General features: G+C 46.2%; 1 protein-coding gene across 2 annotated transcripts; it reads right to left on the reverse strand.

The window, feature by feature from the left end:
* Window positions 1-46,238: 46,238 nt before the first annotated feature.
* Window positions 46,239-477,573, reverse strand: KIAA1671 (KIAA1671 ortholog). Of its 2 annotated transcripts, none has more exons than XM_063913220.1 (12): window positions 477,312-477,573; window positions 348,471-349,938; window positions 326,173-326,266; window positions 293,739-296,609; window positions 291,756-291,881; window positions 131,749-131,870; window positions 84,806-85,031; window positions 83,493-83,664; window positions 77,182-77,294; window positions 74,896-75,032; window positions 54,941-55,022; window positions 46,239-47,558 (listed from the first exon to the last, which is right to left on the reverse strand). In XM_063913220.1, the coding sequence occupies exons 2-11, from the start codon at window positions 349,898-349,900 to the stop codon at window positions 54,944-54,946; spliced, it is 5,370 nt and encodes a 1,789-aa protein (XP_063769290.1). In that variant the 5' UTR covers window positions 349,901-349,938; window positions 477,312-477,573; the 3' UTR covers window positions 46,239-47,558; window positions 54,941-54,943. The 2 variants fall into 2 exon arrangements, with proteins under 2 accessions (XP_063769290.1, XP_063769289.1); XM_063913219.1 differs by having other exon boundaries at window positions 77,182-77,297.
* Window positions 477,574-487,574: the final 10,001 nt, after the last annotated feature.

The raw sequence follows: 487,574 nt of genomic DNA on the forward strand, positions 1-487,574 counted from the left end.
ATAATCGCCCGATTTGCATTTTTGCAATTGAAGCTGAATTAGGCCCTTTAGTTAAGTGCAGGACTTGACAGACAAATACAAGGATTGCAAGGTTTGCAAATACATTTATTTATTTGTTTATTTATTGTTTTAATCCTGGATGTAGCCCACAAATACCGAACAGCTTTATTTTTACATTGCAATTTTAACAGTACAACAACGTATAGCTTTTCTATAACATGTGGTCTATACATAAGAATCCATCCATCCATCTGTGATCGATGGGTCAGATTATTCACAAGGCAGTACTGGGGGCTGCCTACTAGCGCTTAGGGTCTTGTGGGTCCTAGAAGTCCGTCTGACAAACGATTCTGGCTTGCGCTGAATCAAGGAGAAGGGGGATGCTATCAGGCAGCATGATGGGCAGAACAGTTATTGCATGATACAGAGCCTCCCGCGGCTACACAGTACACAGTGACTAAGCCGGCAGGGGAGTCTGAAGTACAGTGCTGATGAATCATTCTCGTGAGACTCAGCACAAGGGGTTGCTAGAGCTGCGGGGAGCTCTGATAGGATCAGCTCATCACATGTTTCTCTGACCCCTGAAGCAGCCTCATGAGGGTGACTCATCATTAGTGGCTGCTGCTACTGCAACCCTCGCTTACAAACCTTGCTTACAACCCTGTGCTGGCACAGGGGAACAGGCAGCGGTAGCAATGCTGCCCGCTACCCCAGTGTGCTCCCCCCAGCTTGTTGTATAATGCTGGTAGCGTGAGAAATACTATGCCGCGACTCATAGCGCGTAATTCACAACAAAGCAAAGGGACACATCTGTAGATACACTGCTAGTTTTTGGAAGAATCATGAGGTGAAAGCCAAGCTGTTCTGCAGTGCCCATCCAGTGTGTTTTGTAAATGACCCGCGGCAGAACATAAATGGTACTCTCATATTGGATACAGGGCCTAATTCATATTTGTACGCAAAAGCAAATGTGATTTTCTAGGCTACGGAACTGCTAATGTTAGTAAGTGAAGGTGCCACCCAGAAATGAAAAGAGACGCCCACTGGAGCTTATACAAACTAATTCACAGCCACATAAATATTCGCAGACTATACGCACAAATGAGGAATACTGGGGTAGAGAATTGGTGATGTTGCCCATAGCAACCAATCAGATGCTGTCTATCATTTCCTAAGAGGCAATAGAGAAATGATAGACAGCATCTGAATGGTTGCTATGGGCAACATCACCAATTCTCTGTTTTAGTAAGTTTACCCCGTTGAATGCAAGGGTTGCCCTATGACTATGGCTAAGCAGACTTTACACAGCAGTAGCGACGCATGAGCCATGTTTTTGTATGTACATGATCATAGCTGAAGGCAGATACACGCCCTGAAAATGACAGCGACACGCCTTCATTTTTGCAACCACTCTCTAATATCACTTCCAAACCGTCACTTCCTGTCAATCATTTTCCAATGAATCCTCATTGCAAGCGGGATCACAGGGGCACACAATGAGGGGAAGTCAATTGGGCTCAAGGTTTAGCCCGCAAAACAAGCCTTGTGGACCTGTTGGACTACCACGGGTATGTGCACTCCTGATACCTGCGATATCTAATTAAAAAAAGACACAAAGTGGAAAATCCTGCGGTGCGAGAAAAAAAACAATGATACTTACCTGTCCTGTGACTCCGCGGCTCCGGGTCATCTCCCCATCATCTTTACACTGGCAATGGAGCTGCTGGGAGGCAAGGGGCCTGCTGGGGTGGGGGATGGGGGGGGAGGGTTTGGGGTGGAAGCAAGTAAATGTAGTTCTCCCTGCTGCTGCTTCCGTGTGGGGGGATGGAGGTTACACACACACATACTTACACTCACCGCTGCTTCAGAAGAACGTCTCCCGATGCTGGAGGAAGAAGACACTGCTTCGGAAGGTGAGTAATTACTGAATAATTAAGCTAATTGGAAATATTCAATTGCTTAATTAGTATTTAGAGGGGGTTGCCGCAAGGGTTCCAAAGCAAGTCCCAATGATTTTTCGTAAAAATACTGATTTTAATAGAAATTGTACGTGGTCTGGAGTGCAGGAAAAAAGATTTGCACATCTAATTTTCTCTCCTTTAATTGAATAGGAAAAGCCAGCAGCTGCAGAATTTTTTAAATCTCCCGTTCTCAATTGCATTCCCCCTATGTGTTCTCTTGTAGCCTCAACTCTAACCTTGATATGGAGTTTCCAGCAATTCCCTCCTCAATGCTGCTTGTAGCCCCACCTCCATGCTTGGGACAAAGGAGTATATGCGCCTCCCATCAGGGCTCAGCACACGTTTCTCTGTTGGGCTTCAGTATTGAGAAGCAGTATGAAGAAGATGCTGTGAGAATGCCCCATCAATGCCTTTTCCCTGATGTGGTGCTTGGTTGGCGGCTGGTAAGTGCCAGGCATCTGTACAACCTTACAGAAAACCAAGCCCTTGAAGCGGCAGGCGGATGCCAGGACCCCTAGGTGTAATACACACCCTGTTCACCATATACTGTCATATAGCAAGTGCGCTAAACATAGCCATATAATCTAAAATGGAGTAGTAGGATATCTGTTGCCCTTTTCCTGCAGCTCTTAGATTGTTGCAAACAAATACATGCAACAACCCAGGACTCACCACGTGGAGATGGCTGCAGCTCGAGTCCCATCCTCTGCCCAGTAGATCAAGCAGGCAGCAGAGACAACAGAGGCAGCAGGTGCAAGATGTTTCTATGTTTTGTCGTGCAGGTCGCCGTCAACCGATGATATGGTATCTGGTTCCATAGACACGTTATGATACGTTTCACCTCATTTAGGGCAAACAAATTGAATGTCATCATAAAGGCTCTGGTACGTGGCAGGCATTGGCTCTTTGTAAGCTTCACTGTAGGACACGGGAATCTGTTGGTTTTCATCTGTATCCATGGAGACATTGTGTGGTTTGACTGGGGATGCTGTTTTTCCAGACGCTATGTTTTTCCAGATAATTGAGGAGAAGAAGAGGTGTTCTCTCACATTGCCATTTTCCCCAAACCGGAGTATTGGGTCCTTGCACAGTAGTTGGGATGAAAAGTCCTTTGTTATGGAATTAGTAAGCCCTGAGTACTTGGTTCCACCATAACGGTTCTTAAGCATTTCCTTTCACCATCCCTTCCAGGAAAAGGGTACTTTTGTAGGGTGAGTAAATAAAGCATAACTCCAAATGTATACCAGTCTACGCCTGCACTGTATGACTGGCGAGTTATAACTTCTGGAGTCATATAGCCAGCTGTCCTAATAATTACTGTGAAATTGATTTCTCCATATGCATTCAATAGGGCCAGACCAAAGTCTGTGATCTTTACATGTCCGCCAGCGGTCAGCAAAATGTTCTCCAATTTTAGGTCTCTGTGTATTATCCCTCTGGAATGCATGAAGTTCAAGCCACAGACCAGTTCTGCCGCAGTAAATTTTATTGTGGTTGGCTCCTGCAAAATGTTCTTTTTCATAAAACGATGCAGGTCCCCTCCGCCAGCCAGTTCCATGACACAGTATGCAACTGTTTGTGTGTAAGACTGCATATCCATAGGTCAGAAACTTACTCTTCTGTGCAGGGCCGGTGCTAGGGTGTTCGGCGCCCCCCTGCAAACTATAAATTTGTGACCTCCCATATTCCGTTGGCGTGCGCCATGAAAAGGGGTGTGGTCTCACAAGTAAGGGGCATGGCCACACAATAGTATCCCCATTTAATATTACGCCACAATGTAGCACAATCTTATTCATCTTATACGTAATGCCCCACCTGTAGTAGTAGCGTCCTTATATGTAATGCACCACAATAGTAATAGCATCCTTATACATAATGCCCCCCCAGTAGTAGTAGCCTCCTTATACATAATGCCCCCCAGTACTAGTAGCATCCTTATACATAATGCACCCACAGTAGTAGTAGCATCCTTATACGTAGTGCACCCCCAGTAGTAGACGCGTCCTTATACGTAATTCCGCCCCAGTAGTAGTAGCGTCCTTATACGTAATTTCCCCCTAGTAGTAGTAGCGTCCTTGTATGTAATGCCCCCCACAGTAGTAGTAGCATCCTTATACGTAATGGCCCCCCCAGTACTAGCGTTGTTACACGTAATGCCCCCCCTGTAGTAGTAGCGTCCTTATACATAATGCCCCCCCAGTAGTAGTAGCATCCTTATACGTAATGCCCCTCCAGTAGTAGTAGCATTGTTATACGTAATGCCCCCCAGCAATCATAGCGTCCTTATACATAATGCCCCAAAGTAGTAGTATCGTCCATATACGTAATGCCCCCCCAGCAGTAGCAGCGTCCTTATACGTAGTGCCCCCCCAGTAGTAAAAGCGTCCTTATACGTAATTCCCCCCTAGTAGTAGTATCGTCCATATACGTAATGGCCACCCCAGTAGTAGCGTCGTTTCACGTAATGCCCCCCCTGTAGTAGTAGCGTCCTTATACGTAATGCCCCCCTGTAGTAGTAGCGTCCTCATACGCAATGCTCCCCCAGTAGTAGCAGCGTCCTTACATGTAATGCCCCCCCAGTAGTAGCGTCGTTATACGTAATGCCCCCCCAGTACTAGCGTCCATAAAGTGCGCGTACACAGACATAACTCACACACACACAATTCACACATATACACACACACACACAAACCCACCATACACACACACCACTTACCTAAGCCAGTCTCCCTCTGTACTGCAGCCTGGTCCGTGTAGCTCTGCCCCCTTATGGCCCATTTAGCCCCGCCCACCTCCATCCCATTTAGCTCCGCCCCTTCTGTCCCGTACACAGCCGCTGTCACACAGGGGAGGGGAGGGGAGGCAGAAGGCTTTTCATGCTGCAGGCGCCGCTGCCAGTGACTGTCATACAGTGACAGACACAGCAGCAGCAGCAGCAGGGGGGACAGGACGGCGCAGCAGGGAAGGGATGCAGAGCAGGGGGAGCGCCTCTCCGTCCCAGCGCCTCCCTGCACTGCATCCCTTCGCTAAGCGGGTAGCGCCGGGCCTGCTTCTGTGCCAACTGAAGTACTCGACACTCAGCCAAAACGTCTTCATGTTTTAGTTGTCTTCTCACCTCTGAGGCTTCCATTAGTTCTTTCTTCTTCAAGATCTTAACAGCCACTCTTTCCTTGCAAATCGCATCTGTGGCGAGCATCACTGTGCCATAACCTCCCTTTCCAAGTAGTGAGTTGAAAGTAAATATTTCCACTGTTGAGGGGACAGTGTCTGTGCTGTGGTGGCTGGTGGGTATATTGATGGTCTCTCGTGGAGTTTGCTGAACTGTCCCATCAGTAATTATTATTGTGTCAGCCATCGCTGGTATACATTTATCTTCTTCGAATGGTAGGATGTCTGGTTGTGCTTGGCTAATTTGAGTTTGCTGAACCGGTGGGATGTCTGGATGTCCTCTCCTAAGTGCTGTTAAAAATGTATTATTTTTCTTTATAAGAAAAGCAGCAAAGGATTCCGGTGGGCGGACCTTGCTGGTGGCCGCATTTTATTAGAGCTCTCTGCTCCCCACTGGACTGCTGCACTAAACTGCCTATTAGCAATGCGTATGGAGCCCCAGTTCCACCTGGGTAAGTGTAAGAGATAGCAGTGGGTAAGTGGAAGGGGTCCTGGCTCCCCACCTTCCATACAACACCGGAACCGAGGCGTTTGTTAAATGCCAGCTCTCCCTCTGCCGCCATCTTAGGTCCTCACCCCGCTGGTACAGCGCTGCACCCGGTGGCCGCCGCGGTCTACAGTCTCCCCCACACCTCCCTGCAAGTTCCATGTGCTCCACTGCCAAGACAGCTACCCCAGCTGCTGCCCCCCTGCACTAGCGGCTAACAGTGTACCACGATCTCCTGTGGCCTCCGGCTGGAGCCCTCCTCGCAGCGCACACCGGACTGAAGCGCTAGTCTTGTAGCCACACAGCAGAACTTAGCCTGCAGAGGTCCCGGCCTCAGAGAGTCAATGATCCGCTGGTTGAATCATCTCCTGCCTGCTGTTCCCTGCCTCTAGTCCTTCTACACTGCAGCATCTCAACAATCCTGGGCCTGTCACTGAATGGGAATTTGTGATGAGTGCACTGCTGTGGCACATAAAGTACTGTGACTGTCAGGCTCACATTGTATCTTAATTCATTGCCTCTGTGCCACCTCTCTTTGCTCAGTTAATTCCTGCTCCTTCTTCAGTGCTTGGATAGAGTTGGTGTTACCTACTCTTACCCTTTCTCACGATACTGCACTGCCCACCCTCACTACTTGTTATTTGCTGCTTGGGACCTGTCTGAGTGTTTCTGTGGATGATATACTGTTTATAGCCGACATTGACTTTCCATTAAACTTCTACACCCTCTGCTGGTCGGGATCACATATTTCTGGCATTATGCAGTTGTCCACAGTCCCATAGTCCACTGTTGTTTGGCTCCTCTGCTGTTTACCTGTGCCCCTTTGCGTATTTGTGAATTGGAGAAGTTTATGGCTAAAACGCCGAAGGGGGGAAAGGTGCCCCTGTCCCCAAACAGAGGGAGACGAGAGCCACATCATCGATGGCAGCGAGTCCACCGGCTTCTCCGGCTGGGGATGATGTCCTCCTAGGTGTATCTGATCCTGCTGCCTACAGCGCGGCCTCGGTGGCCAAGGCTCAGGAGATATCCGATTTGCTGTCACCTTTATTGGATAAAAAGTTAGCAGGCATAAAAGATACTATTATGCAATTTAAGGAACATAATGCTTGTTTTTGATGAGCAACGTATCTCTAACGTGGAGGACGATTTAGTCACAGCTAAAGCCACTATTGCTTCTCAAGCGGCCTTGTTACAGGACAAATTGGATGACTTCGAAAACCAGAGTCGTCTTAATAATTTGAGGCTCCTTGGCTTACCTGAATTACTAAAACAATGCGATCTGCTGGACTTGGTGTCCATTTGGCTACCGGAGGAACTGGGCTGCTTACCAGAGTCAGGCTCCATGCTGGTGGAACACCGCATTGGTCCCGATCACCTAACGGACCACCGTAGACCCCATGCAGCTATCTTTAAATTACTCAACTACACTGACAAAATACGCTTATTGGATGCTGACAGGAAATCACAAGGACTACATTATCAAAGTGACAAACTTCTCCTTTTCCAAGATTTCTCATACCAAGTGGCAATAAGGCGTAGGGAATTCTCCCCAGTCTGTATAGTGTTATTCGACGCGGGAGTATGTTTTGCCTTACTTTATCCCGCTAAATTGAGAGTGCAACACAATGGCAAGCAGTACTACTTTGATTCTGTGTACCCGGCAAAATCATTTGCTGCTTCCTTATTGGATTCGCACTCTATCTCACAGGATGATGCTGATCTACTCTAGAGTTCACCTGCAAGTAGTTTGCTTTCCTTGTGCAATGATGTATCTGTTCTTGATAATGTTATTGTTTTGTTTCTTTGATACTGATGTGCATGCTTATTTTGTTCCGTGTAGATTCTTAGATGTATTCATGTTTCTAGTGAGCGTGATTGGTCCTGCGGGCCTTTTGCTTGGGTTCGCAAAACCAGAAAACTGGACTGGACTGCATACCACACTTATTGTTTAAAGTTGTTATTGTTGTTACTGATTCTTTTGAGAGAACACACACTATGGTTCCTGATGGTGACCTTGCTAGCTGGGACGAGGGGTCCCATTGTTTTTTTATTTGCTCATTTTATGTAACATGTTTCCAAAATCAGGTATAGGTTAACATGACTCTTCCACATTCCGTATCGTCCTCCACACAGGACAACATTAAGTTTTTGACATGGAATGTCAACAACATACTGTTGAAACGTATAAATCTTTTACAGCATTTAAAGAGATTTAAACCTGATGTGGCAGTGCTGCAGGAGACGCACTGGAGGGAAGGGGACCCGAATATTCTACGGGACAAGTGGTTTATTGATTATTTCTCTGCTTCTTATCACTCTAATCATAGAATTGTGCTTCTCCTTATTAATAAGTCTTTACATTATATGGTTCTTGGTAAATGATGTGACTCTGAGGGTAGATTTTTGTTTATGAAGCTATGTCTAGAAGGGGAAATATACACGATTGCCACCGTTTATGCTCCCTCTGGTCCCAATAATGAGTTTTATACCGATTTATGTTAGACTACAAGACTGGGCTGAGGGACATGTTATACTGGGAGGGGATTTTAATACCACCCTTAACCCCCTGCTTGATAAATCTGGGGTGTCTACTCACACTACTCCACCATCTGGCTTTTCCCTACTTCTCTCCTCACTGGATTTGTCTGATTCCTGGCAGTTTCACCACCCTGTAGACAATGAATCCACGTTTTATTTTCATCCTCATCACACCTCCACCTGAATAGATTATTGGTTTATTCCCACTGCTCTTCTACCTAGGGTTTGCTGGTCTAAAATAGTAAATATTGCTATATCTGTTCATGGACCAACTTGGTTCACGTTAACTCTCTCTCACTCTTGATCAATCTCCTTTAATTCCCGTATTACCTTGCCGATTCCCCCAATTTTAAATTGTCGTTAGAACACCATTTTTTGAATTACGTTACTGATAATGCACAGCATGTAGATATACTTGGCAAAAAGTGATTCTGAAAAGTGATTCTGAGAGAGGATAGAAATCTATTTTGGACCACATCGAAGCCCGTACTTCGTGGCCATGTTATAGCATATGTTGCGGCTAAACGCAAAAAATTGAACCAGAGGCTACAGGACATCAGTTTAGCTGTTTTTGCCTCTGTCAAAGTCGAAAAATATCGTGATTCACAATGCCTTGTACTAACCCCAATGCACATGCCCGCTGCTCGTGCACCCACTCCCCCGTGCGTACGCATCCCCTCAGGTTGCGTAAGGGACGCTCCGACGTCTCCTGCGCATGGAGATGTGTATTTACGGCGGAGTTTGTGAGCGTCTAGCGAGCGACTCGATCGCAACATATTTAACCTAAATAGTGTGTTTTATAGATAGTATTTCCCTTAACAATGTCAGAAAGTATGTTTAGTGTAAACGGTTCTTGGACGGAGAAATTCCTCTTTGCATGATATGAAGGGTCAGACAAAGGTAGAACGGTGATGTCTAGTATCCAGCTGTAGAGTATTTTAAATGTAACATTTCGCTGTTGGTTAGGAAGAGATTGTTCGCTCCTGCGTATAGTTATGTTTAAAAGTAGTTTCTAGACATTTACTGTATTTACTGTTCATTATCCATGCGGCGGGAATCCTGAGGATACCTCCCACCTGAGCAGTTGGAAATAGACACAGCCCACCTGTTCGAACCCACCTATGACCTTTTGTTATAATGCAGAGACACATTCCTGTGTCCAATGAACAATGAGATTGTAGGGACCATTGTATCGTACTGTATGCTGTGTATATAAAGGCCACCATTGCTGGACCAGCACTCACTCTCTCTACAAAGGTTTTCACACTGAAGGCTGAGGGCTGGTCCAGGACGCGCTTGCGAATCATTCCCACGTGTGTAAGTTTCTCTGTAGCCATTTTGTTTTTCTTTATGTACGCCATTCGTTCTCATTTTGTTATCCTTTAAGTGTTTGCCATTTTATTCTCTTTGTGTTTATTCTGTTTGTGATCGTTCACTATTGTTCACATTTATTTCTTGTTATTCTGTTTAGGTATTGATGTTAGGTGTCTGTAGTGTATAAGCTGTAACTGTTTTTCCCCTTTTTATACTAAAGTATCTTCTACGAAGGTGTTGGAACCTTAACAGGTCTTGTGTGTTTCACCAGTTATTGTAAAGGGTTTCTGAGCGTCTCAATCGCTCAAACAGCTTTCATATTATCAAGATCAATAAGCGTTACATTGTGGTAATATAACAGTACTAAGGTTTACAGTATAAGCATACCCTTACAGTGTGTTGTTAAACAAGGTTTACAGTGTGTCATTCAGTGAGCGTCAGCGCCGCTCGTGTCTCACTCTCACGGCACAGCGTCCGCTACGCCAACATCGTAGCAGTACGGTACTCGGACCGCCTATAGCGTGCTCGATACCAAGCGTAAGCCCGCGAGCGTACGTGCCGCTCGTGCGTCACACCCACGGTTAAGCGTCTGCTACGCTAAGTGCGTACCCTTACGGTACTCCGTGCGCCGATTGCGTACTAGTCCATAATAAGTATATAGCTTATGTTCAAAGGTAATATTTGACTTTATCAATTGGGGGCATCGTCCGGGCCTCCTCATATCCGCAGTCAAGCGGAACCAGGCAGACTTTTATCCATCAGCAAAGGGCGGGAAGGTAGTATCCCCTGTATCCGTGTTTATGGTTGGGGATACGGTAGTGCTGATTAGATAAGCGTCTGCTCCGCTTGGTTTGTAGGGATGCTGGTGGGATCCGGAACCGAAAGGTAAGAACGTTAAGCTATTGGTTTTTTTTTTTAAACTGTTTTAATTTCCGTTTGGTGCAAATTGCATACGCAACACACACACACACACACACACACACACCTGTATTTTCATTTGTGTACTTTTACATATCTAACTTTCCTGTTTGCCATTTGCATTGATAACGTGCTGAGAAAATTTGTTGCTATTTTAGTTAAAAGTAAAGAGTAATACTTAAGGGAGTAATTGTAAAAACACGCACGCAGCATAGAAGACACTGTGTGGTGTTTGGTAAGCATTTATAGTGAAAGATCGCTTACATTTATAGAAGCGTGTTATTTGTGTTACTGCGGACGTATCCGGCCTGTGTACACGTGTCTCTCACCGAGTGCGAGTCAAGCGTACGCGACGCAAAGGCCTACACACATGGCGTAAATTACGCAACGTGCGTACAGATACGCCCACTAGATACAAATCACACGATAGCATTGTTTTAGTAGTAGATACGGAAGCCACGAGATAATAGCACAAATTTGTTCAGTTTCCAAAATGTAGTTTAAAGGAAAAAGGTCCTTCTCTCGTTGCATTACCTCTGGGATTAGCCTGTGTTACCTGAATGAAATAAATTTTCTGTACAGAAAAATCAAAGTATATTTGAAGTGAAAGAAGCGTGTGTATGCAAGTGAATTTTTCTTTGGGTGAACCTTGAGAAAAATCGAGATCTCGTAGAAGGATACCCGTGAAGTGAACATGTGGTGGCGTGGGAGAAGGCCATCTCACGTTAAAAGTCCATAAGGTAAGAGGAGCAATTAGTGTTACAGCAGACCAGGAGGTCCGTGAAAGTCAGAAATCCGTTAAAAGTACATATATGGAGTTCTGAAGACCCTGACTTAAGAAAGGTCAGAGGTAGTGAGCGCAACCCAGAGGGGGGTTGGCACAAATCCCATATAGGCCCGTGTTGAGAATACGCTCCGGCTGAAGGATTTGCAGCCTAAACAACCGATTCCGCTGGTCGTTCTGCAGATAAGTAATAGTTACTTATACGCATTGCGACTGTACTGCACGTAATTGTGTGCATTAGTTTGTTACCTTGATACCCATTCTTGCGGGATCATAAATGCTATTTGTACAATCTAACGTGATTTGTGTAGGTTTTTTTTATTTTAAGGGAGGTTCGCTGATCACTCAGGAATTCTCCAGCAACTGATACTTACTGGGGAGGGTAGCATACTCCCACACGCCCCAGTAAATAGAGGTTCAGGTTGCAGGGGCCCTGGGTTGAGTACGCCAGCGCTAAGGCAGTGTGTGGGCGTATTGGTCGACGTGGGCGAGAGTGAGTGAAGGCACTCGTTGAACTTTCACCGTCGCCTTACCTCTGGGAACTTGGTTTTTTGTAGGAATTCGCTGAGAAAGCAATACCTGCAAATAATGGGGGACAGTTGCTCAAGTAAGGGGCGATCAACCAAGGTTCAGGTTGATTCAGTACCGCGACCAGTTGGGTCGGCCAGGTATATAATGTGTGAGAAATATGGATTACACGCCGAGGCTTTATGCAATGAGTGAGAACGTATGACTGTGAACGATGGGGAGAAGTTTCCCAGGGTAGGCAGTTTTAATCCTGAGGTTTTGCAAAATTTAAGGAGAAGGATATGTCTAATAAAGTCCGGCAAGCAACGGATTAGACATTATGATTATTTACAGTTATGGCAACAGGAAGGCGAGATACAAAGAGGATTAGCTCAAGCAGCTGGTTCCAATCCTATCAGAAAACTGATATCTACCGCACCACCACCACCATACATAACAGGAGAGAAAATGGCTGCAGAGAATGGCACACTGGTATATGATAAAAATGCACTTAATAAATGTATTAGTGATAAGAATAAAGTAGATAAGTGTATTGATGTTAATACTAACCCGTTCAAGTTGTATCCCGTCTTAAACTTCCCCCAGGATTGCGAGCAGGAAGATGAGCCTACCACAATATCGGCACTCTCTCTAGCAGCCACCATAGCAGAGACTACAGTGGGCACGGCCCAACCAGTAAGAGGAGTAGCAAAGGCCCCAAGTGGAGGGACAGGTGAGGTCGTGTCGGCAGGTAAGTACGGCACTGTACACTACGCCGAAACAATTACACCACATATTGTAGAATCAACCCAGAGTGATGTCATTGAACTTAATCCTGTCAGGGTAATTGCGGTCCCAAATGGGAAAACTGACACTTCGGGAGACACTCCCGTCAGGAACATTGCAATGCATTGTCCCTTTTCCCGGACAGAATTAAGAGCAATTATGTCTGAATTCCCTGATCCTAGGAAAGATCTAGTTGCAAGCCAAAGGTTCGTTAGAGAACTAGGTAACTCCGCAGAACCCAATAACAAAGATTGGCGGACAGTGCTGAGGGCATGTTTGCCCCCCAATATCGACTCTGCGAGATTTATCACTGATTGTAGGTTAGATGAAGAGATGCCTCTCACAGATGCATACAATCAGGAAAATGTTAAGCAGATCAACATGCAATTAGGAGTATATTTCCCAGCTGTTGTCAAGTGGAACAAAATCTTCTCCATAAGACAAAAAGTGGGTGAAATAGCTTCGGATTATTTCCATCGGGCACTGCAGGAAATGGCAAAGTATACTGGAATAGAAGACATTAAGACAAATGTGCATCATAGGGAAGTAGCAGTTTCTGTGTTAATGGATGGTTTAAAGGAAGTGTTAAGGACAAGGGTACAGACCACTCAACCAAGTTGGCGAGGTCTGTCGGTGGCTGCTTTGGGAGAGACCGCTATTGAACATGATCGGAACATCATGAGACACAGGGAGTCACAGGGCGATAAGCTGATGGCAGTAAGTATACAAGCCCTTACAACAAAGCCACCTCAGCCAAAGCCCCAGACCCCTGTGGGTAAGTCAACTGTGATAAAATGTTATAACTGTAGCAGAGAAGGACATATTGCACGGAATTGCATGTTTAACGACCCACATAAGGTATACCAACCCCCTAGACAACGACAAGACACACGTAATTGGGATCAGGGACCGCAGAGACGGAGTTATGAGCCACATGCAGGGGAAACAAAAAGGTACCCACCAAAAAGAGAGTGGCAAGTCTCTGATAATTCCCAGTTACCCCCCTTACATGTAGTAGCTGCCAGCGCGCTGCGGGGAGGTCACCACACACAATAGGGGTGGGGACACACCTGTAGTCTGCAGCCAGTTAAATTAATTGCGAGCCTTGGAAATGAACCCGAGGTCACAATTGATGTAGCTGGTAGATCTCTACCTTTCCTTGTAGATACGGGGGCGGCCAAGTCAGTGATAAATTCAACAGTGGGTATGAAGACCACTGGTAGAACAATTCCAGCCATGGGAGTAACAGGAGTAGTACAACACTACCCTTTAAGCAAACCAGCAGAGATTACGATAGGGCCTTTGCAGACCAAGCATTCCTTTTTGCTAGCTGCATCGGCTCCGACTAATCTACTTGGGAGAGATTTACTGTGCAAGATGGGGTGTGTCATATATTGTACTCCTGAAGGTGTGTTCTTAGATATACCCGAGAATCACGCTCAGGAAGTGCAGGATATGCTAGATTCCCCACAAAGGTTAATGACGCATACTGCTGTTACAGATAGGTGTCCGTCCAAGGTAGAGAAAATGATTTCCCAGATACCGGAGTCACTTTGGACCAAGGATGGACAAGACACTGGATTAATGGCAAATGTAGCTCCTGTATTAGTCCAAGTAAAAGATGGTAGGATAGCTCCAAAAATCCCACAATATCCTCTGAAGCCAGAGGTGGAGTTAGGAGTTTACCCAGTAATAGAGCGCTTGCTACAACAGGGCATTCTGGTTAGGACGTCCAGCACTGCCAATAGTCCCATCTTCCCTGTGAAGAAGAGCGGGGGGAGGGGTTACAGGCTAGTGCAGGATCTAAGGGGGATCAACAAAATAGTGGAGAGCCAATTCCCCGTAGTGCCAAATCCAGCTGTCATCCTTATGCAAATCCCTCCCACTGCGAAATTTTTCACTGTAATTGACCTCTGCTCCGCCTTCTTCTCGGTACCTCTGCACCCTGACAGCCAATATTTGTTTGCATTCACATACAGAGGAGTACAGTACACCTGGACTCGCTTACCACAAGGTTTCATTGACAGCCCAAGTATTTTCTCACAGGCTTTGCATGATTGTTTACAATCCTTTCAACCTGAGAGCGGATCAATATTAATACAGTGTGTAGACGACTTACTGTTGTGCTCTGATTCACTCGAATCGTCCTTGAGAGACACGAAACAGCTTCTGTTTCATCTTTCTGATACGGGACACAAGGTTTTAAAGGATAAGTTGCAATTATGCCAGACCAAGGTAAAATATTTGGGGCATTGTTTGACACAAGGACTGAGACACCTCACCACTGATAGAGTACAGGCAATTCGCAACATGACTCTGCCACAGACTCAGCAACAGATTCGCACGTTCCTAGGAATGTGTGGGTTTTGTCGTAACTGGATCCCAGGATTTTCCATACTGGCCTTACCTTTGCAAGAGATGGTCTCATCAAACAAACCAGATCGGATTTCGCACACAGATGAGTCCGAACTGGCATTTGAGAGACTAAAACAGTGCCTAACGCAGGCACCAGCATTAGGTATGCCAGATTATGGGAAACCCTTTGAACTGTACGGTACGGAAAGTGCTGGATGTGCGGCAGGTGTCTTAACCCAGAAGCATGGTGATGCCAGCAGGCCGGTAGCCTACTACAGCGCTCAGCTAGACACGGTAGCGCGATCCCTCCCCACATGCTTGCGAAGTGTTGCAGCGATAGCATTGCTAGTGAGTAAAAGCGAAGATGTAGTGCTAGGACACTACCTGACCATAAACACACCTCATGCAGTGTCAGCCTTACTGAATTCTGCCCAAACCAGACACGTCTCATCCGCACGGTTTACAAGGTGGGAATTAGCACTAATGGCCCCTGTAAACATCACCATAAGGAGATGCAGCGCACTAAATCCTGCAACGTATCTCCCAGGTGTGCCTGGACAGGCACAAAGGGTGGGGGATGAGAGTAATGGTGAAGGAGGATTTAGTACAGACACTGACACACATGATTGTATGGAATATTTGACCCAAAATTTCACTGCAAGGCCTGACATCAGTGACAACCCACTGGACGGTGTAGATTTTACTTTCTACACTGACGGTAGTTGCCACAGACAGACGGACTCGGGAGACTTGTGTACTGGATACGCAGTCGTAGATGACAAAGGCACCATAGAAGCGGAACCCCTGGGCCCACCTCACTCAGCACAAGTTGCTGAGCTGGTTGCCCTAACCAGAGCGTGTGAATTGGCTGAAGGTAAGTCAGCCAATATCTACACGGATTCTAGGTATGCCTTTGGAGTAGTGCATGATTTCGGGGCCCTATGGCGCCTCAGAAATTTCATGACGGCAGCTGGCACACCTGTGGCACATGCAACCCACATCAAAAGACTTTCAGCAGCGATACAGGAACCTGACAGAGTGGCTGTTATCAAGTGTAAAGCCCACACGTACAGTCAAGACCCAGTGTCACTTGGTAACAGCCGAGCAGACGAAGCTGCTAAATCAGCAGCCAATACCCCCAGACAGACAGACATCGCACAACTGATGGTATTCAATACCATCAACACACAGAAATTGAGTGAAATGCAAAATTTGTGTTTGCCACAGGAAAAGGCAGTCTGGAGGTCAAAAGGATATGGCCAGAAGTCCTCAGGACTCTGGACAGATGGACAGGGTAAGCCAGTGGCACCCAGAGCATACCTTCCGAGTTTAGCGGAGGCGGCACATGGGCTGACTCATCTAGGTAAAGAAGGTATGTGCAAGTTGATAAGAGCCTACTGGTGCGCACCAGGATTTTCTTCTCATGCGAGCAAGAGGGCAATGACATGCCTTACCTGTTTGAGGAAGAACATTGGAAAGGCAATACCAACAGAACCATCCCATATTCCGCCAACGGACGGCCCTTTTCAGGTAATACAGATTGATTTCATACAATTGCCACCTTGTAGAAATTTGAAGTATGTATTGGTTTGTATTGATGTGTTCTCAAATTGGGTTGAAGCGTTCCCCGCTGCCACAAATACCGCTACGTTTACCGCAAAGAAAATTGTGCAGGAATTTGTGTGCAGGTATGGTATCCCTAGGATAATTGAAAGTGATAGGGGTACCCATTTTACAGGTGAAGTCTTTCAGGTAATGTGCAAATTAATGGGAATTAATAGTAAGCTGCATACTCCGTACCGCCCACAGGCTAGTGCGAAAATGGAAAGAGTAAACAGCACTATTAAGAACAAGCTGAGCAAAGTAATGGCTGAAACTGGATTGTTGTGGCCAGAAGCTTTGCCACTTGTATTGTACAGCATCAGAACCACTCCCAGGTCCCCTTAATCTGTCCCCCTTTGAAATTCTTTTTGGTCGACAACCCCATGTTATGATTGACCCCCAGGATGATTTGAAATGTAACAATGAAGTAACCGTAAAGTGTTTGGTTAAGATGAGCAAGCAGTTGAGGAATCAGAATAGCAATCTAAAGCTGGTGATTCCTGATCTGCCAGACAGTAATTGTCATGACATTGAAACTGGGGATTATGTAATGATTCAGAATTTTCTACGCTCAGGTTGCCTGGTTGACCGTTGGGAAGGACCGTACCAAGTCTTATTGACCAGCACAACAGCATTGAAGGTTGCCGAAAGAGAGACTTGGGTCCACTCGTCCCACTGTAAGAAGGTCGCTGACCCAGAGAAAGCCCGTGACATAGAACAGAGTGTGGAGGAAACCATATCATTGGAGTGTCTGTTCCGGGAAGGCTGAGAGGCAGGACTGTTGTCACGGCACCTGAGCACAGAGAATTACAAGATCGGAGGCGGTTGTCGCGCCAAGTTTTCTTTCCCTCATAGTTGTTTTCTTTCCCCCATTACAACTTTCTCTTTCTCCTCCTGTAAGATGGACTCGCCCCAAGAGACTGCAGTTCGTGTTTTCCTGTTGACCCTGTTGTTGACCAGAGCAGTCTGTTTCGGTGAGAGTACCAGTAAGGTCGAGAAAGGATCTGGAATGGGTTCTGATGATCAGGATGGATTCGTAGAATTCCAAGAGCAACACAATCACCGGGCAAAGGCGAGTATCAGAAAACGATCTGGTAGCCATGACATTAATAGACATTGTGAAGGATTGTTAGCTGAAGAGAATTGTATATGTAGAAATTGTGACAACATAGTTGAGGACGGGTGCATTCAGAGATGTCAGTCCAGCATTAATATCAATATGGACCGTCATCCATTGAGTAACTATCACTCATTAGTGGGTAAGGTTTTAAACCAAACGGAATGCTGGGTGTGCTCACAAGTACCTCAAGGTCATAGAAAGTCAGGACTAGTGCCATACTCTTTAACGATAGATGAGGTACTTGAATTAAGGGGTGGGAGACCGGTGGACAAGAAATTTAATATTTCTTTCCCTCCTAGTTTGAAGCTCCACCAATACCATGTAGATAGGTCCCTAATATGTTTTAACATTTCCAATCCCCGAAATCCGGGAAATTGGGAAGTGACATGGAACAACCAAACCATGACATTTTCACACAGAGCCGATAGAATGCCCATCGACTCAGAGCTTATACGCCAAATAGCCAACAGTGGAAGATATTTCCAATATAGGTACACTCTAGGAAGTAGGCCCATGCGAGTTGGAGAAGTATCACCAGGATACTGTGCGCATATCATACAACCTGATACGTGTACTAGTCAGATGAGAGAGTTAGGGATAGGAGTTTTCACCTGGAAGGTTTGTAATATGGTGATGTCATATTCTGTCCCATATGTCCTCCCCGATGATGCATATTTCATATGTGGGAGGAAGGCGTATAAGTGGCTTGCCCCAAACTCAGAGGGATTGTGTTACATTGGAAGAGTGTTACCGGAAGTAATGACCATTACCCATGAAAAGATGAAAGATGTTCACCGCAATGCTCAAGCTCCTTACACTCACACCCATTACGAACACATTGTAAAGAGACACCTTATAGATAGAACAGAGCATGCAGCCTCTGATTTGATTCACGAATCCACCGGGATTCAATTCCTACTCGCGTTAGATATCACCCGTACCGCCAGAGGAGTTATAAATTATAGGTATATTACAGCGCTAGCGAACCTGATAGACAATATCACCGAGATGTATGATGACACCTTCAGATATACTGGGAGAGAATTGCAAGCTTACAAAACGGAACTGATCCAGCACAGGATGGTTCTAAATTACCTCACAGCAGTGACAGGAGGGTATTGTGTCACCCTAGCAACTCAGTATGGAGTGAAGTGTTGTACGTATATCACAAACAGCACTGAGGACCCAACAGAGGTCATAGATCAAAAGATGGACGATATCTTGCAATTAAAGTGGGAGTTTCGAAGGAGGCACAATCTTACACTCGCTGCTGTGGGTAATGAATTAACCGGCTGGGTATCATGGTTGAACCCACGTAATTGGTTCTCAGGTTTAGGAGAATGGGCTCAAGGCGTTATCATGGATGTAGGAAAATTCCTCTTGTGTCCTGGGAGTTATCATACTGATTGGTCTGGTATTCAGATGTTTTCGTATTTTAATAAATTGCAAGCGTAGAACCAAATTGATGAGTTTGAGGAGAGAGGGCATTGTAACAACAACTAGTTTAATTTATGACCCGTCAATCGAGACAATGTTGTGATAAAATGTGATTCCACGGTCCGTTTCTTTCACCCGTTTCTCCTTTGATTTTCTCCGAGGTACAAAGACATCCACCTGGAAGAAGAATTCGATGACCTTTTATACAGACCACTGATGAACTGTGTCACAGACACCTAATGAGCTTTTAGAGACTGTAATTCTTTTTATGGACACTTGAAGAAGCGTTGCTTGCCAATTACCACAATGCTACAGTAAAGATACGACAACCAGACAAGACATCAGACAAGACATCAACAAGACTCCAATCGGCGACCACATACATAATCATATGAATGCATTTATAACGCATGTTTCTTATCTTCATCTCTACTATCTTCAGGTAGTGACACACATAGTCGACAGGTAATATAGGCACATATATTAGCACTCACATATTTTCCCCTTTCATGTATCATCAACTAATGTGCACCCCATTTGTTGTAACCAAAAGCCGAAAAGAGCTCGGTAGAGTTTGACAGCCCATCCACAGACCCTTAATACGGGATAAGATGGATTCAATGTATACTTCGCAATACCGCGAAGCTTGATTTAGAACACGTACGGCACGATGATACATGACCCCCTCAGACATGGATGTCATACACACATGCTATTACTATCTCACTAGGTCATACATTTCCCACCTCCTCCTCTCCTCCCTACTCCCAATCATAATGAGGTATTTCATGATAACATATATTTTTCTGTTTGATTACTTAGATAGTGGCAGTTATTGTTGACTGCCAAAGGGTGGACTGTCAAAGTCGAAAAATATCGTGATTCACAATGCCTTGTACTAACGCCAATGCACATGCCTGCTGCTCGTGCACCCACTCCCCTGTGCGTACGCATCCCCTCAGGTTGCGTAAGGGACGCTCCGACGTCTCCTGCGCATGGAGATGTGTATTTACGGCGGAGTTTGTGAGCGTCTAGCGAGCGACTCGATCGCAACATATTTAACCTAAATAGTGTGTTTTACAGATAGTATTTCCCTTAACAATGTCAGAAAGTATGTTTAGTGTAAACGGTTCTTGAACGGAGAAATTCCTCTTTGCATGATATGAAGGGTCAGACAAAGGTAGAACGGTGATGTCTAGTATCCAGCTGTAGAGTATTTTAAATGTAACATTTCGGTGTTGGTTAGGAAGAGATTGTTCGCTTCTGCTTATAGTTATGTTTAAAAGTAGTTTCTAGACATTTACTGTATTTACTGTTCATTATCCATGCGGCGGGAATCCTGAGGATACCTCCCACCTGAGCAGTTGGAAATAGACACAGCCCACCTGTTCGAACCCACCTATGACCTTTTGTTATAATGCAGAGACACATTCCTGTGTCCAATGAACAATGAGATTGTAGGGACCATTGTATCGTACTGTATGCTGTGTATATAAAGGCCACCATTGCTGGACCAGCACTCACTCTCTCTACAAAGGTTTTCACACTGAAGGCTGAGGGCTGGTCCAGGACACGCTTGCAAATCATTCCCACGTGTGTAAGTTTCTCTGTAGCCATTTTGTTTTTCTTTATGTACGCCATTCGTTCTCATTTTGTTATCCTTTAAGTGTTTGCCATTTTATTCTCTTTGTGTTTATTCTGTTTGCGATCGTTCACTATTGTTCACATTTATTTCTTGTTATTCTGTTTAGGTATTGATGTTAGGTCTGTAGTGTATAAGCTGTAACTGTTTTTCCCCTTTTTATACTAAAGTATCTTCTACGAAGGTGTTGGAACCTTAACAGGTCTTGTGTGTTTCACCAGTTATTGTAAAGGGTTTCTGAGCGTCTCAATCGCTCAAACAGCTTTCATATTATCAAGGTCAATAAGCGTCACGCCCACGGTTAAGCGTCTGCTACGCTAAGTGCGTACCCTTACGGTACTCCGTGCGCCGATTGCGTACTAGTCCATAATAAGTATATAGCTTATGTTCAAAGGTAATATTTGACTTTATCACCTCCTACTCACCGATGCTAAATAACAACACTCCAGACACTTGAAAAATTTACACAGACACTAAGGCTATGTATAAAGCGATATGCGCTGAAAAGGCTCAATATTCCTTAGATTATCAAAAGAATCATTATTTCCGATGGGGTAATAAAGCCAGAAAACTGTTGACCTCGGTGGTTCGAAGTCAACGCTCCCCTATGACTATTTTTAAAATGTACTCTGACAGCGGCCAACTGACTTCTACATATCCCATGGCTACATCATTTCTAGAATATTATACAAATGTATACACTGCTTCCCCAGACAACCCGTCTTTAGGTATGGAATTTATACAGCAAGCTGATGCTCTGCTGTTTACTGACGAAGAAAGAGAGACCTTAGTTGACCCTGTCTCGGAACCATAATTGTGCTCTGCCATAGGCAGACTGGCTAAAGGTAAAGCCCCTGGCCCTGATGGCCTAGGAGCTGAATATTATAAATTGCTGTCCCCGCATTTATTACCTGATCTTTTATCTTTGTTTAACTCCATATTGTCTGATCATAACGCCCTACCTGACTTTAATCAAGCACAAATCATCGTGCTGCCCAAACCAGGCAAAGACCCCACACTAGTTCAGTCATATCGACCTACAGTATCTCCCTATTGAATCAAGACCTCAAACTTTTAACCACCATTGTAGTACAACGTCTGCAGGCTCTGCTTCCAAAATTGTTGCATCCCTCCCATACAGGTTTTGTAAAAGGCAAGTCCTCAGTACAAGTCCTTTGCTCTTCTTGTATATCCATGCTTTCTCTAACGTCCTAGTGGATACTGGGGATGTACTTTAGTACTATGGGGTATAGATTGGGTCCACTGGAGCCTGCCACTTTAAGAAAACATTAATGTGTGTGTTGGCTTCTCCCCTCTATACCCCTCCTACCAGACTCAGTTTAGAAAAATGTAGTCAAGGAGCCAGGTGCATTCCTCTAGAACTCCAGAGAGTTTTCTTCAAAACGTTATTTTAGTTTGTTATTTTCAGGTAGTACTGGTTGGCAACCAGTCTATCTGCGTCGTGGGACTTAGGGGGGAAACCGAACCAACCTCCCTAGGGTTAATGGTTCGTAATCCCAGCTGACAGGATACTGAGCTCCTGAGGTGCTGTTTCACATAGCACAGTGAGTGTGCACACGCCAGCAGCACGCCGCCACCCCCTAACAGATGCTGAAGATAGACGCAGGTATGGTGATAACACCGGGGTCCCGGTTAGCGGGTCCCCAGTGACATATGGCGGCATAAAGGCATGGCGGTCACCGTCTCCGAGCTGCGGTGCCTGCTGTGGACCTATAATTGGCACTAAAAAGGAAACTTCCTCACAGAAGGGGTTATTAAGCTCCTCTTAAAGCCAGTATAATACAGATAGGGACCGCGCAAAATTTAAGTGGCGGGGCTTCCCGGAGAGCGGGACCAGAGGCTGAAAAGGCGCCATTTCCTGCTGCTGACTGAAAGGCTGCATGTAGGAGCTGCTCCTCCACACACCCGGCTAACCATCAATAGTACTGGTACCAGGGGGTTTTATAGGAAGGGGGGAGCATAGCAGCGGTGATGACACTGCGGCCATACAAATTAGATTATATTAAGTATACTCAGCGGAGTGCTGCTTTGACGGATATTGTGTATGGGTACTATTGCTTCTAGGGCATCAGCCTCAACAATAGCTGCTCGCAGAGCAGTTTGGTTACGTACGTGGAAAGCTGGTTCAGAATCCAAGAAGGTTTTAGAATCTTTGACTTTTTCTGGATATATTATTTTTGGTAAAGAATTGACAGATATTCTGGAGTCAGATGCCAACTCCAAAAAGGTCACGTTTCCAGCCCTTTCAGTCTCAAGGAAAAGCAAAGGGAAAAAGTGATCGCAAGCAGCCCCAATACAATAAGTTTGGTAAGTCAAAAAAGCATTGGCTACCAGAAGTCCAGCTTCCAAACCAGAAGACAAGCCATCAGCCTGATGGTGCGGGCCTCCACCTAGGGAATCCCAGGGTAGGGGGCAAACTTCTTCAGTTTGCACAGATCTGGCAGCAGCCTGCAACAGATGCCTGGGTGCAGGAAGCGGTATCTCTAGGTTATGTTTTTCCCTTCAAGAAGCATCCTCCTCGAAGGTTCTTGTGCACCAGCCCATCTCGGGTATAGACGAAGGCCAGGGCTTTGCAAGAATCAGTTAAGAAATTGCTTCAGTCAGGAGTAGTCATTCCAGTACCCCCTGCACAATGAGGACAGGGTTTTTACTCCAACCTGTTTTTGGTTCAGAAGCCAAATGGGTCATTTCGGCCCATTCTCAATCTCAAAATGCTAAACAAATACATTTGGGTACCGCGGTATCACATGGAAACTTTATGTTCCATAGGTTTGGCCATGGAACCAAGGGGATTATATGGTATCCATGGATATTCAGGATTACCTACATGTTCCTATAGCACTGTCCCATCAATGTTATCTCAGGTTCGCTATCCTCCAACAGCATTTTCAGTTCCAGGCCCTACCCTTTGGGTTAGCCACAGCCCCCAGAGTATTTACCAAGATTATGGTGGTTATGGCAGCTTATCTCCGTAAGCAGGGGATAAGAATTTTTCCATACCTCAGTGACCTTTTAATCCTGGCACAGTCACAGGAATTGCTCCAGTGTCATCTCCAACAGACAATAACATGTCTGCAGAGGCACGGGTGGCTCATAAATTGGGCAAAATCATCTCTGGTTTCGTCACAACGGATGACTCACTTGGGGGCTGTACTGGATTCAGGTCTGCAGAGAGTATTTTTACCTCAGAACAAGATATCCAAGGTATAGTCAAGGATTCAGGACTTGTTACACAGTCAAACGGTATCCATTCATGCAGCAATGCGAGTGATGGGTTTGATTGTGTCAACATTTAACATGGTGGAGTATGCACAATTCTACTCAAGACTTCTGCAGCGTCTGATTCTTGCCAAATGGAATGGAGTACATCAGACAATAAAGAAACAGACTATGGTACTTTCGGTAAAAGTAAGCAAGGCATTAGACGACAAGGGGGCGTGGCCACGGCGGCAAGTGAGTAGGACGTGGGTAGTGTGAGCTCCCGGGTCCCACATCCTGTACTTCCATCCTGAGCACGGTTCCCGCTGCACTTGTGCCCACCCGTGTTGCCCAGACGCTGCTGCACCTGAAGCGGCTTCCTGCTGTCCGCCCGGACCGCTCGTGCGCACGCTCCAGCCGGCATCCTGTGAGGCCCTGCAAACCATACGGAGCTCCGGTCCTCCCGCACTTCCGGCCTCTCCCCCCCCCCCGGCTCCTGCTCGGCGCATTGAAGCTCTCTGCCTCTACACTCACACGGGGGCTGCAGTGACCATCTGACAGGCTGCTGTCTGGATGCTTCACCCTGTTGTGCTACCCTCCTTATCTGGCTGCTCCGTTAAGGTACTCTGGGGGACTGGGAGCTGTGTGGGTGGCGGCCATTTTGATTTCTACCTGGCATGGGGGCATCTTCAGGCTCACCCTGCTTGCTGATACAGTCCTGTACGCTACCAAAACCCTAACCTACCAAAAAACACCCCTCTCTCTATCACAAGACTTTTGAATTATATTTAATCCCCACCTTGTGCTAAACTGGGGAAGAATCATCCTCCTAATGCTGCTGCTGCTAAACTGAAGCAGTATGCTAGAAATGCAGGGACGACAGCATCTACTCCTCCCCTTGCTAATGCTGACCAGCTCGACTCTGATCTCTCACAGGATCCTACTGCTACAGCTCCATCTTGCTGCAACAGGTCCTGGAGGCCATAGCGAATAGTGAGAAGAGATTATCTGACAAAATTAAGAGGGTACAGTGCGATTTATCACTCCTGAGGCAGGATGTACAACGTATATGGGAACGAGTCGGAGAAGTGGATACTCGCGTCTCAAACCTGGAGGATTCCTACACTCCTCTTAATTCAACTGTTTCCAATATATCTCAGCAAGTCGCTACCATGCAGTATAAGCTCCTGGATATGGAGGGGCGCCTCCGCAGAAACAATATACACTTCGTGGGCCTGCTGGAAAGGGAAGAGATTTCCTCTCTGGAATCATTTCTGGAATGCTGGCTACTAGAATTATACGGCAAAGAATCCTTCACTCCGCACTTCGCAGTTGAGCGGGCTCATAGAATTCCTAATCGCCCTCCGCCACCTGGTGTACCCCCTCGCACATTTATTGCAAAATTTTTACATTACAAGGACAGGGACACTGTTCTGCGTTTGGGACGTAGAAAAGGCCCATTGACCAGAAACGGGGTGAGGATTACTGCTTTCCCGGACTTCGCTGCTGAAGTCCAGAAGGACAGAGCTCAATTTGGCCCAGTGAAGTGCAGACTTCGGGACTTGAATTTATCGTACTCCATGTTGTTCCCTTCCAAACTGCGAGTGATTGTAGACAGAGAATCCAAATTCTTCAATTCCCCACGTGAGGTCTCTGTTTGGCTGGATAGCCATGCCTCGAGTGGGCGTCAGATGGCTCCGGACTGATTTGTGGTTGCTGTCTCATTGAGTGTGCAGCAGTTCAGTGCAACCTGCCCGTATTCGCATTATTTTGCCGCTACTTCTAAAGTTTTATATTGCAATGTATAGATAATGGGTTGTATGCTTTGTATCACTTGTTCTGTTACGGTACGGCCAGGGAACCGGCCACATATTGTTGGTTACTGAATGTACCCATGGAGCTCCCTTGCTCTGGTGGTCTCTTCATACATTGCTCCCGCTTTCTACCTTTTCTTTTTTGTTTTCTTGCATCTAGTTTCTTTTAAAGTTTTTATATAGCTGCTCGGAGGGACAGTTGGTAGGTGACCTTGTTCACTCTCACTGTACTCTTGGCGGCTATTCACTAGTTGGTCTGTGGGTTCTTTTTGTAGTTAGCGCTCCAAGTATGCCAAGGTTGGGGGTGGTATACGGGGTGGGGGGTTGTTCTGGGGTATCTTGGGTTACCATTGAGTTGTTTTTATTTTTATTTTCTGGTATATGTATTTTGATGTCTCATCTATCAATATGGTTCCGTACTCCCAGCATGACAGTATGGCTAGCCTCGCTTGATAGCTGTAAGACAGTGCCTTGTGCTCTCTGTTTGTCCATGATCTTGACCTTTGGATATGCCTAGTTTGAACTTCCTTACGTAGAATGTCCGCGGGATAAATGACAGGATTAAGAGGTCGCTTGTTCTCAGGTTGATAAAACAGTATAACTCAGATGTGGTGTGCCTTACTGAATCTCACTTAGAAGGCAGCAAACTCTTGTCTCTGCACAGGCCATGGGTGGGCTGGGCTTAACACGCCTCCCACACTTCTCACTCCAGGGGTAAATCAGTGCCCTTTGTACTAAATGCAGTGAAAACTGATCCCTATGGTAAATACGTATTTCTAGATTGTAAACTTCACTCCCAGTCCTTTTTTATCCTTGCAGTATATATACCGCCTCCTTTTAATTATGATGTATTGAAACTAGCAGTTTCCTTTATAGCAAATTCCCCTGACACCCCTGTTATATGCATGGGGGATTTTAATAACCTTATGGACCCTCATTTGGACAAATGGAGGGCTGTGCCTGCGACTGGCCTGGGGAGCGGCCATTCTGGGTTTGCAAAATTTGTGGATACTATGGTCTAATCGATATTTGGAGATTTAAAAATCCTAATGTTAGCCAATTTTCTTGCTTCTCTCAGTCCCATCATTCTTTCTCCTGTATAGACCTTGCATTGGTGTCTCCTTCGTTGATGCCTCGTATCACCGACGTCCAATACAGAGCCAGAGGGGTGTCTGACCATTCTCCCTTGCTCCTGACGGCAGACATAGGGGGCCAGGCGTTTTGGAAGCTTCATCCGTCATGGCTTCTTCAGTTATAGGCTAATTCTGACCTTGAGGCTATGTTGGATAGCTATTTTAATGACAATGTGGGCTCTGCGCCTGTGGACATCATATGGGATTTGTTTAAAGCGTATATGAGGGGCACGCTGATTCAGAGAATAGCCTCCTTAAAGTTACATTTTAGGAAAAGGGAGGCTGAACTAGAAGCTGAATGTTCTTCATTGGAAAGTCCATATTTGGCGGATGGATTGGCTGACTCTAGATCCCACTGGGATAGAGCGCTCGCAGCATGGCTTTCCCATATAAATGATCGAAACTTGCGCAGTCTCGTTTAGATCCCATAATTGTTATATGAATGCGGATAGGCCGGATAGTTACCTTACTCACCTAGTTCACTATGACCGCCCCACTGCCACTGTTGCACAACTTATAGATGAGTCGGGCAGAGGGGTACATACCACGTCCGATATTGTGGAAGTATTTCTCGCATTCTATAGACGTTTATATCATTCTCGCCTAACATATTCCGTACCAGATATACAGACATTCCTCTCCGGGATTGACCTGCCTAAATTGTACTTAGAAGCTAGAGATTTCTTGGAAGCCCCCCTAACATTGGATGAGGTGGACGTGGCACTCCGATCCTTTCCGTGCGGTAAAACCCCGGGTACAGATGGTATACCGATTGAATTATACAAAAAACACGCATTTGTCCCCAGGCTGTTGAACCTATTTAACGATCTCCTTGAGGCTGGCACTTTCCCGGCTTCTATGGCCGAGGCTATTATAGTGGTGTTGCCGAAACCCGGAAAGGATCTTCGGTCCCCCGACTCCTATAGACCAATTTCCTTGATCCCTACGGATGCTAAGATACTAGCAAAAATCCTAGCCATACGCCTTAATAACGTGATCACTTCCATAATTCACCTGGATCAAACCGGTTTTATGCCAGGAACCTCTATCAATTTGAGGCGGCTCTTCACTCATCTCCAGGTCGACCATGAGGGGGGATTCTAACTCTGCTATAGTCTCCTTGGATGCCACTAAGGCGTTTTACTCCATTGAGTGGCTATACTTATGGGAAGTCATGCGCTACATGGGTATTGGCCTCAACTTCATTAAACGGGTTCGACTCTTATATTGCAGACCGATGGCCAGGATTTCTGTCAATGGCTATGTGTCTACACCCTTCCCTCTGTCTAGAGTTACTAGGCAGGATTGTCCCGTCACCCTCATTATTTGCTATAGCCATTGAACCGTTGGCCTGTTTTATACGATCCAATCCAAATATATTAGGGTTGTAAATACATGATAGAATTGACACGGTAGCCTTATATACAGATGACCTTCTATTATTTTTACGTAACTATAGGACTGCTATGCCAGCTGTTCTTGATGTTATTGAGGCTTTTGGTAGATATTCTGGTTTGACTATTAATTGGGCTAAGTCCTCTATAATGCCCTTGCGTGGTCCTTCCCCCTCTGAACCTGAGGTGCCCTTACCATTGCGTTGGGTTGATCAATTCAAATATTTAGGGATATTAGTCACTAATGACTGATTTTCACCCTAATAATTTACTACCATTACTCGATTGGTTAAGAGGATTTTCTCAGTCGACACACCATTCAAGCAAGCGAATGGGCTCTACACCCGGAGGTCTTTCAGACTCTAGTAGACAAATGGGGGTTGCCAGAGATAGATCTTATGGCATCCCGTTTGAACAACAAAGTGCCCGCATACGGGTCAAGAACAAAGGATCCCAGAGCGATCTTAGTGGACTTCTTGTCGGGGAGGTGGGACTTTCATCTGGCTTATCTGTTTCCTCCGATCACCCTATTACCCAGGGTAATGAGGAAAATAAAGCAAGCAAAGGGTGCCATGATTCTAAAAGCTCCGGCTTGGCCCAGAAGACATTGGTACACGGATCTGCAGAGAATGTCGATAGATGCTCCATTTCTGCTCCATCAATGTCCAGATCTACTGACGCAGGGTCCTTGTTATCAGAGACATCTGGATCGGCTGTCTTTGACGGCGTGGCTCTTGAAACCTCTATCCTGAAGTCAAGAGGATTTTCACAACAGGTAATTCAAACAATGCTCAGAGCAAGGAAACCCTCCTCAGCTCGTATTTATCACCGAATATGGCAAGCCTATATTCATTGGTAAAGTGAAAGAAATGTGGACCTGAAATCTTTCAGAGTTTCTAGGGTCTTAGCATTCCTTCAGGCAGGAATGGAAAAAGGTTTGAAGGTGGCTTCCTTGAAAGTGCAAGTATTGGCATTGACTGTATGGTTCCAAAAGAAAATTGCTTACAGGATGTGCGTACTTTTTTCCAGGGAATGCTGTGCATTCAACCTCCTTTTGTTCCGCCTACAGTACCGTGGGACTTATGTTTAGTCCTGAAAGTTCTTCAAGTTGCCCCATTTGAACCAATTAATAAAATGGATCTTAAGTGGGTGACAGCTAAAGTGTTCTTTCTACTGACTATGGCATCAGCTAGAAGAGTATCAGATTTAGGGGCGCTGCCATGTCGTTCCCCTTTTCTGATTTTTTTTTATCCAGATAAAGCAGCTCTCAGAACTAGGTCTGGGTATCTTCCTAAGGTGGTGTCTAAATTCCATCTTAATGAAGAAATTGTAGTCCCGGGTTTTCAGGTATCGGGACTTTCTGCGGGAGATGCGTAGCTGGACGTAGTCCGTGCATTAAGGATCTACTGGATCGTACCAGTGCCATCAGAAAGACAGATTCTCTCTTCATTCTCTCCGGATTTCACAAGAGAGGATGGCCGGCTACTAAACAGACGCTGGCAAGATGGCTTCGAATGACTATTTCAGAAGCATATTCGCAAGCTGTTCTCCCTGTTCCGGCTAATGTCTGTGCTCACTCTACTTGTAAGGTAGGGCCTACATGGGCAGCACAACATGGTGGTTCAGCGGAACAGATATGTAAGGCAGCCACATGGTCTTCCATTAACACATTCATTAGACATTATGCCTTGGATACTTTTGCCTCTCATAGAAACATAGAATTTGATGGCACATAAAAACCACTTGGCCCATCTAGTCTGCCCTTTTTTATTTTTTAACCATATTTTTAGCTCAATCCTTATTTGATCCTTATTTTTTTTGTAAGGATATCCTTATGTTTATCCCATGCATGTTTAAATTGTCTGTCTTAGCCTCTACCACCTCTGATGGGAGGCTATTCAACTTGTACACTACCCTTTCTGTGAAGTAATTTTTCCGCAAATGTCCCCTGAACCCCCCTACCCCCTCCAGTCTCCGAGCATGTCCTTGTGTCTTATTGCTTCTCTTCATTTGAAGAATGTTTCCCTCCTGGACTTTGTTAAAACCCTTGATATATTTGAACGTTTCTATCATGTCCCCCCTTTCCCTTCTCTGCTCCAAACTATACATACTGTATTGAGATTTTTTAGTCTTTCTGGGTATGTATTGTGATGTAGGCCATGCACCATTTTAGTTGCCCTTCTCTGTACAGTCTCTAATGTATTAATATCCTTTTGAAGATATGGCCTCCAGAATTGAACACAGTATTCTAGATGAGGCCGTACCAATGACCTATACAGTGGCATTATTACTTCTTTCTTTCTGCTGCTGATTCCTGTCCCAATGCAGCCAAGCATCTGACTAGCCTTCCTCATTGCTTTGTTACATTGCTTACCTGCCTTTAAGTCACCTGAAATAGTGACTCCTAGGTCCCTTTCCTCCTCAGTAGTTTCCAGTATAGTGCCATTAATACTATATTTAGCCTTTGGATTTTTGAGACCCAAGTGCATGATTTTGCATTTTTTGGCATTAAACCGTAATTGCCACACTCTTGACCATTCCTCCAGTCTACCTCGACCCTCAATCATTTGTTTTACCCCACCTGGTGTGTCTACCCTGTTGCATACCTTTGTGTCATCTGCAAAAAGGCATACTTTACCTTTAATACCATTTGCAATGTCACCAATAAAGATATTAAAAAGCACTGGTCCAAGTACAGATCCCTGGGGTACACCACTGGTAACATTTCCCTCCTGTGAATGCACTCCATTTACCACAACTCTCTGTTTTCTATCATGCAACCAAGATCTTATCCATTCAACAATCATAGTATCCAAACCCAAGCTTCCAAGTTTATTTAGCAGTCCGCGATGTGAAACAGTGTCAAAAGCCTTACTAAAGTCTAGATAAGCTCTATCCACGGCTCAACCTTTATCCATCACTTTAGTCACACAGTCAAAAAAAAGTCATTAAGTCATTAAGATTTGTTTGACATGATCTCCCCCCCCAGTGAATCCATGCTGTTTGGGATCCTGTAAATTGCCGGATTTGAAATAATCTACAACTCTTTTAAGAGTGTTTCCATCAATTTTCACTGGTCTGTAGTTTGCCTCTTCCTTGCTTCCACTTTTGTGCAGTGGGACTACGTTCGCTCTTTTTCAGTCCTCTGGAATTACTCCTGTAGCTAATGACTGGTTGAATAATTCTGTCAATGGTGCTACCAGCACCTCTTTATTTTAGTATCCTTGGATGTATCCCATCAGGACCCATAGATTTGTCCACTTTCAGCTTTGAGAGTTCTGTTCTCCTCTGTAAATGTACTTGTTTCATTTTTCTGAATATTCCTGCAACTTAACTGTGGCCCCTTCCCCTCTCTTTCAGTAGTGAATACTGAGCAAAAATAATTATTAAGATGATCTGCTATTACATTGTCTCCCTCAACAAGACTCCCAGTCTCTGTCTTTAGTTTTATAATTCCGCCTTTTGTTTTTCTCCTTTCGCTTATATACCTAAAAAAAAGTTTTGCCTCCTTCACCCACTGACTGGGCCATTTTCTCCTCAGCTTGTGCCTTTGCACATCGGATTACCTTCTTAGTCTTCTTCTGTCTAACAAGATACATATCTTTGTCTTCATTATTTTGTGTCTGCTTATATTTCCTAAAAGCCATCTTTTTTTCTTTCACAGTATTTCCTACTTCTTTCGCAAACCACACTGGCTTCCTTTTCCTTGTGTTTTTCCTAACACTTTCGATACAAAGGTCTGTTGCCTTTAATATTGCACTTTTTAATGTTTCCCACCTCTCCTGCACTGCTTCAAAGTTCCTCCACTCTGCCAAAGAATAGCTTACACATTTTCCCATCCCTACAAAATCAGCCTTCCTAAAATCCAACACCTTTGTTTTTGTATGGGACGAGTCAGTCTGTCTTTATGCTGAACCATACTGTTTGATGATCATTGGATCCCAGGTTTTCACCCACTTTTACGTCCAATATTCTGTCTCCATTTGTAAGTATTAAGTCTAATATTGCGCCTTTCTGAGTGGGCTTCCTCACCAATTGGTGGAGGGATGCTCCCTGAAGGGAATTTACAATGTCTCTACTTCTAGTGGAACTAGCAAGACACCTCCCAGTTTACATCAGGAAGATTAAAGTCTCCCATGATTATTACCTCTCCTTTTAATGCCATTTTAGTAATGTCCTGCAATAGGTTCTTGTCCAGTTCTTCTTCCTGTCCTGGTGGCCTGTATATGACGCCAATACGAATAATCAACTTCTCCCCTGTTTCTATGGTCACCCAAAGGGCCTGTTTTTTCTTCAATACTTTGTATTAAGGTAGTATTTATGCTTTTTTTTTTTTTTTTTACATACATTGCTACCCCTCCTCCGATTTTTTCCTATTCTGTCCTTCCTAAATAAAGTATATCCCGATATAGCTATGTCCCAGTCATGATTTTCATTGCACCATGACTCTTTAACTGCCACAATATCTACATCATCCCTTGTCATTATTGTAGTTCTGGGATTTTATTTCCTAAGCTCCTAGCATTTGCACACATAGCTTTTAGAGTTTTGTATGTGCTTTTCCTGTTCCTAGCTATGTTCTTCTCTCTACCTATGTTTATTTGGTTTTGATCTGCATTATCTTCTGTTGCTGTGGATATGCTTCCTATTTCCTTTGCCTGCAGAAACAATACCTCTCTGTTGGGGGAGCAGATTGCTTTAATCCTATTTGGTTCACTGTTCCCCTCTGTTAGTTTAAATAGTTCTTCATGAAGCATCCAAACTGTTCAGTTAGTATTCTCGTTCCCCTTGAAGATGGGTGCAGGCCATCACTTTTGTATTAGCTCCTATCTTGCCAGATGGTGTGACTATGGCCTATAAATCAAATCTCTCCTCATTGCACCAAGGTGGTCATTCCGAGTTGATCTCTAGCTGCCGTTGTTCGCAGCGCAGCGATCAGGCTAAAAATCAGCACTTCTGCACATGCGGTCAATGCGCACGCGTGACGTACTTTCACAAAAACGATGCAGTCTTACACAAGCTCTAGCGACGCTTTTCAGGCGCACTGCAGGCCGCAGAGTGATTGACAGGAAGTGGGTGTTTCTGGGAAGTAACTGACCATTTTCAGGGAGTGTGTGTAAAAACGCAGGCGTGTCAGATACAAACGCAGGCGTCCCTGGGGAAACGCGGCGTGGCTGGCCGAACGCAGGGCGTGTTTGTGACATCAAAACAGGAACTAAATAGTCTGAAGTGATCGCAAGGTAGGAGTAGGTCTACAGCTACTCTGAAACTACACAATCTTTTTTTGTAGCCGCTGTGCGATCCTTTCGTTCGCACTTCTGCTAAGCTAAGATACACTCCCAGAGGGCGGCAGCTTAGCATTTGCATGGCTGCTAAAAGCAGCTAGCGAGCGAACAACTAGGAATGAGGGCCAATGTCCTTAGCCAAACATTGAAGTTTCTGATGCAATGAGTTCTATCTTCTCCTCTGTGTACTGGCAATACTTCTGAAAAAGTCACAGTGGTTGCCACCTGCTTCAGAGCAGTCCCTAACTTCTGAAATTCATCTTTTATGGCCATGAGTTCAGCATTAGCCAGGTCATTTGTCCCCATGACGCTGAATTTGGGCGTAAGGTTATCCTGTCCAATCAGGAGCGTCTCCACCACTAAATTGCTTTGGGAAATCCCATCGTTATCCTGTAGATAACCTGTGGACCCTGCCAGAGAAATATACGTTATGGTAAGAACTTACCGTTGATAACGGTATTTCTCCTAAGTCCACAGGGATCCCACCCTGAAGCACCTGATTAAAGGATCCTTCTACTCACTAACCTCTTCCTTTTTGTATGGAAGGGTGTGCATGTGTGTTCTTATCGCCTGATTAGGGTTCTACATGATGCTCCTGCCTTGTGCTTTGGAATACAACTGATTTGCCTGAGCCAGTGGGCGGGGATATATGGACGGGCCCGTTGCATCCTGGGAGGCCAGAAAGCTTTGATCGTTTGGTGCCAATCCGCTGTTGCTCCATCGTATCCCATTGTTATCCTGTCGAACCTGTGGACTTAGGAGAAATACCGTTATCAACGGTAAGTTCTTATCATAACGTATATATATACTAAAACAAAGGAAGAAACGAAAGAGTGCCTATGGTGTAGTATTCTTCAATAAGTTCTGTCACACGCAAGAAAAATATTGCGTACCGGATTACGGCTTGACATAAGGCTCGTCAGTCCCCCATTCTTTAGTCCAGGTCTCTACTGGGATCTAAATATGTTTAGGATACATAGAAAATCGCTATATAGCGTAGTAGTTTTTCGTATGTAGGGTTAAATTATCACACAAATTTGCATGCGTACCAGATGAATAAATAATAAGAATTTACTTACCGATAATTCTATTTCTCGTAGTCCGTAGTGGATGCTGGGGACTCCGTAAGGACCATGGGGAATAGCGGCTCCGCAGGAGACAGGGCACAAAAGTAAAAGCTTTAGGATCAGGTGGTGTGCACTGGCTCCTCCCCCTATGACCCTCCTCCAAGCCTCAGTTAGGATACTGTGCCCGGACGAGCGTACACAATAAGGAAGGATTTTGAATCCCGGGTAAGACTCATACCAGCCACACCAATCACACTGTACAACCTGTGATCTGAACCCAGTTAACAGCATGATAACAGCGGAGCCTCTGAAAAGATGGCTCACAACAATAATAACCCGATTTTTGTAACAATAACTATGTACAAGTATTGCAGACAATCCGCACTTGGGATGGGCGCCCAGCATCCACTACGGACTACGAGAAATAGAATTATCGGTAAGTAAATTCTTATTTTCTCTGACGTCCTAAGTGGATGCTGGGGACTCCGTAAGGACCATGGGGATTATACCAAAGCTCCCAAACGGGCGGGAGAGTGCGGATGACTCTGCAGCACCGAATGAGAGAACTCCAGGTCCTCCTCAGCCAGGGTATCAAATTTGTAGAATTTTGCAAACGTGTCTGCCCCTGACCAAGTAGCAGCTCGGCAAAGTTGTAAAGCCGAGACCCCTCGGGCAGCCGCCCAAGATGAGCCCACCTTCCATGTGGAATGGGCATTTACATATTTTGGCTGTGGCAGGCCTGCCACAGAATGTGCAAGCTGAATTGTACTACACCTCCAACTAGCAATCGTCTGCTTAGAAGCAAGAGCACCCAGTTTGTTGGGTGCATACAGGATAACAGCAAGTCAGTTTTCCTGACTCCAGCCGTCCTGGAAACCTATATTTTCAGGGCCCTGACAACATCTAGCAACTTGGAGTCCTCCAAGTCCCTAGTAGCCGCAGGTACCACAATAAGCTGGTTCAGGTGAAACGCTGACACCACCTTAGGGAGAAACTGGGGACGAGTCCGCAGCTCTGCCCTGTCCGAATGGACAATCAGATATGGGCTTTTGTGAGACAAAGCCGCCAATTCTGACACTCGCCTGGCCGAGGCCAGGGCCAACAGCATGGTCACTTTCCATGTGAGATATTTCAAATCCACAGATTTGAGCGGTTTAAACCAATGTGATTTGAGGAATCCCAGAACTACGTTGAGATCCCACAGTGCCACTGGAGGCACAAAAGGGGGTTGTATATGCAGTACTCCCTTGACAAACTTCTGGACTTCAGGAACTGAAGCCAATTCTTTCTGGAAGAAAATCGACAGGGCCGAAATTTGAACCTTAATGGACCCCAATTTGAGGCCCATAGACACTCCTGTTTGCAGGAAATGCAGGAATCGACCGAGTTGAAATTCCTCCGTGGGGGCCTTCCTGGCCTCACACCATGCAACATATTTTCGCCAAATGCGGTGATAATGTTGTGCGGTCACCTCCTTCCTGGCTCTGACCAGGGTAGGGATGACCTCTTCCGGAATGCCTTTTTCCCTTAGGATCCGGCGTTCAACCGCCATGCCGTCAAACGCAGCCGCGGTAAGTCTTGGAACAGACATGATCCTTGCTGAAGCAAGTCCCTTCTTAGTATCTCTTGAAGTTCCGGGTACCAAGTCCTTCTTGGCCAATCCGGAGCCACGAGTATAGTTCTTACTCCTCTCAGTCTTATAATTCTCAGTACCTTGGGTATGAGAGGCAGAGGAGGGAACACATACACCGACTGGTACACCCACGGTGTTACCAGAGCGTCCCAGCTATTGCCTGAGGGTCTCTTGACCTGGCGCAATACCTGTCCAGTTTTTTGTTCAGACGGGACGCCATCATGTCCACCTTTGGTCTTTCCCAACGGTTCACAATCATGTGGAAGACTTCCAGATGAAGTCCCCCCTCTCCCGGGTGGAGGTCGTGCCTGCTGAGGAAGTCTGCTTCCCAGTTGTCCACTCCCGGAATGAACACCGCTGACAGTGTTATCACATGATTTTTCGCCCAGCGAAGAATCCTTGCTGCCATTGCCTTCCTGCTTCTTGTGCCGCCCTGTCTGTTTACGTGGGCGACTGCCATGATGTTGTCCGACTGGATCAGCACCGGTTGACTTTGAAGCAGAGGTCTTCCTAGGCTCAGAGCATTGTAAATTGCCCTTAGCTCCAGTATATTTATGTGGAGAGAAGTCTCCAGACTTGACCACACTCCTTGGAAATTTCTTCCCTGTGTGACTGCTCCCCAGCCTCTCAGGCTGGCATCCGTGGTCACCAGGACCCAGTCCTGAATGCCGAATCTGCTGCCCTCTAGTAGATGAGCACTCTGCAGCCACCACAGAAGAGACACCCTTGTCCTTGGAGACAGGATTATCCGCTGATGCATCTGAAGATGCGATCCGGACCATTCGTCCAGCAGATCCCACTGAAAAATTCTTGCGTGAAATCTGCCGAATGGAATCGCTTCGTAAGAAGCCACCATTTTTCCCAGGACTCTTGTGCATTGATGCACTGACACTTGGCCTGGTTTTAGGAGGTTTCTGACTAGCTCGGATAACTCCCTGGCTTTCTCCTCCGGGAGAAACACCTTTTTCTGGACTGTGTCCAGAATCATCCCTAGGAACAGCAGACGTGTCGTCGGAATCAGCTGCGATTTTGGAATATTTAGAATCCACCCGTGCTGTCGTAGAACTACTTGAGATAGTGCTACTCCGACCTCCAACTGTTCTCTGGACCTTGCCCTTATCAGGAGATCGTCCAAGTAAGGGATAATTAAGACGCCTTTTCTTTGAAGAAGAATCATCATTTCGGCCATTACCTTGGTAAAGACCCGGGGTGCCGTGGACAATCCAAACGGCAGCGTCTGAAACTGATAGTGACAGTTCTGTACCACGAACCTGAGGTACCCTTGGTGAGAAGGGCAAATTGGGACATGGAGGTAAGCATCCTTGATGTCCAGGGACACCATATAGTCCCCTTCTTCCTGGTTCGCTATCACTGCTCTGAGTGACTCCATCTTGATTTGAACCTTTGTATGTAAGTGTTCAAAGATTTCAGATTTAGAATAGGTCTCACCGAGCCGTCTGGCTTCAGTACCACAAATAGTGTGGAATAATACCCCTTTCCTTGTTGTAGGAGGGGTACTTTGATTATCACCTGCTGGGAATACAGCTTGTGAATTGTTTCCAATACTGCCTCCCTGTCGGAGGGAGACGTTGGTAAAGCAGACTTCAGGAACCTGCGAGGGGGAGACGTCTCGAATTTCCAATCTGTACCCCTGGGATACTACTTGTAGGATCCAGGGGTCCACTTGCGAGTGAGCCCACTGCGCGCTGAAACTCTTGAGACGACCCCCCACCGCACCTGAGTCCACTTGTACGGCCCCAGCATCATGCTGAGGACTTGGCAGAAGCGGTGGAGGGCTTCTGTTCCTGGGAAGGGGCTGCCTGCCGCAGTCTTCTTCCCTTTCCTCTACCCCTGGGCAGATATGACTGGCCTTTTGCCCGTTTGCCCTTATGGGGACGAAAGGACTGAGGCTGAAAAGACGGTGTCTTTTTCTGCTGAGATGTGACTTGGGGTAAAAAAAGGTGGATTTTCCAGCTGTTGCCGTGGCCACCAGGTCCGATGGACCGACCCCAAATAACTCCTCCCCTTTATACGGCAATACTTCCATGTGCCGTTTGGAATCTGCATCACCTGACCACTGTCGTGTCCATAAACATCTTCTGGCAGACATGGACATCGCACTTACTCTTGATGCCAGAGTGCAAATATCCCTCTGTGCATCTCGCATATATAGAAATGCATCCTTTAAATGCTCTATAGTCAATAAAATACTGTCCCTGTCAAGGGTATCAATATTTTCAGTCAGGGAATCCGACCAAGCCACCCCAGCGCTGCACATCCAGGCTGAGGCGATCGCTGGTCGCAGTATAACACCAGTATGTGTGTATATATTTTTTAGGATATTTTCCAGCCTCCTATCAGCTGGCTCCTTGAGGGTGGCCGTATCTGGAGACGGTAACGCCACTTGTTTTGATAAGCGTGTGAGCGCCTTATCCACCCTAGGGGGTGTTTCCCAACGCGCCCTAACTTCTGGCGGGAAAGGGTATAACGCCAATAATTTTCTATCGGGGGAAACCCACGCATCATCACACACTTCATTTAATTTATCTGATTCAGGAAAAACTACAGGTAGTTTTTTCACACCCCACATAATACCCTTTTTTGTGGTACTTGTAGTATCAGAAATATGTAACACCTCCTTCATTGCCCTTAACATGTAACGTGTGGCCCTAATGGAAAATACGTTTGTTTCTTCACCGTCGACACTGGAGTCAGTGTCCGTGTCTGTGTCGACCGACTGAGGTAATGGGCGTTTTAAAGCCCCTGACGGTGTTTGAGACGCCTGGACAGGTACTAATTGGTTTGCCGGCCGTCTCATGTCGTCAACCGACCTTGCAGTGTTGACATTATCACGTAATTCCCTAAATAAGCCATCCATTCCGGTGTCGACTCCCTAGAGAGTGACATCACCATTACAGGCAATTGCTCCGCCTCCTCACCAACATCGTCCTCATACATGTCGACACACACGTACCGACACACAGCACACACACAGGGAATGCTCTGATAGAGGACAGGACCCCACTAGCCCTTTGGGGAGACAGAGGGAGAGTTTGCCAGCACACACCAAAACGCTATAATTATACAGGGACAACCTTATATAAGTGTTTTCCCTTATAGCATCTTAATATATTAGAATATCGCCACATAAAATGCCCCCCCCTCTCTGTTTTAACCCTGTTTCTGTAGTGCAGTGCAGGGGAGAGCCTGGGAGCCTTCCTAGCAGCGGAGCTGTGTAGGAAAATGGCGCTGTGTGCTGAGGAGAATAGGCCCCGCCCCCTTTTCGGCGGGCTTCTTCTCCCGTTTTTCTGACAACCTGGCAGGCGTTAAATACATCCATATAGCCCCAGAGGCTATATGTGATGTATTTTTAGCCAGCATAGGTACTTTCATTGCTGCCCAGGGCGCCCCCCCCAGCGCCCTGCACCCTCAGTGACCGTTGGTGTGAAGTGTGCTGAGAGCAATGGCGCACAGCTGCCGTGCTTTGCGCTACCTTAAGAAGACTGGGAAGTCTTCAGCCGCCGATTTCTGGACCTCTTCTCTCTTCAGCATCTGCAAGGGGGTCGGCGGCGCGGCTCCGGTGACCCATCCAGGCTGTACCTGTGATCGTCCCTCTGGAGCTAGTGTCCAGTAGCCTAAGAAGCCAATCCATCCTGCACGCAGGTGAGTTCACTTCTTCTCCCCTAAGTCCCTCGTTGCAGTAAGCCTGTTGCCAGCAGGACTCACTGAAAATAAAAAACCTAACAAAACTTTTACTCTAAGCAGCTCTTTAGGAGAGCCACATAGATTGCACCCTTCTCGGCCGGGCACAAAAACCTAACTGAGGCTTGGAGGAGGGTCATAGGGGGAGGAGCCAGTGCACACCACCTGATCCTAAAGCTTTTACTTTTGTGCCGTGTCTCCTGCGGAGCCGCTATTCCCCATGGTCCTTACGGAGTCCCCAGCATCCACTTAGGACGTCAGAGAAAATTTATGCGTATCAATACAGGTACTGTGTCCAGGTCTTCGTCGAGGAACTGGTGACTGGACAGCCTTTAGAAAGTATATCAAAGCTCCATTCAATAGTTTATACCAGAAAACAAATTTATTTCTTAAATACACAATAATGAATAAAAAAGGTATATAGCTTAGCTTTGATAAGTAATGGTGAATCAGCAGGTCAGTTTCTCAACGCGTTTCGCCCAATTCAGGGCTTTATATATATATATATATATATATATATATATATACTAGCTGACACCCCATAGAAGTGCAAGCAAAAACAACAAGCAAGCTTTCCATAACATAGAGCCATGAAATCTGCACCGCTGCAGATAATGCATGGGAACCTCACATCTTTCAATCCTGCACTGCACTCCATTCTTCCATCTCTCACCCCTGCAACTCAGTCACTCCTTCTCTTTCTCAACCCTACACCTCTCATGCTCTCCTTCCCTCTCACCACTGTAACTCTCAGTCACTCCTTCAATATCTCACTCCTGCACCTTTAACTCCCTCTTTCCCTCTATTACCCTTGCACCTCACTCCCTCCTTCTATCCCTCTTCTCCCCCACCCCAAGCTTCTCTCTTTCTAAAGGCCCGTACACACTAGGCGAAAATTGCCTAGTGTTTCCCCTCCCGGGACGCTGACAGTGTGCATACACACTGGGGCAGATGTATTAACCTGGAGATGAGATAAAGCAGTGATAAGCGCAAGGTGATAAGGCACCAGCCAATCATTACAGGTTTGAAAAATGACAGGTAGGAGCTGACTGGCTGGTGCTTTATCACATCGCAATTATCACTGCTTTATCACTTCTTTATCCCTTCTCCAGGCTTAATACATCTTCCCCACTGTGCGATATCGCTAGTGATATCGCAAAGTGACGTCATGCCGCTGACGGCCCAAACATGCAGCAACAATTGTGCTGCATGTACAGATTACAGAGGGTAAAAATGAGCGATATCGCTTACAAAATCGCCTAGTGTGCACAGGCCTTAACCTATATTACCCCAGCCCAGGTACAGTCTTTACTACAGCTGTTGGTTTCTAGTTCCAGCAATACTCACCGGCAGGTGGCGGTGAAGCTTGGTGACGTGTTAAAACATTCCTGTTTGTGTCAAAAGAGCCCCCCCCTCCCTCTTCTCGCTGCCCTTACCGCGTTGCAGTCATTATGTGGCCCCAGGTCCTGGTGGCGGAAGGTCTGTGGGGTGGCAATTGCAACCCTGGAGCCGGTCATCCCTCTATCCCACAAGGAGAGAAGAAGGGGGATTGTCTGTACCTGTAGCAGACGCTCAGTGCAAAAAATGAATGCGCTGTTGGGAGCTGTGAGTCAGATTCACAGCTGTGAAGGAAGACTGCTATGCCCAGTGCTCAAAGTGGCAGTATGCCATTCCGTTGTATACCGCCCCCCCCGCCGAGCACTGCCAAAGGCTGAATAAAAAATAGATTTCAGTCCATCTTTTATATGAGCAATAGCATTTAGTGATCAGCGTAAATGATATGCTTTACTACTGAATCCAGACAAAAGGACAACAGAGGAGGTGACACAAATAACACAACACATGTCTTTTAAATATATATTCTGTGTATTCAAAACCAGTTTTATTGCAATATCATCTTTGTATAATGGATGCGTGTATATATTACATAATGAAATAAAATTTACTTTGTTATTGGAGCAGCAAACAATACAATCTGCAGCAGGTCACTCAGCATTAATTGGCGTCTTCACTAGCATCTCCTGCCAGTACAGTAGTGCGACAGTAAGTGCCATGGTGTGTGTCTAGGAGTATCTACAGGTGGCACTGAGGTTTCAGATATACACAATGATATTACCCCCCTTATTATTGTTACTCATGTCTCTATGATATACATTGCTGGTGTCTCAGGGAGATAAAGAACTAAACCAACATTCATACCAGCTACTAGAAGCTTGGGTTGTCATTAGTGTGGTTTTGGTTCACAAATACTTTTCATTTTTGTAAAGGTACTTATGGCAATTTCTCATGTGTAAAGCCATCAAAAGAAAATATACACCAATGTACAATCTATTTTAGGATGAAATTACCCATAGTCAATAACCTGCAATAAATGTTCTTCCTGCCAGAAAAAGGGTTAAACTGGAAGTGTTAAACGTTTACATCGATAAATTATTAAATGTGAGAATTAAAAAAAAAAAAAAGGTATTTTTTACAAATCAATGAGGGATATTTATGAAAGTAGCAGCAATATATTATTACAACCTTTAAACACTAAAATATTTAAATGTCATCTATGCCCATAGACTGTAAGCCTGTGAGCAGGACCCTCTTGCATCTTTGTGTGCCTGTTATTACCCAGTCTTTGTTTATTACTAAAAGAAGAAAACCAGGTGAATTAGATTAAAATGACCCGAGATTTCATTAACAAACAGCAGCTCCACTTGGTATATACTCTATTCAACCAGGAGTCAGAACACTCACTACTAGGAGCGGATTGGGTATGTGTGACCAGCAGTCACAATACCGACCGGCGGGATTTTCAGATGCCAGGATCCCGGCGTCGATACTGTGACCGCTGATCACATAACCGCATCCCCTAGGAGCGCATGTTGTATTGAAACAGTCAAAGACTTATATTAGAATAACATATCCAAATGTATTCTCAATATTAACACAATGTTAAAACCATTACTTAAAAATAGAAAAAATCCTCACCGGCAAAAGCAAGTCTCTAGTACAAGTACACCTGCTCCAAGGTGTTAATTAAACAATTATAACAGTCTTGTACTTGGATCAACACTGCTTTTGAATTTGTACAAGTACGAAGGGGTACCCAAAAGAAACCAGAATTGTGTTTTAGAGCAGTGGTTCCCAACCTCGGTCCTCAGGTACCCAAACAGTTCATGTTTTCCAGGTCACCTAGCAGTTGAACAGGTGTATTCATTACTCACTGACACATTATAAAAGACCCACAGGTGGAGCAAATTATTCACTTGCTGTCCTGTGAGGAGACCTGGAAAACATGAACTGTTGGGGGTGCTGGAGGACCGAGGTTGGGAACCACTGTTCTAGAGGGCTGGCCGCTTGTAGTACGGGCTTCTGTGAATGTTTGCAGAATCCTTCTGAGCCAGTATCCTCGCTGACGTTGCGGGGGAAGGTAGCGCTGGACTGCAGTAATTCACTCTTTCGCCTGTTTTTGTGATGGCTGATTCACGCAAACATGCTGCTGTGAAGTTTTGTTTACTTTTGGGGGGAAAATGCGGTGGAAACAGCAGAAATTATTTGCAGCAAAATTCGTGCCTTGCATTCTCACCACACTCACCAGAGAGACAATCGCCTGGCTGCGTGCTGTGCTTTAAAGGTGGACTTGGAAGCAGTCCCTGATTTTTTTTCCAAAATCACAGCAGGAGATGAATCTTGGTGCTACGGTTTAGATCCAGAATCAAAACAGCAATCCAAACAAAACTTCACAGCTGCACGTTGTTCGTCTGAATCAGCCATCACAAAAATAGGCGAAAAAGTGAATAACTCGTTGGAAATAAAAATTACTGCAGTCAAACGCTACCTTCTCCGTAAAGTCAGCGATGATACTGGCTCAGAAGGGTTCTGCAAACATTCACCTAACGGCGGATGCACATACTACAATTGCCCTGCTCTGTAGAACGTGATTCTGGTTTCTTTTGGATACCCCCTTGTATTACCAGTTGGCAACAATAGGTTCCTGATGTATTGGATATAAGCAGGGGTATTAAACACAATACTAAACCCCCTGATACACCGATTCATTATAATCGTGATGGAGTGCAGGAGGCTGAGATCAGCGCTAGCCTGCATGCAACCACTAGCGCTCTCCCTCTGTCTGCACTGCAACAAAGTGCTGCCTGGAAACTTGTGACACATGGTTCAGCATAGCGTAGACACCAGGATCCCCCTGCACTCTCCCCTGAAGGTATAGACAGAACAGACTGAACTCACATTGCGGCTAATTATTATTAACATTATAGCGCTGTTACAGAAATCCTTCTGCGCCTTTATCAGTGTACATATACAGCTTTAACTATAACCTATTGTTGCCAATTGGTAATACTTGTACCTGGATCAACAATGCTTTTGGATTTGTAAAAGATTCATGGGCAATTTCTCCACTGGCTCACTTCTCCGCACTTTTCACTACTTCATGAATAGACCCTTCTATGTTATAATTATTCAACTTACACATTGGACCAGGTGTACTTTTACCAGAGACTTGCTTTTGCTGGTGATATATTCTATTTTTAAGGAATGTTTTTAACATTGTGATAATATTGTGAATAAATTTGGATATAGTATTCTTCTATAAACATGCGCTCCTAGTAGTGAGTGTTCTCACTGCTCTCTGTCCTATTTAGTTTTATTACTATTTTGTTCCCAATAGTGAAGCACAATGGAATATTTTGGTGTTATATATAATTATATATAGTTTAATATGGTCTGTCCCAGGGCACTCCTTAATGCCTCCCACTGCGAGAAAGACGTGACAGACCTAAGAGAGGAGGACTGGCCACAGATAGCAATGGGAGCATGTGGTAGGTCTGAACGGAGGGGAAAAGGACGAGGAGGAACAGGTGGCGCTCACAGGAGTTGAAATAAAGAATAAATTCAAGCAAATACGCTCCCATGTGATGCCAATGTTTCCATTTTTTTACAACCTTTCGTTAGGGAATAAATATACTGGTTAAGAGCTGCCACTTATATGTGAGCAGTGTAAATAAGGAGAACAAATAATATATGTATAAACAGAATTTAAGGTGATTACCAACACTGGGGGACCCAATTTACATATACCGCCCCCGGGATACAGGCCGCAGAATGCCGGCGGGAGGGGGGGGTTCTATTCCCACTCTATGGGTGTCGGGAATAGTCCCTGCGGGTCAGCATTCTGCCTGCCGGCATTTTGATCCCTCGTTATTGTGACTGCATCATTCCATATATGTATGTCTGGAGATATATATATATATATATATATATATATATATATACACACACACACACAAATATACATACATAGACAGAGAGATAGATAGATACAGACGTGAGTTAGTTGGCACTCCATGCGCAAATAAGCGACAACACAGGTGTGCAGCCGCGGTCACACCTGTGTTGTTACGGTTTATTTGTGCCTGGAGTGCAACTAACTCACGTCTGTGTACTATACCCTGCACAGGGGGAGTGGGGCATCCGGCTGGTTGCGTTACCTGTTTCTTTGAGTACCGGACACATTATCTCTCTCTCTCTCTCTATGTATGTATAATATATATGCATTCACTGAGAAAATGGTCCAGGAGTGCCACCTTCACTGTGGATGCAATATTTTTATATATATATATATATATATATATATATATATATATATATATATATAGCACAACTTGACGGGCGGCACTCCAAGGATTTAAAAAGAAAACATACAGCTCACCAAGCTTGTTAGATCAACGTTTCAGGTGCCTTTATTAGCACCTTTCGTCGGCCTGAAACGTTGATCTAACAAGCTTGGTGAGCTGTATGTTTTCTTTTTAAATCCTTGGAGTGCCGCCCATCAAGTTGTGCTGTTTGCTGGGCTTTGTAGTGCCACGGGAGGGCACCCGGGTATTCATCTTTTGCTGTTGGAGTGCCGGTCGTGTGTGTGTGTGTGTGTATATATATATATATATATATATATATATACATATATACACATATATATATATACACACACATATATATATATACACATATATATATATATATATATATATATATATACACACACACACACAATCAGAAATAAACGGTGTCACTCCAGGTCTTGAAATCGTGAAATCATCAAATGGTGTATTAAATCATTAACACATAGCCAACGTTTCGGGGCCCGTAGCACCTTTGTCAAGGACACACACCTTGACAAAGGGGCTACGGGCCCCGAAATGTTGGCTATGTGTTAATGATATAATACACCATTTGATGATTTCACGATTCCAAGACCTGGAGTGACACCGTTTATTTCTGATTGTTTGTGTACACCAACACGGAGGGCACCCAGGCAAGCTGTCTATTTAGGACCAGGAGTGCCGGGCATTACTGCTAATATATATATATATATATATATATATATATATATATATATATATATATAAAATGCATATATATGTATCTGTCGTCCACTCCTCTATGTGAAGAAATAACAGTCTCTGTGCATGACAGTAAATGGTAAAGACTTATTTAATAAGTGAAAAAAGTGTAAAGGAAAAAAAAAGAAAAGTAAGGCAGAATTTACACTTTTTAATGATGGATCATTTAACGCTCTCTCTGGCAGAAAGTACAAATGATTGCACACCTATATAGCGTGTAATGCTTTTTTCCATATCCACTTACAAGAAATAGCAAGGCCATCTGTACATAATAATCTGGAACTCCTCTCCCCCACCAACCAATCTGATCTACAAAGGCATGGTCAGCGACTTCATTATTCATCTAATCCGCTTTGATGGACTGATTAGCTGGACCATAACACAAGGCATCACAATGCAGTTCGTTTTTCATATACACAATGTAAAAACCTGTAATACAAGACACATAATCGCAATGGTCCCATTTTACAGCAGGAATCACACAAGAGATTTACATTGATTCTGAATCGTTTACAAATTATTGTCGCTTCCTCCATATCAATGTCTGGCACTACATAGACCAGGAGAGAAAAGACCAAAGAAGGGAAAAAAACATTGTTCAGTAATAAAACAGTATTCTGCAAAGCCCAAAATAAAAGCAAAGAAAACATAAAATATAATATGTCATTCTCACATTGTTTCTCCTATTAACAATTTTTAAAAATTATTTTACAAAAAGTAGTCAAGCGGTTTTTGTTTTTATTGGCAGTAAACATTTTGTTCTTATATATATATATTTATTTATATACTCTGGGACGAATAAATCATCTGAATAGTGAACAATGATATTCTAAGTGACAAAAAGATAAATTCATTTGTGAAGTTAAAATTTTTCATAAAGAAATACAAAAGTCAGTGTTTTTCCCCCCACTCATTCCACATTGAGTCTCCCACATACAGAACATGTTCACACATTCGCTCCATTGACAGGTGCTAGTGGCCACTGTCCTGACTCCCTTCATGTTAAAAGGTCATCAGGAGGCATGACCTTTGGCTTTTTTGTACAGCTCTGTTTCAAGTAGAAATCCTTTTTAAGTTTTAAAGTGACTTTTCTCTCTTCTACAATAAAATACATTTTGTTTGTATCTGTGTAAGTACTAAGCAGCTTTTTTCCGCCAAAATGGGAAGGCACAGAACACGTTGCAGTTGAGATGAAGCAAGACAGCGGAAGGGTGCGCATCTGTAGGGCTGGGTGGATTAAGGCTTATGTTAGACTGCTGTGTCCTCTTCTAGTCGAGTGTTGGTTCTGCATTAAAGAAACAGGCTTTAGTTACACATTAAATCAGTGACGATGCATTTAATGTAAACAAAAACGGAAAAATAAAAAAGTACGTATTTCTAGTTCCTTGCAGAAAAATAATCAATACATAATAAATATCTTAATGTATGTAATATCATATCAAGTGGATTCTACGAACATGAAAATGAGTAATGTCCTCCACATTCACCAGATACTAAACCTAACAGCGCACCTTTGTCATTGTCTTATCTATAATGGGAACAAGGTGTGCGATTTACAGAACATGGTCTATGGATTAAGGTGGCCCTGTGCCACACACACTGCACCCAAGACAGACTTTTCCACTGTGCTACTGTATACATGCTGACGTCTGTGCGGCGAGGCCTTCATAAAGATGTTACTGGCCAAGGATATAGCAGAATGTGCAGCCAACAAATCTGCAGTAACCGAGTAACGCTAGCATGTCCCCTTGCACCAGATTCTCTAATGGCCTTGTTGAATCCGTGGAACCAAGAATTCAGGATGTTCTAGGTGAAAAGGTACAGATGCGCCCTTCCTCGCTTAGCCTCTGTACGTAATGAGTCGCGGAACACAGGGAGCATGAGAGCTGCCAGCTCCTGTGCGACTTGGCCAGCGCCAAGCGTTCCCCACCCACAAAGCATCTTGTTGGCAATGAAATGCAAATTTGATACATTTTTCGGGGGAAAAATGCACAAAGATGAACAGCATTAATAAATGCGCTCAGGATTAGGTGCAATTACAAGGACTGTTTAACGTGAATGCAGTAACAATGAGGACACATCTGTATACCTGACAAATATCCCAAAATACAAGATACAGTATACTAGAGAGATGTCTGCAAATAAAGCCCTAAATTTACTCTAACATGCAATGATATGACAAAATATCTGTTCTCTATCTGTATAGGGGCCATAATATACTTTGTTATATGATTTTAACCCCAGTCGCTATTTTTTGGGCAGGAGTCACTCCCGTCCGGTAGATGCAAGGGGAAGTCTACATGGTTAGTATTCTCTAAACGTTGAGGAATTTGAAGATGTAAGTTTTTGCAGTGATGTCATAAGAATTTTTTTTAATGGATTTTGGGCATTCTCATCACATGGCATAATTTCCTACTTTTTGATGCTGATTTATAATCAACATGAAATATACAGTACTCATGTACGCTAAAATAGCAATGCCTGATTGTGGAATTACCAAAACCAAGCCCACTTTCTACCTAATACCTGTATCCTATTGACAGAAAAAATGGATATCTAATATAGAATGTGGAATCCTGAAGACACAGTAATGTGAGCCATACATCTACAGACTAATTCCACATTCTGCTGAGTAGATCCACAAAACCCTACATGTTAAATTCCTGACTTGCCAACTCTGGTAATTTTTGGGACAACTATGCGAATCGAGAATTTCCAACATGTTGAATTTTGCTGGTGGCCAATTCCAGTCTTTGGCAAAACGGGGAATTGCCCCAATACTTATCTGAGGTATGGCCCCCTTAAGCAAAATTTGAATCCTGTGCACCATGGAGTTCTATACAGAGCCTATGGAGTGTAAGTGGCAGAAGCCAATACAAAAGGTTCCTGGCCAATGTCCTGGAAAGGAGAGTAACTGACTAACCAATCGCCAGTGCACGAAGAGAGAAGTCACATCTACAGTAGAGCCAGGAGCAGATCTAGGTATGGACAAGCTGGGGGGCACTCGGGTCAAATCTACAGGGGCATCTGTACTGGGGGCACAACTACAGGGAACAGAACGGTAGGGGCAATTCTACTGGGGGCACAACTACAGAGGCCATGCCCCTTCCCTATGAAGCCACGCCCCTATTTTTTGACGCCAAAGCAAACTTTCGCCCTGGGCGCCACAAGGTGTAGAACCGGCCCTGAGTAGAGCGGCACTCAGCTCCTACATCATACATAAGTGGATGGTGTAATATGATATCGAATGCATCGGGGTAAATTTACTAAGGTGGAAGGTTGTTGTTTTTTTGAACTGGTGATGTTGTCCACAGCAACCAATCAGATTCTATTATCTTCTAGAAGCAGCAAGATAAATGTTAAGTATAATCTGATTGGTTGCTATGAGAAACAATCACCAGTTCTACAAAACTCCCACCTTCGTAAATTCACCCCATCACTGTAAAAGTAATTAACATAGTTTAGAAATAATTTATTTGTCCAAGTGTTTAATACATCGTTCATTTCTTGAAAAACGGTCTCAACCAGAAATAAACATACAGGTACAGGGTGCAGTATATTACACATTAATGTTTTTTAAAACATTTAATTAGGTTTAACACTAGAGACCAGCACTTCGTTTTGTGATTCTTGTGGTTTTTGGAAAGCATTTAGGAGTGTGGTTTAGTAAGTAAAGGAACAAGCCCTGTAGCGTGTGTAATGTTCTCTATTTCAGTCTAATTTCCCGCCAAGCCAGAGCAGGTAGACCACTGCTTCCCCTCATAGTCATAAGACTGCACCTCATGTCAGTAATACTGGGGGTCATTCAAATGAGGTTGGTAGCGCGGTATGTAAACGCAGGAGGCGTCTATTACATTCACTAGTGATCCGAGCTGCGTTCTAGGATGCAGCATTGGATCAAACTATCCACCATTGGGGAGCTTACGGTAGTCATGCTGCCACGCAAGGCGCCCCGTCGCAGAAGCCAAGAAATTTCCGTCCGACAACAGAGTTCCCCGGCCTCTTCCCACGCCCTAAATGGCAGCGATACATCTCCATTTTTTCCAAACAGATCTCGTCTGTACCATTGATATGGAATCAGACTGTCAATCAATGACAGTCTGATGCCAGCCTGCGTCCTATGCCGCAGGACCCATTCGTGCACATGCAGAATGGGTCCTGCGCATGCGCCGATGGTCTCAGGTTCAACCACACCTGAATGACCCCCACTTTCCCAACATCAGTTGTAAGATGACAGGGCTGGCGGAAACATGGTCAAACATTGAGATTTCTATGTCTACAGGGCACATCAGCAGCTGAAAGTCATTGCCAACTTGTCGATGTGTATGGTGATAACATTATGTCATGGAAACGTTTTCTGCAGTAGGGTACATTGTGTTCCACAGGGAAACAACGGGGTGTAGAGTGGATCTTGATCCAGAGGCACCAACAGGCTAAAGCTTTAGGCTGTCCCAGGATGCATTGGGCCTCCTCTATAAACCCCGCTTCCAGGCACTGGAGCTCTGTTTCGAGTTGGTGCCTGCAGCAGCAGGTCACTTAACAGGGGGGCTGCACTATACAGCCCTGAAAAGCTTTCTAAGAAGATTTCAAGGGCCGCAGCGCTGATATGTCAGTGTGACATTTGCTTGGCTGCAGTTTCGTGGGCACGGTCCGGCCAACGCAGGCGTGGCCGACCGTGCGGGGGGCGGGCCACAGCGGCTGCGTGACGTCACACGCAGCCGCTGCGGGCCGGGGAGCGACGCGTAGCTCCCGGCCAGCACGCTAAAGCTGCGCTGGCCGGGAACTACTCCTTTAGTGCAAAAGCATCGCCGCTGACATGCGGGCAGGGATAGCCCTGTGCTGGCGTCCCCCTGCATGTCTATTGTCATGGTTTGTTCCTCCATCGCTGACCTGATGGCTACAGGACCAGCAATTGAGCAGGGGCCATCCCTTCTGGATCCCCGACTGGGTCCTGCTGACAAGGACGCCAGTCTGAGGAGATGGGGTGCGGTGTTGGAGCAACACTCTTTTGAGGCTCGATGGACCAAGGAGGAATCACTCCTCCCAATAAACATTCTGGAGTTGCGGGCGGTGTTCAATGCATTGACTCTCGCCCTGCCTCTGGTACAGAACAGGCCAGTTCAAGTACGATCAGACAATGCCACCACGGTGGCATACACAAACCATCAAGGTGGCACTCGAAGACGCATGGTTATGATGAAAAATCCTTTGTTGGGCGGAACGCCATCTGCCAGCAATATCGGCAGTGTTAATTCCGGGTGTCCTAAACTGGGAAGCGGACTTTCTCAGTCACCAGGATATGCATGGCAGAGAGTGGAGTCTTCATCCGAAAGTCTTTCAATTCCTAGTGGACAAGTGGGGCCTTGTGATGGCGTCTCGACACAATCACAAGGTTCCGGTCTTCGGATCAAGGACCAGGGATCCTCAAGCAGCGTTCGTGGATGCACTAGCAATTCCATGGAACTTTCGGCTGCAGTGTCACTCCTGCCCAGGGTCCTGCGGAACTCCAAACAAGAAGGAGGAATACTACTTCTAGTAGAACCAGCGTGGCCCAGACGGCATTGGTTCTGAGACCTGCAGGGTCTATCGACAGAGTGTCCCCTTCTACTACCTCAGCGCACAGACTTCCTCGTACAGGGCCCTTGTCTTTATCCGGACATGGCCAGACTGGCTCTAACGGCATGCCTCTTGAAGCATCACTCCTGAGGGCCAAAGGATTCTCTGAGGCGGTCATCCAAACTATGTTGAAAGCCTGCAAACCTGCATCTGCCCGGATTTATTACACCTGGTGTGCTGATAAGAATTATGATGCATACAGATTCAGAACTTCCAGAATTCTGGCTTTTCTGCAACGTGGCCTGGATTTAGGCCTTCGTCTGGCCTCTCTCAAGGTTCATACAGTATATCTGCCTTGTCGGTTTGGTTTCAGAGGAAAATTGCGTCTATACCAGACGTTCATACATTCACTGAGGGTGTCTAACGGATTCAGCCTCCCTATGTCCCTCCTGTGGCTCCATGGGATCTGTCTGTTGCCCTGAATGCCCTGCAAGAGTCTCCCTTTGAACCTTTTGAGTCGGTGGACCTTAAATGGCTTATAGCCAAGGCCTTGTTTTTACTGGCTATTGCCTCTGCTAGAAGGGTGTCGGACTTAGGCGCTTTGTCCTGTCGTCCACCCTTTCTGATATTTCATTGTGACCGAGCAGTTCTTAGAACTCGCCCAGGTTATTTACTTAAGGTGGTGTCATCTTTTCACCTTAACCAAGAGATTGTGGTTCCGGCCTTTATCTCTTCTGATTTGTCCTCCAAAGAGCGGTCTTTGGATGTGGTAAGGGCTCTCTGTATATATGTGGAGAGGACTGCCTCTATCAGGAGGTCAGATTCCCTTTTCGTCTTGTTTGGTTTTCACAAATGCAGCAGGGCTGCGAATAAGCAAACCATGGCCAGTTGGATTAGAATGGTGATTGCACAAGCTTATGCGCAGGCTGGACTCCCAGCTCTTGCTGCTATTAAAGCCCATTCTACTCGGTCTGTTGGACCTTCTTGGGCGGCCCGCCGTGGTGCGTCCACAGAACAATTGTGCAAGGCGGCTATGTGGTCCTCAGTGAACATGTTCATTAGGTTCTATGCCTTTGATACTTCCGCCTCCCAGGATGCTTCCTTTGGACGCTGGGTTATCACACCCGCTAAGGCGCGTCCTCTCCCTTGAGGAACTGCTTTAGGACATCCCCGATGTTTCCCTGTGGATCACAATGTACCCTGCTGCAGAAAAGGAGAGTTATGGTAGACTTACCATGGTTAACCCTCTTTCTGCGAGGTACATTGGGTTCCACAGGGCGCCCACCCTGATGCACCTAGCTCTATGGGTTTGTATGGCATTAGCCGCTGGTCCCTTCTCCTGTCGTGTGAATGTGGTTCTATGTGACTAACATCTGCCTTCTTTATTGCCTGTTCCTGCATATGACTGGTTAACGAAACTGAGCTCCAGTGCCTGGAGGCGGGGTTTATAGAGGAGGCCCCAACGCATCCTGGGACAGCCTAAAGCTTTAGCCTGTTGGGGCCTCTGTATCAAGATCCACTCTACACCACAATGTTTCCCTGTGGAACCCAATGTACCTTGCAGAAAGAGTTAACCATGGTACTGTAAGTCTACCATAATTCTCCTTTAGGTTTGATGCACTGTCTGTAGTGGATGTGCTTGGTCAGACAGATCGCTGCTTATCTTGTATGTCTGTCCTGCCATTATCAAAGGTAGTGCGCAAACCCAGACCTATTACCGTGACATCAAGTTTTCACTGTACACCTCAACAATTTGGGGGAAGACTTTCAGCTGCTGATGTGCCCTATAGACGCAGAAATCTGATTACACTACACACCTGCTTGATCGTGTTTCCGCCAGCCCCGCCATCTTACAACTGATGTTGGGACAGCATGACTGATATGAGGTGCAGTCTAATGGCTGTTAGGGGAAGCAGTGGTCTACTGTACCTGCTCTGGCCTGGTGGGATATAAGAATGAAATAGAGAACATTACACAAGTGAGAGGTCCTGTTACCTTACTTATTGAACCACCCTCGTATATTTTGCATTTACAGGTAAACCACTCAGGAATGCCTAAAGTACAGTAATATTTCTAGGGTAAGAAAGAACGCATTCTAAACATGAACATGTTTGGCATGTATTTTCATTAACGTAAAAAAAAAAAAAAGTATGTGACAAAACAATAGATTTTTTATTTTATTTAAGTTTTACTTTTCTTTCATGGTTACAAAGCTCCCGTTTTTAGAAAGGTACAGTACACAAGCAATTTGCAAGACTAACTGCAAGCAGAAGGCAGGAAGGTCTTGGCCACTATGGGGTGTATTCAATTCTTGTCGGAAACTGCCGTCTTGTCGGAAAACCGTCAGTTTCTGACTTTTTTAGGTTGGAAGGGGTTCTGACCTATTCAATGCTCCCTCAGATTTTCCGACAAGTCGGGAATTCAGACTTGCCGGAAAAACGTGGATCGGCGGAACAGCCGCGGATCCACGTGTTTTGTTGGAAGCGACAGCCAAATCCGACAGGTTTTAACCTCATTTCCGACAATGTCAATCCGACAAAGTCAGGTTGGCATTGTCGTGAATGGATTTGGCCGCTCACTGAATACTCAGATGTCGGATCCTTTCAGTTGGAAAGGATCTGACATCTATTGAATATACCCCTATGTAGGTAGTTAAATGTGTCCTTGATGCTCGGGAAAACATCAGCTAATAGAACACATGCTGCCTAGGCTGCAAATGAAAAAAAGTATGATAAATGTAAATCACTAGTTGCGGTGTGAAAAAAAAATGATTATGTTTAGACATTTATGTAATTTTGAGGTGGTATGCAGTAACATTTTCAGTGCTACAAATAGGATTGAAAAATATTACAAACACTAAGAAAACACTTGCTAAATATTATATTACAAGACAGGCGCATATGTAAAAGTAGTGTTAAATATAAGAGGCCAGCGCTATCATAGGGGGTCGTGATGTGAATGTCTGGGAATGCGATTTAGTTCTCCTGTACATATATGGAGCAAGGATTAAAATAAAAACCTTTTGCAATACACAGTAATGCCATAAAATCCTGTGGTCTATACAACATGTATATTCACTATGCAGACAACAGTGAGCAGAAACAAAGTCACCTGTTAACTGTTGTTTTCATATTGGCTCAGTCTCTTCTTTGACTTCAGCTCTTTCAACCACTGGGGGGAGCCACCTGCTCCTCTAAAAATCAACATAAAGCCAACACAGTAATTAATTGTGCAAATTCCACACTACAGTATTAACAGTGTGCTCGCTACATAATTATCATGCTTTAGCTTATCAGCCACATCATCAAGCGGCTGTGTTGCCAGGCGGTGAAATTACAGAGATCCATCTATTTCTAATAACAAAATGGACCATGGAAATATTTTATATTCACTACTTAAAGAGCAATGTAAGTAAAAATGGATCTGGTTTTCATTGCTTAATTCAGGTGGAGGGAGTTAATGTGAAAGGAGGAGTGCAATGCAGCAACACCACAGCATGAAGAATACATCTCTGGCCATTCGCGCTGTGTACGTAAGCTACGCAAGTGCAGAGCAGAGTAATTAGCAATGCATTGCATCATCATATCATCATGCTCTAACTTGCTCCATCTGTCCTCAGTTTACATAAGTAATTAAACATAAGTCACACATCTCCCATGACAAAAACTACTTGCTCTTACCCAGTGACACTGAGAGTATAATGGTTAGCATTGCATTTGGTTGTGACCCATACTACTACCTGCAGGGAATCTGCATGCTTCACTTCTCAGTGAATGACCCTGCATCTAACTAAATTGTTTATGCTGCGCCTATTCAATTCCCGTGAAAATGGATTTGTGGTAATATTACCGCAAATTTCAATTGACCACCTCTGAGCAGGTGATAAACTTGGGGAACATCCCTATTTTACGTTCAAAATGACGAGATTTGTTTCAGAACCCCTTTTTTAATTGCCCAATGTCATTGGGGTGAAACAGTGCAAAATGATGGAAATTGGGGTACAAGGTATAAGGTGGCGTAAATGAGTGGGAAAAATGTTTTTTAGACTTCCAGGTGTGAGTAATCGGTCTGTTTCCCCTAAAATGACCTAAATATATACTTATACCCATTTTTATGTACCCTGAATAACATTTTAGCACTTATTTTGCAGAAAATTTTTTTTTTTTTAAAATAATGACTGATAAATCCTTTTCTCGTAGTCCATAAGGGATATTGGGGACAGAATTAGTACAATGGGTATAGACGGGTCCAAAGGAGCCAGTACACTTTAAATTTCTTCAACTGGGTGTGCTTGCTCCTCCCCTCTATGCCCCCTCCTACAGGCAGTTATAGGTAAAACAGTGCCCGAAGGAGAAAGGACATACTTGAGAGAAGTAAACATGATAAGAAGTGTGGTAAGATTTTCACACCAGCACACCATAACATAACCTGGCCAGCAACGGCTGGCAACAGAAAAACAGCAACAGCTGAAAAGGAAACAGAACAGATAACCTGCAGAAGTCACCGCACAGAGGCGGGCGCCCAATATCCCTTATGGACTACGAGAAAAGGTATTTAAAATCCTATTTTCTCTTACGTCCTAGAGGATGCTGGGGACTCCGTAAGGACCATGGGGATAGACGGGCTCCGCAGGAGACATGGGCACTAAGAAAGAACTTTAGGTATGGGTGTGCACTGGCTCCTCCCTCTATGCCCCTCCTCCAGACCTCAGTTTATTACTGTGCCCAGAGGAGACTGGGTGCATTACAGGGAGCTCTCCTGAGTTTTCCTGAAAAGAAAGTATTTGTTAGGTTTTTTATTTTCAGGGAGCCTGCTGGCAACAGACTCCCTGCAGCGAGGGACTGAGGGGAGAGAAACAGACCTACTTTAATGTTAGGCTCTGTTTCTTAGGCTACTGGACACCATTAACTCCAGAGGGAACGGAACGCAGGTCTCACCCCGCAGTTCGTCCCAGAGCCGCGCCGCCGTCCTCCTTGCAGAGCCGGAAGACAGAAACCGGGTGAGTATGTGAAGAAAGAAGACTTCAAAGGCGGCAGAAGACTTCAGATCTTCACTGAGGTAACGCACAGCGGTAGTGCTGTGCGCCATTGCTCCCACACAGCACACACAAACGGCAGTCACTGTAAGGGTGCAGGGCGCAGGGGGGGGCGCCCTGGGCAGCAATATGGACCTCAAAAGGTGGCAATAAACTTATATACAGGCTGGGCACTGTATATAAGAAAGATCCCCGCCATATTTTGTATTTTTAAGCGGGACCAAAGCCCGCCGCTCAGGGGGCGGAGCTTGTTTCTCAGCACTCACCAGCGCCATTTTCTCCACAGCACACCGCTGAGAGGAAGCTCCCCGGACTCTCCCCTGCTTACACGGTGAAAGAGGGTTTTAAAGAAGGGGGGGCACATAATTTGGCGCAAATAGATAATTACAGCGCTACCTGGGTAAACATATATACTCTCTCTCTGTCTCTCCAAAGGGCCTTTGTGGGGGAACTGTCTTCAGATAAGAGGTTTCCCTGAGTGTGTGGTGTGTCGGTACGCGTGTGTCGGTATGTCTGAGGTAGAAGGCTTTCCTAGTGAGGAGGTGGAGCAAATAAATGTGGTGTCTCCGTCGGCAACACAGACACCTGACTGGGTGGATATGTGGAATGTTTAAGTGCTAATGTAAATTTATTGCACAAAAGGTTGGACAAAGCTGAGTCCAGGAATTATGCAGAGAGTCAGGCCCTGCCTGCCCCTATGTCGCAGGGACCCTCGGGGTCTCAAAAGCGCCCACTGGCCCAAATGATAGAATCCGTGTCGGTATTAGTGTCTGACTCTAGTGTCGACTACGATGGTGCAAAGTTACAGCCAAAGTTGGCTAAAAGTATTCAGTATATGATTATTGCAATAAAAGATGTTTTGCATATCACAGAGGAACCCCCTGTCCCTGACACGAGGGTACACATGTACAAGGGAAAGAAACCTGAGGTAACCTTTACCCCTTCTCATGAGCTGAACGAGTTATTTGAAAAAGCTTGGGAATCTCCAGACAAGAAACTGCAAATTCCCAAAAGGATTCTTATAGTGTATCCTTTCCCGACTAAGGACAGGATACGGTGGGAATCCTCCCCGAGGGTAGACAAAGCGTTGACACGCTTATCCAAAAAGGTAGCCCTGCCATCCCAGGATACGGCTACCCTCAGGGATCCTGCTGATCGCAAGCAGGAGGCTACATTAAAATCCATTTACACACACTCTGATACCTTACTCAGACCGGCGATAGCGTCGGCTTGGGTTTGTAGCGCTGTAGCAGCGTGGACAGATACCTTATCAGCGGAATTGGATACCCTGGATAAGGATACCATTTTAGTAACCCTGGGTCATATTAAAGATGCTGCCTTATATATGAGGGATGCTCAAAGAGACATTGGCCTACTGGGTTCTAGAGTCAACGCTATGTCGATTTCTGCTAGACGAGTCCTATGGACCCGGCAATGGACAGGTGATGCCGACTCAAAGAGGCATATGGAAGTTTTACCTTACAGGGGTGAGGAATTGTTTGGGGAAGGTATCTCGGACCTGGTCTCCACTGCTACGGCAGGTAAATCAAATTTTTTGCCTTATATTCCCTCACAGCCTAAGAAAGCGCCACATTATCAAATGCAGTCCTTTTGGTCAAATAAAAACAAGAGAGCACGAGGATCGTCCTTTCTTGCCAGAGGTAAGGGCAGAGGGAAAAAGCTGCCATCCACAGCTAGTTCCCAGGAGCAGAAGTCCTCCCCGGCCTCTACAAAATCCACCGCATGACGCTGGAGCGCCACTGAGGGAGTCCGCCCCAGTGGGGGCACGTCTTCGACTTTTCAGCCATATCTGGGTTCACTCACAGGTGGATCCCTGGGCAATAGAGATTGTTTCCCAGGGTTACAAGCTGGAATTCGAAGAGGTGCCTCCTCGCCGGTTTTTCAAATCGGCCCTACCAGCTTCTCCCCCAGAAAGGAAGATAGTCTTAAATGCAATTCAAAAATTATGTCTTCAACCGGTGGAGATCAAAGTTTCCCTGCTTCAACAAGGGAGGGGGTATTACTCAACCCTATTTGTTGTCCCGAAACCGGACGGTTCGGTCAGACCCATTTTAAATTTAAAATTCTTGAACCTATACTTGAAAAGGTTCAAGTTCAAGATGGAATCGCTCAGAGCGGTCATCGCCAGCCTAGAAGGGTGGGATTTTATGGTGTCCCTGGACATAAAGGATGCATACCTTCATGTTCCCATATATCCACCTCATCAGGCGTACCTACGATTTGCGGTACAGGATTGTCATTACCAATTTCAGACGTTGGCGTTTGGGCTTTCCACGGCCCGAGGATTTTCACCAAGGTAATGGCGGAAATGATGGTGCTCCTGCGCAAGCAGGGTGTCACAATTATCCCATACTTGGACGATCTCCTAATAAAAGCGAGATCACGAGAGCAGTTGTTGAACAGCGTGTCTCTTTCACTGGAGGTGTTACAGCAACATGGCTGGATTCTCAATATCCCGAAGTCACAGTTAGTTCCTACGACCCGTTTGACCTTTTTAGGCATGATTCTGGATACGGACCAGAAAAGGGTTTATCTTCCGATAGAAAAGGCCCAGGAACTCATGATTCTGGTCAGGGACCTATTGAAGCCAAAACAGGTGTCGGTGCATCGCTGCACGCGAGTCTTGGGAAAGATGGTGGCATCTTACGAGGTCATTCCTTTTGTCAGGTTCCATGCGAGGACCTTCCAATGGGACCTACTGGACAAGTGGTCCGGGTCACATCTACACATTCATCAGTTGATCACCCTGTCCCCCAGGGCCAGGGTATCTCTCCTGTGGTGGCTACAGTGTGCTTACCTTCTGGAGGGTCGCAGATTCGGCATTCAGGACTGGGTTCTAGTGACCACGGACGCGAGCCTCCGAGGTTGGGGAGCAGTCACACAGGGAAGAAACTTCCAAGGTCTTTGGTCAAGTCACGAGACTTGTCTCCACATCAACGTCCTGGAACTGAGGGCCATATACAACGCCCTTCGTCAAGCGGAGACTTTGCTTCGCGACCTACCGGTTCTGATCCAGTCAGACAACATCACCGCAGTAGCTCATGTAAACCGCCAAGGCGGCACAAGGAGCAGAGTGGCTATGGCGGAAGCCACCAGGATTCTTCGCTGGGCGGAAAATCATGTAGGCGCACTGTCAGCAGTGTTCATTCCGGGCGTGGACAACTGGGAAGCAGACTTCCTCAGCAGACACGATCTACATCCAGGAGAGTGGGGACTTCATCAGGAAGTCTTCGCACAGATTGCAAGTCAGTGGGGCCTGCCCCAGATAGACATGATGGCGTCCCACCTAAAAAAAAAAAAAAAAAACTACAGAGGTATTGCGCCAGGTCAAGAGACCCTCAGGCGGTGGCAGTGGACGCCCTAGTGACACCTTGGGTGTTCCAGTTGGTCTATGTGTTTCCTCCTCTTCCTCTCATTCCCAAGGTGTTGAGAATAATAAGAAAAAGAGGAGTACAGACAATTCTCATTGTTCCAGATTGGCCGCGAAGGGCCTGGTATCCGGATCTGCAGGAAATGCTCACAGAAGATCCGTGGCCTCTTCCTCTAAGACAGGTCCTGCTATAACAGGGGCCCTGTCTGTTTCAAGACTTACCGCGGCTGCGTTTGACGGCATGGCGGTTGAACCCCCGGATCCTAGCGGAAAAGGGCATTCCGGATGAGGTCATTCCTACTTTGATAAAGGCTAGGAAGGACGTGACAGCTAAACATTATCACCGTATATGGCGATAGTATATTTCTTGGTGTGAGGCCAGGAATGCTCCTACGGAAGAATTCCTTCTGGGCCGTTTCCTTCACTTCCTGCAAACTGGAGTGAATTTGGGCCTAAAATTAGGCTCCAGATTTCGGCCCTATCCATCTTCTTTCAGAAGGAATTAGCTTCTCTCCCAGAAGTACAGACTTTTGTGAAGGGAGTACTGCATATTCAGCCTCCTTTTGTACCTCCGGTGGCGCCTTGGGACCTTAACGTGGTGTTGAGTTTCCTTAAGTCGCACTGGTTAGAACCACTTAAAACAGTGGAATTAAAATATCTCACTTGGAAAGTGGTCATGTTGTTAGCCTTGGCTTCGGCTAGGCGAGTGTCGGAATTGGCGGCTTTGTCTCATAAAAGCCCCTATCTGGTTTTCCATATGAATAGAGCGGAATTGCGGACCCGTCCTCAATTCTTGCCTAAGGTGGTTTCATCTTTTCATATGAACCAACCTATTGTGGTGCCTGTGGCTACACGAGACTTGGAGGATTCTGAGTCCCTTGATGTGGTCAGGGCTTTGAAAATATACGTAGCCAGAACGGCTAGGGTCAGAAAAACAGAGGCACTGATTGTCCTGTATGCTGCCAACTAGGTTGGCACTCCTGCTTCAAAACAGACTATTGCTCGCTGGATCTGTAACACGATTCAGCAGGCTCATTCAACGGCTGGATTGCAGTTAACAAGATCGATTAAGGCCCATTCCACTAGGAAGGTGGGCTCTTCTTGGGCGGCTGCCCGAGGGGTCTCGGCATTACAGCTGTGCCGAGCTGCTACTTGGTCGGGTTCAAACACCTTTGCAAAGTTCTACAAGTTTAATACCCTGGCTGATGAGGACCTCATGTTTGCTCAATCGGTGCTGCAGAGTCATCCGCACTCTCCCACCTGTTTGGGAGCTTTTGTATAATCCCCATGGTCCTTACGGAGTCCCCAGCATCCTCTAGGACGTAAGAGAAAAATAAGAATTTACTTACCGATAATTCTATTTCTCGTAGTCCGTAGTGGATGCTGGGGACTCCGTCAGGACCATGGGGAATAGCGGGCTCCGCAGGAGACAGGGCACATCTAAAAAAGCTTTTTGGTCACATGGTGTGTACTGGCTCCTCCCCCTATGACCCTCCTCCAAGCCTCAGTTAGGTACCGTGCCCGGACGAGCGTACACAATAAGGAAGGATCTTGAATCCCGGGTAAGACTCATACCAGCCACACCAATCACACCGTACAACTTGTGATCTGAACCCAGTTAACAGTATGATAACAAAACGAAGTAGCCTCTGAAAAGATGGCTCACAACAATAGTAATAACCCGATTTTTGTAACAATAACTATGTACAAGCATTGCAGACAATCCGCACTTGGGATGGGCGCCCAGCATCCACTACGGACTACGAGAAATAGAATTATCGGTAAGTAAATTCTTATTTTCTCTAACGTCCTAGTGGATGCTGGGGACTCCGTCAGGACCATGGGGATTATACCAAAGCTCCCAAACGGGCGGGAGAGTGCGGATGACTCTGCAGCACCGAATGAGAGAACTCCAGGTCCTCCTTAGCCAGAGTATCAAATTTGTAAAATTTTACAAACGTGTTCTCCCCTGACCACGTAGCTGCTCGGCAAAGTTGTAATGCCGAGACTCCTCGGGCAGCCGCCCAGGATGAGCCCACCTTCCTTGTGGAATGGGCATCTACATATTTCGGCTGTGGCAGGCCTGCCACAGAATGTGCAAGCTGAATTGTACTACAAATCCAGCGTGCAATAGACTGCTTAGAAGCAGGAGCACCCAGCTTGTTGGGTGCATACAATCTAAACAGCAAGTCAGACTTTCTGACTCCAGCCGTCCTAACTATATATATATATATATATATATATATATATATATATATATATATATATATATATATACCAACTAGGACAAATGAGGCGGCACTCAGAGTCTTCAAACAAGTGAAAAATTGTAATGGTGCTTCAACGTTTCGGGGTCTCCCCCTTCGTCAGGAATAATGCAGTGCAAAATACAATGTGTTTAAATAGAACTTACCCTCCTTCAGGAACATCCCATCCAGCGTGCATCCGTGGCCGCGCCATCCCGGCGCCCAGCCCGCCGTCCTCAGCGTCTCAGCGGAAGTGACGCGTCGGCGCCTGGAGGCGCGTCCACGGGCCCGCTGCCTAGCAACAGAGAGGGATGTAAACACCCATTAGTGATACAGGGACGTGAACTTTGCTTTGAGTCACTGTTCCCGTGTCTATACAATTATCATACAACGAAGATAAAAATTAGTGTGCTCTCTTAAAATAGTGCTAGACAATAAAACATTAATAACATGTGCATATACACAACTTTTTTTAAAAAATTTCAGGCAATTAGTGAAAAACACAAAGTGACAGTTAATAATACACAACACAATATCTCATTGACATGCCCAGATGAAACCACCCTTTTGACTCCACCATACTCTATTCATATTTATACTAATGGTGCCGACACTGAGCATGGAGTTTTACAGATATCCTGCGCAAATTTTAAATTTTATGTTTTATGTCATCCTGCTAACTATAGACACAGGAACAGCTATCCTGTCTTAGATAAAGTTAATAAGCCCCAGATTGTCATTTAACCCATCAGGTCTAAGTGTGTTTAACCTATGGATCCATCTAGACTCTAGTTGTAGGAGTTTTTTTCCCCTATTACCTCCTCGCATAGACTCAGGCACATGGTCTATGATTCTGTGTTTAAAGGTAGCCATGGTATGTCTGTGTTCGACAAAGTGTTTTGCTACGGGTTGGTCCCCCTTGCCTGATGCCAAAGCATTCCGGATGGCCAACCTATGCTGTGCCATCCTGATTTTAAATTGGCATTCAGTCTTGCCAATGTAGTATCTGCCACACGGGCAGATGATGGCGTATACTACAAATTTGGTAGTGCAGGTTAATGGCCATTTAATGGGGAATTTTTTACCTGTACAGGGATGTGTTATACTATCTCCTACCGACATATGCGAGCAAGTTGTACACCCTGTACATTTGAAGCAACCGTTTTTACGTTGCAAGAAATGCTTTGATGTTTCTTTAAATTTTGCCATGTCTGTTTTAACTATCATGTCCTTAATGCTCCTTACTCTCAACTTTTGAGAGTGTGTAGAATTAACAGCAATATAGCTGAGAGGGACAAGCAACTAGACGAAATGGAATCTAGACTGCTTGCCAGAGGTTACCCCCGGCAATTATTGGCACAGGCTAGAAAAAAAAGCCTTAAGTAAGAATAGAATTGAAAGCCTGATACCAAAGAGAGCAAAAAAATTGGGCGATGTCATACCCTGGGTGTGTGACTTCAATGCACACAGTAACCATACACAAAAGCAGGTAAAGAAACTATGGCCACTAGTAGTTACAGATCCCGATCTACCAATGTTTCGCCATCTGAGAGTCATGCCTAGCTTCATGAGAGGAAGGAGCATTAAGGACATGATAGTTAAAACAGACATGGCAAAATTTAAAGAAACATCAAAGCATTTCTTGCAACGTAAAAACGGTTGCTTCAAATGTACAGGGTGTACAACTTGCTCGCATATGTCGGTAGGAGATAGTATAACACATCCCTGTACAGGTAAAAAATTCCCCATTAAATGGCCATTAACCTGCACTACCAAATTTGTAGTATACGCCATCATCTGCCCGTGTGGCAGATACTACATTGGCAAGACTGAATGCCAATTTAAAATCAGGATGGCACAGCATAGGTTGGCCATCCGGAATGCTTTGGCATCAGGCAAGGGGGACCAACCCGTAGCAAAACACTTTGTCGAACACAGACATACCATGGCTACCTCTAAACACAGAATCATAGACCATGTGCCTGAGTCTATGCGAGGAGGTAATAGGGGAAAAAAACTCCTACAACTAGAGTCTAGATGGATCCATAGGTTAAACACACTTAGACCTGATGGGTTAAATGACAATCTGGGGCTTATTAACTTTATCTAAGACAGGATAGCTGTTCCTGTGTCTATAGTTAGCAGGATGACATAAAACATAAAATTTAAAATTTGCGCAGGATATCTGTAAAACTCCATGCTCAGTGTCGGCACCATTAGTATAAATATGAATAGAGTATGGTGGAGTCAAAAGGGTGGTTTCATCTGGGCATGTCAATGAGATATTGTGTTGTGTATTATTAACTGTCACTTTGTGTTTTTCACTAATTGCCTGAAATTTTTTAAAAAAAGTTGTGTATATGCACATGTTATTAATGTTTTATTGTCTAGCACTATTTTAAGAGAGCACACTAATTTTTATCTTCGTTGTATGATAATTGTATAGACACGGGAACAGTGACTCAAAGCAAAGTTCACGTCCCTGTATCACTAATGGGTGTTTACATCCCTCTCTGTTGCTAGGCAGCGGGCCCGTGGACGCGCCTCCAGGCGCCGACGCGTCACTTCCGCTGAGACGCTGAGGACGGCGGGCTGGGCGCCGGGATGGCGCGGCCACGGATGCACGCTGGATGGGATGTTCCTGAAGGAGGGTAAGTTCTATTTAAACACATTGTATTTTGCACTGCATTATTCCTGACGAAGGGGGAGACCCCGAAACGTTGAAGCACCATTACAATTTTTCACTTGTTTGAAGACTCTGAGTGCCGCCTCATTTGTCCTAGTTGGTATCCATCTGGTATTTATACCTGGAGGAGGGCACCGGAGCAAGTTAGCCCCATTGCTGGGACATAGCCTAGTGCCGGAGCATAGAACTGGCTATATATATATATATATATATATATGTATATTTTTAGGGCCCTGACAACGTCTAGCAACTTGGAGTCCTCCAAGTCCCCAGTAGCCGCAGGCACCACAACAGGTTGTTTCAGGTGAAAACGCTGACACCCCTTTAGGAAGAAACTGGAGACGAGTCCCAGTTCTGCCCTGTTCAAATGGAAAATTTTAATATGGGCTTTTGTAAGACAAAGCCGCCCATTCTGACAATCGCCTGGCCGAGGCCAGGGCTAACACATGGTCACTTCCCATGTGAGATATTGGTCAACAGCATGGTCACTTTCCATGTGAGATATTTCAAATCCACAGATTTGAGCTGTTCAAACCAATATGATTTTAAGAAATCCCAACACTATGTTGAAACCTCACGGTGCCCCTAGAGGCACAAAAAAGCTGTATATGCAATACACCCTTTACAATCTGGACTTCAGGAACTGAAGTCAATTCTTTCTGGAAGAAAATCTACAGGGCCGAAATTTAAATGTTAATGAACCCCAATTTGAGGCCCAAAACACTCCTGTTTTCAGGAAGTGTAGAAATCGACCTAGTTGAATTTCCGTCGTGGAGCCTTCCTGGCCTCACCCACGCAACATATTTTCACCACATGTGGTGATGACGTTGTGCGGTCACCTCCTTCCTGGCTTTGACCAGGGTAGGTATGACCTCTTATGGAATGCCTTTTCCCTTCAGGATCCGGCATTCAACCGCCATGCCGTCAAACGCAGCCGCGGTAAGTCTTGGAATAGACATGGTACTTGCTGAAGCAAGTCCCTTCTTAGCTCCCCAGGCCCTTAGTCCTCTGTGAGCATTTCTTGAAGTTCCGGGTACCAAGTCCCTCTTGGCCAATCCGGAGCCACTAGTATAGTTCATACTCCTCTATGTCTTATAATTCTCAATACCTTGGTTATGAGAAACAGAGGAGGGAACACATACACTGACTGGTACACCCACGGTGTTACCAGAACATCCACAGCTATCGCCTGAAGGTCTCATGACCTGGCGGAATACCTGTCCCGTTTTTTGTTCGGGCGGGACGCCATCATGTCCACCTTTGGTCTTTGCCAACGGTCCACAATCATGTTGAAAAACTTCCCTATGAAGTTTCCACTCTCCCGGGTGGAGGTCATGCCTGCTGAGGAAGTCTGCTTCCCAGTCGTCCACTCCCGGAAAGAACACTGCTGACAGTGCTATCACATGATTTTCCGCCTAGCGAAAAATCCTTGCAGTTTTGTCACTGCCCTCCTGCTTCTTGTGCCGCCCTATCTGTTTACGTGGGCGACTGCCGTGATGTTATCCCACTGGATCAATACCGGCTGACCTTGAAGCAGAGGTCTAGCTAAGTTTAGAACATTATAAATTTGCTCTAAGCTTATTTATGCGGAGAGAATTCTCCAGACTTAATCACACTTCCCTGGAAATTTTTTCCCTGTGTGACTGTTCCCCAGCCTCTCAGGCTGGCCTCCGTGGTCACCGGCATCCAATCCTGAATGCCGAATTTTCGGCCCTCTAGAAGATGAGCACTCTGTAATCACCACAGGAGAGACACCCTTGTCCTTGGATATAGGGTTATCCGCTGATGCATCTGAGGATGCGATCCGGACCATTTGTCCAGCAGATCCCACTGAAGAGTTCTTGCGGGAAATCTGCCGAATGGAATTGCTTCGTAATAAGCCACCATTTTTACCAGGACTCTTGTGCAATGATGCACTGACACTTGTCCTGGTTTTAGGAGGATCCCGATTAGCTCGGATAACTCCCTGGCTTTCTCCACTGGGAGAAACACGTTTTTCTGGACTGTGTCCAGAATCATCCCTAGGAACAGTAGACGTGTCGTCGGAAAAAGCTGCGATTTTGGAATATTTAGAATCCCCTCGTGCTGTCGTAGAACTACTTAAGATAGTGCTACTCCGACCTCCAACTGTTCTCTGGACCTTGCCCTTATCAGGAAAGCGTCCATGTTTCTTTTAAGTAAAATCATCATTCCGGTCATTACCTTGGTAAAGACCCGGGGCGCCGTGGACAATCCAAACGGCCGCGTCTGAACTGATAGTGACAGTTCTGTACCAGGAACCTGAAGTACCCTTGGTGAGAAGGGCAAATTTGGACCTGTAGGTAAGCGTCCCTGATATCCAGTGACACCATATCGTCCCCTACTTCCTGGTTCGCTATCACTGCTCCGAGTGACTCCATCTTGATTTGAACGCTTGTATGTAAATGTTCAAATATTTCAGATCTCACCGAGCCGGTTGGCTTCAGTACCACAATATAGTGTGGAATACTACCCCCTTCCTTGTTGTAAGAAGGGTACTTTGATTATCACCTGCTGGGAATACAGCCTGTGAATTGTGTGAGGGGGAGACGTCTCGAATTTCCAATGTACACCTGGGATATTACATGTAGGATCCCGGAGTTCCTTTGCGAGTGTTGCTGAAACTCTTGAGATGACCCCCTACCGCACCTGAGTCCGCTTGTACGGCCCCAGCGTTATGCTGCGGACTTGGCAGAAGCCGTGAGGAGCTTCTGTTCCTGGGAATGAGCTGCTTGCTGCAGTCTTCTTCCCTTTCCTCTACCCCTGGGCAGATATGACTGGCCTTTGCCCGCCTGCCCGTATGAGGACGAAAGGACTGAGACTGAAAGACTGTGTCCTTTTCTGCCAATATGTGACTCGGGGTAACAAAAGGTGGATTTTTCAGCTGTTGCCATGGCCACCAGGTCCAATGGACCGCCCCTTTATACGGCAATACTTCCATATGCCGTCTGGAATCTGCCTCACCTGACCACTGTCGTGTCTTCGTCTGGCAGATATGTACATCACATTTACTCTTGATGCCAGAATGCAAATATGCCTCTGCGCATCACGCATATATAGAAATGCATCCTTAAAATGCTCTATAGACAATAAAATCCTGTCCCTGTCAAGGGTATCAAAATTTTCAGTCAGGAAATCCGACCAAGCCCCCTCAGCGCTGCACATCCAGGCTGAGGCGATTGCTGGTCGTAGTATAACACCAGTATGTGTGTATATACTGTTATGATATTTTCCAGCTTCCTATCAGCTGGCTCCTTGAGGGCGGCCGTATCTGGAAACGGTAACGCCATGTTTTTTATAAGCGTGTGAGCGCCTTATCCACCCTAAGGTGTGTTTTCCAACTCGCCCTTACTTCTGGCGGGAAAAAGGGTATACCGCCCATAACTTTCTATCGGAGGAACCCCACGTATCATCACACACTTCATTTAATTTATCTGATTCAGGCAAAACTACAAGTAGTTTATTCCCACCCTACAAAATACCCTTATTTGTGGTACTTGTGGTATCAGAAATATGTAACACCTCCTTCATTGCCCTTAACATGTAACTTGTGGCCCTAAAGGAAAAATACGTTTGTTTCTTCACCGTCGACACTGGGGTCAGTGTCCGTGTCAGTGTCTGTCGACCGACTGAGGTAAATGGGCGTTTTTACAAGCCCCTGACGGTGTCTGAGACGCCTGGACCGATACTAATTTGTCCGCCGGCTGTCTCATGTCGTCAACCGGCTTGCAGCGTGTTGACATTATCACGTAATTCCCTAAATAAGCCATCCATTCCGGTGTCGACTCCCTAGAGAGTGACATCACCATTACAGGCAATTTTCTCCGTCTCCTCACCAACATTTTCCTCATACATGTCGACACACACGTACCGACCTACTGCACACACACAGGGAATGCTCTGATAGAGGACAGGACCCACTAGCCCTTTGGGGAGACAGAGGGAGAGTTTGCCAGCACACACCAAAAGCGCCATAATGTATATAACAACCCTAGAAGGTGTTGTTTCTATATATATACGCTCTTAATATATAATTATATCGCCAATTTATGCCCCCCTTCTCTTTAACCCTGTTTCTGTAGTGCAGGGGAGAGTGGGAGCCTTCCTCACCAGCGGAGCTGGTCAGGAAAATGGCGCTGAGTGCTGAGGAGAATAAGCTCCGCCCCTTTCTCGGCGGGTTTTTCTCCCGGTTATTAGGAAAACTGGCCTGGGTTAAATACATACATATAGCCTTAATGGCTATATGTGATGTATTTATTTGCCTCTAAGGTAATCTATATTGCTGCCCAGGGCGCCCCCAGCAGCGCCCTGCACCCTCCGTGACCGAGATCAGTGAGCCGTGTAGCAACAATGGCGCACAGCTGCAGTGCTGTGCGCTACCTTCATGAAGACTGAGGAGTCTTCTGCCGCCTGTTTCCGGACCTCCGTTCTGCCGTTCTTCAGCGTCTGTAAGGGGGATCGGCGGCGCGGCTCCGGGACGAACCCCAGGCTGACCTGTGTTCCGACTCCCTCTGGAGCTCAGTGTCCAGTAGCCTAAGACTTCAATCCTCCTGCACGCAGGTGAGTTGCAAGTCTCTCCCCTAAGTCCCTCGTTGCAGTGATCCTGTCGCCAGCAGGAATCACTGATTAGAAACCTAAAAAAAAACTTTTCTAAACAGCTCTTTAAGAGAGCCACCTAGATTGCACCCTCTCGGACGGGCACAAAAACCTAACTGAGGCTTGGAGGAGGGTCATAGGGGGAGGAGCCAGTACACACCATGTGACCAAAAAGCTTTTTTAGATGTGCCCTGTCTCCTGCGGAGCCCGCTATTCCCCATGGTCCTGACGGAGTCCCCAGCATCCACTAGGACGTTAGAGAAATAAGATTTTAAACCTACCGGTAAATCTTTTTCTCCTAGTCCGTAGAGGATGCTGGGCGCCCGTCCCAAGTGCGGACTACTTCTGCAAGACTTGTATATAGTTTTTGCGTACATGAGGGTTATGTTACAGTTTTCATCAGTCTCGGTCTGATGCTGTATTGTTTTATACTGTTAACTGGTTCGTATATACCCTAGTTATACGGTGTGAATGGTGTGGGCTGGTATGAATCTTGCCCTTGGATTAACAAAATCCTTTCCTCTTACTGTCCGTCTCCTCTGGGCACAGTTTCTCTAACTGAAGTCTGGAGGAGGGGCATAGAGGGAGGAGCCAGTGCACACCCATACCTAAAGTTCTTTCTTAGTGCCCATGTCTCCTGCGGAGCCCGTCTATCCCCATGGTCCTTACGGAGTCCCCAGCATCCTCTACGGACTAGGAGAAAAAGATTTACCGGTAGGTTTCAAATCTTATTTTCTTTAGCATCCATAAGGGATATTGGGGACAGAATTAGTATGATGGGGATGTCCCAAAGCTTCCAGAACGGGCGGGAACGTGCCGAGACTGCTGTAGCACCACCTGCCCAAACTGGGTATCCTCATTGGCCAGGGTATCAAATTTGTAGAATTTCACAAAAGTGTTCTTCCCCGACCAGGTAGCCGCTCAGCATAGTTGCAAGGCCGAGACTCAACGGGCAGCCGCGCAGGAAGAGCCCACTGACCTTGTACAGTGGGCTGTCAGAGACTGAGGAACAGGTAAGGCTGCCGACACATAGGCCTGTTGGATAGTAAGCCTAATCCAACGAGCAATGGTCTGCTTTGAAGCACAACAACCCTTTTTCTGCGCATCATAAAGCACGAATAAAGAATCAGTCTTCTTGACCTGAGCTGTGCGCCTGACATAGATCTTCAAGGCACGCACAACATCCAAAGACCCTGGAGGAGCCGAAGCGTCAGAACAGGATGGAACCATAATAGGTTGATTCAGGTGGAACGCGGAGACAACCTTCGGCAGGAACTGCTGTCTAGTCCGGAGCTCCGCTCTGTCCTTGTAAAAGACCAAGTATGGACTTTTACATGATAAGCCCCCCAATTCTGAGACGCGTTTAGCAGAAGCCAGGGCCAATAACATCACTACCATGTGTACTTGTCTTCTACCGTCATCAGAGGCTCAAACCAGAAGGACTGTAGAAATTTAAACGCTACATCCAAAGCCCAGGGTGCCGTAGGTGGCACAAAAGGAGGTTATATGTGGAGTACCCCTTGTAAGAAGGTCTGAACTTCTGGCAACACAGCCAATTTCTTCTGAAAGAAAAGTGAGAGAGCTGAAATCTGGACCTTAACGTAACCCAAACGTAAGCCTTTATCCACACCAGGAAACGTAGGAAATACCCCAAGTGAAACTCTGCAGGCGGATACGTGCGTTCCTCGCACCAAGAGATATATCTCCTCCAGATATGATAATAATGTTTTGACTTCACAGGTTTTCTGGCTTGCACTACAGTGGCAATGACCTTGTTGGAAAGCCCTTTGTGAGCTAGGGTATTCCGCTCAACTTCCATGCCGTCAAACGAAGCCATTGTAAGCCCGGGTAGACGAACTGTCCTTGCTGGAGAAGATCCTTTCTTAGCAGCAGAGGCCAAGGGTCTTCTATGGACATGTCCAGAAAAGTTGCATACCACGCCCTTCGGGGCCAATCCGGCGCAAGCAGGATTGCTTGGACTCTGTGATGTCCGATCCGTTGGAGCACCCTTAGGATCAACGGAATCGGAGGAAATAGGTAGACCAGCCGGTAAGGCCAAGGCGATGTCAGCGCATCCACTGCACTCACCTGAGGGTCCCTGGTTCGCGAGTAGTAGCAGCGAAGCTTCTTATTGAGGCAAAACGCCATCATGTTGATCTGCGGGTATCCCCACCTGTCGACAATCTGTTAAAACACCTGAGGATGTAATCCCCACTCCCCCGGGTGGAGGTTGAGGCGACTCAGGAAGTCTGCTTCCCAGTTGTCCACTCCTGGAATGAAAATTGCGGACAGCGCTCTTGCATTTCTTTCCGCCCAGAGAAGTATTTTTGACACTTCTCGCATGCAGGCCCTGCTTTTTGTCCCTCCTTGTTGATTGATGTATGCCACTGCTGTGGCGTTGTCCGACTGAACCTGGATCGCCTGATCCCTGAGTAGAGGGGAGGCACCCCCGTTGCTACATGCCCACTGGGGAGCAAGGAACCCCCAGAACCTGAACCCTCAGCTGCTATGTTATCCTCAAATGTGTCTGCAGCGTCAACACCACGCAGTGTGGGATCAGACCCAGTTCCGTTGCCCTTTGTAGCTGACATAATCAAAAGCTCAATTCAAGGCAAAACATTACAATATCAGCAGCACAACACTTGACAAGAACCTCCTGTGCAGTGTATCAGCACAAACAGAGAATTCAAGAGGTATATGGTGACTAAAAATCACAGAGAAAAATACACACTGAGTATATCCTGTGAACTGCCTATATTATGATAAACCTGACGCACCTAGCCACCTCAGGTTATAGAATATAGGGATAGCAATCTGAGTGAGAGACACGAAATGGAGTTCACACAGCAGCTATATGCACACACACAGATCACAGTTTGTACAATGCAGAAATTATGACATGCAATAAAACTGCACTGGACTAGCAATACATAATAGTACTAAGAATAGCTATACACTGAATAGATATAACAATGCACAGTAAAGACTGGATGTATATCACAGGGTACTTGTACTAAATAACCCTGACTAAATGCACTTTTTCTTAACTAACACTGTCAGCAGACATGTAGAATACTTAAGTGTCCTGTAAAATGCACAGTGCTGACAGGCAGGCGGCTTTACAGAGGAGGATTTGCCCAAACAGTCCCAGAATCAGCTCTGCTTGCTATAATGGCGCCCAAACGCTGACAGGGAGTGAGGGAAAGAGAGAGATGCAGCTCCAGGGCGCGAACATTTACTCTATATGGCACCCTGGGGCTGGGGGAGGGGCTACAGGTCAAAGCCTTATCCCCATGCTGGACTTCACCACCAGGTACTGGGGGCTTAGTAAAACGGTTTTATAAGAGAAAACCGACCTGTGCCCATGCCCTGGTGGTCTAGTGGGGTCCCTGTACTACCACAGTGTCCATGCCAGCGCGCGCGGCCCGCCTCCCACCAGCCGCACGGCGATTAACAGCGGGTCCCGTTGAGGGGACCCCTTACCCCCTCCCTGCAGTGCGGCTACGCGATCCGGGAGAGCAGCGGTTGTGTGTGTGACTAACAATGAAGAAAACCGGATCCTCCGCTGTAGGTACCCGGCAACCAGTGCGCGGGAGTGTACAGCGCCGCTGGGGGAGGTGATGGAGCTGCAGCAGGAGATGTCTGACTGACATCTAACACAGTCAGTGTCTCTGCTGCAGCCCTTGAAGTCTTCAAAATACTTTAAAAGCTTCTTTCAAGGCTGCTGGAGCAGCCCCCCTGTTAAGTGCCTGCTTACTGCATGGCACCAACTACAAAACTGAGCTCCTGTGCACGGAGGCGGAGTTATAGAGGAGGCGGCGCTAGGCATTCTGAGAACAGTAAAAGCTTTGAGCCTGTTGGTGCCTCGGATCAAGATCCTACTCTACACCCCCAATGTCATTCCCTGTGGAGCCCAGTGTACCCTGCAGCAGAAATATTTTTTTGAGAAATATTTAATTCTGGCTGGCATAGCATAGTACAGGGGTGTCAAACTTGCGGCCCCTACTGCATAATTTTGCAGCCCACAGGCAGGGGTCCTTTTGTGGCACATTGGCAGGTCGGAACGGGACAGAACTGCGCCCCTGGCGTTCTGCCTCCGTCTGCTTACGTTGCCCCACTGCCTGCACCGCACCGCCCACAAGCACTCATGCGGCGATGTGAAGCAGCCAGCAGGGAGCCCTGACAGACAGCCGCAGCCCTGACTGCCAGAGCCCTTAAAGCCACAGCCCTGACCCCTGAAGCAACATACCCACAAAGGAGCATCCTGTTAATGTAAGTCTTTGGGGCATGCTGCACAGGAGGATGGGGGTGTAATGGGGGCATTATGTGTATCAGGCACTATACTGGGAGACATTATGTGTAAATGGCACTATACTGGGGGCACTACTTGTATCTGCCACCATACTGGGGACATTATGTGTAACTGGCACTATAGTGGGGGCATAAAAATATTCCAAAATACGGAATAATCAGTTATCCAAAATGCTTCTGGTCCCAAGCTTTTTGGGTAAGGTTTTTTTGCGGCCCACAAAAGACTTAGACCTTGATAAGTCGGCCCAGTTGGGAGTTTTGAGTTTGACAGGCCTGGCATAGTATATTATTGTGCATTTATACACATTATCATCGGTTTTCACCGACTGATTTCTCAAATTACCTGCTTTTCCGTCACTGCACACAGACATATGGCTAAGGAAAGAATAACCAATACAAGACAAAGACGTTTGTGGATTCTTCAGTTATATGGTGCCGTAACATTGCTTAAGCCTCTAGCTTGTAATATAAAGCAACTAGCTTTGTCTGGGGTGGCACAGAATTTTTCTCCACAAAAGGGCTTGGGGATTAACTAAGCAAAACTCCGTAGTGGTAGCAGGTAGGACTTTGCAGTGCCATTTTTATGGTTTCCATTTCTATTAAATGCATTTCCCGTACAGCCCCGAAAATCACTAAAGAAGGGGCAGGAGTTGCTTCAAACACTGGGATGTGAGTATGCCCCTACTGTTAGCATGCAACTGGCTATTTTGTACATTCGTGGAATGACCTTTAGGGTATGTGCACCAGAACAGTAGATCCCTCTAATATACACAGTCAGCTGACCTGTCTTGTAGGTCTGAAGATGTTGGCAGGAGTTTGACACCCAGTGTTCCTTGTGGTAGAGGAGATTTTGGCGACTTTGAAGGTTGAGCTGAAGATTCACTACTGCTTTCTGCATCTTGCCTTTTCCGAAGTTGAGCCTATTGAAAGAGACCGCAATAAAAACTCAGTGCAACATTTAAACACTTTATAACAGGTTGAATGCATGTTCCTTTACCATGATCAAAAGAAAGTAGAAGAAAAAGCATAACAAATATACACCATGTACTACATCAGCCAAAACAGCCCTCTTCTCTACATTTATTCTACATATGTAATACATTTTTTTTTTAAAAAGACACGTAAACATTGATTCAAAAGTTCCTTAGCAACAACCAAACACAGATTATGTATTCACATTTTTGTCCATATAACATGCAGTGACATGAAGCTGTTCCATGATATCATCCCACCCAGGTTTCTTTGCAAAATCGCTCTCTGTATAGGACAGTTACATGGCTCCAATATAAGGTAGTCTTTCTCAGCTGGAAGCATATGATTTCAGTTCTCACTCACCTTCACAAGGAGTGTAACCAGATCTCCAATTCAGTGCAGCTCAGCGGTCATGTAATAACAGAGGAAGGAGGGAGTGGATAGGAGATTATGCTATGAAACTACATGCTGAGAAAAGAGTGGCCAAAGACTCTTCAATGACTGAAGCTGTCATGCACCTTCTATTAAAAGTCTTCATTTGGCCCACTAAACTGTAAATGAAAAACAGTTCATGTGACGAGAAGCCCTGCTGTTACCCTACAGTAAGAGATACCTATCTTAGGTCGAAAGGCTGTCCATACAGTGGAAGGGTACAGAACGGAGTACAATCATAATGCTGTAGAACTCATTTACAATCCGGGACAACTAGAAGAGCAGCACATTCACAAAAGTGTACTACGGTCATATCATAATTGTACAGTGTCAGGGTTCTCATTGAAGAACTGTAAAGTGCAGTCTGAAGTACTGAGGGTACAGCAATCATTACAGAGTATAAAATTTAGGGTCCTTCAACCATATCCTCACCAACCTATGATACATGTAGATATATTTTGCTGGCTGCCAGACATTGGGGTTGTAATAAAATTACATTAAGGCTACATTAACCCATTTCAGTTATACATCCTGCTATGCTGGGGCTTAGCACACTGAGTTCAAGTAGTGTTCCCTGCAGCCACATCAGCACAGTGGGGTTACTATAGAAACTCTGATGTCACTTGGGACAGTTCCTATAATGGGGTGACCCAATATACATTGCCCCTAGACCCCAGCAATAAGACCAGCACTTCAAGTAACCTGACGATGTGGAGGTACATGGGAGTGTAGCACCAATAGTGGTGGATGACAAAAAAGCCCCATAGACTCTTCTCCAGCATTGAGACTGTCACCTACACCAAGTGACAAATGCATTCGTAGGTGTAGCAGAGAATGAATGTTGCTCAGACCTGTAAAAAGTAGAATTCACAAATCCCCCAGATTTTGCTGTTTTCCCATAATCACACTATAAAGATAGTTGCAGCCATACATACTCAATATAATTGACATAAAAAAATAATACTATTCACTACACATGTCAGAGCTAGCACACAGTATACTCATACCTGCCAACTGTTCTAATTTTGGCTTTCTGGTCACTGTCCTGCTGTCCCACCTGCTGGCTGCAATGTCCCGCAGTGTGGGGGAAGGCTGGGAGACCCCTTTTCAGTTGAACAGATGCTGTGCCTATGGACACGCCATCTATTCAGCACAGATGGATTGGGGGTATGTCGGGGATCTCCCGGAGTGCTGGGCATACCCTACATTGACTGAAAACGTGGGTGTAGCTTGTGGCCCTGCACTTTCCAGCAAGGCCACTCCCCTAGCAGTAAGGCCATTCCCCTTAGCAGCGAGGACATGCCCCCTGAATTCCCCCCTCCTTGCTCTGAAGCTAAGTTGAGAGGTATGCTATACTAGGAAGAATAAGACAATGCAACATTAATAACTGCCTGAAAATAACGAATAGGAGGAGCATGGAAAAGTGTTTTTTTCTCTTCTAAAAGTGTGCTGCTAAAAGCAAAATTATAAATGACAAAAGGTAAACATCATTTGACAAATTAGACCATAACATTTATTCTGGCCACTAAAGTATAAAGTACCCTGGGTCATAAAGGGGTTAAAATAAATACCATGAAATTCAGCAACCTTTCCTGATGTACAGCATATCAATTTAGGTATGACTGGCAGTTGCAGTATGAGTGACAACTGATTGATTTCACTTACTATCAGAGTGGAGTGGTCCATTCCAGGGAACATTGGCATCCGCTGTGACTGAACTGAAGACCTCTGGGGCTTTTCATCTTCTTCATCCTTGTCCTCCTTTTTCGGAGGGTTTTCTTCTAAAATACCAGGGATATAAAATAATCACATCATTACTACACATGTGCATCTAGTCATGTTAAAAAAAAAAAAAAAAAAAAACATTTTTCTTTTACATTAATTAGCAGTAAATCCTTTTCTCGTAGTCCGTAGAGGATACTGGGGTTCATTTAGTGCCATGGGGTATAGACGGGTCCACTAGGAGCCATGGGCTTTTTAAGAATTTGATAGTGTGGGCTGGTTTCTCCCTCTATGCCCCTCCTACCAGACTCAGTCTAGGAAACTGTGCCCGAGGAGACGGACATACTTTGAGAGAGGGATAGATAAGGATAGTGGTGAGATTCCGAACCATCACACACAACAAGAGGAAAGCTAAGCTAACCAAACTTGGAACAGGAACAGCAACGGCTGAACCAACATTACTTAACCAGGTAACAGTGCAGGAAGAACGAAGCACTGGGCGGGCGCCCAGTATCCTCTACGGACTACGAGAAAAGAATTTACCGGTAGGTAATTAAAATCCTATTTTCTCTTACGTTCTAGAGGATACTGGGGTCCATTTAGTGCCATGGGAATGTACCAAAGCTCCCAAACCGGGTGGGAGAGTGCTGAGGTTCCTGCAGAACTGATTAACCAAACTGAAGGTCCTCAGAGGCCAAAGTATTGAACTTGTACAACATAGCAAACGTGTTTGAACCTGACCATGTAGCTGCTCGGCAGAGCTGTAAAGCCGAGAAACCACAGGCAGCCGCCCAGGAAGAACCCACCGACCTAGTAGAGTGGGCCTATACAGATTTTGGATATGGCAAACCTGCCATGGAATAAGCATGCTGGAAAGTAAGTCTGATCCAGCTAGCAATTGTCTGCTTTGAAGCAGGACACCCAATCGAATTGGGATCATAGAGAACAAACAGCGACTCAGTCTTTCTGTGACGAGCTGTTCTTTTCACATACACCTTCAAATCCCTCAAAACATCCAAAAGTAGCAGAGGTGCTGGTGACAACCGGAACCACAAAAGGTTGGTTGATGTAAAATGCGGACACCACTTCAGTTCAGCTCTGTCCTTACGAAAAATTAAATAGGGACTTTTGTGAGACAAAGCCCCCAGCTCCGACACACGTCTTGCTGAAGCCAAGGCCAACAGTGTAACAGTCTTCTATGTAAGATATTTTACGTCCACCTCCTGTAACGGTTCAAACCAGTCCGATTGGAGGAACTGCAGCACCACATTGAGATCCCAAGGTGCCGTCGGAGGCACATAGGGAGGTTGGATGTGCAGAACACCTTTCAAGAATGTCTGGACCTCAGGGAGATAAGCCAATTGATTCTGAAAGAAAATGGACAAGGCCGAAATCTGGACTTTTATGGAGCCCAGACGCAGGCCCACATCCACGCCTGCCTGCAGAAAAAGCAGCAAACGTCCCAGATGAAATTCCACTGCAAAATAATTTCTGCTCTCACACCAAGACACGTATTTCTTCCAAATACGATGGTAATGCGTTAGACGTTACCCCCTTCCTGGCTTGGATCATAGTCGGGATAACCTTTTTAGGGATCCCATTCCTAGCTAGAATCAGCCGTTCAACTTCCATGCCGTCAAACGTAGCCGTGGTAAGTCCTGATAGAAGAACGGGCCTTGTTGCAGTAGATCCTCGCAAAGTGGTAGAGGCCACGGATCTTCGAGGAGCATCTCCAGAAGGTCCGCGTACCAGGCCCTCTTTGGCCAGTCGGGAGCAATGAGTATTGCTTGAACCTTTTCCCGTTTTATTCGTTTTAGAATTTTGGGGATCAGAGGAAGTGGAGGAAACACGTACACCATCTGATAGACCCATGGATTTGTCAGGGCATCTATCGCCACCGCCTGTGGGTCTCTCGACCTGGAAAAATACCGCCTGAGCTTCTTGTTGAGGCAAGAGGCCATCATGTCGATCTGTGGATATCCCCATCGACTTGTCAGGCACCTGAACACTTCCGGGTGAAGGCCCCACTCCCCCGGGTGCAGGTCATGTCTGCTGAGGAAGTCTGCTTCCAGTTGTCTACTCCCGGAATGAAAACCGCTGACAATGCCACAGCGTTTCTTTCTGCCCAGAGGAGAATTCTTGACACCTCTGACATTGCTGCTCTGCTTTTCGTTCCGCCCCGTCGGTTTATGTACGTTTTTGCCGTCACATTGTCCGACTGGACCTGAATTGCCCGATCTGGAAGAAGAAGTGAGGAAGAAGAAGTGAGGCCTGCAGAAGGGCGTTGTATATGGCCCTGAGTTCTTGAATGTTGATTGGAAGGATGACTTCCTGACTTCACCATCTTCCCTGAAACTGCACCCCGAGTGACTGCTCCCCAACCTCTGAGGCTTGCGTCTGTGGTTAACAGAATCCAATTCTGAATTCCGAACCTCCATCCTGCGACGAGGTGAGAAGCCTGTAGCCACCACAGAAGGGAGATCCTGGCCTTCGGCGACAGACGGATCCTCTGGTGCATGTTTAGATGCGATCCGGACCATTTGTCCAACAGATTGATCTGGAAGGGTCTTGCGTGAAACCTTCCGTATTGAAGTGCCTCGTAAGAGGCCACCATTTTCCCCAGAAGGCGAATGCACAGATGCACGACACCCGGGTTGGCTTCAGGACATCCCAAACCATCGACTGGATTACCAATGCCTTTTCCAATGGAAGGAACACCTTTTGTGACTCTGTGTCCAGTATCGTTCCCAGAAATGGGAGCCTCCGTGTTGGCTCTAGGTGAGATTTCGGAAGGTTCAGAATCCACCCGTGATCCTGGAGAAGTTTGGTTGAGAGAGCAATGCTGTCCAGCAACCTCTCCCTGGACGGCACTTTTATCAGGAGATCGTCCAGGTACGGAATTATGTTCACTCTCTGTTTGCGGAGTAGAAACATCATCTCTGCCATCACCTTGGTGAACACCCTCGGTGCAGAGGAGAGACCAAATGGCAGGGCCTGGAACTGGTAGTGACAGTCCTGCAGTGCAAACCGTAGATATGCCTGATGAGGCGGCCAGATCGCAATATGAAGGTACGCATCCTTGATATCCAGAAACACTAGGAATTCCCCCTCCTCCAGACCTGAGATCACCGCTCTAAGAGACTCCATCTTGAATTTGAACACTCGTAAGTACGGGTTCAAAGACTTGAGGTTCAGTATCTGTCTTACCGAACCGTCCGGCCACTGTTTAGTAGATGAGGTGGAACTGGAACAATGACCCGAGTCTGTACCAGTTTTTGGATGGCATGCTGTAAAGTTATACTTGCCTCTTGTGAAACTGGCAAGCCTGATTTGAAGAATCTGTGAGGTGGGAGCTCTTGGAACTCCAGTCTGTAGCCCTGGGAAATAAGATCTATGACCTAGGGATCCTGGCACGAATCTGACCAGATCTGACTGAAGAATTGTAGTCGTGGCTCCCACCTGACAGCCTTCCAGGCATTGCGGTCCACCGTCATGCTGAAGTCTTTGAGGAAGCAGAGCCTGAGCCCTCTTCCTGAGCACCTGCAGTTGCTGGTTTGCGTGGTTTACCTCTTGCGCCGCTGGAGGACGTAGGAGCATCTCTGGATTTGCCCTTTAACTTGTACGTCCGAAAGGACTGTAACTTAGAAGCTGAATAAGTCTTCTTGGTCGGAGGGGCTGCGGAAGGAAGATACTTAGACTTACCCTCAGTAGCTGTGGAGATTCATTTGTCTAGTTCATCTCCAAACAAGGCCTCTCCTGTGAATGGCAGGCCTTCCACGCGGAGTCCGCGTCAGCAGTCCACTGGCGTAGCCACAAGCCCCTGCGTGCCGACACTGCCATAGCGGTGGTGTGTGCATTAAGCACGCCTATTTCCTTTATGGCATCCACCATAAAGTTCGCAGAGTCCTGTATATGCTGCAGGAGTATGACAACATCCCCCCTAGATAAGGAACCTAACCCCTCAATTAGGTTACCTGACCATTTTGCACTGGCCTTAGTGATCCACGCACATGCAATAGTGGGTCTTTGGGCCAGCCCAGCAGCTGTGTACAATAATTTGAGTGTAGTCTCAATTTTACGATCAGCCGTGTCTTTTAGGAAGGCTTCACCAGGAACAGGCAATACAGTTTTACGCGACAGCCTAGAAACTGATGCGTCCACTATCGGTGGATTTTCCCTATCCTCCAGAGGAAAAGGAAAAGCTGAGAGCAACCTTTTAGGGATCTGAAACTTCTTATCAGGATTAACCCATGGTTCTTCAAACAGGGTATTCAATTCCTTTGACACAGGAAAAGTAACGGAGGACTTCTTCTTTACATTAAAATAAGATTCCTCACTCTCCTCTGACACCTTATAAGGAATATGCAGAACATCTCTGATAGCCTCTATAAAAGCCTCTATTCCCTGTGACAGAGCCACATCCCCCCCTCCAAGTCTACCTCACCCTCCTCCAAGTCTGACCCATCAGCGTCAGAGCCAGATTGCAGGATATGGGCCAGAGATAGCTTTTGCGGACAAATGGGAGGGGAATGAGACACTTTTTTGGGGACTGAGTCTCTGTTCATAAACTCATCCACAATTTGTTTTAAGTATTGCATCTTTTTCTCATTGCGGGACAATTTTGTAGAAAGAGTGTGAATCATTCCTTTGAGAGAATTAACCCACTCGGGTTCAGCCCCGCTAGGTTGTGAACCCTGAGTACCCAGTAGTGAGCCCCCTGGTGAAGAGGAACACTCCGCTGTACAAGAAACACACTCTTTGCCTGACATAATGTAAATGTGACAGCACACACACACAGGAAAGGTTAAGCACAATTAACCCACAAAGAGCCCTTCAGGGAGAGAGAGTTGTTTGGAGCCAGCCCCCACCGCGTCCTTATCGCCAATGTCAAGCTTAGCCGGTTCGCAGACAAAGTACCCTGATAGGGGACTTAGTACACTAATAGTCGCTCTTCCCCTGCTATGACCCCCTGGTACCGCTGAGGTAATCTGGAGTGACACCGGAGGAGCTGCACGTCCCTATCCTGCCAGTGTCTGTGTCCACTGCAGAGGGAAAATGGCGCTAGTGAGCTGCTGTATCCTCTCATAGTGAAGCCCCGCCCCTTCAATGGCACGCGGTCTTCCCGCTTTTTTTGTACTGGATGAGGAATCTGGTGCTTAAAATGGAGAGAAACCGTTTTAAGGCTGTGTTGCCAGTCTGGGTACTGTGTACAGTGTACGGAGACGCAGTTGTGTACTGTGTCTGGAGACGCATTCCTCCCCGTTTAGAAGCCGTGCGTCTCCATACCCTCTTGCCGCCATAAGGGCCGGCGCCCCGCTAACCGGGACGCCAGCTCAGTACTCACCACTCTTCATTCTGGCTCTGTTAGGGGTGGCGGCGTGCTGCGGGAATGTACGCTCGCCGCGGTGGGGCTTGCTAATAGTTCCCTCAGGAGCTCAGTGTCCCCCCCCCCCCCCCCCTCCCTCCTTAAGTCCCACGAAGCAGGCAGGCTGCCTGATAACAACAAACATAGAAAATAAATGCAGAAAACTCTTCAGGAGCTTCCTTCAGCGTGACCGGCTCCTCCAGGCACATTTTCTAAACTGGTAGGAGGGGCATAGAGGGAGGAGACAGCTCACACTATCAAATTCTTAAAGTGCCCATGGCTCCTACTGGACCCGTCTATACCCCATGGCACTAAATGGACCCCAGTATCCTCTAGGACATAAGAGAAAATCAAGATGGCAAAGAGAAGCCTAGTACAGCCTGTGCTCAGGGAGGTTCAAATGGGAGCTTTATATAAGAAGGTATCAGGTGTCTGAATGATGCAAACAGTTTCATGATACACTGCAAACAATTGTTTCTCAAAATGTTCTCTGGCAAAGCAACACATGCACGTGCAGGTTTCAAACACATGCACAGCCCTTACACAAACACACACTCACTTACTTACTTCCAACCCATAAGCATGCATGCACAAGCATTGTACGTATGTATGTACACAAACAAACAAACAAACAAACAAACACATACAGGGATCATTCACACCCACAGACATTAAACATATACACAGGCATCACCAGCCTTACATGCAAAGCCCACACACATGCACAATCAGTCCTTACACACAAACCCTTCCAACCCTCAAGCATGCACACAAAGGTACTGCACACATATGTATTTGCACATACAAGCATGATGCACGCATAGACATTATGGGTATCTCATACACTCACACGGCGTGCAATTCTTAGGACCACTGGCAGGAACATTACCTGTGGAATCTGTGAACATCCAGGGGTTGTCAGTGTCCTCTATTACAGCTAACTGACTACTGGACTGCAACAGTCGGCTCTTGCGCTGTAACTGAGTGGGTGCTCGCCGTTGGCTCCTCCGACTTAGCTGTACTCTGTTCTTCAGTGCAGTGGAGTCTAAGACTGACGTGTGCTGTGTAACGAACATCAAAACTTAATCTTCCATCTCTCTGCTGCTTAGAGCTATTTTACATATAACTAAAAGTACATCTGCTGACTTATAAGCTCCATAACATCTTATATAGGTTATGTTTACATAGCATCTAACGTTACGCCCTTTATTTCTGGTTTGTAAATGCATCTACTACACGTGATACACTGTTTCATAGAATGTGCTATCCCTGACATTTTCACATCATAGAAATAGGATGACATGTTAAAGTAATCAGAGTATCAGGAAGATCCATGAATACCAGGTTATGGGCTTCATCTGAAACATATGCATTACTTAATATCGTGCTCAGCCTTACGTACAATAATCACGAGGAACAAGGCCAATTTAGCCAAATTAATTTAATTTACCTAAACAAATACCTATTTGAACTCTAAACCATAACTGCTTATTAGATAAATCAGTCTGTATATAATAATAAAATCAGAATAAAATGATAACAATCATGGTATAAGATAGATCACATCCTATTGGGAACCTATTTTGCTTTGGTTACTAGTCTATATACTGTATATTTCCCTTATATCCTGAAAACATGGCACTTTCCAGATAATCCGATCAGAAAATTTGTACCAAACATGATGTGCATCATGTGACTAATGTGTACGGTGTGTAGTCAGGTCTATATAGACTAACATATACATGGTACAGAGTTAATACATAATCATAAGAGACAAGGAAGAGGTCCACAGTAATACAACAGAATGACTTTCCATTCACTCTACTTTTCTTTGACAACCACTGGTCCCCTGCACTCAAGTTTCACATCCGTGTCTGTGTATACTAAATGTTGAGAGCACCATAATAGTGCGGAAACCTGCTGAAGCTTCACTAAATTATCATGGTGTAAAACCCAAATTGTATAATAGAATTTCACTCAGAATATTTAAGAGCTTCAGTGTTTTGGAGAAATCACAGCCCTTTGTCAATAGTAACTGAAAGCGAATAGTCAGCAAATTTATATATTGACATATTCCATTAGCAGTATAGTAGAGCAGATTGTAAAACAGTTTATTAACATGGGATATTGTTCATGTTACCTTTATATTACAGAAAAAAAAGTCCTTTCAAAGCCATCCCATTAATCTCCTTTTATACTTACATCCACAAAAGAGAAATCAACTGCTTTGGCTTCATTAAAAGAAGGTGTGCTCTCTGTGCCGTCCGTAGAGTCCAGGTCCATGCTGGACCGGTCCAGGCTACCATCTCGAGCTTCGGTGATGGAATCATGCTGGTCTGTTTCAGTGTGGGATAAAGATGACAGGCGGCTGTGTGACTGCTGCTTACGGCTGCTGATGTTATCGTATGATGGGGAGTCACGCACAAAGCTGCAACACAGGAAGAAAATACTTTTTACTGATCAGATTACTACTGAGCAGAATAGAGAAAATAGACAAAATATAAATAATTCCCTTATATTGTGGGAAAGTCCTATTTCTTACTATAAACTGCTGATAATATCCAGATATTATCTTAAAAATCTTAGTTTGACTGATTTCAGTAGTTCCTAAAAACGACCTATAGATGGTGCTATATGCGCTTATACCAATTACAACACTTTGCAGCAGTCATGACAAAATAACATCTACAGACATAAATCCATTCATGGCAAATGCATGCTGTATTGCAATAGCAACAATTATGGGCATAATTATGGATTATTGGGTTCTAAAGCTTATCGCGATGATATGGCATTAAGGATCGCAGTGCAACTGCACATGCATCACATGCCACTGCCGGGGAGGTATACTACAAATCCCTCTCCCAGTAAATGATGCAGGAAGTAGACTAAGCTATAGATGTAGCCACGCTCATCGTGGTTACATCATACCGCAATCGTGCCCTTTTACGCCCCATTCACATTCCCATTCAAATGCTGCAGCTTGGCATGGCCAGGGCGTGGCTACATCTGTACAATGGTTAACTCCATCTAAAGATGGCATTAGGGCCAAGCTCCGGAATTAATCACATTGCTTGGTAAATTCTGCAATAAAATGTGATTGAAAATGGGAGACTCAGAAATCCGCTGCGCTCCCCCGTATATTTGAGGAATACCTAATATTTACAGGAACAAGCAAATACTGATTAATAAATAGGCCCCTAAACAGAATATATATATATATATATATATATATATATATATATATATATATTTTAGTATAAAATTACTTACTATTCGATTGATTTGATCATTTACCATGTACTTAAAAGTATCCTTACTGTAGCAATTTTTTTTAGGTTTGCATAAAATAAGAATTTACTCACCGGTAATTCTATTTCTCGTAGTCCGTAGTGGATGCTGGGTACTCCGTAAGGACCATGGGGAATAGACGGGCTCCGCAGGAGACTGGGCACTCTTTAAAGAAAGATTAGGTACTATATCTGGTGTGCACTGGCTCCTCCCTCTATGCCCCTCCTCCAGACCTCAGTTAGGGAAACTGTGCCCGGAAGAGCTGACACTACAAGGAAAGGATTTGGAATCCAGGGTAAGACTCATACCAGCCACACCAATCACACCGTACAACTCGTGATAACTATACCCAGTTAACAGTATGAATAACAACTGAGCCTCACTGAACAGATGGCTCATAACAATAACCCTTTAGTTAAGCAATAACTATATACAAGTATTGCAGACAATCCGCACTTGGGACGGGCTCCCAGCATCCACTACGGCAGTGTTTTTCAACCGCTGTGCCGCGGCACACTAGTGTGCCGCCAGCGGTTCTCAGATGTGCCGCGAGAGTTGCCTGATGCCTAGCCGCCGACTATCTGGTTTTGACTGCTCTGGCCTGTAACCTATGAGACGCAGCGTGACTCGTCACACATACCATGTCCTGCCCGCCCGCCCGCTAACCTGCCCGCTGTCTCACCTCCGGCTGCATACACTGCAGATGCGAAGGCAGGGAGAGGGAAATATGAACTGCCCGCTCTCAGCCCGTGCTGCTCCGTCCTTGGTCCTCCGACTGCATACACTGCAGACACGGAGGCAGGGAGAGGGAAATATGAACTACCCACTCTCACCCCATGCTGCTCCTTGCTTCTCCGGCTGCATGAACTTCAGTGCCTGAGGCAGAGAGAGTGAAACATGAGCCTCATATCCACTAACTCCCAGGTAGGAGCCAGTGAATTTGTATTTATTTAATTGCTGTGGGAGTCAGTGTGTGGAAATACTGTTGGGGTGCAATGTGTGGTATTACTGTGTGTGTGTGTGTGGGGGGGGTGCATGTGTGGTATTACTGTGGGGGGCCACGTGTGGTATTACTGTGTGTGTGTGGGGGGGCATGTGTGGTATTACTGTGGGGGGCCATGTGTGGTATTACTGTGGGGGGGGGGGGGGCAATGTGTGGAATTACTGCAGAGGCCAATGCATTTGTTTAATTACTGTGGGGGCCAATGTGTGTGTGTGTGTGTGTTTTTTCCCCCCATGGGAGCCAATGTGTTTTTTTTTCTTCTTCTTTTGTTGGGGGGGAGGAGTGGGGGACTGATGGTGTGCCTTGGCAATTTAAAAATCTTGGTCGGTGTGCCGCGACTTGAAAAAGGTTGAAAATCACTGCACTACGGACTACGAGAAATAGAATTACCGGTGAGTAAATTCTTATTTTCTCTGACGTCCTAGTGGATGCTGGGTACTCCGTAAGGACCATGGGGATTATACCAAAGCTCCCAAACGGGCGGGAGAGTGCGGATGACTCTGTAGCACCGAATGAGCAAACTCAAGGTCCTCCTCAGCCAGGGTATCAAACTTGTAGAATTTTGCAAACGTGTTTGATCCCGACCAGGTAGCAGCTTGGCAAAGTTGTAAAGCCGAGACCCCTCGGGCAGCCGCCCAAGAAGAGCCCACCTTCCTCGTGGAATGGGCTTTGACTGATTTAGGATGCGGCAGTCCAGCCGCAGAATGTGCAAGTTGAATCGTGCAACAGATCCAGCGAGCAATAGTCTGCTTAGAAGCAGGAGCACCCAGTTTGTTGGGTGCATGCAGGATAAACAGCGAGTCAGTTTTTCTGACTCTAGCCGTCCTGGAAATATAGATTTTCAGGGCCCGGACTACGTCCAGCAACTTGAAAGCCTCCAAGTCCCGAGTAGCCGCAGGCACCACAATAGGTTGGTTCAAATGAAACGCTGATACCACCTTAGGGAGAAATTGGGGACGAGTCCTCAATTCTGCCCTGTCCATATGGAAGATCAGATAGGAGCTTTTACATGACAAAGCCGCCAATTCTGACACACGCCTAGCCGAAGCCAAGGCCAAAAGCATGACCACTTTCCACGTGAGCTATTTCAACTCCACGGTCTGAAGTGGCTCAAACCAATGTGATTTTAGGAAATCCAACACAACGTTGAGATCCCAAGGTGCCACTGGGGGCACAAAAGGGGGCTGAATATGCAGCACTCCCTTAACAAACGTCTGAACTTCAGGTAGCGAAGCCAGTTCTTTTTGAAAGAAAATAGACAGGGCCGAAATCTGGACTTTAATGGATCCCAATTTTAGGCCCATAGTCACTCCTGACTGTAGGAAGTGCAGAAATCGACCCAGCTGAAATTCTTCTGTTGGGGCCTTCATAGCCTCACACCAAGCAACATATTTTCGCCATATGCGATGATAATGTTTTGCTGTCACATCCTTCCTAGCTTTTATCAGCGTAGGAATGACTTCAACCGGAATGCCCTTTTCCATCAGGATCCGGCGTTCAACCGCCATGCCGTCAAACGCAGCCGCGGTAAGTCTTGGAACAGACAGGGCCCCTGCTGTAGCAGGTCCTGTCTGAGAGGCAAAGGCCAAGGGTCCTCTGAGATCATTTCTTGTAGTTCCGGGTACCAAGTCCTTCTTGGCCAATCCGGAACGATGAGTATAGTTCTTACTCCTCTCTTTCTTATTATCCTCAATACCTTTGGTATGAGAGGAAGAGGAGGGAACACATAAACCGACTGGTACACCCACGATGTCACTAGAGTGTCCACAGCTATCGCCTGAGGGTCCCTTGACCTGGCGCAATATCTTTTTAGCTTTTTGTTGAGGCGGGACGCCATCATGTCCACCTGTGGCCTTTCCCAACGATTTACAATCAGCTGGAAGACTTCTGGATGAAGTCCCCACTCTCCCGGGTGGAGTTCGTGCCTGCTGAGGAAGTCTGCTTCCCAGTTGTCCACTCCCGGAATGAACACTGCTGACAGTGCTATCACGTGATTTTCCGCCCATCGGAGAATCCTTGTGGCTTCTGCCATCGCCATCCTGCTTCTTGTGCCGCCCTGTCGGTTTACATGGGCGACCGCCGTGATGTTGTCTGACTGAATCAGCACCGGCTGGTTTTGAAGCAGGGGTTTTGCCTGACTTAGGGCATTGTAAATGGCCCTTAGTTCCAGAATATTTATGTGTAGGGAAGCCTCCTGACTCGACCATTGTCCTTGGAAGTTTCTTCCCTGAGTGACTGCCCCCCAATCTCGGAGGCTTGCATCCATGGTCACCAGGACCCAGTCCTGTATGCCGAATCTGCGGCCCTCGAGAAGATGAGCACTCTGCAGCCACCACAGCAGAAACACCCTGGCCCTCGGGGACAGGGTGATCAGCCGATGCATCTGAAGATGCGATCCGGACCACTTGTCTAACAGATCCCACTGAAAGAGCCTTGCATGGAACCTGCCGAATGGAATTGCCTCTTGTAATGGTGTGGGGATATACTGAGTGAAACCAAAGTGGTTTAAAATACAGTGCATTTATTACAATTAAAACATATTGACATGCATGAACAATATATGGGTTAAAAAATTAAAAACATATGGACAAATAAAGTACATCATGAGTGCAGCTTGGACTGGGAGACAGTGACTTTATCAAAGTGCTCGTGCAATGAGTTGGTAATCAGCTCCTTTGTCCAGTCCTCAATTCAGATACAACGCGTTTCGGTCATTTGCCTTTGACCTTTCTCAAGTTTTTGGATTGCTTTGAGAAAGGTCAAAGGCAAATGACCGAAACGCGTTGTATCTGGATTGAGGACTGGACAAAGGAGCGGTGACTTCGTGGTAAAGGATCCAGAAGCTGATTTCTGCCCCATGCGGTGGTGCCGGGCTATATCAGCGCCGGACCAGCATTGCTTTTCTTAAAGCTAGCCCACCGCGGGGCCAACAGATGGTGAGAGATTGATTACCAACTCATTGCACGAGCACTTTGATAAAGTCACTGTCTCCCAGTCCAAGCTGCACTCATGATGTACTTTATTTGTCCATATGTTTTTAATTTTTTAACCCATATATTGTTCATGCATGTCAATATGTTTTCATTGTAATAAATGCACTGTATTTTAAACCACTTTGGTTTCACTCAGTATATCCCCACACCATTACAAGGGACAAATCTTACGGTCTCAGCGCCATTGTATGCTGCACATTGCTGTTATTTTCCAAATTTACAGGGATTTATGTGTTTGTCCCTCCCGGTGCAGTAACAAGGCTGCTTAGTCTGTTTTTATTGCGCAATTCTTGTCAGTGTACACCCATTTTTCTGAATGGAATTGCCTCGTAAGAAGCTACCATTTTTCCCAGGACTCGCGTGCAGTGATGCACCGACACCTGTTTTGGTTTCAGGAGGTCTCTGACCAGAGATGACAACTCCTTGGCCTTCTCCTCCGGGAGAAAAACCTTCTTCTGTTCTGTGTCCAGAATCATACCCAGGAACAGCAGACGCGTCGTAGGAACCAGCTGCGACTTTGGAATATTCAGAATCCAGCCATGCTGTTGTAGCACTTCCTGAGATAGTGCTACTCCGACCAACAACTGCTCCCTGGACCTCGCCTTTATAAGGAGATCGTCCAAGTACAGGATAATTATAACTCCCTTTTCGAAGGAGTATCATCATTTCGGCCATTACTTTGGTAAATACCCTCGGTGCCGTGGATAGACCAAACAGCAACGTCTGGAATTGGTAATGGCAGTCCTGTACCACAAAACGGAGGTACACCTGGTGAGGTGGGTAAATGGGGACATGTAGGTAAGCATCCTTGATGTCCAGTGATACCATGTAATCCCCCTCTTCCAGGCTTGCAATAACCGCCCTGAGCGATTCCATTTTGAACTTGAACTTCCTTATATAAGTGTTCAAGGATTTCAAATTTAGAATGGGTCTCACCGAACCGTCTGGTTTCGGTACCACAAACATTGTGGAATAGTAACCCCGTCCCTGTTGAAGGAGGGGAACTTTTATTATCACCTGCTGGAGGTACAGCTTGTGAATTGCCGCCAGTACTACCTCCCTGTCCTGGGGAGTAGCTGGCAAGGCTGATTTGAGGTAACGGCGAGGGGGAGACGTCTCGAATTCCAGCTTGCATCCCTGAGATAGCACTTGTAGAACCCAGAGATCCACCTGTGAGCGAACCCACTGGTCGCTGAAGTTCCGGAAACGGGCCCCCACCGCACCTGGCTCCACCAGTGGAGCCCCAGCGTCATGCGGTGGACTTAGTGGAAGCAGGGGAGGATTTTTGTTCTTGGGAACTGGCTGTATGGTGCAGCTTTTTTCCTCTACCCCTGCCTCTGGGCAGAAAGGACGCGCCTTTAACCCGCTTGCCTTTCTGGGGCCGAAAGGACTGTACCTGATAATACGGTGCTTTCTTAGGCTGTGAGGGAACCTGAGGTAAAAATGTCGACTTCCCAGCTGTTGCTGTGGAAACGAGGTCCGAGAGACCGTCCCCAAACAATTCCTCACCCTTGTAAGGCAAAACCTCCATGTGCCTTTTAGAATCCGCATCACCTGTCCACTGCCGAGTCCACAATACTCTCCTGGCAGAAATGGACATTGCATTAATTCTAGATGCCAGCCGGCAAATATCCCTCTGTGCATCTCTCATATATAAGACGACGTCTTTAATATGCTCTATGGTTAGCAAAATCGTATCCCTGTCGAGGGTATCAATATTTTCTGACAGTGTATCGGACCAAGCTGCTGCAGCACTACACATCCAAGCAGAAGCAATTGCAGGTCTCATTATAGTACCTGAGTGTGTATATACAGACTTCAGGATAGCCTCCTGCTTTCTATCCGCAGGCTCCTTTAAGGTGGCCGTTTCTGAGACGGCAGTGCCACCTTTTTTGACAAGCGTGTGAGCGCCTTATCCACCCTCGGGGATGTCTCCCAACGTAACCTGTCCTCTGGCGGGAAAGGGTACGCCATCAGTAACTTTTTAGAAATCACTAGTTTCTTATCGGGGGAAGCCCACGCTTCTTCACACACTTCATTCAACTCATCTGATGGGGGAAAAACCACTGGTTGCTTTTTCTCCCCAAACATAATACCCTTTTTAGTGGTACCTGGGTTAATGTCAGAAATGTGCAACACATTTTTCATTGCCGTAATCATGCAACTGATGGCCCTAGTGGAATGTACATTAGTCTCGTCCTCGTCGACATTGGAGTCAGACTCTGTGTCGACATCTGTGTCTGCCATCTGAGGTAGCGGGCGTTTTTGAGCCCCTGATGGCCTTTGAGATGCCTGGGCAGGCACTGGCTGAGAAGCCGGCTGTCCCACAGCTGTTATGTCATCGAACCTTTTATGCAATGAGTTGACACTGTCGTGTAATACCTTCCACATATCCATCCACTCTGGTGTCGACCCCGCAGGGGGTGACATCACATTTATCGGCACCTGCTCCGCCTCCACATAAGCCTCCTCATCAAACATGTCGACACAGCCGTACCGACACACCGCACACACACAGGGAATGCTCTGACTGAGGACAGGACCCCACAAAGTCCTTTGGGGAGACAGAGAGAGAGTATGCCAGCACACACCACAGCGCTATAAAATCTGGGATTTACACTAACACAAAGTGATTTTCCCTATAGCTGCTTTACAAATACAGTTTTGCGCCTAAATTTAGTGCCCCCCCTCTCTTTTTTACCCTTTGAGCCTGGAAACTGCAGGGGAGAGCCTGGGGAGCTGTCTTCCAGCGGAGCTGTGAAGAGGAAATGGCGCCAGTGTGCTGAGGGAGATAGCCCCGCCCCCTTCTCGGTGGACTTCTCCTGCTCTTATATTTATATTATGGCGGGGGATTTTTGCACATATATAGTTCATTAGACTATATTATGTGCTGTTCGCCATGTAAGGTACTCTAATTGCAGCCCAGGGCGCCCCCCCCCAGCGCCCTGCACCCATCAGTGACCGGAGTATGTGGTGTGCATAGGGAGCAATGGCGCACAGCTGCAGTGCTGTGCGCTACCTTAATGAAGACCGGACTCTTCAGCCGCCGATTTCCAGGATGTTCTTCTTGCTTCTGGCCCTGCAAGGGGGACGGCGGCGCGGCTCCGGGACCGGACGACTGAGGCTGGGCCTGTGTTCGATCCCTCTGGAGCTAATGGTGTCCAGTAGCCTAGAAGCCCAAGCTAGCTGCAAGCAGGTAGGTTTGCTTCTCTCCCCTAAGTCCCTCGTAGCAGTGAGTCTGTTGCCAGCAGAAGCTCACTGAAAATAAAAAACCTAATAAATACTTTCTTTACTAGAAGCTCAGGAGAGCCCCTAGTGTGCAACCAGCTCGAGCCGGGCACAGATTCTAACTGAGGTCTGGAGGAGGGGCATAGAGGGAGGAGCCAGTGCACACCAGATATAGTACCTAATCTTTCATTAAAGAGTGCCCAGTCTCCTGCGGAGCCCGTCTATTCCCCATGGTCCTTACGGAGTACCCAGCATCCACTAGGACGTCAGAGAAAAATAATGCAAAGCATTTTAGAAATCAGTAGGCAGTAGAGGGCATCCAAGCCTTATAGACACTGTGATTGTCATGTATAGTGTTCAACTTAAATATGATTATGCATTTACATAACATATCTAGATCATTAGATCATATGGTGCAAGATGTAGTATAATGGCTACTGATCAACAGTGGTGCCGAGAGAGGCGGGGAGAGGGTACAAATTTACCTGGGCCCAGGTCTGATGGAGGGGCCCAGGTCCCCCCCACCCCCCCTTACCTAGAAGTAGCAGCTGCAGCTTTTCTTCTCAGCCCAGCGCTCGCTGTTGTGTGCTGGGCTGCAGTGTGGCCAGGGAAGTGCTTAAAATAAAAAACTGTATTTTTTTTTTAGGTTGCAAGGCCATGCCTCCTGTGATTAGGCCATGCCCCCTGAAAAGTACCTGGGCCCAGCCAGGCTCTGTACTGCCCTGGTTGGGAGGCATGCCATGCTCCTGAGAGTGGGTGCTTCTCATGTGCTAGGCACCCCCCCAAAGAGGTGTGGCTATGCCCCCAGCATGCTGTGGTCACACACCCTCCAGGGGGAGCATGGGGGCCCCAGGAAGTTGTTGTACCAGGGCCCAGGATATCTCTTGGCAGCCCTGTTGATCAATGAGGTCATGATAAGGTAAACTAAAACCTCCAAATAAGATCAAATATAAAGACCTGATTCAAAGTAAAAAAAAAAAGCAGGATAATCAGGTGATATTTGGCATATGTAGCTCTCAAGAACAATTATCATTCCAAACGCAGTCTGATCAAATGGTTGGATTTAACCTGCTGCATGACCTTTGCTGAAAATGATTAAACCATATTCTGCACATTATTCGTGTATATGCATTTGATCACATGTCCAACATCAACTTTGTGACATGCTTTATTACAGATAATCGTTTGGATTGGGACAGGAAACCACTGCAATGTAGCATTTCGTATACAGATACAGCCACAGTGGTACACAGAATATATGCCACACAACATTTTAATCAGCAGAGTCTGCACGTGTGTCCTATATGCATAGAGATGCAAATAAGACACATGTTCGGCAAAATAAGATGTTTGACGTTAGCAGACATCTTGTGCTGCTTGGCGTATTGAGGCTTGATGTATGAGGACACACCTGCTCTGGCTAAGATCTGCTACTCACCGAAGAAGGTGATGCATCATCTCTTGGTCCTCTGGCCAGGAGGTTCTAGTATGCAAACATGAGCCTGTGATAGCCTACGGTGACTAATTGATTTATGTCAAAAGGCGGCGATGAGTGGTCTTCTTGTTAACACCTCTGGGATGGGCTTGGAATCTCACTCTTTGGGAAGAGGTTATGAATTCTTGGTCTCTATAGAAGCTTTGACAGAACCCAGGCAAAAAGGTGTTTGATAGCCTTATACCAAAATAAGCTACATATGTGAGAACCCCTATGGTCCTGGGGTCTTAGGATAAAAGTGCCTTTCTTCTTTTGCAGACTGTATTTAGACTGGGACCCCATGCATACTCTGCACAGAGGGAAAAAACACAGGTGTTGTGTAATAGAGCATGAGCATTTCTAACAAAAACAAAAAAAAGTACACCATTGAAATATACCCCACACCAATAAACCTGCTTCCTTCCAACTAGAAGAACTAATGGGCCACTGCACATGGGCTCTACTGTTCAGGATGTACTCATCCCTCCACAATATTACACCTAATCTTCTTCAAGACTAATGGCGAGGGAGAAGGTTTAAGGTTACCTGCAGGAACTGAAGAGTTAGACAAACAGCAGAATGAGTTTCTCCATTAAGTACAAAAGTTCCACATTTTTAAGATGTCTAGGGAAGGGACAAGGGCAGAACTACCATTGGTGCAGCAGTTGCACTGGGGACCCTGAGGATTATGCCCAGACCAGCAATGAGTTATTCCCTGGCCTCCCTGCAGACCATTTTGAGCAATGTCAGATGAATGGCCCAGTGCAGAGAGCAGGGTGAGCCCCACTGCCTGAGGGACCTGCACCTAACCTTAGGTAGGCAGGGCTGACCTTGTGTGTGCTGGACTGATAGAGCAGTTCTGCCACCTATCAACGCTGATAATCACAGTCACTTATACCCCTTTTACACCGGCAGCATATAACACGGGTTATTGCACATGAACGTGCATAACCCGTGTTGCTGCTCGGTGTAAAAGGGGCGAGTTGGAATAATCCGGGTCGAGTTCAACCCGGCAAACTGTTCAGTGTAAACGGGAGCCGAATTGCGCGACCCGGCTTCCCGTTTACAGTGTATGAGCAGGTGGCGCTTGGAGATCATGTGACCTCAAAGCGCCGCCCCTGTTGCGTCCCCGGCAATGTCACCAACCCGGAAATATGCCGGTTTGGTGACTCCGGTCTAAATGGGGGCCGACGCGGGTCGCAGCCGGGTAGCACCCGTGTCAGGCTCCCGGCTGCGACACGCTATTTAGGTCTAAAAGCGGTATTTCTGACTCTAAGTAATAGACAGCTGTACATTATTTGTGTTTCACTGCTGTCTGTGAATTAAAGGCAGCTCACAGCTATATAACCGTCACTTAACAGTCTGCCTGACGGGGGCACCTATCACGGACAGAGCAGAGGCCGCTTAGTTCCTGCCCCCTCCAATGTACATGCCCCCTGTTCTCCACACCACAGAGGACATTGTGCTTGTACCCGTCACCCATTGCCTCTCCCTGTCACCCTCTCGATTGTAAACTTGGGTTGGGATGGAGGAGGGGGCCCCAAATCATATTTTTACACCTGAGCCTACCACTCACAAGTTCTGCCACAGGGAAGGGAGGATGGCACGATTATTCCCTCATTCATTTTAAATAAAGTCAGTACCCTCTTTCAAATTATGTGGCCCCTTCATAGTCAGCATTGGTGATAACACCTGACAACAACAGAGTACACATAAAAAGCACTAAGAAGCCCAGATGGTCTGCTGCATTCTGACAGCAATAAATTACAGAGCCCTCTCATTTTAGAAAAATCTCCTCTTTCAAATGATGAGACCCCTTAGTAGCTATTTTCTGGTGATCACCGGACAATAACAACCTGCAATTAGATCTATCACATCCTGGCTTAACTAAACCCAGGGAAACTTTAATTTTAGAGAGGGGGAGTCGCCTCTATTAAGTGACAGTAGTTATTGTCTAGTTCTGCTTATCAGAAAATATAATACAATGTGTATTTAAGTTAGAATAAAGAATGGTTGCTGCATAGTCCACAAAACCAAATGAGGACCTTTATGGGCCCTACACACTTGAAGATATAACTGAACGAAATGCACGTTCTCGTTCAGTGTGTAGGCACCAACGATGAACAGCCCCGCGCTCGTTCATCGTTGGTGCCGGGTCGCTTATGCATGCAAGCCAATATGGACAATCTCGTCCATATTAGCATGCACTACCATGGAGCCGGGTGACGGGGGGGAGTGAAGAAACTTCACCCCCCCCCGTCACCGGGTCGCCCGTCGGCCAGCTCGGCGGTGGATCGCCAAATGTGTAGGGAGCATAAATTTCATTTGTCAGGACTCCTGGAAGTTCAAGGGAAATTGCTCATCTTTCAAATTGGTCATCTTTCATATCTTCTAGTGTGTATGGGCCTATAGTTTTCAGAAGATCTGCAGCTATTTAAGAAAGTACACATCACTGTAATGGCAATCAATGTAAGGCAAACATTTTACAAATCTTAACAGGCAAATGTATGAAAAAGTGGTATTTTCAGCTCTCATCCAGAGATTACTGAGCATTCCAGTTTTGGGTACAGTTTGAGTACAGTAGATTGTGTAGTTTTCAAAACAATAAACCTTGTCGGGCTACTCTTACTATTCCTGTACATTTATGTACTTCATTCAAGACATTCGTTCATTATAAAATTTACTTTTAAGTATTAATTGGTGCGGCTTACAAAAAAATAAATAAATAAAAAATTACACACATCTGCAAGTTTACTTTCTTGCAATTTCAGTAAGAAAGCCTTTCGTTTTGTTGCCATTTTGGGTACATTTTCCATGCTCTTTGGTGTAAGCAAACTAATAGCATTTTATGAAAATGCAAAGACTTTTGAAATAAAAATGGTATAAATTGCGGAGCCATTGCAAGAACAAGTAAACACAGCACAGGTGTGAGAAAGCTTGAGTAATGAAGGGGTTAAAAGGCATTGTTGCCGATTAATATGGCATGGCAAATATGTTATTACTGATGTTGTTTGTTTATTCTTTTTGCCACTAGCAAAACCTCTTTATTATAGAGGTAGTGACTACTAGTAACATGCTTGTAAGAAGTAAGCATTTTGATCAAATCCATATTACACACAGACAGTGTCGGACTGGGGCATGTTTACGGGTGTGGCCAGTCTCCAGAGAGGGTGTGGCCAGCTGCCACAGAGGCTGGGCCCCTTCATAAATATATATATATATATATATATATATAGTCAATAAATAGTGCTAGTGTATCATGATAATGTACCAGATTAATAACAGCAATGCAGTGGCGTAACTACTGCCCCCGCAGTCCTCGCGGTGGCTTGGGGGCGAGGGGCTGCGGGGGCGCCACTGATTTACAGCAGACTGACATGCGGACGAGCGTCCGCATGTCAGTCTGCAGTCTCCTTCCCTCCGCCGCTTTTTGGAGGGACACGGAGGGCACACAGCGCGCCTCCCTGTGTCCCTCCTGCTGCATCATCTCCGGCGGCCGCGGGTCTAATAGGGGGAAGTGCCGTCCGTGAGCTCTAATTGGCTCACGAACCGGCACTTCCCCCTATTAGACCCGCGGCCGCCGGAGATGATGCAGCAGGAGGGACACAGGAGAGACGAGCTGTGCCCTCCGTGTCCCTCCGAAAAGCGACGGCGGGGGGGGGGGGGGGTGTAAATATCTGGCAGTGGGGGCATATATGGCACGGGGGGGGGGGGGAGGGAGGAATATCTGTCACTGGGGCATTTCTGGCACTGGGGGGAATATCTGGCACTGGGGGGGGGGGATATCTGGCACTGGGGCATATATGGCACTGGGGGGGAATATCTGGCACTGGGGGCATATATGGCACTGTGGGGGGGGGGGGGGATATCTGGCACTGGGGGCATATATGGCACGGGGGGCATATATGGCACTGGGGGGAATATCTGGCACTGGGGGCATATATGGCACTGGGGGGGGGATATCTGGCACTGGGGCATATATGGCACTGGGGGGGAATATCTGGCACTGGGGGCATATATGGCACTGGGGGCATATATGGCACGGGGGGAATATCTGGCACTGGGGGGGAATATCTGGCACTGGGGGGGAATATCTGGCACTGGGGGGGAATATCTGGCACGGGGGGAATATCTGGCACTGGGGGGGGAATATCTGGCACTGGGGGGGAATATTTGGCACTGGGGGCATATTTGGCACTGGGGGGGAATATATGGCACTGGGGGCATATCTGGCACTGGGGGCATATGTGGCACTGGGGGCATATGTGGCACTGGGGGCATATGTGGCACTGGGAGGGAATATCTGGCACTGGGGGCATATGTGGCACTGGGGGGGTATATGTGTACCTGGCACATGGGGACGACGACTATATTTGGCACTGGGGCATGTAAGTACCTGGCACCGTGGGGGAATATCTGGCACTGGGGACATATGTGGCACTGGGAGCACAGCCCTAGCAACAAGGACTACCTCCTAGCAACGAGCATGACACCCAGTGCATGAAACACCTGGCAACGAGCATGACACCCAGTGCATGAAACACCTGGCAACGAGCATGACACCCAGTGCATGAAACCCCTGGCAACGAGCATGACACCCTGAGCATGAAAACCCCTGGCACCGTGCATGGAACCAAGAGCATGAAACCCCTGGCAACGAGCATGACACCCAGTGCATGAAACCCCTGACAACGAGCAGGTAATTGAAAAGTAATTAGAAGCCTTACTGTAGGACTTAATGTGTAATGGGCATTACGGTGTGTGGCATAATGTATCACGGACATTGCGGTGTGTGTCATAATGTGTCACAGGCATTACGGTGTATGGTATACTATATCGCGGGCATTGTGATATGTGGTATAATGTCTCAGGGTCATTGCAGTGTGTGGCATAATGTATCACGGACATTGCGGTGTGTGTCATAATGTGTCAGGCATTACGGTGTGTGGTTTACTATATCACGGGCATTGTGGTATGTGGTATAATGTCTCAGGGTCATTGCAGTGTGGCATAATACATAACGGGCATTGCGATGTGTGGCATAGGGTATAACGGGCAGGGCATTGCGGTATGTGTCACAGGCATTACGGTGTATGGTATACTATATCACGGGCATTGTGGTATAATGTCTCAAGGTCATTGCAGTGTGTGGCATAATGTGTCACAGGCATTGTATGTGCTATAATGTATCGGGCATTGCAGTGTGTGGCATAATGTATCACGGACATTGCGGTGTGTGTCATAATGTGTCACAGACATTGTATGTGCTATAATGTATCAGGGGCATTGCAGTGTGTAGCATAATGTATAACGGGCATTGCGATTCCTGTCATAATGTGTCACAGGCATTACGGTGTGTGGCATAATGTGTCACAGGCATTACGGTGTGTGCATATTGTGTCGTGCATTATTGTGTGCGGCATAATGTCTAAGGGCCATTGCCGTATGTGGCATAATGTATACTGGGCATTACTATAAGGAGGAAAAATGACAAATAATGTAAGGGGCATGAATCAGGATTATTTTTCTTTCCTGTGGTGGCCAACGTATGGGCGTGCAGGTTGCAAAACTGGGGTATAAGGTAGTCTTTTCCTGAAATGCCACGCCCCTTTACGCGAAACCACGCCCACTCCAACAAAACCACGCCCCTTTTTTGACGCGAGCGACGAAGGCGCGCGCATATTTATCCCTTTCTTGCTCCCAATTATGGAGCATGAAGGGGGGGGGGGGGGGGGGGGGGCGCGCCGAAGAATTTTTTGGCTTGGGGGAGAAAAATTTCTAGTTACGCCACTGCAGCAATGCACTGTAGAGGGGTGGTCTTCTGTTTGCCGGCGGTCGGGTAGAGAATACACCATAGTCCCGTGCAGCATACTGTAACACATGTATTGTATAATGTAAAGTTAAAGTGCACAGTCTAGAGCCTGATCCCTAGAGGAGGCAGAGGGGCCCACCAGGGGTTTACCCTGTGGGCTAGTCCAACCCTGTACACAGAGTAAATGTAAATATTGTAACCGTTAAATATGTTGCACACATTTAAAAACCAGTTTGTACATAGTGTAAATATATTCTTGTTATAGTAAATTTCTTAGTTTCTTGGCGTGTGATTGTATGGCTGCTTGCAGAGCATCCCACTTAGTGCATTTCCACTGTTTCACTTTCTCCACCTAGAATCGCCATTTCCTCCCAGAGCCCTTCTGTGAAACTAATACCCCTTTCACATCGCACAAATAACCCGGTACCGACACGGCATATTGCCGTGTCGAACCGGGTCAGTGTGCGATGTGAAAGCACACTGGCCGATTTAGCGGGTCGCCTGACCCGGTAAATCAACCCGGTAAAAAAAGAAGGGTTTTACCCGGGTTGATTACCGGGTCAGGTGCGGTGTGAATGGGAGCCGTGTCGATGCGACACGGTTCCCATTCACAAGATAGGGAGAGGCGGCGCTGGAGATGAGCTCATCTCCCGACGCCGCCTCCACCCCCGCCCCTGCTGCGCGCTCCTTTGTTATGGCAACCGACCCGGTATATTGCCGGGTCGGAAAGCCAGCAGCGGAGTGCAAATGCCGGATCCCACCCGGTAAGTACACGTTTGTCTTACCGGGTAGGATCCGGCATTTGCAGTCTGAATGCAGCATAAATGAGGTATGATGATTCTCATATACAGTAATATAATAGCTTGGGGCAATGGGGTGTGGATGACATCATCCAGGGCAGAGTACAATACCACTGAGGCGCTGTCAGATCTAGAAATAGGAGAGCTTGCAGGCAAACAGCAGACACCACCCAAAGTTTGTTCATAGGCTCCAATATAAAAGCATTATATATGCTGGATACAATTAATTAAGCAGTACCATTTGAATAATTTGAGGTTAGTGTTCAACCAGAAATGTAGTTAAAAAAAGAGGGGGGGGAGGGGGTTTACTAACAGTTCATGGATAGTTCATTTGGGAAAAGCAGACTACGCTGGACCAGCTATTAGAAATTCCCTGCCCCTAAGTGATTAGACTGCACTAATACATTTTGAATATCTACAATAGCAATTAAAGAGTTTATCCACCTAAATACAAAAATTAACTGAGCACTCCCTATAAGCAGTATATCCCAAGCTCAGCACAAAAATGAACCCATGTATAGTCAATTTGCAGTTCATTTCTATGCTTGGAAAATCACTGATCTTCACTATTTTATAGAGGAGCCTATTCAAAGTCTGATCAGACAAGGGTAGGTTAAAAAAAAAAAAAAACATTTGAAAAATGGTGTCCAACCACGCAAGTGCAATCTGCCACGCAGTTTTCCATCAGCCACTAAGCTGTGTGACATGCATCTATTTTTCCACCATCTGACCAGATGCTAGTTGCTCAAGCAAAATGAGGGTGCAGCTCACCCAGTGACGTAGACAGGTAGGTACAGATGGAGCGACCACTCCCCCTACAGAATGTCTTTAAAATTGCACCTTTGCAGCCCGCCACAAAGTGACTTTGTATCTGATCATGCCAATGAGTAACATAACATAGAATTTTGTATGCAGATAAAGCCACAGTTGCACGTGGAATATAGGCATGCCGCATATCATTTTAATCGCCATTCTGAGTCTAATTGTGTCTTATTCACATAGCGATGAGAATAAGATACATCTTCTGAAACAAAAAAAAAAAAAGACAGCCGACTTTACCAGAGCTGCATGGAAACTGCAGCGTCACTCACGCCAGATATATCCCGCTGCATGGTGGATTGAGGCTAGATGCTAGAAATGCAATTTATTTGTTATGTGGTAGCACACCCCATTCTATAATATTTATGTGTTGACATACAGAAAAAAGAGAGAGTCTCTTTCCTGATACTGAGAGTATTCTGTGCGATTGCCATTTTCTATATATTTGAGGCTAGACGTATGAGGACACATCTGTATATTGATTAACTCATAGATAGTAACCTATGTTGCGCACCCATGGCTGCCTCTCCTGGTACGCTAGTAGACCGAACAATCCATGAATTTAAGGACTCTTAAGTATTTTGTACTGTATCCTGCTTTTCTAATCCATATTTCACCATTATGGCTTCATATATCTGAATGTTGCTCCTCTCTCCCACTTTATCCTATGTAGTGTGCCTAAGACTGCTTCCTTGTCTGGCTTTTCTTGGGAGTAGGATGAAGAAATGTGTGCATCTAAGGAGTCTGTAAAACCTTGCATTTCATATTTCGCTTTAGTAATCTGTAGCTTCCCATATTAAATACCAATGCCTATTCCGTCCTGTGCATCCTTTGTAGTGCGGCCAAGATGGCTGCCTCGCTTGGTAACTCCGTGGGAAGGATGAACAAATGCATGGTACTAATGACTCAAGGGGTCCTTTCTCATGGACTTTGTATATTACTTTCATACTGTGTGGGATTCTTAAGGTGTGTACACACGGTAAGATATTTTCTTCCGATTCTGACTATATAGTCAGAATCGGAAGAAAATATAGTGCAGATCGCAAGGTGACAGTCACCTTGCGATCCCGATCCGATGCCGATGCGCGGCCCCGCGCGGTCGGCATCGGAAGAAAAAATAGGCTGTGCAGGCAAGTCAATCCTGACTATCTCTATAGAAGAGATAGTCAGGATTGAAATCGCACATAGCCAGCATCGCAAGCACAGTTATTATGTGCTTGCGATACTGGCTAAGTGCCGACCCGGCCCCCTGTCGCACGGTGAGACAGAAGCTGGGGAGGGCTTTGCAGAAGCTGGGGAGGGCTTCTGCTCCTGGGAGGGAGCTGCTTGGTGCACTCTCTTACCCTTTCCTTTGCCTCGGGGCAGATATGACTGTCCTTTTGCCCGCTTGTTCTTATAGGAACGAAAGGACTGCGGCTGAAAAGACGGTGTCTTTTTCTGTTGGGAGGGGACCTGAGGTAAAAAGGTGGATTTCCCGGCTGTTGCCGTGGCCACCAAATCCGATATAACTTTTTCTAAGCAGCTCTTTAGGAGAGCCACCTAGATTGCACCCTGCTCGGACGGGCACAAAAACCTAACTGAGGCTTGGAGGAGGGTCCTAGGGGGAGGAGCCAGTGCACACCACCTAGTCCTAAAGCTTTTATTTTTGTGCCCTGTCTCCTGCGGAGCCGCTAATCCCCATGGTCCTGACGGAGTCCCAGCATCCACTAGGACGTCAGAGAAATGTGTATAACTGGCAGTAAAGTGTGACTGTATCATGAAACAAAGGCTTGGATGTAATGGCTTGTGAGACAGCCGGAGCTCTGAGACTCCTGCTGAAGTCGTAAGTAGTTTTAAAGCAGCAAACATTTACAAGGCAAAACCTGGTTGGTCTTGCCTTGTAAACGTTTGCTGCTTTAAAAAAACGTACTAGTTCGGATGGAGTCTCGGAGCTCCGGCCGTCTCGCAAGCCATTACATCCAGCCCAAAATGTTAGTTATCTAATAAAGTGATAAGCAATAAATCAGGTTGGATGTACAGTATCCCTCTGTGACACTAACTGCTCCAAACGATGTGCAGGTACTTAGCACAAGTGGTATTTCCAGCCTGCCGATCTGACAGGAATTCTGTCATGACTGTTCCTATAAACAAGGATGATGAGATAAGCAGCTCCTTTTTGGAAATAACTCCCTGCTCTTTATCTCTGTCCTACTAGGGAAGTAGATATCAGAGGCGTCCTCCAGTGTCTGTAAATATTTGGATTTAGCAGTGAGTTAAGTGCATAGAAGCGCATATCAGCCCATGAGTGCTTATTCCCTGCTGTATGGGTGTCACAGGTCTATTTATAGGCATGCGGTCTCTAGCATGACAATAACAGTGCCATTACTAAGAAGACTAAACAAGCCTTAATGCACTGTGCAGTAGGCAACACACCAGCCTTCAGGATCAACTGTACTCATTAATCTGTAGGTTTCTATGCAGTATCTCTAAATAACACAGACTAACGTGAGTAATACAGACATCTACAGCAAAAGGCACTCCCTAGCACAACGCAGCCACTTCATGTACTGAGAAGGGCTGTGCCTGAGGCAGCTACTCAAACGAACCATTCTAGAACCTCAGTTGCACTAAAACAACCATTTATATTTATGTTATGCACCTTTTAAAAAAGGCAAACACTCACTTTAAATGGGAACTATATTCTAAACTGAAATCAACTTTCCTTCTTTGTGACATTTCATGAGGCTATTTTTTACTTTTTCTGAATGTACTAATGTTACCATTACCTGGACTTATAATATTGAGAGAATGCAGAGCAATTACAGGTAGATACCTAGGAGGTTATGGGTGGAAGAAAAACACACTCAAATATGAAGCATCATAACTAGAAACAAGATTCGGGAAAAAATATTAAATTAAGATAATGGGACGTTTCATTAATTCTGAAATCTACAATATAAAGAAATGGGAGGCACTCGATATCCCAGCACTCAGCATACCTGCACCGGGATACCGACAACAATTCTCCCTCTTGGGGTGTCCACGACACCCCTGGAGGGAGAAAAAATAGCGTGTAGCGCACCACCAAACCAGCAGCATGGCGAGTGCAGCCAGCCCGCAGGGGCTCTTTTGCGCTCGCCTCGCTACCGGCATTCCGGCGGTCAGGATCCCGGGGCCGAGATCCCGAGCGCCGATATATCGTAGTACACCCTAAAGAAACAAATGAAGCACTAACTATGGCAACAGTGAATGTTTCTAGATTTTAGATTTTGTTTGTTGCACACAGGTTGTTGATAGACAATAGAGATCAATGATGCATTTCTCTGGCTGCCTCTAGATATTGTTACACATAAATAATACACATCAGGGCATATGGCCGTTTGAGTAGTGTATTGCTGACCATACACTAGGTCAATGGGGGTAATTCGGACCTGATCATAGCAGCAACTTTGCTAGCAGTTGGGCAAAACCATGTGCACTGAAGAGAAGGGGGGGGGGGGGGGGGGGGCAGATATAACATGTGCAGAGAGAGTTAGATTTTTAGATTTGGGTGGGGTGTGTTCAAACTGAAATCTAAATTGCAGTGTAAAAATAAAGCAGCCAGTATTTACCCTGCACAGAAATGAAATAACCCACCCAAATCTAACTCTCTCTGCACATGTTATATCTGCCACACCTGCAGTGCACATGGTTTTGGCCAACTGCTAACAAATACGCTGCTGCGATCAGGTCTGAATTACCCCCAATATCGTGTACGAATCCACAATATTGACACATCATTCGACCCATCGCATGCACATCGTGCAATTTTTGGGTGTGATTACGATGCGCGTCCCGCACGTCGCATCAAACGATCATATGTGCTGTACATATGATCAGTTGATCCAGGTAGGGGTCCATTGCGGATCGTATGATAGATCGTCAGGTGCAAAGTCACCTTTATATCTACGGTACGCCAGGGAGCTGGCGGGAACGTGAGACGACTCGCATCTAATGCGAGTCGTCCTAACGTATGGCCAGCATATAACTCTGTGCATGCTCAAAAACTAACATATGGCAATGCAGAATCATATACAATTGGGCGCATCAATCCTTCCGACTAAACTGAGTGGGGTGGAAAGATGCGCTCTCATGTAGGCAATGTTCAATCAGGACAACCTGCAAGTATATACAAATGCATCTGTTAAAGAGGTATATCTTCTGCACCTGCTATAGGGCGGTGCAGGTATGCTCTGATGATGATGACTTCCTGGCTAATAGTCACAAATTTTGCCTATGTAGAGGGCATATACATCTTGGGAGCATCTCATGTGCGCAAGCACGCTTTTCTTTTTCCCACAAGTATGTTCCTTGTGAATAAGTTGCTCCAATTTTTATTCTGCATCGCTCCCCACGTGTACCAAAACTGCAAGTGGGCACAGACATTTATACTTGCACTTTTCTGTTAAGTAAACATTGTCTAGTGTATACTATAAGAAAAATTTAATGGAGTGATTAAGAGAAAAGAAGGGTTAGGAGGAAGCTGTGTCTTGGAAACGAATCAAATCCCAAATCAATCTTCTTCCATTGGTTTCTGACTGAACACATGTATGAAAAGTGGAACAGACATGTCGTCACGCCATCAGAGCGGCCAATTCAGGTACGCATACACACTTACCAATCTTACCAATTCTTGATGATGTGTCGGTATTCTCATCCAGCTGGGCAGGCATTTGAATTTGCCCGCCCAGCTGTAACGTCAGATCCCGCAGCAAGTGAACAGGCGCTCAGCGGGTCTCCCAGACACACAGCAATATGCGTCAATATATGTTTAGCTGACGCAATATATCTGTGAACTCTGTTGTTCACAGACATCTGGTGTACGCACCCTGACAGGCTCACGATATATTGCCTAGTTTGTTCCCAGCAGGGGAGTGAAGTTCATGGTGACTGTCCTCTAACAGAACCAGAGAGAGGGAGAGTTACATGTGCTAGGTCGACAGGTCTAAAGGTCGACATGAGTTTTTTTCATTTTTAAATTTTTTTCATACTTAACGATCCACGTGGACTACGATTGGAACGGTAATCTGTGCCGAGCGAAGCGGAGCGAAGGCACCATGCCCGAAGCATGGCAAGCGAAGCGAGCCATGCAAGGGGACGCGGTGCACTAATTGGAGTTCCCGGTCACTCTACGAAGAAAACTACACAAAAAAAGAAAAAGAAACCTCATGTCGACCTTTAGACCTGTCGACCTAGCACATGTCGACCTTCCATCCATGTCGACCTAGTGACTGTCGACCTATAGTGGTCGACCTAAACATTGTCGACCTAGATACTGTCGATTTGATGAACCACACCCGTTGAAGCGATAATATATGTTCTGAGCAAGGGAGTGCCTGCAAAGCTTGCAGTCTCCCAGTCGGCAGTAATGCTGTGTTATTATTGTTGTTTACAGTTGAGGGGGAGGAAATACTCCATTACACTTTTTTGGGGAAAGTGAAAGGCTGAAACCTTGAGTTTGCTTTGTAAATGTTTGCTGCTTTAAAAAAAAAAACGTACGAGCTCAGCTGGAATCTCACAGCTCCGGCTGTCTCGCACTCCATTACATCCGGCCCAACATGTGAGACTCTGTACCAGCCACCCAATGAGCTGAAATTAAGAACTTGCCTCTTCAGTCTTATCTCCATTCAAAATTCTTCTGAGGTAAACGGAGCAAAATCATTCTGGATGTAGTATTTCTTGAAATAAAAGCTACTAGACCTACTTTGTATGCAGATGGGCTGTTACTATTACGCTTCAGAAATTGTTGCAGTCAGGTTATTAATAATACATTGCTGACTCTTTCTTTTTATTTTGTTTTTTTTTTTCACCAAGGCAGTTATCCAATATATAAAAGCGAAAACATGTCCTTCTGTCTTTCTATACAAATCCAGTTTACAAGCGAAGATCGTGAAATTTTACATACGAGCGTATTAAAACACGGCCGAGGCAACTAAAAAAAATGAGCAATCAAAATCAATTACTGGTAATTTTTGATATCTATCTATATATCTCTATCTATATATCTATATCTATCTATCTATCTATCTCTATCTATATATCTCTATATATAATATATCTATCTATCTATCTATATATATATATATATATCTATATACAGGTTGAGTATCCCATATCCAAATATTCCGAAATACGGAATATTCCGAAATACGGAATTTTTGGAGTGGGACTGAGATAGTGAAACCTTTGTTTTCTGATGGCTCAGTGTACACAAACTTTGTTTATACACAAAGATATTAAAATTTTTGTATTAAATGACCTTCAGGCTGTGTGTGTAAGGTGTATATGAAACATAAATAAATTGTGTGAATGTAAACATACTTTGTTTAATGCACAAAGTTATTAAAAATCTTGTCTAGATTGACCTTCTGGCTGTGTGTATAAGGTGTATATGAAACATAAATGTATTCTGTGCTTAGACTTGGGTCCCACCCCCATGATATATTATTATGGTTCGCAATTATTCCAAAATACGGAAAAATCCGATATCCAAAATACCTCTGGTCCCAAGCATTTTGGATAAGGGATACTCAACCTGCATATTATATATATATATATATATATATATATATATATATATATATATAAAAAAGGAGAAGAGAGCATATCAGGAGACAGCATAACACCCGAATTACTGGAGCAATGTACTCGAAAAATAGGGGGGGGGGGGGGGGAGACACCCCGAGCTCCCCTAGGGGTGAGGCAGCAGCACTGAGTATTTCAGCAGACAGCATGACTCTGGAATGCCTGCAGCAATTTACAACAAACTTGGTACACACCTGACTTACAATCTGAGAGCATAACAAAATGAAACAGGTAGTACTATCCCATGATGATCTACATATGACTTACACTCTGGGAACAAACACTGTGGGGTCAGACACCTCTAGCACCCCTAGGGTTGGGACAGCAGCACAGAGTATGTCAGCAGGCAGCATCACAGTGGAAGGCCTGGAGCAATCTACACCAAAATTGGTACACACCTGACTCACAATCTGAGAACATAACAAAATTAAACAGGTAGTACTATCCCATGATGATCTATATATGTTACACTGATGCATGGTGAGATACTATTTTACAGTAGGTTAAAAAAAAAAAAAAAAAAAAAGGAGGGGGAGGATTAGTTGGTCAAGCATGAAAAAAACATCTGTAGCACAACCTAATATGGATACAAAAAAAATGCGATTGCCTCTGCTTGTCAATCAGGCAGAGGCGGTCGCGTGGTGGGGGGTTTAGACGGAGCATTGCAAGGGCCAGCAAATGGGGGGCGGTGCGGTGTGTGATCGCGGCAGCCACCGCAATCGGAAACATGGCAGCAGGCCTCCTGCGGGCGTACCTAAGCTGCACCGGCAGGAGGCATCCTTAATTTCTGCTAACAAGCAGAAGTTGCAATGCGATCGCAATTTCTGATTGTTGGAGGCCTTGCCCTGCGATTGGCTGCCTCCAGCATGCGAACAGAAGGATTGTAAATTCTGCTAATGATCAGAATTTGCAATCCTTACTGAATTAGGCCCTAAATACTGTGCTAGTAGTACAAAATTAGATACATTTATTCAGATTTTACAGGAAACTATTTTTTTATTTCTGCAGCAGGGTACATTGGTTTCCACAGAGAAACATCGGGGTGTAGAGATGGATCTTGATCCAGGCACCAACAGGGTAAAGCTTTAGACTGTCCCAGTATACATTGGGGCCTCCTCTATAACCCCACCTCCAGGCACTGTGAGCTCAGTTTTCAGTTGGTGCCTGCAGAAGCAGGTCACTTAACAGGGGGGCTGCACTGGGCAGCCCTTAAAAAGCTTTTAGAAGACTTCAAGGGCCGCAGCACTTACATGTCAGGGTGACATTCTGGTCTGTGGCTCCGTCATCTCCCCAGCGGCGTCACATACTCCCGCTGGCTCTGTTCCCGGGTACTTGCGGCGGAGACGCTCCGGCTCTAGACACACGGTCGCAGACGCTGTCATGGTTCGTGTGGCTGCTACTGAAGGGCGGAGGTGAGAGGGTCCCCCAGGCGGGACCCGCCATTACATTGCGTTCCAGTCGCAGTCTAAGGAGACGGACTGCGACGCTGGCGTTGACACTGTAACAAAGCAGGGACCCCACTATATCCACCAGGGCATAGGAGTACAGGTCGGATATATAAATATCCTCTTTATTAACACTCCATAGTACCAGGTGGTGAGGACAAGCATAGGGGTGAAGGCCCTTGACCTGTAGCCCCTCCCCCAGCTCCGGGCGCCATCTACTGCTGGTGTTCCCGCCCTGGAGCTGCCTCACACTCTCCCTCACTCCCTGACTGAGACACTGGACGTCATCTTCTATGATTAGCTGCGACTGGTCTATGGGACTGCAGGGCAAGGTCTCCTCTGTAAATCCGCCTGTACATCAGCGCCGTGATTTTACAGACACTTAAGTATTCTAGATGTCACTATTAAGAGAGCGTTCGTTAAGAACAAGTGTACCTGTGCCAGAATATATTGTACGAGTATTCTGATATACACATCCGGTCTCAGACCATGCAATGTTATATATAATATATATCTACTAGTCCAGTGCAGTTTTATTGTATTACTAAAATAATTATCTGCATTGTCACTGTGTGTGCCTGTATCTGCTGTGTGGATTTCACTTTCAGTGTATCCCAGCTATATCTATCACTGTATTCTGTTCCCTAGGGGACTAAGTGCATCAGGGTCCACATATAGTGCTTCACAGTATTTACCGTTAAGTGTATTCTACTGTGTACTCAGTCACATAATACTGGATTTATTCGCTGGTGTTGTGTACTATGTACCCAGTCACATAGTACCGGATTTAGACGCTGGTGTTGTGTACTGTGTACGCTGTCACATACTAGGGGATCTATTCGCTGGTATTGTGCTCGGTCTGGCTGTATCATATTCATACGCTCTGTGGTTATATTCACTAAAATGTCTAACACAAAAGGCGGGAAATCCACGGACGCTCTTGTATCATGCAGAGCGTGCGCCAGGGATTTGCCTGAGGGGGAAGCTTTGTATGACGATCTGTGTACTGTGTGTCATACATCTCCAAGTCAGTCCACAGCTCCCATAACCAATCAGAAGCCACATTGGGCGGCGTTCTCAACTATGCTCAATACGCTTGTGACATGCCTTACGCCCCCTATGGCACCTCCTGTGTCATTGCAACCACATATTCTCCTTATGGTAAATTTGTCTGGGGCGGATAATTTGTCTAACCAGTTGCAGCAATTGAGTCAATCTTTGGTTACACATAAACCTACCCAAAGTCACTCTCTTGTCAAGCGGTCATCTAAGCCAGCCACTTCCTCCTCACAATCCACTAATCTCTCGGAAGATTCTTCTGACGAAGATGGGGAGTATACTGACCCGTCAGACACTGATACAGCTGCTTCTGACAAGGAATCTACTATTCAGGTTGATGTCCCTGATTTAGTGGTTGCTATTAAGTAGATCCTACAGATCACTGATGATGAGGAGGATTCCACTACAGTTTCTAAGAAACCTATTATTATTTATTTATTTATTTATTTATTAACAGTTTATTATATAGCGCAGCAAATTCCGTTGCACTTTACAATTGGAAATAACAATGATATAACAAACTGGGTAATAACAAACAGTCATAGAGGTAGGAAGGCCCTGCTCGCAAGCTAACAATCTATAGGGAAATAGGCATGTATACACAAGGAAAGGTGCTATCTATTGCATAGTTGTCTGCCAGATTGCAAAGGTTCTTGGTGGGCTGTATGATATGGTCATAGAGCAATGATGAACAGGGCTCAAGAAAAAGGGAAAGTGAAGAATGAGAAGACGTGAGGATGTGTGGACTGTGCAGAGTGGGTGCGGTTTGATAGGAAGGTTTATGAAAGTTATGTGGGCGGTTCTGGAATTTGATATGCTTGCCTAAAGAGATGAGCTTTCAGGGAACACTTGAAGGTTTGAAGACTAGAGGAGAGTCTTTTTGTGCGTGGTAGGGCATTCCACAGAGTGGGTGCAGCCAGATGAAAGTCCTGCAATCGTGAGTGGGAGCGAGTAATGAGTGTGGATGAGAGATGCAGGTTTTGTGAAGATCGAAGAGTAAAAGTATTTTATATTGAATGCGGTAGAATAGAGGTAACCCATGGAGGGACTGACAGAGTGGATCTGCAGATGATGAACATCTAGCGAGGAAGATTAGTCTCGTTTTGGGAAGACCAGTTAGGAGACTATTGCAATAATCAATGCGGGAGACTGTGTCAGATTGTGTGAGCCAGGTTTCTGTTATAGCCAGTAGATTGAAGTTGTTGGATATGAAGAGGTCATGGATGGATGTTAATTTGTAACAAACAGAGCGTGCATTCCATAAGGCACATTTTAGTGATGGAAGACGTGATGTTTATGAGGTAAGCTGGATTTCTATGTTGCTGGGAATCAGGTGAATGTGGGCGATGCAAGTGGCTGGGTCCAGGATTTGGTGAAATGTCCCCAGCTATCAGAAGCAGAAGAGAGAGATAAATGTGGGTGTCAGAGGTTTGTGAAAGTTTTTTATGGTGAGAGGTTGTAGATGTTATTGTCAATGAGTATAGGGAAGTAAAAAGCTCATGAGTGCTAATAAGAGGGGAGTGTATAATTGAGGGGGCAACATGTACAGAGGGATGAGTTTCTGGGAGACTGAATGATGCAATGGTCTTTATGAATACTCCATGAAGATCAATGCAGAAAATCAATTTGTGATACTGTTCATAGTTTGTTTGAGATTAAATCAGAGTTATCTAGGCTGAGAGTGTAAGGTTTCACTTGTTTGATTTAATAGTTCAGGTGCCTATTTACTGGTGTTGTTCTGCTGTGTGTTAACTGTGCTTGATAGAGCAAAGTGACAAACAGGTATGTACAATCACATGCAAATCACAATGTAACTGGTTTTATACAAAATTGGTTGCATTCTGTTCTTAGAGGTCATGAGAATTGTAGTTGGAAAGATATATACTGTACATACACTGAAATGCACAGATGATTTTGTTTGGAAATTAAAGGAAGGGTGGTTGTTTTTCTGCTATGTTGGTGGGATGTTTCAGTCTGTTTTCGTTTTGTTAAGTCCTGGGTAAGTCTATATTGTAATATTTTCTTAACCCTTTTAAAACAACCCTTCTAAGACAACCCAGATCAGCCTGGTAAGTTTAAACGTCAGAAGGTAACTAAAACATTATTACCGCATTCTGACCATCTAGTAGACATACGTCAAGAACCCTGGTCTTCGCCAGGAAAGAAATTTTCCCTATCTAAAAAGATGGTAGGTCATTATCCTCTCCCTTCTTAGTTGTGTAAAAAGTGGGATTCCCATTTCACCCGTCATGTGGTATCATCTATCTACTCTGCCTGTCACCTCACTGAAGGAACCGACATAAGCATGTGGAGGAATGCCTGAAATCTATTTACTCCCTTACATAGACCCACTATAGCAGCCCCCTGGGCTGCAAAAGGAATTGAAGCATGGGTTCAGGCATTAGAGGAAGAGCTGCCTCAAGATATATCTGACACTGCCAGACAATACCTGTCTCATATTACCACCGCCACCTATTACATTCAGGAGGCGTCCTCTGAGGCAGGTGTGTTGGCGGCCAAGGCATCGACTACATCCATCCTGGCTCGCTGTATTCTGTGGTTGAGGTCGTGGAAGGTGGACCTGGACTCCAAAAAGACCTTGGAGGTACTCCCTTTTAAGGGAGACATCCTATTTGGGGAAGATCTCAATAAGATTGTGACTGACTTAGCGGCTGCTAAGACTGCATTTCTCCCGAATACTAATCCTTCTGCACAGAAGGCAAAAGGTACCACTTTTCGGTCCTTTCGGCCTCAAGGGAACGCAAAAGGACAGGCATTCCCAAGACAATCTCGTGCTCCCAAAACCACCAAGCTCAAGGCAAAACAATCCTGGGCCGCCCGTCAGCCTGCTTCTAAACACGACAAACCTGCTGCATGAAGGGACTGACCTCCCCCTGGGGGGACCCCAGGGTGGGAGGCCGACATCTGCGATTCACCCAGGTCTGGTTAAAGAACACTTCAGACGGGTGCGGGAAGTTGTCTCTCACGGGTAAGCAGTCTCTTTCAAGAGACGCCCCCCTTCGCCAGTTCTGCACAACGGTTATCCCTTTGGATCCGTTGAAGGCACAAGCTCTACAACTGGTTGTGCGTTCCCTCCTGGATACAGGAGTGGTAGTGCCAGTACCTCGGTCCCAGAGAGGCAGAGGATACCACTCGACCCTGTTTCTGGTCCCGAAACCCAATGGGTCTTTCCGGCCTATACTCAACCTCAAATCACTGAACAAGTTTGTGTGAGTGTCCAAGTTCCGTATGGAAACACTGGGCTCAATTGTTCTGGCCATGGAACCTGGAGACTATATGGTATCCCTGGATATACAAGATGCTTACCTGCATATCCCTATTGCCATATCGCATCCGCAATATCTGCGGTTTGCTATTGGCAACCTTCACTATCAATTCCAGGCCCTGCCGTTTGGACTGGCAACGGCCCCTTGGATCTTCACCAAGGTTATGGCCGTGATGACGGCTCATCTTCGTCGCCAGGAAGTCAGAATCCTGCCGTATCTGGACAACTTGCTGATTCTGGCAAACTTCCAAGATGTCCCCCTCAGTCATCTGCAACTGATGGTAAACTTCCTACAAGCCTATGGGTGGCTACTCAACTGGAAGAAGTCCTCGCTGATCCCTGCTCGGAGCATGGTGCACCTGGGGACACTCCTGGACACACATAGTCAACGGAGAAGGTCCTGAAACTTCAGGACAGGATCAGATACTTCCTCTCTCGCAGAAGAGTGTCAATACACTTGGCGATGCAAGTACTAGGCCTCATTGTGTCGGTTTTCGACATGGTGGCGTACGCTCAATTTAATTCCCGCCCTCTGCAGAGGTTAATCCTTTCCAAGAGGGATGGCTTGCCTCATCGGATCAGGTCTCACATGATCTCCTTAACTCCGGAGGTTCATCTGTACCTGACCTGGTGGCTACAGGACCAGCAGTTAAGCACGGACTGTCCCTACTGGATCCCCAACTGGGTCCTACTGACGACGGATGCCAGTCTGAGGGGTTGGGGCTTGGTTTTGGAGCAATACTCCTTCCAGGGTCAGTGGACCAAAGAAGAATCACTCCTCCCGATAAACATTCTGGAATTGTGGGCGGTGTTCAATGCTTTGTCTCTCGCCCTGCCTCTGTTAGAGAACAGACCTGTTCAAGTAGGTCAGACAACGCCAGCACGGTGGCATACATAAACCATGAAGGAGTCACTCGAAGCCGCATGGCAATGATGGAAGTATCAAAAATCCTTTGTTGGGCGGAACGCCATCTGCCAGCAATATCGGCAGTGTTCATTCCGGGAGACCTCAACTGGGAAGCGGATTTCCTTAGTCGTCAGGACGTGCACGCCGGATAGTGGAGTCTTCATCAGGAAGTCTTTCAACTCCAAGTGGGGCCTACCAGATATAGACCTGATGGCGTCTCGACACAATTACAAAGTTCCGGTTTTCGGATCAAGAACCAGGGATCCTCAAGCAGCGTTCGTGGATGCACTAGCAATTCCTTGGAACTTTCGACTGCCCTACGTGTTCCCTCCAGTGTCAGTTCTGCCCAGGGTACTGCGGAAGTACAAACAAGAAGGAGGAATTCTACTTCTAGACGCTCCAGCGTGGCCCAGAAGTAATTGATTCTCAGATCTGCAGGGTCTATCGATAGAGCGTCCTCAATGCCCAGACCTTCTCGTTCAGGATCCTTGTATCTACGCGGACCTGGTCAGACTGGATTTGACGGCGTGGCTCTTGAAGCATCACTTCTGAGGGCAAAAGGATTCTCCGAGGTGATTATCTAAACCATGCTGAAGGCCCGCAAACTGGCATCTGCGCGGATTTATTATAGGGTCTGGCATTCTTACCTCACCTGGTGTGCTGCTAAGAATTACGATGCATACACATTCAGAACTTCCAGACTTCTGGCTTCTCTGCAACAAGGCCTGGACTTAGGCCTTCGTCTGGCCTCCCTCAAGGTTCATATTGCTACCTTGTCGGTGTGGTTTCAGAGAAAAACTGCATCTATTCCTGACGTTCATACTTTCACTCCAGGTGTGTTATGGTTTCAGCCTCCCTATGTCCCTCCTGTGGCTCCATGGGATCTGTCTGTTGTCCCGAATGCCCTGCAAGAGTTTCCATTTGAACCTCGAGTCAGTGGACCTTAAATGGCTTACGGTCAAGGTCCTGTTCCTACTGCCTATCGCTTCTGCTAGGAGGGTGTCAGACCAAGGCTCTTTGTCCGGTCGTCCACCCTTCCTGATATTTCACCGTGACCTGGCAGTTCTTAGAACTTGCCCGGGTTATTTACCTAAGGAGGTGTCATCTTTTCACCTTAACCAAGAGATTGTGGTTCCGGCCTTAATCTCTTCTGGTTTGTCCTCCAAAGAGCGGTCTTTGGAGGACATACGGGCTCTCCGTATATATGTGGAGAGGACTGCCTCTATCAGGAGGTCAGATACCCTTTGTGTACTTTTTGGTTTTCTCAAACATGGCTGGCCTGCAAATAAGCAAACCTTGACCAGATGGATTAGAATGGTGATTGCACAAGCCTATGCACAGGCTGGACTCCCAGCTCCTGCTGCTATTAAAACCCATCCTACTCGGTCTGTTGAACCTTCTTGGGCGGCCCGCCGAGGCGCTCCGCTGAACAATTGTGCAAGGCGGCTACGTGGTCCTCAGTGAACACGTTCATTAGGTTCTATGCCTTCGATACTTCCGCCTCCCAGGATGCTTCCTTTGGATGCTGGGTTCTCATACCCTCTACGGCGCGTCCCCTCTCATGAGGAACTGCTTTAGGACAGCCCTGTTTCCCTGTGGAAACCAATGTACCCCGCTGCAGAAAAGGAAATTTATGGTAGACTTACCATTGTTAAATCTCTTTCTGCGAGGTACATTGGTTCCACAGGGCGCCCACCCTGATGCGCCTAGCTTTTATGGGTTTGTATGGCATTAGCCACTAGTTCCTTCTCCTGTCGTGAGAACGTGGTTCTATGTGACTAACATCAACCTTCTCTTTTACCTGCTCCTGCATTGGACTGGTTAACGAAACTGAGCTCACAGTGCCTGGAGGCGGGGTTATAGAGGAGGCCCCAATGCATCATGGGACAGCCTAAAGCTTTAGCCTGTTGGTGCTTGGCTCAAGAGCCATCTCTACACCCCAATGCTTCCCTGTGGAACCAATGTACCTCGCAGAAAGAGATTTAACAATGGTAAGTCTAACATAAATCTCCTTTTTTTTGTTATGTTTTCTTCAAAATGTGTGTGGAAATTATTTATTACTAATAGCGGTTTTACCTATGGGCTGCCCCCTCCCCCTTTCTTCCCCAGTAAAATCCACTACCCCGCTCAGTGTCAGTGAGCAAGATTCAGTCCGTGACTGGCAGTCAGTCACAGACACTACAGGCAGTGACTACAGGGAGGTATTTACTCCCTCTGGGACTGCCAGACCGGACAGCGATAAGCAGAGAGCTGGCTTCCTGTAGGAAGACACTCTCTGCCTATCACGCAGCCCAATCTGGCTTCTATCGGCATCAGCCAATGCAGTCCATAAGACGGGGGCTTGCACATGTGGCGTCTGCACATGCGCCGCTCCAGGCACCTGCCAGATGCATTGCGCATGTGCAAGTAGTAGCCACCGCTGTTTATTGTCATCACTGTGACATTGCAAAGATCACAACATTGCTAACTAATTTTACTGTAAGGTGCCATACATCAAATAAATAGAGTATTCAACATTTAAAAGGAGAGGGGCATTTAAGAAAAACAAACAAAAAACAAAAACACAAAACAGATCATGGTCTATTAGGAGCCAGCATTAGATAATTTGCATAAAGGATGCATGCTAAAAAAATAGTTTTGTTTAGGGACATCACAGGTTCCACCAGAATGAAACTAAACAGATTTGTCAACTTACATCTAGGTTCCCTGCACGTTAAACAGCCCTTCTAGTCACGCCATGCTGTGGTGTGACTAGAAGGGCTGTGGTGTGGTGTGACTTAAGCGTCTTTTCATGCAACTTTTGCAGGGAGTCCCGCCGAAATCACCGACCCACTTGTGGTGTCGCGGCTCCGGTGGGGGTGTAGGAGCATTAGCGCTGGTGACCCCTGAACTGCCAAGCGCTGAATGCTCAAGAGAAAGAAACTAAAAATAGTAAAAAATCAAAAGCTTGGGCTGCATTGCTGGCACCGAAAAAAATGAAGTGCTTGAGCAAGGGGGTGGGGTATGAGGGGAGAGAAGCTCAGTGCATCCTGGGAGGCTCACAAGCTTATGCTGTTCAGTGACAGTCCTGGTCTCCATCAGCCATACCCAAGGTTATCCCTGTGGAGACCATGGACCCTGAAGAAGAAATGCGTCTTATTCGCAAAACGATGAGAATAGGACGCACAACCATTTCATATGCAGATACAGGTGCAGTCGCACACAGAATATAAGCATGCCAAATTTCTTTTAATCAGCAGAGTCTGCTTGTGCATTGTATTGCATAGCAATGTGAATCAAGACACATTTTCAGCAAAAAGAGATGCCTGATGCTAACGGATTGCACGGGACCTGTCAACTCACTCACACCAGGCATCTCCCGCCGCGTGGAGTATTGAGGCAAGATGTACAGTATGAGGACACAACTGTAGTACGCATTCCTCCTATTACAAATATGAGCATTTCATTTACAACATACAGGCTTGTTGGCTAGTTTAGACGTCTTTGTCATAGGTTAATTCAACAGAGGCATCTCCAGGTAACAAACACTTTGTAGCTATTTCACTTAACAGCATCTACTGTAGTAAGGACATTATATAGAAAGTCTCCTCAAGGCAAAGTAAAAAATATCGTTTCCAATAATATAAATTCACGTTTCTTGCAAGCAGCTAAATAAGCTTATTTCCATCTAAAGCAATCCTCACAATATCAATTAATACTTAATAAGCCCATTATTTTTTAGTTTAGAAAATTAAACAATTATTCAAGAAAAATGAAACTTTGGCAACTTATTTTACTAATTTCAAGTTATAGTTCTTCTCTCTCTTAAAGTTGAATTCAATGCAAACTAAAATAATGAATGCTGTATTACTACCTTACTATTAACAGTAGTACCATGCCCCTTTCTTTCCTTTCCCAGAGCCCAGGGGGCAGTTGTATAAGTGGAAGGTCTAATCACAGGCTACTAGAACAAAGAATGTGACTTGTTAGTTCAGCTCATGCCACACCGCCCTATGCAAGTTTTATAAAGTAGCAACTTTACATATTTTAACATTTCTATCTTACAGATCTAAAGGAATCCTGAACAAAAAATGGCAGCAGGATGCTGGCCCTCGGGACAGGAATGAAGCCAGGCTGTTAGTAATATTTAACGATCAGGTAGTAATACAACTTCAAACATTAGCGATATACAGCGTTTCCTGAGGTGAGGTGCTTTTATTCATATGCAAATTATCTGATGATTTATAAATCTTGAAAAAAACAAAGAATTTACCATTAGCATTAATGAAGTAAAAGGATATGGGGGGTATAAATAAATTATTATTATTCAGTCGCTGTAGTAGATTATAAAAAAACCTAATGTGACCATTAATTAATATGCCACTTACCTACAGTGCTATCATCAGCTAGACACACTAGAGGAGGGAATACATAAGAAATCCTGGTGGTTGGGACGCCGATGGTCACATGACTGACAGCGGCATCCCAATACTGAAGATCCTGACATCGGAGGGGGTAAGTATTTCTCTCCCTCAACCTAACCCTCAGGGGTTGGCAGCTATGGCTAACTCTCCAGGGGTGTCCGCTACGGCTATCCCTCAATGAGTGGTGGATAGGGCTAACCACCCCCCTTAGTGCCTAACTCTGAACCCAAAATACTCACTTTCGGGATGTTAGCTGTCCGTGATCTGGCACCAGTCTCCTGTGTGGTGTTGGGATTCCGGCGTCGGTCACATGACCGCCGGCATCCCGACACCTGGGATGCTGAATGCATCCTTAGAAGATATATAGACCACAAATAAGTTAGTATACCAGTTTCAGTTAATATTTTCAAATTTCCACTTAGATGTGGTCACTCCCACTAAAACCATGGGGGTAATTCCAAGTTGATCGCAGCAGGAATTTTGGTAGCAGTTGGGCAAAACCATGTGCACTGCAGGGGAGGCAGATATAACATGTGCAGAGAGAGTTAGATTTGGGTGTGGTGAGTTCAATCTGCAATCTAAATTGCAGTGTAAAAATAAAGCAGCCAGTATTTACCCTGCACAGAAACAAAATAACCCACCCAAATCTAAGTCTTTCTGCACATGTTATATCTGCCCCCCCCTGCAGTGCACATGGTTTTGCCCAACTGCTAAAAAATTTCCTGCTGCGATCAACTTGGAATTACCCCCCATGTGTGATCAGCAATCCTGGTTATACTAAGCTGTGGAAGTCCAGTACATAAAAGCAAGGGTGCACACTTATACACAAAATGTCTGCCATCAGAACATAATCCTGTAGATATATAAAGCCAATAGTACGTCACTAACATGTCACATATTGGCTGACACTACTGAACATTGGTTTATTGATGAAAAGGCCAGATGAAACATCACACTTATAGCACAGCCCGTGTTTCTAATTACAGATCAGTGTCACAAAATCGCCATGCAGGTTTAACTGATGTACCCTTTCTATTTTTGGATGCTTAAACAATATTGCAGTCAGTAAATGTTACAGATGGCTGCAGATCCTTGTAAAAATCTACTTTGACAGCACACACTTTTTGAAGTCTTGAAAAATGGCTGATGCAGTCTTTCAATATATTTTGTAATGGACAGAAAATAGGATTTTAATTACCTACCGGTAAATCCTTTTCTCGTAGTCCGTAGAGGATACTAGGGTTCACATTAGTTCCATAGGGTATAGACAGGTCCACTAGGAGCCTTGAGCACTTCAAATGCACTGCATGCATGGTGTGCACTGGCTCCTCCCTCTATGCCCCTCCTACCAGACTCAGTCTAGAAACTGTGCCCGAGTAGATGGACATATACTGAGGAAGGATGTAACAAATCAGTGGTGAGATTCGAACCAGTACACACAAACAAGAGGAAAGCCATGCTAACCAAACCTGAACAGGAACAGCAACAGCTGAACCAACAACAATACTTAACAAAGTAACAGTGCAGGAAACACGAAGCACTGGGCGGGCACCCAGTATCCTCTACGAACTGCGAGAAAAGGATTTACCGGTAGGTAATTAAAATCCTATTTTCTCTTATGCCCTAGAGGATACTGGGGTCCACATTAGTACCATGTGGATGTACCAAAGCTCCCAAACCGGGTGAGAAAGTGCTGAGGTTCCTGCAGAACTGTCTGACCAAACTGAAGATCTTCAAAGGCCAAAGTATCGAACTTGTAGAACTTAGCAAACGTGTTCGAACCCGACCAAGTAGCTGCTCGGCAGAGCTGTAAAGCCGAGACATCCCGGGCAGCCGCCCAGGAAGAACCCACCGACCTAGTAGAGTGGGCCTGAACTTTAGGAACCAGCAATCCTGCCGATGAATAAGCCTGCTGGATAGTAAGCCTGATCCAGCGAGCAATAGACTGCTTTGAAGCAGGACACCCAATCCTCTTGGGATCATAGAGAACAAATAGCGAGTCAGATTTTCTGTGACAAGCTGTCCGCTTCACATAGATCTTCAAAGCCCTCACCACATCCAAGGACTTTGCGGTAGCAGAGGTGTCCGTAAGCACCGGAACCACAATAGGTTGGTTGATATGAAACGCAGACACCACCTTAGGAAGAAATTGCTGACAAGTTCTGAGTTCAGCTCTATCTTCATGAAAAATCAAATAGGGGCTTTTGTGAGACAACGCCCCCAGTTCAGACACACACTTTGCGGAAGCTAAGGCCAATAGTGTAACGGTCTTCCACGTAAGAAACTTTACGTCAACCCCCTGTAAAGGCTCAAACCATTCCGATTGTAGAAACTGCAACACCACGTATGGATGGATGTGCAGAACACTCTTCAAGAAGGTCTGAACCTCAGGAAGGGAACCTAATTGTTTCTGGAAGAAAATAGATAAGGCCGAAATCTGGACTTTCAAGGAGCCCAAACGTAGGCCCACATCCACACCTGACTGCAGAAAAAGGAGGAATGGCCCAGTTGAAATTCCACTATAGGAAATTTCCTGTTTTCACACCACGAGATTTTTTTTCAAATACGGTGGTAGTGTTTAGACATTACCCCTTTCCTGGCTTGGATCAAAGTTGGAATAACCCTGTCCGGTATCCCCCTTCAGGCCTAGAATTTGACGCTCAACCTCCATGCCGTCAAACATAGCCATGTTAAGTCTTGATAGACAAACGGCCCCTGTTGTAGAGGATCCTCGCGAAGAGGCAGAGGTCACGGGTCCTCTAGGAGCATCTCCAGTAGATCCGCGTACCAGGCCCTTCTTGGCCAGTCCAGAGCAATGAGAATTGCTTGAACCTTTTGCCTTTTTATTCTTTTGAGAATTCTTGGGATCAATGGAAGAGGTGGAAACAAACCATCTGGTAGACCCATGGAGTTACCAGAGCATCCACTGCCACTGCTTGTGGGTCCCTCGACCTGGAACAATACCGCTTGAGCTTCTTGTTGAGACGAGAGGCCATCATGTCTATTTGTGGAGTCCCCCACCGACGTGTCAAGGACTCGAACACCTGCGGGTGAAGTCCCCACTTTCCTGAGTGGAGGTCGTGTCTGCTGAGGAAGTCGGGTTCCCAGTTGTCTACTCCCTGAATGAATATTGCCGACAGCGCCACTGCGTGTCTTTCTGCCCAGAGGAGAATTCTTGTTACCTCTGACATTGCTGCTCTGCTCTTCGTTCCGCCCTGTCGGTTTATGAACGTTACTGCCGTCACTTTGTCCGACTGAACTTGAATGGCGTGATCTTGAAGAAGATGCTAAGCCTGTAGAATGGCGTTGTATATGGCCCTTAGCTCCAGAACGTTGATCGGAAGGATGGTTTCCTGACTTGACCATTTTTCTTGGAACTGTTCCCCCTGGGTGACTGCTCCCGAACCTCTGAGGCTTGCGTCTGTGGTTAGCAGAATCCAATCTTGAATCCAGAACCTTCGACCCTCGGTCAGGTGAGAAGTCTGAAGCCACCACAGAAGAGAAATCCTGGCTTTTAGCGACAAGCCTATCCTCTGGTGCATGTTAAGATGCGATCTGGACCATTGGTCCAACAGATTCAGCTGGAAGGGCCTTGCATGAAACCTTCCGTACTGCAGAGCCTCGTAAGAGGCTACCATCTTCCCCAGAAGGCGAATGCATAGATGCACTGATTTCCGGGCTGGTTTAAGAACATCCCGCACCATTGATTGGATTACCAATGCCTTTTCCAACGGAAGGAATACCTTCTGTACCTCCATGTCCAGTATCATCCCCAGGAACGGAAGCCTCCGTGTTGGTTCCAGGTGGGATTTTGGTAGGTTCATAATCCACCCGTGATCCTGGAGTAGTCGGGTTGAGAGGGCAATGCTGTCCAACAACCTCTCCCTGGACGGTGGTTTCATCAGCAGGTCGTCCAGGTACGGTATTATGTTCACTCCCTGCTTGTGGAGGAGAAACATCATCTCTGTCATTACCATGGTGAACACCCTTGGTGCCCCGGAGAGGCCAAATGGCAGGGCTTGGAACTGGTAGTGACAGTCCTGCAGTGCAAACCATAGATAAAACACAAATTCCCAAGTGCGCTAAGATGGAATGTATTTACACACTTCTTCAGGCGATAATTTCGTCAGAATGTAGACTGGAGGATATTTAAAACTGGGGACCTGTAACCGACACCCCTCACCAAAATAGTCACCCAAACAAGAGGCCAATCGGCCAATTAGTAAAAAGTTGTTTTAATAACATGTAATTGAACATATGAGTTTTTACACAGTTCACAATATAAAATTATATGAATAAAATAATTCTATTTATTATTATCTCCCAAACAAGTTACCCATGATGAAGTCGATAAGACGAAACGCGTTGGATTTGTCAGTCAAAGGATCACAATCTAGTTTGTGAAGATACTCCCTGTCGAGCTCGCACCTTGCAAAAGGTGAGGGGTATCTAGGATCCATCTCACAAACGTGTTGGCTGTGTATTCTTTTGGTTGTATTTTATTCATATAATTTTATATTGTGAACTGTGTACAAACTCATATGTTTGGCCTCTTGTTTGGGTGACTATTTTGGTGAGGGGTGTCGGTTACAGGTCCCCAGTTTTAAATATCCTCCAGTCTACATTCTGACGAAATTATCGCCTGAAGAAGTGTGTAAATACATTCCATCTTAGCGCACTTGGGAATTTGTGTTTTATTCTGTATGTTTTGAGGTCTTCCAACAAAGATCTCTCCCGAAGTGCTGCTCCCAGGTTGGCGCGAGATAAAGATACTATTGTGTTTTGCAAACCATAGATAAGCCTGATGAGGCGGTCAAATCGGAATATGAAGGCACACATCCTTGATATCCAGAGACACCAGAAATTCCCCCTCCTCCAGACCGGAGATCACCACTCTCAGAGACTTCACCTTGAACTTGAACACCTGTAAGTACGGGTTCAGTGACTTGAGGTTTAAAATAGGCCTTACCAAATCGTCCGGTTTCGGTACCACAAACAGGTTGGAGTAATAACCCTTGTTTTGTAGTTGAAGTGGAACTGGGACAATGACCTGAGTTTGTACCAGTTTCTGAATTGCAGTCTGCAAAGTCATACCTGCTTCCGGAGAAGCTGGTAAGCCTGATTTGAAGAATCTGTGAGGTGGGAGTTCCTGAAACTCCAGTCTGTATCCCTGGGCGATAAGGTCTTTGACCCAGAGATCCTGGCATGATGTTGCCCAAACGTGACTGAATAATGTAACCGGGGTCCCATCTGCCTGTCTTCCAGGCAGTGTGGTCCACCGTCATGCTGAAGGCTTTGAGGAAGCAGAACCGGAGATCTGTTCCTGAGAACCTGCAGCTGCTGGTTTTCTGGGTTTACCTCTATTGCAGCGGTGGCCAACCCGCAGCTATTTCATCCTCCGCATGCGGCTCGATCCGCTCCCGGCCACCGCTGCCCGACACACAGCAACTCCTAAGGCTTAGAAGTTGCTGTGTGTTAATCTAAGGTCTATCTGGCGTGTGGGGAGAGGGGAGGAGAGCGCAGCGGACCCTCTCCTGTTCCTCTGACTCCTGCGGCGGTGTCCATCTTCAATTCGGTGCCGGGCCATGAGCCAATCAGAGCTCGCGGTCCGGCAGCTAAGCTCCTGATTGGCTGCCGGCCCGCGAGCTGCGATTGGCTCACGGGCCGGCGCTGAATTGAAGATAGACACCGCCGCCGGAGTCAGAGGAACAGGAGAGGCACGCGCTGCTCTCCTCCCCTCCCCTCACAGGAGAGCAGCACTTGGGGGGGAGGAAGCCACTGTGGGGACATGTGGATCTGCACTGGGGGCATAGCTGGCACTGTGGTGGCATGTGTATCTGAACTGAAGGCATAGCTGGCACTGTGGGGGCATGTGGATCTGCACTGGGGGCATAGCTGGCACTGTGGGGGCATGTGGATCTGCACTGGGGGCATAGCGAGCACTGTGGGGGCATGTGGATCTGCACTGGGGGCATAGCGAGCACTGTGGGGGCATGTGGATCTGCACTGGGGGCATAGCTGGCACTGTGGGGGCATGTGGATCTGCACTGGGGGCATAGCTGGCACTGTGGGGGCATGTGGATCGGCACTGGGGGCATAGCTGGCACTGTGGGGGCATGTGGATCTGCACTGGGGGCATATCTGGCACTGTAAGGACATGTGTAGCTGGCACTGGGGGCATATCAGCTTTCATGAGCTGGGCCAGAGTACGCTTTTGTGGGCAAATGGCAGGGGCCTGAGACGTTGGTATGGGAACTGAATCTCTATTCATCAGGTCTCTATTCATCATAGACTGTCTTAAGTATTGTGTCTCTCTCTCAGTATGGGCTAATTTAGTAGAAATAGTAGATATCATCCCCTTTATGGAATCTCACCATGGGGGTTCTGACCTACTAGCCTGAGACTGTGTACTGTTCTGGGTACACGGTAGCGGGTCCCCAGGGGAGGACAGGCACTCTGCTGTGCAAGATACACAGTCCCTGGACATGGTAATGCGAAGGGACCCACACACACCCACACACACACAGAAGGTGAAACACAGTATAACTTACACAGAGCCCGCAGGGAGACAGAGAAATAGGAGCCAACCACACCGCACCCCTGTAGCTGAGTAAAAACACAGCTGGGTCGCCACACTAAATCCCGTAGAGGACTTAGTATACTACAACCTCCTCCCCCTTACTATGACCCCCTGGAACCGCTGAGGAGATGTGCAGTCTTCTTGGAGGAGCTGCGCATCCCTGTGATGCCTGCCAGTATGAGCTGCAGAGGGAAAATGGCGCTGGTGAGCTGCTGGATCCGCTCATAGTGAAGCCCCGCCCGCGTAATGGCGCGCGGCTTCACGGCTTTTTTTATACTGGCCTGCGGTTTAGTGCTTAATCCGAGGGTTAAAACCCTCTGTAAACTGTATGGCCAGTGTGGGTATCATCGGTGGCACAGCGCGCCCCTCACAGCCGCATGTCATCCTGAGCCGCTGGAGCGCAGCCTGCATGTCAGCGCTGCGCTCCAACCCTCATGCCTCCATTACCGCCGGCGACCCGCTAACCGGGACGCCGCCTCTGTACTCACCACTCTTCTAACTTTGGCTCTGTTAGGGGTGGCAGCGTGCTGCGGGAGGGTACGCTCGCCATGGTGGGGCTTGCGAATGACTCCCTCAGGAACTCAGTGTCCATTCAGCTGAGAAACGGGACCATTAACTCTTTAGGAAGTTGGGCCCACTAAGTCCCACGAAGCAGGCAGACTGGTGCCACCCAGCAATGCCTGTAAAACAATAAACAGAAAATAAATGTAGAAAACTCTTCAGGAGCTTCCCTAAGAATGACCAGCTCCTCCGGGCACATTTTCTAAACTAAGTCTGGTAGGATAAGCATAGAAGGAGGAGCCTGTGCACACCATTGATTTCTTAAAGTGCCCAAGGCTCCTAGTGGACCAGTCTATACCCCATGGAACTAATGTGGACCCCAGTATCCTCTAGGACGTAAGAGAAAATCACTGTTCTCCATTTAGATGAAGGAGTGACTTTTGAGAAGTGCCTCCTCAAAACATTTCTAAAAAATTACTTGCAAAAGAAGATCAGGCTAAATTTATTGAAATTATAGGTTCAAGTTCAGACTATGGGGTACACTACTAGCAGAGCCCCTAGCAGAGCCCCTGAAGTCCTGCCGGCTGTTTGCATTACCATTTGAGCATGTCTGCAGTCCAAGTCCTACCAGCACTGGGGACTGTGCAGGAAGCTCCATTTGGCTCAGCATGTATGAATGGAGACAAATGCGCTTTTCTTCATTAACATCGTACCGATGCCAGGACGAATGCCTGTCGCTTCAGTGTATACCCAGCTTAAGGTTTACATGCAATACCATAAGACTGGGATGCCAGAGACATGCCAGCCTTTGTCAGAACATGTGGACACAAGCTTTGATTCTAGCGATTCTATTGTTATTTAGGCACCTATCATTAATGGGAACAAGATGGAGCAATTTAATTGTTGCTCCAATCAAGAGCGAGAGCTGCAGGCGCCCACATTCTGCTTGCAGCCCTCTGAGGTACCGAACAGAGATGTGCGAAAAGTACGGATTTTGGGCGCCCAAATGTCACTTTTCGCATCATTCCCATTCGTTTAGACAGGTTTAGCTGCACTGTGCCCATTTACCCGGTGTTTTTGGATGCACCAATTTTGATTCGCAAAAGAATGCTGTGGCAGAGAAAATATGGGACATTTTAGGTTGAGATCATATAGGACATAATGGCAATGAAATCCCCAGTACTTCCTGTGAACACTGCGCTAAGCAGCGAAGCGCTTGCATGATAAAGGTAGCCTCCTGCCTACGCAGGTTAGCTGCGAAGGCAGACAGCTACCAGCCATGCTTCGGGTCACAGTGGCTGTGTGTGATGTCACATAGCCGCCACGGCCCATCCTGCAAACGGTCCGGACTTGGCAATGGGGCATCAACGCCCATAAAACGCGGCGTTGATGCCCTCACCCCCTGAGCGCCTCTGCCTGTCAGTCAGGTAGAAGCGTTCACATGTGAGATGCCATCGCATCTCACTGTATGCGCACGCGCAGTGCGGCTTCTGCAAGTGCACACACTGCTAAGGGCTTCAGCATGCAAATGCATCGTAGATGCGTTCAATGCTGAATTGGGCCCTCAATTGCTAAGCTGCTTTGGTAGCAACTTACAAAGCTTAAAGGGATATGTGACATGCTACCTCGGAATTATGTTAATGGTAACAAAGGTATAACTGATAGACTGTATTAATATTATTATTATTTTTGCTCCCCTTACCTTTCTACACATTGCACTTTAAAAATAAATTGACAAAGTCAAGCACAAGACACGTGCAAACGGCTATTTTTAGCTCCCCCCTCGGTTCCAGTTTTGGACACGAGAACGGAGGAGAGGCGGATAGTCGCCTAGAGATCAGTGATATGTATAGAGAGAGATAGAGTGACAGCGCACACATATAATCTGCAGAGGTTCTGATGAGGGAACAAGGACAGAGTAAGAAATACAGGAGCTGCCCGGCTCTGCACCAATACTTCCCTACTCCTGGGAGAATCAAGAGGAAGGCAGAATGGCCGTGTGCACACACGGCTATAACAGCATTTCTGTTATTACGTATTTTTAACTTTGCACTCAGCAAATTCAGCGCTGCACCAGTATGAGAGATCACAGTCAGTAAAGGCACAGGGATTGCCAAGCTGGCACACGTATAACACATCCATGGAGTCTGTGGTTGTTCAAATTGGTTTAAATATACTGTATGAATTAGATTTTAACCACTTCACATAGCTTTGTACCTATGACTCTTTAAATCACTTGTTATGAAAGTTTTATGTCTCATTATAAAAAGATTATTGCAGTTAAAAAGAAAAGTGACGATACTCAGCGCAATTGGACTTACATTTACAGGTCATGGCCTTGAGCATGGTTATGACACATCTCCCTCCTATGAAGTTGGGACTTCCAAGTATAACAAATGATTACATTCTTATATGTGGTAGCGCAAATTGATTGGTTACCACATGAACAATATAGTCACTTGCCAATATTGTAAAGTACATGTGTATTTACCCACAGCAGTGAGTCATGTGTGCATGGCTGAGAAACAGGCAGTACTGTCATATAGCTTTCTCTGCTGAGATAATAAACACTGCAGGGAAAAGGACAGCTGACTGTAGATGTTATTTCTTAAACTTATACGTCTTTCGGAAATATTTTTTTTAAAGTTTTTATATGAGTAAAATCAAAGCACTCCCATAGCGGAGATGTTTATTTTAGAAGATACCCTTTCAATACCACTGATTCCTGTGCCATCTCCTTGTTAATAGCAGCTGCCACCACAACTTCTGCTGACATGGGGAACAAGTGTCCTGGCTCTGTTTCCAGCAGCAAGCATGATGCCAAAGGAAAGTACAGGGCACACAGCTACTCTGAGCTGCTGGACAACTATGAGAAAACAAAACATTTCACCAGCACTAGAAGAGGAAGATTCAGTTGGAATAAATGGTGACGGAGAGTCATACTGTAGTTGCCGACTCCTGACTGTTTTAACCTTTCCGCTATGACTGGTTCATCACGCATGTTTTCACATTTCACTCATTCCAAACGATACCAGCGGCAGCAGAGCAGAAATGCCACTCTTCGAGGGTTGCTTAAGTATGCTACATTAGAATTACAACACACATTCTACACACTACAGATGTGTCTTCATATACTACTGCATCCCTTCTTGGTGAGACTCGGCTTACGCAGAGCATCTCTTTTACACAAATGTGCCCACTCTCTGCATATATCCACGATTGCCCCCTCCATAGGTTCTCTCATTACACCTCCATAGGTCTCTCATTGCCAGTTCCCTCCATATCTCACTGCCCTCCTCACAACTCACACTGCTTCCAATCACACCTCACATTGGGGCAGATTTATTAAGCTCGGGGAAGTGATAAATTGGAAGGTGATAAAGGACCAACCAGTCAGCCGCTAACTGTCATTTTTAAAACCCAGCCTGTGACATGGTAGTTAGGATCTGATTGGCTGGTACTTTATCACCTTCCACTTTATCACTTCACCAAGCTTAATAAATATGCCTCATTGTTCCCTTAACACCTCACTGCTCACCTCGCATTGCAGCTCACACATCACCGCTCCTCAGCAGCTAACAGCCCCTTCACACCTCACTTTGCAGCTCACCCATCCCTGCAGCTTGCACTGCCTCCTCATACCTCACTACCTTCCCTTTCCCACCCCTCAAAAGCTCTCACTTCACCTATTACATCACCGTCCACTAACACCTCACAGCTCACTCCCCCGCTCACACTGCTACCATCACGGCTTCCCCCACAGCTAATTGCCCCATCACAACTCAACCCTCTGCACAGCTCACACTGTCCCATCTCACCTCACAGCTACCACCCACCCTCACCCACACTACCCTAATAACATATCACTACCCCCTCACAGCTCACGTTGCAGCTCACTACCTTCCTCCAGGATTACACTGCTCCCATCACACATCAATGCTCACACCACCTTTCCACAACTCATACTGCATCACACCTCAGTGCTCACCTTGTAGCTCACTCCTCCACCATCACAGCTCACACTGCTCCCCATCACACTTCACTACTTCCCTGAAGCTCACTGCTCCCTTCACACTGCCCCATCACACCTCATGTTGCAGCTCACTAACCCCCTCCAGAGATCACACTTCAATGCTCACCTCGCAGCTCAGTACCCCCCTCCACAGCTCACACTGTTCCCGTTGCGCCTCACACTTCTCCCCTCATGCCTCATACTGCTCCCTCTCAACTCATGCTGCTCCCTAACGCCTCACACTGCTCCCCTCATGCCTCACAATGCTTGGTTGTGATTTGCCAAACACTTACTCATCCTAGCAATGCAAAATATGTGATTTTAATGAAGGTTCTATAATGCTAACACTGCAGTATCTAGAACCCATGTATTATACAGATGACCCACCCAGTCATGCTCCTGGTAAAAAGCCAAATAGCTTGAAATGCGTAGAGCGACGTCACTGTGAGATTTGATGGCTGCCTGCTGGGATCACCGTTGGACATTACATACAATGAATCATCAATTACCAGCTGCTATAATATTTATGTGATGTGCTTAAAGTACGGTAAACCTTATCTGCTTACACATTTCATTTGAACTGCAAGTGTGGCTATTATGATTGTTAACAAAGATTTTATGGTGAATGCTTTTTCTTAGCTAGATTACAGCTGTATTGTGCGCAAGCTGGAACGTTTAATTAGGTGTTAGCCTAACAAACTGTTTTATTGTAGATGCAGTGTTCATTAACAGGCTCATCAGTAAAATAAGTCAACACAGGTAAAAAACCTTAAATAATGTCAATGGAGGATCATTGACGTATGTCCCTTCAATTAGTGACACTAGCATTTTCAGAAACAGTTATCTGTAATATAAGTACACCAGAGCCTCTCCCAACGTAGTAAGGACGCAAGTTATTAAACCTACTTTAGAAGGAAGCAATAACTCACCTGCCCTCAGTATGCTGCTTGTCCTGGCTCCATGTACCATATTGTCTGTCAGGTTCTTGCACAATGGAGTCTGTGTCCTTGTTGGATGTAGAGGATCTTGAGAAACACTGCTTTATATGGTCCTAAGAAAATACAAACAAACATTAGTAAGAAAGAAAATTAAAAAATAAAACAAAAAATACAGCAAGCATTTAGAAAATAGTTTTTAGAACGAAAATGAATGGTACTCTTATTCATGTCAACAATTTTGCATTTTAAAGTCCTTTTGGCAAGATCAGTGATGATACATTTTATTGAGCATTTAAACCTTACGGTAGTATATTACTACATGCAGTATATAGGTTATAGGTGTAACATGCAGGCAGTGTTGCTTATTAACCTGCATAAAAATCAAACCACATGTCTCTAATTTTGATTGTCCCCAATCGAAACAGTGAGCGCAAATAAGAAGGGAACATTATCTAATATACTTTATTATGTCTTATTCCATTGACCGCACATTTTCCAGCTTCGCCCTCCAGCTGTGCACTACCCAATACTTCAGGTCATTCCCCTGCTGGGGGATCCCTTGTAACATCACAGGCCTGAATTCTGGTAACTGTGATTGTAGAGATGAGATTTCATCTGCCATCCAGGCAAAACCAAGAGGGTTATGAGTTTGTAAAAGTGTTTATTCCTTGTGGATTTTGCAGCTGAATTTCAAGAGACAAGATATTTATAGGCAAATCAAGGTTTTACAAACTGCTGCAATTATCACCACTTTACAAGGCCATACCCTTTTACATTCCCAGAAATTGTAGTAGGCATTTGAAAAAAATGGGAAAATCCAAACCACTTTTACTCCTTCAACAAGAATTTAAAGGAGTGTAATTATTTAGCAAATGAGCTTCGGAGGATTATTTTATTAGTATAAAGTCCCAGACGCGTATTTGACAAATCCGACAATACAGTACTTTCTCAATGTACCTGCTGTTACCACATGAATCTTTAGGTCTCTACTATAGACTAAGAGGCTAATTCTTACGCCAGAAACACGCAGATATCGGCAGGATATGTAGTTTTCAGACAAATCGGAATAACATATTAGGCAGTGTGTAAGCCCAACTGCAAGCTCCCGTGAGTCACATGCAATATATTCTGGTTGGTCATGTTGCACAGCCAACCAGAATATATCGTGTACAATGCCATGCTGCATCCGTACATCACGCCATCATCCTCTGCATTGTGCAAGTGTGTATGCACGCAGAGCCGGCCCTAGCGAAATTGGTGCCCTAGGCAAGATTTCGGGTGGTGCCCCCCATGTGGGACCCTGAAAGGGGGTGTGGTCTCGCATAGTGTGCACTATGTGTAGTTGGTCAGCTAGTGCTGGCCAGGGCTGGTTCTATATTAAACATCTGCGCAGCATTCAAACAGGCATGTGGAGGGTGCCCGACATTAGGGTGTGCCTGTGCACGTGCACACAAGGCACCCTCCGTGCACACACTTAGGACCCCTCCCCCATAGCAGTGCTATTAGTTTCCTGAGCCCCCACTCCCCATGTATCTCACCCCATATCAGTGTCATTAGTTCCCTGAGCCCCCTTTCCGTGTGTATCTGCCTCCACCCTAATAGCAGTGTTATCAGCTTCCACCATGTCCATGTCTCCCCACCCAACAGTGTCATATCCCCCTGTGCCCATAGCAGTGCTATTAGCCCTCTTCCCCCCCACTCCCCATAGGTCTCCCCCCATAGCAGTGTCTGTGCTCCCTTCTCCCCACTCCCCATAGGTCTCCCCCATAGCAGTTTCATTACCCCCCTCCCCCCATAGTGTCATTAGTCACCTTCCCCCCACTCCCCATAGGTCTCCCCCATAGCAGTATCATTAGCCCCCCCATAGAAGTGTCATTAGCCCCTCTTCCCCATCCATATCCTACCTTTATCCTGTGTGGCTGTAGTGCAGGGGATGGGTCTTGGAGCTCTGCGGGCTCTGAATGGCTTCCTCTGCAGCTGCTGTCTGTGTGCTCACTGCTCAGCTCCGTGTCAGGCAAAAAGTGAGCAAACTCACTTCCTGCCTGTGTGAGCTGTTCTCCAACTCTGTGTGCTGCAGCAGCCTCTGCCCTGACTCTCCTCCTGGCTGACTGGTATAACGGAGATGGCCCTAGGCATGTGATGCCCCTGGGCATCCCAGATGCCCTAGACATTTGCCTATAATGCCTATTGGCTAGGGTCAGCTCTGTATGCACGGCACAATGCAGGGTCCTGTCTCCTGATGGATTGGTCGTGAACACATTGCTCTGAAGTGTACCCGGCCTTAATCACATGCAGAGTGGCTGTAGTTGCAGGCTGACGCGGAAGCCTGATATAGGGTCGGATTTAACAACTACTGATATTCTTGTTATCACTTATTATGAATAATAAATGTTGCTCCAGCCAATCAGCTCCTGTCATTTTTTCAAACACATGACATGAGCTGATTAGCTGGAGCACTATTTAGCATTCATAACAAGTGATAACAAGAATATCACTCGTTGATAAATCTGTCCATTAGTACTTTATGCTAATGTGAAGATCCATTCCAAATAGTATGCGGGCTCGTGAGTCTGCAGTGGACACGCACTGATCGTCATCATCAGTATTGGTGCTTCCACCAGCCCCATGCTAGGAGCAAGAGATTCTTCAGAAACAGGCTTCCCAACGCTGTGCGTGCAACTCAGAATTGCACAGTGCTTCAGACACATGCCCATGACACTCCCACAAGTCAGGGTGGTAAGGTGCAATCGCTTTACCACCACCCAGTTCCCGCCCTGAAATGCCCTATTTCACAGAAAGAAAGATCCTGCCAAGTTCCGTGCAACTCAGAGTACAACAGACATATGCAATGTTGTGTAAATATGCACAAGCTCTCTATGCAAAACTCACTGCGTCTGGGAAGAGAGATCCGTGCAACTCAAAATCAGCCCTCGAGTGCTGAAATACTGGATCATCAGCGGAATTTCACACTAAGGCCCAGATTTATCAAGCCTTAGAGAGTGATAAATTGCACACTGGTAAAGTACCAACCAATCAGCTCCCAAGTGTAATTTTTCAGTAACCTGACAGGAGCTGGTGGTTGGTTCTTTATCACCGGTGCACTTGATCACTCTCCAAGGCTTGATAAATCTGGGCCGTAGTCTGAGCTCTGCTATGTTCAACATCTTGATGTGAATGTATACTGCATATGTATTAGGGATCACTGATGCTAGGGATGCAATGGTATATACTGCAGCCTGTGCTTTTATCTGCTCCCTTGTGTGGTCTCCTTTCAGTTAATGAATTAATAATCCATATTCCAAGCTCTGCAGTCTGCATGCAGGAGTACTAACGCAGATCAAACTTCCCTATTATTTCCTCTCAACTGCCTCAATTTAGTTTAGGTCAGAAACAGTGTTTAAATACACAGCCACCCAAAATGAAAATGTACTTGCACATTAAGAACAACGTCACTGATTAGCAGACTTAATTATCTCCTCACAACAGCCCAATTGTACTTGAAGAGAGTATGTGACCCACATTGCTCGTATGACCACACCACACACTGCCAGCAACAGCAAGCAATGAAACGTTCAGGTTCTGCGACGGCCTGGGGACGCAGACAAAACATGCTGGTCGGCTGTGCAGGTCATATATGAAAATGTTAACACTATAACAAGGTATTTGTCCACAGTCCATTGTCTAAAGGGGGGTACTCACGGAGAGATCCATGCTTAAAATCTAAGCAATCTGACTAGATTGCTTAGATTTTAAGCACAGATCACTCGTGTGTACCCCCCACAGCGATAGGTCCGCGCATCGCTATCACCGGTGCTAGATTGGCCTGCATGCAGTCTCTAAGTATCCTATGTACACTGCATCCCTGTATTATACAAGAATAATGCTTCTCCTTGAGTGAGAGGGACAGGAGAAAGAATGAGAGCGAGAGCGAGTAAGTACAGGGTGCAAACTGATCCGATAATTGCTCAAAGGATCTGAGTGTTTATCAGATCTCCAGCGTTATCTGCAAAGTGTACCCAGCTTTAGAAGAATGATTTCTTCCTGCTGCATATATAGTGCAGTGATTCCTAACCTTTTTGGTGTTGTGGCAGATAAATAATTGTATAGTGACACATTGATATTAGAATATTGTAATAAATACAAATCATAATTAAAAATCTGAAAATAATGTAGTTAAAAGCCAATTTGTTTTACAAAAAAAAAAAAGTATTATAGCATGTTTTCAATACAATGGCTGGGATTCACTGTTTTTGATGGAAATATATGTGCCTAAATGTGAATGTATGGCAAAGTATAGCACAGTGCTAAAAGTAATTGACAGACTACAGAGCATATTGCAGGCATCAAACACTTATATCAATGTCAAATATTAATTGCAAAGCTGAATAAGAATGCTTTTTCATCCCATTTGTAACAGCTCTATGAATATTGACAAAGTGTAAACATACACTACATGGGCAAATCTAGAAAATCACACAGATAGATGCGGCTTCAACATTTCATGCCAAACCGACAGGTATCACATTACCACTGTAACACTCTCTGGGAAGGCGAAAAAGAAAGAGGTTCTTCCTAAAACTGTCGCTGCAAGTTGGCAGCTCACACTTCTTTAGAAGTTATTGTCTGTTGTATCATTAATACTTCCTTTAATTGGATCTATGCCAGACAAAACCATGAAAACCTGCCCAGATTGTTATTCCTGCTCCACCAAAAACTTTACAGATGGCATTATGCAGTCAGGCAGAAAGCATTCTCCTGCAACTGGCAAACCTACATTCAGATCGCCAAATGGTGATGCGCAATTTGTTACTCTAGAGAGCTCTTTTCCACTGCTCTAGAGTCTAATAGCAGTGTGTTTTACATCACTCCGACCGATGTTTGGCATTGAGCGTGGCGATTTGAGGCTTATATTCTGCTGCTTGGCTATGGGATCCATTGCATGAAGCTCACAAAGAAAATGTGCCTGCAACCTTTCCAGTCTTGAACTCCTCAGCAAATGCTGCAACTCAGGAAAGACCAATTTTATGTGCTACACTATACACACTCGGTGGTCCCATTCTATGAGCCCCGCTTTGTGGATGGAGCTGTTGTTGTTTCTATATGTTTTTACTTCACAATAATAGCACCTACAGTAGACCAGGGCAGCAAATAGGTTTACGGACTAGTTTGAAAAGTGGCATCCAAAGACAATGAGACCTTTAAAGTCAATGAGCTCTTCAGTAGGCCTCTTTTCTCACCTAAACTTAGACTATAGAGCTTACATTGGTCTATGCCTGATTGTATGTACAATGGGTGTGGCCTAAATGGCCAAACAAACAAATTAGATGGGAGTGTCCCCATACTTTTGGACATGTAGTGTAGCTTTCCAGAATATTACATTTGAGTATATAGACACAACAGAAATAAGTTAAATACCTTGAAAGAAATAACAGGCCAATAAGGGCACAGTTTCACTGAGGTCTACATGCAGATATTTTTCTTTATTAGAAATGCATAGCAACTTAATTATAAAGGTAAAGATGAGTAGCAGGGTTGGCTGGTTTAAACCAAATAATAATTATTATTTTTTTACTATGCTGTGACTACATGGCGCCATGATTAAAAAAATAAAAAATAAATAAAAAGCCTATTATATGGGAATCCCCCTGCTATAATTCCACATTGTTTTTCGCTTGTGGTCGTCATTTAAGTGAGATAAACCACTGCAGTAAATTCAGACACACAACTGAGATATAGGGAGGGTAGGAGGGTGAACCAGATCAGAGAAGTACTAAATCTGCCTAGCATCAGCTGAGACTTCACAAACTCCTCCCTTAATCTTATAGGACAGGAGAAAACCACAACTAACATTCTCAATCATGGTTTAATCTCCTTCATGTTTATTTTAATTCAAAACCTTCAGTCCTATTGATATGTCTCTGACTGTACTTTGTGTGTTTTAATAGGTTTAGTCTATCTATATATAATCAGATATAATAGGAATAATAAGCAGTACAAAAAGTGGTTTTATTGAAAGATGTAAAATAAATCCTGTCAAAGCCTAATAACTTTGGATTGTTAATGTTTAGAAAGCCTTAAAACATGGTTGATCACGGTTTCTAGTACATAGCAATGGTTCACAGTATTAATACAATAACCAGGATTCAATTTTTTTCTCATTAAACCAATAATAAAAAAATAAAAAAACACCTGGTATAAAAACAACAACTGTTTAACTAAAACCTTTTTTTTTATTTTTATGAGTTTTTCCCAACCCCATCGAGTAGAAAGAACAAATCTTTGTTTTATCTTTATATCATAATTTATGTATGGGAAAAAAAAGGTGTTATGGCGGTGGTTAACAAACTTTTTAGAATCACGGCACCCTAGAATTTCATAATTGTTTTCACGGCACCCCTAGGCCAAAAGCTTCTTATTGAGAAATTTAGAAAGAAATATTAAATTAAGTAAATTGTGTTCATATGTCATCCTTAGGGTCAGTTGTGTGGTGAGGGACAAGATTTGCTTCTGTTTGTCCACATATTTTATGATTGACAGCTCACAGCACTAGTTTTGCCTACTACTTTGACCATAAATAATTTGAACTGGACCACTAATCCAAGGTACCCCTGCAAGTGTCCAGAGGAACCCCAGGGTGCCACGACACACAGCTGAAGAACCACTGTGTTATGGGTTTGATTTTTGTGGTCTTTACATTTAGTAAATAGGATTAAAAAAATAAAAGAAAAAGCTATTAGGGATAGTTAAAGTAATGTTAATGAAAACGTTATACTTTGAATCCACCCTCCCTGATTTGGAGAGGGGAGCCCCTCGCTTTTATAATAGAGCCGTTTAGACACCACTGATCAATGAAATATGATGCATATCTTTGAACACACGGAATGGTACCTAATAAGTTTATTGCATACTCCTCTGGTCACTTCATGACCTGCACTATGTTTTAAATTAACTTTGTGTGTTTTTAACTGGTCACCCCTTGTTACACCCAGTTTCTTTCCTTCCCCATTGTGTGTTGCTTTATTTACTTTTTTTTTTTTTATTGCATACTAGCCTATGGCTACTTGTTTTTGTTTTTCTGATCCAGTCATTTTCTATTGCCACAACCCTTCTGTTGAATGGTATGTCTGACCATCATTAACTGTATAGACTACAATCCCTACAATTGTATTTTGTATATACAGCCATCATTTTTTGTCTGTCTACCTGTATTGTTATGTGTATGAAACGTATTATATATCCTTTTGAAAATCTTATTAAACGATATAAAAAATAAAAAAAAAGTAAATGGGAGTAATTATGTTACTTTTTAATTTCCCTGCTCAGTAGCTTACAGAAAATGAAAAAGAATCTCAAGTATGAGTCACAGCTAACAATGAAAGTTCTTCTGCGGCGCACGGAGACAGACGTGGGTTGCACAATTTGCAAGATCCGGCTGTGTCACAGGCAGAAAGGTAGATGGAAATGTAAGTGAAGATTTGACTCCCAGGTGGGTGTACAGTCAGTGAAATTATATGGTGCAGGCTAGCACTATTTATACTGACTCCTTGCTGTCATATTAAGTAATTAAAAACTTTCCCTTGCGGATAATCCAATAATGCTGCAGAGCAGATTATATATATTTATATATAACATTTTAAAAGAACTGAAATGATTTCTCTGTCAAAATATACAAATCTTTTGTACACATCTGATATAGTTTATCATCTCAGAAATCTCTCTGCTTTAGTGTATTCCAGTTGCCACAAAATAATGATGTCATTGCGATTTGAAGTTATGCAAAGGTTTACATCACAAGATCTTTTCTAAATATGCTGTGACATCTGTATATACTGTAGCTATAAATGACCACCATTGCAGGGGTGGCAGCAGAGGCAGCTATGGAACCCATAGGTAAGGAGACGGCAGAGATATTGGTTTCTCGTTCTCCTGAGGAAGGAGGCTCTTGTTAGTAGTGATTCTGATTTATGGTTTCAATAAAAATATCACAAAAAAAAAAAAGAGTGCACTAAGGGACTTCCTGGCATTTTCCATTACTATTGAATAAGTCCAAATTCTTCACCAAGCTGCTTATCATGCAAGAACAGCCAACAATGCCCATATCAACCAACTGCAGCCTCTACTCTCCCCATGATGTAGGATGGCTTGTACCTTCTCCCAGTCGTTCTCAGCCAGGGTCAGAAAATCATTCAAGCTGGCCTCCAGCGTGCTCCAGCTGAAATACTGTACATCTTGCTTAGTTGCCAAAAAGTAGCAGGGTCGAAAAGACGTGCAAACTTCTGCTCTTTCCCTGGGACCATCTCTGATGCTTCAACACGCTATCTTCCCTAGTGTGCTGTCCCCTTACATCTTCCGCCCATGGAGCACTCTCCTAACTCCCCCAGAATTTAGTCCATCAACACCCTCAATTCATCCATTCCCATCGCAACATCCCCTCTCTTGTTGAACCCCTCACAATCCTTGGAACCTTTTTCCCCATGAACCCTCTCCCCCAAGAGATCTTCCTTATCCCAGACTCCAAACACATGGGATAGTTTCCCTGGTCTAAAATAAAAATGAGCAAGATTATATGGATTCTTTTCAAGGTATGTTAAATTAACAGTGAAAGGTATTTTTTGAACGTGTAAATAAACAAAGACCCAAACAGGAGACCCATAAACTCACCCAAATAAACATTGAAAGGTCCATTTACGTATAGTAACATGTAAGCGTACTGTGACGGATTATATTCTTCATGTCAGAGATGCTCACAGTTGCTGGGCAACCAAAAATAGCAATGAATAAACTCTGACACATCTGTTACTACATATGGGTGTAATGGAAGAAACAAGAGACTTATACAAAGTAGTGAATGGGAAACATGCAGGGATAATGGTGGTCTGCTTTAAATTGGCTGTACACGGACATATACTGCCACTTGACCTCAGATGAACAACAGGACGACTGTGCGACTGCCACATATGCGGTTGGCTGAATCGGACTAAGGGCCTGATTCAGGTTGGATTGCATATTCTGCTAAGTAGCAGAATTTCAATCCATGAGATCGCATGCTGGGGGCTGCCCATCGCAGGACAAGGCCGCCCAGCACGCTGACCATTGCTCCCCCCCTTTATCAAGCAGAAATTGTGATTATCAAGCAGAAATTAGGGTTGACACCTGCCAGCGCAGCTTAGCTGCACCCGCAGGAGGCCATCCACCATCTATCCGATCGCGACGGGTGCATGTGACGTTCCGCGATCACGCCCATGCCACCCGATCTGATGTTGCTACCCCTGTTTCACTGGCTCTGCCCTCGCAACACTCCATCTCCGCCTAGGAAACGGAGCGTTGCCACCCCACCTGCCCCGCGAATGCCTCTGCCTGATTGATAGGCAGAGGTGTTTGCATTTTCTGTGGGCGCATGCGCAGGACAGGCGCTGCGTATGCGCCGGATCCTTTTTGTAATTTTTTGCGGGTGGATTGCTTATTGCGATCCAACCTGAATCGGGCCCCAAATCCAGGTGTTCATTTCTTAGCTTGAGCTGTCAGATCAGTTTTACTGTGGTTGGTCAGTGTGGTTGGAAAATGATCAAATATTCAAGCCAATTGTTATCTTCTTCTGACCAATTTTTCCACCATGCTCCATAATGAATGATATCTATTTTGAATAATATCTGTTGCAAAATGAAAGCACCATCATTAATTGGATAGCTAAAGGATAAAGAGATGGGAAGTTCACAGTGAACCGACAGATATCTATTGAGGCGCCTCGCAAGCATATTCCACTGCATGTTACAATTGGGAACAAAACAGTAATTAAACAAGACTGGGTAATAACATACAAATAGGTTACAATCTACAGGGAATTAGGCATTGATGCACAAGGATAGGTGCTACCTATTGCATAATGGTCAAGCTAGATTGCAGAGGATCTTGGTGTGCTGTAAGATTCAGTCACAGAGCAATATTGGCCTAGGGCAGGGGTAGCCAACCCGGGTTCTCGAGAGCTACCAACAGTTAACGTTTTCCAGGTCTCCTCAGAGAATCACAAGTGAAGTAATTAATGTGTCAGTAAGTAATGAGCGCACCTGTGCACCTGCTAGGTGAGCTGGAAAACGTGAACTGTTGGTAGCTCTCGGGTACCAGGATTGGCTACCATTGGCCTAGGGTCAGCAGGATGTGAAAGTGGAGAAATACTATATGTAAAGCTGGGTTGGGTACGAAATCCTTGAATTCAGTATCCCTTAGTCAGAATGCAGTCAGTCAAAATGCTGGGTACATGCTTAATGATGTGTACCCAGCGCGACATTGCGGGCGACGGGACCCAGCATGCAGCAAGTGCATACACACTTGCCGGTGCAGTGTCTGACGAGGGAAGGGGGGATGACTGCATCCTGCAGCATGTCATCGCCAGCGATGCCTCCTGACGCCCCTGCTGCAGATCCGATGGAAGATGTCTCTAGCGACCAGTGGTAGTGCGCATATCATGGGTACACACTAGACGATGTACCCGCTATATTTTGCTCCAATCTGCGGGATCAGGCGATATGTCGTCATGTGTGTACCAAGCTAATATCCCGACAGAGCCCGTAAAGTATTTAAGCCCTACCCACCCCTCCTGCAGCCTAACCCTAAACGTCCTTTCCTGCAGTCTAACGCTAGCCCCCCAGCTTAATCCTAACCTCCCCCACCCCCACAGCCTAACCCCCTGTACTGACAGGAGGGATTCCGACAGTTGGGATCCTGACCACATCCCATAAGTTATATGTGGACTGTATAGATGGGATGTCATTGGATAAGATAGCGTGTGGAAATTGTGTGGGTGCATATCTTGGCAGGTTTTATCGCTGTTAATTTACTCTACACCTTCCATTTACAAAATATGAAAAAACCTGCCTGAAAAGTACATAGTAATCACTACATTTTCATGTAAGACTCTGCAATTAGAACAGCTGGTGATTGTGGCTGTGACTTGCAAAAAAATATATAATATACTGTGAGCCAGTATTTCTTTAAGGCACACTCACACCCTTTGTATCCACTGTTATTTTAAAATACTTTCTCAGAAAAATCCTTGCTTAGTGTTAATTCCCTTCTCATGTCTTCCATTCATTTCAGCCAGCATCTGTCCTATTACATGTCATAATCTGTTTTGCAGCTTTCTCAAAGAGACTATACTGTATTGCAATAACTCCAATGTACTGTATATGTCAAAGTAATTTATATGTCACAATATCAGTGTCTGGGGCAAAATCTAGTACACACACACACAAACACACACACACACAGTTTTCCAATGTTTTTGATACGTAACGCCATGCCTCCCTTATGTACAGGGAAAGGAGAGTGAGAGATTGTGAGAAAGGGGTCTGACAGAGCAATCACAAGAAAAAGGTCTGCCAGAGACAGGAGGGGTCCGGTCAGACCTCTTAAGGACCTGTTAGACGCCCAGAACAACGATATTTTCAAATGAGCAAATAAAATAAACGCAACCCGTCCACACATTAATCTTGCATTTCTTAAAAACAATTGTGTAACTAAACAATAAAATAAACAAATAAAACAATTACCAGGTCCATTTCCATCAATGCCTTTCCAACAAAAAAAAAAAACAAACAAACATCAACAACTGATTTTGTAAGATTTCAGAATAGTTGTGTGCCCTACAAAAATCCTTGGAATTTACGGCAAGGCTGTGCAACTGATTCGATTTATTTCCACCTTTCGCCAGGCAGATGTATTTATTCCCGTAGCTCTTGAATAGAACAGATAAGCTCTGTTGTAAAACTCTAAATACATAGTATAGTTTCAAATGGGTTATCTTTCTACAGAATGCAATGTTTCGATCTTCCTCATTGATACAAATGTTCTGCAGTTGTTTAAGGTCATGTATATTTGAAATCTACCCTTGTCTGAAATGATCTTAACAGATAAGGCTTGTGTTAAGGCCAGTACTCACTGGCCGATCGGGAGAGATGTGTGCTGAGCGAACCGCTCAGCACACATCTCTCCCGCCGCTCAGCACAGCGTGATGTGTGCCGAGCGTGCGGGGGGAGACGGGGCCTGATTGGCAGGCCAATCTAGCACCAGCGATGCGCGGGGCTGCACATCGCTATCGCTGTGGGGGGTACACACGGAGCGATCAGGCTTAAAATCTAAGCAATCTAGTCAGATTGCTTAGATTTTAAGCAGCGATCGCTCCGTGAATACCCCCCTTTACACATACAGTGCAGTCTGACAGTGCTGCCAAAGCAATAGGTAGTATCAAATCCCTATAATTTTGCAATAGCGATAACTGCAGAAAAATAAATAAAAATCCAAAGATTCTGCTACATCCAAATGTTGCCGAAGATAGGTCTGAAGATAAATAAATAATAGATTAATGGAAAATTCCTGCATTTTGATTAAGAAATATTCATGCTACAAAACACATGTTCACATAAACATATATGCAAATGTTGCTACTATTTATTGCATTTTGCTACTGGATACAACATAAAAAACACCAGTGATTTATTATTTAGCCCTGGGGGGGGGGGGGGGCTTTTTCTAAGGATGTGCATCTGGAAGGTGCTGACAGCTAAAAACATCTTTTAATATTCTATTTCATGTCGGCACAGCTGATATGGACAAGTTTATAGTTCCCTATAAAATGTACATGTCTTACTTTCTGCTGTAAATGTCACTTCCTGAATAGTGGCAGTAATTTACTGCAGAAGCACTGTAAGCCAAGTGGTGGGTAGTGCACACCTTGCACTGACCCCTGTAGAAGAATCCAGTGCACTTATGTACACATGAGAGAATTCCAGGATCCACACTCATGTGTGGATCCTAAACAGGCGGCAAACTACGTCACAATGTATCTAGCACTGTAAAATTTAAAACAAAACAGAAGCTGAAAGCATTATTTAAATCAGCAGTCGTGTTTTTTTTTTAGTCCAGTAAATAATAAAAATATAAACAATAGTGGGGGCCATACATCAGCTCCATGATTCCCCACCACCGATCTGATCTGAAGGCAATGGGAATCAGGGAAATTCGCATGTTAAAAATCCCTTGCTCGCTGACCCCAATAATTTTTAGCACGGAATTTATTGATTTTGGGCTTTCCAACATGTTGGATTTCCCCAATACCCTGGGAATTGGGGCAATCCATCGCAGGTGTATGGGTCCCATAAGGTACAGTAATTTACTGAATAAAAATGCATTTGATTGCCCACAACCCAGACTCCCATTGACTAGTTACACGGGAGTATGGGGACAGGTAGATACAGGAAGGAGACACTGACTGCTGTATTCCGGGTGCAACAGTCGTGAACCACGGTGTTGATCCACGGGAAGAGACAGACACCCGCAGATACTACAAACAAGATTACAGTTAGGGTTATGTTTTAACTGACCCCCTCTACCCCCTCTAAAGAGCAAGAGGGGGACCTGCTCGCATGAGCTTACATTCTAGAAGAATGCACATAAACTAGCTACACACCAGTTAAGTAACAAAGTTCCACTGTTTAATTGGGTCCGGTATGATTTACCGGCAGACGGGATGCCGACTGTCAGTATACCGACAGTGACATCCAGTCTGCCGGAATCCGGGCAGCGAGTCCCCTTCCTTCACTCGCCACAGGTTCTATTCCCGCTCGGTTGGTTACGTGGACCCACCATCCGAGAGGATATTCAGTGTGGCGGGCGGGATTTCGTCAGTCGTTATTTCACCAGCTGTCGGGATTCCGGTGTCTGGCTCCTGAACGTTGGGATCAGACAGCCGGCATTTTAACTGCATTCCGTTTAATCTGTTATTCTTCATGTGTGTAAGAACACAAAGGGTGTGGATCATTAGATCGACAGTGTCTAGGTCGACAATGTTTAGGTCGACCACTACAGGTCGACAGTCAGTAGGTCGACAGGGTTTCTAGGTCGACATGTTCTAGTTCGACAAGTCAAAAGGTCGACATGAGTTTTTTCATTTTTTTTTGTGTCATTTTCTCCGTACAGTGACTGGGAAGCCCAATTAGTGCACCGTGTCCCCTCGCATGGCTCACTTCAGGTTACCGTTCCAATTGTAGTTCACGTGGATCATTAAGAATTAAAAAGTTCAAAAAAAGAAGAAAAAATTTGAAAAACTCATGTCGACCTTTCGACATAGAACATGTCGACCTAGAAACCCTGTCGACCTGGAAAACATGTCGACCTAGACACTGTTGATCTTCAGACCGGATCCCGCACACAAAGCATGCTGCCCGTGCTGTGTTTTGTGAAAGATACGCCTATAATGGCGAGAGATCAAATGTGTGCTTATTAGCATAATAGGTGAATGCTCTTTAATTGAGATTTAAAAAAACCAAAACCAGAAATAACTGAATCATACATCTATGAACCCTTCTGTGCCAGGAAACTAGTACAGAAGTCTACAATATTTTGCGGTCATAAAGCATTACTGTTTGTCCTAAAATATTTAACAGTCTCCGTTTTGCCAATCAGGCATTCATCTTTGCAGTTGATCAATGCACATCCCCTTCAATGTACAAAGGTTAAGTGTAACCTGCTAACATAGATCTTATTGACATCTATGGTTGCTATATTCCTAAAATCTGTTTCATAATGGATAAAAACTCTGGAGATCTCAGACTCCATTACATCCCGCCGCTGCTGTACTAACGGGACACCAGCATACCGGTGGCCGGAATCCCGCTGTCGGTATACTTAGGGCCGGGATCCCGCCCTCCAGCTTTTCATACAGATCCCGTCCTAACAACCCGGGTTATCTGCTGCACTCCAATCCCAGTATAACATTGTACCGCTCCAAATAACTCCACAAACAGTGCTTTAAACCATAGGAATTGTGCAGTAAGATGAAACGTTTAATATACTGTAGTCTGAGCTGGTGATTCCTACTCCCCTCATGTTTAAAAGTGGCAACCTACAGCATAAAACCCCCATTGACAAATGTCAAAATGTACTCTTAATATTTTAGATACAGTATATAAAATCCTTATTAGGTTCAAATAAATGGTTGGACAGGTAATGTACCAGATGAGGGTTCTTCCCTACCCACATTAAAATTGTAGAGGCTTAATCAACATTGCTTTTGGTGTGCAACAGAGAAGTGCTATTTATACTGTAGCTGATCAATTCAACATTCCTGCTAACTACAAGAAAATGTCCCATTCAATCAATCAAATAATGGGTCCACCATTTGTAATTAAGAACACGGAACAGAAACTTGCTTGGTTTTATATGAAAGCCTTAGATTTGCTTTTTATGTAGTGTAAAATGTAAGAGAAAAAAAATATTTATAGGCAGTAGTGACATTTTCACATTTATTTGTGACGTTGCAGTGTTAAGAGGGATATAATCTGTTTCAGTTTAGAATGCACTTTGCTTTATACACACAGCTGAATTTGCCCAACCCTCTAACATGTCAATCTAGCCAATATCCAAGCACAATGGGAAGTCACATGTCCTGTGTTTTTTTGTAAGTGAACGTTGCTGTGTTTAACTAACATAAGACTTTGCAAGACATTATGCATTTTTTTTAATTGTAACCAATTCAATCAGGATACATTCTATACTGCCACATAACATTACTAAGTGAATACATTTTAATGGACTTCTGAAAAGTGTGAATAAACAATTGGCAAACGTTACATTACACTGGGGATATTTTTTTGCCCTTTGTAAAGAATAGTAAACAAGAATACAAGTCACTGCTTTTTGCTGGGCTTGGAAAAAAAAAGTTTAAAGTGAAATAATTGCTGCTGGTAACACCTACAACTTTGCTTTCACCCTTTAGAATGCATTTCATTATTTTGCAGTCTAAGCTTGCCCAATGCCAACGGCACAACAACATGTTACAGCAATCATACCCAATTTTATTTTCTAATGGGATGAGGCATGTGTTTATGGAAGCCACATTACTGTATGCTGGACGATGGCTGTCACAGCACGCCATTCCACATACCTGTACTTCCCTTAACCCGTTGATAAGCCTCACATTAGATTACCCATGGGCAACTACAAAGGACTGTCTCCATAGGCCAAGTACAGTAATGCAGCATTATACTGTTACTGTATAAGTACTCTGCTACACTGTACTGCAACCCATTCCTGCTTTGGAACTCCTGCCTACTAGGATCTCTACCTACTACTGCAGTTACCGTATCTGTATGAGAACTAATGAATGACACAGCAAATGCAAAGGGAGGAACCAGGAGCTAGTATAGTATAGTAATAATCCCCTCTTTTTTCTTCCTTTTTTACAGAAAAACACAATACCATAATGTCCTCATACATACATCCACATTTATAGGCAATCTGGAAACAGATCCAATGGTTTAGGGGCCAAGCCAAAGGACAAGTCAGCAGAATGTGCTGGGAGATTACGGAGAAAACAGATTTATAAGCAATTGGATGCTTTTAACGTTAATGTGCAGGAGTTATGAAAAAATCTGTTCTTGCCTTGTGTTTACCATAATGATTATAATCTGACATACTGAGGTCAGTACACTGTGAGCAGGCTTCCAGCACTATCACACAGCTAATATGCAATGTGTGCCAGGTTGAACACAGACCAGCCTTCTTAGCAAATATTTATAAGAGAGAGGAGTGCAAGGAACAGAAAACGAGAGGGAAAGGTGATGAGAGAGGTAGGTGTACAATATAAAGAAAACTATTAAAGACCCATAATAGAGCAGACAAATGCAATTAAGTAACAGTCGCACTGCAGAACATTTACTTCTCAAAAGACCTAAAACTCTTATTACAGATGATGTTGGTAAGTATAGAGCTTACCAGGGGCGGATTGGCTATAGGGCTCATCAGGAAGATTCCTGGTAGGCAGACGTGTCTGCGGGGCCTGTTTTGTGTGTATCATGTGCCCCACTACCCACATGACAGGCAGCCCACCACACTGCATTGCTCCCATTCATTCTGTTATTCCATCTCTGCAGTACAGCAACTCTGCCATCCAGTGATGCTCCCATGGCTACACGGTACGTTATACCTCCTGTGCTGCCCATGTCGGGCCACTTCTACATAATTTGACAGAGCTACTGTCAATTCCCAATCCACCCCTAGTCTCAGCCCCAAAGCAAAAAATGTTAAGGAATACCACAACTGCATACAATCAGGCCCTATGAAGAGGGATCCTGTCTCCTCAACAGACCCCACCCCCTCATCAGGCCGCACCCTCATAAGGACTTAACAAATGTAATTTTCAATTCCAGTCATCAACCAGAAACTAAGCTAGTAATATCAAGCCTATGACAACACTATGGGGCTAATTCAGACCTGATCGCTGCTGCGAGTGTTCGCACAGAAGCGATCAGGTCTAAACTGCGCATGCACCGGCGCATGCCAGGCAGCCGACGGCCATCTAAGCCCTGCAATCGCCTCTGCCTGATTGACAGACAGAGGTGGTCACTGGGCGTGAGGTGGCGGGCCGGTGGCGTTTGGCCACCACTTAGGGACGCGGTTCGGGCAACGCAGGCATGCCCGGACCGTTGGGGGAACAGGCCGCGGCGGATGCGTGATGTCACGCGCAGCAGCTGCAAACCGAGCAGCGACGAGTAGCTCCCTGCCAGCTCGCAGGAGCTGCGCTGGCTGGGAGCTACTCTACCACTACATAAGCATCGCCGCTGTGCGATGCTTTTGTACTTGTGTGTGGGGGGGGGGAGCCTGACATGCGGGGCGGACTAGCCCTGTGCTGGGCGTCCCCCTGCATGTCAGGGAAGCTGATCGTAGATGTGCTAAATTTAGCACATCTATGATCAGGTCTGAATCACCCCCTATGGGCGAGTGTCTATCGGTGGTATTAATTGTCCCATGCTGTGTTCTGTTAATCCATCATTACATGAAGAAGACATAAGGAGATGGCATCAGCAACGGGGACTGATTTCTTTGTATTAAACACAGTACTTAACAGTGTTTTCCTCATGACATTTGCCTGGCATGATTTACACTCACGCTTGTGCATGAACAGAGTGGTGGCTCCGGGCTCAGCCATTAGCCTCCCCCGTGCCCAAAAAGGGAGAGTGGCCTCACGGGAAGTCCCCCGTTGACATCACTATGGTGGAGTGGTCTTGGCGACGTCCTCCACTTACATCACTCCGGGGGGGTGTCCAGCATATCTGGAGATGCTAGGCTGCCCACGAAGATTCTCCCTGTACTGCTGGCTCCTCTTCAGCAATAGGAGCCAGGCTCTGCAGGATAGTGTCGCACTGCAGCACCCGCCTCCAGGTCACTGTGGAGAAGCTGGCATTTTGTTGTTCCCAATGGAAGGGTGACACCCGGGTGCGGTGTGCACCCACCTTGTGACTACACTGTCCGGCAGTATACTTAAGTTTAACATACACTGGCCAACTTTCATCTAATCATCCAACTACAGTAGTTGGTTGGTTGGAATGACAACCTGGTACAAGTTGAGTCTCCCATATTTGTAATGCTTGGGTATTTTGGATTTTTTCCATATTTTGGAATACTTGCATACCATAATGGGATATCTTAGGGATGAAAGCCACGTCTAAACACAGAATGCATTTATGTTTCATATACACCATATACACACATAGCTTATAAATAATTTTACAATATTTTTAATAATTGTGTGCATGAAACAATGTTTGATTACATTGAGCCATCAGAAAGCAAAAGGGACCACTATCTCAGTCACGGTAAAAAAATTATGTCTTTCTGAATATTTAGTATTTTTGAAAATTTGGATTTGAGAGACTCAAGCTGTAATTTATGGGAGCAAATGACAATCAGCAATTTACTGAACTCCCAAATCCTAGAAGACAGACATGTCTTTTATTAAGAAAAGATGGTTCAAATTTGTTTGATTTACACAACCTGGCTGAACAGTCATGATAATTCTTCAGTTATAAATGATTAATTATATTTTTGACGTTTTATAATAACCTACTAACTCCTCCCAGTGCTCCTGCAAAAATATACTGTAAGTCCTTGTCTAGAAGGTTCTAAAGGGGGTATACACGGAGAGATCCGTGCTTAAATTCTAAGCAATCTGACTCTCCGTGTGTATGCCCCATAGCGATAGCGATGCGCGGTGCTATCGCCGGTTCTAGATTGGCCAGGTGATGTTACCTTGTGAAGTGATAGGCCTAATAGATCGTGAAAAAAAAAACATATCCTACAGGAAGATATCTGCATCCACAGGCAGATGAGGTCATAAATTGCAGCACAGTATGTGTAGAAACTAGAATAAGAGGACTAATAACAGTAGGCCACCTTACAAAACACAGCATACAGTATAAGAGCAGTGTCTTGCCTTGCCAGAAATGGCTAGTAGTATTAAAGATAATTCTGCATTATTTATTTATATTATTCAACATGAGGCACATTTATAGTGCTGCAAAAAATGCATTTTTGACTCCTATTTATGTGCTTTTACCAGTTTATGTGTGATAGTATGGTACGGTGCAGCAGCTATTGAACTATAGAATGAGGCAGGGTCGGACTGGCCCACTGGGGTACAGGGGAAACCACCGGTGGACCCCACTGCCCGAGGGCCTACTCCTACCTCTAGAGATCAGGTTCCAGACTGTGCACTTGTATTTTACATGGTAAATATTTTGCATTACACTGCAAAAGACTATTGTGAATTTCAAGCCTCTGTGGAGCCTGGCCACACCCCTAAGTATGGGCCCCTTTAACTGCATTCCCCCGGTGGACCCTTTAGTTGGAACTGCTGAATATATTGGGGTAGGTATTGGCGCCTCACATTTCGGTCACATGCAAAAGTGGGTGAGAATGGTTAGTACACATCATGATATTTAAATGAGTTTCAGTGGGTGTAAACAAGGAGAGTATTTTCGCTTTATAAGGTGACACTATCACCTGCCTTTGCTATAATGAGATGCACTTTGCACCAGACAAGCACATTTCATAAACGTACCAAAGCAATAAAAAACCTCAGATATACAATAGTAATACCATAAACAGCCTGAAATCGCTGTAAAATCTCATAATTTAAGACATAAATAATACACCAATAAGAAGAGTTTGGTGGGGGGATACATTTATAATTAAGGTGGTGCCTTCAACTTGATGCAGGACTTTGAAGAGAGACTTTTTCTAAACAAAATTGTATTCTAAAGTCTGCAGTCACGCTGCAAAGATCACACTCTAGGGCAGTGGTTTTCAACCTTTTTTTTTTTTTTTTTTTTACTCACGGCACACTGGACAATATTTTAATATTGCCAAGGCACACCATCAGTTCCCCACAGAAAAAAAACAAAAAAACACACATTGGCCATCACAGTAAAAAAAAAAAATCCACACATACATTGGCCTACACAGAAAAAACAATCACGTTGCTCCCCACATAAATCATGTTTCTCCCCACATGAATTATTCACATTGTTCCCCCCATAAATCCTTATTCTCCCCACATAAATTCTATTGTTCCCCACAGGAGAAATAAAATAACAAATATTAGCCCCTACCGGTCAGCTATCCTCCTCCCTGTCCCTCAGTGGCGGGCGTTGTTCATAGTGGAGTGCTGCGAATACTGAGCAGCGGGCGGGCGGTCGGTCAGGTGTGGATGTGGGTGGGCAAGGAAAGCTGTGTATGCATGCGGGAATTGGAAGATGTGTATGCAGGCTGGCTAGGTGGTGAGACACGGCGGCCGTGACCTATGATATCACACCGCCGTGTCTTCAAGGCATAGGTCATGGACGAAGCACGACTGATCCTCTAAGAAGAGCCCGGGCCAACAAATCACTGTGAAGGTGCAGGAAGCTGTTTTGACTTCGCGGCACACCTTGCAACTGGTCGCGGCACACCAGTGTGCTACGGCACACTGGTTGAAAAAGCCCTTTTCTGCTGCGGGGTACACTGGGCTCCACAAGTCTGGACAATGGGGTGTAGAGTAGGATCTTGATCCGAGGCACCAACAGTCTCAAAGCTTTGACTGTTCCCAGAATGCACAGCGCCACCTTCTCTATAACCCCGCCTCCCAGCACAGGAGCTCAGTTTGTCAGTTGGTGCTGCAGTAAGCAGGCACTTAACAGAGGGGCTGCTCCAAGCAGCCCTAAGAAAAGCTTTTTATGAGGTAAAAAGTGAAGACTTCAAGGGCAGCAGCGGTGGTAAATGTCTTCTGACATTCTCTGCTGCAGCTCCAGCTCTCCCCAGCGGCGCTGTACACTCCCGAGCCCCGGTTGCCGGGTACCTACAGCGGAGGCTCCGGTTTACTACACGTTAGGCACACACGGCTGGGGCTCTCCAGGATCGCGTGGCCGCGCTTCGGGAGCCCGTCTTTATCGCGATCCGGTGCGGTCAGTGGGAGGCGGGCCGCGCGCGCTGGCGGTGGACACTGTGGATACAGGCGATCCCACTAGATCACCAGGGCATGGGCGCAGGTCAGGTTTTCTCTTAAAACCGATTTTAATATCGTCCACAGTACCTGGTGGTTTTGCCAGCAAGGGGGATAAGGCTTAGACCTGAAGCCCCTCCCCCAGCCCCAGGGCGCCATTTCCAGCAAGTGTTCCCGCCCTGGAGCTGCATCTCTGTCTTTTCCTCACTCCCTGTCAGTGTCTGCGGCACCATTACTGCTCAGCTACACTGTTCCTGGGACTGCTTGGGCAAATCCTCCTATGTAAAGCCGCCTGGTTGTCAGCGCTGTGCCTTTACATGACACTTAAGTATTCTACCTGCCTTTTTAGTCAGTGATAGTTAAGAAAGAGTGCATTTAGTCAGGGGTTTATAGTACAATTACCCTGTGATATACATCCAGTTTCTTACTGTGTAGTGTTATATCTATTGACTATATAGCTGTGTAAGCTAGTCCAGTGCAGTATTATTGTCTGTAATAACCTCTGCATTGTACAAACTGTGACTATTTGTGTGTGCATTGATAGCTGAATGGTGTCCATCTCGTGTCTTTCACTCAACCTGCTATCCCTATATTCCATAACCTGAGGGGGCTTGGTGCGTCAGGTGTTATTTAATACAGGTTGAGTATCCCATATCCAAATATTCCGAAATACGGAATATTCCGAAATACAGACTTTTTTGAGCGAGACTGAGATAGTGAAACCTTTGTTTTTGATAGCTCAATGTACACAAACTTTGTTTAATACTCAAAGTTATTAAAAATATTGTATTAAATGTCCTTCAGGCTGTGTGTATAAGGTGTATATGAAACATAAATGAATTGTGTGAATGTACACACACTTTGTTTAATGCACAAAGTTATAAAAAATATTGTCTAAAATTACCTTCAGGCTGTGTGTATAAGGAGTATATGTAACATAAATGCATTCTGTGCTTAGATTTAGGTCCCATCACCATGATATCTCATTATGGTATGCAATTATTCCAAAATACGGAAAAATCCGATATCCAAAATTCCTCTGGTCCCAAGCATTTTGGATAAGGGAGACTCAACCTGTATAGGATTTTCACAAAGATATACTGTCTTACGTATTTTTCTCTGTGATTTAGTCACCATATCTCTCCTTTATCTCTGCTGGTGCTGACTACACTGCGCAGGGGTTTGGGTTTAGGGATATAGTGCTGCTAATAATTGTACTGTGTTACCTCATACTGCAAGTTATATCATGTCTGCTTCTGAGGGTAACGGTTCTGGGGCGGAACACACTGCTGGTGTTGCTGAAGCCATAGGCACATATGGGGAGAATATAGCAGCTGTGGGCTCTGGTTCTGGGGGCTCTTTGCCCCACAGTGGGACTGTGGCAACGGAGGCACATACTGACCCTCCGTGGGCCGCTTTTTCCACGCTTCTGCATACGCTAGTTCATAAACTAACACCCCCTATGGGACTTCCAATGCCGGTACAACCGTATGTGGTCCCTGCAGCTAACCCGCCGTGGGCAGACAATTTATCTGCTCAATTAAAGAAGTTGAACCAGTCCCTGACTACTAAAAAGTCTGACCATCGCTCGCCTAAATCCAAGAGGGCCTCTAAGCGAGCAATCGTCTCCTCACAATCCACTGCTGTCACTGACACCTCGTCTGATGAGGACGGCACTTACACTGACCCCACAGGTTCTGACTCAGATATGGCTGATGGGGAGGGTAGTTCACATGTGGATGTTCCTGATCTTTTGGAGGCTATTAAGTTAATTCTGCAGATTACGGATGATCCCGAGCCATCCGTTCCTCCTAAGAAACCAGATAGGTTCAAGCGTCAGAAGGTGATTAAACAAGTTTTACCTCAAAAAACAAAAGGCTGGGACTGCGCAAATCAATCTTATGTGGATATTTATTTTCACATAGAATTACTTTCTGCATATATACACATACATACAAAAGTACTTGATACCGGCCAGCATCACATAAAATAATCTTACATAAAATCTAATTGATATAATACTAATAGGAAATATCTTTCCACTCCAATTCAAGTAACTAATATAATCTTAGTTCATATGCTTTTAAATGAACTTTTTTAGAACTCTCTCATGCAATATTAGCAATATCACTACGATCAATTTAAACAGGAATAAAGTGTCCAGTGCTCTTTGATTAATAGCATACAACCATGCAGGGTTTTTCCTTAAGATGTTAGTATTTCATCCAAGCATGCATTATTATAGCTCCTTAGTCCCAGACGAAACTTTTCTCCCTCCTCAGGTTAAGGACACCCACACTTGATTAGTCGCTTAGACTTGCTTAGTGTACAATAAGGGCTTCTGCCATTTAGCTGTGCAGATCATGCGTGATTAAAAGCCTCTTATAAAGCAATTCATAACGTTCACTCATTCAAGGTTTGATACATTGCCTGTGCAGTGTCCTGAGAGCAACCCCTCCCGGCTGATTATAGCCTTATCTGGAGCCTCCGGGTTCTTTCTGCAGCGTGTCCTCCCCAGATGCCAGTGGGGTTTCTTATGCCTGTGGCCGGCCGGCCACAGGCATAAGACACTGAGGAAGCCGCCGAGGTAATCAAAGGCGGAGAAACGCGTATGTCGTCATTATTCCCTACGCAGGATTCAGCAGTTGAGACATTAGCGGGCCGTCCGGCCACAGGCATAAGAAACCCCACTGGCATCTGGGGAGGACACGCTGCAGAAAGAACCCGGAGGCTCCAGATAAGGCTATAATCAGCCGGGAGGGGTTGCTCTCAGGACACTGCACAGGCACTGTATCAAACCTTGAATGAGTGAACGTTATGAATTGCTTTATAAGAGGCTTTTAATCACGCATGATTTGCACAGCTAAATGGCAGAAGCCCTTATTGTACACTAAGCAAGTCTAAGCGACTAATCAAGTGTGGGTGTCCTTAACCTGAGGAGGGAGAAAAGTTTCATCTGGGACTAAGGAGCTATAATAATGCATGCTTGGATGAAATACTAACATCTTAAAGGAAAAACCCTGCATGGTTGTATGCTATTAATCAAAGAGCACTGGACACTTTATTTCTGTTTAAATTGATCGTAGTGATATTGCTAATATTGCATGAGAGAGTTCTAAAAAAGTTCATTTAAAAGCATATGAACTAAGATTATATTAGTTACTTGAATTGGAGTGGAAAGATATTTCCTATTAGTATTATATCAATTAGATTTTATGTAAGATTATTTTATGTGATGCTGGCCGGTATCAAGTACTTTTGTATGTATGTGTATATTTGCAGAAAGTAATTCTATGTGAAAATAAATATCCACATCAGATTGATTTGCGCAGTCCCAGCCTTTTGTTTTTTGTAGTCTTTTGCATTAAGGGTTAAAACCAAAAACCCTTTTGGGATTGCTGCATCCATCTGTAATCAATCACAGCGCCAGGGTATTGTGGCTTTGTAAAGTTTTACCTCACTCTGACCACCTAGTGGATATAAGTCAGAAACCCTGGCAAAGCCCGGGTACGAAGTTTGTGCCTCAAAAGAAGATGCTGGCTCGCTATCCCCTCGCGCCAGAGCGGTCTAAGAATTGGGAAACACCTCCTCCAGTAGACTCACATGTGGCTAGGATGGTGGTTTCCTCAGCTCTACCTGTCACTACCGTCACGTTTCTAAAAGAGCCTACGGATAAACGTGTCGAGGGTTGTCTAAAAGCGATTTACACCCTCACGGGTGCTGCACAAACGCCCACTATTGCAGCTACATGGGCGGCAGAGGCTATTGAAGCATGGGCCTTGGAGATAGAGGCTGAAATCTCCTCTGACCATGCTAGACAATGCTTGTCATATATTGTCACAGCTTCTCGCTATATTAAAGAGGCGGCTTCTGATGCCGGTATCCTAGCAGCCAAGGCCTCTACTACGTCAGTCCTGGCTCGCAGGATATTGTGGCTGAGATCCTGGTCTGTGGATCTGGACTCTAGAAAAACCCTGGAGGTACTCCCTTTCAAGGGGGATATTCTGTTTGGGGAGGACTTAAATAAGATAGTGGCTGACTTGGCTACTGCCAAAACTGCCTGTCTCCCTAATAGAGCTCCTTCTGTGTCGAAGGCCAAAGGCATGTCCTTTCGCCCCTTTCGTCCTACAGGTAAAGCAAAAGGTCAGGCATACCATAAGCAGGCCTGCACTTCCAAACCTGGTAAGCCGAAGCCCAAAAGAGCCTGGGCTGCCCGTTAGCCAGCAGCAAAGACGATAAGCCTGCCGCATGACGGGGCGGGCCTCCCCCTGGGGGATCCCAGGGTGGGGGGCCGGCTTGTAGGGTATACCCAGGAATGGTTTAAGACCACTTCAGATGCCTGGGTACGGGAAGTCGTCACTCGAGGTTACGCCATAGCCTTCAAAAACCGACCCTCTCATCGATTTTGCCAGACAGACGTCCCGTCGGACCAGACAAAGGCAAACACTCTGCATTCGGTGGTACAGACCCTTTTGGATACAGGAGTCGTAGCACAGGTGCCTCTTGCTCAGAGGAGCCGGGGGTACTATTCTCCGCTGTTTCTAGTCCCGAAACCGAATGGGTCCTCCCGGCCCATTCTCAACCTCAAGGCACTGAACAAGTTTGTGAAGGTTTCCAAGTTCCGTATGGAAACCCTTCGCTCTATAGTTCTGGCCTTGGAACCTGGGGACTACATTGTCTCCCTGGACATACAGGATGCTTACCTGCATATTCCTATAGCAGTGTCACATCAACAATACCTGAGGTTCGCTATTGGCAACCTCCATTACCAGTTTCGGGCGTTACCTTTTGGTTTAACAATGGCTCCGCGAGTCTTTACCAAAGTTATGGCAGTGACGACGGTGGTACTCCGCCGTTAAGGGGTCAGGATACTGCCGTATCTGGACGACTTGTTAATCCTGGCAAATTCCCCAGATCTTATCCTGCGTCATCTGGATATGACGGTCCGGTTTCTACAAGCCCACGGGTGGCTCATCAACTGGAAGAAATCCTCCCTGGTCCCTGCTCAGAGCATGGTGCATCTGGGAGCGCCGTTGGACACTCACAACCAGAGGTTGTTCTTGTCCCAAGAGAAAGTCCTGAAACTTCAGGACAGGATTTGATGCTTCCTTTCTCGTCCGCAAGTGTCGATACATTCGGCAATGCAGGTGCTGGGCCTCATGGTGTCAGCATTCAACATGGTGGAGTATGCTCAATTCCATTCTCGCCCCCCCCCCCCCCCCCCCGAAGCTGATTCTAGCCAAGTGGGACGGCCTGCCTCACCGGATCAGGTCTCACATGATCTCTTTGACTCCGGATGGTCCGTCTGTCGCTGCTCTGGCGGCTCCTGGACCGACAATTGTGCAGAGGCCGTCCCTTCTGGATATACAACTGGGTCCTGTTGACGACAGATGCCAGTCTAAGAGGTTGGGGCGCAGTGCTAGAGCAACACTCCCTTCAGGGTCGGTGGACCAAGGAGGAATCTCTCCTCTCGATCAACATTCTGGAATTGCGGGCGGTCTTCAATGCGTTGAACCTAGCCCAGCATTTGATTCAGAACCGTCCTGTTCAAGTACAGTCAGACAACGCCACCACAGTGGCTTACATAAATCATCAAGGTGGCACTCGAAGCAGTTTGGCAATGAAGGAAGCCTCACGGATTCTACGTTGGGCAGAACGCCATCTATCGGCAATATTCATTCAGTGAGTCCTGAATTGGGAAGCGGACTTTCTCAGTCTTCAGGACGTGCATGCCGGAGAGTGGGGCCTCCATCCAGAAGTGTTTCAACTCCTCGTGGAAAGGTGGGGTCTTCCAGATGTGGATCTGATGGCGTCTCGACACAATCACAAAGTTCCGGTCTTCGGAGCAAGGACAAGGGATCCTCAAGCAGCATTCGAGGATGCGCTGGCAGTGCCGTGGAGGTTTCGGCTGCCGTACGTGTTCCCTCCGGTGTCACTCCTGCCCAGGGTAATTCGGAAGTTCAAGCAAGAAAAAGAAAATCTGCTTCTCATAGCTCCGGCGTGGCCCAGACGGCACTGGTTCTCAGACCTGCAAGGCCTATCGTCAGAGCGTCCACTTCTACTTCCACAACGCCCAGACCTCCTCGTTCAGGGCCCCTGTGTCTACCAGGACCTAGCCCAGCTGTCTTTGACGGCGTGGCTCTTGAAGCTTCCGTCTTAAGAGCTAAGGGTTTTTCTGAAGAGGTCATTAAAACTATGTTGGGGGCCCGGAAACCGGCCTCTGCTCGGATTTACCATCGGGTCTGGCATTCCTACTTTGTTTTGTGCGCATCTAACCATTATGACGCTTCCAAGTTTAGTACAGCCAAACTTTTGGCTTTTCTACAGCAGGGCCTAGATTTAGGCCTGCGTCTGGCCTCCCTCAAGGTTCATAATTCTGCCTTGTCGGTGTGGTTTCAGAGAAAAATTGCGACTTTACCTGATGTTCATACTTTCACTCAGGGTGTGTTGCGTATCCAACCTCCTTATGTCCCGCCTGTGGCTCCTTGGGACTTGTCGGTGGTTTTGGAGGCGTTGCAGGAGCCTCCATTTGAACCTCTTGGTTCAAGCTGACCTTAAGTGGCTTTCCCTTAAGATGGTGTTCTTGCTGGCTATTGCCTCTGCTAGAAGAGTGTCGGATTTGGGTGCCTTGTCTTGTAGTTCCCCATATCTGATTTTTCACCGTGACCGGGCGGTTCTTAGGACTCGTCCCGGATATTTACCTAAGGTGGTTTTTTCGTTCCACCTTAATCAGGTGATTGTCGTTTCAGCTTTTGTCTCTCCTGATTTGTCTCCCAAAGAGCGGTCTTTGGATGTGGTACGGGCTCTCCGTATCTATGTGAAGAGAACTGCTTCTATTCGAAAGTCTGATTCTCTCTTTGTTTTGTTTGGATTTCACAAACGTGGCTGGCCTGCTCACAAGCAGACCCTGGCCAGGTGGATTAGAATGGTGATTGCGCATGCTTATGTGAAGGCTGGTCTGTCAGCTCCTGTTCACATTACGGCCCATTCTACTCGGTCTGTTGGACCTTCTTGGGCGGCCCAACGTGGTGCGACCCTTGACCAATTGTGCAAGGCGGCTACGTGGTCCTCCGGGAACACGTTCATAAGGTTCTATGCCTTCGATACTGCCGCTTCCCAGGATGCTTCCTTTGGACGCCGGGTTCTTGTGCCCGCTACAGTGCGTCCCCTCCCATAAGGAACTGCTTTAGGACATCCCCAATGTCCAGACTTGTGGAGCCCAGTGGAGCCCGCAGCAGAAAACAAGTTTTATGGTAAGAACTTACCCTTGTTAAAACTCTTTCTGCGAGGTACACTGGGCTCCACAAGGCGCCCACCCTGCCGCACTTAGCTTCTTTGGGTTGATATGGCATTAGCCGCTGACACTTCTCTTGTCGTGAAAGTGTGGTGTATGTGGCTACTAACCGTTGTCGTCTCTTTTCCTGCTACTGCATTGGGCTGGTTAACTAAACTGAGCTCCTGTGCTGGGAGGTGCCTCGGATCAAGATCCTACTCTACACCCCATTGTCCAGACTTGTGGAGCCCAGTGTACCTCGCAGAAAGAGTTTTAACAAGGGTAAGTTCTTACCATAAAACTCGTTATCTAGGGGGTAAATTTACTAAGGTGCGGGGTTATTTTTTTTTTTTTTTTAGAACTGGTGATGTTGCCCATAGCAACCAATGAGATTCTATCTATTATCTTCTAGAAGCAGCAAGATAAATATTAAGTAGACTCTGATTGGTTGCTATGAGCAACATCACCAGCTCTAAAAAAACTTTCACCTTAGTAAATTTACCCCTAGGTGCACAAGAACATTAACACATGAGTGGTGGCACAGAACATTTCCATTATCACTATTCTTTCTTTACTTATTTAACAGTGTCAAAAAGAGATTATTACTTAATGCCACACAACTATTTGCAGAACTGATGCAAACCCCAAATTGTCATGTCCCCAGGCAGGAACAGATGCCATTTTTTTATTTAAGCCTTTTCGTGCTTTCAATCTACGTGTGCACAAAATGGCAAATTCCAAGCAGAAAATAAGACATTGCTTCTGTTCATAGCCTTATAAATAACCAGCCACCTGAATAACAAGCACATAGCTCCTTCCACACTCAGTAACACTATCTAGTGTTGAGATGCCTGTTCTTGTGCCTTATTAACCCATAGCACTCTGAATAAGCCTCTGCCTACCAAGCACAATATTTTCTATTGTTGGAAAAACACAGCAGAATAATAAGTCAGCAAATGAATCCTTCACAGACCATAAAAATTGACATATGCTGTACAAAACAGAGCAATAAATGACACAATATCCACACATATTGGCATGGAATAGCCTTGCCGGGGAAAAGCGGTTAAAATACCGCTAGACAGGATCCCGGTGGGCACAATGCCGATGCCGGAATCCTGACTACCGGTGAAATCTCGCCGCCAGAATACCGGCGGCACAGGCTATTCTCCCACTGTGGGTGTCCAGTGTGGCGAGCATAGCGAGCCCGCAGGGGGCTTCCTAGCGCTCACCCCGCTGCCGGCATACTGGTGGCCAGGATGCCGCCGACGGTATACTGATGGCCGGCATTCCGGCCACCGGTAATTCATACTGAATCCTTGCCGGGAACATGAAATAATCAGGGTATAATATAGCACTGAAATATGGGAACATTGTGCCCTTGTCCTCATCACCTGTCAATAACTCCCAGTAAGAAATGGTAAAATTAGTGGATTGGAGCAGTGGAGTTTGGGAACGTGCCGCTGCAGTTTTTGTAGTAGCTATTGCAATATTACAAAAACTCAGTTATTCAATCAGGATACAAAATCCAATTACAGTATCACACATCAATTAAAGAAGACATACAAATGTTAAAATGCCAAATGGACATTTTTACAGACTTTTATGTGTAACCATAGCACTTTTGCATACCACCATTAAGTATATGCATATTTACATGTAAATGCATCGATATGCATTCAAAATGTCGACATGTACACAATGTCATTTAACATGTCGACAGTGAGTGTCGACACTCGATGTTATTAGATTAGGGTCAACTTGGGTACACATTATGCATCATATAATTTCAACACGGATTGTTCCCTGGGTTGTCCCGTCAGGTGTACTGCGCGCCCAATGGAATGACCCACGGAACGATGGCATGCATATAATAAGCAGTAATCCACTGCATTGTGCAGTGTGTACGGCGGCGTGATATATCATACCATTGGTCATGCCTTCTGCTGGGACACACGTTGTCCTGGTGTGTACCCAGCCTTGGGTTTAGGCTGTGGCTAGTGTTGCGTTACATGAAACACTAAAAAGTTGACTTCATATACCACACCTAAGGTATCAAACAATACTGGTCTCCAAACAACCATTACCCATGATATTCCCATGCGGAATTATTTGATGATATAAACAAATGAGAAACAATAACGTTCGCTTAAGTTTGAAAATGTTGGGCCATTTGATTATTCTGGTCAATGTTTGTTTTACATATAAATAAGGAAACCTTTTCATTTAAAAAAATCGTCTTCTAGAAGCCAAAAAACAGAATATATTCCCCTTTCTATTACTATGTTAAGATTAAAATTGTCGCGATAGTAATTTCTGTTTCGCTTGCAGGGAATCTACCTCTAAATGTCCTTTGCAGAATTTCTACCACCCTACTCAGCAGCTCCGTATCATAGTGCTTTGAAGTCTCACTTGAGTTCCCAATGTCAAATTTCACGGGCTAGAGAACTGCTGACAAATACAATCAATTCTCAACCATTATCGACCTGGTCCCGCATCCCAGAGCCACTGGATTGCACAATTACAGTATGCTCACAAACAGAGAATCAGTTTTTTCACAGCTATCAAAAGGAAATGACCCAAAACCAATAGCGATGCTCAAATGCTACTGATGGCAAATGGCAAGTAGCGGTTACATTATTTAATCATTCTAGTCCACGGATTTCATTTTAATGTTATTTGCATTTTCTGTCATAACTAGATAGATATAGTGATCACAATGGGACAAAAATTCTGTAAGTCCCAGGGACCCAACATTTATACAATTTGGGGTCCCACATATTTATTTCTGGGTCTCAACATAATAATTAATTGTAATTAAATGTCCATCAGACCTCTACACGTACCCTTTAAATACACTTCAGCCTCTATATGTGTCCTTTACAGTCCCTCAGATCACCCCACATGGAATTAGATCATTCTACATACCCCTAAAATTCCCAGCAGATTTTCCCACATGCCCTCAGACAGCCCCATCTATAGCGACATTGCACAAATATACAGTGGTGGAACTAGTGAGTGGTGGGCCCAGGTGAAAAAAAATGTGTTTTGGGTCCCCCACTTACATGCCTTTTTCCACCCATGCTAAAGATAAGCTATATGGCTAGTACGTTCATGCACTGAGTGCCCATGGCTTTGCTCGCTCCCCAGTAGCACTTAGCCCACATGCACCCTTGTGTGCCCCAAATGCAACCAGTGTCTAAATGGCATGCTCCCTCCCCAGCAGCATGTTACCCACTACACACTGCTGCACTTCATCCCCCCTAAACACTACATAACTGTACCACAGTCCCCTTATACGCTACACTACCTTACATCACCCTACATATACCCAACACTACATCACTACACTACATCCCTCCTATACGCCGCATTACACCCCTCCTATACCCTGCACTACATCACTACACTACATTACTGTACTACAACTCACTGTAAGCCACGCTACATCACTACACTACATTCACCATATGCTGAATTAAATCACTACACTACATCTCCCTACACACTGATATACATTAACATTAGGAACATCCCTCCAGATACCTTCCCAGCTCCTCTGTCCTATGGAGCTTCCACAGGGTAGAATGAGGGCGCAGGCAGGCTAGCGTGGACGAGGGATGCAAATTAAATTTGTTGGTGACAAGGTGGAGGGTAAGAAGGGGGCGAGCCTAGTCCTCGGAACTGGAGGAGCAGATTATAATGGGTGTAGTATGGTATGCCGCCGGTCAGGCTCCCGGCGACCAGCATACCGGCGCCGGGAGCCCGACCACCGGCTTACCGACAGTGTGGCGAGCGCAAATGAGCCCCTTGCGGGCTTGCTGCGCACGCCACGCTACAGGCACGGTATTTTATTCTCCCTCCAGGGGGGTCGTGGACCCCCACGAGGGAGAATAAGTGTCGGTATGCCGGCTGTCGGGATTCCGGCGCCGGTATACTGTGCGCCGGGATCCCGTCAGTCGGCATACTGAAGACCACCCGAATATAATATAGAGGGTAATTCAGGTGCAGTTGCACCTCAGACTATCGGCGCAAAGTACCGATTATAAGTACTTTGCACATGCGCAGGATCCGTTCTGCATGTGAGCGAATGGGTTCTGCAGAATAGGATGCAGGCTGGCATCAGACTGTCATTGATTGACAGTCTGATAACGTTTGGGGGCAAGGAGGAGGCAGCGATGGGCTCTGTTTGGAAAGACTGAGGCATGTTACTGCCATTAAGGGGGTGGGAAGAGGCCAGGGATCTCCATTGTAGGGCAGAGATTTCTTGGCCTCTGTTGCCCGGCACCACGGGTGCCACAAGCCGCCTGATGGTGGGTGCTTTGATCCGATGCTGCGCCCTAGGACAAAGGTCGGATTACTAGTGCAGCAGGAGGCGTCTGCATGTAATAGATCCTGAAGGACCTGGCGGTTTTTATTTTCGGTTCACCACTGTTAATTCTGGGGTAGACATATAGATTGACACATTTACACATAGTGTTCTGACGGTTGGCAGAATTCCGGTATCAGTATTTCAGCTGCAGTGATCCCGACAGCCAGGATCTTGAACGTAACCTATTCCACTGCTTCCCACTTCTGACATGAGCCAGGAGGTCAACTACAGTATATTTAGAAAAAGTACTAGTCTAGAAATCATGTCAAAATAATGATTGTGCAACTTGCCCTATAAAACTGGGACATAAAAGTTACTGGGTTGCAATGCTCTTGCCCCACTCTCAGTGGCACTGGTTGCTGCAATGTTCCCAAGTAATAGCTAGCCCTCATATCTTCAGTGTGTATCAAGGCAGAGTTTCATATCTATATTGACACTCAACACCTGTTGAAATGTTAATAACTGCAGACCGGATGGTCTATTTGACTGCAATGCATTTCCCTTCATCCATCTCAGCAAAGTAATTGCATAATCAGATTTAAAAGAACACAATGTGGCATAAAGCCCTCTTTCATTTTTATCATCACTATAAATCTTTATAGATTATAACTTGTTTAGGATCATATAAAACATTCACTGTTGTTAAGTAGAAAAATAGTATTAGTCCTGTTCCAGTGATTTGTAAAGATGATGACATTGATCTCAGGAGGGGTATCAGCACTATTTTGAAAGCCCAACATTTTTTATACACAAAACAAGGCTATACTTTTTTGTTTTCTTTATGCTGCAGTCAGTCAGACTGCATGAGATATATTATATATGCAGACAATATGGCTAACCAGGAGCAGTAGACTTCTGCATCAGATGCAATGCTTTCCAGCTATAAAAGTAAGGATGTTTGAGAAGCATATAGGGCAAATCTGGGATCTGAGGACTTGTGGGGGTCTGACTGCATGTGGGAGAATGTTGTGGCAAATGGGGGATCTGAGGGCATGTGAGGCTATTATGAAAAAACTCGGAGGTCTAAGTAGTTTGTGATTGAATTTTTGGAGCAAGTGAGGGGCATTTTGGGAAGAGTGATGTAGGCGTTCATTTTCATTCTTGAAAGTAACGGTAATGTATGGCCCTTTTGAAGGATGGAGGGCGTATGAAGGATATCAGACTGCCCATTACAGAGCTACACTTGGATAAGTATATATCATGCAAATTAAAACAATTAAAAAAATCTCAAAATGACGTCTGACTGAGATGCGGACCCAGAGGAGGCGAGGGGGGGCGCGCAGGGAGACGGGGGGACAGCCGGCGGGCATACAGGGAGATCAGCGCTACAGTAGCGCTGCAGCTGGTTGTCACTCAGCCGCCCGACCTCACGGCAGCTTCCACCCGGCTCCAGCACGCTGCTAGAGCCGGGTGGAAGCTGCCGTGAGGTGGGGAGGCTGAGTGACATCCTGCTGCAGCGCTACGGATCTCCCTGTATGCCCGCCGGCTGTCCCTGCGCGGCTCGCCTCCCTTCTGGGATTGAATAGGGGTTGTCGGATCCATTCCGACAAATACATGTCGGAATGGATCCGACTTTAATTGAATATACCCCTTAGTCTGCAAAATCTAAATAAAATCTAAATAAAAAGGATAGAAAATAAGGTTATGAAATCAGAGTGCTCTGTCACATACTATTGATTGGTTTGTAGAAGGGAGGCTTGGAATTCAAATCCCACTTACAGAGATATGCAGTGTGTACAGGCCTTGATGATAACACAGACTGATGGGTGAGATTGAATGATGTGCAGCCACTCCGTTCACTTGATGTTATAAGTACTTTTTAAAAATAATATCCATTGTGTAATAATACACACATTTAGAGTAACTACATTTCTTTAAAAATAAATAAATGTACACTACAGTCTACGTGGATATAGTCTACTGATTAATGCAAATGTGTTAACGGTACATGCAGTAAATCAGGGTTTCTTTCCTCAGGGAGTCAGTTATCGCATATCTTATGCACAAAATCAAGCTAGAACAGATAAATCACTTTCCTCCAAGCCATCTTTACTCTAGTATGTCGTCTGGCTAATACCCCCAAAGGCAGAATTGACAAACAATGCAACTCATCAATGAATGCACCATTTGTGACACAATTACTGCTGCTTATAGAATAATGTAAATGATAAAAAGGATAATATGCATTCAACATTTGTGCAATACTACTGAAAAGACAATTATTCTGGCAGTAGCTAAAACATGAATGTAATAATGTAAAAGATACACTAAATGTAACACCGGAAGCTGTTTTTTTTTTTTTTTTTGGTTATGTAACTCACATGGATCTTTAGTGTACTGGCTTGCAAAGATTATTATTTAGTGAGTAGCTAATGTGAAATGATTATCAAGAGCGTAGAACAACAGATACAGTAAATGGTGGAATACAACAGTAAGGAATAGGCAGGGCAACTGCTAACATGGCCTACAGTAACAACAGGAATTACGTTAATGCCATACAAGACAGAAGATGAAAAGGCATGTTACTGTATAAAGACGATTAACAACCCTAAAAAGCCACATGATCGCAGAGGTTACAATTCACCCTTATTTACATACTGTAGCAGTAGGTAATACTGTTGTGCAATACAACACTGCTTTAAAGATGCATTGCATCTCCATCTCAGACCCTCCAAAATAACCCCTTCCACCAGGTACAAAATGATCTGTTCCTGAACGTCCCATTTAATTTATGATTGCAATCACCTGGGTTAGACTAATTAACTGATGAGAAGGGTATTTTTAACACATGTACCTGCATCATAAATTGGGTGGATGTCCAGCAGTACAGCATCTTGCACCTGGTGAAAGGGGTCATTTTGGAGGGCCTGAAAACAGTGACCCTTAAGCACTTGAAACAGCTAGGATTTTGTAAAGCTCTAAACAATAAAGTGCAAATAAGAGGCTAATTGGACACATTTGTATAAACTGAATAGTACCAACACGTTCTGACCATATTTAAAAACAGGTCTGCCTTTCATAGCGTATATGGAAATTATACAAGCACAAGGAAATCATGACAAAACAGAAACCGTTCAATGAGTGCCGTCACTCACAAGAAGGTGGTCTAGGACTACGGAATACAGTCAACTCAGGAAAAATGCACAGTAAATAGCTTACAGGATCGGTCTGGTCTGGCACCGCATGCCTTTTTCTCAGAGAAGAAAACCTTTGCTGGCTCCTGACTGAAAATCTGCGGAAGGACTCGCGGCTCCTGGAGGCAAAGTGTCGGAAGGACGTTGTGCGTTTAAAAGGGGTCCTGCTCCCGCCACCTTCCACACCAGTTCTCTCGTGTGTTACAGCAGTGGTTACCAAACTGAAGGCTTCTTGCAAGGACCTCCTCATGGTTCCCATCCACTGGTTCATGTGTGTATGGGCCACTGTCAACTTATCTCCAAGGTACTCCATGATCCAAGCAGTATTCCAGGAGTACAAATCTACAAACAAAAACAAACGCTGCCCCAAAAGAATGGGTCCATCATCTGTTCGGTCATTAATGGAGAATGAGGGAGGTAGAGAAGTGAAAAAAAATACATATATTGTATAAATTAAAAAAGAAAAAAGAAAAAAAGGCGCTCTGGCTAAATAGTCCAATGTGGCCTAAACGGACGCTCGTATCCTCATATTTGTTGGCAATTCCGTAGAAAAGCAGAGATAGTATTGACCTTTACAAACTTAAGTTCTCATCTCCCAGACATTCAGCATACACACTTGGTTCCACAGCACTTAATTTTCTCTTCGGTGTACAAGGATTTTCTCTTGTCGTCTGTTGCTGGAGATGTCAATATCTTGTAAGAAATCCTGCAGAATGGTACTATACAGAATGGAATTGCTTCATTTTAGGACGATAAATGGAGAATTAAGCAGAAACAATAATCTCTGCTTTCTGTGCATACACCATGACTGCTCTGCAAACTGTGAGCAGACGTTGAATAAATCAGCTTAAACCCACAGTTGTGTTAGCCAGTGCACAGCCTGAACGGGATTGCTCTGCTCGCTTCAAGACTCTGCTTGCAAGCACACTCTCTCCGTTTGCCAAGAGATTTTTCTGAATGACATCAGGTCTTTGCTTTGTAAAGGAGCTGCATAACTGAGGAATGCAGTAGGGACAGATAAACCCTAAAGGCTAAGAGCCAAAAGAAAAAAAAAAAAAAGACCAACTCACACACACTTCCTCCACGCCTATTTCAAAGTCCCCACATCCACGACCTCCTCTTCTCTGTACGCATTTCCAAGAATGCCTAAATGCTGCCTTGTAGCCCTTGTGTAAAATGTATGGCTGAACCCTCTGTCACTGCAAAATACTGCAGCAGCAGGCAGGAAGGAAGCGTGCCACTTCTGCCTTCCATAAGTATGGTTCTCTTATTCTACCATTCCCTGTTCTGTTTAATCCATGGAAGTCAAACAATGGACTAGGTGAGGCAGCCGCAGAGGTCTGCCAAAGAAAAACGGTTTGGGCTGGGCATTTTTTTTTTCTTTACAGCTACAGGCAGCCATTGTCATAGCAACCAGGGGACAGCATCTGCCTGGGAAGGCTGGGGTTGTAAGATCTATGGGAATGATTTGTGCATGGCTTATGGTCACATGACACTGACAGGTTAACCCTTTTTGTCAGAAAGAAGAAGAGCAAGGTTCTCTTTTATTTAATCTGTATGCTTTTTAGTAGAGTTGTCAGACAACATATGCAAGCAACACAATACATTATTAGAAGGCTATTTAAGTGCCTTATCTAGAGCAAAGAGAGCAAGCAATGAACACTACCATTACAAAAGCATGATAATAATTGGTACAGAAAGAAAATATGAACAAACTAAATATAAATATTATGAGATATGAACGCTAACATGAAAAACCATATGTGAAAAATAAGCATACCCTTATTGCGCCCATATGAATAAAGAAGGTAATTTGACCCATTGCAGTTGATGGTGTGCATGTCATTGCTTGATCATCACTCGCCATCGCTTCTGTATAAAAGCAGAACCTTCAATATGGAGCAGTGTTTCCACCTTTACTCACACACCTCCCCAACTACTCATAGTTTCAGGATTTCTGTAGATAGAGATGAAATCAACCAAGTATACTGAATCATCAGAGCATGAGTAAAGAAAATCCGCAAAACATGAGCTTGTGGAGGTGCATGAGAACACTGGTCGCAGCATCCAGGTTTGTGTTGACACAAAGCCAAAAACAACAACATCTGCAATGATCTCAGCGAAGCCACAGCTGCTGCTGATCAGTCTGGAAAGGATTATTTGATCATTTACAAACAATTTTAAGTCAACCACTCCACAATGATAAAGACCATCTATAAATGGAATACACTGGAAATAGTTGGTAATCATCCCAGAGGTGGGCTTCCTAGGACATTCACCCAAAGATCAAACTGATGCACTCAGAAATCCCCAAAAAGGTACAGCCAGACATTTAATGGTCCTCGACCAACACTAAATATGTTAAAGATTATACCAAGAGAAAAATAAGATTTTACTCACCGGTAAATCTATTTCTCGTAGTCCGTAGTGGATGCTGGGGACTCCGTAAGGACCATGGGGAATAGACGGGCTCCGCAGGAGACTGGGCACTCTAAAGAAAGATTTAGTACTACCTGGTGTGCACTGGCTCCTCCCTCTATGCCCCTCCTCCAGACCTCAGTTAAGGAAACTGTGCCCGGAAGAGCTGACATTACAAGGAAAGGATTTTGGAATCCAGGGTAAGACTCAAACCAGCCACACCAATCACACCAATCACACCGTATAACTCGTGATAAACTTACCCAGTTAACAGTATGAACAACAACAGAGCATCAAACAACAGATGCCAACATAACATAACCCTTTTATTAAGCAATAACTATATACACGTATTGCAGAAAGTCCGCACTTGGGACGGGCGCCCAGCATCCACTACGGACTACGAGAAAATAAGATTTTACTTACCGATAAATCTATTTCTCGTAGTCCGTAGTGGATGCTGGGGACTCCGTCAGGACCATGGGGAATAGCGGCTCCGCAGGAGACAGGGCACAAAAGTAAAAGCTTTAGGATCAGGTGGTGTGCACTGGCTCCTCCCCCTATGACCCTCCTCCAAGCCTCAGTTAGGATACTGTGCCCGGACGAGCGTACACAATAAGGAAGGATTTTGAATCCCGGGTAAGACTCATACCAGCCACACCAATCACACTGTACAACCTGTGATCTGAACCCAGTTAACAGCATGATAACAGCGGAGCCTCTGAAAAGATGGCTCACAACAATAATAACCCGATTTTTGTAACAATAACTATGTACAAGTATTGCAGACAATCCGCACTTGGGATGGGCGCCCAGCATCCACTACGGACTACGAGAAATAGATTTATCGGTAAGTAAAATCTTATTTTCTCTGACGTCCTAGTGGATGCTGGGGACTCCGTCAGGACCATGGGGATTATACCAAAGCTCCCAAACGGGCGGGAGAGTGCGGATGACTCTGCAGCACCGAATGAGAGAACTCCAGGTCCTCTTTAGCCAGGGTATCAAATTTGTAGAATTTTACAAACGTGTTCTCCCCCGACCACGTAGCTGCTCGGCAGAGTTGTAATGCCGAGACCCCTCGGGCAGCCGCCCAGGATGAGCCCACCTTCCTTGTGGAATGGGCCTTGACAGATTTAGGCTGTGGCAGGCCTGCCACAGAATGTGCAAGTTGAAATGTGCTACAAATCCAACGAGCAATCGTCTGCTTAGAAGCAAGAGCACCCAGTTTGTTGGGTGCATACATAATAACAGCGAGTCAGTTTTCCTGACTCCAGCCGTCCTGGAAACCTATATTTTCAGGGCCCTGACAACATCTAGCAACTTGGAGTCCTCCAAGTCCCTAGTAGCCGCAGGTACCACAATAAGCTGGTTCAGGTGAAACGCTGACACCACCTTAGGAAGAAACTGGGGACGAGTCCGCAGCTCTGCCCTGTCCGAATGGACAATCAGATATGGCTTTTGTGAGACAAAGCCGCCAATTCTGACACTCGCCTGGCCGAGGCCAGGGCCAACAGCATGGTCACTTTTCATGTGAGATATTTCAAATCCACAGATTTGAGCGGTTTAAAATGTGATTTGAGGAATCCCAGAACTACGTTGAGATCCCACAGTGCCACTGGAGGCACAAAAAGGGGGTTGTATATGCAATACTCCCTTGACAAACTTCTGGACTTCAGGAACTGAAGCCAATTCTTTCTGGAAGAAAATTGACAGGGCCGAAATTTGAACCTTAATGGACCCCAATTTGAGGCCCATAGACACTCCTGTTTGCAGGAAATGCAGGAATCGACCGAGTTGAAATTTCTTCGTGGGGCCTTCCTGGCCTCACACCACGCAACATATTTTCGCCACATGTGGTGATAATGTTTTGCGGTCACCTCCTTCCTGGCTTTGACCAGGGTAGGAATGACCTCTTCCGGAATGCCTTTTCCCTTAGGATCTGGCGTTCCACCGCCATGCCGTCAAACGCAGCCGCGGTAAGTCTTGGAACAGACCTGGTACTTGCTGAAGCAAGTCCCTTCTTAGCGGCAGAGGCCATGAGTCCTCTGTGAGCATTTCTTGAAGTTCCGGGTGCCACGTCCTTCTTGGCCAATCCGGAGCCACGAGTATAGTTCTTACTCCTCTACGTCTTATAATTCTCAGTACCTTGGTTATGAGAAGCAGAGGAGGGAACACATACACCGACTAGTACACCCACGGTGTTACCAGAACGTCCACAGATATTGCTTGAGGGTCTCTTGACCTGGCGCAATACCTGTCCAGTTTTTTGTTCAGGCGGGACGCCATCATGTCCATCTTTGGTCTTTCCCAACGGTTCACAATCATGTGGAATACTTCCCGATGAAGTCCCCACTCTCCCGGGTGGAGGTCGTGCCTGCTGAGGAAGTCTGCTTCCCAGTTGTCCACTCCCGGAATGAACACTGCTGACAGTGCTATCACATGATTTTTCGCCCAGCGAAGAATCCTTGCAGTTTCTGCCATTGCCCTCCTGCTTCTTGTGCCGCCCTGTCTGTTTACGTGGGCGACTGCCGTGATGTTGTCCCACTGGATCAATACCGGCTGACCTTGAAGCAGAGGTCTTGCTAAGCTTAGAACATTGTAAATTGCCCTTAGCTCCAGTTTATGTGGAGAGAAGTCTCCAGACTTGATCACACTCCCTGGAAATTTTTTCCCTGTGTGACTGCTCCCCAGCCTCTCAGGCTGGCATCCGTGGTCACCAGGACCCAGTCCTGAATGCCGAGTCTGCGGCCCTTTAGTAGATGAGCACTTTGCAGCCACCGCAGAAGAAACACCCTTGTCCTTGGAGACAGGGTTATCCGCTGATGCATCTGAAGATGCGATCCGGACCATTTTTCCAGCAGATCCCACTGAAAAGTTCTTGCGTGAAATCTACCGAATGGAATCGCTTCGTAAGAAGCCACCATTTTTCCCAGGACCCTTGTGCAATGATGCACTGACACTTTTCCTGGTTTTAGGAGGTTCCTGACTAGCTCGGATAACTCCCTGGCTTTCTTCTCCGGGAGAAACACCTTTTTCTGGACTGTGTCCAGAATCATCCCTAGGAACAGCAGACGTGTCGTCGGAAACAGCTGCGGTTTTGGAATATTTAGAATCCACCCGTGCTGTCGTAGAACTACTTGAGATCGTGCTACTCCGACCTCCAACTGTTCTCTGGACCTTGCCCCTATCAGGAGATCGTCCATTTTCTTTGAAGAAGAATCATCATTTCGGCCATTACCTTGGTAAGGACCCGGGGTGCCGTGGACAATCCAACCGGCAGCGTCTAAAACTGATAGTGACAGTTCTGTACCACGAACCTGAGGTACCCTTGGTGAGAAGGGCAAATTGGGACATGGAGGTAAGCATCCCTGATGTCCCGGGACACCATATAGTCCCCTTCTTCCTGGTTCGCTATCACTGCTCTGAGTGACTCCATCTTGATTTGAACCTTTGTATGTAAGTGTTCAACTATTTCAGATTTAGAATAGGTCTCACCGAGCCGTCTGGCTTCAGTACCACAATATAGTGTGGAATAATACCCCTTTCCTTGTTGTAGGAGGGGTACTTTGATTATCACCTGCTGGGAATACAGCTTGTGAATTGTTTCCACTACTGCCTCCCTGTCGGAGGGAGACGTTGGTAAAGCAGACTTCAGGAACCTGCGAGGGGGAGACGTCTCGAATTTCCAATCTGTACCCCTGGGATACTACTTGTAGGATCCAGGGGTCCACTTGCGAGTGAGCCCACTGCGTGCTGAAACTCTTGAGACGACCCCCCCCACCGCACCCGAGTCCGCTTGTACGGCCCCAGCGTCATGCTGAGGACTTGGCAGAAGCGGTGGAGGGCTTCTGTTTCTGGGAATGGGCTGCCTGCTGCAGTCTTCTTCCCTTTCCTCTATCCCATGGCAGATATGACTGGCCTTTTGCCCGCTTGCCCTTATGGGGACGAAAGGACTGAGGCTGAAAAGACGTTGTCTTTTTTTTTTTTTTTTTCCCTTTATACGGCAATACTTCCATGTGCCGTTTGGAATTTGCATCACCTGACCACTGTCGTGTCCATAAACAACTTCTGGCAGATATGGACATCGCACTTACTCTTGATGCCAGAGTGCAAATATCCCTCTGTGCATCTCGCATATATAGAAATGCATCGTTTAAATGCTCTATAGTCAATAAAATACTGTCCCTGTCAAGGGTATCAATATTTTCAGTCAGGGAATCCGACCAAGCCACCCCAGCGCTGCACATCCAGGCTGAGGCGATCGCTGGTCGCAGTATAACACCAGTATGTGTGTATATACTTTTTAGGATATTTTCCAGCCTCCTATCAGCTGGCTCCTTGAGGGCGGCCCTATCTGGTGACGGTACCGCCACTTGTTTTGATAAGCGTGTGAGCGCCTTATCCACCCTAAGGGGTGTTTCCCAACGCGCCCTAACTTCTGGCGGGAAAGGGTATACCGCCAATAATTTTCTATCGGGGGAAACCCACGCATCATCACACACTTCATTTAATTTTATCTGATTCAGGAAAAACTACAGGTAGTTTTGTCACACTCCACATAATACCCTTTTTTGTGGTACTTGTAGTATCAGAAATATGTAACACCTCCTTCATTGCCCTTAACAAGTAACGTGTGGCCCTAAAGGAAAATACGTTTGTTTCTTCACCGTCGACACTGGAGTCAGTGTCCGTGTCTGTGTCTGTGTCGACCGACTGAGGTAAAAGGACGTTTTAACGCCCCTGACGGTGTTTGAGACGCCTGGACAGGTACTAATTGGTTTGCCGGCCGTCTCATGTCGTCAACCGACCTTGCAGCGTGTTGACATTATCACGTAATTCCTTAAATAAGCCATCCATTCCGGTGTCGACTCCCTAGAGAGTGACATCACCATTACAGGCAATTGCTCCGCCTCCTCACCAACATCGTCCTCATACATGTCGACACACACGTACCGACACACAGCACACACACAGGGAATGCTCTGATAGAGGACAGGACCCCACTAGCCCTTTGGGGAGACAGAGGGAGAGTTTGCCAGCACACACCAAAAACGCTATAATTATACAGGGACAACCTTTATATAAGTGTTTTTCCCTTATAGCATTTTAATATATATATTCATATCGCCAAATAAGTGCCCCCCCTCTCTGTTTTAACCCTGTTTCTGTAGTGCAGTGCAGGGGAGAGCCTGGGAGCCTTCCCACCAGCATTTCTGTGAGGGAAAATGGCTTTGTGTGCTGAGGAGAATAGGCCCCGCCCCCTTTTCGGCGGGCTTCTTCTCCCGTTTTTCTGAGACCTGGCAGGGGTTAAATACATCCATATAGCCCCCAGGGGCTATATGTGATGTATTTTTAGCCAGAATAAGGTACTATGATTGCTGCCCAGGGCGCCCCCCCCAGCGCCCTGCACCCTCAGTGACCGCTGCTATGAAGTGTGCTGACAACAATGGCGCACAGCTGCAGTGCTGTGCGCTACCTTATGAAGACTGAAAAGTCTTCTGCCGCCGGTTTCTGGACCTCTTCACTTTTCGGCATCTGCAAGGGGGTCGGCGGCGCGGCTCCGGGACGAACCCCAGGGTGAGACCTGTGTTCCGACTCCCTCTGGAGCTAATGGTGTCCAGTAGCCTAAGAAGCCAATCCATCCTGCACGCAGGTGAGTTCACTTCTCTCCCCTAAGTCCCTCGATGCAGTGAGCCTGTTGCCAGCAGGACTCACTGAAAATAAAAAACCTAACAAAACTTTTACTCTAAGCAGCTCTTTAGGAGAGCCACCTAGATTGCACCCTTCTCGGCCGGGCACAAAAATCTAACTGAGGCTTGGAGGAGGGTCATAGGGGGAGGAGCCAGTGCACACCACCTGATCCTAAAGCTTTTACTTTTGTGCCCTGTCTCCTGCGGAGCCGCTATTCCCCATGGTCCTGACGGAGTCCCCAGCATCCACTAGGACGTCAGAGAAATAGATTTACCGGTGAGTAAAATCTTATTTTCTCTAACGTCCTAGTGGATGCTGGGGACTCCGTAAGGACCATGGGGATTATACCAAAGCTCCCAAACGGGCGGGAGAGTGCGGATGACACTGCAGCACCGAATGGGCAAACACAAGGTCCTCCTCAGCCAGGGTATCAAACTTATAGAACTTTGCAAAGGTGTTTGAACCCGACCAAGTAGCTGCTCGGCAAAGTTGTAATGCCGAGACCCCTCGGGCAGCCGCCCAAGAAGAGCCCACTTTCCTTGTGGAATGGGCTTTCACTGATTTTGGATGCGGCAAACCAGCCGCAGAATGAGCCTGCTGAATCGTGTTACAGATCCAGCGAGCAATAGTCTGCTTTGAAGCAGGAGCACCCAGCTTGTTGGATGCATACAGGATAAACAGCGAGTCAGTTTTCCTGACTCCAGCCGTCCTGGCTACATAAAATCTTCAAAGCCCTGACTACATCAAGCAACTTGGAGTCCTCCAAGTCACGAGTAGCCGCAGGCACCACAATAGGTTGGTTCAAATGAAAAGATGACACCACCTTCGGCAGAAATTGCGGACGAGTCCGTAATTCTGCCCTGTCCATATGGAAAACCAGATAGGGGCTTTTACATGACAAAGCCGCCAATTCTGACACACGCCTAGCCGAAGCTAAGGCCAATAGCATGACCACTTTCCACGTGAGATACTTTAGCTCCACGGTCTTAAGTGGCTCAAACCAGTGAGATTTCAGGAAACTCAACACCACGTTAAGATCCCAAGGTGCCACTGGTGGCACACAAGGGGGCTGAATATGCAGCACTCCCTTTACAAACGTCTGAACATATTTTCGCCATATACGGTGATAATGCTTTGCTGTCACGTCCTTCCTAGCCTTTATCAGCGTAGGAATAACTTCATCCGGAATGCCTTTTTCCGCTAGGATCCGGCGTTCAACCGCCATGCCGTCAAACGCAGCCGCGGTAAGTCTTGGAACAGACAGGGCCCTTGTTGCAACAGGTCCTGTCTGAGAGGCAGAGGCCATGGGTCCTCTGTGAGCATTTCTTGCAATTCCGGGTACCAAGTCCTTCTTGGCCAATCCGGAACAATGAGTATTGTTCTCACTCCTCTTTTTCTCACAATTCTCAGCACCTTTGGTATGAGAGGAAGAGGAGGAAACACATAGACCGACTGGAACACCCACGGTGTTACTAGTGCGTCCACAGCTATCGCCTGAGGGTCTCTTGACCTGGCGCAATACCTTTTTAGCTTTTTGTTGAGACGGGACGCCATCATGTCCACCTGTGGCAGTTCCCATCGATTTGCAATCTGCGTGAAGACTTCTTCATGAAGTCCCACTCTCCCGGGTGGAGGTCGTGCCTGCTGAGGAAGTCTGCTTCCCAGTTGTCCACTCCCGGAATGAACACTGCTGACAGTGCTAGTACATGATTCTCCGCCCAACGAAGAATCCTGGTGGCTTCTGCCATTGCCACCCTGCTTCTTGTGCCGCCCTGGCGGTTTACATGGGCCACTGCAGTGATGTTGTCTGACTGAATCAGCACTGGTTGGTTTCGAAGCAGAGGCTCCGCTTGACTCAGGGCGTTGTATACGGCCCTTAGTTCCATGATATTGATGTGCAGACAAGTCTCCTGACTTGACCACAGCCCCTGGAAGTTTCTTCCCCTGAAAGATCCTCGCATGGAACCTGCCGAAGGGAATGGCTCGGTATGACGCCACCATCTTTCCCAGGACTCACGTGCAGTGATGCACCGATACCTGTTTTGGTTTTAGGAGGTCTCTGACCAGAGTCACGAGCTCCTGAGCCTTTTCCTCCAGGAGAAACACCTTTTTCTGGCTTGTGTCCAGAATCATGCCCAGGAAGGGCGTCGTAGGAATCAGCTGCGACTTTGGAATATTCAGAATCCAGCCGTGCTGTCGCAACACTTCCTGAGAGTGTGCTACGCTGATCAGCAACCGCTCCCTGGACCTCGCCTTTATGAGGAGATCGTCCAAGTATGGGATAATTGTAACCCCTTGCTTCCGAAGGAGCACCATCATTTCCGCCATCACCTTGGTAAATATTCTCGGTGCCGTGGACAGGCCAAACGGCAACGTCTGGAATTGGTAATGACAGTCCTGTACCACAAACCTGAGGTACTCCTGATGAGGCGGATAAATGGGGACATGCAAGTACGCATCCTTGATGTCCAGAGACACCATAAAATCCCCTTCCTCCAGGCTTGCAATGACCGCTTTGAGCGATTCCATCTTGAACTTGAATTTCTTCAGATAAATGTTCAGGGATTTTAAATTCAAAATGGGTCTGACCGAACCGTCCGGTTTCGGTACCACAAACATAGTGGAATAGTAACCCCTTCCCTGTTGAAGGAGGGGAACCTTCACTACCACCTGCTGGAGATATAGCTTGTGAATTGCTGCCAACACTACCTTCCTTTCCATGGGGGAAGCTGGCAAGGCCGATTTTAGGTAACGGTGAGGGGGCGTCACCTCGAATTCCAGCTTGTATCCCTGAGACACAATTTGTTAAGCCCAAGGATCCACCCGTGAGCGAACCCACTGGTGGCTGAAATTTCGGAGACGCACCCCCACCGCTCCTGGCTCCGGCTGTGGAGCCCCAGCGTCATGCGGTGGATTTAGTGGAAGCCGGGGAGGACTTTTGTTCCTGGGAACTAGCTGCATGGTGCAGCTTTTTTCCTCTACCCCTGCCTCTGGCAAGAAAGGATGCACCTCTGACTTTCTTGCTTTTTTGTGAACGAAAGGACTGCATTTGGTAATACGGTGCTTTCTTTGGCTGTGAGGGAATATATGGCAAGAAATTTGACTTCCCAGCCGTAGCTGTGGAAACTAGGTCCGAGAGACCGTCCCCAAACAATTCCTCACCCTTATAAGGTAACACCTCCATGTGTTTTTTAGAGTCGGCATCACCTGTCCATTGCCGAGTCCATAGGACCCTTCTGGCAGAAATCGACATTGCGTTTATTCTAGAGCCCAGCAGGCAAATGTCCCTCTGGGCATCCCGCATATATAGGACAGCGTCTTTGATATGCCCTAGGGTCAGTAAAATAGTCTCCCTGTCCAGGGTATCTATCTCCTCAGACAGAGTATCTGTCCACGCTGCTACAGCACTACACATCAAGGCCGAAGCAATTGCTGGCCTCAGAAGAGTACCAGAATGTGTATAAACAGACTTCAGGATAGCTTCCTGCTTTCTATCCGCAGGCTCCTTTAGGGCGGCCGTATCCTGTGACGGCAGGGCCACCTTCTTAGATAAGCGTGTCAACGCTTTGTCTACCCTAGGGGAGGATTCCCAGCGTAACCTATCCGTTGGCGGGAAAGGATACGCCATAAGTAATCTTTTGGAAACCAGTACTTTCCTATCAGGGGAATCCCACGCTTTTTCACATAACTCATTTAATTCATGTGAAGGAGGAAAAGTCACTTCTTGCTTTTTCTCCCCAAACATATAAACCCTCTTGTCAGGGACAGGGTTTTCCTCCGATATGTGCAATACATCCTTCATTGCTATAATCATGTATCGGATGGCTTTAGTCATTTTAGGCTGCAACTTTGCATCATCGTCATCGACACTGGAGTCAGAATCCGTGTCGACATCTGTGTCAACCAACTGGGATAGTGGGCGCTTTTGAGACCCTGACGGCCCCTGAGCTGTAGAATCAGACATGGGTTGAGACCCTGACTGATTATCCAACCTTTTATGCAAGGAGCTTACGTTATCATTTAACACCTTCCACGTATCCATCCAATCAGGTGTCGGCGCCGTCACCACATTCACTTGCACTTGTTCTGCCTCCACGTAACCGTCCTCATCAAACATGTCGACACAAACGTACCGACACACCGCACACACACAGGGAATGCTCTAATTGAGGACAGGACCCCACAAGGCCTTTTGGGGAGACAGAGAGAGAGTATGCCAGCACACACCCCAGCGCTATATAACCCAGGGATTACACAGTAACTTAGTGTTTACCCAGTAGCTGCTGTTTCTGATAATTTGCGCCTAAATTTATGTGTCCCCCCCCCCCCCCTCTCTTTTTACCCTTTTTCTACCTTGATACTGCAGGGGAGAGCCTGGGGAGCTTCCTCTCAACGGAGCTGTGAAAAGAAAATGGCGCCGGTTAGTGCTGAGGAAGAAGGCCCCGCCCCCTCAGCGGCGGGCTTCTGTCCCAGGTCTGTGTAAATAAAATGGCGGGGGCTCGTACATATATACAGTGCCCAGCTGTATATATGTGTCTTTTTGCCAAGAGGTATCCTAATTGCTGCCCAGGGCGCCCCCCCCTGCGCCCTGCACCCTACAGTGACCGGAGTGTGTGGGTAGTGTGGGCGCAATGGCGCACAGCTGCAGTGCTGTGCGCTACCTCATGTGAAGACAGGAGTCTTCTGCCGCCGATTTCGATGTCTTCTTGCTTCCGCCGGCTTCTGTATTCTGGCTCTGCGAGGGGGACGGCGGCGCGGCTCCGGGAACGGACGACCATGGTTAAGATCCTGTGTTCGAACCCTCTGGAGCTAATGGTGTCCAGTAGCATAAGAAGCGCAACCTAGCCACAGTTAGTAGGTTTGCTTCTCTCCCCTCAATCCCTCGTAGCAGAGAGTCTGTTGCCAGCAGAAGCTCTCTGAAAATAAAAAACCTAACTAAAATACTTTCTTATTAGCAAGCTCAGGAGAGCTCACTAAAAGCACCCAGCTCTGGCCGGGCACAGATTCTAACTGAGGTCTGGAGGAGGGGCATAGAGGGAGGAGCCAGTGCACACCAGGTAGTACTAAATCTTTCTTTAGAGTGCCCAGTCTCCTGCGGAGCCCGTCTATTCCCCATGGTCCTTACGGAGTCCCCAGCATCCACTAGGACGTTAAAGAAAAAGTACAAACATGGCGTTCATGGAAGAGTAGCAGTAGTGTTAGGCTTGCAAAGACCTATCTAAACAAAACAAGGGATTTCTGAAAAAATACAGTACATCATGGACAAAGAGTGTATCACTACAAGAACCTCATACCATGCCATAACTTATACTAAACTCACAAGTGAACAGGTGCTAGTTTGGGGTTGTTTTGCAGCCACATGATCCAAAGAACATCAGCAAAACTACAACTTAATGTATGAAAAATACAACAACTTAGATTTTGGTATGGCCAAGTCAAAGTCCAACCTCAACTCCACTGAGATGTTGTGGTGGGACTTTAAAAAGAGCTATACATACATAAATACCCTCATCAATAGACTGGAGCGGCATTGGAAGGAGGAGAGGCCCAATGTTCCTCAAGTACGGTGCAAAAGAAACTCAAACAGAACAGGATAATTTTGAGCTGTAGCTGCTAAAAGTGGTTCTACAATCTCCTGAACCACAGATTGTACTTACTTTTCCACACACTGTTTCTTAACAGTGAATAATGACAAAAGATTTCCAAGATGATTTATCACATTTTAGGACTTAGCGAGGACTACATAACTTTGAAATATGATTGCAGCAAACCTCATTGTGGCAGTAACTGATCGCACCCATGACAAGTTTGCCACAGGACACGTTCATATATTCGCATCTGTGGCTCATAGTCCTATTGGAGAAAGAGCATTATATAAATAAAATTATTATTATTAAATTGGTGACGCGATGCCTGTGCGTGCAAGGCGGCAACAATAAGGCTGGCCACATCTTGTGTGTGTGTGTGTGTGTGTGTGTGTGTGTGTGTATATATGTGTGTATATATATATATATATATATATACCCACACATATACACACATATATACATAGACACACACACACACATATTCACATACCCGCTTTAAAAAATAAAAAAGTAACATAGAATCCGCACTCACGGTTATCAGTTTTATTGCAATGCAGAATCACATATAGTCCATAGGCAGGTCAGTGGTAGCAGCCCACTTGACAGTCGCTTCAACCAAATCCCAGCTGGTTTTCTTCAGGGCTCCTCCTTGAGGAAAACCAACTGGGATTTGGTTGAAACAGCCGGGTTGCTGCCACTGACCTTTTCTATGGACTAGGGGCCTGATTCACTCCTGATTGTTTCTGTGAGTTTTCGCACAGTGGGACGATCAGGTACTAGCTGCACATGCGTATGCACCGCAATGCGCGTAGGACAACAAAAAAGGGCATCGCCGGTCAGGGATGGGATAGTGCGAAAAATCTGATCGCACGGGCATTCGCAAGGTGATTGACATGAGGAGGCCATTTGTGGGTGGTAACTGACCATTTATTGGGAGTGTCCGGAAAAATGCAGGGGTCACGAAGAATTTTCAGGGGGGTGTCTGATGTCCGCTCCGGACCCGATCAGCCTGTTCTCATCCACTGAAACTGCCTTTACAAAAGTATGCAATGACCTCCATGCTGCTAAATCTAAGGGACACTACACTCTCTACTTAATCTCTCTGCTGCTTTTGACACTGTGGACCATCTTCTCCTACTGCAAATCCTTCACTCCATTGGTCTGCGTGACACTGCCCTCTCTTGGCTGTCTTCCTACCTCTCTGACCGTTCATTCTGTCTCCTCACATGACTCCCCCTTCACTTCCACTAACTGTAGGTGTACCCCAAGGTTCTGTCCTTGGTCCTCTTCTCTTCTCTCTCTATACGTCCTCACTAGGTAAGCTCATTAGTTCTTTTGGTTTCCAATATCATCTCTATGCTGATGACACCCAAATCTATCTTTCCTCTCCAGACCTCTCCCCTGCTCTCCTCACTCGTATCTCCAACTGTCTCTCTGCTACCTCTTCCTGGATGTCCCAGCACTTTCTTAAACTTAACATGTCTAAGACCGAGCTGATCATCTTCCCTCTCTCCCGCATAACTTCACCTCCTACAATCTCATTATCTATTGATGGCACTACTATCTCCTCTAGCCCCCAAGTGCGCTGTCTTGGAGTAATCCTTGACTCCTCCCTCTCCTTCAAACCACACATTCAGCACCTCTCACAAACCTGCCGTTTTCATCTAAAAAATATTTCCAGGATCAGACCCTTTCTGACCCAGGATGCTACTAAGACTCTTATCCACTCACTGGTCATCTCCAGACTGGACTACTGTAATCTCCTCCTGAATGGCATTCCTGACAAATACCTCTCTCCACTCCAATCTATCCTCAGTGCTGCTGCCCGGCTCATTTTCCTCACCAAACGAACTACGTCTACCTCTCCTCTCTAACTAGACCTTCACTGGCTCCCCTTCCCTTTCAGAATCCATTTCAAGCTTCTCATACTTGCTTACAAAGCCCTCACCCACTCCTCTCCCATCTACATCTCTGATCTTATCTCCCTTTACACTCCCACCCGTCCTCTTCGCTCTGCTAATGCACGACGACTCTCCTGCCTACGGATTACTTCCATTCCTACCTCCAAGATTTTTCACGTGCTGCTCCACTTCTCTGGAATTCCCTACCTCTCCCCCTCAAACTCTCCATCTCTCTACAAAACTTCAAACAGGCTCTTAAGACCCACTTCTTCACCAAACCCAGCCAAATCTCATCCTAACCCTCTGTTCCACGTTCTCTATGTACCCCATCTGTGTCACCCCTGTCTGTCAACCCCTCCCCTTTAGATTGTAAACTCTCACGAGCAGGGCCCTTTTCCCTCATGTGCTTATCCTTTGTCTTACTTTAATAATCTTCAACTGTACCACATCCAGCAGTCTTCTGACACCTGCTACTTATTCCAGTGTCATCTGCTGATGTAACTGTTTATTTACCCTGTACTTGTCCTATACTGTCATCAACTGTAAGTTGCTGTTTTCCTGTTTGATTATTTATGTACTCTGTAATTGGGTGCTGCGGAACCCTTGTGGCGCCATATAAATAAAGGATAATAATAATATTAATAATAATCACACTGTAGGAGTAAGTCCTGGGCTGCGCAGAGACTGCACACAGTGGATTTTTGCAGCTCAGCGTACACATGGGATCACACACTTGCACAGCAAATTTACATTCCCCCTGGAGACAGCAACTATCTGAATGCAGGACAGCAAAATTAGCAGCCCAGCGATGAGGTCTGAATTACCGCCTATACGTGATTCTGCATTGCAATAAAACTGCTAAACGTGAGTGCCGGTGCTACGTTGCTTCTTTGTAAAAGGGAGTGTTCTTGCATTTTTAAATGAACCTGGCACCACCATCATTATCCCTTTGGGTCGATGAGTGCTATCTTATCCATACCATAATGCATATTATATATGTGTATATATATATATATATATATATATATATATATATATATATATAACATTATTCTTATCTTGCGCCAGAAAAGGAGCAGCACTACAGGAGAGATCTCTGTTGACAAATCTCAACTAAACATAGAATAAAACACAATTCCCGAGTGCGCTATATTGGTCGAATATTTTTTTCATAGATTTTTCCAAGACAACCCCAATAGGTATAGACTGCAAACTGGAGAATTCTTATAAACACTGTTTCCCGGGGTCCTGAAACAGATATCCCCTCACCAGAGAATCAACCAAACAAAAGGCCCAAGGCCAATTAATACGAGTTGTTAGTTTATTAACACAGGTTTTAAATATACATATTAAAAAGTTGGGTGTAGTACGGGTGACCGGCGGTCTCCTGACCGCCGGTCACCTTACCGACGCCGGGATCCCGGCAGCATACCGACGCCGGGATCCCGGCGGGGAGGGGCGAGTGCAGCAAGCCCCTTGCGGGCTCGCTGCGCTCGCCACGCTGCGGGCTCGGTGGCGACCTGCGGTCGCCACGGGTTCTATTCCCACTCTATGGGTGTCGTGGACACCCACGAGTGGAAATAGTCCCTGTTGGTCGGCATGCCGACCATCGGGATAGTGAGCCGTCGGGCTCACGGAGGAGGTCATGTGACTGTCGGTCAGCCGACCGGCGGTCACATGACTACCACCCTAAAAAGTTGTACAGAGATAAAATTTGTATATCAGTGAGAAATGTCCAGAATATGATGATGGTAGATTGCATCCTCCCTCACCTTAACAATGTGTGAGCTCAAAAGGGAGAAAGGACTTCCGGTGGGCGGACCAAGTGATGGCCGCATTTTAAACTGAGCTCTCCGTCCCCTGCTATCACTAACCTGTTTAGTGGGGTGTACACTGCGCCCCGGACCCTCAAAAGTGCATCGGGGCCCAGCGGAAATAAAGGTGGGAATGAGGTGACCGTCTCCCCGGCTCCCCACCGCCTCCATCCACGGATCTCGTGCGCCAGCTGTGGCGTCTGCTGCCCGCGGCCACCATATTGCAATTCGTGGTGACCCCCTATATCATCTGCCGTGGCTACGTGCTCATAACTCAACTGAATCACTTCTCCCTGCTGGGCAGGATAACTGATATCACCTACTTCAATACTGTGACGCACCACAATTCATTATCATGGATAAGTACGTGGCGAAGTCCCAAAGAGGTGGTCGCGGCTCCGCATCGGCGAAATCTAAAGATACCAGGGCTGCGGCCTCAGCTCATGCTGGCTCCCCACCCTCTTCGCCTAACGCCAATGTCTTGGACGGCGTGTCGGATCCTTCTAGATACACAATGGACGCAGTGGCCAGAGCGCAGGAAATCTCTGATATACTCTCACCGCTGTTAGACAAGAAACTTGCTGGACTGAAGGATGCCATTGACTCCACCATGGCACAGCTAAAGGAACATAGCACACGGCTAGATGAGGCTGAACAACGAGTCTCGAACCTGGAAGACGATCTAACCGCTACCCGCTCCGTCGTCGACTCTCAAGTGTCCGCTATTTCTGCGATGCAGGAGAAGCTTGAGGACTTAGAAAATCGTAATCGTCGAAACAATCTCCATATGACTGGCTTACCGGAATCCGTCAAACCCAGGGAGTTGCTGTCCCTGGTCTCCACCTGGTTACCGACTGAGCTGGGCTGCTTAGTAGAAGGCGAATCCATCATGATTGAGAGAGCGCATCGCATTGGTCCTGACTTTCAAGCAGATCATCGCAGGCCCAGACCAGTTATATTTAAATTCCTTAATTATACGGATAAAGTAAAGGTGATGGAGGCGTACCGCAAAGTGCAGGGCCTCGCCTATCACGGCGATAAGCTGCTTCTGTTCCAGGACTTCTCGTACAATGTGGCCATGAGGAGAAGGGAATTCTCTCCAGCCTGCAAGATCCTGTTTGAGGAAGGCATACGTTTTGCCCTGCTCTATCCAGCAAAGCTCCGCACTCAACATAACGGAAAAACGTACCTGTTTGACACGTCTTCAGCGGCTAAGACTTTCGCAGAATCACTGCGGTGCCCGTCCTCGCCTGCCTCCAGAGACAGGGACTGATATTGAGACTTTTTGGGAACTCAGCGTAAATATCATCCCCCTCATTGATACCATGTTTGGTAATGTATGGTTGATTGCAAGTTACATTCATGCCATGATTATCGCTGCACTGTAGAATTTTGACATTGGTTGTTATTGGGTCTTTCAACCCTTCTTTTTTTCCCTTCCCTTGCTCTTCTTCTTCCTACCTCTCTCTCCCTTTTTCCCCCTCTTCCTCAATCTAGTTGGAGTTAAGTTACTAGTTTATAGTGTGTCTCTTAGGCGGTATCCGGACTCCAGGTCGACAACAAAAAGGTCGACACACCTTAGGTCGACGCCAATTGGTAGACACACCTTAGGTCGACATGGACAAAAGGTCGACAGGAACAAGGTCGACATGGAAAAAGGTCGACATGAGTTTTTCACAATTTTTTTCTTTTTTGGAACCTTTTCATACTTAACGATCCACGTGGACTACGATTGGAACGGTAATCTGTGCCGAGCGGAGCGAAGGCACCATACCCGAAGCTATATTGGTCGAATATTTTTTTCATAGATTTTTCCAAGACAACCCCAATAGGTATAGACTGCAAACTGGAGAATTCTTATAAACACTGTTTCCCGGGGTCCTGAAACAGATATCCCCTCACCAGAGAATCAACCAAACAAAAGGCCCAAGGCCAATTAATACGAGTTGTTAGTTTATTAACACAGGTTTTAAATATACATATTAAAAAGTTGGGTGTAGTACGGGTGACCGGCGGTCTCCTGACCGCCGGTCACCTTACCGACGCCGGGATCCCGGCAGCATACCGACGCCGGGATCCCGGCGGGGAGGGGCGAGTGCAGCAAGCCCCTTGCGGGCTCGCTGCGCTCGCCACGCTGCGGGCTCGGTGGCGACCTGCGGTCGCCACGGGTTCTATTCCCACTCTATGGGTGTCGTGGACACCCACGAGTGGAAATAGTCCCTGTTGGTCGGCATGCCGACCATCGGGATAGTGAGCCGTCGGGCTCACGGAGGAGGTCATGTGACTGTCGGTCAGCCGACCGGCGGTCACATGACTACCACCCTAAAAAGTTGTACAGAGATAAAATTTGTATATCAGTGAGAAATGTCCAGAATATGATGATGGTAGATTGCATCCTCCCTCACCTTAACAATGTGTGAGCTCAAAAGGGAGAAAGGACTTCCGGTGGGCGGACCAAGTGATGGCCGCATTTTAAACTGAGCTCTCCGTCCCCTGCTATCACTAACCTGTTTAGTGGGGTGTACACTGCGCCCCGGACCCTCAAAAGTGCATCGGGGCCCAGCGGAAATAAAGGTGGGAATGAGGTGACCGTCTCCCCGGCTCCCCACTGCCTCCATCCACGGATCTCGTGCGCCAGCTGTGGCGTCTGCTGCCCGCGGCCACCATATTGCAATTCGTGGTGACCCCCTATATCATCTGCCGTGGCTACGTGCTCATAACTCAACTGAATCACTTCTCCCTGCTGGGCAGGATAACTGATATCACCTACTTCAATACTGTGACGCACCACAATTCATTATCATGGATAAGTACGTGGCGAAGTCCCAAAGAGGTGGTCGCGGCTCCGCATCGGCGAAATCTAAAGATACCAGGGCTTCGGCCTCAGCTCATGCTGGCTCCCCACCCTCTTCGCCTAACGCCAATGTCTTGGACGGCGTGTCGGATCCTTCTAGATACACAATGGACGCAGTGGCCAGAGCGCAGGAAATCTCTGATATACTCTCACCGCTGTTAGACAAGAAACTTGCTGGACTGAAGGATGCCATTGACTCCACCATGGCACAGCTAAAGGAACATAGCACACGGCTAGATGAGGCTGAACAACGAGTCTCGAACCTGGAAGACGATCTAACCGCTACCCGCTCCGTCGTCGACTCTCAAGTGTCCGCTATTTCTGCGATGCAGGAGAAGCTTGAGGACTTAGAAAATCGTAATCGTCGAAACAATCTCCATATGACTGGCTTACCGGAATCCGTCAAACCCAGGGAGTTGCTGTCCCTGGTCTCCACCTGGTTACCGACTGAGCTGGGCTGCTTAGTAGAAGGCGAATCCATCATGATTGAGAGAGCGCATCGCATTGGTCCTGACTTTCAAGCAGATCATCGCAGGCCCAGACCAGTTATATTTAAATTCCTTAATTATACGGATAAAGTAAAGGTGATGGAGGCGTACCGCAAAGTGCAGGGCCTCGCCTATCACGGCGATAAGCTGCTTCTGTTCCAGGACTTCTCGTACAATGTGGCCATGAGGAGAAGGGAATTCTCTCCAGCCTGCAAGATCCTGTTTGAGGAAGGCATACGTTTTGCCCTGCTCTATCCAGCAAAGCTCCGCACTCAACATAACGGAAAAACGTACCTGTTTGACACGTCTTCAGCGGCTAAGACTTTCGCAGAATCACTGCGGTGCCCGTCCTCGCCTGCCTCCAGAGACAGGGACTGATATTGAGACTTTTTGGGAACTCAGCGTAAATATCATCCCCCTCATTGATACCATGTTTGGTAATGTATGGTTGATTGCAAGTTACATTCATGCCATGATTATCGCTGCACTGTAGAATTTTGACATTGGTTGTTATTGGGTCTTTCAACCCTTCTTTTTTTCCCTTCCCTTGCTCTTCTTCTTCCTACCTCTCTCTCCCTTTTTCCCCCTCTTCCTCAATCTAGTTGGAGTTAAGTTACTAGTTTATAGTGTGTCTCTTAGGCGGTATCCGGACTCCAGGTCGACAACAAAAAGGTCGACACACCTTAGGTCGACGCCAATTGGTAGACACACCTTAGGTCGACATGGACAAAAGGTCGACAGGAACAAGGTCGACATGGAAAAAGGTCGACATGAGTTTTTCACAATTTTTTTCTTTTTTGGAACCTTTTCATACTTAACGATCCACGTGGACTACGATTGGAACGGTAATCTGTGCCGAGCGGAGCGAAGGCACCATACCCGAAGCATCGCGAGCGAGCCATGTGAGGGGACGCGGTGCACTAATTGGGGTTCCCGGTCACTCTACGAAGAAAACGACACCAAAAAAACATAAAAAACTCATGTTGACCTTTTTCCATGTCGATCTTTTGTCCATGTCGACCTAAGGCGTGTCGACCAATTGGCGTTGACCTAAGGTGTGTCAACCATTTTGTTGTCGACCTGGAGTCCCAGACCCCTCTTAGGCCACTGTTTTGGGTTCAAAAAATTTTTTGGGAAAAGGGCCATGCTGCAACAAATTGTTTACAATGGTATCTAGTGCTGATCACATGGTATAGGTCTACTGTTTTTACCGATAGCTGGGTCTCCCTACTCGCTGGGATAGGGGGAGCCACACTGATCATCTTCTTACTGTTTCACGTGTCCAATAGGACGGGAATTGGTTGATTTCAGTTTGACATGGCGGTTTCTTCAGAGATTAAGACGAGTCTAAAGTTCCTCACTTGGAACGTAGACGGCTTGAATACTCCGATTAAACGTAGAAAGATATTGCAACATCTCAAACGCCTACGGCCAGATATAGCGATGTTACAGGAGACCCACTGGAAATCGGGGGACCCTAATGTCTTGCGGGACAGTTGGTTTCGCGATTACAGGTCGGCCTCATTTACTTCTAAGAAAAGGGGTGTGGTAATTATATTTCATAAGTCTCTTAGATATTCCATATTGGATACTCAAGCCGACGATGAGGGTTGGTTCCTGTTCATAAAGCTGCAACTAGAAGGGGAGCTCTACACTTTAGGGACCCTCTACGCTCCAAATTCGGAACACAATGCTTTCTTTTCAGACGTTTACGTCCGACTTCAGGAATGGGCGGAGGGCAGACTGATATTAGGGGGGGATTTTAATTCCACACTTCATCCGGCCCTGGATAGATCGGATGTATCTAGCGGACAGAGCTATTCCGTGCCAGCATCATTACAGTTTCTAACTTCCTCACTTAATCTGGTAAACCCTTGGCGACACCAACACCCTGTCGGTCGTGAATGCACGTTCTATTCACATCCACACGCCACATCCACTAGGATAGATTATTGACTGCTCCCTGTTGCACTGCTCTCTCGGGTGAGCGACTCTAAGGTAGAAAATATAGCCATCTCTGTTCACGCACCCACGTGGTTCGCCCTTGAGCTAAGTTCTCCTAAAACTACCTCCTATAATTGGAGGTTTCCTTCTTATTTGTACACATCCCCTGAGTTTAAGACCTACTTGGAGACTAACTTCATACACTACGCTAATGACAATGCGCAACACGCGGACGATATAAATCTTTTCTGGTCTGCCTCCAAGCCGGTAGTGCGGGGTTACATCATTGTATAGGTTGCAAATAAGCATAAAAACCTCAATCAAAGGTTTCGTGATCTAGGCCTAGCACTAACTAACTCATATGCAAAATTGCTGTCCTCTCCGACAGACGATAACCGCAGAATCTACACGGAAACGAAGCACCTCTACGACACTCTTTGCACAAAAAGGGCCCAATACGCCTTAGACTTTCAAAAACATAGATATTTTAAATGGGATAATAAGGCGGGTAAACTGCTAGCAAATGTGGTTCGCAGCCAACGTCCTACCCCACATATTTCGTCGCTTCTTACTGGCCCTCACCTGTACTCGGACCCGATGGTTATTGCCGATTCCTTCTTAACTTACTACAAAGAACTGTACGCAGCCCCACCAGATGACCCTGTTGAAGGCATGGCCTTCCTTCGCACGGCCGGGTCCCCTACATTGACAGGGGATGACCGGGCTTCCCTTATGGAACCAATTACTGAACTAGAACTATTGACGGTGATAAAGCAGCTAGCTAATGGCAAATCCCCAGGCCCGGATGGATTAAGTGCAGAGTACTATAAATTGTTGCTGCCCCATGTAACATCCCACCTCTTGACCCTATTTAACTCTATTTTATCTGGGAATGCTGCCCCTCCAACTTTTAATTAGGCCCGTGTAATAGTACTGCCGAAACCTGGGAAAGACCCCACCCTAGTGCAATCGTACTGCCCGATTTCCCTTTTAAATCAGGACTTTAAAATCCTGACTGCTCTTATGGCAAATAGGTTGCAGGTAGTGTTGCCCACGATATTACATCCATCCCAAACTGGCTTCGTAAAGGGGAGATCATCAGTACATAACATTAGAGAACTAATAGCTGCACTGACCATATCAGCCCAGTCACCGGAAGGGTCGTCTTTGCTGGTGAGCTGTGATGCTGACAAAGCATTCGACAGAGTGTCATGGTCTCACCTACTGAGAGTGCTTCACTGGCAAAGATTTGGAGCCGGTTTTGTCAGATTTTTCCACACCCTATATGCTTCCCTGGCTGCATTCCTCACAGTGAATGGCATGAACACCAACACTTTCACGCTCCACAGTGGCACGAGACAGGGGTGCCCACTTTCCCCACTCCTTTTCGACCCGCTTATCAGACATTGTCATTTAAATTCCACCTGGTGTGGGATTAAAGTTGGTAATCATGACCTTAAAGTCACGGCCTATGCTGACAATTTATTACTATATTTCTCAAACCCTCAAGCTGCGTTTCCCAGTTTAATGTCCTTACTGACAACCTCTGAATCGATCTCTGGGTTCAAGGTAAACAAATCGAAAACTGAAGCTCTGGCCCTGCACCCTCGCGCGACTCATAATTGGAGTAGTCAGTTCCCCTTTCGTTGGGCAAATCAAACAATCACATATTTAGGGCTCCAAATACCCATTGATCCAGCCGATATATATGGATGTAATTTCCCGCGAGTCATTGCACGTACCCTAGCTGACTTCCAGGCATGGAAACACCTACCCCTCTCCTACCTGGGCAGATGCCAATTGATCAAAATGATCACCTTCCCGAGAATATTATATCCTATTCAAATGCTACCCTTACTGCTATCTGACACAGACTTGAATTCACTAAAGGCCCTGTTTAGAGTTTTCATTTGGGCGCACAAAAAACCCAGAATCTCATTATTTAAGTTGTGCCAATCGCAAACATTAGGTGGTGTTAATTTACCCTGCCTTAGAAGCTATATGCTAGCCGCAAATTATCGCTACGCTTTTGATTGGTTACATGAGACGGAGACCTTTGCTAATACCGGCTTGGAGCAGGCTTTCTGTCCTGAGGCCCCACTTGCTAGCTTACTACATACACGTCCGTCTTCTTTTTCTCCCCAGATTAAAAGCAACATCTTACTGACTACTACTTGCACAGCATGGAGACAGGCACGTTCTAGGATGGGAATTTCTAGCTACAACACGACTTTCCTCCCCCTAGCCCATAATCCAGATTTCCGAGGGTCCACTGTGCAAAACATGTTGGCAGCCCTATCAATCCAGGGAATCAGATTGCTATACCAGTTACTAGTTCGAGAAACTTACCAGGTATGCACGTATACAAGTCTTTGTGAGGGATTTCCACAAACTACAATCCCACTATTTGTATATTTTCAAATCCGTAGCTGCCTCAATAAATCACTGACCACAATGACTGTAGAAGACAAATCTAATAGCATAGACACCATTCTACAATCCACGCCTAGAGTGCACCACTCCACAGCATTTCTTTACACATTTCTCAAAAAAACCATTGATTGGGAGACCACTCGGTCAGGACTGACTAAATGGTCGTCAAACTTCCCAACTATCACTACCTCTGCCATGCTTGCTGCATTTATTAGAATAAATAAAACCCTCAAATCAGCGTCATACGCTGAGATGAATTATCAAATCCTACATCGCTCCTATATTACACCGAAATTGCGATTCCAAGTGGGCACAGCTTCTGATTCCAAATGCTTCAAGTGCTGCATGTCTGATGCAGATATTTACCACTGTCTATAGAGCTGTCCAGAAGTCAGTAAAATTTGGGGCTTAATACAAACCTTTATCAAGGAAAAAATCTCACCGGTAAATCTATTTCTCATAGTCCGTAGTGGATGCTGGGAACTCCGAAAGGACCATGGGGAATAGCGGCTCCGCAGGAGTCTGGGCACAACAAAAAGAAAGCTTTTAGACTACCTGGTGTGCACTGGCTCCTCCCACTATGAACCTCCTCCAAGCCTCAGTTAGGATACTGTGCCCGGAAGAGCTGACACAATAAGGAAGGATTTTGAATCCCGGGTAAGACTCATACCAGCCACACCAATCACACCGTATAACACGTGATACCATATCCAGTTAACAGTATGAAACATAACTGAGCCTCTCAACAGTTGGCTCATAACAATAACCCGTTAGAGAACAATAACTATGTACAATTATTGCAGACAATCCGCACTTGGGACGGGCGCCCAGCATCCACTACGGACTACGAGAAATAGATTTACCGGTGAGTAAAATCTTATTTTCTCTAACGTCCTAGTGGATGCTGGGGACTCCGTAAGGACCATGGGGATTATACCAAAGCTCCCAAACGGGCGGGAGAGTGCGGATGACACTGCAGCACCGAATGGGCAAACACAAGGTCCTCCTCAGCCAGGGTATCAAACTTATAGAACTTTGCAAAGGTGTTTGAACCCGACCAAGTAGCAACTCGGCAAAGTTGTAAAGCCGAGACCCCTCGGGCAGCCGCCCAAGATGAGCCCACCTTCCTTGTAGAATGGGCTTTAACTGATTTTGGATGCGGCAGTCCAGCCGCAGAATGCGCCAGCTGAATCGTGTTACAGATCCAGCGAGCAATAGTCTGCTTAGAAGCAGGAGCACCCAGTTTGTTGGGTGCATACAGGATAAATAGCGAGTCAGTTTTCCTGACTCCAGCCGTCCTGGAAACATAAATTTTCAAGGCCCTGACTACGTCCAGCAACTTGGAATCCTCCAAGTCGCTAGTAGCCGCAGGCACTACAATAGGTTGGTTCAAGTGAAAAGCTGATACCACCTTAGGGAGAAACTGGGGACGAGTCCTCAATTCTGCCCTATCCATATGGAAAATCAGATAAGGGCTTTTAAATGACAAAGCCGCCAATTCTGATACACGCCTGGCCGAAGCCAAGGCCAATAACATGACCACTTTCCACGTGAGATATTTTAGATCCACGGTCTTTAGTGGCTCAAACCAATGTGATTTTAGGAAATTCAACACAACGTTGAGATCCCAGGGTGCCACTGGAGGCACAAAAGGGGGCTGAATATGCAGCACTCCTTTTACAAATGTCTGAACTTCAGGTAGTGAAGCTAGTTCTTTTTGGAAGAAAATCGACAGAGCCGATATCTGCACCTTAATGGAGCCTAATTTTAGGCCCATAGTCACTCCTGCCTGTAGGAAGTGCAGAAATCGACCCAGCTGAAATTCCTCTGTTGGGGCCTTATTGGCCTCACACCAAGCAACATATTTCCGCCATATGCGGTGATAATGCTTTACAGTTACATCTTTCCTGGCTTTAATCAGCGTAGGAATGACATCCTCCGGAATGCCCTTTTCCTTTAGGATCCGGTGTTCAACCGCCATGCCGTCAAACGCAGCCGCGGTAAGTTTCGGAACAGACAGGGCCCCTGCTGCAGCAGGTCCTGTCTGAGCGGCAGAGGCCATGGGTCCTCTGAGATCATCTCTTGAAGTTCCGGGTACCACGCTCTTCTTGGCCAATCCGGAACCACGAGTATTGTCCTTACTCCTCGTTTTCTTATTATTCTCAGTACCTTTGGTATGAGAGGCAGAGGAGGGAACACATAAACCGACTGGTACACCCACGGTGTCACTAGAGCGTCCACCGCTATCGCCTGAGGGTCCCTTGACCTGGCGCAATATCTCTCTAGTTTTTTGTTTAGGCGGGACGCCATCATGTCCACCTGTGGTTTTTCCCACTGGTTTACAATCATTTGAAAGACTTCTGGATGAAGTCCCCACTCTCCCGGGTGGAAGTCGTGCCGGCTGAGGAAGTCTGCTTCCCAGTTGTCCACTCCCGGAATGAACACTGCTGACAGTGCTAGCACATGATTTTCCGCCCATCGGAGAATCCTTGTGGCTTCTGCCATTGCCGTCCTGCTTCTTGTGCCGCCCTGTCGGTTTACATGGGCGACCGCCGTGATGTTGTCTGACTGGATCAGTACCGGCTGGTGTAGAAGCAGGGGTTTTGCCTGACTTAGGGCATTGTAAACGGCCCTCAGTTCTAGAATATTTATGTGTAGGGAAGTCTCCTGACTCGACACCATAATCCTTGGAAGTTTCTTCCCTGTGTGACTGCCCCCCAGCCTCGAAGGCTGGCATCCGTGGTCACCAGGACCCAGTCCTGTATGCCGAATCTGCGGCCCTCTAGAAGATGAGCACTCTGCAGCCACCACAGCAGAGACACCCTGGTTCTTGGAGACAGTGTTATCAGCCGATGCATCTGAAGATGCGATCCGGACCATTGGTCCAACAGGTCCCACTGAAAGATTCTGGCATGGAACCTGCCGAAAGGAATTGCTTCGTAAGAAGCCACCATCTTTCCCAGGACTCGCGTGCAGTGATGCACCGACACCTGTTTTGGTTTCAGGAGGTTTCTGACTAGAGACGACAGCTCCATGGCTTTTTCCTCTGGGAGAAACACTTTTTTCTGGACTGTGTCCAGAATCATTCCCAGGAACAGTAGACGTGTCGTCGGAACCAGCTGTGACTTTGGAATATTTAGAATCCAACCGTGCTGGTGTAGCACCTCCTGAGATAGTGCTACTCCTACCAACAACTGCTCCTTGGATCTCGCCTTTATTAGGAGATCGTCCAAGTATGGGATAATTAAAACTCCCTTTTTTCGAAGGAGTATCATCATTTCCGCCATTACCTTGGTAAACGCCCTCGGTGCCGTGGACAGACCAAACAGCAGCGTCTGGAATTGGTAATGGCAATTCTGTACCGTAAATCTGAGGTACTCCTGGTGAGGATGGTAAATGGGGACATGTAGGTAAGCATCCTTGATGTCCAGGGATACCATGTAATCCCCCTCCTCCAGGCTTGCAATAACCGCCCTGAGCGATTCCATCTTGAACTTGAATTTTTTTATGTATGTGTTCAAGGATTTCAAATTTAAAATGGGTCTCACCGAACCGTCCGGTTTCGGTACCACAAACAGTGTGGAATAGTAACCCAGTCCTTGTTGAAGTAGGGGCACCTTGACTATCACCTGCTGGGAATACAGCTTGTGAATTGCCTCTAGCACAGCCTCCCTGCCTGAGGGAGTTGTCGGCAAGGCAGATTTGAGGAAACGGCGGGGGGGAGACGCCTCGAATTCCAGCCTGTACCCCTGAGATACTACTTGAAGGATCCAGGGATCCACCTGTGAGCGATCCCACTGATCGCTGAAATTTTTGAGGCGGCCCCCCACCGTACCTGGCTACGCCTGTGGAGCCCCCGCGTCATGCGGTGGACTCAGAGGAAGCGGGGAAAGAATTTTGATTCTGGGAACTGGCTGCCTGGTGCAGCTTTTTCCCTCTTCCCTCGTCTCTGTGCAGAAAGGAAGCGCCTTTGACCCGCTTGCTTTTCTGAAGCCGAAAGGACTGTACCTGATAATACAGTGCTTTCTTAGGCTGTGAGGAAACCTGAGGTAAAAAAATTTCTTCCCAGCTGTTGCTGTGGATACGAGGTCCCAGAGACCATCCCCAAACAATTCCTCACCCTTATAAGGCTCTATGTGCCTTTTAAAGTCAGCATCACCTGTCTAGTATCGGGTCTCTAATACCCTCCTGACAGAATGGACATTGCATTAATTCTGGATGCCAGCCGGCAAAATATCCCTCTGTGCATCCCTCATATATAAGACGACGTCTTATGTTCGCAAAATAGTATCCCTGTTTGACAGGGTTACAGACCACGCAGCAGCAGCACTATCTGCAGGTCTCAGTCTAGTACCTGAGTGTGTAAATACAGACTTCAGGATAGCCTCCTGCTTTTTATCAGCAGGTACCTTCAAAGTGGCCGTATCCTAAGACGGCAGTGCCACCTTTTTTGACAAACGTGTGAGCGCCTTATCCACCCTAGGGGATATCTCCCAGCGTAACTTATCCTCTGGCGGGAAAGGGTACGCCATCAGTAACTTTTTAGAAATTACCAGTTTCTTATCGGGGGAACCCACGCTTTTTCACCCTTCATTCACTCATTTGATGGGGGAACAAAACACTGCCTGCTTTTTCTCCCCAAACATAAAACCCTTTTTTAGTGGTACTTGGGTTAATGTCAGAAATGTGTAACACATTTTTTATTGCCGGGATCATGTAACGGATGTTCCTAGTGGATTGTGTATATGTCTCAACCTCGTCGACACTGGAGTCAGACTCCGTGTCGACATCTGTGTCTGCCATCTGAGGGAGCGGGCGTTTTTGAGCCCCTGATGGCCTTTGAGACGCCTGGGCAGGCGCGGGCTGAGAAGCCGGCTGTCCCATAGCTGTTACGTCATCCAGCCTTTTATGTAAGGAGTTGACACTGTCAGTTTATACCTTCCACCTATCCATCCACTCTGGTGTCGGCCCCACAGGGGACGACATCACATTTATCGGCATCTGCTCTGCCATCACCTAAGCCTCCTCATCAAACGTGTCGACACAGCCGTACCGACACACCGCACACCCACAGGGAATGCTCTGACTGAGGACAGGACCCCACACAGCCCTTTGGGGAGACAGAGAGAGAGAATGCCAGCACACACCAGAGCGCTATATAATTTAGGGATTAACACTATATTGAGTGAATTTTTCCCAATAGCTGCTTGTATATACAATATTGCGCCTAAATTTAGTGCCCCCCCTCTCTTTTTAACCCTTTGAGCCTGAAAACTACAGGGGAGAGCCTGGGGAGCTGTCTTCCAGCTATACTGTTTAGAGAAAATGGCGCCAGTGTGCTGAGAGAGATAGCTCCGCCCCTTTTTCGCGGACTTTTCTCTCGCTTTTTTATGGATTCTGGCAGGGGTATTTATCACATATATAGCCTCTGGGGCTATATATTGTGATATATTTGCCAGCCAAGGTGTTTTTATTGCTGCTCAGGGCGCCCCCCCCCCAGCGCCCTGCACCCTCAGTGACCGGAGTGTGAAGTGTGTATGAGAAGCAATGGCGCACAGCTGCAGTGCTGTGCGCTACCTTGGAGAAGACAGAAGTCTTCATGCCGCCGATTTTCCGGACTTCTTCTTGCTTCTGGCTCTGTAAGGGGGACGGCGGCGTGGCTCCGGGACCGAACACCAAGGCCAGTTCCATGCGGTAGGTCCCTCTGGAGCTAATGGTGTCCAGTAGCCTAAGAAGCCCAAGCTAGCTGCAAGCAGGTAGGTTAGCTTCTTCTCCCCTTAGTCCCTCGTTGCAGTGAGCCTGTTGCCAGCAGGTCTCACTGTAAAATAAAAAACCTAAAATATACTTTCTTCTAAGAGCTCAGGAGAGCCCCTAGTGTGCATCCAGCTCGGCCGGGCACAAAAATCTAACTGAGGCTTGGAGGAGGGTCATAGTGGGAGGAGCCAGTGCACACCAGGTAGTCTAAAAGCTTTCTTTTAGTTGTGCCCAGACTCCTGCGGAGCCGCTATTCCCCATGGTCCTTTCGGAGTTCCCAGGATCCACTAGGACGTTAGAGAAACTACATATTACCATGGTGATCACCCCGGAATGGGCTATCTGGGACATGTATTGCACATCTCATACCCCCAAGCTGTCCCTTGGCCAGCGCCTGCTGTTAACTAAAATAGCGGCTGCTGGTAAAAAAAACCATCCTGTCACAATGGATAGCTACTGATTCTCTGTCTTTAGCTTTATTACTACCAAGACTATCGCACTTATTTCATATGGAATGGCTTGAAATGTTAATTGACAGAGAAAGTAAAATAGAAAGGTTCTTTGGAATTTGGCTCCCTTATGTGCAGATGCTGGACAACGCCATTAGGACTCCTCTTCGACAAGCTATATCCCACACTACGTGGTACACTCTTGAAGTACTTACCCTGGGTCGACCTCCTTTTTAGAAAAATAAAATACTGTTGAGAGTTGTTTACTGCCCTTGCCTAAATCAGAGCCGTTTATTTCTTGTTTGTTTCCTTCTATGCCATGTTGATTGTTTAGGCCGCTAATGTGGCCTCTGTGTTATTATGATCCTTTATTATCTGTTAATGTATATGTTTTATGCAGATGTCCAATAAAGCATTATAAAAAAAAAAAAAAAAAAAAAAGGGAGAATGATCACAATTTGGATTAATAACGCATGGCAGACAGACCCTATGCGTTTCATCTAATCGACTTCATCAGGGGTAGTTCAGTAATGAAGGCAGGACCAAATACGAGATTGGAATTGTATATACAAATGGTCATGCAATGACCTGGATATGTTTTTTTTCTTAAAAACCAATTAAGGTTTTTAAAGCCCAATAGCTTTGGTGAAGCTCATCTACTAATAGGCAATGTACGTATATAGGTATCCTTGAAAATACCTGAATATACTAGAAAGCTTTTACATCCAAATAGCTTTAATGGAACTTGCAAAAGTTCAACATAATGGTATAGTAGAAACGAAAAAATTTTTAAGGCAATGAAACCTCCACAATAGAATTTACAAATGGATCAGAAGCGCTTGTGCAGCAGACAAATGTGTGAAGGAGATAGCTAGATAGATATATATATATATATATATAGATATATATATATATATATATATATATAGATATATATAGATATATATATATATAATAAGATTTTACTTACCGATAAATCTATTTCTGGTAGTCCGTAGTGGATGCTGGGGACTCCGTCAGGACCATGGGGATTAGCGGCTCCGCAGGAGACAGGGCACAAAAATAAAGCTTTAGGATCAGGTGGTGTGCACTGGCTCCTCCCCCTATGACCCTCCTCCAAGCCTCAGTTAGGATACTGTGCCCGGACGAGCGTACACAATAAGGAAGGATTTTGAATCCCGGGTAAGACTCATACCAGCCACACCAATCACACCGTACAACTCGTGATCTGAACCCAGTTAACAGTATGACAACGTAGGAGCCTCTGAACAGACGGCTCACAACAATAATAACCCGATTTTTTTGTAACAATAACTATGTACAAGTATTGCAGACAATCCGCACTTGGGATGGGCGCCCAGCATCCACTACGGACTACGAGAAATAGATTTATCGGTAAGTAAAATCTTATTTTCTCTAACGTCCTAGTGGATGCTGGGGACTCCGTCAGGACCATGGGGATTATACCAAAGCTCCCAAACGGGCGGGAGAGTGCGGATGACTCTGCAGCACCGAATGAGAGAACTCCAGGTCCTCTTTAGCCAGGGTATCAAATTTGTAGAATTTTACAAACGTGTTCTCCCCCGACCACGTAGCTGCTCGGCAGAGTTGTAATGCCGAGACCCCTCGGGCAGCCGCCCAGAATGAGCCCACCTTCCTTGTGGAATGGGCCTTGACAGATTTAGGCTGTGGCAGGCCTGCCACAGAATGTGCAAGTTGAATTGTGCTACAAATCCAACGAGCAATCGTCTGCTTAGAAGCAGGAGCACCCAGCTTGTTGGGTGCATACAGTATAAACAGCGAGTCAGATTTTCTGACTCCAGCCGTCCTTGAAATATATATTTTCAATGCCCTGACAACGTCCAGCAACTTGGAATCCTCCAAATCGCTAGTAGCCGCAGGCACCACAATAGGCTGGTTCAGGTGAAACGCCGACACCACCTTAGGCAGAAAATGAGGACGCGTCCGCAGTTCTGCCCTGTCCGAATGGAAAATCAGATATGGGCTTTTATACGATAAAGCCGCCAATTCTGACACTCTCCTGGCTGAAGCCAGGGCCAGTAGCATGGTTACTTTCCATGTAAGATATTTCAAATCCGCCGATTTGAGTGGCTCAAACCAATGGGATTTGAGAAAATCCAAAACTTCATTAAGGTCCCACGGAGCCACTGGGGGCACAACCGGGGGCTGTATATGTAGTACTCCTTTTACAAAAGTCTGGACTTCAGGAACTGAAGCCAATTCTTTCTGGAAGAAAATCGACAGGGCCGAAATTTGAACCTTAATGGACCCCAACTTGAGGCCCATAGACAATCCTGTTTGCAGGAAATGTAGGAATCGACCCAATTGAAATTCCTCCGTGGGGGCCTTCCTGGCCTCACACCACGCAACATATTTTCTCCAAATGCGGTGATAATGTTGTGCAGTCACCTCCTTCCTGGCTTTTACCAGTGTAGGAATGACCTCTTCCGGAATGCCTTTTTCCCTTAGAATTCGGCGTTCAACCGCCATGCCGTCAAACGCAGCCGCGGTAAGTCTTGGAATAGACACGGTCCCTGCTGAAGCAGGTCCCGTCTTAGAGGTAGAGGCCACGGATCTTCCGTGAGCATCTCCTGAAGTTCCGGGTACCAAGTTCTTCTTGGCCAATCCGGAGCCACGAGTATCGTTCTTACTCCCCTTTGCCGTATAATTCTCAGTACTTTTGGTATGAGAGGCAGAGGAGGAAACACATACACTGACTGGAACACCCACGGCGTTACCAGAGCGTCCACAGCTATTGCCTGAGGGTCTCTTGACCTGGCGCAATACCTGTCCAGTTTTTTGTTGAGGCGAGACGCCATCATGTCCACCTTTGGTTTTTCCCAACGGTTCACAATCATGTGGAAGACTTCTGGATGAAGTCCCCACTCTCCCGGGTGTAGATCGTGTCTGCTGAGGAAGTCTGCTTCCCAGTTGTCCACTCCCGGAATGAACACTGCTGACAGTGCTATCACATGATCTTCCGCCCAGCGAAGAATCCTTGCAGCTTCTGCCATTGCTCTCCTGCTTCTTGTGCCGCCCTGTCTGTTTACGTGGGCGACTGCCATGATGTGGTCCGACTGGATCAACACCGGCTGACACTGAAGCAGGGGTTTTGCCAGGCTTAGAGCATTGTAAATCGCTCTTAGCTCCAGTATATTTATGTGAAGAGATATCTCCAGGTTTGACCATACTCCCTGGAAGTTTCTTCCCTGTGTGACCGCTCCCCAGCCACTCAGACTGGCATCCGTGGTCACCAGGACCCAGTCCTGTATGCCGAATCTGCGGCCCTCTAACAGATGAGCACTCTGCAACCACCACAGAAGAGACACCCTTGTCCGTGGCGATAAGGTTATCCGCTGATGCATCTGCAGATGCGATCCGGACCATTTGTCCAGCAGATCCCACTGAAAAGTTCGTGCGTGGAATCTGCCGAATGGAATCGCTTCGTAAGAAGCCACCATCTTTCCCAGGACTCTTGTGCATTGATGCACAGACACTTTCCCTGGTTTTAGGAGGTTCCTGACAAGTTCGGATAATTTCTTGGCTTTCTCCTCCGGAAGAAACACCTTTTTCTGAACCGTGTCCAGAATCATTCCCAGGAACAGCAGACGTGTCGTCGGGGTCAATTGAGATTTTGGAAAATTCAGAATCCACCCGTGCTGTTGCAGCACTATTTGGGTTAGTGCTACTACGTCCCCCAGCTGTTCCCTGGACCTTGCCCTTATCAGGAGATCGTCCAAGTAAGGGATAATTAATACGCCTTTTCTTCGTAGAAGAAACATCATTTCGGCCATTACCTTGGTAAAGACCCGAGGTGCCGTGGACAATCCAAACGGCAGCGTCTGAAACTGATAATGACAGTTTTGCACCACGAACCTGAGGTACCCTTGATGTGAAGGGCAAATTGGGACATGCAGGTAAGCATCCTTGATGTCCAGGGACACCATAAAGTCCCCTTCTTCCAGATTCGCTATCACTGCTCTGAGTGACTCCATCTTGAACTTGAATTTTTGTATGTACAGGTTCAAAGATTTCAGATTTAGAATAGGTCTTACCGAGCCGTCCGGCTTCGGTACCACAAATAGTGTGGAATAATACCCCTTCCCTTGTTGTAGGAGGGGTACCTTCACTATCACCTGCTGAGAATACAGCTTGTGAATGGCTTCCAATACCGTCGCCCTGTCTGAGGGAGACGTTGGCAAAGCAGACTTTAGGAACCGGCGAGGGGGAGACTTCTCGAATTCCAACCTGTAACCCTGAGATATTATCTGCAGGATCCAGGGGTCCACCTGTGAGTGAGCCCACTGTGCGCTGAAATTCTTGAGTCGACCCCCCACCGCCCCTGAGTCCGCTTGTAAAGCCCCAACGTCATGCTGAGGGCTTTGCAGAAGCCGGGGGGGGGGCTTCTGCTCCTGGGAAGAAGCTGCTTGGTGCACTCTCTTACCCTTTCCTTTGCCTCGGGGCAAATATGACTGTCCTTTCGCCCGCTTGTTCCTATAGGAACGAAAGGACTGCGGCTGAAAAGACGGTGTCTTTTTCTGTTGGGAGGGGACCTGAGGTAAAAAGGTGGATTTCCCGGCTGTTGCCGTGGCCACCAAATCCGATAGACCGACCCCAAATAATTCCTCCCCCTTATACGGCAATACTTCCATATGCCGTTTGGAATCCGCATCACCTGACCATTGTCGCGTCCATAAACTTCTTCTGGCAGATATGGACATCGCACTTACTCTCGATGCCAGAGTGCAAATATCCCTCTGTGCATCTCGCATATATAGAAATGCATCCTTTAAATGCTCTATAGTCAGTAAAATACTGTCCCTATCCAGGGTATCAATATTTTCAGTCAGGGAATCCGACCAAACCACCCCAGCACTGCACATCCATGCAGAGGCGATGGCTGGTCGCAGTATAACACCAGTATGAGTGTATATACTTTTCAGGGTAGTTTCCAGCCTCCTATCTGCTGGATCCTTGAGGGCGGCCGTTTCAGGAGACGGTAACGCCACTTGTTTTGATAAGCGTGTGAGCGCCTTATCCACCCTAGGGGGTGTTTCCCAGCGCGCCCTAACCTCTGGCGGGAAAGGATATAATGCCAAATAACTTCTTTGAAATTAGCAGTTTTCTATCGGGGTTAACCCACGCTTCATCACACACTTCATTCAATTCGTCTGATTCAGGAAAAACTACAGGTAGCTTTTTCAGACCCCACATAATACCCCTTTTTGTGGTACATGCAGTATCAGAGATATGTAAAGCCTCCTTCATTGCCGTGATCATATAACGTGTGGCCCTACTGGAAAATACGTTTGTTTCTTCACCGTCGACACTAGATTCGGTGTCCGTGTCTGGGTCTGTGTCGACCGACTGAGGTAAAGGGCGTTTTACAGCCCCTGACGGTGTCTGAGACGCCTGTACAGGTACTAACTGGTTTTCCGGCCGTCTCATGTCGTCAACTGATTTTTGTAATGTGCTGACATTATCACGTAATTCCATAAATAAAGCCATCCATTCCGGTGTCGACTCCCTAGGGGGTGACATCACCATTACCGGCAATTGCTCCGCCTCCACACCAACATCGTCCTCATACATGTCGACACACACGTACCGACACACAGGGAATGCTCTTATCGAAGACAGGACCCCACTAGCCCTTTGGGGAGACAGAGGGAGAGTTTGCCAGCACACACCCAAGCGCTATAAATATATATAGGAACAACCCTATAGAAGTGTTGTCTCCCTTATAGCAGCTTAATATATATCAAAAACGCCAAAAAAAGTGCCCCCCCCCCCTCTCTTTTTTTACCCTGTTTCTGTAGTGCAGTGCAGGGGAGAGTCCTGGGAGCCTTCCTCGCAGCGGAGCTGAGCAGGAAAATGGCGCTGTGTGCTGAGGAGATAGGCCCCGCCCCCTATTTCGGCGGGCTCTTCTCCGGAGTTTGTGAGACCTGGCAGGGGTTAAATACATCCATATAGCCCCAAGGGCTATATGTGATGTATTTTTTAGCCAGAACAAGGTATTCTCATTGCTGCCCAGGGCGCCCCCTGCAGCGCCCTGCACCCTCCGTGACCGCTGGTGTGAAGTGTGTGACAACAATGGCGCACAGCTGCAGTGCTGTGCGCTACCTCATGAAGACTGAAAAGTCTTCTGCAGCCGGTTTCTGGACCTCTTCGCTTTTCGGCATCTGCAAGGGGGTCGGCGGCGCGGCTCCGGGACCGGACTCCATGGCTGGGCCTGTGTTCGATCCCTCTGGAGCTAATGGTGTCCAGTAGCCTAAGAAGCCAATCCATCCTGCACACAGGTGAGTTCACTTCTTCTCCCCTAAGTCCCTCGTTGCAGTGAGCCTGTTGCCAGCAGGACTCACTGAAAATAAAAAACCTAAAAACTTTTTCTAAGCAGCTCTTTAGGAGAGCCACCTAGATTGCACCCTGCCCGGACGGGCACAAAAACCTAACAGGCTTGGAGGAGGGTCATAGGGGGAGGAGCCAGTGCACACCACCTGATTCTAAAGCTTTATTTTTGTGCCCTGTCTCCTGCGGAGCCGCTAATCCCCATGGTCCTGACGGAGTCCCCAGCATCCACTAGGACGTTAGAGAAATATATATATATAGATGTGTGTGTGTGTGTGTGTGTGTGTGTGTGTGTGTGTGTGTGTGTGTGTGTGTGTATACACACACACACACACACACACACACACACTGGATTAAATACACAACAGTAATTTATGCCTTTCACCTTTTCTGTCCAACATTTTTTAAACACATTTATATAATGTTTCTGATGAGTCTTATAAATGTAGGATTTTACTTTATCCAGTAAACACAAACATAAAAACCCTTTCATCGTGAAAACTGTATGTGCCCCAGTGTGCACTGGGAATTTTACTAAGTGGATGTACTAAGTGGATGAGCTTGAATGAGTAAAGGAATGTAATGCTTCCCAACAGAAAGCTATTTCTAGTGTGCCAGTATGTACTGTATCTACCCGCCTCCTCACTACAAAAAGGTGTTCGTTCATTTACATTCAGCTCCTGGAAGCTGTACTTATGTTTATGAAGAGCAGAACTCCCACACACTTCATTGTTTAGATACAAAGCTCTATACTTGGGCCATTATCCTTTTATAAAGAAGTAGGATACAGAGGACACCACCAATGTAGTAGGAAGTTGTGTGTCCGATACAAATCTTGAAACACATATCAACATCGGTCACTGATCAGCAACACTAAGGACACAAAATGCCCTAACGAGCACCCTCTCTCTAGCTAGCATAAAAGGCAAATGAATAACGCTCACCATATTTAAATGGGAACAAAAGGGGGAGGAACCAGGTTGCAAATGGGTGGACCGATAATAAGCTGCATTGTTACGGATTGTGATTGGTTCTACAGCGTATGCCAGGCATACACTGTGTAATTATCAGATGATTATTGGCTGATTGGGCCAATAACTGAACAGTGGATTGCTGCAGACGATCAGTAACCAGGGGGTCATTCAGAGTTGGTTGCAGAGTTTGCTATGCGACCATACTACTCACATGCTGCGGGCTGCCCAGCAGAGCAAAACCACCCAGCAGGTGTGGCCCCGCTCAGCGACTGCAATTTAATTGCATCAAACAGAGGTAGACCCCTGTCTACGCATGGCTGCGTATGCAGGCAGTCCAGCTCCATGTTTCCACTTGCAGGAAATGCAGACAACTTCTTTGAGCCATCCTTAAAATGGCCATGACACGCCTGCATTTCCACCAGGATGCGATCATATGGTGGACGGTTGCGCGTATGCACTGTAGCCAATGCGTGTGTGCAGACCCTCTAAATACAGCCACAGCGTGCGAAGGCCCTGATTGTACTGTTGGGAATGTAAAATCAACCAGAATGTCCAACAAGTCCAATAATTGGGATATCTGATGGGTTTCAGCTTGTCAGAAAAAATGTCTGTTGACCTGACAGACATTTTATCTCACAGGGTTTGTCCTTCCCCAGCTTGCGAGAGCAGCATGAGAAAAACATACAGTAGCAGCCCAGGGGCTCTGGTTAGGGGGATATGCACATTAGGAAAATATGTTTTAGCAGGCGGTAGTTCTACTTAGGGCTGCCAGGAGATCTGTCAGGTTATGTTACAAGGAGGCATGGCCAAGCATGTGGGTCGTAGATACACCACATTGTAACAGGACCTTCTTTACATGATGCGGCGGTCACATTCTTGGCAACCCAGGTAGCTGGCCTACTTCTCGGCATCCCTGGTGTAACTCTAAAAAATGTCCCAAAGCGGCTATTTATAGAGATGGCGCAAACAGGGCCAGATTAATAATGGGGTGGGCTGCAGCACCAGGCCACAATTGAAAATAGGCCCACAGGAGGAGACTGATAGCATTGACAGGATACAAACTTTCTGCAGTAGATGACATTGGTTTCCACAATGAAACATCGGGAGTAGAGTGGATCTTGATACAGAGGCACCAACAGACTAAAAGCTTTAAGATGTCCCAGGATGCATTGGGGTTTCTTCAATAACCCCACCTCCAGGCACTGTGAGCTCAGTTCCAGTTGGTGTCTGCAGCAGCAGGTCACTTAACAGGTGGGCTGCACTGGGCAGCCCTGAAAAAGCTTTTTCTGACAGAAAATGTCTTCAAAACTGTTCTGTCCGCGCTGTATGTCATGGTGACACTTCAGCGCTGCAGCTCCATCACCTCCCAAGCAGTGCTGCAAACTCCCGCGGCCTGTTCCCGGGTACTTGCGACGGAGACACTCCGACTTTAGTCACACAGTCGCCGTCCCTCTCCTGGTTCTCGTAGCTGCTACAGGGAGGAGGTTAAGTGTCCCCCCCCCAGACGGGACCCGCCATTAAATCGCGTTCTGACGGCAACCTAGGGGTCGCTGCGCTGGCGTGGACACTGTCACCGAGCAGACACCCCACTAGACCACCGGAACAATAGAGCACAGGTCGGGTGTACTAATGCCCCATATTTAATAAGGCTCGCTAGTGCCTGGGGTGGAAGTCCACCACAGGGGAACCGGCGCATGACCTGTAGCCTCTCCCCGGCCCAAGGCGACATCTACTGCAGATTTCCCCGTCCTGGAGCTGCCCTCACACTCTCCCTCACTCCCTGACTGAGACGCTGGACGCCATCTTATAAGCATAGTTGCGGTTAGTCTCTGGGACGGCAGGGCAAGCTCTCCCTTGTAAAGCCTCCTGTATACAGTGCTGTGACTTTACAAACACTTGAGTATTCTACATGTCTTTATACAGACAGCGTTAGTTAAGAAAGAGTGTACCTATTACAGGATATATTGTACGAGTATTCTGTGTAACACTGTAGGGGTGCAAGGTGCCTTTTCCTGGGGAATATGGCAGCACGCAGCAGCTGAGGAACAACACAAGTCCAGTTTCTGGTACAACTGACCCCGGCCAGTTTTATTGAAACTGAAAATAAAACAAACCCCAAAATAAAAATACCTTGCCTGTGCGGCACTAACTAAACATAAGACGTTCCTAACTGTCACTAAACAAAACACAGAGTTCTTCAGTACATACTGTATAGCTTACTTGCATCAGAAAGCGTGTCTCTCACACACAGATCCTGCAGCCTTCCCAGGCAGTCTGCCCATACTAATCAGGTTAGAAGCACTATATCACTCTTACACAGCTGAAACCCTGATTAGCCCTCTGTGAGGCCAAAGACCCGAACTGGGCCCAATGTCTAGAACTCGCCTTATCTCTCTCTCAGAGCCTTTACCCAGCTTTTACAGCAAACTCAAACGGTTCAGACAAAACAAAAAGCATTTTTCCTAGAAGTTAACATTTTCTAAAACATGTAAGACAAGAACCTGGGACAAATATACCTGCCCTCAAACACTATCCCAGTGTTCTTGTCACATATCCCCCTCCCCTGTTTCGACCTAGGGGCCGGAACACTTGTAGCCCCCAAACAGAAGATGCGAGACAATGCATCTGCGTTGGCCAATTGTGTTCCCGGTCTATGTTCGACAGTAAACTTAAAGTCCTGCAACGCTAGAAACCATCTAGTTACACGAGCATTCTTGCCTCTATTTACATACATACATTTTAAAGGGGCATGGTCTGTCACTAGTCTGAATTGTCTACCCAAGAGGTAATATCTCAAGGTATCTAGTGCCCACTTAATGGCCAAAGCCTCCTTTTCCACAATGGCATACCTTTTTTCATGCTCATTGAGTTTCCTACTCAAATAAATGATAGGGTGTTCGTCCCCATCTCTGGTTTGGGACAGCACAGCACCTATCCCTACCTCTGAGGCATCTGTCTGTACCACAAATTCTTTTGAAAAATCTGGTGTTATCAACACCGGTTGTGAACACAAAGCCACTTTTAACGCTTGGAACGCCTTTTCTGCATCAGGGTTCCATTTCACCACATTTGACTGCTTCCCTTTGGTAAGGTCTGACAACGGCACCGCTGTGGTCGCAAAATTAGGAATAAACCGTCTATAGTACCCAGTAATTCCCAAAAAAGCCCTTACCTATTTTTTATTCACTGGACGAGGCCAGTTTTGAATAGCATCAACTTTATTCAATTGGGGCCTAATCAGACCTCTGCCTATGGTGAAGCCCAAGTATTTGACCTCCTCCATTGCGAGGCAGCACTTCTTTGGGTTAGCAGTTAACCCTGCCTCTCTGATTGAGTCCAGTACTGCTTGTACTTTAACCAAATGTGACCCCCAGTCTGTACTGTGAATTACCACATCATCCAAATAGGCAGCTGCATATTTTCTATGGGGCCTCAAAATTTTATCCATCGCCCGTTGAAAGGTTGCTGGAGCCCCATGCAACCCAAAGGGTAACATCTTATACTGGTACAGCCCCTCCGGAACCGAAAAGGCTGTTTTTTCTTTGGCGCTATCAGATAAAGGTATTTGCCAGTAACCTTTGGTCAGGTCCAATGTGGTGAGAAACCTGGCTGTTCCCAGCCTTTCTACAAGCTCATCCACACGGGGCATGGGGTATGCGTCAAACTTGGACACCTCATTTAACTTACGAAAGTCATTACAGAAGCGTATGCTACCGTCGGGCTTCGGGATGAGCACTATGGGACTGGACCACTCACTGTTAGACTCCTCTATGACTCCAAGTTCTAACATGGTTTTAACTTCCTTAGAAATAGCTTCTCGCTGAGCTTCAGGAATCCTATATGGCTTTAAATGAACCCTGACCCCTGGTTCTGTGACAATGTCATGTTTTATTATGGTCGTTCGGCCAGGCAGCTCTGAAAATACCTCCCTATTTTGGATGAGAAATTCTTTAACCTGATTGTTCTGATCAGCTGATAATGTCTCTGACACCTTCACTGCGGGAAGCAACCGGGGTGAAGACACCGAAGGGCAAGGCTCCGCTGACAGAGACAACCTATCTTTCCAGGGTTTGATTAAGTTAACATGGTAGATCTGTTCGGGTTTTCTCTTTCCCGGCTGGTATACTTTGTAATTAACCTCATTCATTTTTTCCCTAATCTCAAATGGACCCTGCCATTTAGCTAGGAATTTGCTTTCCACAGTGGGTACCAAAACAAGAACTCTATCTCCAGGAGCAAATTCCCGTATCTTGGCACTCCGGTTATAGACCCTCTGTTGAGCACTTTGGGCCTGTTCCATGTGCTCTCTGACAACAGGTACCACGGCTGCAATCCTATCCTGCATTTGTGTTACATGCTCAATAACGCTTCTATAAGGAGTGGGCTGTCCTTCCCACGTCTCTTTGGCAACATCCAACAGCCCTCTGGGGTGTCTACCATACAACAAATCAAATGGAGAAAACCCCGTAGAGGACTGAGGAACTTCTCTGATGGCCATTAACAAGTAGGGCAACAAACAATCCCAGTTTTTCCCATCTCTCTCAACAACCTTTTTTAACATACTTTTTAATGTTTTATTAAACCTTTCCACCAACCCGTCAGTTTGGGGATGGTAGATGGACGTCCTGAGGTGAGTGACCTTAAATAACTTGCACAATTCTTTCATGATCCTTGACATAAATGGAGTACCTTGGTCAGTCAAAATTTCTTTTGGTATTCCCACTCTACTAAATACCTGCACCAGCTCCCTAGCTATCGCCTTGGTTGTGATAGTGCGTAAAGGGACAGCCTCAGGATATCGAGTGGCATAGTCCATAATTACCAGGATATACTGATGGCCCCGAGCAGACTTTAACAAGGGCCCCACGAGATCCATGGCTATTCTGTCAAACGGGACCTCTATAATAGGCATGGGAACTAGTGGGCTCCTGAAATGGGGTCTAGGGGCATGATACTGGCATTCAGGACAGGAAGAACAATATTCAGACACTTCTTTATAAACCCCTGGCCAAAAGAACCTTTGTAAAACTCTTTCAGTGGTTTTTTCTGCCCCTAAATGTCCTGCGGTAACGTGACTATGAGCTAAATCTAGTACCGTTCTCCGATAAGGCTGGGGAACTACCAGCTGTTCCACCACATCCTCACCCCTTTTGACAATGTGGTACAAGAGCTCATTACAGATGGCCATGTGGGGATACGTAACCCTGTCACCTGGTACCACAGGTTCCCCATTAACAATCTTAACATTCTCTCTAGCCTTTATTAAGGTAGGATCCTTTAACTGTTCAGACGCAAACAGATCCTTCTTTACCTCCAGGTCAGGCACGCTTTCAGTTCTAACTACTATGTCTCTGTTCCCGGCAAGAGGGTCCTCACTGGACTCCCCATCTGTCACTTCCCCAGCCAAACTAGCAAAAGGCAAAGGGCCAGAAAGTTCCGAAGACCCACGTACATCCATAAAATCACCGGTATTATCAACTGGCTTTTTACTTCTCACATCTGTTGATAACCGTGATTCCCACAGTTTCCAAAAATGAGGAAAATCCCTCCCTATTATGGCCTCATGCACCAAGGTAGGGACCAGTCCCACTTTAACCATTGCTGACCCACAACAAGTTTCTATATTCACCTCAGCAGTGGCATAATGTTGGGTATCCCCATGTATGCAAGTTACCCCAATAGGTATTTGCTGGACCTTTAAGGGGTTCACTAACCCAGCTTTCACGAGGGTAACTAAACTTCCTGAATCTAGCAAGGCCTCTACCCGGTTACCTTCTAAGAACACATCACACATTTGTTTTTCCAGCTCAGGTGAAGGTACCACAGTACAGGCTAACCTAGCAAAGAAAGACATTCTGCGACATTCAAAGGCAGCATCACATTGCATGGGTTCTTGCGTGACTGGGCAATTGGCAATAACATGACCTGGCATACCACACCTAAAACATTTAACCACACGATTATCAACCCATTTGGGCAGCATAGACCGTTCTAGCCCCATTGGCCTGTTTCCAGGGCCAGTGTTTACAGTCTCTCCAGCCTTGCGTTCTCTTAACCGCCCAGCAACGTTTTCCCACGGAACAGTCTTACCAGTCTTTACTGAAGGGCGCTGTCGAGGATCTATGGGTTGCTGGGTGGTCATCAGTAGTTCCTCTGCTGCCAAATACCTCTCTACCATGTCCACTAATTGGTCAGCAGTACCCGGGTTTCCATGGCTCACCCACTTGCGCAGGACCATGGGCAAAGATCTCAAGTAGCGGTCCATGACGACTCTTTCCACCATCTGGGGACCAGTTAATGTCTCTGGCTGTAGCCATTTTCTTGTTAGCTGAATAAGGTCGTGCATCTGGGAGCGCGGAGGCTTCTCCATGGCGTACAGCCAACGGTGCACCCGTTGTGCTCGTACTGACAGCGTGACTCCCAGGCGGGTCAGGATCTCAGTCTTTAGTTTATCATAGTCCCGAGCCTCAGCAGGGCTTAAATCAAAGTAAGCTTTTTGGGGCTCACCTGACAGGAAAGGTGCCAGCAGACTGGCCCACTGTGCTTTCGGCCAGTTCTCACGCTCGGCAGTCCTTTCAAACGTGGTCAGATAGGCCTCCACATCATCAGCCTCTGTCATTTTCTGCAGGAAGTGACTGGCTCGTATAGAACTAGAGCTGGTTGGAGCACTGACGGCCACATCTCCAACCCGAGCTGCAAGTCTCTGCACCACTTCTGCTAAGGCCTCTCTATCCTGACGCTGTTGCCTGTAAAGTTCATCAACAACTGCCTGCTGTTGTCTCTTATTTTCCTCCATTGCCACCTGCTGCTGTCGGTTGGCCTCCTGCTGAGCCACTGTAGCTTGCAGCAAGGCTTTAAGCAGATCCTCCATGTCAACAGATTTTTCAGGCGGCTTTGCAGCTGCTTTCACCCAGGACATATATCAAACCCTCAGGGGTGAGTCTCAGTAACTTCACACTGGGCTGTATCTGCATAAACCACCGTTTTCTGCAGGCGTCACAAAGCTGCTGCTTTCACTTATGCGCAGAACGGCCTGCTCGCATTCTCCACCAAGTTGTAACACTGTAGGGGTGCAAGGTGCCTTTTCCTGGGGAATATGGCAGCACGCAGCAGCTGAGGAACAACACAAGTCCAGTTTCTGGTACAACTGACCCCGGCCAGTTTTATTGAAACAGAAAATAAAACAAACCCCAAAATAAAAATACCTTGCCTGTCCGGCACTAACTAAACATAAGACATTCCTAACTGTCACTAAACAAAACACAGAGTTCTTCAGTACATACTGTATAGCTTACTTGCATCAGAAAGCGTGTCTCTCACACACAGATCCTGCAGCCTTCCCAGGCAGTCTGCCCATACTAATCAGGTTAGAAGCACTATATCACTCTTACACAGCTGAAACCCTGATTAGCCCTCTGTGAGGCCAAAGACCCGAACTGGGCCCAATGTCTAGAACTCGCCTTATCTCTCTCTCAGAGCCTTTACCCAGCTTTTACAGCAAACTGAAACGGTTCAGACAAAACAAAAAGCATTTTTCCTAGAAGTTAACATTTTCTAAAACATGTAAGACAAGAACCTGGGACAAATATACCTGCCCTCAAACACTATCCCAGTGTTCTTGTCACACTGATATATACCTCCGGTCTAGGACCGTGCTGTGTTATATATATATCTGTACATATACTAGTCCAGTGCAGTTTTATTGTCATAATAATTACTGTATCTGCATTGCATGTGACTGTGTGTGCCTGTATCTGCTGTGTGGTTTCACTTTCAGTGTTTCCCAGATAGGTCTATCACTATATTCTGTACCCTAGGAGACTAGGTGCGTCAGGGTCATATATATAGTGCGTCACAGTATTTACCTATTACGTGTATTCTACTGTGTACTCAGTCATACAATACCGGATTTATTTGCAGGTATTGTACTCTGTCTGGCTTTATCGTACTAATTCACTCTGTTGTTGCATTTGTGTACAATGTCTAACAAGAAGGGCAGTAAGTCTGAACACTCCTGCATCATCAGAGCATGCACCAAAAATTTACCAGAGGGGGAAGTTTTGTATGATGGTCTGTTTACTATGTATCATACATCTCCTAGTCAGTCCGCAGCTCCTGTAACCAATCAGGAGCCACCCTGGGCTGCGTTCACAAACTTACTAGGTACTCTGGTGAAACACCTTATGCCCCCTATGGGACCACCTGTGTCACTACAGCCAAAAATTGTCCCTATGCTTAATCCGCCTTGGGCGGAAAAGGTCTAACCAGTTGCAGCAATTAAATCATTCCTTGGTCAGACACAAATCTACTCCAGGTCACTCTAGTGTCTCTGGGTCATCTAAGCGGGCTGCTTCCTCCTCACAATCCACAAATCTCTCAGATGTCTCATCTGAAGAGGAGGGGGAGCATACTGTCCTGTCAGACACGGAATCAGGTGTTTCTGACGAGGATTCTCCATTGCAAATTGATGTCCCTCCCTTGTGGTTGCTATTAAGCAAATCCTACAAATCACTGATGATGAGGATTCCACTATTATGGCTAAGAAAACGGATATGTTTAAACGGTAGAAGGTGGTTAAAAATCTAATACCCCATTCTGACCATTTGTGGACATCAAGCAGGAGCCCTGGTCAAATCCAGGGAAGAAATTTCTTTGTCTAAACGGGACTTGGCTTGTTATCATCTCCCTGCAGAGTTATGTAACAAGTGGGAAAATTCACAGCTGGTGGATTCTCATGTCACCCGCCTAGTGGTGTTGTCTACTCTGCCTGTCACTTCACTGAAGGAACCGACAGATAAGCGTGTGGAGGGATGCCTGAAATCTATTTACTCCCTTACAGGTGCAGTACAAATACCCACTATTGCGGCCTCTTGGGCTGCAAAAGGAATTGAAGCATGGGTTCAGGCAATAGAGGAAGCACTGCCCGAGGATATATCTGACAATGCCAGACAATACCTGTCTCATATTACCACCGCCGCCTATTACATTCAGGAGGCGTCCTCTGAGGCGGGTGTGTGGGCAGCCAATGCACCGACTACGTTTGTCCTGGCTCGACGTATTCTGTGGTTGAGGTCATGGAAGGTGGACCTAGAATCCAAAAAGACATTGGAGGTACTCCCCTTTAAGAGGGACATTTTGTTTGGGGAAGACCTAAATAAAATTGTGTCTGAATTGGCGGCTGCTAAGACTGCCTTTCTCCCAAATACTAATTCTTCTGCACAGAAGGCTAAAAGATACCACTTTTCGTTCCTTTCGGCCTCAAGGGAAAGCAAAAAGTCAGGCATACCCGAGACAGTCTCGTGCTCCCAAAACCACAAAGCTAAACAATCCTGGGCGGCCCGTCAGCCTGCTTCTAAACAAGACAAGCCTGCTGCATGACGGGACGGGCCTCCCCCTGGGGGACCCCAGGGTGGGAGGCCAACTTCTGCAGTTCACCCAGGTCTGGTTAAAGACCACTTCAGATGCATGGGTGCGAGAAAATGTCTCTCACGGGTACGCAGTCTCATTCAAAAGACATCCCTCTCGCCAATTTTGCACCCGGGTTATCCCTTCGGATCCGTTAAAGGCGCAAGCTTTGCAAAAGGTTGTGAGTTCTCTCATGAATACAGGAGTGGTAGTGCTGGTTCATCTTGCCCAGTGAGGCAGAGGTTATTACTCGACCCCGTTTCTAGTTTCGAAACCCAATGTGTCTTTCTGGACTATACTCAACCTCAAATCACTGAACAAGTTTGTGAGAGTGTCCAAGTTCCATATGGAAACACTGCGCTCAATTATAAATTATACTGGCCATAGAACCCAGAAAGTATATGGTATCCCTCGATATACAGGATACCTATTGCCATGTCGCATCAGCAGTATCTGCGGTTTGCTATTGGCAACGTCCACTATCAGTTCCAGGCTCTGCCATTTGCACTGGCTACGGCTCCTCAGATCTTCACCAAGGTCATGGCCGTAATGACGGCCCATCTCTGTCGCCAGGGAGTCAGGATCCTGCCGTATCTGGACGACTTGCTGATTGTGACAAACTCCCACGATGTCCTCCTCAGTCATCTACAACTGACGGTAAGCTTCCTACAAGCCCACATGTGGCTCATCAATTGGATGAAATCCTCGCTGGTTCGAGCTCAGAGCATGTGCACCTGGGGGCACTCCTGGACACACAGTCAATTACTTTTTCTGTCTCCAAAGAAAGTCCTAAGACTTCAAGACAGGATAAGATGCTTGCTTTGTCGCCCCAGAGTGTCGATACACTCGGTGATGCAAGTACTTGGCCTGATAGTGTCGGCTTTCGACATGGTAGAGTACGCTCAATTTCATTCTCGCCCTCTGCAGAGGTTAATCCTTTCCAAGTTGGACGGCCTACCTCATCGGATCAGATCTCACATGATCACTTTGACTCCAGAGGTTCGTGTGTCGCTGACCTTGCAGCTACAGGACCAGCAATTGAGCAGGAGCCATCCCTTCTGGATCCCTGGCTGGGTCCTGCTGACAAGGACGCCAGTCTGAGGGGATGGAGTGCGGTGTTGGAGTAACACTCTTTTCAGAGTCGCTGGACCAAGGAGGAGTCACTCCTCCCAATAAACATTCTTGAGTTGCAGTCGGTGTTCAATGCATTGACTCTCGCCCCGCCTCTGGTACAGAACCGGCAGGTTCAAGAACGGTCAGACAATGCCACTACGGTGGCATACATAAACCATCAAGGCGGCACTCGAAGCCGCATGGCTGTGATGGAAGTGTCAAAAAGCCTTCGTTGGGCGGAATGCCATCTGCCAGCAATACTGGCAGTGTTCGTTCCGGGCGCACTAAACTGAGAAGCGGACTTCTTCAGATGCCAGGACGTACACGACGGAGAGTGGAGTCTTCATCCAGAAGTCTTTCAACTCCTAGTGGACACGTGGGGCCTACCAGACGTAGACCTGATGGCGTCTTGACACAATCACAAGGTTCCAGTTTTTGGATCAAGGACCAGGGATCCTCAAGCAGCATTCGTGGACGTACTGGCAATTCCATGGAAATTTCGGCTGCCCTACGTGTTCCCTCCAGTGTCACTCCTGCCCAGGGTCCTGCGGAATTTCAAACAAGATGATGGATTTCTACTTCTAGTCGCTCCAGCGTGGCCCAGACGGCATTGGTTCTCAGACCTGCAGGGTCTATCGACAGAGCATCCTCTTCTACTTCCTCAGCGCCCAAACCTCCTCGTACAGTGCCCTTGTCTTTAACCGGACATAGGCCCTCATTCCGAGTTGTTCGCTCGCTAGCTGCTTTTAGCAGCCGTGCAAACGCTAAGCTGCCGCCCTCTGGGAGTGTACCTTAGCAGAAGTGCGAACGAAAAAATCGCATCGCTACTGCAAAATATTTTCGAGCAGTTTCTGAGTAGCTCCAGACCTACTCCTAGCTTGGAATCACTTCAGACTATTTAGTTCCTGTTTTGACGCCACGAACACGCCCTGCGTTCGGCCAGCCACGCCTGCGTTTCCCCAGGCACGCCTGCGTTTTTCAGCTCACTCCCTGAAAACGGTCAGTTACCTCCCAGAAACGCCCCATTCCTGTCAATCACTCAGCGGCCAGCAGTGCGACTGAAAAGCGTCGCTAGACCTTGTGTGAAACTACATCGCCCGTTGTGAAAGTACGTCGCGCATGTGCAGAAGTGCCGCTTTTTTGCCTAATCGCTACGCTGCGAACAACGGCAGCTAGCGATCAACTCGGAATGACCCCCATAGACTTGGACAGACTGGCTTTGATGGTGTGGCTCTTGAGGCATCACTCCTGAGAACCAAAGGATTCTCTGAGGCGGTCATCCAAACTATGTTAAAAGCCTGCAAACCGGTATCTGCTCGGATTTATTACAGGGTCTGGAATTCTTACTTCACCTGGTGTGCTGATAAGAATTATGATGCATATATAGATTCAGAACTTCCAGAATTCTGGCTTTTCTGCATAGAGGCCTGGACTCAGGCCTTCGTCTGGCCTCCCTCACGGTTCACATATCTGCCTTGTTAGTATGGTTTCAGAGAAAAATTGCGTCTATACGCGACGTTCATACTTTCACTCAGGGTGTCTTACGGATTCAGTCTCCCTATGTCCCTCCTGTGGCTCCATGGGATCTGTCTGTTGTCCTGAATGCCCTGCAAGAGTCTCCATTTGAACGTCTTGAGACGGTGGACCTTAAATGGCTCACGACCAAGGTCTTTTTACTGGTTATTGCCTCCGCAAGACTTGTGTCGGACTTAGGCGCATTGTCCTGCCGTCCACCTTTTCTAATATTTCATTGTGACCGGGCAGTTCTTAGAACTTGTCCAGGTTATTTACCTAAGGTGGTGTTATCTTTTCACCTTAACCAAGAGATTGTGGTTTCGGCCTGTATCTCTTCTGATTTGTCCTCCAAAGAGCGGTCTTTGGATGTGGCACGGGCTCTCTGTATATATGTGGAGAGGACTGCCTCTATCAGGAGGTCAGATACCCTTTTTGTTTTATTTGGTTTTCACAAACGTGGCTGGCCTGCAAATAAGCAAATCTTAGCCAGATGGATCAGACTGGTGATTGCACAAGCTTATGCGCAGGCTGGTCTCCCAGCTCATGCTGCTACTAATGCTCATTCTACTCGGTCTGTTGGACCTTCTTGGGCGGCCCACCTTGGCGCGTCCACAGAACAATTGTGCAAGGCAGCTACGTGGTTCTCTGTGAACACGTTTATTAGGTTCTATGCCTTTGATACTTCCGCCTCACAGGATGCTTCCTTTGGACGCCGGGTTCTCATAACCGCTAAGGCGCGTTCCCTCCCTTGAGGAACTGCTTTAGGACATCCCCGATGTTTCCCTGTGGAAACCAATGTAACCTGCTGCAGAAAAGGAGAGTTATGGTAGACTTACCATGATTATCTCTCTTTCTGCGAGACACACTGGGTTCCACAAGGAGCCCACCCTGACACACCTAGCTTCTATGGGTTTGTATGGCATTAGACGCTGGTCCCTTCTCCTGTTGTGAGAATGTGGTTCTATGTGACTAACACATACTTTCTCTCTTACCTGCTCCTGCATTGTACTGGTTAACGAAACGGAGCTCACAGTGCCTGGAAGCGGGGTTATTGAGGAGGCCCCAATGCATCCTGGGACAGCCTAAAGTTTTAGCCCGTTGATGCCTCTGGATCAAGATCCACTCTACCCCCGATGTTTCCCTGTGGAACCCAATGTACCTCGCAGAAATAGAGTTAACAATGGTAAGTCTACCATAACTCTCCTTTTTCCTGTCACAGACTGCCAGCAGCTATCCTCCCAGGCCTCCTCAAACCCTGGCACTCTCACCTGTTAGTGAGATCAACAACAGAGCCGTGCAGACAGTGTGGTGGCTGCCGCCTCTCCCCTCCGGAGTCCACTCTCTCCTTCACTCGGGTCCTGAGCCTGACACTCACAGGCTGTGCCCCCCTCAGACTATACTACATGAGGAAGGAGTTTCTGGCTGCTGATGTTTCTGCGTGGTGCCTGGTAACTTCTATAATGGCTCCATGATGAGCAGAATCGATGTGTGTGTGTGTGTGTGTGTGTGTGTGTGTGTGTGTGTGTGTGTGTGTTTGTGGGCACTGGGATGTAGAAATTGTTCAATGAATGGGTTACCGAGTGCTAGGTGGGGGCAAGTTAATGGGTGCTCTGTGTGCACAGGGTGGGTGCTCTGTGTGCACAGCGTGGGTGCTCTGTGTGCATAGCGTGGGTGCTCTGTGTGCATAGCGTGGGTGCTCTGTGTGCATAGCGTGGGTGTCGCTGTGTGAGCGCAGCACGGGTACCACTGTGTGAGCGCAGCAAGGGGTACCGCTGTGTGAGCGCAGCACGGGTGCCGCTGTGTGAGTGTAATATGGGTGCCGTTGTGTGAGCGCAGTAAGGGTGCCGCTGTGTGAAGGGAGCTTTTTGGGAGCTGATATGGTGGGTGGATGAATGTGCAAAAGGGTGTTGGGAGAAAGGATTGATAATGAATTGGGGAGAATTGGGGTACTGGATGTACGGGGGGTGGGGGGTGCCTGAGTAATGGGTTCTTGGACAGGGATATGTTTGTGGATGCTGTGTAGGGGAATTTGATTACTGGGTGCTTGCAGGATGGGTGAAAGGTTTGCTGGGGGTAAATGTGGGTCATTAATGGGGGTGGAGGGGGTCAAATTGGGGGTGATTCAATTGTTTGTGGGCGTTTACCTTCTGTCTCAAGCTATTTAATGGTTTTTCCAATGGTTAGGCCGTATTCTGTTTGTGTAAAACATTATTGCTGGTTAGACATTCCTGTCCATATTTATAGTATTGTACTGGAAGGTGGCACATTGTAGAGAAAATATCTGTCATCACATGACACATCATGTCACCACCAAGAGACTATAGGACACCCCATGTAACCACCAAGATACCACATTTCAACACATGACACCACCAAGATACCACATGACTTGGTGGTGACATGTAGTTCTTGTAAGTAGTGATTTTTTTTATTTCTCACTATCGGGTCAAGATCTAGTATATTCTTTGTATTAATCAGGTTAGGGCTCTCTTTTTTATAGACAGTCCTGTATATAGAGATGTCACTTTCATTCATGATATTGTTTAGTGACCCATATGCTCTTTAGTAGAGAGGTTTCAAATTCATATGATCACTAAGCACAATTTTTTTTTTTTTTTGTCAAGTTAACAAGTAGGGTTACCTTCTGTTTGTAGATTTTCACATTACACTGTTGGTACAGATGTAGCCACGCTCATCCATCCTGCAGCTCGGCCGCACAGGCACACCCGCCGCACAGAACTGCGGCTTGGTACGCCACTCATGTACTTCTATGGGCGCTTGTACTTAGACACACACGTGACTCCTAGCCGTGGGCACACTTGTCGTGCCTGGATTGCAGCAAATACGTTAAGCTGCAGGATGGATGAGCGTGGCTACATCTGTATAAGTGTGTAGGGACAGGGCAATTGATGGAAGGCACTTGCTACAAACCATGATGCAGGCCACACCCCAACACCACTGGTCATGCCCCCCACATCCCCTGCAGCAGCACACAATAGGCCTTTTATAAATTTCGGCTCCAGGACCATGTGAACCTTAATCTGGCACTGGGTGCAAATCATCATCATGATTTTTTACATGTAGAAACTGCTGACAAAAATAGGTGCAAAAGAAAATATCCCACTCTCTTCAGCATGTTTTAGGGCTCTATTCAGTAAAAACATCAAAAATGGTTTGTATTATCCCACTGGTTTTCCCACTTCAAACCTATTTCTGCGCTACTTAAATTAAATGTGATGCACACACCTACCTTGCGCTAAAGGTTTGCCCCGGGGAAGCTACTGGAGAGGTTACCATCAGGGAGGCATCTGATTGGCTCCAAATTTATTCTGAAGCAGGACAATGACCCCCAACCTACAGCCTGTGTCATTAAGAACTATCTTCAGCATAAAGAAGAACAATGAGTCCTGGAAGTGATGATATGGCCCCAAAAAGACCTGGTCTCAACATCATCGAGTCTGTCTGGGATTACATGAAGTGATAGAAGGATTGAGGAAGCCTACAACCACAGATTCTGTGGTTAGCTCTCCAAGATGCTTGGAACAACTTCCCTGCAGAGTTCCTTCAAAAACTGTGTGCAAGTGTACCTAGAAGAACTGATGCTGTTTTGAAGGCAAAGGGTGGTCACACCAAATATTGATTTGATTTAGATTTCGCTTCTGTTTAATCTCTTTGCATTTTGTTAAGTGATCAAAATAAACTATTAACACTTCTATTTTTTTTTTAAGTATTCTTACTTCCAGCATATTTTTCACACCCGCCTAAAACATTTGCACAGCACTGTATATATTCACACACACACACACACACACACACACACACACACACACACAGTCTTTTTTTGCATCAGGAGATTGTGCTGGTTAATTTAATATACAAACCATGAATATCTGTGTGTCACTGAGTCTGAAGCTGTATACGAAGTGTTGTGATGCAGGGGCCATGGTTTTTTTTCTCAGACTCAATCATATACAGGGAGTCTTCATAAAAAAGAAGGTATAGTTTTACAGAGGTGCAGTTCTTTACAGAGAATTCATTATTGATTTATATCTATTCTTGCCACAGTCTAGCTCACAATCTAAATCTGTACCAAGCAGATATACTGTAGAAACTATCTGAGGTCCCTCTTATAGAACAATTAGCTTACCAATATGTTTCTAGACTGGGAAAGAAGAGAAGCACGGAGAGAACATATACCCTCCCCACAGATAGTGTATTGGTGTGAAGCAGCATTGCTGACCACTTATTGCAAGTCTTACAGGGTATAGATTAAAGAATATCTACTGCCTTTAATAAGCTGATGTAGGGTGCCTTAAATATGGTTATCACTGTAAACTAAACTTCTTTAACTTGGGCCATCCCTACTGTAATAAAGGTTAAGAACGTCTGCTCTCAATAGGAATATGAATAAAATGAAAGACTGTTTGCAGCTGTAAAAGCAAAGAGCTAAGTTCTTTACCCACTTGCATTGCTTTGAAAGCTTGCAATCATATGGCTGACTTGCTCTTGTGGACCACGAGGCTCTCACAAATTCACTTATGATGAAGGCAATCAAATAAAGAAAGCAGCATCGAATATATTGAAGCACAACCCAAATGCTCTTAACAGCAAGTTGCAAATGGCTATAGGTTCCAGAACCATGCTAGTTTATGAAAAAATATTTGTGACAGCGTGTATTATTTACGCCAGTGGTAAGAAGTCTTGGGAAGGTAGGGGTGTTACCATGCTGCACACGTTTGTATATAATACATTGTAAGTGTACATATTTAGGTACAGTAGTTACTGGAGTAGGAAAATTATTCAGCAAACTGTCAAAAGTATGTTGAATTACACATTTCTAGATTGCAATGGGATGCCCAATTGTAGATTGAATTATAAGTATAAAGCAATTGTCTACTACAGGCAAATGTTGGAGTTCCTCCTACTGTGCGTCTGTGTCCTGTCCCATTTTGGGATTCCATTGTTGGCATTCCATTGTGAGACGAGATTTCAGCGCAGGTATTTCGTGCTCGGCGATCCCGACCGTCGAGATTGTAACTCCATCCCATGTGGAACACCCAGACAAACAGTATACATTAAAAAAAACTTCATAAAGTGTTTATTAGAGTGAATCAGACATAATGTAAGTAATGGTACCCATACACTTGTGCGATGCCCCGCAACGCGACATCGGGGGGCATCACACCTGAACTGCCAAAGTGATTACCATGCGATAGATCGCATGGTAATCACGTGATGGGCATGTCACCGCCGAGTGGGAGTGGCTTCTGGCCGCCCCCGGTGGGTGCCCATCGCAGTGCGATATATAGCATGTGGTTTTAAAAACACATGCGACTGCACTGCGATTCGATAAATATTAACTGCAGCACATACTATCTTAAGACGCGAGATTCGACCGGCGTGCCTGCGCATCACTTCGAAAGGTACCTAGAATGTGCAATACAATCCCCCGATTTCTCTCACAGATGCGTTCGAAATTAAAGGTTAGTACAGATTATCTCACAAGTGTATGGGCACCATAAGATTACCACTTCAATAAAGCATGTCATGGCAAAATCTCACAATTGGAATGGCATCGCAGCCTGTGTGGCCAAATAACAGCAAGACTTTAAAAAAAATGAAATTAAACTCCACCGGATGATTATCGGGCATGTTCATAATTGGTCAGTGTGTGCTTTTATCTTCCATCCATCATTTGGTCCACAGGCAATCAGGAACAATTAGTTTCCGCACACACAAGTTGCTAAACTGTTACTCAGGACTAACAGTAGGATTGGCCAATATGCATCCTGCATAGCAAACATTGGGTTATGTAAAGGGGTGGTCTTCAGTATGCCGGCGGTCGGGCTCCCGGCGACCAGCATACCGGCGCCGGGAGCCCGACAGCCGGCATACCGACACTTATTCTCCCTCGTGGGGGTCCACGACCCCCCTGGAGGGAGAATAAAATAGTGTGGCGCGCGTAGCGTGGCGAGCGCAGCGAGCCCGCAAGGGGCTCATTTGCGCTCGCCACACTGTCGGTAAGCCGGCGGTCGGGCTCCCGGCGCCGGTATGCTGGTCGCCGGGAGCCCGACCGCCGGCATATCGTAGTGAACCCATGTAAAGATTTTTGAACATTAATGTTTATACATTTATGTTCGTCAGTAGTTAATGGGTTAAAAAATAAACATGCGATGCACAATGTGACTTATACCATCAATAAGTATTGTAGATATTATGTCACAATTAACTGTACGGCAACATTTAAGATTCTAATTAAATCATGTACAATTCTGTTCTGCTAGGATTCACTGTACAAGGAAATACAACTCTGTTCAAAGTAAAAACTCAGCATGGGATGCAATAATGACTGCTAATAGGATTAGTTCTTATCTCTCTAATCAATTCCGCCGATAGGAAGGAGAGGGCAAGCTATACTGAATTATATATAAATATTCCTATTCCTATTACAGTAACAACGTATTCCTGGTGACTTAATAGCGTATTTTCTCATACAATTTTAGTCCCACAAGAAACATTTTTTTCCCCCTATAAGGATCTTCCCATTTTATGTGCACAGCTATGTTATGGCCTAGATGGCAAACAAGATTGTATAACGCTCCAGGACTGTTGTAACACAGTCTTTGAGATTCTGCCATGGATTCCGTTCAGAAATTTTTTTAGTAACATTTAATTGACAGATTTTATTATTATTAAATAGTCAGGGTGGCCTCTGAAGTCACAAAGGACCCCAGCACTTCCAAATCCAATGCCAAACCAGCTACTATTAAATCCAGTTTTTCAGGAACTACAAATGCAGCCAGGCTGAGGAGATACTGTATCACTTAACTCTCCACAGCTTGCTGGTCACTGAAAGGTTTGCATTGCGGAAGCATCTCAATGGTTACCGCCTGGGGGATACAAATCGAAACAGAGTGTAGATCTGAGCAATTACAAGTGAGCATTTCTGGGTGGTAACTGTGGAAGTGGCCAATAGGCAGGGGGGGACGGGTGTATGTGTCAACAACTGCATCTGAAGATGAAGTTCCACTAACACCAGTGGCCATGGTCCACAGGACATTCTGCACTTGGCAGTCAAGTGCAATGTTGGAAGGTGGTGCCTATAGTGTATATTTGCGCCATAGCCTGTGGGCATCTCAATAGGAGGCCCCTGTGTCGTAGCAATAGCAAAAATGCAGTAGCGCAACTGCATCTATGTCCTCTGAATCACCCCTTGTGTGTAGTAATCTTGGCACCATTTTTATTTTTAGTAACGTCTTAGTGATCTTGGCACATTTTTTAAAGTTAATTTTATATATATATATATATATATATATATATATATATATATATATATATATGCTGTGGGAAGGCTCGGCACTCACTTGTGGGTAGTAGATACTTACTGCGGTGCCATCCAGGGATAGTGAAATTCTATGTAGATGCTTGGTAATGGCGGCACTCAGCAGACTCATCAATAATGCAAAAGCCTTTTTAATATCGGTCCTACGCCGTTTCGGGGAAAACCCCGTCTTCAGAGACAAACAGTACGACAGGAGAAGGGACTAGCGGCTAATGCCATACAAACCCAAAAAAGCTAAGTGCTTCAGGTTGGGCGCCCTGTGGAATCCAGTGTACCTCGCAGAGAAGAGATTTAACTATGGTAAGTCTACCATAAATCTCTTTTTCTGCAGCGGGGTACACTGGAATTCCACAGGGAATAACATCGGGGATGTCCTAAAGCAGTTCCTCATGGGAGGGGACGCACCGTAGCAGGCACAAGAACCCGGCGTCCAAAGGAAGCATACTGGGAGGCGGAAGTATCAAAGGCATAGAACCTAATAAACGTGTTCACTGAGGACCACGTAGTCGCCTTGCACAATTGTTCAGTTGACGCACCACGGCAGGCTGCCCAAGAAGGTCCAACAGGCCGAGTAGAATGGGCTTTGATAGCAGCAGGAGCTGGGAGTTTAGCCTGCGCATAGGCTTGTGCAATCACCATTCTAATCCATCTGTCCAAGGTTATTCGCAGGCCAGCCACGTTTGTGAAAACCAAAAAGTACAAACAGGGTATCTGACCTCCTGATAGATGCAGTCCTCCCCACATAGAAACCACATCCAAAGCCCGTTCTTTGTAAAACAAACCAGAAGAGATAAAAGCTGGAAACACAATCTCTTGGTTAAGATGGAAAGAAGAGTTCGAAGAACTGCCCGGTCACAGTGAAAAATCAAAAAGGGTGGACGACAGGACAAAGCGCCTAAGTTCGACACCCTACTAGCAGAGGTAATAGCCAGCAGAAACACAACCTTAAGTGTAAGGCATTTAAGGTCCACAGACTCAAAAGGTTCAAATGGAGACTCTTGTAGGGCATCTAAGACAACAGACAGATCCCATGGAGCCACAGGAGGGACATAGGGAGGATGAATCCGTAAAACACCCTGAGTGAAAGTGTGAACCCACCCGCAATTTTTCTCTGAAACCACACCGACAGGGCAGATATATGAACCTTGAGGGAGGCCAGAAGAAGGCCTAAATCTAGGCCTTGCTGCAGAAAAGCCAAAAGCCTAGAAGTTCTGGATGAATAGGCAGCATAATTCTTAGCAGCACACCAGGTGAAGTAAGAGTACCAGACCCTGTAATAAATCCGTGCAGAAGCCGGTTTGCAAGCCATCAACATAGTTTGAATAATCGCCTCGGAGAATCCCTTGGCCCTCAGGAGTAAAGCTTCAAAAGCCACGCCGTCAAAGCCAGTCTGGCCAGGTCCGGATAGACACAAGGACCCTGAACGAGGAGGTCTGGGCGTTGAGGAAGTAGAAGAGGACACTATCGATAGACCCTGCAGGTCTGAGAACCAATGCCGTCTGGACCACGCTGGAGCGACTAGGAGTAGCATTCCATATTCTTGCTTGAACTTCCGTAGTACCCTAGGCAGGAGTGACACTGGAGGGAACACATACTGTATGGCAGCCGAAAGTTCCATGGAATTGCCAGTGCGTCCACGAACACTGCTTGAGGATCCCTTGTCCTTGTCCTTGATCCGAAGACCTGAACCTTGTGATTGTGTCGAGACGCCATCAAGCCTACATCTGGTAGGCCCCACTTGTCCACTAGGAGTTGAAAGACTTCCGGATGAAGACTCCACTCTCCGTCGTGAACGTCCTGACGAATGAGGAAATCCGCTTCCCAGTTGAGGACTCCGGGAATGAACACTGCCGATATTGCTGGCAGATGGCATTCCGCCTTGATGATTTAAGTACGCCACCGTGGTGGCGTTGTCTGATTGTACTTGAACAGGCCTGTTCTGTATTAGAGGCAGGGCAAGCGTCAACGCATTTAACACTGCCTGCAATTCCAGATTCCTCCCTGGTCCACCGACCCTGGAGAGAGTGTTGCTCCAACACTGCGCCCCAACCTCGCAGACTTGCGTCCGTTATCAGGCGGACCCAGTTGGAGATCCAGAAGGGACGGCCCCTGCTCAACTGTTGGTCCTGTAGCCACCAGTTCAGTGACAGTCGAACCTCCAGAGTCAAAGATCATTTGAGACCTGATCCGATGAGGCAGGCTGTCCCACTTATGAAAGGATTAACATCTGCAAAGTGCGGGAATGAAATGAGCATACTCTACCACATCGAAAGCAGTGTGGCCTAGTACTTGCATCGCCGAGTGTATTGACACTCTTGGGCGAGAGGAAATATCTGATCCTGTCCTGAAGTTTCAGGACTTTCTCTGGAGACAGAAACAATCTCTGGTTGTATATGTCCAGCAGTGCCCCCAGGTGCACCATGCTCCGAGCAGGGACCAGTGAGGACTTTTTCCAGTTGAGAAGCCACCCATGGGCTTGTAGGAATTGGACTGTCAGTTCCAGATGACTGAGGAGAACCTGATTCCCTGACGGCGGAGAAGGGCCGTCATCACGGCCATGACCTTGGTGAAGATCCGAGGGGCCGTGGTCAGTCCAAATGGCAGGACCTGGAATTGATAATGTAGGTTGCCAATAGCAAACCGCAGATATTGCTGATGCGATAAGGCAATAGGTATATGCAGGTAAGCATCCTGTATGTCCAGGGATACCATATAGTCTTCGGGTTACATAGCCAGTACAATAGAGCGCAGAGTTTCCATACGGAATTTGGACACTCTCACAAATTTGTTCAATGATCTGATGTTGAGTATAGGCCGTAAGGACCCATTTGGTTTCGGAACTAGAAACAGGGTCGAATAGTATCCTCTGCCTCTCTGGGACAGAAGTACCGGCACTACCACTCCAGTGTCCAGGAGGGATCGCACAACCAAGTGTAGAGCTTGCGCTTTCAATGGATCCGAAGGAATAACCGTTGAGCAGAACTGGCGAGGGGGAAGTGAGAGACAACTTCCCGCACCCAGGCGTCCAAAGTGTTCTGTAACCAGGCCTGGGCGAACTGCAGAAGTCGGCCTCCCACCCTGAAGTGCCCCAGGGGGAGGTCCAACCCATTATGCAGCAGGCTTGTCTTGTTTGGAAGCAGACTGAAGGGTGGCCCAGGATTGTTTAGGTTTGGGCTTAGTGGTTTTGGAAGCACGAGCCTGTCTCGGGTACGCCTGACCCTTTGTTTTCCCTGGAGGTTGAAAGGAATGAAAAGTGGTACTCTTAGCCTTCGGAGCAGAAGGATTAGTACTTGGGAGAAACGCAGTCTTAGCAGCCGCCAAGTCAGTCACAATCTTGTGCATATCCTCCCCAAAAAGGAGGACTCCCTTAAAAGGGAGCACCTCCAAGGTCTTTTTGGAGTCCAGGTCCACCTTCCAGGACCTTAACCACAGAACGCGGCGGGCCAGGATATACGTAGTAGACGCCTTGGCCACCATAACACCTGCCTCAGAGGCCGCCTCCTGAATATAGTGGGACAGATATTGTCTGGCCGTGTCAGCAAAATCCAGAGGGAGCTCATTCTCAATTGCCTGAACCCATGCTTCAATTCCTTTCGCAGCCCAGGAGGCTGCCATAGTGGATCTATGTACAGCAGATGTAAGGGTGTAAATAGACTTCAGGCAACCCTCCACACGCTTATCCGTCGGTTCCTTCAGTGAGGTGACCGTGGTGACAGGCAGAGTAGATGACACCACAAGACGGGCAACATGAGAGTCCACCGGTGGTGGAGTTTCCCACTTGTTACTCAACTCCGCCAGGATAGGATAACAAGCTCTTTTTAGACAGGGAAAATTTATTTCCTGGAGACTCCAAGGATTCTTGATGTATGTCAATTAAATGGTCGAATGTGGTAAGACTACTTTAGTAACCGTCTGACGTTTGTACTTATCAGGTTTCTTAGACGCAGTAGTGGGCTCGATCTCATCATCTATTTGGAGAATCAGCTTAATAGCCTCCACTAGGTCAGGAACATCAACCTGGTTTATAGATTCCTCATCAGAAGCGACTGTATCAGTGTCTGATGGATCAGTATATTCCCCAACCTCATAAGAAGAATCATCCGAAATATTAGTGGATTGAGAGGAAGAAATGGCCCGCTTAGATGACCCTTTGGCCCCAGAGGGGCGTGGTGTAGACTTTTATCTAACCAAAGATTGATTTAGTTGTTGTAACTGGGTAGACAGGGTGTCCGCCCAAGGTGGATTAACCACAGGGACAATACGTGGCTGCGATGGCACAGGAGGTTCCATGGGGGGCGTAAGACGTGTCACAAGCGTATTCAGCATACTTGAGAATGCTGCACAAGGTGGGTCCTGATTGGCCACAGGTGCTGCGGGTTGACTGGGAGGTGTATGGCATCCAGTGCCTGAACCATCAGTTAAAAAAACTTTCCCCTCAGGTAAATCTGTGGTGCCAGTACTGCATGGTGCAGAAGCGGCCGCGGATTTCCCGCCCTGTGTGGCAGACATTATAGGGAATGTAGCCTTAGAGCGTAACAGTACAATATAGCTAGACAAACACAATACCTGCAAATAACCCCCTGTGTTATGTGACAGTAAATATAGGGCACAAACAGAGGATTTAAGTGGTATGAGGTGACTGAAATACACAGTAAAAAATACCAAACAGTATATACTGTGTAGCACTATATATATATATATATATATATATATGAGACCCTGACGCACCTAGCCCCCAGGGTACAGAATATAGTGATAGCAAGTAGTGTGATACACGAGAATGAAATCCACACATCAGCTACAGCCACACTCAGTCACAGGAACAATGCAGAAGTTATTATAGATAAACAATAAAACTGCACTGGACCAGTGAAACTACATATAGATATGTATGAATATAGATATAACAATGCACAGTAAACACTGGATGTATTACAGAATACTTGTACTAAATATTCAGATAGCAGTACACTTTTTCTTAAATAACACTGTCTAAAATGACATGTAGAATACTTAAGTGTCTGTAAATGCACAGCGCTGTGAGACAGGCGGCTTTACAGATGAGACAGTGCCCTGCAGTCCCGGAGATCAGCTCAGCTATGTGAAGATGGCGCCAAAATCTCTTCAGGGAGTGAGAGAGAGTGAAATGCAGCTCCAGGGCGGAAACACCAGCAGTAGATGGCGCCCGGACCTGGAGGAGGGGCTACAAGTCATCGCCTTATCCCCTATGCTGGTCCTCACCACCGGGTTCTGTGGAGCCTATGTAAAATGGATTTTATTAAATCCGACCTGTGCTCTCTGCCCTGGTGGATATAGTGGGGTCCCTGTGCAGTACAGTGTCCATGGCAGCGGCGCGGTCCGTCTCCTGAGACCGCGACCGGACCACGATTTACCAACGGGTCCCACCTGGGGGACCCTCTTGCCTCCTCCCTGACGTGCAGCCACGCGATCCTGGAGAGCGTCAGCGGTGGTGTGCCTGTGGACCGGTGCGCCTCCGCTGCAAGTACCCGGGAACCCGGCCGCGGGAGTATGCAGCGCTGCTGGGGAGGTGATGGAGCCGTAGCACAGTAGGTCACAATGACATATAAAGTGCTGCGGCCCTTGAAGTCTTCATAAAAAGCACTTTTCAGGGCTGACTAGCACAGCCCCACCTGTTAGTGACCTGGAGGTGCTCATTTCACCCAGCGGAGAAATGAGCGACCTGCTAGATTGTGCCTGCATCGCTGTCGCCAGCATCCCTACACATGGAGCGATGTTCAGCTAATTTCTAAGGAATCTAGTCAGATTGCTTAGAAATTAGCGGAACATCGCTCCGTGTGTACCCCCTTACCTTGTATTTGGGCATGATAAGAAATATATGTCAAAGTGGAAAAAAGGACAGCTGTATGATATAACAAGGGGTGGAATAGGTAATCCCAGCATTCGTGATGCCGGCGGTCACATCACCACCCACGGCATTCCGATTTTAAAAATGTCGACAGGGGACGGAGTAATTCATTTAACCCTCCCCTGCTTCATACCCTAACCCGCCTGGGGTGGAGGCTGGGGCTAGGATAATGGGGGGGGGGTGGGCTACGGATAATCACAGGGAGTGGTGGCTAGGGTTAAGACTCGGTGGATAGCGGCTACGGCTAAACCCCCTGTAGTGCCTAACCCTAATCCCCCCTGGGCCCTAACACTCACCCCAATACTTATCTTCGGGATGCCAGCGGATTGGGTTCCGGCATTGGTCACCTGACTGCCAGCATCTACACCGCCAGGAAGGTGACAGCATCCCATAGCTACGCAGTATGTAGTAGACAAAGAATGTAATAGATTCCTTTCTTCTTTATAATATAACAAATGCTGATTGTATAAATTCCTTATATTAATCGCTTTGCATTATGAAGCATTGTATCCAGTGTAGTATAAGGAATCTGCATTTTTGGCAGATTTCTCACATACTCAGATAAATATTTGTTAGACGTCTTCCAAATAACTAAATCATTTTTATCTTTATCTGGGAATGAGCATTAAAAGCACAAAAATAGAAATTATCAGTTTTTGAACCTTCAAGGCTAGGTACACACTATGCAATATGTCGTTCAATCAATCAGCCAATGTACTACATATTGCATGGTGCATCTGTCTGTGTGCGCACAAGATAGGTCTGGGAGAGAAATCATACACAGACATATAACTCAGCCCTGCTGCACAGCCGATGACGATATATCTAGCAGATATAGCTGTACATCTGCCAGTGTGTACGGACAACCAGTCAACCACACAATATAGTAAGAGATTAATTGGCCAATATTCTCAGAACAGATATATCTTTTGGTAACAATGATGTTTGTTTAGTATGTATAAACAACTTCCTTCACGCTCCATCATCAAATTGATTGGGAGATCAGGTGTGTCAGTTAAGCTGGGTACACACCGGAGCATCTTGATGGCGGGCCCGCTATCATGTCAACAGAGCAGCTGATTCAGGCAAGCATACACACAAACATTTGAATCTCCCCCAATATGTCAATCCTTGCATCACTGCTGGGAGGGCGTTTGAATTTTCCCACACAGCTGTGACGTCAGTCCCGGCAGCCAGTGTACAGGCTTCAGGGCATGTACAAACAGCCAGATGTACAATATATCGGGCATCGGCTGTGCTGCAGGACCAATGCGATAGGTTTGTGAACAACACTGTTTACAGACGTAACAGGTGTGCACACCCGCCAACCCACTTCCGATATATCAGCCGTTTCGATTGAAAGGCCGATACATCACCCAGTTTGTACTTAGCTTTACTTCAGATGATGACATGAAGGTCTGCTGCAGGAAAGAGTGTGTATCACTTTTCAGGTTAAAAGTACTAAGGAATAACTGAAAGAATTCAATAAATGTTTCCGATCACACAATCATGGAATAATAATGGTTAACCCCACAGTGAATAAATAAAATAATGTTGATTTCAGGAACCAGTTCAACAAAAATGGGTTCTATTAGGAATTGTTTCAAACTATCTGCTGTAAGGTGCTTTTCAGAGTCTAAGGGGGTTATTCAATTAAATATGCTAATTCGACACAGGGTATTAAATTGCAAGCGTTTTTGGCCATTTTTTAATCCATTTTTCACCCATGCCGTTTCACTTTTTTTGTCACATCGGCATGGGCGAAAATTGCACGAAAAACTGGTGAAAAACCCTTGCAAATTCGCCCAAAAATGTGTATAGTGTCAAATTTGCTGATACACATGGTTTTCGCCAGTGCCGGATTTTTAGACCAGTCGAAAAACGGGCACGGGCATTGAATAGGTTGAATGTAAACTCTACCTAAAACAGGCAAAAAGTGTATGGCACTAATTGAATACCCCCCTAAGGGGGAATTCAATTAAGCGAGGTCATTTAACATGGGCTAAATGATCCCCCAGGGCTATTCAATTATTCCTAAAGTGCACCGGCCGGCAGCACTTATTGGGTATTTTTTTAGACATCTGAACAGATGCGAACAAAAATCCCCAATAACTAGGGGTTAACGGGTGCTGCGACCCTGTCAACACACGAATCTGTGAACTTTTCATGGATTGTGTGTTAGCGCTCGTTTACACATTAAGTTAATAGGTGTTAAAAAAAGGGTCCGAAATTGAACAGCCTCAGGTGATTAAGCCCGAGACTACCACCCTTTTCCATCCGCTGTTAAGTTAACAGAGCTAACTGAATTCACTTTCCAGAATCTACACACCTCACTCTAATGTTTAACAAATGTACTGGGTTACAAGCCTAGTAACCGCTAACATGGTAACATGGAATGTGGCCTGAGGATATGAGGTGTGTGCAGTAACATTGTGTATCTCAGACTACATGACAGACTTTGCAGACACCTGTACATTACATTGAACTTTGGAATAATAATAACTTTTCTTTCATTGTGCCCAAGAAACGTTCTCTCTCTTAAACATATTTATTTTTGACTAATGATCATACATTCCATACATTTTTGGTCAGAGTCAATATACAGTTCATATTTTGCAAATACACACAATGGGCGGGATTCAAATCTTCTGTCCCCCGCTCCTGCCCGCCGGCAGTATTCAAATGTTACTGCCGATGGATACGATATCAGCATTTCAGCTCACCACCCCCAGGGGTGGTGAGCTGAAATACGTGAAAAGTGACCCGTCTGGACGTCAAAACGTGACTTTTCATGATCGCGCCCATGTGTTTAGTCGGGTATAGCTGTTTTACGCGGCTAAACCTGTCTCTTATGGGTGCGATCAGCGCAATAGTGGGGGGGCCATAGAATATCGCCCCGCGATCTCCCGTTAATTTAGACGGGAGATCAGGGATAATAAAAGATTTGAATCTCGCCCATTGTATGCTACCCTTTGATCCACTTATAACCTATACACAAACGCGGCAGCCATTTTGTGAAAATATTTTTCTTTTTAAAATGAAAATGAAATGATGCATAGGATGCCACCTATAACTTCATTAGGGGCCAGTGAAATCACTGTATTGATAGGAAGCATTCTCATGAACGTTGGTTATGTCCACACAATAGCCACTGCCTGTATGTATAGATACAGTGATTGCAAAAACGCGCTATAGCGCGTATTTTACCCGGTTTTGAGTTCAGGGGACTCACTTCTCTAAAATGGGAGGGTCCCTGGGGACGCGGTCCGCTGCGGCCAATTACAATCATGTTAAATGAGTGATTCCACTTTGGGGGGAGGAGGGGAGTAACACGGAGGCGCCGATTCGTCACTTATGGACGCGGCAGACTGAGCGCTGCTGTTGTTGGATACCTTCGCTTTGGCGCCCTCGGATCGTTCCCGCACTCGTGTACTGAGCGGGCCGCCTCTAAAATGGTCAGTGTCCCCGCCGCTACGATCAGCAGAACTAAGCGCTGGACGGTGTGTGTACAGTGTATATCTCACACCATATCCCGGTCTCTGCGCTGCCGTGTACTGACCACTTGCTGCCCGCTGTATTTGTGCCTGCATATGGGCTCACGCTGTGCCAGGGTGTAAGTGGAGGGGGCCAGTTACATGCATGTGTGCCCGCGATTGTAAGGGGAGAGGGTCAATGTGTGCCCAGGGTATAAGAGGTGGAGGATTATGAGATGAGCAGCTGCTGTGTGTGTGTGTCTGGGGTATGAGGTGTGTGTATGTGTGTCTGGGGTATGAGGTGTGTGTGTGTGTGTGTGTGTGTGTGTGTGTGTCTGGGGTATGAGGTGTGTGTGTCTGGGGTATGAGGTGGGCAGCTTCTGTGTGTGTGTCCAGGGTATGAGGTGGGCAGATGCTGTGTGTGTGTGTCCGGGGTATAAGGTGGGCAGATGCTGTGTGTGCGTCCGGGGTATAAGGTGGACAGACGCTGTGTGTGTGTGTGTGTGTGTGTGTGTGTGTGTGTGTGTGTGTGTGTGTGCGCGCGCGTCCGGGGTATAAGGTGGTCAGATGCTGTGTGTGTGTGCGTCCGGGGTATAAGGTGGGCAGATGCTGTGTGTGTGTGCGTCCGGGGTATAAGGTGGGCAGATGCTGTGTGTGTGTGCGTCCGGGGTATAAGGTGGGCAGATGCTGTGTGTGTGTGCGTCCGGGGTATAAGGTGGGCAGATGCTGTGTGTGTGTGTGTGTGTGTGTGTGTGTGTGCGTCCGGGGTATAAGGTGGGCAGATGCTGTGTGTGTGCGTCCGGGGTATAAGGTGGACAGACGCTGTGTGTGTGTGTGTGCGTCCGGGGTATAAGGTGGTCAGATGCTGTGTGTGTGTGTGTGTGTGTGTGTGTGCGTCCGGGGTATAAGGTGGACAGATGCGGTGTGTGTGTGTGTCCGGGGTATAAGGTGGTCAGATGCTGTGTGTGCGTGTGTGTGCATCCGGGGTATAAGGTGGGCAGATGCTGTGTGTGCGTCCGGGGTATAAGGTGGGCAGATGCTGTGTGTGCGTCCGGGGTATAAGGTGGGCAGATGCTGTGTGTGCGTCCGGGGTATAAGGTGAACAGATGCTGTGTGTGTGCGCGTCCGGGGTATAAGGTGGGCAGATGCTGTGTGTGCGTCCGGGGTATAAGGTGAACAGATGCTGTGTGTGTGTGTGCGCGTCCGGAGTATAAGGTGGGCAGATGCTGTGTGTGCGTCCGGGGTATAAGGTGGGCAGATGCTGTGTGTGCGTCCGGGGTATAAGGTGAACAGATGCTGTGTGTGTGTGTGTGTGTGTGCGTCCGGGGTATAAGGTGGGCAGATGCTGTGTGTGCGTCCGGGGTATAAGGTGAACAGATGCTGTGTGTGTGTGTGCGCGTCCGGAGTATAAGGTGGGCAGATGCTGTGTGTGCGTCCGGGGTATAAGGTGGGCAGATGCTGTGTGTGCGTCCGGGGTATAAGGTGGACAGATGCTGTGTGTGTGTGTGTGTGTGTGTGTGTGTGTGTGTGTGTGTGTGTGTGTGCGTGTGCGTGCGTCCGGAGTATAAGGTGGGCAGATGCTGTGTGTGTGTGTGGTGGGTAGCTGCTGTGTGTGTGCCTGGGGTATGATGCACTGTGTCTCGGCGCTCTACCTGGTGCAATGTGTCTCGGCGCTCTATCTGGTGCAATGTGTCTCGGCGCTCTATCTGGTGCAATGTGTCTCGGCGCTCTACCTGGTGCAATGTGTCTCGGCGCTCTATCTGGTGCAATGTGTCTCGGCGCTCTACCTGGTGCAATGTGTCTCGGCGCTCTACCTGGTGCAATGTGTCTCGGCGCTCTACCTGGTGCAATGTGTCTCGGCGCTCTATCTGGTGCAATGTGTCTCGGCGCTCTACCTGGTGCAATGTGTCTCGGCGCTCTACCTGGCGCAATGTGTATAACTTGCTCTGCCTGGCGCAATGTGTATAACTTGCTCTGCCTGGCGCATTGTGTATAACTTGCTCTGCCTGGCACAATGTGTGTAACGTGCTCTGCCTGGCACAATGTGTAACGTGTTCTACCTGGTGCAATGTATATAACGTGCTCTACTGGGTGCAATGTGTATAATAATGCACTCTAACGTGCACAATGTGTATAAAGTGCTCTACCTGGCGTAATGTGTATAACGGGCTCTGCCTGGCGCAATGTGTATAAAGGGCTCTGCCTGGCGCAATGTGTATAAAGGGCTCTACCTGGTGAAATGTGTATAATGTGCTCTACTTGGAGCAAAGTGTATAGCGAGCTCTACCTGGTGCAATATGTATAACGTGCTCTACCTGGCGCAGTGTGTATAGGAGGTTCTACCTGGTGCAATCTGTATAAGCGGCACTACTGTGATGTAATGTGAATTTGCACTATTATGTGGTCACGCCCCTTCCCCATGAAGCCACGCCCCTCAAATTTTGCTGCGCACCTTCGGCGCGCACTGCCTGTGCTTTACGATCTAGTAAGGTGGAGCACCAATTCACTTTCTGCCTAAGGGCACCAAAATGTCTAGATACAGCTCTGGTGCAGGGTGTCCTGCATGCTACATAGCCCAGCAGCATTGTCACCCCATCCCCCCACCTTGCAACACTTTTGTAGTGTCCAAATAAGATTAAGATTAATAAGAACCTTCATTTCGATGGGACCCAGAAAAGGACCGGTAGGACCCCAATTTTTGAAAGTGAGGGGTCCCTGGGACCCACTTTTTTTGGGGATTAGCGCGATCACTGTAGATAATGAGAGAAATTTACGGAAAGGTACTTACTATCATATTATGTGCTTCCTCCATATTATTTTTAGCAACAACGTGCCCAGTTGGCAAATGTATCTATTAGTGAGGCCAATTATACCCAGACTAGTTCTGCTAGGTAGCCATTATGAGGCATAGGGAAATTCAATTAGGTGCGAGTTCGGTCCTGTGAGCCGAGTACACGGCAAATTCACACTGCAATTTACATCTGCAATTCAATTCAAACGCACATTTATTTTTCCGAGTAAATGTGGGTGTTTTTGTTCGCACCCCGCTGAGCAGGTGAAAAGGCAGGTTACAGGACTTGCGTCATAACTGCTTGGACACCACAATGATTAATTAAGCATTTGGAAGTTTTCAATTACCTTAATTGGGCCAATAACGTGATTATTTGGGGTATAAACAAAATGGCCTCCAATTACCCCAAAATCAACATTTTGTTAGTTTTTCATCCCAAATTTAATGAAAGTATTTATTTCAATGATTACTCCCAAATCACCTTTTTTTCTACATTTTTTGGATTTATAATTTAAGTTCTTTGTAAGTAAACAAAACTAACAAATTTTGTACATTATTTTACTTAAAAAAATAATGCACAAATCAGCCATTTGGCACCTTTTAAACGCATCCAGTATTTTACTTAAGCCAACTAACAGCCTTCTATATGGTCCTGCTAATGAAGATGTCACTTTTTGGGGGTCCAAGATGGTTTCTCCGCTTTTTCATGCTTTTCCCCACATCGCTTTTTGGACAAACTCTGCATAACCTTGCTGTGAGTAGTGCGCATTGGTATTTCTGACTGAATCGTGTGAATCTTGTGTGCACGAATGAAGGTAAAGTATGCGAGTTTAACCATGCGATTTTACTTTCTGCAAACCCACACTTAACTGAATACCCCCATAAATATATTTATATGCTAAAACCATAACAAACCCAACATTGGTACTAGGGAACTGAAATCTGAAATGACCGAGACCAAACCGTACATGTATGTAAGCCCAAAGAGGAGATGCTGATGACCACTCCAGGGGCAAAATGCTGTGAATCGCAGGTCTGCAGGAAATGGATGAGGCAGGTCCGCATGGAAGGGGTGGGGCTAACATGAATGTGAATCGCGTCATATTGGCACCTTCCCCTCTCTATGGACCACGATTCTCAGTATTCTCTTCCCATCCTGCCCACTGGGCAAGATACAGGAGACCTACCCACTCTTCTGGGAGTCCATGGGACTACCAGAAAAACCGTGAGTCTCCTACACATTCCGGGATAGTAGATAAGTATGGTTTATCCAAATACCCACAGTGCTAGCAGAAAGGCATTTCTTGGGGCATAGTATGCCCCAAGCATAGTATGAAGGCATAGCATGAATTTGAGAACAAATCATTTTGATTTTTCAGTTGCTTTAAAACCATACAACAAAAAAATACATTTAAGTAAAATTGGCTACCTGCAGTCACTGCCAGTGTCTAGTAGCGGCTTCCCATCAGAAGTGCTCCCTGCTTATCACATGTTGGACAGTCCTGGGGGGAAGAGTGGCACCGCCAGTGCGGACTGCAGTAGAGAGAGCCAGTCTGCTGCTATCACTAGAGCACCACATGGCTTCTAGGGGCTGCAGCTGATGGTACATAGGAGATACCGCTACGTTAGTAGTTTTCAGACTACAACTTGTCTTATACAAGACAATAAAGGCAAATCATAATAGAATCAGGCTAGCAGCTCTACGAGTGATACATGAAAAAGTCTTCAAATCTTCAGAATTTGAAGCGCACGATTCAGGTGTCACATTAAATAGTGTTTAGTGACACTAGGGGGGTAATTCAGAGTTGATCGCAGCAGCAAATTTGTTAGCAGTTGGGCAAAACCATGTGCACTGCAGGTGTGGCAGATATAAAATTTCAGAGAGAGTTAGATTTGGGTTGGTTATACTGTTTCTGTGCAGGGTAAATACTGTCTGGTTTATTTTTACACTGCAATTTAGATTTCAGTTTGAACATACCACACCCAAATCTAACTCTCTATGCACATGTTATATCTGCCCCACGGGCAACGCACATGGTTTTGCCCAACTGCTAACAAATTTGCTGCTGCGATCAACTCAGAATTACCCCCTAGATCCGGTAGCAATAATGTAGTGCCTGGTATAAAACAGTGCTATCTAATTCACAGTGGAACCTGTCTCGACTTGTCCCTTACTTGATACACTTTAAATTCCATTAGAGAATACAACCCAGCAAGGCGTTCCCTCACTACAAGCCAGATTCCTCTGCTCTGAGCTACATTTCTCGATGGTACACTTCTATGAGGGCAGCCACCACACCCAACCCCTGCATTGCCAGATGGTTTGGAGTACTACTATTGAAGAATTGGTAGCGTGTTCCTACACACATAAAATACATGGCTGAAAGGAAAATGCAAAACTGACATACATTTAAAATTTCACATACATTTTCAGATTTACATCATCCACAAATATAACTTTTTTTTTATTTTTATATAGCTTTAGTGTCAAGGGTTAACAGAAGGAGGAGCTGGATCAGACATACCGTCAGTATAATTAGTCAAAAAGAACATTGTGTAACCACTGTGTACTCACAACTTATCAAAATCATTATGTAAATGGCTTAGGGGTCATTGTTCATTAATTATGTGCAGGAATCAGTCTGCACTGACATGTGGTTGCATGGTGGTGTAATACGAGTACACAAGGACAATCTACCTGTAATGTAAATCAGGGTTGCCAACATTCGGGCTGCTTCTTCCAGGAGAGGGCAGCCAGCTCGGCGCTGCAGGGGGGCGGTGCGTGCGGGTGTGACGTGAAATAGGGGCATGGCAGGGGCGTGAGACAGCGAAAGAGGCAATACAGGTGGCAGTCGCCCAGTATAGTAGGGGCAGGGCAACGGTAACGTGATTGAGCACGATTCTCTGCTAGTGGGTGGCCGAGGGCCTAAGGGGGAGGGGAGCGGGGCTGCGCCACTGCAGGAGATTTGACCACTTTTCCGGGGGGCCGGAAGTGGCACCCGATTTTGAGGAGCCTCCCAGCCATTCCAGGAGGGTAGGCCAGTATGATCTAAATATACAAGTGTGCACTGCACTTTTAGGGAGTGCATAAAGCAACCCTGCCACAACACCAGCCCATTGAAGAGGCAATCCAATCACACATGCCAGTGGCACAGGCCCCCCCCCCCCCCCCTTCTTTTCTCTGCAGTCCACGAGGCATGTGACGGAAAAAGACCAGCTACACATAGCTCTTTTCTGTCTGTTAATTCTGCAGTATTCAATATATAAGGCACAATTATTACTGTTACGCTCCTTTAAGATTCATGATACACTTCTCATACAGAGAAGAAAATATTTGTAGTTCACATGGTGATAACGTTTCTCGATTGGCAGCTATAGCACTATAGGTTGAAGCTATTGCCCCAATGATGAGGACATTCATAGAATACATTGTGATCAACATTACAATAGATTTTCCAAGCGAATACATATATACATATAAATGTGCCCAATTAAGAAGATTAAGGGGGGTATTTATCAAAGCTGGGAGAGAGATAAAAGTGTGAGAGATAAAGTACCAACCACTCAGCTCCTAACTGTGATTTTGCAAACACAGCCTATAGTAATAAAGTGGAAGGCGATAACGTACCAGCCTATCAGCTCCTGTCAAGTTACAGGCTTAGGGGCAGATGTACTAAGCTTTGGAGAGTGATAAAGCGAAAATATAAAATACCAACCAATCAGCTTTTAACTGTCATTTTTCAAACACAGTCTGTAACATTGCAGTTAGGAGCGGATTGGCTGGTACTTTATCTCTCTCCACTGTATTACTTTTCAACACTTAGTACATCTCCCCCTGGGTTTGAAAAATGACAGGAACTGACTGGTTGATGCGTTATCACCTTCCACTTTATCCCTTCTCAGGCTTAATACATCTGCACCACAATTTTATCTCTCTCTGAGCTTAACAAATATCCTCCCACAGTGTTTGCAATTTATTGGTTTTAGGGTTCTGCCTTTTAATCGAAAACTAACCATGTGTTCACTTTGTTTCAAACAGATTTACTTGTGAGGTGAAAACTGCCATCAAGAACTTACTGTGCCCGAGATATAAACTAGGTGCAACACCAGTTTGTTTCCCTCTTGCTATATTATAGTACAAAGATTTTCAACCTTTTACAACTCGCGGCACACGGAACGAGATTTAAATATTACCAAGGCACTCTCAAATATAATGGTGATGCATGGTGCAGTTGCGTGTACTAGGATGTCATGTCGCAGCTTCTCCATAGGTAACGCCTGAACAACATCTGAGAAAGCCAAAAGAGCCCAACACTGCCTGGGCCCAAAATTAGAACTGGCTCTGCAACCACTAAACCCACCAGTATTGATCGTTCCAGGGCCTCAGTAGCGGTAAAACACTGACAGGCCTGGCTGTGCTTCTATGGTGGCACATCTGGAGACTGCTCAGGGCACGCTAGTGTGCCATGGCACAGTGGTTGAAAAACACTGTTATAGTACATCAGGCATTCCCAACCTCAGTGCTCAAGGCACACTAACAGTCCAGATTTTAGTGATAACCATGCTTGAGCACAGGTGACTTAATTAGTACCCCAGTTATTCTGATTTAACAGTCTGTGCTGAAGCCTGGATATCACTAAAACCTGCACAGATAAGGGGCATACACACAGGGGGTCATTCCGAGTTGATCGCTAGCTGCCGTTGTTCGCAGCGTAGCGATCAGGCTAAAAATTGGCATTTCTGCGCTTGCGTATGGGGCGCAGTGCGCACGCGCGACGTACTTTCACAAAAAACTATGCAGTTTCACACAAGGCCAAGCGACTCTTTTCAGTCGCTCTGTTGATCGGTGAGTGACTGACAGGAATGGGGCGTTTCTGGGAGGTAACTGACCATTTTCCGGGAGTGTGCTAAAAAAACGCAGGCGTGTCAGATAAAAATGCAGGCGTGCCTGGGGAAACGGGGGAGTGGCTGGCCGGACGCAGGGCCTGTTTGTGACGTCAAAGCAGGAACTAAATAGACTGAAGTGATCGCAAGGAAGGAGTAGGTCTGCAGCTACTCTGAAACTGCTTGAAAAAATTTCTGCACTTTTCTGCTAACCTTTCGATCGCACTTCTGCTAAGCTAAGATACACTCCAAGCAGCTAGCGATCGATCAACTCGGAATGAGGGCCACAGAGCGATTTGAGATGACATTATGAACTATAAAGTCTACATCGTTAGAAAAACTAGTACATATCATTTCGTGCAAGTATAGAACTAACGATGAACGATGCGCGCTCCCAAAATGCCAAACCTCTAAATGTGTGAGCAGGTGCTTCGTAACTACTGCACAAAGAGAAGACGGGCAACATGAAGGTAGAACATCCTCAACACACTGCAGCAAGAAAATGAAAATAAAGCTGACGTCTGACGAGATTGTCCATATTGGCTTGCATGCATAAACGAGCCGGCACCAACGATGAATGAGCACGGAGTTCGCGCATCGTTCATCATTGGTGCCTACACACTGAAAGATGTGAACGATATCTCGTTCATTAATGAACGAGATCGTTCATATCTTTCAGTGTAATCGGCCAGTGTGTAGGGCCCAATAGAGTTTACACAGCAAGCCAGTTTGGGACTCACATCACACTTACAATTCTATACACAATAGGAACAATGTTTTTCTGACAGCACCACAATTTCCTCTCTTAAAAAACATTTCACTAACTGGAGAACTGAAAACAATGGTGGGAACAAGTCGACTATATGCTTTGGCAGTTGCAGCTACAGTTTGTGATAAAAATAAACATATTCAAACTTACTGTTACTATACATAAGGGGCCAATTGTACCACAAGAGGCATTCCATATCAGTATGATGCGCCATACAGTTATGCTGTATGGAAATTATACTACACAAATTATAATATAGAATGCCTTTACACATATCCACCCTGCCTTGCAGATACATACTTATACATGATAGTGTCTTCTATAATAGCATGTTGAGATAAGTTGCACTAAATGCAGTGTACATAACATAATGACAACACTTTCCACACAAACAAGGCACAGAAAATGCATGCTGGTGAATGGGGATCATGCAGAATGAATTTTATTTCCTTCAGAACACAATATTGTAAATATGATTTTTAGTAGTAACCAATAATTTAGGCAAAAAAATAACCACCTTTCTATACAAACTGCTTCTTTTTAAAATCGAGTTTAATCGCTGATTGTCATTTGGCACTTTCTGCAGCAGGACAAGATGAGTTCATCACAGCACAAGGACTATTAGGAATGTGGTGCCACCCAGTGGTTTTTTCCAGTATGGCTATGTGGCTAGTACACAGATGGATGGTGGTACTGGTATCAATGGAATAATATGAGATAGATATGTATTTATTTTTATTTAACTATATATCAAGATTAATAAAGGTGCGCTAAATCACATATTACTTGCTAAAATTTAAATAATTACTAGTCCCACAGGAAAAAATGGGATCCAATGTCCGAAGTGTGCACTGAGATCCAAACATCAGAACCGCAGCTCCTTTGTATGCATATAATCCCGGGACAATTTGGGTAAATTAATATGTAGAAAAGAGACAAGCAGGGGGTGCTTCCATAGCAGCTACTATCATGGACCCGCACACCGAGGTTTCTGAGGAACCCAGCACCTGCATGTGGAGACAAAGCCTGCCTCAGAGATTTAATGTATCAAACCATGTGGTAATCTGCCCACAGAGTTGTCTTACTCGGGGCGAAATCAGACTTTGTACTTCATTTTTTATTTCACGGAATATTTAAAATGATTGAACAAATGAAAATGGCATGGACCTAATATTTTGTTTCACAATCTTTAGAGATAATCACTGAAATCAAGTGATTCCCGTAGCTATTAATGAGACTTCTGTACCTGTTAACAGGTAATTTGGCCCACTCTTCCTTAGAAAACTGCTCCAGCTAACTCAGGAATAATTGGTGCCTACACCAGACTGCATGATTCAGCGCTTTCCATAGATGTTGCATAGGATTCAGATCAGGGCTCATAATGGGCCACTTTAGAACAATCCAATTTTCATCTTTGGGTGCTTTTAGCAGTGTTCTTTGGGTTATTATCCTGTTGGAGTTCCCACGACATGTAACAGAGGCCGCTTTCTCAAACTGAGCATTCCAGTTTGGAATTTTTCGGTTGATTTTTTTTTTTTTCAAAAGAGGAAGGACTCTGGGTCTCCTTCCATGGAGCCCACTGTCACTCAAAAAGCGTCAGATAGTGCAATGAGACACTGACATACCTTGACCTTGGAGTTGAGCTTTTATCTCTTTGGAAATTTTTCTTTGGCTCTTTTTTTATTTTATTCTTTATTTTACCATTCTCACTATCCTTCTCTTTAATCTGTGATCAATTTTCCTCTTGTGGCTATGTCCAGAGAGGTTGGCCACAGTCCCATGAACTTAAAATATATTAATAATATTTGCAATTGTAGTCAGAGGAACAGCAAGCTGCTTGGACATGGTCTTATACCCTTTACCTTTAACATTCTTGTCTAGAATTTTCTTTCTGATCTCTTAAGACATCTTGCTTCTTTGCTTTCTCTGATCCATGTTCTGTGTGGTGCACATGATGATACCAAACAGAGTGACTACGTTTCTCAATTTAAATAGGTTGAATGGCTGATTAGAAGATTGAAGATATGTGATGCTAATTCAAGAAGAAATTAGGGTTACATAGCACTATAATCCAAGAGTTCATTATCTTGTCTAAGGGGTAGCAACAAATCTGTCCAGGTCATTTTAGAATATCTTTGGAGAACAAGCAATCATTTATCTGTTTTCACTATTGATTTTCTTTATTCTATGACATACCAAAGGTATGTAGGTATATACGAGACAATCTCTTTTAATTTCCCTCACTCTTCAGGAGGAATGAAGCGGTTTTAATGATCTATAAGGGTACTAACAAATTTGCCCACGTCTGTACATAATATAATTATTTCATTAAAGATTCAATAATTTTTTCTTGGAAGCTTGCACTGATTTCCAATATGGTTAACCATTAAAGTATCACCTTTAACTTGATTTTATTGCTTATCCAAAAAGCATATAAACTTATTCATATATTATACAGCTGGTAATGTACAGCTACTTGGTACTCAGTAACTTGTGTTATTCGGACCACACACATTTTTAACATCATATCATGCTTGTCCACATAAACAATCTGTTCAAATTATCAAAATTATTTTAACTTGATAAAGCATAACTGAAAATTCAGGTCGCCCAAATACTAAAATCAGATATCCAGAGTGATTAAGACATATCCATATATTAGCCAGCTGTGCCAGCTACAGGTATTAATAACTGTGTAGAAATTTCCTAAGTTCCCGAAACAAGATAAGTGCTGTTTTCTCGCAGCTTTAATTGAATTGCCAAAAAAAACCATGTGCCAAGAAAATAGGATTTTGGTTACCTACCGGTAAATTATTTTCTCGTAGTCGATAGAGGATGCTGGGGTCCACATTAGACCATGGGGTATAGACGGGTCCACCAGGAGCCATTGGCACTTTAAGAGTTTGAGAGTGTGGGCTGGCTCCTCCCTCTATGCCCCTCCTACCAGACTCCGTCTAGAAACTGTGCCCGAGGAGACGGACATCTTCGAGAGAAGGATTTAACACTGATAGTGGCGAGATACACACATACAAGGCACATCAAGCTAACTAGCTTGAAAACTCAGCAACTGCTGAAACATTACTTACTAAGTAACAATGCAGTACATAACTAAACAAAGTTGTACTGAACCAGATAACGGTTGCAGGAAAACGAAGCACTGGGCAGGCTCCCAGCATCCTCTATGGGCTACGAGAAAAGGATTTACCGGTAGGTAACCAAAATCCTATTTTCTCTTACGTCCTAGAGGATGCTGGGGTCCACATTAGTACCTTGGGGATGTACCAAAGCTCCCAGAACGGGAGGGAGAGCGCGGAGGCTCCTGCAGAACTGACTGACTGAAACTCAGATCATCAGAAGCCAAAGAATCGAACTTGTAGAACTTATCAAACGTGTTCGACCTAGACCAAGTTGCGGTTCGGCAAAGTTGTAATTGAGACCCCGGGCAGCCGCCCAGGAAGACCCCACCTTTCGAGTAGAGTGGGCCTTAACAGATTTTGGACATGGCAATCCTGCCGTAGAATAAGCATTCTGGATAGTGAACCTAATCTAGCGAGATATAGGGGGTAATTCCAAGTTGATCGCAGCAGGAATTTTGTTAGCAGTTGGGCAAAACCATGTGCACTGCAGGGGAGGCAGATATAACATGTGCAGAGACAGTTAGATTTGGGTGTGGTGTGTTCAATCTGCAATCTAATTTGCAGTGTAAAAATAAAGCAGCCTGTATTTACCCTGCACAGAAATAAAATAACCCACCCAAATCTAACTCTTTCTGCACATGTTATATCTGCCTCCCCTGCAGTGCACATGGTTTTGCCCAACTGCTAACAAAATTCCTGCTGCGATCAACTTGGAATTACCCCCATAGTCTGCTCTGAAGCAGGACATCCAATTTTCTTGGGATCATACAGGACAGAGTCCGATTTCCTGTGACGAGCAGTCCTCTTCACATAGATTTTCAAAGCCCTCACAACATCCAAGGACTTTGACGAAATTGAGGAGTCAGTAGCCACTGGCACCACAATAGGTTGGTTCATATGGAACGCCGACACAACCTTTGGTAGAAACTGACTTGTCCGGAGCTCAGCTCTATCTTCGTGAAAGATCAAGTAAGGGCTTTTACAGGACAAAGCCCCCAATTCCGACACACGTCTAGCAGAAGCTAAAGCCAACAACGTGACAGCCTTCCATGTAAGAAATTTGACCTCAACCTCCTGTAGAGGCTCAAACCAGTCCGACTGGAGGAACTGCAACACCACGTTAAGGTCCCAAGGCGCCATAGGCGGTACAAAGGGAGGCTGAATGTGCAGAACTCCCTTCAAAATGGTCTGAACCTCAGAGAGGGCAGCCAATTGTTTCTGGAAGAAAATGGATAGGGACGAAATCTGGACCTACACAGATCCCAACCTCATGCCCATATCCACACCTGCTTACAGGAAGAGGAGAAAACGTCCCAGTTGACATTCCACCGCAGGAAACTGCTTGGACTCACACCAAGAGACATATTTCTTTCAAATACGATGGTAATGTTTAGACGTTACCCCTTTCCTAACCTGTATCAGGGTAGGAATGACCTTCTTCGGAATGCACTTCCGAGCTAGTATCAGGCGTTCAACCTCCATGCCGTCAAACGTAGCCGCGGTAAAGTCTTGATAGGCGAACGGCCCCTGCTGCAGCAGGTCCTACCCAAGAGGCAGAGGCCTCGGCTCTTCCTGCAAGAGATTCAGAAGGTCCGCGTGCCAAGCCCGCCTTGACCAGTCTGGAGCAATGAGGATCGCTTGAACTCTTGTTCTCCTTACGAGCTTTAGAACTCTTGGAATGAGTGGGAGTGGTGGAAACACGTACACTGACTGGAACACCCACGGAGACACCAGGGCGTCCACTGCTTGTGGGTCCCCCGACCTGGAACAATAGCGTTGAAGCTTCTTGTTGAGACGAGAGGCCATCATATCTATTTGGGATAACCCCAAAGGTCTGTTATTTCCTTGAACACCTCCGGATGGAGACCCCACTCTCCCGGATGGAGATCGTGTCTGCTGAGGAAGTCTGCTTCCCAGTTGTCCACTCCCGGAATGAAGATTGCTGAGAGCGCCAACGCGTGTTTTTCTGCCCAGAGGATGATTCTGGTCACCTCTGACATCGCAGCTCTGCTCTTCATTCCGCCCTGTCGGTTTATGTAAGCCACCGATGTTACATTGTCCGACTGTACTTGAATGGGCCGATTTCTTAGGAGATGGGCCGCCTGACGAACATTGTAGGCGGCTCTTAGTTCCAGGATGTTGATTGGCAGGCCGGCTTCCAGACTTGACCACCTTCCTTGGAAGGTTTCCCCTTGAGTGACTGCGCCCCAGCCCCAGAGGCTTGCATCCGTGGTTAGCAGGACCCAGTCCTGAATCCCGAACCTGCTGCCCTCCAGAAGGTGAGGCAATTGTAGCCACCAGAGGAGTGAAATACTGGCCTTATTCTCTGGTGCATGTATAGATGAGATCCTGACCACTTGTCCAGGAGATCCAGTTGGAAGGCCCGAGCATGGAACCTCCCGTACTGGAGAGCCTCGTAAGAAGCCACCATCTTCCCCAAAAGGCGAATGCATTGATGAACCAACACCCGGGCTGGCTTCAGGACATCCCCGGACCATTGTTTGTATCACCAACGCCTTTTCCTGCTGAAGAAACACCCTCTGCACTTCTGTGTCAAGGATCATCCCCAGAAAGGACAACCTCCGGGTTGGTTCCAAATGAGATTTTGGAAGGTTCAGAATCCAACCGTGGACCCTGAGTAGGTGGGTTGTGAGTACAATGGACTGCAACACCTCCTCCTTGGACGATGCCTTTATCAGTAGATCGTCCAGATACGGAATGATGTTCACCCCCTGTTTGCGGAGTAGAACCATCATCTCCGCCATCACCTTGAACACCCTTGGTGCTGTAGAGAGGCCGAATGGCAGGGCCTGGAACTGGAAATGACAGTCCAGTAATGCAAAACGGAGATAAGCCTGATGCAGTAGCCAAATCGGAATGTGGAGGTACGCATCCTTGATATCCAGGGATACCAGGAATTCCCCCTCTTCTAGACCTGATATCACCGCCCTGAGAGACTCCATTTTGAACTTGAACTCCTTCAAAAAGGGTTCAGTGATTTTAGGTTCTGAAAGGTTCTGAATGGGCCTGACCGAACCATCTGGTTTCGGTACCACGAAAAGGTTTGAATAGTAACCCGTGGCTTGCAAATGAGGAGGTACTGGCACAATGACCTGTGCCTCCACCAACTTCTGGACCGCTGCTTGTAGGACAGTCCTGTCCGCCAGCAGAACTGACGAGCCTGATTTGAAAAATCGGTGAGGAAGATTTTGAAATTCAAGCCTGTATCCCTGGGACACAATATCTATCGCCCAGTGATCCAGGCCATACGATACCCAGACGTGACTGAACTGTCTGAGTCTCGCTCCCACTGGCCCCACCTCCAGGCCGCGCGGTCCACCATCATGCGGAGGACTTCGGCGTACTGGAAGCAGGCTTTGTTTCCTGGGAACCTGCAGCAGCAGGTTTCTTGGATTTAGCTCGACCTCCCCTAAAGAAGGTATTGGGCAGTTTGGCCTTTCTAGGCTTGTTAGACCGAAAGGACTGTGATGATGATGAAGAGAAGGATTTCTTCGGAGCAGGTGCAGCTGAGGGAAAGAATGGAGACTTACCCGCTGTAGCCGTGGATATCCACGCATCAAAAGCTTCCCCAAAGAGAGCCTGACCTGTGTAGGGTAGGGACAACACACTTTTCCTGGATTCCGTGTCGGCCGACCACCGGCGCAGCCACAGTCCCCGACGAGCTGAAACAGACATGGAAGAGATCCCCGCAGCCATGGAACCCAGGTCTTTCATGGATTCTACCATAAAACCTGCTGAATCGTGAATGTTACGCAAAAACAATTCAACATCACCCTTATCCATTGTATCCAAATCCTCAAGCAAGGTGCCTGAACATTAACCTATAGCTTTTGCAATCCATGCACTAGCAATAGTGGGACGTAATATGGCCCCCGAAGCGGTGTACATTGATTTATTATCAATTTTACGATCAGCCGGCTCCTTTAAGGCGGTAGATCCCGGAACAGGTAAAACCACCTTTTTTGAGAGACTGGACACAGATGCGTCAACAATTGGCAGACTTTCCCATTTTTTCCTATCCTCCTCAGGTGAAAGGAAACGCCACCTGGACCATTTTAGGGATCTGGATTTTTTTCTCAGGGTTTTCCCATGCTTTCTCAAATATAGCATTTAATTCCTTTGATGCAGGAAAGGTTAGCGAGGCTTTCTTATTTTCAGTCAAAAAAGCCTCCTCAACCTGCTCAGGTGTGGTATCATTAATATTCAACACATCCCTGATAGCCTCTATCATCAAGTGCACCCCCTTTGCAAGAGATGCAGACCCCCGCAACAAATCCCCAGTACCGTCTGTGGTATCAGAGTCGGTATCCGTGTCATCTTGCATGACATGAACAAGCGCACGTTTGTGGGGGTATATAGCGGAGCGTCCTGAGGTACAAGAATCTGGCCATACTGCCATAGAGTTCTGTAATACCTGGGTTGCAGATTCATTACTTGCAACCCTATCTGAAATCTGAGAAATCCAAGATTTGATAGAGGAAAACCACTCAGGTTCCCTTGCTGGAATCTGTGCTAAACCAATGCTATCCTGATTACATGGAATGGGATCATCCTGGGAGGACATATCCTCCGCAGCATATGACACAGTGTCCCTGGACATAGCTAAAGGAGACCACAAAACACTCCACACACACGCAGGGGAGGACAGACAGAGTTTCACCCCCAAGAATGGCAACAGAGACACAGAGATTGGAGCCAACCCACACACAGCGCTTCTAACCAAAGGGAAACCCCTTGTCAGCGCTGACTGTGCACCTTAATAGGATACACAGTCGTATTGAACCCCCCCCCACCCCCACCCCGTCCTTCTACAACCCCCTGGTACCATGTACAGATAGCTGGAGTTGCTGTGGAGGGACCTTCTTTCTCCTGATCAGCGCTGTGCAGGCAGGAAAATGGCGCTGAACTCTGCTGGGTCCGCTCGGAGGAGAAGCTCCGCCCCCAAAATGGCGCGACCTTCCCGCTCTTCATCTGATTATACTGGCCGGAGGATTGATGCTGGCTGAGACCCTGGGACCCCGACAGGCTTTGTGACCAGTGTAGGGTGTAAGCGCTGGCCCAGGGCGCCTCTCACCGCGCCGCACTATGTACCGCTGAGCCTCCCTGGAGCGCAGTTAATACTGCGCTCCTACCCTGCTGCCGCCATCTTCACATTAGCCCCCCGCTTGCTAGGGGGGTCGGTGGCTCACTCGCCACAATCTTCAGCTCTGTAAGGGGGTGGCGGCATGCTGCTGGGGTGAGCGATCCCCTGTGGCGGGAGCGATCTATCCCCTCAGGAGCTCAGTGTCCTGTCAGCGGAGAAGTGGCTCAGACCCCGCAGGGCGGACACTACTTCACCCCCCCCCCCCCCCCCCCCCCCCCTTAGTCCCAAGCTGCAGGTAGGCTGTTGCCAGCAGCCTCCCTGTAAAATAAAAAACTCTAAAATAAATTTTTACTAGAAAAGCTCTGAAGAGCTCCCCTAGCTGTGACCGGCTCCACTGGGCACATTTTCTAAAACGAGTCTGGTAGGAGGGGCATAGAGGAAGAAGCCAGCCCACACTCTGAAACGCTTAAAGTGCCAATGGCTCCTGGTGGACCAGTCTATACCCCATGGTACTAATGTGGACCCCAGCATCCTCTAGTACGTAAGAGAAATCGCAATGAAGCTGGTCTTTTTCTCGTGAATAATTAACGTGCACAATTCAATTCCCCCTTAGGGGGACAAGTACTAAGCAGTGATAAAAGTGGAGAAGTGAACCAGTGTAGAAGTTGCCCATGGCAACCAATCAGCTGCTCTGTATACTTTTATAGTATGCAAATTATAAATGTTACGTCAATGCTGATTGGCTGCCATGGGCAACTTCTCCACTTTTATCATTGCTTAATACATTCCACCCTTAGGCTTTATTGTACGTTTATTGTGATATCTCTGCACTCAGATGCAGATACTAAGAGTGACTGTAATATTTGTTTACATCAGCTAACATTACCAGGTAGGTTGTATTGATTTCAATGAAATAGCATCTAAGAGGTACTGGAAAGTTTATATATACTGGCCACAAGTACCAGACTTGTAATAACATTACTGGAAGTGATCTGACTCAACTATCTTGTCTCTTATCTCTCTCAGATCATGCGCAATTACAGTATTTTAAATCTATTCTGTTCGCCCATCTGGTATTATTTATTTATTACCAGTTATTTATATAGTGCACACATATTCCGCAGCACTTTACAGAGAATATTTGGCTACTCACATCAGTCCCTGCCTCAGTGGAGCTTACAATCTATATTCCCTATCACATGTACACACAGACACATTCACACTACAGTTAAACCGGAGTACCCGGAGGAAACCCACGCAAGTACGGGGAGAATATACAAACTCCGCACAGTTAGGGCCATGGTGGGAATTGAACCCATGACCTCAGTGCTGTGAGGCAGTAATGCTAACCATTACACCGTCCGTACTCCTGAATACCAGGATTGAAGAAAATGAGGCAGTACTGGCTTCCCTACTCTTACGCACCTTTTTATTTTCGATGAACAAAGTACATGAGCATTTTAAACTAATGGTTTATTCCCTCTGGGTGTGTTTCACATAGGAATAGCTTTTTGGTGTTTAAGCCAATTCTCTGTTCAGATGACTAAATGATCAGCTATATGCAATATGGCTCTTTACATTCCAGACTGCAAAATGAGCCCCACAATATCTCATGCGATTCACACATGGGTGGAGAGCAACTGAATAATATGCACTGTATAACAGATCTCGAAATATCCCAGTATAAGCATCCTATGAAACACAAGGGCCTGATGTGAAGTTGACCTTATCAGAAACAGCAGAGGGAGAAACACCCAGTTAATCTCCAAGGCCACATGTGTTGTCCACGCACACACAAATTAGAACTACACATTAGCTGGAGACAATCGGGACACAAGAAAGTATATACTCTTGAAAAGCAAACTGTAAGCTACAAAGCTGCAAAGACAGGAAGAGTAAAACATAAATGCAATTGCTAATGTATGTTAAGGGCCCTACACACTAGAAGACATGACCAATGTGAAAGATTAACAATGTGGAAGATGAGCAATTTCCCTTGAACTTCCCAGAGACCTGACAAACGAAATATATATATATATATATATATATATATATATATATAGACCAAATAGCCGGCACTCTCAGAGACTAATAAACAGACAATACCGCAGTTGCTGTAAGACTTACAGCAACTGTGGTACTGTCTGTTTACTAGTCTCTGAGAGTGCCGGCTATTTGGTCCATATTTAGCCTTTTGCTTAAGCAGGGCACCGGAGCAAGCGGTTTATTTATTCTTGGGAATGCCGAACTTTGCAATTTATTATATATATATATATATATATATATATATATATATATATATATACATACACACACACACACACACACACACACACATATATATATATATACACATATATATATATATATATATATATATATACACACACACACACACAGGCTTGCCTACCCTCCCGCATTCAGCGGGAGGCTCCCGATTTTTACATGAGCCTCCCGCTGCCCCGCAAACCTTGCCAGCCCTCCCGGATTATAGTGTTCCCTCCATAAAGATCTGAGCTGCGCATGCAGGAGAAGCGCCATAGCCGGCCATGCGGGTTTGTGGTGGGTAGCGGTGGCACACTGTGTCTTGCTGTGCACACTGTGTAGGCGGAGGCTTGCTCGGCAGTGTCAGGGTATAATCAGCGGAGCAGCTGTGCAGAGTATATAGTGAAGCAAATGAGCCAGCTCGGCAGCCAGGGCTTTGCTTCACTGTGGCTGGCCCCGCCCACAATACTCTGAGTAGTCTGCGTGTATCAGGCCAGTTTCCTCTTCCTGCTCCTCTTACTGGTCCTGATTGTGCCTGCCCTGGGCTGCCTCCTCCAATCACACTGTCCCAGGGTCGGCTCCTGCTCTTCAGGAAAGAGCAATGAAGCAACAGTAAAGGCCCGTACACACTGGTCGATATATCGGCCGTTCTCCTGAACGGCCATATATCGCGGGACCGTCGGCCAGTGTGTACGGCCGATACGTCTGTGAACTCCGTCGTTCACAGACGTATCGCGTCGGTCCCGCAGCACAGCCGACGGCCAATATATCTACCGATATATTGGCGCGTCGCTATGTGTGTACGGGGCGGTCGGCCGACCGCCCGTACACATGCTGCGGCGGCCGGCGGTGATTGACAGCTGAACTGGGCGGGCATGTGTACATGCCCGCCCAGTTTATGACGTCAGTCCCCGACGGATCGGGCAGTGTGTATGCCGAACACACTGTTCAATCCGTCCATAGATATATCTGCAGATCAATTGATCTGCAGATATATCTATTAGTGTGTACCCACCTTAAGTGAGTGGTTTACTGGGGTGATGTGATATGCGGGAGTGGGGGCTCTCCATATAGTGTTATATGTGCTGTGTTTGCTGGGGTGATATAGGGGAGTGGGGGCTCTCTATATAGTGTAATATGTGCTGGGGTGATATAGGGGGAGTGGGGGCTCTCTATATAGTGTAATATGTGCTGGGGTGATATGGGGGAGTGGGGGCTCTCTATATAGTGTAATATGTGCTGGGGTGATATGGGGAGTGGGGGCTCTCTATATAGTGTAATATGTGCTGGGGTGATATGGGGGAGTGGGGGCTCTCTATATAGTGTAATATGTGCTGGGGTGATATGGGGGAGTGGGGGCTCTCTATATAGTGTAATATGTGCTGGGGTGATATGGGGGGAGTGGGGGCTCTCTATATAGTGTAATATGTGCTGGGGTGATATGGGGGAGTGGGGGCTCTCTATATAGTGTAATTATGTGCTGGGGTGATATGGGGGAGTGGGGGTTCTCTGTATAGTGTAATATGTGCTGGGGTGATATGGGGGCTCAATATAGTGTAATATGTGCTGGGGTGAAATGGGGGCTATATATAGTGTAATATGTGCTGTGGGGGCTCTCTATATAGTGTAATATGTGCGGTGTGTGTGCTGGGATGATATGGGGTAGTGTGGGCTCTATATATAGTGTAATATGTGCTGTGTGTGTGCTGGGGTGATATGGGGGAGTGGGGGCTCTCTATATAGTGTAATATGTGCTGTGTGTAATATGAGGGGGGGGTTGTGTTTAACACAATATAACATGGTGCTGTGCAGCGCCATAACTACGTGTGTGCCAGGTGTGCCTGGCACACAGTTCAGCTGCCCTGGGGGGCGCAACGGGCAGCGGCTTGTAATGAGTCAAATTGACTCATTACAAGCCGCCTCTGCTGTGTGCGCTGCGCTGAAGCCGGAGGCAGGGGAGGAGAGCAGCAGCACCGGAGGCAGGAGAGGAGGAGGAGGGAGGGGGGACTGGAACCGCAGCAGTGCTATGTAATTGGTAGTGGCGCCGCTGCAGCAGTCCCCTCTCCTTCCGTATTGGCTGCCCGGTGCTGCTGTGAATGCTGGGATGCACTTCCCTCATCCCAGCGTTCATAGAGGCAGCCAGCCAATGTGGAAGGAGAGGGGACTGCTGCAGCGGCGCCTCTACCAATTACATAGCGCTGCTGCGGCTCCAGTCCCCCTCCCTCCTCCTCCTCCTACTCCCCTGCGGCTGCCCAGGATCTGCCAGCACCGAGGAGCCTGACTGCTAGTAGGGAGAGATGGTAAGTATCTCTCTCTCTCTCTCTAGTCTGTCTGCCGCTGTCTGCCGTAATGTGTAAAAAGGGGGCGCTGTCTGCCGTAATGTGTAAAAAGGAGGACGCTGTCTGCCGTAATGTGTAACAAAGGGGATGTTGTCTGCCGTAATGTGTAAAAAGAGGGACTGGCTGCCGTAATGTGTAAAAGGGGTTTTACCTGGTGTAGTGGCGCTACTGTGCGGCGTAATTTGAATAATGGAGACTACTGTGCACCGTAGTATGAATTGGTATTATTTTGTTCCCACGCCCCTTCCTCATGAAGCCACGCCCCTATATATTTTTTGCGCGCCGGCAGCGCGCACTACCCCTATCTTGCATAGGGGAGGTGTGCGCCAATGCCGTTTCTTGCACACAGCACTAAAATACCTAGTTATAGCACTGGTGCTGTGTGTACTAGGTGTAATAAGGGTGAGAGGGTGCTGTTTATTATATAATGTATTATGGCGCTGTCTATATTGGTTGTACTATGTATATATATGTGTGTGTGTGTGTGTGTGTGTGTGTGTGTATAAATTTACGTACACACAATCCCGCACTAGTGTACAGTGCATACATTTTCTATTTGTCCTTCTCTTGCCACAAATGTACACGGTACATTAATATAAAGTGCACCTACAGTATATAATTACTCTTTATTTATTTTTATTTTTTCTGCTTTTAGTACTGTAGTTTTAACCTGCCATTGCAGGACACACCCCTGAGTGGCAATAAATACGCCCATAAGTGGAGCTAGACACACCCTTTGGGCGGACCATGGCACAACCTCAACGGCGCACCGCGGAGACATTCTGGTACCACCTGAAATCTCCCTGAAACTAGTTTTCAAAAGTAGGCAAGTATGATACACATATACACATATATATTAGAACCCATTATAATTTAATTTATTACGTTGGTGGCACAGTGGAAATATAATTGGTGGGCAGTTGGTGTAAAAAAATGTAATTGGTGGGGCAGTGAACGGAGACGCTGAGCTCCCGTCAGCGGCTCAGCTAGAATGAAGCTGCTGGCGGGGAGGGAGCCGCTGACAGGGAGGGAGCCGCTGCCATGGTGGGACGTCGGAGCTACATAGACAATAAGGGGTAAATTTACTAACGCTTCTATAACAGAGAATTGGTGATGTTGCCCATAGCAACCAATCAGATGCTGTCTATCATTTTCTAAAAAGTAATAAGAGAAATGATAGACTGATTGGTTGCTATGGGCAACATCAACAATTCTCTGTTTTAGAAGCTTAAGTAAGTTTATCCCTGAAACTGGTATCATATAGTTATTTTATTAATACTAGTCATTTTATGCATATGGTATTAATCCAGATTTACTTCTTGGGTATTACTACAATACTGTATGTATTCCAAGAGTTTTATTAATATATATATATATATATATATATATATAATGGCACGGTACAATGTTAAAATTATATTGGCCTATTAAAAACCATTCCGGCAGCAAGTCGAAAAAAAGAAATGATTAACGTCATGCTGATTGTGAAATGCTGAATTGTGATTATCACCTCAGGGTGCATACCTCCTGTTAGCCTCATACTACTTACACTGTGCTACCTGGTTTGTTTCTGACCAGTCAAACAGGTTTCCATCACAATAAGCACAATAGGTACAAGCCCTGTAGTACATCAGGTATTAGAACTAAAGAGATCAATTTCAAGAGTAGAAATCATGTAAAGGTTACCCCCGTCTCAAAATTACTAGAAGATATCACTAGTATAAAATGGGATATAGTAAGAGCAGATCCACAGGCAAAAAACTACCCGACTGCTATAAAATGCATGTAAGACCACAAAGGATCCACAGTGAGAAATCTGCATTATGGTCTCTTGTTCAGAGTCCTCTGTAGTATCAGTGTCACAATTCAGGCAGCCTCCGAAGGAGAAATACTGTACACTGGCAAGCAATTGGTGCAGCAGCAGGATAGAGTCTGGTGTTTGGCATGGGATGGACACCCACAGAGGGGGAATCACCTACTTTGCCAGTATAGTGCCCCGGTCGGGATCCCGGCGTCGATATTGAGACAGCCAGGATCCAGACAGGCGCTATTTTAACCGCATACCATTTGGCAGATGTGGGGTGGCAGTGAGAGCAATGTTACATACATTTCAGGACTAGGTGCATAGTATCTAAGCAGAATATTATGCTCATATAGACATTATTTTTCAGTAATATTTGCTTTAAATCATTAAATCTTGTAAGTTTTGCACTGATCTACTATAGACAAGAAACTAGATACAAATGACTGCGCATACATTGTGGGATATTTAAGAAAAATGTTGCACATATAATTGTATTGAAAATTATATTGCTCATATCAAGCAGCTACTGTATGTCATTTTTATAGCATCAATTAGATATTTAAAGCGAATGTGTGGTCATTTTGTGCTACACCCTATTTCCTACAGTTCTCTGTTGTACAGTTTTCATAAATGTACCCTTTAATTTTAGGAATGCCCAGGTCTACTAACATGTAAGGGCAAAAGGGCTTTTACAGTAAATAGAGCAGAGGCAGATCAAGAGAGGGGAGGGCAGAGGTAGATCAAGAGAGGGGAGGGCAGAGGTAGATCAAGAGAGGGGAGGGCAGAGGTAGATCAAGAGAGGAGAGAGCCCTTGCACGGCCTCCATTATGACACTGTGCAGAATTATAAATAACTGAAGAAACAAATTAAGGATAAATGGTAAAAACCAACATTTTTCTTCTAGCCTGTGCGACAGTGATTTAGGTAAAAAAAAATAAAAACACAACTCATTTTTTTTTCATCGGATTTCTGCTTCAATATGGATATTGTACCGGTAAATATGCTAGAACTATTGTTATCCATCATTAAAACATTGTTGTTTACAATGGTTACCAACTCTAAACCGTAATAAAAAAGATAAAATGAATACAAAAAAAATAAGAATTTACTTACCGATAATTCTATTTCTCGTAGTCCGTAGTGGATGCTGGGAACTCCGTAAGGACCATGGGGAATAGCAGCTCCGCAGGAGACTGGGCACAAAAGTAAAGCTTTAGGACTACCTGGTGTGCACTGGCTCCTCCCCCTATGACCCTCCTCCAAGCCTCAGTTAGGATACTGTGCCCGGACGAGCGTACACAATAAGGAAGGATTCATGAATCCCGGGTAAGACTCATACCAGCCACACCAATCACACCGTACAACTTGTGATATGAACCCAGTTAACAGCATGATAATAGAGGAGCCTCTGAATAGATGGCTCACAACAACAATAACCCGATTTAGTTAACAATAACTATGTACAAGTATTGCAGACAATCCGCACTTGGGATGGGCGCCCAGCATCCACTACGGACTACGAGAAATAGAATTATCGGTAAGTAAATTCTTATTTTCTCTGACGTCCTAGTGGATGCTGGGAACTCCGTAAGGACCATGGGGATTATACCAAAGCTCCCAAACGGGCGGGAGAGTGCGGATGACTCTGCAGCACCGAATGAGAGAACTCCAGGTCCTCCTCAGCCAGGGTATCAAATTTGTAGAATTTAGCAAACGTGTTTGCCCCTGACCAAGTAGCTGCTCGGCAAAGTTGTAAAGCCGAGACCCCTCGGGCAGCCGCCCAAGATGAGCCCACCTTCCTTGTGGAATGGGCTTTTACAGATTTTGGCTGTGGCAGGCCTGCCACAGAATGTGCAAGCTGAATTGTACTACAAATCCAACGAGCAATAGTCTGCTTAGAAGCAGGAGCACCCAGCTTGTTGGGTGCATACAGGATAAACAGCGAGTCAGATTTTCTGACTCCAGCCGTCCTGGAAACATATATTTTCAGGGCCCTGACTACGTCCAGCAACTTGGAGTCCTCCAAGTCCCTAGTAGCCGCAGGTACCACAATAGGCTGGTTCAGGTGAAACGCTGAAACCACCTTATGGAGAAATTGAGGACGAGTCCTCAGTTCTGCCCTGTCCGTATGAAAAATCAGGTAAGGGCTTTTATAGGATAAAGCCGCCAATTCTGACACACGCCTGGCCGAAGCCAAGGCCAACAGCATTACCACTTTCCATGTGAGATATTTTAAGTCCACAGTGGTGAGTGGTTCAAACCAATGTGATTTTAGGAACCCCAAAACTACATTGAGATCCCAAGGTGCCACTGGAGGCACAAAAGGAGGCTGTATATGCAGTACCCCCTCGACAAACGTCTGAACTTCAGGAACTGAAGCCAGTTCTTTCTGGAAGAAAATCGACAGGGCCGAAATTTGAACCTTAATGGACCCCAATTTTAGGCCCATAGACACTCCTGTTTGCAGGAAATGCAGGAATCGACCCAGTTGAAATTCCTCTGTAGGGGCCTTCCTGGCCTCGCACCACGCAACATATTTACGCCAAATGCGATGATAATGCTTTGCGGTTACATCCTTTCTGGCTTTAATCAAAGTAGGGATGACTTTATCTGGAATGCCTTTTTCCTTCAGGATTGGCGTTCAACCGCCATGCCGTCAAACGCAGCCGCGGTAAGTCTTGGAACAGACAGGGTCCTTGCTGGAGCAGGTCCCTTCTTAGAGGTAGAGGCCACGGGTCCTCTGTGAGCATCTCTTGAAGTTCCGGGTACCAAGTCCTTCTTGGCCAATCCGGAGCCACGAGTATAGTTCTTACTCCTCTCCGTCTTATAATTCTCAGTACCTTGGGTATGAGAGGCAGAGGAGGGAACACATACACTGACTGGTACACCCACGGTGTTACCAGAGCGTCCACAGCTATTGCCTGAGGGTCCCTTGACCTGGCGCAATACCTGTCTAGTTTTTTGTTGAGGCGGGACGCCATCATGTCCACCTTTGGTTTTTCCCAACGGTTCACAATCATGTGGAAGACTTCTGGGTGAAGTCCCCACTCTCCCGGGTGGAGGTCGTGGCTGCTGAGGAAGTCTGCTTCCCAGTTGTCCACTCCCGGAATGAACACTGCTGACAGTGCTATCACATGATTTTCCGCCCAGCGAAGAATCCTTGCTCCTGCTTCTTGTGCCGCCCTGTCTGTTTACGTGGGCGACTGCCGTGATGTTGTCTGACTGGATCAGCACCGGCTGACCTTGAAGCAGCGGTCTTGCTAGGCTTAGAGCATTGTAAATGGCCCTTAGCTCCAGGATATTTATGTGAAGTGATGTCTCCAGGCTTGACCACAAGCCCTGGAAATTCCTTCCCTGTGTGACTGCTCCCCAGCCTCGCAGGCTGGCATCCGTGGTCACCAGGACCCAGTCCTGAATGCCGAATCTGCGGCCCTCTAGAAGATGAGCACTCTGTAACCACCACAGGAGAGACACCATTGTCTTTGGTGACAGGGTTATCCGCTGATGCATCTGAAGATGCGATCCGGACCATTTGTCCAGCAGGTCCCACTGGAAAGTTCTTGCGTGGAATCTGCCGAATGGGATTGCTTCGTAGGAAGCCACCATCTTTCCCAGGACCCTTGTGCATTGATGCACTGAGACTTGGCCTGGTTTTAGGAGGTTTCTGACTAGCTCGGATAACTCCCTGGCTTTCTCCTCCGGGAGAAACACCTTTTTCTGGACTGTGTCCAGGATCATCCCTAGGAATAGAAGACGCGTCGTCGGGATCAGCTGCGATTTTGGAATATTGAGAATCCAACCGTGCTGCCGCAACACTACCTGAGATAGTGCTACCCCGACTTCCAACTGTTCCCTGGATCTTGCCCTTATCAGGAGATCGTCCAAGTAAGGGATAACTAAAACTCCCTTCCTTCGAAGGAGTATCATAATTTCGGCCATTACTTTGGTAAAGACCCGGGGTGCCGTGGACAATCCAAACGGCAGCGTCTGAAACTGATAGTGACAGTTCTGTACCACAAACCTGAGGTACCCTTGGTGAGAAGGGTAAATTGGGACATGGAGGTAAGCATCCTTGATGTCCAGAGACACCATATAATCCCCTTCTTCCAGGTTCGCAATCACCGCTCTGAGTGACTCCATCTTGAATTTGAACCTCTGTATGTAAGTGTTCAAGGATTTTAGATTTAAAATAGGTCTCACCGAGCCGTCCGGCTTCGGTACCACAAACAGCGTGGAATAATACCCCTTTCCCTGTTGCAGGAGGGGTACCTTGATTATCACCTGCTGGGAATACAGCTTGTGAATGGCTTCCAATACCGCCTCCCTGTCGGAGGGAGACGTCGGTAAAGCAGACTTTAGGAAACGGCGAGGGGGAGACGTCTCGAATTCCAATTTGTACCCCTGAGATACCACCTGAAGGATCCAGGGGTCCACTTGTGAGTGAGCCCACTGCGCGCTGAAATTCTTGAGACGGGCCCCCACCGTGCCTGAGTCCGCTTGTAAAGCCCCAGCGTCATGCTGAGGACTTGGCAGAGGCGGGAGAGGGCTTCTGTTCCTGGGAACTGGTTGTTTGCTGTAGCCTTTTCCCTCTCCCTCTGCCACGGGGCAGAAATGAGGAGCCTTTTGCCCGCTTGCCCTTATGGGGCCGAAAGGACTGCACCTGATAATACGGCGTCTTCTTATGTTGAGAGGCTACCTGGGGTAAAAATGTGGATTTCCCAGCAGTTGCCGTGGCTACCAGGTCTGATAGACCTACCCCAAATAACTCCTCCCCTTTATAAGGCAATACTTCCATATGCCTTTTGGAATCCGCATCACCTGACCACTGCCGCGTCCATAACCCTCTTCTGGCAGAAATGGACAGCGCACTTACTCTTGATGCCAGTCGGCAGATATCCCTCTGTGCATCACGCATATATAGAAATGCATCTTTTAAATGCTCTATAGTCAGTAATATACTGTCCCTGTCTAGGGTATCAATATTGTCCGTCAGGCAGTGCTTAAAGTGGTCCTGGAGAGGTGGTGGAACTCACCCATCATCGCCAGCTTACACCCCCCCCCCCCCCCCCCCCCATGTCCTCCAAACCCCCTTCCCCATGTGCTAGGTGGGGAGCTACCCTGAAATGGTGTCTTGCCACTGCCGGATTTGCAACCAACTAGGGTTGGTGTGTAGAACACATATAAGAAGTGTTGCACTTAATATCTTGAAAAAAATGTAGTTATATAGGTACTAAAATACACACTAGCAACACAAATAATTTCAGCATAAGAACATGGGGGGTAATTCCAAGTTGATCGCAGCAGGAAATTTTTTAGCAGTTGGGCAAAACCATGTGCACTGCAGGGGGGAGCAGATATAACATTTGCAGAGAGTTAGATTTGGGTGGGTTATTTTGTTTCTGTGCAGGGTAAATACTGGCTGCTTTATTTTCACACTGCAATTTAGATTTCAGTTTGAACACACCACACCCAAATCTATCTCTCTCTGCACATGTTATATCTGCCTCCCCTGCAGTGCACATGGTTTTGCCCAATTGCTATCAAAAATCCTGCTGCGATCAACTTGGAATTACCCCCATGGTGTTAAACATCAATACACATGGAATGAATACCATGTGCACATGTAAACACACTGTTGTGTATAGGAAATTGAAAGTGAATAGCCGGGTGCCTGGGGGCCGCTTAGGCCCCCAGAAGCTGTAGGGGCTATGATAGTGTGTTATACATTCTAGATGCTTTTTAACACCCCTTTCACCAGCTGCGATTACAATATTAGGTCTCTTAAAAAGAAAAAGAAAAATTCTATGCCACGCAATTATTTTTCTGCCACCCGTTTCTGTTTTTTTAATTGGGTATCCAAGTCTTCGTCACTTAATGTTTTTTTTTTTTGGCAACCCCTACTGTATGTATACCCTGTGTTTGGGTCTTTTCTTACCTGTTTGGTGGTTTCTTTGCATCGGGGGAGTCTCCCTGTGCAGACAATGTCTTGAGATGGTATTCAGTAAAGTATACATATAGGAGATGTGTCCCGGAAGCCACCTGTTTGCATAGGAATAGTATTGTCATCTTAATATAATAAAGGTTTAACTAAATATTGTTTGGGGCAGGGTAAAGGTGAACTTCCCTGAACAAACATGCTGGAGACACCATCCTCCTACAGCTTTCCCCTGCGTTTCCCCAGAGCCATCCCTGCGTCTCTCCAGCACTATCCCTCCCTACCCCAGAGCCATCCCTGCCTCCCTGCGTTTCTCCAGCACTATCCCTCCCTGTATCTACCCCAGCGCCATCCCTGCGTCTCTCCAGCACCATCCCTCCCTACCCCAGAGCCATCCCTGCCTCCCTGCGTTTCTCCAGCACTATCCCTCCCTGTATCTACCCCAGCGCCATCCCTGCCTCCCTGCGTCTCTCCAGCACCATCTCTCCCTGTATCTACCCAGCGCCATCCCTGCGTCTCTCCAGCACCATCCCTGCCTCCCTGCGTCTCTCCAGCACCATCTCTCCCTGTATCTACCCAGCGCCATCCCTGCCTCCCTGCGTCTCTCCAGCACCATCTCTCCCTGTATCTACCCAGCGCCATCCCTGCGTCTCTCCAGCACCATCCCTGCCTCCCTGCGTCTCTCCAGCACCATCTCTCCCTGTATCTACCCAGCGCCATCCCTGCCTCCCTGCGTCTCTCCAGCACCATCTCTCCCTGTATCTACCCAGCGCCATCCCTGCGTCTCTCCAGCACCATCTCTCCCTGTATCTACCCAGCGCCATCCCTGCCTCCCTGCGTCTCTCCAGCACCATCTCTCCCTGTATCTACCCAGCGCCATCCCTGCCTCCCTGCGTCTCTCCAGCACCATCTCTCCCTGTATCTACCCAGCGCCATCCCTGCCTCCCTGCGTCTCTCCAGCACCATCTCTCCCTGTATCTACCCAGCGCCATCCCTGCCTCCCTGCGTCTCTCCAGCACCATCTCTCCCTGTATCTACCCAGCGCCATCCCTGCCTCCCTGCGTCTCTCCAGCACCATCTCTCCCTGTATCTACCCAGCGCCATCCCTGCCTCCCTGCGTCTCTCCAGCACCATCTCTCCCTGTATCTACCCAGCGCCATCCCTGCGTCTCTCCAGCGCCATCCCTGCCTCCCTGCGTCTCTCCAGCACCATCTCTCCCTGTATCTACCCAGCGCCATCCCTGCCTCCCTGCGTCTCTCCAGCACCATCTCTCCCTGTATCTACCCAGCGCCATCCCTGCCTCCCTGCGTCTCTCCAGCACCATCTCTCCCTGTATCTACCCAGCGCCATCCCTGCCTCCCTGCGTCTCTCCAGCACCATCCCTCCCTGTATCTACCCAGCACCATCCCTGCCTCCCTGTGTCTCTCCAGCACCATCTCTCCCTGTATCTACCCCAGCACCATCCCTGCCTCCCTGTGTCTCTCCAGCACCATCTCTCCCTTTGTCTCTCCAGCACCATCTCTCCCTGTATCTACCCAGCGCCATCCCTGCCTCCCTGCGTCTCTCCAGCACCATCCCTCCCTGTATCTACCCAGCACCATCCCTGCCTCCCTGTGTCTCTCCAGCACCATCTCTCCCTGTATCTACCCAGCGCCATCCCTGCCTCCCTGCGTCTCTCCAGCACCATCTCTCCCTGTATCTACCCAGCACCATCCCTGCCTCCCTGCGTCTCTCCAGCACCATCTCTCCCTTTGTCTCTTCAACGCCATCCCTCCCTGTATCTACCCAGCACCATCCCCGCGTCTCTCCAGCACCTTCCCTCCCTCTGCCTATTCATCACCATCCCTCCCTGTATCTACCCAGCACCATCCCCGCCTCACTGCATCTCTCCAGCACCTTCCCTCCCTGTCTCTACAATACCATCCCTCCCTTTATCTACCCAGCGCCATCCCCGCGTCTCTCCAGCACCATCCCTCCCTCTGTCTCTACAATACCATCCCTCCCTTTATCTACCCAGCGCCATCCCCGAGTCTCTCCAGCACCATCCCTCCCTCTGTCTCTTCACCGCCATCCCTCCCTGTATCTACCCAGCGCCATCCCCGCCTCCCTGCATCTCTCCAGCACCTTCCCTCCCTGTCTCTTCAATGCCATCCCTCCCTGTATCTACCCAGCGCCATCCCTGCGTCACTCCAGCATTCCCTCCCTCTGCCTATTCATCACCATCCCTCCCTGTATCTACCCAGCGCCATCCCCGCCTCCCTGCGTCTCTCCAGCACCTTCCCTCCCCCTGTCTCATTAATGCCATCCATTCCTGTATCTACCCAGCGCCATCCCTGCCTTCATCTCTCCAGCGCCATCCCATTAATTACACCCCAAAGCACCCACACCCTCATTTATTAATTACACCCCAAAGCACCCACATTCATTAATAACACCCCAGAGCACCCACACCATCATTCATTAATAAAAAACCCAGAGCACCCACACCCACATTCACTAATTACACCCCTAGCAATTCTCAATGACTAGTAACAACACCCCCCCCCCCCCAAAAAAAAAAAAACAACAACAACCCAAACCTCAATACTTTTTAGACATATGTGATATAAATAGCCCCCCCCTCCACACACACACACCTCCTCCAGCATTCACCCACTGTTGCTAACCTGTGGGCTGCTGTGTGCACCTCCCACAGCCAACAACAGAGTGGGCTCAGCTGCATGTAAGGTAGGGCTGGCCGAGTACTCCTATCTGTGTGCCCGCTCCTAATCTGTGCAGCGACGGCATGCTTACCGCCTTGTAAATCCAGCAGCATGGATCCAGCTTCGACCCCAGCAGCAGCTCCTCTGCTGCTCTCTGTGCGGCGTGTGTGGCGCAGCGCAGGGAACGAGGCAGACGTCCCTCCATGATGTCACCGCGTCTCATTCCCAGCCTGCCATCGGATGGGGGAGGCGGGCCATGTCACTGTAGTGCCGCCCGCCTCCCTCGTCTATTTAAATATGCAGCGCGGCGCATCACCAGCAGTAGCTGTTCGGGTATAAGCAGGGGAAGGTGGGCTGGCGGAGGCGGAACGGTTCCGCCTCCAGAAGGAGGTGACGGAACGCAGTTCCGCCCCGTTCCGGCCCACTTTAACCCCTGCCGTCAGGGAATCCGACCAAGCCACCCCAGCACTGCACATCCAGGCTGAGGCGATTGCTGGTCGCAGTATAACTCCCGTGTGAGTGTATATACATTTTAGTATATTCTCCTGCTTTCTGTCAGCAGGTTCCTTAAGGGCGGCCATCTCAGGAGAGGGTAGTGCCACCTGTTTAGACAAGCGTGTGAGCGCTTTATCCACCCTAGGGGGTGTTTCCCAACGTGCCCTATCCTCTGGCGGGAAAGGGTATGATGCCAATAACCTTTTAGGAATTATCAGTTTTTTATCGGGGGAAACCCACGCTTCATCACACACTTCATTTAATTCCTCAGATGCAGGAAAAACTACAGGCAGTTTTTTCTCACCAAACATAATACCCTTTTTAGTGGTACTTGTATTATCAGAAATATGTAAAACATTTTTCATTGCCTCAATCATGTAACGTGTGGCCCTACTGGAAGTCACATTCGTCTCTTCATCGTCGACACTGGAGTCAGTATCCGTGTCGGCATCTGTGTCTGCCATCTGAGGTAACGGGCGTTTTAGAGCCCCTGATGGCCTTTGAGACGCCTGGACAGGCACAAGCTGAGTAGCCGGCTGCCTCATGTCATCAACCGTCTTTTGTAAAGAGCTGACACTGTCACGTAAGTCCTTCCATAAGCCCATCCACTCAGGTGTCGACTCCCTAGGGGGTGACATCTCTATTACAGGCAATTGCTCCGCCTCCACATCATTTTCCTCCTCAAACATGTCGACACAATCGTACCGACACACAGCACACACACAGGGAATGCTCTGATAGAGGACAGGACCCCACTAGCCCTTTGGGGAGACAGAGGGAGAGTATGCCAGCACACACCAGAGCGCTATATATATATAGGGATACCACTATATAATGTGTTTTCCCCTTATAGCTGCTGATATTATCAAACTGCGCCAAATTAGTGCCCCCCCTCTCTTTTTTACCCTTTTCTGTAGTGCAGGACTGCAGGGGAGAGTCAGGGAGACGTCCTTCCAGCGGAGCTGTGAGGGAAAATGGCGCCCGTGTGCTGAGGAGATAGGCTCCGCCCCCTTCTCGGCTGACTTTTCTCCCGCGTTTTGCTGTATTCTGGCAGGGGTTAAAATACATCCATATAGCCCTGGGGGTTATATGTGATGTATTTTCGCCAGCCAAGGTGTTTTTATTGCTGCTCAGGGCGCCCCCCCCTAGCGCCCTGCACCCTCAGTGACCGGAGTGTGAAGTGTGCCTGAGGAGCAATGGCGCACAGCTGCAGTGCAGTGCGCTACCTTGTTGAAGACTGATGTCTTCTGCCGCCGATTTTCCGGACCTCTTCTTGCTTCTGGCTCTGTAAGGGGGCCGGCGGCGCGGCTCTGGGACCGGACTCCGAGGCTGGGCCTGTGTTCGGTCCCTCTGAACCTAAAACTAACTTTTTCTAAGAAGCTCAGGAGAGCCCCCTAGATTGCACCCTGCTCGGTCGGGCACAAAAATCTAACTGAGGCTTTGAGGAGGGTCATAGGGGGAGGAGCCAGTGCACACCAGATAGTCCTAAAGCTTTACTTTTGTGCCCAGTCTCCTGCGGAGCCGCTATTCCCCATGGTCCTTACGGAGTTCCCAGCATCCACTAGGACGTCAGAGAAAAGGAAATGTAAGGTGAATGAACACAGACTTAGCACCACATCAACTTATAAGGGAAAACAAAGTTCTAAAATACGTAAAAAATAAAAATAAATGTGTTTTATTAAATAATTTTGATGTGCAGGGAACACATGGTACATGAGAATTCTAACATATAAGGAAGGAGAAAACAGAATGTAAACCATGACGTAGCCATCTCAAGACACAAAAAAGGGCATGATCACAAAGGGTGTTCTGGAAGAGCCCAGCCAATATGCAAACATACCAAAGGGGAGAGTCAACCAAGGGCCTACAAATGGTCATAAGACGAGATGCTCTATAATGAGCCAACCAAGATGACCAAGCAGATGAGAACTGGTTAGCTTTATTCTCAATTATGCTTGAAATGTGTTCCATTTGATACACAAACCAAACATATTCTTTAATCGAGGGCATGGAGAGAGGATTTACTTTTTTGAAGAGGCGAGAAAGCTGGCATTTGGTAACATTTATAATGTGCTGTATGAGTTTCTGAGTGGACTTTGATACATTCAGCACAGGTCTAGGAAGGAGAGAGTTCTTTAAGGAATCAGGTAGCTGGACGTCAGTGATATGGTAAGGTAGTGTACGTCTTTCCATATTAGGAATATTTTAGGATAGGGTCAGAAAACAATCGGACAGAGTAACCAACTGACCACAGTCTTTCCAACCTAAATATGAAGTGGAAGGGAAACTTGTATGCAAACAATCTGGTACATGGATCCAACGCTTTTAAGTAGTTTTATGTAATGCGTACTGCAGATGAGGAGGCTTATTAGAAATTGACATCCAGATTTCCTGATTAAGAGTCTCTCCTGTATACCGCTCCCATGCTAACTTGAGGGCTTCTTTGGGAGGAATATTGTGAGACAGCAAAAGAGAGGATAACAAACCCCTAGCCAGGGAACGAAGCCAACATAAAGATTCTCAGGCCTTGCCTTGTCTAAGGGACTGTGGTTTATTTGTAGTCTATTTAATAATTCAACATTCTTTAATGGTCTATTCCAGAAATGGGTTTAATATGTCCCTGAGATCTGCAAATGAAGGAAAAATTCAGAGAAGAGAGAAAAAGGAAGCCATCTGAAATCTGGGGAGAGTAATAGGCCCTACACAATGGCCGATAACACTGAAAGATATGAACAATCTCATTTATTAATGAACGAGATATGGTACATATCTTTCAGTATGTATGCACCAATGATGAGAGATGCGCGGCCCCACGCTCGTTCATCAATGGTGTCAGCTCATTTATGCATGCATGCCAGTATGGACAATTTCGTCCATATTAACATGCAGGGCTATTGGGCCGGGTGACAGGGGGAGTGAAGAAACTTCACTCCCCCCGTCATCCCCCCCCCCCTTCCCCTGCCGCGGGGTCGGCCATCGGGCACCTCGGCGGCCAGTCGGCCTGTGTGTAGGGCCAATAAGCCTTATGATCTAAACTAACAAATCAACTAATATATTATATACAAACACATTTTAAAAGCCAAAGTCAATAATCAGTATATAATGTAACTATTACAGTTTCTCATTAGTTTAAACACCAAACAGCAGCAATTTAAAAGCAACTACTAACACATCACATTACCTGAATTAATGAGACCAGCCATGCAGCTTGCTCTGTCAAAGTATAGCGAGCCATCATTCATAGACTACCTAAACATTCTCTCTAGTAAATAATGACAATAATAACTGTAGGGAGGGAATTAAATAGTTTTTTTTATGCAACGCTAATGGTTGCTCCGACTGGGCATTAACGCGGTGGGCGATCACAGTTCTGCTTACAGGGCCTAATTTAGACCGGATCGCTGCAGCGATCGCAGTCTGAAGCCCTTTGGGGAGTGCACTTGCGCACCCCGGGAGGCACAGTGAGATGCTAAAAGCATCTCAGCGCTGCGATCGCTTCTGCCTGATTGACAGACAGCGTGGCAACGGTGTAAGAACACCATTGGTGGTGCGGGTCGGACAACGCAGACTTGTCCGGACAGCTGCAGAGGCGGGCCGCGGCGGCTGCGTGATGTCACACGCAGCTGCTGTGACCTGGGATGTGGCGGTTAATGTGCGATGCTTTCGCACCTGTGCAGGGAGGGGGGGGGGGGGCCCTGACATGCGGGGCGGAGTAGCCCTGTGCTGGGTGCCTCCCCACATGTCTGACTCACTCTATCCAGGAATTTAGATGGGCTTAGCTGCAATATGTGGCTAAAACCGATGCTTTTGGGTGCGACAAATGCGATATTTAATGTGCCTCCAAAACAGTTAAATTGCTCTGTTGTATGCTCATTAATTATCACAGCACCCAAAACAATTGAATTCCGCCCCACAGGATATTGCCTGTACTTCACCAAGTAATAGTTAAGAAATCACACTTAGGTTAAGAAAGTTGGCAGCGCTGCTCACAGCTGCCAACTTCAGGTATGTTCATAGACAATCAGTAAATAACAAGTCCCAATTTGTAAGGAAAAAAACAATGGATCAGTAAAAATATACAGGCCTAATGACACTACTAATCTTCACATACCGTGTCATCCTCAGAAATGCATCTTTTTACTTTTTGTGAGGAAAGAGGGTTATCTATATGCAAATTGTCACTCCTTTCAGTACTACAGAAATCCTTAGAATATACTGTATATGCCTTACGCCAGTTTAAAAAATAAACAACCACTATAAAGAAAAAAAATTATATTATATACTAGATGGGTTGTTTTATTCCACTGCTCTCTTTTCTGGGAGTTTATTTACTAAGCATTGGGTTCTAAAACCTGGTGCTTCGGATAGTGTTGGTGTCCAAAATTTAAAAGGGCAATTGTTTTATTAGCAAAACACTGCTAGTAAAATCATTGCCCTTTTTAATTTTGGGCATATGCACGATCGCAAGCAATGGGTTTTAAAACCCTCTCACCTCTCTTTCAACCCCCTCACCTCACACACCTCTCTCCTCTCCCGCTACTCTATCTCGGCTCTCACTTGTCTCCACCGTATCTCTTATTTTTAAGCTTCACTGTAACCCCCCACCCCCACCTTTCACAGGCCTGTCTTGACCAAGATGTGATTACCAGGCATTGGCTATGCCAGGCGTGTCCTGTGCACACAAGTGCCTTCCTGATGGTATAATATTGATCAGCGGTGAGAAATATCATATAGATAGGACATGTATCCTTCATTTTTTAAAGCATTCCTTTCTGCATTGTGCAGTACTTGTCCAATTCTATACATCAATATTTACTGCATTCATGCGCAAATGTAAGTACACGTATCATTCATTTCCATTCATTTTGACATGGTAAGATTACATTTATGCCAAACATTTCAAAACATCATTCATATACTAAAGAAATACTAGCACTTCTCTGCACAACACCACACTCAGATTACAAGGTGAACAGTAGGTAAGGAAGTATATGTTACACACATAATAGCAACGTTAAAGTGGGATGCAAACACAATGACAAATCAGGTGTACATTTCCCAGAAACAGCTGTATTACTAAATTACATTACATAAGACAGCTTAAGACATAAACACGAAAACACATTAGACAATTTCATTTCTTACCCAAGAACTCTGGAAACATTTGAAAAGTTGTGGCAGGTAGTAATAGTCCATGTTCTTAAAACACTAGAGAGGACAAACCATTGTGCTACAAGACAAACTGCAGAGCTGCTAGAGTAACATCTATAATTCACAGGTTCCCTGCACAACACAGATACTTCCTCTTTCATCAACATAGATTCATACTGGAGGAAAGTCAGTCATGTGAGCAACCTCGCTTTATCTATTAGACCGCTGCTTACTCACACTATACATCCAGGGCAGAGATATATACACATAGGTGGTATGTGAGTGTGTGCAATAGGTAGAAAGCTGTGGCACTCACAAGCCTTGTTGATCCAGTCATATTTCACATATAGGTCCACATCATTTTAGCAGGAAAATAAGCAGGTCAACGTTTCATTTTAATATAAAATGATGTGGAACCTATATGTGATATGACTTTCCATGTTTTCCAGGTCTCCTCACAGAGATTCGGTATGATATACCGCCAGACGGGATGCCGGCTGTCAGTATACAGACAGCGGGCATTTTAACCGCATTGCACTCACAGAACTACAAGTCAAATAATTAGCTCCACCTGTGGAGTTCTTTTTGAGAAGCTTGATTTTGATATATTACCTGCTGAATCGTCACCTGATATATTTTATCGATTATTGAAATTGCGTAGACGTGAGATAGACCTACTCTTGCATGGACAATTTTTATTGGAGTATCATCACCGCAAATTAATTCCTAGAGGATTTCGAGTCACCAATGTGCCAACACTGGATAGAAATAACCCCATATTTTGCAGTAGATGGTGTGGGGTTCTTAATAAATGCTCCCTGGACCTCCTCATCTTAGTAATTGAGGAGGCAGGTAATGAGCTTAAGAAAGTTAAAATAGAAATCGAGCAACTGGAAATCACCACTATGCCCTCTCTGCGAGAGGATAAAATTGAACTGAATTGAATTGAATTTATTATTATCATTAAATATTCACGTATGAACAAACAATGAGACAGATTTCCATGTGAAATCAATAACTGGATCGAACGACTCCAGTCGCAAACTGAGGCATATCGGAGGGAACTCACGTCTTTTAAAAGAAAGAAATTGGCTACTGTTCAAGCAGACTACCAAAATCATACCGTTTATCATTGGCTCCTGGGACACAAGGACTATCCGCGTTCTGATAGATCAACACGTTCCTTCAGACATCGGAGACCTGCATATAAATAGGGAGTGGGGATCTTCCCTTTCTAATTCTGACACTGACCTATCAGATGCCCCACGAGAAAACAGTCGTTTTTTAGACCTTGGCACAGCGTCCGCCGGCTTACCCCCAGCTTCAGGAGATCCAAGAGCCGCAGACCACATCCGCGGCGGGGTGGATACATAAAGAAGAGGTCGGAAGAAACGCATATGAACACTGTGTTTAATTTGTCTAGCCAGGAACTTTCTCAGGCTGAATTAACGCTTCTGGAAAGAGGGTTATCTTTTGTCCCGACATTCCACCATCAGAAGTTTAAGGGGAACATTGATCAATACAAATTTGGGCGTAAACTTCGTCTTAAAGAATTTTTTCCGGTACAATCAGATCAACCTGACCGTGCACTACCGTTTAAGAAAGTGTCTAAATGTGATCCATCCTCCAATAGTGCAAGCATTAGAACATTTCTACGTATGGTACAGAAGGATGTACGGGCATACAGTCCACCACCTTTCTTTGATAATCTATCCAGCGATGAAAGGACAGCCCTGAATAGATTAAAGAGTGACACCACATTGGTAATACGTCCGGCTGACAAAGGCGGGGCAGTGGCGATACAGGACTGGACCGACTACGGCATGGAGATTTGTCGTCAACTTGCTGACCAAGAAACATACAAGTGTGCAGGCATGAATCCGGTTCCCTCTATCAAGAGGAAGGTTGATGCAATCCTGAAGATGGGTTTTGAACATTCATGGATTGATCAGGAACTCTTTTAATTCCTTACGGTGGACACTCCCAAATGTCCCATCATCTACACGCTCCCAAAAGTACACAAAACCCTTGTCAGACCCCCAGGTAGGCCCATCATTGCCGCCGAGGGATCATTATTACAGCCACTTGCCAAATTGGTAGATTATATTCTTCAACCATACGTCACGAAAAGTTCAAGTTATATTCGCGACACTGGTGACTTTTTACACCAATTAAATCAATGTACAGGCCTTGAGAATCTTTCCTTGCTAGAGACTATGGATGTACAATCGTTATACACAGTAATCCCGCATAATGAAGGTATCACCACGCTTAGAGAAATATTATCAGCAGATCCCAGTCCAGTGATGCCAACCGAGTACGTTTTAGATCTGGTTCATCTGGTGTTAAGTCAAAATCATTTCAAGTATAAGGAAGCATACTATATACAACAGTCCGGTACCGCCATGGGGTCTAACCTATGCCAACCTGTACATGACACGCTTTGAAAATACGTATATCCTGCCGGAATTTGGTGGCCAAATCCTTTTTTACAAACGTTGTATAGACGACGTCTTTGTGGTATGGAGTGGCACTAAGGACTCTTTTGTCGCCATGGTCCAGAAAATCAACTTGCTTAACACTCCTATTAAGTTCACGTTTGACCTGTCATCTGAAAGTGTGAATTTTCTTGATATAACAGTTCGTATTGAAAATGGTCTGGTCACTACATCCCTATACAGGAAACCTACTGACCGTAACCACCATGCTCCTGGCTAGAAGTTTTCATCCGCCAGGCCTCAAGGATAACTTACCAATTTCTCAGTACCTGAGAGTCATGCGCATTGACACAGATCTGTCAGTCAGAGAGCAGCATCTCACTGAATTGACGTCTAGATTTCGTGATCGGGGGTATCAACCAAAAATCCTGTCTAAATGTCTTCGAAAAGCCAGGAACATCTTCCATGGAGGGAGTCGCACTAAACACCCCAGTGAACACCAAATTTGACCAGGATAACCCCCGCCCCCCCTTTCCTACCCCCCCCCCCCCCCCCATATCTTATAGCAGCAGATATTTCATTGTATTTACACAAAAATAAAAAACACGATTTTACTTTAGCATTATTGTCTATTGTCAGTATTTATATCATAGCTTTCATTGTTCAGCAGCACCATCTTATTGAATGCACAAACAATTAGGAAGAGACTAGTACACAATTCTTTTCAGGCATAATCCTTTTCAGGCGCACTTGTAAAAACATATATATATATATATATATATATATATATATATATATACATACATACACACATATATAGGGGCGTAACTAGAACTCTATGGGCCCCATAACAAAATTTTGAGAGGCCCACCTACAGAGAGGGGAGATACAGGGTCACAGGGGTGGGGTGGTACTTGGTGTCACACATGGGGAGTGGTAGGGTGGTAACGGTTGTCTCTCACACACACAGAGGTAGGGGGTGTACAGTGTGTCATTCTCTGGGGAAGGGGGGGGGGGTACAGGCTGAAACACATGCACATAGGGTTAAATAGTGTACACTGTGACATACATGGGGGGTACAGGGTGACGCACGCAAACAAGGGCAGAGAATGTACATTGTATCATACACGGGATGGGATAGTGGGGCACAGAGTGGAGTTGGGGGTTCAGGGTTTCATATACACTGAGGTAGGTAAGTACAGGGTGTCAAACATGGGGGGGGGGGTAAAAGGTGTCACACACACAGGGGTAGGGGATAGAGGGGTTTACACACCAGAAGTGAGGGGGGTAGAGGGGTTCACACACACACACAGAGGTATTGGGTACAGGGGGTCACACACAGGGGGGGATAGGTGGGTAGAGGGCTCCTCGGGTACTCACCACTCTGTGCTCTGATCCACCTTGGTGTGAGCTACAGGGTGTCATTGAGTAAGACATGTGGAATCCAGGTACAGCTCAAAAGGGATGGGAGCGGTGGGAGGATCAAAGCTGGACACAGAGCTCTGCGAGCGCTACGCAGCCCCATAGAGCCACCTGGCAAGGTAATGTCTGATGTGAGGCCAGAGGCACAGCCGAGTATTCCCTGTGGAGGCCGACCTCTGACACCCCTTCACCCATTGGTGCGACTGCTGGGGGAGCACTGCCGGGGCTGCCTTTGGGAACTGTGTGTTGGCCTAATGTGACTCCTGGCTTGGTGCGGTGGGGGCCTTCACTAGCTGGAGCTGTGGGCCCAGAAGGTGTCAGTCCGGGACCCGTAGTAGCTGCATCCCCTGCATGCACCCACAAGAGCGAATACACACACACCGATCCCCTGGCAGTTCCTCACCCGCCCTAAGGCAACAACCACGGCAGGCGGGAGCCACTGTAAGGCACTGGGTTCCGGCACAGCACTGCATTACAATAAAGAAACGCTGCATAAACTACAGCTCCCAGCAGTCCTTGCTTCTGTGAGCTCCAGAAGCAAGGGCTGCTGGGAGCTGTAGTTTATGCGGCATTTTCTTTATTGTTATGCGGTGCGGTGCCGGACCCTAGCGCCTTACAGTGGCTCCCGCCTGCCGTGGTTGTTGCCTGGAGCGAGTGAGGAACTGCCAGGGGAAGGGAATAAAAGTTGCTGCCTCTACAAAGTGCATCTACCCCGGCCGTGGGTGGCACAGTCCAGTGGCGCCCCTCCTCAGCTGGCGCCCCTGGCAAGCGCCATCCTGGCCAATGGGTAGATACGCCTCTGGCGATGGGACCTAAGTCTAAGCACAGAATGCATTTATGTTTCATATACACCTTATACACACAGCCTGAAGGCTGAAGGTCATTTAACACAATATTTTTAATAACTTTGTGTATTAAACAAAGTTTATGTACACTGAGCCATAAGAAAACAAAGGTTTCACTATCTCACACTCACTCAAAAAAATCCGTATTTCGGAATATTCCGTATTTCGGAATATTTGGATATGGGATACTCAACCTGTACTACAATATGGTTATAACTTTTACCATCAGTCAGCACATAAGCATAATATCTGGTAATGTTTGTTGTTTTTTACTTTATGGATGTGGGCAGTACTGAATGTATACTGGCAATGGTATGGCAGGGTAAAGGGCAAATAACAGCTCCCTAGATACAGAGGAAATTACTTTGTAATAACAAGAAATTTCCAAATATTAAACAAATGAAGTACGAATCACAGTCTGGTATATTAAAATTGGCTCATTGAGATTATTAACTTACAGTATCTATTTAATAGCGTTAAAAGGAAAAACTGTTCCGCTGTAATGGTACATTAAAGAACAGATCTTTCATTTTAAAAGAGACAAATTGAAGATTAGGGATCTGGTAATTAGATTATCTGGAAATAATGTTAGGGATAGCCAAACTGTAACAAAAAAACATCAGACACAGACGTGAAAGGCAGATGAACAAAATGCTAAAAACAAAGACACAGTATCAAATTTGTTTTTGCTACTTGTTTTAATAATTTGTCCCCTGCACACAACAATATGTCATCCAGTTTGATTGTTTATTATGCAGTTGTCAGTTGTGTGGTTATCTGTATCACTCAATATCAGAAATCACTATTCTCACAGATCTAAATATCACCTAACATACATACAGCAGATATCTCCGTATGCCCCGCACCCAGCGTCGCTGCTGCAGTATGTGTGGGCGTCAGTGCTCAGTCTCTCCCGGCTGGGGAAACCTTGAGAAGTTTTGCAGTTCCCAGCCAATCAGCGGGCTTGGACTTCTATACCGGGCTCTCATGGCCCCACTCACCACGGCTCTCCTCCAATCACAAGCCAGGACAGGAGCTGTAAGTGTAAAGTACACAGAGACCGGAGGCAGCAGCTGCGTTCCAGCACTGACCACACACCCTGCTCCTCTGAGGATCATCCTAGCAGCAGCCCACTGCCCTCACACCGGCCCCAGGCAGCCATCTCTGTTCATGGGAGATCACAGCCACTACAGTGAGTGAGAGCATCTATAGTGAGCCCATCCATAGGGATTGCATTTATAGGAAATATATCTATCCGGAATTCATCTTTAGGGAGTACATCTCTAGAGAGTGTGTCTATATGGAGAGATCTCTACAAAGATCCCTATCGGGAGTAAATCTAGAAGTACATCTTTGTAGAGTACCTCTAAAGAGTGCATGTACTGTATTGGGAGCATATATATAGGGAATTAATTTATAGGGAGTACAAATTATAGCGAGCGTGTCTATATGGAATAAGTCCCAGAGTAAACAGATCTGCATTTGCTGGGAGGGTGGGCGCACATTACTGCCTTGCCTCGGGTGGCATTAATCCTATTTTCGGTCCTGCGCTAACATATCACTTAATGCAAATAGTTATGAAGTCCAAATGTATTATCAGCTTTTATTTACAAAGTGCTGATATATTAAGCAGCGCCGTACATTGATATATTGGGGGGGGGGGTGTACTGTGAAGGGCTAATAATAAAGATAAACAAATATGCAGTGACCTAAAACGGAATGTAAATATGGGCGCTACCCGAATGGGCTTGCAATCTAAGTATATATTGATTACTGGTATAGGCAACCTGTGGCACTCCAGCTGCTGTGTAAATACACATAATTATTAGCATTTTTCATAAGGAGTCACAAATGGGCCTTGCGGCACTAGTTGTCAGATTTCTGCTCACACCTCAGGAGGTTGTAAGCAGAAATCTGCAGCTAATAGAATAGCTTCGGGCACTCATTCCCGGAGCAATTAAATAGCGCGTTTAATTGAATTCCCCTCAAATTGTTTTACCTAAAAAATATAGGGTCTAAGTTCTGGGGAGCATAACGTGGACAAGAATAATAACTAGTGATGTACAGACACACATACTGTACAAAAGAATTAATTCTACATTTCATCTAATGTAGAAGCTGATACCACTCAGCAGCCATGTATCATGAACAAGCTATCCTATGTGCTTCTGGAACCAATGGTGACTTCCGAGCCAGTGTTTATATAACCTAAACATTCTGCTGGCCACAGTGCCACCATGTGGACACTTACAAATTCATTTTGTTCATTTGTTTCCTTAAAAAAAAAACACAATATTTTCTCAAACTTATCTGGGAGGATTAAAGAAACAAACAAACAAACAAACAAACAAACAAAAAAACTAAGCAGCAACTGAATGATATTACACCTGAGCTCCTTGTTGTAATGACAAACATGCATCATTGAGGGTACTTGAACAAGTGTCAAAACAGTACATTAATATTTAGGATTAGCCAAACTGGTGCCCATTACCTGTTCTCAGGTAACATGGACAGTACGATAACAGGCATTTTGTGTGCCTCATATTTTAGTCTCTCAATCGTGGCATATATTATCCACTTGCAGGTCTTTATGCAATTTAAAAAAAGCACCTTTAACTGGAAATGGCCTGAGATGTGCAGGCAAACAAAGAAGATAACCACCAAGGTATGAATGCTAAAATAGGTTCGTATACATTAGCCTTTGGGTAAGCCAGTCATTAATAAGTACACTGGACTTACTCTTTACAAATCTTAAAATATACACTATCCAATGTTCAGATACAGTATTCAAAACACTAATGTACAGATTACAACTTAAATGTAATAGAAAAGACATATTACAATATACCGTATAACACACAGTGGCCCGTCCCTCTCCTAGCATACGGGCTGCTCTTCGCCTCCTGCTTCACCTCGTTCCCCACAAAACCTTTCAGTACATTACACCTCACTCAACTCAGAGAACCCAAGCATGATCTGCATACCAAGCGAATGAACCCTACTGGTAAGTCCTGCACCAACTTCAGAAGCATGTCTTCTTCTCCATACCACAAATCATCAACCTAGCCTAAGAAAACTTGTATCAAAAAGCTAGGATATGGAAGCCTTTCATCTTTTAACACTCTATTACTTTTGTAAAGATTTGTATATGTTGTATTAGAGGCAGCACTCCAGAAATGTTTCAGCCTTGTAATGTCTATGAATGTCTGGCACCCAAAGAGATAAACATTAGCTACTCCTGCAACAGACTTGTATGTATTTGACTGCAATGATTAAATAAGTAAAAATAATCCACTTTCGAATGAGCACACTTTAGGCTGTTCCTCACCAAACACCCTGGAGCACCAGCACAGGTCTATTTAACAGATTGTAAATTATATTTTACAAAAACAATATACCTGTCTTTAAATCAAACTTCTGAAAACAGATCAACTGCTGCTGAAGTGTATCCATGACCACCCCAGAGGATGGGAAATGAGCTAACCATGTCACGGACAATATTTGTGTCAAAAGACCAGACAGAGAACGGACCTGTGAATTTCAAATCCATTTTCCCTCTTCTGTGAATCTAGTCTCATCAGCAGGCGTCATTCCTGGCAAAAAAATAATGTGAAACTCAGTAGCCTAAACACTCATCGAGGAAAATATAAACCTTCAAAAGCGCAATCTTCATAATTCATCTTGTAAGACATGTGTGTGCCAATTTATATGCAGGGGACAAAATCACATAAGGGGCCAGAAGTAATGACGCCCGAGATTGCCTGAGGTGCGAGATGCCGGCATGGTTTTGCCTTGTAAGTAATTGCCTCATTACCTCCGACCCAAGGTGTACAAATTATAAATAACCCCTCTCCAGGGAAGATACAGTACCTTCCAAAATGAGGCTTATTAATGTCATAAAAATATCACAATTCATATGAAACTGGTTATGACATGTTCATTGGATGGGATATAACCTCTTCCTGAGGTACTATAGTCAAAATGTCGACAGCCGTAATAAAATAACAGCCACTGCTAAATGCCAACCTGCACCTCGGATGCTACTAAAGGCCGGCATCAGAGACACGTCCATTTAAATGCTGCCAGGAGCAATAAAATAGTTGAATTTAAAAAGGAAAAAAAACTGGGGTAAAACAGTGCGTCATTCCCATTATCCAATAACTCTCACCAGGTTGAACTCGCCTGGGAGGTGGAAGGGGAGGGGGAGTAGGGCTTTAGCAGGGATACACACAGCATGGGGTTCCCCTGCATTAAAGCTAACAAGACCCAAACTGGTCAGCCCTGGACTGGAAACCGTTGAAATGTCAGGACCCCCACAAAAAATAAGGTCCACTCCAGTCTTGGGCTAAAAGTCCAAAGCTATTGGGTGGTGGGTGCGGGGTTAATGGTTAATTAACGTTGTAACATAGCATTTCGCATGCAGATACAGCTGCACACAAAATATAGTCATGCTGCATATCATTTTAATAAGCTTAGTCTGCTTTTCGTTTTATTTGCATAGCGATGCGAACAAGACTTTTTGGGGGAAGACTACACCTAGCGCTCGGCAAGTTGCACGGGTGGCGGCGGCTCTCATGCGCGGTCTGTGTGCTGTGATTCATTACGTATAGAGGCTAGATGAGGAAGGACGTATCTGTATTTCATGAATTGTCTGGTCTCATCTTACCATGTGACCCGCTGCACATCAGATGGGACAAAAACAGTCAGTGCGTTGAGGCCACATTACATTTGTAATGATATGTCAGATATTGTAGTATGCGGGTTCGATATATACCGTTGCATAGTATCAGGCATTCGGTAGATCAACAAGTCGTTCAAGTGTGTACCCCGTTTAAGTGATGGGAAATGTACAGTGGCTTTGCTTTGTATGGATAATATTTTTACTCCTAAACCTGGAGAGAGATATTTCACAAATCAAACTATATTAAAAACAAAACTAATGCTTCTAAATGGAATCATACAAACCTCAACTGCATGTAGGTCTATCATTCTGAAAAGAGAACCGCTACTACCGCAATCTGTGACACTGGCTCATTATTTCATACACATCAAAGAGAATAACTCAAACAATTAAAATTTCAAAGCAGCTTCCATTCAGACTCATTGCTGCCAATGTTCAAACAAAACATCAGTTTACTTACTGTATAACGGCAACAAATAGTCTGACTGGTGTACAAATCACGGCTTATATCCTGTCGTCATGACCAGGCGCATTAAACTGCTCTATAAAAATGTATATCCAAGTGTGTGCACTGAAAATTATGCTTGCCTTTCTGTAGGTGATAAAGGCCCCAGAGTCACACAGCTCTATGCAAGGTCTGCTACACATACTGTACAAAGCACAGGGGGGTCTCACTGAAATGCAGCCAATCCCACATGCTTTATTATGGTTATGAGCTCAAAAACTTACTTTTACAGAACGCACTTATCTATATTGTGAATAGGGTGGCCAATCCTGGGCTATTTTTCCAACCCCGGGAACCGGATTGAAAAATGTTCAATCTCGGGATACCCGGGATTGGCTGCATTTCAGTGAGACCCCCACCTTCCCCCGCCCAGGTCAGATAATGCACAACAATCTCACCGGGCGAGGGGGTGGGTCACTTCAGAGTCGTTCTGGCTGCCAGGCAGGCAGTACGGCGGCGAGGTCCTGCGGCTGCACAGCGTGACGTAAAGTCAGAAGTCACACTGCGCAGTCGCCGGATCTCACCGCCAGAGCCGTGGGGAGGTGAGCAGAAGGAGTCGAGCAGCGTCTGAGGACGCTCAACGTTGCTCGACATAGCCAGAAATAGGTTGCTGGACAATCCCGAAATCCCCGGGATTGGAAGCTCCAAATCCTGGGATTGAATCCCAGCCAATTTTAGGCCGGGATCCCGGGATTGGCCACCCTAATTGCAAACAGAGATGCCACACGGATCCTAAATGCCTACTGTGAAAAGCATACACAGACTGAGTTTACTGCATATTAGTTAGCTAAAATTATTATATTTATCATCTCGAAACGTCTCCCTTCTCAAAACGGACTGCCAAATGAAAATTTCCTATTAAGCAAATGTTAAAAAGTGGTATATATCTGTAATTAGGATAGCAGTAACACACACATATGAACAACAACAACAGAAAAAAATAAGATTTTACTCACCGGTAAATCTATTTCTCGTAGTCCGTAGTGGATGCTGGGGACTCCGTAAGGACCATGGGGAATAGCGGCTCCGCAGGAGACTGGGCACAGCTAAGAAAGATTTAGGACTACCTGGTGTGCACTGGCTCCTCCCACTATGACCCTCCTCCAGACCTCAGTTAGGATACTGTGCCCGGAAGAGCTGACACAATAAGGAAGGATTTTGAATCCCGGGTAAGACTCATACCAGCCACACCAATCACACCGTATAACTCGTGATATTATACCCAGTTAACAGTATGAACATAACAGAGCCTCTCAACAGATGGCTCAACAATAACCCTTTTAGGTAACAATAACTATATACAAGTATTGCAGACAGTCCGCACTTGGGACGGGCGCCCAGCATCCACTACGGACTACGAGAAATAGATTTACCGGTGAGTAAAATCTTATTTTCTCCGACGTCCTAGTGGATGCTGGGGACTCCGTAAGGACCATGGGGATTATACCAAAGCTCCCAAACGGGCGGGAGAGTGCGGATGACTCTGCAGCACCGAATGAGAGAACTCAAGGTCCTCCTCAGCCAGGGTATCAAATTTGTAGAATTTTGCAAACGTGTTTGCCCCTGACCAAGTAGCAGCTCGGCAAAGTTGTAAAGCCGAGACCCCTCAGGCAGCCGCCCAAGAAGAGCCCACCTTCCTCGTGGAATGGGCTTTTACCGATTTAGGCTGCGGCAGGCCAGCCGCAGAATGCGCAAGCTGAATTGTGCTACAAATCCAGCGAGCAATAGTCTGCTTCGAAGCAGGAGCACCCAGCTTGTTGGGTGCATACAGGATAAATAGCGAGTCAGTCTTTCTGACTCCAGCCGTCCTGGAAACATAAATTTTCAAGGCCCTGACTACGTCCAGTAACTTGGAGTCCTCCAAGTCCCTAGTAGCCGCAGGCACCACGATAGGTTGGTTCAAGTGAAAAGCTGATACCACCTTAGGAAGAAACTGGGGACGAGTCCTCAATTCTGCCCTATCCATATGGAAAATCAAATAGGGGCTTTTACATGATAAAGCCGCCAATTCTGACACACGCCTAGCCGAAGCCAAGGCCAAAAGCATGACCACTTTTCACGTGAGATATTTTAAATCCACGGTTTTAAGTGGCTCAAACCAATGTGACTTTAGGAAACCCAACACCACGTTGAGGTCCCACGGTGCCACTGGAGGCACAAAAGGAGGCTGAATATGGAGCACTCCCTTGACAAATGTCTGAACTTCAGGTAGAGAAGCCAGTCCTTTTTGGAAGAAAATCGACAGAGCCGAAATCTGGACCTTAATGGAACCCAGTTTTAGGCCCATAGTCACCCCTGACTGTAGGAAGTGCAGAAATCGACCCAGCTGAAATTCCTCCGTTGGGGCCTTCTTGGCCTCACACCACGCAACATATTTTCGCCATATGCGGTGATAATGGTTTGCGGTTACTTCTTTCCTAGCCTTTATCAGCGTAGGAATGACTTCCTCCGGAATGCCCTTTTCCTTCAGGATCCGGTGTTCAACCGCCATGCCGTCAAACGCAGCTGCGGTAAGTCTTGGAACAGACAGGGCCCCTGCAGCAGCAGGTCTTGTCTGAGCGGTAGAGGCCATGGGTCCTCTGAGATCATTTCTTGAAGTTCCGGGTACCAAGCTCTTCTTGGCCAATCCGGAACAATGAGTATAGTTCTTACTCCTCTTCTCCGTATTATCCTCAGTACCTTGAGTATGAGAGGAAGAGGAGGGAACACATAAACCGACCGGTACACCCACGGTGTCACTAGAGCGTCCACAGCTATCGCCTGCGGGTCTCTTGACCTGGCGCAATACTTTTGTAGCTTTTTGTTTAGGCGGGACGCCATCATGTCCACCTGTGGCCTTTCCCAACGGTTTACAATCATTTGGAAGACTTCTGGATGAAGTCCCCACTCTCCCGGGTGGAGGTCGTGCCTGCTGAGGAAGTCTGCTTCCCAGTTGTCCACTCCCGGAATGAACACTGTTGACAGTGCTAACACGTGATTTTCCGCTAATCGGAGAATCCTTGTGGCTTCTGCCATCGCCGTCCTGCTTCTTGTGCCGCCCTGTCGGTTTACATGGGCGACTGCCGTGATGTTGTCTGACTGGATCAGAACCGGCTGGTTTTGAAGCAGGGGCTTTGCCTGACTTAGGGCATTGTAAATGGCTCTTAGTTCCAGAACATTTATGTGTAGGGAAGTCTCCTGACTTGACCAAAGTCCTTGGAAGTTTCTTCCCCGTGTGACTGCCCCCCAGCCTCGAAGGCTGGCATCCGTGGTCACCAGGACCCAGTCCTGTATGCCGAATCTGCGGCCCTCTTTGAGATGAGCACTCTGCAGCCACCACAGCAGAGACACCCTGGTCCTTGGAGACAGGGTTATTAACCGATGCATTTGAAGATGCGATCCGGACCACTGGTCCAACAGGTCCCACTGAAAAGTTCTGGCATGGAACCTGCCGAATGGAATTGCTTCGTAGGAAGCTACCATTTTTCCCAGGACTCGCGTGCAGTGATGCACCGACACCTGTTTTGGTTTCAGGAGGCCTCTGACTAGAGATGACAGCTCCTTGGCTTTCTCCTCTGGGAGAAACACTTTTTTCTGGACTGTGTCCAGAATCATCCCCAGGAACAGTAGGCGTGTCGCAGGAACCAGCTGTGACTTTGGAATATTCAGAATCCAACCGTGCTGGTGTAGCACCTCCTGAGATAGCGCTACGCCGACCAACAACTGCTCTCTGGACCTCGCCTTTATCAGGAGATCGTCCAAGTATGGGATAATTAAAACTCCCTTTTTTCGAAGGAGTATCATCATTTCGGCCATTACCTTGGTAAATACCCTCGGTGCCGTGGACAGGCCGAACGGCAACGTCTGGAATTGGTAATGACAATCCTGTACCACAAATCTGAGGTACTCCTGGTGAGGATGGTAAATGGGGACATGCAGGTAAGCATCCTTGATGTCCAGAGATACCATGTAATCCCCCTCTTCCAGGCTTGCAATAACCGCCCTGAGCGATTCCATCTTGAACTTGAATTTTTTTATATATGTGTTCAAGGATTTTAAATTTAAAACGGGTCTCACCGAACCGTCCGGTTTCGGTACCACAAACATTGTGGAATAGTAACCCCGTCCTTGTTGAAGTAGGGGCACCTTGATTATCACCTGCTGGGAATACAGCTTGTGAATTGACTCTATCACAGCCTCCCTGTCTGAGGGAGTCGTTGGCAAGGCAGATTTGAGGAAACGGCGGGGGGGAAATGTCTCGAATTCCAGCCTGTACCCCTGAGATACCACTTGAAGGATCCAGGGATTTACTTGTGAGCGAGCCCACTGATTGCTGAAGTTTTTGAGACGGGCCCCCACCGTACCTGGCTCCGCCTGTTGAGCCCCAGCGTCATGCGGCGGACTTAGCAGAAGAAGCGGGGGATGACTTTTGTTCCTGGGAACTGGCTGTATGCTGCAGCTTTTTTCCCCTACCTCTGCCTCTGGGCAGAAAGGACGCGCCTCTACCCCGCTTGTTCTTTTGGGGACGAAAGGACTGTACCTGATAATACGGTGCTTTCTTTGGTTGTGAGGGGACATGTGGTAAAAATGCTGACTTCCCAGCTGTTGCTGTGGAAACTAGGTCCGAAAGACCATCCCCGAACAACTCCTCACCCTTATAAGGCAAAACTTCCATGTGCCTTTTAGAATCTGCATCACCTGTCCACTGCCGAGTCCATAAACCTCTCCTGGCAGAAATGGACAGTGCACTTATTTTTGATGCCAGCCGGCAAATATCCCTCTGTGCATCTCTCATGTATAAGACAGCGTCTTTAATATGCTCTATGTTTAGCAATATAGTGTCCCTGTCTAGGGTGCCAATGTTTTCCGACAGGGAATCCGACCACGCAGCTGCAGCACTGCACATCCATGCTGAAGCAATAGCTGGTCTCAGTATAATACCAGTGTGCGTATAAATAGCCTTCAGGAGATGCTCCTGCTTTCTATCTGCAAGTTCCTTTAGGGCGGCCGTATTCGGAGACGGTAGTGCCACCTTTTTTGATAAGCGTGTAAGCGCTTTATCCACCCTAGGGGGTGTTTCCCAGCGTGACCTATCCTCTGGCGGGAAAGGGTACGCCATTAGTAACTTTTTAGAAATTACCAATTTTTTGTCGGGGGAAGCCCACGCTACTTCACACACTTCATTTAATTCTTCAGAAGGGGGAAAAACTACTGGTAGTTTTTTCTCCCCAAACATAATACCCTTTTTTGTGGTACCTGGGGTCACATCAGAAATGTGTAAAACATTTTTCATTTCCTCAATCATATAACGAGTGGCCCTATTGGACATTACATTAGTCTCTTCGTCGTCGACACTGGTATCAGTATCCGTGTCAACATCTGTGTAAGCCATCTGAGGTAGCGGGCGTTTTAGAGCCCCTGATGGCCTTTGAGACGTCTGGGCAGGCACGGGCTGAGAAGCCGGCTGCCCCGCATTTGGCATGTCGTCAAATTTTTTATGTAAGGAGTCGACACTTTCGCGTAATTCCTTCCACAAGTCCATCCACTCAGGTGTCTGCCCCGCAGGGGGTGACAACACATTTATAGGCACCTGCTCCTCCTCCACATAAGCCTCCTCATCAAACATGTCGACACAGCCGTACCGACACACCGCACACACACAGGGAATGCTCTGACAGAAGACAGGACCCCACAAAGCCCTTTGGGGAGACAGAGAGAGAGTATGCCAGCACACACCAGAGCGCTATATAATACAGGGATTAACTAAATGATATCCCCTTATAGCTGCTATATGTATATTGCGCCTAAATTTAGTGCCCCCCCCCTCTCTTTTTTACCCTTTCTGTAGTGTAGACTGCAGGGGAGAGCCAGGGAGCTTCCTTCCAGCGGAGCTGTGAGGGAGAAATGGCGCCAGTGTGCTGAGGGAGATAGCTCCGCCCCTTTTTCGGCTGACTTTTCTCCCGCTTTTTAATGGATTCTGGCAGGGGTATTTATCACATATATAGCCTCTGGGGCTATATATTGTGATATATTTGCCAGCCAAGGTGTTTTTATTGCTGCTCAGGGCGCCCCCCCCCCAGCGCCCTGCACCCTCAGTGACCGGAGTGTGAAGTGTGTATGAGGAGCAATGGCGCACAACTGCAGTGCTGTGCGCTACCTTGGTGAAGACTGATGTCTTCTGCCGCCGATTTTCCGGACTCTTCTTGCTTCTGGCTCTGTAAGGGGGCCGGCGGCGCGGCTCTGGGACCGAACATCAATGGCCGGTTCCATGCGGTCGATCCCTCTGGAGCTAATGGTGTCCAGTAGCCTAAGAAGCCCAAGCTACCACCAGTTAGGTAGGTTCGCTTCTTCTCCCCTTAGTCCCTCGCTGCAGTGAGTCTGTTGCCAGCAGATCTCACTGTAAAATAAAAAAACCTAAAATATACTTTCTCTCTAGGAGCTCAGGAGAGCCCCTAGTGTGCATCCAGCTCAGCCGGGCACAGGATTCTAACTGAGGTCTGGAGGAGGGTCATAGTGGGAGGAGCCAGTGCACACCAGGTAGTCCTAAATCTTTCTTAGCTGTGCCCAGTCTCCTGCGGAGCCGCTATTCCCCATGGTCCTTACGGAGTCCCCAGCATCCACTAGGACGTCAGAGAAATGTCATTTGCCATCACAATATTCCTGCATCCATTTACAGGCACCTAATATCACTTCTAACAGGAGATAAAGATTAAGGTACCCATGCCTTCATCATATGCATCAGAAAGGAATTATCAACATCAGTAGAAGCAGAGAGACTCGCTTTGAATAAAACTTTCAAGTCAATGACTTAGGGCCTTATTCAGGTTTGTTAGCAAATCGAAAAAGTAACCAACTGGACAAAACCATGTGCACTGCAGGTGGGGCAGATGTAACATGTGCAGAGAGAGTTAGATTTGGGTGGGGTGTGTTCAAACTGAATTCTAAATTGCAGTGTAAAAATGAAGCAGCCAGTATTTACCCTGCACAGAAACAAAATAACCAACCCAAATCTAACTCTCTCTGCACATGTTATATCTGCCCCACCTGCAAAGTAACATGGTTTTGCCCAACTGCTTATTTTAGTCAACCACATAAACACTTTAGTATTAGAATGCTGAAGAAACAAAACCACAGGAAAAAACCCTGCCAGTCATCATCATTGGACCCTAGGACAATGTGTGTTATAGACAGAGAACAAGAATGGTTCCTAACTAAAGAAATTTGAATATACTCAAAAGCATAGGCGTATCTATAATGGGTGCAGTGTGTGCGGTGCAAACAGGCCCTTGAGTGCAGGGGGGCACCCTTTTCTTAAATAGTCACCTCTCCGGAGACCCCGTCAGCGGCAGCAACAGAGCACAAATCACAGGGAAAATGGGGTGTTGGACATTTTCCCAGAGTTTTGCTCATGAGCCATTGATGGAACAATGTCCGCTGCACCATTTTTCTGGAGATCTGCACATGCGTATAACAGTGTAAGCTCTGAGTGCTGAGACTCTACACAGCGCTGCTGGATAGGGAGCAGGGGACCCGGACGGCAGGTGCACACGGGACTCCTCCTCTCTTAAAACGCCCCTTCTCAAAAGTGTAGTGCAAGAAAGATATAAAAAGTGCTTGTATAAAATAAGCCCTTCAGATCTAGTCAACGGGTGGTCTTAAGTTTGCCGGCTGTCGTGATCCCGGCGCACAGTATACCAGCACTGGAGTCCCGACAGCCGGCATACCGACATTTTTCTCCCTCGTGGGGGTCCACGACCCCCCTGGAGGGAGAATAAATAGCGTGGCACGCGTAGCGCACCACTGTGCCCGCAGCATGGTGAGCGCAGCGAGCCCGCAAGGGGCTCATTTGCGCTCACCACTCTGTCGGTATGCCGGCGGTTGGGATTCCGGCACCGGTATGCTGGTCACCGGGAGCCCGGCCGCCGGCATACAATATTACACCCCTAGCCAACACATCCAAAAAGGAATATAAAATCTCTCCCATAATATATATCTCTATCTTTCTGTTGGGGCAATGGGTACACTAGAAGCAAAGTAGTTAATGTACTGTCCCAGTGTAGATAAAGCCTGAAGGCCAGATGTATATGATCAGCAGTTCATAACGTGAGGGAGTTGATGAATACTGATTTATGACCTGGTTTTATAATCTCGGTTCAAAGGATAATCTCTAATGAGAACAAGCCCTAATGCCCCGCAGCAAATACAAGTATGAAGAGATAAAGGAGTAGAAAATGTAAGGAAGACTGTCAACTGTAATAACTAATGCTCCTGTAAATATATTATACATTTAATTAGTAGTGTCATCTGTCAGCCTCACATTAAATGGTTTCATTCCAGGTGTTTGATAAAGGCATGAAGTATAATTTATAAAAAAAAATATATATATATCTGTTTTGCTGAAGTAATTATTAGACTTTTCTTTTTTTTGCAAACATATTACTAACACATTCCTTTCTCGTCTGTGCCCATACTTGTTTATCTTTTTGGCATTAACTATTGCCTATTAACAAATACTTTTAGTTTATTTCTCAAGCAGTGGATGACATACAACGGAAAACCTAAACATTGTCACTTTGGGATACATAGGATATCCCGGCAGACGGGATGCCAGCTGTCACTATAACAACAGCGGCATCCCGTTTGCCGGAATCCCAGCAGCGAGTCGATTTGCTGTGTTCGCCACGCATCAGGGCAGGTTCTATTCCCACTCGGTTGGTGGCATGGACCCACCAACAGAGTGGGAATAGTGGGCGAGTGTCGCCATTCCGTTTGTCGGTAAAATGTCGGCTCTCGGAATTCTGGCGTCGGTCTCCTGAACGCTGGGATCACGACATCCGGTATATTGACTGCATCCAGTCACTTTATATACAGGAACAAGGAGCTAAGTAGCCACCCAGATGTGCTCCACAATAAAAAGGACAGTTTTCAATCTCTAGAACTAAACTGTACTGGAAAATAGTGACCTACATTGGTAGAAATGGAACACTGTATTTTAAACAATGAACACACCAATTAATATGGCTACAAAACAGAATCCCCAAACTGGGAACAGGCATTTGGTTACGCAAAACTATACTTTTAAATGAAGCTAGATATTACACTTGCATGAGACATTTATTTATGTACATCATTTTGTAAGGAAAACGGCCCTGAGAATAATTTTTTGTCCCCCCCCTCCCCCTAATTAACAGTCAATCAAGTTGTTGTTACGCATTGTCATGACAGAGTATATGTAAACAAGCTCCTACCTCTTCTGCTTGCATTGCTCTTTCTCTACGTCGATTTAGACTTTTCATCACAAACGGATCTGTTTCAAATTCCATCTCTCGGAATTTTGTTGGACGTTGTTTCAATTCTTCTTTATCAGAGTATTCCTGAAAGACAGCTTATAATTATTTTCTTTTCTGTTTTTCACTCTTTCCAACTCCACTTAAATCATTATGCGCCACATCAATATATGGCTAAAGAGAACACCTTTGCAGAAACACATACAGTACATAAAATTAAAGTTTGGTTAACACCTGTTGTAAATATCTCAAGCAGCGGACTATTGGCAGGGTATAATACATACTCTTCGATCCTGTATCTGCTAGCTAAGCAGACAAAATACACAGCAACTCATCTTATGTACACTGATGTACGCAGTTGTCAGGATATAAAAATATAGGGCCTGATTCTAAGTCGATACAGTTTTTTGTACTGGCATGCGTCTGAGTGGCATCATTACACATGCATCCTGATTTTATGTGTACAAAGTTGCAGTAAAGATTTGGACAGACCATAGCAGAAATGCAAGAGGCAGACATGAATGGTGACTGGGAGGTCACGGGAGGGGAAGTGTGAGTGTGTGAGGGGTGAAAGGGGGTACCAAAAAAGATGAATGGAGATGTTGCATCTAGTTAGCACTGCTGCTCATCCAGGAGGCCATACTTAGATGGAGAAACTGCACCTACCAGAGGGTAATGCAGCCTCTAAAGATGCCGTGAATGGGCATCTCAGTCCATATGCGTCCAGACACGCGGATATACACCTGGGAACAGCTGTATAGCGTCATTAACATAAAGACGCAGATGGGACTGTGGCAAAATATGTCAAGATAGCAGAGTCTGAATCAGGCCCATAAAGTAATTTTCTCCTATTAGTTCACAGTACACAGATGTGTCCTCATACATCTTTGCTGCAGTTACGCCAAACAGCCCCTCTTGGCACTCCAGGTTGCATCTTGAGTTGAGTCTTTTTGCAGAGAATGCGCAATTCACAATGCAACGGGACTATGATGCACAAAGACACTGCGCTGCTTTGATATAAGACACTTGTATATCTGTGTGTAACATGAAGTGCTACAATGTAGCAACCGCAGCTTTTTTCCAATACAAGTTCTTTTCTGCTCCGTATACAGGCCCTCATTCCGAGTTGTTCGCTCGCAAGGCGATTTTAGCAGAGTTACACACGCTAAGCCGCCGCCTACTGGGAGTGAATCTTAGCTTCTTAAAATTGCGAACGATGTATTCGCAATATTGCGATTACTAACTACTTAGCAGTTTCAGAGTAGCTTCAGACTTACTCGGCATCTGCGATCAGTTCAGTGCTTGTCGTTCCTGGTTTGACGTCACAAACACACCCAGCGTTCGCCCAGACACTCCTCCGTTCCTCCAGCCACTCCTGCGTTTTTTCCGGAAACGGTAGCGTTTTCATCCACACGCCCATAAAACGCCGTGTTTCCGCCCAGTAACACCCATTTCCTGTCAATCACATTACGTTCGCCGGAGCGAAGAAAAAGCCGTGAGTAAAAAAACTATCTTCATAGCAAAATTACTTGGCGCAGTCGCAGTGCGAACATTGCGCATGCGTACTAAGCAGAAAAACGCTGCGATGCGAAGAAAATTACCGAGCGAACGACTCGGAATGAGGGCCACAGACTCAGTCACACACAATATACTGTACAAGTGTTTTATCAGAATAAGCAGCACATTTCCTAATGTGTCCTAGCCGCATTGCGTTACGAGTACGACGGGAAAAAATACACCCAATGTTAGAAGACTTGCACAGGACCTGCCGGCTCACTCACGCAAGGCATCTCGCGCTGCTGGGCGTATTGAGACTGGATGTATGAGGACACATCTGTACACTAACAATTTGCCTGAATTGATTTGTTTGGCTATGCAAAAGAAACCTATTCACATAAACACAAATATATAGATGCCCAGAAATGAGAAATCTAATTTTTATACCTTGCTTTCCCATTGTGCCCGTTCTGGTTGGTTTGTTGATCTGTGTGTTCTTGGCTCTTGTGGAAGCTCTACTGTACGACGTTGCCTAGTATGGTGCTGGTCCACTCTCCTCTCTTTATTTTCTAACATCAAGTTGATTAAATCGCTGGCTTTTCTTGGGCTTCTTCGTTCAGAAAGCTGTAGTCTTTCATCTACTGCAGTAGACTTCCTTTCTGTTTTCACAGAGCTTTCACACTCCACCACCACAGCAGCATCTTCTGTATAAATATTGGTGCTCATTTCAGCTTGAATTATTTTGGCACGCATATGTGGAGTGGATTTGTCGGCCATTGTTGTTGGCAACTCCATGGCCTGTGTGGATCGTGCTTTATAGCTACCACGAGTTCTTGTGGAGGATTCCAGAGAAGAATCTAAGCTAACTATATTGTGACTCTTTTCTGAATGTCCATGGATACCTTGATCATCCCTTCCTTTATCTTGATTTTTCTCACGACTTGCCTCAGCAAGAGAATGCATATTATCTAAGATAGTTGCACTTTTGGGGGGATCATGTTTATGATCGCCTTTTGTTGAGGTAGTTTCTCGAGAACTGTACCATGACGCAACAGACTCATACTGGTAGCCTTCTGTAGCGGTAACATGTTTTGGGGGATCGTTGTATTTAGTGCTAGAACCTTTTGAGACACTGTCCCTGAAAGATCTAGACCTTTCCCACTTAAACAGATTTTGATCATCACCCCTGAACTTATTTTCTTTATCTTTCTGTTGATTAGCATTATAGTCTGCCATCAGAGAATCAATGTCCACAACTTTTGATTTGTAAAAAGCATCCAGCTTAAGAGGAGAATCTTGAAGACTTTGTTCTTGTGTATTCTCAGACTCCATTTTATATGTTTTCTGTGTAGTTTTGACATAAGACTCTCTATATGTAGGACCTTTATCATCAAGGCTTGGCTTTTGCCTGTGTCTCTTGAGTAATGCATCAATGTCAATAACATTCTGTCTTTCTGAAGTCTTTTCTGACTTACCTATTAAATCTTCTTCAACAGTTTTCTGGTTTCTGATTGTTTTGATTTCCTTTGAGGCACTTAAGGTTCCAAAGTCGTCTTTGGTATTTTTTTCTTCATTTGTGACATAATCACTGTATGACCTTGTATATGTGGTGTTCAGTCTCTTATCACCCTGAAAAAGAGATTCTTCTGATGGTAAATGGAATGCACTATTACTCAGATTTTCAAAATTGTTCTTCTGTTTTTTGTTATCTACACATGTTACAGCAAAATAGGTTGCTTTTGTCTCAATAGGAGATATGGCTTTAACAGTAGATGTGCTCCCTTTGTCTTTATTTTCACTTTTCAATTTCAAATCTGTTGGCTGCCTTTCTTCATCAAGCTCAGATTTGAATATATCAGAGGTAATTCGTGCACCATCGTTGCTTGTATCTCTAGCATTAAATGAGGCTTTCCTTCTCATCCACTTAAGGTCTTCTTTAGATTCTTCCTTGAGTGGTTTAGGTGTTAAATCCTTCTTTATTTGCTCAACTTCTTGATTTAACATTACATTAATAAAGTCATTTGATGCAACTGTATGGCCTTTTTGAGTTAATGCTCCTGGTTCATTGTCAGATGAAAACCTGTTCAGATTGAATAATTGTGTTTTCACCTCATGAACTGGGGATGTATTTTTAATTTCTTTAACATTTGAATTTGTTACACTTGGTTCATCTTTAACAGGTTTAGATGGTATCTTCAAGTCTTTCTCTAAAGAGTCACTAACTGACTTGTATGGTTGGCGATTAAAATCACCAAAATATCGGTTTATTCCTTTGTTATTTTCTGTACCGATTCCAAAAGAAGGGTGATCCAGAGTATCCTTTTCCAATGTATTATCTCTTTTTTCTTTGTTTTCGAATATATAGGATTTATCCTGAAAATCAGATAGTTTCTCATCTCCTATGCTTTTGTTTTTACTGGTTAAATAAGTTCTCTCTCTTATGTAATGACTTTCAGCTGGTGCTGTCCTCTCAATCTTTTCTCCTCTAAAAACAATTTTTTTCTCAAAAGGAACATCAACGTCTCTTGGAAAAAGTATATTAGATGAACTTTCCTGTGGACTGTCTTGGGTCCTTCTCTTTATGTATTCACTCCTGCTTCTTTGTAGACTACTCGCTGAGGGGCGCTCTGTAAAATGTTCCTCTACCCCTAACATGTCCTGATCCCTATCTTTTTTGTGGAAAGATCGTCGAGATCTAAGGGTCGTAGCTTTATCTTCAGGTGCCATTTGGACAGACTCACTTAAGACTTTTTCACCAACTGATTGGATAACTTCAAATCTTGGCTCGATGCGCCTGTTATCAACTTTGTTGAGGTTATGTAGCCCATCTCCAACATTACCAGCCTCTTTAGGAGATGAGAACTTTCCAAAGGACCTTTCCCTAATCTTATCCGAGAATTCATGGTCTTTGCTGCATTGTGATACTGAATGCACATTATCACCACTTAGCCATTCTGACCAACTCGTCGTTTCATGTTTAGTCCCTGAACGTTCAGATGAGGCATCAGATCTGGGAGGATAGCTGGATAGAGGATCTCCTGCATGGTATACTTCAGCAGCATTATGTCTTTCTATTTTATGTTCAAACATTGTGGCTTTCACCGTTTTCACAGTTCTGTCTGCTACGTCTGAATTAGGTTCTTTTTCAGACACATCATTTGTAGTGTCATATTTGCTATCTTTGTATGTGTACCTTCTCTCTTTGGGAATATTTGAACTTTCCTCAATTTGTAAACGTTCATCAACTTTTCTGATTGACCTCCTTGGTCTTAGTGGTTTCTCCTCCGATAACTCACTTGTTCTCCAGTCTGTATTTTCCTGGGGGGGGGGGGGGGGGGGGAGGAATAAAAAAAAAAAAAAAATGAACCATGTTAATATGTATGTTTATTATTATGTAAATACTATTAGCAATCATAAATGTAAATACTATTAGCAATCATAAATAATAAAAGCATAGAAAAAATAAGGATAATACAATAACTATTTGAAAAAAAGAAATAGGATACACCACTATAAAAATGTAAATATTGCCATGACATGCTAATTAAAAAAAAAAAAAAAAATCTAGATTAGACTTCTGTGGTAAATCAGAAATGACAGTCATCTGAGATAAATGGTGAGCGCTCGCACGTATCGAATAAACCAATGAAAAATACTGTTAATGTTTAAAAAGGCCACAATTGCGAGAGAATTAGAAGTACTATTATCACCCAACTCAAGACCTGTAAAAGGGAATAAGCTCATGTACAAAGACATTGGCATCCCTGTTTCAACAGTGCACAAGGTTATTAAAGTTGGCTGCTCATGGAACCATGAACAAGAGCGGGCAGACAGAAGTAAATCAATGAGAGATTACTTTAAAAGGTTGATACAAATTGTGGAAAAAACACAACCTGGCAGTATCACTGTGCATACGTGAATTGCGTTCATGTGGAGGGACTAAAAGAAGGAGGAGGGACCAAAACCGATCCCTATTCGCATCTTGAACCACCTTGCCAAAAGCAGCAAGTTCGAAAATTACATAATTGGATGAATAGGAAAAAAATATATATAAATGATCCCCGTGCCACATTCCGTTCAGGGATGAACAGAATGTTTTAGTGGAAGTTTTAAATAGGAAGATGGAGTTCACTGCTGTAGAAGGAGGCATATCATTAGATCCCAGAAATTGCAGTCACAATAGCAATTGATTACACAAGTAATTAGTGGTCTGTTTTCTTCAATTGTGACACATTTGTGCACAGTGATAATGTTGGGTTATTACCCACTAGTAAAAGGTTCATCCATCAGGGTCACCATAGTCTGGCCTCATGCCACTACTCACTTCTCCATCCATACAACCATACATATATATATACACACACACAATCAGGAGATTGTAAAATAGCTAGATAATGACGACAGACAGTATGGATAGATATCTATCCTGCTACAAAGGACTGCCATGAAAGCCTAAGCCTTCTTCGCACAAGTTGCCATCGCCTGAGTAGCATGAGCTCTAGTAGTTCTGCCACCATAAGCCCTTTCCTCTTGAACGCATGCGGTTGAGATGAAAACATAAAATAACTTTTGGTTGACTGGCTTTCAGAACCTGTCTATCTCAAAATATATTTAAAATCGTTAATTGCACAATAGTGTCTGTTAATAAACTATTCTTATGGCAAAAAGTAAATGACCACTACTTCTTTTATTGTATCCATCTTAGTGGTACATCAGGCAATGGGTGATATTATGCTTCTGTAAGTGAGGTCCCACAGAGATATAAACAACCCGATAATTCCCTTTATTGCTTGGAAAAACTAAAATGACCATATCTTCAGCAAAAAAAAATAATACTCAAAGCTGATACCCGATCTTTGTGTGTACATAAAGCAAGTCCCAAACTAAGGGATCTATTTCCTAAGCCTTGGATGGAGATAAAGTGGACGGAGATAAAGTACTGACTTTTTTAAAACCCAGCCTGTGACTTGGCAGTTGGGATCTGATTGACAGGTACTTTATTACAAATGATCTCTAGCTGGTTAAAACCAGGTGTAATTCATGCTTGTTCTGGTTTAAAAGGGATAGTATGGTATGATAGATAGATCGATAGACAGACAGACAGACAGACAAAGTTCCTTTCTGTCAATGGCCTCTGTACTTTTCTCGAAAGAAGGTCCCCATCCTGTAGTATTGGAATCTGTCACTACTATTAGCCACTCTGGCTTTATATTATTGTGTGATATCACCAGATCAGAGAATACCTTTTATATCGTAAATAACTTTATGTTGTTTTCCAGAGAAGTCTGTTTATGATCCCACAAACTTCGTAGTTCTAACTAGAGATTGTCCATGTGCCATCTTCCCCAAGGAAGAACTAATGTGGAAGAGGACATTTCCCAATAGTATAAGGCATACCTTGAAACACATTGATGAATATGTGATTGATGTGCCAGGCACTGTATTTTGAGATATCTGTTAAGAAAGTGGATTTGTTTTTAATGGTTTTTCCCAGATTCTTTCTGTTGTGAAGGAAGGAGCTAAATTTTAGATTAAATTACAGTTCAAATGTGTCTGTTGGACATAGGGGTAAATTTACTAAAGCTTCTAAAACAGAGAAATGGTGATGTTGCCCATAGCAACCAATCAGATGCTGTCTATCATTTTCTAAAAGGCAATAGAGAAATGATAGACAGTATCTGATTGGTTGCTATGGGCAACATCACCAATTCTCTGTTTTAGAAGCTTTAGTAAATGTACCCCATTATCAGTTCTGATTCTTACTGCCTGATCAGACAACTTCAACTCCAGGGTGTCGTTCAATTATGGGCACAACTGGACACATATGTGAAGGGTCTTAAGAGTTGTTGCCAGGCTAAAGGGCAGAAAAGTGTACTGGAAATGTGGTTCTAGAATCCAGTTGCTCAGTCATTTTCTGTGGGGAGCAGGCACAGAGATGTTGGCACTGACAAAACTGTTAAGTCTTCTGAAATTCAGCACCTGGCGGTTTCTTCACAAGAGTTTTGAAAAGGTGTCTTTGCCCTTCTGATTTTTTTGATTAAATCTTGAAGTGCTGTTTTGTAGTGCTTCTAGTTGTGAAATTCCCAGGTTTATAACTTTTTTTAGATTAATAAACTCCTAGTGTGAGGATGACGACTGAGAATACCTCTTTTATCATCCCTGATGTAAACAAATAGCTACCTATCTGGCATTTTTCAGTATACTTGAAGCTAATTTCTTCCTGAATAACATTAGTTCCTTCATACGAGAAATTAGTAAAGCTATATTTGGACCATAAAAGGGTTCTTCCTGCAACTATAGATGATGCCAAATTGTGGTGTCCAAAGAAGCTTCACACAGGAATTTAGTTCATCTCTGTATGACATAGGTTTACCTTCTTATGGACATCATCCGAAGAGTTTATCACCGTAGTTTGCATGCTCAGGAAACTGCAACGATGGCAATGACAGGCTTCAATGTTGTACCCAGATGAAATATAAGGTTTTTGAAAGTATCTCCCAAAGGGGTCCCAAGCGCCGGCATAACATACTACACCCTTTGACCAAAGTCTATCCAATTGTGACCATTCTTTCACATTTTTTTTAAAATCAAGTATTGTTATTGAAGATTTTTTTTGTGTTACAAAATAAAATAAAACATCAAAAACAGGGCATATATATAGCAATGAGCATAGTACGAGCTATGGGTTACTGCAAACAAAAATTACAAGCTCAATTTGGTAAAATTTGCATTGTAAGACATAATAAGCAATAAAACATACGGGAATGGAAGCAGTAAATACAGGAATGGAACATTTATAAAGAGCATTATAAGTGGTCAATAGTCAATAAAGGACAGAAATGTGTCAGCATTGGACAGGTGCAGCAAAAACATCAAAAGTAACATACATAGAGAATGAAGCATCTGCTGGCAGAGGTATTTCAGCCGAGGTCACCATATGGAGTGTTCAGAGGTAATGAGGTTCAAGGGCTTATCTAAATTCCCTCCAGAGGGTTCACATTCTATAAAATTTTAAGAGGCACTTTCACTTCCGATACTTAAAGCCTTGATGAGAAATGGTTACATTAACTAGGGACAACCAGGATGAAAAAGAAGTGGGATCAGGAGCCATGCATGTGCGAGCCATACAAACACGGTCTAGCGTTAATAGATTACTCACATGTAAAATTAAGGACACATTGATAGAATTCATCAGGCTTAAAAGGTTAAAAAGGGAATCCATTTACTCGTACCCAGTATGCAAGCAACAACTCTAGAAAATAAGGAGGCTAACTAAGGACATGACCAAAGCAGATGCCAGAAACCAGCAGAAGGGGTTGTATACTTGGGACAGATATCTAAAGACAGACCACCAAAGCCATAAAGCCTGATATGGGTCCAATAGACCCTGTGTAGAGTTGGATCTGCTAATATTTGGCACACACCATGGCATCCCAGTAGGGACTTCCAGTAATCATCTGACAAGACACTCAGGTCCACTACCCATGAGCCCCATGATGTGCGCATAGAGTGGGGTAGGCTAGAAAAGTAGACTTCCAACCAGGGAAGGTAAGGACTAACAACCGAACCAGAGATGCAGAGATGGTAAGAGTATCCCTCCTCACTGTGCACAGAGAGCATGCTGGAGTTGCAGCATGCTAGATGGGTTGGAAGGCCAAAAGTGGAGCATAGATATGGAAAGGAATGAAGGGAACCACATTTAAGGGATATGTGGGGGACACATTGCTTTTTGGACTTCGTTTTCCAATGAAAAATACTTGTTCAGATGCCAACATTGTTGTTTACTCAGTTTCAGCGCTATAGGAATTATCCACCACACTTGAGGAATCATGTTCTAAACTTCCTAATCTAGAGGCAGGAAAAGAGACTAGGAAAAAGAAGGAGCTCATAATATACCATTCCAGCTGAGATTTTTTAAAGCGGTCTACTAATCTTGAATGGATTCATACCCATTGTAAGGGTTTTCATGGAGTATTCAAAGAGAAACATATACTATTATTAAACAGAAGAATCAAAACAGAATGATTAAAAGTAGTCAACATAGAGGTCCTGTTACCTCCTGGAAGCATAAATGTGGGACAAAAATCCTGACAGAATTACTGCTCCTTTTGTTAACTTAACTAAACCTAAAAACGGAATGCATTCAGGGTCAGTCATAACACAGTCAGAATACAGACAGAATACAGACAGCGGGATCCCGATGGTAAGAATTGCGACTGTAAGTACGGGGGGTAAGGCCCCAAGGGTAGGATTACGCTGTGGATGTGAGGTGGTTAGGTTTAGGCTGTGGATGTGAGGTGGTTAGGGTTAGGCTGTGGATGTGAGGTGGTTAGGGTTAGGCTGTGGGGGGGGGGGGGGGGGATAAGCTTTGGGATGGGATAGTTAGGGAAATTGGTTAAAATACCTACCTACAGCATCCTGACTGCCGGGATTTCGTACCTATCCCCTATAAACAGGACAGGACATGCATTATCAAACAAACAAAATAAAAAACCCTTCCTCTTAAAGAGCATATCAAATAGATGCTATAGGCCAGTAAGCTCAGACATGTTAAGTTGGGTACACACTACACAATGTGGCTGTCGGATGATGGGAATGGGTAATGATACATCAGCCATCCCATAAACTCTCCCGTATGCCACATCCAGAAGCTTTACGTCCCTCACCAGGAGCGTAGCCAGTACTTTGTGGGCCCCACAGCAACATTTTGAAGGGCCCCCCGTCCCAATGCTTCTAGAGAGACACTTCTCTGCAGCAGTTGTTAATTTTATGCCCTATAATAGTGCCATAGTTCATTTTCGAAACCATAGTAGAGCCTTATTTAATGTTATGCCCCATAGTAGTGCCCTAGTTTCTTTTATGAATCGTAGTAGTGCTTAGTACACCTTATGTCACATTTAAGAGCTGCCAGTACACATTATGCCGCACAGTACCCCCAATTCACATTATAATATATAGTGCCCCCTGTTCATATTGTGCCTCATTACAGTGCCCCAGTTCATGTTATATAACATTAAAATGCCCTACAGTTCATTTTATACCACACTACAATAAGCAGGTCCAGGGGCATACCTAGATATATTGCAGGCCCCAAAGAAAAAGTTTGAAAGGACCCCTACGTACTACCCAATGGCGAAAAAACAAATTTTATGGTAAGAACTTACCATTGTTAAAACTCTTTCTGCGAGGTACACTGGGCTCCACAAGGATAGACATTGGGGTGTAGAGTAGGATCTTGATCCGAGGCACCAACAGGCTCAAAAGCATTGACTGTTCCCAAGATGCATAGCGCCGCCTCCTCTATAACCCCACCTCCCTGCACAGGAGCTCAGTTTTTAGTTAACCAGCTCAATGCAGTAGCAGGAAGAGAGACGACAACAGTTAGTAGCCACATACACCACACTCTCACGACAGGAGAAGTGTCAGCGGCTAATGCCATGCCAACCCAAAGAAGTTAAGTGCGTCAGAGTGTACCTCGCAGAAAGAGTTTTAACAAGGGTAAGTTCTTACCATAAAACTCGTTTTCTGCTGCGGGGTACACTGGGCTCCACAAGGATAGACATTGGGGATGTACTAAAGCAGTTCCTTATGGGAGGGGACGCACTGTAGCGGGCACAAGAACCCAGCGTCCAAAGGAAGCATCCTGGGAAGCGGCAGTATCGAAGGCATAGAACCTGATGAACGTGTTCACTGAGGACCACGTAGCCGCCTTGCATAATTGTTCAAGGGTCGCACCACGGCGGGCCGCCCAAGAAGGTCCAACGGACCGAGTAGAATGGGCCGTAATGTGAGCAGGAGCTGACAGACCAGCCTTCACATAAGCATGTGCAATCACCATTCTAATCCATCTGGCCAAAGTCTGCTTGTGAGCAGGCCAGCCCCGTTTGTGAAATCCAAACAGAACAAAGAGAGAATCAGATTTCCTAATAGAAGCAGTTCTCTTCACATAGACACGGAAAGCCCGTACCACATCCAAAGACCGCTCTTTGGGAGACAGATCAGGAGAAACAAGTGCCGGAACCACAATCTTTTGATTAAGGTGGAACGAAGAAACCACCTTAGGTAAAAATCCGGGACGAGTCCTAAGAACCGCCCAGTCACGGTGAAATATCAGATATGAGGAATTACAAGACAAGGCACCCAAATCCGACACTCTTCTAGCTGAGGCAATAGCCAGCAGAAACACCACCTTAAGGGAAAGCCACTTAAGATCAGCTGAACCAAGAGGTTCAAACGGAGACTCTTGTAACGCCTCCAAAACCACCGACAAATCCCAAGGAGCCACAGGCGGGACATAGGGAGGTTGGATACGCAACACACCCTCAGTAAAGGTATGCACATCAGGTAAGGTCGCAATTTTTCTCTGAAACCACACCGACAAGGCAGAAATTTGAACCTTGAGGGAGGCCAGACGCAGGTCTAAGTCCAGGCCCTGCTGAAGAAAAGCCAACAACTTGGCTGTAATAAACTTGGAAGCGTCATAATTGTTAGATGCGCACCAAACAAAGTAAGAATTCCAGACCCTATGGTAAATCCAAGCAGAAGCCGGTTTCTGGGCCGCAACATAGATTGAATGACCGCCTCAGAAAACCCTTTAGCCCTCAAGACGGAAGCTTCAAGAGCCACGCCGTCAAAGACAGCCAGGCCAGGTCCTGGTAGACACAGGGGCCCTGAATGAAGAGGTCTGGGCATTGTGGAAGTAGAATTGGACGCTCTGATGAGAGGCCCTGAAGGTCTGAGAACCAGTGCCGTCTGGGCCACGCTGGAGCTATGAGAAGCAGGATTCCTCCTTCCTGCTTGAAGTTCCGAATTACCCTGGGCAGGAGTGACACCGGAGGGAACACGTACGGCAGCCGAAATTCTACGGCACCGCCAGCGCATCCACGAATGCTGCTTGAGGATACCTTGTCCTTGCTCCGAAGACCGGAACCTTGTGATTGTTTTGAGACGCCATCAGATCCACGTCTGGAAGGCCCCACCTTTCCACGAGGAGTTGAAACACTTCTGGATGGAGGTCCCACACTCCGGCATGTATGACAAGCATTGTCTAGCATGGTCAGAAGAGATTTCAGCTTCCAACTCTAGGGCCCACGCTTCAATAGCCTCTGCAGCCCATGTCGCTGCAATAGTGGGCCTTTGTGCAGCACCCGTGAGGGTGTAAATCGCTTTCAGAAAACCCTCCACACATTTATCTGTAGGCTCTTTCAGAGACTTGATGGTAGTGACAGGTAGAGCTGAGGAAACCACCATCCTTGCCACATACGAGTCCACTGGAGGAGGCGTTTCCCAATTTTTTGACAGCTCTGGAGCGAGGGGATAGCGAGCCAGCATCTTCTTGTGAGGCACAAACTTCTTCCCTGGATTTTCCCATAATTCCTGACGTATATCCACTAGGTGATCAGAATGAGGTAAAACTTGTTTAACCACCTACTGACGCTTGAACCAATCTGGTTTCTTAGGAGGGACGGATGGCTCGGGATCATCCGTAATCTGTAGAATCAACTTAATAGCCTCCAAAAGATCAGGAACATCCACTTGTGACCTACCCTCCCCATCAGCAGTATCTGTGTCAGAATCTGTGGGGTCAGTGTAATCGCCATCTTCATCAGACGAGGTGTCAGTGACAGCAGTGGATTGTGAGGAGGTAAGAGCTCGCTTGGAGGACCCCTTGGTCTTAGGCGAGCGAGGGCCAGACTTTTTCGTAGTCAAAGACTGGTTCAATTTCTTCAATTGAGCAGACAAGATATCTGCCCACGGCGGATTAGCCGTGGGGACCACATACGGTTGAACCGGCATAGGAGGTACCATAGGGGGCGTCAGTTTAGTAACTAGCGTATTCAGAAGTGTGTAGAAGGTAGCCCACTGTGGGTCATTATGGACCCCCGTTGCCACAGTCCCACTGGGGGGAAAGGAGCCCCCAGAACCAGAGCCCTCAGCTGCAATATTCTCCTCATAGGGTTCTGTGGCATCAGCAACACCCATAGTGTGTTCAGCCCCAGAACAGTTACCCTCAGAAGCAGATATGATATAACTTGCAATATCAGGTAACACAGTACAATTGTCAGCAGCACAATACCTCTTACCCAAACCCCTGCGCAATGTAGTAGCACAAGCAGGGATACAGGAGAGATATGGTGACTAAAATCAGAGAGAAAAATACAATTAGAGTATATCTTGTGAATATCCTATATTACAGTATTATAAACCTGACGCACCAAGGCCCCTCAGGTTATAGAATATAGGGATAGCAAGTTGAGTGAGAGACACAAAATGAAAATCACCCAGCAAGCTAATGTCACTGACCTAGGTTGGGGGTGTTGTGAACTCGGGGGTTCTCCCGATGGTAGAGGAGAGGAACCACAGTTGGGTCGGAACAGGGAAGGCTTAATATAGGTCTTCCTCATACAGGACTCTGACAGAAAAGCTTGGTGAAAATATTAAAGAACTTTATTGCAGGAGGAGAGCAACACAATGTCACATAGCAGAGAAGGAACATATGGGAAATGTCCAGGCCTATAGGAGAACTTGTAAGCAATGCTGAGGATTCCAGGAAAAGAAGTACTTGTGAGTGTTGGTACAAGATAATAATGACTGAAGAACTTGTAAGTGATGTTTTTAAAGATACTGGTGATTTGAAGAACTGGTGAACGGTGGTTAAGGACACTGATGATTTGTAGAACTTGAGAACGGTGGTTAAAGACACTGATGATTTGTATGACTTGAGAGCGGTGATTAAAGACACTGATGATTTGTAGAACTTGAGAGCGGTGGTTAGAGACACTGGCAACTTGCAACACTTGGGAGCGGTGATTAAAGACACTGATGATTTGTAGAACTTGAGAGCGGTGGTTAGAGACACTGGCAACTTGCAAAACTTGGGAGCGGTGGTTAAAGACACTGATGATTTGTATGATTTGAGAGCGGTGATTAGCCCGCAGCACACGCTGACTCCAAGAAGCACTGGTGACTGGATTGCAGAGAAACACACCAGCCGCAGTATACGCTGAACTGTGCAGCAACTGGTACCTGGAAGTGCCGGAGAGACTGGGGTACGACTGCAGAGAGATACGTCGGGAACAAGAGCACTGGCATCCACATCAGGGGAAAAGACGATACTCAGGCGCCGAGGCTCTGCCCGGTGTCTGACTTTGAATCTCGCGCCTCCGCTGGATTGGCGGAACAGTCTGATGACGTCACCTGCTCCCCCACCCACGTGATGCCGGGTGTCATGGCGGCGCCCCTGCCCCGTAGAAACCGCCAGGAGCCGCGCCAGCCAGCCGCCAGAGCCCGTGGACCACCGAAGGCGGAGGCCGCAACACAGACCAGCAGGCACGCAGGGGTAAGCGTGGTGAACGCCGCCTATGGCGTGTGACAGCTAATGCACACACATAGTCACAGTTGTACAATGCAGAGGTTATTACAAACAATAATACTGCACTGGACTAGCTCCTATATATATATATATATAGCTATGTAGTCAATAGATATAACACTGCACAGTAAGAACTGGATGTATATCACAGGGTACTTGTACCAGATAACCCTGACTAAATGCACTCTTTCTTAACTATCACTGTCTAAATGACATGTAGAATACTTAAGTGTCTTGTAAATTCACAGCGCTGACTATCAGGCGGCTTTACAAAGGAGGATTTGCCCAAGCAGTCCCAGGAACAGTGTAGCTGAGAGAAATGGCGCCCAAACACTGACAGGGAGTGAGGGAGAGACAGATATGCAGCTCCACGGCGGGAACATTTACTGTAAATGGCACCCTGGGGCTGGGGGAGGGGCTCCAGGTCTAAGCCTTATCCCCGTGCTGGCAAAACCACCTGGTACTGCGGGCTACTAGTAAGACGGATTAGAGAGAAAACCAGACCTGCACCCATGCCCTGGTGATTTAGTGGGATCGCCTGTATGCCACAGTGTCCACCGCCAGCGCGCGCGGCCCGCCTCCCACCGACCGCGCCGGATCGCGATATAGCACGGGTCCCGTGAGCGGACCCACTCACCACCTCCCGAAGCGCGGCCACACGATCCCGGAGAGCCCCAGTCGTGTGTGCCTGACAAGAAGAAAACTGGAGCCTCCTGCTGTAGGTACCCGGCAACCAGGGCACGGGAGTGTACAGCGCCGCTGGGGAGAGATGGAGCTGCAGCAGTGAATGTCTCCTGACATCTACACACTGCTGCAGCCCTTGAAGTCTTCACTTTTCTTCATAAAAAGCTCTTCTTAGGGCTGCCTGGAGCAGCCCCCTCTGTTATGTGCCTGCTATCTGCGGCACCAACTAAAAAACTGAGCTCCTGTGCAGGGAGGCGGGGTTATAGAGGAGGTGGCGCTATGCATCTTGGGAACAGTCAAAGCTTTTGAGCCTGTTGGTGCCTCGGATCAAGATCCTACTCTACACCCCACTGTCTATCCTTGTGGAGCCCAGTGTACCCCGCAGCAGAAATTTATATAACACATGTAACTTTGATAGGGAAGGTGGGCCCCTGACAGCTCTGGGCCCCATAGCAGCTGCACTGCCTGCACCTGTAGTAGCTACGCCCTTGCCCCTCACGGTATCTTCAGATCTGCCTGCACTGCACTGCAGGCAGATCAGAAAACACAACAAGTGACTCATAGGAGCGTGTGCGTTAGTGTGTACAGACTGGACAATGTGGACGATTTGTTGTTTTGATTTGGCTCAAAACTACAAATCATCTGATTTATCGACTACTGTGTACCCGGCTTAAAACAAATCACTGTCTGATCATGCACAAATCACTGTCTGATCATGCAAATTCCCTCCAGGCAGACGTATGGCAAGCTATACACAGAGCAATGAATATTGCCACTTTTTGTGGGGAAAAAAAAATCTATTACATCAAGCAAAGGGAGTTAAACAAGCATTAGCAATTAGAAAACTAAGATTCCGTCCTTATTCATAGCATTAGTGCTGTAGTGTCTGAGATATCGCTGCATAATGTGACACTACTTATTTATGTGCCTGATCCACTGTGTACTAAAGTACATTTCTTTTATTTGTCCTTGTGCTAACTAAAAGCAATTCATTTAACGGCTTTGTTAGATATTTTCTAGAAACAAGTTGTGCCATCCTTTGCTCTAAATTCATTCCTTGGCTGCTAGAAGTTCTTCCTGGACCCTGCACACAAATGGTTAAATATATATCATATTGTATATCACAGAGCGTGAGCTGTAGCCGACTCCTCTTTTTACATGCAAAAATAGGACATTTATTTAAACACTGAATGAAGAGGTCTCCCTCTCACTATTTTACAAGAAATAGGTACTATGCATCAAGGGTGTGGACCCTTTTAGCAAGACGTAGGGAACTTTTGAACCCAATACTTTAGTGCAGCCTTTTACATTTTTGTAATGGATTTTGGTAATCTGATTTTAAAAAAAAAGCAAATAAATACATAAATAGGGCATTTACCAACACTAATCATGTGTTAAGTGTTTCTTCAGTCCTGGGAACCCCATCTACAGAAATAATGCACAAGACAGCTGCTAGTTTGGTGCATAGTCCACATAGCTTATTAGGGAATTAACAGACACAATGGGGGTAATTCAGAGTGGATCGCAGCAGGAACTTTGTTAGCAGTTGGGCAAAACCATGTGCACTGCAGGGGAGGCAGATTTAACATGTGCAGAGAGAGTTAGATTTGGGTGTGGTGTGTTCAATCTGCAATCTAAATTGCAATTTAAAAATAAAGCAGCCAGTATTTACCCTGCACAGAAACAAAATAACCCACCCAAATCTAACTCTCTCTGCACGTTACATATGCCCCACCTACAGTCCACATGGTTTTGCCCAACAGCTAACAAAGTTCCTGCTGCGATCAACTCAGAATTACCCCCAATGTGTGCATCTTGAAGGTAAATGTCAACACAATCAGTCTACCAACCATATTTTTATATTTCAGTTGCCCCAGGGGATTGTGGGTACAGAAATTCATTGTTCCTACAATCTCCATTACTATTGTAAAAGCATGGAATGGGTTAAGATGGGGAGGGTCTTTTTATCAGCATATATGCTCATCCTCAGTAACATTGGCCAGTCCCTACTGTTCCAGCAAGGAAACAGACACAGGGGCATCTATACCACAGGTAGTAACGAGAATACAAGAGGAAGGTCTCTTCACTACCCATACAGCCCCAATTCTACAATGACCAATCACAGGGTGTACAGTATGTTAATACGCTATCGGACCAGGGAAGAAACTAGACTGTCCAGGAACTTGAGCGAGAAACACGTTGTGGGGCAAACAGGGAGAGAAATTACACTGGTCTGAACTTGAGGTGTGGAGTGTTGTCTCATCCCAAGAACAATACACTTACCATAACATAAGATTCTTTTTTATTTTTACCTGGTGTCTTGCCTATGTGATCCTGAACCTGATTATCTTGGATTTCCTAGTAATTAATGGCTCCAATTCCTAGGTATCTCCCATAAACCTCACTTTATGCAGAGGTTAGGAATGGACATCAGAAGCAACCCACTGAATGGCTGCAGAGCTACAGACATCAAAACCAGCATTGCAATGGCTACTAACTAATACATATATAAGCATTGATGGTTTTACTGTGGGCATGCACAGAAGCATGCAGAGCTTCACGCATACACACATCACTTGCAGATGTCCACAGTTGCACAGAAGCAGCTAACCATTGGATGCACTTTGGAAAGCTCTATCCAATGCCTAGCAACCATAGAATACCTGCAATTCAATGGAAAAAGTACTTCCATAAATTGGGAATATCTATGCTATCATCTCCCAATGTTAATCCCTAGCAGAGGTATAATAAGACACCGCAGTCATCACATCCAGATGCTTCATTATCAGTGTTCTGAGTTGGTGGAACCCTATTCATTCCACTATCAATCAGGCTATGGGGCGTATGCAATTAGTTCCGATTATATTTCGGAGCTAATGAATTTGCCCCACTCGTATTCAGTTAGGGCTGTTTTCAGCAGTTTTGGAGGCATTTTCGCCAATGCCTTTTCACCTTCTTTTATTAAGTGAAAAGGAATTGGCGAAAAATGCTTCAAAAATCGGCGAAAAAAGGCAGCATTTTAGACGGAAAACAATTGGATTCGCTGATCCACATGTTTTCCACCCCTGCCACATTTTTCGCCTATCCGAAAATATTGCATAGGGCGAGTCTCCATTTGCCCTAAAAATAGCGAAAAAGCGCAGTTTTTTCACCAAGGCGAATAAATGGAGCTAACTGCATACGCCTCTATGGCTTCCTTCTTGCAAAATACACATGCAACATACTGTAAGTGCAACTTCTTGTTTCCTACTTCTTCCTTCCTTTTGGATTTTTAAAACAAAGAAAACTCTTAGCTTGAATTGTATCTTCACCCATATTGTTTTTCTGAACCCTAGACAATCCCAGGAAAGAAAGCAGGAAGTGGTTGAACTAACACATGCATAAAGAAAATGAAAGAGACAAGCGATATATTTCAGACGGCAGCTTAACTGGAGCCAAAAAAAACCTACAATCCCTGCAGCAAGAGAGACTCTTATTCCCGTGACCTCCATGAAGTGATTTCCTGTGTGCTACATATTAAAATTATATGGTATGCTCCAAGGGTCAGCAGTGTGGCTTGTAAAGAGAAAACATCATTAGAGTACTGAATTGCTGTGTACCAGTGTGGACTTTCTTACACGTACACGCAGCTCCTTCTCTGGACATTTAAGCGCAGAAAATAAAACCACATTTGTCCAAAATCTAGAAACCAGCATAAAATAAGTAACATTTTGCCGTGTCGAACCGGGTCAGTGTGCGATGTGAAAGCACACTGGGCGATTTAGCGGGTCGCCTGACCCGGTAAATCAACCCGGTAAAAAAGAAGGGTTTTACCCGGGTTGATTACCGGGTCAGGTGCGGTGTGAATGGGAGCCGTGTCGATGCGACACGGTTCCCATTCACAAGATAGGGAGAGGCGGCGCTGGAGATGAGCTCATCTCCCGACGCCGCCTCCACCCCCGCCCCTGCTGCTACTGCGGCCTCCGTTGTCATGGCAACCGACCCGGTATATTGCCGGGTCGGGAAGCCTGCAACGGAGCGCAAATGCCGGATCCCACCCGGTAAGTACACGTTTGTCTTACCGGGTAGGACCCGGCATTTGCGGTGTGAATGCAGCATTAGAAATATAGCAATGTGGTTAGAGTGAGTTTCTATTGATCTCTAGTTAATTAAAATCACAAGGATTCTATGATGCACAGGTCCTGTCTATAGAAGACATACTGCAGCAGTAAGCATACTGAGTAGGTTTGGTCAATTGCAAATAAAGATGCATGCATCTGGTCATGGGGGGGTCATTCAGACCTGATCGCATGCTAGCTTTTTTTGCAGTGCTGCGATCAGGTCAAAACTACGCATGCGTATGCACTGCAATGCGCAGGCACGTTGCACAGGTGCAAAGCGAATCGTTGCTGTGGGATGGGTTTTACGAAGAATCCATTCGCACTGCCGATCGCAAGGTGACTGACAGGAAGAAGGTGTCTGTGGGTGGCAACTGACTGTTTTCTGGGAGTGTCTGGAAAAACGCAGACGTTTGCAGGGCGGGTGTCTGACGTCAATTCCGGCCCTGGACAAACTGAAGTGACCGCAGCGGCTGAGTAAGTTCTGGGCAACTCAGAAACTACACAAAATGTATTTGTATCGCTCGGCTGCACATGCGATCGCACAGCTGAAATACACTCCCTGGTGGGCAGCGACTATGCGAACGCAGTACTGCAAAAAACAGCTAGCGAGCGATCAGGTCTGAATGATCCCCATGGTGTACTCACCATACAATTACATGTTTAATGGAAAGCATACAAGAGACTCTTCATCTAAGTGCATGAAACAGGTGACTGACACTTGAGAATCCTGTAAATGTAATGCAAGGAAGCGTATAATAGCAAGATCCAAGTTTCTCTGTATTATGTACGGCTGTGTAGTATTTTTTACAGGTTATGCCCTCTCGCTTTAGAACAGCCTGTCACACTAATAAAGTATAGCTAGTGATTTTCTGAGATGTGCACAGTAATACCTCATATCCCCTTACACATGACAACACCAGTTATTGATATTAGCAGCTCCTATCAAGAGTATATTGATTTTATGTGCATACATTCCCACTGCCGTAGCAGTTCATTTTTTTTTATATGTTTTTATTGAAACACCACAAAAGAACAGTACTTGAACAGTTTGAATATAAAGCAATATTTGAAGTAAAAATAAAATATACAATGGTACATAAAGTATTTTGTGAACATCAGTTAGTCATAAATCCATAGAGTAGTAACGCCCTCTTGCAGCAATGAGGGGGGACAACTAAGTAGTGATTAAGACCATACAATATATATATATATAGATATATAGATATATAGATAGATACATGTCCATCCCTCAGCATCCGCATGTGGGTTTGAGCAGAACCAGCACACTGTTCTTTGCTTATACAAACAATTTACTTCAAAATATCAATAAGATACATAATCCATCATATATGGTGCAGCAGAAGCAAAGCATGGGTAGCATCCCAAACAGCCGTTTTCGGTATCAAACCTTTATCAGGGGAGTAACCAGCTAAAGTGCCATGTGCCAACAAGAGTAAAGTGTCTGCGTGCAGTGCATTTGCATGATGGATTATGTATCTTATTGATATTTTGAAGTAAATCGTTTGTTTAAGCAAAGAACAGTGTGCTGGTTCTGTTCAAACCCACATGTGGATGCTGAGGGATGGACATGTTTCTCTATCAAATTGATTTATAACCGAACACCTGGAATCACTATCTGAGAGTGTCAGTGCGGCTTCCCGGGACCCTGTTCTGTGATAACCTATAGATATATATATAGATATATATATATATATATATATATATATATAAAAATCATAGATAGTAAAATTCCTGCGCCTTCAGTGCTTATAAAGTGATCTGTGCATCATAAATCCTCATAGTGATTAGCATATGCGTACCAGATACATGTGAATAGCAAGCTCTTATCAGGTTCTTTCAAAAGGGATGGTCCTTCCTCTATCCTCTGTCCCGGTCTGGTATACTCATTCAGGGATGATTTTTTCCAGGCAGAAAGAGGGTGAAATAAATGAATAAAGTGCACTTAATCTTAAAGTGACTAGGTGCTTTGGTGCAATAATAAAAAGAAAGTGCTGGGTGCAACTCATTTAGAATAACCTACTGTCCCCTGTGATTCAAAGAGCATTACAAAAATACAACACCCATGTGTTAATAGGGGTAAGAGGACCCTCAAGGGCAAAAAAAGGCAACAGGTACACTCACTTTCCAGTATGGAGAGTGAGTGTAGGCTTCAAACTAGATTCGTGGCTGAACCTTAAAACCAAAGAAACTCCCAATTGGAAAGGAGAAAGCTTATCCGATTGCAAGCATCAATGGGGAGGTAGCGGTAAGTTGCCCAACGCGTTTCGTCCCTTTGCGTTCTCTCTGGGACTTCCTCAGGGGTAGATGTGTGCTGCCATGAGCCTAAACAAGCTTTATATAAGGTAAGGTATTAGCAAATAATTACCAGTAAACTGTACCCAGACACCAGCATCCGGAAACGCGTACCGCGCAAGCGCGGTATTGCAGCGATCTCGCAATGTTTCCAGCGGCTCAGTCTCAGGGGTATGTGAATCTTGCGCATGCGCAGTGATCTTTAATACGATCCACACGTGCGTGAGCGGGAGCGATCTCGCGTTAGTTCCGAGGTAATAGACTCTATATAACTGAGCTCGCGTTTGCGCTTGTGCAGAGATTATGGGAGTCTTATTGGCTTCTTTTTAATGGTAACCACGGCAGCCGGAATCGAGGACTAGAAAACTAATAAAACCGGTGCCATGGCGGCCAATTTTGTGTAGTCTCTGCAGGGTGTTTAGTTATTATCACCTTAAAAGAAAAACCTACGGTATATATTAGCCTCAAGGCTCATAGCAGCAAACATAAAAATGATCAGAAACAGGTACCACATATCAGTGGATAAGACATATAATAATACATGAATAAACATGAATGTAAATAATAAATATAAATCCAAATGACGAACCGTTGTTAGCCGATTATGTACATAAAATGATATTTATGAATATATTTAAGGATCCCCAAATACATTGAACATTTTAGTATTTTTAAATATTTAAATAGCAAGGATGAAATTAGGGATAATACCGTAAATCTAACTGTATATATTTTATTTATATTATTCTCGATATACTGAGATGCTATAAACTATTTTTAATATGCAGACAGAAGAATGATTTATAAAAAATGTTTTAAAAAATTATTATAAAAAAGGTGCAATTTCATAGTAGTCATTAAGACCCAGAGGTGTTCTAGTATTCAATTGATGGATCCAATACATCTCTCTTCTTGCTAACTTATCGCGATCCCCACCTCTACCGCCCAGGATGACATGTTCTCTCGCCTTGAACGTTAAATGTTCTACGTTTATTGAAATGGCGTGGAACTGAATGGTTCTCCATCCTGTTTTTAATTGCTCTAACATGTTCCTGTATTCTTAGACGTATTGGTCTCTTAGTCCTGCCGACATACTTGTATCCACATGTACACTTCAGTATATAAACGACAAAAGCAGTAGAGCAGTTCATTATGTCCTTGATTTGATACGATTTAGATGAATCAAAATGAGAAAATTGTTTTGTATCCTTATGTGCAAATTTACAAATGCAACAATGGTTGCATTTATAAAAACCTTTTGTTTTTATCCAAAAATCTTGACTATTGGTTTTAAGAGCATGCTGGGAGGAGGGATTTCTTTTAAACTTCTGGCTTTTCTATAAACAATTTTCGGATGTTGGGGCAATACCGTACTCAGAACCGTGTCCATCTTTAGGATGCCCCAATGTTAGTTTAAGGCCTTTTTTTTACAATTCCTTCCCCAGCATTATAGGTGGTTACAAAATGAATATTTTGATTCATATACAAGAAGATCTTCTCTATTGGTATTTCTAGTTTTTTCTTTTGCTGAATCCACAATTGTTTGTGGATAGCCCCTATCTAGAATCCTAGTAGAATAGGTTTCTAGTTGCCAATTAAAATCTTCCACCTTGTTACAGTTCCTTTTTATTCTAGAAAACTGAGAATATATATAGGTACAGATGGGTCGTTTAGATGTTCTGTCCAACAAGGCCCCAATTGTAGTCAATCCTTCCTGATACAGTTTGGTGAACGGAAATGACACCCAGTCCACTCGGAATTCAGGGTTACCAAAGATGGGAAAAAATACAGACTTCTTAAGAGTTTAGATTAAACTTGCATCTGAGAATGCGCCACAACTTCTGAAAGGACCATAATAGCACATTGTCATGTAATTGCTGGAAATCTCACTATCATGCTGATGAAGACATCCCAAAAGACTACAACGGTCGAGGAAATGCAGCTCAATCGATGTGTTAGCATATACAGTAAGTCCTGCCTATTCAACCAGTCACTTAAATATCGCAAAATGGATGTATGGTTATAATGTCAAATATGTGGAAGTTGATGCCCCATTGTTTTTTACTTGCTGTCGATTTATTAAACCAATGGAAGGACATTTTGACCCCCCACCCCCACCCCAGATGAATTTAAGAAACAGGGAGTTCTGTAATTGCAGTAAATATAATAGTCTAGGGAACATCACCATTTTATAATCAGGCACGTTGTTCCCATATAAGATAGAAGGAGATGGCTTCAAACCTCCAATTCCCTGGAAATTTGTGTGATCAGAACAGATATTGCTCTGAAGGCCACTTTGAGCGTTAAATCCCCAGATAATCAATGTAAGATTTGGAAGGTGACAGGGAGACTACCACCCCACTGTGGTACATGAACTTGTGAATGCAGAAGGAGGCCCATGGATTTTGATACGTTTACTGTATAACCCGATATCTCTTCAAAATCACATAGTTTGTTCAGAATCTGCTCCAATGTGTTCTCAGGGTTAGCAATTTAAAAGCAATACATTGTCCGCAAAAGCCAAAAGTTTTAATTTATGCCTCCCAAACCAGAATTTCCTTAAATTCAGACCACGATTGAAAGATACAAAATAAAGGATCAATAAAAAAATTGAATAGGGACAAGGGCGAGTGCCTCTATGCATTTGGATGTGATCACCTTGTACACCATTCAGAGTTGTGGCGGGCTTAGAGTAGAAATAATGAATGTATAATAAATGTAGGGTGAAAGTTCCTTCCGCAAAGATCGTAAACAGGTGTGGCCATGCCACTGCATCAAAAGCCTTGTGTGTCTCCAAACTAAGCAACATCCTCCGTGAAATATTATGTTGAGTTCCCACTATCACCACAGCTATGGGCCATGCGTATAGCTCTTACCGAGTGTCTACCAAATACAAAACCCATTTGATGTGGAGTCAGTAGATCCAACAAAATAGATTGTAACCTGTTGGCTATAAACTTTCAATAAGATTTTAAAATCTGTGAGAGAGCAATTCCGACAATGTCAATCCGACTTTTTTTAAAGTCAGATTGACACTGTCGGAACCGGGGAGAAGAGACGGGGGAGCGGGACATGGCAAGCATGTGACGGAGAGGAGCGGGGACGGATGAGTAGTGACGGAGAGGCGCGGGACGGATGAGTAGTGGCGGCAGCAACATGGACGGCCACCGGCCCTCAGCTGTCATGGGGTTTGAGCAGCGTCTGCCTCCCCAGGTACTTGTGAGAGTTGTTGGGAGCGGCTAAATCCGACAGTCTGATTTGGCACTCATTGAATACTGACCTGTCGGGTCCTTTCCGTCGGAAAGGACCCGACAGGTATTGAATACACCCCTATATCTTTTGTGCTGACATAAAATTTATCAGTATGATGATAAAGGAATGCTTCTTCCAAGGTTATGACATAGTGGAAAGTAACTTACTTGATTTGTTACCCCATTCGTAAAACATCTGTTTAGTAAAGTCAAGACGCATTCACGCTTGCGCAGTCAAAAAATTATTCCAGGAGTATTTTTTACTTTGAAAAGTGTCAAGATGAGCGTCGACTTCTGTAACGCCCTTATTGTCTAGCAGACATCTGTTTAAGGTTAGAAATATATTAATTGATTTCACTCAGCGTGACCACCTTCAAAACTCCCAAAAAGAGGACCGAATCGTCTCAATGTTTCGACTAAATAATTAGCCCATGATATTGCCAAAAAAAAGTTTAAAATCCTCAGATTTGGAAAGATAATCAGGAAAGTGCTAAAGGAGGCCAGTTTGCCTGTCAAAACTTGCATCTGCATGATTGGACCTCTGAACCAAGACCAGTACAGCTCCATGTACTGTAAAGTTGTTTCAGATAAGATCATGGTATTTAATCTACATACGCATACATTTTGCTGCACACTTCTTTGTGTTATATATAATTGCTGCCTTGCTACACCACAAATGTTCTCGATTTACGTTCTTTCAATGTAGAATTTGGTGTATCTGCAGTTGGTGCAAATCGGGTAAGTGCACATCGGTTTTGAACTTGAAATGTAAGAGCGCCAAAGCAATATGTTTTAATATTTGTACAAATCTCTATATAAAATCAGCAAATTATGGGTGAATACGTATACAAAAAAATAAAGCAAGTGAAAAAGCACAACATTATTATTATTATAGATTGAGTATCCCTTATCCAAAATTCAAAATCCATGATTTTTAGGTCCCATACTGAGATAATGACATATATATTATAAATACTACAGTATAATATATATATATATATATATTTATTTATTATTTTTTACCAGTTATTTGTATAGCGCACCCATATTCCGCAGCGCTTTAATTATATACATTTATATTATGTATATAATACATATCATTATCCCAGTAGGGGACCCAAAAATTGTGGATTTAGAATTTTGGATAAGCGATACTCAACCTGTATTACCATTTATTTAACATTAAATTCCATGTCAGCCCTTTATAGTGTTTAACCCTTACTGAGATAGACAGGAAAGAAGTTCACGAAACTGTGTACATATCAGGACTTGTCCTTACTTTCTATATATTTTTCTCCGGTCTTCTCAGTAGATATTCAGGGCAGTCACAGAGAGTTTGGATACAGACTTCTCCCACTATTGCTACATATGGGGACGCCCATTAAAGAGCAGGAATAATATCGGGAATAGTCCCTTTCTATTATGTCAAAAGCAGATGTGGCAATTACACAGTAATTTACACTGGCACACAGACGTGCAACACAGACTGCAGCCACCAGCCAATGACATGCTTTAAAAGAGTCAGCATGCCAGCAGTATCTTCACCAAGGTGGATCTCTGCATCAAAAGTCATCTGAACATGCCTGAAGGATGGGCACAGAGCCTGCTCCCAAGAAGCCTAAGGACACACGGTCTGGATAACCCCTATTTCTCTGACGTCCTAGTGGATGCTGGGAACTCCGTAAGGACCATGGGGAATAGACGGGCTCCGCAGGAGACTGGGCACTCTAAAAGAAAGATTAGGTACTATCTGGTGTGCTCCCACCATGACCCTCCTCCAGACCTCAGTTAGATTTCTGTGCCCGGCCGAGCTGGATGCACACTAGGGGCTCTCCTGAGCTCCTAGAAAGAAAGTTTATTTTAGGTTTTTTATTTTACAGTGAGACCTGCTGGCAACAGGCTCACTGCATCGAGGGACTAAGGGGAGAAGAAGCGAACCTACCTGCTTGCAGCTAGCTTGGGCTTCTTAGGCTACTGGACACCATTAGCTCCAGAGGGATCGACCGCATGGAACTGGCCTTGGTGTTCGTTCCCGGAGCCGCGCCGCCGTCCCCCTTACAGAGCCAGAAGCAAGAAGAGGTCCGGAAAATCGGCGGCAGAAGACATCAGTCTTCACCAAGGTAGCGCACAGCACTGCAGCTGTGCGCCATTGCTCCTCATGCACACTTCACACTCCGGTCACCGAGGGTGCAGGGCGCTGGGGGGGGCGCCCTGAGGGCAATATATGACACCTTGGCTGGCAAATCTACATCATATATAGTCCTAGAGGCTATATAGATGTAAAATTACCCCTGCCAGTATTCCAGAAAAAGCGGGAGAAAGTCAGTTGAAAAATGGGCGGGGCTTCTCCCTCAGCACACTGGAGCCATTTTCTCTTCACAGTGCAGCTGGAAGACAGCTCCCCAGGCTCTCCCCTGTAGTTTTCAGGCTCAAAGGGTTAAAAAGAGAGGGGGGGGGCACAAAATTTAGGCGCAATATTGTATATACAAGCAGCTATTGGGAAAAATTCACTCAATATAGTGTTAATCCCAAAATTATATAGCGCTCTGGTGTGTGCTGGCATACTCTCTCTCTGTCTCCCCAAAGGGCTGTGTGGGGTCCTGTCCTCAGTCAGAGCATTCCCTGTGTGTGTGTGCGGTGTGTCGGTACGGCTGTGTCGACACGTTTGATGAGGAGGCTTATGTGATGGCAGAGCAGATGCCGATAAATGTGATGTCGCCCCCTGTGGGGCCGACACCAGAGTGGATGGATAGGTGGAAGGTATAAACCGACAGTGTCAACTCCTTACATAAAAGGCTGGATGACGTAACAGCTATGGGACAGCCGGCTTCTCAGCCTGCGCCTGCCCAGACGTCTCAAAGGCCATCAGGGGCTCAAAAACGCCCGCTCCCTCAGATGGCAGACACAGATGTCGACACGGAGTCTGACTCCAGTGTCGACGAGGTTGAGACATATACACAATCCACTAGGAACATCCGTTACATGATCCCGGCAATAAAAAATGTGTTACACATTTCTGACATTAACCCAAGTACCACTAAAAAAGGGTTTTATGTTTGGGGAGAAAAAGCAGGCAGTGTTTTGTTCCCCCATCAAATGAGTGAATGAAGTGTGAAAAAGCGTGGGTTCCCCCGATAAGAAACTGGTAATTTCTAAAAAGTTACTGATGGCGTACCCTTTCCCGCCAGAGGATAAGTTACGCTGGGAGATATCCCCTAGGGTGGATAAGGCGCTCACACGTTTGTCAAAAAAGGTGGCACTGCCGTCTTAGGATACGGCCACTTTGAAGGTACCTGCTGATAAACAGCAGGAGGCTATCCTGAAGTCTGTTTTTACACACTCAGGTACTAGACTGAGACCTGCAGATAGTGCTGCTGCAGCGTGGTCTGTAACCCTGTCAAACAGGGATACTATTTTGCGAACATAAGACGTCGTCTTATATATGAGGGATGCACAGAGGGATATTTTGCCGGCTGGCATCCAGAATTAATGCAATGTCCATTCTGTCAGGAGGGTATTAGAGACCCGACACTGGACAGGTGATGCTGACTTTAAAAGGCACATAGAGCCTTATAAGGGTGAGGAATTGTTTGGGGATGGTCTCTGGGACCTCGTATCCACAGCAACAGCTGGAGAAAAAAAAAAATTTACCTCAGGTTTCCTCACAGCCTAAGAAAGCACTGTATTATCAGGTACAGTCCTTTCGGCTTCAGAAAAGCAAGCGGGTCAAAGGCGCTTCCTTTCTGCACAGAGACGAGGGAAGAGGGAAAAAGCTGCATCAGTCAGCCAGTTCCCAGAATCAAAATTCTTCCCCCGCTTCCTCTGAGTCCACCGCATGACGCGGGGGCTCCACAGGCGTAGCCAGGTACGGTGGGGGGCCGCCTCAAAAATTTCAGCGATCAGTGGGCTCGCTCACAGGTGGATCCCGGGATCCTTCAAGTAGTATCTCAGGGGTACAAGCTGGAATTCGAGGCGTCTCCCCCCCGCCGTTTCCTCAAATCTGCCTTGCCGACAACTCCCTCAGGCAGGGAGGCTGTGCTAGAGGCAATTCACAAGCTGTATTCCCAGCAGGTGACAGTCAAGGTGCCCCTACTTCAACAAGGAATGGGTTACTATTCCACACTGTTTGTGGTACTGAAACCGGACGGTTCGGTGAGACCCATTTTAAATTTGAAATCCTTGAACACATACATAAAAAAATTCAAGTTCAAGATGGAATCGCTCAGGGCGGTTATTGCAAGCCTGGAGGAGGGGGATTACATGGTATCCCTGGACATCAAGGATGCTTACCTACATGTCCCCATTTACCATCCTCACCAGGAGTACCTCAGATTTCTGGTACAGGATTGCCATTACCAATTCCAAACACTGCCGTTTGGACTGTCCACGGCACCGAGGGTCTTTACCAAGGTAATGGCAGAAATGATGATACTCCTTCGAAAAAAGGGAGTTTTAATTATCCCGTACTTGGACGATCTCCTTATAAAGGCGAGGTCCAAGGAGCAGTTGTTGGTCGGAGTAGCACTATCTCGGGAAGTGCTACAACAGCACGGATGGATTCTATACATTCCAAAGTCACAGCTGGTTTCTACCACACGCCTACTGTTCCTGGGGATGGTTCTGGACACAGAACAGAAAAAAGTGTTTCTCCCGCAGGAGAAAGCCAAGCAGCTGTCATCTCTAGTCAGAGAACTCCTGAAACCAAAACAGGTATCGGTGCATCACTGCACACGAGTCCTGGGAAAAATGGTAGCTTCTTATGAAGCAAAATTCCATTCGGCAGGTTCCATGCAAGAACCTTTCAGTGGGACCTCTTGGACAAGTGGTCGGGATCGCATCTTCAGATGCATCGGCTGATAACCCTGTCTCCAAGGACCAGGGTATCTCTACTGTGGTGGCTGCAGAGTGCTCATCTTCAAGAGGGCCGCAGATTCGGCATACAGGACTGGGTCCTGGTAACCACGGATGCCAGCCTTCGAGGCTGGGGGGCAGTCACACAGGGAAGAAATTTCCAAGGACTTTGGTCAAGTCAGGAGTCGTCCCAACACATAAATATTCTGGAACTGAGGGCCATTTACAATGCCCTAAGTCTGGCAAGGCCTCTGCTTCAAAACCAGCCGGTACTGATCCAATCAGACAACATCACGGCAGTCACCCATGTAAACCGACAGGGCGGCACAAGAAGCAGGATGGCGATGGCAGAAGCCACAAGGATTCTCCGATGGGCAGAAAATCACGTCTTAGCACTGTCAGCAGTGTTCATTCCGGGAGTGGACAACTGGGAAGCAGACTTCCTCAGCAGACACGACCTACACCCGGGAGAGTGGGGACTTCATCCAGAAGTCTTCCAACTGTTGGTAAACCGTTGGGAAAGGCCACAGGTGGACATGATGGTGTCCCGCCTAAACAAAAAACTAGATATTGTGCCAGGTCAAGCGACCCTCAGGCAATAGCTGTGGACGCTCTAGTGACACCGTGGGTGTACCAGTCGGTTTATGTATTCCCTCCTCTGCCTCTCATACCAAAGGTACTGAGAATAATAAGAAAACGAGGAGTAAGAACGATACTCGTGGTTCCGGATGGGCCAAGAAGAGCTTGGTACCCAGAACTTCAAGAAATTATATCAGAGGACCCATGGCCTCTACCGCTCAGACAGGATCTGCTACAGCAGGGGCCCTGTCTGTTCCAAGACTTACCGTGGCTGCGTTTGACGGCGTGGCGGTTGAATTCCGGATCCTAAAGGAAAAGGGCATTCCGGAAGAAGCCATTCCTACGCTGATAAAAGCCAGGAAAGAAGTAACCGCAAACCATTATCACCGTATTTGGCGAAAATATGTTGCGTGGTGTGAGGTCAGGAAGGCCCCAACAGAGGAATTTCAGCTGGGTCGTTTTCTGCACTTCCTACAGTCAGGGGTGACTATGGGCCTAAAATTGGGTTCCATTAAGGTCCAGATTTCGGCTCTGTCGATTTTCTTCCAGAAAGAACTGGCTTCACTGCCTGGAGTTCAGACATTTGTAAAGGGAGTGCTACATATTCAGCCCCCTTTTGTGCCTCCTGTGGCACCTTGGGATCTCAACGTGGTGTTGAGTTTCTTAAAATCACATTGGTTTGAGCCACTTAAAACTGTGGATTTGAAATATCTCACGTGGAAAGTGGTCATGTTATTGGCCTTGGCTTCGGCCAGGCGTGTGTCAGAATTGGCGGCTTTGTCATGTAAAAGCCCTTATCTGATTTTCCATATGGATAGGGCAGAATTGAGGACTCGTCCCCAGTTTCTCCCTAAGGTGGTATCAGCTTTCACTTGAACCAACCTATTGTAGTGCCTGCGGCTACTAGGGACTTGGAAGATTCCAAGTTACTGGACGTAGTCAGGGCCTTAAAAATGTATATTTCCAGGACGGCTGGAGTCAGGAAAACTGACTCGCTTTTTATCCTGTAGGCACCCAACAAAATAGGTGCTCCTGCTTCTAAGCAGAATATTGCTCGCTGAATTTGTAGCACAATTCAGCTGGAGCATTCTGCGGCTGGATTGCCGCATCCTAAATCAGTAAAAGCCCATTCCACGAGGAAAGTGGGCTCATCTTGGGCGGCTGCCCGAGGGGTCTCAGCTTTACAATTTTGCCGAGCTGCAACTTGGTCAGGGGCAAACACGTTTGCTAAATTCTAAAAAATTGATACCCTGGCTGAGGAGGACCTTGAGTTCTCTCATTCGGTGCTGCAGAGTCATCCGCGCTCTCCCGCTCGTTTGGGAGCTTTGGTATAATCCCCATGGTCCTTACGGAGTTCCCAGCATCCACTAGGACGTCAGAGAAAATAATATTTTACTCACCGGTAAATCTATTTCTCGTAGTCCGTAGTGGATGCTGGGCGCCCATCCCAAGTGCGGATTGTCTGCAATACTTGTATGTAGTTATTGCCTAACTAAGGGTTATTGTTGAGCCATCTGTTGAGAGGCTCAGTTATATTTCATACTGCTAACTGGGTGTAGTATCACGAGTTATACGGTGTGATTGGTGTGGCTGGTATGAGTCTTACCCGGGATTCAAAATCATTCCTTATTGTGTCAGCTCTTCCGGGCACAGTATCCTAACTGAGGTCTGGAGGAGGGTCATGGTGGGAGGAGCCAGTGCACACCAGATAGTACCTAATCTTTCTTTTAGAGTGCCCAGTCTCCTGCGGAGCCAGTCTATTCCCCATGGTCCTTACGGAGTTCCCAGCATCCACTACGGACTACGAGAAATAGAGTTACCGGTGAGTAAAATCTTATTTGTTTCCGTGTGAGCCAGTAGTTTGATACTTTATTTGAATCTTGAGAATATGGAGAATCTTATTAATCACATTATTAAGACTATGGGAATTTAGCATGTTTACATCGCTGGATTCTCAGTTAGATTACTTTGGAGAAGACCACATAAACATTCAGTGGCATATGTAATAGTCTGTGTGATGTAGGCATCTTCCCAGTCTCTGGTACAGTAAATCTGCATGATGTTTTAAAGTAGCAATCATTTCAAAGGTAAAACCAACCAATCTGTTAGAGAAAGAGTGGAATGAATTAGACAAAAGTCAACCTAATTCCAAAAGATTAGGGGTCATGTACCTATTTCCAGGAGAGAGACCGTAATTAGGCAATATTTGCTTAGACATGGAAGTCATCAGGAAAGGTGTAGCTTATAGGAATCAAGCCTCTAAAGATACAATGACGCTGGCAGCAGGGGGAACACATTCCAGTATTCCAGCCAGGAGTGTCTTGTGAGTACTTTCACAGGCAGTGGATCAGCAGTCTAAGCATTGGGCGATAAAACTGCCTTTTGAGAGTTTATTTTATTTTTGGTAAAAAGATTAAATGATCCAAGGTACAAAAAAACCAAATCACACCATCTTCCCTTTTCTAACAGAAGACGATGGCATCAAGTCACGATACAAAATTGGAAAAATTATATTCCCGACACAAAGACATAAGAGCAGAGGTATGATAGATACACTGGCAACACCATGGGCATTCAAACTGGGCTATGTGATGGCACCATTAAGGTTACTTACAAGAATCTTAAAGGAAGAAAGCATTTCAGTTCATTACAGTCCTACGAAGGTACTGCTTCAGGCAAGAAGGAGAAACGCCTCTCAAGCAGGTTATAAATTATGGAAAACTTTCACATATTGGTGAAAATCAAGTTAGATAAAAACACCTATGGCTATACTTTCTCAAATATTAGACCTTCTGCAAGAGGTTCCACAAAAAGGTCCAGCACTTTATCTGACAAAGTACAAGTATCAGTGTCATCCTTGTGTGTTTATATTGAAAACAAATTATTTTCAGATGACTTCATCAAAAGGTGTATTCAGACTGCTAGAACAACTAGCCCATGTACTGTATGAAGTCTCTAGGATAATATTAGATCTGGTTAGGAGAAATTACAGTATGTGAACCTAAAAAGCCCAAGTACAGTACAGATGTAGCCAGGTTCATTCAACCTGCGATGCACCTCGCCACTCCAGAACACGGCAAGGTACGACTATTCGCACCTGGCAACCGCACTATGGGGTACATTCAATAAGTGTCAGATCCATCCCGACAGGCATTTGTCGGAATGGATCCGACAAGGGCTATTCAATGAGCCAAATCTGACTGTTGGATTTGCCCGTTCCCGGTGTCCTGTCCTGCTGCTGCTGTCAGCGGCAGCTAGAGGAGCTGGTAGCAACGGCAGGGAAGGGAGATATCTGCGGCAGGGGGAGGAGCTTGGCTGGGGGGGGGGGGGTTGAACGCCCTGCTCAATCCAACTTTTTTTTAAAGTCAGACTGAAGACTGTTGGAAAGGGGGCCAAAACCTGTCGGATTTGGCCCCGTTTAATACAGAAGCACGCGGATCGACAGCTATTCCGCCGATCCACGAGTTTTCTGACAAGTCGGGAACTCCCAACTTGTCAGAAAAAAACTGCCCATATTGAATAGGTCGGAACCCCTTCCGGCAGAAATCTGTCGGAAGCTGCAGTCTTTCAGACAAGACGGCAGCTTCCGACAGCTATTGAACACAGCACATAATATAATACCCTACTTAGCATTCCTTTACTGAAATATAAAATACCTACTGTGATGCAATTTAACCAAACCCCTCAAATGTCCTGCCCCATAAACATGAGTTTGGAATGTGAATACCTACCTTCTGTGCCCCATAATCTTGTGAGACATAACCGCTCTTCTCTGTACTTGTTTTCTCAGATCTCAGCTCTGTATTTGAAGGGGACGTTGAAAACCTGTATTAGACAAAAATAAATGTACACATACAAACATTAGATTTAAAACACAAATTTAAAAACACAAACTTGAATACCTTTAAGAGACCATAAATGAGTAAAACAGATGTAATTATTTCCAAAAGTAAATAATTCAAGGAAAAAATACTATGGAGAAATGGGAGGTATTAAAATCAATGCTCGATAATAATACTCGCAAATTCATTCCCATGGGCAGCAAACAAAGGACTAAAAATTCCAAACCAATGTGGCTTAGCAAAAAGATTAAGTAATGGTCAAAAAAAGGCGAGCATTAAAAAAATACAAATCAGACAGTAATACGGAGTCATTCCAGCATATAAGGATTGTAACAAAATAAGCAAGAAAGAAATAAGAGCAGCTAAAGTAGAAACTGAAAAGCTAGTAGCAAAGCAAAGCAAATCAAACCTTTAATTTTTTTTAAATATATCAACAGCAAAAGATTAAAGAAGGAGACTTGGCCCTTTAAAGAACGGCGTCTTAATCAAAAACGATAATGACATAGCGGACAAATTAAATGAGTTTTGCTCATCGGTATTAAGAGAGGACCAGATACAGGGATTAACACACAATATTAACAAAGATAATGTCCCACTGCTAAGTGCTTATTTAAGTGAGGAGGTAATCTGTGATCGATTAAAAAAAAAAAAAAATAATAAATCACCTGGTCCAGTCGGAATTCACCCAAGGGTTCTCATTGAGCTTCACTCTGAACTAGCAAGACCACTACTTTTGATCTTCAATTACTCATTTACATCAGGCATGGTTCCCAAAGACTGGCCTATAGTGGAAGTAGTGCCGATATTCAAAAAGGGAAGTAAAGCTGAACCGGATAATTATAGACCAGTTAGTCTTACATCTGTAGTGGAGGAAGTACTGGAAGGTATTCTAAGGGATAGTATAGAGAAGTTCCTTGAAGCAAATAATGTTATTAATAGGAACCAACATTGATTTGTGAAGGACAGATCATGTCAAACAAACTTACTAGGCTTTTATGAAACAGTTAGTGCGAACATTTATCAGGGTAAGTAGGTGTATGTAATCTTTTTAGACTTTGTTAAAGCTTTCGACACAGTACCGCACATGAGACTTATCTATAAGTTACAAGAACTAGGGCTACGGAGCAGAATATGTACTTGGGTCAGAAATTGTTTAGATAATAGGGAGCAGCGCGTCGTCGTAAATGGAACTTTTTCAAATTGGACTGAAGTACTAAGTGGTGTGCCACAAGGGTCTGTACTTGGACCACTATTGTTCAACATTTTCACTAATGATCTAGCAGTAGATCTAGAAAGCATGGTCTCAATTTTTGCAGACGATACCAAATTGTGTAAAAGTTATAAATACGGAGAGGGATGCTTAGTTTCTTCAGAACGACTTATTTAAACTGGAAGCATGGGCAGCAAAGTGGAGAATGAGCTTCAATACAGACAAGTGTAAGGTAATGCACTTTGATAGCAAGAACAAAAATAACATCTACATACTAAATGGGGTAAAATTAGGGGATTCTGTATTGGAAAAAGACTTCGGTATCCACATAGATATCAAACTAAGAAGCAGTACCCAAAGTAGGATTGCAGTAAAGAAGGCCACATCTTGAATACTGTGCACAATTTTGGGCACCCTACTACAAAAAGGATATCTTGGAACAAGAAAAGGTTCAGAGGCGGCGACCAAACTAATTGGGGAACAGAGAAGCTGAAATACGAGGAAAGGCTTGCAAGGCTAGGCATGTTTACACTGGAAAAGAGGGGACTGACAGGGAACATGATCAACATTTACAGATATATAAGGGGACAGTACACAGAGCTTGCAGGGGATCTGTTTTTGGTAAGATCACCACAGAGGACATGTGGACACTTGCTTAGGTTAGAGGAGAGGAGATTTCGCACACAGAGGCGAAAAGATTATTTCACAGTAAGGACAATACGTGTTTGGAATTCCCTGTGTGAGAGAGCAGAAATGGCGGACTCTGTCAACACTTTTAAGAATGGCCTAGATAAATTCCTAATGGATAAGGATATACAGGGTTATGGTGCGTAGTCACGCACTATAGTTATAAAAAACAACAAGAGGAATAAACACAACGACCGACATTAGCAACAGACAAAATTAGTCCTAAAAATAATACAGCATAGGAGACCACAAATAGGTTGAACTCAATGGACAAAATAGGATTTTAATTACCTACCGGTAAAGCTTTTTTTCGTAGTCCGTAGAGGATACTGGGGTCCACATTAGTACCATGGGGTATAGACAGGGCCACTAGGAGCCCTGGGTACTTTAAGAAATCAATAGTGTGCACAGGCTCCTCCCTTTATGCCCCTCCTACCAGACTTAGTCTAGAAACTGTGCCCGAGGAGACAGACATACTTCAAGAGAAGGATAGATAAGGTTAGTGGTGAGATTCCGAACCAGCACACAAAACAAGAGGAAAGACATGCTAATCAAACATGAAACAGGAACAGGAACAGCAACAGCTGAACTACGAGAAAAGGATTTACCAGTAGGTAATTAAAATCCTATTTTCTCTTACGTCCTAGAGGATACTGGGGTCCACATTAGTACCATGGGGATGTACCAAAGTTTCCAAATCAGGTGGGAGAGTGCTGAGGGTCCTGCAGAACTGACTAACCAAACTGAAGGTCCTCAGAGGCCAAAGTATCGAACTTGTAGAATTTAGCAAACGTGTTCGAACCCGACCAAGTAGCTGCTCGGCAGAGCTGTAAAGCCGAGACACCCTGGGCAGCCGCCCAGGAAGAACCCACCCACCGAGTAGAGTGGGCGTGTACAGATTTAAGAACCGTCAAACTTGCCGTTGAGTGAGCATGCTGGATGGTAAGCTTGATCCAATGAGCAATAGACTGCTTTGAAGCAGGATATCCAATTTTATTGGGATCATAGAGCACAAACAGCGAGTCCGATTTTCTGTGACGAGCTGTCCGTTTGACATAGATCTTTAAAGGCCACACAACATCCAGGGACTTTGAAGTAGAAGAGGTGTCAGTAACCACCGGGACCACGATAGGCTGGTTGATATGAAAAGCAGACACCACCTTTGGAAGAAATTGCTGACGAGTTCTGAGTTCAGCTCTATCTTTATGAAAAATCAAATAGGGGCTCTTGTGAGACAGCGCCATTAATTCCAACACACATTCTTGCCGAAGCCAAGGTCAACAGTGTGACAGTCTTCCACGTAAGAAACTTTACATCAACCTCCTGTAAAGGCTCAAACCATTCAGATTGTAGAAACTGCAACACCACGTTGAGATCCCAAGGTGCCGTGGGAGGCTCAAAGGGCGGCTGTATGTGCAGAACACCAATCAAGAACGTCTGAACCTCAGGGAGGGAAGCCAACTGTGTTTGGAAGAAAATGGATAAGGCCGAAATCTGGACTTTCATGGAGCCCAGGCGTAGGCCCACATCCACACCAGACTGCATAAAAAGCAGAAACCGACCCAGTTGAAATTCCACCAAAGGAAATGTCCTGTTCTCACACCAAGACACATATTTTCTCCAAATCCGGTGGTAATGTTTGGACGTTACCCCTTTTCTGGCTTGGATCAAGGTAGGAATTACCTTGTCCGGAATCCCTCTCCGGGCTAGAATTTGACTCTCAACCTCCATGCCGTCAAACGTAGCCGTGGTAAGTTTGATAGACGAATGGCCCCTGTTGCAGAAGATCCTCTCAAAGAGATCGAGACCACGGATCCTCCAGAAGTATGTCCAGTAGATCCGTGTACCAAGCCCTCCTTGGCCAATCGGGAGCAATAAGAATTGCTTGAACCTTTTCCCTTTTTATTCTTTTGAGAATTCTTGGGATCAATGGAAGTGGTGGAAACACATACACCATCTGGTAGATCCATGGAGTCACTAGAGCATGCACCGCCACTGCTTGTGGGTCTCTCAACCTGAAACAATACCTCCTGAGCTTCTTGTTCAGACGAGAGGCCATCATGTCAATTTGTGGAATTCCCCACCCACGTGTCACGCACCCGAACACCTCCGGGTGAAAGCACCACTCTCCTGGGTGAAGATAGTGTCTGCTGAGGAAGTCGGCTTCCCAGTCGTCTACTCCCGGAATGAAGATCGCGGACAACGCCACAGCGTGTCCCTCTGTCCAGAGGAGAATCCGTGTTACCTCTGACATTGCTGCTCTGCTCTTCATTCCACCCTGTCGGTTTATGTACGTTACCGGCGTCACATTTTCCGACTGAACCTGGATGGCCTGATCTTGAAGAATATGTGCTGCCTGCAGAAGTGCGTTGTATATGGTCCTTCGTTCCAGAATGTTGATTGGAAGAATGGTTTCCTGACTTGACCATTTTCCTTGGAAGTGTTCCCCCTGTGTGACTGCTCCCCAACCTCTGAGGCTTGCATCTCTGGTTAGCAGAATCCAATTTTGAATCCCGAACCTTCGACCCTCAGTCAGGTGAAGTCTGAAGCCACCACAAAAGAGAAATCCTGGCTCTTAGCGATTGTCGAATCCTCTGGTGCATGTGAAGATGTGATCCGGACTATTTGTCCAACAGATCCAGCTGGAAGGGCCTTGCGTGAAACCTTCCATACTGCGGCGCCTCGTAAGTGACTACCATCTTTCCCAGAAGGCGAATGCATAGATATCTGATATCTGCACCATAGATATCTGATATCTGCACCATTGACTGGATTACCAATGCCTTTTCCAATGGAAGGAATACCTTCTGTGCCTCCGTATCCAGTATCATCCCCAGGAACGGAAGCCTCCGTGTTGGTTTCAGGTGAGATTTTGGTAGGTTCAGAATCCACCTGTGATCCCGGAGTAGTCCAGTTGAGAGGGCAATGTTGTCCAATAACCGCTCCCTGGATGGTACTTTTATCAACAGATCATCCAGGTACGGAATTATGTTCACTCCCCGTTTGCGGAGGAGAAACATCATCTCTGCCATTACCTTGGTGAACACCATCGGTGCCGTGGAGACGCCAAAAGGCAGAGCCTGGAACTGGTAGTGACAGTCCTGTAAGGCAAACCTTAGATAGGCCTGATGAAATGGCCAGATCGGGATACGAAGGTATGCATCCTTGATATCCAGAGACACCAAGAATTCCCCTTCATCCAGACTCAAGGTCACCGCTCTCAGAGACTCCATCTTGAATTTGAACACCCGTAAATACGGGTTCAACGACTTGAGGTTTAAAATGGTCCGGTTTCGGTACCACAAACAGGTATGAATAATAACCTCTGGTCTGTAGCTGAGGTGGAACTGGAACAATGACCCGAGTCTGTAACAGTTTTTGAATTGTATCCTGTAAATTTATACTTGCCTCCTGAGAAGCTGGTAAGCCTGACTTGAAGAATCTGTGAGGTGGGAGTTCCCGAAACTCCAGTCTGTACCCCTGGGCGATGACCTCCGTGACCCAGGGATCCTTGCATGATGTTGCCCATACTGTATGGGCAACACTCTTAATCGGGCTCTCACCTGCATGTCTTCCAGGCAGTGTGGTCCACCATCATGCTGAAGGTTTTGAGGAAGCAGAACCGGAGTTGTTTCTGTGAACGTGCAGTTGCTTGTCTTCTGGGTTTACCTCTATTGCCTTTGAAGGCTGTAGAAGAACCTTTGGCTTTATTTTTTAATTTTGCTGTCCGAAAGGACTGGAGAGTAGGAGCAGAGTAGGTCTTCCTAGATGGGGGAACTGCGGAAGGAAGATATGTAGACTTAACAGCCGTAGCCTTGGATATCCACGTATCCAGTTAATCTCCAAACAGGGCCTCACCTGTGAAAGGTAGGCTTTCTACACCTTTTTTGGAATACGCATCCGCCGTCCACTGATGTAGCCATAGGCCCCTGCGTGCTGACACTGCCATGGCCGTGGTGCGTGCATTGAGCAATCAAATTTCTTTTATAGACTCCACCATAAAATTTGCAGAGTCCTGTATATACTGTAGGAGTAAAATCATCTCACCTCTGGGTAAGGAATCTAACCCGTCAATTAGGTTACCGGACCATTTTGCAATGGCCGTAGTGATCCAAGCACAAGCAATAGTGGGCCTCTGGGCCACCCCCGCAGCTGTGTACAGAGATTTGAGAGTGGACTCAATCTTGCGGTCTGCAGCGTCCTTTAAGGAGGCTGCACCCGGGACCGGTAAGACGATCTTACGTGACAACCAAGATACCGATGCATCAACAATCAGTGGGTTTTCCCATTTTTTTCCCATCATCCTGAGGAAAAGGGAAGGATGTCAGTAAACTTTTAGGGATCTGAAACTTCTTGTCAGGATTAGACCAAGTTTCTTCAAATTAGGAATTTAATTCCTTAGATGCAGGGAAAGTAGCAGAGGATTTCTTTTTTACATTAAAATAAGATTCCTCATCGTCCTCTGTCGCTTTGTCAGGAATATGCAGGACATCTCTAATAGCTTCAATCAGGGTCTGTATTTCCTGTGACAAAGCTCCATCCTCCCCTCCCGAGTCCACCTCTCCCTCCTCAACATCTGATACATCATCATCAGTATCAGTCTGCAGGATTAGGGCCAGTGTACGCTTTTGTGGACAAATGGCAGGGGTCTGAGACACTGGAATGGCCTCTGAATCTCTATTCATCAGGTCATCTACAGATTGTCTTAAGTATTACGTCTCCTTCTCATTTTGGGATCATTTATTTTAAATATTTGAGATCATTCCTTTCAATGAATCCAACCATACTGGTTCGGACCCACTAGTCTGAGAATGTGTACTATCCTGAGTACAATGCAGTCATCCCCCTGAGTGAGAAAAACACTGCCGTGCATGAAACACACTCCCTTGACATAGTAAAATATAAAAGAACACACACACACAAGAGAATAGGTTAAAAGCACAGTTAACCCACACAGAGCCCCCTAGGGAGAGACAGAGTATGATGGAGCCAGCCACACAGCGCCCCTATACCTAATTACAAGTTTAGCTGGGCCGCAAACTTAGTACCCTTAATAAGGGCTTAGTATTCTAATACTGCCCCCCCCCCCCTTGCTATGACCCCCTGGTACCGCTGAGGCAACCTGGAGTCCTTGTGGAGGAGCTGTGCTTCCCTGCCAGTCTGTGTATAGCTGCAGAGGGAAAATGGCACTGGTGACCTGCTGGATCCACTCATAGTGAAGCCCCGCCCCCGTAACGGCGCGCGGTCTTCCCGTTTTTTTATACTGGCTGAGGTGTTCATGATGCTTAACAGTGCGTTAGAACCCCTGTAAGCTATAATGCCAGTGTAGGGTAAAGTTTTTAGTGGTTCAGCTCGCCCCTCACAGCGGAACACACACACACACACACACCAGTATGTAATCCTGAGCCTGGAAACGCAGCCGTATGCAAGCGCTGCATTCCATACCCTTATGCCGCCATTTCACCCAGCTACCCGCTAACCGAGACACCGGACGCCTACTCACCACTCTTCTTACTTTTAGCTCTGTTAGGGGTGGCGGCGTGCCACGGGACCGTACGTTCGCCGTGGTGGGGCTTGCGGATAGGACCCTCAGGAGCTCAGTGTCCTGTCAGCGGGGAACAGGGCCATTGACCCTGGAGGAGGTTGGGCCACTCCCCCCCCTAAGTCCCACGAAGCAGACAGGCTGTTGCCAAACAGCCCTGTCTGAAAATAACAGAAAAAATAAATGTAGAAAACTCTTCAGGAGCTTCCCTAAGCATGACCGGCTCCTCCAGGCACATTTTCTAAACCGAGTCTGGTAGGAGGGGCATAGAGGAAGGAGCCATTGCACACTATTGATTTCTTAAAGTGCCCAAGGCTCCTAGTGATCCCGTCTATACCCCATGGTACTAATGTGGACCCCAGTATCCTCTAGGACGTAAGAGAAATTTTCTTTTTTCAACCTCAGAAACTATGGGGCAGATTTATTAAGCCTTGTGAAGCGATAAAGTGGAAGGTGATAAATGACCAGCCAATCAGCTCCTAACTTCCATGTCACAGGCTGGGATGGAAAAATGTCAGTTAGGAGCTGACTGGCTGGTGCGTTATCACCTTCCACTTTATCACTTCACCAGGCTTAATAAATCTGCCCCTATGTTACTATTTATCACTGCTGTACAAGTGCCACTAGAGACGGAAAATACTTTGCTGTTGAGACATCAGTATATGTAACACAATTTTGAAAGCACTCCCACCCAACACAATGTACTAAACATTATATTGGTTTTCTCTTGCATCTAAACACAGCAACAGGATAAACATCGTTCGCTGATCAGAATATCTGTACTACAGAGAGAAATTGCCATGGTGTGTTATACTATGTTTACGCTTGCAAGCTTATATTAAATTAGGTTATTTGTGTAATACAGGTTGAGTATCCCTTATCCAAAATGCTTGGGACCAGAGGTATTTTGGATATGGGATTTTTTCGTATTTTGGAATAATAAGATTTTACTTACCGGTAAATCTATTTCTCGTAGTCCGTAGAGGATGCTGGGACTCCGTAAGGACCATGGGAATAGACGGGCTCCGCAGGAGATAGGGCACTTTAAGAAAGCTTTGGACTCTGGGTGTGCACTGGCTCCTCCCTCTATGCCCCTCCTCCAGACCTCAGTTAGGGAAACTGTGCCCAGAGGAGACGGACAGCACGAGGAAGGATTTTTGTAAATCTAAGGGCGAGATCCATACCAGTCACACCAATCATACCGTATAACTTGTGATATACTACCCAGTCAACAGTATGAACAACAACATAGCCTCGGTTCAACCGATAAACTATAACATAACCCTTATGTAAGCAACAACTATATACAAGTCTTGCAGAAGAAGTCCGCACTTGGGACGGGCGCCCAGCATCCTCTACGGACTACGAGAAATAGATTTACCGGTAAGTAAAATCTTATTTTCTCCAACGTCCTAGTGGATGCTGGGACTCCGTAAGGACCATGGGGATTATACCAAAGCTCCCAAACGGGCGGGAGAGTGCGGATGACTCTGCAGCACCGATTGAGCAAACAGGAGGTCCTCCTCAGCCAGGGTTTCAAACTTATAGAACTTTGCAAAGGTGTTAGACCCCGACCAAGTAGCTGCTCGGCACAACTGTAATGCCGAGACCCCTCGGGCAGCCGCCCAAGAAGAGCCCACTTTCCTAGTGGAATGGGCCTTAACCGATTTAGGCAATGGAAAACCTGCCGTAGAATGCGCCTGTTGAATCGTATTACAGATCCAGCGAGCAATAGTCTGCTTTGAAGCAGGAGCGCCAACCTTGCTGGCCGCATACAGAACAAACAGAGCTTCAGTCTTCCTGATTCTAGCCGTTCTGGTCACATAAATCTTCAAAGCCCTGACCACATCCAGGGACTCGGAATCCTCCAAGTCCCGTGTAGCCACAGGCACGACAATAGGTTGGTTCACATGAAAAGATGAGACCACTTTTGGCAGAAAGTGAGGACGAGTCCTCAACTCTGCCCTATCCACGTGAAAAACCAAGTATGGGCTTTTATGTGATAAAGCCGCCAATTCTGAAACACGTCTTGCCAATGCCAACAACATGACCACTTTCCACGTGAGGTATTTCAACTCCACAGTTTTAAGTGGTTCAAACCAAGGTGACTTGAGGAAACGTAACACCACGTTAAGATCCCAAGGCGCCACCGGAGGCACAAAAGGGTGACTGAATATGCAGCACACCCTTCACAAAAGTCTGTACTTCAGGAAGAGAGGCTAATTCTCTTTGGAAGAAAATGGATAAGGCCGAAAATAAGAATTTACTTACCGATAATTCTATTTCTCGGAGTCCGTAGTGGATGCTGGGGTTCCTGAAAGGACCATGGGGAATAGCGGCTCCGCAGGAGACAGGGCACAAAAAGTAAAGCTTTTCCAGATCAGGTGGTGTGCACTGGCTCCTCCCCCTATGACCCTCCTCCAGACTCCAGTTAGGTACTGTGCCCGGACGAGCGTACACAATAAGGGAGGATTTTGAATCCCGGGTAAGACTCATACCAGCCACACCAATCACACCGTACAACTTGTGATCTAAACCCAGTTAACAGTATGATAACAGAGGAGCCTCTGAAAGATGGCTCCCTAAACAATAACCCGAATTAGTTAACAATAACTATGTACAAGTATTGCAGATAATCCGCACTTGGGATGGGCGCCCAGCATCCACTACGGACTCCGAGAAATAGAATTATCGGTAAGTAAATTCTTATTTTCTCTATCGTCCTAGTGGATGCTGGGGTTCCTGAAAGGACCATGGGGATTATACCAAAGCTCCCAAACGGGCGGGAGAGTGCGGATGACTCTGCAGCACCGAATGAGAGAACTCCAGGTCCTCCTTTGCCAGGGTATCAAATTTGTAGAATTTTACAAACGTGTTCTCCCCTGACCACGTAGCTGCTCGGCAGAGTTGTAATGCCGAGACCCCTCGGGCAGCCGCCCAAGATGAGCCCACCTTCCTTGTGGAATGGGCCTTAACAGATTTAGGCTGTGGCAGGCCTGCCAAAGAATGTGCAAGTTGAATTGTGTTACAAATCCAACGAGCAATCGACTGCTTAGAAGCAGGCGCACCCAACTTGTTGGGTGCATACAGTATAAACAGCGAGTCAGATTTTCTGACTCCAGCCGTCCTTGAAATGTATATTTTTAAAGCTCTGACAACGTCCAACAACTTGGAGTCCTCCAAGTCGCTTGTAGCCGCAGGCACTACAATAGGCTGGTTCAGGTGAAACGCTGATACCACCTTAGGGAGAAAATGCGGACGCGTCCGCAGCTCTGCCCTATCAGAATGGAAAATTAAATAAGGGCTTTTATAAGATAAAGCCGCCAGTTCAGATACTCTCCTGGCGGACGCCAGGGCCAGTAACATAGTCACTTTCCATGTGAGATATTTCAAATCCACATCTTTTAGTGGTTCAAACCAATGGGATTTGAGGAATCTAAAACTACATTTAGATCCCACGGTGCCACCGGAGGCACCACAGGAGGCTGTATATGCAGTACTCCCTTTACAAAAGTCTGGACCTCAGGAACTGAGGCCAATTCTTTTTGGAAGAATATTGACAGGGCCGAAATTTGAACCTTAATAGATCCCAATTTGAGACCCATAGACAATCCTGATTGCAGGAAATGTAGGAAACGACACAGTTGAAATTCCTCCGTCGGAGCACTCCGATCCTCGCACCACGCAACATATTTCCGCCAAATGCGGTGATAATGCTTCGCGGTGACTTCCTTTCTTGCCTTAATCAAGGTAGGAATGACTTCTTCTGGAATGCCTTTCCCTTTTAGGATCTGGCGTTCAACCGCCATGCCGTCAAACGCAGCCGCGGTAAGTCTTGGAATAGACACGGTCCCTGCTGAAGCAGGTCCTGTCTTAGAGGTAGAGGCCACGGATCGTCCGTGACCATCTCTTGAAGTTCCGGGTACCAAGACCTTCTTGGCCAATCCGGAGCCACTAGTATCGTTCTTACTCCGCTTTGCCTTATGATTCTCAATACCTTTGGTATGAGAGGCAGAGGAGGAAACACATACACCGACTGGTACACCCAAGGTGTTACCAGCGCGTCCACAGCTATTGCCTGCGGATCTCTTGACCTGGCGCAATACCTGTCCAGTTTTTTGTTGAGGCGAGACGCCATCATGTCCACCATTGGTCTTTCCCAACGGTTTATTAGCATGTGGAAAACTTCTGGATGAAGTCCCCACTCTCCCGGGTGAAGATCGTGTCTGCTGAGGAAGTCTGCTTCCCAGTTGTCCACTCCCGGGATGAACACTGCTGACAGTGCTATCACGTGATTCTCCGCCCAGCGAAGGATCCTGGCAGCTTCTGCCATTGCACTCCTGCTTCTTGTGCCGCCCTGTCTGTTTACATGGGCGACTGCCGTGATGTTGTCCGACTGGATCAACACCGGTCTTCCTTGAAGCAGAGGTTCCGCCTGGCTTAGAGCATTGTAGATTGCTCTTAGTTCCAGAATGTTTATGTGAAGAGACTTTTCCAGGCTCGACCACACTCCCTGGAAGTTTCTTCCTTGTGTGACTGCTCCCCAGCCTCTCAGGCTGGCGTCCGTGGTCACCAGGATCCAATCCTGTATGCCGAATCTGCGGCCCTCCAATAGATGAGTCCTCTGCAACCACCACAGAAGAGATACCCTTGTCCTTGGAGACAGGGTTATCCGCAGGTGCATCTGAAGATGCGACCCTGACCATTTGTACAGACACCTTTCCTGGTTTTAGGAGATTCCTGACCAGGTCGGATAACTCCTTGGCTTTTTCCTCGGGAAGAAAAACCTTTTTCTGAACCGTGTCCAGAATCATCCCTAGGAACAGCAGACGAGTTGTCGGCATTAATTGGGATTTTGGAATATTCAGAATCCATCCGTGCTGCTTTAGCACCTCTTGAGATATTGCTAATCCCATCTCTAGCTGTTCTCTGGACCTTGCCCTTATTAGGAGATCGTCCAAGTATGGGATAATTAATACGCCTTTTCTTCGAAGAAGAATCATCATCTCGGCCATTACCTTTGTAAAGATCCGAGGTGCCGTGGACAAACCAAACGGCAGCGTCTGAAACTGATAGTGACAGTTTTGTACAACGAACCTGAGGTACCCCTGGTGTGAGGGGTAAATTGGAACGTGGAGATACGCATCCTTGATGTCCAAGGATACCATAAAGTCCCCTTCTTCCAGGTTCGCTATCACTGCTCTGAGTGACTCCATCTTGAACTTGAACTTCTTTATGTACAGGTTCAAGGACTTCAGATTTAGAATAGGCCTTACCGAGCCATCCGGCTTCGGTACCACAAATAGAGTGGAATAATACCCCTTCCCTTGTTGTAGAAGAGGTACCTTGACTATCACCTGCTGAGAGTACAGCTTGTGAATGGCTTCCAAAACCGTCTCCCTTTCGGAAGGGGACGTTGGTAAAGCAGACTTCAGGAAACGGCGAGGTGGATCTGTCTCAAATTCCAACCTGTACCCCTGAGATATTATCTGCAGGATCCAGGGATCTACCTGCGAGTGAGCCCACTGCGCGCTGTAATTTTTGAGACGACCTCCCACCGTCCCCGAGTCCGCTTGAGAAGCCCCAGCGTCATGCTGAGGCTTTTGTAGAAGCCGGGGAGGGCTTCTGTTCCTGGGAAGGAGTTGCCTGTTGCTGTTTCTTCCCTCGACCTCTGCCTCGTGGCAGATATGAATAGCCCTTTGCTCTCTTATTTTTAAAGGAACGAAAGGGCTGCGGTTGAAAAGTCGGTGCCTTTTTCTGTTGGGGAGTGACTTGAGGTAGAAAGGTGGATTTCCCGGCTGTAGCCGTGGCCACCAAATCTGATAGACCGACTCCAAATAACTCCTCCCCTTTATACGGCAAAACTTCCATATGCCGTTTTGAATCCGCATCGCCTGTCCACTGTCGCGTCCATAAAGCTCTTCTGGCCGAAATGGACATAGCACTTACCCGTGATGCCAGTGTGCAGATATCCCTCTGTGCATCACGCATATAAAGAAATGCATCCTTTATTTGTTCTAACGACAGTAAAATATTGTCCCTGTCCAGGGTATCAATATTTTCAATCAGGGACTCTGACCAAACTACCCCAGCACTGCACATCCAGGCAGACGCTATAGCTGGTCGTAGTATAACACCTGCATGTGTGTATATACTTTTTTGGATATTTTCCATCCTCCTATCTGATGGATCTTTAAGTGCGGCCGTCTCAGGAGAAGGTAACGCCACTTGTTTTGATAAGCGTGTTAGCGCCTTGTCCACCCTAGGAGGTGTTTCCCAGCGCTCCCTAACCTCTGGCGGGAAAGGGTATAATGCCAATAATTTCTTTGAAATTATCAGCTTTTTATCAGGGGCAACCCACGCTTCATCACACACGTCATTTAATTCTTCTGATTCAGGAAAAACTATAGGTAGTTTTTTCACACCCCACATAATACCCTGTTTAGTGGTACCTGTAGTATCAGCTAAATGTAACGCCTCCTTCATTGCCAAAATCATATAACGTGTGGCCCTACTGGAAAATACGGTTGATTGGTCACCGTCACCACTGGAATCAGTGCCTGTGTCTGGGTCTGTGTCGACCGACTGAGGCAAAGGGCGTTTTACAGCCCCTGACGGTGTTTGAGGCGCCTGGACAGGCACTAATTGATTGTCCGGCCGCCTCATGTCGTCAAACGACTGCTTAAGCGAGTTGACGCTATCCCGTAATTCCACAAATAAAGGCATCCATTCTGGTGTCGACCCCCTAGGAGGTGACATCCCCATATTTGGCAATTGCTCCGCCTCCACACCAATATCGTCCTCATACATGTCGACACACACGTACCGACACACAGCAGACACACAGGGAATGCTCTAAACGAAGACAGGACCCACTAGCCCTTTGGGGAGACAGAGGGAGAGTCTGCCAGCACACACCAAAAGCGCTATATATGACAGGGATAGCCTTATAATAAGTGCTCCCTTATAGCTGCTTTATATATATCAAGATATTGCCATTAAATTTGCCCCCCCTCTCTGTTTTACCCTGTTTCTGTAGTGCAGTGCAGGGGAGAGACCTGGGAGCCGTCCTGACCAGCGGAACTGTGAGAGGAAATGGCGCCGTGTGCTGAGGAGATAGGCCCCGCCCCTTTTTCGGCGGGCTCGTCTCCCGCTATTTTGTGAATACAGGCAGGGGTTAAATATCTCCATATAGCCTCTGGGGGCTATATGTGAGGTATTTTTAGCCTTTTAATAGGTTTTCATTTGCCTCCCAGGGCGCCCCCCCCCAGCGCCCTGCACCCTCAGTGACTGCGTGTGAAGTGTGCTGAGAGGAAAATGGCGCACAGCTGCAGTGCTGTGCGCTACCTTTAGAAGACTGCAGGAGTCTTCAGCCGCCGATTCTGGACCTCTTCTTACTTCAGCATCTGCAAGGGGGCCGGCGGCGCGGCTCCGGTGACCATCCAGGCTGTACCTGTGATCGTCCCTCTGGAGCTGATGTCCAGTAGCCAAGAAGCCAATCCATCCTGCACGCAGGTGAGTTCACTTCTTCTCCCCTCTGTCCCTCGTTGCAGTGATCCTGTTGCCAGCAGGAATCACTGTAAAATAAAAAACCTAAGCTAAACTTTCTCTAAGCAGCTCTTTATGAGAGCCACCTAGAATTGCACCCTTCTCGGCCGGGCACAAAAATCTAACTGGAGTCTGGAGGAGGGTCATAGGGGGAGGAGCCAGTGCACACCACCTGATCTGGAAAAGCTTTACTTTTTGTGCCCTGTCTCCTGCGGAGCCGCTATTCCCCATGGTCCTTTCAGGAACCCCAGCATCCACTAGGACGATAGAGAAATTTGGACCTTTATAGACCCTAATTTTAGGCCCAAAGTCACTCCTGTTTGAAGGAAGTGAAGTAGACGGCCCAAATGGAACTCCTCCGTAGGAGCAGCTCTGGCCTCACACCAAGAAACATATTTTCGCCATATACGGTGATAATGTTTTAACGTCACGTCTTTCCTAGCCTTGATCAGAGTAGGAATGACCTCCTCCGGAATCCCTTTTTCCGCTAGGATCCGGCGTTCAACCGCCATGCCGTCAAACGCAGCCGCGGTAAGTCTTGGAATAGACAGGGCCCCTGCCGCAGCAGGTCCTGCCTTAGAGGAAGAGGCCACGGATCTTCTGTGATCAACTCTTGCAGCTCCAGATACCAAGTCCTCCGTAGCCAATCTGGAACAATGAGGATTGTTCTGACCCTGCTTATTCTTATTATTCTCAACACTTTGGGTATGAGAGGAAGAGGAGGAAACACATAGACCGATCTGAACACCCAAGGTGTCACCAGAGCGTCTACCGCTACCGCCTGAGGGTCCCTTGACCTGGCGCAATACCGCTTTAGCTTTTTGTTGAGACGGGATGCCATCATGTCTATTTGAGGCAGTCTCCACCGACCCGTGATCTGTGCGAAGACTTCTTGATGAAGTCCCCACTCTCCTGGATGCAGGTCGTGCCTGCTGAGGAATTACGCCTCCCAGTTGTCCACCCCCAGGATGAACACTGCTGATAGCGCGCTTACATGGCCTTCCGCCCAGCGTAGAATCCTGGTCGCTTCTGCCATGGCCACTCTGCTACTTGTTCTGCCTTGGCGGTTTATATGAGCCACTGCCGTGACATTGTCTGATTGAAGCAGAACCGGTTTTTCCCGACGCAATTCCTCCGCTTGACGCAGGGCGTTGTATATGGCCCTCAACTCCAGGACGGTGATGTGGAGACAAGTCTCTAGATTTGACCAGAGACCTTGGAAATTTCTTCCCAGTGTGACTGCTCCCCAGCCTCGGAGGCTTGCGTCCGTGGTCACCAGGACCCAGTCCTGAATGCCGAACCTGCGACCCTCTAGTAGGTGAGCACTGTGCAGCCACCACAGGAGAGATACCCTGGTCCTGGGAGACAGGTTGATCCTTCGATGCATTTGTAAATGGGACCCGGACCACTTGTCCAAGAGGTCCCATTGAAAAGTCCTCGCATGGAACCTGCCGAAAGGGATGGCCTCGTATGAAGCCACCATCTTCCCCAGGACCCGCGTGCAATGATGCACTGAAACCTGTTTTGGTTTTATTAGGTTCCTGACCAGGGCTATGAGCTCCTGAACCTTTTCGACCGGAAGAAAAACCTTTTTCTGGTCTGTGTCTAGAATCAGGCCCAAAAAAGTTAGACGTGTTGTAGGGACTAGCTGGAACTTCGATATATTGAGAATCCAGCCGTGTAACTGCAACGTCTTCATGGACAGAGACACGCTGTCCAGCAACTTCTACCGAGATCTCGCCTTTATGAGGAGATCGTCCAAGTATGGGATAATTGTGACCCCCTGCCTGCGCAGGAGCACCATTATTTCCGCCATTACCTTGGTGAAAATTCTCGGGGCCGTGGAAAGCCCAAACGGCAACGTCTGAAATTGGTAGTGACAGTCATGCACTGCAAATCTCAGGAACGCCTGATGAGGGGGGAATACCGGAACATGAAGGTAAGCATCCTTTATGTCCAGGGACACCATCCAATCCCCCCCCTCCAGGCTGGCGATGACCGCCCTGAGTGATTCCATTTTGAACTTGAACCTCTTCAAGTACAGGTACAGGGATTTTAGGTTTAAAATGGGTCTGACCGAACCGTCCGGTTTCGGGACCACAAACAGAGTTGAGTAATATCCCTCTCCTTGCTGGAGATGAGGAACTGTGACAATCACCTGTTGAATATACAATTTTTGGATTGCTGCCAGCACTAGCTCCCTCTCTGACGGGGAAGCCGGCAGAGCAGACTTGAAAAACCGGCGAGGAGGCAAGTCTTCGAATTCCAGCCTGTATCCTTGAGAAACAATCTCTAACGGCCAGGGATCCACCTGTGAGTGAACCCAGACGTGGCTGAAAAACCGAAGACGAGCCCCCACTAGATCTGCCTCCCCCCGGGAAGCCCCAGCGTCATGCGGTGGACTTTGCAGACGCAGGGGAGGACTTCTGCTCTTGGGAACTAGCTGTGTGCAGCTTCTTTCCCCTGCCTTTCCCTCTGGCAACAAAGGACGATCCCCGTACCTTTTTGTTTTTATTGGAACGAAAGGACTGCATTTGATAATGAGGTGCCTTTTTTGTATGCTGCGGGGGGACATAAGGTAAGAAATTCGACTTAACAGCCGTAGCAGTAGAGACAAGGTCAGAGAGGCCGTCTCCAAACAACTCCTCCCCTTTGTAAGGCAAGGACTCCATATGTCGCTTTGAATCGGCGTCTCCCATCCACTGTCGGGTCCACAAGAGCCGCCTAGCAGAAATAGACATAGCATTTATTCTGGAGCTTAATAAACAAATGTCTCTCTGAGCATCTCTCATATACAAGGCAGCATCTCTGATATGCTCTATGGTCATTTGAATGGCATCCCTATCTAAGGTGTCAATCTCCGTAGATAAGGAATCTGCCCCTGCCACAACCGCACTACAAACCCAGGCCGACGCCATAGCCGGTCTAACAATAGTACCTGAATGGGTGTAAATGTGCTTCATGGTAATTTCCTGCCTGCAATCAGCAGGATCCTTGAGGGAAGCCGTATCCTGAGAAGGCAGTGCCACCTTTTTGGACAAGCGTGTCAGCGCCTTGTCTACTTTAGGCGAAGATTCCCATCGTATCCTATCCGTTTGTGGAAAAGGATACGCCATAAGAATCCTTTTGGGAACTTGTGGTCTTCTATCTGGAGACTCCCAAGCCTTTTCGCACAATTCACTCAGTTCAAATGAGGACGGAAAGGTGACTTCAGGCTTTTTCCCTTTATACATGTGTACCCTCGTGTCAGGTACAGGGGGTTCCTCAGTAATATGCAAAACCTCTTTAATGGCAATAATCATGTACCGAATACCTTTTGCCACCCTCGTCTGTAATTTTGCATCTTCATAGTCGACACTAGAGTCAGTATCCGTGTCGGTATCTGTGTCATCGATCTGGGATATGGTGCGCTTCTGAGACCCCGAAGGGCCTGGCGCCTCAGGGACAGGCATGGACTGGCTACCCGACTGATCCCTAGCTTCAGCCTTGTCTAACCTTTTATGCAATAGATTGACATTTGCATTCAAGACATTCAGCATATCCACCCATTCCGGTGTCGGTGTTGCCGACGGCGACATGACATTCAAGCACTCCCCCTCCACATTAAGCGAGCCTTCCTCGTCAAACATGTCGACACACGCGTACCGACACACTTCACACACACAGGGAACCTCTTTTCTGAAGACAGTATCCCCTTCAAGGCCCTTTGGAGAGACAGAGAGAGAGTATGCCAGCACACACCCCAGCGCAATGACCCTGGAGACCAACACAAAATGTTTTTCCCCCAGCCGCGCTGTATAATATGTTATCCGCCAATTATGTGCCCCCGCCCCCTCTCTTTTAAACACCCCTTCACCGTGTGTAAGCAGGGGAGAGTCCGGGGAGCTTCCTCTCAGCGGTGCTGTGGAGAGAAAATGGCGCTGGTGAGTGCTGAGGGAGAAGCCCCGCCCCCTCGGCGGCGGGCTTCTGTCCCGCTCAAACTTACTAAAATATGGCGGGGGCTCTTTTATATACATGTACAGTGCCCACCTGTACATGTATATTGTCTTTTGCCATAATAGAGGTGTTATATTGCTGCCCAGGGCGCCCCCCCCCCTGCGCCCTGCACCCTTACAGTGACCGGAGTATGTGAGGTGTATGGGAGCAATGACGCACAGCTGCAGTGCTGTGCGTTACCTCAGTGAAGCTGAAGGCTTCTGCCGCCTGACGTCTTCTGACTTCGGTTCTTCTGGCTCTGTGAGGAGAACGGCGGCGTGGCTCTGATGGTGGACGCCCAGTAAGAACCTGTGTTCACCCCCTCTGGAGCTAATTTGTCCAGTAGCCGAGGAAGCAGAGCCTATCTTAGACAAGAAGGTCTGCCCCTCTCTCCTCAGTCCCTCGATGCAGGGAGCCTGTTGCCAGCAGTGCTCCCTGTAAAAAAGTAGAAAAAAATCCAAACAAAAATGCTTCTAGGCAGAGAACTTAGGAGAGCTCTCTGCAGTGCACCCATCCTGCTCTGGGCACCGTGTAAAACTGAGGTCTGGAGGAGGGGCATAGAGGGAGGAGCCAGTGCACACCCAGAGTCCAAAGCTTTCTTAAAGTGCCCTATCTCCTGCGGAGCCCGTCTATTCCCATGGTCCTTACGGAGTCCCAGCATCCTCAAGGACGTTAAAGAAAATTCCATACCATAATGAGATGATATGGTGATGGGACCTAAATCTAAGCATTTATGTTTCATATACACCTTATACACACAGCCTGAAGGTCATTTTAGCCAATATTTTTTTATAACTTTGTGCATTAAACAAAGTGTGTCTACATTCACACAATTCATTTATGTTTCATATACACCTTATACACACAGCCTGAAGGTCATTTAATACAATATTTTTAATAACTTTGTGTATTAAACAAAGTTTGTGTACATTGAGCCATCAAAAAACAAAGGTTTCACTATCTCACTCTCACTCAAAAAAGTCCGTATTTCGGAATATTCTGTATTTCGGAATATTTGGATATGGGATACTCAACCTGTATATAGGACTTGGCTTTGTGTATATTTGTTTGTTTGTTTAAATATGGGGTAAATGAGTGCAAATAGGTATTTTTCTCTTGTCCTTTGTACAATTATTTGCACCACTGTCACCTGGCTATGTATGGATTGGGGCAACCTGCCTTCCTGCTTTCTGTGCATTTACCTGGGTGGTATATAAAGCATGTAATCCTGTGTACAATACCTTTTCAAATTGTAGTTGAAGCAGGTAGTCATTTCTACTCACCACTGATTGGTATGTATGCTGACCAATGTGGTTATTTTCATGATTTGAACCAGGAATTACAAAAACGTCTTATTATGACTCTTTGGCCAAAGTGTTATATATGATTGCAAAACTATACTAATCAGACACTTTTAATACTTACACTAGTAATTTGTTTTAATTACCTGGTCAATCATATTATACCACAATCTTGACAATTGTGGTATAATATGCCCCATACTCCCAGTCTCCTAAATAAATTAATTATACCTGCATGTTTATTGCTGTGTTTGGGCAATTTATACCAGGCCCCATTCCAGAAGTGGGTAGACAGTTCTCAAAATCTTCCCAGATGATATAGGGTGAAGAATGAAAGGATCCAATATAGATATATGGTATACTATAGGCTGCAAATTATTACAGCAGCATATAATGAAATAGCACTCCAGACCATACCCATTTACTCAGTGCAGGCTTCATCAGACTTCTCTCCAACAATCCCTTATAAGCAAAACATGTAGGATCTGAAGTTCTGTCTCTCCTATATCTCAGAGTTATTCCAGACTCCTACAGGCAGCCAGGAACGGCCTTAGAAATAACTTGGAACAGATGGTCTATTTTGTGTGTTTTTAATGTGTTCTTCGAGAATAAAGTGTGGTTTTAAATCATTCCCAAATCTGTACTATTCTACCACTGAGGCAGTGGCGGATTTTACCTATGGGCTGGAGGACTGCAGCCCCCCCAGTAAAATCCGCCACTACAGGGAGTGAGCCAGTTGCAGTGTGTGACTGCACTCGCTACACAGTGACTGGCAGTGATAACTTCTATTAGAAGTCCTACCTGCCAGTCAACCCCAGTACAGGCTGTGATTGCCTCCGGGACTGCCAGACCAGGCTGTGATTGCCTGGTAGCAATCGGCGCATGCGCAGTCAACCCGCCGCTTGACTGTGCATGCACAAACCTTAACTTTTATGGACTACAGAGGATACACACCTTATAAGCTGCTTGACTGAGCATGTGCGGAGCCAGGACCAATTCAGCAGCAGCGGCTCTCTCTCCTCCCCTGGACCCAGCCAGCAGCGGCTTTCTCCCCTCCCCAGGAACCAGCCAGCGGCAATAGCGGCTCTCTTCTCTCCATGGTACCTGGCCCATGGCAGGCCCCCTCCTCCTTAATGGTAGGAGCCGCCGCTGCTTTGAGGTATAATGTATTTGGTGTGCCACTGATGCACCTACTCATACCACTATGGTTCAACATATGTGAATCCTTCGCTCACTACCACGTACTGTATGTCTCAATTTCTCCATCCTTCGCTATATGGGCACTTTTGTTTACGATTTTCTTCTTTTCAAGTTGACCATACAGTATGACCATCTTTGTCCCTTCTGAATTTTGTTTGGTTCAGTGCCTACACAATGGTTTGCACATGCAGTGTGACTAGCCAGGATCATTAAAGTGCAATCTACTGAAATCAAAGTCTGACCAAGGGCTGAAAATAACTTTTGTTCTTTGTTCATCTCATAATTACAAATCTTTAATGTTGAAGTAAAAAGAGATCAGTGTGCTAAGCAACAGGCATTGTGATTATTGCAACTTAAATATTTAAATTAACTTATGCACCGTTAAGGAAGTTGATCACAAATTTAATGGAAAAAACAGGTTGAACAATGACCTCAATATCACGTGTCCTTGATCAAACCTATAGTATCTGTTTTGCACTGCTGTGGACCCAAAACTTGTACAACTTAATTGTTGCAACTTAGCCATTCATGTTTTGGTGAAATGGTAATTTTACCATTGCAAGTCCAATAAAAGTGAAATCAAATATTTAACGTGATAATAGGTCAAACGTTTTTGGACAGCAATCCACAACCCGTTTTATAAAAGACAGTGCATTGCTTCCCCAATTTCAAATCAAACTGTTCTCAAATGAAAGTAATCCCACAAACCTGTAAACATACATACATTTTTGTGAAGTCTATAGTCCCAGGATGAGACTGTGATGCGGTCTGTGGTCTCCCAGATTTGATCATCTCTTTATCAGAGACCAGGCTTGTAGTGTTTCTCTCAGGTATGATAGCAGTCTTTTCCTCCTTATTTGTAGGCGATTCAGGGACATCCACAGAGTTGGTGTTTGAAAGATACATACTAATTCTTCTCTGAATGTTTGCAGGAGCAGCACTATCATCTGTATCCTTTACGTCACTGGTTATGCGATCCTTACTATTGGGAATAGTTTTTGATGCTTTGTTAGTAATATTTGCTGACAACTTCATTACACCTTCATTTTCAGCTACATCCAGCTCTCTGCTGGACTTCATTTCCATTTGTGCTGAATTAATATTTCTTGAAAAACTGATACCAGTTCTTGTCTCATTAGCAATAGTTTTATTGCTTGCAATATTGTCCTCCTTGGCTCTTACAGGTTGGTCTTCTGAGATACTGTTGTTTAATGAATTTTTTCTCAAAGGTCTATTTTCCTTAGTTTCTTCAGAGGGAATGTCTTTTTTACTTCCAAAGCCTTTAGTTTCAAACAGTGAAGTAAGGTCCTCTGAAAGTGGTCTCCTATTCCATGTTCTCTGGTCCTCTACTTCTTTAGCGTCATTCGCAGCATCATTTTTAGAGTCTAAAAGCATAGACACTGGGCGACGTTTTGGTCTTAACTGAGCTCTAACTGATGAGCTGTCTAGCTTTTCAGGATTAAGCAAAGAACTCTTAATATTTATATGACCACTTTCGTTTTGTTCGTCTACAATAAATGAAGAGTTTCCTCTGGAGTTTGTGTCAAGGTTTTTTTCCAGGTGTGAAGAATCAGGTTTCCTAGATATTATCGGAGGTTTAGAGATAACTATCCTTTCATCGGCTTGTGAAGATGATTTTGTGTCACTGAGACTAGATGTTCCCGGGACCCAACTAGGGCTGGTCTGTTTTCTACTTGCATTTGTAGAGAAAAACTCTGACTTGTTGCCTTGATGCTCTTCAGGTTTAGGTTGATAAGACGATGTGTATATTCTACGACCCATTCTTTCACCTTCATCAGTTTTCGCACTGCCAGATAAAGATATACTATTAGACGCTTGAAAAGGCACATCACTGTGTGGCTTCACATCTGGAGAAAATGTGGAGATCAATCCAATAGATCTTCTGTTTTCCGGAGGTTTCTCCTTTGAAAAAGGCTTAGGCGAAAGTCTCAGCCTCAATCCAGGGTTGAACATGGTCACCGGTTTAGAAGGAACTCTTGCAGTATCTTCAATGACAATAGGGCTGGAAATGTTAGGATCACTAGACTTATTGCTTGCATCTGAAAGAGGACTAACAAGTGTTCTTGGTGGTTTAACCTCATTTAAAATATCACTCAACGTCTCCCTCGTTGTCAGTTCTACTCTTGTAGCCATGATGCTGGTCTTTTAAGAATTCATTTCCAAAAATTATACTGAAAAATAAAACAAAAAACATATTGCATCATGAAATATTCTCTTTTTTGATAAATCAACAGGTTATATATATATATATATATACACACACACACACACACACACACACATAAAAAAGTAGTATTTTAATTCAAGTGAATTGTTATAAGCTAGCGCATTATTATACTTCCAGTTACAGAGGATGCATTATTACAGATTGAAAGCCTAATTTTCTTGTGGATAAAGATATCAAACTCAAGTTTAATTACAATTAGTATCAACATGCAAGAACTACAAACCCAAAGAGGAAGCAGTTTTGTAATCAACCATTTCATTATTTTCACTGATTTGTAAGACACCACAATGCTCTAAAGCACTGGATAGTGCTTGAACAGAGCACACATAAAATATAGACAAACAAAGCAGAGAAAATAATGCATATATGAGAACAAAGATTAAATAGAGGATCCTGCTCACAAGAGAGCTTACAGCAGACCAGGACAAATGATGCTGGGACTTGTTTCACAAAACTAGGAAAACAGGATATCCAGGCCTAGTTTATGGTAGACCTGGACAAGTGTGAGCAGCAGTGGTGCAAGTAAGGCGGTTCAGCATACCATTAAGAAATTAGTAACCGTATGCTGTACCGCCCAACCACCTTACTTCCGGTAGGACACAGTTTGTTCCGTTTTCAAGTCGGACATAAAAATGAGACAAACTGCAGGAGAGAGAGTTGAGGTAGTAAAGCTTGGTAAGCCATTGGTGGTTGGCTGCGGCACAATAAAAAAAAATTGCAGACCCAGCAGCGTGAAGTCATGCCACTGAACGCTGAAGAGGAGCCAAGCAGCCAGCTAAGACAGAGCAGCACAGTATCCTCATTATACCTGACACTGTAAGCTGGGCTAGAGATACATGGGTTGGGGAGCTGGAGAGGATGATGGGGCCCGACTGATACAGAGGTGGAGGCTGACACAGAGGGAGAGGTAAATGGTCTATAAAATGTTGTCCATTAACTGGACATTACAGTGTGAATTTTTTTTTCCTTCATTGGTGATGGCATTAATTTCCCACTATTTTAAGGATAGTTTATTTGGGTTCCAGTCGGGATCCTGGCTGATCGAAAAAATGCTGATGCCGGCACCCTGACAAGGAGCACCATCTCAATGCCGGAATCCTGAACAAGCGAGGACCGGGCCATCAGGCAAGTAAGCCACAAGAAGGGGACATCAGGTTTACGCTGCGGGGAGGGGGGGAATCAGGCTGCAGGGAGGGGTGGGTTAGGGTTAGGCTTCAGGGAGATGGAGGGTTAGGTTTAGGCTGCAGGAAGGGGGGGGGGGCATCGGGGTAAGGTAAGTATACTTACCTCCCCCATGTCGGGATTCCGTTACTCTAAGCATCGGAATTCCGCGGTCGGCCTTCTGACCGCCGGCATCCTGCCCACCAGCATTTCCTACCCAACGTGTTTTATTTACTTATGCACATCCTATTTATTTTCCAAATAAATATGTGACTTATTACAGTAGAAAAATTGTATATAACTGGAGAATGCATAAGATGGTGACCTTACCTCATGCGTCCTCCAGTTTTATATCATTTTCCCTTCTGTATGTCCAAATCACTTATGTTTAGTTGAAAAATTAATAGTTAGTGCATAAATGGAGTAACATTTTTCTATTTAACAGAGATGAGTAAAGTCACCGATAACCGGTTTAATTTGGTATCTTGAACTGCAACCAGCTAATATATGAAAATAATTAGATGACTGTCGTGTTTTGAATAGAGAGGGTGAGAGACATATAGGAGGAGGTTGAGAAAGGCTGCGAGACACAGCGGGGGAGGCTGAGAGACACAGCGGGAGTGACAAAGAGTGAGGGGGAGGCTGGAGTGATGGGAAAGGAGGCCGGAGAGACACAAGGTGCAGGAGGCTGGAGGGGATACACAGGGCAAGAAGTGACACAGGGGCACATGTTGTACCTCTCTGTAGGAATATAACCAATGTCGTCATCATCATATAACAAACAGGCATGTTCCGGACCCAGTGATCTCCTAACATGATCAGTGAATACTGACTGACGACACTGTCTGCCAGGGAGGATCCATTCCTGTTGCAGTGAAACCACCATATAGGTAAGGTGTATTTGGAATAGAATGGATAGTAATGCTCCCAGAGTGACAAGAAACGGGTGGCATGTCATCCTGACATGCCGCCGTTTTGAGTGACCACTCCCATTTTTTTGCGCATTTAGTACCTCTAAGAAATTTTCGCTACTTGAATCATTGGTACCAAGTAGTATAGGAAGAGGTAGCGTAGCTGATAAAGAAGAGTTTTCAGAGATGACTTATTCAGTTCCAGAACTCTTCTGATTTGATGGTAATGGCAATAATTAATTTCAGTGCTGAATGAACAGAGATGACATGTCCTGACCATCTAATTGCAAAATTTTAAATGAGAGCACTGTAGCAGCAGTAGCAACAGAAACAGAGTGCCATTACCTATCCCATAACCAAAGAAAATCCGATATATATGTGAGGCCTCTGATCTAATACCATCATAAGCAATGATAAAATCATGTATAATTTAACCATGAATACAATAAAGGCATTACAGTGTTCCATTTTTCCTACTAAAATGTGAAACGATCTGGTGTGGAATTGTTTCAATAAAACCTGACGGGTCTTGGTGGCAAAAACTTCTAATCCTGTGTACTTTCAGTTTGTCTTAACGTACCTCTAGTTCTTCTAGTTTATTATGGAGAAGTCTTTCTAGATTCCCCACACTAGTGGAGTTTACAATCTATAGCTGCTAACATAAGGACACAGATACACACTGCAATTAAATTTAAGGGGTATATTCAATTGCGGTCGAATTCCGGCGTGAATTCAACAGTTTTTGGATTCAACATAATTCGACAGGTGAAACACTCCACCCGGGACCATAATATTGACATATTTATTGACATATTCAATAAATAACGTATTCGACAGTCCCGCTGTCGAAAAACAGACCAATTGACGAATAGTGGGCGGCCTGGATTCGACTTCATGGACAGCACAAAAGTGTTAAATAAATCCTGAAAAAAAATGCATGGGGTCCCCCCTACTAAGCATACCCAGCCTTGGGCTTTTTGAGCCGGTCCTGGTTGTAAAAATAAGATTTTACTCACCGATAAATCTATTTCTCGTAGTCCGTAGTGGATGCTGGGGACTCCGTAAGGACCATGGGGAATAGACGGGCTCCGCAGGAGTCTGGGCACTCTAAGAAAGATTTAGTACTACTGGTGTGCACTGGCTCCTCCCTCTATGCCCCTCCTCCAGACCTCAGTTAAGGAAACTGTGCCCGGAAGAGCTGACATTACAAGGAAAGGATTTTGGAATCCAGGGTAAGACTCGTACCAGCCACACCAATCACACCGTATAACTTGTGATAAACTTACCCAGTCAACAGTATGAACAACAATAGAGCATCAACAAAGGATGCCAACATAACATAACCCTTTATTTAGCAATAACTATATAATAACGTATTGCAGAAAGTCCGCACTTGGGACGGGCGCCCAGCATCCACTACGGACTACGAGAAATAGATTTACCGGTGAGTAAAATCTTATTTTCTCTAACGTCCTAGTGGATGCTGGGGACTCCGTAAGGACCATGGGGATTATACCAAAGCTCCCAAACGGGCGGGAGAGTGCGGATGACTCTGCAGCACCGAATGGGCAAACACAAGGTCCTCCTCAGCCAGGGTATCAAACTTGTAGAACTTAGCAAATGTGTTTGAACCCGACCAAGTAGCTGCTCAGCAAAGCTGTAATGCGAAGACCCCTCGGGCAGCCGCCCAAGAAGAGCCCACTTTCCTTGTGGAATGGGCTTTCACTGATTTTGGATGCGGCAATCCAGCCGCAGAATGAGCCTGCTGAATCGTGTTACAGATCCAGCGAGCAATGGTTTGCTTTGAAGCAGGAGCACACAGCTTGTTGGATGCATACAGGATAAACAGCGAGTCAGTCTTCCTGACTCCAGCCGTCCTGGCTACATAGATCTTCAAAGCCCTGACTACATCAACCAACTTGGAATCCTCCAAGTCACGAGTAGCCGCAGGCACCACAATAGGTTGGTTCAAATGAAAAGATGACACCACCTTTGGCAGAAATTGCGGACGAGTCCGTAATTCTGCCCTGTCCATATGGAAAACCAGATAGGGGCTCATACATGACAAAGCCGCCAATTCTGACACACGCCTAGCCGAAGCTAAGGCCAATAGCATGACCACTTTCCACGTGAGATACTTTAGCTCCACGGTCTTAAGTGGCTCAAACCAGTGGGATTTCAGGAAACCCAACACCACGTTGAGATCCCAAGGTGCCACTGGTGGCACAAAAGGGGGTTGAATATGCAGCACACCCTTAACAAACGTCTGAACTTCAGGAAGAGAAGCCAGTTCTTTTTGAAAGAAAATGGATAGGGCCGAAATCTGGACCTTTATGGACCCCAACTTCAAGCCCATAGTCACTCCAGACTGTAGGAAGTGCAGGAACCGGCCCAGCTGGAATTCCTCTGTAGGGGCCTTCCTGGCCTCACACCAGGCAACATATTTTCGCCATATACGGTGATAGTGTTTTACTGTCACGTCCTTCCTAGCCTTTATCAGCGTAGGAATAACTTCATCCGGAATGCCTTTTTCCGCTAGGATCCTGCGTTCAACCGCCATGCCGTCAAACGCAGCCGCGGTAAGTCTTGGAACAGACAGGGCCCCTGTTGCAACAGGTCCTGTCTGAGAGGCAGAGGCCATGGGTCCTCTGTGAGCATTTCTTGCAGTTCCGGGTACCAAGTCCTTCTTGGCCAATCCGGAACAATGAGTATTGTTCTCACTCCTCTTTTTCTTACGATTCTCAGCACCCTGGGTATGAGAGGAAGAGGAGGAAACACATAGACCGACTGGAACACCCACGGTGTTACCAGTACGTCCACAGCTATCGCCTGAGGGTCTCTTGACCTGGCACAATACCTTTGTAGCTTTTTGTTGAGACGGGATGCCATTATGTCCACCTGTGGCAGTTCCCATCGATTTGTGATCTGAGTGAAGACTTCGTGATAAAGTCCCCACTCTCCCGGGTGGAGGTCGTGCCTGCTGAGGAAGTCTGCTTCCCAGTTGTCCACTCCCGGAATAAACACTGCTGACAGTGCCTGCACGTGATTCTCCGCCCAACGAAGAATCCTGGTGGCTTCCGCCATCGATACTCTGCTTCTTGTGCCGCCCTGGCGGTTTACATGAGCCACTGCGGTGATGTTGTCTGACTGAATCAGCACCGGTTGGTTGCGAAGCAGAGGCTCCGCTTGACTCAGGGCGTTGTATATGGCCCTTAGTTCCAGGATATTTATGTGCAGACAAGCCTCCTGACTTGACCACAACCCTTGGAAGTTTCTTCCCTGAGTGACTGCCCCCCACCCTCGGAGGCTCGCATCCGTGGTCACCAGGACCCAGTCCTGTATGCCGAACCTGCGGCCCTCGAGAAGGTGAGCACTCTGTAGCCACAACAGAAGAGACACCCTGGCCCTCGGGGACAGGGTGATCAGCCGATGCATCTGAAGATGCGATCCGGACCACTTGTCCAACAGATCCCACTGAAAGATCCTCGCATGGAACCTGCCCAAGGGAATGGCTTCGTATGATGCCACCATCTTTCCCAGGACTCGCGTGCAGCGATGCACCGACACCCGTTTCGGTTTTAAGAGGTCTCTGACTAGAGTCACGTGCTCTTGAGCCTTCTCCGCCGGGAGAAACACCTTCTTCTGGTCCGTGTCCAGAATCATGCCCAGGAAGGGCAGACGCCTTGTATGAATCAGCTGCGACTTTGGGATATTCAGAATCCAGCCATGCTGTTGCAACACTTCCTGAGAGTGTGCTACGCTGATCAGCAACTGCTCTTTGGACCTCGCCTTTATGAGGAGATCGTCCAAGTATGGAATAATTGTGACTCCTTGCTTTCGAAGGAGCACCATCATTTCTGCCATCACCTTGGTAAATATTCTCGGTGCCGTGGAGAGCCCAAACGGCAACGTCTGGAATTGGTAATGACAGTCCTGTACCACAAATCTGAGGTATTCCTGATGAGGTGGATAAATGGGGACATGCAAGTAAGCATCCTTGATGTCCAGAGACACCATAAAATCCCCCTCTTCCAGGCTTGCAATGACCGCTCTGAGCGATTCCATTTTGAACTTGAATCTTTTCAGATAAATGTTCAGGGACTTTAAATTCAATATGGGTCTGACCGAACCGTCCGGTTTCAGTACCACAAACATTGTGGAATAGTATCCCCTTCCCTGTTGAAGGAGGGGAACCTTTACCACCACCTGCTGGAGATATAGCTTGTGAATCGCCGCTAATACTACTTCCCGTTCCATGGGGGAAGCTGGCAGGGCCGATTTGAGGTAACGGTGAGGGGGCATCCCGTCGAATTCCAGTTAGTATCCCTGAGATACAATCTGTATAGCCCAGGGATCCACCCGTGAGCGAACCCACTGGTGGCTGAAATTCCGGAGACGCACCCCCACCGCTCCTGGCTCCACCTGTGGAGCCCCAGCATCATGCGGTGGATTTAGTGGAGGCCGGGGAGGACTTCTGTTCCTGGGAACTAGCTGTATGGTGCAGCTTCTTTCCTCTACCCCTGCCTCTGGCAAGAAAGGACGCCCCTCTGACCTTCTTGCTTCTTTGTGATCGAAAGGACTGCATTTGGTAATACGGTGCTTTCTTAGGCTGTGAGGGAATATATGGCAAAAAGTTTGACTTCCCAGCCGTAGCTGTGGAAACCAGGTCTGAGAGACCGTCCCCAAACAATTCCTCACCCTTGTAAGGTAACACCTCCATGTGCTTCTTGGAGTCGGCATCACCTGTCCATTGCCGAGTCCACAGGACCCTTCTGGCAGAAATGGACATTGTATTTATTCTAGAGCCCAGTAGGCAAATGTCCCTCTGGGCATCCCTTATATATAGGACAGCGTCTTTTATATGCCCCAGGGTCAGTAAAATGGTATCCTTGTCTAAGGTATCCATTTCCTCAGACAGATTATCTGTCCATGCTGCTACAGCACTACACATCCAAGCCGACGCAATTGCCGGCCTCAGTAGAGTACCTGAATGTGTATATACAGACTTCAGGATACTTTCCTGCTTTCTATCTGCAGGATCCTTTAGGGCGGCCGTATCCTGTGACGGCAGGGCCACCTTCTTAGATAAGCGTGTCAGAGCTTTATCTACCCTAGGGGAGGATTCCCAGCGCATCCTGTCCGTTGGCGGGAAAGGGTATGCCATAAGTAACCTTTTGGAAATCAGCACTTTCTTATCGGGGGAATCCCACGCTCTTTCACATAATTCATTCAACTCATCTGAAGGGGGAAAAGTCACCTCTTGCTTTTTCTCCCCATACATATAAACCCTCTTGTCAGGGACAGGGTTTACCTCTGAAATGTGCAAAACATCCTTCATTGCTATAATCATGTAGCGGATGGCTTTAGCCATTTTAGGCTGCAATTTTGCATCATCGTCATCGACACTGGAGTCAGAATCCGTGTCGATATCTGGGTCAACAATTTTGGATAGTGGGCGCTTCTGAGACCCTGACGGCCTCTGCGCTGTAGGATTAGGCATGGGCTGAGACCCTGACTGTCCCAAGGCATCAGCTTTATCCAACCTTTCATGTAAGGAGTTTACATTATCATTTAACACCTTCCACATATCCATCCAATCAGGTGTCGGCGCCGTCGGCGGAGACACGTCATTCATCTGCACTTGCTCTGCCTCCACATAGCCCTCTTCGTCAAACATGTCGACACACGCGTACCGACACACCACACACACAGGGGATGCTCTATATGAGTACAGGACCCCCACAAGGCCTTTTGGAGAGACAGAGAGAGAGAGAGAGAGAGAGAGAGAGAGAGAGAGAGAGAGAGAGAGAGAGAGAGAGAGAGAGAGAGTATGCCAGCACACACCCCAGCGCTATATGACCCAGGAATCACACAGTAACTTAGTGTTCACCCAGTAGCTGCTGTATATATAATTAATGCGCTAAATGTATGTGCCCCCCCCCCTCTCTTTTTACCCTTTCTACCGTGAGTCTGCAGGGGAGAGCCTGGGGAGCTTCCTCTCAGCGGAGCTGTGGAGAGAAAATGGCGCTGGTGAGTGCTGAGGAAGAAGGCCCCGCCCCCTCAGCGGCAGGCTTCTGTCCCGCGATTTTGTGTAAAAATAATGGCGGGGGCTCATGCATATAACAGTATCCTACTGTATATATGCTGCTTTTGCCAGGAGGTACTTAATTGCTGCCCAGGGCGCCCCCCCCCCTGCGCCCTGCATCCTACAGTGACCGGAGTGTGTGGGCGCAATGGCGCACAGCTGCAGTGCTGTGCGCTACCTCATATGAAGACAGGAGTCTTCTGCCGCCGATTTTGACGTCTTCTTGCTTCAACACGCCGGCTTCTGACTTCTGGCTCTGCGAGGGGGACAGCGGCGCGGCTCCGGGAACGGACGACAAGGTCAGGTCCTGTGTTCGATCCCTCTGGAGCTAATGGTGTCCAGTAGCCTAAGAAGCGCAACCTAGCCGCAGTTAGTAGGTTTGCTTCTCTCCCCTCAGTCCCACGTAGCAGAGAGTCTGTTGCCAGCAGAAGCTCTCTGAAAATAAAAAACCTAACTAAAATACTTTCTTATTAGCAAGCTCAGGAGAGCTCACTAAAGGCACCCAGCTCTGGCCGGGCACAGATTCTAACTGAGGTCTGGAGGAGGGGCATAGAGGGAGGAGCCAGTGCACACCAGTAGTACTAAATCTTTCTTAGAGTGCCCAGACTCCTGTGGAGCCCGTCTATTCCCCATGGTCCTTACGGAGTCCCCAGCATCCACTAGGACGTTAGAGAAAATACGGGGGGGGAAATTACAGGGGTTCCCCCGTATTTTAACAACCAGCACCGGGCTCTGCGCCTGGTCCTAGTGCAAAAAATACGGGGGACAAAAAACGTAGGGGTCCCCCGTATTTTTAACACCAGCACCGGGCTCCACTAGTCAGAGAGATGCCACAGCCGGGGGACACTTTTATATAGGTCCCTGCGGCCGTGGCATTAAATCCCCAACTAGTCATCCCTGGCCGGGGTACCCTGGAGGAGTGGGGACTCCTTAAATCAAGGTGTCCCCCCTCCAGCCACCCAAGGGCCAGCGGTGAAGCCCGAGGCTGCCCCCCCCCCATCCAAGGGCGGCGGATGGGGGGCTGATAGCCTTTTGTGTCAAAAAAAGAATATTGTTTTTTGCAGCTGAACCAGAAGTCCCAGCAAGCCTCCCCGCAAGCTGGTACTTGGAGAACCACAAGTACCAGCATGCGGGGGGAAACGGGCCCGCTGGTACCTGTAGTTCTACTACAAAAAAAATACCCAAATAAAAACAATATACAGACACCGTGATAGTGCAACTTTATTACATACATGCACACCTACATACACACATACTTACCTATGTTGACACGAAGCAGTCGGTCCTCTTCTCCAGTAGAATCCAGGGGTACCTGTAAATAAAATTATACTCACAACAATCCAGTGTAGATCGGTCCTCTTCTGTTTGTAATCCACGTACTTGGCAAAATAAAAAAACGAAAAACACGAACCACGCACTGAAAGGGGATCCATGTTTACACATGGGACTCCTTTCCCCGACTGGCAGGACTCCCCGTGACTGCTGTCAAAGAGGGTCCCTTCAGTCAATCAGGGAGCGCCACGTTATGGCACTCTCCTGATTGGCTGTGCGCGCCTGAACTGTCAGTCAGGCGGCGCGCACTGGAGATACAATGTAGCGCATAGGCGCTCCATTGTATCAAATGGTGGGAACTTTGCGGTCTGCGGTAGACCGCGAGGTTAAGTGGGGTCACTCTGTGTATTGTTTTTATTTGGGTATTTTTTTTGTAGTAGAACTACAGGTACCAGCGGGTCAGTTTCCCCCCCGCATGCTGGTACTTGTGGTTCTCCAAGGGGGTGACTAGTTGGGGATTTAATGCCATGGCCGCAGGTACCTATATAAAAGTCTCCCCCGGCTGTGGCATTATCTCTCTGACTAGTGGAGCCCGGTGCTGGTGTTAAAAATACGGGGGACCTATACGTCTTTTCTCCCCCGTATTTTTTGCACCAGGACCAGGCGCAGAGCCCGGTGCTGGTTGTTAAAATATGGGGGAACCCCTGTCAATTTTTCCCCCCTGTATTTTTACAACCAGGACCGGCTCAAAGAGCCCGAGGCTGGTTGTGCTTAGGAGTGGGGACCCCACGCAATTATTTTCAGGATTTTTAACCATTTCACACCCCTTCCAACTGAAAAATAAGCACTGATCTCTCCATATTGTAGTCAGTAAAAAAAAAAATATTCTTTTAAAAAATAAGAATTTACTTACCGATAATTCTATTTCTCGGAGTCCGTAGTGGATGCTGGGGTTCCTGAAAGGACCATGGGGAATAGCGGCTCCGCAGGAGACAGGGCACAAAAAAGTAAAGCTTTAGGATCAGGTGGTGTGCACTGGCTCCTCCCCCTATGACCCTCCTCCAAGCCAGTTAGGTACTGTGCCCGGACGAGCGTACACAATAAGGGAGGAATTTTGAATCCCGGGTAAGACTCATACCAGCCACACCAATCACACCGTACAACTTGTGATCTAAACCCAGTTAACAGTATGATAACAGCGGAGCCTCTGAAAAGATGGCTCACAACAATAATAACCCGATTTTTGTAACTATGTACAAGTATTGCAGATAATCCGCACTTGGGATGGGCGCCCAGCATCCACTACGGACTCCGAGAAATAGAATTATCGGTAAGTAAATTCTTATTTTCTCTATCGTCCTAGTGGATGCTGGGGTTCCTGAAAGGACCATGGGGATTATACCAAAGCTCCCAAACGGGCGGGAGAGTGCGGATGACTCTGCAGCACCGAATGAGAGAACTCCAGGTCCTCTTTTGCCAGGATATCAAATTTGTAGAAATTTACAAACGTGTTCTCCCCTGACCACGTAGCCGCTCGGCAGAGTTGTAATGCCGAGACCTCTCGGGCAGCCGCCCAAGATGAGCCCACCTTCCTTGTGGAATGGGCCTTAACCGATTTAGACTGTGGCAGGCCTGCCTCAGAATGTGCAAGTTGAATTGTGTTACAAATCCAACGAGCAATCGACTGCTTAGAAGCAGGCGCACCCAACTTGTTGGGTGCATACAGTATAAACAGCGAGTCAGATTTTCTGACTCCAGCTGTCCTGGAACATATTTTCAGGGCCCTGACAACTTCTAGCAACTTGGAGTCCTCCAAGTCCCTAGTAGGTGCAAGGCACCACAATAAGCTGGTTCAGGTGAAACACTGACACCACCTTAGGGAGAGAACTGGGGACGAGTCCGCAGCTCTGCCCTGTCCGAATGGACAAACAGATATGGGCTTTTTTTGAGAAAAAACCACCAATTTGACACTCGCCTGGTCCAGGCCAGGGCCAAGAGCATGGTCACTTTTTATGTGAGATGCTTCAAATCCACATATTTGACTGGTTTTAAACCAATGTGATTTGAGGAATCCCAGAACTACGTTGAGATCCCACAGTGCCACTGGAGGCACAAAAAAGGGTTTTGTATATGCAATACTCCCTTGACAAACTTCTGGACTTCAGGAACTGAAGCCAATTCTTTCTGGAAGAAAATTTACAGGGCCGAATTTGAACCTTAATGGACCCCAATTTGAGGCCCATAGACACTCCTGTTTGCAGGAAATGCAGGAAACGACCGAGTTGAAATTTCTTTGTGGGGCCTTCCTGGCCTCACACCACGCAACATATTTTCGCCACACGTGGTGATAATGTTGTGCGGTCACCTCCTTTCTGGCTTTGACCAGGGTAGGAATGACCTCTTCCGGAATGCCTTTTTTCCCTTAGGATCCGGCTTTCCATCTCCATGCCGACAAACGCAGCTGCGGTAAGTCTTGGAACAGACATGGTACTTGCTGAAGCAAGTCCCTTCTTAGCGGCAGAGGCCATAAGACCTCTGTAAGCATCTCTTGAAGTTCCGGGTACCAAGTCCTCCTTGGCCAATCCGGAGCCATGAGTATAGTTCTTACTCCTCTACGTCTTATAATTCTCAGCACCTTAGGTATGAGAAGCAGAGGAGGGAACACATACACCGACTGGTACACCCACGGTGTTACCAGAACGTCCACATCTATTGCCTGAGGGTCTCTTGACCTGGCGCAATACCTGTCCCGTTTTTTGTTCAGACGGGACGTGTCCACCTTTGGTATTTCCCAACGGTTTACAATCATGTGGAAAAAACTTCTCAATGAAGTTTCCACTCTCCCGGGTGGAGGTCGTGCTGAGTAAGTCTGCTTCCCAGTTTCCATTCCCGGGATGAAAAACTGCTGACAGTGTTATCACATGATTTTCCGCCCAGCGAAAAGTCCTTGCAGTTTCTGCCATTGCCCTCCTGCTTCTTGTGTCGCCCTGTCTGTTTACGTGGGCGACTGCCGTGATGTTTTTCCCACTGGATCAATACCGGCTGACCTTGAAGCAGAGGTCTTGCTAAGCTTAGAGCATTATAAATTTACCCTTAGCTCCAGTATATTTATGTGGAGAAAAGTCTCCATACTTGATCACACTCCCTGGAAATTTTTCCCTTGTGTGACTGCTCCCCAGCCTCTCAGGCTGGGCTCCGTGGTTACCAGCATCCAATCCTGAATGCCGAATCTGCGGCCCTCTAGAAGATGAGCACTCTATAACCACCACAGGAGAGACACCCTTGTCCTTGGATATTGGGTTATCCGCTGATGCATCTGAAGATGCGATCCGGACCATTTGTCCAGCAGATCCCACTGAAAAGTTCTTACGTGAAATCTGCCGAATGGAATTGCTTCGTAGGAAGCCACCATTTTTACCAGGACCCTTGTGCAATGATGCACTGTTTTTAGGAGGTTCCTGACTTGCTCGGATAACTCCCTGGCTTTCTCTTCCGGGAGAAACACCTTTTTCTGGACTGTGTCCAGAATCATCCCTAGGCACAGCAGACGTGTCGTCGGGATCAGCTGCGATTTTGGAATATTTAGAATCCACCCGTGCTGATTGTAGCAGTATCCGAGATAGTGCTACTCCGACCTCCAACTGTTCCCTGGACTATGCCCCTATCAGGAGATCGTCCAAGTAAGGGATAATTTAGACGCCTTTTCTTCGAAGAAGAATCATCAATTCGGCCATTACCTTGGTAAAGACCCCGGGGTGCCGTGGACAATCCAAACGGCAGCGTCTGAAACTGATAGTGACAGTTCTGCACCACGAACCTGAGGTACCCTTAGTGAGAAGGGCAAATTTGGGACATAGAAGTAAGCATCCCTGATGTCCCGGGACACTATATAGTCCCCTTCTTCCTGGTTCGTTATCACTGCTCTGAGTGACTTCATCTTAATTTGAACCTTTGTAAGTGTTCAAAAAAAAATTTTTTTTTTTTTTTAGAATAAGTCTCACCTAGCCTTCTGGCTTCAGTACCACAATATAGTGTGGAATAATACCCCTTTTCTGTAGTAGGAGGGGTAATTTAATTGTCACCTGCTGGGAATACAGCTTGTGAATTTTTTTCCCATACTACCTCCTTGTCGGAGGGAGACTTGGTAAAGCAGACTTCAGGAGCCTGCGAAGGGGAAACGTCTCGACATTCCCATCTGTACCCCCGGGATACTACTTGTAGGATCCAGGGGTCCTGTACGGTCTCAGCGCCATGCTGAGAACTTGTCAGACGCGGTGAAACGCTTCTGTTCCTGGGAATAGGCTGCCTGCTGCAGTCTTCTTCCCTTTCCTCTATCCCTGGGCAGATATGATCTTATAGGGACGAGAGGACTGAGGCTGAAAAGACGGTGTCTTTTTCTGCAGAGATGTGACTTAGGGTAAAAACGGTGGATTTTCCAGCAGTTGCCGTGACCACCAGGTCCGATGGACCGACCCCAAACAAGTCCTCTTCCTTTATACGGCCATACTGTGCCGTTTGGAATCTGCATCACCTGACCACTGTCGTGTCCATAACATCTTCTGGCAGTTATGGACATCGCGTTTATTCATGATGCCAGAGTGCAAATATCCCTCTGTGCATCTCGCATATATAGAAATGCTCTATAGTCAATAAAATACTGTCCCTGTCAAGGGTATCAATATTTTTAGTCAGGGAATCCGACCAAGCCACCCTAGCTCTGCACATCCAGGCTGAGGCGATCGCTGGCCGCAGTATAACACCAGTATGTGTGTATATACTTTTTATTATATTTTCCAGCCTTGTCAGCTGGTCCTTGAGGACGGCCCTATCTATAGACGGTACCGCCACTTGTTTTGATAAGCGTGTGAGCGCCTTATCCACCTTAAGGGGTGTTTCCCAACGCGCCCTAACTTCTGGCGGGAAAGGGTATACCGCCCATAATTTTCTATCGGGGGGAACCCACGCATCATCACACACTTTATTTAATTTATCTGATTCAGGAAAAACTATGGTAGTTTTTTCACATCCCACATAATACCCTCTTTTGTGGTACTTGTAGTATCAGAAATACGTAACACCTCCTTCATTGCCTTTAACGTGTGGCCCTAATAAGGAATACGTTTGTTTATTCACCGTCGACACTGGATTCAGTGTCCCTGTCTGTGTCTGTGTCGACCGACTAAAGTAAACGGGCGTTTTAAAACCCTTGACGGTGTTTTTGAGACGTCTGGACCGTACTAATTGTTTGTCGGCCGTCTCATGTCGTCAACCGACCTTGCAGCGTGTTGACATTATCACGTAATTTCCTAAATAAGCCATCCATTCCGGTGTCGACTCCCTAGAGAGTGACATCACCATTACAGGCAATTGCTCCGCCTCCTCACCAACATCGTCCTCCTACCTGTCGACACACACGTACCGACACACAGCACACACACAGGGAATGCTCTGATAGAGGACAGGACCCACTAGCCCTTTGGAGAGACAGAGGGAGAGTTTGCCAGCACACACCAAAAACGCTATAATTATATAGGGACAACCTTATATAAGTGTTTTCCCTTATAGCATCTTAATATATATATAAGCATATCGCCAAATTAGTGCCCCCCCTCTCTGTTTTAACCCTGTTTCTGTAGTGCAGTGCAGGGGAGAGCCTGGGAGCCTTCCCTCCAGCCTTTCTGTGAGGGAAAATGGCGCTGTGTGCTGAGGAGATAGGCCCCGCCCCTTTTTCGGCGGCCTCGTCTCCCGCTCTTAACGGATTCTGGCAGGGGTTAAATATCTCCATATAGCCTCCGGAGGCTATATGTGAGGTATTTTTAGCCAAAATAGGTATTCATTTGCCTCCCAGGGCGCCCCCCTCCCAGCGCCCTGCACCCTCAGTGACTGCCGTGTGAAGTGTGCTGAGAGGAAAATGGCGCACAGCTGCAGTGCTGTGCGCTACCTTTAGAAGACTGAGGAGTCTTCTGCCGCCGATTCTGGACCTCTTCTTACTTCAGCATCTGCAAGGGGGCCGGCGGCAAGGCTCCGGTGACCATCCAGGCTGTACCTGTGATCGTCCCTCTGGAGCTGATGTCCAGTAGCCAAGAAGCCAATCCATCCTGCACGCAGGTGAGTTCACTTCTTCTCCCCTAAGTCCCTCGTTGCAGTGATCCTGTTGCCAGCAGGACTCACTGTAAAATAAAAAACCTAAGCTAAACTTTCCTAAGCAGCTCTTTAGGAGAGCCACCTAGATTGCACCCTTCTCGGCCGGGCACAAAAATCTAACTGGCTTGGAGGAGGGTCATAGGGGGAGGAGCCAGTGCACACCACCTGATCCTAAAGCTTTACTTTTTTGTGCCCTGTCTCCTGCGGAGCCGCTATTCCCCATGGTCCTTTCAGGAACCCCAGCATCCACTAGGACGATAGAGAAAATCTATTAAATAATAATTGTGGCTCATAAATAGACAAACCAAGTAGATAATCCCTTCAAATATAAATAGATATGCTATTAGCAATCAAAAAAGCACCAAAAAATACATGTTTTTAAAAAATGTTATTAGCTCACGACAGAAAAATGAGGCGGAATGAAATTGACGAAATGACTGTCGAAAAGCACGGTTGTCGAATCGTCATTCTTCAATTGAATATACTTTTTTCGAAAAGCCACATTTTTAACATTGCAGACATGTCGAATTGAAAAAATGTCGAATTGAAAAAAAGTAGAAAATGAAATGGCATTTTTTTTGTCGAAAAGTACTGTATTGAATTGTCGAATCCAATTCAACAAGTTTTTTTGTGTAGAAAATGCCCCGTTTTTCGACAATCTCGGTAATTCGACCGCAATTGAATATACCCCTTAGTCTTAAGCCAATAAAACAAGAAGTTTTTTGTTTTTTTGTCATTGATGGAGGAAAAGAGAGTACTCAGAGGAAACCCACAAAAGCCCATGACCACATAGCTCTGAGGTAACATATCTTCTTGATAGGACCTGTTTTAGGATACAATTTATCTAGTACCAGACCTTGTATCCATTTTACTACTAAAGGGGATAATTCAATTAGCTGCGGTAATTTACCATGGGCTAACTGATCCCCTGAAACTATTCAATAAACCCCGAAGGCAGTCTGGAGGCTGCAGTTAATGGAGAATTTTAGTTGGGGTCTGCTCAGATCTGAAAAGAAATCCCAGATAAATTGCCTATTTTTGGGTGCCGTGAACCCATTAAAACATAGGTCCGGGAACTTGTACCGGATTCACTCCCAAAACAGTTCATTTATTGGATGTGAAAAAGGGTCTATAATTGAATAGACTGGGTATTAAATTACCACCCTTTTTCACACCTATTAAATTAATGGCTCTAATTGAATTCAACATTACTGGCCGAATGGATGGAATGAGAGTGTTTAGTAAAAAAGTAACTCGCACCTGAAAAGGTGCGAGTTGGTGCCGAAACTTGCAAATTTAATAGCCTGCAAGTTTTTTAAGCTCGAGGCTACTACACTGTGCGATGTAGGATGAGTTTTTTGGTGGTTAAACTCGAACCTAGTAATGCGAGTTGCATTACAAGGTGAAGTTTTGACAGAAGCATGAACAGATCAGTGAGATCCATGCATGCTTCTGTCAGGAAAAGATTCCAAATAGTACAAACAAAAAAAAAAAGTGAAAAAAAAAAGTGGTTGTCAAAATACAGAGGAAAAAATAAGTAGGATTACCCCTATTTTAAAAACCAGCACCGGGGTCTTGGACTAGTCCTGGTTCAAAAAATACGGAAGGGAAAAAAATAAGAATTTACTCACCGGTAATTCTATTTCTCGTAGTCCGTGGATGCTGGGAACTCCGTAAGGACCATGGGGAATAGCGGGCTCCGAAGGAGACTGGGCACTCTAAGAAAGAATTAGGACTACCTGGTGTGCACTGGCTCCTCCCTCTATGCCCCTCCTCCGGACCTCAGTTAAGGAAACTGTGCCCGGAAGAGCTGACACAATAAGGAAGGGATTTGGAAACCCGGGTAAGACTCATATCAGCCACACCAATCACACCGTACAACTCGTGATACTATATCCAGTTAACAGTATGAACAACAACTGAGCCTCACGAACAGATGGCTCATAACAATAACCCTTTAGTTAGGCAATAACTATGTACAAGTATTGCAGACAATCCGCACTTGGGATGGGCGCCCAGCATCCACTACGGACTACGAGAAATAGAATTACCGGTGAGTAAATTCTTATTTTCTCTGACGTCCTAGTGGATGCTGGGAACTCCGTAAGGACCATGGGGATTATACCAAAGCTCCCAAACGGGCGGGAGAGTGCGGATGACTCTGCAGCACCGAATGAGCAAACTCAAGGTCCTCCTCAGCCAGGGTATCAAACTTGTAGAATTTTGCAAATGTGTTTTAACCCGACCAAGTAGCAGCTTGGCAAAGTTGTAAAGCCGAGACCCCTCGGGCAGCCGCCCAAGAAGAGCCCCTTTCCTCGTGGAATGGGCTTTTACAGATTTAGGATACGGCAGTCCAGCCGCAGAATGTGCAAGTTGAATCGTGCTACAGATCCAGCGAGCAATAGTCTGCTTAGAAGCAGGAGCACCCAGCTTGTTGGGTGCATACAGGATAAATAGCGAGTCAGTTTTCCTGACTTCAGCCGTCCTGGAAACACATTTTCAGGGCCCTGACTACGTCCAATAACTTGGAATCCTCCAAGTCCCGAGTAGCCGCAGGCACCACAATAGGTTGGTTCACATGAAAAGCTGAAACCACCTTAGGAAGGAATTGGGAACGAGTCCTCAATTCCGCCCTATCCATATGAAAAATCAGATAAGGGCTTTTACAAGACAAAGCCGCCAATTCTGATACACGCCTGGCCGACGCCAAGGCCAACAGCATGACCACTTTCCACGTGAGGTATTTTAGCTCCACGGTTTTAAGTGGCTCAAACCAATGCGACTTTAGGAAATCCAACACCACGTTGAGATCCCACGGTGCCACTGGAGGCACAAAAGGGGGCTGAATATGCAGCACTCCTTTAACAAAAGTCTGAACTTCAGGCAGTGAAGCCAGTTCTTTTTGGAAGAAAATCGACAGAGCCGAGATCTGGACCTTAATGGAACCCAATTTTAGGCCCATAGTCACTCCTGACTGTAGGAAGTGCAGAAATCGACCGAGCTGAAATTCCTCCGTTGCGGCCTTCCTGGCCTCACACCAAGCAACATACCTTCGCCATATGCGGTGATAATGTCTTACGGTCACATCTTTCCTAGCTTTAATCAGCGTAGGAATGACTTCCTCCGGAATGCCCTTTTCTTTTAGGATCCGGTGTTCAACCGACATGCCGTCAAACGCAGCCGCGGTAAGTCTTGGAACAGACAGGGCCCCTGCTGCAGCAGGTCCTGTCTGAGCGGCAGAGGCCATGGGTCCTCTGAGATAATTTCTTGAAGTACTGGGTACCAAGCTCTTCTTGGCCAATCCGGAACCACAAGTATCGTTCTTACTCCTCTCCTTCTTATTATTCTCAGTACCTTGGGTATGAGAGGCAGAGGAGGGAACACATAAACCGACTGGTACACCCACGGTGTCACTAGAGCGTCCACAGCTATCGCCTGAGGGTCCCTTGACCTGGCGCAATATCTTTTTAGCTTTTTGTCGAGGCGGGACGCCATCATGTCCACCTGTGGCCTTTCCCAACAGTGTACAATCATTTGGAAGACTTCTGGATGAAGTCCCCACTCTCCCGGGTGGAGGTCGTGCCTGCTGAGGAAGTCTGCTTCCCAGTTGTCCACTCCCGGAATGAACACTGCTGACAGTGCTAACACATGATTTTCCGCCCATCGGAGAATCCTTGTGGCTTCTGCCATCGCCATTCTGCTTCTTGTGCCGCCCTGACGGTTTACATGGGCGACCGCCGTGATGTTGTCTGACTGGATCAGCACCGGCTGGTGTTGAAGCAGGGGTCTTGCCTGACTTAGGGCATTGTAAATGGCCCTTAGTTCCAGAATATTTATGTGTAGGGAAGTCTCCTGACTCGTCCATAGTCCTTGGAAGTTTCTTCCCTGTGTGACTGCCCCCCAACCTCGAAGGCTGGCATCCGTGGTCACCAGGACCCAGTCCTGTATGCCGAATCTGCGGCCCTCTAGAAGATGAGCACTCCGCAGCCACCACAACAGCGACACCCTGGTCCTTGGAGACAGGGTTATCAGCCGATGCATCTGAAGATGCGATCCGGACCACTTGTCCAACAGATCCCAATGAAAGATCCTTGCCTGGAACCTTCCAAATGGAATTGCTTCATAAGAAGCTACCATCTTTCCCAGGACTCGCATGCAGTGGTGCACAGACACCTGTTTTGGTTTTAGGAGGTCTCTGACTAGAGATGACAATTCCTTGGCCTTCTCCTCCGGGAGAAACACCTTTTTCTGTTCTGTGTCCAGAACCATCCCCAGGAACAGTAGACGCGTTGTAGGAACCAGCTGCGACTTTGGAATATTCAGGATCCAGCCGTGCTGTTGTAGCACTTCCCGAGCTAGTGCTACTCCGATCAACAACTGTTCCCTGGACCTCGCCTTTATAAGGAGATCGTCCAAGTACGGGATAATTATAACTCCCTTTTTTCGAAGGAGTATCATCATTTCGGCCATTACCTTGGTAAATACCCTCGGTGCCGTGGACAGACCAAACGGCAACGTCTGGAATTGGTAATGACAGTCCTGTACCACAAATCTGAGGTACTCCTGGTGAGGAGGGTAAATGGGGACATGCAGGTAAGCATCCTTGATGTCCAGTGATACCATGTAATCCCCTTCGTCCAGGCTTGCAATAACCGCCCTGAGCGATTCCATTTTGAACTTGAACCTTCTTATATAAAAGTGTTCAAGGATTTCAAATTTAAAATGGGTCTCACCGAACCGTCCGGTTTCGGTACCACAAACATTGTGGAATAGTAACCCCGTCCCTGTTGAAGGAGGGGTACTTTGGTCATCACCTGCTGGGAGTACAGCTTGTGAATCGCCTCCAGCACCGCCTCCCTGTCTGGGGGAGTAGTTGGCAAGGCGATTTGAGGAAACGGCGAGGGGGAGACGTCTCGAATTCCAGCTTGTACCCCTGAGATACCACTTGTAGAATCCAGGGATCCACCAGTGAGCGAACCCACTGGTCGCTGAAGTTCCGGAGACGGGCCCCCACCGCACATGGCTCCACCTGTGGAGCCCCAGCGTCATGCGGTGGACTTAGAGGAAGCGGGAGAGGACTTTTGTTCCTGGGAACTTGCTGTTTGGTGCAGCTTTTTCCCCCTACCTCTGCCTCTGGGCAGAAAGGACGCGCCTTTAACCCGCTTGCCTTTCTGGGGCCGAAAGGACTGTACCTGATAATACGGTGCTTTCTTTGGCTGTGAGGGAACATGGGGTAAAAATGTCGACTTCCCAGCCGTCGCTGTGGAAACGAGGTCCGAGAGACCATCCCCAAACAATTTCTCACCCTTGTAAGGCAAAACCTCCATGTGCCTTTTAGAATCCGCATCACCTGTCCACTGTCGAGTCCATAATACTCTCCTGGCAGAAATGGACATTGCATTTATTCTAGATGCCAGTTGGCAAATATCCCTCTGTGCATCTCTCATGTATAAGACTACGTCTTTAATATGCTCTACAGTTAGCAATATAGTGTCCTTGTCAAGGGTATCAATGTTATCAGACAGGGAATCTGACCACGCAGCTGCAGCACTGCACATCCATGCTGAAGCAATAGCCGGTCTCAGTATAATACCTGAGTGTGTATATACAGACTTCAGGATAGCCTCCTGCTTTCTATCCGCAGACTCCTTTAGGGCGGCCATATCCGGAGACGGTAGTGCCACCTTCTTTGACAAGCGTGTGCGCGCTTTATCCACCCTAGGGGATGTCTCCCAACGTATCCTATCCTCTGGCGGGAAAGGGTACGCCCTTAGTAACTTTTTGGAAATTACCAGTTTCTTATCGGGGGAAACCCACGCTTCATCACACACTTCATTTAACTCTTCAGAAGGGGAAAAACCACAGGTTGCTTTTTCTCCCCAAACATAATACCCTTTTTCGTGGTACCAGGGTTAATGTCAGAAATGTGCAACACATTTTTCATTGCCGTAATCATGTAACGGATGGCCCTATTGGAATGTACACTAGTCTCATCGTCGTCGACACTGGAGTCAGTATCCGTGTCGACATCTGTGTCTGCCATCTGAGGTAGCGGGCGTTTTTGAGCCCCTGATGGCTTTTGAGACGCCTGGGCAGGCACGGACTGAGAAGCCGGCTGTCCCACATCTGCTATGTCATCAAACCTCTTATGTAAGGAGTTGACACTGTCACGTAATTCCTTCCACATATCCATCCACACAGGTGTCGACCCCGCAGGGGGTGACATCACATTTATCGGCACCTGCTCCGCCTCCACATAAGCCTCCTCATCAAACATGTCGACACAGCCGTACCGACACTCCGCACACACACAGGGAATGCTCTGACTGAGGACAGGACCCCACAAAGTCCTTTGGGGAGACAGAGAGAGAGTATGCCAGCACACACCACAGCGCTATAAATCACAGGGATGTACACTATAATGAGTGATTTTACCCTATAGCAGCTATATATATAGTATTTGCGCCTACATTTAGTGCCCCCCCTCTCCTTTTTACCCTATTGAGCCTGGAAACTGCAGGGGAGAGCCTGGGGAGCGTCCTTCCAGCGGAGCTGTGAGAGGAAATGGCGCCAGTGTGCTGAGGGAGATAGCCCCGCCCCCTTCACGGCGGATTTCTCCCGCTTTTTTTATGGATATATGGCAGGGGATTCTACACATATATAGTCTTAATGACCATATTATGTGTATTTTTTTGCCAATGTAAGGTAATCTTATTGCAGCCCAGGGCGCCCCCCCCCCCCCCCCCAGCGCTCTGCACCCATCAGTGACCAGAGTGTGAGGTGTGCATGGGGAGCAATGGCGCACAGCTGCAGTGCTGTGCGCTACCTTAATGAAGACCGGAGTCTTCAGCCGCCGATTTCCTGGACGTTCTTCTTGCTTCTGGCTCTGCAAGGGGGACGGCGGCGCGGCTCCGGGACCGGACGACCGAGGCTGGGCCTGTGTTCGATCCCTCTGGAGCTAATGGTGTCCAGTAGCCTAGAAGCCCAAGCTAGCTGCAAGCAGGTAGGTTCGCTTCTCTTCCCTAAGTCCCTCGTAGCAGTGAGTCTGTTGCCAGCAGATCTCACTGAAAATAAAAAACCTAAATATACTTTCTTTTCTAGAAGCTCAGGAGAGCCCCTAGTGTGCATCCAGCTCGAGCCGGGCACAGATTCTAACTGAGGTCTGGAGGAGGGGCATAGAGGGAGGAGCCAGTGCACACCAGGTAGTCCTAATTCTTTCTTAGAGTGCCCAGTCTCCTTCGGAGCCCGCTATTCCCCATGGTCCTTACGGAGTTCCCAGCATCCACTAGGACGTCAGAGAAATAGGTAATGCCACATCCGGGAAGCACATTTATACTGGTCCCTGTGGCCGTAGCATTACCCCAAGTAGCCAGCCCTGGCCGGGGTTCCCTGGGGGAGTGGGGACTTCCCAAATAAAGAGCCCCCCCCCCCCCCCTCCAGGCACCCGAAGGCCAGGTCTGAAGCTCGAAGATATTCTCACCAACCCCTGGGCTGTGAGTGGCGATTTCATAGTCCAATTTGGTGTAAAATTAAGAATGCTGCATACAGCAGCATGGCCCTCGCTGGCGGTGACGCCTGTCCCAATGGAGGATCATGCTGATGACATGCAGGAGCACGCAGAGTCAGCAATATAATGTGTACACACTGGGCTATTTGAACAATACTGTATGTTGTTCCGATTCGTTGGAATCGGGCACATTGTTCAAATTATCGTATAGTGTGTACCCGGCATAAGCGTCAGAAACCATAGAGTGGAGACCCAGACCATTACTATAACCAGCTCTGGACCAGGTCTGTACAGTATATCCTACAGGGAACAGGCCCGCAAAAACCATGTGGTACCCCTTTTAGGAGTACCCAGCCTCATTCGCCTCCCATTATGTTGTGTGTGCGGGGTAAAAATAATAAAATCTAGAAACATAATACTTTGTTCTAGATACAATACATGGACCAGCAGAGTCTATGCCCAAAATGGCTGTCAGAACATGCTGGCACTTCGACAACCACAAGTGCCAACATGACACTTGTAGTGCGTCTGGGAAAATGTCACAGAAAACACACACGTTAATAAAAACCTCAAGACCCCTATGTAGCCTTCGTTTATTACACTCATATGCAGAGGCGTAGCAAGAACTTTGTAGGCCACAAAGCAACATTTTGAAAGGGCACCTTTCCCAATGCTTTTAGAGAGACATCTCTCTACTGCAGTTGTTAATTGTATGCCTTATAATAGTGCCCTCGTTCATTTTCATTTTCTTAACCATAGTATTGCCCTAGTTTATAGTATGTTACATTGTAGGGCTGTCAGTACACATTATGCAGCACATTACCCCCATTTCACATTATGACATACAGTGTACCCAGTTTATATTATGCCACATTACAGTGCCCATAGTTCATATTATGCCACATTATAGTGCCTGCACTTCATATTGTGCTCATTAAAGTGTCCTGGTTCATATTATGTAACATTATAATCTCTCCAGTATATTTTATACCACAATCTGCAATGAGCAGATCCAAGGGCTTAATTAGATATATTGTAGGCCCAAGGCAAGTTTTTGAAAGGGCATCTATTTAACACCCAATGGTAAAACATTTTTATATAACCCATGTAACTTTGGCAGGGAAGGTGGCCCCTCTCTGCTCTGGGCCCCATAGCAGCCGCACTCCCTGCACCTATGGTAGCTACACCCTTGCTCCTATCTCTGTATGAATCCTAAATATATCTTCAACTCTCCCCCCCCCCCCCGAAAAAAAACAACAACTCGACTCAAAGGAGCAACTGAAGTCCCCCTCTGATCGACAGTCCCCTCAACTGCGGATATGCACTGTCTGTAGGACAGCTCCCCCCTCCCCCAAGTGCTACTTCCTGCTCAGATGGGACCAACTTGTCTCCTCTGAACTGCAGGTCACACACCCCACTGCACTCTGCATAAGGAGGGGGTGGAGTGGGAACAATTAGGGGGTGGAGGGGGGAATATAATGGCATATGCAGCACTGTGATGTGGGCAATTGGGGTGATGTGGTTTTCGGATAATGCTACACGGGAAATTGGGCATCAAATGGTACGGGGGTGATGTGGATAGGAGGATCCACAAGGGAGATTAGAAAATGCAACAGGGGTGGGTGACGGTTCGGTGGTCTACTAGGCACTACTACAGAGTGGCGCTAGACACCCCTCAGGCACAATTTTTGCAAAACATTACTAAAATAGCTTAAATGGGCATTATTTACCTAACTAATACATTTACAAAATATACTATTTCAAAAACTTTAAAATATACATATATATATATTTGCCAGTTAGGTGGTTAAAGAGAAACAAAAAAAATTATATACTGTGTATATGTATATCTATCTATCTATCTATCTATATATATATATATATATATATATATATATATATATATATATACATATATATACATATATATATATATATATATATATATATATATATAAATAAAAATATTATCCTCAGATTTGCTTCTGTTGTTGCCATCCTGAGATGGTGATAAAATAACAGGATTGAGGTTGTACTTATCCTTGTTATATACTTCTGATCCTTTGTATATGCTATAGGCTTCCCAATGAAGCATTTCTACAATCCTACAACCTGCAGCCATCGAATTTCTGAACTCTCTAATCTGTATGACCTTGAATATACTAAAGAATGGTTTGCATGAATCGAGATGGAAAGTATCAATAAAGATTGAGAGAAATTATTACTGCAGTGTGAACTTTAGAGTCTAACCTGCAAGTGGGTGTGCTGGGCAGAGGCTTAATTACTCACTAAATTGACATTCTATTGACCGGTTTACCAATAATAAACCAAAGCATGAACCTCAACAGGTTAGATAACATGTTTTGTCTGTGTGTAGCTTTGCAACTTGCAGAAGGAGATGTCTCAGGTCTGTCTCAGGACATGCCATTCTGCGTTACTATATAGATAGATCACTGACCATAACATTGCCAATGTATGTTTGATGAATGCTGTTCCTTGAACACAATGTCAATTACCACCTCCCCCCACCCACTACTATTTATTTATTTATTTTATTTTCAGGAAACCTATGGATCAACCCAGATTAAATACATTATAATCTTATTATATACTCAAGCTAAAATACATGTGCAATGGTTCACAATAACTAGATTTAAAGAATTTTAAATATCCCAGTGACCAATATTTGAATCAGGTAATGTATACTGTATGTCAACGAAGTGTAGTGTACGGAGGAATTATTGTAATGAATATAAACCTGTGTTACTGTGTACTAATACAAGCTCAATTATAAATACAAACATATATCGGCAAGCAACCAGTTCACAAGACACAATTAACGCAACTGGTTCAGGAGTACACATATGTTTAGATCCCAGTCCCAATCAAACTTTTGGGGCAGATATATTAAGCCTGGAGAAGTGATAAAGCAGTGGCAAGTGGAAGGTGATAACGCCCCAGCCAATCCTTACAGGTTTGAAAAATGACAGTTAGGAGCTGATTGGCTGGTGCGTTATCACCTTGCACTTGTCACTGCTTTATCACTTCTCCAGGCTTAATACATCTGCCCATTTGATTGAGGTTGGGCCCATGTAATATTTAGTTGAAATGGCATAAAATAAATCACTGTGGGATCAGCTTACAAATGGGGCAGATCTTTATTTTCTGGTTGCTCAACCTGATCTTCAGTTGAACACACTGCAGGAGAGGTGTGGTGAAAAATGCAGAGCTCCACATGACTCACTGACCTTGACAACAAACAGACTTGCACTTGCTGTCAGGTGAAACAAACAAGAGACAACCCTGACTGCAAAAAAATGCTAAATCCAATTTACATCCCCTGTCCTATGAAAGAAAGGGTACGAATCATTCCTTTCTGATAAACGGAACATTTAGCTTCAGTACGTTAGTGGGAAATAGCTGTCCGATAAGATTTCCCTCCAATTAGTAATATATTTGTTTGTCCAAATGCCTGGAGCCCTGCTGCTCCCCAGCACAGAGAATGTGCACTCTCCAGATACCGCTGGCTGACACACACAAACTTCATTTTTGAGCAAAGTTAAGTCACAACTAAGACCTTTATGAAAATTGTTTTAGAGGGAGAGGCGAAGAAAATATTGTGTTACCAATAGCAACAACAGGTGTGCTTTCACTTACTAAACTGTATAAGAAAAGTATATGGATGTTATAGGCAATGCTAACAGTTTATGGGGCAGATGTATTAAGCCTGGAGAAGTGATAGGTGCAAGGTGATAACGCACCAGTCAATCAGCTCCAATATGTAAATTGACAGTTAGGAGCCGATTGGCTGGTGCGTTATCACCTTGCACTTATCACTGCTTTATCACTTCTCCAGGCTTAATACATCTGCCCCTACAGGTGATACTCAGAAAATTAGAATATCGTGCAAAAGTTAATTTATTTCAGAAATTCAACTGAAAAGGTGAAACAAATATATTATATAGACTCATTACAAATGTTGATGATTATGGCTTAAAGTTTAATATAACCCCAAATCCAAAATCCAAAGTTTTTTATTGATTTTATGTAATATTCTAATTTTCTGAGATCTTAGATTTGGAGTTATCTTAAACTGTAAGCCACAATCATCAAAATTATAACAAATAAAGGCGTGAAATAACTCACTTTGCATGTAATGAGTCTATATAATATTGGTTGCACCTTTTAAGTTGAATTACTGAAATAAATGAACTTTTGCACGATATTCCAATTTTCTGAGTTTCCCCTGTATATTCCGTATGTCACATGCAGACTGTGAATAAAACACCTTTACGACTGAGAATGCTGAATGTGCTGGTGGGCAGCTGCATGTACAAATCAATAAATGATTAGGTCTGGTGCTAGTACCGCCCAACTGCTTGTTGTTGGCTCTTTGCATCGCTTCATTTGTGGGCATTTCAGCTATTTTCTTTTTTATTCTTATTGTGTACACAAGTTATACCAGGGAGAGGTTTCCTAATTGATTCCTAATAACGAAACAGTTAATGGCCTACAACATGAGCACATTTCAGGCGCTGCATATGCAAAATTTATGCTCATTTCGCAACTAACTCTACATCAGGCCCATATACAGACTAGGAGTATACACAAGCCATCTAACCAGCGTTGTGCATTATTATTCATTTCTGTAAAAAAAAATTTTTATGGACCAATATTCCTATAGCTAATTCACATTAATAGAGTTGTGCCTTAGGGGGACATTTACTAAGCAGTGATAAGAGCAGAGAAGTGAGACAGTGGAGAAGTTGCCCATGGCAACCAATCAGCACTGAAGTAACATCTATAATTTGCATATTATAAAATTATACAGAGCTGCTGATTGGTTGATGGGGCAACTTCTCCACTGGCTCACTTCTCCGCTCTTATCACTGCTTAGTAAATGTCCCCCTTAGATACAGCAACACCCATTAAAATGTATGGGATATATAAAGGGTTAGCTATAGAAATGAATGGGCATTAATAAATTAATTGGCAATTGATTTTTTTTTTTCAATATCAATTGAAATACATTTTTACTGATGTGTGACCAACTACCGGATTCAATTATCCGCGGTAATCTACTGCATGGAGAAAAGGGTGGTAGCCTCTGACTTTTACATCCGGGGGTATTCAAATACAGCCCCTTTTCCTTGCGAATTAACCCTCAGAATCCCGGATAAGCACCTGGAGCTCTGTGCTAACATGTTCGCGACACCCACGCCAAGAGCAGTTAAAGATTTCTGTTCGAGCCTCCCACAGGTTCAAACAGAAATCTGCGTTAAGTGCAGCCTGCCGCGGGTTCTATTTGAATAGCCCCAGCAGTAAGCCCACGGTAAGTAATCAGGGGTAACCAAATCCGGCCCCAGCTCTGCACACTGGTAGCCAATCACATCACAGCGTCTGTGTTTGGCTGAGCAGATAAAGGGGCTCTGGTCAATTTAAGGTTACTCTCATTGTGCACTAGGCACAAGTAGAGCCCCTTCCATAACCTTAAAATTTTTCTTATATTTCTCTTTTTAAAAGATTACAAGTAGCTCTCATTTGAGCGAAAAGATCCTAATGTTTGGCTTTTCCTTTTGGATTACAAATTAAGAACATTCACTTTGTAAGACAAAATGCAAGAAAGCAACTAAACTAAAAAGCTGCAAGCAAAGCCACTGGATTACGGCGTTGTGTTTAACTGGTGAACAAGGATACTACAAGTTATTTTAATAAACTTATTTATTTAAAATGTGAGGTTTTCTCCGGCAGGGTCGACAGGTTATCCACAGGATAACAATGGGATATGATGGAGCGACAGCGGATTGTCACCAAACGATCTCAAGCTTTCAGGCCTCCCAGGATGCAACGGGCCCGTCTATATATCCCCGCCCACTGGCTCAGGCAAACCAGTTTTTTGTTTGGTGCGGCAGGAGCCGGACCATGGTCAGAGAGCTACTGTTCTTGGCAGCCCTAAGCTTTCTTATTTTATTTTTATAGTCTTACTATGTTTTGAGCGATCTTTCTTAACAGTGCCTTATACGCATATTGGAAAGAGTTGCTGCAACAACTCTCCGCCAGGTCGCAACAACGCTTACCCATGTGTACAGTGCTGTCTCGGCGGGCGTCAGTGTCGGATATATACTAGCAGGTCCAGCAGACGTTACCAGGCTGTGGCCGGAGCACGGGGAGAAGGTAAGGCATCGGTTCCCTGTAGTCGGGGAATACGGACACAGCCGCACTGTATTGGAAGGAGACTACCAAACAGTAGCTGACGCGCCGCCACCACAGGTGCTCCAGCGCTAGGCCTTAGGGATCATAAGGCACCATGAATAGTATGAGGCTACGATCCCTAGGGTTGATGTCAGCGGTGGGGAGTAAGACGCTCTCCTGGTCGCCCCTCCCCCCAGTTCATGACCAGTCTCCAGCCATGAACTGTTACCTCACTTCCGTTATCAATGGTAAGTTCTTACTATAATGTATATTTTTTTATCTAATCATTATACACACATATTTACAGCCATCAAAACATTACACTGGGTATTGCTTGTTTGATGCCTGTGGATGACCTGTCTCTCCTATCCCCCATGTGTTCTTCTTGCCCCCCCCCTGCCCCCACACACCCCTGTTACCCCTTTTGTTTTAAATTTTTTGTGCTTTCCCAGAATTTATACTGCATATTCTCAATGTTAAAAACCATATACTGGGACCAATATGGTGGTCACTTGCCTATCCAGAGGCCCAGATTTGTTCTCTCAACTATTTACAGCCCAGGGGTACCAGGAAAACCCTACATGCTGTTCAGTGTGGGGCTCGTTACTTTGGGGGTGCCCATTTTTTACTTTAGACTTCCCTGTAAAATGCTCCATCACCATGCTGATCCTGGTTCACAATATAACAAGAAGAGCCCACACTGCAGGTTTGCATCACATACTACAAGGAACCACAGGGCTGACCAGTAACACAATACCACTTTCAGACATACGACCCAGGAATCTCCCTGCTCAGACCCGGTTTTTCACCTTTGAAAAATCTGTTTGTTTGCTCGAGCCCCCCTTTCACACTACACCTGGGAAATTCCCTGGTTATCCCCTTTCAGGCATAAGCCTGGTCTGCCCTGGCATTCTACAAGCCAGGACTGCCAGGCTGCTGTCACACACACACACACACACACATACATGTCACTATCAAACAATCACACACCCCTTCTAAAACCAGCTGCTTCTCCTGGCAGCACGGAGTGCAGCCCCGAACAGCCTATCAGAGGCTTCTAAGTGCAACCCAGGAGTAAAATCCCAGGTCGCAACATTCACACTTCACTCTGGTTATTTACCCGGGACGAAAGTCCCCAGAAAAACCCGAAAGTCCCAGGTAAAACCCTGGTCAATAGCAGGGGCGTTGATTTGGGAACGTGTACCCGGGTCAGTCAATCGGAGCATATCCATGACTGAGAAAAGGAAGGTGTGTATATCAATAAAGACAGACAGTGCTACATGGGAACCCAATATATTTGAACTAAGTAATCAGTATAAAAAGAAAAATTATTTTATTATATTTTAGGAAGTTCTAATATAAAAACACTTTGTAAATAAGAATAATTGAAATTACAATAACACTTTAAATGTGGAACTATAAATCACACTTCTTTTAAACACTATTTACTAGTACACACTAGTTTATATTGTAAACGACGTCGCTCATTTTGACTCTTCCTGAGCGACAGTTTACTATATGGACTAGTGTGCACGCTGTAAAAGACAAGCGATGCGCAGCCCCATGGTTCGTTAACATCCCTTGGTCTCGGCCGCGCATGCAGCTCAATTTGGACTCATCGTCCAAAGCTACATGCTCCAGATGGCTGCAGCATGACGTCACTGTGCGATATCGCACAGTGTGTATGCCTACGTTGGGCCAGTCGGGAAGGGGACACACTAGGCGATGTCGCTCACCGAGCACATCACCTAGCGTGTACCCACCTTAAGTGAAAATAAAAGATAGGAAATGGCAAAAAAAATATCCACAATTTGAAATCGAAAGCTGAAATAACCATTTAAGCTGCCCAACTGAGGATTAGTCTAGCAGACGCCTCAGAATGTAAATCTGTATGTGTGTTAAATGCAGTACTATAAGTCCCAGTTCTTCAAATCAGCACCAAATAGGCACAGAATAAAATGAAGTTACAAAACGATTGATACTGCGCAATTCTAATTATTACACTGTCACGCGGCAGACTGGCTGGGAAGATTTAAGGTTGTAGCTGGCAACGTTCAGTTCAGAGTCTAATCGATGCCTGGCCTTTACCAAGAGTTATAGGCTTTACTGCTGTGGAGCTGCAGGTCACGGTACATAACACAGGTGGAAGCTTGATGAGGTACAGAATCACTACAGAGTGGTCAGACATAAAGGTCAGGGTCGCAGTCCCTGATTCATAGCAGAAAACAGACAGAGGTCAGAGTCACTAGTTTGAAAACACATCAGAAAGTGGGGTATGGGCATAAGCACAAGATTATTAAAGTCCGACTCAAGCAGGGGTCTGGTCGACAATAGCTAGGCACATTATGAGGTCAATGAGACCAAATACTCTAGCTCTGAATAGGTATCCTAATTCAAATTCAACGTTAAAGCAATGTCAGCTATACGATGTCAATTTACATTCCAGAAAATGTTGCGTGACTGCTCTTAGTGGGTGCATCAGTGCCAGAACGATGTGTACTACAAACAAGGAATGGACATTGGAAACTCACCTTCAAATGATGGCTGGACTTCTGCCATTGAATCATTCGATGCAAAGGTAATTAAGCATTACATTAAAAGTATTCGATAGAAATAAAACTCATATGATTTATGCGTGCACAAGAAACCTGTTTGCGCATGCGCAAAGCATCTGCAGCGTTGCCGGACGGAGTTGGGGCGGGGGGAGGGGCAGGACCCGGAGTAAACATTAGAATAATAGGATTAAAATTACCTACCGGTAAATCCTTTTCTCGTAGACCGTAGAGGGGTCCACATTAGTACCATGGGGTATAGACGGGTCCACTAGGAGCCTTGGGCACTTTAAGAAATCAAAAGTGTGCACTGGCTCCTCCCTCTATGCCCCTCCAACCAGACTCAGTCCAGAAACTGAGCCCGAGGAGAAGGACATATCTTGAGAGAAGGATTCAGAAAAAGATAGTGGTGAGATTTGAACCAGCACACACAAACAAGAAGAAAACCATGTTAACACAACATGAACAAGAACAGCAACAGCTGATCCAACAATAACACTTAACCAAGTAACCCTGCAGGAAACACGAAGCACTGGGCGGGTGCCCAGTATCCTCTATGGACTACGAGAAAAGGATTTACCAGTAGGTAATTAATATCCTATTTTCTCTTGTTTCCTAGAGGATACTGGGGTCCAATTTAGTACCGTGGGGATGTACCAAAGCTTCCAAACCGGGTGGGAGAGTGCTGAGGTTCTTGCAGAACTGATTGACCAAACTGAAGGTCCTTAAAGGCCAAGGTATCGAACTTGTAGAACTTAGCAAACGTGTTCGAACCAGACCAAGTAGCTGCTCGGCAGAGCTGTAAGCAGAGACACCTCGGGCAGCCGCCCAGGAAGAACCCACCGACCGAGTAGAATGGGCATGAACCGATTTAGGAACTGGAAAACCTGCCGCAGAGTAAGCATGCTGGATAGTCAGCGTGATCCAGCGAGCAATAAACTGCTCAGAAGCAGGACACCCAATTTTCTTGGGATCATAGAGCACAAACAGAGAGTCCGATTTTCTGTGACGAGCTGTCCGTTTGACATAGATTCTCAAAGCCCTCACAACATCCAGGGACTTTGAAGTAGAAGAGGTGTCAGTAAGCACCGGAACCACAATAGGTTGGTTGATGTGAAACGCAGACACCACCTTTGGAAGAAAGTGCTGATGAGTTCGGAGTTCAGCTCTATCTTCATGAAAAATCAAACAGAGGTTCTTGTGAGACAAGGCCCCCAATTTTCCATGTTAGAAACTTTACATCCACCTCCTGTAAAGGCTCAAACTAATCCGATTGCAGAAAATGCAACACCACATTAAGATCCCAAGGTGCCATGGGAAGCACAAAGGGTGGTTGGATGTGCAGAACTCCTTTCAAGAAGATCTGAACCTCAGGAAGCGAAGCTAACGGTTTCTGGAAGAAAATGGACAAGGCCAAAATCTGGACCTTTATGGAGCCCAGGCGCAGACCCACATCCATACCAGACTGCAGAAAAAGCAGAAGACGACCCAGCTAAAATTCTACCGCAGGAAATTTCCTGTTCTCACACCAAGAGACGTTATTTTCTCCAAATCCGGTGGTAATGTTCAGACGTTACCCCTTTCCTGCTTGGATCAAGGTAGGAATTACACTGTCCGGAATCCCTTTCCGGGCTAGAATTGACGCTCAACTTCCATGCCATCAAAAGTAGCCGTGGGAAGTCTAGATAAACGAATGGCCCCTGTTGTAGAAGATCCTCCCGAAGAGAGGCAGAGGTCACGGGTCCTCCAGAAGTAGTTCCAGTAAATCTGCGTACCAAGCCCTTCTTGGCCAACCCGGAGCAATGAGAATTGCTTGAACCCTTTCCCTTTTTATTCTTTTTAGAATTCTTGGGATCAACGGAAATGGTGGGAAGACATACACCATCTAGTAGACCCACGGGGTCACCAGAGCGTCCACCGCCACCGCCGGTGGGTCTCTTGACCTGGAGCAATACCGCTTGAGCTTCTTGTTGAGATGAGAGGCTATCATGTCGATCTGTGGAATTTCCCACCGACGGGTCAAGCACCCGAACATCTCCGGGTGAAGGCCCCACTCTCCCGGGTGGAGGTCATGTCTGCTGAGGAAGTCTGCTTCCCACTTGTCCACTCCCGGAATTAGCAGAATCCGCTTTTAAATCCCAAACCTTCGGCCTAGGTGACAAGTCTTTAGCCACCACAGAAGAGAACTCCTGGCTCTTGGGGACAGATGGATCCTCTGGTGCATGTGTAGATGCTATCCAGACCATTTGTCCAGAAGATCCAGCTGGAACGGTCTTGCATGAAAACTTCCGTACTGCAGTGCCTCGTAAGAGGCTACCATTTTTCCCAGGAGGCACATGCACAGATGTACCGATATCCGGGGTGGCCGTAGGACGTCCCTTACCACTGACTGAATTACCAATGCCTTTTCCAGAGGAAGGAAACCTTTCAGTACCTCCACATCCAGAATCATCCCTAGGAACAGAAGCCTCCGTATGGTTCCAGGTGAGATTTTGGCAGATTCAGAATCCACTCGTGATCCTGGAGTAGTCGTGTGGAGAGGGAAATGCTGTTTAACAACCTTTCCCTGGACGGTGCTTTTATCAATAGATCGTCCAGGTACGGTATTATGTTCACTCCCTGCTTGCGGAGGAGAAATATCATCTCCGCCATAACCTTGGTAAACACCCTTGGAGCCGTGGAAAGCCCAAAGGGCAGGGCCTGGAACTGGTAGTGACAGTCCTGCAACGCAAACCTTAGATAAGCCTGATGAGGCGGCCAAATCGGAATATGAAGGTACGCATCCTTGATATCCAGAGTCACCAGGAATTCTCCCTTCTCCAGACCTGAAATCACCGCTCTCAGTGACTCCATCTTGAATATGAACACCCGTAAATACAGGTTCAGTGACTTGAGGTTTAAAATGGGTCTTACCGAACCATCCGAAACAAGTTGGAATAGAAACCGTTGTTTTGTAGGTGAACTGGAACAATGACCTAACTCTGTACCAGTTTTTGAATTGCTGCTTGTAAGGTCATACTTGCTTCGGGTGAAGCTGGTAAGCCGGACTTGAAGAATCTGTGAGGTGGGAGTTCCTGAAACTCCAATCTGTAGCCCTGGACGATAAGATCTTTTACCCATGGATCCAGGCATGAGGTGGTCCATACGTGACTGAAATATCGTAACCGGGCTCCCACCTGCCTGTTAACCAGGCAGTGTGGTCCGTCATGCTGAGGGCTTTGCGGAAGCAGAACCGGAGGTCTGATCCTGTGAGACGGTATTTGCAGGTTTTCTGGGCTTACCTCTATTGCCTTTGAATGCAGTAGAAGAGCCTTTGGCCTTAGCTTTAAACTTTGCTGTCCGAAAGGACTGCAACGTTGGTGCAGAATAGGATTTCCTAGCCGGGGGAGCTGCGGAAGGAAGATATGTAGACTTACCAGACATAGCCTTGGATATCCAGGTATCCAGTTCATCTCCAAAGAGGGCTTCACCTGTGAAAGGTAGGCTTTCCACGCCTTTCATGGAATCCGCAACCGCAGTCCACTGGCGTAGCCACAAGCTCCTACTTGCCGACACTGCCATGGCACTAGTGCGAGCGGTGAGCAATCCAATCTCCTTTATGGCCTCCACCATAAAGTTGCAGAATTCTGTATATGCTGTAGGAGTAAAATAATCTCCGCCCCGGACAAGGAATCTAACCCGTCAATTAGATTACCAGACCATTTTGCAATGGCCCTAGTGATCCACGCACAAGCCGTAGTGGGTCTTTGGGCCAACCCTGCCGCTGTGTAAAGAGATTTGAGAGTGGTCTCAATTTTGCGGTCTGCAGCAACCTTCAACAAAGCTGCCCTAGGAAACGGTAAAACAATCTTACGTGACAGCCTGGAAACTGACGCGTCCACTATCGAAGGGTTTTCCCATTTTTTCCTGTCATCCTGAAGAAACGGGAAGGATGTAATCAACAGTTTCTGAATCTGAAACTTCCTGTCAGGATTAGCCCAAGTTGCTTCAAAGAGGGAATTAAATTCCTTGGAAGCAGGAAAAGTAGCAGAGGATTTATTTTTTACATTAAAGGATATCTCCTCGTCCTCTGACACCTTGTCAGGAATATGCAAAACCTCTCTTATAGCTTCAATCAGGGCCTGTATTCCCTGTGATAAAGCTGCATCCCCCACCAAGTCCACCTCCCCCCCTCAAAGTCTGATACATCATCATCAGTATCAGCCTGCATGATTTGGGCCAGAGTACGCTTCTGTGGACAAATAGCAGGGGTCTGAGACGCCGGAACGACCACTGAATCTCTATTCATCAGGTCATCTACAGATTGCCTTAAGTATTGCGTCTCCTTCTCATTTTGGGATACTTTATTTGAAATATTTGAAATCATCCCTTTTAATGAATCTAACCATACTGGTTCAGATCCACTAGCCTGAGAATGTGTACTATCCTGAGTACACTGTAATGATCCCCCCGATTGAGAAAAGCACTCTGCTGTGCATGATACACAATCCTTTGACATGATAATGCAAAAGAACACACACCCACACAGTGAGGAATAGGTTAAAAATGAGATTTATGGTAAGAACTTACAGTTGTTAAATCTCTTTCTGCGAGGTACACTGAGTTCCGCAGGTAATAACATAAGGGGGTGTAGAGTAGGATCTTGATCCGAGGCACCAACAGGCTAAAAGCTTTGACTGTTCCCAGGATGCATAGCGCTGCCTCCTCTATAACCCCGCCTCCGTGCACAGGAGCACAGTTTTGTTAACCAGTCCAATGCAGTAGCAGGTAAAAGAGACGACAACTGTTAGTAGCCACGTACACCACATTCTCACGACAGGAGAAGGTATCAGCGGCTAATGCCATACAAACCCAAAGAAGCTAAGTGCGTCAGGGTGGGCGCCCTTTGGAACCCAGTGTACCTCGCAGAAAGAGATTTAACAATGGTAAGTCTACCATAAATCTCCTTTTCTGCAGCGGGGTACACTGGGTTCCAGAGGGAATAACATCGAAGATGTCCGAAAGCAGTTCCTCAAGAGAGGGGACGCACTGTAGCGGGCACAAGAACCCGGCGTCCAAAGGAAGCATCCTGGGAGGTGGATGTATCGGAGGCATAGAACCTTATGAACGTGTTCACTAAGGACCACGTAGCCGCCTTGCACAATTGTTCAAGGGTCGCACCACGTCTGGCCGCCCAAGAAGGTCCAACAGACCGAGTAGAATGGGCCTTGATAGTAGCAGGAACTGGACGACCAGCCTGTACATAAGCATGTGCAATCACCATTCTAATCCATCTGGCCAGGGTCTGCTTGTGAGCAGGCCAGCCACGTTTATGAAAACCAAACAGTACAAAGAGAGAATCAGACTTCCTAATGGGAGCTGTCCTCTTTACACAGATACGGAGAGCCCGTACCACATCCAAAGACCGCTCTCTGGAAGACAATTCAGGAGAGGAAAAACAGGATTTTAATACCTACCGGTAAATCCTTTTCTCCTAGTCCGTAGAGGATGCTGGGGTCCACTTCAGTACCATGGGGTACAGACGGTTCCGCAGGAGCCATGGGCACTTTAAGACTTTTCAAGGGTGTGAACTCTCTCCGTCCTCTATGCCCCTCCTCCAGACCTCAGTATAGGAACTTTGCCTAGGGAGATGGACATTTCGAGGAAAGGATTTACTTTTAAATTAACGGTGAGATTCATACCAGCTCACACCTCAACCATGCCGCACAACATGGCATTCAACTTAACACATGCCAACGGGCATGAACAATTGCAGCAATATGCTGAAAATAATCGTAACACAACACTTGTGTAACTACAAAACTAACAACTGCAGGTAAAGTACGCACTGGGTCGGGTGCCCAGCATCCTCTACGGACTAGGAGAAAAGGATTTACAGGTAGGTATTAAAATCCTGTTTTCTCATAAGTCCTCTAGAGGATGCTGGGGTCCACTTCAGTACCATGGGGTTATACCAAAGCTCCAGTACGGGCAGGAGAGTGCGGATGACCCTGCAGCACCGATTGACCAAACTTGAGGTCCTCATCGGCCAAGGTGTCAAACTTGTAAAACTTTGCAAACGTGTTTGCCCCTGACCAAGTAGCCGCTCGGCAAAGTTGTAACGCCGAGACCCCCCGGGCAGCCGCCCAGGATGAGCCCACCTTTCTAGTAGAATGGGCATTTACCGACTTCGGTATCGGCAATCCTGCCGTGGAATGAGCGTGCTGAATCGTCCCTCTGATCCAGCACGCAATGGTCTGCTTAAAAGCAGGACGCCCAATCTTGTTGGGAGCATACATGATAAACAGAGCCTCTGTTTTCCGTATCCTAGCTGTTCTTGCGACATAAATTTTCAAAGCTCTAACCACATCAAGAGACTTTGACGCAGTGAAGGTGTCAGTAGCCTCTGGCACCACAATAGGTTGGTTTATATGGAAAGACGAAACCACCTTCGGAAGAAATTGTTGGCGAGTTACAACTTGATGAGCTTGAGGAGGAGGGTGGTGAGGAGCAGGAGCAACAGCCTGCTGTGTCTGCCCCTAGGAAGAGGATAATCGGGATTAAATGTGCGGTTCAGTTATGAGGAGAACTGTGCACGGATGCATGCAATGGAGTCAGTGCATGGTAGACTCCTAGAAGTCAGTCACATTGAAACACCATGGCCAGCGAGAAGGAATTATGGAGATCTTACCGATGGCGTCAATGCAGTCAGCTCCTGCAGGCACTGTGTTGAAAACGTAAAAAAAAACGTTTTGATGATGTGAAGAGCATCCTGAAGGCATATCTGGCAGAGAAGCGACAGGAATTGCAGAGGACAGCGGGTGGCCAAGCAGCACCCATCCATTTTACTAGATCCTGATGAGTGTGAGGAACCCTAGCAAATGAACTGCCATTTGCAAATGTGCACAAGTGTTCAACCTTTTTTAATTGTTTCTTCAGCTGCACAACAGAAGTGGGCTTCTGGACAGTCTGCTAAAAGGCAACATCCTGAAACGGACGACGATGAGGATGGAGAGCCCTAAACATGGCCATAACTATAGTGGGTGAGAAGTGTGTGTAGTGGATGGTATAATGGTAAGGGGGCACTGTAATGTGTCATAATCTGATCTGCTCAATGTAATGTGGAAGGTACTATAATGTTACATAATAAGAACTGGGGCACTTTAATGTGGCACAGTATGAAATTCACTAGGGCACTATTATGGGGCATCAAATTAGTAACTGCTGTGAGGAGGCTTTTCTTAAGAAGCAAACTTCCCATTTAGAAATAACTTAAAAACCATGCTTGAGGTGTGGTTGAAACAGTAACTTCATGAATTAACTACTGAAACCACCTGTGTCCAAGCATGCATATCCACAAGATATGCATTGTTAGAAGGGACAAATTACTAGGACCAAGGAGGAAATTACTCTCACGCCTGTGGAGCCGGCAAAGGACACTGCAGCAATCTTCATTATGGAGTCGGAAGAACGCCAGAAGGCCCCACCACAGCCCACACCTCAACCCACCCAGTCTGTTGAAGAAATTACACAGTCCCTGGAGAAGTTTTGGCAAATAGTCAGCTGTGCAAATTAACAAACGTCACCAAAGTGGCACAGGGCACAAGAACAAGAATGGCCCATAACATTGATATGCACCCGTTAGAGGTTAGTCAGGCTATAAGGAGCCAAACAGAGGAACTTATTGGCCTACAAAAGGAGCTCCCAGGACATCGACTGCTAGCAGTCTACCAACTACCCTAACAGCAAGTCCACCAAGGCACAGTGTACACACAAGTGGTGGTGTGCCTATTACATATGACGAGTTGTATGTTTTTAATGGGAAAACATCTGGGTGTGAGCTTGGGACAGGCGAATAGTAGAAAATAAGAATTTACTTACCGATAATTCTATTTCTCGTAGTCCGTAGTGGATGCTGGGGACTCCGTAAGGACCATGGGGGAATAGGAGCCGCTATTCCCCCATGGTCCTTACGGAGTCCCCAGCATCCACTTAGGACGTTAGAGAAATGTGAGTTTGCATGTTCTCGAAGTGTATTATATGTGCGAGTTTGCAAATTTTACAAATTTAGCACCAAACTTGCACCTTTTACAAACCCGCACCCTATTGCCCCAAATCGGTTTGGCCAGTAATTGGTTATGGAGTGTGTGTTTACACAAGCACAGTCAGAAATTCTCTCCCTTCACTCCCTCAATGATAATAGATTAAATGGGAATAATTTACACTGGTAATATTGCATACATAACCATTTTAAATAAGAGTAGAATTATGATGCATGTAAAAGTTATTATACTTGTATAAATACTTTGAGTTAATCATTCATCTTTTGCATTTCCTTTTAAGATTGTTTTAAATGGTATATTTATAAAGTTTGTATTTTACTGTAGTTTTGTCCAGGGTGGACATCTTATGTCTTGCCACCATTCTATTTTATTGGGAGTAGATTTACTAAAGCTTCTAAAAACAGACAAATGGTGATGTTACTCATAGCAACCAATTAGATTCTGTGCATCATTTTATAGAATTCAATAGATAAATCATAGCTAGAATCTATTTGGTTGCTATGGCAACACCACCACTTGTCTGACTTAGAAGCTTTACGAAATCCACCTCTTAAGGTCTATACACTCTTGCCGATAAAATGAGCGACGTCGCTCATTTTCCTCCTCCCTGAGCGACGTCGCTCATTTTATTGGCAAGTGTGTATGCCGCCAGCGACGACCGATGCGCGGTCCCACGGGTCGGCAACGATCGTCGCTGTCGGTAGGGCATGCATGCAGGATCTGGACTGTCGTCCACGACCTGCATGCAGGGCTGGCGGAGGCGTGACGTCACTGAGCGATATGAGCGGTCATATCGCTCAGTGTGTACAGTCGGCTGCCGACCGGCCGGGGAGGGGGAAACATTAGACGACGACGCTCACAGAGCGACATCGTCTAATGTGTATGGACCTTTACACTTGCATCTGAACTAACATTTCAAAACTTGCACACATTTTTAAGAGGACCCAGCTCCTGAAAGCTTTTATCTAAAACATCATCAAAATTTAAACCTTAGCAAAGGAGCAGTGGAACATCATAATTACTGTATGTGAAGCACAAACCTAACAAGCACCAAACTATTAATGCCTAATCATATGAGATCACTTATATTAGTTTGAAGATTACACATGCAAGATGAAAACATGCATTAAGCAATATTGAGCCAAAATGCCAACCCCTTTCAGACATAAGCCAAAAACCGTTTTGTTTTTTTTTTCAGTGCCGCTCATCGATTCAGGTCCTGCTTATAGTCGGAAAGGGTCTGACCTGGTTTGACACTTGCAATCCAGCTCAGTACCCTGGCTTGTGTGGGAAATGTATGACTGGGGTCTAAATGAAATTTATTGGCAGGGACAGATATGACATCATCTCCAAGCGTCCACTGTTAGCCAGAAGACCAGAGTCCAGTGTGAAGGTGATGATGCGGGAACGACCTGGGTCGTCACCCATATGTGAACATGGGGTAAATACAGAAAATCTGGCTTCAAACTGTGTTCAGTGTGCCAGGTCCAAGTCGTGTTAAAGCTGGAGTTTATGTCTGAAATGGGTAGTACATGTATGACCAGTATAAAACTGCATTTTAGTTTAGTTTATTTTTGAGATCAGTAGTTTTGCAGTTCTCCAACGTGACATTTTCATTCTCCTTTGCAACGTCTGTAGAACAGTTTAAAGCAGGCCTAGCCAACCTGTGGCTCTCCAGATGTTGTGAAACTACACATCCCAGCATGCCCAGCCACAGTTTTAGCATTCCCTAATAGCAAAACGGTGGAAAGGCATTATGGGACTTGTAGTTTTACAACAGCTGGAGAGCCACAGGTCGGCCAGGCCTGGTTTAGAGACTAACATTAATACTACCAAATGTGTATAACCCGTGCCCATCATAGCAGCAGTCTTAAGCCAGCTCAAACAGTGGGACTGCAGGTATTTTTCTAATTATTGGTGGGTTTCTAGAAGTGCCCTACAACATAGTAACTCCAGTCTCTCTTCCCCAGCTCACAGTTACTTAATACTTTAATAATAAATAGCCAGCAAAACAGATTTGACATAAATAAGAATTTACTTACCGATAATTCTATTTCTCATAGTCCGTAGTGGATGCTGGGGACTCCGAAAGGACCATGGGGAATAGCGGCTCCGCAGGAGACTGGGCACAAAGTAAAAGCTTTAGGACTAGCTGGTGTGCACTGGCTCCTCCCCCTATGACCCTCCTCCAAGCCTCAGTTAGGATACTGTGCCCGGACGAGCGTACACAATAAGGAAGGATTTTGAATCCCGGGTAAGACTCATTACCAGCCACACCAATCACACCGTACAACTTGTGATCTGAACCCAGTTAACAGCATGATAACAGAAGGAGCCTCTGAAAAGATGGCTCACAACAACAATAACCCGATTTTTGTAACAATAACTATGTACAAGTAATGCAGACAATCCGCACTTGGGATGGGCGCCCAGCATCCACTACGGACTATGAGAAATAGAATTATCGGTAAGTAAATTCTTATTTTCTCTAACGTCCTAATGGATGCTGGGGACTCCGAAAGGACCATGGGGATTATACCAAAGCTCCCAAACGGGCGGGAGAGTGCGGATGACTCTGCAGCACCGAATGAGAGAACTCCAGGTCCTCCTCAGCCAGGGTATCAAATTTGTAGAATTTAGCAAACGTGTTTGCCCCTGACCAAGTAGCTGCTCGGCAAAGTTGTAAAGCCGAGACCCCTCGGGCAGCCGCCCAAGATGAGCCCACTTTCCGTGTGGAATGGGCTTTTACAGATTTTGGCTGTGGCAGGCCTGCCACAGAATGTGCAAGCTGAATTGTACTGCAAATCCAACGAGCAATCGTCTGCTTAGAAGCAGGAGCACCCAGCTTGTTGGGTGCATACAGGATAAACAGCGAGTCAGATTTTCTGACTCCAGCCGTCCTGGAAACATATATTTTTAGGGCCCTGACTACGTCCAGCAACTTGGAATCCTCCAAGTCCCTAGTAGCCGCAGGCACCACAATAGGTTGGTTTAAGTGAAATGCTGAAAACACCTTAGGGAGAAATTGAGGACGAGTCCTCAATTCCGCCCTGTCCGAATGGAAAATCAGATAAGGGCTTTTACAGGATAAAGCCGCCAATTCTGACACGCGCCTGGCCCAGGCCAGGGCCAACAGCATGACCACTTTCCATGTGAGATATTTTAACTCCACAGATTTAAGTGGTTCAAACCAATGTGACTTTTGGAATCCAAAAAAAAAAACTACATTGAGATCCCAAGTGCCACTGGAGGCACAAAAGGAGGCTGTATATGCAGTACCCCTTTTACAAACGTCTGAACTTCAGGGACTGAAGCTAGTTCTTTTTGGAAGAAAATTGACAGGGCCGAAATTTGAACCTTAATAGACCCCAATTTCAGGCCCATAGACACTCCTGTTTGCAGGAAATGTAGGAATCGACCCAGTCGAATTTCCACCGTCGGGCCTTACTGGCCTCGCGCCACGCAACATATTTTTCGCCAATTGCGGTGATAATGTTTTTGCGGTTACATCCTTCCTGGCTTTGATCAGGATAGGGATGACTTCATCCGGAATGCCCTTTTTCCTTCAGGATCCGGCGTTCAACCGCCATGCCGTCAAACGCAGCCGCGGTAAGTCTTGGAACAGACAGGGTCCTTGCTAGAGCAGGTCCCTTCTTAGAGGTAGAGGCCACGGATCCTCCGTGAGCATCTCTTGAAGTTCCGGTTACCAAGTCCTTCTTGGCCAATCCGGAGCCACGAATATAGTGCTTACTCCTCACCATCTTATCAATCTCAGTACCTTGGGTATGAGAGGCAGAGGAGGAAACACATACCCTGACTGGTACACCCACGGTGTTACCAGAGCGTCTACAGCTATTGCCTGAGGGTCCCTGAACCTGGCGCAATACCTGTCGAGTTTTTCCCAACGGTTTATAATCCTGTGGAAGACTTCTGGGTGAAGTCCCCACTCTCCCCGGGTGGAGGTCGTGCTGAGGAAGTCTGCTTCCCAGTTGTCCACTCCCGGAATGAATACTGCTGACAGTGCTATCCCATGATTTTCCGCCCAGCGAAGAATCCTTGCAGCTTCTGTCATTGCCCTTCTGCTTCTTGTGCCACCCTGTCTGTTTATGTGGGTGACTGCCGTGATGTTGTCCGACTGGATCAACACCGGCTGTCCTTGAAGCAAAGGTCTTGCTAAGCTTAGAGCATTGTAAATGTCCCTTAGCTTCAGGATATTTATGTGAAGTGATGTCTCCAGGCTTGACCATAAGTCCTGGATATTCCTTCCCTGTGTGACTGCTCCCCAGCCTCGCAGGCTGGCATCCGTGGTTACCAGGACCCAGTCCTGAATGCCGAATCTGCGGCCCTCTAGAAGATGAGCACTCTGCAACCACCACAGGAGGGACACCCTTGTCCTTGGTGACAGGGTTATCCGCTGATGCATCTGAAGATGCGACCTGGACCATTTGTCCAGCAGGTCCCACTGGAAAGTTCTTGCGTGGAATCTGCCAAATGGGATTGCTTCATAGGAAGCCCCCATTTTACCCAGAACCCTTGTGCATTGATGCACTGAGACTTGGCTCGGTTTGAGGAGGTTCCTGACTAGCTCGGATAACTCCCTGGCTTTCTCCTCCGGGAGAAACACCTTTTTCTGGACTGTGTCCAGGATCATCCCTAGGAACAGAAGACACGTCGACGGAATCAGCTGCGATTTTGGAATATTGAGAATCCAATCGTGCTGCCGCAACACTATCTGAGATAGTGCTACACCGACCTCCAACTGTTCCCTGGATCTTACCCTTATCAGGGAATCGTCCAAGTAAGGGATAACTAAAATTCCCTTCCTTCGAAGGAACATCATCATTTCGGCCATTACCTTGGTAAAGACCCGGGGTGCCGTGGACCATCCCTACGGCAGCGTCTGAACTGATAGTGACAGTTCTGTACCATAAACCTGAGGTACCCTTGGTGAGAAGGGTAAATTTTGACATGAAGGTAAGCATCCTTGATGTCCCGAGACATCATGTAGTCCCCTTCTTCCAGGTTCGCAATCACTGCTCTGAGTGACTCAATCTTGAATTTGAACCTCTGTATGTAAGTGTTCAAAGATTTTAGATTTTAGAATCGGTCTCACCGAGCCGTCTGGCTTCGGTACCACAATAGTGTGGAATAATACCCCGTTCCCTGTTGCAGGAGGGGTACCTTGATTATCACCTGCTGGGAATACAGCTTGTGAATGGCTTCCAAAACTGCCTCCCTGTCCGAGGGAGACGTCGGTAAAGTCGACTTTTGGAAACGGCGAGGGGGAGACGTCTCGAATTCCAATATGTACCCCTGAGATATTACCTGAAGGATCCAGGGGTCTACTTGCGAGTGAGCCCACTGCGCACTGAAATTCATTGAGAACGGGCCCCCACCGTGCCTGAGCTTGTAAAGCCCTAGCGTCATACTGAGGGCTTGGCAGAGGCTGGAAAGGGTTTCTGTTCCTGGGAACTGGCTGATCTCTGCAGCCTTTTTCCTCTCCCTCTGTCACGAGCAGAAAAGAGGAACCTTTTGTCCGCTTGCCAACAAAGGACTGCGCCTGATAATACGGCGTCTTATTTTGAGAGGCGACCTGAGGTACAAACGTGGATTTCCCAGCTGTTGCCGTGGCCACCAGGTCTAAAAGACCGACCCCCAATGTCCCCTTTCAAAGGCAATACTTCCAAATGACGTTTGGAATCCGCATCACCTGACCATTTTACTGGTAGAATTGGACAACGCACTTATACTTGATGCCAGTCGGCAATTATTCCGCTGTGCATCATGCATATATAGAAATGCATCTTTTAAATGCTCTATAGGCAATAATATACTATCCTTATCTAGGATATCAATATTTCCAGTCAGGAATCCGACCATGCCAACCCAGCACTGCACCTCCAGGCTGAGGCGATAGCTGGTCGCAGTATAACACCAGTATGTGTGTAAATACCTTTTTTTGGATACCCTCCTGCTTTCTATCAGCAGGATCCTTAAGGGCGGCCATCTCATGAGAGGGTAGAGCCCTTGTTCTTACAAGCGTGTGAGCGCCTTATCCCCCCTAGGGGGTATTTCCCAATGCATCCTAACCTCTGGCGGGAAAGGGTATGCAGCCAATACTTTTTAAGAAATTATTAATTGTTATCGGGGGGAAACCCACGCATCATCACACATTTTATTTCTCAGATTCAGGAAAACTACAGGTAGTTTTTCCCTCACCGAACATAATACCCCTTTTTTGGTGGTACTCGTATTATCAGAAATGTATAAAACATTTTCCATTGTCTCAATCATGTAACGTGTGGCCCTACTGGAAATCACGGTTGTCTCTTCACCGTCGACACAGGAGTCAGTATCCGTGTCGGCGTCTGTATCTGCCATCTGCCTGACGGCCAGGCACAAGCTGAGTAGCCGGCTGTCTCATGTCAACCACTGTTTTTTTATATAGAGCTGACACTGTCACGTAATTTTCAACAGTACATCCACTCAGGTGTCGACCCCCTAGGGGGTGACATCACTGTTACAGACACTCTGCTCCGCCTCCACATCATTTTCCTCCTCATACATGTCGACACACACGTACCGACACCCAGCACACACACAGGGAATGCTCTGATAGAGGACAGGACCCACTTAGCCCTTTGGGGAGACAGAGGGAGAGTTTGCCAGCACACACCAGAGCGCTATATATGTATAGGGACAACCTTACAATAAGTGTCTATCCCTTATAGCTGCTTATATCTGTTATTTTGCCAAATAAGTGCCCCCCTCTCTTTTTTACCCTGTTTCTGTAGTTGCAGGATGCAGGGGAGATTCTGGGAGCCTTCCTACCAGCGGAGCTGTGTGGGAAAAATGGCGCTGTGTGCTGAGGAGATAGGCCCCGCCCCCTTCACGGCGGGCTCTTCTCCCGCTTTTTACTGGAAAACTGGCAGGGGTTAAATACATCCATATAGCCCAGGAGCTATATGTGATGTATTTTTCGCCAACTAAGGTAAATTCATTGCTTCCCAGGACGCCCCCCCCCCAGCGTCCTGCACCCTCAGTGACCGGAGTGTGAAGTGTGCTGAGAGCAATGGCGCACAGCTGCAGTGCTGTGCGCTACCTTATGAAGACAGAAAAGTCTTCTGCCGCCGATTTATGGACCTCTTCTTGCTTCAGCATCTGTAAGGGGGCCGGCGGCGCGGCTCCGGGACCCATCCATGGCTGGGCCTGTGATCGTCCCTCTGGAGCTAATGTCCAGTAGCCTAAGAAACCCAATCCACTCTGCACGCAGGTGAGTTCGTTTCTCTCCCCTAAGTCCCTCGATGCAGTGAGCCTGTTGCCAGCAGGTCTCACTGAAAATAAAAAACCTATTTAAAACTTTTACTCTAAGCAGCTCAGGAGAGCCACCTAGATTGCACCCTTCTCGTTCGGGCACAAAATCTAACTGAGGCTTGGAGGAGGGTCATAGGGGGAGGAGCCAGTGCACACCAGCTAGTCCTAAAGCTTTTACTTTGTGCCCAGTCTCCTGCGGAGCCGCTATTCCCCATGGTCCTTTCGGAGTCCCCAGCATCCACTAGGACGTTAGAGAAATAAGATTTAAGGGCCCTACACACTTGAAGATCAAACTGAACGATATGACCGTTCTCGTTCATATCGAGAACATATCGCCTAATGTGTAGGGGGCATTAGAGTGGGGAACCAAGGTAATTAAGATATTTCCAAGAAGAAAACTGATGTGTCATAAGCCAAATTGTTAAGTTGAAGATCAGTGACTAAAAACGGACCAAATATGCATTTCTCAATAGGTAAAGCAGACATTTGCCTAGTTTAGCAGTGACTAAACAAAGGCTTGCACGTTGCAGCAAATTTATTAGGAACATCAGTAAAATGTTTGTTAATGCAAATATATAAAATCAGCAAGGCAGACAAGTTCAAGAGGTTAAGTTGTTGTTCAGAACAAAATGGGAAATAAATGTTATCTAAGTTGTTCTGATTGTGGAGTGCTATTGTTAATCAATCCCAGAAACTACTGATCTCCTCAAATAGTCACACACACACACACACACACACACGTCTCTGCAGTTTACAGAAAACCGTGCGCAAAAACATGCAGGGAGTAGCATTTCTGTGGGTAAAAATGCCTTATTATTGAGAGAGGTCAAAGGAAAATGGCAAGACTGGGTTTAAGATGACAGGAACTCAAACAATCATACATTTTAACAGTAGTAAGTAGAAGCATCTCTGAACACTCAGCATGTCAAACCTTGAAGTGGACAGTCAACAGGGCACGGTCTTACAAAAACTGGTCAGCTGAGGATTAGAAAAATGTTTGCTCTAACGATTAAACTTGATCGCTGCTTCGAAACGCAGATGCTAAGGGTCGAAAACATAAATAATTTAATTCTGGCGGACAAGGGGAGGGGACTTCTAGTCAAATCAACAAAATAACATATAAACACAATTTCTAATACTTCTTCCATAGAGCTACAATGGACAATGTTTTGGGAAAAATTCAGTTTGTGACAATTTCTTTTTCACAATCTGTCATTAAATATGAAGTCTCAGGATAGGAAATATCTGTTTAGCATTTGCTCACATATATTCCAAGCAAACAGAATCAGACTCCGAAAACCTAAACAAAAACAACCTTCCATCATCATATACGGCAGAAACAAATTGCAAATTATTAACGGAGTACAGTAAACAGCAGTGTCCATATACAGAAAGAGTAGTAAGAAAGTAAGGGAACACAGAAATCTTGATGGGGAAAAAGAGCACCTCTTTAGCTGCAGCTTCCTTTTGGCTTCTGTATCGCTACTACATGCCATACATGGCACAAAGTTATCAGCACAGACTCTTGTTCCCATGCCTGGATTAAGCACCCAGTAAGAACTAGAGATGAGCGGGTTCGGTTCCTCGGAATCCGAACCCGCCCGAACTTCATGTTTTTTTTTTTCACGGGTCCGAGCGACTCGGATCTTCCCGCCTTGCTCGGTTAACCCGAGCGCGCCCGAACGTCATCATGACGCTGTCGGATTCTCGCGAGGCTCGGATTCTATCGCGAGACTCGGATTCTATATAAGGAACCGCGCGTCGCCGCCATTTTCACACGTGCATTGAGATTCATAGGGAGAGGACGTGGCTGGCGTCCTCTCCGTTTAGATTAGAAGAGAGAGAGTGAGATTGATTTTAAACAGAGACACTTGATTTACTGGAGCTTAGGAGTACTGTAGAGAGTGCAGAGTTTAGTAGTGACTGACCACAGTGACCACCAGACAGTGCAGTTTTATTTAATATAATCCGTTCTCTGCCTGAAAAAAACGATACACAGTGACTCAGTCACATACCATATCTGTGTGCACTGCTCAGCCCAGTGTGCTGCATCATCTATGTATATATCTGACTGTGCTCACACAGCTTATAATTGTGGGGGAGACTGGGGAGCAGTGCCAGTTATAGGTTATAGCAGGAGCCAGGAGTACATATTATTAAAATTAAACAGTGCACACTTTTGCTGCAGGAGTGCCACTGCCAGTGTGACTGACCAGTGACCTGACCACACTGACCACCAGTATAGTTAGTAGTATACTATATTGTGATTGCCTGAAAAAGTTAAACACTCGTCGTGTGACTTGTGTGGTGTTTTTTTTTTTATTCTATAAAAAACTCATTCTGCTGACAGACAGTGTCCAGCAGGTCCGTCATTATATAATATATACCTGTCCAGCTGCAGTAGTGATATATATATATTTTTTATATCATTATTTATCATCCAGTCGCAGCAGACACAGTACGGTAGTTCACGGCTGTAGCTACCTCTGTGTCGGCACTCGGCAGTCCATCCATAATTGTATACCACCTACCCGTGGTTTTTTTTTCTTTCTTCTTTATACATACATACTACATCTCTTTATCAACCAGTCTATATTAGCAGCAGACACAGTACAGTAGTCCACGGCTGTAGCTACCTCTGTGTCGGCACTCGGCAGTCCATCCATAATTGTATACCACCTACCCGTGGTTTTTTTTTCTTTCTTCTTTATACATACATACTACATCTCTTTATCAACCAGTCTATATTAGCAGCAGACACAGTACAGTACGGTAGTCCACGGCTGTAGCTACCTCTGTGTCGGCACTCGGCAGTCCATCCATAATTGTATACCACCTACCCGTGGTTTTTTTTTCTTTCTTCTTTATACATACATACTACATCTCATTATCAACCAGTCTATATTAGCAGCAGACACAGTACAGTAGTCCACGGCTGTAGCTACCTCTGTGTCGGCACTCGGCAGTCCGTCCATAATTGTATACCACCTACCCGTGGTTTTTTTTTCTTTCTTCTTTATACATACATACTACATCTCTTTATCAACCAGTCTATATTAGCAGCAGACACAGTACAGTAGTCCACGGCTGTAGCTACCTCTGTGTCGGCACTCCATCCATAATTGTATACCACCTACCCGTGGTTTTTTTTTCTTTCTTCTTTATACATACATACTACATCTCATTATTAACCAGTCTATATTAGCAGCAGACACCGTACAGTACGGTAGTCCACGGCTGTAGCTACCTCTGTGTCGGCACTCGGCAGTCCGTCCATAATTGTATACCACCTACCCGTGGTTTTTTTTTCTTTCTTCTTTATACATACATACATACTACATCTCTTTATCAACCAGTCTATATTAGCAGCAGACACAGTACAGTAGTCCACGGCTGTAGCTACCTCTGTGTCGGCACTCGGCAGTCCATCCATAATTGTATACCACCTACCCGTGGTTTTTTTTTCTTTCTTCTTTATACATACATACTACATCTCTTTATCAACCAGTCTATATTAGCAGCAGACACAGTACAGTAGTCCACGGCTGTAGCTACCTCTGTGTCGGCACTCGGCAGTCCATCCATAATTGTATACTAGTATCCATCCATCTCCATTGTTTACCTGAGGTGCCTTTTAGTTGTGCCTATTAAAATATGGAGAACAAAAATGTTGAGGTTCCAAAATTAGGGAAAGATCAAGATCCACTTCCACCTCGTGCTGAAGCTGCTGCCACTAGTCATGGCCAAGACGATGAAATGCCAGCAACGTCGTCTGCCAAGGCCGATGCCCAATGTCATAGTACAGAGCATGTCAAATCCAAAACACCAAATATCAGTAAAAAAAGGACTCCAAAACCTAAAATAAAATTGTCGGAGGAGAAGCGTAAACTTGCCAATATGCCATTTACCACACGGAGTGGCAAGGAACGGCTGAGGCCCTGGCCTATGTTCATGGCTAGTGGTTCAGCTTCACATGAGGATGGAAGCACTCAGCCTCTCGCTAGAAAAATGAAAAGACTCAAGCTGGCAAAAGCAGTAGCACCGCAAAGAACTGTGCGTTCTTCGAAATCCCAAATCCACAAGGAGAGTCCGACTCCAATTGTGTCGGTTGCGATGCCTGACCTTCCCAACACTGGACGTGAAGAGCATGCGCCTTCCACCATTTGCACGCCCCCTGCAAGTGATGGAAGGAGCACCCGCAGTCCAGTTCCTGATAGTCAGATTGAAGATGTCAGTGTTGAAGTACACCAGGATGAGGAGGATATGGGTGTTGCTGGCGCTGGGGAGGAAATTGACCAGGAGGATTCTGATGGTGAGGTGGTTTGTTTAAGTCAGGCACCCGGGGAGACACCTGTTGTCCGTGGGAGGAATATGGCCGTTGACATGCCTGGTGAAAATACCAAAAAAATCAGCTCTTCGGTGTGGAAGTATTTCACCAGAAATGCGGACAACAGGTGTCAAGCCGTGTGTTCCCTTTGTCAAGCTGTAATAAGTAGGGGTAAGGACGTTTACCACCTCGGAACATCCTCCCTTATACGTCACCTGCAGCGCATTCATAATAAGTCAGTGACAAGTTCAAAAACTTGGGCCGACAGCGGAAGCAGTCCACTGACCAGTAAATCCCTTCCTCTTGTAACCAAGCTCACGCAAACCACCCCACCAACTCCCTCAGTGTCAATTTCCTCCTTCCCCAGGAATGCCAATAGTCCTGCAGGCCATGTCACTGGCAATTCTGATGATTCCTCTCCTGCCTGGGATTCCTCCGATGCATCCTTGCGTGTAACGCCTACTGCTGCTGGCGCTGCTGTTGTTGCTGCTGGGAGTCGATGGTCATCCCAGAGGGGAAGTCGTAAGACCACTTGTACTACTTCCACCAAGCAATTGACTGTCCAACAGTCCTTTGCGAGGAAGATGAAATATCACAGCAGTCATCCTACTGCAAAGCGGATAACTGAGGCCTTGACATCCTGGGTGGTGAGAAACGTGGTTCCGGTATCCATCATTACTGCAGAGCCAACTAGAGACTTGTTGGAGGTACTGTGTCCCCGGTACCAAATACCATCTAGGTTCCATTTCTCTAGGCAGGCGATACCGAAAATGTACACAGACCTCAGAAAAAGAGTCACCAGTGTCCTAAAAAATGCAGCTGTACCCAATGTCCACTTAACCACGGACATGTGGACAAGTGGAGCAGGGCAGGGTCAGGACTATATGACTGTGACAGCCCACTGGGTAGATGTATGGACTCCCGCCGCAAGAACAGCAGCGGCGGCACCAGTAGCAGCATCTCGCAAACGCCAACTCTTTCCTAGGCAGGCTACGCTTTGTATCACCGGTTTCCAGAATACGCACACAGCTGAAAACCTCTTACGGCAACTGAGGAAGATCATCGCGGAATGGCTTACCCCAATTGGACTCTCCTGTGGATTTGTGGCATCGGACAACGCCAGCAATATTGTGTGTGCATTAAATCTGGGCAAATTCCAGCACGTCCCATGTTTTGCACATACCTTGAATTTGGTGGTGCAGAATTTTTTAAAAAACGACAGGGGCGTGCAAGAGATGCTGTCGGTGGCCAGAAGAATTGCGGGACACTTTCGGCGTACAGGCACCACGTACAGAAAACTGGAGCACCACCAAAAACTACTGAACCTGCCCTGCCATCATCTGAAGCAAGAAGTGGTAACGAGGTGGAATTCAACCCTCTATATGCTTCAGAGGTTGGAGGAGCAGCAAAAGGCCATTCAAGCCTATACAATTGAGCACGATATAGGAGGTGGAATGCACCTGTCTCAAGCGCAGTGGAGAATGATTTCAACGTTGTGCAAGGTTCTGATGCCCTTTGAACTTGCCACACGTGAAGTCAGTTCAGACACTGCCAGCCTGAGTCAGGTCATTCCCCTCATCAGGCTTTTGCAGAAGAAGCTGGAGACATTGAAGGAGGAGCTAACACGGAGCGATTCCGCTAGGCATGTGGGACTTGTGGATGGAGCCCTTAATTCGCTTAACAAGGATTCACGGGTGGTCAATCTGTTGAAATCAGAGCACTACATTTTGGCCACCGTGCTCGATCCTAGATTTAAAGCCTACCTTGGATCTCTCTTTCCGGCAGACACAAGTCTGCTGGGGTTGAAAGACCTGCTGGTGACAAAATTGTCAAGTCAAGCGGAACGCGACCTGTCAACAACATCTCCTCCTTCACATTCTCCCGCAACTGGGGGTGCGAGGAAAAGGCTCAGAATTCCGAGCCCACCCGCTGGCGGTGATGCAGGGCAGTCTGGAGCGACTGCTGATGCTGACATCTGGTCCGGACTGAAGGACCTGACAACGATTACGGACATGTCGTCTACTGTCACTGCATATGATTCTCTCACCATTGAAAGAATGGTGGAGGATTATATGAGTGACCGCATCCAAGTAGGCACGTCACACAGTCCGTACTTATACTGGCAGGAAAAAGAGGAAATTTGGAGGCCCTTGCACAAACTGGCTTTATTCTACCTAAGTTGCCCTCCCACAAGTGTGTACTCCGAAAGAGTGTTTAGTGCCGCCGCTCACCTTGTCAGCAATCGGCGTACGAGGTTACATCCAGAAAATGTGGAGAAGATGATGTTCATTAAAATGAATTATAATCAATTCCTCCGTGGAGACATTCACCAGCAGCAATTGCCTCCACAAAGTACACAGGGTGCTGAGATGGTGGATTCCAGTGGGGACGAATTGATAATCTGTGAGGAGGGGGATGTACACGGTGATATATCGGAGGATGATGATGAGGTGGACATCTTGCCTCTGTAGAGCCAGTTTGTGCAAGGAGAGATTAATTGCTTCTTTTTTGGGGGGGGTCCAAACCAACCCGTCATATCAGTCACAGTCGTGTGGCAGACCCTGTCACTGAAATGATGGGTTGGTTAAAGTGTGCATGTCCTGTTTATACAACATAAGGGTGGGTGGGAGGGCCCAAGGACAATTCCATCTTGCACCTCTTTTTTCTTTTCTTTTTCTTTGCGTCATGTGCTGTTTGGGGAGGGTTTTTTGGAAGGGCCATCCTGCGTGACACTGCAGTGCCACTCCTAGATGGGCCCGGTGTTTGTGTCGGCCACTAGGGTCGCTTATCTTACTCACACAGTCAGCTACCTCATTGCGCCTCTTTTTTTCTTTGCGTCATGTGCTGTTTGGGTAGGGTTTTTTGGAAGGGACATCCTGCGTGACACTGCAGTGCCACTCCTAGATGGGCCCGGTGTTTGTGTCGGCCACTAGGGTCGCTTATCTTACTCACACAGCTACCTCATTGCGCCTCTTTTTTTCTTTGCGTCATGTGCTGTTTGGGGAGGGTTTTTTGGAAGGGCCATCCTGCGTGACACTGCAGTGCCACTCCTAGATGGGCACGGTGTTTGTGTCGGCCACTAGGGTCGCTTATCTTACTCACACAGCTACCTCATTGCGCCTCTTTTTTTCTTTGCGTCATGTGCTGTTTGGGGAGGGTTTTTTGGAAGGGCCATCCTGCGTGACACTGCAGTGCCACTCCTAGATGGGCACAGTGTTTGTGTCGGCCACTAGGGTCGCTTAGCTTAGTCATCCAGCGACCTAGGTGCAAATTTTAGGACTAAAAATAATATTGTGAGGTGTGAGGTATTCAGAATAGACTGAAAATGAGTGGAAATTATGGTTTTTGAGGTTAATAATACTTTGGGATCAAAATGACCCCCAAATTCTATGATTTAAGCTGTTTTTTAGGGTTTTTTGAAAAAAAACACCCGAATCCAAAACACACCCGAATCCGACAAAAAAAATTCGGTGAGGTTTTGCCAAAACGCGGTCGAACCCAAAACACGGCCGCGGAACCGAACCCAAAACCAAAACACAAAACCCGAAAAATTTCAGGCGCTCATCTCTAGTAAGAACTGCATAAGCAAAGAACACTGTGTTCATTTATAAATGCACCCAGTTAGGGGGTATACTGTATTTACTCTGTGGTGGTTTTCCATCTGGATTACATCCCACTGATTTCCTAAAAGTCCAAACCACTGGAACCCTACCAATAGCACCATCAATGTAAATCATTTAAGCACCATCAATGCAGTGGTGGGATTCAAATAAATTAACAACCGGTTCTATGTCCTAATGAACATTTTAAGTATACCGAAAGGTAGTTTAATAATTCATGCATTTAATACTCAAATAACACCCATTATGCGTTTTGCCACACACTGCAATGCCAATTACATATTATGATACACACAGTTATGGTCCTGACACCATTTTATGCCCACACACAATAATGCCACTTACATTGCCTGGGGTCTCCTGTGCATTGCCAGGGGTTTCATGCGCTTTGCTAGGGGTCTCCTGTGCGTTGCCAGGGGTTTCATGCGCGTTGCTAGGGGTCTCCTGTGTGTTGTCAGGGGTTTCCTGCGTGTTGCCAGGTATCTCCTGGCCGCTGTCCCAGTAAAGTTAAGAAGGGTGGGTGCGGACTTCAGTGGTTTCTGCTAGCCCCCGCAGTAGATTGAGACGCGCTGGGGGCTGCGGAAGCGCTTCTGTACCATAGCAGTCACAGCAGTGTAAAAAAACCACTCTCTTAAAATGCCCGCCGCCGAGGAGACAGGCGCTAGAGGTCAAATGTGACCTCTAGCATCTGTCTCCTCCTTGGCGGCGGCCATTTTGGTTTGTTTGTTTTTACATTGCTATGGTACAGAAGCACTTCCGCAGCCCCCAGCGCGTCTCAATCTACTGCGGGGCAGCAGCGGCTAGCGCTACTGGGGCAGCGGCGGGTTCCATGGGTGCTCGGGCCCGGGAGCACCCACGCAATTAGCAACCGGTTCTAAGAACCATACCTAAGAACCGGCTGAATCCCACCACTGCATCAATGCCTTTACCATTGGAAGTATAGAAACTCCATATTTCCTAAGTGGCAGGTTTATCATTTTAAAAAAGGGCAAACATTATGCATTGAATAAGGAGGTAGATGGCACTGATCATTTTCTAATAACAATAATAATTTTATTTATATAGCGCTCTTTCTCCAATAGGACTTAAGGCGCTTAACAGATAGAATGAAAGTATATCCTTATTTATAAATGAGTGACAAATTTCACTGTGAGTGATAAATTGGACCAGCCAATCTGCTCCTAACTGTCATTTTTCATACACAGGGGCAGATGTATTAACCTGGAGAAGGCATAAGGAAGTGATAAACCAGTGATAAGCGCAAGGTGATAAACACACCAGCCAATCAGCCCCAATATGCAAACTGACAGGAGCTGACTGGCTGGTGCGTTTATCACTGGTTTATCACTTCCTTATGCCTTCTCCAGGTTAATACATCTGCCCCACATGCCCTTATCTATAAATGAGTAACAAATTTCACTGTGTGTGATAAATTGGACCAGCCAATCTGCTCCTAACTGTCATTTTTCATACACAGGGGCAGATGTATTAACCTGGAGAAGGCATAAGGAAGTGATAAACCAGTGATAAGCGCAAGGTGATAAACACACCAGCCAATCAGCCCCAATATGCAAACTGACAGGAGCTGACTGGCTGGTGTGTTTATCACTGGTTTATCACTTCCTTATGCCTTCTCCAGGTTAATACATCTGCCCCACATGCCCTTATCTATAAATGAGTGACAAATTTCACTGTGAGTGATAAATTGCACCAGCCAACCAGCTCCTAACTGACATTTTTCATACACAGCCTGTAACATGGAAGTTAGGAGATGAAGGGCTGGTGTAATTTATCAATCACAGTGAAATGTATCACTCATTGATAAATAAGGGCATGTGATTGAAAAATGGCAGCTATGGCAGCTACTGTAGGAGCTGATTGGCTGGTGTAATTTATCACATACAGTGAAATGTATCACTCATTGAAAACTAAGGGCAACAACGTAGTACAGAAAAGCTTTTCATACACTACAGAGATATACTAAAAGACCATTAAGAAAATGCTTGAGTAAACAGGAAAGTCTTAAGTCTGTTTTTGAAGGATTCTACAGTGGGGGCCTCTCGAATTGTGCGGGGGGGTGAGTTTTATAGAGTCAGAGCCGTATGGCTAAAAGCTTGAACCCCCCGATGAATTAAAGGAGATTCTAGGTACTGCTAAAAGTCCTACATCTACAGATGGCAGTAATCGAAAAGAAACTGCTACTTTGGGCCTTGGTTATTTAGGGCTTTGAAAGTTACTGTAGTAAGCCAATCTTGAAACAGATTCGCCATCTTTCAGGCAGCAAGTGAAGGGAGTAGAGAATGGGTGTTATGTGGCTAGAACGGGGCTGGTGGGTTAACAGCCTGTCAGCTGTGTTCTGTACCAGCTGTAAGCCGTGTAATTTTTTTGTTGGGAGACCAAAAGGTATTAGGCATTGCAGTAGGTTAATTGAAATTATACAAATACATGTATGACTTTATGCAAATTAGAAGACATTAAGTGCTTGATTCTGGTTTTGTTCCTCAGACGAAAGAATGAGGATTTGATTGTGGCTGATACCTAATGTTTAAGTATCAAGCCTCTATCAGGACAACACCTCGATTCAGCACATGATCAGTATTTTGTAATTCTGAACCCCCAATTCCAGTTGGTTGGCGACTATGCTTCAGTCTTGTCCTTTGATGTTGAGTTCCATAAGAACCTCTGTTTTATCATGACATCTGATTATTTCACCCAAGACTGCAAAAAGCATGGGGAATAGTATAGAACCTTGTGGAACAGCACATGGCAGTGGCCTGCCGGTGAGAAATGATTTGAACCAGCTAAGGACTGTGCTATCTAGTCCGCATACATCTTTCAGGCGCTCAATCAGAATCCCATACTATTTTCTTATGAGGGGAAATATATTACAATATATATATATATATATATATATATATATATATATATATATATAACAGCAATTATTCCCCACCTGTGTCAAGGTGATATCTGGAACAAAGTAGAGGCGGCACTCCACGGACTGGTGATCAATCAAACTTGTATTCCAACATGACAAATATGAGACAATGCAAAAACAACGGGTTACATCTTAGCACAACGTTTCAAGGCTATGATGCCTTTTCTTCATGTGAAGTAACCTATAACTAGTGAAATAAAACGTGATTCAGGTTTTGTCAGATTGGGGAAAACTGACTCAGGTTCTTTTAATATAGCAGTAGCAGAGTTCACCAATAGTCTAGAAAAAGTCTTTAAAGTAGGACTATTAGAAATTGGATCAAACAAAGACCGGGGTTGTAAACTGACTAATTTTGGAGGAATAGAGGAGTTTTATTTACCTGAGCAAGATCAGTTTTCTTTCCATAATATTCCTACAATTTAAGTTTTATCGGTCAAAACCTGAATCCCTTGGTAGCAACAACGACGACAGGACATTGTGATACGCAATGCTGATAAAGGTGGATCAATAGTAGTACAGGATGTTAGTATTTATAAAAATGAAATTTATAGACAACTTGCCGATAGTATTACGTATGTTAAATTGTCTGGTGATCCTACTGTATCTCACAAAAAAAGAACTAGATGCGTTTTTATTGGATTGCTATCGTTCTCTTGTTATTTCTGATGATCTACTGAAAGCTTTAACAGTGTCTTTTCCTGTTACTCCATTAATGTATACATTGCCCAAGGTCCACAAGGATTTGCTGTCACCTCCGCCCGTTGATCTTTGTATCAGCCAATCTCTGTGTACCTTGAAGTATTACAGCCATGCATACAGGATCTGTGTTCTTATTTGAAAGATACCTCCTCTTTACTTGTCCTTTTGAATGATCTACCTCCCATTCCTGACGGTAGTTTACTCTACTGTGTAGTTTACTCTACTTGTATTCCACATGGTGATGGAATTAAGGCGGTACAGAGGTTTATACATAATAATCCTTCTTATAGTGGACCAAACCCTGAGGTCTTTACTAGGCTTCTGGAGTTGGTGTTTCACTGGAAACTATTTTTATTTTGACAGACACTTCTACCTACACTGCGCTGGGTGTGCGATGGGGTCTAGTGTGGCCCCATCGTACGCTAATGCGTACATGCATCAGGTGGAGACTGATTTATTATTTTTGGATCCGGCCATCTCACACTATATCTTCACTTACAGGAGATATATAGATGATCTTCTAGTAATATGGACGGGTGATGAGGAGTTGTTCATCAATACCTTGGCAAAACATAATAAATCCTCTTGCCTTCTAAATTGACCTTTACTGTAAGCCCTAGTACGGTTAATTTTCTTGATGTAGGTCTGTCTTTGGAAAACGGGTCCATTTCGACTACCCTTTTTGTGAAATATACAGACCGCAATACCATGTTAAGATTTTGCAGCCATCATCCTATAGCTTCTAGACATGGTTTACCTTACCTCACAATTTATTCGCATTTGCCGTACATGCAGTTCAAGAGAGGAGGCAACTCAACAGCTTAACATTTTGTTTGATACATTTCTAGAGAGAGGTTACAAACGTCAACTCTTAGAAAAAGCGAAATTAAAAGCTTTACAATGCTCCAGACTTTCCTTGTTAACTCCACGCCCTCGGAATACTCAGGACAATACTATAGTATGGGTTAACAATTTCAACACCAAATCCCCAGCTCTGGTTAACAATGTAAAAAAGTTATGGCCTATTGTTAATAGTGATGTAGATCTTCCGCTATTACAAGACAGCCGATTAATGCTCAGCTTTAAACGGGGTATAAATATCAGGGATATGGTTATGAAGCTTGATGTTTCCTCTCTGACAGAACCTTCTGTAAGTCATTTTCTTAGTGCTAAATTAGGCTGTTTCAAGTGCCTGGGCTGCACTACGTGCAGTTATATGTTGACCGGCGCATATTTTTGTCACCCTATTCCGGCAAACGCTATAAAATCAAGTATCGCCTGACTTGCACTTCTACACACGTAGTATATATGATGTCTTGTCCATGTGGACTACACTACGTGGGTAAAACTGAACGTCAGTTCAGAGAAAGGATGGCTATGCACCGTTCAGCGATACGGGCAGCCACCCTTTCAGGCACTGGTGAACAATCTGCGGCGAAACATTTTGCGCAGCCAAGGCATAGCCTGTCGTACTTAAGATAGCGGATGATAGACCATGTTCCTGCATCAAAAAGAGGTGGCAATAGAGCAAAGTTGCTCTTACAGCGTGAAGCACGCTGGATTTTCCTTCTAGACACTGTTTCCCCTAGAGGGTTAAATGAAAACCTTGGATTGTACGGTTTTCTTTAATTTTATTTATATTGTATCTCTTTATTGCAATTCCTCAGTGTACTATTCGTATATATATTTTTTTTGTTTGTATTATGCCTGTTACTAAGTGTTTCATTGCATGTGTAATTGGCTATTTTAACACGTGTATCACTTTAAATGGGTTCCCAGCACAGGTGTGTTTCCTGTGAGTATTGCCTATTTAAGCCTGTTTTGTATTCTTGTGGGTCACTTCCTGACGAAAGGGGCGGAGACCCCTGAAACGTAGATGAAATAAAGTTGACAGTTTTCTTCAAGTCTCCGAGTGCCGCCTGATCCTTCTTCTGGGGATATCTTTTGCTATATTTATACTTCAGAATGGCAAAGGAGCAACTTCACCTCTTATTACATTGAAAGAGTGCCGAATCTCTCTGAGATTGATATAGATATATAGATATATACATACATACATACATACATACATACACACACACACACACATATATATATATATCACACACACATACATATACACATATACACACTATATATATATATATATATATATATATATATATATATATATATATATATATATATATATATATATATATATATATCTATATCTATATATATATATCTCTATATAGGTAGGTATAAGGCGGCACTCAGGAGACTTTCACAAATGTAGAAAATAAGAATTTACTTACCGATAATTCTATTTCTCATAGTCCGTAGTGGATGCTGGGACTCCGTCAGGACCATGGGGAATAGCGGGCTCCGCAGGAGACAGGGCACATCTAAATAAAGCTTTTAGGATCACATGGTGCGTACTGGCTCCTCCCCCTATGACCCTCCTCCAAGCCTCAGTTAGGTACTGTGCCCGGACGAGCGTACACAATAAGAAAGGATCTTGAATCCCGGGTAAGACTCATACCAGCCACACCAATCACACCGTACAACTTGTGATCTGAACCCAGTTAACAGTATGATAACAAAAAACGAAGTAGCCTCTGAAAAGATGGCTCACAACAATAGTAATAACCCGATCTTTGTAACAATAACTATGTACAAGTATTGCAGACAATCCGCACTTGGGATGGGCGCCCAGCATCCACTACGGACTATGAGAAATAGAATTATCGGTAAGTAAATTCTTATTTTCTCTAACGTCCTAGTGGATGCTGGGACTCAGTCAGGACCATGGGGATTATACCAAAGCTCCCAAACGGGCGGGAGAGTGCGGATGACTCTGCAGCACCGAATGAGAGAACTCCAGGTCCTCCTTAGCCAGAGTATCAAATTTGTAAAATTTTACAAACGTGTTCTCCCCTGACCACGTAGCTGCTCGGCAAAGTTGTAATGCCGAGACCCCTCGGGCAGCCGCCCAAGATGAGCCCACTTTCCTTGTGGAGTGGGCCTTTACAGATTTAGGCTGTGGCAGGCCTGCCACAGAATGTGCAAGTTGGATTGTGCTACAGATCCAACGTGCAATCGTCTGTTTAGACGCAGGAGCACCCATCTTGTTGGGTGCATACAATATAAACGAGTCAGATTTTCTGACTCCAGCTGTCCTTGAAATATATATTTTTAATGCTCTGACAACGTCCAGTAACTTGGAGTCCTCCAAGTCGCTAGTAGCCGCAGGCACCACAATAGGCTGGTTCAAGTGAAAAGCCGAAACCACCTTAGGGAGAAAATGAGGACGTGTCCGCAGTTCTGCCCTGTCCGAATGGAAAATCAGATATGGGCTTTTGTATGATAAAGCCGCCAACTCTGAAACTCTCCTGGCTGAAGCCAGGGCCAATAGCATGGTTACCTTCCATGTAAGGTATTTTAAATCTACCGATTTTAGAGGCTCAAACCAATGAGATTTGAGAAAATTCAAAACTACGTTCAAATCCCACGGTGCCACTGGAGGCACTATTGGGGGTTGTATATGTAGTACACCTTTGACAAAAGTTTGTACTTCAGGCACTGATGCCAATTCCTTCTGGAAGAAGATTGATAAGGCCGAAATTTGAACTTTAATGGACCCCAATTTTAGGCCCATAGACAATCCTGCTTGCAGGAAATGTAAGAATCGACCCAATTGAAATTCTTCCGTTGGAGCCTTCTTGGCCTCACACCACGCAACATATTTTCGCCAAATGCGGTGATAATGTTGTACAGTCACTTCCTTTCTAGCCTTAATCAAGGTAGGAATAACTTCCTCTGGAATGCCCTTTTCTTTTAGAATCCGGCGTTCAACCGCCATGCCGTCAAACGCAGACGCGGTAAGTCTTGGAACATACAAGGTCCCTGCTGAAGCAGATCCCTTCTTAGAGGTAGAGGCCATGGATCCTCCGTGAGCATCTCTTGAAGTTCCGGATACCAAGTTCTTCTTGGCCAGTCCGGAGCCACCAGTATTGTTCTTACTCCTCTTTTCCGTATAATTCTCAGTACCTTTGGTATGAGAGGCAGAGGAGGGAACACATACACTGACTGGTACACCCACGGTGTTACCAGAGCGTCCACAGCTATTGCCTGAGGGTCTCTTGACCTGGCGCAATATCTGTCCAATTTTTTGCTGAGGCGAGACGCCATCATGTCCACCTTTGGTCTTTCCCAACGGTTCACAATCATGTGGAAGACTTCTGGATGAAGTCCCCACTCTCCCGGGTGAAGGTCGTGTCTGCTGAGGAAGTCTGCTTCCCAGTTGTCCACTCCCGGGATGAACACTGCTGACAGTGCTATGACATGATTCTCCGCCCAGCGCAGAATCCTTGCAGCTTCTGTCATTGCTCTTCTGCTTCTCGTGCCGCCTTGTCGGTTTACGTGGGCGACTGCCGTGATGTTGTCCGACTGGATCAACACCGGCTGACCCTGAAGCAGCGATTTTGCCAGGCTTAGAGCATTGTAGATCGCTCTTAGCTCCAGTATATTTATGTGAAGGGACGTCTCCAGGTTTGACCACACGCCCTGGAAGTTTCTTCCCTGTGTGACTGCTCCCCAGCCTCGTAGGCTGGCATCCGTAGTCACCAGGACCCAGTCCTGTATGCCGAATCTGCGGCCCTCTAACAGATGGGCACTCTGCAACCACCACAGGAGAGACAACCTTGTTCTTGGTGACAGTGTTATCCGCTGATGCATGTGCAGATGCGATCCGGACCATTTGTCCAGCAGATCCCACTGAAATGTCCGTGCATGGAATCTGCCGAATGGAATCGCTTCGTAAGAAGCCACCATCTTTCCCAGGACTCTTGTGCATTGATGTACTGACACAGTTCCTGGTTTTAGGAGGTTCCTGACAAGTTCGGATAACTCCCTTGCTTTCTCCTCCGGGAGAAACACCTTTTTCTGAACCGTGTCCAGAATCATTCCCAGGAACAGCAGACGAGTTGTCGGGGTCAATTGAGATTTTGGAAGATTCAGAATCCACCCGTGTTGCTGAAGCACTACCTGGGTTAGTGCTACACCGACTTCCAGCTGTTCTCTGGACTTTGCCCTTATCAGGAGATCGTCCAAGTAAGGGATAATTAATACGCCTTTTCTTCGTAGAAGAACCATCATTTCGGTCATTACCTTGGTAAAGACCCAAGGGGCCGTGGACAAACCAAACGGCAGCGTTTGAAACTGATAATGACAGTCTTGTATCACGAACCTGAGATACCCTTGGTGTGAGGGGTAAATTGGGACATGCAGATAAGCATCTTTTATGTCCAGGGACACCATGAAGTCCCCTTCTTCCAGATTCGCTATCACTGCTCTGAGTGACTCCATCTTGAACTTGAATTTCTGTATGTACAGGTTCAAGGATTTCAGGTTTAGAATAGGTCTTACCGAACCGTCCGGCTTCGGTACCACAAATAGTGTGGAATAATACCCCTTTCCCTGTTGTAGGAGGGGTACCTTGACTATCACCTGCTGAGAATACAGCTTGTGAATGGCTTCCAAAACCGACGTCCTTTCTGAGGGAGACGTTGGTAAAGCAGACTTTAGGAACCGGCGAGGGGGAGACCTTTCAAACTCCAACATGTAACCCTGAGATATTATCTGCAGGATCCACGGGTCCACTTGTGAGCGAGCCCACTGATTGCTGAAAATCTTGAGTCGACCCCCCACCGCTCCTGAGTCCGCTTGTAAAGCCCCAGCGTCATGCTGATGGCTTTGTAGAACCCGGGGCGGGCTTCTGGTCCTGGGCAGGGGCTGCTTGCTACCCTCTCTTACCCTTTCCTCTGCCTCGCGGCAGATAAGACTGTCCTTTTGGTCGCTTGTTTTTATAGGAGCGAAAGGACTGCGGCTGAAAAGACGGTGTCTTTTTCTGTTGGGAGGGGGTCTGAGGTAAAAAAGTGGATTTGCCGGCAGTTGCCGTGGCCACCAGGTCCGAAAGACCGACCCCAAATAATTCCTCTCCTTTATATGGCAATACTTCCATATGCCTTTTGGAATCCGCATCACCTGACCACTGTCGCGTCCATAAACTTCTTCTGGCAGATATGGACATCGCGCTTACTCTTGATGCTAGAGTACAAATATCCCTCTGAGCATCTCGCATATAAAGAAAAGCATCCTTTAATTGCTCTAGAGTCAATAAAATACTGTCCCTATCCAGGGTATCAATATTTTCAGTCAGAGAATCCAACCACACTACCCCAGCACTGCACATCCAGGCTGAGGCTACTGCCGGTCGCAGTATAACACCAGTATGTGTGTATATACTCTTCAGTGTAGTTTCCAGCCTCCTATCTGCTGGATCCTTGAGGGCGGCCGTATCAGGAGACGGCAACGCCACTTGCTTTGATAAACGTGTGAGCGCCTTATCCACCCTAGGGGGTGTTTCCTCTGGTGGGAAAGGGTATAATGCCAATAACTTCTTGGAAATTAGCAGTTTTCTATCTGGGTTAACCCACGCTTCGTCACACACGTCATTCAATTCCTCTGATTCTGGAAAAGCTACAGGTAGTTTTTTCACCCCCCACATAATACCCCTTTTTGAGGTACCAGCAGTATCAGAGATCTGCAAAGCCTCCTTCATTGCCGTGATCATATAACGTGTGGCCCTATTGGAAAATACGTTTGTTTCTTCACCGTCGACACTAGATTCATCTGTGTCGGTACCCGTGTCGACTGACTGAGGTAAGGGACGTTTTACAGCCCCTGACGGTGTCTGAGACGCCTGAGCCGGTACTAACTGGTTTTCCGGCCGTCTCATTTCGTCAACTGACTTTTGTAATGTGCTAACATTATCACGTAATTCCATAACTAAAGCCATCCATTCCGGTGTCGACTCCCTAGGGGGTGACATCACCATTACCGGCAATTGCTCTGCCTCCACACCAACATCGTCCTCATACATGTCGACACACACGTACCGACACAGCAGCCACACAGGGAATGCTCTAATCGAAGACAGGACCCTCTTAGCCCTTTGGGGAGACAGAGGGAGAGTTTGCCAGCACACACCAAAAGCGCTATAAATGTATATAAACAACCCTAGAAGGTGTTGTTTTTGATATAAGCGCTTTTAATATATCAATATCGCCAAATTATGCCCCCCTTCTCTTTGTTACCCTGTTTCTGTAGTGCAGTGCAGGGGAGAGTCCTGGGAGCCTTCCTCACCAGCGGAGCTGAGCAGGAAAATGGCGCTGAGTGCTGAGGAGAATAAGCTCCGCCCCTTTTTCGGCGGGCTTTTCTCCCGGGTTTTAAGAAAACTGGCCTGGGTTAAATACATACATATAGCCTTAATGGCTATATGTGATGTATTTATTTTGCCACTAAAGGTATTTAATATTGCTGCCCAGGGCGCCCCCAGCAGCGCCCTGCACCCTCCGTGACTGAATCAGTGAGACGTGTAGCAACAATGGCGCACAGCTGCAGTGCTGTGCGCTACCTTCATGAAGACTGAGGAGTCTTCTGCCGCCTGCTTTCCGGACCTCCGTCTTCAGCGTCTGTAAGGGGGATCGGCGGCGCGGCTCCGGGACGAACCCCAGGAGGACCTGTGTTCCAACTCCCTCTGGAGCTAAGTGTCCAGTAGCCTAAGACTCCAATCCATCCTGCACGCAGGTGAGTTGGAAATCTCTCCCCAAAGTCCCTCGATGCAGTGATCCTGTTGCCAGCAGGATTCACTGAGATTTAAACCTAAAAAAACTTTTTCTAAGCAGCTCTTTAGGAGAGCCACCTAGATTGCACCCTTCTCGGACGGGCACAAAAACCTAACTGAGGCTTGGAGGAGGGTCATAGGGGGAGGAGCCAGTACGCACCATGTGATCCTAAAAGCTTTATTTAGATGTGCCCTGTCTCCTGCGGAGCCCGCTATTCCCCATGGTCCTGACGGAGTCCCAGCATCCACTAGGACGTTAGAGAAAAGTGTGCTTTATTGTGCGTCGCACACTTTTCTACATTTGTGAAAGTCTCCTGAGTGCCGCCTTCTACCTACCTACACAGAGCCTGCCAGCTCAGGGAGGGCACCGGAGCTGTTACCCTGCGGGAACGAGGAGTGCCAGACCAAGCGCTGTGTTATATATCTATATATATATATATATATAATTTCTCCTTCATCCACTAGAGGACACCGGAGCATATATACAATGGGGTATAGACGAGTGGGTAATTGGACCCTGGCACTTTAGCATGGACAGCAGCTAGACGGGCTAAACGGTCATTTTAGATGGTGAGCTGCTCCACCTTTGTAGCCGACGTTCACCTCTCACATCAAAGGCACATGGTGCTCCGCTGTTGTCATATCGGTTATTTGCAATGGTGCCACTTGTCCAGTCACGATACACCTTCACCACAGCAGCACATGAACAGTTCACAAACTGCGCTGTTTCGGAAATACTGCCACCCTTGGCCCGAAAGCCGATAATCACCCCTTTTACCCACGATAGCAACAAGTGATATGTGTGCAGACGGCCTATCGCACACCTTATATACTCAGTAAGCCAGCGCACAACACGTGACATACTTCATGGGCTATGCGCTGCTGACATCAAATGTAGAAGGTGTTCGTAATAATATGACCGTGTAAATTATATATAATATATATATATATATATATATATATATATATATATATATATATATATATATATATATTTTTATTTTTTTATTTTTTTTTTATGTAGACTACATGGGGAAATCATTCAGGCACTGATTGTAAATACTACCAATCATTACAGTGTAATTTCCTATTTTATTATAAATTGAGGGAAACGTCTAAAAGACTAAAATGGTCCAGAAAGGAAAAAGAAATGAGACAAGTCTCCTAAAGCCCTAATATAGAGGGGTGTTTCAGTAGTATGCCGGTAAATACAGAAGTGCCATGTAGGATTTGGCCAGTAATTTGGCATTACAGATGAGAAGGGGTCCATAAATTGAAGCTGGAAATACATGCAATACAGGTACCATATTCTGATTAGTACTGCTTGGTAAAGGTATGAAAGGGAGAGTTCTGGCCTGAGGCTAGCGGACAGGTGGCAGCAGAGATTATTGGGCTCATGCAGGGTGAGACCTATGCCATGTTACTAAGCATAGGATCACGCATAAGTCTAGACAATAGACTGCACATGCATGCAGATATGCATGAAACTGACACAGTATGTCTGGAGAAGTGGGAAGTAGTATAGGCAGAGTACAGCTAGGATGTGTCTGTGTGATTGCAACCCGATGAAGACCTACCCACAGGCACATACTCCAGGTCGTATTATTTGCAGGTGCTTGAGGGCCGGAGCAAATACATGGTGGTGATGAGGTCTTCCCGCACTAATGCATTTTAGGGAAAAAAAGATCTTTGTCAACCGTGAAATAAAGAGCCATATCTGCTGGATTGCTATTGAAGCTTAATAGTGAATGGGCAGCATGGGTGTAAATGCATGTGATGTATGTTGGACATAAACATGGAGAATTTGCTACTGGAGATGTTAGGAGGAGAAGAATGGTTAGAGCTCTGGCACCAGCACAGTCTCATCTGACACATAGGGGTACATTTACTAAAGCTTCCAAAAATGAAAAGAGGTGATGTTGCCCATAGCGACCAATCAGATTCTGTCTATCATTTCTCTATTGCATCCTAGAAAATTACACACATAATCTGATTGGTTGCTATGGGAAACATCAACTCTTTAATTTTAGAAGCATCAGTAAATTTACCCCATAGGGTCTGGTGCAAAGTTTGAAAGCAGTGTCACCCCATATAAATCAATATTTGACCCTCCGTATAATTAAATAGATAACAATTTTTCCACTAATATACTAATAAAATAGTTTGTCTTGATAGAAACACTTAGTCAACCAGAGACAATGGTGATGATGAGTCAATGAATTATGTAACCATGTTCACTGGCTAGTGCCCTCATTTGGTTTGTTAGCCAAATGTGGATATTATTGGGAACACATATACAGTATGTTTCCTTAACATACAGGGGGTTAGACACTCATTTCCTATATTCCAAATGCAAGGTTTCCTGGGCTTAACAGATAAACACCTCTGGTTCCTTTGTCGCACACTAGCCCTATTGCCACAATAATTTGATAGATTTATGGCTGGATGGATGGATTTATGGCCGTTTTGTTTTAATACTGTTTTACTGTTAATTTGATCAATGCATGTCCAACTATGACATTCAAGCAGATTCATTTGTCAGAGTCTGGGTAGGAGAGCTTTGGGGTAAGAGCCAAATATTCCCAGTTTCTCAGGCAGTCATCTTGTGTTTGAAAAAGAACGTTTGGATTCTCTACTGCATCAGCCTTGGAGAGACACCAACTAACACACAAAGTAACTATTTAGTACTTGCATTTTCACTGTTGTGTATAAAGATGTCACAAATACGAACACCAGCTAAATAGACAGAAAGTTTACAGAGAGCTATCAATTAAAAGGGAATACATAGTGCATGGATTTCACATAAGAATCGGTAATACAAAAAAAAAAACAAGGCAATTGCTGGCAGAGACGTGAATATCTCAAATCATTATCCACTTTAGCACAGAGGAGTCAGGTTTCAGACGTTATTTATTGGCCAGGGGCCTGGGTTTACAAATTCAAAAGCTAAGAGGAATATTGTGAGAGCTGCTGATTCAGGGAGGAATACAGGATCTGAGGACCAGGCCACTGTCTAACCACCGACCCATGATGTAGTCAGCTTTGCTAAATCCAATTCAGTGTGTTAAATAGGCAGTGATTCTCCCTGACTGTCTCAGGTAAGAGAGTGTCATGCACCGATGTACAGTATGTAATCCTCACTGACACCTATCATCTGCAGCAGTATGTAAATATACTACAGGTAGACCCTCGAAAATCCGCACCTCTTTAAGGGGTCTATTCATGAAGCAGTGAAAAGTGTGAAGAAGTGAGACGGTGGAGAAGCTGCCCATGGCGACCAATCAGCTTTGATGTAACATTTATAATTTGCATATTATAAAATTATACAGAGCAGCTGATTGGTTGCCATGAGCAACTTCTCCACTGATTCACTTCTCCACACTTTTCACTGCTTCATGAATAGACCCCTTAATCCGGACACATCAGGTGGCGGGTGAAGTTAGGCTGTGGGTGGCAGTTAGGCTGCGGGATAGCTGTAGGAGGGTTTATAGAGGCAGCAAGAGGCTTAGTTAGGCTGCGGGCAGGTAGTCAGGCTGCGGCGGCGAGTTGGGCTGCAGGCAGTTAGTCCAGCTGCAATGTTGGAGTAAGGCAGTGAGATGCATGCTGGGTACAATTAGGCTGCAGGGAAGGATCAGGATGCCGATGACACCACAATCTTATACCACCAACAATCCGGCAAAACTGATAATTCCTAAACCGAGGGTTCCAGATTATCAGTGGTGTACCTGTATTACATTTTAATAAGAAAAAAAAAAATTTAAAAGGAGGAAAACAAATATGGACTGTCTTTAAATACAAGTTTTCCCTTTGTACTTTGCTTCTGACCTTAAATAAAATTGTCACATTGTAACAGAGACTATACATTTTTATATACACATTTTATAGTCTATAATATTTTACACAAGACACAGTCATTAACAAAAACACATCTGTGAAATAATTTTTTTACAGAAATGCAAGAAAGAATAGCACTGAGGCAGAAAAGTCATAGCCAGGCCTGGCATGAAAAACAGGTTGAGCCAGGATACCAGACAGGGAAGGTTCATGAACCACAAGATTACAGACATTGGCGGCCATTTCAACTGCCTCCAAACACTCCAGAAATGTAAAGGCCAGTACACACGGGGGAGATGTGTGCTGAGCAATCTAGCACAGACCACTCAGCACACCTCTCCCCCACTCAGCGCAATCTAGTCAGATTGTTTAGAATTTAAGCACTCATCTCTCCGTGTGTACCCCCTTAACTTAATCTGAACAATTTATCACACACTGGGGGGAATTCAATTGATTTTTTCCTTCCGGCTGCCACTAGGTGGCGCTCAATGAGACAATTCATTTATTGCTCTGTTCAGGTGCACTTGCAGTTGAGTGGACACATTTTCAGCTCACTGCCTCCTGAAGCGCAAGCTGAAATGCAAGAAAACACAGTGGTCTGAGCGCCCTAACCAGGACACTCAAGTATCCAAGAACGCAATGAGACATCGCACACAGCACAACAAAACCACAAAATGCATGCATTACAGTAATAGGGCCAAAAAACGTACTGGTACTGTAGGTTATTTTGCTTCCAGTAAAATTAACCATAGATGGTTGTACGGAAATGATAGTGAAACAACATAATATGCTGGAACTATAAAGGATAATATTACATTTATTATTACAGCTGTGCTCAGACATGAGGGGACAATTGCATTTATCTTTTTTTTTTGTAGAGTATCCAGTGATCGCGTAGAGTAAAAAAAAAAAATAAGTGGGTCCCAGGGGCCCCTCACTTTCCAAAATTGGGGTCCTACCTGTCCTTTTCTGGGTCCCATCGGAATGAAGGTTTTTATTAATCTTATTATAAAAATCTAAAAACACAGACTTGATTTGGACACTACAAAGTGTTGAAAGGGGCAGGATGGGGTGACAATGCTGTTGGGCTGTGTAGCATACAGGACACTGCACCAGAGCAGTAACTAGACATTTTGGTGCCATGAGGCAGAAAGTAAATTGGCGCTCCCCTTCGACACGCAGCAAAAATTTAGGGCTGTTGCTTCGTGGGGAAGGGCCGTGGCCACATAATAGTGGCAATTCACATTACACCACACAGTAGTGCAGCTTATACACATTGCACCAGGTAGAACCTCCTATACACACTGCGCCAGGTACAGCATGTTATACAAATTGCGCCAGGTAGAGCACGTTCTACACTTTGCGCCAGGCAGAGCACCTTATACTCTTTGCGCCAGGCAGAGCACGTAATACTCTTTGTGCCAGGCAGAGCACGTTATACTCTTTGCGCCAGGCAGAGCACGTTATACTCTTTGCGCCAGGCAGAGCACGTTATACTCTCGAGGGAAGGGGAGGCGAGGGGCACTGGGCAGATGCGGAGCAGCAATCACCGTTGTAAAGGAGGACGCTGTGCCGGGTGAGCGGGGCCAGTCTCTTGGTGCTGGCGACTGAGACAGGGTCAGCGACCAATGGGGAGGAGATGGAGCAGTGCCGGGTGAGCGGGGCCAGTCTGCCAGCACTGCAGCACAGATTCATGTTGCTGGCGGCAGAGCCCAGTCCAGGTCAGCGCCGCAGTGAGGGGGATTCAAACTGTGCCGGACTGGCAGGAGACACCGCAGGCTGTGATTGGCTGCTCCTCCCCGCTGCAGGCTGACCCAGTCACCTCCTGTGTCCTCTGACTGGCTAGCGCAATGGCACACAGATCTAGATGAGCGCGTCCTGTGAGACGCGCTCATCTTCTAAACGTGGGTCCCAGGTCGCTGTTTCTGGGTAAATACGCACCATAGCGCATTTTTGCGATCACTGACAATCACATACACAATTTATCCTTTCAAAAACCAGTGACTTCATTGAGATAGTTTTTGATTCAGTGATGTCACTAGCACCAAGGGAACAAATCACTAATATTCAGGACAGCACATCCTCAGGCCACAAACTATAAATGTGTCTTCATACAACAATCCTCAATACGCCATGTGGTGAGAGTGAGCTGTGTCTTACTTGCACTGCAGACATAGCAAACCACCACTCAATCTGTACCAGAGATGCGGGGCTGCGACTTTAAACGCACAGGAATTTGTTTCAAATATGTACAAAGTCGCAAAAAAAATTACAATGGAACTTGGCGTAATAAAAATCTGTGGCCACTGCATTGTAGCACTTCATGTACAGATTCAGGCTTATTCGCAGACAGATGTACAAATGTTACATATCAAATGAATCAGTGCAGTGCAGTGCAATTAACCTTCCCAGGATGTTCGGGTCTTTTTTGACCCATATCAACAGACTAACGAATGTATGCTCCATTGCAACACCCTAGGAAGTTTAAGTGGTTTTGTCACATCGCATTGCAGATGCAAGCTGAGACACGGGACCTGGCGTGCCAAGAAGGGCTACTCGGCACCCCTGTGCCAATAGTGTTTGAAGACACATCTGTAGCTGCATTTCTTGTTCTGTAATAAACATTGGCACTTTAACTACAGTACGTGGGCTGGGATGCTTGTGACAGTCAAAAATGAAGATACTTCAATAAATGACTAAGCTTCAGTACTGTACTGATGAAAGAGGTCTCTGCATAGCATGCCACCATGTCATTTTGTCAATTTCACATTGTGGACATCAACCATACAGACATGTTCAGAATGTCTACAATAACCTTGCCGAAACTGGTGTAATGTCCACATTTCTACAATGTGCAGTACAGGTGGGTACACACTAATAGATATATCTGCAGATTAATTGAACTGCAGATATATCTATGTACGGATCGGGCAGTGTGCTGTGCATACACACTGCCCGATCCGTCGGGGGACTGACGTCATGAACTGGGCGGGCGAGCGGGCGCCCGCCCAGTTCAGCCGTCAATCACCGCCGGCCGCCGCAGCATGTGTACGGGCGGTCGGACGACCACCCTGTACACACACAGCGACGCGCCAATATATCGTTAGATATATTGGCCGTCGGCTGTGCTGCGCAGCCGACGCGATACGTCTGTGAACGACGGAGTTCACAGACGTATCGCCCGTACACACTGGCCGACGGTCCCGGAATGTATCGGCCGTTCAAGAGAACGGCCGATATATCGACCAGTGTGTACGGGCCTTTAGTCTACTTCTACCCCAACCCTATGACAATATCGACATTTTGCAGGTGTCGACATTAATGTTATCAACATTTTAACCATGTCTATATCAACAACCACCTTCTGCTGTCAACATTGTGAATGGCAACATTTTAAATGTAGACATTAATGGGGGTATTCAATTAGCCCCGATACCTGGCACTTATCAGGGTTTATGCTTCGGATGTCAATCCCAGATAAGCAGCCCTCAGAGCCGACGATAACACATGGGTCCGCAAACTTATCCCAGATCACGTGTTATCATATGAAAACGGGACATTTTGCTCCCCCCTAAAAAAGGGGCTTTAACCACTAAACTGATTATTTTTTTCCCCAAAAAACGCTCCGAAATTGTCTGGGTTTTTTAAGGAGTTAATTAGGCGAAGAACATGAATTTAACCCTATCCAAGATGATTTTAATTTTAGTTAAAAAAACATTGAAATGTTGATCAGGAACATCACGACCACCGGAACATCGGAAACATCGCAACCAAGTCGGGATAGCCTCCAGGTACACAGAGTGGTGCTTGGGGGTACGTGGGGGGGGGGTTAATTTACACTCCCCAGCAGCTCCTATTGTTTGCAGCCGCTGGGTGGGAGGTCCTGCCGTGCTGACCGATCAGCTGCAATCAGTAAGGGAGAGTGCAGGGAGGCAGAGGGACTTTTTCGGTCCCACTGGCAGCAGCAGAGGAGGGAAGTTTCCCTTCCCTGCCGCTGCAAACACTGTCTGACTGGTCGCATCCTGTGCGACCAGGTCAGATAAAGCACTTGCAGGCATGGTCGCATCTGATGCGAACATGCCAGGCAAGTGGTTAATTGAATAGCCAGATAATGACCATCGATCAAAACTTGTGCTATTCAATTTTGGGGGGCTAATTGAATACCGGCCTATGACTGATACTGCATGAAATTTAGAAGCTTTGAGTTAGCAAAATAACAATTCTTTCTAGGTTATGTCTAGAATTCCATATTTTAAAAGTATAATTCTGCATTATTACTGACAACATATTTTAGCCACATAACACTTCCCAGGCATCCATAAACCAAACTGTGCTCAAGCATTTACAACACTTATAAGAGATATGAGCAATGAGTCAGCTGCAGATGGAGCAAAGGTTACTTACAGGGTGTGTGTCCACCAACACGCATCATTCCAGTGTTCAGTGATGCACCCATACATTGGTATTTGGGATGGGTGCACCATCAGAAAGTGTAGGTTTATAACATGCAGGAAAATGCAAAACATACCTAAAATAAGGCAGACTTAACAAGGTGCAGTTTGCTTATCCACACAAACCTATAATTAAAAGCACCTACAGTACATTTCTTAACACATTTTCTCTGACGTCCTAAGTGGATGCTGGGGACTCCGTCAGGACCATGGGGATTAGCGGCTCCGCAGGAGACAGGGCACAAAACTAAAGCTTTAGGATCAGGTGGTGTGTACTGGCTCCTCCCCCTATGACCCTCCTCCAAGCCTCAGTTAGGTTTTTGTGCCCGTCCGAGCAGGGTGCAATCTAGGTGGCTCTCTTAAGGAGCTGCTTAGAAAAAGTTTTTAGGTTTATTATTTTCAGTGAGTCCTGCTGGCAACAGGCTCACTGCATCGAGGGACTTAGGGGAGAGAAGTTCAACTCACCTGCGTGCAGGATGGATTGGCTTCTTAGGCTACTGGACACCATTAGCTCCAGAGGGAGTCGGAACACAGGTCTCACCCTGGGGTTCGTCCCGGAGCCGCGCCGCCGACCCCCCTTGCAGATGCTGAAGATTGAAGGTCCAGAAACCGGCGGCAGAAGGCTCTTCAGTCTTCTTGAAGGTAGCGCACAGCACTGCAGCTGTGCGCCATTGTTTGTCACACACTTCTCACCAACGGTCACGGAGGGTGCAGGGCGCTGCTGGGGGCGCCCTGGGCAGCAATGTAAATACCTTTTATGGCTAAAAAATACATCACATATAGCCCTTGAGGCTATATGGATGTATTTAACCCCTGCCAGATATTACAAACTACGGGAGAAAAGCCCGCCGGAATAGGGGGCGGGGCTTATTCTCCTCAGCACACAGCGCCATTTTCCTGCTCAGCTCCGCTGTGAGGAAGGCTCCCAGGACTCTCCCCTGCACTGCACTACAGAAACAGGGTAAAACAGAGAGGGGGGGCACTTTTTATGGCGATATTTTATATATTTAAGCTGCTATAAGGATACAACACTTATATAAGGTTGTTCCCATATATATTATAGCGCTTGGGTGTGTGCTGGCAAACTCTCCCTCTGTCTCCCCAAAGGGCTAGTGGGGTCCTGTCTTCGATAAGAGCATTCCCTGTGTGTCTGCTGTGTGTCGGTACGTGTGTGTCGACATGTATGAGGACGATGTTGGTGTGGAGGCAGAGCAATTGCCGGTAATGGTGATGTCACCCCCCAGGGAGTCGACACCGGAATGGATGGCTTTGTTTATGGAATTACGTGATAATGTCAGCACATTACAAAAATCAGTTGACGACATGAGACGGCCGGAAAACCAGTTGGTACCTGCCCAGGCGTCTCAGACACCGTCAGGGGCTGTAAAACGCCCTTTACCTCAGTCGGTCGACACAGACCCAGACACGGACACTGAATCTAGTGTCGACGGTGAAGAAACAAACGTATTTTCAAGTAGAGCCACACGTTATATGATCACGGCAATGAAGGAGGCTTTGCATATCTCTGATACTGCAAGTACCACAAAAAGGGGTATTATGTGGGGGGTGAAAAAACTACCTGTAGTTTTTCCTGAATCAGAGGAATTGAATGATGTATGTGATGAAGCGTGGGTTAACCCAGATAGAAAAGTGCTAATTTCAAAAAAAGTTATTGGCATTATACCCTTTCCCGCCAGAGGTTAGGGCGCGCTGGGAAACACCCCCTAGGGTGGATAAGGCGCTCACACGCTTATCAAAACAAGTGGCGTTACCGTCTCCTGATACGGCCGCCCTCAAGGATCCAGCTGATAGGAGGCTGGAAACTACCCTAAAGAGTATATACACACATACTGGTGTTATACTGCGACCAGCCATCGCCTCAGCCTGGATGTGCAGTGCCGGGGTGGTCTGGTCGGATTCCCTGACTGAAAATATTGATACCCTGGATAGGGACAGTATTTTATTGACTATAGAGCAATTAAAGGATGCTTTTCTTTATATGCGAGATGCTCAGAGGGATATTTGCACTCTGGCATCGAGAGTAAGTGCGATGTCCATATCTGCCAGAAGAAGTTTATGGACGCGACAGTGGTCAGGTGATGCGGATTCCAAACGACATATGGAAGTATTGCCGTATAAAGGGGAGGAATTATTTGGCGTAGGTCTATCGGATCTGGTGGCCACGGCAACTGCCGGAAAATCCACCTTTTTACCTCAGACCCCCTCCCAACAGAAAAAGACACCGTCTTTTCAGCCGCAGTCCTTTCGGTCCTATAAGAACAAGAGGGCAAAAGGACAGTCATATCTGCCCCGGGGCAGAGGAAGGGGTAAGAGAGGGCAGCAAGCAGCCCCTGTCCAGGAACAGAAGCCCTCCCAGGGTTCTGCAAAGCCCTCAGCATGACGCTGGGGCTGTACAAGCGGACTCAGGAGCGGTGGGGGGTCGACTCAGGAATTTCAGCGCACAGTGGGCTTGCTCACAGGTGGACCCTTGGATCCTGCAGGTAGTATCTCAGGGTTACAGGTTGGAATTCGAGAAGTCTCCCCCTCGCCGGTTCCTAAAGTCTGCTTTGCCAACGTCTCCCTCAGACAGGGCGACGGTATTGGAAGCCATTCACAAGCTGTTTTCTCAGCAGGTGATAGTCATGGTACCCCTCCTACAACAGGGAAAGGGGTATTACTCCACGCTATTTGTGGTACCGAAGCCGGACGGCTCGGTAAGACCTATTCTAAATCTGAAATCTTTGAACCTGTACATACAAAAATTCAAGTTCAAGATGGAATCACTCAGAGCAGTGATAGCGAATCTGGAAGAAGGGGACTTTATGGTGTCCCTGGACATAAAGGATGCTTACCTGCATGTCCCAATTTGCCCTTCACATCAAGGGTACCTCAGGTTCGTGGTGCAAAACGGTCATTATCAGTTTCAGACGCTGCCGTTTGGATTGTCCACGGCACCTCGGGTCTTTACCAAGGTAATGGCCGAAATGATGATTCTTCTGCGAAGAAGAGGCGTATTAATTATCCCTTACTTGGACGATCTCCTGATAAGGGCAAGGTCCAGAGAACAGCTGGAGGACGGAGTAGCACTAACCCAAGTAGTGCTGCAACAACACGGGTGGATTCTGAATTTTCCAAAATCTCAGTTGACCCCGACAACACGTCTGCTGTTCCTGGGAATGATTCTGGACACGGTTCAGAAAAAGGTGTTTCTTCCGGAGGAGAAAGCCAAGGAGTTATCCGAACTTGTCAGGAACCTCCTAAAACCAGGAAAAGTGTCTGTGCATAAATGCACAAGAGTCCTGGGAAAGATGGTGGCTTCTTACGAAGCAATTCCATTCGGCAGATTCCACGCACGAACTTTTCAGTGGGATCTGCTGGACAAATGGTCCGGATCGCATCTGCAGATGCATCAGCGGATAACCTTATCGCCACGGACAAGGGTGTCTCTTCTGTGGTGGTTGCAGAGTGCTCATCTGTTAGAGGGCCGCAGATTCGGCATACAGGACTGGGTCCTGGTGACCACGGATGCCAGTCTGAGAGGCTGGGGAGCGGTCACACAGGGAAGAAACTTCCAGGGAGTATGGTCAAGCCTGGAGATGTCTCTTCATATAAATATACTGGAGCTAAGAGCAATTTACAATGCTCTAAGCCTGGCAAAACCCCTGCTTCAGGGTCAGCCGGTGTTGATCCAGTCGGACAACATCACGGCAGTCGCCCACGTAAACAGACAGGGCGGCACAAGAAGCAGGAGAGCAATGGCAGAAGCTGCAAGGATCCTTCGCTGGGCGGAAGATCATGTGATAGCACTGTCAGCAGTGTTCATTCCGGGAGTAGACAACTGGGAAGCAGACTTCCTCAGCAGACACGATCTACACCCGGGAGAGTGGGGACTTCATCCAGAAGTCTTCCACATGATTGTGAACCGTTGGGAAAAACCAAAAGGTGGATATGATGGCGTCTCGCCTCAACAAAAAACTGGACAGGTATTGCGCCAGGTCAAGAGACCCTCAGGCAATAGCTGTGGACGCTCTGGTAACACCGTGGGTGTACCAGTCAGTGTATGTGTTTCCTCCTCTGCCTCTCATACCCAAAGTACTGAGAATTATACGGCAAAGGGGAGTAAGAACGATACTCGTGGCTCCAGATTGGCCAAGAAGAACTTGGTACCCGGAACTTCAGGAGATGCTCACGGAAAATCCGTGGCCTCTACCTCTAAGACGGGACCTGATTCAGCAGGGACCGTGTCTATTCCAAGACTTACCGCGGCTGCGTTTGACGGCATGGCGGTTGAACGCCGAATTCTAAAGGAAAAAGGCATTCCAGAAGAGGTCATTCCTACACTGGTTAAAGCCAGGAAGGAGGTGACTGCACAACATTATCACCGCATTTGGAGAAAATATGTTGCGTGGTGTGAGGCCAGGAAGGCCCCCACGGAGGAATTTCAACTGGGTCGATTCCTACATTTCCTGCAAACAGGATTGTCTATGGGCCTCAAATTGGGGTCCATTAAGGTTCAAATTTCGGCCCTGTCGATTTTCTTCCAGAAAGAATTGGCTTCAGTTCCTGAAGTCCAGACTTTTGTAAAAGGAGTACTACATATACAGCCCCCGGTTGTGCCCCCAGTGGCTCCGTGGGACCTGAATGTAGTTTTGGATTTTCTCAAATCCCATTGGTTTGAGCCACTCAAATCGGTGGATTTGAAATATCTTACATGGAAAGTAACCATGCTACTGGCCCTGGCTTCAGCCAGGAGAGTATCAGAATTGGCGGCTTTATCGTATAAGAGCCCATATCTGATTTTCCATTCGGACAGGGCAGAACTGCGGACGCGTCCTCAGTTTCTGCCTAAGGTGGTGTCAGCGTTTCACCTGAACCAGCCTATTGTGGTGCCTGCGGCTACTAGCGATTTGGAAGATTCCAAGTTGCTGGACGTTGTCAGGGCATTGAAAATATACATTTCAAGGACGGCTGGAGTCAGAAAATCTGACTCGCTGTTTATACTGTATGCACCCAACAAGCTGGGTGCTCCTGCTTCTAAGCAGACGATTGCTCGTTGGATTTGTAGCACAATTCAACTTGCACATTCTGTGGCAGGCCTGCCACAGCCTAAATCTGTCAAGGCCCATTCCACAAGGAAGGTGGGCTCATCCTGGGCGGCTGCCCGAGGGGTCTCGGCATTACAACTCTGCCGAGCAGCTACGTGGTCGGGGGAGAACACGTTTGTAAAATTCTACAAATTTGATACCCTGGCTAAAGAGGACCTGGAGTTCTCTCATTCGGTGCTGCAGAGTCATCCGCACTCTCCCGCCCGTTTGGGAGCTTTGGTATAATCCCCATGGTCCTGACGGAGTCCCCAGCATCCACTTAGGACGTCAGAGAAAATAAGATTTTACTTACCGATAAATCTATTTCTCGTAGTCCGTAGTGGATGCTGGGCGCCCATCCCAAGTGCGGATTGTCTGCAATACTTGTACATAGTTATTGTTACAAAAAAAATCGGGTTGTTATTTGTTGTGAGCCGTCTGTTCAGAGGCTCCTACGTTTGTCATACTGTTAACTGGGTTTAGATCACAAGTTATACGGTGTGATTGGTGTGGCTGGTATGAGTCTTACCCGGGATTCAATATCCTTCCTTATTGTGTACGCTCGTCCGGGCACAGTATCCTAACTGAGGCTTGGAGGAGGGTCATAGGGGGAGGAGCCAGTACACACCACCTGATCCTAAAGCTTTAGTTTTGTGCCCTGTCTCCTGCGGAGCCGCTAATCCCCATGGTCCTGACGGAGTCCCCAGCATCCACTACGGACTACGAGAAATAGATTTATCGGTAAGTAAAATCTTATTATTCAACGCATACCAGCCAAGGATAACAGTTTGCTAAAAGAAAAAAAATATTTCACAGGCAAAGTAACATTAAAGCAAAATGAGAACACCATTTACAATGTCATATTAGACGTATCTGGCAGTCAAAATGCTACACTGTTTTTGGGATCGGTATGAAATCCCGCCGGACGGGATCCCGGCGGTCGGAATACCGACACCGGGATCCCGACTGGCACAATCCCGACAGGGGGCGAGCGCAATGCAGCCCCTTGCGGTCTCTCTGCGCTCGGCACACTAATTTATTCTCCCTCTGTGGGTGTCGTGGACACCCACAGAGGGAGAATATGTCGGGATTGTGCCGATCGGGATCCCGGTGTCGGTATTTCGACCGCCGGGATTCCGTCCGGCGGGATCTTGACCGCATCCCGTTTTAACAGCTAGAATGCTGTGTTGGGCAGGGGTTACAGCACTTTCCTTATTCATTTAAAGTACAGCTGACTGAGCATATTGTCACTAGAGCATAGCAATCTCCTGGTCACAAAATTGCAAGGGTTTGTTTTTTTTACAATAATAATTATACAAATAATATCACATTCCCCTTTGAAACAGCTTTATTACTAAAACATTAAATGGTACAAACTACTAATGAGAACTGTACTCAAGACATGATCAGCTCCTTCTAACAATCTCTGAGTATATAAAGGACAGAAAGTTAACCCTTCCATTAGATCTGCCCTGCACTTCCATTTCACAGGTATCCTAAAAAATGTAGTAGCCTCTTTAAATGGTCCGATACAAAGATCAGGTTAACAAATAGAAAAATATTGTGACTATGCAAATACATATCCATTGGCTCAGGAGAAAGAAACATTTGCATCCGTTCCCTTGTAAACAGCCGGCAGCATGTTGAACATCTCTATGTGAATTGTCAGTAAAGTGTAAGAGGGCATATTAGGCGACCAATAAAGTAATACGCCAAAATAAACTGTGTTCTATTGCAGAGGGAAGGCCCAATACAAAAAAGGAAGGGTAGATAGATTGTAAGCTCTTTAGAGCAGGGCCTTCTTCCCTCCTGTTCTCACGGCCCTCTTCTCTTGCACTTCAGATACAGCTCTCTCCTACTTAGTGACGGCCTATACCTGCATTCTTCCTGTCCTGCTCGTGACTGTTCATCTCTTCCAATGGCTGCCCGCCTCCCATAGTATGCCGATTACTCCTTTGCTTCCTTACATCTCAGGGGATTGGGGATGGAATCCTGGCAGCCGGTATCCCAGTGGTCAGTACACAGACACCGGGATCTCAGCCACCAGTATACCGGCAGCGGGACGTGTACTAGAAAGCCCCTTGCAGGCTCCCTGCGCTCGCCACGCTGTGGACTCGGTCGTGGACACCCACGAGTGGGTATAGCCCTGGCGCAGCTGTCCGCATACTCGGTGGTCAGGATCCCGGCGTTGGTATTCTGTATATTAACTACATCCCATTTCACCTATATTGTGTACTGAGAACTGTGGTGCTAATTGTTACCTGTGCTCAGTTTTAGTTTTCTGTGATGTTAAGTTCTGTATGCTCTGTATTGTTCTAATGTGTGTTGTATTGCAAAAGACTTGTGGCGCCTTATAAATAAATTGTAATAGTAATAATAAAAAATCAAAAAGCAGAGGTATTTGGTTTATTCATAATCCCCAATAGTATAAGACAGGTACACACTGGAGCGACCAGCAATCGGGCCAATTTGAGGGATGATTTCCCTTGAGCCTGATTGCCGGTACACAGTACACAACTGAATGAACGACGGAATGATATATTGTGCAATCCTTCATTAGCATACCTCCCAACATGACCCTCTCAAGGACGGACACAATCCTCTGCTTCTGGACTTTTTTCTTAAATTTTGATTGACAGCACCTGTTTTGCACAGGTTAATGAATAAGACAGGTGTTTCAGCACAGGTGATGACAATCATAAATTAAGAGGGAAGTCCAGGAGCAGAGTATTCTGTCCCTCCTGGAGAGGGTCATGTTGGGGAGGTATGCATTAGCATACACCAAGACGCATGCCAAATTATCCGGTTGGCCATCCAGCATGGACAAAAGAACAACGTCGCATGCGACCGTGGGAGTGCGCAAATCACTCGTACAGATAGGTGATGTAGACGATTTGACATTACGAAACAGCAAATCGTCCCGATATTGCACCAGTGTGTACCCGGCTTTAACTTACAAATCATAGTTGTTCTGCTTTACCATTGTAAACACAATGTTTAAATAGATCAGATTCTTTAGAGAATTGAGAGAGAAGTGTTTTCCAGAGTGAAAAGCAGGGACGTGCAGTCAGGGGAGGCAGTGCCTCCGTGTCATTTATGATTACATTAATACAAAGAAGATACTTATGACACATATTCTGTGTCATAAGTATCTCCTTTATATTAATCTAATCATTATTCCTCTGTAAATGGGTTTGGGAGGCACCGATCGCGGTGTCTCCCGTTGTCAATGGGAAAGGTGTGGGAGCGAGGGGCGGGCAGAGCCAAGCCATGGGCAGTAAAAGCCCATTGAAATTACACTGGAAAGCGGCACTCGTGCTTTCAACCCATGAAAGCAGGCCCCTGTTAGTGACGCCACAGTGATTGGCCAGCGGATCCGTCACTGGATCCGCTGTCATCACTGTGAGGGTGTGGCGGACGTGCGGGCGGCGGTGGCGCTGCAGGCGGTGGAGGTGCAGCCGGCGGGATGCGGCGGAGGTGCGGCCGGCGGGATGCGGCGGAGGTAATAGTATTAGCGGCAGAGATCCCTGCCTGCCATTCTGCAGAGTTTAGCAGCGGAGTGGTACCATTTTCAAAAAGGGCGCCTCAGCGTCATTTTTTAAATTCAAGATGGCCATCGAGAGCCAATTACGGCTCGCCGCGTCATCGCCCCACCCCCTCCGGCTGACTTATATAAGCGGTGTCAGTCCGATGGTGGAGGAGGAGCAGTGAAGAGCTCCTGAAGAAAGAAGATGCCGTGGAAGTCCTGGGGGGCGGCGGACATGCAAAAGAGTTTAAAGGCCGCCGCCCCCCAGGTGAAGATGCCGGAAGCCCTGGAAAGGCGGCGGCCATGCAAAAGAGCTTAAAGGCCGCCGCCTCCCAGGTAAATACGCTGGAGAAAGATGCCAGAAGCCCTGGGGAGGCGGCGGCCCCCCACGTAAAGACGTTGAAAAGCCCTGGGAAGGCGGAGGCCGTGCAAAAGAGCTTAAAGGCCGCCGCCCCCAGGTGAAGACCCTGCCAAAAAATGTTTTTATTTAAGACAGTGTGGTGTTTTATTTTAATATTTTCTTTACAGGTGGACTACAGGTGCCAGCGGGCCCTTTATATCCGGGCATGCTGGCACTTGTGGTTCTCCAAGTGCCAGCATGCTAGGACAGGCTTGCTGGGACCTGTAGGCCACCTGTAAAGATCAATATTAACATACAATGAACCCCACACCCACCGCCACCAGGGGTGCGGGGCATAGCACTGGGCTATCAGCCCAGTGATGGTTGTTACTCGGGACGGGGGACCCCATATTTATTTTTTGGGGTCACCACTTTCCGAGGAATTCCAGCCCTGGGCTGACTGGCTTGGGGTCTGATTAATGTTATGGCAGGGGGACCCCACACTGAGAGTCTCCCCTGCTATGGCATTATTCCCCCCGGCTGGTTCTGCCTGGTGCTAGTTTTAGTGGTGTGGGGGACTACACTTTATTTTTTTTTCCTCTATGGGGGGTGGGGGGGTGTTTAGCTGCTAGTGCCTCCCCAACCACTGACCTCACCGCACGTCACTGTTGAAAAGTAAGAGTTTTGGAATGGGTCGTGTACACATGGGAGTCTCCCTATAAAGGGAGCTTTTCAAACCAGTCAGCATTCAGGCTGTGGGCTTTACAGTATTAATAAGGAGATTTACGGTAGACTTACCCTTGTTAAATCTCTTTCTGCGAGGTACACTGGATTCCACAGGGAATAATACAGGGGTGTAGATTTGGATCTTGATCCGAGGCATCAACAAGCTAAAGCTTTGACTGTTAGCAAGATGCACTGCACCGCCTCCTCTACAGCCCCACCTTCAGGCACTGGAGCTCAGTTTTGTTAACCACTCCAATGCAGTAGCAGGTAAGAGAGACGGTAGATGTTAGTCACGTAGAACCACATTCTCACGACAGGAAAAGGGACTAGCGCAGTGGTTTCCAAACTTTTTTGAATCACAGCGCCCTAGAATATCAGAATTTTTTTCACGGCACCCCTAGGCCAAAAATTTCTTATTGAGAACTTTAGAAAGAAATATTACATTAAGTAGATTGCGTTTATATTTCATCCTTAGGGTCAGTTGTGTGGTGAGGGACAAGATTTGCTTCTGTTTGGCCACATATTTTATGACTGGCAGCCACCAGCACTGGTTTTGCCTATTATATTGACCATGAATAATTTGAATTGGTCCTGGACCACCAACCCAGGGCACCCCTGCAAGTGTCCCGAGGCACCCCAGGGAGCCACGGCACACAGTTTGAGAACCTCTGGACTAGCGGCTAATGCCATACAAACCCAAAGAAGCTAAGTGCATCAGGGTGGGCACCCTGTGGAATCCAGTGTACCTCGCAGAAAGATTTAACAATGGTATGTCTACCATAAATCTCCTTTTCTGCAGCGGGGTACACTGGTATTCCACAGGGAATAACATTGGGGATGTCCTAAAGCAGTTCCTCATGGGAGGGGACGCACTGTAGCGGGCACAAGAACCCGGCGTCCAAAGGAAGCATCCTGGGAGGCGGAAGTATCAAAGGCATAGAACCTGTTCATAGGGGACCACGTAGCCGCCTTGCAAAATTGTTCAGCGGACGCGCTACGGCGGGCCACTCAAGAAGGTTCAACCGACCGAGTAGAATGGGCCTTGATAGCAGCAAGAGCTGGGAGCTCAGCCTGCACATAAGCTATTCTAATCCATCTGGCCAAGGTCTGCTTATTCGCAGGCCAGCCACGTTTTGAAAACCAAAAAGTACAACAAGGGAATCTGACCTCCTGATGGAGGCAGTCCTCTCCACATAAACAGGGAGAGCACGTACCACATCCAAAGATTTTTCTTTGGAAGATAGACCAGAAGAGTTGAAGGCCACGAACCACAATCTCCTGGTTAAGATGAAAAGATGATACCACCTTAGGCAAATAACCAGGGAGAGTTTGAAGAACCATCCGGTCACGGTGAAAAATCAGAAAGGGTGGGCGACAGGACAAAGCCCCTAAGTCCGACACCCTCCTAGCAAAGGCAATAGCCAACAGAAATACGACCTTAAGCGTAAGGCATTTAAGGTTCAGACCCAAGAGGTTCAAATGGAGACTCTTGCAGGGCATTAAAGATGACAGACAGATTCCACAGAGCCACAGGAGGGACATAGGAAGTCTGAATCCGTAGAACACCCTTAGTGAAAATGTGAACGTCAGGAAGAGACGCAATTTTTATCTGAAACCACACAGACAAGGCAGAAATATGAACCTTGAGGGAGGCCAGACGAAGGCCCAAATCTAGGCCTTGTTGTAGAAAAGCCAAAAGTCTGGAAGTTTTGAACGTATATGGGCCCTCATTCCGAGTTGTTTGCTCGTTCTTTTTCTTCGCATCGCAGCGATTTTCCGCAAACTGCGCATGCGCAATGTTCGCACTGCGACTGCGCCAAGTAAATTTGCTAAGAAGTTTGGTATTTTACTCACGGCATTACAAGGTTTTTTCTTCGTTCTGGTGATCGTAGTGTGATTGACAGGAAGTGGGTGTTTCTGGGCGGAAACTGGACGTTTTATGGGTGTGTGTGAAAAAACGCTGCCGTTTCTGGAAATAACGCGGGAGTGGCTGGAGAATCGGGGGAGTGCCTGGGGGAACACTGGGTGTGTTTGTGACGTCAAACCAGGAACTAAACTGACTGAACTGATCGCAGTGGCAGAGTAAGTGTCGAGCTACTCAGAAACTGCTTAGAAATTTCTATTCGCAATTTTGAGAATCTTTCGTTCGCAATTTTGCTAAGCTGAGATTCACTCCCAGTAGGCGGCGGCTTAGCGTGTGCAATGCTGCTAAAAGCAGCTTGCGAGCGAACAACTCGGAATGAGGGCCATGGATCATAATTCTTAGCAGCACACCATGTGAAGTAAGAATTCCAGACCATGTAATAAATCCGAGCTGAAGCTGGTTTACGGGCTTTTAACATAGTTTGAATGACCGCCTCAGAGAATCCTTTTGCTCTCAGGAGTGATGCTTCAAGAGCCACGCCGTCAAAGCCAGTCTGGCCAGGTCCGGGTAGACACAAGGGCCCTGAACGAGGAGGTCTGGGCGTTGAGGAAGTAGAAGAGGACGCTCGATCGATAGACCCTGCAGGTCCGAGAACCGATGCAGTCTGGACCACGCTGGAGCGACTAGAAGTAGTATTCCTCCTCTATGCTTGAACTTTCATATTACCCTGGGCAGGAGCGACACTGGAGGGAACACGTATGACAGCCGAAAGTTCCATGGAATTGCCAGTGCATCCACGAACGCTGCTTGAGGATCCCTTGTTAATGCTCCCTTGCAGGCTCGCCACGTTGCGGGCTCGGCGGCTCGCTTCACTTGCCACAGGTTCTACTCCCACTCCATGGGTGTCGTGGACACCCAGGAGTGGGAATAGCCGTGGCGGCGCTGCCAGCATTCTGGCGGTTAGGATTCCGGAGTTGGTATTTTGACAGTCAAGATTCCGACCGCTGGGTTGTGTGCCTGTCTGTCTATATGTCTATCTGGGGGGCGGGGCACCGACATTTATCTTACCTCTGGGGGCGGTTGGTAGGAGGGTGGGGTGTTGCAGTGTGTGTGTGTGTGTGTACGAGGCACAGGCTGGGTGTTGTGTGTGTGTATGGGGCACCAGCTAGGTGTTATATGTGAGTATGGGGCACAGGCTGGGCGTGTGTGTGTGTGTGTGTGTGTGTGTGTGTGTGTGTGTATGGTAAAGGGGGGGCATAGGCTGGGTGCTGTTTGTGGGGGGGGGGGGGGGTTTGGAGGCACAGGATGTGTGTTGCCGCGTGTGTGGGGGGGTGGAGGGGGGGCACAGGCTGGCTGGGTGGTGTGTGTGTGTGTGTGTGTGTGTGTGTGTGTGTGTGTGTGTGTGTGTGTGTGTGTGTGTGTGTGTGTGTGTGTGTGTGTGTGTGTGTGTGTGAGAGAGAGAGAGAGAGAGAGAGAGAGAGAGAGAGAGAGAGAGAGAGAGTGTGATAGGCACAGGCTGGGTGTTGCTGTGTGTGTGAAGGGGGGGGGGGGCACTTGTTGGTTGTCACCGTGTGCATGCGTGTTGAAGGCACAGGCTGCTTGTTACTATGTGTTGTGTGAGTGTGTGTCTGTCTATATGTCTATCTGGGGGGCAGGGCACCAACATCTATCTTGCTTCTGGGCGACTGGGACAAACTTATGCCACAAACTTGTCTCCACTCTAATCTATCCTTAATGCTGCTGCCCTCTCATCTTCCTCACCAAACGCACTACGTCCACCTACCCTCTCTTAAAAGCCCTTCACTGGCTCCCCTTCCATTTCAGAATCCAATTCAAGCTTCCCACACTCACAAAGCCCTCACCCACTCCTCTCCCTTTCACATCATACCTCTCCCTTCACACTTGTACCCAGGGGCGTTGGAATGTTTTTAGGTTGTGGGGGGCATAGAAAAAAATTATTTTGGCGCCCACATGGTGCCGGCCTCCTCTACCTTTTTAACCTCCAACCACTGTGCGGATGAGCGCTTACCTGTAGATCCACGCGGGCGGCATCTCCTTTAAAAACAGCCTGCTACCGCAGGGTGCTGTGTCCTCCTATCTTCGTTGTGTCCTAGCCGCCGCTGTCCGTCTCTCCTTCACAGATGCATTACTGGGAGGAGGCGTGACCAGGCTGGGACATCCCAGGACCATAGCCACGCCTCCTCCCAGTAATGCAACTGTGAAGGAGAGACAGCCGGCGGCGGCTAGGACACAACGAACGAAGATAGGAGGACACAGCACCCTGCAGTAGCAGGCTGTTTTTTAAGGAGACGCCGCCCGCAGGAGGGCCGGTGCTAGAGTGTTTGGCGCCCCCCTGCAAATTATAAATTTGCGCCCTCCCATCCGTAAAAAAGGGACAGCGCGCTCAGCAAAAAGGGGTGCGCTCACACAATTATGCCACACAGTATTACAATCTTATTCGCATTACCCCAAACGTAGTGCACCTGATTTTTATTACGCCACAGAATAGTGCCCCTTATTCACATTACGTCACACAGTAGTGCCCCTTATACACATTACGCACACAGTACTATCCCTTATACTCAATGCCCACGGTAGTGCCCCTTAGAGGTATAGTAAGTGCCATGGTGCCCTGAGCAAAGGTCTGTTTCAGCGCCACCTCCTCTGTACTGAATTGGGGGCATCTTGCATTTGAAAAGAAAAAGAGTTTAAAAAAAAAAAAAAAAAAAAAATCGATGACAGGGCCAGTTCTAGACCTTGAGGAGCTCAGGGCGAAAGTTTCCTTTGATACCCGCCATGCTGAAAACAGGGACAGTGTGCGCCGAAGGCGCGTGAAAAAAATATAGGGCCAAAGGATAGTACCAATTCACATTACCCTGTACAGTAGTGTCTGTTAGTCACATTACACCGTACAGTAGTACCCTTATACACGTTACGCCAAACAGGAGAGCCACTTATACAAGTTATGCCAGAGTAAAAGCCTCTTATACACGTTACGCCACAGTAGAGCACCTTATACATGTTATGCCAGGTAGAGCAGCATATACACATTATACCAGGTAGAATCTCTTATACACGTTATCCAGCTAGAGCCCATTATACACATTTGCCAGGTAGAGCCCATTATACACATTATGCCAGGTACAGCCCATTATACACATTATAGGGGTCATTCAGACCCCGCCGCAATAGCGGCCCGCAGCGCAGTTTGTTGCATGCGCAGTGGGTGTGAGGCCATACACTTTGTGGTCGCTTCTCCGATGGATGCGACCACAATGTGATTGACAGGTGACAGTGTAGCGGGGTTAAGGAAGGGTGGTGCCGGAGAAATGGGGGCAGGCCGGGACCATTTTTGAGGTGGCTGCATGACGTCACACACAGAAGCTCCCAAAAAAATAAAATGTCTGCTGACCACCTGACAGCGCAGCCAACCAACACAACCTTAGATCAGATGTGTCCGCAATCTAATTGCGGATGCATTGAGAGGCGGCCTTACACATGCTGGGCGGCCTTGCCCTGTGCTGGGTGGCCCTCAGCATGTGCAGGGATGAATGCAGATCTGGCTGCGTATGCAGTAATCTGCTTTCATCTCTAAATGACCCCCTATGCCAGGTACAGCCCTCGTTCCCTCCACAGTGCAGCCCCAGTACCTGCAGGAGGTCCCGGCTCGGGCGCTGCTCCTCCTCTCTCTTCTCCGCCTCCGGTTTCTCGCAGGCTCCCTCCGTTACTCCAGCAGCAGCGGCTCCGTAGGATGTCATCAGTGACGCAGAGGGGGGGGGAGCAGGTACTAATTACCTGGGCCTGGGACTGATGGAGGGGTCCGCCGGGGGCCCTGGTGCACCGCGCTCCCACCCCCCTCCCTCCTTACTGGGCAGCAGCATAAGCTCTCATGTTGGCAGCACAGCTGCAGTGTGCTGTGCTGCAGTGAGGCAGAGAGGATGATGTTACTGCTCAGCCTCTGTCTGTTCCTGTACAGGTGGGGGGTGATCACACTGATCACATTCTCTCCCCCCCCCCCCCCCTCGAATTGACCCTGGCTGAGGGGCTGAGCCAGGGCTGGGGACTCAGTCAGGGGTCAGGCACTGCACAGATTTCCCCCCTAACTTTCTCCATAAGGGGGTGTGGCCACGCCTCCCGCGATTAGGCCACGCCCCCCAAAATGTCTCGGCAGCAGGGGAAGTCATCGGTGGCAGCAGCGGAGCTTTGTGTGGGCTGAGGCCACACACTGGGGGAGGGGACAGGGGGAGGGAGCGGCGCTACACGCTGCCAGCGCTGGCGCTACCTGTCATCCAGTTTGACAGGCGCAGCGGCAGCAAAGTGGGAGAGCGCCTCCCTGCTTTGCATGCCCTTGCTGAGCGAGCAGCGCCGGCTCTGCGGGCTGCAGGGATCAGGAGGTAAGCGCTCCCCTGCGCCTCTGTCATATTTGGGGAGGGGGGGCAAGCTGCCCCCTTGCCCCCCCCATCCGACGCTCCTGCTTGTACCCGACCTTTTCGCTCTGCTAATGCATGTCGCCTCTCCTGCCTACTGATTACTTCCTTCCACTCCTACCTCCAAGATTTTTCACATGCTGCTCCATTTCTCTGGAATTCTCTACCTCTCCCTATCAGGATTCTCCACCTCTCTACAAAACTTCCAACAGTCTCTCAAGACCCACTTCTTCACCAAACCCAGCCAAATTTCATCCTAAACCTCTGTTCCTCGCTAACTGTCTACTTCATCTGTGTTACCCATGTCTGTCTACCCCTCTCCTTTAGTGTGTAAGCTCTCACGAGCAGGGCCCTCTTCACTCATGTGATTTTCTTTCTTAAACCAGCTTCTACGCTATACTCACTTCAACGGCACCTAACCCTCGGTTTCTGCTACCCTGATGCTTATTTCAGTAATGTCTGCTGATGCAGCTATGTTTAGATGGGTGTGGATTAGATCTACACTAAAGGTCTACAGTCAACAGGTCAACCACTAATTAATTGTCGACATGCATTAGGACCACAGGAAGACATGAAATACAGTAGAAAAGGTCAACAAGGACAAAAGGTTAACATGGAAATGGTTGACACAAAAAAGTAAGCAGAATTGGGAGGGGGGGCTGGGTGCTTTGGTACTTTTCTGCCACAAACAAGCCCCATTAGTTTGTTGCTTCGCTCGCCTTGCTTCGGAAAAAGTTACTATTTCCAGTCATAGTCCATGTGGATGGTAAAGTATTAAAAAGTTTAAAATAAATAAATAAATAAATAGTGTCAATTATATGTGTGTGGACCATTCTCATGTTGACCTTTTGACCTATTACATGTCAACCTTTTGACCCTGTCGACTATTAGTGGTCAACCTATTGACTGTAGACCTTTTTAATGTAGATCTACAGACCAGATACAATTTATATACCCTGGACTTGTCCTATATTGTCTTGAACTGTAAGTCGCTGTTTTCTTGTTTTACTTATTTATGTAACTGGGCGCTGCGGATCCTTTGTGGCACCATATAAATAAAGGATAATAATAATTAATCCACACCTCTCAGAATCAGGGCCACAGTGTTTCGCACATACCATCCTTACTAACAGTGCATGTGTCTCCTAGTTGGAGAACAAGTATATTAATTCATAACGGTCAGCAGTGGTAGTAATTACATTAGTAGTGATACGGTGAGGAGACCTGGGAAACATGCATCCTTAGCGGCCCTAGAATACTGCATCTGAAAAGAAAACTGTACACTAACAAACTAAATATTACCTCTCACAGACAGGTGTACTTGTAAATAATCTGAAACCAATTTACACAGGTGTACTCGCTAAAGAGCTAATCCTGTAAAAAAACATAGGAACCTTTCTACGCTATGTCTCATGTTTGCACCTTCATCATCAACCTCATCTGTCCTTGTTCTTTTCCTATGTAGGGCTGGTTATAGGCTCCCCAGTGCTGTTGGATTTTGTGTATACTTCTAAATAAATGATGATGAATAAAAAAAAAATCAGTCAAGAACCCATGACAAAATATGAAATGTTAAAAAGCTACAGTGGTGAAGACTCTGCCCCACTGTGTCCAATGCCAATAACATTCCAATGTAACTTTTGCACAGAGGTTTTTTTTTTTAAATGCGCTAATAAGAGTTTTTCTAGTTCCAAGAGCATAAGCAGACTTCAGGTCAGGTTGCTAGGGGTATGGGTCATAGGGTGAAAATTCATTAGGTCGACCACTATTGGTCGACAGTGACTAGGTCGACACAGTCATTAGGTTGACATGAACACAGACGACATGGAAAAGAGTCAACATGAGTTTTTTTTACTTTTCTTGGTGTCGTTTTCATTGTAAAGTGACGGGGAACCCCAAATAGTACATTGTGTCCCCTCGCATGGCTCGCTGGCAAGGTGCTGTCTAACAGTGCTTGGCACAGGTTACTATTCACAATCGTAGCCCACGTTGATCGTAAAGTATGAAAAAGTTCAAAATGTGAAAACAGCATGTCGGCCTTTTTCCATGTCGCCCAGGCGATCATGTCGACATAATGCATGTTGACCAATAGTGGTCGACCTAATGACCGTATCCCGGTTGCTAGTGTATGGCTGAAAAAACAGAAGCATAACAAAAAAGTGACAATAGCCGGCTGCCTCTGCCGTGTTGTTATGATGCATAGGTAAAAGTAGTCACAATCTATAAAAAATAAGATTTTACTTACTGGTAAATCTATTTCTCGTAGTCCGTAGTGGATGCTGGGGACTCCGTAGGGACCATGAGGAATAGACGGGCTCCGCAGGAGACATGGGCACTTTAAGAAAGAATTTAGATTCTGGTGTGCTCTGGCTCCTCCCTCTATGTCCCTCCTCCAGACCTCAGTTAGAGAAACTGTGCCCGGAAGAGCTGACAGTCCAAGGAAAGGATTTTGGAAATCCAGGGCAAGATTCATACCAGCCACACCAATCACACCGTATAACTTGTGATAAACTTACCCAGTCAACAGTATGAACAACAACAGAGCATCAGTACAACCCTGATGCAACAATAACATAGCCCTTATTGCAGCAATAACTATATACAAGTATTGCAGAAGAAGCCCTGACCACATCAAGGAACTCGGAATCCTCCAAGTCAGTAGTAGCCACAGGCACCACAATAGGTTGGTTTATATGAAAAGATGAAACCACTTTTGGCAGGCATTGTGGACGGGTCCGCAACTCCGCTCTATCCGCATGGAAAACCAGATAGGGGCTTTTATGTGACAAAGCCGCTAATTCTGACACACGCCTAGCCGAAGCCAATGCTACCACGTGAGATATTTCAATTCCACCGTTTTGAGTGGTTCAAACCAGTGGGATTTCAGGAAACTCAACACCACGTTAAGATCCCAAGGTGCCACCGGGGGCACAAAAGGGGGCTGAATATGCAGCACTCCCTTCACAAACGTCTGAACTTCAGGTAGAGAAGCCAGCTCTTTTTGAAAGAAAATGGATAGGGCCGAAATCTGGACCTTAATGGAACCCAATTTTAGGCCCAAAGTCACTCCTGACTGTAGGAAGTGAAGGAAACGGCCCAGCTGGAATTCCTCCGTAGGGGCATTCCTGGCCTCACACCAAGCAACATATTTTCGCCATATACGGTGATAATGTTGAGCCGTCACGTCCTTCCTAGCCTTTATCAGCGTAGGAATGACCTCATCCGGAATGCCTTTTTCCGCTAGGATCCGGCGTTCAACCGCCATGCCGTCAAACGCAGCCGCGGTAAGTCTTGGAACAGACAGGGCCCTTGTTGCAACAAGTCCTGACTTAGAGGAAGAGGCCACGGGTCCTCTGTGAGCATTTCTTGCAGATCTGGATACCAAGTCCTTCGTGGCCAATCCGGAACAATGAGTATTGTTCTCACTCCTCTTTTTCTTATGATTCTCAACACCTTGGGTATGAGAGGAAGAGGAGGAAATACATAGACCTATTGGAACACCCACGGTGTCACCAGTGCGTCTACAGCTATCGCCTGAGGGTCTCTTGACCTGGCGCAATACCTCTGTAGTTTCTTGTTGAGGCGGGATGCCATCATGTCCACCTGTGGCAGTTCCCACCGACTTGTAATCTGTGCGAAGATGAAGTCCCCACTCCCCCGGGTGGAGGTCGTGCCTGCTGAGGAAGTCTGCTTCCCAGTTGTCTACCCCTGGGATGAACACTGCTGACAGTGCGCTTACGTGATTCTCCGCCCAGCGAAGAATTCTGGTGGCTTCCGCCATCGCCACCCTGCTCCTTGTGCCGCCTTGTCGGTTTACATGAGCCACAGCGGTGATGTTGTCTGACTGAAACAGAACTGGTTGACCGCGAAGCAGGGTCTCTGCTTGACGTAGGGCGATGTAAATGGCCCTTAGTTCCAGGATGGTGATGTAAAGGCAAGTCTCCTGACTTGACCACAGACCTTGGAAATTTCTTCCCTGTGTGACTGCTCCCCACCCTCGGAGGCTTGCATCTGTGGTCACCAGGATCCAGTCCTGAATGCCGAATCTGCGGCCCTCGAGAAGGTGAGCACTCTGCAGCCACGACAGGAGAGACACCCTGGCCCAGGGGGATAGGGTGATTAACCGATGCATCTGAAGATGTGATCCGGACCATTTGTCCAGTAAGTCCCATTGAAAGGTCCTCGCATGGAACCTGCCGAAGGGAATGGCCTCGTATGATGCCAACATCTTTCCCAGGACTCGAGTGCAGTGATGCACTGACACCTGTTTTGGTTTTAATAGGTCCCTGACCAGTGTCATGAGTTCCTGAACTTTCTCTATTGGGAGATAAACCCTTTTCTGGTCTGTGTCTAGAATCATGCCCAGGAAAGGCAGACGAGTCGTAGGAACCAACTGCGACTTTGGAATATTCAGAATCCAGCCGTGTTGCCGTAACACTTCCAGAGAAAGTGCTACGCTGATCAGCAACTGCTCTCTTGACCTCGCATTTATGAGGAGATCGTCCAAGTATGGGATAATTGTGACCCCTTGCTTCCGCAGGAGTACCATCATTTCCGCCATTACCTTGGTAAATATTCTCGGTGCCGTGGAGAGACCAAACGGCAACGTCTGAAATTGGTAATGACAATCCTGTACCACAAATCTGAGGTACGCCTGATGAGGTGGATAAATGGGGACATGAAGGTATGCATCCTTTATGTCCAGAGACACCATAAAATCCCCCCCTTCCAGGCTTGCAATGACCGCTCTCAGCGATTCCATCTTAAACCGGAACCTTTTTAGGTACATGTTCAGGGATTTTAAATTCAATATGGGTCTGACCGAACCGTCCGGTTTCGGTACCAAAAATATGGTCGAATAATAACCCTTTCCTTGTTGAAGGAGGGGAACCTTGACCACCACCTATTGAAGATACAATTTGTGAATTGCAGTTAACACTATTTCCCTCTCTAAGGGGGAAGCTGGCAGGGCCGATTTGAGGTATCGGTGAGGGGGCATCTCTTCGAATTCCAGCTTGTATCCCTGAGACACAATATCTATTGCCCAGGGATCCAACTGGGAGTGAACCCACTTGTGGCTGAAATTTCGGAGACGCGCCCCAACCGGGCCTAGCTCCGCCTGTGGAGCCCCAGCGTCATGCGGTGGATTTAGTGGAAGCCGGGGAGGACTTCTGCTCCTGGGAACTAGCTGTGTTGTGCAGCTTCTTTCCTCTGCCCCTGCCCCTGGCAAGAAAGGACGCACCGCGGACTTTCTTGTTTTTCTGTGATCGAAAGGACTGCATCTGGCAATACGGTGCTTTCTTAGGCTGTGAGGAAACATGGCAAAAAATTTGGCTTTCCAGCCGTAGCTGTGGAGACCAGGTCCGAGAGACCCTCCCCAAACAATTCCTCACCCTTGTAAGGTAAAACCTCCATGTGCCTTTTTGAGTCGGCATCACCTGTCCATAGGACCCTTCTGGCAGAAATCAACATAGCATTTATTCTAGAACCTAGTAGGCTAATGTCTCTCTGAGCATCTCTCATATAAAGGACAGCGTCTTTAATATGCCCCAGGGTCATTAATATAGTATCCTTGTCTAAGATATCAAGTTCCTCAGATAAGGTATCCGTCCATGCTGCTACAGCACTACACACCCAAGCCGACGCGATTGCCGGCCTCAGTAAGGTACCTGAATGTGTATAAATGGACTTCAGGGTACCCTCCTGTTTTCTATCCGCAGCATCTTTGAGGGTAGCCGTATCCTGTGACGGCAGGGCTACCTTCTTGGATAAGCGTGTCAAAGCTTTGTCCACCCTAGGGGAGGAGGATTCCCAGCGTAACCTGTCCGTTGGCGGGAAAGGATACGCCATAAGAATCCTTTTGGAAATCTGCAGTTTATCTGGAGATTCCCAAGCCTTTTCACATAACTCATTGAGCTCGTGTGAGGGGGGAAAAGTTACCTGCGGCTTCTTTTCCCCATACATATGAACCCTCCTGTCAGGGACTGGGGTTTCCTCTGTGATGTGCAACACATCCTTAATAGCTATAATCATATAACGGATGGATTTAGCCAATTTTGGCTGTAACTTTGCATCATCGTAATCGACACTGGAGTTAGAATCCATGTCGGTATCTGTGTCAACAGTTTGGGATAGTGGGCGCTTCTGAGACCCTGTCGGCCTCTGCGACATAGGATCAGGCACGGGTTGGGACCCTGACTGTCCTGAGGCTTCAGCTTTTTCCAACCTTTTATGTAAGGAATTAACATTATCATTTAAAACCTTCCACATATCCATCCAATCAGGTGTCGGTGCCGTCGGCAGAGACACCACATTCATTTGCTCCCGCTCTGCTTCCACATAGCCTTCCTCATCAGACATGTCGACACAAGCGTACCGACACACCACACACACAGGGAATGCCCTTTTTGAAGACAGTTCCCCCACAAGGCCCTTTGGTGAGACAGAGAGAGAGTATGCCAGCACACACCCTAGCGCTATATAACCCAGGAATAACACAGTAACTTAATGTTAACCCAGTAGCTGCTGTATATTGTGTTTTTAGCGCCTAATTATGTGCCCCCCCCTCTCTTTTTACCCTTTTCTACCATGATCTGCAGGGAAGAGCCTGGGGAGCTTCTTCTCAGCGGAGCTGCAGAGAAAAAATGGCGCTGGTGAGTGCTGAGGGAGAAGCCCCGCCCCCTCGACGGCGGGCTTCTGTCCCGCTAAAATACATATCTTTTTGGCGGGGGCTCATACATATATACAGTGCCCAACTGTATATATGAGTACTTTTGCCAACAGAGGTCCATATGCTGCCCAGGGCGCCCCCCCCCCCTGCATCCTTACAGTGACCGGAGTATGTGAGGTGTGTTTGGAGCAATGGCGCACAGCTGCAGTGCTGTGCGTTACCTCATGTGAAGAACGGAGTCTTCTGCCGCCGATTTCGAAGTCTTCTTGCTTCTCATACTCACCCGGCTTCTGTCTTCCGGCTCTGCGAGGGGGACGGCGGCGCGGCTCTGGGATCAGACGACAAGGGTGAGATCCTGTGTACGATCCCTCTCGAGCTAATGGTGTCCAGTAGCCTAAGAAGCAGGACCTAGCTTCAGAGAGTAGGGCTGCTTCTCTCTTCTCTGTCCCACGATGCAGGGAGTCTGTTGCCAGCAGAGCTCCCCTTAAAATAAAAAACCTAACAAAATACTTTCTTACAGCAAGCTCAGGAGAGCTCACTGAACAGCACCCAGCTCGTCCGGGCACAGATTCAAACTGAGGTCTGGAGGAGGGACATAGAGGGAGGAGCCAGAGCACACCAGAATCTAAATTCTTTCTTAAAGTGCCCATGTCTCCTGCGGAGCCCGTCTATTCCCCATGGTCCTTACGGAGTCCCCAGCATCCACTAGGACGTTAGAGAAAAAATAGGATTTTGGTACCTACCGGTAAATCCTTTTCTCTTAGTCCGTAGAGGATGCTGGGGATTCCAAAAGGACCATGGGGTATAGACGGATCCGCAGGAGCTTGGGCACACTATAAAGACTTAAACTGGGTGTGAACTGGCTCCTCCCTCTATGCCCCTCCTCCAGACCTCAGTTAGAAAACTGTGCCCAGGAGAGATGGACAATTTCGAGGAAAGAATTTATTGTTATAAACACGGTGAGTGTCATACCAGCTCACACCTCAAACACACCGTAGAACGTGGCATTCAGTAGAATACCAGTCAACGGCATGAACAAAACAGAGCCACATGCTGAGAGAATATGTAACACAACCCGTGTGTCCACAGACGCAAAAATACGACCCCGCATGCTATGTCATGAACAACGGTAGCAACCGCCAGACAGAGAAGACACACCACCAGGGTGTAACCAAAAGCAATAACCGCAGACCCCGTACGCACTGGGACGGGCGCCCAGAATCCTCTACGGACTAAGAGAAAAGGATTTACCGGTAGGTACCAAAATCCTATTTTCTCATACGTCCTAGAGGATGCTGGGGATTCCAAAAGGACCATGGGGTTTATACCAAAGCTCCAAAACGGGCGGGAGAGTGCGGACGACTCTGCAGCACCGAATGAGCAAACATAAGGTCCCCAAAAATCAGGGTATCAAACTTGTAAAGCATCGCAAAAGCGTTTGACCCCGACCAAGAATCCACTCGGCAAAGTTGAACCGCCGATACTCCTCGGGTATTCGCCTAAGAAAAGCCCATCTTCCCAAAAGAAGGAACCTTCACCGACTTCGGTGACGGCAAGGCAGACATAGAACGAACATGCCAAGCCGCATTACAGATTCAGCATGTAACAAACTGCATAACGCAGTCTTCCAAGGAAACTGGGAACATACCAGACAACCAGGGCCTCTGGTCCTCCAAACTGAGCCAAATTGATGACTTACATACTCAAATCCCTGGCTAGATCAAGGGACTTTGAACCAGCTAATGCCTAAGTAACCCCCGGCATCAAAATAGGCCGATTTCTGCGAAAACCAGAAACCACTCTTGGTAGCACCACCGACCTAGTACTCAAATCCTCTCTATCCACCTGAAAGATCAAGCAAGGCACTTGTGAGACAAAACCACCACTTCCGACACCCGCCTTACGGACGTCAAAGTCAAAAGCCTGACCACTTTCAAAAAGAGAAATTTCGTAAAGAAACGTATTAGGCTTGCCTCCACATCGGCTTGTAAAGTATGGATAAGCACTACCTAGCTGAAAGTCCTCCATAGGAGCTTTCCTGGATACACACCGAGACACATAATTACTCCAACAACTGTGGTAATGCTGTGCCGTCAATTTTTTCCTAGCCTGAAGAATTGAAGAAACGACTTCACTGGGAACACCCATTCGGCTTAGGATACGACATTCAACCGCCCCGCCGTTAGACGCAGCAAGTCCTGATACACGCCCCAATCTTGTTGTAACATTACCTCACGTAAAGGAAAAGGGCAGTAATTTTCTATGAGTAAACCATGAAAAACTGGATAGCCAACCCTCTCTGGCTAGACCGGATTTCAGAGGATCATCGGAACCATCGATCATCTTACGCTTACCACTGCAAGAAAATTGAAAGCGGAGAGGTCACCTAGACCGACTAAAAACACCTACGGTGTCACGAGGATGTCCGCCGCTATATCCTGAGTGACCCGTAACCTGGAACAATCACCTCGAGGCCTCTCGTTGAAGCGAGACGCCAACATGTCAAATTGCGACACTTCACCAAGACCCTGTCACGTCTGGGAAAGCTTCTTGATGATGACAATATTTTTCCCGGCTGGATATCCTATCCGCAAAGGAAATCTATTTATCCGTCGTTTACCTCCGGAACGAAGACTGATAACGTAGCGTTTACCAGATTTCCCCCTCAACTGCAAACTGTGCAACTTCTGCCATTTCCGCTTTTTCCTTGTTCCGCCATAGCGGCTTACTTACGCCATTGCTGACAAGTCTTCTGGCAGAATTAACACGGGCAGAACACGAAGAATACGTTCTTCTAAAGTAGCTCTTAATTCAAGAAAGCCTACAGCAGACAAGTTTTCCAACTTGACCTCCTCCTCTGAAAATACGTCCCTTGCAAAGGATTGCTCCCCAGCTTCGGAGATCTATATGCACTGACACCAGGATCTAAACCTGGATCCCTAACCTTCATTCCTCTAGAAGGAAAGAACTGAGCAGACACCACAAGCGCGATGTCCTGGCCGTTTTGATTATATTCCGGTGCATGCGCAGGTGAGACCCGGATCACATTTCCAACTGGTCCCACGAAACCCACTCTGGTATTAGACCTGCTCTTTGAAAAAGGCCTCTTATGTCGCATCCATCTGTCTTATTAATGGAACCTATTGATGAGGTGTCACCTCAAAGCCGATCCAGCTCTGGATCCGCAGACCACTTTCCACAGGAAAACCACCGAACCTTAACCGGCCAGTATCTACTCTGAAACCCACTTCCGACATCTGCGTCGTTGGGAACAACAGGCCAATTCCTGCGCCGAAGAACAGTCAGAGATATTCACCCTTTTTACAGGGACAACCAGACAATGTCCTGAACGTGACGCACCTCTGTATGGCGTCGCGTGTTACATCCCCTACCATAGGGGAGAGGCAAAAACTATTAGAAAAACAGTAAGGGGAAACAACCATAACTCAGAATGTTCCCCTTTGGCTTCTATAAATAACTCACAGGTCCTAGTCAAGTCCTGGACTTAACTGAAAATTAGTAGACAAGTGGTCACCGGAGTGGGGACCAGCCAGATAGACTCAGCGACAAGCGGTGTATGTAGTGGAAACAGAAACTACGTACACTTCTGCGAACCTAACAAGGCTGCAGAACACTTACCTTTTCACCTTCCACTGACTACACAGAAAAGGAAAAAGGAACGGTATCGAACCGGTTAAACGACTGCATCCCACAAAAGAATGCGTCACCGTTGTGAAGGAGGTTAACTCACGAATTTAGACTTAGCAGCGGATACCGCCGAGATTGACTGAAGAGAGGCCACACCAAACAGCTGTATACCTCCCACCAGCATCTCCCGGAGATCTCCTCCGCATTTTTCCGGTCACGCCACCGGCTCTCACGTGGCAGCCTGCTGTAATGTTATAATGAAAAAATAAACATAGGCAAGCCTACCCACTCTGGGTAGGATAATTCTATTGGATGCTCACCCGACTACCACACTCCCTCACATGCATACATTGCAAATAAGGTCAAAGTATAGAAATAAAATTTCACTTAGCTGCCTGTGTATGATCCTTTGCGACCGGGCTCTGCGTCGACCAGGAGTTGATTGTCATAATTTTCTCTACGCGTTGTGAAGAGACTAATATTCGGATTCCTCGAGAGGATCGAAACAGACTCATCCCGGCCAATCTAGAGCTTAATCAACAGAGCGACCAGCTCAGTGGTGTATTTAAGTGTTGTATGTGTATCTTCTTATTGTTGTTTAGCCCTGAGGACGGGGTGCTTTTCCCCGAAACATGTAGGCAAATAAAGAAACTTTTTTTCTGCATTTACCAAGTCTGCTTGAGGGCCACCAATCTTTACACACACAATTATATATATATACACACACACAGGTTGAGTATCCCTTATCCAAAATGCTTGGGACCTGAGGTATTTTGGATATTGGATTTTTCCGTATTTTGGAATAATTGCATACCATAATGAGATATCATGGTGATGGGACCTAAATTTAAGCACAGAATGCATCTATGTTTCATATACATCTAATTCATACAGCCTGAAGGTCATTTTAGCCAATATTTTTTATAAATTTGTACATTAAACAAAGTGTGTGTACATTCACACAATTCATTTATGTTTCATATACACCTTATACACACAGCCTGAAGGTCATTTAATACATTATTTTTAATAACTTTGTGTATTAAACAAAGTTTGTGTACATTGAGTCATCAAAAAAACAAAGGTTTCACTATCTCACTCAAAAAAGTCTGTATTTCGGAATATTCCGTATTTTGGAATATTTGGATATGGGATTATATATATATATATATATATATATATATATATATATATATATATATATATATATATATATATATATATATATATATATATATATATATATACACACACACACACACAGGTACAAGGCAATAACAGCCTGTTAATTCTTTTACCCAGGAATTACCGTTGATGCCGACAGGGCATCGACCGACCGCCGTGTCTCCCCTAGCGTGTTTACCTATTTTTTTAAGCACACAAAAGCAACCTGCTAATACTTAGTCGTTTGAATCAAGTACCAGCAAGCGTCGGCGAAACCGACTGTTATCGCCACAGGAGCTTTTGACAAAGCCCTCACACCTGTCGACACATGTCGACTAGCCAATAGTGGGTAAATAAAAAGGGAAACAGTGACATTATGTTAACACAACCAGGATTATGCGCCCATTAAGTAACCTAATGCTATATTACCCCCATATAGCATTAAAAGCACTGTGTCCCCCCTCCTTCGGTAAATTTTGGCAGGGACCTGAGGGAAAATGGCGCCCACTCCTGTGTAAGGGCTAAGCTCCGCCCCCTCCCGGCGCGCTTAATCCCGCCCAACATATAACTGAAATTTAGCTAGGGACTTATATACAGGGATTAAACCCCTGTATATATCCCTATATTTCCAATCACGCAGCCCAGGGCGCCCGTGCCCCGCACCCACGGAACCCGTTGGTGTGTGGGAGCGATGAAGTGCAGCGCTCACGCTGCGGTGCCCTGGCGGGGTGAGGACACCCGGAGTCCGGGTATGCTCCCCCGCCCGGGAAGAGTTAAAAAATGCTGCCCAGGACGCTCCCCCCCCAGCGCCCTGCACCCATGGGGCCGGAGGCGGTGAATAGCTAGCGCACAGTGCGCTCCAACACGCTGGCGGGGTCCGAGACACGGAGCCCCAGCCCCGCCAGCTTACCTGTGGAAGTACTAAGCCGCTGCGGTGGCGAGATGGCGCCCAGTGCGCTACACCAGCGCCCCGCACCCATGGAACGGCGCGCAGTATATGCTGGCGGGGGTATGGGATATGGAGCTGAGGCACCCCGATACTTTTTTGCCAGCTACAAACAAAAAAAAGACATCAGCAACCTGCTGCCCAGGGCGCTCCCCCCTCAGCACCCTGCACCCAGTGAGTGCGTTGGTGTGTGGGAGCATGGAGTGTAGCACAATCTGTTACCTCCGTTACTGAAGTCTTCTGCCGTCACTGAAGTTTTCTGTTCTTCTCATACTCACCCGACTTCTTTCTTCTGGCTTCTGTGAGGGGATTGACGGCGTGGCTCCGGGAACAAGCAGCTAGGCGCACCAAGTGATCGAACCCTCTGGAGCTAATGGTGTCCAGTAGCCGAGAAGCAGAGCCTTGAAACTCACAGAAGTAGGTCCTGCTTCTCTCCCCTCACTCCCACGCTGCAGGGAGCCTGTAGCCAGCAGGTCTTCCTGAAAATAAAAAACCTAACAAAGTCTTTCAGAGAAACTCAGGAGAGCTCCCCTAGTGTGTGACCCATCACTCCTGGGCACAAAGTCTAACTGAGGTCTGGAGGAGGGGCATAGAGGGAGGATCCAGTTCACACCCAGTTTAAGTCTTAATAGTGTGCCCAAGCTCCTGCGGATCCGTCTATACCCCATGCTCCTTTTGGAATCCCCAGCATCCTCTAGGACGTATGAGAAAGGGTGGACGCTGTTAAAACCCTTTGCAATTCCACATAATGCTAGGTTAAATGGACATAGCTCCTACATGATTATACATTTCAACACAGCAAAACAGGATCATGAAAAACATAAAACTCTCTGGATAGATTTCGCTAGCGATCAGTCACAAGACTGGGCGCTGGGGGGGTACATTTACAGAAGTTTCTGTGCCATAAAAAGTGTTCTTTGTTTTTCTTTTACCCCATTTCTAGCAAGTGTCTGGTGACATTTTCTTTTCACTGATCTCACTCGAGGTGTAGGATTTCTGACGTCATAGGTGTGGTGACATTTACACTGCATACACAGTAATGTCACAGCTGTAACACAGACAAAAGGTAGGGTGACTTCTTGGTTACAGCTGTAGGAGGATGCCATATAAAGGCAGAGGCTCCAGTCCCTGTCACTGATGCCAAAGTGACAGATCTAAGGCATTTGTGTACACACGCACCTTGCCGATGGCTTTTCTGGCAGTTCTCTATTTACAAGTCTCATTCTTGAGACACTTTCAAGTAACATTTAATTTTAACCCCACTGTTCACCTAAGACCACTTCTAGAGACAAACAATGAAGGGATGACTTCATTATAGGCTTGTAGCTGTGAATCAGTGTGTACTGTATAACTATAAAGGGACATGGAATGAATGCTTTTAAGTGGACAGTCCTAGTATTGCAGAAGCTTACCTCCACATCTCGGGAGAGCAAGGATACTCTGCATACTAATGAGGTGGCCTGTGGGTGTAGTCATATGCCTGTGCTTCTATAAGCACCGTGCGACTGGATGATCTGTCTGTCATGCTTGTCTCTAAAGGTGGGTACACACTAATAGATATATCTGCAGATCAATTCCTATTACTTATAAAGTATATTCAATGCAGTTTTAATCACTGCATAACACATTATGTAGAGATGGAAGTTAAAACTGTGCATCAAAGATCACTTTTTGCAGTGGTTCTCAAACTGTGGGACTAGGCACCCTGGGGTGCCTCGAGAAACTTGCAGGGGTTCCTTGGATTGGTAGTCCAGGACAAATTCTAATTATTTCTGGTCAATGCAATCGGCAAAACCAGTGCTGTCAATCATAAAATATGTGGACAAACAAGCACTCTTGTCCCTCATCGCACAATTAAACTTAAGGATGACATATAAGCAATGTACTTAATTTAAAAATATTTATTTCTCATTTCTCAGTCAGAAACTTAACGCTAGGGGTGCCGTGAAAAAAAACTCTGATACTCTAGGGCGCCGTGATTCAAAAAAGTTTGGGAACCACTGACTTATAGTATTATTTGTTATGTTAAAATGCCCATTTGTATGGAAGGTGCTTTGTCAACTGTCTATGTAATCCTATCAATCAGCACAGCTGCTCCTATACAGTCTTAAAAAGTGATGAAGGACAACTGCCTTATGACACTACATACAGGGGCGCTTTAAGAGAGGAGGAGGTCCGTGTGCATCCTCCTCCGTTCGAGCCCCCTCCTCTCTGCCGACACTAGAGAGCTCAGACCTCCGGGAAAATGTCACGGCAGCCATTTTCCCAGTGTTTCTCTACTGCACATGCGCAGGAGGCCATGAAAATGGGCACTGCACAATTTTCACAGTGATTTAACAGCACTGCTGCCGTCGGCACGGGACTCTCGAGGGATGAGTATTCAAAAAATGCACACTGCACCCATTATAGATTCGCCAGTGACTACACAGCTGTAAGTGGACTCCCCTTCTGATTAATGTGACACCCATGTAATAACAGGTGTGCAATATCAAGCACAGCCATGGAATCCCCATTATTAAACATTAACAATAGAAGGGGTTGTGCCAAAAAGTTCAGTAATATTCAAAGTGGCACTGTGTCATAGGATGCCCCTTTCCAACAAGCTAGCGGCTAGTACTGCCACAATCACCTGTAAGTGAGCGTCAGCACAGGAACAGTTAAGGGCCCTACAGACTGGGCGACCCTCCACCGAGCTGCCTGACCGCCGATACGGCAGACGGGGCGACCTGGCAGCAGGGGAGGTGTGCCGGGGGGAGGGAAGTTTCTTCACTCCCCCGTCACCCGGCTCCATAGCGATGCATGCTAATATAAACAATCTCGTCCATATTGGCCTGCGTGCATAAGCGACGGGGCACCAACGATTAACGAGCCCGGGGCCACGCATCGTTAAACGTTGGTGCCTACACACTGTACGATATGAACGAGTTCTCGTTCATTAATGAACGAGAACGTTCATATTGTGCAGTGAGATCTGCCAGTGTGTAGGGCCCTTTAGTCTGGAGCATCATGGATTGAGTAGCAGCATACAGAAGGCGAGATTCAATTCTTACTGCGGATCTCTGCTTTACTGGGATTTACTTTTATCTATGCAGCATTGTACCCTCGTGGGCTCGCCATAGGTTACTATTCCAAACAGTTGTGACATGGACTCAGTGCATTATGGGAAAGGTCCCCTCCACGAAGGGAAACCAGACACTACCAAATCCATACTACCAAATGCATACTGGTGGAGGAGAAATAATGGTCTGTGTCGTATTTACCTGGTTTTGCATGGGCCCCTTAGTTCCAGTAAACTGAAATCTTAATGCTGCAGCATACCATGAAATCCTGGAGAATTGTGTGTTTCCAAAATATCTTGAAGTAGGCCCTTTGCTGTTTTAGCATGACAATGCCCCAGCAAGCAAAGCGAAGTCTAGTGGAAAGCTTTCCCAAACAAGTGGCGTATGTTACAGCAGAACAGGGGGAACAACGCATATTAATACCCATGCTTTAGAATGAGCAGTAACAAGTACATATGCCATTTAGGTGTCCACATACCTTTGGTCATGTAGTATATATTCAAATGTTTGAAATGCTCAAACAGTAGCAAGAAAGACAAATCAATATAATGCACAAGCAAATCAGTAAATTAAACTCATCTGAAATTGATAAACAACTTTATTATATGGATAATCTGATTTTTTTGTTATTGCAGTATTTGATAAGAAAATGTAAGCACCAGGCTACTATAAAGTACAATCACTTAGTTCTAACCCACTCCTTCCTGATGTTTAATTTTTTTTATTGGTAGATGGAAAATACTATAGACATTGGGACATGACAGTCCACCAATACATACAGTATGAAAGGGCATCACCAAAATCATCGTCATATGACGCAGGACGGACAAGATCACAAAAGATAAAAGGCGCGTATATTGGTAGTAGCAGCTCTGATGGGGATAAGTTATTCTTTGTGCTAAGCAATGGCAGGAAAATTAAAGAATATATGGCTGAAAAGCACAGAAAAGGTAAATCAATTCATTTTCTGCAAGTATTGCAGCAGAGCATTTTAGAATGAATATATTACATTTGTCTGAAGGTTGATCACACTGGTAACATCACAAACGCATTCTATACTCTTTAAACCTAAAAAGATTATTCAATAACAACATCAAGTGGACATGGTGTGATATACACTAATCAGTTGCTGTTCCAAATAAGAGAGACACATCCGTACACCTATAGCAAATACCTCTATGCATCTGCTAATATTAGCTTACATGCTGGAGTCATATTTCCTCAAGTTCCAGGTCACAAAGGTGTGTTAATATTTTACCTACACTTCTCAGCCCTGAGGACACAGCAAGCGTTAAGCAGTCCTGTTCACACCCAGCTGTTAAAAAATAAATGAAAAAAGACCAGTTTGAGCTGTTCTTATGGAAGTGAAAGCAGCCGGATTAGCAGGGAATCACTGCAGCTTCTAACTACCACCAGTGTCATCAATGGCATCACCAAGTACAGCTATGCAGAGCAATTACATATATACTGCATTATTCAACACACTTTCAAGGAGATGTGCGTCAGCAGTCTATATAATTGGAATTCAGTTTTAGAGGTCAAATAAAACTATCCAATGAATGCACTATTTGACCAAATACAAGAAAATTATGATAACATATACTGTAAGTAGGAAAGACTATAAAACATTAGACAGTCACAGGCCTAAATCAGGAAAAAGATCAGTGTCTATTGTACACATTTCCCATGTAACTAGAGTTCTGCAATTCACCCTATTGATCTGCAAGTTGTTTCAGATGAGCTTAATTCCAATCATATTTATTGCAAGCCTGGGATCGTCAGTATAGACCTGCTAGTAGATCCAGCCGGCGTCCGCCGTAAGACCACTGTTTACACGGTAATTGTTGTTGCGACACTGGCAGGAATTTGTTGAAGCGACTTTGTCAAGACACATACTATAGTCCCAAAAATGTTTTTTTATAATATATATTATATTATTTTGCACTGCTGATCTGTCATGTTATGCTGACCATTTGACTGAGCTGTTAACTCCTTGACAAAGGTCCTGGTGTGGACCGAAACGTTGGAGGAGGAAATCGCCTTATGGAACTGTGAGATTGACCTTTACATTAAATATCGTTCACTTGGTTGATTAAATCTAGAGAGTGCTATTCTTTCCACGGCTGTGGAAAATACTGTATTGTACTTTGGGTCACACCCCTTAGGGGGTTCTGACTTTGATTGGCACCCTAGTAGCTGGCTGTGGTTTGTGAAAGTGCAGGGACCCCTGTCATACATATTATATATATATACACAGGTTGAGTATCCCATTTCCAAATATTCCGAAATACGGAATATTCCGAAATACAGACTTTTTTGAGTGAGTGAGATAGTGAAACCTTTGTTTTTTGATGGCTCAATGTACACAAACTTTGTTTAATATACAAAGTTATTAAAAATATTGTATTAAATGACCTTCAGGCTGTGTGTATAAGGTGTATATGAAACATAAATGAATTTTGTGTATGTACACACACTTTGTTTAATGCACAAAGTTATAAAAAAATATTGGCTAAAATGACCTTCAGGCTGTGTGTATAAGGTGTATATGTAACATAAATGCATTATGTGCTTAGATTTAGGTCCCATCACCATGATATCTCATTATGGTATGCAATTATTCCAAAATACGGAAAAATCCGATATCCAAAATACCTCTGGTCCCAAGCATTTTGGATAAGGGATACTCAACATTATATATATATATATATATATATATATATATATATATATATATATATATATATATATATATATATATATATATATATACATACATACATACATACATATACACACACACACATATTATATATAATTGTTTTTTGTTTTTTTTTTGTGGCTGAAAACGGGTGGTATTCAGTATGCCGGCTGTTGGGATCCCGGCGCTCAGTATACCGGCACCGGAATCCCGACATCCAGCATACCGACAACTATTCTCCCTCTTGGGGGTCCACGGCCCCACTGGAGGGAGAATAGAGTGGCGTGCCCGCAAGGGGCTCATTTGCGCTCGCCCAACTGCCAGCATGCCGCCGACATAACATACTATACCCGCTGAAAACAGCCATACCGTTTCTGCAGTGGTCCGGCTCCTGCAGCACCAAACAAAAAACGCACGGGACCAGGAGGCAATTGCCGGGTTGGTGACGTGATCTCCCTGCGCCGCCCTCCCTATACCCTGTGAACGGGAGCCGTGTCGCCTCGACGCGGCTCCCGTTCACACTAGACAGCTTGCCGGGTTGAACACGTGTTCAACCCGGCTAGCTACCCGGGTAGGATTCCCGGATCACTTGATCCGGGAATTTGCCGGGGGACCCGTTTCCACTAGGGAAAAACACGGGTAAATGCGCGCCCCGCGCATTTACCAGTGTTTAAAAAAGCTAGTGGAAAAAGGGCATGTCTCCAAGCATTGTACCCATTCTCACAATGCATAACACTTACACACTAGGGTTAATTTTTGTCAGGAGCCAATCCAGTACATTTCTGGATTGTGGGGGTGGAAACTGAGTACCTGGAGGACACCCAAGCAAGTATGGGGAGAATATACAAACTCCACACCGGACCATAGTGAGAATTTAACCCATGACCTCAGTGTTGTGAGGCAGTAATGCTAAACATTATACCATCTGTACTGCCTATACAGGTTGAGTCTCCCTTATCCAAAATGCTTGGGACCAGAGGTATTTTGGATATGGGATTTTTCCGTATTTTGGAATAATTGCATACCATAATGAGATATCATGGTGATGGGACCTAAATCTAAGCACAGAATGCATTTATGTTACATATACACCTTATACACACAGCCTGAAGGTCATTTTGGCCAATATTTTTTATAACTTTGTGCATTAAACAAAGTGTGTCTACATTCACACAATTCATTTATGTTTCATATACACCTTATACACACAGCCTGAAGGTCATTTAATACAATATTTTTAATAACTGTGTATTAAACAAAGTTTGTGTACATTGAGCCATAAAAAAAACAAAGGTTTCACTATCTCACTCAAAAGAGTCTGTATTTTGGAATATTCCGTATTTCGGAATATTTGGATATGGGATACTCAACCTGTATATAGTAACAAAGGATGATGTACACGTTGTGCTCCAAGTTCATGGATTTGTTTAATGTTCTAGAATTCTGTTCAGATATCATAAGCATTGTGTGCAATAAATGCTGCCACTGTTACAGAAATCATGAGATTATGTGTACTTCCTCACAAGACACCAGTCATATAACCCCATTTAAATCACTGTTTGGTCATAAGGCAGTACAATTGACTATGAGGGTAAAACAGACATCTGCAAGTACACCACACACACAATGACCTCCAAGTAATAATATCCAGAAGGCTTACTTGTGTATCATTTACAATCATTCCCGTGGGTGTACAGAATATTACTGAAAACGTCACAATCACAGCAGCAGAGCCGTCTGGAAGTGAAATGGTCACTGAAGACCAGATGGCCAGTGTATGACCTAAATAAAATATGCAAACCCATGGGCCTGACCCACCCAACTGCAGGCGCTCTGACAGAAACTAAATACAGCAGCTGGATATGAAAATTCTGTAAACACAGGACTAGCCAGTTACAGCACTCTCCAGCAAACAGCACTGTACTGAGCAGCATGACTGCATCCTCAGTGTACTCCTTCCAAGAGTCTCTTTTTTGCACCCAAATGAAATTGCTTTTATGGATTCAGTTATTAAACAAAAGTAAACGCTGGGGCTCTTCATGCGTACCCACACTCAGGGCAGTCGAGAGCAGGGCTGGGCCCAGGTACTTTTCAAGGGGCACGGCCTAATCACAGGAGGTGAGGTCATGTACCCTTACAAAAAAGTACAGAAAAAAAAATTTGTATTTTAAGCACCTCCATGGCCACACTGCAGCCCAGTACACAGCAGAGTGTGCTGGGCTGAGGAAAAGAGCTGCAGCAAGATAAGGGGGAGGGGGCTTGGGCCCTTACTGGTCCCCTCCATCAGACCTGGGCCCGGGTAATTTGTACCCTCTCCCCCCCTCTCTCGGCACCACTGCCCACACTTTAGTTATATGCATTAGAGTCAATGTACTTGCTTCCTGCACGATTCAAAACACTAGCCACATGTGAAATGCAAGTGGGTGCTTGGCCTTACATTAATTTGTGTCTAAATATCAGTCAATAGATGCTCATGTGGCTAAATATATTTATGGAAAATGGGTTATCCAATGGGAAAAATTTATAATGTTTATATATGTGCTCATAAATTTACATACCCTAGCAGAATTTATGATTTTCTGGCCATTTGTCAGAGAATATGAATGTTAACTCACAAACTATTCTTTCACTCATGGTTAGTGGTTGGGTGAAGCCATTTATTGTCAAACAACTGTGTTTACTCTTTTTAAATCATAATGACAACAGAAACTACCCAAATGACCCTGATCAAAAGTTTACATACCCTGGAGATTTTGGCCTGATAACATGCACACAAGTTGACACAAACGGGTTTGAATGGCTACTAAAGGTAACCATCCTCACCTGTGATCTGTTTGCTTGTAATCAGTATGTGTGTATAAAAGGTCAGTGAGTTTCTGGACTCCTGAAAGACCCTTGCATCTTTCATCCAGTGCTGCACTGACGTGTCTGGATTCGGAGTCATGGGGAAAGCAAAAGAATTGTCAAAGGATCTGCGGGAAAAGGTAATTGAACTGTATAAGACAGGAAAGGGATATAAAAAGATATCCAAGCAATTGAGAATGCCAATCAGCAGTGTTCAAACTCTAATTAAGAAGTGGAAAATGAGGGATTCTGTGAAAACCAAATCACGGTCAGGTAGACCAACAAAAATTTCAGCCACAACTGCCAAGAAAATTGTTCGGGACGCAAATAAAAATCAACAAATAACTTCAGCTGAAATACAGGACTCTCTGAAAAAAATAAGAATTTACTTACCGATAATTCTATTTCTCGGAGTCCGTAGTGGATGCTAGGGTTCCTGAAAGGACCATGGGGAATAGCGGCTCCGCAGGAGACAGGGCACAAAAGTTAAGCTTTAGGATCAGGTGGTGTGCACTGGCTCCTCCCCCTATGACCCTCCTCCAAGCCTCAGTTAGGATACTGTGCCCGGACGAGCGTACATAATAAGGAAGGATTTTGAATCCCGGGTAAGACTCATACCAGCCACACCAATCACACTGTACAACCTGTGATCTGAACCCAGTTAACAGTATGAGAACAGAGGAGCCTCTGAAAGATGGCTCACTACAACAATAACCCGATTTAGTTAACAATAACTATGTACAAGTATTGCAGATAATCCGCACTTGGGATGGGCGCCCAGCATCCACTACGGACTCCGAGAAATAGAATTATCGGTAAGTAAATTCTTATTTTCTCTATCGTCCTATTGGATGCTGGGGTTCCTGAAAGGACCATGGGGATTATACCAAAGCTCCCAAACGGGCGGGAGAGTGCGGATGACTCTGCAGCACCGAATGAGAGAACTCCAGGTCCTCCTTAGCCAGGGTATCAAATTTGTAGGATTTTACAAACGTGTTCTCCCCCGACCACGTAGCCGCTCGGCAAAGTTGTAAAGCCGAGACCCCTCGGGCAGCCGCCCAAGATGAGCCCACCTTCCTTGTGGAATGGGCATTTACATATTTTTGGCTGTGGCAAGCCTGCCACAGAATGTGCAAGCTGAATTGTACTACAAATCCAACGAGCAATAGTCTGCTCAGAAGCAGGGGCACCCAGCTTGTTGGGTGCATACAGGATAAAACAGCAAGTCAGATTTCCTGACTCCAGCCGACCTGGAAAACTATATTTTCAGGGCCCTGACAACATCCAGCAACCTGGAGTCCTCCAAGTCCCTAGTAGCCGCAGGTACCACAATAAGCTGGTTCAGGTAAAACTCTGACACCACCCTAGGGATAAACTGGGGACGAGTCCGCAGCTTTGCTCTGTCCGAATGGACAATCAGATATGGCTTTGTGAGACAAAGCCGCCAATTTTGACACTCGCCTGGCCGAGGCCAGGACCAACCGCATGTTCACTTTCCATGTGAGATATATCAAATCCACAGATTTGAGTGGTTTAAACCAATGTGATTTTTGGAATCCCCAAAACTACGTTGAGATCCCCCAGTGCCACTGGAGACATCAAAAGGGGTTGTATATGCAGTACTCCCTTGACAAACTTCTGGACTTCAGGAACTGAAGCCAATTCTTTCTGGAAGAAAATCGACAGGCCGAAATTTGAACCTTAATGGACCCCAATTTGAGGCCCATAGACACACCTGTTTGCAGGAAATATAGGAATTAACCTAGTTGAAATTCTTCCGTGGAGCCTTCCTGGCCTCACACCATGGAACATATTTTCACCTAAACTGTGATAATGTTGTGCGGTCACCTCCTTCCTGGCTCTGACCAGGGTAGGGATGACCTCTTCCGGAATGCCTTTTTCCCTTAGGATCCGGCGTTCACCCGCCCCTGCGTCAACGCAGCTGCGGTAAGTCTTGGAACAGACATGATTCTTGCTGAATCAAGACCCTTCGTATCTCTTGAAGTTCCGGTTACCAAGTCCTTCTTGGCCAAACCGGAGCCACGAGTATAATTCTTACTCCTCTCCTTCCTATAATTCTCAATACCCTGGGTATGAGAGGCAGAGGAGGGAACACATACCCGACTGGTACACCCACGGTGTTACCAGAGCGACCCAGCTATTGCCTGAGGGTCTCTTGACCTGGCGCTTCAGGTGGGACGCCATCTTATGACCACCTTTGGTCTTTCCCACGGTTTACAATCATGTGGAAACTTCCAGATGAAGTTCCCACTTTTCCGAGTGGAATTCATTCCTGCTGAGGAAATTCAGTTTTCCACTCCCGGAATGAACACTGCTGACAGTGTTATCACATGATTTTTTGCTCAGCGAAAAGTTCTTGCTGTCATTGCCCTCCTGCTTCTTGTGCCGCCCCGTCTGTTTACGTGGGCGACTGCCATGATGATGTCCGACCAGATCAGCACCGACTGACTTTGAAGCAGAGATCTTCCTAGGCTCAGAGCATTGGAAATTGCTCTTAGCTCCAGTATATTCATGTGGAGAAAAGTCTCCAGACTTGACCACATTCCTTGGAAATTTCTTCCCTGTGTGACTGCTTCCCAGCCTCTCAGGCTGGCATCCGTGGTCACCAGAACACAGTCCTGAATGCTGAATGTGCTGTCCTCTAGAAGATGAGCACTCTGCAGCCCCCACAGAAGAGACACCCTTGTCCTTGGAGACAGGATTATCTGCTGATGCATCTGAAGATGCGATCCGGACCATTCGTCCAGCAAATCCCCCTGAAAAATTTTTGCGTGAGATCTGACGAATGGAATTGCTTCGTAAGAAGCCACCATTTTTCCCAGGACTCCTGTGCATTGATGCACTGATACTTGGCCTGGTTTTAGGAGGTTTCTGACTAGTTCGGATAGCTCCCTGGTGTCAGGAATCGACTTACCAGGCTGACATCCGTCCGCCGCTGCGGACTCCGTCCTGGCTCCCTGCGGTCACCTGTCACCTATGCCCCTGCCATGGGACATCATCAAGGGCCTGGGAACACTCCTGAGACAGCGGGCATGTAGCGCGCCGCGTTCCTGCTAGGCCGCAGCGTGGGCGCCGCCATGACAGTCTGTAAACAGCCAGTATACTGCGGCCAATCCGGTGCTTGGCCGCACCCACTTTCCTTCACTCATCCAATCCCTGTGCACCATGGGGTACATAAGAGACTGCAGGATCAGTCTGCAGGCATCCTGGACTTTGTGTCTCTCCAGCGACCCATGTGAAAGGATCTGTTCCTGTTCCTCCTGTGTTCCTGGTTCTCTGCTTAAGAACTTGTACTCCTGGTTACTCTGCACAGCTCCGTGGAACTTCAAGGCCCAGCAATACCTGCAAATAAGGCTTCACACTCATCACCACCTTGTGTGCTTCAGCCTGCAGTTGAAGACTGACTCCAGGTGTGTTTCATTCCTCCACCTGTGATACAGCTTGCTGCTGCCAGTGCCTCATCACCTGCACTGTGAAGTCAGACTCCTGCCTCTGCTCAGGTTTGCCATTCTACACCTTGCTGCCTAAGTTTCCTGTTTTAAAACCTGCACTGGTTTCCAAACCAGAACCATTTCACAAACACTTGTTCTTCTGTATTATATATTACCGGATATTATTTTCTCAAGTCATCTGTCATCCATTGCCATAGACTTTCAGTTATCATACTGAGTGATTGACTTTATTCATCTGTTATTATTGTTTCTGCTACCATTCTGTGTTATATCATCTGCCAAATAAAATACCATTGCGCTCATGCGCAGGAACGTTATCCAGCCTCCTCGTTTTCTCCCATCTACCTCCACTGACCCACTAGCGCCCCCTCCGGGGACACAGCCCAAACACAATCTGACAGTAAGTCCAGGATCGATGGACTCGGATGGTGGACGGAGTGTGGGGTCAGAGGCCTTGCAAAATCTGGTCTCCCGTCTGGATGGTCAAGAGGTTGCGCAGCAGCAGATGCTTCAATTCCTGCAAGGGATGTCCTCCCGATTAGATACACTACAGCAATCCCTGCCTAGTGTACTCTCTCCTACTGTTCCTGTTACTCCAGCACCTGCCAGTGCTGTGAGTTCTTCTATGCCGGCTGCATCAGCTCCAGTGTCACGTCTGCATCTGCCCGTGCCGAGCAAGTATGATGGCAGTCCTCAGTTATGTCGCGGGTTTCTCAATCAATGTGAAATACAGTTTGAGTTATTGCCACATAATTTCCCCACGCCAAGATCCAAGGTTGCCTACATCATCTCCTTACTCTCTGGATCTGCTCTGAGTTGGGTGTCTCCTCTGTGGGAACGTGCTGACCCTCTGATTAACAACTACACAGACTTCGTGTCAACCTTCAGACGGATCTTTGACGAGCCTGGTCGTGCGACATCAGCTTCGGCAGACCTGATCCAACTTCGTCAAGGTACCCGAAGCATGGGACAATATGTCATCCAGTTCCAGACGTTGGCTGCAGAGGTTCAGTGGAACAACCAAGCTCTGGTAGCAGCTTTCTGGCACGGACTCTCGGATCGGATCAAGGATGAACTGGCGACCCGTGACATTCCTGTTCAACTGTCTGATTTGATCTCCCTGTGCATTAAGTTGGACTCTCGCATCCGCGAACGCAATAATGAACGCGCTCGGAGTGAGCCATGCAGATCAAGGTTCATACCTTCTGTACAGTTCCAGTCTCCCTCTTCTGACGAGCCTATGCAGATAAATAGGTCCCGCCTAACTCCTGAAGAGCGGGCAAGAAGAATACGTGAGAGACTCTGCCTATACTGTGCTGCTGCGGGCCATCAGATTAACTCCTGCACGGTGCGTTCGGGAAACGCCAGATCCTGACTTGTAAGGGAGGAGTCAAGTTAGGATCTTTCAGTCAAGCTCCTTCTCAACAAGACCTCATCCTTCCAGTGATGCTAGAGACTCCAGTTGGGCTCCAGTCTGCGTCAGCATTAGTGGACTGCGGTGCTGCAGGAAACTTTATCACCCAAGCTGCGGTAAATAAATTTTGCCTATCTACCTGTGAACTTTCTTGTCCAGTTTACATTACTGCTGTGGATGGTAGTCGAATCTCCAAGGGGAACATTTCTCATCAAACTGTTCCAGTGGTTCTGGGAGTTGGATTTCTCCATTCTGAACTGATCAAGTTCCTGGTCATCCCTCAAGCCACCCAGGAGATTGTCTTGGGCATGCCCTGGCTCCAGCTACATAATCCACAGTTTGACTGGTCAACGTTGCAGCTTACCTCATGGGGTTCACATTGTCATCAATCCTGCTTAGCCCAAGTGTGTCCCATTAAGTCTACCGAAGTAAAGACACAGTCAAGTCTCCCAGCAGCTTATCAAGACTTCTCAGACGTCTTCTGTGAAAAGGCTGCTGATATCCTGCCGCCCCATAGGGAATGGGATTGTCCCATCGATCTCCTTCCTGGCAAGAAGCCACCTAGGGGCGCACCTACCCGTTGTCTGTTCCTGAAACTGAGGCGATGAGTAATTACATCAGAGAGAATCTTCAGAAGGGATTCATCCGTCCGTCATCATCTCCCGCTGGTGCAGGTTTCTTCTTTGTTAAAAAGAAGGATGGAGGACTGCGTCCATGCATTGACTATCGGGGTCTCAATGACATTACTATCAAGAATAGTTATCCATTACCACTCATTACCGAATTATTTGACAGAGTTAAAGGAGCCCGCATCTTCACCAAGTTAGATCTCCGCGGTGCCTATAATCTCATCAGAATCCGGAGTGGTGACGAGTGGAAGACAGCTTTCAACACTCGAGATGGCCATTATGAATACCTGGTAATGCCATTTGGGTTGAGTAATGCTCCAGCAGTGTTCCAACACTTTGTGAACGAAATCTTTCGTGATGTCCTGTATAAGTACCTCGTTGTTTACTTAGATTATATCCTTATCTTCTCCCAAGACCTTCCATCTCATCGTCTACAAGTTTGTGAAGTTCTCCGACGTCTTCGTGAGAACCGGCTCTACGGGAAACTATCTAAATGCACCTTTGAAGTTCCCTCTATACCCTTCCTGGGTTATATAATTTCCGGATCGGATCTTCAGATGGACCCGACAAAATTGGAAGCTATTGCCAATTGGTCCATTCCAAACTCTCTCAAGTCTATCCAGCGATTCCTGGGTTTCGCCAACTACTATAGAAAATTTATTCGAGGATTCTCCACTCTCATCGCTCCTATTACCAACCTGACTCGGAAAGGGGCAGACCATTCCAACTGGTCAGAAGAAGCCTTGGCAGCCTTCCAGAAGATCAAGCTAGCCTTTATGTCTGCTCCAGTGCTGTCTCAGCCAGATGTCAACAGACCATTCGAGTTGGAGGTAGATGCCTCTACAGTTGGGGTTGGAGCTGTTCTCTCCCAGAAGGGATCCGATGGGAAAGTCCACCCTTGTGGATTTTATTCTCGAAAGTTTCTTCCTGCAGAAGCTAACTACTCCGTGGGAGATCAAGAACTACTGGCGATCAAGCTGGCTCTCGAGGAATGGAGATATCTCCTAGAAGGGGCCAAACATCCGTTTAATATCTACACGGATCATAAAAACCTGCTATATTTAAAGGCAGCTCAGTGCCTTAACCCTCGCCAGTCCAGGTGGGCTATGTTTTTCTCACGTTTTAATTTCAAGCTTCATTTCCGCCCAGGTTCGCAGAATGTGAAAGCCGACGCGTTATCCCGATCCATGGAATCTGAAGAAGGAACATCTGACTCAGTGCCACATTCCATCCTGAGTCCCGTGGTTTTCGCTGCATCTCAAGTCTCCCCAGCTCCTCCTCCTGGTAAGACTTTTGTTTCCCCAGATCTCCGTCCCAAGTTGCTATCTTGGGCCCATCAATCCAAGTTCACTGGTCATCCTGGGGTCCTGAAGACCTTCAAGTTCCTTTCTGCTACATATTGGTGGCCAAAGATGAAAATGGACATCCAGGATTTCGTGGCATCCTGTCCTAAATGTGTGCAGCACAAGACTCCTCGTCAGTCTCCAGCAGGTCAGTTACAACCACTGTCTATCCCTAGTCGTCCCTGGTCACACCTGTCCATGGATTTTATCACCGACCTTCCTCCTTCTCAAGGACATAATACCATTTGGGTTGTAGTGGACAGATTCACCAAGATGGCTCATTTTGTTCCTCTCCAGGGTCTCCCTTCTGCCCCAAAACTTGCCCAAATCTTCCTACGGGAGATTTTCCGCTTACATGGTTTACCCTCTGAAATAATATCTGACCGGGGGGTACAGTTTGTAGCGAGGTTTTGGAGGGCCCTCTGTTCTGCCATGCAGGTCAAACTGAAGTTTTCATCTTCATACCATCCTCAGACGAATGGGCAGACAGAGAGGGTCAATCAAGAACTTGAGACTTTTTTAAGATTATATGTTTCATCTTCCCAGGATGACTGGTTCGATCTGCTCCCATGGGCCGAGTTTGCCCACAACTTTCGATACCATACTGCCACTGAAACGACACCATTCTTTGCAGTATATGGGCAACATCCCCGTGTACCTGATTTCCAAGAACTCCCTCATATGGATGTTCCTGCTGCCACTACTGCTCTGACTCAGTTTTCATCTATTTGGAGAAAAATTCACGTTTCCCTCAAAAAGGCCTCCAGTCGGTACAAGGTCTTTGCCGACCGCAAGAGACGTGCGGTTCCCCATTTGAAACCTGGGGACAAGGTTTGGCTATCAACCCGTAACCTCCGTCTCAGGGTCCCATCCATGAAGTTTGCACCACGCTTCATTGGTCCTTACCCTGTCGAAAGAGTCATCAACCCAGTGGCCTATAAATTAAAGTTACCATCTTCCCTTCGTATACCTAACGCTTTTCATATTTCTCTCCTCAGACCTCTAGTCCTAAACCGCTTTCAGAATACTCTTCCAGTAGGTCCCAAGGTTCGAACTCAGCGGGGCGTGGAATTCGAGATCAACAAAATTCTGGACTCCCGTTGTCGGTATGGATGTCTCCAGTACCTGGTCGATTGGTCCGGTTATGGCCCAGAGGAGAGAAGTTGGGTGAATTCGTCCGATGTCCATGCTCCTAGGTTGGTCCGTGTCTTCCACAGCACTCATCCCTCCAAACCACGTGGGTGTTCGGTGTCCACCCCTAAAGGAGGGGGTACTGTCAGGAATCGACTTACCAGGCTGACATCCGTCCGCCGCTGCGGACTCCGTCCTGGCTCCCTGCGGTCACCTGTCACCTATGCCCCTGCCATGGGACATCATCAAGGGCCTGGGAACACTCCTGAGACAGCGGGCATGTAGCGCGCCGCGTTCCTGCTAGGCCGCAGCGTGGGCGCCGCCATGACAGTCTGTAAACAGCCAGTATACTGCGGCCAATCCGGTGCTTGGCCGCACCCACTTTCCTTCACTCATCCAATCCCTGTGCACCATGGGGTACATAAGAGACTGCAGGATCAGTCTGCAGGCATCCTGGACTTTGTGTCTCTCCAGCGACCCATGTGAAAGGATCTGTTCCTGTTCCTCCTGTGTTCCTGGTTCTCTGCTTAAGAACTTGTACTCCTGGTTACTCTGCACAGCTCCGTGGAACTTCAAGGCCCAGCAATACCTGCAACCTGCAAATAAGGCTTCACACTCATCACCACCTTGTGTGCTTCAGCCTGCAGTTGAAGACTGACTCCAGGTGTGTTTCATTCCTCCACCTGTGATACAGCTTGCTGCTGCCAGTGCCTCATCACCTGCACTGTGAAGTCAGACTCCTGCCTCTGCTCAGGTTTGCCATTCTACACCTTGCTGCCTAAGTTTCCTGTTTTAAAACCTGCACTGGTTTCCAAACCAGAACCATTTCACAAACACTTGTTCTTCTGTATTATATATTACCGGATATTATTTTCTCAAGTCATCTGTCATCCATTGCCATAGACTTTCAGTTATCATACTGAGTGATTGACTTTATTCATCTGTTATTATTGTTTCTGCTACCATTCTGTGTTATATCATCTGCCAAATAAAATACCATTGCGCTCATGCGCAGGAACGTTATCCAGCCTCCTCGTTTTCTCCCATCTACCTCCACTGACCCACTAGCGCCCCCTCCGGGGACACAGCCCAAACACAATCTGACACCTGGCTTTCTCCTCCAGGAGAAACACCTTTTTCTGGACTATGCCCAGAATCATTCCTAGGAACAGCAGACGTATCGTCGGAAAAACGCTGCGATTTTTGGAATATTTAGAATCCACTCGGGCTGTCATAGAACTACTTTAGATAGTGCTATTCCGACCTCCAACTGTTCTCTGGACCTTTCCCTTTTCAGGATATCGTCCAAGTAAGGGATAATTAAGATGCCCTTTTCTTTGAAGAGAATCATCTTTTCGGCCATTACCTTGGTAAAGGCCCGGGGTGCCGTGGATAATTCAACGGCAGCGTCAGAAACTGATATTGACAGTTCTGTACCACGAACCATAGGTACCCTTGTTGAGAAGGGCAAATTTGGACATGGAGGTAATCCTTGATGTCCAAGGACACCATATAGTCCCCTTTTTTTTTTTTTTCGGTTCGCTATCACTGTCTGAGTGACTCCATCTTGATTTGAACCTTTGTATGTAAGTGTTCAAAAATTTCAGATTTAGAATATGTCTCACCAAGCCGTCTGGCTTCAGTACCACAATATAGTGTGGAAGACTAATACCCTTTTCCTTGATTGTAGGAGGGGTACTTTGATTATCACCTGCTGGAAATACAGCTTGTGAATTTTCCCAATACTGCCTCCCTGTCGGAGGGAGCCTTTGGTAAAGCAGACTTCAGGAACCTGCGAGGTTCTGCAGTCTACTTCCCTTTCCTCTATGTCTGGGCAGATATGACTGGCCTTTTGCCCGCATGCCCTTATGGGAACGGAAGGATTGAGGCTGAAAAGACAGTGTCTTTTTCTGCTGAGATGTGACTTGGGGTAAAAAGGTTGGATTTCCCAGCTGTTGCCGTGGCCCCCAGGTCCGATGGACCGACCCCAAGTACCTACTTTCCTTTATACGACCATACTTTCATGTGCCGTATGGGATCTGCATCACCTGACCACTGTCGTGTCCATAACATCTTCTGGCAGATATGGACAACGCACTTATCTTGATGCCAGAGTGCAAATATCCCTCTGTGCATCTCGCGTATATATATATATATATATATATATATATATATATATATATATATATATATATATACATACTGCATCCTATTAAATGCTCTATATCACTAAAATATTTTCAGTCAGGGAATCCGACCAAGCCAACCCAGCACTGCATTTCCAGGCTGAGGCGATCGCTGGTCGCAGTATAACCACCGTATGTGTGTATATACTTTTTGGGATATTACTCCAGCTTCATATCAGCTGGCTCCTTGAGGGCGGCCATATGATAAGCGTGTGAGCGCCTTATCCACCCTAAGGGGTGTTTCCCAACGCGCCCTAACTTCTGGCGGGAAAAGGTATAACGCCACTATTTGCTATCGGGGTAAACCCACGCCTCATCACACACTTCATTTTATTTTATCTGATTCAGGAAAAACTACGGTAGTTTTTTCACTGCCACATAATACCCATCTTTGTGGTACTTGTAGTATCAGAAATATGTAACACCTCCTTCATTGCCCTTAACGTGTGGCCCTAATGAGGAATACGTTTGTTTATTCACCGTCGACACTGGATTCAGTGTCCGTGTCTGTGTCTGTGTCGACCGACTAAGGTAAACGGGCGTTTTAAACCCCTGACGGTGTTTTTGAGACGTCTGGACCGGTACTAATTGTTTGTCGGCCGTCTCATGTCGTCAACCGACCTTGCAGCGTGTTGACATTATCACGTAATTCCCTAAATAAGCCATCCATTCCGGTGTCGACTCCCTAGAGAGTGACATCACCATTACAGGCAATTGCTCCGCCTCCTCACCAACATCGTCCTCATACATGTCGACACACACGTACCGACACACAGCACACACACAGGGAATGCTCTGATAGAGGACAGGACCCACTAGCCCTTTGGAGAGACAGAGGGAGAGTTTGCCAGCACACACCAAAAACGCTATAATTATATAGGGACAACCTTATATAAGTGTTTTCCCTTATAGCATCTTTATATATATGTCTAACGCCAAATTAGTGCCCCCCCTCTCTGTTTTAACCCTGTTTCTGTAGTGCAGTGCAGGGGAGAGCCTGGGAGCCTTCCCTCCAGCCTTTCTGTGAGGGAAAATGGCGCTGTGTGCTGAGGAGATAGGCCCCGCCCCCTTTTCGGCGGGCTCGTCTCCCACTCTTCAACGGATTCTGGCAGGGGTTAAATATCTCCATATAGCCCCCGGAGGCTATATGTGAGGTATTTTTTGCCAAATAACAGGTTTCCATTGCTGCCCAGGGCGCCCCCCCCAGCGCCCTGCACCCTCAGTGACTGCCGTGTGAAGTGTGCTGAGAGCAATGGCGCACAGCTGCAGTGCTGTGCGCTACCTTAAGAAGACTGAAGAGTCTTCTGCCGCCGATTTCTGGACCTCTTCTCTTTTCGGCATCAGCAAGGGGGCCGGCGGCGCGGCTCCGGTGACCCATCCAGGCTGTACCTGTGATCGTCCCTCTGGAGCTAATGTCCAGTAGCCTAAGAAGCCAATCCATCCTGCACGCAGGTGAGTTCACTTCTTCTCCCCTAAGTCCCTCGATGCAGTGATCCTGTTGCCAGCAGGACTCACTGTAAAATAAAAAAACCTAAAACTAAACTTTTCTAAGCAGCTCTTTAGGAGAGCCACCTAGATTGCACCCTTCTCGGCCGGGCACAAAAACCTAACTGAGGCTTGGAGGAGGGTCATAGGGGGAGGAGCCAGTGCACACCACCTGATCCTAAAGCTTAACTTTTGTGCCCTGTCTCCTGCGGAGCTGCTATTCCCCATGGTCCTTTCAGGAACCCCAGCATCCACTAGGACGATAGAGAAAAGTGGTGTGGTTGTTTCAAGATGCACAATAAGGAGGCATTTGAAGAAAAATGGGCTGCATGGTCCAGTCGCCAGAAGAAAGCCATTACTACGCAAATGCCACAAAGCATCCCGCTTACAATACTCCAAACAGCACAGAGACCAGCCTCAAAACTTCTGGAATAAAGTCATTTGGAATGATGAGACCAAAATTTTACTTTTTGGCCACAACCGTAAACGTTACATTTGGAAAGGAGTCAACAAGGCCTATGATGAAAGGTACACCATTCCTACTGTGAAACACGGAGGTGGATCGCTGATATTTTGGGGACGCGCGAGATACAAAGGCACTGGAAACTTGGTCAAAATTGATGGCAAGATGAATGCAGCATGTTATCAGAAAATACTGGAGGAAAATTTGCACTCATTAGCCCGGAAGCTGCGCATGGGACGTACTTGGACGTTCCAACATGACAATGATCCAAAACACAAGGCCAAGTCGACCTGTCATTGGCTACAGCAGAATAAAGTGAAGGTTCTGGAGTGGCCATCTCAGTCTCCTGACCTCAATATCATTGAGCCACTCTGGGGAGATCTCAAACGTGCAGTTCATGCAAGACAGCCCAAGAATTTACAGGAACTGGAGGCTTTTTGCCAAGAAGAATGGGCAGCTTTACCATCTGAGAAAATAAAGAGCCTCATCCACAACTACCACAAAAGACTTCAAGCTGTCATTGATGTTAAAGGGGGCAATACACGGTATTAAGAACTGGGGTATGTAAACTTTTGATCAGGGTCATTTGGGTAGTTTCTGTTGTCATTATGATTTAAAAAGAGTAAACACAGTTGTTTGACAATAAACGGCTTCACCCAACCACTAACCATGAGTGAAAGAAAAGTTTGTGAGTTATCATTCATATTCTCTGACAAATGGCCAGAAAATCACAAATTCTGCTAGGGTATGCAAACTCATGAGCACAACTGTATTATATATATATATATATATATATATATATACACACATACACATGTACACACACATATACACACACACTCCGGAGTCAATTTGAAAAATGTTCATAAAAAGCTAATCTGGTAACAAAATTACCTTTATCTGCATATTTGTGAGTATTATTACGTATAGTCTCTAAAATGCTTTGTAACAGAGTATATTAAAGGATAACCAGAATCTGCTGTAGCTTCACCTTTAATGGTTTACCTTTCACCTTTAATACAAAAGAAAACAAAACAAAAACCCACAGAACATAACTCACAGTAAACAACATTTAACAGTAACTGATCTGCAAGTAGTAAGTGTATAGGGAGTAATGACCAAATTGGGCCTCCCAGTACACACACTCTTGCATTGAGGTTTAGCTTTGATTTTATAGACTGTAGTTTATTGATTTGTACAATTCTTGAAACTTTTTTGTACAATTCTTGAAACTTACATTAAGGTTACCCCAGACAGAAGTGACCTGAGCGTCTAAAACACTGTTGATCACTAAATGCCAATGGTGACCGGTGGATACTGCAAATGGTTGTCACTTATCTGCCAGAGAGCCAAATGCCAAAACCATCTATAACTAATTTCCACCACAGATCCTCCATTACCCAGCATGTAGACGGAAAATAAACCGTATTTAGCCAATGTACTTTTAGCTGCACGTCTAACAATCCTTCTGTGTACATATTTGCTATTAGTGAAGTATCCTATTCATTCCTGGAGGACAAAACCAATGCGGAACAGCTCTGTGCATAGAAGTATTGTATGATTTCTATAAAAGGTAATGTTAGAGGCAATCCATCCTATTATGATCAGAACAAAGTCATTGCTAAAATACACAGAACAATGAATTCTCCAACGTCAAGTTCCTTAAAAAGCAAGGCTTGGGTATAAAAGGCAGCGCATGGCATTGTGGTAGCAGAGCGTTGTCTTCCAGTCAAACACAAAAGATAAATACAGGGTGGAATGACACCGCAAGGACTAGTTTTTAACTTCTAGGAATGGAGACATTAACCTATGATGTATAAAATCAATTAAAAAAAGTCTAAATGGCAATAAAAAGTAGGAGAGAAAAAAAATCAATTATTAAATTAACTAATGAAATAAGCATCATTAGCATGGAGATAAATCACAGAGAGAACAGCCAGAGCGCTTGTCACTAGAGGAATGCATTTACAGTCAGTGCAGGTTGCACACCACACATCCACTATTTCATCTTCAGAACTCGGACCTGCTGAATTCCTTAGGAAAGTATTGTTATTCTTACCACTCACCACTTATACACAATCAGTCTGACTGCAAAGCAGGATTCATTTCCCACATAAACAGTATGGTCCATGCTCCAAAGCACAGCGATGGGGGAGGAATGGGAACTTCCCTTCTCTGCTGTAAATTCTATTAAATGTACATGTTTTTATTTGGGGGATGGGGGAGGGGTGTACAAATCTGTTATTATTTCATTTATTTTCTCTGTGACGATTAGCTGTATGTAGGATAGGCACTGTAGGAGTGCACTGACCTTTGGAAGCCACTGATATTTCTGTGCATGGGAATACTGTATATAGTGCTTGCAATTCCCTAATAAGGGAATATTTTCCACCTTTCCTTTTTATTGTTCGTTCTCCATTCTATCCCTGCTAGTTGAGCCTCGGTTTGCGAAGGGTTAACTGCAAAATGCTTCCACAGGAGAGAAGTTGTGTTTTAATATTCTACTCATTTAAAAAAATATCAGGAAGTTGACAACAAAAAATAATAAACATTTTTTTACCCAGATTAACTCCTGCAAAACCAGTTGAAATGATTCAAGTCATGTGAATGGAATAGAACAAAAATGTAATTGTAAGCTCTTCAGGATAGATGTTTAAAAAAAGCCAATATACCATACGATGCCAAGTACTCTAACAAACTAAGGCGAATGAATCCTAAACAGACCTATAGTTGTTCACAGTTAAAAAAAAATAATTCCAGTGCATTTTTAAGCAACCTTGACTAAAACATAAGGGGAATGGGGGGGGGGGGGTTTATATATTGCATCTTACAGTATCTCCTGACTTAAAGATTTTTGTTTGCAGCCCTATAGCGCTGTGTACAAAATTCTGGGATGAGATTGGGCCACGAGTGGGGCAATCTAGGGTTCTGTTGCCGATGCTTCCACGCCATCACAACGGCAACTTGCCCTCCTTGTGGCTAATTGGACAGACCCCATGGAATCTGCCTGGAAAATACATCCAGAACTTCCCACATGTAACTATCATGGGAGGACTACAGTGTCCCACAATGCTTCAGGAAGCATGGAAACATGAGGCTGACCCTTGGCTCAGCTAATAATAATAACAATAAATTATGATGCTGACCATATGACTGCAGCCCACATACAGCAACAGGGCACACACTGAAAGGCAGATGTTTGCACGCCTTCCTCATCACTGATACATGCGCTGTGCTCACTAACTTATTGGTATTAATGACTTATTCTGGCTGTGCCAGGAGGCTGCGGGTGAGGTGCTCAGCCAGTCAGCTAGCCACAGGTACAGGTGTAGAAGTTTCCCTATGACAGGCAGTCTGCAGCTCAGTACAGGATCCCAGAGGCTTTATCCCTATGGGGGGAGCTGCTGCCGCCACAGATGCTTGCACACTGGGTAGTTGGAAAGTTTCCGGTAACCCGGAGCGGGAGGCGATCTTACCTGGCCGGCCGCCCTATCGCCCCTTTGTTCCTCGGGTGCCCGATCTCAGCGCCTCTCTTCCTCTTTCTCCATATTCCACCTGCCCAAACATGGACAGCTCCGCCCGGCCAACCCAACCTGCTGTGCCTGCAGCCCGGCCACGCCCACTGCCCTACCGTGCCGTGCCTTCCACAAGGAACCCCCGCCGGGACAAAGGCCGTGCAACCTAGCCTGTTTGTTAGCTGTATGGGCGGGACTAGGGGCTTGAAAGCGGCTTTGTTAGCATGGCAACCTGTGGCTGCAGATAAGAGCCCGGTGAGGTGACCGTTCAGCGCCACCGCCTGGCCATCTGCTGAATGGCATCTTTCCTCTGTGCAGCTGTATAATTATTATACTGTAATTAGGGATGAGCGGGTTCGGTTCCTCGGAATCCGAACCCGCCCGAACTTCATGTTTTTTTACACGGGGCCGAGCGACTCGGATCTTCCCGCCTTGCTCGGTTAACCCGAGCGCGCCCGAACTTCATCATCCCGCTGTCGGATTCTCGCGAGGCTCAGATTCTATCGCGAGACTCGGATTCTATATAAGGAGCCGCACGTCGCCGCCATTTTCACACGTGCATTGAGATTCATAGGGAGAGGACGTGGCTGGCGTCCTCTCCGTTTATAGAGAAGAGAGTGAGACAGTAGAGAGAGACACAGTAGTAATTTTGGGGAGCATTAGGAGGAGTACTAGTTACTTGCTGAAGTGATAGATAGTGTGACTGTATATTACTAGAGATGAGCGCCTGAAATTTTTCGGGTTTTGTGTTTTGGTTTTGGGTTCGGTTCCGCGGCCGTGTTTTGGGTTCGAACGCGTTTTGGCAAAACCTCACCGAATTTTTTTTGTCGGATTCGGGTGTGTTTTGGATTCGGGTGTTTTTTTCAAAAAACCCTAAAAAACAGCTTAAATCATAGAATTTGGGGGTAATTTTGATCCCAAAGTATTATTAACCTCAAAAAACATAATTTGCACTCATTTTCAGCCTATTCTGAACACATCACACCTCACAATATTATTTTTAGTCCTAAAATTTGCACCGAGGTCGCTGTGTGAGTAAGATAAGCGACCCTAGTGGCCGACACAAACACCGGGCCCATCTAGGAGTGGCACTGCAGTGTCACGCAGGATGTCCCTTCCAAAAAACCCTCCCCAAACAGCACATGACGCAAAGAAAAAAAGAGGCGCAATGAGGTAGCTGACTGTGTGAGAAAGATAAGCGACCCTAGTGGCCGACACAAACACCGGGCCCATCTAGGAGTGGCACTGCAGTGTCACGCAGGATGTCCCTTCCAAAAAACCCTCCCCAAACAGCACATGACGCAAAGAAAAAAAGAGGCGCAATGAGGTAGCTGTGTGAGAAAGATAAGCGACCCTAGTGGCCGACACAAACACCGGGCCCATCTAGGAGTGGCACTGCAGTGTCACGCAGGATGTCCCTTCCAAAAAACCCTCCCCAAACAGCACATGACGCAAAGAAAAAAAGAGGCGCAATGAGGTAGCTGTGTGAGTAAGATTAGCGACCCTAGTGGCCGACACAAACACCGGGCCCATCTAGGAGTGGCACTGCAGTGTCACGCAGGATGGCCCTTCCAAAAAACCCTCCCCAAACAGCACATGACGCAAAGAAAAAAAGAGGCGCAATGAGGTAGCTGACTGTGTGAGTAAGATTAGCGACCCTAGTGGCCGACACAAACACCGGGCACATCTAGGAGTGGCACTGCAGTGTCACGCAGGATGTCCCTTCCAAAAAACCCTCCCCAAACAGCACATGACGCAAAGAAAAAAAGAGGCGCAATGAGGTAGCTGACTGTGTGAGAAAGATAAGCGACCCTAGTGGCCGACACAAACACCGGGCCCATCTAGGAGTGGCACTGCAGTGTCACGCAGGATGTCCCTTCCAAAAAACCCTCCCCAATCAGCACATGATGCAAAGAAAAAGAAAAGAAAAAAGAGGTGCAAGATGGAATTATCCTTGGGCCCTCCCACCCACCCTTATGTTGTATAAACAAAACAGGACATGCACACTTTAACCAACCCATCATTTCAGTGACAGGGTCTGCCACACGACTGTGACTGATATGACGGGTTGGTTTGGACCCCCCCCAAAAAAGAAGCAATTAATCTCTCCTTGCACAAACTGGCTCTACAGAGGCAAGATGTCCACCTCATCTTCACCCTCCGATATATCACCGTGTACATCCCCCTCCTCACAGATTATCAATTCGTCCCCACTGGAATCCACCATCTCAGCTCCCTGTGTACTTTGTGGAGGCAATTGCTGCTGGTCAATGTCTCCGCGGAGGAATTGATTATAATTCATTTTAATGAACATCATCTTCTCCACATTTTCTGGATGTAACCTCGTACGCCGATTGCTGACAAGGTGAGCGGCGGCACTAAACACTCTTTCGGAGTACACACTTGTGGGAGGGCAACTTAGGTAGAATAAAGCCAGTTTGTGCAAGGGCCTCCAAATTGCCTCTTTTTCCTGCCAGTATAAGTACGGACTGTGTGACGTGCCTACTTGGATGCGGTCACTCATATAATCCTCCACCATTCTATCAATGTTGAGAGAATCATATGCAGTGACAGTAGACGACATGTCCGTAATCGTTGTCAGGTCCTTCAGTCCGGACCAGATGTCAGCATCAGCAGTCGCTCCAGACTGCCCTGCATCACCGCCAGCGGGTGGGCTCGGAATTCTGAGCCTTTTCCTCGCACCCCCAGTTGCGGGAGAATGTGAAGGAGGAGATGTTGACAGGTCGCGTTCCGCTTGACTTGACAATTTTGTCACCAGCAGGTCTTTCAACCCCAGCAGACCTGTGTCTGCCGGAAAGAGAGATCCAAGGTAGGCTTTAAATCTAGGATCGAGCACGGTGGCCAAAATGTAGTGCTCTGATTTCAACAGATTGACCACCCGTGAATCCTTGTTAAGCGAATTAAGGGCTGCATCCACAAGTCCCACATGCCTAGCGGAATCGCTCCGTGTTAGCTCCTTCTTCAATGCCTCCAGCTTCTTCTGCAAAAGCCTGATGAGGGGAATGACCTGACTCAGGCTGGCAGTGTCTGAACTGACTTCACGTGTGGCAAGTTCAAAGGGCATCAGAACCTTGCACAACGTTGAAATCATTCTCCACTGCACTTGAGACAGGTGCATTCCATCTCCTATATCGTGCTCAATTGTATAGGCTTGAATGGCCTTTTGCTGCTCCTCCAACCTCTGAAGCATATAGAGGGTTGAATTCCACCTCGTTACCACTTCTTGCTTCAGATGATGGCAGGGCAGGTTCAGTAGTTTTTGGTGGTGCTCCAGTCTTCTGTACGTGGTGCCTGTACGCCGAAAGTGTCCCGCAATTCTTCTGGCCACCGACAGCATCTCTTGCACGCCCCTGTCGTTTTTTAAAAAATTCTGCACCACCAAATTCAAGGTATGTGCAAAACATGGGACGTGCTGGAATTTGCCCATATTTAATGCACACACAATATTGCTGGCGTTGTCCGATGCCACAAATCCACAGGAGAGTCCAATTGGGGTAAGCCATTCCGCGATGATCTTCCTCAGTTGCCGTAAGAGGTTTTCAGCTGTGTGCGTATTCTGGAAAGCGGTGATACAAAGCGTAGCCTGCCTAGGAAAGAGTTGGCGTTTGCGAGATGCTGCTACTGGTGCCGCCGCTGCTGTTCTTGCGGCGGGAGTCCATACATCTACCCAGTGGGCTGTCACAGTCATATAGTCCTGACCCTGCCCTGCTCCACTTGTCCACATGTCCGTGGTTAAGTGGACATTGGGTACAACTGCATTTTTTAGGACACTGGTGAGTCTTTTTCTGACGTCCGTGTACATTCTCGGTATCGCCTGCCTAGAGAAGTGGAACCTAGATGGTATTTGGTAACGGGGGCACACTGCCTCAATAAATTGTCTAGTTCCCTGTGAACTAACGGCGGATACCGGACGCACGTCTAACACCAACATAGTTGTCAAGGACTCAGTTATCCGCTTTGCAGTAGGATGACTGCTGTGATATTTCATCTTCCTAGCAAAGGACTGTTGAACAGTCAATTGCTTACTGGAAGTAGTACAAGTGGGCTTACGACTTCCCCTCTGGGATGACCATCGACTCCCAGCGGCAACAACAGCAGCGCCAGCAGCAGTAGGCGTTACACGCAAGGATGCATCGGAGGAATCCCAGGCAGGAGAGGACTCGTCAGACTTGCCAGTGACATGGCCTGCAGGACTATTGGCATTCCTGGGGAAGGAGGAAATTGACACTGAGGGAGTTGGTGGGGTGGTTTGCGTGAGCTTGGTTACAAGAGGAAGGGATTTACTGGTCAGTGGACTGCTTCCGCTGTCACCCAAAGTTTTTGAACTTGTCACTGACTTATTATGAATGCGCTGCAGGTGACGTATAAGGGAGGATGTTCCGAGGTGGTTAACGTCCTTACCCCTACTTATTACAGCTTGACAAAGGGAACACACGGCTTGACACCTGTTGTCCGCATTTCTGGTGAAATACCTCCACACCGAAGAGCTGATTTTTTTGGTATTTTCACCTGGCATGTCAACGGCCATATTCCTCCCACGGACAACAGGTGTCTCCCCGGGTGCCTGACTTAAACAAACCACCTCACCATCAGAATCCTCCTGGTCAATTTCCTCCCCAGCGCCAGCAACACCCATATCCTCCTCATCCTGGTGTACTTCAACACTGACATCTTCAATCTGACTATCAGGAACTGGACTGCGGGTGCTCCTTCCAGCACTTGCAGGGGGCATGCAAATAGTGGAAGGCGCATGCTCTTCACGTCCAGTGTTGGGAAGGTCAGGCATCGCAAACGACACAATTGGACTCTCCTTGTGGATTTGGGATTTCAAAGAACGCACAGTTCTTTGCGGTGCTTTTGCCAGCTTGAGTCTTTTCAGTTTTCTAGCGAGAGGCTGAGTGCTTCCATCCTCATGTGAAGCTGAACCACTAGCCATGAACATAGGCCAGGGCCTCAGCCGTTCCTTGCCACTCCGTGTGGTAAATGGCATATTGGCAAGTTTACGCTTCTCCTCCGACAATTTTATTTTAGGTTTTGGAGTCCTTTTTTTTCTGATATTTGGTGTTTTGGATTTGACATGCTCTGTACTATGACATTGGGCATCGGCCTTGGCAGACGACGTTGCTGGCATTTCATCGTCTCGGCCATGACTAGTGGCAGCAGCTTCAGCACGAGGTGGAAGTGGATCTTGATCTTTCCCTAATTTTGGAACCTCAACTTTTTTGTTCTCCATATTTTATAGGCAGAACTAAAAGGCACCTCAGGTAAACAATGGAGATGGATGGATTGGATACTAGTATACAATTATGGACGGACTGCCACGGTTAGGTGGTATAAAAAAACCACGGTTAGGTGGTATATATTATAATAATAATACAATTATGGATGGACGGACTGCCTGCCGACTGCCGACACAGAGGTAGCCACAGCCGTGAACTACCGCACTGTACACTGGTTGATAAAGAGATAGTAGTATACTCGTAACAACTAGTATGACACTATGACGACGGTATAAAGAAAGAAAAAAAAATACCACAGTTAGGTGGTATATATTATAATAATAATACAATTATGGATGGACGGACTGCCTGCCGACTGCCGACACAGAGGTAGCCACAGCCGTGAACTACCGCACTGTACACTGGTTGATAAAGAGATAGTAGTATACTCGTAACAACTAGTATGACACTATGACGACGGTATAAAGAAAGAAAAAAAAATACCACAGTTAGGTGGTATATATTATAATAATAATACAATTATGGATGGACGGACTGCCTGCCGACTGCCGACACAGAGGTAGCCACAGCCGTGAACTACCGCACTGTACACTGGTTGATAAAGAGATAGTAGTATACTCGTAACAACTAGTATGACACTATGACGACGGTATAAAGAAAGAAAAAAAAATACCACAGTTAGGTGGTATATATTATAATAATAATACAATTATGGATGGACGGACTGCCTGCCGACTGCCGACACAGAGGTAGCCACAGCCGTGAACTACCGCACTGTACACTGGTTGATAAAGAGATAGTAGTATACTCGTAACAACTAGTATGACACTATGACGACGGTATAAAGAAAGAAAAAAAAATACCACAGTTAGGTGGTATATATTATAATAATAATACAATTATGGATGGACGGACTGCCTGCCGACTGCCGACACAGAGGTAGCCACAGCCGTGAACTACCGCACTGTACACTGGTTGACAAAGAGATAGTAGTATACTCGTAACAACTAGTATGACACTATGACGACGGTATAAAGAATGAAAAAAAAACCACGGTTAGGTGGTATATATTATAATAATAATACAATTATGGATGGACGGACTGCCTGCCGACTGCCGACACAGAGGTAGCCACAGCCGTGAACTACCGCACTGTACACTGGTTGATAAAGAGATAGTAGTATACTCGTAACAACTAGTATGACACTATGACGACGGTATAAAGAAAGAAAAAAAAATACCACAGTTAGGTGGTATATATTATAATAATAATACAATTATGGATGGACGGACTGCCTGCCGACTGCCGACACAGAGGTAGCCACAGCCGTGAACTACCGCACTGTACACTGGTTGATAAAGAGATAGTAGTATACTCGTAACAACTAGTATGACACTATGACGACGGTATAAAGAATGAAAAAAAAACCACGGTTAGGTGGTATATATTATAATAATAATACAATTATGGATGGACGGACTGCCTGCCGACTGCCGACACAGAGGTAGCCACAGCCGTGAACTACCGCACTGTACACTGGTTGATAAAGAGATAGTAGTATACTCGTAACAACTAGTATGACACTATGACGGTATAAAGAATGAAAAAAAAACCACGGTTAGGTGGTATATATTATAATAATAATACAATTATGGATGGACGGACTGCCTGCCGACTGCCGACACAGAGGTAGCCACAGCCGTGAACTACCGCACTGTACACTGGTTGATAAAGAGATAGTAGTATACTCGTAACAACTAGTATGACACTATGACGACGGTATAAAGAAAGAAAAAAAAATACCACGGTTAGGTGGTATATATTGTAATACAATTATGGATGGACGGACTGCCTGCCGAGTTCCGACTGCCGACACAGAGGTAGCCACAGCCGTGAACTACCGCACTGTACTGTGTCTGCTGCTAATATAGACTGGTTGATAAAGAGATAGTATACAATACATACAACAATATACTACTATACTGGTGGTCAGGCACTGGTCACCACTAGTCACACTGGCAGTGGCACTCCTGCAGCAAAAGTGTGCACTGTTTAATTTTAAATTAATATAATATTATGTACTCCTGGGGGCTCCTGCTATAACAACCTGCAGTGCTCCCCAGTCTCCCCCACAATTATTATAAGCTTTGCCTTTTATACATTGATGTGCAGCACACTGGGCTGAGCTGAGTGCACACAGACTGAGTCACACTGTGTGACTGGCTGCTGCTGTGTATCGTTTTTTTTCAGGCAGAGAACGGATATAGCAGAGAACGGATATATTATATTAAAATAAATAAAAGTTAACTAACAACAACTGCACTGGTCACTGTGGTAAACTCTGTCTGACTCTGCACAATCTCTCTCTCTCTTCTAATCTAATTTCTAATGGAGAGGACGCCAGCCACGTCCTCTCCCTATCAATCTCAATGCACGTGTGAAAATGGCGGCGACGCGCGGCTCCTTATATAGAATCCGAGTCTCGCGAGAATCCGACAGCGTCATGATGACGTTCGGGCGCGCTCGGGTTAACCGAGCAAGGCGGGAGGATCCGAGTCTGCTCGGACCCGTAAAAAAAACATGAAGTTCGTGCGGGTTCGGTTTCAGAGAAACTGAACCCGCTCATCTCTATATATTACCTGACTTGTGGGGGAGACACTGACAGTGGGGAGCAGTTAGAGTCTGAGAGCAGGACTCAGGAGTACATATAACGTACAGTGCACACTTTTGCTGCCAGAGTGCCACACTGCCATTGTGACCACACTGACCACCAGTATAATATATATTGTGATTGTCTGCTTAGGAGTACTACTTGCAAGTTGCTGATAGTGTGACCAGTGACCTGACCACCAGTCACCACCAGTTTAATATATATATATATATATATATATATATATAATTGTATATAATATATATATAATATTGTATACCACCTACCCGTGGTTTTTTTTTTTTTCTTTCTTCTTTATACATACTACTATAGTAGCTTACTGTAGCAGTCTGCGGTGCTGCTGAGCTGACTGTGTCCAGCAGGTCCGTCATCAGTCATTACATAATAAATATATATACCTGTCCGGCTGCAGTACTAGTGATATTATATATATATATATATTGATTTCATCTCATTATCATCCAGTCTATATTAGCAGCAGACACAGTACGGTAGTCCACGGCTGTAGCTACCTCTGTGTCGGCAGTCGCTCGTCCATCCATAATTGTATACCACCTACCCGTGGTTTTTTTTTTTTCTTTCTTCTTTATACATACTACTATAGTAGCTTACTGTAGCAGTCTGCGGTGCTGCTGAGCTGACAGTGTCCAGCAGGTCCGTCATCAGTCATTACATAATAAATATATATACCTGTCCGGCTGCAGTACTAGTGATATTATATATATATATATTGATTTCATCTCATTATCATCCAGTCTATATTAGCAGCAGACACAGTACGGTAGTCCACGGCTGTAGCTACCTCTGTGTCGGCAGTCGCTCGTCCATCCATAATTGTATACCACCTACCCGTGGTTTTTTTTTTTTTCTTTCTTCTTTATACATACTACTATAGTAGCTTACTGTAGCAGTCTGCGGTGCTGCTGAGCTGACTGTGTCCAGCAGGTCCGTCATCAGTCATTACATAATAAATATATATACCTGTCCGGCTGCAGTACTAGTGATATTATATATATATATATATATTGATTTCATCTCATTATCATCCAGTCTATATTAGCAGCAGACACAGTACGGTAGTCCACGGCTGTAGCTACCTCTGTGTCGGCAGTCGCTCGTCCATCCATAATTGTATACCACCTACCCGTGGTTTTTTTTTCTTTTCTTTCTTCTTTATACATACTACTATAGTAGCTTACTGTAGCAGTCTGCGGTGCTGCTGAGCTGACAGTGTCCAGCAGGTCCGTCATCAGTCATTACATAATAAATATATATACCTGTCCGGCTGCAGTACTAGTGATATTATATATATATATATTGATTTCATCTCATTATCATCCAGTCTATATTAGCAGCAGACACAGTACGGTAGTCCACGGCTGTAGCTACCTCTGTGTCGGCAGTCGCTCGTCCATCCATAATTGTATACCACCTACCCGTGGGTTTTTTTTTTTTCTTTCTTCTTTATACATACTACTATAGTAGCTTACTGTAGCAGTCTGCGGTGCTGCTGAGCTGACAGTGTCCAGCAGGTCCGTCATCAGTCATTACATAATAAATATATATACCTGTCCGGCTGCAGTACTAGTGATATTATATATATATATATATTAATTTCATCTCCTTATCATCCAGTCTATATTAGCAGCAGACACAGTACGGTAGTTCACGGCTGTAGCTACCTCTGTGTCGGCAGTCGCTCGTCCATCCATAAGTATACTAGTATCCATCCATCTCCATTGTTTACCTGAGGTGCCTTTTAGTTGTGCCTATTAAAATATGGAGAACAAAATTGTTGAGGTTCCAAAATTAGGGAAAGATCAAGATCCACTTCCACCTCGTGCTGAAGCTGCTGCCACTAGTCATGGCCGAGACGATGAAATGCCAGCAACGTCGTCTGCCAAGGCCGATGCCCAATGTCATAGTACAGAGCATGTAAAATCCAAAACACCAAATATCAGTAAAAAAAGGACTCCAAAATCTAAAATAAAATTGTCGGAGGAGAAGCGTAAACTTGCCAATATGCCATTTACCACACGGAGTGGCAAGGAACGGCTGAGGCCCTGGCCTATGTTCATGGCTAGTGGTTCAGCTTCACATGAGGATGGAAGCACTCAGCCTCTCGCTAGAAAACTGAAAAGACTCAAGCTGGCAAAAGCACCGCAAAGAACTGTGCGTTCTTCGAAATCCCAAATCCACAAGGAGAGTCCAATTGTGTTGGTTGCGATGCCTGACCTTCCCAACACTGGACGTGAAGAGCATGCGCCTTCCACCATTTGCACGCCCCCTGC

Source organism: Pseudophryne corroboree, chromosome 1, assembly GCF_028390025.1.
Source record: "Pseudophryne corroboree isolate aPseCor3 chromosome 1, aPseCor3.hap2, whole genome shotgun sequence".
In the NCBI taxonomy this organism is placed as follows: domain Eukaryota; kingdom Metazoa; phylum Chordata; class Amphibia; order Anura; family Myobatrachidae; genus Pseudophryne; species Pseudophryne corroboree.

Excerpts from the sequence above, each read along its gene's own strand:
- KIAA1671 (XM_063913219.1), bottom strand. The coding sequence starts at position 349,900 with ATGGCTACAAGAGTAGAACTGACAACGAGGGAGACGTTGAGTGATATT. Across the intron at positions 85,032-131,748 it reads AAGCAGCATACTGAGGGCAG|CTTTGTGCGTGACTCCCCAT; the intron begins GTGAGTTATTGC and ends CCTGTGTTGCAG. Across the intron at positions 83,665-84,805 it reads TTGATTTCTCTTTTGTGGAT|CACACGTCAGTCTTAGACTC; the intron begins GTAAGTATAAAA and ends TTCGTTACACAG.